Genomic DNA, 429,892 nt, shown 5'->3' on the forward strand with positions numbered 1-429,892 from the left:
CTTTTACTTGCAAGGCTAGCATTTCACAAAGCTGAAGAAGAACCAAGTTTTATCAGAGTAATTTGGCTCTTAAAAAGTCAAAAACAGTTTTCTTCACAAGTGCCCTAAATTTGCACAAATGTGGCTGCATTCATTTTACTGAGTTTGATAGAAGAGACACAACTCAGCTTGTGTCAAGATATCTGTGCTAGTCTCTCATTGCTTGTGACAGTCCAGGTTAATCTGGTTCAGGAACTAAAAGAAACTGCACTAGTAAAAGGCACCTTTGTTCCGGTGTCTTGTATTTCTGTCTGACGGTGCGACCATTGAAGGAAAAACATCACATCCAGTCCAACATGCACCAGTGAAACTTTTCTGGTGTAAGCCATGGACTCCTAAGTAGCTCAGACACTTTGAAAATATTGCTCTTCATCCAAATAAAGTAAAAGAGCAGCCAATATTCAGAGTAAGTGGCTTTACTAGTAATGTTGCTTAAAGCAACCTCCCACATGCTTCACCTTCAGTGACTAACTCCATAACTGAAACGTCTGGCGATCGTCCAAACAAAAGAGTGTGTTTTCCATTAAGAGTGGAAAAAAAATTACAGTGTATAAATTTACAATGAAGCCATGTTGTTTGCTGTGAACTAGCAGTGACATAGTGTGATTTTAGTAAGAAACCCCATAATTTCGTTACTTAACACTGTGCAAGTCAAGCATACAATGAAAAACAAAGCAGATCCAGTCATTCATCAAAGAGTTGTCCATCAATAAAACTCCTGAGCCTTTGCAATCACACCACCAGTGTGGGTGGGCTTCTGCCTCCTCCTCCTTCTTCCCTAATCATGCCCAGCCCATTCGCAGCTGGCTTTGTCCCCACAGTCAGTAGTGGAGTGCTGTGCTGAGGAGGGCTGTGGCCGTGGTCCCGGTGCTTGCTGCTCTCCTGGGGCTCAGTGCTGATGCACAATGCTATCACATGATACCATGCAGCAGTCCCAACACTGTGCCACCCCGCACCTTCCCTTCTGCTCTGCCTCTAATCCAGACACCCGGGACACAGTCAACAAATGCAAGGGATAATCAAAAGAAAGAGGAAATACAGCCAGATGAATAAAATACTGTGCCAAGAATCCAAAGATATAAATTATGCCTGGCTCTGCCACACATTACATACCACTAGGCAATTAGCCCTCAGTATTTTAGTTTTCCATCTCGGTAAGGGGTATTAGGTTTGTGCCCTCATTCCCTGTCCACGAGTTCTACAGTATGGGAAATACCTCTTTATAGTGTGTTTTTGCAGAACCCAGAACAATAAATGAACATGTTAATGGGAAAACATTTCCAACAGCAAATGAGGCCATTTCTGGATCAGGACTCTAGTCACTCAGTTAAACAAGTCTTGTCACCCAGCTGACTCACTGTCAGCTCGGGCGTGAGCTGGTTGGTAATCTTTTACCTCATTCTTGGAGGAGAGTTTGGATAAGAAAGAGAGAATTACATAAGAATGCAGCTGGACACCAAAAAGTAGTAATGAGGGAAGAAAGCAAAATATGTGTTTAGGGATTATAAACTAAAAGGAGAATTGTAGAAAAAAGTAAAAGTAATGGATTAAATGTAAAGGTGAAAAACTCCTTGTGCTTAAGCTTTGCTGAACCACAGACAGAAAACTAATGGGCTGTTAAGCTTGATTTTCTGCAGGCCTGGAAATGAGGAAGCCATTAAAGGACCTGCTGAAAAGTAGGATGCTGAAGTAGTGTCCATCAGGAAATGGCTGTGTTTCCTGAAAACCTGGAAGGCTTGAGTTAGTCAGCAGGTTTATCATTTAAACAGACCCAGACCCTTACAGCTGCTGAGGAGGGTTATGGAAAATCAGTGGAACCATGTGGACCTGTGGAGTGGTGTTGAAGGGGAGCCTGTGGTGCTTAGGAGGAGAAAAAGAAGGGAATGGGCTTTGCCTGAAAAACAGGGAGCAGAGACCTTCAGCTCCAAAATATGACTAAAACACAGAGCAGCATTTGTTTGAGCAGACTTAGTTAACAAGACATCCATTATGGAGGATCTTGGCTGAAACCTACAGCATCAAACTCACTAACGGGTGTGATGGCTGTTGGATGGGAGCATGAATCCTCAGCGCTCTATGAAAAAACACGACCTGAATTTTCCCTGTTTTTCGCCCCTGGGGTTCTGGTCCCTTCAGGCATGGCAATTCCTCAGGAGCAACCAAGAATTTTCATTCATAAATACTAAGATGAAATGGGAAAAAAAGGGCGCTGGTGACCATGTCAAACTGACCCTCTGTGCCAGCTGCAGGCTCACTGGGGCTGATTTCCACCACACTCTTTGCGGGATAGAGGCCAAGCCATCCAGCTGCCAGCCCCAGTTTCCTGTTGTATTTTGTTCAGTTGGACTTATTTCTTTCCTCCCCTTTGTGATGGCTGGAAACGTGTTCCTTTCTTCCCACACTAGAGTCAAGGCCATGGCCATGGCTATGTTTTGCTGAAACAATCAATTGGACATTCTCCTGTTGAATTTTGTTGTAACAATTAAGTTCAGAAGGAACGTAGTACAGTTGCTCAAATTAGGCCTCATGACAGAGTGCTTCTGTCTCTCTGTAGAGACAGACCAAAAGGCAGAATGGATTTTCCCCTGCTTGTGCAAACAGAATGGAATGTGAATGAGACAACCAAGACAGACAAGGTTGGTGCTATTGGCAGGGATTTCCTTCTAGCATAACTGAAATTATGAAATTCTAATGGTCTCAGGGCACATGAAATCCTTCTCATTTAAGTTGATTTGCAAGATCATTGATTTCAGAGGTCTGCTACCGTCTCCCAGAACACTAAAAGTGATGCAATGAAAGTCCTGCTGACTTCAGAGACTTTTGGGTGGGAATATCCCTGCCATGGAAGGAAGCAGGAGTCTCACCAATGGTTCCAGGGGCTGAAGCCAGCACAGAGCTTCCCATATTGCCCAGCACCAAGCCTCTGGATGGGATGTTCAGGATGCTCAGGATGTCAGTACCCACTCAGTCCTTGGACATCTCCTTGGAAGCAGAAAAGAAGGCACCACACCAGGGGTTTAACTGGAATGCACAATACCAACCATTCATGTCCACTTTATAAGAGCATTTGTCCATTAGACCAAACAAATGGTTTTCAGGCAGGCCAGTGGCCCTTTTTAGGAAGAAAACAGTATTTCTCTTTTATGTATTCTCAATCAAATTTGCTGCAATGTTCAGTACACTGGTGGGAGCTACTTCTGCAATAAGATCATTAACTTGTTTCCACAGTTTTGCAGAAAGAATACCCTGGAAAAATCAATTGTCACAGGTTTAAATTCCTATTAAAATAGATCTTTTAAGCTGTTTACAGAACCACATGAGATGAAATGCAGGGGTGTTACTATCTTCCATACAGTCATGGTCTTGTCTCGTTTCTCTGTAAATTCCAGATGATCCTATTGTGATCAGAAAATCATATTCAGGTGTATGTCTATAAGAACAAGATCAAAACCTGGGCACTGCCTTCTACACTTTTTTTAAGTGGGAGCTATACCTGTCTTTGATGTAATCTCTGAAAACTCATGAAAATAAAAACAAAAGCCAAAGTCCATACTAATATTGAGGACAAGGGCAAAGTTTCCCTTTACCAAGGACTGGTATTAAGACTCTGAGCTGTATCTGTGACAGCAAGTGATCAGGCTGAGGAAGGCACAAGCATGGGTCACTCACAGCAGTTGGATGAGTGTTAGCCTGGAATCTGGATTTCCTTCCATCCTAATCATTATCCTCATAGTATTTTTGGGGTTTTTTAAAGGTAGAGATGAAGTTTGTGGTTTGAAATTATACTGATGCAGTGGCTGAGATTTCCAAAGAAAAGCTTCCCACATTATTTTTGACAGAATTAGTGCTAACCATGGGGGGGTTGAAATTAGATCTTGTTCACAACCAGTGAGAATCTTAAACCAACAGTGCAAATGTGTTTCAGAGAAACATTTCCACCCTATTTCACAATCGCCTACAAAACTGCCGCTACAAATTGTGGGCCATTCATAGCATACATATTTTGGAGACTTTTCAGAGCCAGGAGTGGTTGTCAAAAAAATGGAGCTCTGAAATCAGGTAGTGATCAACATCCAGTGGGGATAATGCCTGTTCCTTGGTACATTATCCTCTCCGGGGAAGCAAGCAGGAGTTTGGAGACACAGTAACATGGTGGCACCCTTGACAAGAGACAGAGGCACTGCTGATATTATCAAAGGTAGGTTTCAGAGTAAGTGGAACAACCTGCTTTTCCTGTAGTTGTTTTTACATATTGTAGACATTTAAAACCTTGTGTTCCTAGAACCTGACTATTGAAATGTATTTACTTTTCAGTTTTTCAAAGGTATTTGCCTACCCATTGTTCTTCTAGAAATGTAAAAAAGATCTGAGGATAGCATTATTTACCATTTAGTTTGATATTCACTGTTTTTTATCTGCTTCATATCCACATACAATACATTTTGCACTGGTATAGAGTGATTTTCTTTAAGGTATTTATTTTTCAGCAAATAAGTTGGCATCCAAAAGGAAAGAGAAAAGAAGGACAACCAGAAATACTGGTGCAGTGTTTGGTGTATAAGTTCCCTCTTCACCTCAGTTTGACCATGTGGTAAGCTGTTCTCAGGAGGCGTTTCCAAAGTTTGTACATCTGCTTAGGGGGGACTCTCTCCCTCATATGAAAATCCCCACTGCATTGTGGTGTTTATTATAAACAGAGGTCATGGGGTGGTGTGGAGAGAGGAAAGCTTAGGGAATGTATAGGAGACTGGCTGAAGGATACTTTTGGTATATGCTTTATTGGCCAAAAGGATGATCTTAATCAGCTGAAGAATGCTCACATCTTCAGGCATAGAGATGGTTCATCTTTAGAAAATACCTAGAATTTCTGACCTCCAAGAATTATTAGTGGGAGTTAGAAAGCAGATCCCAGTAAATCACCAGCCCTTGCAAATCCCAGAATGTGCCTCTCCCATCTCCAGGCACAGCAGAAGGGCTGAGGAGCCAGAGCTGCTTTGTGATGACTTGCCTTCAGCAAACTCTGAAGTAAAAACCAGCAAACTCTGACAGAGTAAACAGAAATAATGCAGCTGAATGATGACGGGCTGCTGGAGGTCTTTCCAGCAATCATCCATTGTACAGGAGTGCAGACATGTCGGGAGCACTGACTGCATTTCCTATTTATTTGGTGAATGAGCACTCATAGCTGTTGCAGTAAGGATAGAAATTAGCTGAATTATGGCTCTAGGAAAGAGGTGTCATGACAACACTCACAATATGGAGAGGCGTTAACAGCAGGAAGGGAGAAATTTTTGAAAAAAGGAAGTGTGGGACCTGTAAAGAGGAAATGGAAACTGAAAGCACAGCCTGAATAGATGGAGGGTTTTCTCTGTGATCCAGGCAGCAGTGTCACTACAAAGTGGTTTGAGAACTACTGCTTTGGATATTCCAATCCAGTGCACACAGTTTTCACCCAGGCAGATGTCTCTTTCATACAATTGTTTAAAACAACTTCCTTATGATTTCAGAGGTGTGTTTTTCCATAGGATTTGGTACTACCCTGTTTCTGAAATTGGTGCTAGTACCCTACTACAGGTAAGGAAAACAGCAAAATTGGTACAAATAATTTGTTTGTTTAGAGTATCTTCCATCAACTATTATGGGATGGAAATAGCTTTTAACTCATACACTGACATGACCGAAACACCAGTGGCCAGGAAATGCTTGTGAACTCAACTGAAATCTGAGCTACCAGCAGACATGAAAGGGGAAAGCAGGCAGACATCTGTCCTGACGCACCTGAGAGGAAAAAAGAAACTGATGCAGCAAGTAGAAAATGTTGCTGTCTTCCACTGAGAAGATCTTGCATGCCAGAGGGCCTCAAAGCACATTAGAAAACATCTGTATTGATGCCAGCCCCCCTGGATGACGGTGGACCTTGGGAGAAACAGATCAAACCTTGTGCGTTGGCACAGGAGGATCACTTTATCCACAGATGTCATCTCTCTGTGGTGAAATGGGAATATGGAAATCCACTGACATTGCATACCTTAGCTCTGCCTCCAGAACAGGCAGATTAATCATCTAGTCTATCTTCTAAATTATGTTAAAGTGAATCAAAACACGTGCTGCTGCAGAAACTGCACAAAGCACCATAGGCATGTGAGTTGTGCTGTAAAAAGCTATCCCAGTACTTGGGACTGCTCATATTGACAAGTCTTTTCCTGCAGCTGGAAAATATATATTTCAGCAATGTGATGGCCAAGGGATTAGTGGAAATTCTTGTGGGACAGATTCTTGCAAGAAAGGGTGTTATTAAGTGACCTTTCTCCCATAAAAGTCTAGAAGTGGTCTGGAAAAATCTAACTGCCTGGAATAACTCCAGGCTGCTAAAACTTAGTTTGACCACTGCAGAAGCAAAGTGTCTTCCTTAAAAGCAAAGGAGAATTCCTCATTTTCCACCAGCTGGAGATGTTGATTGCTTCAGTTCTGTTGCCACATACCAGGGCTCTTCCCTCTTCAGCTCTCCATCTCTTCATTTTTCTTTGACCATGCTCCTCATCTTCCAAGTGCTTCCTGACTCAGTGATGCTCTGCCAGTCAGTTCTACTCCCTGTTGATTACTTGCTTTGACCAGGGCTCCTTCAGGATCCTTTCCATTAGAAAATTTCTTCTATTTCTGGGTCATACTATCTGCAAGAGCAGAACCTGAAGATGAACTCAATCTTTCTATATTTCAGAACTTTCCTTTAGGGTACACATCTCACTGGTTTGAGCTGAACTCTTAGTCTCGTGAAAAAACCTCTCATCTGTAGCTCTGGATGTCCCAAGCACAATTCTTCAGGACTATTCAATCTCAGCATTTCTTTGTGTCCAGCTGCCGTAAGAAGAGCAGAAGCAGTTTACATAATCTAGGAAGAAATACAGCTGCAGACAGTGGTCTTCCAATGACATCTCTCAACAAATTCACTGCACTTGTCTATCTGAAAATATGCTTATAGTACTATCTTGCTCTTTCCTCTCTCTCCCTGGCCTCTTGTTTCCTCCATCTGTTGCATATTGTCATAAATATGGGGCAAAATTATTCTATTTCCTAAATGCTTCTGCACGACCTAGCACCATAAAGTCCTAACTTTACAGAGAACCCTTGGATACCACAAAGATTTTTGCAGAAAATTTAGACCTCTTAAGTTAGGGTCAAAGGATATGTTTTGAGGCCTTGTCCCAGCAGGAAGAAATAAAAGGTTTGGCATTTTACATGTGTTACGATCATTGCAAAATTATACTGGTTTTTATCCTAAATGAGCCCACCCTACAGAAAAAAGTATCTGGGAGGTTCATTTCTGCCTATCCTTGCATGTTAAAGCAAGAGAAAAATTGTGCTGTCAGAGAAATGGCATGCTAAACTCATAAGCCGCATACTTGGTGGTGTGGAGTGTCACATGTGGGATTCTGTCTCACTCTGTTGCTAAGCCCTTTAAAATGCTTTCGAACAAATAGACGGTTACTCCTCCAAGGATTCTGATTCAATTATAAAACTGTCTCTTGGATCAGTGAAGATATGAATCAGGCAAGATATTTTCTGATGCTCTCTGGATTCCACAACTTGAAATAATCTTGCTGGAGAAAACAAAGTTGGGACTGTGGGGAGCAGTTAACATAATTTTGGAAAGATACATGATAGATTTGCATTTCCTGGCCATTTTTTCCCCTTTTTTCACAGTAGTTTGTTCTCTTTTTTTGTACATAATATAATTTCTCCCTTTTGTATTGCATAAGCATTCCTTTTCTGTAGCTGTATGCTATTAACAAAGATGCTGCAGCAGGAGAAAAAATAGATGCACAAATGGTAATATAAATATCTTCCCATTTATTAGACCCATTTGACTGTGACAGCCAGTTGTACTGGTTTTAGTGGGACTGAAAGAACAGTTAACTGTGACCTGGGCAAAGAGTCCCAGCTTGTCTCTGTTGCAGGTATGGAATCACTCCTGTAGCCACAGGCAGAAGACGAGCGACTGTGTGTACATGGAGACTGTTCAAATCATAGGGAAAGTGTGAGGATTACTTCATACAATTCATTCAAGACTATTCCCAGCCCAGTTCCTATCAGCAGTCTGGTTAATGAATCAAAATTCTTTGAGCTGGCAACTGCTTTCCATGAAACTGTCCTGGGATGAATTTTTGGCTAGTCACAGAGGCCCGTTAGTGAGAAATAAATTTTCTGAGCAAAGAACTGGTATGGGAATTTTATCACATTGCAGTGGTACAACCATATGCAAAGATGAAAAATTATTCCCAAAGTGACTCTAAAGAAGGGAAAAAATAAAATTACCTCATACCAAATCGCTCCTTGAAGTCACATGCCTTGAAATTAAAACTATAGGAAATCATTAGCAGATTTGGTAATAACTCCCATTACTTTTAAAGAAAAACTGCTACAGAGCTACAACCTTGATTCATATTAATCAGTACAGCCCCATCAAAATCACTCTTCAGTTTCTGAAACTTAAGATTACAGGAAAGATTACAGGAAAGGCAAGTCATCCTAGCAGCACAGATCTATTCTACAGGACCCTAAATATCCACCCAGACAGGAAGGGCACCACGCACTGCAGAACAACTTCAGTCATAACTTGGATGGAAATTATGTTGGAAAAGATTTTTAATAGGTTAATGCAAGATTTCAAATGTTTCATGTTTAATGTGTGTCATGAAGGATTTCAAGTAACTCTGAAATAAGTAAAGGCTAGAGGTAACTCATTGCCCTCTGGACACCTCACAAATTGATTACCAGTCACTAAGGCAATCTATTAAGCACTTAATAAACTTTTTAAAGCTATTTTTATAAAAGTCTCCATGAAAACTATGACCTATATTTAATTTATAACCCTTCTTCATCTACAAAAGATCCTGCTTTGCAACAAAAGTCCCTTTTTTACAACAAATAATCACTGTCTTCACTGGAGCTCATGGCATGATTCGCTGATTTCAAAGGAGGTGTTCTGCAAGTAAAGTACAACTTACACTGATCAAAGAAGGCAGAATCGATCTCACACCCCCTGTTATTCTAAAAGAGGAATTTTTTTTCATAAAGAAGAAGAAAACTGGCTGCAGATTCGTGGAGAGATAGGAAGTATGAGATGTTTTCAGACAGTTGCAATGCAGAAGTCAGAGCCAGGATGGGTGAGGCTCTGTGCCTGCCAGGCACATAGGAGCAGCAGATAATACACTCCTCCAGATGACAAAACCACCTGCCCTAGCCCTGGAAAATTCATCTGTATTCTGACTTAACTCATTAAACCTACCCTGCCTTGTCCTTACTGTTCTGCAGTAAAGTAAAAACCGCCTGTTTGCTTTCACAGAGGGAAAGAGCATAAAAGAAGGCAACAAGGTAGTTTTTATAGCTTGGCTCATAAAGCTAGGAAAAACTCCATCACACAATTAGAAAGTCAGATTTTCTGCACACCAGTTCAGATTATTAGAAAACATTCTGTGGAAACCTCATGAAGAGGTGTTTGGTGGTAAACTAGTTTCCATTTTTTTTCTCCGTACAGCTGGGTGGACTTTATAAGGACTAACCGTCTTGAATTAGCACAGCAGAGTACTAAGGACACAGCTGGCAAGGGAGGACCTTCAGAGACTCACTTCGGACAGGGAGAGGTTAATAGCAAATGTTGGCGCAAGGGCTGAAAATTGGAAGAAGATGTGTGCTTGGTGCTTTTAGGGGAGCATGAAAGGGAAGGTTTTTCTTCAACTTGTCTTGTGTTCAACTGTAGGGTAACGAGAGGAGTGCCTGTTTTATTGTATTGCTTTTTCTCAGCTAAAATTTCCCTTGAGAAAGGTGTTGGGTTTTCTTCCCATTCTGCTTCCTTCTTCTTTGTTTACAGTCTCCTTATGAAAGCCCAGGAGCACTGTGTGAGTGCATGGTTGTAGAGTGGCCCTGCAGCTACACAGCATGGTTTTTGTCAAGTTCTGCATGCTTTTTTTTGCTTTTTTTTCGGCTGCATCCTCTCTCTGCTCACAGACCCCTCCCCTGCGTGTCACTCATGATCCATAGCTGAGCCATCTGTACATACAGACCTTAAAAAATGAAGCCTCTGACATGTTGGCTTCACATTGTCCCTGCCACTTCCCACAGCACAAAGGGGTCACATAGCACCCTTGAGTCTTCATGGGCTTTGAATGGATCAGCACCTGGAAATCATGGGCATACATGAGACTGTGTTGGACTTTGATGTTTTGGTTTAATTTGGGGTTTTTTTGTTTATTTAAGTTACATTTTTCATAGTATAGTTTTTCAGGGCTTGGAAAACTCAGAAATAATAGTGCCTTCTCCCTTCTCTCCTTTCCCCATAGATGCTGCTCCATCCACATCAGCAGGCAAATGATGCAGATTGGTGTGATTTACGTTTTGTGAAAGCTGGGATTTTGCCAACAAGCCACTTTCTATATCTTTTGGGTGGAGATCTAGCTGGCACCATGGTTAAATGCCATGTACTAGCATGTTTTCTCTTGCTGTCCAAAACTGAACTACACCAGCAAAAGCAAAAGGACAAACCCTGAAGAGGAGTAACAAAAACTTTCTACAAAAAAAAAGGCCAAAAACTATGAAGCAGCAGGCTGCCCAGGATGGGTGATCCAGCCATTGCATGTGATCTGCTTGTAATAAAATAATAGAAATCCTGAGCCATTTGCCATGTCACAGTGCCCAGTGGAACAGAACAGCCCTGCTATTTGGCCTTCCAGGATCTTTTTGTTCCATTAATTTTCCTTACGTTGTCTCTCTTTGCTTTTTTCTCCGAATTTCACTTTCTCCTCTTGTTTCATTTTTGCATTGTGCAGGAGGAGCACAGTGCAAAGAAAAGGGAGTAGAAGAGTGGCTGTGACTCATTCTCATGCAGACTTGGTGCATGTTGCATACTTGATGCAGACAGGTGGCAATAAAGCTGCTGGCTTTCATGGAGGAAGATATGTGTACTTTACTATTTTTGCCTTGGAAAACATATGGTGAGTTCCTGTGTGAAGTTTGCCAGTTCTGAATTTTCTCAAGGTGTTTAATACATTAATTTGATTATTTTGCAACACAGTTTTCAAAAACTGTTCCTGGTTGGCTTATCTTTTAAGTCAGACCATCTGGATAAAGATGTCTGTGTTTTTTGTCACTGTGAGACAGCAGGGATACACTTGTTAGTTGGATCATTGCATTATTTTGCCCTTAGGCAAGAGGTGGAGAAGATGAAAAAGAAGATATTCATTTGATATGTGCGCACAGAATTTCAGCCGTTTTCCACTTTCACCAGGAACTTATCCTGTTATTTTTCACCTCTCTTGGCACTCCTGCCATGAAGTTACATGTTTGCACTTCACAAATATTAGACACTTTTTTTCTAATCCAATGGGATTGGGCCCAAAGACTTTAAAGGCAAGTCTTGACCAGTCCTTTTTGCTGAAACAAGGACTCTTCTGGCACCACACCAACATTTTCAGCATCTCCAGATCTTCATTACACTCAGGAACAAAAATGGTCAGTTTCTTTTTTATTATTTTTTTTAATTAATGGAATGAAATAAACTGAAACAGTAGCTCTCTGTGATATTCCTAGCTTGAATGAATCCAGAAGTGACACACATACCAGAGATCAAGCAAACTTGTTTCTGTACCTTTCTGGAAAGAACAAAGTTTTAGCCCTTCAGGGTTTTCTGCAGTAGCCCTAAGGACTTCTTTTATACTTTCTGCATTTTACTTTTGTTTTGTTTTAGCACAATCATTCTATGTAAACCCAGCAATTCAGGTTGCCTTCGAGCATGTGACTTCGTTACATCTTTTAAAATCATATATAATATTAAAGTTTGACATTAACTTAATATCATTTCTGATTCACTTAATCATCTGATAAGAAATCTGATAAGAAAATAAATGCATACATAAGTGCTTTTTCTGTTCTGTCAAAAAGTAGTTATGTCACCTCTTTTTTTGGATCTTTGGCAGCCTCTTTCTTCAGCATTTTGTAATTTCATATAGATGGCTGTTTTGACGTAACTCTTTGTGGGTAATGAATTATTGTGTAACAGTATATTCAAACCATGAGATATTCAAGAATTGACCAAGGGAATATATGGAGACATTAAAAATCTGTAGTGTGAAACTCGGCATTAAAACTATATGGTGTACAGCTACATCTCTGGTTATGTCAGAGGTCTGTTGGGGAGCACAACCTCTGAGCAACAAACACCATGCTTGTTAATGCACAATATTGTTTGAAGACCCATGTGCATTGCTTTGGTATCAAAGCTTAGCAATAACTCTAGACTCAAACATCCAAAAGTTATGACATTGCATTAGAAGCTATTTATAGTTTAAAACAATGCCTTTAGGGCACTTTTCTTTTTCCCTCCTCTAGAATTTTTCCAGTATATTCCTATCAGCTACAGAAACATTCCGAGCATACGTCCAGACTCAGACGTGACACCAGCATTTGCAGAATTTGTAATCTTAAATTGAATAAACTGGGATCGTTGTGTTTGAAACTAGATGGGGAGGTTACTTTTTGTTACTCTTTCACCTGCTTTTTGCCCTACCCCAAATAATCCCTGCTCACTCAGGTCCCCCATAGCCTACAGAGAACTGAATGGCCAGGTTTCACAAGCTGCCTTAAAAGGCCCTGTCTGTGGTTTAAAACTGAGTTCTTTGCACTTTCCTGCATCAATGGCACCTCTGTGGTAGTCTGCAAAGTCAGATAGAAGAGTGTCCCTGACACAACTCATACCTTTGCATCATTGTGGACAAACTGTCTTTGCCCTCATACTGAGGGGGTTTGCAATGGAGTAGCAGACAGTTTTCCTAAAGTACTGGCTTGAGAGGGAGCATTTACTACTTATTTTCTTAAGGTAGTAACAGTAAAATTTTTAAGTTTGTAGCTAGCAGCATCGCCAAAGTTTTCTCTCCTCTCTTTGGAGGCATGCCCATAACTTGCAGTAGTGTGTGGTCCAGAACACTGTGAGAGGTGAAGAGGTGTCTACTACTTTTGTGGAATCTTTTCTGACCTCTGGTCTCAGAGAATGCTTTCTTCAGGACCTTGACACCAAAGCAGTAACACCACAGGAGTGGATAATCTGAAGGAAACCCTTGTTTGGAATGGAGGTTGCTGACTTTCTGTTGCCCCTTGGGATTTATTTTGGCTCAGCTCAAGTTCAATCCTCCAATGTCCTGAACATCTGCTGCCAGGGATTGGGCCTTGTTTTGTTTTCAGCTGACCACAGTGTTTTACAGGACTCCTGGAAAATTCACCCCGATAGTATTGTTTAATTGTTTTTTCATGAGTCTCCTTTGGCTAGGGAGCTGAGGAAAAGAGGGCATCCCAGGCTGCAAACAGGAGCACCTCCACAGCCAAAGCTTTGGAACAGTTTCCATCTTCTGTGGCATGAAACACAGTATGTATTCCCTTCTGGGAGATGTCCTTCCTCTGCTCAAAACACATTGTCCCTACTATTAGAGGCATGTCATGTCACAAAGGCCCTGACCCTTTGTATTGGTTTTGTTCAGCCTGGTTTTTGGTAGTGGGGGCAGGATGGGGGTGGGGAGGCACAGAGGTGGCTTCTGTGAGAAGCTGCTGGAAGCTTCCTCCATGTCCAGCAGAGCAAATCCCTGATGGCTCTGAAGATGGACATGCCACTGGCCACTGGTTGGTAATGCCTCTGTGATGACATATTTAAGAAGAAAATCAAAACAAAGGACACACAGTTTTTCTTTTAGCCAGAGAAGAGAAGGAGGTGAGAACACGTGAGGGAAACAACACGGCAACACCAGGGTGAGTGGAGAAGGAGGGGCAGGAGGTGCTCCAGGAGCCGGAGCCGAGGTTCCTCTGCAGGCCGTGGTGCAGCCCATGGTGAAGCCGCTGTGCCCCTGCAGCCCATGGATCCACGGGAGATGCAGAGATCCACCCGCAGCCCGTGGCGAGGTGCCCGTGCCGGAGCGAGTGGATGCCTGGAGGGGGCTGTGATCCAGCGGGAGACCCGGTGCAGAGAGAGGGCCCTGCTTCCAGGCGGGAGCAGCCTGGCCTTGGAGGGCTGCACCCCGTGGGAAGAGAGAGCCCCGGCGCTGCAGTTTGGGAGGGCTGTGGGCCCGTGGGAGGGGCTCAGGCTGCAGCAGGGGCGGTGCGGCTGCTGCTCCTGAGAGCGGACCCACGCCAGGGAAGTTCAGGAGAACTGTCTCCCGTGGGAGGGACCCACGGCCTCACAGGGGAAGACTCCTCTCCCGGAGCAGCGGAAGGGAATCTCGGTGATGGACTGACCAAGCCCTCATGTCCTGTCTCCCTGCATATGGGAAGGAGGGAGGGGCTGGGGGAAAAAAGGTGTTTTACGGGCTTATTTTATTCTCATTATCCTCCTCTGATTCTGTTAGTCATAAATTCACTTTGCAACTTAAGTTGAGCCTGTTTTGCCCTTGAAGTGTTTCTCCCGGCCTTTATCTCAACTAATGAAGCCTTCGTTAATTTTTTTCTCTCCTCTGCCCAGCTGTGGCAGGAAAGGGTGAGCAAGCATCTCTCCTGGGCGCCTGGCATTGGGCCAGCATCAAACCACAACATCCTTTGTTGCTATGACCCAGCCCTCTGCAGGGCTGGGGCAGCGTGATGCCAATCAATCCCAGCCCATCCCCTGGATCGAGTTTCCCCAAGAGGCAGACTCAGAGGGTGGGTCAGGGGGCGGCTCACAAGCCTAAGTCGTGCCAGGGTACAAGCCGCCTCCCCCGGTTCGGGAAAATTCTCGGTTACTTGGTTGTTCATTGTTCTCTGTTATAACTCCCGCCTCTCGGTTTCTCCCAGTGGTTCCTGTTAAATTGTATCCTCTCCCTGGCTTGTAACTCATTGGTTGTTTTCCCCTTTCACTGCGGTTTTCAAACTCTCTATAAAACTGAGGGCAAGCCTCCGGGGACGATCCCATCTCATTCCATCCCTTCCGAGCTTGTTCAGGTTGCGAAACTTCTGACATTAAACCTCTTAGAAGCCAGACCCAAACAGCCTCTCTTTTCCTTTGTCTCCGAGCTAACGTGAGCTGATACCATCGGCTCCTGCCGTGTTCCCTCTGCAAAGAAGCCAGCTAGCTAGCCCAGCCAGCAGCATCCCTCTTGATGCTGAAGTCGCTTCTACAACGCACAGAAGTAACACAGCTGGTCTCTCTCTGACCTGGGGCACACCAGAGCTCATGCCACAAGCACAAGTACTGCGTTAACCCTTCTCTTGCATGACAGCCACCACTTGGCCACAGATGGGACCTGCTAATCAAGGACTGCAAGACCTTGTGCTTCTCACAGTGACGACTGCAGGAGCTCCAGTGCTGTACACGCTGAACAGAGATAGGCACCTTTTTTTGCACTGAATAATGCAGGAAGATCACGTCTTTAGAGGAGAGTTTCTCTCCCACCTGTAGAAGGACCTCAGCCAGAAATTTATATGGCATCTTCACTGAAAAAAAGGAGTTGGAAAGAACTTGACCAGGAACATGTGAATGAAAGGGTAGGCTGGGTGCATATATCTTCGTGAGTTTTGGCCTGATGACAAAGTGTGAGACTTTATAAATTTCATACACACAGATGATGACCTGTAATGAAAACGTTTCAGAAACCCAGCACAGGCCTTTGGAGATTGTATTTCTGAAATATATCTTACAATGCCTCTACAGTCTGTAGACTTAATTAGGAGAAAACCACTGGCTGAAGACCAGCTTTTTCTGTTTTGGGAAGTCAGTGCACATTACTGATGCAGAATGAAGACATAAGGTTTGAGTGGCACCAGATTGTCCTCTAAGGACTCTTACCTCTACCCAGTCTTTCTTAAGTTCTTTAATAAAAAGTAACCTGGTACCAATACAGCCTTAAATAGAATATATATTGCAACACCTGACACTTGCTGTTTCCTGTAAAAGTTTACATTCCCCCTACAGCATGCATTCATCCTCCTGATAATTCGGCAAGGAAGAATTTGCAAAGTCCAGGGATGTAATATCACCAAGAAGTTCATGGACTTAACAGTTTCACTGAGAGAAAAGAAGATCTGGCAAAGGATACACAAAAGCTTCCTGGGAGTGCTCAGGGACCAAATGGGCAGAGAGCCACACTTCAGCTCCCGTTTTCTATTAAAGAGAAGAGCTTGATCCCTCACACACAGAGAGATTCTCATGGGGTAATAGAGCAAATTTCTAGTTCTGCAAAAGCCTGTGGGGTAAGACTTGCCAGCTTCCCAAGTTCTGGGGTGTCACAGCAGCCCCTGCAGAGGTCAGCTTCTACCATGAGTTAAGGCTCTGTATTGCTCCAGCAAAGCATCCGAGCACATGGTTGAAATTAAACATGCATTTATTGGTTTTGCTGAGTAGGGGAAAGGAGTAGAATTGAGACCAGTGAAAAGTAAAAGGTGATATTTTGAAGTATAATATAAAGGCCCAGTTAAGTCATTGAGTTATACACCTTTTGCAGCCTGTCAGAAAAGCACTTTGAGAAATTATTTTCTGTGTCTTGAAGAAAGTGCATCTCTTGCTTACAGATAGTTCTTATTTTTGCAAAATATCTGTTGCATTCACTGTGGTTTTTCAAAAATTTTCTCAGACATCTAGTTTTGTCCTTCACTTATATGGTCTATATCTCTCTGCCACTTCAAAAACTCTGCAAATGAAGTACATCCTGGATAGAGACCTGATCTTCTGTATTTCAGAACAATGAGTCCCACTAAAACTAATATTTTTCCTCTGTTCCTCAGCAGAGGAGTAACACTCTAGTGAGTCCTTTCATATTGTGGCATTGATTTTTGCAAAACATTTCAGGGGGTTTTATCATAACAAATTTTCATTATTTGTTACACTTTTAAATTTATCTCCAAAATCTGTTCTCAAATTTGTGGTCCCTTAGTCCCCATGATTTGTATTTTATACTATAAGGCAAATCAAGAGCTGTGAAAAGAACATGCTGGAGTCTGTTTTATTATTCAGCATCCTCCTGGAAACTCCTGAACACACACAGAAAAGTCATTAGCACTCTCTATAATTTACCATGAGGTCAGAGTAAGCAGAGTATGCACACAGCTTTGAAAAGGAAGATTTCAGTGGAGAAGCCAGAGACTGTCATGCTCCCAGGACTCACATCCAGGCTGGAGGGTTTGACACTAGGGGAGATAGGGGACTGCATGCCATTACTTCAGCTGTGTTATGAGTTGGCCCTGCAGATGTTCACCTCTGCACCATTTGGTAGGATAACAGAGCTGCCAGTGCCATGCTTTTTGAGAGTAGCCTCAGGGGTAGACAGCACGGGCAGCATCAGGTACACTCTTGTAATCTTTGGCAAAAATCTGAGATTTTTTACTTGCTGCCTCCATTCCTGTTGCATGAAAGGCACATCTCTCATCTTGTCTCATCTTGCTGGACATCAGAGTGTCTCATGTCGTCACTGGTGAAATAAATGTATGTCTCATTCCCTCCCAACAGGCTGGAGATAGGACACGTAGTGAGGCTTCAAAAATTCCCCAGAGTGGATGTGGCAGGAAAAATTAAGCAGGACTCAGGACTTTTAGCCTCTACTGGCATGGTTCTTTTGCTCCCAGTACACCTTAAAGGGCATGCAGTACCTTGAATTTCTGTGCCTTGCAAGAGCCACAGAAAAGTTAAAAAAATTGCTTCTTTTCTCACTTTTTCATGTAGCCATGAAAAGAGTTGAGAGCCAAACCAACCAGCAAAAGAAGTGGGAGAATCTTTCCACACAAATCCAGTGATGTGCAGAAGCACTGACCAAAAAACTCCTTTAATATGAGCTGTGGCTTAAGACACGTAATTACTTTACTGAGTGCCTAGTGGATAAAATATGCCAAGAGGCTGTTGCTCTCATGCCAGTGCTGCTTGACTCCTGTGCCCAGACTTCATTGGGGTCACAGATACATCAAGCTGAGTGCTGGAATAACACAAAATGAGGCATTCTCTCTCCAAAAAAGCTTTCCTTTAAGACCTAATCCCAAAGTCAAATCTATGTGGATAGAGCTTTTATCCTAGTTCCAGCCAGGACAGGATTAATTTTCCGCAGTAGCCGAGAGGAACCATGGATAGGAGTCTCAGTGAGAGCACTTAATTGGTGAATACCATGGCTAAAGGTTGATAGCCGTCTGTGGTCCAGGGGCATATTCGGAGCTTTGCCCCAAAATATACCAGTTAGAGCAAGACCTAAGCCAATGCCACATACTGGGCCAAAAGGAAGAAGCAGAAGAGAAATAACTGGAAATGGGGCGATGTACTTTATCTCTGTGCATTATCCACAGGCTTCAGGCTTTTCCTTGTCCAACAAAGCTGTGGACTTCTGACCAAAGCTTGAAGCTCCAAGTTTTGTTCAATATCTGTTGCTGAGCTTGCTGCAGGCCAGTCTAGCCCAGACTCCCAGACCATTTGGGTTCTGTTTGTGTTTCATGTCATTTGGATCAGGGAAGATAAGACCATCCATATCAACCCCCTCATTTCCTCCTATGTTGTAGTCTCTCACCTATCCACTGTGGCTCATCTTTTCCTCTCTGTCCCCTGGTGGTGTACTATTGTTTAAAACATTGTGCTAAGCCTTGAGATCTATTACCATGGTCAATTAAAAAAAAAAAAAATAAAATTACCCAAACACCAACAGCTTCCTAATTTTCAACACTATCCTTCTACTAAAAAATCCTTGACCTCTTAGAAAAAAACCTATTTAAATTTTGAGGAAGACATTACATTTTCCAAGGGCCTGTACTTCAAGTGTGCAAATTGGTTCCTTCAGACAAGGATGGCTTCCAGTTTGCAGCAGTGAATTTCTGTTTTGGCAAAGGCCAGCACAGCCTTCAGAGGTTTGGTTTAGTGCCTGCAGATGTGATCCAGCTGCAGGAGCCCCAAGGCAGATTAGGACCAAGCCCTCACCCACAGGCAGAGGCACCTTGCTGGTAAGTTCCCGGGCCTCCCTGCCAAGAGAAGGGTGAGAGCAGCATTTATCCCTGCAGGAGACCCTCAGCATGGCTATGTCTTCTCATTAGGAAGCAGGTCAGTGAGTCAGGACACCAGGGGGATGTTTAGCTCTCTCCTGTTGGTACTGGCCTGAGTGGGGCTAGGACTGTGTGAACTGGGACTCTGAATCATTATCAAGCTGATGTATTCGTGCTTGATTTCCAACAACATGTGAGGTTATGGGGAGAAGTTATTTAGTGTCTCTAAAAAATATATATAGTCACTTATGGATTAAAAAATACAGCCTCGAGGGTCATGTTTTGAGCAGTACTGGATTTTGCAGCCATCCTGCAATTACTTTACTTGTGAAGTGGGGAGGGGGAAGCTGCTTTCCTTGTGCTCAAAAATTATTTTGCTGGGCAACTACCAGACTAGATTAGTTAGGTATGCTGAAGCCCCGTCTCCCCCATTCTGATCAGAACTGTCTTGCTAACAGCTCTCTGTCTCTGTAACTGACAGACTTGTAAATATTTATGAGCTAATTCCCTGCCCTGAAATGCAACGGCTGTTGCTTCTAAGAGTCCATAGATGATGTGTGTGGCCCAAGACTGCTTGAGTTGGCAGACATCACCACAAGTTTGAGAGCACACACAAAGACACGCAGAGACACATGAAATGTGCTGGCAAAGAGAACTGTGGTCCAGAAACAAAGCATGAAACAAAAGATGTAAACCTTTACTGTTCCCCTCCTGGAACTGGTACTGGCTAGCCAAGAGTTGGTTTTGTCTCCCTCACAGGGCATGCAAAGAAAACTCAAGTGAAGGAACTATTAAATGACCTTCAGCCAGCTCTTCCTCATGACTTTTGCTTTCCACAGAATCACAGACTTTCGCTTCTCACAGCATGCTGATTTAGAAGGGACTCACAAGGATCATCAAGTCCAACTCCTGGCCCTGCACAGCACCATCTGCAAGAGTCACACCATGTGCCTGAGAGCATTGTCCAAACACTGCTGTGACCACTTCCCTGGGGAGCTGTTCCAGTGCCCAACCACCCTCTGGGGAAGAACATTTTTCTAATATCCAACCTAAACCTCCCCTGACACAGGTTCAGGCCATTCCCTCAGGTCCTGTCACCACAGAGGAGAGATCAGTGCCTGCCCCTCCTCTTCCCCTCACAAGGAAGTTGTAACTGCAGTGAGGTCTCCCCTCAGTCTCCTCTTCTCCAGGCTGAACAGACCAAGTGACCTCAGCCACTCCTCACACGGCTTCCCCTCAAGGCCCTTCGCCATCCTCGTGCCCTCCTTTGGACACTCTCTAACAGCTCAGTGGCTTTTCTGTGTTGTGGCACCCAGACCTGCCCCCAGCACTCGAGGTGAGGCTGCCCCAGTGCAGAGCAGAGCGGGACAATCCCCTCCCTTGCCCGGCTGGTGATGCTGTGCCTGATGCCCCCCAGGACACGGGTGGCTCTCCTGGCTGCCAGGGCACTGCTCACTCATATTCACCTTGTCATTGACCAGGACCTCCAGGTCCCTTTCTGGAACACTGCTCTCCAGCCCCTCATTCCCCGTTTTGTCTGTACATCCTGGGTAGCCCCATTCCAGGTGCGGAATCCAGCACTTTCCCTTTGTAGAACTTCACATGGTTGGTGACTGACCAGCCCTCTAATTTCTCAAGGGCCTACCTGTCTTCAAGGAGGTCAACAGATTTTTTGATTTCATTCTTGTCCCAAAAATATTCTGTGCTGTTTCTCCATTGTGGCAGCATATTCTGTGGCTGTGATTTGAGTGTGCATCATATTTTGGCAGTCCAGCATCCCCTAAAAAATAGACACACACCCCCTACAAAGCATCTGGACTCCACAAACCTGTTGTCACTTTCCCAGTCTTTTACTCTTTACAGCTGTATAGCTCGCTCTTGTGTGACCCCTCCCCACATCGCTGTACAAGCCATGGAGCAGAGCTCAGCAGTTATAGTTCTTCTTTGGGTTTTTTTTGGAGGGAGAAACTTACTTTTCCCTGAAATTTCTTAATTCTGTTTAGATAGAAGATCACGGTTGATTTTTATTTGGGCTTTTTTTTCCATCCATGAGTTTCTAACTTTCTGTGTTTCCATTTGATGAAGATGCAACCTGTAGCTTTTTAGGTAGCCAAGAACTAGTCACTACTCATGTCTCAGCCTCCACAAATCTCAATGCTACTGACTGCAATGCTTAGCCTTATCTTGTCCTCAATTTGCTGTTTTATTGAGAGGGAGAAGACTAAAGCAGCCTTACTTGAAAAGTCATGTAAGTTATCGTCTTGTTTTCTCAAGATCTGAAGGGAGGACAGGGGAGAAGGTCTTCATTAGTCAGGACTGTGAATATTTTGGGCAATCACTGTGAGAGTTGATTCCTTCAGCTCTTCTCTTTCCTTTGCAAAACTAACACTGAAACAGAGACAGCAGAAAGGTACCCAGCCAGGACCACTGTTAGTGATGATGAAACCTGCATGATCCAAACCATTTCCTACTCTGTAGCAGCATTAATTTTGTCCAGTAATGCTTTGTGCCCCAGAACAGCCACAGAAATTTGTCACTGCTTTGTTAAAGAAAGTCAGGGAATAGCCATTGAAGTGATATATGTTAGAATGAAAGAAAGTAATGAATATCTTCACCCTCTGCCTCAGTTTCCCAAATACTGTTTTAGCACAGTTTCAGTTTAACTGATTTATAAAGTATCTCTCTGGAAGAAGTTTGTTCATTGCTGGAAAAAGGAGCCCATGAAAGGGCTAAGGGCTTGGTTTTTTGTAAAATAATTTCTCACAGAAAGGTTCATATACATTCATTGTCTTGAATCCCCAGGGGTGCCAACACCAGGGAAAAGCAGCCATTGCAGCACTCCTTACTGCTTTCTGAATGTTTGGATTTATGTTTAACTTAACTGAAGTAGGCTGTTGAGTGTAGCCATCTCCTAAGTGAGGTCAACGGGAATTGTTCAACTGTCTTGAATGAAAGCTGGATCAGACCCTATTATGCCAAATGTAACAGTTGTAATGATACATAATATACTTTTGTCTGTATTTTACCCAAAGCAGGGTGAAGAACATGTCTGAGCCTGTTTCACAGAACTATCCTGTTTGGCATCAAGTTTTTGGGTTCTAGTCAGATGTTTATAGACAAGTCTCTGCCAAATACTGAGCTTTTGTGCTCAGAAAGGGATAAACTGCACACACCCTTAGGGCAAGCTTGCTTAAGTATTCTCACCTATTGACTTCACGGCAGCTCTCAGAAGCTCATACAAAATACACAATAGGGATTAATTACTATCTTGATCTCAGTCCATTCACAATAATAGTAGAGAGTCTCTCTTTGCTCACCAACAGGCAGACTATCTCATTTTGTATGAGCCTCAAATAATGAGTTGGATGTGGTGGGTCTCACAAAATTTCTGTTGTGCTATTGACTGTGTACATTTGATGACTTTGTTTGGACAGAATTAGGAAAATGATTTCTAGACAAAAACCTGCTTCAGTGAACATTGCTGAGCAGCTCACCAGGGCTCCAAGGCCACCTATTTGCTTGTTCAGGATGGAGATGTAGGTAAAACTAAGGGTAAAGCAAGTGGGACTTGATGATCTTAGAAGTCTTTTCCAACCTTGATGATTCTATGATCTCAGTGGCCCCAGCACCCATTGCCTGCTGGGTCTCCCATGGAGATGGCATTGTACCTCTAGCTGTCCTTGGACTGGCCTTCAATTATGTCCTGGGTCTGATGGTTTGCCTGATTGGAACCTGATTTACAGCATTCCCCTTCCCACCACTATAGGACATAGGAAGGTGCTTTATGTCTCCTTGTTTCCACCACTTGCTGTCCCTCTGCTGCATTGATCAACACAATGTTGCAAGCATTAAAAGGCAGGGGACTTCCAATGCCCTCTTGTCATTTTGACTTGGGAGACTCACAGCATGAATTTGTACTGCTGTAGGTGAAAAATTACTGGATTTTGGCTTTATTGAAACATGCATTTACTTCTAACGAAGACAAACCTTGTAGGAAGCGCAGGAAGGGCACTTCCCCAGAGCTTGCTGTAACCTATTAATCTGCCAGCCAGCAGCTACCAGGAGGCTTTTCTTTATAAAAGTACCTCTGAAACAAGGGGAAAGAGGAAGGAGAGAGAGAGGAAATTTTCCTTGTCCGCCTGCCACCAAAATTGTACATCTGGAAGATGTGCCTGGGACAGCATCAGGCTATTTGGAATCTCAGCTTACCAGAAATTTCTATATCTGGAATTTGCCAAAATGTTTGGATCTAATCATAAATTTGTTGCCAGAAGATCTCTAATTACGTGTGGGAAACTGCCAGGGGAGGTCAAGTAGAGGTCATTCTTATTTAACTGCAGCATGAATTTGCAGCAACTCAAAAAACTGTGTTATGTGATCAAAACCATCTGTATTTACAGCAGCATAAGTGTTATAAATCTTTGCTTTGCATAATTGTTGACATTACAAAAACTTTGCTGTCAATAGTGAGACTGGCATTTTCAAGCATGTTCTGAGCAAACAAATTTCTTCTGATAGTGCCAAAATCACAGGAAGTTTAACTTCAAGGGCAAGCAGCAGCACTAACTGTTCAGGCGAAGGGTGAAGGATGAGTCTCATACTTCTGCCCCACTTTTCCTTCCCCAGGAAATGGAGCCGATCAGGAAATGATCCCTGCTGTATCCCACCATGTCTGTTACTCGGTAACATCATCAACATGCTTGCTGCTGCTTGGCTAGGACAAACTGTGTTCCTCAGAAGGACAGAAAAGCCATCCCAAAAGTAGTCACACCCATCTTGGGGTGCCTTGTGGATGTTGTCCTGCAGTATCACAGCTGTCTCAGCAACACAAATTTCCACCATGGTGAACAGTGTGTCCCACAAATCATTCTCCTTCCTACCACCCAGCCAAGCATTGAGCCTGAAACAAACAGCAAGAAGCTTCTGAAAATACAGAGAGGTCCATGCCAGCGCTGGGTTCACATCCTTGCTGGGGCAGCAAGCACTGGGATTGCCGGTTTTCTTGGCTGTGGGTGGAGCTGCCTGCTGATTCAGGAAGCCATCTGCAGATGAATCACGGGTTTCTTTGGAAAAAGACTGCCCCAGGAGACACAGGCAGCCAGCTGCTTAGGCCGATGGTTTCACGGTTTGGAACTGAAAGAACTGCATTTGGCTGCAATCATTTAAAGCTGGGGACTGAGAGCTGCTAGTGACCAGATAGAAAAAGAACTTGGTAAGAAGTACTGCTGCTGATACTGTGTTGGTGTTCTACAAGTTATGGTATTGCCAAATCTGCAGGAATAATATTACATGATCCTGTAATATGTGTGACCAAATCAGTTCAGTGCAGGGGTTGCCTTAGGGACACAGATGGACTTCAGAATCCAATGGAGTATGCATTCACCTGTCAGCATACATTTCCCTATGGATTGCTCAGAGACAAGGGCTCCAAATGCATGTGTTCATGACTTTAACTTGGAAAATCTCTCTGTGCAATCCCAACTGCCACAGCGGGATCACAGGGTTAGAGTTCCTAACTGAAGTGCAGGTACCTTGTGAAGCTGTAGGGACTTCAGTCTCTAGAAGTTGCCTCCTTACTCTGTATCATCTGGTCTATTTTTCGTTATACCTTTCAGTTATTTCCCTTCAATGTTTAATACTGTTGCATCTCTTGCCAGCTGGAAACACAAGCAAAAATCATTGACACAGTCAGTGAGTAGCAATACTCCAAGCTGTAGCAGGAGGAGTTTGTTCTGATTCTTTTAGCCCTGCAGGTGCACACAGGGCATTTGCCCATTGAAGGATGCTCAGGTTTTGGTTCAGAAGGTGTTACAGCATTATCCAAGAGAAACTTAAACACAGTACAGGGAAACAAAAATTTAACATTTTTTCGTCCAGTTACATGGCAGTGCCAAGGCCAGACCAACCAATTATCCTTCTGGTGGGAGACACTTGTGATCTGAGCCCAGATTTTACAACCTAGGCCCTTCTGCAAAGGAATTTAGAATAGGAGCAGTAAACTGGGCATCAGAAGGACAGATATTTGGTATCATGACTACAACTGTTGCCAGCAGATAGTTTAAGAAAAGCACCAGTTCAGGTCATACCTACATCCATAAAGTAGGTTTTCTGCTCTTTCTTCCTCCAAAATGGTCTAGAAAACAGCACTGTGAAGCATTGAAACCATCAAACAGAATGCAAATTGACAGGCCTCTCCCATATGAATTTGTGTAATCTGTTTTGTTTTCTTTTTCTTTAAATGTGTTCATATTTTGGCATCTGTAGCCTCATATGTGCCTAATTATTCCCTGTGTATGATTTTTTGCATCCTTGTTTTTAAGATCATTGGAAGCCCCTTTACTCCAGTGTTGGCAGAAGCAGTGAATAATTATCAGCCCCACTAATCTCTGAGTAAAGTTAGAATTGCCAGTGAAGGCAAAGAGGATCTCAGAGTTCCAAAAGGATGAACTGTGCATACTTTTTATTGTAGACAGAGATAATTTTATGTCATGTGTAAGAATTTAATCTAACACTTTATCTCAAGTTATTTTTAAAAACTTATTGCTAACAGATAATCCTTTGTCTGGATTGGCATAAAAGGGCAAATGTGTAGTAGCAGCTACTTGACTGCATGGTAGCTGTCCAAGAAAAATATTTGTGCAAGTCTTGCTGAGTCAGGGTATGTTTCCAAATAGGCAGAGTGTCCCTCTCATTGACAGGATTTATCTCATACAAGCTAAATCCAATATTCCTCTGTCCTGTAGACTCGGGACAATAGTGCACATTGTTAGCAAAAAGCAATCCTGTTCAGCACAGTGTATAAGTATCATAGTGTTGTGTCTGTATGGTGTGTTACACAGTAAAATAAATTGGCTAAAAAATTTATTGTTTTGTCTGGACAGGTGTCACCTGGTGCCCAGACAGTCACAATTTTTCACGTCTGAGATTAATGAGAGGACAGATCATTAAAATGCTTTGCTGTTGACTTGAAGATCTCACATGTAAGACATACCAATACCAAGTCATCTTGTCCATTCCCCTGCCAGTCCACGGCTGTTGGACTGCAATGTGCTACTGACACCGAGCTATAAATCAGGGCAGTTTCTCTTGAAATGTAGCCGAGCAGCAGCCTAGCGGCATGCAGATCCTCCTGGCAAACTTCATCAGGGCCAGTAATGACACACAAACCAGGGTGACTTTTCATTGCTAAAAGTTTTGATCTGAACATCTTGTACAGTCCTCTCCAGGAGCTCTTTCCAAACAAAATGCAGCCTCCCAGCCCCATAAAGACTTGCACCTGTATCACAGGTCAGGTACCCACCTGGGGTAGGGTTAATGCTGATCTATGCAGGGCCCAAACAGCCACACCTCTTCACCACTGTAAGAGTTGTGGAAACATTCTTGTTTGCTGGTGATGTCCTGCTCCACAAACAGGCACCTATCTGGACCCTGTGATCAGATGAAAGTGGTGCATTGTTGGGAGGAACGGAAAGGGAGTAGGGCTGTCCTGCTGCTTGCCTTGAAAAGAGCACAAGGTGTGGAGAGTTCAGGGTCTTGGAGCACGAGCATCAGGAGACCTCATTGTGTTCCGGAACAGAAGAAAAAATAACAAAAGCACTGCAAATAAATCTCAACCAAATCTGAGTGAATCCAGCATGGGACTGAGCGTGCCTGGTACTGTATCCCTCAGGAAAATTGTGTGCTCCTCAACTGACGAATGTCCTGCTCCTTGCTGCACTTTCCATGCAGTGATCCCACGTCATCCCATCTGCTCACAGCCAGCCACAGGAAGTTCCCCATCTTCACAATAACCAAAGCCCTCCTGTCCTTCAGTGTCGCTGCTGTGAAGTTAGCACTGCTATAAATAAGAAGTCAAATTCAGCACATGGTGATCTCAACATCCAGAGGGTGAATAACCCTCATTCATTCATCTGGCACTCCTCATTTCTGCATAGATCTCCGCTTCCATTAGGTTTTTTGTTTATATAGAAGTTTGCTAGCCTATATAAACTCCCAAGGTGTAACATCTCTTTTATATAAGAGCCACGGGGGAGGGCAGATAAACATACAAGTGCTTCAACATGTTCACTCATGCCCAGTAGAAATGTGTAGTGTGGTTATCTCACAGTCAAAGTAAGCACACTGGCCTATAAATGGCACAAGATTTAAAGCACCCCAGCAGACAGAAGGAAAATATTTCTTCAATAAATATAATTAATTAATTGATTGCTTTTTGTCCTAAATTTATCATAAAACATTCTATCAGTTGCTCATGAAACTCTTATTTATTCAATACCGAATTAGTGGGACATTATAAGATGGTGTGTTAACACATGAATATGTCAGTGGTATAAAGTATGACCTTTGCTAACGGCTACCACTCCAGCACTGAAGAAAATTGCAAGTACTAGTTTTAAGGGCAACTTCGAGCTCATCAGATATTCCCCTTTCTATAGTTACAACTGGCCACTTTACCACTGGTATAGACAGAGGCCTCTAAGGAATGCCCTTGGCTATGAACAGCAAGACTGTACAGAAAGGTTTCTAAATTTCTAAAGATTTGTCAATGCTGAGTGCAAAATTACTCTCCCAAGGTTGAGAAACATGACATTACTACAACAGGTTCTGTGGTTTTGGTGGAGTAGGTAAATTGATAGGGGATTTTTTCCTTTTTTGCTTCTTGCTTATAAGAAAATGATCCTAGTCCTGCATTTTAAAGCCTCTGAATTCTTTATGAAATATGAAAACCTTCTTCATGTTACTTTAGAGCTCCACACCAGCAGCAGAGGGGCAGCAATTCTCACATCACTGAAATGACAGAAACTTAGCAAAGGCTTCTTATGACTTCAAATCTCCTTTGAGGAAGTGAGATGTCATTACGTTCAGCTGCAGATGCGAAGTTTTAGAATGAATGGAAAGACACAACAAACAATTTGCATAGATGGCTGACTGAAAACTCTTTTGCCCTCCACACAAAGCAAGCTTCCTCAACCTGTTCCCATACACACATACACAAACACAAGGATATGCATTTACAAAATCACATATAAAAGCCAAGAAAAACAAAATTATTTATTACATGCTTCTGCTTTTCCCATCCACAAGTTACTCGCATTGCTTCATGCAGGATGGCTGAATTACCCAAAATACTCAGGGTGACTCAAGGCACTGGGGACATCCCATTGTGCTGTCTGGTTCAGGTGACCTCAGAAGGCGGTTGGAAGAAGGGAAGCCTGACAGAGATTGTACTGCTGAAGACAACAGATCCTGTCACAGGGTCAGCCTTTTAGCCAGGCTAGAAGAATGTTTCTCTACAGATTCAAAAGTCTGTTCATTTGGTGATGGGAAATGAGTATAACTGCTTCTCTTTGTGCACTGAAAAAGTTGGCATGTAACAGCCAGCTCTCTAATATGATTCAATCTGATTGAGAGGATGAAAAAATAACTCCTTTCCTAATTCATTATTTACTGTTTTAGCAAGGACAACACTTACAAAACACTTTTTTTCCTAAGGTTTCTAGCAAGACGATTTGCAGAAAACGCTTTAGATTTTATTTGAGGTGGGGGCGGAGGGGCGGGAAGAGGGAGAAAAAAGAGTGTACTTCCTGGTTTGCCTGGCTAACTGTAGTCAGAAAATTTTGTTTGGTTCCCCATTTTTGAGTGTTAAAGATTTGCAATTCATTTTGAAATAGTTAAAATTCTCACTGATTTACTGAGTTCATCTCAAGGATCATGAGCAGAAAAAAGGAGTTACAGCTTTTTTAGACAAACCTATTATCAGGAAACTTTGCTCAGCTGTGTTCTACAGACAGCAAACTCAATTCCCTTTTGATTTTATGTCACACTTTAATTCCCCACATCTAGGTGTGAGATCAAAATCCAGGCACAAATACCACCAGATATTGGGAGGGAGACAGATGTCATTCCCATCTATGTGAGACATCTTACACCTTGAGAGAGTGGTCAAAGGACTGCAATCCACATTGCTGTGAAAACATTCTCCTTTCCCTTGTCCAGCCCTTAATGTGCTCTCATAATGTAAAGGTTCTTACGGTGTTCCTATAGCACCAAATTTAATCCACCAAAACAACATGCCTTTGAGCACACATAGTAAGTTGACTTATTACTGCAATGTAACCACTGTAAATATGTAATAAAGATATTTTAATAAAATGAAATACGTCCATTTTCAAAAAACAAAACCATACTGGAGAGAATAGAGAGAAAAGCATTAGTATTATACTTTTCAATGTCTCTTTATTTTATAAAATATTGCACACATGAGTTACACAAGTTGAGATGATGAGAAATGTACATCTCTGCTAGGGATGTCTTTCAAAGCCATCATTCATGAAGGTATAACAATCGCAGAACAATAACTACCATACACCCTTGGGTAAATGAGACGAGACAGTTACGTTTAGCCCACAAAGTGTTTGAAGGGAAGTTCCTCTGAACCAAATTTGATCATGTAGCAAACAGTGTCCAATCAGTTATGGAATATATGCTTATAAAAGTGCATTTTAAATGCAACTGTTAAATAAAGGCACAGGAGCATGAGAGGATTTCTGTGCTCTTTGGCTGATCGGATGTCGCAATAGTTACCCAGGATAAAGATATATATGTGCTGCCAGTGTTTAAGGCAGCACACTTCCAGAGGGAATGGGTACGTTGAATGTGCTGCAAATCCTCTTCTTGGGGTTCTCATCCAGTGCCCCAGATTGCTGGCTCCCTCTGCTATCAGTGGGAATGGGAACCGAAGCACCAAAAAGGTTCATTTTAAATTCATGTATTAGTATGGTCCCTGCACAAGGGTGACATGCAAATTCATGAAGTGTTCCATATTTTTTGGGCCAGTATGGACAGAACTAAATGTAGAAAAGTGCTCTGCATTGCAGCACACAAATTTTCTAAAATGAACACAAAAATGTTCATTTTTGATTCATCCTCTCTCTCCACATGAATTATAAATCCAAACTAGAGAAGCAAAATATTTTTGCTTCCAAGCAATTTTTTGAGTAACAAACTTTTCTTTCTCTTCTACTCTCTCATAATCCCTTTGTTTATTCCCATTCAAAATAATTCATGTTACATGATAATAATACAGGAAGTCTAGAAGAATCTGGTGTAGCAGACTGTATAGCAGAGAATGAAGACAGCAGAATCTTAAACATAAGGAGGAGAAAAAAAATCTATGTAAGAAGGCATGTCATGAAAGCAGTCAGCCTCCAGCTCCTAGCAAGCTGAAAAGTGTACAGCAGAAGGAAACAGTAAAATCCAGCTACACAACTAAGGCAGCAGAAGTTCTGCTACAGTTTAATCCTCACAGGACAGCACCATTTAGGTGCTAAGCCCTCCTGCTGGATCGGTACGCAGAAGCGATTATCATCCCTGGAGAGCACGTTGCTGAGAGCTTCTCTGAGTCTGTCTTGAAATGATCCTTTTCCTCCTGCAACAAAGGAAGCTTTTTCCCTCCCGACCTGCAGTCTCTGACTGCCACATACTTCAGTGCATGCTTATAATGCAAAGGCTGGAATGCTGGATGAGGAATACCAAATTTTCCACTGCTGTCCTAAGTATGGGGTCGCTGAGAGAAGCATTTGGGAAAGGAAAATGAGATGAGAAGGGTTACACTTCCAAGTTTGTGGGAGTCTTTCTTTCACAAAGGAAGTGAATGAAAATTCCAAGCATGTGCCGTTACAGGCAGCTAACAAGAAGAAAGCTGTAATTGTGGTTTCAAAATCATTTTCCTGGGGGAAAGGGAGAATGAACAATTGAAGCCAGCACTGGGATCCTAGAAGGCAGAAAGGCAGACTGTCCTCCAGACTGTAAATGGGTGTGTTTGTTTACATTTAGCTCATGGTGCAGGTTTTGCATCTGTTACTGTGCACTTTGCTTAGCCTGAGAATCATTCCATCTTCAGAGGAGGTGCTAGGTACATGGACCCACACCACTACCCACACACAACTTCTGACCCTCTCTAAAGAGGGTGACAAAATGCCTGGTGCCTTGAGCACTGCAAGGATCTTGAATGTGCACCCAACCTTACAGAGACGCTGCAAGTGCTGGGCTCAGCTTGGCAGAGGCTGCAGGCACGTCCACTCAGCTGGGGATGCCACTCAGCAGGGGATGCCACTCACACCCCATCCCTCCAGGCCTGCCTCCTCGCTCCTGCTTCCTCAGAACATGAAGACAGATGGGGAACTGATACAACCTAACAAAAATTTAATGGTGCACACTGCAGGGTGGTCATAATGCAGTAACAGGAGCTATATAAGGACTCTAGTATAACTTTTATTTAAATTGAGGGCTTTGGGGTTTTCGAGGGTATTTGTCTTTAGCATCCAAACCTCAGTAAACTGCTGTGTCATAGTAGCATCCTGGTAGGACTGCTAAATGAGTAAGACAGCACTGGCCATTTTGTGCTCACTGTGCAGATACCCTTTTAGCACTTCAACATTTTGCAGCCCAAACTTCCTCCCTGCCACTGTCTTTGGTAATTGCAAGCTCTTTGCTCCAAGTGAAAATGACACCAGTGGTCTGAAAACGTGAAACTACGCTCTTGTGGCCACAGTCAGTACAAACTATGGCTATTAAAAAAAAATACAATAAAAATAAAAACCCAAACAAACAGGAGAGCAGCAGAGGAAAGTATGTTCTTTCCAGTTCTGTTCTTCACAATGGTTGACAGATCTTTTCAAGCTTACCTTTCAGAAACCATAGGTAGCTGGTCTTTGCTGCTGCTTTCTGGGTAGGCTAAACCAGTGTGTCCCAGTTACAGAAGCCACACTGAACACTCATTCACTGGCACTCCTGCTCTTCAGTCATAATCCACATCCCAGACTCAGAATATATTTTGTATCAGCAATGAGGCTCTGGGGCAACTGTTCCTCACTCCACAAGAGCTAAAATCTTACACCTGTCACCAGAGGAATAAAATTTTTTCTGTCACTGAAGTATCTATTACAATTTGGAGCACTTTTAGCAGAGAAGCACTTGGCGTTTGGAGATGGGCTGCAGGCTATGTGTAACTGAGGCAGTGTCATCTTTGCCCTGCAGGTGGACAGTTGGCAATACTTCTTGTGTGCACCCACTTTCTCCACCTTCTCCTAACTGACAGGTTGTCTCTGAAGGCCACTGCTGGCAGATATCCACCTTCCTTACTTCTGTATCTCTAAAATGCAGTACAAGGAAAGGTGGCCAGCAAATACTGTAGTGGGACTTAGGAGATACTCTCAGGAAAGGAAAACCAGAAGCAGGAGGCAAAGATTGTAAAGGAAAAGGAAATAAACAATTAATTCAACCTGCCACATTTCTGCAACAGGGGCTACCTTTCTCCCTGCTTTTGGCACGGTGAGGACCATGCAGCAGCAAATAAACATACCTTGGATGCCTACAAGGTGCAGGACCAGGCCTTTGGGATTAATTTCTCCCTTAGCACCAAATGGCTTTTTTGCTTCAGGGGAAAGCAGGAAAGAAGTGCTTCAATGCTTAAGGAAAGCTTTTAGGTGAGAGTTTAACAAACATAAAATGAACATCACTCTGGATTTCCCACACTGAAAAATGGAAAGTGTCATGCTTGACAGGAGTTTGCTTGTCTCTGTAACATAAGACGCAGGTGGCTGCCAGTAGTCCAGCAGGCTCCTGTTTTGATTCTGTCAGTGTTATTGTCATGAGAGTGGAAGTTAAAAGGAAGAAGAAAGTGGCCTATGGCTTCAAAAACATCATTTATCTGCAAAAAAGAACTAGTTATGCAAAAACAAAATAGTAAACAGTATGCAAAAATAAAATAATAAACAATATCCCCAAAAGAAGATTGAACTCTGCAATCTTTTTTTTTTAAATAATACTTGAAAACGTAAGAGGAAGGGGGGGGAAAAGGTAAAAGCCAAGAGCATAAATGCAGAAAGGCATGGCGGGACCTGTTAGGCAGGGAAAAAACATTAGTTAGGAAGAAACATTGTTTTGCCTTCCCTGGGCAATCCTGTGCTCCTGGAAATGCTAAATATAAGTACTGAGTTAGCATGGCCAGCACTTTCAGCAACCTGAGTCCTGTCTTGGTGGCTAAATGTCAGCCCTGTGGTTTGGGAGGTACAGTCCCACTCAAGGAGGTGCATAAGGGGGTCCAGTCTTGGTAGTGGAACAAGCCGTTTCTCCTCCCCTGAGCAGACTTTGTGTGAAGCCAGCATTGCTCAGAGCTCATGGGCTGGTCCAAGTCAGTGTGGATAGGTGGACATAGGAGTCAAGGAAGAAAATGCACCCCTCAGACCGACATGTTGGCCACAGCCCTCTCGTACATGCGCTCCAAGATGCGGTGGATGCTGGCAAAGCCTGGCCGGTCGGCAGGCAACTTGCTCCAGCAGAGGCGCATCAGGTTGTAGAGCTCCAGGGGACAATTGTCTGGGCAGGAGAGGACATTCCCATCCCTCACATAGTAGATGACCTCCTCATGAGCCATCCCATAGTAGGGCTGCATGCCATAGGAGAAGATCTCCCACAGCACCACTCCATAGGCCCACACATCAGACTCTGTGGTGTAGCGGTTGTAGAAAATGGACTCAGGGGGCATCCAGCGGATGGGGATGGCATCGTTCTCATTTGCTTTGTAATAGTCAGCCGAATACATGTTCCTTGAGAGACCAAAATCAGCAATTTTGACCACCATGTTCTCCCCCACCAGGCAGTTCCTGGTGGCCAAATCCCGGTGGACAAACTTGCGCTCAGAGAGGTACGCCATGCCAGCAGCAACCTGCTTGGCAATGCAGAGCTGGCTGGTGCAGCACAGTGCCAGGGGGTTCGGGAGGCGAATCCTTGTGTCCAGACTGCCCTGCGCCAGGCTGCAGAGGTTGCGGGGTGAGCGGTCACGCAGGTACTCGTTTAGATCTCCGTAGGCCATGTACTCAAACAGCAAGCACATCGGCTTCCCAACCGCACACACGCCTGGGAGAGGACAGACCACACAGGTCATTTGGGTAGCAAAGAGAGTCCTGCTGTGCAAAACCCAGAAAGTCCAAAAATACTTACACAAAAGGGAGACTTTTAATAATGCATGAAGGGCCAGAGAGAGGTGACCATGCAAATACCATCCACTTCGCATGCATCCATCATGCACGCTGTCTCTTTTGAAGCTCCTTCATCAGGCACCTAATGCTGAGCTCTGGGCGACGCTCACAAGTCATGCACTTACCTGCATGCACGATTTTTCTTGACATCCTAGGTAAAATACATACTTTTGGAGCTATGTTTAATTAAGAGCCCAATCCTGTTTAAGTTAGCCTTAACAAAAGTATTGCCTTTTCCCAGGTGCAATTACAAGGACTTTCAGGAAGTAACCTTTAAAGTTCTCATCATGTTATTTTTTAATTCTTTTATCTGTTGTAATTATTGCACTAATAGTAACATTGTTTTAGGGGTTACACATATGCAGGAAGACTTCAGAAGTATTCACAAGGGGCATGTTCAAGGGTTCAGTGGAACACTTGAATTGGAACGAAACTCCCACCCTTATGGATTTTTTTTTTTTTTTTGATAGCTCATGCAAAAAAATACTTGTTCAGGAATTACTTTTGGCATGACAGATATTCAAAAATGAAAGAAAGATAAATCAAAAACAGACAGCAGAAAGGAGACATATGCCATATCTGTTAAATGCAGAATGCTGCCCCACTGAAGGGCACATGCTTAGCTCTTCACCAGCTTTATTGGAGGGCCAGCATTAACCACACTTCCACAAGCCTTACTGATCATACAGTGATACAGTAAAAATATAAGTGTGCCTATCATTAAACTGCCAACCATCAAAAGCCAACATTTAAAATGTATGTGATTTGCTTTCTTAGGGCCATCCTTTAGCAATTGGTGGTGCAACTTATTGTGAAATCTGAAGTTGTGGTTGACAACCTAATATTTGAATCTTTGAGGAAAAACTAATGGCTGTTCCCAATGTGATGAAATCAGGATCTGACAAGCATGTCAAGTGTATGTGATAGATTTATCATCTAAGCTGTCTTCAACAATGTGGCTGTTTCTCCACAGCCCCATGATGTGAAAAGAGTTTGTTCTGTACCTTTGCCCTTCTCTGGCCTAAAATGTGTTAACAATAAAGGCAAAGTTTAGTCGAGTTTGGTGCATTTCCTGCTTTGCTTTTCTGTAGCCAAAATACCTGTATCAACCCAGACTTCCCAAAACTGTGGTTTATCTATTTCAAAATGTTGTGGAGCTTCCTACCATAATAAATCAAGATCTCAGATGCCTGTTCACAGGAATCAGATCTGCATACAGCTACTTAGAGCAGGATTGCCAGATGAAAGTGACCAGCAGCATCTACTTCAGACAAAAAATAACGATTTTCTAAAAGAAAATTTGGTCAGCAGCTTTCTTCACAGAAAATGCCTTATTAGCCAAGCTGCAGCAAGACTTTCTTAAAAATAACAACAAAGAAAGGTTTCCTTTCAGATGAGAATGGAAGGAAAGGAAGAGACCATTTTTGTGTCTGGCTTTTTTTGTTCATTTAATTTTGGTTTTTTTAATGCTATTAAGTGCAGACATCACAGTAATAAGTGGGACCTATAAAATTAACAAGACTTGTGCCACTTCTTTTAAGTACCCTCAAAATAAATCACAGTTCCAGGAAGTTCATGTCTTCCCTGTAAGACGTGTGTCAATGTTATTAGATTGGAAGCAGAGCTAGGCAGCAAGACGGCCAGCAGTATACTCAGTGCAGCATGAGGAGAGTTTGGTGTGATGCACCATCCTGTTAAGGTAACAGGATACCTCCCTGAGATACCTAAAAGCTTGACGATATTCGGATTGTCAAACTCTGCCATGAGAGCTGCTTCTCTCTGAAAGTCAGCCTGCATGTCTGCAGATGCTTCCTCCTTCAGCATTTTCACAGCCACCATGGTGAAAGGTTCATATGGCAGCAGCCCTGGGGCCCTGCAAGGAGAGAGAAAAGAGGAAACCATCAGTGATGAATGCATGCACACTAAATGTAGGTTCTGTTTCTGACACAAAAGGAGAGGATGACAAAAAAAAAAAAGGGTGGAAGGCCCCAGAACCAACAGAAGGAACCTTAAAGCCCAGTTTCGTCTCTTGGGCCTGCAATATGCATTGCATATTATAGAGATATTTAGTTTGGTTCAGGCAGGACTAAATTCAGTATAGCTTTTTCTGATCACTGGTCTTGCGGCTTACAGACTCATTACCATGAATGGTGAAGACATAAATTAATTACATGTTGCTAAGCAGCAGCCTATCCCTAGGCTGGAGATCACATAATAAACTTATTGGAGGACAGGATGGACTCTTCAGTCCAAACAATTCACTTTTGGGGTGTAATGACTGGGCTTAGCAGAGTTAAAAATAAACCCATTTTATATGAAATTGATGAAAGAATCTCCTTTCTCATACCTGGCACAATGGTGACTTCAGTATATCTGGCTACTGTTAGAGTGAAAGTAACAATTACAGTAAATATATTCCCTTGGTTTTCTTAGGAAAATAGTCTTTTTTCACTGTTCTCTGAGTGTGTGTGTGGCATGTGTATGCACCTGGGATTCAATAAGTTATAAAACCATTAGCTAATTTCAGCTGAATTTAATATGGTTTAGCTGCGGTCTAGAAAACAGTTTCTGTTCCTACAAGATTTGTGGAAACACATGACAGAACAGAAGGGACAAAGCAACCTGTGCTTTGTCTGCAGAACAAGCTAATGTGTAAATACACATTTTTACACTGGTGAATCTTCAGCTAAAGATTATAGACACAAATCCTTAGGGAACAGAATCCTGACTTAGAGCAACAAATTTGTTTTCTTATCCACAGGTCCCTGCACCCTCAACAAGTTTAATTAGATGGGCTTGCCAAAGATTTAGGGGTAGCTGTTGCTGCAGAAGAGTAACTTTCCACTCTTCAAACATGCACCAAACCTCAGACGTACATTTTGTTTCCTGTGCAAATTCTTCCCTGGGGCCTTGCAGCTAAAACACATTCCGTACAGGTAGCCAGCCAGAGACCGTGGAGACTGGTGCCCATTTATGTGTCACATTACTGCACCAGTCTGACTGCCCTCCCATTGCTCAAATGCCAGGTCATTTCATATTTTATTGCTCAGTAGCAGCTAGAGGAGATTCCAATTTCCAAAGCAAACTTCCAGTTTCCTTGTCTTCTACTTCAGACGCATGGTGGTTGCAACAGTTGCACTTGGATGCTGTAAATGTCAAATGTCACTGGATGGCAGGGTGTCCATCAAGAAAGGAATCGCAGGTGGCCAGATCACAGCTGAGACACTCAGGCAAGGAGGTCTGGCATGCCAGAGCAGAGGATAAGACCCCACACTTGTCTGCTACTGCCTCCATTACAGCACAACGTCCTCCTTCTTTTCCCCGGTGCTGGCAGCAGTTTCAAGTCCAGTGGGAGGGGAGGAGTATGAGCACCAACCACCTGCTGTCTAAGCACTAGAGCCAGCAGCAACAGCCTGAACAAAGCAGTAGAGAATTTAAAAGTAAAAATAAGAGGCCTTTGTCTCTTCCAAATGGTGTCACAGATTACCACTCATCCCTGACTAGCAGACCCAGCACAGTGCCAAAGCAGGGGCAAGCAGAGCTCAGTTCTGCAGGCTTTGGAGACAGAAACTCACCCCAGGCTGAGGTACGCCTAATCATCGAATTTCACTGAATCCTGTAATGTGTAAACTAACCTGAATGTAACCAAGTGAGATTAAGCTGCACAAAGTCTTTTAATTGGCCTTCATGCAACAGCCAGAAATTTCACCTTTGGTAGCTCATGGTAATTCAGTACAGTTCTTATCAGACACAGAAAACTCACACTGATCTGGCACAGAGGCAGAGACTGTCTGAAGTCTTGGCAGACGGCTATCAAAGCTGACCCCTTTTGTGCCCTAAAGACAGTCTTTGCACAAATCTGCAGGGGAGCCATGGGAAGCTGCTCCCTCTGAACTTGGAGAATTCAGGTGGAGGGCCAGAAAGGAGAGTGTTTTCTGAAAAATAGGTTAATTCTCTTCTAGAACTGGGAAGAATCAAAAGAAATTATCTTGGGTAATCTCTCTTGCAATTAATTAAAAGCTGAAGAGAAATTTACATTGTTTGTGCACGGGGTGGAGAGCAGCAGTCCTTGCCTGCTTCACCACCAATGTATTTGTGCACCAGTGGCATCAACCAGCTTTTAGGTACATGCTATTCAAAGAACTAACCAGTGGTACACTCAGGAATTTCAGCCTGAGCCTATCTAGAGAGCAGCTGACTTAAGTTCCCAGTCAGGTTTTCTTTCCAAAGCAGTAACGATGTAAAAAAACAAGGAGCATTTTGAACCTGTATTTGAGATTTTGTCCTGTCCCCGTCTTGCTCAGCATAACTCAGTTGGGTTCTCTTAGACCATTAAATGATGCAGTTAAAGTCTGCTGAATCTGGTGGAAACCTACCTTTACCGTCCTTTGGTTAAATTAATTTGTGAGCAGGAGACTGCTCTGAATCATCAGGGGCTCATTTAGAGGGGGAAGGGAAGGTTGGCGTTTTTTTTTAATTAACACCCACACGGTTTTTCAGCTGTATATGAGACAGCAGATCAAAGAAATAACCTTTGCAGATGGAGAGGAGATGAGGAGACTTCTGTCAAGAAACTCCAACTATAAGGACAGCCTTGTCCCTAAGGAGGGACAACAAGTTGTACATTTGTAGTGTAGGTCTACTGCCCTACTAGCAAAAACTCCATACTGGCCTACTAGCAAAGACTCCACATCCAGGCTTTTAGGCAATCCTGATCTTCAGGCTTGGCCTGGACCACACAGCTCCAGCTCTGGGAGAAAACTTGCATGCTGGTCTGCACTGAACTGCACAGAGCTGGTGCTCTGGTGGCTTGAGCGTGGTCCTCCCAGGAGGAGAATCAGCCACAAGGACCCAGCTAGAACAGACCTGAGCCAGGCCCTGAATTTTGTTTTAAGCATGGTTACTTCCTTATCGTTCCAAGTGTGAAGCTGCTCCTGGTGAAGACAGCAGCCTTTCAGGAGAAGCTAGTAAATGATAGCTAGACACTTCCTGTCCTAACATGTTGCTTGACCCAGGAGTGAGTAAACACTGAATCAGGGCTCACAGCAAGCCAGCTGGCAAAGGCATCGCTGGCACTGTGTGCAGAGCTGTGTTTACAGAAGAGGGAGAAACATGAGAGCAGGAGAAGTAAGAGGATTGCTAAACTTAGCTTGAGATGTCCATTTAACACATGTAAGAAAGTACATTTTATCCTTCTGAGATGGGAAGGCAATAATTTGAGTTGTGATAGTTTCAGTAACCTGGATGGACACACAGCTTTTACTACTAGATCAGCAGTCTGTACTGATATGCCAGCTGTGCACAGCCTGTAGCTTATTATAAGGGATTACAATAATTACAAAAATTACAATAAGTAATTATAAAGCCTTGGAGGGACTTTTGATAGAGATGGTAATAAAAAAAAGGAGGTCCCTCAGAAGCAATATTTCTGTGGCTCCTTCCTTGAGCCACAAAGAGCAGGCATCTCTCAGGATGTGGTACTCTTCACTTTGCAAATGCTAGATGAGATGTGATGCTTTCTTTTTTTCTCCCAAGTCTTTCTCTCTCAGTTTCCACTGACAATAACAAAAAGTTTTAATTGAAAGAAATTGCAGTGCTGGAGTAGATGAAATCCACATAAAAGGTCTTTACACCACTTTGGCACTTGCTTAACCCAGCACTTTAGTGACATTTGAATGCCCTTTGAGAAGTCTTGCTTGATATCCATGAAAGTAATTTCCAGCTCAGAAAGGTCTGTGCAGCACATAGGTTGTATTAACGCTCCCAGAGCAGGGCCAAAGCGGCACTTTGCAGGAAGAACACCTGCCCTGCTCATGCACCACAGCAAGGTGAAGACTCCTGCAGCATGACCAGGAAGGTGATGCACCTCAGGACACCCCAAGGGCTGTGCTGGGGCTGGGACAAGAGCTGCCCTGTGTCCCTGGTGTGCAGTGCCCCAAGCACAGCTGTTGCACAGTTCCTATAGCTTTGTTCTTGTTTCGAGCTCAGATGCGTTTGGCCATCCAGGCTACAATCCATCACAGGCTAAGCATCTGTGATGATCCCACTGTGCGCCCTTTGAATTCTGTTATTTTTAGCTCTCTCTTGTAAAGAAAAATATGCCTGCTTTTCTTCCATTAGAAATAATTTATCTCTTCATTAGAAAAAAAATCCATCACAGCTATTGAAACTGTTTCCCAGCTGTAACACATTTAACCTGTACGGAACTCATTTTCTAGCAGGTACATCAACAGCATAAGTATAAACATTACAAATATCTGCATTATGACTGCTTTTTGCAAGGATAGTCTTTTGCCTTTGCAGTCAACAGACACATTTCACCGAGCAGATCTTGGCTCATGGTGGGACTCTGATCCTTCCCTGGGTTTTTTTGAGGTCATCATACACAACTCCAGACACAGCTACAAAATCAGCCATGTCCCATACTTGTTAACTGCAAAGGACAAAGATAACTGTGCTGACTAAGCATGGAACTAGGCAGCCTATACACTTTCTGTCAGGAATTTGGGGATGGGACTTTAAGAGGAAACCATTACTATCCAAAGATTGTCTTGCAAAAATTATGGATTCTGTCAAGACAAACTAGACATCTTCCATCCTCCTCCTCTTTGGGGTTATCAGTTAAAGATTTTTCACATTTGTAGAAGTGCACAATCTCACCTCCCATGATATTAGGGGCTGTCATCTAATATCTTAAGTTTAAAACAGGTAACAGTGGCTGCAAATTTCAAAAATAAAAAGTGAGAAACTAACTAAAGGAGACACTGTAGAAGTCTAGAGATAAGGGAACTTATGTGTGTTACTCAAACACTGATATCCAGAGAGCCATGGAGCCAACCAAGGATTGTTACGGCTGGAGAAGAGGGCCATACAGAGGTAAGGCAACACTTTTCTGGGACAAGTGTCCTTGTTCTGGCTCCTGGAGATAAGCACAACACCGCACAGCAGACATGCAGGAATGAGGTCAAGAAGCAGGTGGGAATGGACAGAGGCAAGGGAGGATCAAGAACACCCAAGACCCCCAGAGGTTCCAAACCGTTTCCAGAAAGGTCTGGAAGAAGGGGCTGCCCATGATAACTCACTTGTATAGAAAGTGAGAAAGTTAGCTCCAGGGCACAGAAACTTTACTATAAAAAGGCACCCCCAGAAAGCCTGGGCACACAATGTGCCCCGAGACCCTAAACTTCCTGTCAACTGAATTGATGGTGGAGCCAGGACCGCTGATCTCCCTTTTTTTACTTTCTTCCTTTCTTTCTCTCCCTCCCTCTTTAATCCATCTTTCTCTCTCCCTTCCTTTTCACACTACCCCTTTATTCAAAACCCACTGCCCTGTCTTATATAGGAGGGACTATAAAATAGCTATTGCCATGTCAGGTGTGTAATTTACTAATAAAAATTTGTAACTTTTGCAGACACTCTGACCTTTACTGTTCCTTTTGACCACAAGCATCCACAAATCTTGGGTGTGCATTTCCCATTAAGGTTGGTACACCATAGACACACAAAAAAAACCCTTATTGGCCTATGTGGGGCGGGTTTTTAGGGGATTTTTGGTTTGGTTTGGTATTGTCACTGAATCAAATTGAAATTTGTTCAGGACTGAACTGTAGCATGACACAATGACTTCTGTGATAATTACATAGATCAGTATTGCTGTTATTATGGCAATCACCACACACTGGCAATTCATAAATACTGGGAAACATAAGAATTTCACAATAGGTCACATGTCACAGGCAGTACTCTTGGCAAAAACAGTGATGATAAATTTAGCTGAACTTTTACACCAGACTTTGGTATGTGAGTAAGACATTACATCTACTAGAGAGTAGAAGAAAAGAGTAATTTGTGGCAAAAGTTTAATACTGACAGATAGTAATGGACAACAAAAACAATTATTCATTCGTACCTGAGTGTTGTGTACCATTTGGTATACGTGCATTTGAGTGGATGGATGGGGGGGTGGATGGATGATTTCCAATGCCAATTTTTCACAAGTACCTCCAGATGAAGAAGATTCACACAGAGACTGCTTACCTGGCTTGGAAGACTCTCCCAAATGCTCCTTCCCCAATATCTCTCACATATTCAATATTGTTCCTGGGATACTCCAGGCTAAGCAATTTTGGATTGAGGAGAAGGGGCATGCGTTGGTACATTGGGTTGGGGTGCAGCCGGTCCAGGAGCAGCTCGGAGGGCAGAGTGGTGAGAGTTGGTGTCTCCGACTCTCTGAAACAACAGAGTGATTTTTGGTCAGTGTGTGCACAGGCCTCAGCCAGGAGATAACTGTTCCTCCTGGGCTTATTTCTTTCAGGATGGAATAGGAAGGTACAGCAGGGCTATTGAAAGAGCCCTGCAGCAAGATGTCATGCCATGTCCCCAGTCACCACGTCATCTTCTGCTCTGGCACAGGAGTTCAACAGAGCTTGCACTGGGCTGCCACAGGCAAAGGCAGGGCTGCTGTCCCCTACGAGGTGTTCACAGGACTTTGTTCTCAGAAACAAGAAAGCCCTTTTTCAAAGCAGAATTTCTTGCACTAAATTAGGCTCCAAGCTTTACCTTTTTTTGTTTTTCCACTGTTTTCGCTGACGGCAGCAAACCAGGGTCACAATGCCAAAGATCACAACCAGAGCAAAGCTGGAGATGATCGAGATGATAACGGTCATGGAGTACGTAGGGGAAAACGGAGGAGGAGGGGGAAGATTTAGAGTGTCTCCACTTGGTTTTCTTGTTCCTAGTGATAACAATGCTGTAATGCAAATAAAATCAGAGGGTTATGCCTCTGCTGGTTTATAGAGCTTTCTCTAAGAGGAATTTACAGAGCTGGCCTGTTGTCCTGAGAATTACTGCCATTACAGATACAACCATACAACCACATGAGAGTACCATACTAGGGAAGCTTGGTTTGCAGGAAGCAAAACCCATTTATGCTTGCCACATGTGAAAATCCAAGATCTGGTAAAGACCTATTAAGCTGGGAACACAGTTTTGGTATAGAATATTTGCAAGAGTTACAGATGGGGGGTCACATCTGCTTGTGTCTACAGTATTCAAATATAGTAATGTCTGCAGTGGGAAAGATCAATGGTGTACAGTGTAAACCACAATGTATCATGTGTCCTGAACGGAATCTCCAAGAAGGAGTGTAAGACCACGTAAGTACAGAGTGATACTTTCTTGAAATATCCTCTTGCCCCCAACAATTTGCATCTCAGTGCCTTTATGGAGCAAATGTGGAAAACCAGTTCAAAACACACTTGGCTGTGTTATTAGGGAAAAAAAATCACATAACTACCTCCTGAGTACTTTCTGAGACATTCTAGAAAATGCTACCCTCTGCATGCAATGATTGAGAACAGAAAGAAATTTAAATTCTTCATCTTAATTGCCAGCTAAACTGAAAATTACTTGTGGTCACTTATGTTCATGGAACCTCTGTTCTCCTTGCAGGAAGTTTCCAAGTGCAGTCTTATGTCCAAGCACTGAGATCCAGAAACTGCGAATCTTGGATGAAATATCTTTCAAAAATTGGTCTTTCTTTGAACAAGAAATAACAGGAAGACTTAATTTCAACATCAAAGATCAAAGATGTTTCCATCTCTTTTATGTTTATTTTTAGTTAAAATTGGGGGGGGAGTGGTTATTCCTACTTCATTTACTTCATTCATTATCATTTTATTTATGATTTTAAACAATCACCCTAAACTAAACAATTTTGGAAAACACCCTGAAACCCTACCTTCTAAACAGTGTGACAAATCCATTTTTCAGAATACCACAGGAAATTTCACTTCATCCTTTGGCATTTATATAACCTAGGGCAAGTTGCTCAATTTGCCCATCTTCCTTTTCCCCTCTTCAAGGGGCACATTATACCTTCTGGTTAAAGATGCTGAGTGAATCTAAGAGAAGACCGAGAACTAGCTGCATCCAGAAGACAGAACAGATTGGTGTACACAGGATGCCAACACCTTGCATGGCCACAAAACAACCACAGTGGTAGAAATTATAAACTCCAGTTGCCTACCATCTCCACAGGGAGACACGCTGCAGTATTCCCAGGTCACAGCTGGATCCTTTGTGTAGCACCAGGGACGCTCGTTCTCACCTCCTGGATTGCGGCAGTAATTTTCAGCATCAGACAGCTCAGGGAAAACCTGAGGAGTCCTCCTGTGCAAGTGGGGAGCCTTGGAGGAGGAAGCAAATTGTATTAGTGTTTCAGCATAATTTTGCCTGCTATTATTAGTAAAACAAATGAAAAAAACACCCAAAGGAGTGAAGCAAGACAGGGCCTTTCTTGAAACAGACTTTCAGTCACCTGCCAAAATGACAGACAGTGCATCTTGATACAGGAAGCGGAACTTGCAGATTGAAATATGATGAGGTTGTAAAACGCCAGTCAGCTCAAGAATGAAGGCAACCTGTGCCCTGCTCATCCCTTTCACTACGACTGGGCTGCCTGACTTTGGGAAGCTCCTTGGAAAAACAAACCTCGAGCACAGCTCTCCATTTGATGGATCTCACACTTATGCACACCTGATCACTCCACTTCTGGCAGGGAATCCCGGATGCTGTGATGTTGGCTGTGCCCTGGTAAAACTGGCCATTGCCACTGTAGCAAGTCCCTGGGAGGGGAAAAAAAAGCATGGGATCAAGGCATTTCAGACCATGTCTTGCAGCAGAGACTCACAACAATAAAGTTGATGTCATTACATGAGAGCATCTGACAGCATCAGCTTTGAAGCACACAGAGGACTAGATGACACAGGCAGGGTAGCCTCCTCTTTACACTCTAATGGATTTTGCACTCAATACATAGGATCAAATCTGATAAAACTTCAAAGAGGGCACTGGAGCTCTCTCAGACTGAGAAAACAGGCTATGTGCCTGTGATGGTTGAGCTGCAACTACCTAGTTCACAGCACATCCATGCAGAAAGTGCAGGGCAGAACCACACTGAACCCATCCAAGCTAAACCAAGGCAGAAAGCAAATTGCAGCACTGGTTCTGTGATTCACAGCCTGAATTCTTACTGGGGCACCAACAGGAAGACACTCATGTTCCTCAGATTGGTAGCAGGGAGCTGGGGTTCATAAAGTTGCCCTCCTCCTTCTTCTGTACAGTGCTTATCCTCTTTGATTATTTGGAAACAGCCTATGGTTTTCAGCATGGATGGAAACCCTACCCTGACGTATGATCTCAACTATGACCTGAAGGAATAGTATCAGTATAAAACTGTTGTTTATAATGAAGATAGTGTAGTCACTTTGCATACACAGGACTTGTTCCAGATGCAGAAAAATTAGGCAGAAAATCTTGAGATTTTACTACAGGAATATGCATAAATGTCCTCATAGGACATATGTGCTCACATGCACCTGTCCTCATGGGAGAGTTTAATGCATGCTGGCATAATCTAGGAAGCAGAAAGAGAGCAGAGGAGATGCAGCCTTATGCATTTCAGCTCATAGTAGCTAATCTTCTGTAAACTCAGCTGAGCCAAGGCTAACATTCTATTGATGGCATACATTAGGGTGCACTGAATTGTTAGCCTTGGTAGACAAATTAACAAACCAGCAAATACTTTTGTCATAATTTTATTTTCTATTATGTTCATAACTTTGCAGCTCAGGAAAAAAGAAGAACAAGAGGAAACATGATATGTTCTAAAATTATAATTTTTTAAGCAAATATTATTCATCTTCTTGAAAGTTTTGCATAAGGGTTGACCCAAATTTGACACAAGGCTATGTGTCTGGAGATTGTACTCCTTCTCATGTAGGAGGACCATAGTCAACACACCATCACGACTATCTGCTGTTTTCCTCTTGCATCACCCACTGCTCTCAGGATTGCAGTTATGTATCATGATAGACTCAAGTTACTGAAGTTTTACCAGGTAGCAGACACTACACACAAGTAGGTAGAAACACTGCCTTTAAAGTGTTAACTCCACGTGAGTGAGCTTAAACAAAGGATCTAGTTCTTTTAGCCCTGAGGCATACAAACACTTCAGTAGAGGAATGATGTGGACTTTATGAGAACACTTAAACCCATCACAAATTCGAAGTAAAATACTCTAATGTGGATTTCTTTGACTGATATGTAAATAGCATTTACGACTCACATCTGCAACAAGATAGCAGCCCCTACATAACCAGCACCTATAGCTCTGCAGAGATGCAACATTTTGTTAAAGTGTCCTGGAATATACTTGTGTGCCTGAGCCCAGCAGTTTGTTTTGCATTCAAAGGGAAGGAAAACAATGCCTGAAACATGCCTCATGACACAGCTAGTAATAAACATGAAAAAGAGTTCTGCACAGATCTGAAATAAATGTCAGTGGGACACCTTGAAAGATCAGTGTGGAGAGCTCTAGGTGCAAGAGTAACACTGAGAAACAACCTCTGAATCCTTCATGCTCTGGAAACGCAGATGCTTTCATAAACTGTCCTGCCACAATGAGGACAGAGGGAATAATATAGCTGGTCCATCTGGGCGTTAATGAATCATTTGATAGCAAGCTAGAAAACAGTTCAGTTCACGTTCAACAAACCCTTGTGCACACAAGAGTGGCTCTAAAGTAAAAAAGAGGGGGATATATTGCTAAAATGTTACTGTTATATTTTCCTGGTTCATGACTGAATATTGCATGTCTGTGCAATGCCACTCTGGGAAAATGCTGTGGAAGCTGAACAAAAAAGGTCATGCATACACAGGAGACAGAGGATATGTACTGAAACATCTATGGGGAGGCTGAAGCCATCCCATGAATGCTCCACACATATGCTGACACCCCTGACTTGTGGTCCCTCCACCAGGGCAGGGATGGCTGCGCATGCAAGCTGTAGGCACTGGGCCCACAAGGTGCTGAAGCCCTTTTCTCCATGTATGCATCACTGGGCACCTAGGGCTTGGGTTGCCAGGTGGAGCCGAGGTTTTTCCATGAAAGAATATTCCCCAAAATTCTTGATTTTACTTTGGGTTTTGTTGGTTTTTTTTTAACTTTCCCTCTCTCTGTATGAAGAAGGTGCCTGCCACTGCTAAATCTGCAGACCTCACCTGCTTAAACAAATAGCAGGAGAGAGATTCTTCCTTTTTCCAGTGAGGCAAGTTCAGTGGCTGAGCTTGAAACTGCAGTTGCATGTGACTGGAAGAGTTGGGTGTGCGTGTTGCAGCCATGAGCAGCAGCAGGGCAGGAGCCTGACAGAAGTCAAGGCAGTATCGCAGGGGATGTCTGGGGCTCACCACTGGTCATGGGAGGGTCATACAAGAAACAGCCAGGCTTCAGAAGTGATTTGAGGAGAATACTGGAAGGTTAAGGTATTTCAAGACCAGCCTGACATAGGTAACCATGTCATTAACATATAAGGCTTGGATGACCTCAGTATCAGAAATACAAATATGGGTAGAGCAGAGCTAGAAGCAATGGGTAGAAAGAAAAGGAAACAGATGGAAGGAAGGGTACCACCTAAAACCACCATGCCTCTCTCATAAAAAGTTACCAGCCCATGGTCTCCCCAACCTCTGAAGAGCTGGAAATGTGTTTCCCCATGCCTTGGATGTGGAAACCCAGACATTCCCCAGCAATAATAACCTGAATTCAGCCAGCCAGGACAAGCAGAAAACACAAAAATTCTGTGCAAATGGCAGCTTCAATGAAGAATATCGTGTTCACCTCTAAAAACAAAAAGTCTGGAGCAGTCTACTTACTGGTTATGTTCTCCTTCTTAAAATCTGTAAAAAGATAAGACAAGATGTAAGGAGGGATTGTCCAGGATGTGGTATTACTGGATGCTTACTTAGAAGCATGTTACAGGAAAAAGTCCCCTCCCTAGCAGTGCTTAAACAGCTTTTTTCTCTGCAAAAGCAGCTGAGTGGCAATTTTGCTATCATTAGGACCATTTTTTGAGATTGTTATTATCTTCTCAATAAAGATCCAAGCTTTATTTACTTGAGGGATTTTTCCCACACCCCAGTTGGACAAGAGAGGCCAACAGCCAAAGCAGCTGTCACAATTCCATGCACAGGTGCTGACAGGACAGTACCCACCATTGCCTTTTACTTTAGTTGTAAATTACGGATCCTGTCTTTCCCTTCTCCCTTATCAAGAACACAGGTCTCTGGACAAGTCAGCAGACTGTGCCACCTTACCAAAGCAGCCTGTGCCACCTTACCAAAGAAAGGGATGTGGGTGCAGGAGCTGGGATTTTGGTGCAGGCTGGGCAGCCTATTGCATTCAGGAAGAGTGAGCAGCATCAGCCCTGGCTTGTAAATCCCCTTCTGAGAGTTCTCCTCCATTGAGAGCCATTCCTTAAAGCAGTAGAGATCCTTTACAGCAAGGCAATTCTCTCTACATTGTTTTGCAAAAAACAGTGAAATACAGCTGTCAAGTCAATGGCTTGATAAAAATAGCTGCACTTAGCAGTGATGTACAAGGGTTATGCAAGCTGACAGAAATCCATTAATGGGGTGACACTTCTTTAAAGCCAGTCTTTCTGGCCCATAAACCATAAAGGAAACTGTATGAAATGCAACCGCTTCCTTTAGGAAACACACAAAGCTGTATTTTTAATGAAGCAGGGTTATGCTCAAAACACAACACACACCAGTCTGTGAGGAGTTCATTCCTATCTTTTTCTACAGATTTTTTGACATCTTCTACTAATAAACATCGTGGAATCATAGAATGGTTTGTGTTCGAAGAGACATCAAAGATCATCTTGTTCCAACCCCCTGCCATGGACAGGAGCACCTTCCACTGGACCGTGTTACTCAAAGCCCTGTCCAGCCTGGTCACTTCCAGGGATGAGGCATCCAGAACGCCCCTGGACAACCTGTGCCAGTGTCTCACTACCCTCACAGTAAAGAATTTCTTCCTATTATCTAACCTAAACCTACTCTCTTTCAGTTTGAAGACATTCCCCCTTGTCCTGTCGCTACATACGCTTGTAAACAGTCTCTCTCTCATTTCTAGAGTTAGAATTTTTCAGTATATTCTAAAAATCTCACTTGGCTTCTCTAAATTACACATTGAAGTATCATCTACTAAAAGCAAGACATGAGCTGCAATTCTTAATCTTCTTCTATTAAACATTTGTATATACTTCTATTCTCATTTAATCACTAATACAATTTTTTTATTTTGTCTACAGACAATTTTAAATCCTTTTTTTCTCTGTAGCTATCTGCAGTAAAAGTTTTACAGTGCCTGGTAAAAAAGTGGCCTGTCTCCTGCCTAGTGTATTACCTCCTTAAAAGTGTGAAACTTTCACTGACAAGAAGTGCTTCAGATGTTTAAATGGGTCTTATATGAGAAATTGTTTGTGAAGAAGGGCAAGGCAGAAATACCTGCACTAGAAAAAAAAAAGAAAAAGAAAAAAAAGAAAACACACCATAGTGGGAAGTTTGTGTATTTGTTGTATTGGACAACTTATCAGTGATTTGCTTATTTATGTAGCAATTCTTGAGAGCGTGAGTTACAAAACCAGCTTTGAGATCATGTGCAGAGATTACTTTTGCACAGCTCAGCTGAAGTCTTTCACAGATCCACAAGTTTTCCAACCATCACACAATGATGCAGAAAGAGAAAGGTACTTCTGGGGTCTGTGGTGAAGGATTTAGCCAAATTCACCACCTGGTGGGCTTATGCAATTTCTTTAATTATACAACAGTTTTGGCAAGAGCAGATGGGCATGAGTTTCAGTAATGACTAACAACTATGCAAACCATCTAAAGTACCTGGAGGATGGAGGTCATTGGGAATTCTACCAGAGCAACAGCTTTTCTGCAACATTAGTGGGTGCCCTTCAAGTCAGTAGGCTGAAGTCATCAATGCCCAGCTGCTCTGTGCTTGATTTTAGCAAGTCCTGGTTCATTCCTTCCTCCCTTCCATGGAAGCCAGAATGCAGCCAGATGGCAAATTTGTCTTTGTTATGCTAAACAACATGTGGAACAGAAATGACCTTGTGAAGTAAAGAAATATTTAGATAGGGAAATGAGCAAAACTTGCTTTTGAAGCACTGGCTGAGACTTGGGAGATCTGGGTTGAATTAGGTCTGTTCATTCCTGGATCCTGAGCATCCTTAGATAAGTCCTTTATTCGGTGTTCGATTGCAAAACACAAAAGACCACTCTTCTGCAATGCTGTCTGCTCCAGGGTTAAAGGAAGGTTATCTGCACCCTGGAAGAACAGTAAGGCAGCCAGAGGGAGGGATGGTCAGTCACCTCTAGCTGGGTTCATACCATTGTTGTAACACTTGATGCTGAGCAGTGAGAGCTTGCTGAGGTCATATGCAAAGATTACTTCAGATTATTATTAGAAACGTTATGTCATGTAAATGACAGATGGACAAAGAACAGCAATGGCAGAAGACAGCAAGTGTGCCAGTAGTGTTTCTAGGGACCACAAGAGATTATTTAAAAGAAGGTAGGGACACACAGACCCAAACAAAGGGAGACTTTCCCCAACACAAGACTGTTCCCTGCAGCCTGATCACTTCCTATCAGCAGTGATTGAAAAAGAAATTGAGGGTGTTTCTTTTGCTGTTGCAATAGCAGCCAGTGGCAAAAGGCAGATGTAATCAAGAATTATGAGATCTCACTTTCCCTTAAGAACTCTCATTTTAATCAATTTGCATCTAAACTTAATTTAAGTGAAACTTTTCCCTTGTGGCTTTCTTCTGTTTCATTTCAACTTGTTTTACTCCCTGATTAATTTTATAAAGCTTTACTCAGCCTGTCAGTTGTTATTCTTGCTAGCTAGCTTCCAAACCAAATGAACATTAAAAAAAAACCGACATGGAAAGAGGAAAATTGGTGCAGAGAATAAATAATAAGACAAAAACACATAGAAATACATCGAGGGCAATATGTCCCTCAAAATCTGGGAGAACTCTCCCACATCTGAGAGAGTTAAATTCTTACTCATGAAGTATTTCAGCTGAAAACTTGTGTAGTCTAGCCAGCTTCTGCAGAAAGCTATAAAGTTGTCAGTGAAAAGTAGTTAAGATAATTGGAAAGTAGCCAAGACCATGTGAGATGTGTTCAAGAGCCCCCAGACCTCTCTCAGCCATTAAGAAGTTTATATTAGATGTCTGAATTATCAAAAGGAGTATTGGGCTCTGGAAGAACTGCTGTCCAGCTGATGTGCTCTGAGGACAGGAACTGGGAAGGATACTATTCCAGAACTTTTGTTATGAAGAAAGCTGCAAGAAAATTGGGGGGGAGAAGGGAGGAATAATTAATAAAAACAACAGGCAAGCCCATTAGCGTCTAGACATATTTGCAAATGCTGTAATTGTTAGCTCAGGTGCACCAAGATCAAGTGCATATTTATGTTGATTTATATAATTCTGACTTCAGATGTGCCCCAGAAGTACAGGTCTTCAGTCAAATCACTGTGAGTTCAGGTCTTGCAGGGCCACTCATGAGCAGGCGTAAATGAAGCAAGGCCCAGATCTAACTGATATTCTTTGTAGAGCACTGTGCAAAACCCTTAGCTGACTAATGTGCTGTGCATATGTGGCTGAGATATAAATACTGTTACACATCTTGAAAAAAGGAAGAGAGATCATGTATTTAAGGGCAAAATGACAAAGACCAGAACAATGAGGTGGCAGGGAGGAGCCTACCAGCTAAAAGCAGATTTTAGTACTTGGCTGCATGACTGTATCTGGATAGTTCCACATAAACTTCTTTCATAGGATATATGCCACCACTGTGTCAATGGTGGAATACTTGCAGCATAGGTACCAAATAGAAAACTAAATGTATAGTCAATATTCATACTGGGATTTTCCTCTGTGCCTTTGTTTTAGAGATATTAAAGGAGAAGCAACCAACAAGGTCCAGATTACAAAAACAACATGCTGCTGATTGTCCTAAAAAGCCCCTACATAACTGGAGAAATGATTGCCATTAGACATCTGGCCCAATTCCAACTAGCAGTGTGCCTGCCATATCTGTAGAAAAGATTTGTATTTCATTTGAGACACTAGAGTTGGGGCTACTCTTTCAATAAACACAGATCTGAATAGTGTTTTAAAATGTGTTTCAAGGAAGACAAGAACAAAGCATTGCACTTCAGGCAGGGATGTCAGCTGCCCAAATGTGAAATGGGTAATGACTAGGGGCTGAATATGTCAGGAAAAAAGAAAGCTTCACCCTGATATATGTATGTGGGGCTGTCCTTTGCAAAGTACACCAAGCAATCATAATTCCATTATGGTTAAAAATAACAAAACCTAGACTGGACAGAAGAGCAAAAGCTATGTGAAGAGCTTGGGAAAACCTGTTTTATTCTAGTCAGAGAATCTGGGGAAGATGTAAAATCTCACTGAAAAGAGGAAGGGAAGAAACTTGCCTCCATGATTAAGGTGGGAGGACAAGGAATGAGGGAAAGACAGCTCAGGAGGTTACATAGTGGGGGAGCAGTGTCTCTGTCACTGGGATGTGTTTACAAATACTTGTCAACAGTAGATTAGCTATAGTGAGAGATGCTTTGGACTCCTCAAGGTCCCTGTCAGCCTAATTTCAATGCACATTTCTCTGTATATAGAAGGATACAATAACCACATTGGAGTTTTGGTTTAGCAGGTACAATTACACAGGGAATGTCTCAGGTCTCATCATTTTTGTCACATTTTTGTCATAGCAGAAAGTGCTAAATGATTGGTGTATTGCCTTGGCCAGATTTGTTGCATCTTCTGAAGCCAAATTTACTCAAAATTTCAAAGAAGCAGTTACTTTTTAAGGTAATAATACATACATACTGGACTAGTAACATTTAACAGATAATGATATGTTAATTATTGAAACTACTTATGTAATTCAAATCTATATTTCTTTTCAACACTGTCCTCTAAATACCTGATATAACATAGAAGTCTAGACTTGGAATTCAGACCATACCCTAGCAATGAGCACAGTGAAAGCTGAATCAGTCTTTGTGTACAGAGGAGAGAGCAAAGGGAAAACCCGTGCAAAGCTAGAGGGCACAGTTTCCCTCAGCTTCACTTGCTACTGCAAGCCAGGACAGTCCCTCACCACTCCCCTGCTGCCTACACATCCCCATGAAATGAAAGTGAAATATGAGCATTTTTTTCTTCATTTACCTGCACACTGGTTTTGGAGCTGGCCCAGCTCCCGAGGGATTGCACTCCTGGAAGATGTAGTTACACAGCAGAGACTCAGCAGCCGGTTGGCAGAATGAACTCACCATTTTCAGTTCAGTCCAGGCAGTGTGCACAAGCAGCTCTTGGGTCTCCTCTGGGTCAGCATATGAGGAGTTGAAGAAAACAAGAGCATTCTTCGCCAAGATAGCACTACACACCTCACCTCTGTACGTGCTGCAGTAACCGGCCTCACCCTTGTACAGCCTGATGTTGAGGACAAGAGTACACACACAGAGTAAGCTCACAGCCCTAAACAGCTGCACAAGCACAATGGCTCTCTTTCTGAATGAAGTGGCATGTGTAAGGCTAACAGAGGGCAGAGGAGATGGTAGAGTTTATAACCACTAAAACCAGCTAATTTAACCCAAGAATGAAACTTCTGCAAGGTACCCTGGTGTCATCCCTGGTGAGCTGCAGGAATGAGGTTCTGACCAAGTGTTGTTAACATTACAAGTGGACAAAAGACTGAGCAATCACATAGAACCATGACCTAGCATGACCCCTCACCCTGCCCCTAGGCTCTAATGGGAAAATATTTTACTTTCCTGCTTCCCTGCAGTAGGGATCAGCCATGCTTCTTGCCGCAGTCCTGTGATAACCTGGGATTTTTTGCTCTGCTGTCTAACAAGAGGTAGAGTCTAATTTAAGATAGACTCGATGAGCAGGAGCCAGGTAAGTTCAACACAATCCTGTGCCAGGGAATTTTTCACAAGATCAGACCAAACTCCTGCCTGCCCTTTCTCAGCTCCTGCACCATTCCTGCCCCTGCCCCTGCCCCTCTTCCACATGTTTAGCTGGGGGAGTCAGAGACGAGGAAGGCACAAGCCTCTGTGCTTTTCTTCCCTGCAAGGTGCATCTTCTCTCTTCACCACATATCCCACTTTGCAAAGTCCTGTCACATACATGGAGACAGAGCTATGCAAGAGCAATAAAAATCACAATAGGGTCATCTCCTTTGAGGGCCATTTATTTATCTTTCCCATGTTTTTTGCGTCTAGAAGGGGATGTCTACCCCCCTCCCCCCCGCCCTTCTTCTCCGTGGCTGTCAAAAAGGAGCAGCAGGGTAAGGGCAATGCACAGGTCAGCCATGCTTCCAGTAGCTCCCACTATCACCCAACAGCAGCAAGGTTTGTGGGTGAGGAGCTGCCCTCTGCCTAGGCAGCCCGTGGGATGCAGTGTCCTCGGTATGGGAGGCAAAGCTGGGAAAACAGACTCCCTGTGTGTGGGAGATGGCCAAATCAGGGCAGGGAGGAGGGCTGGGTGCAGCTGTCCCCACTGCTCATTTGGTCATTGTAACTGGGGTCAGGGAGTTCAATTCACAACATGCCAACCATTTGGAGCAGTCAACAGAGCTATTTGTATCTTTGCCTTTTATTTCTTTCCCTTGTCCAAATAATCACCCATTGTTGACTGTGGGGTTTCTTGCTGTTTTTTTCTTCAGAAAGCTGGAGGTACATGGACAAGGGATTACACAGGATGCTCACATTTCTGTTCTTCAAATGCTGCTCTCTGCAGATGACACTCCCTGGCCTTGTTTTAGCTGCTCTATTTTGGGCTCCATGTGAATTTTTTTTTTAATTCTTTTTCTGTGTCGCTTGGATGAAAAATATAGGAAGGCACCAATCCCTTGAGGTTTACCAAAATGGCAGTGATGCTGTGACACAGCATCACCCCAGGCTCCATGGACACACCTTCACGTGACACAGGAGTCCACCAGCACTCTGCACTAGTCTCACAGCCCATGACATCTCCCCAGCACACAGCAGGTTTCCCCAAAGCAATGCAATGAGCAGCACCCTGCTAGAACTATTCTTGGCATGGCAGGGGTCATGTTATTTATATTTTCCTGATGATTCCCATTGTGCTTAATCTGAAAGTTTCATCCTTCCTGTGCCCCAGAGGCAAATGCAGGGACAGGTGTGCATGGGGTAGCTGTGCTGCTGACTTCAGGGGACTGGAGAGACAGCCTGAGAAGAGCCACCTGTGCTAACATTATGTTTCCTTGCTCTTCCAAAATATGCAAGGAGACAGACCAAGTTGCAACAGAGAAGTAGCAACAACGTGTTTCTCACAATGACTTGTCACAGAAAAGGAATGTCTTACAGCAAATGTTAAGAACATCTATGGGACAGAAGGGCTGAGCTCTCGATCTGTGTTCCCATGCCTGTCATACCTGCACTGGTGCAGGTGTAAGGCATAAGTCTGCCATTGTCATTGAGTGGTCACTTAATCACTTACAAATTCCCTGAACCAATCTTGCAAGCTCCTGTGATGGAGACAACAGCCTTTGCAGGGAGTCTGTGTCAGCAGAGTGGCAAAGCCATTTCCTCAGACTTTCCCAGGCTCTGCTCTTTTCTCTGATGGCCAAAAGCTTCCAGCCCATCTCCCAGGCTAACACTCTCATTTTCTTTCTAGATTGATCTGCCAGTGCACCATGTAGAAATATGGTAAGATTCTAAAAAGAAAAAGACAGCTGAATTTTTCAGTACTCCAAAAATTACAAAGCAGAAGTGCATTTCTCATCACATGTAAGTGGCTTCACTCATCCATAACTCTGCTTGGAGCAAATATAAATTTCTCTTGCCCTAATCTGTTGAACACCAAACCAAATTACATTTATTACCTATGAACAGGCAGGAGTTTAACTTACAGTTAAACTTTGCTGTGAAAATTTATAAGGTCAAGTGAAACTGTGGATCTGTAACCAAATAGAATTTACTTCAGAATATTTTGCCCACTACCATATTTCAAACATCCTCACTGCTGGCTTTACTCAAAACCATCCTTATCTACCTGAGCTCAGTCTCCAACTATGTCTCTGTGAAAGAGCTCAGTGATCCCTTCGGGTGAACATCATCTGCACAATTGGCATCCAGAAAACCTATCCTTTCATTTAAGCCAAACTAACCAAACCCCTTGGTTAATCATGCTTCTTTCTGGCCCAGAAAGAGCCTCCACCAAACCACAGAAAGTCGTTCTTACCTCCATTCTGCCAAGAGGCACCAGGATCCAGGAATTGTGATGAACCAGAAGAAAGAAGGAATGGAAAAGACATCAGTGACGTTGTTCCCTCTGAGATGCGTAAGTTAAGATTTCCATGCTAGGAAATGTGTCTGAGAACTGTAAGCTGTCTGGAAAAAAAATGCACCTAATTCTGTTCTTTTTTGTACCTTATTGTGGGGGAGAAACATTAGGCAGCACTGAACACTGTAAAGTGAGAAGGAATGAGGAGGAGGAAGTGGATTGTTGATGGCAGTGCCAGCTGAAGTCGACTCTTGCATCCTAAACCCACACTTTCATCCTGATCCTTTGGATCCTATGTAACCAGCAGGTAGCATCCTCTGTTTAAGCCTTGTACACATCCTTTACTTCAGGCAGCAGCTGTAACAGGTAGGAGAAGCCAGGGCTGGAGATGCAGCTCTGGCACACAGCAGTGGCCCTGGCTTGCAGTGCCATAGGGAGCTGGGCTGTGCCAACACACGGAGGAGGAACTGGCCATCAGCCAAGGGCCAGGACACCTCTGTCCTGGGAGCCTTGTGAGCTGGGACAAGGCCAAGGCAGACTCCTGCTCAGGTCTAGAGGGGTGTTCCTCCTGCTGAACACTCACAGCCTGGAGGAGTACAACTTCTCGCACCAGCCCAAAGCACCTGTCTGCTCCACTGCATTTGTCTCTCCAGGACAGAGACTTGCCTGGGTAAAAGCAGAAGTGTGGATGGGAAATACAGCACCAAGTGTTGAGCATCTTATGGGGCAGAATTTCCTGCTAGGTTTCAATACCCAGTGTAAGAAAGGGCATGATTATTTTCTCAAGAAAGCAGAAGCTAAGGCACAGAAAGATGAACAGATGCCTGCCTGGTTAAAAGCAGTACCAGGGCTACCATCCCATGTCCTGTATGATTCCTCTTTCCCCCTCTTTCCCCTAACTAAATTCCCTGTCCAAAGAGGGAAGGCACAAGCTGACACCTTTCTCTCTGTGTGCCAAATGCTGTTATTTAGCTCTGACAGAGATATTTCTCCTCTTTGGAGAATCCTTTTTACATCTGGGAGATGTCCCTGAGAGAAGAGATAACTGCAGGCAAGGCAGGGTACTACTCTGACAGCAACCATCCTGCTTTCTGGATGCCAACCCCTTGTGAAGCTGAACTGCTTGAAGATATTTTCACTTTGCTGTTAGATGATACCAACGCTGGGTCATGACCACAACTTCCTCCACATGGATGAACTTACCAAGTGTGCTTCTGGGACACAAAGTACAAGACAGCATCAAACACTCAGGAAATGACAGCTATTCCAGTCTCCAAAGTGTAAGAGTATATGAGGAAATAGCCTGGTGGAGGATGCACTTGTACTCAAATTTAGGCCCCTGCACACTATCAGCTCTCCAAGGCTTCCCCTCTTCCTCCAGAGTACTCCACACCCCTTTACTCTTCCACAGCAGGAAAAGTTAAAAAAAATGAATGGCCTCTTCTTTCCCTGCATACCTGAAATGCTGATGGTTGCTGCTGCTTTTGCAGCTCCAAAAGTTTTGCTGTGTTTGTTTGTGGCGAGGCAAGTGAACAGGCCAGGTCGGGTGACGTACACTTGCAGTCTGGAATCAACCACTCTGTCTTTGACACTTTCTGCTACAGACCCTGCAGAAACCTAAAAGAGTGAAAGCCCAGTGCAGTAATATATCCAGCAAAAAGGCAAACAAGCAAACCAAGGAAAAATCTAAGAGACACAGCCCCAAGCATCTAAATTAGCAGAGGAAGATGTGGCAAGGAGACAAAAGTGGCGGAGAGCTAAAGCTGCTGGCATTACTTTGGTGCTTTCCTAACAGCTGACTTCACATGTAAAAATAAATGTTAAAAGATCTCTCCTATTTCACACTTCAGCAATACTTTTGCAATTAGGTTTCAGTTCAAGAGGGTCATAGTCACAATTTGGCTTATGTAATTGAGCTGGCTGATTACTACAGGGCTTCTTGTAGTAGATTGTTTGCCTCTTCATGCCTTAGCAAGGAAGAGCACAAGATGACTTTGTGAACATCCGCTATACAGAGGAAGAAAAGAAAATAGTTTGGAAGTCATTGATTCTGGATTAATGTAACCACTGCCATACTCTCAAAGCAGTCATGAGCAAAGAAAGTGCTCTGGCTCTGGCTTCAGCAGATATCTGGTAGATTTACTTATGTCACAACTGGAAATATGGAAGGGGCTGCAAATACAATGATTAGGGCTAATTTTGGCCAGCTCTTTTCCCAGATCAGAAATTCCCAGTTAAATGGACTTGAAGCCTGCTGAGTGTGGTGCGTTGGGCTTGATTTACAATCAAGTCTTCCCTGCTGATATGGCATTCATTAAAGTAGGAGATCATGGTACATTCAAACTCTGTCTTGTAAAGGCAGTAGGAAGCAGAGCACTGCCTGCTCTAACCTTCATACTGATAGGAAGCATCAAATGTAATTCAAGTGAGATATGTCGCCTGTGGATCCCGTAGGTGTGACCTGACCTAAGGACATTGCAGATTGTTTCCCTGGATCTGTCCCAGCAAATCACTCTGCCTATGCATCTAACTCAGACAGAGATATCAATCTGACCTCCCTGGAGGTTGGTAAAAATGCACTTCCAATGAGATCTTTAAGTGAAGTGAAATACCCATAGGTATTGACAACGATAATTGAAAAAGCAAGAAGGAATGCATCAACATTGTATCACATGTCTTGTAAGCAGATTGGATTCTCTATGAAAAGAAAATGCTGGAAAGAATATATTTGTTTTGCCTCACTCAAGCTCAGCTTGGAGTTGTGGTGAGAGAATGTTCATGGGAAGAAATCACTAAATAATCAGACCAGCGCAGTTTGTAAGTACTGCAAGAAGTGTGTCAGCTGCTGTGCAAAGGCAGGGACAGGGGATATTTTCAGCCTTGTAACATGAAGTTCATTCAAGGGGGTGGGAGCTCAGGGGATATTTTTTCACAGATTTCTCTTTTGTTACAGTGCTGTTCAAATTTAATTCTAGAGTCTTTTTCTCCCTAGAAATGATTCAGCACTAAAATGGTACAGGTACCTTCTCAGTGGTAAGGAGGAATTTCCTATGGGCCGCCCCTGCTTTCCCGCATCTTAGTGGGATAGGCAGCTGCTTGCCCTGAGCAGCTTGTGCTAATCCAGTCTTCTCTCCCTGCTTGCTCCTCAGGTGTACCAGTTCTGGCAGCACTGGACTGTGCCCACTGAGCACGGAGAACTGGGATTGTTCCTTCCAGCTTGGGACACAGGAGGAAGAGGTTTCTCAGGTAACTGCAAGCAATACAAGCAGTATGCACCTTGTGCAGTGGAAAATCACAGGTAGTGGTGCCCAGGACCTCCACACTGGCCAGCTGTTGTTTTCTCTAGTGGAAACCTCAGGACGTTCACTTGTGTTAATTGATTCCCTTTCCTTTTCAAGCACATTTCCTGAGATTTTGTTTCCAAAAGTTCTCTTTTTAGCCTTTAAAACATCACCTCAGCTACCAGGAAATTAGAGACCTCTTCAAATCTTCACATCTGGCTCATTTATTCCTGGATGTGTGGAAAACTACATTATAAGGTCCATGATGCTGCGTGGTGCATAGCGGGAGGAAAATGAATTGTGTTTCTATTTATGTAGGCCAGGCAGCTGCTGCACAGAGGAGTTTCCATCCTCCTCTTCCAGGGCAGCTCAATAAGCTCAGCAGATTCCCATTCTTTGAGCCTCAGGACAATTACAGGCTGGTGTTCAGAGACCATAATGTCACAGCCATGCTGCATCTTCAAATGACTCACCATTACTGTGAGCCAGCCCTCAGATTCACCATCTCCAGTCCACTGGCTTCCTGCTGACTTTCCCAGAGTCGGGCTCTCATTAAGGTTTCCTTGTCATATTTAAAGTGAAGCAATCTGGAGCATTACCTTCCTGGGACTGGGAGGAATTCCAGGAATTCAGACAGGAATGGGGCAGAACAGATATGACTAGTCAGGCAGTGGCCCCAAGCAGGTGCTGAGCACCATCTCATGCACCTCAGTTCTGTGTGGGACCCACGCATTAGGATCTCAGCAGAGCACAGATCTGTGCTCTGAAAATATGCTGTTCTTGCCAGGCACCTCAAACTCCTGCAAAAGGTTTAATTCCCAGGGGAAGAAGTCTTAAATAAATGCCTACTGTTGCCTCAAACTATATACTGTCAGAAACCAAGCACCCAAGTGTCTCAGCTAGGCTGATCTGATCTCTTTGCTGCTCTGCCTAGCAACCTTGAGGGAATATAGAAAATTAACCTTAATCAGACTGAAGGACACAATAAGGTATAGAGGAAGCAAGGAAGGCAAGGCAGCCTGCAGAGCAGCCACGGGGTCTTAATAACGTGTTTTAACGTACAGAAAGAGAAGACACAAACCATGATGGTGATAGCCCCCTGAAGTAAGAACCAAGGGGATTTATTAGTCCTGTTGAACAAGCAACTCCACAGGAATAGTCTGGATCAGCCTTTGCTCAGAAGGACTTGGGGTTGATAGGGTGTTAGTGAGAAAGAGCAGAGGCAAATTGCCAGCCTGCATTCAACAGACACTCCACCTGCCTCCATAGCATCATGCTTTGGGGCTCACATCCTTAAAAAAGTTGTCAAAAGACCAGAATATAAAACATGTTCACCATAAGCACAAGAAGACTAGGGGAAACCCATGGCAGGCTTGGGCTGCAGAGTTGCCGTGACTGTGGTACCCTCCTCACTCCCACACAGGCAATACTAGGTGTCAAGCAGCTCTTCAGGTCACTGAAGTGAAGGCATTGCAATAGCCTACATACAGACATGAAAGCCAGACAAATTTGAAGCAAGTACATATCTTAAGTGGTCAGGATCATTGGACCACAGAGTCTTTCCTGTGAGATGCAGTGGCTTTGCATCCCTTTGTGCCTGCTGCTGAAGAAGGTATGCCTTTCTTAAGAACATGCCTCTGGCAAGGGATAAATTGATGACATATTTCACATCACCTAGGTCAGTCTAGAGAATTTCGGGTCTATGCTCTTCTTTAAATATGCTGTGCGTAATGGTGTTCCACAGGTATTTTACCTCAAGATGGTTTGCTCTGTCTAACTCCTTGGTTTGTGTTACTTTGTCAAATGCGCAAATTTGACTTGTTATTGTTACCACATTATTTAAAAAGGAAAGGAAAGATAGGTGCAGAAATACACAATGAAGTCCTAGAAATTCTGTCTTGGAGGAAGGTTGAAAGGGCCTAAAGCACTCTTCATCTTGGTCTTTCAGATTAACAAATGAAGTCACCAACACCCAGGAGAAGGGGGACAATGTTTTTTCAGAGGAGAAAACTGCAGCAGAGAGATGAGATGGACTCAACCAGATTGCACAAAAAGATACTAAGTTAGGAAGGAATAGAAACCACTGGTGCTGGCTACCAGCCCTGCTGTGCTTCTGGCTGATAGCAGTCCTCCAGGGCCAAAAGCATGAAAAAGAGGCACTTACAGCTTTCCCATTTTCCAGCCAGGTGACAGTAGGGACTGGAAGGCCTGTCGCCGTGCACCGCAATGTCACCATGGACCCAAAGGTGATGTTTTGGGATTCAGGAGCCTTCAGGATTCTGGCAAACACTGTAGGAGAAGACAAAGGTGATAGCTGAATGATGATGTAAAGCTGAGGCTGGTGCTGACATGGGGGTGCTCCCTTCCCAGTGGGTCTTGATGTAAGTCACAGCTCCGTGAATAAAAGTAGAGAAAAGAACAGGCTTCCCAGTGAGTGACAGTCATGGGAGAGAGATGAGGAGGAGAAAAAAAGTATTCAGTGTGGTTACATTCTGCACCTTACAGACCAAAAGTTTACCTCTGGAATTTCTGTGTCAAGTCCAAGGCCTCAGAGGAGGTAATGTGCAAGAAAACCAAGAGCAAACTCTTCAGTAGCATGCAGATGGAACAACTTACAGCAAATAAGCAGCAAGCTACCACGCTGCCCTGCCCAGGATGACCTCCTGCAAAACTTGTTCCAAACCATCAAGGAGGACCACCAGTGTGGACATGAAGGTTAAGGGTCAGATAAGCATCTCAGTATGAATGCAGTGATTAGGACTTGCTATAGAGCCCTGCAAACTGGCATTTTCCACACAACAAGCTGCCCTAAGGGGAGAGAGTCTAGCATCAAACATCAAGGTATGAGAGAATGGCTGGCAAAACTAGGAAGATGAGACTGCAGTGGGAAAGTAGATTCTTAAAGTGGCTTCTCTTTTCTACTGTTCTTGCTCCTTTTGTGGCAATATGGTTACAGGGCACTTTGCAGATAAGCAAAATAAGCATTCTTTTCCCCCCTCCCTTCCCCTTTTTTTTTGTTGTTGCTTTTGGGGTTTTTTGGGTGGTTTTTTGTTGTTTTGCTGGGGGGGTGGGCAGGGGAGGCATGTTTTTGTGAGGGGGAAGGGTGGTTGCCTGGAAATAACAACTGTATTTTTGCTGAAAACTTATTTTGATCCAGAAACACAACCCTGGCAGTCTTCTAAAGCTGCTGTACTTGGACCATATACAGAAAAGCAGAGAAGAGAAATTTCCCACCTGGAACATTTGAGTTTTGACCTAAAATTTTTAATGGAAACACAGAATGTCTGCACAGAAGCAGGCTGAATATCACTGTCATTTCTAACTTTTTCTCATGCCTAGTGAGTAACACCTTCTGGACCACACAGCAGTGTCTAAAAGTCTCCATCAAAAACATTAATAAGCAGAGAAGTTTCTCTTGGACTTGTCAGAAAAGCCTGAGATCTTGTTTGCCACTTTTTCTATCTCTGTGTTTCTCCTTATCAACATACTTCACCATGCCACAGTCTTCCGTTTTCCCTGTTCAGAGTTAGAACATCTGTCCCCACTATTTGGCATGGGAAGGCTTTGTCTGCAAAATTTCAGTTGAACTGAAAATAAAGTACATGCTTTCCACATAGTCCTTCCACTCAGTTCTGACCTGGTATGCAGCTGAGATTTGTTTTAACAAAACAAAGCTTTTTGCTCATGGATAAGTAGCAGTAGGAGTTAATTTCAGCATGGAAACCTTTTTGTCTTAAGAGTACAGTTATTCAACAAGCTCTTGGGCAGGAGTTTTTAGGAAGATTAAATTTCATGTCAGTGAAGTGAAAATGGTGAGAGGATAAATATTATATTGAGCTTCTTAATTCTTCTGTGTGCTCCGAGCAATCTCACTATCTTTGCTCAGTGTCACTTGCTTGAAGTCAAAGCAGAGCAGCATCAGGCTTCTGCACCCCCTACCCCTCAGTGAGGCAGCAGGTATTAAACTCTATCAGTAATAAGCAAAGCTGCAGTCGCTGGCCAGGGGCTTTTCTCATGAATAATAAGTAAAATGAAACCTTTGTCTGAAGTTTCGCTTCAGGCCATTAACACCAGATGGTTTTGAATTCGGACCCAAGTTTTGCATGCTAAGCTCATAATTATTTTTATACTTCATTTGGAGGAATACTAAACTTTGGGGCTTGTCCTCTGGCAGCAGTTACATTCACATGGCTCCTGCTGAAGCCAGCATGTTAGCTTCCAGAGTTGGAATATGGCCTTTAGTGCTTTCCTTGTGCTGCCCAGTGTGCTGCTGGGACCCTGCCCTCCTGATGCTGCTCTCTGACTCTGCTGCTCGGATCCTGCCCAGTTAATACCAAAGTGACAAATTACCAGCACCCAGTTAGCTGATGCTGGATGGTGGCACATATGTCCCCCTCTGTACTAGCTGCTCTTCCAAAATCTGCTAGGATCTTTCAGCCAGGAGGAAAAAAGGCACTCTTTGAAAGAGGCAATAGCACAGGCAGGGTGCAAACCCACAGTAAGCACTGTGGCTGGCCCAGCTCATGCATGGCATGGTGCCTGTGGGGAGGTCCAAAAGCTGCATTCCACTTCCCAGGGTCCTCCCACCAGCACTGATCACTGCACTTGCTTTAGTAGCCCAGCACACTGCTGGGTGAGCAGCTGTCGGCCAGCATAGGGACGGCAAAGTGTCAGACCATTCTTAAAGTCCTAAAACACCAAATATAGGGATAAAAATCCAGCAAACAGCTGCCAAACATTCACATGTTTCTGGTAGCAAGTACTGCAGGGAGGGATGGTTAAATAAAATTTGGCATATAAGAAGCTAAGCTGATTTCCAAAGTGTGGAAGAATTGAAATTCCTTCTATCCCCTGTGCTACCACATACACTTTTCAGGAACTTCAAAATTGAAGTTACAGGTTTAATTCTTTAACATTACAAGTATTTATATTTGCATGTGTTTAAAAAATATTTTACTTAAAGTTTAGCTACATATTTTAAGTACTTAACTGTAGATGGTATTACTGGAATAAACTGGGGAAGGGGAGAATGTTATTGTTTTATTTTTAAATGAGAAATTTCCTGGTACAAGGGCCAGACTTCCTGGGTCCCAACAGGTTTTGGAGAACGGCTGATTGGCTGATCCAGGACACATTCTCCAAAGGCTCTTAATGACTCTGGGAAAGAGTATGAAAAAATAACAGCAGCTATTCCTCACCCACATAATCTATGAGTAGATGATCAACACACTGCCATTGCTGTCAGACATGAGTGCTGTGGAAAGGTCAGCATGGGATGTGTAAGCGCAGCCAGTGTCACCTTCCACCTGTGCAAATCCGGGTAAGAACACCAGGATGAGCTCAGGGTCCATTTTGGCAACTGCATGAGCAACACAATCTGTCCTGTAGCTAAATGGCAAAACATAGTCCCCAAAACTATGAATTTTCTGCCCCCCTCCTCCCCCAAATTACACAAGGAAAGAAAAGAGGCAAAGGCAAGGAAGAAATGGCAAATCTGATGGTGCAGCTGGCAGGAAGAGGTGGATGAAAGGCAGGATGAGGAAGGATCAGGAAATAGCAATAAATGTTTGTAAAATTCACATTATTTGATGGGCTCAGGAACATGTCTTGTTCTCAGTTTTCCTCAGAGTGAGAATTTCCAGCAATCAGGTGATTTCTAATACTTCCATTATTTGTCTGCCTGTTCCAGATCCTCCTGAATGTGGATTTTGCCAGGACCTTTGCTTGTTTAGTTACATTCCCATTACAAGGTTAGCATCAATACTCCTGGGCTCTCTGCACTGGATTTACCCAAAGGCATGCCAAAAAGCAGTGAGGGAAAGTGGGCAAAGAGAGCTTCATTTATTTATTTATTTTAGTGGAAAATGAAAGAGAGGAGCTGTAAATGAAATCCAGACAGCTAAAAGCCAAGCCAGCATGTCAAATTTCACTCCCAAGCCCCTTAATAAATGTGGGGTTTTTTTACAGCCTTGGTAAATGATGTGCTGTGCACTGCAGGGCTCGCTAGGAGGTATCTGTACCTTGGCCAGCTGCTCTCGTTTCTGAGAATTACATAACATCATCCAGTCCAAACAGTAGGGCTTTAATTCAGTCACAAAATTTTTATACAATAAAAAGATTAAAGCAGTGTACCCTCCACCCTGCCCCCACTTTGAATGGCTAACTCTTTCCAGGTGACTTTTTTCCCCATTGCCTTTGATTGAGCTATATTTCATTTCCCGGTTTTGGGGTCTGGTCCCGCAGTCCTGGCAGATGCCTGCCCTTAGTCTTGGTAAAGCCTATTTTTTTTGTTAAAGCAGGCTGGATTTGGCCAGTCACAACCAGACAGCTCTGTTGGTGGCTTGGGGCCATGCTGCTGCTTTTGGGAAAAGACAGACTGATGCCCAGAGCACCAGGACTGGTCAAGCACTTGGTTTGGGATGTGGGGCAGGTTGCTTTTCCTCCAGAGGCCACAGTTACTTTGGTGAACCCTGTATTTAAGAGAACATGAGCAACACTCTCCCGTGTACATGAACTAACCCAGCCTGTCAACATCCACAGGTGTTAACATCCAAGAGTTGTTGCTAGTACTGCCATACTGTAAAGCATCCCCAGTAGTCCAAACCAACGTAAAGCCCGGTTTTGGCTCCTAGTGGAGTTAAATTTGTGTTGGCAACCACCTGGCAACATTCCCTTCCCACTGCACCCCAAGCCTGCCCTATCATATGAGCCAGACCCAGTATGTTCATCCTGCCAGATCTGATCTCTCAACCTGCTTCACTTTCCCCAGCTGCTTTATCATGAAACATGGCCTTTTGGGTGATTGAATGCAGTTCTTAAGCATAATTTTTTTTTTCCAGCTAAGCTGCAGAACACGGTGCGTAAAGGCAAATCCTGTGTGCGGAACGTGTTTTCCTTTGGGTCCAGTGTTGTTTTGAGATCCAATGTGTCTACATTGTCGCAGGAACTACAATATAGGATACAATACTACATATTGTATCGGAAGCTCTCCTGATGTAAACGTCCTGGCAAAATTCTTGCACTGTGCAGAATTCATGTGTAAGTACTTAGCTAAATTGCAAGCATTTTTTTGTTTGTGTTCACCAGTGTTCCTGTAGCTCTTTCATACCTGAAGCATGAAAGATCAAAATTACTTCTCTGCAGAGGTGTTCTCTGGTCTTCGACTTCACTTATGAAGCCATAAAAAAATATTTATGCTTGGCAGTTGTATGCTCCAAAGAACCATGAACTTGTGCCACTGTGACTTTCGCCAGTGAGAAGTCTGTTTGTCTAACTCCCCTTTCAGATTCATTCAGCTCTTATTCATTCACTCTTCCTGACAAGCCTAAACTAGGCAGTCAAGGAGAGGTAAAAAGCAGAGGGACTACCATTTCCTTCGCACTGGTGAGAGATGAGGGAATGTCTGACAAATACATTTTTAAACACATACAAACCTGCAGCATTTGTGTTTCCTAGCATTAGGTAACCCACATAAAATCAAAAAAATTCTTGAAATACCTGAGCAGAGAACAGACCACACACCATGCTTATGGATCAGGGGTCACAGAGACAGCCACGCTGAGTTGTGTGCAGCAGCTAATTGCGTTCCAAGATCTGGGGCTGACCAGGCAAGACACAATCTCTGCAGTTGACATGACAGAACTGAATCCCACCTTGGAGAACAAACAAATTCTCCAGCAAGGACAGTCAACCACTCTTCTCGCAGCAGCAGCAGCAGCTTCTGTGCGCGGCTTAGCACTTCCAAAATGGGGATGGGTTAATAATTAAATCCCAAGATAACTGCAAGGTCAGTTTCACTTTGATCTCCAAGTATTTCTTAGCAAAGTTGCAGTATTTACGTTTTTTGTAAGCCTACCAAGTAAATACAAAGAGGAGCAGAACAGCTCAGGCAAAGCTGATATGAGGCACTTTCATTTATCTCTTTCAAATTGCTCCCCTATTTTTATTTAATCCATGTAAAAACATGCTTATTGCTAGAGAACCATGTGTATACAAGCTATCAAAAGAAAAAGATGTACAAATGCAGTAGGCAATGCACACAACCACTGTATCATTACTCAAGGAACAGCACTATCATGTATGGGGCCCAAAAGAGCAAGCTGAGGAAGAGCTGTAAGCAAGTTGTAAGCAAGCAGTATTTTATCATCCATTGCCCCTCACCCTGTTATTGTGGTAACCTGGGAGTTTAAGCCTCCAATGCATCTGAAATATCTGCATCTCAAGATCTCCAAGCTCTTCTGGCTCGTGATTTATTATTTGGGAGACTTGTGTCTTGTCATAGTTCTTAAAACATCATGCAGCATAGGCCAGACTCCACAGCAATACATAAACACTCAACCTGGAGCCTGAGGCTGTGAGATGGGCACCAGGGACAGTTCAAGGTCTGCGTGGAAGGAAGATGGAGTAAGACACAACATCTCCATCCTGAATCATATGCCTTCAGATTCAGAGCTGTAGTGTCTGATATCAAAGCAAACTTTTCTTGGCAAGGCAATAAACTTTCAAGATAACTTTATTTTAGGGCAGACTCCTAAATTTATGGGTGGTAGGACAATTTGCATTAGCAGAAGGACTCATATGATGGTAAACACATCAGCCACTGACTTCTCAGCTGTGAAAGACTTTATACTGCATGTAGATGTCTCTGGAATCCTAAAAGGTGACACCACAAACATGCAAAGATATAATAACCAGGAGTAAAATGTAAATAGATAGCTTATATCCTGTGTAACTATATAAAACCCATTCTGTACAAGTGTTCATCTCTGTATACAGAACAAACACCAGATTCAAGGACAAGTGAGGATAACATGTTCAGATTACTTCCCAAGGAAATGAATGAGGAAATTCTTTTCATGTCAGTACTGGTCTTATATATGTGTTTGATTTCTTTGAAGGAAAGACCCTTTTAAGCTTCCCCATGCTCTGTCTCATCTACAGTATAGAGATATATCAGGTGCCATTTAACTCTGCTTCTACCCACTACTGCATGTGAAATTGGAAAGGCAGGTCCCAGCCTCCCAAAGTCGAGGAGCAATTCCTTTGCTTGTTCCATTTGTGATCACAACCCACCGTGACTGCTGCCAAGTCTACCAGTCTGTGTGCACGTAGTGAAATCTTCATGCCTACGCACAAGTCTCCCTTTCCCTCTCCCACTCTAAGGAATCAAGCAAGCAGCAGTGGGGAATCACTGGGATGCCCAAAAACGAGATAATCCATGCATCATCCTGGCATCTGGTCTCCACCACTGGGTAACAGCAATGCCATAAATTTAATTACAATGTCATGTGAAAGTACTTCCTTTCACCTACTTTAAAGTGCTACTGGCAGTAGCTGCTAGGATGTTCCTTAGTTTGGAGGACAGCAAGAGCCGGTTCCCTGCTCACCTTATCTATCATGCAAGCTTGATTTTTAGTGTTGAAAGCTCATCTAGCTCCTCCTACGTCAGAGACCCATCTTTGTTCCAAATTCTCAACTCCCTGTTTGATATGCCCTTTTTGTGAGGGGCTATCTGGGGCTCCAGCCACTTCAGGATACTAGTCTCAGTTTGTTCTGCCCCACTGTATCTGAAAGCTATGGATATTCTCTATCCTCTACTCCCTTCATTGTTCTGCAGGAAGGTCATGACTTCTAGCTAGCCAACAGTTTACAAGAGAGAGGGATTTTAACTGCCATATCTTTTTTTTTCCTCAAAACCACAATTCATGCAATGATGTGAGAAGGTCATAAATTTTTCAAGTGCCTTCCCAAACTCTTTGTTAGGGGAAAGAGGTTTTTGTGAAAGGAAATAGTAGGCTCAAACGCTTCTTAAAGAAGATTTGAGTGTATGTGCCTTCTCCGAAGCCTCATGCTCCCAGGAAGCCTGCACTGCACTTCCTCAATGCCAGAGGCCACCCTGTGACAATGACTCGAAGGCAGCATGAACCTCACGCCAATGTCACTGAATAGCTCACACTTACTTGCCATTTGCTGAAGGTCTGGGGCTGTTTTCTTCCTCCTGCAGCTCGCCTGTTACCCTGTAATTAGGGCTATGGTTGTATCTGCGGCATCTGGGATCCTTGGGATGCCTCTGATGAATGCCGTAGGTAGGAGGAGATTTAATGAGATATTCTGGGGTTTCAGTTACACCCACACCACCCCGCTGAGGCCAGTCAAATACTTTGGTGTAATTACAGGCAAGATTGGTCTTACCCTGTAATGCTCCCTCACCCCAAACCCTTTGCAATTTTTAAAAGCAAACTGCAGTATTCACCATTTACTGTCATAGAACAGTGCCTGCAGGTACATACACCAGCATCAATGCAGACAGAAGGCTATCCTTTCCCAGAGTTTCTGCCTCTGCTCAAGGCAGAGCCAAGACTCCTCTTCAGTGTTGGTATTAGAATTTCCAGGAGGAAATTTCACACTCTACTTAAATGACAAACTGCAAACTTCCTTGCCAGTCTGCTATTTGGTAATTCACCTCACCCAAAACACTCTACCTCAAAAGATGATGCAGATAAAAATTCAGATTTCACGCTGAAATCTAATCCATAGGAAATGCAGCAAGGCAACAGTCCTGACAGGCTGCTTCAGTGGTCTCTTGGTATCTCCTTTTCCTACATCATCTATGGCAAGTGCAGGCAAGTTGACACAAAAGCATAAAAAACTTTCTGGATGACATATCAGGAGTCAGTTTTCATTAGAAATACAGACCATCTCTGGAATCCAAATTGATAGAATTATCTGCACTAAATACATGCTTTTATTCCTGTTACTTGAATTTTGATGTGACTTTCCAGTCTGTTGATTTATCTAGGAAGCAAATTTGTCCCAAGACTATATAAGACATCCAAAAAACAGCTGAAGGAAGCTAGTGCTTTACACCTACAGGGATAGCCTCTTAACTAAGTAGCAATGGCTTTGCTTTCTATTGTCAAATAGTTTGCCATCCCCTCAATGGCACGTGAATTAGACAAAATTATTTTTAAAAATCTAGACCAAATCTGGCAGATCCTTTCTTCTAAAGGGATGATTCTCCAAGGAAAACCTTCCTATTTTTAAGACTAAGGCAGTTCTCAGAAGTGGCTTACAGGGGAACATTTTTGTGGCCTGTGGTAGGGTATTATTTTAGTAGCTAGTAATAAGCAATAAAATGTGGCCAGGAAAAGACTTCTATCTACCAGGGCTGGAACTCAAAATCAAACAACATCTAAGTCAGGAGAGTGTGAGGAGCATTGCTTCTACCCTTGTTTTGATTTCATTGTTTTATTTGCAGCCACATAGTAGCACAGGATGAAGTGGAGCAGCAACATTTCAGCAGAGAGAGGAATGAAATGGCCTAGTCAAAGAAAGGGTCAGTACTCCTCAACCAGCGCCTCTTCATACACTTGGAAACTGCAGAGATTTGAACCAAAAATGTTAATAAATCCATGGAGAATACAGGTAAATATTTGTTAAACACGCTGGGTCTTCTAACATTTGCTCTGGCTAATTTGTTTGTTTCCTTACAGTTTTATGATTGCTAATTTCTCGACGTGTCTGTAGAGTGATGACTTCAAAACTAAACATTATCACACAGTATACTCCTGAATTCCACAAGTCTCTGGTGCCACAGGCTGGAGATCAAGCTCAGTTTTGTGTAAATCACAAGATGGAGTTGCACCTAACTCAGTACACAACCAACAGGACCATCCACTTACTCTCTCCTCTCACACAGCAGTCCCTGTATTTATCACCTTTTTCTTTACTTGTAAACATTAAAAATACATCACTGGGCAAACTGGAACTTCAGAGTTCTAGCTGGACACAACACCTAGAAAGACACAACAGAAAGTTTGTTCCTCATCCTCAGGGGAAGAAAAACCTTCTGCACACCAAGTTCCACTAGGCTGTTCACCCTGTCTTCCTACATCAGAAGACTGCCACTCATGCTGCGGCCGGATTAGAAGGACATCTCTCAGAAGAACATTTTGCCTTCTGTTGTGTTAGTGCTTATTCCACCACAACCCTTTGTACATTTCAGTGACAATAACTCCATTAATTTCCAGAAAATGCTCTTTCATCAGTTGAAGATAAAAATAAGGCTAAGGCTGAAACATGGTTTATGGCTTTGTATTTCATTTATAAGCAGGTGTTACTTCTAAACTGTCAGAAATTCATGGTCAACTTTTCAATTTCTTTTGTGATTTTTTTGTTTTGAAGGATGAGGAAGGACATATAGGACAGGAGCCCATTCTACCAATTCACAAAGTGTCACTTTCCTTCCCCCAAGGACAGAAGAAACATTCTCCGAAACAAAGCAAAAAACTGAGCCCAGGTCAGGCAATGACACCCGTAAATCATCACAAAAATTACTGGTTTGTGGCTGTTCTGCAAGAGACACTTCTTATTTCATGCAGGAATTTACTTTGAATATACTTTGAATACTGGATATAAGGACAATATCTGAAAAAGATAGCAAGAGATTAAAGCAAAACCATCCAATGGAATTTATTTCACATATTAAGAAAAAATTAACAAGGCAGCTTCACTCTGTGTCTGAGTGATAAGCATGCTCATAACAGGAATATTGCCATGCCTTTCACCACACAAGAGCTCATGGCTTTTAATATATTCTTTTAAAATCACACGATTCATACATAATGGACATGGAAAATACCATTCTTAACACACATCAAATGTTGGGGGCTGCAGAGGGTGTACAGTTTTAGGCAGCAGGCCCAGAAGCTGAACCTGAAAATCTCTCACATAGCTTTTGTGGAGCCAGTCCTATTAATGGACTGGATCAATGTCACTGCAAATACCAACAAAAACCAAAATTCCTCCTGTTCTACTGCCTATGTACATAAATAGCTGTCCAACACATAAGGGAAAAAAACAGACTAAAGTCTTACAGACCCTACAAATTCCAAATGCTCAGAGGATGCCCAAAAAATGCCTTCTTGGCACACCTTAAGTCTTTATACTCTGCCCTGAATTTTCACTGACATCAATGGGAATTTCTGCATTTGATGACAAATCTCAACCCTATTGATGGCAATAGCTGCCCCCCAATTTATTCCCAAAGGAATGATTTCTTATTTCAGATAAAGCTGGAACATCTTAGCCATCTCAGTCAACACCTTGTTAATAAACTTCAACCTTCAGACATCTATGTGAACTACAGGTCAGGTAAGCAAGCAAATGCTTCTATTTAACCATAGTCCTGAATCTGGGATTCATCCAGGAACTTTTCAGCCAGAGATTCACTTTGAGCATCAATACAGCAAACAACAGGGAATCTGTGGAAATCCTTTGGCAATGTACTGCTTCATTGAGTATATAAATACTCTTCTAGGTTTAGCAGAAGTTTACATTACCAAAACTGAAAATGCAGTGATTAAAAAGCTAGTTAGCAAAATGTTTAAGATCATAGAAAATTAATAAAAACTGCAGGTCAGAAATGTTACCTCCAGGAAATTAAAAACACATTTCTTGGCAAACGTAATATTGTTCCTTTATCTCAATGCACAAGCTACCTTCTGTAGACATCTGTGGATGTACAGTAGCAAGAGGAAGTCATCTTCACATGCTAGTTTTAGCAGACCCAACAAACTCAGCATTTCTTGTTTTGCTTTGCAGAGTAGTGTGGAAAAGGCTGTTTCTGCCTAATGCACTTCTGCTTCATACCAGTACTTTCACTAGTCCTTCTTTTCATAAGTTGAGTGGGCTGTAACTAGAAGAACCAAGTGAGTGAAATACAACCATACAGCTTCTGCACAGCTGCGAACCAGCTCACTAGTGGAGAACCAATTTATGATGACCCCAGCACATGTCAGAAAGAACCAACCCTACTCCTCTGAGGCATTCCTCAGAGCTAAACCAAGGACGTATCATTTTACTGCTACAGGACACACCAAGATCATAAAAATTTTGTGTAACCCTTCTTCAGGAGTGCTGCCTATCTTGCACGGTCTCTCACTTGGCCCACTTGGCCAACACTTGCCCCTTGTATCCCTTCTCCATCCCTTATCTCCAGAGCCTATTCCCTGATGTTAAATCAAGGGGATGCTCCATGGCCTGTTTATTTTCTTAATATCCTCCAGGCACCCCAAGCAGGCTTTCACTGAGAGCAGTGCTGTCCACAGAATCAGCACAGCTCCCAGTAAAGAGCCCAGCTCTTCCCACAAACCCAACAGTTAGGTCCATTATGATCATGTATGTACCACTTGTGGATTATGCCTTTTAAAAAAAGGATCTATTTCACCATCACTTATCCAAATTCATGTGGGTTTGCCCCAGACTTGGAGAAAAGATGCAAAAAGGAAGGCTTTTAAATCCTTTTAATTAAAATCCTAACTCAGGATTAATTTATTAGAATTCATGACCTAAGCCCTGGTGCCTGAAGCACACCCTGGGAAAGCAAACAGGCTGCCCTAACTGGGGACGGGTCTGTGCAGGGTGAAGCACCCACAGAATCCTTATCTCTTTCACTACATTCCCTGATGAAAATCGGAATCTGAAAAATCTATTCTACTACGAGAGGCCTCCAAAGTTTTCTTTTTCATGACAAGAACTGCACCTGAATTTTCATCTAAAACCTGTTGCTCATATTATTTCAACTTTGCTTTAAAAATAATAAAACTTTAAAAATACTGAAGCTGTACTTTAAAAGTAATAAATAGAGGCCAGTATTATGAATGCTGAGGAAAGCTGACAAGGAATAGAAGAAAAAGTATTTGGAAAATCAAAATAGCAGCATTTTTTAAACAGTTCTACCTCGGACAACTGAAACCAGACAAGTGGGACCACAAGGTAGCTCAGGAGTGTTAACATTTGAGCCAAGATTGTTGTCAGTTTGAACAAGTGGCTCCTGCACGGTTCATTGTATGTACTTGTGACTTGCTGTAATTTCTGGGCCCAACCTGAGCAAGTCATTGAAGCATGTGCCTGATCAAAATTACATTAAGGAGCCTGATTGCCTGCAGAAGACAGAGTCAGTCTTTCAAGATCACCTCTGCACTTTGAGCACTAAAGCTAATTGCAGGATGTGAAATCCTAGAAAATAAGGGGCTAATGTGTATGTCTCAAACACTGGTGGCCATATAGCTGTGGAGCCAACCAAGGACTGTTGGGAGCAACAGCCAATTACCAGCAATAGCTGGAAGTAGGGCAGTACATTTCTGGAACAAGTGTCCTTGTTCTGGCTCCTGGAGCTCCTGGAGCTAAGCACGACAGAGTACAGCAGAGGCGCAGGAATGAGGCCAGTGAACAGGCATGGAATGTAAGGGGGGATCAAGAGCACCCAAGATCCCTGAAGCCCCCCCAACCCATTTCCAGAAAGGTCTACAAGACTGGGCTGCACATGAAAACTCATTTGCATAGAGAATGAGAAATTTAGCTCCAGCCCACGGAACCTTCACTATAAAAAGGACTACAAGGCCTGGATATACATGCGTTCCAGGAGCCTGCATACCCCATCAGCTGGATTGATGCTGGAGCCAGGACTGGTGATACCTCCCTCTTCCTTTCTTCTTTTCATTCTCTCTCCTTCTCTTTAATCCCTCTCTCTCTCAGTCCCTCTCCTTCCATCCTAGCCCTTTCTCCAAAACCCTCTGCCCTGTTCTTATCTAGGAGGTCGGGGATTAACATACACGTTTCCATGCCAAACGTGTAATTTACTACTAAAACTTTGTAAGTTTTTGCAGGCCCTCTTCCTTTTGTCATTTCTTTCAGCCATGAGGATCTATCATTCTTGGGCGCTCCCTTCCCTGCAAGGGTGGGATGCCACACGGGACTAATGCTGGACCCATTAAAATGGAAGCACACAACAAATCAGGATCCATGTGATCTAGATCTAGCTAGGCATAAATATTTACACTGCTCTTTGAATGGACATTTGCCTTGGAATTAAATATTCATAGTTAACCGGCCATGCTTAGTCATTTTATTTTAATATTAAACCATGCTACGCAGACTGGTGACTCCAGTGAATACTAAGGACCAGGATTTAATAAAAAAATATTGAAGTGTTGTTACAGAGAAACAATAAACAACAATTTTCATAAATTTTCTGAACATAATGAATGCTCAAAGAATACTGGAGTGTGATTTTCCTGCTTTGATTAATTTTAGTATATTATTTACTAGGAGTTACTTTAAAATACTGATACTAATGGGGTAGGAGAGGCAGGAGGGGAGGGATACTAAATATTATAATAAAAGTGAGGGTGATGTGTGTGCATACGTACTTGCATGCATACACAGATGTGTGCAGAGGTAGTTATGCTAAATATGCACGAGAATTAATCTAAAATACTGTGAGGGGAAGGGATTTGCATGCACAGCAAGCTGCAGTCAGGATTAATACCTTTGGATTTTGGAAGCCAAAAATGTAAACTAAACATGTGTCAGTCTAGTTTGGGTGGCCACCCAAAATTAGATATATTATATAGGTGTCCTACCAGAGAAACCAAGGTGAGTCTGGAGAAGAGCATTTATTTATTCACCCAACACAGGAATGGAACATGAGGGGATAATTTGTGTGGGAGCATTGAACTGCCACTGATTAATTAGGAACTAATCTACTTCATTTTAAAAAGAGCACACATACACACCCCAAGCATGGTATTTGTGGATTATTTTGCCAGTCCTTGAATTAACAGGTCACTGCATAATTCTGGAGATAGAGATAAAACAAGGCATTAACCTTAGCAGCCTGGATTTTTGGTGCAATTCCAGCTTGTTTTTAGATTCCCTAACTAGCTCTGGCAGATCTGGAACAATAAAATTGCAGTGCCGGAGGCCCTTCAGCATGGAGATGGCATTTGTGTGCATGGCACCAAGTAGTTGCCATTCACTGTTTAACCCTTTACAAGCCTTTGCCCATTGTTTCAATGACAGGGACCAAACTAAAACCCAGGACTCAAGCTGTTCACATCCAGATCCAGCTGTTTTCAGTTTGCCTCACTGCCTGGGAGAAGTACCTGTCTGAATATAGATTAAGAATAGCTGCCTTCCTGTTTGAAAGCTATTTAAGGAATTTCTAGCATACACAAAGTCTGTACATATAAATATTAAAAAGGGAGAAAAAAAACCCTGAAAAATTGGTGCATGTTTTTGGAAAACAGTAGATCTACAGAAATGTGTAGTTCAATCTAATATACTCTATACTGCTCCCAGAAGAAAGTCTATGTTCCTCTTAGAAATGGGATTGCACACTAAGTAATCTCTGACTGTTCCAAGCCAAATGTAACCTACAATAGTATTTTGAAGCTTACTAGGTAAATGAAGACCCTTCTCCACCTTCTACAGTACAGTCATTCTGGATCAGAACTAAAAATTCGTTCATCTACTAAATCAGTCATTCCCCACTCACTCCACAAGCCCTTTCCCAACCCAAATTCTCTTATAGGATTCAGGAAGATGAAATGCCTTGTTGCCAACATTTAGGTTCCCCTGCATTCCACTGTTCTCAGCACTCTGAAACTGGTGGTGACTCTCACCACAAAGCAAATACTTTCTGTACAAAAGAATTGGACATAGAGCACATAAAGACCAGAAACTGAAAAATCAATCTGATGTTCATTTAGTGGGCAGAAAATGTTCATGTCCACAAAGGGCAAAGTTCTCCTCTCCTCTCCTCTCCTCTCCTCTCCTCTCCTCTCCTCTCCTCTCCTCTCCTCTCCTCTCCTCTCCTCTCCTCTCCTCTCCTCTCCTCTCCTCTCCTCTCCTCTCCTCTCCTCTCCTCTCCTCTCCTCTCTTCTCTCTTCTCCTTTATTATCATCCTCTAGGATGGTTTTGTGGACATCAACATGATACTTTAGTTTAATTCAAGTTAACTGGGTATGCACAAGGGGCTGGCACATGGAGCTTGAGCCTGGTTCAAAAGTTACTCACCTTCCACCACCACAGTTGCAGGTTTCGAATAGGCTGTGCCCAAACTGTTCTTGGCTACACAACGATACTGTCCTGCATCTTCTCTCTGAACATTGTGTATCCTTAAATTCCCAGAATCAAGGACAGCAATGCGAGCAGTCTCCTGCCAGAGGAAGGAGCAGTTGAGGTGAGGACTCTACATTCAGGCTGCACACAAACAGCATCAAAAATTTGTTTGCAAAGACTGGGCTTACATGCATGAAGACTATACATGTTGTCCTACCATTGAAGGATTTGGGGCCAGCTCTTCCTGCTCAGCATTGTCCTGACATACTCACCCATCCCTATTTTTGCAGATCAGTGTATTATAGCTTTGAAAGAGTTCTTACTTAAAAGAATGCTCACAAATGCTTTCATCAGTATTTGGCCATACTAAGTAGTAACAAGCATATAAAATATACATACACAGAGAACATTTGGTTTGTATGTAGATTTATTGCAGATGAAGATATTTATGAGATGAGCCCTGTTTTTCCAAATGTTTCCTTTCTAGCTACTAGCTAGCTACTAGCTAAATACTGTAACTAATGCTAACATTTAACACAATACCATTACAAATAATTAGCATTACTAAAAACCATTCTCTACTCACCTTTACAACTGTTTCTCCTTTGACCCACGAAACAGAAGGTTTTGGATTCCCCATTGTAGTGCATGGAAGAACAGCCTTTAACCCTTCTATTATTTCCACATTTATAGGTGGACGGGTTATTTTGGGTCCTAAAATTTTAAAAGCTAAAAATTAAAGTTGGAAAGAAGCTAAGACATAGTAAGACAAATTCAGAAATAACATCAACAATTCTGCTGCTTTTTCTGTGTGTTGCTGGAAGATAGAGCAGTCTTTCTTTGTCATGGACTGCCTTGGTAAGAAAGATCTTTCTTCAGCACAGCATTCAGTTTCAGTTTACGGATGCAAAAGCAGCTAACTAACATGGGTTATTTGTTTTCCTGAGTGGAGTTTGACAGTCATTTGAATTAGGGCCTGGGATAAAATCCAAATTCAGATAAGAGTATTTCCAGTATTGAAGAATGTTAGCATTCCAGGTTCTGCCACTCTTCACTGAGTAAACACTGTCTTGTCTGAAAGCTCAGATCTGGATTGAATTGATTTTGAAACAGTATTCAGGCCTGCCTCTAGCTCAACAAGAAGAGTATGTAAACTCAATTAATGTCCCTAACTGAAGGGTTTATAACTATGCTAGTGAAAAGGACAATGCAGCATTAAAGAAAAAGCAGTCAAACTCCCTTGAAGTTAATAAGGGATAAATTTAAATTCATTTTACTGAAAAAGGAACATGGCCTATCTTACTCTGAGCTGAGAGTATAAAAGATCATCATCTCCATATTTTGGGAGACCTGACATTTTGAGTCCCTTGCATGATAACGAATCAACAGGAAAAACAAGCTTCAGAGACATCACCTCCTGGCCACCACCTGCAAGTGACTGGGATGCTGTGGAGCTCCAGAATTACCAGACCAGGAGGGTCATCTCATTAGCACAAACAAATCCTTTCCTACAACCAGATGCTTTAGCCAGAATATATCTCTGGTACCCTTTAAAGCATTTGTGTAAATAAATCCAGCCACGTGAGTCCAACTTTACTGAGTTTGGCACATACATATCTCTGTTCATAGGCAAGAACAAGCCTTTTGCCTTCCATGTGGGATGATGAGATTTACAACATGATGCTCCAGACCATTAAACACTATTATTGAGAGCATCTGAACATAATTTAGTTGAATTTTACATCCTCAGGTAGAAACCTGATTAGTGAAATCTTACTTTTAAAATTCGCCAGGGATCAATGCAGAGGTTTAATCTGCCAAAATGCACCTCTTTTACAGAGTTTTGCACAAAGGGCATTCTTCAAAGCATCAGGTTTTGTCCTCTGATCCTAGAACAAGTGTGTGTTATTCAAAGTGAATTACCACAGCTGCATTAAGTTATGATCTCATATGCCATATGATGTCTCTGCCTCAAAGGACTGCACCCAGCTTCACAAGAACATGGGTCTGCACTGAGCGTGGATCCCCAGGTGCCATGCATGGAAGTCTGCTCAGGCTTTTGATTAAACACTCACATGGCGTCAGGAAGAAATTGCATTCCCACTTACGCATTTTCACCTGGAGAGCCCCACAGCTCTGGGCAGCTGCTCCAACCCCGTTATCTGCTGTGCAGCAGTACACCCCATCATCACTGTCCTCCACGCTCAGGATGGTCAGGAGCTGCCCATTCCTCTGGATGCTGTACCGTGTGTCAAACAGCCTGCAGGGCACAGCACAAATTGTCAGGGACCACCAGGGATGGAGAGAGGGAATTGCATTTGGATATGCAGGCTGCTGATGGCACTACAAATTACAATAAGCTTTACCTTTGATTTTCAACATGCAAGCAGAAGGGAAGGTGCTGAAAATGTTGAGTTCAGCCTTAAGATTCAGGTTCTCACTAGACCATGCAGTTCCTGACTGCCACTAGTGTAGCAGCAATTTTTCCTCCAACCAGACATTGGTAACATAAGTAGGTATCATGCTTGGGGTTTTGACTGGCCAAGGACAGGCATGAGCACAAATAATCTTTTCCAGCTAGGTTCTGTTTAAGGTATAATTGCTCAGTGCAAGCCAAAGACTGCTTGTATGGGAAATAGAGCTGGCGGAAGCTTTCCTTCTTCAGGGGAAAAAAAAAAGGAATTTTTTTTTAATTAAACAGATAAAGTTATGGAAATATTTTTACAGTTGTGAAAAAAGACACAAACCAAAAACCATACCCTTTTGTGTCTACGTACTGGAGTGGTTTTGTCTATTTTTTTTGGACAAAAAAACAAACAACAAACTAGTGAAGAAATATGCTTAAGCCATCTGAAATTTAGAGGATTCAAGGACAGCTGTATTTTAATGACCGCAGGCTTTAACTGGGAGATTTCAGAGAAATGAAGAAATCCCTGAAGCTGGAGCAACAAAAATATGGGATATTGCAACAAATGTGCAGCAAAGACCAATTTTACATGTGAGCATGATGAGAGAAGTGTGGTGTGTGAGTAGGGGGGATGTGTGTATTCAAGTGTGAGAGCCAGGGAAAGCAGAAAGATGCCAAGAAATCAGAGGGCTAAACTATTGATCTTTATTGCAAAACTGCAAAAGTATAATAAATATAAATAAATAGTATAAATAAGCACTAGTAAATTTCTTTGTGTTTTATTTTCACATCTTTGTTGATGCTTTTAGGAAGCACTTTCATGCAATTGGACTTTGATTCCGATGAAGAGTGGCAAAAGAGTTCTGATCTGAGGATTGTGTCCCAAGCAAACTGACTGCTATATGTGTCATGTTTTGTCTTTTACTGTTACAAATTGTACAGTAGTTACTGACTAATCTGAATGTACCATTTATGATGTTACAGGCACGTATTTCCTTTCAACAGCACTTCACCATTCAGTGTTACATCTCCCTCCACTTTTTCAACATGGGAAAAAAGAGTGCCATGAAGTCATCCATAGTGTAAAAGACATGCTGACTCTGTTCCCTTCTTTCCCTAAGGAAGGCTCGCTGTGGGCAGCCCTGTTCTGGAAGATGGGACAGGAAACCATTTCACTCGGCACACAGCACCTGCTGGTTTACTTGCACAAGTTTTGATGCCAAAAGGAAAGGCACACCCAGAAGACTAGTGCTGACTGTAGTCTCTGCCCAGGCTCTATTCCCATTGAAGTTAAGAGTTGATATACTGTTTTGTTTTGCAGGTTAACCTTCCTGTCTGTCCAGGATGCTGGGACCATGGCAAGAGAAGAAAATTTTGGAAATTAAATAACTGGTGTTAATTGCTTGCAATAACTAGGCCCTTAGAAGTGTGATACACACACACACAGAGGCACAGAAGTACATTTATATGGGGGTTTTTTTCAGAAAAAATGTCTTCTCATCTGATGGTTTTCCATTGTGCAAATAGTTTCATCTCAGTTTTTAGAAAGTAACAGAAATATATTCAGCTTATCTATTCCTTTGTCTTTGGTCTGAGCTTTTTTATCCAGCAGTACTGAATACTGATGCTACACAGCCTTGTGAAAGTATAATAACTTGCTGTTATTAATGCTGCTTCAGAAGTCCCAGTAAAGGAATGAAGCGCCTGAGCTCTAAGGCCTTAACAGCAGAGGTGTTTTATCTTTATTTTCCATTTTGGTCAAAATATTGGGTCTCAGACAGAGAGTGGGAGGGCTTTAAGAAAGACATGTTGGGCTTTTGGAAGAGGGGATTGAGGCGATAAATGATCTGCATTTCATATTATCTTAGAACACATAGAGAGTGATCATTTTTAAAGACATGGGGTGAGAAAGACACAGTCCTGCATGGATGGCTTTCTCTCCCTGCTTTGATTTTCAGTCATGGCATCACTGATGGGGAAGGAATTAGGAGAAAGGTGACCTGATTTGGAAATAACATCCATAGAAGTTCAGACCTCCATGTTGGAACAGAGCAAGGGTCAGGAGATTAGGGCCAAATTTTGCTGAGAATGCAGACAATGAAAAAAATATATATATTTCTGAAGGCCTATATGCATACTTGCAACTTTCTGCTTTGTCCTACTCTAAAGCAGTTTTCCAAGCAGTGAGACCTCCTGCTGCTGCTGACTTACTTGGAGCCTCCTAGGGCAGTGGTCCAAAGGCTCTTTGGATGTTTGACCACAATAGAGAGAACCATACTTCAGGTAACCATCTGCCCAACATGCACATCTCATGTGGAGAACAGGTTTTGACCATGTCATGCAAAGGTTGTGCTGCATTTTCCCTCGCAGAGGGAGTCACTTACAGCCATTTAGAATGAGAAATCTATATGAAGGCATGTGGCAGATGTAATGTGATTTCAGAGCTAGAAGATCAAGTACAGTTTACTTCATAGAAACCTGTCTACAGCAAAAGAGCAAAAGCCATGGTGGTAACTTCCATAAAACATTTCCACACTTCCAGAAGGCTGCCTTCTTTGTTGACACCTTGATGCCTGGTGGTTAATGTCTGACAGTGCGTAACAATGAGAAGACAATTTCCAGATCCGGAACTAGAAGCAAACAAGAAGGGCACAGCGCAGTCCCTTCCATGCAAAGTTTCCAAGCACATTGAGACAGACAACAAGTCCTGATAAGCTCCTTTTAAATATTATACAGCATCCTCCTCCTTCGTACGTGCATAAACTGAGGAACAGAGCTGACCGAATTGTCTGAATCCGGAGAGAAAACTACTTTCATACCTTGCAGCGGAAACTAACTCTCTGTGAGCTCAAGTGTGTGAAGGTGCAAGAGCAGTCCCCAAGTGCTCTTATCACTCCCTCATAAACCTAGAATCCTATATAATTACAGCACTCATACTCTCTCCTGACACAGACCTGTTTTTATATTTCCAGATATCTCCTCTATCATGAAAGAAAACACTGCCAGTTTTGGCAGAAATGCTGGTGAGGGCTGGGGCTGCTCCCTACCTGATGGGAATGCTGTTGCGTGTCCATGTAATCTCCGGCTCAGGATATGACTCCACTACACAGACAAACTTGGCAACATCTTCTACGAGGGCATCCACGGTTTCCAGAGGAGTGCTGATCAAGGGAGCTGTGTGAACAAGAGAAAATGTGAAAGCCCTCTGGTGCCTCCTGGAGAGAGCTACATAGCCTGCCAGACACCTTTGGTGGAGGGAGGCATGTCCCTGCAGGGTCACTCAATGGCATGTCCCTTGAAGTCTCTCCATAACGTGCAAAATAGAGCAAACCAAGCTCCAATAAGCTCAGTGTGTCCTATGTATCTGACCCACCTCTTTCTCAAGACTCACAGCACTGGGTGAGCATACTGCAAGGACACAGGTGAAGTTGTCCCATTGCTGTGAGGGTGGCATTGCATAGGCTGGAAGTGCAAGCGGCAGCACACAAATTGAAGGCAAGCTGACCTGCCCCTGGAGTGGGGACAGTGCCTCCTCATTAATGCATGAGATTTGGGCTTCCTTGTCATTATTACAGGATTTATACACTCAACTATTTATCTTTAAAAAAAAAAACAAAAACAACCAAAGCCTATTATATAAAAACACGAAACCCCTTATTTAGCACTATATTTTTCTGAGCCAGGCTCACAAAGACAATTCAAGTCATTCAGATTTGTGTCCTGACTAGGACACAATCTCTTTTTCTCACAGTTTCTAATCAAGTAGCACAAAGGTTAGAAGTTGAATAGCTATGTCTAATGCTCATTATCACAGACCTGTTGTCATGCATTACTTGAATGTATCTTTAGAAACATTTGCCATTGCTCTGGTGAAAGACTTGAATCACAGCTGGGAGGGATCAAAGCATAAGCCTAGCCACTCGCTTTCTCTGCTCATGGTATTCATTGCAGCCACTGCCTCCAAAAAAACTTGAATTACTTGATCAGTGGCTGCAAAGGACATATATCCATATTTGTTGGACTGGATTTCAGTGACAACTGTGCTGAGATAAACTGATTTTACCATATTCCTGAAACACTACCTTGAAAATTTATCATGGATTCAGGACTCCTCCTGTTCCTCACTGACTGTAGCAGTATCTGGCCCATTACTTTTTCACAGAGAATCCCAACTGCTGTGTTGGGATTCTACTGGCCCTGCTTAGTACAATAAAATTCAAATTCAGGCAAAAAATAAACTACATCAGTTTTACCCTTCCCTCCCTAAGGAAAGGGCAAAAGAGAACACACTCAGATTTAAGTGACTGAGAATAATAGAAAGTCTATACCTTAATGCTTTTTCAATTTACATGGAAGTCAAAGTTAGAATGTCTTTGGAGTTCTGCCGGAATGAAGCTAGAGGAATAAAGGATCAGCTTCCACTATCAGGTTTATGTAAAACTCTAAACGCTTTTGACATTTCATTAGAATGGATACCTCAATAATACTTCCAAATTTTAAGATTTCTCATAGTATCATTGATTAACAATAACAACTATACTTATGTAAATCTTGAAACTGTAAATAAGGCAGCACTAAAGATTATATGAACAAAACTTCATTTGAAACAAGTCTATGACTAATTCATTGTTTAAGATCACTGCTTCAAAGTGTATCATGCATCACTTTATCAGGTCATTTTGAGTTACATTAGACAGAAAATAATCATCTGTATGGTACCCCAGATGAATCCCATGCCAGTGAAACCAAATGGAAGATTTCCATAAAGCGTTCATTTACCTTCTACTGGAGGTTGTCTTAGGATAATAACCCCCATCGCTGGTTATCCTGTCTACTGCAAATGAGACATTGCTATTTTGTGACAGAGTTTATTGGGATTTGATGGCATTAACCCCAGAGTTTTGCAATCTAATTTTATATAGTATGTTGCTGTTGCTGTTGTCCACATTCCTTGATCTCTGGAAGGATGCTTTTCTAACCCTGAGAAATGTAAATTTTTACAGCAACGATAATTCAAAGCAACCAGTTTTATAACTGTTGTAACGATAAACACAGTCATTTTCACAGGTAATAAAGTTACATTTGTACCAAGAGCTGGTACAAATATATTTTGTATATATATTTGTATATAACCAGTATTTTGTTCTTTGGGCAAATAAGAACTGTCAGGTTTCTATATTAAATAAATTCTCCAGAAATGGTTAAATATTTTTAAGGTGGGTCTTTAATTCAATAGATGACAGAATATTGCATAGACATGGTCTGACCTGGTACCTCTTGAAAGCCAGCATGCAGCTTTTTGGGCACAATCAAGCCTCATGGTTGCAAGAAAATACTGTCCAAACTGACAGCACTACAGTAACAGGAAAAGAAATGTTTTTAAAGTTGCCTTCCTAAATTCTACATCCTCAGAGAGCAATCATGACAACAATGGGGATGTGTCATTTTCTCATATGCTCTTTTCACCTTTGTGATATTTAACTCAAGTAGGGACAGTTGGGAGTGGAACATGCCATCATTTCCTGAGGCAGCAACAGAATCCCAAAATGACTGAGACAGTGCTTACATCTAAACGCCATCCGAGCAGCTCGGGTGCTGCTGTCAGTCCATGTTTTCTCCAGAAAGCACTCTAAACATATGATGTGTGCATTACCAAATTTTAACATAGGAAAATAGAATCTGAACGATGTACAGACATATCTGTCAGCACATAGAAATGGAGCCAGGCCTTCCCATGTGTGTACACTGCGGCTTTCTGATATTTTTAAGGTATCCTTCTGGCTTTAAATAAATTGAAAATAAATTAATTTATATATGTGTAAAGCCACACAGGTGCCATTTTTCTGGATGTCAGCTGTAGTTTCCCGAGATAGAAAAATGACCCAAGGCTGGTCACAGGACCATGAGAAAGCCAAATCCTCTTCTATCTCCAGCCCACCAGAAGGTTCCACATGTCTTGGCTTTGGATTCAGATTCACACTTTTGAAACCAGACCAACCAGGCAAACAACAAAATGCAGAAAACAGAACCAGTCCCTCTGCAACTTTGCAGACACCTGGAGAAACTGCAGTTCCTCTGGTAAAAACTGGCTCAGCTGCAATGTCCTAGAAAATGGTACGTATCTCTTCATCACACTGTGACACCAGAAAAAAAATCTATCCCTGTCCTCTTTGTTTTTCTTGTCTCTCTAATACCACTTGTCTTACCACAACATTCAAAAAGTGTAAAATTCACCAACTTATTTTAGTGCCTTAGCAAAATATTAACATTTTTATTTCAAAATGTTTTTATAAAGAAGATACATTATTTCCTTTTTTTTTCATTTTGAGAATAACCTGACTAACAATTTTAAGAACATAGCCCTGCAAGAGCAGCAATGTTGGCCTAACATGTGAATACTGGCATTCCCCTTAAGATTTCATTTTGTTTTCCTGAAGCTGCAAAGTTTCTAGTAAACGTTGAATCGCACTGGACAATCACCGTTCAGCAAAAATTGTCGTCCGCAGGTTAACAAAATGGTACTTCCAGAAGACCACGATTGCACTTCATAGCTCACAGACTTTTCTAAACAGATTTTTTTATTCCAATTCTTTAGTTGGCTAAAAGTACGTGTGCATACACCCATATGCATGCGTGCACACAAGATAGGAAGAAGGTATCACAACTTCTACATTATATGCTATAACAAACAGTGCGTATTTTTATTTATATACATATTCTTTGTAAAGACATCATAAGTATTTAATTTTTTTGAAGATTTATATACTTATAAACCTACACAGGTGTGCTGAACACAACAAATCTCTGGCTCTGCGGCAACTGGTGCTACCAGCCATTAACACTTCTGAGCTCTCTCTCACATGAGAAATGTACATTCCACCCAGGCTGAACCCAAAGGTCTCCCCTGCCTGTTACAATGGACTATGTGCTCTTCATAGACAAAGAACCTTCAATTCCAAACACAAATATGAAAATATTTTCACTGGTATCCTACTAACAGCAGTGAAGTGACTACTGAAAGCAGACCATTTTCATCTTTTTTGGGAACACTACTGCACCACCCACCCCACTATTACCAGAGACACCTTCCCCTTTGCAAAACATTCTTCAGCAAATGGCAGAAGAAGAGCAGGGAAAAAGCCCCTCCAATCAAACCTTTTAGAAGTGTCTCAGCCAAGCTGAGGGCTGCCAGGGTGAGGACGTGCAACAGGGGCACCTTCAGCAGGTCATTCATGTTTGATCCAGAAGGCATCCAGCTCCTTCAGGCAAGGCGTGCGGACCTCCCAGCCGGCTGCATTTCGGAAGCGGTGTGCAAGCAGAGCTTCTCTACGAGTGACAGAGTGGGGTCTGAGGGATCTAAGTATAATCAGGAATTCTCCCACCCAGTGGTGGTGATGGACATGGCCAGCTGGTGTGTATCCACTTTGGTCAGTGTGAAAGCGTGGGGCTCATGAAACAAGAGAAAGAAAATCCCTTCTGAATTCCTTCTAAGCAAACAGAGAGCAGTACAATGGGCAAATGCATTTCCAGGGCAGTATCCTACCCCAGTGTTGCAAAGTCACCAGACTTTTATTCCAGCTGTCTGTAAGTGCAGCAATAGGCAAAAATGTTTGCCACTGCGTTTTCCTTCATTTTATTCCCCTCTTTTCCAGTTTTTCTCCTCTCACTCACACACACTCCCCCTTATTATAACCTTTCAAGTTTGGCTGTAATATGCCACCTGTTGCCCTGCTGATAGTATTTCTTTTCTTAACAGATGCATTTGTTGGAGCAGAAGAGGTTGGCATTGGTGGCTAAAAGTGCCTTTCTTTTAAGGCAATACAACAGTGGGGAAATATGACAGTGGGGTTCTGACATTAATCTCCAGAAATATTTTGTTAACCACCAGGTCTCTGGCTAAGATGAAAGGCAGAAAATCAACACTCATTTTCTAGGAAGATTTAAAGAAGCATCAGACTGACTCGCTCTGTCTTGCTCAATCCTAGCACAAAGGCCTATGTTATATTTTCCAAAAATGTGAAGTCATTTGTACTGCCTGTTTTTCTAGCATAAATATTAATATGAAGAGCAAAGAGGCTTACCACTGTGAAAAAGGCTGATGTTGGGACAATATCTGCATGAGCAAAGATGAATAATCCGTCCAGGAAGAGCCAACTTGATGATGACGCTCTTGGAACATGACTCCACATATTTTTCATCATTTTATCAGCAGCATGGACAAGAACTTTGCACTAAACTGTGCAGTCATAACATATCACAGTAAAAGGTACTCTGAGATCTCTGGAATTTCCTTTATTTGCTGAAACTCTTGACTTAAACCACTTCTTAACTGTAGTTTCTGCAATGAACACACATGGTTCAGCAGTGCATCCTCTGAGGAGCAAATAGAGTAAAGCTGACCAGTGCTGTGAGTGTGTGAATCCCTATGGTTTGGAATGGCTTTATAACAGCAATGTTACTTTGGGGACATGCCATGGCTGATTAGGAGCAAGGATCTCTAGACAACTGCTCCTCTGAAGATGAATAAAGACATAAACATTCACAGAAGACATTAAAGATATTCCAAAAATTCTGGAGCTAGCAATGACAACAAAGCAAAATAAGAAGACAGCAATGAAACAACAGTAATCCTACCAGGGAACAGAAAAATACCAATTCATGGCTGAACTTACAAGTATTTCTTTTGTTTAAGTCCAGACATATCCAATTAAACTGCTCCATAGAAATGCGACTTGGTCTTTTAGGGTAAAATTCTCTTCATGGAGGCACTTGACCAAAGACCTTTACATTGCTGGTTTCCTGTTTGGAATGTGTTACAAGGGCTTTGAAAATGCACCATCCATATGTGTGCAAAAATTAGTATTTCCCTTTTACTTGTCAATTGCATTTAGAAATGACACTGCCAGCAATGGCTTTTAAATGCTAATAATGCCTTTGCATTTTGGGGATTACCAAAGTACTCCTAATTCTCATTTCCTCTATTTCATATATTTTTATTAAGCATCACAGTGAGCTCCACTGCTCTAAACTGAAAGGATGTAAATTTACACAGTAAATGAGAGTAGAGACTGTGCACCATGGGCAATGGTGCACAAGCTCCAGCTACACATGCCACACAACTAACATACAATACATGTGGGAAGCTGGTGGTCATCTTGCCCATCATGGAAAGATGTTTCTATACACAGTGAAATCAGTGAAAATGAAATGCTGGTGATGCCAAACCTGCTTTGATTCCAAGTATTTTCCAGGTTTACCTTATAAAAGTAAAATGCATCTTTAATTTTTACTCCCGGGGTTATGAGTTTGCTGGTTGTTGGCTGTTGTGTTTAGGTTTTTTCCTAACAAAGCTGAGATGCATACAGTTCACAGATAATTGTATTTACATCTGTTGTTACTTACAGTCATGCCCCAAGGCTTCTGCTGAGATGAGGTCCCAGCAGCCTACACAATAATGAGAAGCAGTGTAGTCCCCATCTTTCAGACACTGTGGAATGTCTTGGGGTGACTTTATGATGTTGTATCCCTTATCGCTGCTCTATGCCCAGAAATTAATTTTGTGCCTTTTTTTAAACTGAAAAACTGGCACATGGGTGAAGCTCTGTTCCCACAGATTTCTGCTCATCTGTCTGCACTGCAAACACTCCAAAGTCAGTTCATGAAGTTCAGTACACAAGACAAAGTGTAGCGTGTCCATTCACCTAGCTACCATTTTTTCCCACTGCAAACTCTTTGCAAAGTGACAAATCGAGTATTTCGAAATAAATGCATAAATACAAAGAAAGTAATAATTTGCTAGAGTTTGTGGAACAGATAACTGTCTTGCAGTCAACTAATTGTTTGGCATCTGACTTCTATGATGAGTAGAAACTGGTTGCAGTACAGGATCATGCTGGATCTTTTTTCTGTACATCTCTGTATGCCTCCCTCCTTCTTCCAAGTATTCTGCTGGAGGCCAACAGTTTTGCATGGTAAAGTGACATAATTTGACCACTGGATTATTTGAAAACTGCCTTTTCTCCCACATCACCCTCTGGAATGTCTTTTGTGTAGGTAGTCCTAGATGTTCATCCAAGCAGACAGGCTACGACAGGTATTTTCAGCAGAAAGTGTCCAGCCAGAGAACAAAATCATCCTACAGAGAGACTTAATGAAATTGCTTTGGCAATGGCCCTAATCACCCCAGCATCTGATGATTCACACTGAAATAATCCAAGTCAGCACTACTAACCCAGCCTGAGTAGTGATTGACTTGCCTGACCTCAGATTGAGGTGAAGCTGGCCTGTAGATCCCTGGATTCTCCTTCTTGCCCTTTGACTGGGTGACATTTGCTTTCTTCCAGGTCTCAGGCACCTCTCCTGGTCACCACAACCTTTCAAAGATTTGTTGCTGGTATGAGGAGCAACAACACACCCTTTGTCATTGGTTTCTCCACCTCCTGTATGAGAAAGTTATCATCAGTGCTTTCCAAGAACCTCCTAGATTGTTTGTGCCTTGCTGAAGGCAAGCCAGAAAATGAGCGTGCCCTAACCTGCCAAGATAGCAGATGTGTACAGATACAGAAGACAAGTGGCTTTCAAATCCCAAGTTGCCATGTCATGGCTCCAAGCGTCTTCCAGCCAGCAGAGAGATGAAAAGGATGTATGTGTATTCCCTTCAGATGGGTGCATCCACATGTCCCTGGGGGCACTAACCTGATGCCTGATGCACCCTTGCTGCTTCCTGCCTCAAAGATTCTGGCCTCTCAGATAGAGGCATCCTCACAAAACATTTAACAGTGAAAACCATTTTGGGGCTGCACATGTGTCTTTCTACACAGAAATGAATCAAGGTCCCAGTGCCGTAGCAGTATGGTCACATCAGTCCTCCCAGTCCACCCTGCCCACTTTGACAGAAGTACCTACAGGCAGCACAATCTCCTGGGTGTCTGGCATGGAAAAAGCATCTTTGATAATGCATGCCAGCATTAGGGGAGGAGAGAGACATCATTTTAGTTCTTTTATTACACACTGCAAGTCACTTCTTTACAGAGATCCTGAATGGAAGCAGCTCTTAGAGCCACCAGCCAAGGGATTTAACCCAGCCTGCAACACTCATGTGGCCAGTAAGGTATTATTGCTTGTGTCAGAACAGCAAATGCAGCACTCAGTGTAACATAAAGGAAAGAGCTGTACTGCTGCTGTTCTTTACCCTGCACTTGAGGCTTTTTTGTTTGGTGTTTTGGTTTTTTATTTGCCAAGATGAAAGAAAGGCTTTTCTCTAAAGTCCTTTAAGAAAGACAGACCCTTCCCAAAGCCCCACTTACAGTGTTTAAATTGGAGGACTTCAGGAATGGTTGACTTGGCTTCTATCCTCCGCCATCTGAACCAATCTCTGGTCTCCTACTAATATTTCAACACTTACTAAGCTCTGATGCCTGAATCTAAAATAGTCCTCTTTTATTCTCTTGAGATTTTGTGGCAGTCAGGAAACCTAAAATTTGCATTAATGTCTTGCTATCATCTTGTTGTAAACGTTCCTGTAATTTTTCAGCTCACAGGATCTGACAGTACTGACTTAGTACAATCTATGTTTTGTGGTGGGGCAAAATTATGTAGTGTTATGAGATGTAATTAGTGTAACGAAATAGTGTAAATACCATAAAGAAAGAGGAATAACCCTTGTCATGCACCTAGCTAGATGTTCACAGTATATATAGCACAGAGGATCAGATGAATGCAGTTATTTCAGAATATATAAAACTAATTCCTCTACTGGGAGATCTGCGTCATAGTTCTGTTGCTGCCAGCATTATCCAGCCCCACACCATAACACAGGGAAAGACCCCACCCTTGATTACCCTCTCCTCTCAGAGGATAATGCCGTCACAGTGCTGAGCTGGAGTGGGACAGAGGTGTCCTGTCTCCCCAAAGAGGGTTGCCACAAAAATGTATAATCCTTGTTCCTTATCTTCTGGTTTCCATCTTTTATCCTCTGCTTGCCATTGGAATAGTGCAGTCTGAGGGGCAAGAATGGCTGCTGACACACAAAACCTGCTCTCCATCACATGGTACCAGAACCCAGCAAGTGAGAAACAAGACCTGCATTTAGATACAGTTATAGCACAGCCCTTACTGACCTCCCAAGGGAACAGAGAAAGGAGGGACTCAGTGTGGATTTCCAGGCCCTGGGAACTGTACAAAGGAGAGCATCTACCTATGGAATCCCTTTTTGCAGAAATAAGAAGCATTTCACAACAGGAATACAATATATCACAACAGGAATTTAATATATCCCATTGATTTTGATCCCTGACTACTGCACCTTGTAATATCTCACTCTCACCAAGAAATAAATACAACCTCAGCTTGATCTGACAGTAATATTGGTAGTTAATGCACAAATACTGTCACAACAAAATAAAATCTGGCTATTTCATACCAGAACTCCTGTGAGTAATATTTTAATTATTGTCAACACTTCTTTAAAACAATCAAAGCTAAAACCAAGGAAAAGCACAATGAAATAAATATATACGATATCTCAAGTGCCAGATTGATAAACTTTCAATTTTCAGTTTTTGTCTGTCATTATTTGCTGCTCTTGTTTGCCGTTTCAGATTGTGGAGGAGCAAAAGCCAAGCAATGGTAGTTTATAGGTATGACAAAAGCTTGGTTTCAAACATACAGCCTCTAGCACAACTGGCTTCAAGCGAAAGATTGTGGTCCTATGCACAGTGTAGAAATGAACTGTCCTGAGTGATCATAGAATCATAGGCCTGTAAATACCTTTTATTTCCATCACTATGACACCTCTGAAACGCACAGCAACTCTCCACAGCCAAGTGGGATCCAAGAAGTGTTACAACATAGCGGTGTGATATGAGGAAACACTCAAGTTTCAAAAGTACCTGCACCCATGCAATAGCACTTGTCTGCCAGTGGAACAGGACACTTGAAATGGAGCTGCCGCATCCTGCCAGCTGATGGCAGGTTGCCATGAGTGGCTACAGGAGGTGTGCAACACACAGGTCCCAGGGGCATCCTATCCCCTTTCCTTTTACTGAATGTGGGCAGCATGCAGCAACATGTGAAACAGCTCCGCCCTCTTTTTCCAGGAAACATAGTTTTTTCCTGTTGCTCTGATAGGAAGAAGAACTTAGCAGCATGCATAGCTGAGGAGTTTTCAGACTTTGTGCTATATGCTGAAAGGCATTTTGGGGGCCTTTGTCTATATGTATTAAAAATGAGAAATTAAATTCTGCTCTGAGTTAACCCCAGGCAACCCCACTGACGTCAATGGAGTGTAACTGAGAGCAGAAGGTTGCCTGTGATCTTTTTTTCTTAGAGCTCACCTGCTGCTCATTTGAAGCCATAATCCTTGGTGACATCCCAGTCATTTCTATGGGAGAGAGGCCTGAACTGCAGAGATCAGGTCCCAGTATGAACTTCACTCAATGAGGCATTCTTGGCTATGGGTTTTGGACCATCTCAAAATCTACCTGCTACAGCAGTCACATTGGCTGCTATTTAAACATTGCTGTGTATTATTTGGAAGCACCACAATTAGCACAGCAATATGTCTGAGTATGTCTCCTTAATCAAGTGGTAGACCTTTACCCAAAGATGCATCCAACACATCCAGCACATTTAAGAGCAAACACTGCAAAAGTCATATGCAGGTGATGTGAGGCAAGAAACAGGAGGAGAACCAAAGACACAAGCCTCAAGGAAATGTCCTTAGCAATGCACAGTTCCCCATGGACAGTGGAATCCTGCAGGGGAACTGCAGCCAGGACGCTGCTTTCTGCAGGAAACACAGTGGGGTTCTGTGTCCTTATGCTGCTTTAGCAGCCCCGCAAAAAAGGCACACAGGGTGAGAGGAGGGTGTTCAGGATAAGATGCTACAAAAGAGGGATAGGTATGGGATTTTGCACATGCCCTGTGAGCCTAGGGAAGAAAGCTAAACAGTGAGAAGAAACTTGTGCAGGTTCTGCATAGCAGGTGGTATTTATGGTCATGAATGAGATGTTATGCTTTTCTGTCCCATATTTACTAGCACTGTCCAGTAATTTTCCTTAGGTTTGTTTAAGCCTGAGAAAGAACTAGGAGATAGAAGACCTGATCCAAAATACTGGCATATCCACAAGATTAGCCCTTTAACTTCATTGGACTTGACCTGAGGGTCCTGTTGTCAACGTAGCATCATTAAATATGTTTGAAGTAAGGGCAATGTTCCCAGTTTGTGGGCCTTCCCCTACAGCCCAGGCATGCAGTCTGTGCTTCTGCCATTTACTATATTGTGAGTAACTAATTGATATCATGGACATGTTGTCCCCAGAAGGTGGCTAGAGAGGGATGTTAGCCTGGGTAAAGGCCTTTTCTCCCCTCCCTCCCTCTTTTCCATCCCACTCCAGGTGGAGAGGGGTGTTCTGGTCACTGTTTCAGCACATCTCCATCTTGGACCTTCTTTCCTCACTAGTGGCAGATTTGCTGTGGGTAGAGGGTCACTGGAGAAGAGGTCACATTAGGGAAACCTACGTGGGCTCAGGGATGTAGATGTTCCCCAGGAGTAGTAAGATACCTGAGCATCTTTGCAGCAGTGGCCAAGGTTTCATCCTGTCCTAGAAATCACACTTGGCACGTAGCACCGAGTTTCAGTCCCCAAAATAGCTTACAACCCAATCGGTCAGCTCTTCCAGTCAGTGCTTCCATGAAGAGCTTTTGCCTGGGACATTTTCATAGCATTTGCCTTTTTTCCTAAGTAGCAGCAGCAGCTTTGGAGCATCTGAATGAACAAAAAATTCACTGGGCCAAATTCATCTCCTCTGACCATTGCAGCAGGCATGCAGCAGGGTTGGATTTCCCCCAGCCCAACGCCAGTTTAATGCACTGCAGCTGCTGGGCAGTGCCTGCCGGCACGTCTGGAGCAGGCGGGGTTTTCCCATGGTAGGATCCTTGTGTGGTTGCAGACTGGGCCTGTCAAACTGCGGAGTCATCTATGCTGCTCGGTCAGGCCACACAGCTCCACAGGATGCAATCATCTGTCCCCTGCAGCCCTCTCTGTCCTACATCAAGTGATGGATCATTGCATCCCAAATTCATGCCTGTTCCCCAGACATCTAGAGACATTTCAGAAAAATGTCTACAAATTTCCAGGTGGTGTAACTGTTATCATTCCCTTGGCAATAGAGAAACTATGCCAGTTTGCCTTTCCTTGAGAACTTCATATTTGATTGGTATCACTGACAATTCAGCACTTTGTCTTATCTGCACATCAGAGTCTCTCTGTGCAGCTGTTCTGCTCTGTGAACAGCTTCTCTCTCCCACACCCTACCTTCAGCTGAAATAGAAGTGATTTAGCCCATGAACACATTTTAAACCCAGTCTCTGTGAAGTCTTGTGCCACAGAGACTGTGTAGAATCTAAATTAAAGCTTCACTGGATGTATCTTCCTACTTGAAGCCAAATCAGGCCAAAAGACACATTCTGCATTTTGAATATGAAGTTTCTGTTAAAAATCTAAATTACTCACTTTGCTAGAGCATGCTGCCAAAAATGCCACGTGGGTTTGATCCCCATTCAGGCCATTCACTTAAGATTTGGACTTGATGATCCCTGTGGGTCCCTTCCAACTCAGAATATTCTGTAAATCTTGTAAATTTTTTGTAATGTGCCATGCATGAGGCAAAATGCAGTTTCTTTTTACCTGGGTTAGGAGTGAGAAGGCTTTACTGGAGCAACCACCACCCACCAGTCTACATCTGTGCTGTTGAACCACTCGAGGTGAACAGCCTTCTGATCTCCTGCTGGCAAGGTCCCACTCTAAATTGCAAGCCACCTCTAAGAATTGTTTTAACCTAGCCCAAAACTGCATCAAAGAGCTCATAAGCCACTGAATAGTATGCACCTTGAGCTTATAGCACTGGGAGCATTTACTGCTGCTGTGCAATCTACAGCTATATATGGAGCTACAAGATCCAACCAAAGTCAGAGACCCCCTTTCTAAGACAGTCTAGAATTTTAATCTAGATGAAACAAAATGTCTTTGGAATATCTGGGTGTTTGGCCCTTCCTGAGCTTGCAGGGACCCCAGAGCTGCTGTCCCCATTCATGCCAGTGTTCTTTTCACACCAGCAGGAGTACTCTGGACAGGCCTTTCACAAATGACCATCACTTTCCCTTCTACACCCAGCTGAGCTGGGCAGTTATTAGGCAGCTGTCTACAGCTCTCATGTAGAAACCACAGCCCTAGCTCTGGTGTCTGTTGTCACCAACGCCAGCTGGTGGTGCTTGTCCCAGGCCATGTGCTTATCCCAGTAAACTCCTCTAAAACACTGTTGCCTATCCTCTTTCTCCAGAGCTGTAACACAGTAATTCACCCACACTTGAGTGAAGGCATTGTCTTCTTCCCGCTCAATTTTCTCCTTTGCCTCCTATGAGCAAGGAAAAGCCTTGCACAGTCATGCAGGAGGCAATATCACTCACCAGCATTGTCAAGGGTCAGACTACACAGGATGCATTTCTTCCAGGAGTCCCCTCAGGGGGATGAGAGCATGTGTCTGGGTAATGTCCAACTTCATCTCCTCAGATACTGGGACAGAAAAAGGAGGAACCAACTGTACCTGTAAAGTGACAAAAGCATGTGGGATGGCTGCACACAAAGTCATGGTGCAGACACAGGTGCTTCACAGCAGTTGTGTGTTTGCTTTCAGATACTGGAAAAGAAAAGTTACCTGCTTTGCCTGATGAAATTTACATCCTGAGGAAAGTGTCATCACAGAAAAAATGTCAATAGTGATATTCTGTATCTGGAAATGACTTTTTTCTCTCTCCCTCCCTTTTTTTTTCTTTTTTTTTTTTTTTTTAATGTGGACAAGCATGATTTTGGAGCTAATAATGTGTGGTAGTGCACTTGTCAAGGCATCTCCAACAACAGATGCATAACAGAGACTCCTGGGGGCTTGCTTCTGGAATGTCAGAAATGCCTTACAGAGTTACAGTGTTCAAAACATTCAGAGAAAAAAAAATCCCTGAATTAGGCAATTCTGTCAGGCCGCGGAAACAAGATATCAAGACGAAAAACTGAAGAATAGTTGTATTTTTGAAAATACATTAGTGTCCCTCAGGCATTAAAAAGTCATGGGTCAGATCTTAAAAAAATCACAGTTGGCTTAAACACGAAAGCTGTGGGGTCTAGTAACCTTGCGTTGTCTGCACTATTAATAGTCACATTCCTAAATTCTTCTAGAAAAAAATGGAAATTGAACTTTATTTTGTAATAAAAGCAGAAATTCCTACATAATCTAACAGCCCCAGGGGCTGAGGCATTTAGCAGAACATCAGATAATATGATAAAACCCCAACAGTTGAAAATGCTGGAGCTAAACTAATTTGTGTTGTCCTGGTAATAGATTTCAGGACTGGTTCAAGGACCCACATCCACAGGAATGGTGTGCTCTGGTGGAGTCATTCATAGACACAGTTTTTCTAGGATGCAGTCTTTGGATAGCGGCTGTCAGAAATTACATGATAGCTCTGTTTCATTCAATGGAAAAAGTCTCTGCGAATAGGAGAACAGAAAAGCCCCTGAGGTACAGACAAATTAACTAGTAGAACAAAGCACAACATTTCAAAGGACTTTCTGAGGTTTAAAGGGCTTTACTCATGGAGAATGCCTCCCATTGTATTTCAATAAATGCACTGTGTTCTTCTAAAACTTGTCCCCTGTGTATTACATTGTGATTACATTCATGTGTAGCATTAGGTTTGGTTAAAATACACTTATTTATTTGCTAACTACTTAACTTTTAAAAGGACCTAAAGTTTGAGCCAGAAGGAAGAAAAAGTCTCAGCTTTCAAAACTTCCGAAAGTCCTTGCAGACACCTGGCCTCTCCTAGCATAAATCAAAGCTTCTCCAATCATCAAGGCCTCATGCCGGGAGATGATATGGGGGCCTTGGGTCTCCACCATCACACTGAGAATGGATCTGGTATGGTTTCCTAGTCTTTAAGGATGTCACCATTCACTTTGCACTGGGAGAAACACTTCCCATATTTGACTTGGGACAACTCCATATTTAGAAAAAATTCCAGAATCACAGACTTACCCCAAATGTCATATCCTCCACATGTTGGGGTTTTTCCCGGAACACAGGTGACTATAATCCTCTGCCAGACTTTTCATCATCCTCTGCCAGACTTTTCATTCACCCCCTTCAATCCACGCAGCCTTGGTTGTTGCCATACATCACGCAGTGACCAAAATGCTTTTCAGAAAGCATGTATCAACATTTCCAGCAAGAATGTTTCATCACAATTTCTTTGCCAAGTGATACCACCTCTGGCCATGGCTCTGTTAGTGGTGCAAAAGCCAGAGTACCATAGGCATTTGCTAAGAAAAGAGATGAGGCTCTTCCTCATCAGCTGTTGTCCTTAAAAGCAAAGGTGCTGCCAGTACAGCACTCTGTGCTCAAGCAAGCCTCACTGGCCTTCCCTGCCTGTCAGAAGCACAAAATTACGCAATCCTTTCTGTGCAGCTGCTATTTGAGCAACTGTGGTAATGTCTAGACTCTCTTCTCCCTTGTGTGAGCTCAGAGGCATCACTTTGCCCCAGTCCAAGCTCCTAAAAAGCCTGATAAGAGATCTGTGACCCTTCTTGTGTGCCAGCCAAGAACATATCTGTCAGTCTGGTCCTCCAGCATAGGAGGATCTAGGCTGTCTCGTACATTCATGTTGAATTAGGCAAGAGACATTAGTGGAAGGGCTAATGAAGACCTGCTGTTTTGTGGCAATGACTCTGCTGATCTCCCTGAGGCTGTAGTACCTGTCTGTGACAATGCACAGCCTCCATTGCTGTCTGTGTGGGATGAGACGCATTCCTTTGCCTCCACCCTGCAACTACCTGGCCTCAATATGACCGCTGGGGGAAAGGAAGAGGGACATGTAACCAGAGGTGAAACTGGGTGTGTCACTGGTATAGCACAAATTACATGTGGCAAGAAAGGAGTTAGAACAGACAACAGTAAAGAAAGAAAGTGAGAAACAAGCCCATTCCCAGCAGACAGAGAAGGGGAAAGAATCTGAAAGATGTGGAGTTGACCAGGGATATGAGGAGAAGCCAAGCCTGGCCTTGAAAGATGGAGGCACTAGGTAGTAGGACCTACTGGAAGTCGCAGACCGAGGAGACTGTGCTAATGGAAAAAAACTGCACTTGATAGTGTCTGGCTGAAAGAGATTTTGGTGTGGTTACCCCAGTCTCACCAACATATGCAACCAACATGCTTGCTCTGTTCAGGAATGGCATCTCTGCGGCCAAAGCCGGCTCACCTAGACTTTCACACTGAGTGGCTGCACATCATTTGTTTGCAATGCTGCCTACACTGGGTGAGGTCAGGAACCCACTCTGAACACCATTGCAAAATATGAGCAGCTTAATTTCTGCTCAGCAAAAGTTCAGAGGGTGGTGTTTGCAGGACAGTTAAAAAGCATAACCTGGGGGTCTCAAACTGAGGAACTAAGGACCAGTCAAGAGTTCTGAAAGCCAGAGGAAAGTTGCCACAGCCTGTGGCGTAAATCAAATCTCTCCTGATGGGAGAGAGTTTTTAAAGTCCTTGCCAGGAGTTAGTTCGAGAGACAAATGGAGACTTTCAGCCTTCACTGCTGCTAGATAGTTGTTTATTAAGTCTTATCAGAGAAACAGAGTCACTAGCATGACCCAGGCATAGCACAGAGCAGACAACGCAGGAGAAAGCCCAATTATCAAGATTTACACAGCCTTTTAAAGATAATTTAACCAATGGTTACTAAAAACATACATTATTTTCACTATGCTACCAATTATTCAGTAACACAGCCAGGAACTGCGGAATTTTTTGTCCAGTCATCCCAAATTGCTTTTACTGCAGAATATGGAGTAGTAGAAGAAGAAGGTTTGGAGAACAACAACAATCCTGCATTTTTATGGGTTTTGCTCTTATTTATTTACTACAAAGAGAAGCCCAAAACCTCTAGATTTTTCACCCTGTGACAATCTTACATAGTAGTCTATCACCTAATTCACACCATTGTATTTTCTAGTTCTTGTCTGATAGTTGGCAATTTTTTCCATGGACAAAGGCCAAAACAGTGTTGTTCAGGGGGGTAAAAACCCCTCAAAACAGGCAGAGAAATATTCTCTGCACTCTGGGTTCCTACAGAAAGTCTGTTAGGACATAACTTATAATACAGCTTGTGACTTTTTTGCCGTCCTTGTGCTGGCAGTCTGAGTTTTCTTCTAGCCTGCTGCTTTAGGAATGCTCCTCAACCCTTTGTATGGGGTTAAACTTATAGTATGGAGGCATTAATCTATAAGTATCCACATCAGTCACTGTGCATCAGCAGCAACCAAGAAACTGTGCAACCAGTTCAAGAGGCAAAGAGCAAAACTTGACAGAGTAATAGCTTTTCTATTTAGTAGCTGCTGTCCTGTAAGTTACCATTTCAGTACCAGCTCAAGAGTGCAGAAAAAGAAATATAACCAGAAAATCCCTGACTTTTGGGGCTCAAGCTGTGGGAACATTTCCCTAGTGGTACCCAGAACCATGAGACCGCAGAACCAGAGGGCACAACGCTCACACAGTGCTGGGCGGGACAATAGAACAGCAATGCCCAGATCTAGTAGATTTTCATCCTGTTGTATGTAACTGGTGATCTGGGAGCCAATGTGCAGGGCTGGTGCCCCTGACAGTGCTTTCCAGAAGACACCCTTTGCCCCAGTAGTGTGACCACTAAGGGTATGAGGCTCTCCAGGGCCACCCAGCATGGCAGAGGTTGCATCACATACACAATACCCATGGGGAGCCAACCCTGACACCCAAGAAAAGGAGAGTTCTAAAATGTCTGCCACAGTGCCAGAAGATTTTTTGTAGTGACACACCTTAATTTTGAAGTTTATATGCCTTACAAGCATATTAAACAAGTAAAGTAACACCTGTAATAATTTTTAAAAATATAAATTTTTGATCAGAAGTGGATTACAAAGATCTGTTCCACTTCTTTGCAGAGATATGCATTAATTTCACAAGGCTTTGTATTACTACTGGGAGTCATCTACAGAAGCCTCTTCTGTGTAGGTTTTGCTGTGCATCAAATATTGATTCTACAGAACCTCATATAAAAAACTGGCAATGAATGAAAATTTAAGGAAAGTCTCCTGATTCTAAGTTGGATTCTTATTCAGTCTTCAGATAATCATTCTGTAATACTGTGTTAAGTGCCTGGTTTTGTCTAAAAGCTATTACTTTTTTAAAGTCAGTTAATAGGGATCATAGAACATTGCCAAGTTAAACTCTTCCAAACACTAAGAAAAATAAGTGAGGCCTTAAAAAGCAAAATGCAGTCTGGGACTAATTTCCAGGAGATATTTGGAATAAAAGACCTCTATTATAAGCACTGATAATTCATAGGAATATGGCATGGATAATCTTCTTGTTTAATTACACTTCTATTTAAAATAGTTCAAATCTAGCTGAGTTTGGACTACTAAAACATCTGCAGGAAGGTTTCAGGTATGAGGAAAGACAATACAAATGGGATACAGTACTGCAGTGACCATTTGATGATCTGGAAAATAACCTCACTTGGTACAAAATGCAACATTCCTTTTAAAACATAGTCCCTGGCAATGGTGAATACAAAGGTTGAAGTGACTCACTCTGCACGACAATGAGACACTACAGGCACATATCTGAAATTGTTCACCTTATTTACTGCCAGTAAACTCACTCTTTCAGCAAGACATTTTTATGGGCCATGGCATCTGAATTTCCAGGAAGAGAGACTCGTAACTGCAATATATTGAGTATGTGCATGTTACTGAACTAGAGACCATTTTAAGACAAGTTGAGGATGATCTTGGGAGACAACAACCAAGTCAAAAGCAGATAAGAAGTTCAATTGTGCTATAAGGTCATTTTGAAAGGAAAATTCTGTGTTGGAAAACAGCTATTGCTGTGTGAGTTGCCTTCTGAGCCCCTGTGCTGGCTAAGAAAACAGATGCAGAATTATCTCCTTCCTTTGTACACTCTCTCCACTGAAAGGACAGGACTAGGTCTCAGGTGTTATTTACTATTAAACTTCCAGAGACTAAGACACTCATTTCCAACAGAGTCAAGCTTGTGCTGGTTGAAGGCATTTCATGGAGAATACTGACTTGGCCCCATTTTTGTCCCATGTGGAGGATCACAACCCTTAAGAAATACTGTTCTGTGATGAGAAATTATATGCTTTAAATCTCTATTTTGAACATGCAGTCTTAGGACGCATCCATAGCTCAAGAAACCAGTATCTGGCAACTGGATAATACTGGACATTCACATTGAAAGGATTAAATAAAAACTATTAAGATAACTGGTCTAGGGCCTTTTTGTCTCATCATTATGAAGTTTCACTAAGAAAGTCTGTTTTCCTATAACAATATTTTTGTCAAGGCGTGTTCTCTTTGTTTTTTTTTTTATGCGTGATCCTGAATAGTCTGGTATGAAACCACAAGGAAATCTATCCACAGGATCTGGCAGATAATGGTATTCCTCACAGCTGAAGAGCCAGGGCACTGATAGCAGCGAAAAACCATGAAAAAAATTAACACAATTCAGTAGGTTAAACAGGAGAAATAAAATATTGACTGTTGGGACACTAATTCCTACCAGTCTGCCATTTTAATAGCACACAGGAAAAACTGCATAGTTGACTTGGACTGAATGGGTCCTACTGCAGTCTTCATCTGTGGTGTGCCTGGCAAAACAAGGCCACAGCCTTTCTGACACTAAATATAATGCTGCTGAAAGCCTTCTGCCAGTCCTCACTGGGATTTTTCATGAGCTATTTTCATGCCTCCCATTCTGATTTCCTTCAGAAAACATGATTCAGTGAGGGGGAGAGATAGAGAAAAAGTCCATTCTTTCAAAAGCAGTGAATCTGGTTTGTTTCTATATTACTGTTTATTTTATGACAGTGTAACAAAGCCTGTAAATGCTGTTAAGCCCGAGTCAGTATTAGCAATGGAAATAATTACTACCTCTTTAACTGACGTTTTGTTAATGTTACTGTAGTGCTGCCTCATGAGTCATGACAGGATGGAAATTAATTTGTCACTGCTGTAGGTCTCTTTCTTTACTATAAAGCAAGTTTCTCCTCTTACATTCATCTGCTCTCGATGTAGTAGAACTAATAAACCAAAAACATGCTTGAACATCCTTGTATGTGCTTGCCTTCTCCATGGCCAAGGCATTTTAAGTGTTGTTTTCCTTAGGTAATGGAACAGCCATGTGAAATTGAGGCCCTGCCTTAGAAGGCATCTCTGAAAGTCACATAAAGGCTCTGGATTTCTTCAGCCTTTGAAAAAGTATATTTTTAGTGTCTTCACAAAGAAATTTGCTTCTGAGGACTTCATGATATAAAAGCTGTGCTTCCTATCAATTCACAGCATGCTGTCCTCTGTCCAAACTCACCTGACAGCATGGCAGTGTATGGAGCCCATGTTGTCCCCTTGGCAGCCAGCATCCTCTCCAGGATGCCACCTCCTTGGGATTCAAAGGCTTCTTGACAATAAATTATAATACAGTGAAACTATATAAAGACTAAGCAAGAAGATGCATATTCTACCTGGTGACCAGAGAAGGTCCTTGCAGTGGTTAAGGCTGGAGCATAGGCCATATGAGGGATGGCAGAGGGTGCTGGGCTGGTTCAGCCTGGAGAAGAGGAGGGAAAGGATGGACCTTATGTCCAGTCATTATGTGGTGCACAAGAGGCAAGAGGATATGATTTGCAAAAAGGTTAATTTCAGTTAACTTACTAAGAAAGGTTTTTCATCTTGAGGTTGGTCAGTCACTGGAAGACAGGCTTGGAGACTTTGCAGGATCTCCAGCCTTGGAAACACTAACACTTTCATGGCACAAGGCACCTGTTCTAGTGGGTCCTGCTTCACGCAGAGGTTTGTACAGCCAGAGGTCTCTCCCCATCTGAGTTATTCCATGAGTTAATGAAAGCTTTGGAAGCTTTGTTGCTTCATTTCTTTGTCTGAAGAGCTGTCTGAACAGCTTCTAATCCCTATTTAGTTTCTCTGCCTTGGATTTAGCAAACTCACAATGTTTCAGCCAAAATCTTAGCCCAGCTTTCCATATAAGCATTTTTATTCTAAAGACTCCAGTAGGAGAAAATATGTGGTCTGATACAAAAATATAAAAGAAAATTCTTCTCCACTTTTTCTTTGCCTGTTCAATTTGTGCAACAATTTTGCCTTTATCTGTGGATATGTTCAACCTTTCTTCAATACACCAAGACTGCAGCAGCCTGGTCAGTTTTTAGGTGGTGTCTTAACCTGCATTTCCCAGTGTGGATTATGACTGAGACAGCTGCAAATTTAGCTGACTTCATCTAGCACTCTCCAGATCTGCTACCAAATTCTCTAAAGAGTAAATAAATAAGAGCTGATGCCAAACTCTTTCTACAGAAAAGCTTTTTCTCATTTGCAGACCTCAAAGAAGCCTTTCTCCGTTGTTAAGGGATTTTTATCTTATAAATTAAACTTAGCATTTACTGAAATTTAAATTTGTTGTAAGTTGGAGGAGTGTATTTTGGGGTGTTTTGTGATATTTTAGTGTCTGAAAGTGATGCAGTCAGAAAAGCTGTTAAGAAATTAGACTTAAAAACAACTTTTCTTGAAAACAGACCCCAGCAGTGAGGAAGCCGAAGGCTCTCATCCACATGTGTAGGAATCCAGCTTTGTCCCTGGGAAAGTGTGCCTTCTTTCAAGTGTGCCTTCTTTCTGTGACCAATGATAATCACAGCCAATAGCTTTCCCACCTTGTACTTCAAGAGTAAGATCTGAGTCCACCACACAGCTCAGCCTGCTCCCTTCACCCAGGCTGGTACCAGCATTGCTGCCTTCCTCGAGCACCTTTGAGAAGGTGGCAGTTCTGTCTCAGCTCTGTGCTTATGCTCTCATAGCAACTTGGAGGTGCAGCATATGCATCCAGCCGTGAAAGGACCTGTGGACAAAGGAAGTGTCAGTCTCTTTTCAGAGACTTCAAACACGTAGTTTAACTCTCAAGTGTTTCATTATGCCAGGATGTGCTTTGACAATACACAGAGGAAGTAGCGCTGGGCTTTCCGTCTGCAAACTCCACTTTTTCAGGTGAAATTTCAGCTCTTGAAACCAAATCCTATTGTGAAAGTCCTTCCAGAGGGCTTTCTGTGAGACAGATGCATATTCCATAAGTTCTGAAACAATACAATACCTTCTTAATTACATGGATAAACTGCACCATTTTCCTCATTTCATCATGGCTGTCTGGTTTTAAGCACTGCAGAAATACAGATGTGTATTTCAGACTTGAGAAAAAACAGGACTCTGATAGTCTACATGATGTATTGGTCTACAAGAAGGCTCTCTCTTGTGTCAGACAAAAAAGCCTTATCAAAGAAGGACCTGAGGAGGGAAACAGTGGCTCACCTTGGGGGTTAGGAGGGATTGGCATGACATTTTTCTATCCCAGTAGCAGTTTCACTGAGTTCAGTTCTGCTAGAAAATGTTTGGACCTGAGGGCTTCTTCCCAAAAATGCACCAAGTTTCTCTAACCACTGCCTGAGAAAACCATGACCATCATGTCAGTATGTTACCCACAGTATTCACAGTGCCCCCAAATTAAGACCTGAAGGGCATTTTCTCAGATTTACTGAACAAGATGCCAAAGACTTGGTAGAAAACTTGAAAATATATCATATCCTGGCTATTTCCTATCTCTTCCTCCTTGTTTATCATCTTCAATCTCTTGCCCCATGACTTTCACAGCATACCTTTTCCTAAATGAATGGGTCACATCATTATTCAAAATAACACGGAGCAGAAGTGAAGGAAAGCTACAATTCTCTTTCAGTAGATGCTGCATTTTAGCATCTGGACTCACCACATTCTGAACGCTATGCTGCAGTGCCAATGGAAACCAACAGTGCACCTACATAACACATGAAGATTTTCTCAGCTAAGTGACAAAATGTGGATTCTTCTTGTAGATCATACATGATCTCTGTTGGAACTTGGCATGAATTGCAACAAAGAGCTTTAAAACAAACAGGATTTGTCTCCTAACAGGTTATTCAGGAATATATTTTCTTGCCTCCTTCAAATACAGAGAAGTTTAGCCAGCCTTACAGACTGAGGAAGTAGAGCACATGCAGCCTCAGACAGTTCCTAAAGCTCTTGAGACACCTGTCTGTCAGAGTTGCTTTCCTTTTTCATGGATGTGTGGATTCCATCACTGAATGACATATGAAAGGCTGTCCAGTGTGTGATTCCACTCGAGCAGAACTCTTTTACAAGTTTGACAAGTCAAATAATTAAGTTCTATTTGTCACCTTTGATCTTATCAATTTAGCAAATATTCTTCTGGGTGGGAGAGAATGGGTTGACTGCCTAAGATATAAATAACGTCTGAGATGGTCCCTATTGCTTCCTCAAGTTGTCTGTAAGCAAGCAGTATGCTCTTTGTGAGTATCACTTCTTGGTTTCTCTGACATACTTGCTTTGTGTGTTAGCAGCACTGATTTATGAGATGGGGGAAGTCTGTTACTGGACAATTCCATGGAATTCATTAAATCAAAGGCACAAAACACTTGTCAAATGTTATCAGTATTCAACCAATAAAATCTGATACAGATATGACTCAGCAGCCTAAGTGTCATGAGCATTTTCAGTAAACATCAGCCCTGATTTTCATCTCTTCTTCTGGTTTCTCTTTACCTGGAACCCTTCCACGGAATATAATTTACAGAGGGCAGGAAAAAGCCTAAATTTTTTAAATAGCATGGCCACTGCCTGATTTTTACCATGAGTAAAATACAGGTACGTTCATGCTAGTAGCTTTCCCATGTGAGTATTTAATTCTCCAGGAAGAATCCTTCTGCCAATCCGTGCCATATAAGCCATGTGAGGAGTGGCTGAGGTCACTTGGTCTGTTCAGCCTGGAGAAGAGGACACTGAGGGGAGACCTCACTGCAGTTACAACTTCCTTGTGAGGGGAAGAGGAGGGGCAGGCACTGATCTCTCCTCTGTGGTGACAGTGACAGGACCTGAGGGAACGGCCTGAAGTGTCAGGGGAGGTTTAGGTTGAATATCAGGAAAAGGTTCTTCACTCAGAGGGCGGTTGGGCACTTCTCCAGGAAAGTGGTCACAGGCACCAGCCTGACACAGCTCAATAAGCTCTGGGACAATGCTCTCAGGCACATGGTGTGACTCTCGGGGATGGTGCTCTGCAGGGCCAGGACCTGGACTGGATGAACCTTGTGAGTCCTTTCCTACTCTGCATAATCTGTGATTTTGTGTCAATACTAACTTCTGAAGGGGAAATGAGCAACCTTAGACTGTGTTCAGCACAGTTTAAAACGATCTCCAGCGGCTTGTTCTTTGTGAACATACTGACATCTCGTGGTTCCATCTGAAACTGACTGGTTCAGGTTCAGAAGAGACATTTCTGCAAGGGATTTTACATAAGTTGCATTGTTTTGGCTGATTCCAGGGCGGTAGGGGAAAAAAAAATAGATGTTAAACTTGAACATAAGGGTTTTTTTTAAAAAACAACTGTTTCTAAAGTGGTTGAATAGACTCTGAAACCCAGAGCCCTTCAGTTCAGAAATTCATCGTTTCTAGCAGAGGCACCAACAGTGAGACTCAGACCTGTTTTCATCATTCACTGAATGATTCATTCATCATTCATTGTCTTCAGATAGAGGGAGATGAAGTGATTGTCTGAGGGGGTGTTGACTCAGGGCGACCCAGCGTTGTCCTTCTCCCCAGGCCCCTGGGGCAGTGCACACAGGCACTGACACAGATCACTGCTGTGACCTTGCTTACCTAGAAGATCAGCTCTGTTCATGCCAGAGAGCATTTCCAAATGTTGGCTAAATCAAGAATAAGAACAGCTGAGTAACATGTGAAATTCAGGCCACAAAACATCACTTTTGTCACTAAAAATCTCAGCTTCTCCATACAAGAAGTTTTAACCAAGTCTGTGTTATGGCATTGTTGAAAGCTGTAAGGAAAGGGAATAAACCAAGACATGAAGAAGGAAGGCAGCAGATACAATGTTTGGGTGTGGGGATTATTAATTTGTCATGGAGCTACTCCAACTCAGCCATGCAAGTTGTTTCTTCTGGGCTACATGAAAAAAGACCTTTTCCTCATGAAAGTGGTAGTCACAGGGAGTGGGGGAAACAAGTAACAGGAAAGCTCTTAACACCCACAAAGATTATGTGACCAACTTCTACCTCTGCCAAGTAGTGAAAAGTGGACCAGGTGTTCACAAAATAGTCGTACCTTATGCATACAAACTACATGCGACAACAGCTGCTGTGTCCTTGCATGGAGCTTGTGGCTGAACAGCAGCACATGGCAAAGGCAAAGCCCAAGGAGCCTAGAGTCCCTTCCTAAGGGGTACAGCGCACCCCTCATGCATCTGTGTGCCACACACACAGTAGCAAACTGCTACACAGGCAGCTGCTCTGCCCCTTCCCTGGCTTCCTTCCACCCCTGGCCCCAGGGAAGTTTCCTCCAAAACATGTACAGCCAAAACATGCTCATCTAGAGATGGGACGACGTTTCTAAACCCTCTCTCTGCTTGAGACAGGAGGAAGGTAACCATACTAAGAAGGTAACCATCTCAGCATGCAAACAACTTCTGAGACAGGAAAGTTTTGTCCCTTACAGTCTATCTTTAGAGGCTCCGTTTTTCCTTTGCCATAAAACAATCATATTGATGTCTCTTTGGAACAAATTCTGTAGATTAATTTCTGTGTTGATTCAACATGACTTCTTTCTTTTTCATATAATGTCTAACTGATTCTGTGAAGGCACAGAGACTAGACAGTGTGCTGGGGAGCACATCCAGTATTTATCCCTGGCCATCAAAAACATGCAGGAATGTCTTTCCCAAAGCCAACGTAGCCTTTGTGGATAAGTAGGTATGAGGCTTAGTCTGAGGCTCAGGCTGTAATTACCATCCACATCTCTGTAGTGATGCCTGTTACACTGCAACTTTTATTCCCTCTGAGACACCCTTGTTACTGTGGGGGGCATGGTGCAGGAGGAGAACTGCATGAGGCAGAGGGGTTGTACAGTGTAGTACAGCTGTTACTTGCTCATTTCAGTGCCTACTGAAAAAGCAAAAAAAGAGCAAAAAAAAAAACCCCAAGCAGAAATCTTGTGAGGGATACTATTCCAGTTTTCATGCAGCTCAGAGATAATACTGCATTGAATGGTTAGTTACTTCTTTCACTAGCCAGAGGGCATTGCCTGCCTGCTTCTCCTGGAAAGAACATTCCAGCTGGACACTGCAAAAATTATTTTCACATCTGGAAAGCTCAAAGTATTTACACCAGAGGAAAAGGCTGGAGATTGTACCTCTGATCATTTCTATTAATGCTTAGGGTGCATTGCTCTCAATGTCAGCCCTTCAGGAGCTGTGGAGAGTGTTTTACTCTAAGTAAGACCCATGCAGCAGTCCTCAGGAAGATCTGTGCAGTACCTTAGATCATGCAGGGTCTGCTGCAGTTTAGTTAGTTTGGGATGGGTTTTCCTCAGAGCACAAGAACTTGCAGCCTTCAAGAAATATAAGCAACTTTTAAAGGATAGGAACCTTTAGGGGACAGAAGATTTCCCTCAAAAACATGAGACTTCACTTCTTATAATCTACATTTATAATGTCATAAAATCAGTGCCAGCCTCTCCTCCTGGCTTTCACTCCCAGCTTGGCTGATCCTTAGCGATGCCCACAATGAGAGGCTCTGGCAGGGTGCGTGGCCACCCACAGCAAATGTTGCCGTATGTGGGCTCCTTTGATCTGTAGGGCAGGCTGACTTTGTGATAGAGGGAGCAACAAGCAAATGTCAAGCTGTCAGCTGGTCTCTGACCAGAAATAAGCCTTCTGGGAGTGGATGGCACAGCTGGGTGGAGAGGCTACCCTGCAGGTTTGGCCTCTCTTGAAACTCTGAGGTGCTCTCTCCAGCTCTGTAGTGTAGTCTCTCTCATCCTTCCCTAAGTGATCTCAAAGACTTGTGAGGGAAGGGATCAAAGGAAAATTATTATAAAATACTTTTTCAACTCATAAAGTCCCTGACAAGGGAAAAATAAGAGCAGCAAATAGAAGTCACACAAAACTGGGACTCGGAAAAGATCTTGTTTGCTTCAATGGATTTTGAATCAGCCTTTCAAAGCTCTTCAGAACTACATCTTGCCCTTACTGCTTTCAGCATCATTCTCTGTCCCTTCACCTGAAATGTTGTGACCCAAGCTATTCTGATGGGTACCTCTACACATGCATCTACCTGGTCCTCAAATACAGGGCCACTTCCTATGCCTTAGCTGTGATGGAAGTCATAACAGATGCTGCAACCAGACAGACAAAAGAGTGGAAAAGAAAAGAGAGGGACAAAGTATTTTCCCATCTCTTCAGCTGACAAGATTGTCTGTTCTTCTACCATCCTGAAATGGAGAGGCAAACTTCCAAAAAAGAGCAATACTGGGATGAAACAGACAAAAAGTATCATTGATTTTTAAATGAAAATGACTACTTATGGATTCAGATTTTCTTTGGATAAACATAATTTTAAAAGTGTTGAAATGGCACAGTTTCACAGCTCTTGCTTTAAAACATCTATTTTCTTGCAGTCTCAAAACAGATTAATCTTTCTGGAAATACTTCATGGGAAAATGCCACTTGTTGTCTACTCTGCAGTTTACCACTTTACCCTGCCTCTCAAACCATGAGGACACATGACATTATGCCAGCAGGCAGAAGTGACTAGCTGCTTGGTTTATTGACTTTCTTTGCCTCCTTTGTGCTGCTTATTTCGAATCACTTGTGGGTGTAATGAAAATAATGATCTTGGTAACTGGTAGTTGCTCAGATTCTGCCCAGAGCCCTTGGGCACTAAAGCACCTTCAAATGTCATTGTGTCTACAGTACATCCGTAGATGAATATTTGTAGCCTGCCTAATTTTAAGCCTTTCTTGTATCTATCTCTGAAAAAAAAAAAAAAAAAAAATCATAAAACATGCAATAATATCTTAAAACGCCTCCCCTCCCCCAAGTATATGGCAAAGTTCTGACTTGATCCATCTTCACCAGGTGTTGCAAGCATGTTGTGTTCAAAAGAATCAGATGGGCAGCCACAGAAACTGGTGTTTTTCAGGTTTGGATCACATTTTAAGAAAGTATTTGTGTTAGTGACCATCCAAGAAAACTGCTATTGCTTGCAGCAGTTTCACAAGAACATCACCAGAGGGTGGCAGGACACCTCGTTGCAGCCACTGCTGCTGACTTGCAGTGCTGAGTTTGTACAGACACCCATCTCTCCTCACCCTGCATCTGTCCTCTTGATCCACAAGAGAAGTTAGCCTCCTGAAAGAGTAAACACTATTTACTGTCTTTATTCTCTTGAAAGGCAGCACAGAAAATTGGGATTGAAATCTGCATCAGAGGAGATTTGGTTGTCACTCTTGCATGAGAGTGTGTCTCACTGCTCAGATTTAGTGGAAAGACTAGACTCACTCTTCTCATGCAATTGCAAGAGCACTTACTGTTGTCTGACCTTCTACCTTCAAGAGCAAATTCACTGAAATAGGACCTTACCTTCCACACATTTCAGAGCTGTCTTTATGGAAAGCAGTTGCTAGAAAGCTAGTTTCCAGAATGCAGTTTGCACAGCTTTACACGGTTTGCACAGCTTTACACAGTTGCTGCTTATTTCTGAGTACTTGCAGGACCCAAGGTGCTTTCTTCTACACAGCACACTTCTTTTGTTTCAGCATTGATGGTCTTGGAAGGCTTCCCAGCTAGGATTGAAGTGGTTCTTGTCAAGAAAGAAAGAAAGAAAGAGAGCAAAAGACAAAGACATGTATGTCTCCCAGGAACTTCAGTGCACTTCAAACACTTCCCACTCATTGGCATGAAGATAGAGAATCACAGTGTTCATGGGTGCACTGGCAGGTTATTTTTCACTGCTGCCTTTGCCTGATTAATTTGGGAGTGTCTAGGAACAGCTCTGCAGAAGGAGAAGGCCGGCCTGGAGACACTCAGCTCATCCAGCAGCTACTACACCAGGCTGTGTGTGGCTTGGCTGGACCAAGTCTTTTCCAGATAAACTTTTCTCCCTGGAGGAAAGAGGATATTTTCTGCCCCATGTCAAAAAAAAAATGCTAAGGGCATTAGTTTATGTTCAGCAACTGCATCATACAACCATGACCTGAACAGTTTTGATCAGTTCCCACTAGATGATGCTGTAGCCTCTCCAGGGAAGAGAGGCTATTGCTGTTACAAGGGGGGAAATACATCCTAAGTTTTAACTACAAATTTAGCTGAAGCACTCTTTCTGCTCATCCATTCACATCCAAACCCTAATCTTCATCTCATACTAAGGGCATTCTAAGCAAGGTATTTTGCATAGATGACAAGATGATATGTCCAGTTGACTCCAACTTACTTAACAGGATATTCACGCCTGGGTGGCAGCAGACTTCCAGTGTTAGCCTGAAGTTCCAGCTCTCTTCTGTCTTCCTCCTTTCTTCTGCATGGGACATTATATAGGGTATTGTAACATCCGTGTTTGGTGGTCTATTTCCAGAACATATCTGTGTCAATCAAGCAGGGCAGATGTCCAAAAATCCTGCCTCATTTAGCTGGAAGCTGAAACAACTCTTCTGGTAAATCTGTGATGTGGTAGCAATGGGGATCATGATTTTAGGAAAACAAAGCTAAATTATCATCTTTCATGTTGTAGTGGTTGGGGAAAAAATGAGAGGGAGGGAAGCTGTGTACATATTCTCTGTGAGTGACTTTCTTAACGACATTCTCATTAAGAGTGACTTTCGCCAAATGCTGTTTACTTTTTGCTGTCAAACCTGTCTGAATTAATCACAAGCAACTTGATTGAAAAGTGAGACTTGTTCCCTTCTGCTTGCTAAGTGACACACAGACTGAGTGAAACAGCCTGCCAATGGCTCCATCAGGAATCCTGTGTCAGTACAACAGCTGAAAAACAGAAGACACTTTGCCAAGTCTGCATCTTAGCCCATGGTCTTTCCCTACTGCTCTCCCACGAGTGCAGTTATATGGCTAGAGCTTGGAGAAGGATTTGCTCTACAAAATTCTTGTCTGTAGAGCTATTCTTGCACTTCTGGAAAATTCAAAAGAGAAATAAGGCAAAAATCTTATTTCAGTCCAGACTTATCCTACACAGCTTACAACTGAGAGAAATTAAGCCTTGATGGCAATAGATATGAATTTGGGAGGCCACATGAAACCACACTAGTGGACTAGAAAAATATGAGGGAGTGGCATACCAGATTAAGTTAATTGTGCTCATTTCCAGGATCACAAAAATTTTACAGGCTTTAATGCAATCTTCATGGTTAGCTGGACTCTAGAAGAAGCAGTCCTCAGTCTCTCATCCTGTGAACACATCCTTTTCTACAGTGACCTGATCAGTATGTATTGGTGGTATTTATTCTGCCCTTACACATTGAATAAAGATTTCTTCTTGCTTACTTACATTTACATCACAAAAAAAAATTTACTCTGAAACACAGGCTGTGACTTTTGTTTCCTCTCTTTTCTCGAGACATCTAAGTTAAATGTGTTTGCTTCGAAGTTAAGATACCTGATTTGTCGTTGGCTTTCCAGGTTCTTCACAAGGAGTTAGATCCATATTTGACCAAGTCACAAGGTCAGTGCTGTACCTTTCAAGGCCTGGTTATAGCCATGAAGATTTTTGGCTGTCAATACTTGATGACATACAAACTCTTTCTAAGCTTGACAAAAATACATTACTTTGGTGCTCCATTTCACACAGCTGCAAAAAGTGAAGAACTCAAGTGAAAGTGAACCATCTTCTTTGAGCTACCCTTTTCTGGATAAGCTGTTGGGAAGCATAAATAGTATTTTTAAACCTAAACATAAGAGGAGAAAATTAGCATGTTAAGTGATCTCAGATGCTTCCATATGAACAACTAAAGCAGTGTTCAGGAAGCCCTTGGTCTCCTCTGGGAGGCTAGACAACTATCATCACTTTTTTATCCCCTCATGCCCTTTTTACAGGTCAGAGGTCTGTATGAGGATGAATTACAGGAGAAAAAGCTTTGTGCCAGCTTGTCTCCACTTGATCCCCATAGGGGGCACATTATTGTCACTGTGTTGTCTCTTCCCTACCTGCCTAACACCTTTATTTAAGAGAAAGGAAAAAGGAAGCTTCATAAACCAAAATACTAAGCCAGAAGCATTAGGGATTAACTATAACATAGAAATCTAGAGGATTTTGCACAGACGTGCTCTGCCTTTACACTGCTAATGCTTTGTCTAAAAAATCTTTGTCAGTTTGACAGAAAGAGCTAATTCTATGCAAAGACACTTTATGATTTAACTGACATTAGAATGGTGAAAATCTGTTTGTTCTCTGTACCTCAAATTCTCTAAGCCAAGTATCATGGCTATGATCCAGCCAAGCTTTTAGTATGAATCTATGCTCTAAGTACGTGCATCATCTTATCAGATGCAAGCAGTAGCACAAATAAGAGCCACCATAACAGGAATGTTCCCTGGATTGTATATATATGAATTTGTCTCTTTAAAATGGATGCTGAATATCCTCTTTGCATGTACTTTTCATTGGTCTCACTTGAACAGAAAGCTTCTTTAGGAAATTTTTTTGAATCAAGCAAGTGGGGGCAAAGGGAAGCAGATTAAGAAATGTCCCTGAAAACAAGTAGAATGACAATTTCAAGTTACCGTGAACTTGTAAAAGTCTGTACAAACCTTTCATGTGTTTGCAGAGTGAGTCTTGTTCTGCATTATTTTTGGAATCTGGGCGGGGTTCCTCCACTGTCATCTCCAAACCTCTTCTGCTGTCTGTACAGGCCTCTCAGGCTCTCCCATCCCTGGGTGGTATCTCCAGGTCTGTCTGCTGTTCCAAGGCTCTGACCTAACAATTGTAATGTTTAAACAACACCCCTGGGAGTGAGCTTTCCCTCCCTGTCTGTCTTTGGAATGGGTGGGAAACAGACTTTCAGCTCTCAGATATGCACTGTGCTCGGTTCTTGCTGACTTTGTGCAGGTTAGCAGCATGCACAAACACACTGAAGAACTCAGCTCCTGTGGTGACAAACTAGATATGGCTTACAACAGAACATGTCCTGCTGCATTAGTAAATGGCTTATTTCATGATAAACTGCAAGGCTGCTCTATCACATTTGTTGTACTTTGAGGCACCTGAATGAAACAAGACTTTCCATCTTGACACTGTTGAGCAGCCAGTGCTAAAAGTATTGACCTGCTTACAAGCAGGGAAACATTCCAGTTATGTAAACAGCAGAGAAGTATTTTTTTTCTCTGCATTCCTAGAGTAAGCTGGCTTTAGCTGAGTCCATAACTTCTGTGTGTGCTGTTGCCTTTGCTGTCTCCACAGACACAAATTGGTTTCTTTTAGAACCACAGCCTGTTAAGTAACCTTACTTAAGCAAGGGGTTTCAATGTGTTATTGTAGAAGCCAGCAAAAGTTTTGAAAAGACATTGAGTGACCAGCTCTAAAATGCTTTTCCAAAACAAGCAAAATCTGCTATGCTAGATGAGGCCAAATGCTGCTTTGAGCAGCAATTGTTTCCAACAACAGTTGCTAATGACAGTTGAAGAAAACTTTACAACAGGACAAGTTAAGACCTCCTTGTTCTCCTTCTCTTCTTCTTCTTCTTCTTCTTCTTTTTGAAGTACTAACTACAATAAAGTTTAATAGCCATACATAGTTCTCTTCCTTGAATCTATTGAACCTCTTTTAACCTATTCATATCACTGTCCTCTGCAATATTCCAACCTAGTGATTTTCAGTCTAACTTCTGTAGTGTGTATAGTAGAGAAGAGGTCAAAAAAGGAGGGAAAGAACATATTTTTGCTGGTTTAAATTGGCTGCTTCTCATTTCAAGTCTGTTGCCTCTAACCCTTGAATTATTAGCAGTAATAATTCTCAATCCTCTACACTTTCACTTTTTATAGTTGCATTCTCAATCATCATGTTCCCAGAAGCAAGGGTTATTTCACATATGTGATGGTTTTTCTGTTCTTTTGTTTGGTTGACTTTGAGATGAGGCAAGAAAACGTGCATATAATGATACTGATCTGGCTACATGACAGGTTCATATAGGACTGCAATGCTTTTTATTATACCTTTCTCTCTGTAACTATAAGAGAAAGCTGCACTTTTTATTTTTCCCCACAACATATACAGGGACTTTTATGAATTTATGAAAAAAAATTTATGAAGGGCAAGAATACCATCACAACAATGCACAGTGGGCTCTGGTTTTCCTTCATTTGGATTGGACCTCCACCTTGACTGCAACAACAGAAGACAGGTGGAAATTACATTTGAAGAAAAAATACAAATCCAAGATTCTTTTTGTGCAGCTCAAGCTCACTTCTTCACTCATTTATTCAGGAATCTTGTCTGCAATGTGTGTTGCAATCAATCCAGTCCTACATTCATCCTACTAAATTCACTTCACCTTATCAACAAAAATGTTATAAATTTTCTGGTTCATTGCCTTTTCAAATTCAGCTTGAACAAATAACTTATTGGTCTTTTAACATGGAGTGCAACTGCTTCACCTTGTCTTGACTCTTTCAGATGTATTTCAGGCAGAAGACAGACGAGAACAGACAGATTAACTTCACCTATTTGATAACTGGTATCCACAGAGTCCTCAAAGTAAGGCTTCTCTGGAATGTCAGAGATAACGAAAGCCCCACATAACTAAACAAACAGCTCAGAACAATAAAGTGATCCATGCAATTTCCTGTATTGTGTCTTTGGAGTCCATGGGCTCATGAGGCTCCTAACTGAGGGGGAAAAAGACAACCAGCTCAGCCAAAAAGAGAGGTACTGCCATAAAACAAACACTCTGCAAGAGCTGTGTCAGCTGCAGTGGGTGTTACTTCACCTTTTCAACCTGCAATCAAACTTGAGATTACCAAGAAAAAGAAACCATTTGGGAATTTTGAAGAATGTGTATGTCAGGTTTTGCTCAGAAGCAGCAATTCTACTCGACCCCAGCATTAGCATTTGTAAGTGCTATTATATATATTATTATATGTATATAAGTGCTATTATAAATACATTATGAAAACCTAATTTTCAGGTGCACACCAGAGTTTCATTTCACATAAACATATGGAAATGGGGGCCATGTTCTCAAATGTTGAATACTGCCCTCTTTCTACTGAATCCAGGGAGAGTTGTGTTGGTGGGTGCATTGTTTTGCAAGACGTAGTTTATCTGAGTAGCATGTAGAATTACATATGCACCTGTTTGCATTAATTATTGAAAACTTAATGGATTTGTGAAATGAGATGTTTTATCCCTATGTCTTTTTATGCCTGTTGGATTCTCTTTTTTTTTTTTAATTACTTGGAAATTTAAGAAAAATTATCTCTTTTCCAATTTGAAGATGAGGTCACATGCTTTTTTAAGTAAGTAGCACATGTTTACTTACCACCCTGTGTTTGGCATTTGGGTGCAAGACAATAAACCTGATGTTCAGCTTAAGCTAACTTTAAAGGACTCTGTACATCATCCACATAATGCTGCATCCTCACTAGGAATAAGCTCATAAATAAAGTCAGACAAACAACACGTACCCAATAGACCTGCAAGCCCCTGTTTCTATCAACAGATACCCTCTTTACGTTTGGTACAGTACTATGAATACTTGTTGGTCCAGCTAAAGAATCCAGCAATATTTGTATGGAGCAGCTAGCCCTGTGAGAGGCACAGCCTTAATTTAGACTAATTCAGTGCACAGCAGGACTAATTTTGTCAGCACTCCTTATTTATTATAACTGCCTCAGAGCAAGCAGCATTGTCCAGTCAAGAAGACAAGATATCTGTGTTATTTCCCAGCCTCTGAGTAATACTTTTGCAATCTGAATGTATCCCTAAAACTTTCCAAGTGGTCTTAAATGTAGGATTAAGGTAGCAGCCAGAGATTGCATGTTTCCTGTGGCTCTCTGAAAAAAAATGGTGTTCTAGACACAGTACAAACTTTAAAACATTTGGAAGGCAAAAGCAGCAGAGCTTGCCAGAGGATGGCTGTTTCACAACAGCTCTCAAATTTTCAAAACTTATTTTCAATGTGTGCTAAAGAAAAACAAAGCTCTTCCATTGCTTTTAGGAGGCAGAATCATTACAAAATGGATCTCCCCTGACATACAAGTCCTGAGCACACACTTTCCACCTCTCAGCAGCACATCCATTGCGTTTGGCTCAAGAATCTTCTCAAATTGTCTGTAAGACAAAATCATGTTTGGTAAATGAGGACATTTTGAAAGCCTTTGGGCAGATTTACTGGATCTATCAGCCCTAAACCAAGTGTCACCTTGCAGATCTGACAGATCCCTACAAGCCCCAGCTCAAAGGCAAAGGAGGCAATAGAAATACTCTGGATAACCTTTCTAGGATATTAGGATATGATTTTTTTGGGGGGTGGGGGGGGGAGGGGGGAAGAGAGGAAGTTGCATTTTTTAATGTATTTTAATCCTTTCTTAGTCCTACATTTATTGTCTGAATACAATTCTACCTATTTGTCTTGAAAATAAATTTATAAAAGCAAAACACAAACCCAAATAAACAAACAATGTTGCAGTGTGGAGACCATGAAAAAAATGATGCTTGAAGAGCAGAGCCATAAGTTTTCCAGAAAGACCCATGTACTTCATTTGTTCTCACAGTGCAGGAGCACATTTTGTATGTTCTATATGTTCACCCATAGGATGCCAGAACATTTGCCAGTGAACTTAGCATCTTGCCATTTAACCTTTAGCCACAACTATGCAGACTATTTAACAAGCCAGGCCAAGGAAGTTAAAGTTTTTAGGCATATTTGTGCAGTGATCTTGGAATTTTAATGTCTAAGTGGTCAAATTGTTATATATTCAAAGCCCAGAAAAATAAATGAACTTTCCCATTTTTCTTCATGTGACAGTTAAAGATTGTTTTACGAAACAATAATCAATGTGATTTTCCAAGGTCATGTGCATGTTAGTGACAGAATTCAAATATAAAATGTTGATGCACTCTTAATTAGGTCAAGATGTCTGAGCAAAATTCCTTCTGTCCAGAGCATCCTCTATTCCATGTGTAGGATAATTAAAATAAATTATGCCCATGAGAAAAGCCATGCTCTATCATCAAAATCCTATTTATCTAGATAAGTTGCAAATCCCTCCTTGTTTTGTTCAGATAAAGTTCATCTGTCTTTATTTGCAATTGATCTGGCTTTGCTTAAGCTTAGTGCAGTGGGTTGTTGGAGTAATTTTTGCCTCTGTAGCTTCCATGATTAGGTTTAGGTCATTGAAAATAGGAGTCGTTAGCCTATTCTGCTTTCCCGCTGCCCTCATGCTCTTTATCTTAACCTTTGTTAGTGACCTTTAAGACCTCCATATTTGGCTATACTCAAGAAGCAACAATCCAAAGAGTCATCAACAGGTCCATTTCACCCTGAGGTTATAAGGTGAGGCAATGGTTTAGACTGCAGAGAAACTCCACACTATGGTCGTAGGTACAATAGTGGACAGTACATTTCACTGCATCTGTACTCTGGGGAGAAGGCTTGAGACAGGCAGTCGTGCCAAAGACACAGGAAGAGGATAAAATGTTCTAATATTTATTTTTCTAATAGACACTTCATTTCCTGTTCTTCCTTTTCAGTATTTACATTAGAAAGTACCTCCAGCTCCACTGCATTCTATGGCGTAGTTCAGTAGTAGTAGTCATACTCACCCATAATGGTATATTCAACACCAAAATGATGGTTGACCCTAGCCTTCAAAACTGGAAAAGCACCCTCCCTTCTTTCCTACCATCTGGAGCAAGAAAACTAGCCTCCACATGTAAGGGCAACTTACCCCTTACCCCTCACAGCTTCCCAAGAATTCATCACCCTTCACTCCAGGTTTTTCTGAGGTGCTCTCTAGGGGAAAGGAGGTTACCCCTGAGTTTTGACACTGCGGAAAGATGTATCCTTACAGTAAACTCTTAAATGTACTTGCTGGAGAAAGAAGCAAAAGTAAACAAAGGAAGAGAAAAAATGTTCTTCTTTCTATTTAATGGAGGGGGGGAAACAATGCTCAACTAGGTCCTGTCTGTATTTGTTATTTTAGAAGGTTCTTGCTTGCTGTTTTGTAACATACGCAGCTGATAATAAAGTAACTAAATTTAGTAAAGAAATTAGCAGGTTTCAAAGCTCACACTAGTTTTTCATTGAAAAAACAATTTCTGTATTCTTGTAGCCTTTCATTAAGGACAAAAAGTAGTTTCCATTATTATCTTAATTTTAGTTCTGCAAACTTTTGAGTTGAAATTTTGTACTCTTTTTCTAAATCCAACTATTTAATGACTTCAGAGTGAATTTTAGCTGTCACTGGACTTGGTTTTGATTTTGAGGGGTTTCATCATGCATGTCTTTTCTAACCAGAGTTACATACATGAACTGAAGCATTAAATGCATGTATGCATATCAATTTTGTTATACTTCCGGTAGGCCTGCTGGCAACTCCTAAAGCTGTGATTTTGAGATTGCATGGGACAAAACAAGAGAAAGAAGAGAAATTGAGAATTTTGGTGTTCATAAATCTATGGGACTGTAACAAACATTTTCAGTATCAGAATTAATTACCTTTTTAAGGACACCACAGTAGTAAAATTCAGGTTTAGATTTCATGCAGCATTAGGTTTCCTCTTCCCTCTTGTCTATATAGATTTTTTAAGGGTTCAAGAAATAAAAGGAACCTTAAAAAGAAATACGAATGTACTTTATGCATTTTTTAACATTAAAACTTTCCCAAGCTGTAATAAACAATACAGATTTCTGATATACTGTATTTCTTTTTCTTATATTTTTAAAAAATACAATAATGTTACACTCCTAATCCATTTATTTTTGCAAATAGAACATGAAAATATGCAAAATTCCTGCTCATGGAAACTGGAAAATTCTTAGAAGGAACAAGATACTTTGACTTCCTACAGTTCTTGAAGGGCTTATCACCTAAATGAGAAGCAATCTCTGTAAGGGAAAAAAAAGACCTTTTTTCAGTGGATGTGGTAATAGGTCTGGAAATACATTTAGAATGACACTGCTGTTTCTCTGTTCCTCTGATTTTAAGTTAGTAAGATTTGTTCCACATTTTTTTATCCAAACCACCATGTCTACCTGAAAGTTAAAATACTCACCAACAGCAACAAGAGAGAAAAAGAAAGCAAGCTTCTGCTAGCATGGATCTAGCGTGCAGAAGCAGAGGAAGAAGGTGATCTTGTCCTCAGCAAAAAGAACCATTTTATGGCTGGGTCCCAGTGAAGCTGGTGTCCTTTAAGATGTGTAGTTTACAGAAATGGCTAGTTGTTAAGGGTACCTACTCTTTTTTTAAAGAGTTAACATATGGTGTTTATTTGGAAGGGCAAGGGCAGTCGCTGCTGGGAGCTTGTCCATTCTTGAAGATACTAGCAACAAAGACTGTGTGCCCCCATTATTGTTACTAAGTAATAAAATTGCTTCTAAATATCTTACTCTTTCCTTTTTAAGTTACATGCTATGATACAACCTGTAAACACCTTAACAAGCTTTGTCTAACAAGTGTGATCCATGAGTTGACACTTGCACATGCACAAACAAAACAACACAGAAACAAAAAAGTGAAGCATTTCTTGTACTTCTGAAGAAAAAAAAGCGTTCTTTCTGGAATGATTTTGCAAGTGTGTGTAATCAATTGTATATAAATACGAAAAGTTAGAGTTTATAAGCAAGAAGCTTTGAGTGTAAAAGACTACTTAAAATGGGGTGAAATAAGCCATTGCTTTCATTCACAAAGAGAGTTTTCAAACCAATTATGTTGTCTTATGACACTTCTGCTGATGTCATGGAAGGCCTTTTAGTGATTGTATCTAACAGGAGATTTTGTCAATTCATTGTGTAAATAATGGTATCCTGAAGATATGAACAGAAATTGTCCCTCTTTTCGTGGTGTGTATATATAATCACAGTCTGGGTCTACTCAAATTTAAAATTAGAATTTAAAATCAGCGTAGAAGCCTGCACAGGTGCCCTCTGTATTAGGAGACCTAAAGGAACTATTTGAAAGATCAGAATACAACCTGGTTACTGAATACTGGTATCATGGTACTGCACTGATATGTTTAAAAGAGGGAGTAAAATCAAGAGCATATGTTTTGTGTGTACACTCAAATGATGAGGAAGGAAATGTAAATACAAAGCTTGGAAGGAGAACTGAAAACACCAATAGGCAGGAAAGAAAGTAGCAAAACAGAGCCAAAATACTTCCACACACAATGCATGATCCAGGATCTTCAGTTCTTACCTAATAGCTACTAACAAGCCCTGGAATTTCCCTTCCCATATGTGAGTAGGTATTATTTATATCCTGTAAGATAAGTTCTCCACACTGCCCCAAGTGATTCCATCCCACATTTCTGGTAAACACCTGTGCTTAAAGCTTCAACTCATATAATCTCAAGAGACTTGATCTAAGCCAATTCTAAATTGATTGATTCTCTTAGAGGTCCATGAGCCATGACAGTTATACTAGGATCCACCAGGCTATCATAACTCACCTAGAAAGTGGGGTTGTAACATCCCTGATGATGAAAACTGCAAAGCTGCAAAAAGTAGATTAAGCTGAACTTGGTCATGCAGTGCTATTTAGTGCATGGCCCTGATAACAGCTCTGTAACCTGGTATGTCTGGGAATGAGGCATTGCTGAAGCAGAATGAAGTCCTCTCTGCTTAACCACCCTCAGCCAAAGCTCTTCCCTCCCTGGGCATCTCTTTCCTTGCCCACAGCACTTGCTAAAGGAAAGGATTTTTTCTTCGCCGATGACAAAGAGTACATCACAGCAACAGAATGGAGATCCTTAGACCAAATCTATCACAAAATTTGGTGTCTAGTGCAAAGTAAATCAGCAATTGAATCACAAAGATTTCAGTGAACATGGCACTGAAAGACCAAATGAAATCAAAATTGCTTTAACACACATTTTCAGTTAACTGTGCCTGGAACAAAAAGAGAGTACAAAGGTACACATAAAGTAAAATAGCTTTATAAAGTGAAAGAGTAGTAGCACTGAGTTGACTAGACATGGATTTTCATCATGATTTAATTTTTGCACACCTCAGGTAATTTCAGTAGGAGAAAAAATCATTTATTCCTGTTTATGACAAAAATAGGCTTTGCACAACATACAGTAAATTTATTCCAAGAATTTATTCTACATCTTTTTCCCCGAGATCTTTTTATGAATACTGACAGTACTGACATATACAGCAATTTTTTCAAAGCAGTATGTGAGTTTTTATTACTAGTTGTCCATAGACAAAAGACTGCACAATTCTTCTTCTACCATATACTTTTCAAAGAGATAGCAATTAACTTTATTGATTGCCTTTCTAGTAATAATCATGATTTTATTTCATTTGAGGATCATGCTTTATGTGCTGAAAAAGTTCATGTAACGGCAAAGATCAAAAACAATAGAAGTGAGAGCATATGCTGACTGAACTAGATTAATCTAACTCCTTTTTGGTCATGCAATACTTACGTGCTGACACATGCACAGAAAATCTTTGTGACAAGTAGACAAAATACAAGACCATGGAAAAGGTAAATTGCAAGATATGGTTCCAGACATGATTACTGTACAGAGAGGGGAGTACACTAAGCATAGAGCTCATCATGCTGATGTGTCTTCTTGCACCAGACAGACTTAAGGCCATCACTTACATGGACACACAGATGTGAAGACAGAAAGACAATTCGTTCCTCCATGCAACAGAATACAGGTACAACATTTAGATGGTTAGCTTCAGACTCAGATCTGGGGTTCCAAAATGGTGTCAGCTGGCATGTCTCCACTGGTTTCACTGATTTCCAAAGTCCATCCAAATTTTGGTCTCTTTCTTACATGTTACTATGACAAAATTTTGATCAGTAATAAATATGAACTATGCTTGAATACCCAAGGAAGAATTAGACCCAGAACACTGAGTCTCAGTTTGAGTTCCTGATGTTTGTTTTTGTTTTGCTGAAATCTTAGTATTACCTAGCCAGGCAGGAAAGGAGGCACTTTGGACTGTTAACAGTAGGAGGATGTAACCTGATTGTTCCTTCAACCAGAAAAATAAACCCCACCTGAACCAAATAGGTCAGACTGCTTAAAGATGTCTTAAGCTTACTCCAAACACTTTTTTAGTTTAACTGCTGCAAACACATAGACCTTTAGTGTGATTTTATGTGGACGAGGAAGCCAAATGCAAAACACAGCACATCCTCCTTTCTGTTTTCTTTAACTTCTGATAGGCTGACGAAAGGGACATGGCATGGTTGCATGAGTGACTTCAAACAAGGGTTTGTAAGGCCTTGGGCTGCCGAGTGTACCTGCTGTTAGGACAGAAAAGATGCAGCAGATGTCTGGAAGAGTACAGGATGGAGGCTGACACTCTTCCAGCTGTCCCAGTATTGTGACATGACTGTTGGCTGGGATGCCCCAATGCTGTCCCCATTAATGTGTGAAATGTGGACCTTTCTGCTGATCTAGATCTCATTTCAGTTTTTGTCTGCTCCCATCCTGAGCTCAATGTTAATTATTACTGCTGTCCCTGAAGTTAGCTAAAGAACTCACACTTCTTTCTCTAAGGGAAAAAGAGAGCATTCTGTCTCCAACTTTGTATATTTTCTTTCTCGTGGCACTGTGTTTTTAAGGTCTCTTTGTTCTAGATGCATATCACAGTAATTCTGAAAGCATTCCCATTTCTCATGTCTTCAGTCCTGGGTTGGCTTAATTTCAAAATAATATTTTGGGTAATGTGCATAAGAACTCTCATGCAGAGGGAGAGTGAGGTTGTATGAATATAAAATGAGCCGTGTCAGACTAGCCTAAGGATCTGTGTATGTTCCAGTCTTCTTTTTAACTAACACATTCTAGGAAACAGTTTAAAGATAGGCAAGTATAGTTAATACTCTTTTGAAATCTGGGATACACCACTTCATGTTTTCAGAGATGGAAGAGATATATTTGTACTTTGTTGGAGAACACTGGCACTGGAAGGATTTTTATTGCACAGTTTTTCTGCACACAAATGTTTAATGTCCACTACATTGCTATATGGCTGGGAGTTCAACTGCTTGACTACACACTGATGTGTGAAGCATCTCCTTTTGAGAGAGGTCCCTGACATTTTCACTTAATACCATGTAATTTTTTTATTAGAAATGATAGTGAAGTCTCTCTCTGTTCATCACCTCTGTTTTGCCTCATAATGTACTACCTATCCTATTCTTTTGCCTATTTGTGTTGGTTTACAACACTAGCTGGAAATAAAACCCCAAGTAAACCAGTCCCCTTCCCCCACACACCTTGTGGTAAAGGGAGGGACAAAAGCAGAGATTATGGGTTCAGGTAACAATTTATTGAAAGCACAAAGCAGTGAAATAAGACATGCACCATAACAACAGGAATATTAATAGCAAAAGTATACAAAAAGAGAATGTGTTTTACCTACAAAAAGGTGTTCAACAACAGGAAAAAAACCACGATGGCATGGGTAGGTCACATCCACATGGCTTCTCCAGGCAAAGGCACTCACACATCTCTACAATCAGGACACCATCATATCTCTTTTCAGTAATCTCCACCAAGCTGAAGATAATTTCTTGTCTGAGACCAGTATTTTCATCATAGTATCTTAAATGCACATCCAAAATACTCCATATTCATAGGCCATACTAGAAGTTGTGTGAATTTTAATAAGGTAGCTGTATCCCTGGAAACTGCAGTCCTTTCTTATCCACAGAGAAAAGTCACACTTCTCCTGCTTGTGAATTTCAGTTGCAATTGGGAAGAACTGCTCTGCAAGCCCCAAACCTTCTTTCCCTTATTCCTTAAAACTTCAGTACCTCTGGAAATTACAGAACTGCACTACTCATTCAGAAAAGCACTTTCTAGTCATGTTTGTGAAGGCCATTTCTTAGATTCTTTGGAGCCTGTTTGATGGAGCGAAGAGAGTTTAGAAATTTACCCCCACTCTCCCAGAGCACCACTCTGCAGAATATCTTCTGAAGAACATATGCACAGTGAGCAGTACCTGTGTGCTGTAAGTTTGCAGAGTGGAAGATTGACAGTGCTTTTGTATTTCAAGGCTAAAATATACAGCAAGTTCTGAAAAGGCAGCCTGGAATAGCCTGTCTACCAAACCTATTTTTTGCATTGTATCAGCCTATTCAGGAGCAAAAAAAGGCCATAAACAGCCTTCACCCTACAGACCTTGTCTGTATCTTTCGTCCTACCCCACTAGAGCGTTCAGAATTTCAAGTTACCTTGAAAACCTGTCTTTTATGATCAAAGGTGCCTTCCATGTTTTTCTCACATTCAATGTTGGCCTAGATCTTTCAAAAATCATACAGCACATACTTCAGGGTGTAGAATATGGCAAAATATACTCACTTTGGCATGAAAGTTGTAGGCCAAAGGCAGACTGACTGTGTGCTTACGGAAAAAGTATGCTTCATGAATTCTGAAGAGCTTAACTTAGAAGTGTAGTGAACATCTGCTTGCAGACAGAGACCAGCAGATCTTTTGATTTTGCCTACCTTTTTTTTAATCTTGGAAGCTAGCCATATGATATTCTTATTGTGCGCTGAGTTTGTCCACCAGTGAAGACAAAATTCTTATGACTAAACTTCATCATTGTCTGAATACTGAGAAGCAATATGAATCTTGTTTTTCTTTTTTTATAACTTGAACTAATAACCCATAATTTGGCTCATTCAAACGCTTGTTTGCTCTGCTGAAGACTAAAACACACAGACCTCTGCCTGAAAGGAGAAACTTTTGGCAGACTGTCACTTCTCCTCCTACATAATAATCTTTTTCCAAAGTCATGTGGACAGACATTTTGCTCTCATTTAACTGCCATGTATTCTCTTCAGTCTGTGTCAGGATTCCCAGAGGTGTCAATGGGATTTGTGTGTATAAATCAAAACTGACTGCCTTCAATTTGTGTGTGTTTAAACAATGTTTATGTGGGAAGTCTAAACTTGAAGTTTCTAGCCCTAGAAAATTTATCTTAAAATAATTACAGCCGGTGAATTACTGCTATTTGAAAGGATTGCAAAGTATCTTATCCCAACTTTTAATGATAAAACAAGTGACAATTTAAGAGCTTAATCTCCTTTTATTCCTCCTTCTTGAGAATACTCTTATACTTATAGAAAATTCTTTGTTTCCTCCATATGTTCTGTTTAAGCCAAGGGCTGAGGCCTAAAATGGCCAAAAAAATCCACTCAGATTTTATGCCTAAGGTCTTGATAGCCTAGCTTTCACTCCTCAGTACTGAATGCATAATGCATCCTGTATAATGCTCTCCTCCATGCTCCTTTCACTATTTCCATTTTAAAAAAAAATCGAAATTTTAACTGTCAGAAACTGCTAAGACAGTGTGTTCCAGCAACACATTCTAGCATAGGGAGCTTCCAAGAGCAGACCCTGCTTTGCAACGAGACTGCAGTCTTGCTTGATCTTTGTTAAAGTCTGGGGGCAGTGAATGAAGCTGCAAGCAGGTAAGGCACTGCAGCACCTGGAGGTGAAGGTTCTCAGCCAGGAGGAGAAACCACACATTCCAGGACTCAGGAGCTGGACATGTTCTTTCTCCCAAAGGGCACAGGAAGAAAAAGGATGAAGTAACTTCTCAAAGCCCCTTCTTTCCCCTCCTTTCCTAGAACAGTTCTGCTGCTCTACCAGGGGCTGGCACTTCTCCAATACCATATAAACGTCTCCCTAGGCTGATTCAGAGGTCATTTTCTGAGACTGAAAGTATTTCTACCCCTACTCTGTAAATGCTATTCCTGAAAGCTTTCCTCCTCATACAGTTCCTTAAATACACCCCACTGAAATCCTACCTTACATTTGCAAGGGGAAGTGGACAGCACAGAGTAATCCTGTACCCTGGCAAAGGCTGAAGGGGAAGAAAGATTAGCTCTGCTAGCTACATATTGTGTTAGGTTTCTCCAGATGGACACTGTGTGCTTGAGCACGAAGGGAGTCTTAGAACAAGCTTAAGTAACATCAGGTTCTGATTTCTGTTCTTAAGCTGTCATTTTCTCTCTAGTTTAGCTAAAATTTAGGATGCTGTAAAATTCCTGCAGAAGACCTAACATTTCAGTTGCAGCTGAAATGTGGCACAAAGTTGCTAACAGAACATCCTTACTGTAAAAACAAAAATGACCTGCATTCCTTCAAAAATTGTAGGGTATGTGATACTGCGGCATTGTCTTTGCAGGCACAAATACTGTGTGGGTTGAGTACAAGGATGTGTTCTGTCAAGCTGTATTTGGGGGAACACGAAGGGGGGGAAATACAATGCTTTTCTTCTCCATATTTGGAAAGATGCTTGGCCATGTTTCATTGAGTAATTCAAGCAAAAAGCTATTTGGCTAAAGGACAGCAGTCCTCAGACTGTTTGTTTGCAGAAGGGTTTATAACTGGGGGTAAAGATTTCCCTTTTGTTTGGTAATCAGGGTGGTGTTAAATGACCATATGATCTTGTGGGGAGACAGTAAAGAATTACTGGAATTCACGAAGTCTGTGATTTTAATAAGACAATTGAAGAGATACAGTAATGTGATTGTAAAAGCAGCTGAAGTGCTGCTCTTAAGCTTTCCTTTTCAGGACCAGTCAGGCCTCTTCTGTCACATGACAAAGCGAATTTATTCACAAGACCTAATGTTTTTTTGTTACCTGCTGTTTTGTAATGGAATAGAGTCACAGTCCAGCACCACCTTCTTAAGTACACTGTCATCAGAAGCCACATGAAACCTGCATTTTCTGTTCAAGTAATGAAGCCCAGGGCAGATATTTTGACCTTCAGGGACACTTAAAGTGGGAAAAACTCCTTCTGCTCTCCACTTCCCCATCTGCTACAGATCAGTATGAACCAAAGCACAAATAATATGCATGAATACAACAGGGAAAAGACCATCAAAAGAAGAGGGCTTAAGCACACCAACATGGAAAGGATTTGTAAAGAGCTGGCAGGCAGGCTTGGAGAAGGCAATTTCATTACAACAGAGATTTCCCCTGGAAATGCTGTTTTCAGAAAAGCTTAGTGAACATGTAGTGAACAGAATGCTTGCTGCTTACACATACACACACGACCTTCACCATCTGCAAGATGACTTTTTCTTTTGCAAGCACAGCCTCATGGATAAAATATCTTCTTGAGGATTTTACATGCTGCATCCAAGCTTTTAAGTTTCAGTTTATTCCAGAAATTATTCTAAGGTTTTGTTAAATCACATCAAGAACAGACTTGAATTCTTTGGCTGCCCTCACTCTTTCTCTCATACCATTAGATTTCGTTTACTACAGATGTTGATGCCAACTTCTCACAGCATCTTGTAATGCTTTAGTGTAATGCACAAATAGATTGAATGTCAATGAATGTAAAGAGAGTTACCTGTGTTATATACAAGGAGAAATATAGGAGAATTATTCACTATATACAGGTCACTGATTCTTTTCAAAGACTCTTGCATACTAATTATCCGTTGACTGAAATTTCCCCTCACCATTCAAATTTTCCTGGATTCTGTTTCACATCAGTACTGTGCTAGCGTCTCAGTGTCTCAGTCTTGCATCCATAGTCAAAGCTTAGCTTTCCACCTATTTATTCCTCTACTATTGCAAACTCCCTGTGTGATAAATATATTTGCATTAATGACTTGACATGCATCTTTGTGTTAAACCAGTAAGAGCTTCTGTGCAGCATGACTGCAGGGCCTGCATGACTTAAGAAAATACACGCTTTCACAAATCGTGCATGTATCAAGGGTTAATTTTAAATTGCCCTGTTATTTTTTGCAATTCTGGTGAGATCACTAAGACTGAACTTAACTACTGTGTTTTCACCATTAGTCATACCTGATTGCACACTAGCAATACAGGAGGTGCATACAAAAACCGGCCGTTGACATGAATTGTTCTTCCTTTGTTAAAAATGTTTTCAACACATCTTTTCCTTTGCTTCGGAGTTCCTAAAATGTGTGGCATTTATAAATATGAATCTGGGATTATGTAAATATGGGTGAAACAAAGGAACTGACAGTTAGCTTTTCAACAAACTATCCTAGACAAAAGTACTTTTTAGGATCTGAAAACTTGAGGGTAACAGCAGAACATCATAACTGCAACGACCCACTTCAGTTAGGAGCACCTTGAGGAACCAGCCTCTTCTTGCCTATACTTTTCCATCCTTTCATCCTGGTTTGTGCAACAGAGTCTACAGCCCAGTGCAATGTAGATAGGAAGACTAGTGGTGTGACTCAGACCACAGTGCATCATTTCTTTAATCTTCCAACGGTGCAAATCAACTTGCTGAGAACTTCGGTGGTTGTAGCAACTTTCAGCTACCCTTTCAAGACAAAAAGTTCCCATAGTATCCCAAGTATGATGTTGTATCTTTCATTTCACTGTAACGTGAACAGAAACTGATTGGTCCATCACATGCACATCCTTTGGTACCAGACCTACTCTTCACATATGTTTCTGTAAGAGTGTCTGATTTCTATCGTCTCTTCACGCACTGAGTTTCAGAAGTACACCTAAGAAACAGGTTTTTGTGAAGCACTCGGACTACTACATAAATGTAAAAACCTGTTGGATCTGTATATCAAATGCATCATTTGCCTAATTAAATAATATATTCTGTTACTTAGTCTCTTGTCATTTGCAGTGAAATTTGAGTATTGCTGGAAAGTCAAAAGGACAGTATTGCATCAATTTTCCATCAGCTAAAGCCTCAGTGAATAAAGAATAAATAATTCAATCAAATGTAAACATGGGGCTTAACTTGCAAATGAGCCAATGTACCTGTGTATGCCATCGAACTGTGGTATGTCAACAAAAGCAAACTCAAGCAGAGAGGAGGAGTAGCAAATGTGTAAAGGAAGGAAAATACCAACAAAAGGTTGAAAGCTGCAATCAACAGGTTTACATGGCTAATTTGTCCCTGGGTAATTTTTCTGAGACTCCTGGAAATGGCACTGATTAAGTAGAAAACTGTTTAATTTGAAACCAGTGGCTAAAACAAACCCAAGTTCTTTCCTCATCATATTCTGGAGAATTAAATTTGTACTGAGGTTGGCCGAACGGTAGTGGGTTCTGAATTTGGCGGGAGGTCTCTTTGCAAGTGTTTCTCTCTCCCAAAGTGATTGACAGACAGCAAGACAGCACAGGACCTCTTCTGTGAAATGGCTTATAATGTCACCCTTGGCTACCAGGAGTTTTTCATAACAAGCAGTTTATTGTCACTGTTGCTACATCCATGTATATGTTTGCATACACATGTTGATGCACATATGCCAGCGCTTTTATTCACACACCCTTGTGGACACTCACCCCGCATATCCGGACACCTTGCTGTCATTTCTGTGAGATGTACATCAATAAAGTATTGCTACATCTTGAAAGCTGGAAAACCGAGTCCTCAGACGGCTGAAGGGTACCCTTGAACAAGAGAGGGAGACTGTGACAGAGCCAGGACCGGGACCAGAGCATATGGACTCTTCAAACCTCCCAGCCGCAGGCGCATCCTCCCCGCAAAACAAAGGGCTAAATTAACCACGATTAATTCAGCACGTGTCAGTGCAAGCCCTCACTCCGTCCCCGCGAGCAGCAGCTCCAGCCCGCGCGGCGAGGGAGAGGAAAAGGTTCTCCTCACTTTTCGGGGGGGGGGGGGGGGGGGGGTCCTGCCTTTCCGCCCCCCTTCGCTTCTGCTCGGCGTATTTCCAGTGACCGCCACCCGCCCCTCTGTCGGGCTGGCCCCCGCCAGCCGTGTGGGACCCATCGGGGCGGGACGGGGCGGTGGGAGGCGGGGAGGGACGGGGGGGGGACGTTACCGAAAGGCGAGGGGCGAAAAACCGAGAGAGGGGCGTGCGAGGGGCAGCGCCTCAGCCGCGGGGGATTAAAGGGCGCGGATACCTGCGGGGGCCGGCGGGGAGGCCGGCAGGGAGACAGAGAGGCAGGCCGGACGCCCCTCAGAGGAGAGAGGAGGTGGGGCGTCAGGGGGCGACCAGCCGCTCTCCTCCGCGGCTGCCAGCGTCTCCCCGCGCCCGCCGCCGCGCCATGTGGCCCCTGGTGGCTCTCTGCTGCTGGTGGGGGCTGTCGCTGTCGCTGTTCCTGTCGCCGTCGGCGACGCAGGGCCGGCCGGGCGGCCAGCCGGGCGCCCTCCTCCGCGCCCCAACTTTCGCCTCGCCATCCCTGGAGGCGCCGCCGCTGCCCGACACGACGGAGAGCAAAGTGGAGAAGCTGGGGCGCGCCTTCAAGCGCCAGGTGCGGCGTCTGCGGGCGCGCAGCGGGCGGCTGGAGCTGGTGTTCCTGGTGGACGAGTCGTCGAGCGTGGGTCCGGCCAACTTCCTCAGTGAGCTGCGCTTCGTCAAGAAGCTGCTCTCCGACTTCCCCGTGGTGCCCGCGGCCACGCGCGTCGCCATCGTCACCTTCTCCTCGCGCAGCAACGTGGTGCCACGCGTGGACTACATCTCGCGGCGGCGGCCGCAGCAGCACAAGTGCGCCCTGCTGGGACGCGAGATCCCCGCCATCGCCTACCGCGGCGGCGGCACCTACACCAAGGGCGCCTTCCAGCAGGCGGCGGTGAGACGGGGCGGCGGGCGGGGGCTGCGCCGGGCGCGGGGTGCGCGGCACCGCGGTGCGGGGCGGTGCGGTCAGGGGTGCGGTGGGATGTGCGGTCAGGGGTGCGGTGGGATGTGCGCTGGCGGGTGAGGTGAGGGGTGCAGTGAGAGGAACGAGCGGTGGTGCCGTGAGGTGCAGCACCGGTGAGGTGCGGGGTGCGCTGTGGCAAGGCGAGGTCTCGGCATCGAGGGAAGGCGCGGCGATGCAGTAGTGCGTGGGGTGTTGGGGTGCGATGGCTCGGTGCACGGTGTGCTGTGCTGGGCAGTGTGTGGGTTCTCCGCGTTGTTCGAGGGTGTTCTGTGACAAGGGGTATAGGGCTGCATGATGGTGTGTGGAATGCTGTGGTGTGGGATGCAGAATAGTATGGTCAGGGCAATTATTCAGTGTCTTCCTGTGCTGTCTGCGCCTGCAACTCCCATGTTTTCTGCTGCCCTTGCAAACAAATGTGTGTATTCATTCTTTGAAGGGGCATGAAGCCCATGTCTCAATTTCAGAAGTCTGGCATCTGAAACACCTACCTGGTTTCATGGTAGCAGGACTTGAGTGCCTGGTAGCTGTCAGACATACATACACATTGTTGCCAGGTGTCTGTTTTAATTGCTGGTTACTTACAAAGGTCCCCTTAGTCTGTGTACGCTATACCAATAAGTAGGGGCATGTCCCCAGGAACATTTCCAGACACGGTAACACAGTCACTTGTAGTTCTGCCATACAAACCCATGGCAGAAATTTGGTCCAGGCAGCTCCTGGACATGTGTTGGCACTTGATCATCCTGGGGTGACTTCCCCGTAGGTGGTTCATGGACAGCCAGTCTACTCAGGAAGCTTTTTTTACAAGGCTAGGCCCTGTTCTTCTTTGTCATTTGGCCTTGGTGTTCAGAAACAACCACCAAACCAAGTCTCATTTTTGGGTTTTTTTTACATCTAATTTCTGGTAGTGTCCTGTAGCTGAGCATTGGGTGTACTTGTCTTGAAACACACACGTTGTCATTTGGAGCTGAGGAGTGAGATTGCAAGAGGTGCGTCACTGCTGGGCATGTGAAATTGGCAAAGATTATTCTCCTCTTTGCATTTGGCAGGAGAAAGCAAGTCCACTGTCTAATATGCTCAGAGCTGCACATGCCAAATCTGCTTTAGGAAGACACATCCCTGTATTAGATCTTCCACTGTGAATCCATGTTTCAATATAGATCCATCCCAGGGGTGTTATGTGAAAAAGTTAATGATACAAGTTTAAAATAACCATTAAAAACAAAATATAAGCATAAGATATACCATCTGCTTTCTTGATACAAAATCTTGACTAACGATATCTTTGAAGTGGAATAAACGAAAAATCCCTTCAGAAACCTACAATTTAGTTTGTTGAGCCTAGCTAAACTTTGTGGCTCCAACAGCATGACTGTCATTTTTCACTGTGGTCTTATAAGCATGTGGGAAGAAAAATATTCACATGGTGACAGGGAGAATTAAGATAGAATGACAAGGTTAAATTCCTGTCTGCTCACTGGCTCTTGGTTAAAGATACTGTACTGTGGTTTTCTTCAATATGATTTCTTCATGTCAGACAAATTAACATCTTCAGGGAACTCTCCTTTGTAGACACTCTTCAGAAAATGACTGTTCTAAGTTTAAAATACTACTTTTGGAATAAATCTAGAACGTTTTCTAAGTATGACAAAACTGCTATTCCCTCTGGACTCTTAGACTGCTGCCTAATGTTTTTAACTGTCTTTTGGTACAACCATAATGATTTCTTATTTCACTTTTCTAAAATGTCTCTTTACAATTTTTTTTTTCTTTTACACTGTAATTTGGGGTTCCTTCCGCTTCTGACCAGATTTCTCTGCTTCTTTTCTAAACTCAAAAGTGTTTGCAAAGCATTGCAAAGTCTCTGGAATTGTATCAGTTACGTGTTATCGTAACAGAAAATGAAGGAAAGCGCATTGTTAGACTAATCCCAGCACTTTAATCATCGTGCAGCACTCTTCATTGGTAGGTCTAAATGTGATTAATTCACATCTGCGACAGTTCCACTGAAACCACTGAGGCAGAGAGATAAGTGAATTTGCAAGGTCATCAGGCCAGTTAGTGTCTGACCTGGGAACATGAGTGAACAGGAGCCAGATTTACATAGCAGTTGCTGTCTTAGAATGTGTGGCAGAAAAACTGGTCATTTAACATCATCCTAAAAGCAGACCTGTTCAGTTTGAGAAGCTGTTGCACAACCATGTAACATCCATCTATCAAAAACATAAGAGTTCTGCTTAGCACTGCAATTTTGCATCCTCTCCAAAGGTACTTCACAGACAAGTTTATTTCAGATTTTCTGTGTTTCGTCAAAGCTGTCCGTACTAACTTTTGCCACATGGACCACGCTTTGACATTCCTGCCCAGCAGATTAAAGATAAATTCTATGAGATTCACAGAAATATGCTGAATATACCACAAGAGACAGCATCCTGGTGAGAAAGGCTGAACTGCTCTTGATGTTTGGGTATGCCATCCTGTTTGTGATTTCGTGCCATGCTTGAGCTAGCAAGTGCTCATTTTCCGAGTCTTTCTTTCAAGGCACATGCAAACAGTCTTAGAAAGGGGAAGAAACTGAGCTCGTTCATGCAAAACTCTTTGGCTTCAGTTTTTCACAGCATAAGTTGGTGGGACAGCACAAACTACATGCAGCTTATGTTAAGCAGATTGCTTGTTGCATTACGGAAGGCTGAAGAGCTGTTGTGACAGCAAGAAAGAACCAAAGCAGAATTGAAAATACAAACAGGTTTGAGCAAGTGTTGCTCCTGATGCTTAAGGAATGCTTATAAAGCCAAAAGACCTCAGTGGTGAAAAGTGTTGAGAGACCTGTAGGCAGCTGTATTGGAGCTTCTGATCCTGAGAGATAACCACTGCTAACAGCACCCATTACACCTCGTGGGAGGGATGTGCATTTGTTACCAGATGGGTTTTGAAATAGAACTGAGGGGACATCACGTAGTGATGCAAGTTTAATGGTGTGTTCTTGTCTTAGCAGCTGAGAGTCACAGTTATACGTATGCTAGCATTGGTGTGCTATCTTTATTGATGAACAGTTTAAACATCTTGGAGCTGCATTGGTTTTGGTGAGCTGAAAAAAAAAAGATGAAAATAAAAATTATTTAAGCTACTCCAAGTGGCAGCATCTTAATAAAATTATATCTTTTAAGAAGAAGATTGTCTTATTTCTGTCTTTCCATGGAAGTAAAATGGAAACAATTTCTCTTCATAATTGAAGTGGAAGATGTAGGTGTGCACTACTATTGAGCAGAAGTCAGAGATAGTACTCAGACAGCCTTAGACAAGTCAATTGTTATAAAAAGTCTGGCAAAGCAGTAGCTGAGGGAGCCTTTGGGAGTTCTTCTGTGTTATAATAATAATAGTTGCATTAAAAAGGTAATTCTTTTGGTTTTGTAATTCATCTTCCCTCCACTGAAGTCAGTATAGGTATAGGTATATGCAAGTGGAAGGTTTGTCACCTACATAATAAGGTGACATATTTTCTGAGAATCTGGTCTCTGAAATCTGGTGATTGTATCTAATGTGACCTTGAGGGAGCATGACGAATGTCCAACCAGCATGTCAGGTTCTGTGCTCTGTGTTATAATTAATAAATATTAAAAAATGTCCCTCAAAAGAATGTAAGCACATATCAGTTTAGGAAAAACAGTTCTAATGCTTATTTAATGCTTGTTTAAATAGTATGGCTTTGTTTCTTCTTTAAGACAAAAGCACAAAAGTACAAGATGCAGCATTGTTACCCACTAGGAAAATTAGCTTTTATTTTCAATGCATTTTCAGATTCAGGATCTCATTTTCAAATTAAAATTAAAGATTAATTGATGCAAAAGAACTGAAAATCTTTTCTTACCATGTATTTGGTTAAAGTTTTTTTATTTAAAAAAAAGTAGTGCCCTCTCACTGAGAACATGAACATTCAGAGTCATGTATGTTGTCGAGTTATCCAGAATGTGTTTGTGGATTTTTATTCCTATGATCTCTGCAAAATCAGCAGCTAATAATGAGAGAGTAGCAGATTCTAGGCTGTCTTTGGCATCATGCTCTAAGCATCTGATGATGGCTTGGGTCAACTAGAGCTAACTGACTGGTTGACAGCATTGGGCCTCTCTGAGTTTTGATATGGCCTTGGGAGTCTGTGTTAAAGATATAGTGGAAGAAAAAAATGAAGTCAACCTGGTTTACCTCTGTGGTCACCTTTGAAATTGCAGAGCTGGTAGTTAAGGATTTCCAAACTGAAAGTAGCATTCCTGTCAGCCATCACTAGTGTCAGCTCTAAATCGCCAGTCTTAATCAGTGAAGAGTGGTGTTTTTGAAGAGTACTGGTCCTGCATACTGCAGCCTTGCATGGGATTTGTTCAAAAGATTAATAAGGCAGGATCAGAGACAAGATACATATCTGCACATTATTCATTGTTCTTAGACCAAGCCTGAAATGTATCTGCCTTAAGAAGTTATTAAGTAATTTTTTTTTCTGACTTTTTGGCCAGAACAAGCAAAAAGTTGTCTTTTTAGCATCATATCTGGGGCTGCCTAATCATGATTAATATTTTCTTTGGTTGAAAATCTGTTCTTGGGAAATTGAACTGTTTGTGCTTACAAAATTGTGTCTTGCATTTTCATCTAAACAGAAGCATACAATTTGGAAGTCTGGTGTTCAGCAGATTAGCCAGTTGTTATCTTCCCTTTAAGTGCATTTTTTTAAAAAAGAATGCTTAAATATGTGCATTATAAGAAGCACTGAAGGATTCTGCTAGATATTCTTCTGCCTTTTCTCTTCATTGTGGTAAAATGTGTTTGTCAGTGTGAGGTACTGAAGAGAGACAGCCTGGCTTCAGGTGCTGACTGAAGTGCCTCATCCTCGGAGTCTGTATTCCAGTAGACACCACTGGTAGGATTGTCCCCATGTGCAGTGCCTCTATATGGCAGTTCTGCATTAGGTGTGTTGAGACTTTTATTCCGGTGTCACACTCTTCATTGATTATGTAGAAAGATGCAAGTGCCGTGAAACACTGTATGGCTCTATACCCTGAACTAAACACCTGCTTAATCTCACTGATTTTTTTTTATATTCTTCTTTCTCCAGTTCCCCTAGAAGTAGTACACTTAGTAGTTCTGATGAAAAAAAGGCAAAAAATACCAGTAAGTGATCTGTTCTTCATAGCCTTTTAAAGAATTGTCTTTCATGACTCAAAAAACTCACTTGTTAGTTCTCTTTAACATTTTGTACTGCACGCCACCCCAAACCATGGGGTTTATACTTTTGACTATACTCCAACAATATGTTCATGCTACTACTAGACATAAGTAGCAGCAACCCAAAATGCCTTATAAAAGGAATTGTTATCAGAGAGAATGGTTTAGGTTACTTTCATGCAAAATTTATAGCTTACTAAAACATGGATTAGGCCGCGAAGGCATGAAGGCATTGAGGTTACTACCTATGTTTATGCTTTTGCACAGCTTCTGGCCAAGTACTGTGCTTATGCAATGTGCTATCTTTGAGAATGACAAATCAGCCAACAGAAGTTACTGTTCTCTTGTTGGTCTTCAATTTTTGAGATGCTTATTATAGCATATTGTTTACTACTTGTTGCATGGCTGTGAGTTTGATCAGCAGTATTCAGAGCTGCTAGTAAAAGAAGATTGGCTTTTCTTGTGCCGTCACACCTCCAAACTGTTCTGTAGAACTTACTTTTAAAAATATAAGAACCTAAGAGCTAGGCAAACCAATATGAGGATTAATCCATTTTAGAAGGTTTTTGCAACAACAGAGACCACAACGGTTGAAAACTGTACCTAAGCTAGACTGTATTTTGTTTTGGACCTGAGAAGCAAGGTGGATGTTGGTCTCTTCTCCCAAGTAGCAAGTGATAGGGTGAAAGGAAATGGTCTAAAGTTGTGCCATGGAAAGTTATGATGGGATATTAGGAAACATTTCTTCTAACTGAAAGGGTTACTAAGCCTTGGAACAGGCTGCCCCTGGAAGCATTTAAGTCACCACCCCTGGAGGTATTTAAAAGACATGTAGATGTAGCACTTTGGGACATGATTTAGTCATGGGCTTGGCGATGTTGCTGCCAAGTAACCCTGAGAGTGTTAAATTTATGGTTGGACTCAATTATCTTACAGGCGTTTTCCATCCTAAACAACTCTATGGTTCTGTTTGTGGTTTTAGCCAGCAGAAGGAAGAATTTTAATGATACGTTAGATTTAATCACAGTCACAGTCTCCATTAATTTCTTGCAGTTTGTGGAAAGTGCATCAGGTTTTATTAGTTTCCAGTTAGTTTCCAAGACTGTCTCTGTTTTCTGGATGTTCTTCATGAAGTTTTAAGGCTGAAATGATGCTTATGGGTACATCATTTGATCCCTTGCATAACTGCATAGGGCACTCTATGACTTCCACCTATAAAGAGTACCTGTTTGTGAAGCTGTGTATGATATAATTCAATGAGATAATGATGAGGTGACATTCTCCCACTTTCCCACCTTCTTCGAATGGGAAATGCCACATGCGCATCAGGGGGTTTTCAGAAGCAGAGACCCTCACACTGTATAAGAGAGATCCCAAGTAACTGGGCAGTTGGCCAGTATATTTTACAATGGTGTGGATTTTCCTGAAGTTTTGGAAATTAGTCATCTGAAGTATGCTTTTCATTTGTATGACACAGCCTTTTATTTTGATCCTTTCTACCACTGTTAACATATTCTAGCCTTGTGGATGTTCTCAAGTTGTTGTCATGTGCTAAGCATAAAAAGACAAAGGCAGTGAACTATAAATTTATGAAAAGAAGGCAGCAGCCCTAGGAGAACATACTCCTTTCATAATGAAGGAGTGTATTCTGTGTCTTTCATTGCTGAATAGAGTACTAGCAGCAAGGAAAGAAGCAGGGAAACTGTGTACTTGTTTTTTGTCTTGCCATCATATACCTATCTCAGCCCATTTCCCTGGGCTACAGGAAGCTGGTCTAATCCTAAGCCTTACAAGGTTATATGATCAGAGCACATCTGGCATTTTCATAACTTCTGTCTCTGAGAACTGAGATGAATGTTCCTGCCTGGAAGGATCTGCACTGCACAGTGTACAGCAGCCGTCCTGACCTGTGATCTCTCAGCCATCTGTGTGTGAAGTAAGGAGTGGAAGTTTGGGAATGTGAAGAGAAATGAGTGCCAGCATCCACTGTGTTCCATATCTGCCAAACCGACCTCTCTTAGAAGACACACTCTCTATTTACAGCACAGTACCACAAAGCCTTTAGCCATTTCCCAGTGTAATGTACAGAGGTAAAGGAAAGGTGAGAAACTTGAGATACTGCTGCAAAAAATAAAACAAATCTCACAGATGTAACATCTGAATCAACAACACAATGAATGAGATCTTTCACCACTATGGTATCTGGACAATATCATCCTAAATGTTTCAGGAACAGAGATTCATTTTCATGAGAAAAACATTTTTTGTTGTCATCTCAGAGCCATTTCTGGAAGGGTCTGACAATAAGCACCTTCTGATCCCCAGTTCTTAAAAGTTAGCACCTTCACAGAGAAATCAGTTTTAGCAAGTGCTTTGCTTCAGAGACACAAAGACAAAACAGAAAAGCTGGAGTGATTTGTTCTGCGAGAAGGAGTAAATCCCCAGCATTAAAATTTTGAAGAAGTCAGGACAAAATAAGTTGTTTATTTTAAATCAATTTTGTAGGCTTACAAGAGGCCTTTACAGCAAAATACATTATATTTAGCAGTATTTCCTGACATAAGCCTCAGCATTAAACTTCTGTATGTTTATTTTGCATGTTCTGTGATGCTTTGTCCCCCAATTCCACGTGTTACTGGAATTTGTGAGTCAGATTTTGCAGGTGAGACAGCATGTTTTTGATGCTCAGAATTTTCTGACTTCTCTAAATGCAGAAATTAAAAGCACTATTGTTTTTATTATTGCTTTTAACAACAGGTTCTTTGTAGGACCAGCACCCTGCTTACGTCTCCTTGCTATTAACACAATCTGAAACAAAAGCTCTTGTTAAAATTATGATACTCCCTCTGGTTCAAGGTCTCACTGGCAACCTCAACCAGAAAGATGAAAAGCCTCCTTGAATGTAAGCAGTAGTCTGTAAACACTCCGCCACACCCAGTTGGTCTGGGACATCTCTTATCAGTGATAACTTTGTGTTAGTGTTGCTCAATTCTAGCTGTCCTGGAACAAAAAAAAAAAAAAATTTCTTCAGATGATAATTGAGCAGTGACAGCTGGCAGTAGATGGGCGAGGTCATGAATTGTGTTTGGCCTTTTGGAATCAATTATTCAGTTCAGCTTTTCCGCCTTTTCCCTGCTTTTTTAAAGTAATAAATATTTAAAGCAGACACAAAAGAAACAAATATTTGGCAGATGCACTAGTCAATAGTGATGTGAATGCTTGGTCTGAAAATCAGTTACATATTCAGTAAAATATTTTTGAGTCCCTATTTTTATTATTAGCAGAAGACCAGAGCAATACTCAAGAAATCAAATAACATCTTTGCTATATTAATGATGGAAATTGCTCACAGACAAAGAAAACTAAGTTTTTTCATTTTTCAAATCAAACTGAGATCTATTAGCAAAATGATATTTTGAATATAGCACACAACATAGCAGCATATAAGGGCCTCCAGCAACTTTGCAAAGTCTTTATAAACTTGTTTAAAGGTTATATAGCACCAAGAGCTCAGAAAATGTCTGTGTACATAACATGCCTTGCTTTTTAATGCCCTGTTTAGAGACCTCAGGATGACAGAAGATGAAGGATATGTATGTTAGTTGTTTCCTGCATTCTGTTCTTTCTAATTCAGAGCTCAAAACTGCAAGCCACACAGTTTCAGATCACTGGACCCAACAGTCCTAACGCAGCTGTGTGAATCAAAATTCTATGTAGTAGCTCCTGTCATTGCAAAGCCAGTGGTGATTTTGGGTTGTTTAGGCTTTTGTCCTGGTTGCTCAGGACTGTGTCTAAGTTAAGTTTGTATATATCCAGGGATGGAGAACCCATAAACTTTCTGGGAAACCTGTTTCAATGGTTGATCACTCTTGCAGCAAAAACGTTTCTTCCTCTAGTTAAGTGGAATGTTGGTATTTAAATATGTGCTTCTTGCCTCATGATACCAATTAGTAGATTCTGTATACATCTTCTTTACTCTCCCTCTCTTTAAGTATTAATATGTAAGCATGGATAAGACGACCTTAAGCCTTCTTTTCCCCCATCTGAACATTACTAGATCTGTCACTGTTTCCTCAGATGTCATGTCCCTGCATGTCCTGGCCATGATCATGCCTGGCTTTTTCACCTGTGTGCTTTCATCCATATAGTGGGGTTGTCTGACACAGTTGTGAGATTTACTCGGGTCATGCCTGCCAATTACTGAAGGAACTATTTAAATATTTTAAATATCCAGATTTTTTCTATAGATACCTCTTTTCTCTGAATTAATAGTGGAGTCTTGGTAGGGGAATATCCAAGGGAAGCTTTAAAATTAGTTAATTTCTTCTAGATAGGTAACAGTTCGTTCTCTAGAGCCAGTGTAGCAGTGCAGAAGAGAGTGGGAAAGGCTGTAAGCCAAAACCTCTAACTGTGGAATATCTTTTAGTTCATTTCATGAAGCCTAAAGAGAGGATAAGATTCATTTGATTGGAGCAGTGAAAATAGCAGTGTATAGTGACCGAAAGAAAACATGGTGAAATCAGACCTTTGCTGTTTTAGAGAGGGAACTCAGGAGGTGTAGCCAGGTCTTTTGTGCAGAGGAATAACAACATTTGTATTGTTACCAAAAATCAGTAAAATAAAACTCCTTAGCATCAATGTAACTTTAAGAAGCAAGCATTCTTTATTTGGTTGGATGCATGAGGGGATATCTCCTCCAAAATACCGTGCATGCTGAGTAAAGAAAAAGCTCCTGTTTATATACTATATTCTACATACATATTCTAGGTTTTTCCAGAAAAAACATACATAAAATAATAATTTTCCCAAAGTCATTAGCTTATGTTCCCTTCCCTCTGTGCATGTTTTCTGTCCTTTGGGGTGGTGGGCAATCCCAAAGTCATACCTGACTGCCTGGTGAACTGATAAAAGTTTTCACAGGTGGGTTGGTTGCTTTCTAGTTCTTCCTACAGAGTAAGCATTGTGTGGTTCCATAGGCCAGTGGTTTTTGAAGAACAAGCATTGTGTTAAACTACCAGGTGCAAATAATTCTTCACCTGGCAACAGTTTCATGATGAAGAGGAACTGTATTTGTCACCTGCTAGCTCTGCATTGCTCTTGTGAGATGACCGTGTTCCCCAGGAGTGCTCTGGATTCAGTGATAAGATGCCTCAGCTCCACCAAAAGCTATGTTTGGTCACAGTACTGGTTTTTTTTTTATATAGAATATTTATCTCCTGTCAGATTTGGACATTTTTACCTGCAGGAAGGGTAAAAACAAAGAAATCTTGAAACAAAAGTTGAGCTTGTCAAAGAGATTTAGCATTGCCATTTTCCTTCGTGAATAAAATGCTGATCTGCTTCTGAAGCCACCTATGATAAATTAGGATGTACTGTTTTAATATTCTCATGAATATATGGATCAAATCTATGCAGTGTTTTTCGTAATAAACTAACATTTACTCATTTTATTATAAGTTTAATAGTGAGTATGTTGCATTATAGGTAGTTAATTCTGTAATATTATAAAATGGAAATTGTTTCTTTTGTATTGAATAAGTGATCCTCTGAGAAAAATAATCATCTCATTCTATGCAGAACTCATCCCCTGGTGTGTATGTTTTATGTAATTCCTAAAGTGAAAAGAAATTCAGTGTAAGTGCTCTCCTGGTGCAGCAGAGCTGAATGGCTCTCTAGTGGAGAGCTTTCTGGTTTGCTTCTGAGATGCAGTGGTGGTTCTTCCTGACCTGTAACAAATAAGATTTGCTTTGTAGCCCTTAGGTAGTGTATTTCCTACAAGGGAATGTTGGATAATGTTCTTTTGAGGGCTAGGTTCCAACCTAAGCATTTAAAACAGGCTTCTCTTGGCAAGGATCTTGGGGCTGTCAAGCCTATTATCAGAGGCTTAGTCTGTAAAGTGAGAGAGGGTAACCCATTTCTACTTGTTTCTATCTAGATAGATGTATTAATATCCAATCCTGTATGGTCAGAATCTTCTTTAAAATCAAGAGAGAGAGGAAGGACAGGAATCAGGGCCAAGAACATATGTTTATGGATTACATGCAGAAGATGTAATTGAGGCAGTAACGAAGAACCTTTGACAACATCATCACTGTGGCTGTCAAGTGACTGAAGAAGTCTTTGGCCTTCGATACTTCTCATCTCCTAATTTTGTATTACAAACTCCATGTTAATGTTAAAAACACAGAAGTTAGAATTTAGGTGGTTTGTGACTGTTCTGATAGGATTTTGTTTTCCATTACAGTAGTGAATTTCTAGAGGAGGATTTTTTATGATAACTCTTTTGTTGCACAAGACTTCATTTTTTAATTCTAAGGACTTTTATTGGCACAAAAAAAATTGGTTAGACTGCCAGATATTTGTACACACTAAACAGTCACTGAACAAAATACAGATGGTAATAACTTTTTGCTAATGTGGAAAGAATGTTTTATTTAAGAACTGGAAGGATTACTGAAACTGACTGATCTACTACTCCTCTGAAGGAAGTGTAGACAAGAAAACAGTTACTGAAATGGTAAAAGACTACGTATTTGTAGTGGCCCCATGAATTTTCTTCAGTTATCAAGAGCACTAGTTGTTTTGTTTTGTTTGTACTTTTCCCCTATTAATTTATGGTAGTGACCAAATGGGCTAAATTCTCAATTAAACAGGCTGTCCAGCCCTGTATTTTGAGTTATGGCTGGTGCTCAGTTTTATTTGATGGTAAAATCAGAAGCAGATGTGGGTATTCCTGTCAAAGAAACAGGTTCTCAGGATCCTTTTAACTTACTAGTACCATTTAGAGGGCTTTTAAACTGTATTTATTGAAGAACCTGACAATTTATGAAAAGACTGAAAAGCCTTGTCATGAAAAAAAGTCATCTTTATGTAGATAAGTCCAGAAGGTTGGCAAGGGCTGGTGAACAATCTCTGTGTGTACCTTCAAGTTTAGGGGTTAAAAAAGTTTAGGGGTTAAAAAAGTTTAGGGGTTGAACAAACATTTTAAAATACGTGAACTTTCTGTTCGGGGGAAAAACAGCTTTCGAAACAACTTTCTGGAGAGGGAAGGAGAGAGGTTTCTCAGAATAGAGGGATGTAAGTCAGGGTTAGTGAAAACAAAAATTATGTGAAATGCTGCACAAATATTCGAGAGAAGAGGAATGGAGACTGGTACTTGTATTGTCAGCAGCCCTGACAGGATGGTGGCCTGTCCTCTTGTCTTCACAAAAAGAAACAAAATACTGAGTGGACCAACGGACATACACAAATGATTTAAAAATAGACTTTGGTCTCCACCCCCCACCTCTTCTCTGCCCCCCCATGTTGAATGTTTCTTTCCTTCCCTTGTTGTTTTCATCTGCTTTTATACAGCAGGGATTCTGTGTCTAGAGTTACAGCTGCAAGACATGAGGGCCAAGCTGATCAGTGGCTTTGTTTTGTTTTGATTTCTCAGGGCAATGTGTAGCAATCTTGTCTGTTTGTCTGTCTTTTTCTCCAGTCAGATTCCCTGGTGCCTGAGTATTCAAGTCATCTGGGTAGCAGGAAGACAGCTTCCTGTTCTTTTACCTGTTGGCTCAGTTTGTGTCTGTGTGACGGAAGTGCTGTCCTGAAGAAGCGGTTACCCTTTGAGATGCAGAGGACAGAAAAGATGTTGGCCTCTTGCATTACCTGAGGGTCACATAGCTAAGGCATATTTTCCCCTCAAAAACAGTCGTTTACTCCTCAAAGATGGCTTTCCACTTACTCAAACACACATCTTTTAAAAGGGCTTGCTAAGCAATTTTTCACGGGACCCGGAACTTGATTACATGGAAAGTCATGTTTGTGTTTCAGGAGTTTCAGAGGGCTTTTGTAGCAGACTAATTTTGTAAAACAAAAATCCCTGCTTATTTACTAGTCAGAATTAAATAGTCCTGAGATATCTGCAGTCCTGTCTAGACTACTGGGGCTCAAGCTCATTTGTTCACTGTCCATGCAGACTTGTCTCTGTGTTTAGGGAAAACGTGGAAGTTTGATTGCTACTGATTATGAGCATTAACTGCTGAAGAACCAGGGCAATGTGGAATGCTATCCACTACCTTCATCTGCAAAGTGTGTGAAGCTTTCTGTCATGCACTAAGGGAAACAGTGCTGAAGGATACTACTGAAATTGCCAAGCCATATCCTTCCAAAATAAAGCTTTGCTCCCCCTTCTGTACATGTTATGACACAATCACAAGTTGAAATCATATTCTGCTGGAGCAATCTGCATGTAGGTGGAATCTTCAGAGAATTGCACTGGCAATCTCCATTATGTCTCTTAACCCTAAGTTTTGGTTTCTTCCTCAGTTACACACATTCCACAACTTGCATATATTTGGGGCATATTTTTGCATGCTTATTATGTGATTTGCAGATTGAAGGTTCTTTTTCCAGAGCTCAGAGATGCTACAGTTGCCAAAACCAAGTGAGTATGGATGGAACACAGGTTTTCCTTGTCTTGTTTTTAAAAAAAAAGGCCATTTTTACTGAAATAGCTTTAAACAAACATCCTGAGTGGAGAATTTCAGCCTGAATACTTAAGAAGTTGGATAGAAGTTTAAGTTGCTTATATTTTATTTTAAAATAGCACAGTTAATGCTAAATATGTTAATTATATGTGTTAATTATAAACAGCACTATTCTCTCTGCCTGCAATGTCACTTGTATTAGAGCGTCAGTTTCAGAATGCATTTTGAACTGAGGCATTTGTACATTTTTCCTACTGTTTGTCTTCATGTTGCCTTTTGTCTTGTCTTTTTCTTCCTGATTCTTTTCATTCTGGTTTCCCACTTCATTCTGGTTTCCCACTTCATTCTGGTTTTCCACTTATGACTTAAGCAATATGAGGAACAATAAGTTTGATTTGTGGAGGGTATTTTTGTCTGCAAGAGAATTTGGTTTCACTCCCTTTGGGTTTTGCATACAAGTAGTAATAAAATCAAGCCCAACAGCAGAACATTGCTTGGCAGTCTCTCAGACCACAGTGCCAATGGTATGTGCTTTGATTTATGGTGTGTGTGCATGTTTTTGCTTAGTATCTACCTGAAATCAGTGAACTGACAAATCAAAATCCAACTGTCCTGAAATGTGGCTTGGCTTGCTGAGAAGGGGTTTAAAAACTCTGCAGGTTATTTAGATTGGCCTAGCTAGTAAGCTTTTGGATGAGGTGAAAGCCAGACGATTTTACTTCATAAGACTAACACAAAGATTTTGTAATAAAATGGCTCAGTTTGGTTGATCTCTGGTTTTGGAGTTTGTGCTCGTTAAGGATGTCTTAAGCACACTTACCTACTCATCATACAATGACATGACTTTTGGAGTATCATTCAAAGGTTTATTAAATGTGGTCTTCTGCATTGATTGTAGCATGGTACAATCTGTTCTTGAAATAAACAGGGTCATAATTTGCCTGCTACCAAATCAGAAGTCTGCATCTAATTTTTTCTACGTAAGTTCCCAGGGGATGGAGAAAATACATCTTCACAATCCCCTGCTTCAGGATTGTGGACAGCAGCTGGCCACATTTAGGAAGTTGGTGGTCATCCCTTATTTACTCAATGCTCTGACAGACAGAGGCTAATCATCAGCATGGTAACTCCATGGTGTGGCTTCTTGTTGGTGCTCTTCCTCATCCAACAATCAAATTTACTTGGAGAATAATTAGCACTATTGCATTGTCAGACTGGAAGGTTGAAATGGGCAGGAACCTATGGGGCATGTTCTCACTCAGGCAGTACTGAGTAGTGTCACACATGCTTTGTGTGAACTATTAGAAAGAGCGAGCAGCAGGGTGGAAGGGACTACAGGCATTTTTAAGGCCATGATGGACAATCTAAAGTGATCTTAGCAAACCGTTGTAAGGGAGAAAAGCACCATTCAACAGGGACAAATGGGGAATGTTATGCTGGGTTTAAAATAACCAACAGTCCAAATGCTTCTTAGGAGAGGACTCACAATAAATCAGCAGTAGGGTTTATAGTTTAGTAGATCGAAACAAAAGATTACATTAAAATATGTTAGATTGTATTTTGGGTCTTGCACTTGATTTCAATTGTTTGTGTTACCTATTTAAACTTCAGTCTGAAAAAAGTCAGTTAAGCTCTGGTTAGAATCATTGCTGAATCTGATGCAATCTGAACTTTATCAATCAGAATGAAGAGTGTCTCGTTTCATATTGTGTCAGGGTTTCTGTGATTGTGCAAACTGTGACCACCTAAAGTGTGACCCAGTGGTTGGCCTTCTTCAACCACAGGCTCCATGTGCAGATGTTTGACCTTTGTTATAGTGGGTGATCTTGCAAGGGCTTAATTAGCTGTATAATTCAAATAAAAGGAGTCATATAAAGGAGGAAGCAGTGTACAGATCAATCACTCTTAACCCTTTGCTGAGGTGTGCAATTTCATTTTCTCTTCCAGCAAATATTACGGCATGCCCGTGGAAATGCTACAAAAGTGATATTTCTCATTACTGATGGATATTCCAATGGGGGAGACCCAAGACCCATTGCGGCATCCTTGCGTGAACTTGGAGTGGAGATCTTCACCTTTGGAATATGGCAAGGGAATATCCGAGAACTGAATGATATGGCATCCCATCCAAAAGAAGATCACTGTTATCTGCTTCACAGTTTCGCTGAATTTGAAGCTCTGGCACGCAGAGCTCTTCACGAAGGTATTAATGTCCTAACCTCAGACATCTACAGGGAGCAGAGAGGTCTGAATAGAAAGATCTCCAGTACGGTCTTGCATTTACATTTCATGTAGCGTTGATTGCCTTTTTATTTTTCTCATACTTTCTAGCAGAGGTGTTTGTCCCTCAGTTAAAAGGATAAACTTTATCTGGCTTAACTCATCACCAACAAGATGTGAGCAAAATTCTCCTCACTGATGTATATACATATTTATATCCATTGAGCTCTTCCTTTTGTCCGTGAAGAACAGACTATGCTCTTGGCCCAGTGTAGCTTGTGCTTGAATGGATGAACCTTTTAGTCAGGTACAAGAGGCATCTAATGTACACCTTAGAACTAAACTTAATACCTTTAGGATATCTCACACAGCAACAACAGTAAACCTGTTCAGAACTGATCGAGATCTCTCTGTGTAAGGGTCAATACAATTTGAGTTTATGACCTTATAGACACAGTAAAACTGGAAAGAGGAAGAGGTGGAAAGTTGTTTGGACTGTGTTTTTGCCCTATTTTAATCTGCTATATTCTGAAAAAAAAAGGTTCTTCCTGAAAAATAGAGTAGGTTTAGACAAGCAAGTGAGAACTCATGATTAAACATTTGTTTGGCAGCACTGCTTGATTGAGGCTTAGAACATGCGTCAGGCTACCCATTTGAATTTATTTGCTATAACTTTTTAAACTGTGCTACTTTAAAATAAGCGGTATAAAATAAGCTTTTCTGATGCTTTGTAGCCAGCCTGTTTGTTCCAGGTAAGGTTGGATTGGCTTATGTGAATGTGCCAAAGATTTTTATTTTATAATATGACCAACTGGTTTTACATGCCATGACCAAATGTTCTTCTGATGCCAAATATGGCATCCACCAAAGCTGGTAAAAGCTGTCTCAACAGCTTCTGTTGGCAGTGAGACTGCATTCTGGCAGTGCTAGACTCCAATGAAGCTGAGTGAGAAAATCTGAGTGTACTGTGGATTTCAGTGAGCCTTTTTCCAGAATAAGGACACCAATCTTTCGCATGCTGAGCATAGCAAGGCTCTGCTTCATGCTGCCACCACTAGTACTTGGAACTGGAGCCTAGGGTTTTTAACAAATGTTTCACTAATGATATAATGTGAGATGGTGGGATTACTTTTGTTTGAATTCTTTGTTAATGAATTGATACAATTCCAGACCTGCCCTCTGGCAGCTATATCCAAGAAGATATATCGCATTGTTCGTACCTCTGCGAGGCAAACGAAAACTGCTGTGACATCATGGCAAGCTGTAAATGTGGCACTCACACTGGCCAGTTCGAGTGTATCTGTGAAAAAGGATACTATGGTAAAGGACTACAACATGAATGTACAGGTGAGTCTCGTGTCTCAGTATTTGGATTTCTCTGTATGGTCTAAGTACATGGCTAATCTATCTGAGAGCTAAAAGATGTGTTTGGGATTATGGCTATGAACCTGCATCAAAATGCTTCCAAGGCTTCTGGAAAACTCTCTGGCTGAAGACATAGAATAGCTCTAGCAGTCAAACTCACCTCATACCTCGTCTTCAGCAGTAGCTCAAAGAGATGCACAGGAAAGAGATAAGAACAGGGCAAGTCCTCTGACAAAGTAAAGCTTCCCTGAAACACAGCACACCGGAAATTTGTGACTATGAGTTTACCAAGTCTGAGGTAATATCTTTTTCCCTCAAGTGCTCATAGTACATTTTTCCCTCATGACGAACTTTCGCAAACTGTCCTGTTTGGAGAGGGGCCTACAATTGTGGATCTTTGCAGGACAAATTCTGAGCAAAACTTACAGTCATGTAAATGTGCTTTAATTTCTCATTATGACTTCCAGTTACTATACAGGAAGAAAACATTTGAGTCACTAAGCAGAGGCTTGTCATTGGGACATTTCACTGATACTGGTTTTGCTACTACTTTTTGGACAAGCCCTTTTACTCATATGCATTCAAAGTATTGTTAAAATAACAACAGTTTACGCTTCTTTGCAGAAGTTGATCTGTAAAGTTGTATTATACTCCCTGCCAATTATCACATTGTAATTCAACTTGTTCCTCTGGAATACCTTTCCTTTTTTCAGTAGGTAAGCAGAAATTCATTGGGTTTTGAGTGCAATATGAGTAGAGGAATGTAGTTAGGAATCAATGTCAGCACTAGCACATTGGATCAGAATCGTATTTTATGTAAGTAGCTGTAGCTTTCTTGTGTGCTCAATTAATTCTAAACAGATACACTATTCAATTTTGCTTATTTTCAATTCTAATTTATTTAGACCACATTTTCATCGTATTTTTTTCTTTTGTCACTAATTTTCCTTCGCTTTGAGTGCCATAGTAAGCAATGAACAGAATAGATACAGCATTTCTGCCTCTATCAGTAGCTTGTATCATTAAATATTGCTTTGAGCTGTTCCTAAAGAGAGCAGGACCATCATTTTAGAGCTGCCCTTTCTACATGAAAGGGTCTTTTGATGGGGTAAGTGTACATTTCAAGTGCCACCAAAAATGGTAAATGTCAGATTTCTTAAAATGGGCACTTTGCAGCTGCAGACAAAAGTTTTCAATTTTGCTTCTTTGGTAGGTGCTTCTGAAATAAGTTTGTAGGAGCGTCTGGTGTTAGATACACTGCCAGTAAGCGATGATTGCAGCCATCTGCTCTGTGATGGCAACTGAAGTTGCATACATGTACTTTAGGGAGAATTTGACCTAAGTAACTCAAACCTTTTCTTTATGTATTCTCTCTTCAACTCTTGCATTCTTCAAGACAGACAGGAAAAAAAAGAGAATACATGTTCTTTAAAACAGCCTATTTTGAAATCTTTTATTCTGAAAAGGATTTCAACCTTTTTTTTTAACATTTCACATCTGAGCATAGCTGTGGATTTGTAAAGCATAAGGAATCTTAAGAATGCATCTTAACTTTTCGTCACTCTATAACGTGCGGGAGGATTTGTGGCAAGTTTACAGTGACAGGACTTCAATTTTAATTGGACTATTTTTAGCATTTTTTGGCAAAACCTGAAGATACACCACTAGCCTATGCTTCCCTAGTACAGTAAGGCTTTTTTTTAAAAGAATTTGAATTAAGCGGGAAATTGTTTTTCTGTGAAGTAGGTTATTTTTGCTATTGTGTTTCTTCTCTGTGGTTATATTCTGTATGCTCTTGTGCTTTTCATTATACCACCTTACTGTTGTTTGTAGTTTTAAATGTGAGGCATCAGAATAACATGTAAAATCCTAACAATTTTTTACTTTCATAATTACCAGAAAACACTCTCTAGAAAGCTTCTGTAAAACTAAATAGGAGCCACATGCTTTGTGCTGAAAAGCAGAAATTCAGTGTCCCTCCCACTCTTTGTAATATTGTTGATGATGTGCGACTGAAGGAAGAACAGACCGACTGTTCTCTACTTTAAAAAGCAAACCAAACAAAACTTCTTGGCATACACTGGGAACTTCATGTGGCCAGAGACATCTGTGATGATTGTGGCAAAGGAAGGGAGAGAGAGGAAAAATGGAGGCAGGATTGTAACCAGTTCCCAAGTATTGCAGAGTGCATAAACACCTCCTCTTCAGTAACTCTTCACTTTTTCTTCTCCTTCTTTTCCTTGATTACAAATGTTGAGGTTCAAACTAGAGACAACCAAAGAAAAATACAGAAGGCAGCAAAAATAAATCTTGTGATTTTTCATTAAGACTCTTTTTTCCATTTCATCAATAAAAGGCGAGTTGTTCAAATCAACTGCACCTTTCATAGGAGAGTAAAACAAATGTCCAGATCTCCATTTGTATCTTCTTTTCTCTCTTAGGAGATTAGAATCTATGTCTTTAATACGGCCTTTTCACAATTTTTTTTCAGTAGGACTCTCCTTGGAAAGCTCTGTTTTAAGTGGTCTCTTGGGTTGGATGACCTTTTAGGTTCAAGATGATGCAGATAAAGGTGGGACCCATCATGTTCACCTCATCAGTTACTCCTAAGAAGCATCACAGTTATTGGGGAGGTTAGGAAACTGTTGTCTTACAACCACTAGTTTCTTTTTTCTAACATGTAGACCCCATTTTTTGCAGCACAAGGTATCCAAAAAGATGATGTGCAGCTCACAGGGCAGAACGAGTAACTTCATTCCTTCTAGTCTAGGCTGGTTATTCATTCTTTTGTTTATATTTAGCTCACTGCTTGGGTATAATTATTGAATTCCACCATATGCATGAATATTTAATAGGTTGCCTAGGCTTTTATTTAGGAATATGCAGCATATCAGTAATCATGTGCACAACCACAAGGGCAACAGTTTTGGCTTCAAAACACCACATAGATTAGATTTCTGAAGAGCCTTTCCAATGAAACATGAAAACATGTGAAAACTTAACTTTTTTTTCCTTTTTTTTAACAAATATTAATTCAGAACACATTACTGAAAAGACTTTAAACCGGGGATATGTACATCCAGCAATGCAGCGAAGATTTGCATTTTGTGGTTTCTTGGACTGAGGAGCCAGTTTTCATCTGAGCATTTTTTCCATGAGGTTTTCAGGATTGTTCCTGTTGAGAATGCAAAACAAAACCTGATGTTCATAAAATGGCTATCTTTCTAGTTAGAAAGAAACTTCTGTGTTTAATGTATTACTGGGAGTTCTTTTCTTAGTCACACAGGAAGAACTTTAATTCCGGTGGTGTGTCCAATGGTCTAGTCAAAGGAAAGTAAATATTTCTGCTGCCATGCTGTCTCCTTCCTCTCTTGCTTTTGACAGGAGCTTCCACTCCCCAGAAGCTGAATCACCCTTTCTCAATATTTCTTTATGTGAGGTATTTCTTTAGCTGCCCTAGAGGAGTTACTGGGTTAATGAAACTATACTCTTCAGTAAGTGCCTACCATGGATCTGGAGGAAAACCACCAACAGTACAGAGATTCTGACAGAAAGGGAGGGAAAAGAAAGCAAGAAAGGTAGTGTGAAGAAGAGTGTTGATAATGTCTCCAAGCACAGTAAGATTTCAGGCTAAATTTTCCTATTGAATCTGAAGGTTTGAATTAGTTTATGGAACTGCAGATTCTCAAGCTCTTAGAACTTAGCTTCTTGCTGTCTCACAAAGCAGTGCTATTTTATGCTTTCATTCATTGATTCTACATCTTAAAACTGGGTGGGAGTCTGCTTTGATTCCTCTCTTCTCCTTTGCTTTTAATTTCTAAGCCAAAAAAACACTCTTCAGTTCTAACTTAGCTGTCAGTAAAAGAGGGCTCTCTGAAAGACCTGCAGCCAATGAAAACTGATAAATTGAAAAAGGGGCATTTCTTCAAAGTGTCAAATGGCTGCTAGTGTGGTATTTTGTGTCATATAACCCTGCAGATCTTGATATACCAAAACAAGGAAGCAAATAAAAATTTTACATCTGCAAGGAAGTTGGGATGTATGTGCTTAATGAAGCCTTAATTAAATGCTTTCAAAACCTTCACAGTTTGGAAAGACTTAGGAGTTAGACTCACCTGCTGTAGAGACAGAAAAGTTTTACTGGAGAGACCTTTCTCTGTGTACAACATCTGTCAACATGTGATTCGCCCCTTTTACTGAACAGCTCTTTAATCATGATCCCATTTCTGTAACCCTTTGGGGGGATGAGATACTTTTGTATACTTTATTATTTGTAATTCAGTCTTCCTTTGTTGCAGCCTCTTTTTGAGTGGCTTTCCATCTGTGACAATACACAGAGGTTCTATTGTGAATACACTGTGTCAAAATGCCTGGCTGTCACGTAAGGAGGAGGGATCTAAACCAAGAGCAAGGATGCAAAATGCCTGTAACTAAGTAATGCTGAATTGATGCGTAATTAACACTGGCAAAAATATTCCTTGTTGCCATTCTGTGTATTTTTTTCTGTTTCTTATAAATCTTGTGAGTCTTTATGGGTAAGAGTTTCAGGACAACATCATGATGGTTAAATACAAAAGAAATGTAAATGTGTTTTTCTAGTGAGGGTGTCATAACATCATAAGAGGTGAGTACAAGAGAAATGTAAATCAGTTTTCCAGTGGTTTTCTGCTGAGAGTACTGGAAGACAAGTGGATGAGAAAGGTGGAAATAAAAACCAGATACTATAGGCATGGCTACAGAAGTTTAGTAGGTTGATTACCTTTAAAAAATTTTTTTAAGACTGAAAACAATAATGTAAGAAACAGGACTGAAGAAAATGGCTTTTACAAATATTTTGTGTGCAAAATAAACACATCTGGAAGCATGCAGACATGCTATTCCAGATTTTTTACATTTAAATCTGCTTTCTCATAAATTCATCCCTTGAAGTGCAGTATTTCCTGCTCTTGCTTCTGGAAATTAGGGTACAGGTTCTCCTGCTTGTTGCTATAGGAAGCAAAGCAAGGCTGAGGGAAAAACTTAATTGGATGCTGCAAGATTTTTCAAAATGGAGCACACAATAGAAATAAATCCTTTGGTTTGAAAATTTAAAAGTGTGTTGTCAGTGTATTCTTCATATCAGGAGAGGCTTTGGGTTGGTTTGTTTTTTTTTTTTTTATTTTGTAGGAATGACTGACAGAGATGGAGGTAGCTGCATGATCCTACAATACCTTTGCTGTTTTTTTAAGTGACTTCTGACACAAAGTCATTTGTTGGCCGCCTGTACAACCTGCTTTATGAAGATGGAGCATTTCTGGCAGTGAATTTAAAGACAGATTTAGTCCATCAGAAAAACTCTTAAACAAACCGTAGAGTCGGACAGTGAGCTCTCCATAAAAAAAAAAAAAAGTTTTAATATCGATCCACAAGGACTTTGCCTGCAAAATTGTAAAAAAGGGGGTTTTCTTAGTCAATTTGGTACAGGTTTTTTCACGTAAATAACTAGCACATGTAGCTGCAGGTGGGTTTTCCCCATATCTGTAGTTTAGACAAGCCAGTTGAAGTGGGTAAGAGTATCTCCACTACTATCAATGTGATCTGGATCAAGTCCTTGGAACTGAGTGACTCTTCACCTTGTGTGTCAACTATATAAATTGTCTGTTGCAAAAGTAAAAATTGTAACATGATATCTAATATGGATAACGATGTTTCTATGGTATGTGGGGTTTTTTTTTCTCTGTACCACGTAACTTGTCCCCCTTGAATTTTAAAGGAACTGTCGCAGCAAAGAAAACCCAAAAACTGAAAAAAAAAAATCTACCAACAAAAAAGTTTTCTCTGCATTTCTGCACCATTTCTGAGGAATTTCTTTAACAAATGAAGTTGTAGGGTGAAGGTGAATACCCAGATTCAATTTTGACATATGCAGACCAGAAAAGCAGAGATATAATTTTGCATCTGTACATAGCATTGAAAAGATTCATCCTTTCCATCTAGACGTCATCTGAGGCTTTAGAAAATAAGTTTCTATGCTAAACCAGACTCTTTCCTATTAAGTACAGAACTGTGTCTGAAATAAATTTGTTGGAATGTTAGAAAGTGATATACAACTTACTCTTTTTTCCTTATCTTCGAAGTGATATATCTTGGTCATCTCCAAATGTCATGAAAATAAAGCCTCCAGAACATAGGTGCAATTTGAGGAGAAAAAAATCAACCACTTGGAGGGCTTGAGAGATGCAGAAACCATACTCTGATTACAAATAGACATGACACAGAAATAATCTTCAGCTTTCTGTGTCAATCGGACTTAGGCTCTCCACGGAGCCTGTCTCCATGTGTCCTTTATCCACAAGGTAAACATTTCAGGCAGTCATTCTAATGAAAAAGGTTAAAAAAAAAGTGTAAATACAGTACCTGCTAGGTTTAGCCTTTCATTAAATGACTGCAAAACCATTACTTTTAAGCCTGGGCTTTGTCCTGAGACTCTAGACAGGATGAAAAGCAGGCTCCCTTCACTGAGATTGTACATGGTATGAAAACATCCTTTTTCGGTGGTGCAGTCCTGGGAGAAGTGGTGGTTTACAAAATCTGCCCTGGACATGCCGTCTTTAACTGCTTAAAATGTTCATCAGCCAGTTGTCGCTGATTTTTAAGCAGTTTAGGCTCAAACCATTTTAATAAGGGCCTTTGATAAGCCATTGACTGGTCCTGCAGATTTGAGAATCTATTTTAGGATTGGGACTGGCATCATAGCAGGCATTTACTGGAATAGTTGTCCCTTGAAATCCTTAATGAAAAGTTTTCTACTGCAACATTCTTTGGTTACCTCTGTGGATCACATAGTGTCATCTTACTTTCACTGCCTTTTCAGAAACACATAGCCAGGATGTTTTCATAGACATATTGTTCCTGAATTTGTGCCATCTCACAAATTAAAAGCAGACATCTTAGCGTTCTGTGAGCTTTTAAGTAACTTTTGTCTTAGAGAATAAAAGATTTAAATTCTTGAAACAGTGCATCAAGGACAAAACGAGATAGCAGTATACAGCAAAGTGTTAATTTTGAAGTGAGGAGAGAGGTTAAGAGACTTAAAATTTGTTTTAATTACTTACTTTGTTCCTGGTGGGTCTCCGAGGCTCTGAAGCTTCACATTTAACTACTTAAGTAATTCCTAGAAAGTAATTACTACAGTTAACTTGCTAGTTTTAATCTTAGTACCTGTGAGGTTGCGCATAAGTATCATGATTTCTATTGTCATAAAGTTGCACCGGAAGTCTTGTCAAAGTTGATTCATTTAACTGGACTTGAGCATAGCACTCTCATTGTGACAAAATCAGGCATCCCCTGTGTCTCTACATTTGGATTTTGATGGATTGTATACAGTGTATTTGTCACACTGTCAAACAAATTTGACTCTTATCTCTCAGAATCAGTTTCACATTGAAGTGAGGTGTAGGAATATTTCCTTTTTTAAAAAAATCCTTGTCTTGCCTTATGCTGTGAAATTTACTTTACCCAAGCCAGGGAATACTGCAAAGTGCTTTCACTGTAAGAAAGACTACTGTTCCTTTCAACATTTTAAACAAAATTATCTACTTCTCTCCCAATATGATAGTACTGTGTAAAAAATGCAATTTGCAGCAATTGCAAATGTTCAGAGGTGGTGACCTGTTACTTGCCTTGGTCTTGCTGAGAGGGGGAAGAAAACTTAGAAGTAAAGGTGCACAAAGCTCATCAATCATAACCACATCTGAATAAGTCATTTGTTTGCAGATTTTGATGTAAGCAAAGCCTTTCAAGGACTGTGTACCTGAAAAGCAATATAGAGGTTTCTTCACTTGTCTACCACCCTCATAAGAGCATAAACATCGTAGTGAGAAGGGATGAGATTGTTTTTCTGCTGCCTCTTTGGTTCAGTCCCATCCAGCTCATTTCTCTGTGCTCTCTGTGGAAAATTGTCTGGCAGGTTCCTCAGATCATTTCACAATTACTTCAGGGAAGAGCCCTCTCTGTCCTCTGCAGTTGTGCTCCTTGCTCCCACATTCTCTGCTTCTTCAGACCCACGGGGGTCCAGAAGCACTTCACATTCTAGTACCACTCAAGAAAAGACCATGGACACCAAGAAGCGTATGGTGGAAAAAACACTGTGATGAAAAGGGTCCAAAAGCACACTCATCTTGGAGAAGAATCACAGCATGTAGGCTGCAGATATTCCATTATAAACTGATTATATCTGCCAAGTACTCAGCAGCCGGAATGGAGCAGTTGGGTTGACTGTCTATAAGCACCCATGTTTTCTTCTATCGGCCTAAAATCTGCTGCAGGTAGCCCAAATTTCTCAACCTGAAACAAGGCTGACTGCATAGTGGAGTGTGATCCAGTCCCTAGGGAATGAGAAAGCAGCAGCACAGATCAATTTTGTGAAACAGGAAATTGTTTTTTACTGGGTTTGTTGGTGATTTGATGAAAACAGAATCAGGACTCTGTGTAGAAATGGGAACCACTTCAGGCCAAAACCCTAGGGTTTCATTTGTAACCATGCAAAACAAAGCCAGAACAACAACTCAATACTTCCAATGCAGATGTTGTAGTAGAACTGGCACCTGAAGGTGGTTTGAGAAGTTGAACTTTTTCTCTCTAGACTGAAATTTATTGAATAGGAGAATTTTTAGTCAATAAGACTAGGAAGAATGAATGGACCTTGGGGCTGGTGGGGAGTTGGGAAACAGTGATGATACAGAAGTGAGTAAAACATAGTTAATGGAAAGCAGTGTGTGGTCTAATTATAGTCATGTCATTTAGATATAATTTGGACCTGACAGATTTGAAACAAAACCCTATAAAATTAGGCACTAAATTGCAGGTTTTAAGCAGTGTAAAGCCTAGAGAAACGGCAAAAATCTCCCATCTGTGTAGGTATGGGCAGATGCACTGATTTTACACAGACCTGCACTTATTTTAACAACTTCAGATCTTTCTCCTGGCCATTAAGAAAATATGCTGGTTTTTTTTTTTCCCTGACATCAAAAGAAACATTCTGAAGATAGCAAAAAAAAAAAGGACAAACTTTTGCCCCAAAAAAGTTCAAAGAAAGGGTGTTCCCTTGTATAGGCTAGTAAGTATCCATGCAAAATTGCCATCTCCTTGTGGCATGGGGTTTGTTTCTCAAACAAAAATTCCAGAAGATAAAGTACAAGAACTTTTCTGCGTTGAGGCTACTAATACTGCATGTCATTTTTTTACAGATTATTGCCATTAACTCCAGCCTGTTCGTTGGTTAAAACTTCACAGATTAATTGAGAGTACAGCATTCCTCTGACTATTGTCAAGCTCCGCGTCGGCTCTGGTTTTTGGTTTTATGGCAGAAAAGTGCTTGCTAAATTCTCATTGTGTTCCCCTAGTGAAACTCATATCTGGAAATACACATAGGTGGTATTGAAAACTGTAGAGAGGCAGTATTCTGGTGGAACACAGAAGCACCTACAGGTGGGAATACTCTAAGTCACATGAATTTAAAAACATATATTCTGAGTTTTATGACTGTATAAAAATATCTGGAGCTCTGGAAGAAACTGTTAGCCTGTTATTGTGTTTTCTCTTTCTATTCCTCATTTCACACATCACCCACCTGCTGACTTCAGAACACACCATGAACTGTGCAGGCATGGGAATGTCAGCCTGTTAAAGCCTGCTGCAATAACTTTAGCATCATAGGAGTGCATCTTACATCAGCAACACCGTGTGTGCCCACTCTGGGGAGTCCAGTCAAGGATGGAGGTGCACTAGCAACTTTAAATGCAGCAGATTAATGGTCTGTATCTTCTGCATCTCTTACCCCTGTGTGACACAGTGGTGCCTTGAGTCTCAAAACAGATGGCATGGAAGAGGCGTTTTCTTGCAGGAATATGAAATACTGTAAAAGTCGGTCAAGTAACTCAGTTCACAGGACTAAGTTTTTCTACATACAAGGAGGAAAGTGGGAAACTGAGTAGCCTTGTTCTGAGGAGTCAAGGTGTCAGCACAGGATGTAAGTAGTGCTTACCAAGCCTCATGGTCATATACCAGAAGAGCTACACGTTGTTAAGCTGGTGTTTCTTTTGGACTTGCATTATTTTCTGTCTCACAGAGATATTAGTATGTATGCCTAAGCATACTCTGATCCTTTAGGCCTATTTCTGTTGTCAGCTTGGTGAAGAATATCACATGAAATGCAAATGTTTCCCTCATTTTAGAGCCTAAGCCTTTGCCTCAACTTTGTATCAAAATATGCTGTCACTTGCAAATCCCATCATTTGAGGGTTTTATGCCATTTTGAATTGTAGAGGAGTAAAACACATATATAAATTTTGCTCTTTTTTATTTCTGAATGGAAATTCAAAATGCCTTATGAATTGCAATACCTTTTTTAAAACATTACACTTCTGTAAACACCCATATTCTTCCTGGATGGCCAAAAACATTTAAAAACTTGTCCCAATGGTAGCACAGAGGTTCTGGCTAGGTCATGGCATAGGTCATGTCAGAGGTTCTGGTTAGGTCGTGGCACAAAGGCAAGGACACTTAGTTTTCTTTAGTGACTTGACTTCATCAGTGAGAGTAGCCAAGCTGCGTCCATGTATGGCTTTTTAAGTGGACCAGTACCTCACCTTGTGCTCACAGTCCGAACTCCTGAGAACTGAAGTAATGTGATCACAAAATTTGGACTGAGAGAAATCATACTTGCCTCAGACACTAAGGGACCCTCTGGCAGTATCTCTTTAGTGTAACAGTAGCTGAGTGTTCCCTCATGCCTACCTTTTTCACTGCTTAGCAGTGATACTCCATTGCAGTACTCATAGAATTGTAGAACTGTTTAGGTTGGAAAAGATGACTGAGATCATTGGTTCTGGCCATTAACCTAACACTGCCAAGTCCACCACTAAACCGTGTTCCTAAGTACCATACCTACACATCTATTAATACCTCCAGGTTTGAGGACCCCACCACTTTTCTGGACAGTCTCTTCAAAACTTTGACAACCCTTCTGGTGAAAAATTTTTTCCTAATATCCAACCTAAACTTCCTCTAGCACAATTTGAGGCCATTTCTTCTCAGCCTGTAGCTTGCTACTTAGAAGAGGTTGACCCCCAGCTGGCAATAACCTCCTTTCAGGGAGTTGTAGAGAGTGATAATATTTTCCCCAGAGCCTCCTTTTCTCCAGGCCAGACATCCCCAGCTCCCTCAGCTATTTGTGCTCTAGACCCTTTTCCATCTTTACTACCCTTCTCTGGGCATGCTTACCTTTTTTTCCTTTTTGCTTTAGATTGCAGTTAGCAGTGTTCCCTCCTTCTTATTCTCCATCTCTGCAGATGTGTAAGGTCTTGTTTATGGCAAAAGAGCTTAGAAAAAGGGCATTTATTTAAAGGAGAAGGTAGGACCAGAAGTGTAGCAGACCTTTTTTCTCACAAAACATGCAAAGAGTCTTGCTGCCCTTTACAAAGAGAACAAGTCATTCTGCCTTTTCAAGGTGGAAAAATTACATTTGGAGAACTGGGACAGAGACCTCAGTTTCACTTAGATGTGCAGAGAGGTTGAGAACCTGACAGTTCTTGAGACAACATCATGCTGGTGTTCCCCTACTTACAGGCGCTACTTTAGCACCTTTTGTCAATACTGATTGACCAAATTGCAAGGAGGGGTCTTAGAAACACAACTTGCTACCCTGGGATTCCTTCTCTATGGGAGAACTCCAGCATTGCAGAAAATTAGGTCTTTGCAGAGTGGCTGTCTAGTGGGGGATGAATAGTATGGTTCAGAAATGTTTTCAATGGCAGTTCTTCACAGAAGGAAGCTTCACTAGACTGAGCTCTGAGGCTGTGTATTTGGTTAAGACACTGCAAGATAATCTTTTTTATTTTTCATCTTTTTTTAGCCTTTGTAGCAGAAATGTTAATTTTGTTGGCAGCCACAGGACTGAGTATTTAAAAATCCTTTCTTCAGATCTGAAGTGACCCTCTTCCTGCAGTAGACATTGCTTTAGCAAGAGTCATGTGTTCTTAAGAACATCTTTTGTATCTTGCAAAGGAGTGAGAGGCAGGGGACAACTGGGGAAAATGAAGTGAGAAGCAGTCACTTCAAGTGCTTCTTGAGCAAGCAGCAGTTAACAGTGAGCATAGTGATTTAGTTGTTATCTCAGTGCTCTTGCTTTCCATAAACAAGACTTTATTTTGATATACATATTTGGATAATATTAAAAGAATTCAGGGAATCCTATCAGTTTCCATAAGAGTTTTGCTTGAGGAATGGAGAATGGGATTTATGGCATTTTTCACAGTAAATCATGAGTATCAGTAGTGATTCCAGGAATTAAGCAGGAACTATAACATCAAGATTACAACAGTTTACTGAACTCTATGCAGGGATAGTTGGGGTAGTTTCACAATATGTAAAAAAATAATTGGCAAAACCACCACTTTTTATTGCCTGATTACTGGCCTGAGCTATTGCATGTGCTTCAGCTGTCTTAAGTTAACCAAAAACTCTGTTTCCTACCCTGGGCTGCTAAGTAAATAAACATGGAAATAGTGACATATGTTCTCCATCTGCACAGTCATGTGCTATTATCTTCAGTGCTCAGAAATGTTACTTAATAGGAGTATAATCACTGTTGTTGAAAAGTATACTTAATGATGAAAATAAGGGATGTGGAAAAGAGGCCAAGTTTGGCACCTAATGCAGTAGTGACAGTTTATTGAGGGTCTGGCAGAAATAGCTTCTCTTTCCTGTTTATAATAACTTTTACTTGCTGCATTCCCCAACTGTGTTTGAGCACTGGAACTACTCTGATCTTCAGAAAAGGAGGCAGAAATAGGTATCTGGCTTTTTGGGGTTTTTTTTAAACTCCAGGATCATATGCACAGAAGCTGTTGGGAGTGGGTGTTGGAAGCAACAGCAGAAAAGGAGTATTTCTCATTAGACTATTATTCAGGAATGTACAGGGCTCTGTTAATATTTTGCCAGAGAGAAAATTCACAGTTTTTGTACCAATGAGAATGAGAAAATCTGAGGATATGGAGTCTCTTGACTACTGCTGGATTCCCTATACAACTTGCTTCTACCAGGAAAGCCAGTTTGCTCATTCAGTTTGAGCAGAGAGTAATTTTTGGTTACATTATTAAGTCCCAAGAATCACTGAACACAAAACTGTTCAAGTTGCTGAACATAGTGGAAATGGGTTTTGAACCACCAAGCACATTCTTCACTGCAGTGACCTATCAGTGCTGTGAAGCTTGGGGTACGTGCTTTGTCGGCTTCTAAACCCTCTCCCTTATTTTGTTATACTGAGCAATCCCAGGAGAAGGTGATGTGTTGTGTTAGCTGTAACATGAGACTCTTGCTCCCTGCTTCTGGAAGAAAGTGTAGCTATGCTGAGCAAGTGCTGGCTGGATTGTGGTAACTGCAGCATGTCCAAGGGGTCGCAGGCAGTGGAGATTATCACTTCTGTCCAGATTCCTCTGGGTGTAGCACATTAGGAGTTGTTAAAGAATGAGTTTTTTCATCCCAGCTCAGACTTCTCTCTTGCCAAGTAGTCCATCTTTCAAGCTGTGGATAAAGGAATTCTATTTCTTGTTTCCCAGTGTGTGCCTCTAGCTCTCAGAGCAGTTAGCTGAGCGGCATAGACTGCAGCCCAGGGGAGCTTTTCCACTCTTCCGTATCTAACAGCCATCACTTGGGATCTGGCCTAGGGATCATTTTAGCCCTTTAGGCACCAGTTGCTGATTATTAGTCCTTCTTCTTAGGGAGGTAGGTGGTAGATTTTGCAAATATGTCCTTTTCTTGTCCTTCTCTTTTCCTTCTTGACCCAGAACCCTTTCTGAAAGGGTAAAAGGACAAGAAGAGTTATTTGATGCATGGTACAATGGTTAGACCAGGTCTAGAGAACCCTGGGCTTCCAGTGCCTTCAGACAAGACAGATACTAGATCTCTCAAACAGGTATTTTCTCAACTATGTGTAGCACAAACAAAACGTGTGGATTGTCTATAATGAATTTTTTTTTACATCACTCTGTCTGTTTTTGGGGGGGGGGGTTTAAATTTGCTTTTCTAAAAACGATTGTGTAACTTCACAGCAATAATGGCAAACAAGTGCATCTAGGACAGGATGGCGATGCTCTTTTCCAGTGTTTATATACTTAAATTGCAGGAAGCTATCCAGGGCACTTAGAACAGTACTATTTAGAGTAGCATATGCTATCACATCAGCAGTGATCAAGGTTTGCTGAGGAATGTGTGTCTGTGATTATGATAAATACTATGTCCAAAGAAGCCTATTGTATAGCAGTGCTGCTCTGAGCAAAGCATTTTCAGAATTTATTGGATTTCCCCTTTTGTATAAGGGTCTCACTGTGCATGAAGTTTTAGACATAAAACCTTCACTTGCCTGCAAATAAATTCATAAATAATACTTATTTGCATAGCAAACTTCACAACATTAACTGAGTTAACTTCCCAGAAAAAGCCTTTTTGTAGTTTTGGAATTAATTTTACACTTTTAGCACTATAGCTTCTAGAAATACGTGAGGACATGAGAACATACATCAATATTCAAGGCCTAAAAATCAGTAGTGCTGGTGTGAACTGGTATCTGTAGCTGATAGGCATATGTATGTTTGGGTATCTCCTCCAAATATATCACCATGGCTGGATTTTATGTCCATGCAAACAGCAAACCTGTAACTGTCTATAACGCAGCAAGACTTAAACCCAAAGAGCTTCATTTCAATACATGAGTGCCTTTTCTGTATATAGGTACTGCACTTTTCTGTATATAGGTACTATAGGTTGTCAGGATCTATCTTGTGAATTTGTTGTTTGAATGAAGCATGGGTAGGCTTCCTCTAAAGTTACAATACAGTGCATAGAATCTGGATTTTTATTCTTATTCTTAAGTAAGCCACATGCTTTGAAACAAAAAGAAAAGTTACCTTCTGTAAAAGTATATGTAGTAATCTTTATCAGTAGTCTTTATTTTTATGATTGTAAAACATTTATAATACATCTCACAGCTCTGTGTCCCTGCAATGCAAGTGTGGTTCAAGTATGAATCTGTTTAAGGCACTCACCAAGCTTTAAACATATAATACTTGGCCTGCTTTTTAAAAAAAGTTTTAAAAGTGGGCATAAATGGATTGTCTGTATATTCTCAATACTGCTGCTATGACCAAGGAGGGTATTTTGCATTCAGAGTCATTGCTTTGCAGTAATCCTGTGTAAATGTGCTGGCCCCAAGCTACCCAGAGATGCTCAGCACAGGCAGCCCTCCTTGTGGAGAAGTTTCTTGTTGGCATCCTAACTTTTAAAAGCTGTGGTGTCTCTTGGGCTTATATTCTTCAAGCAGGCAGATTGTTCTCCACACCGCGTATGCTTGCAGTACTAGGATGGGATGCTCACCCAAGGACTGGATCTCCTTCCAGGCAACATCTTCTGCCTCATGGGAGGGGATCCAAGATTCTCATTTTCATCAAGAAAAAGTTTTTCTTCTCAAAGTTTGTTATGACTGTTTGAAGTCCTTAAAAATCTAGAGCTAAATCATCTCTAAGTGTCATGGCAAATGCTGCAGCCTACTTGGTAGTGGAATATTGCAATTTCGCTGTCTGTAACCTCAACTGTAAGGTCTGAGTGAACCATCCTCTATGTATCATGTAGAGACACAGCTAAACTTCTGAATTGTTTCAGCCTGCTGCCCTTGCTTTAGAGGAAATTTGTAGAACCACTAAGGAGATGGAGCAAAATACATCAAACAGGAACAGACATCTAGCTTGTTAAATTGCTAATCATGTTGCTTTGAGAAGGATGCTTAAAAAATACTGACAAAGAGCAGATGGATGAGCAGGCTCAATGCTGTCTGAAATTAATGCAGAGCACATGCTGGGGATAATAGGAGATGTTAAAGAGCTGGAGAACATGCTATGACTTAGAAATCTTTCCCTGATTCCTACACGTAAAGGCAAGCTCAGGGTTTTCCTTTGCAGTCTTTGTACAAGTCATACAAGTCAAATGTTTAACTAAAGCCACTTTCTTGCCTATTTTTTGTAACCCTAGCATGCTCCTGCCTCGTTTTCTTTTTTTTTTCTTTTGTAGTATCATACCTGTTGCAAACTGCAGAAAGGTAGATTACTGTATCTGCTAGAAGTTTAGATTTGCTTTTCTTTATCTTTCTAAAAGCATTTCATAATCATGATGTGGCCAACCTGAAAAATCTACCATATAGAGGATCTTAAGAAAAACCATCTTCCAAGATAATTAAAATGTGACAACAAATTTCTGGACATAATCTCTACAACAGAGAGCCCGTTGTGTGGAAAGTCTTTGAGCAGCAAGCTTAAAGATCTTTGTGTGCGGGTTCAGTGAAGTATATTTTAGAGGTTGTGGTGGTCTGTAATCCTACTGGCCCAAGCTGAGAATGGCCCATAAAACGGTTACAGCAATAGCCAAGAGATGTTGCAGCGAAATGCATGGAGATTGCAGAGGACTGGGGAGTTCCATGAAGCTATGGCATCCCATGTTATTCACATTCTTCCATTGCAGAGGTCACTCACACATTAAGTGTGCAACAGCAGCAGCAGAAAGGTTTTGGAAGCAGGAGGGAGGTTTGAGCAACACTGTATGCTAGTACTGCAGGACATCCCAAACTCATCTTCCGCTGCAGCAGTAAGTAGGAAAGTGTCAGGAAGTCTTTGACTGCTCAGTGTGGAATGGGGATCTCCGTTTCCTCTGTGACACTGTGGCTTCTCCTTGTACAGTGTATTTTATTTGGCAGGCTATTTTCAAAGGAAATTCATAATAGCCTCTTGTTCCTCCTGCTACTTCTAAGAGAGGACGTGCTTGGCGCTTAAACAAATTTGATTGCGTAGTACTCTGTCATGTTGAGAGATGCAGATATGAACATAGAAAGATGTAGCACATGATAGATACTGTACTGTAACTTCTCTGTATATCCTTCATTATTAAGGTTTTAATTCCCATTTCGTAAAATAACTAAGTTTTATTGTCAGGTCTATTCATGGTAGCAAATTTAAAACATGACTAATGGCAAAGACAGCTGCCAGAGCACTTTTTTCACAGGTATTCATGGTGTACTCTGATTCTGCAACATCTGTGTTGAGTACCTATCCATGCAATCAGTGTCACAAATATAATTACAATATCATAAACACAACTTGATTAAATGAAAAACTAGGCTTTCTTTCCTCATTGAAGATGTTTGGAGACTGAGTTATAAAGACTATTTGAGATTTGCATAGAGGTGTCATTTCATTTAGGCTTTACACTTCTGGGGAAAAAATGAGAATTACGGACTACAGTTATCAGAGTAGCTGTGTATGAATAGAGCTCAGGTTGATGCAGGAGAAAGCAGGATATTGCCTAGCTGATTCCTGCCATATCCCACAAAAGATAAACCCTTAATCGGATGCTTCATTAGCATAAAGTGTGGAAAAAATGCTCATACCAGGGATTACTTAGTAGAGGTAGTTAGTGGGAGAAATTATGCATTGAAGAAAATACAAAATCCCTCAAATTAATCTTTGAAATACATGGAGTTTGAGTCTCCTCTCTCTTAACACTGGGATAATTGAAGAATAATTCCATTTCAGTGACTTAGAGCACTAGTGTAGTTGGGGAGGAAATTGAGTTTGCCTGCTCTCCCAGGATTTTGAAAGTTTTACATTTTTAAGGCAGAAATGTTTATCTTTAAAATTTTTACTTGTACTTTTAGAGGAAAAAATGTGATCCTGTGTCACAGAGTAGAAGAATCCTTTGCCACATAATCTCCACCTGTTTAAGTCCAGACTGGAGTCTTTATGCCATTGTGAGGGTTCAATGCTGACTGGCTTAACTTTGCTGCTGGCTTTAGCATTTGCAGTGTTAAAGAAGCCAAACTGGATAATATGTAGTAATTGTTTAGTGAGTCTTTGAAATAAGCCTTTGTTTATGTTGCCACTTTTACAACATTAAATTCTTCTTGTGTGAAGATTAAAATGTCAGTTATTTCATTACTGTAGGAAGGCAGAACAGAGTTCTTACTAAATTTGAAAGTCTGTTCATTAATTTTTAGTGGCCTTTTCTAGCATTCTATCATTTAGATTCAAACAACATCTTGACACATAGTTATGCTGTCAATATGGTTTGTTGTCCAAAATGTTTTTCTGTCTGCCCTGTGGGTCTTCGTTTCTAGCAAACCCCTGTCATATTTCTTTTCTAGTGTTTTCTTTTCTATGTGCGACTTAAGTGTAAGTAAGAAAGTGCATTCCACTGGTGGCCCAAGATGTCATCCAGCCCAGTAACGTTCAAAACCAGAAGAGACATGCTGGATTTCCTTACAATTTTTTGGTTAGTTATATACTCTAGGAGAATATATCTGAGGAGGAAAATGCAGGAGGCGTGCTGAAGTAAGCATTCATTATCATTTCTGGTCAGAAAGTTATTGCACTGTCATTACTACAGACAATAGAATCTGCATGTGAGTTCTTGACGAATATCTACCATTTTATGAAAGCAGGTTGTTGATGACAACTTCCATGTGAGCCATCTTTGTGTGCTTGTGGAATTTGGGCCTTGTGCTTGTTTGAGTTAGCACATTAATCCCTGCTTCCAGATATCCTCTAACAAAGAGGTAATCCTCTGGTGTAACTCAGTGTTCACTATTCTGGTCTCAAGAGGAGAATTACATCAAACAAAAAGCATTTCCTTGCTCCCCCCCCCCCCCGTCACTACTGGGCAGAGAACAACATGGTTCACATATAGAAATTCTCTTTTTTGTTGAGGAAATCATGTATGCAATGTGGACATGAGTGTCCTCTCTGTTTAAAGGCTGATACTCTTAAAATTGTTTTCCCATTTTTCAATTCTTGCCTCTTTTTGTCATTCTTGACAGTGATGGATTGGTGCTTATTTACACTGGGGTTTATTCACACACTGTTCTGAGGCTTTTTATACCGTGACATTGCTGGAAAGGGGAAGCAAATGTCAAAAAAAATTTTAATTGTTTTTACGGATTAGCACCAAAGAACATGATCTCTCTCTGTAGTCATTTTTTTGCTGGCATAGAGTTGCTAACTGCATGCTGGTGACAAGAATGAAATTTGATACTGCTTGATCCGTGGAAAAAATTACTGACTGTATGATCAGTCATGGATTGAGCCACGTGTGCTCCTCAGATGTGCTTTTCCCTTAAGCTCTGGCTTACCTTTGAATCCATCACTGAGTGTGGAGTTGTGCCATGATGTAGTGCTGGCTGGGATGGGCCTGCAGTCTAGCTGGGTCAAGTGTGGACAGTCTAGAGCAGATGGCCAGGGCTCTGCTCATCCACAGCTGATTTTGAATGGTTTTAATATGAGCTGAGGCCAGGCTAACCTCTGCGACTGTGATGGAAGTGCACTATTCTTAAACCATCTCTTCCACATCTCAGGATAGACTGTGTGATCTCACACACTCAAAATATCTCTGTAAGCCAGTGCTTTCTGGCAAAGATTCTGATTGTAACTTGTGTGGAGTTTTGTAGTTTGAATATGTCTAGGGTATATGTGGGATCAATGAGCAGGGATTCAGACTTGAAAAAATTCTATATAACAAGCCAGGTTAGAATATAGCTCAACCTCATGCAAAGGCAGTGATAAGCTTTTGAAGCATACAAAAAGAATGAGGACATTTGGGGAAACACATTTTTCTCAGTAGAGACATTAATAACCATTTTAACAGTGTTATTTACCTCCTGCTGCTTGACTGGAAAGAGCAAATTGTAAGTGTGATTTCAGAATTAATAATTTTCTTCAAAGCCAGACTGATTCAAAGCTCTAAACAAATTGCTGGGTTTATTGTTTAAAATGCTCACATCATAGAATGGGTGATTATTTTTATCCCATATTTCTCAAAACAGAAACTTTCTGCTGGTTTTTTCATCTAAGGTGAGGTTGAAAGGAGGAGAGAAATTAGGTTTGGGGTTTGTTAGTTTATGGTGGGGGATTTTTTGGAATGAAACACCAACGTCATTTTATATGCCATGGAAAAGGCAGAGACTAATTTACTTCAACTGACATATGGAGGGCTGCACTGTCATAGAGCAGGTCCCCTGTGATGCTTCATTTTCACTCTTTCCTGTATCTTCTTGGATGCACTTCATCACTTTGTGCTGGATACAGTTTTAAAAAGAATGCACAGAGACTTCCACAGAGTGCCATATGGAAGTATTTCAGAGATTTCAGAGTAATACCTCTGATACTCTGATCATCTAAAGCAGGAGACAATATTTCAGAGTCATGTGATGTCAAGATGGGAGTTTCTGCACAGAGAAAGGAAAGAAGCAGTAGAAGTCCAAGAGGATTGTCTTGGATGGGAAGAACAGGTGCATTATAAAAAACAGACTTTTTTTTCAAAATACTTTTCTGAAAATCCCAAACCAAAAATTAAAAAATCCCAGCTCTAAATCTGATTGGATTTTTCTGCCCTATTTCCTTCCTGAAATGATTTATTTTGTACTTATATCCCTTACTGCAAAGGCTCATTGTCTCTTTAAAAGTGTGTTTAAAATAAAAATTTTTGAATCCAAATTACAGCACCCAAAATTGCTTCTTTCCTGGAAGCAGCTCAGTTGCTTTCTTCAAAAAAAAAAACCACACACAGTTTTCTGAAAAGCAAACAAAAGTATTTTCTCTGGAACCTATCCAAAAAAACCATCCTCCTTCTGGAAAGTACCACCTGTTCATATTGGCTGATTTTTTTTGAGGTATATTCCATAAAACTTGGCTTATGAAACTCAATTCTCTCATGACAGATGAGGAAAAAGGAGAGTGGATTTTCTTTTGTCTTTGTATTCTTTTTTTTTTCCTCCAGTTGCCTAGAAAGCAGTAAGTTTTCATTAGTAAGACAATAGACAGAGTGTCTTAGCATCTAACGGGCAGAAAAGACAAAGCTGGTCTAACATCTACCAAAGCAGAGACTAATACTGCCAGAATGTCACAACTCCAGGAGATACAGCTCCACAGGAGAGACCAGCTCCAGAAGCAGGGCACACCTAACTGTGTAAGGAGGAAGTCACTTGAGCTGTTTATGGCTGTACAGTTCTTTTTACCATGCAAAGCTACATCAAATGCTGCAAATTGACTGTACTGAGGGGAGCATATGAGAGCCTGACCTGCAGTCTGCAGGAGAAAATGTGGCCATTTGGTTGACAGTGAAGTTAATGGAGAGAGAGCTTTTTTGGTTGGGTTTCAGTGTTAATATTGCATAACCTTCTCAGAATATTTTCTGAATTTTCATTAGGAGTTACATTTTTCAGAAGAAGTGTCTTTGAGTTCCATTTCAAGTGGTAATCTTGTCAATCAAAACTTCAGTTTAGCAGCATCTATTGATTAGTCCCTCCCCTAATTCATATATCTTGTGAAAGAAACACAAATAATTACAGAGATTTCCTGAAGAATAGAATTCAAGGCAAAGAGCAATAAGACTCAGAGTTTTCAAGCCAATCTGAAGTTCTCTGGTGAGAGGTGCCTTTTCCCTATGCATTTTCCCTGCATTAGGAAACATCACCTGAATGTTTTTAAAGCTTGTGTGTGTAGGTGCACAGAATTAAAAATATGAAATGCAATATAAATGAGTGCAAAATCTTCAGAAGTAGTTGCTTTAATTAATCCCTTCATTTTTGGTGCCTCGCACATTTCCGCACATCTAGTATATAGACCATATATATCATATGGGGGTTTTGCTGGCTTGTATTAGGTTTTTATGATGAATCTGTATGCGTTAAACATCTGTGTAGTTTTGAATGTAGTTAAGTCTGAACTAATTTTTTACACTTCTGAATCAAGAATGTCTTCATAAGATCTGCACAGGTTTTGTCAGTGTGTGTCTTCTGGGACTGGGTTTCTTTTCAAGATGATTAATCATGGATTTAATGTCAGTCCCCGGACAGTCACTGTAGATAACTCCACTGAGTCTGGTAGGCATTACTTGAAACCTCTTAACAGCTCTGCAGTACTTTAAGTGGAGAATGCTCCTGCCCTAAGTGACACTGAATATATAGATGAATAATGTAAAAAGAGTAAAGCAACACACCTGAACAAATCTGCTAGGTGAAAGGTGAATGTCCTGAACTCATTTCTGTTTTCTTTTGCTGAAAGCTTGTCCACCAGGAACATACAAGCCTGAAGGTTCACCAGGCGGAATCAGCACTTGCATCTCATGTCCTGATGAAAATCATACTTCTCCACCAGGAAGTACCTCCCTTGGGGACTGTACATGCCAGGAGGGATATCGTGCTGTAGGACAAACCTGTGAAGGTAAGTGTTTCCATCCAGGAACAGAATACCCCTGGAATGCACAATGCAGTGCTGGGACAATTTTTTTATGTGGCTTTGTGCTGTGAGGGTCATGTCAAATTGCATGCAAGATTTTCTCTGTTGTTCCAAACCAGAAAAAATGCCAAGGTGCAAGCTGAGTTAGAAATTTAAAAGGATTGTTTTCCTTCAGTGTCCTGTTGCCCTCCAGCTAGTAACCACTTTGTTGTGGCTGTTTGATTATTTAGTTGTTCACTGCCCTGAACTGAAGCCCCCTGAAAATGGTCACTTTGTCCAGAATGTCTGCAACAATTACTTTAATGCTGCCTGTGGAATCCGATGCAAAGCAGGATTTGATCTTGTGGGAAGCAGCATCCGGCTTTGTCAACCAAATGGGCAGTGGTCTGGATCAGAGGCTACTTGCAGAGGTATGTGTTTGAAAAGTATTTTTTCTGTTGTTCGTTCAATACAGTGGTGTTCTCTACTCACTACATTGTTGGGTGTGCAGATCTGATCCTGGTAGTCCTTGTGTGAAAGAAAGTTCCAAAGGCTGGCTGCCACCCCAATCACTCTGTTTCCCTCCTTTCTAAAATGGAAGGAGGACTTCTACAAAGGAAAAAGCAGAGCAAGATTTACTAAGCAGACAGTCTTTTGCAAGTGAATATACAGTCACCTTCCTTAAATCTCTCTTCACCTCTCTCCACCTAATTTCTGTGAATTTAGTATCTACATTGTGTAAATCCAGTGAACCTACCAAGTACTTAAATATGTAACAAGACCTTGTCACATGGCAGTTTTAGAACATCCACCAGACTCTCGGCTTAGAGGGGCATTGGTGCTGGGAGACATTAGCCATGGAAGAATTCCATTTTGCTTTCTTACAATTTCTTCTTACCAAAAATAGGAAAGCTTGGGACTTGAGCAGGGTCTTCAGAAGAATTTTGAGTGGAATTTCAATTATAATATCCTAGAAGTTCACTATAGAAGAATGCCAGCCAGAAAAAAATAGGTGTGAAAGGGAGAAGATATAAGAAAGAGCATCCTGAAAAATGTTAGTTCTGGATTTTCTGATAGGAACAGAGATTTGTTTTGCTATTATTTGTCTCTACCTGAGGCTGGGTTTTTGATGGTTTAGAATGAAAACTGCAATTCCATGTCTGTATATCTGGTATGTCTTCTAAGGAGAGACTGAAAAAGAATAAACCAGGTAGAAGCCCTTATCTCCTCAACAGCCACAAGATGCAGTTTGGCATGTTTAACTTGATTTTAATGCCCCTGACATTAATGTGCTGCCCTGAAAGCTAGTAAATTAAAAGCCATCAGCTCATTCTGTAACTCTTGCCCTGGCCTTGGATTGATCTTTGGAGGCATTAGCACTTCATGACAGTACAGCAAACACTGCAGCCCTGAAAGAAACAGCAACTTATGGTTCTGAAAGGAGGAATCTGAGCTAGAGATTGGTCTCTTGGGACATTCTTCCTATAGCAGTTTACTTCTGCCTAGATTTGCAGGACATTTCTTCAAATAGTTCTGGAAATCTTAGGTTTCCTTTTTAGCTTCCAGTGACAAGAGGCAGGAAGGAGAAGCTTTCAATGGAAAATAAATTGCTGGCCAGTAACATGAGGGTATCTTGAGTAGCAGAACTTGGAGCTGTGGGCTTTCCAGCAGTCAAAACATAGACAGAAGATGCATGCTGCTTCAGGCAGACTGGGATATTGGGGGACCCACTGTCAAAGCTTCTGTCACACAGGAGCCCCTTGTGCAAAAAATCTGGGAAAAGCTGCAGTCAGCCACAAAGAAGTGATCCTTCATCTTCTCTTTCATGGAGAAGTGGAAGATTCTAGTACTTGAAAATCTTGCTAGAGCATTTAAAGGAATTCACCTACTTGGTGTTGGGGTGTGATCTTTCTTTAACAGGGAATTTGGAAGGTTGGGGGAAGGCACTGAGATACTGTCTTGATATTGAGCTAATATCCTTTGAAGCATTGGAAGAATATATTTTTGCTTTTTTTGTGCCGTTGTCCATCATACTCAAGACTTCCAGTTTAAAAAAAAAAGTATTTAAAATCCTACTGTTACATGTGCTAGATCTGCTAGTCTTGATTCACTCAGGCTATGAAAGGGAGAAAGATCAAAGGCATGGTTTATAGCCATCTTGTTAATCCCAGGAGTATTTTATCACATAAATTAGGAAGGGAGAGTGAAGGAAAATCCCTTTGCACTGCTTTGGATTTTGACATTAAATACTCCTCAGTTCTTTTTCTAGCTAAAATCTGCTGTGCTATTAGAAAGTGATTAATGCACTCATATGTCATGCAATTAACAGCAACCTAGGAAAAAAACAACTGCAAACCATATATTTAATCAAGAACAATTTATTAGGAAAAACCCCAGAGCAAGCAGAATATACTCTATTGTTGTTACTGTTTTCACTGGCTTTATGGAAATGTTTCTTGGTCATGGAAAATATGTTACTGATAAGAGGGTGGGTTGTTGTTTAATGCTTGGAACCATGACTGAGGTAACCTGGGCTCAGTTACAGGTTTGTGCCAGAGCCATGCTGAGACACTAAGTGTGAACACTGAAACACTTGAGGAGGCAAGAGCACTGCAGCTGTGTAGTCCTTCCAGAAGAAATGTCTAGACAGCAGGTAGTGAAGGGACTGCCTTCTCTGTAGGCACATTAACATTGCCAAGAGTGTCCTCAGTATCTTAATTCATTTAGGCTTCCTAAGTAGTAGAGTTTGGTAGAATTTGCTTCTTTTTATTGCAGATTGGGTATTTCTATTTCTGTAGATATCTTAAGAGAGCAAGCCTACTTTCTTGTGTATGAAAGATGTGAGATTCAGCTGTAAACATGTTTTTCTTACTCCCCCTACTAGAGTTAAGATACAGCATATTACAAAGCTGCTCTGAAGCTCAGAGCGCCTCTCACAAAATGGGCCTTTCAAGATCATTTTTAAATATGCTTCCTAAAGAATGCCTGTGTATATGCAAGAACAAGAGTAGTAATAATTTCAGAGAGTAAAAGTGAGAGAGTGGTAATATAAGGATATATTAGGTACATCTGCATGGCTTATTTTGCTTCTTTCTCATCCCATATACATAGTTTTTGCTACAAACTTTTTTTCCCTAGGTGTCACCATAGCTGTTTAAAAAAAAGAAGACATTATTTAATATGTGTTGTTTGTAGCTTTCAGAGGCTTTGTAGTTACTGACATTTATGGAGCTGGCTTTCATTTGAAGGAGCATTCACGCCACATGCCCATTAATTAGTTTGAGGTGCCTAGTGGTGTCCACTTGTATGCAGAGTAAACAATTACTGGAGAAAGGAGAGGCTGCCAAGTTGGTTTCCCTTTGAGTGTGTTTCTAGAGGAGATCACATTTTGCCTTCTACCTGGCACCAGCAAGATTAGGTTAATTGGTAAAATCAGCTTCCCAAAACACAGCAGAGAAGTTGTCCAGCTCTCTGAAGCCACCCGTCACCAGAGGTTGCTCTCCTGCCAGCAAGGTAAACAGAAGCTGTGGAAAACAATCAAATGAGAAAGGATTTCATGTTGTGAGGAAGGGTTGAGAGGCTGGGAGAGCTGGACCTGTTTAGCCTGGAGAAGACTGAGAGTAGATCTTACCATTGTATATAAGTATCTGAAGAGGAGGGAGCCAGGCTCTTCTTGGTGGTGCCAAGCAATAGAACAAGAGGCAGTGAGCAGAAGCTGATGCACAGCAAGTTCCACCTGAGTATGAGAAAGAACTTCTTCACAGTGAGAGTGACTTGAGTACTGGAGCAGGCTGCCCAGAGAGGTTGTGGAGTCTCCCTCACTAGCAAGACTCAGAACTGTCTGGACAGAACCCTGTACAATGTGCTCTAGGATGACCAACGTAAAGCAGAGAGGTTGGACTAGATATGCTCCAGTGGCCCCTTCAAACCTTAGCCATTCTGTGGGTTTAAGGAAATGTGGTCTTCTTGATTATATTTTCGAGCAATCACACCATTTGCCCTCATGGTTTTTTTTATCCCTCTTTGAACATACTGAACAGTATCTGCCAGCTTCAGCTGAGATCAGTTTTAAATCAGAGTTTTCAACTCATTTTGGAAAGTCAGTGGCTGGTTATTGGGGTATCGTGATCATCACATACTCATGTCCAGACAGTAGGTGTATACAGCTTAGCTATTTGAGGGACCCAAAGGCCAGGCAGTGTGTATGTAGTTCAGAGTTTTGTCTGGACGGGATCAAGGGCAAAAATGCTGGAGCATGAGATCCTAGCTTAAAAGGATCTGCACTGAAAAGGCCATACAAAGGAAAGAGGTCCTACTATAAAATCTTGAGGTTGTGACATTGAAACAAAGAACATAAATCCAGTTCATACTAGTGCTACTTTTTTGTTACTGTGATCATTCATCTCTTTTGGGATCAATCTTAATTACAGAGTAATTTTGTGCTAGATTGCAGCATCAGGATTCAGTAGTAAAACCATAAGACAATCTGATGATCACTCTTCACTTCCCTGCTTCCCTTTCTGCACACACATCCTGCACAGGACTGCATTCTCCTTGGAGTCACACTGCTTTCAGTGTTTGCAAGACATTACAGGAGAAAAGCCTCTGTGCTGAGCAGCAGCCAGGACTGTCTCCATGCCTGATACCTGAAAGGGTCTCTTTTGTCTCAGCAACAGCCTGATTTGTTCCTTTTCATCTCTCATGGACCTGGTATACAAGCCGTATAAGTTCCTTCCTCCTCTCTCTGTCTCCGTCAGCATGCTGAGCATCTTCTTATTTGCTGAGGCTTACCCCTGTCTGTATTCCGTGAATGCAGTCCAGAGTGCCTGAGAACACTCCTGAGTACCAGGGCACTGTCATCTGACCTGTTCATAAGCTCTTAGCCTGTTGCCTGGTGTGTTCTCAGCCCATACCAGCCTGCCAGTTGGAAATCCCCCAAAGAACTCTCAGGCGTTGTTAGAAACTAGGAACTCCCAAGGACACACAATTTTCCACAGGATTCCATATGCCTGCAGCTGTCCTCTTTTGAAGGCATTACCAGCTCAGGCCCCACACTGTGTGCCAGATGCACAATTAGTTTGTTAGCCTGGACTTATGTCAGTACTTATGTGAACTTGGAAGTGTGTGCCCAGCCTCATACATTTATTTCATGTAAGACTGTTTCCGGAAGAGGAAGGTATCAAGCCTTTGAAAAAATCTGCTCTGTACTAGCTCTATTCCCTAAATTCGTACAAGTTACTGTAACTAATGTACAAGATGGTATCTCTCCCACCTCTGAAAAACTGGGCAAAGTAGTGTAACTCCACTGATACTCAGTGCTCAGACTGAACTGGTGTTTTTTTCCCTTTGCAGTTCGAACGTGTCCCAGACTTCGGTCTCCTCAACACGGACACATTAATTGTTCAACAGCGGATATTTCCTATAAGACAGTATGTTTTGTGACCTGCAATGAGGGCTATGAAATTGAAGGAAACAGCAAACTCACCTGCCAGGGAACCTCTCAGTGGGATTCAAAGGAGCCAAAGTGTGTGGGTAGGTATCTGACCTAACTCTCTCTGTTCATGTCAGAGCACAGCCTTTTCCAACATGCTGACACAGATGAGAAATTCTCCATATTTTGATAACTGGTGAAGCTAAGCTACAAATGAGAATTTTTGTATGGATGTTTTATACCGATCTTAGAAGCTGGGGAAGGGCAAAGGAATTTGTAAATGGAGAAAGTGGACAGATTGTCATTTAAATCCCACATGGACTGCTGATTACTGAAAGGTTGTTGTGTCTCATTAGTGTCAGACACTGTCACACAGTGTGTTACAAGAAACACAGAAGCAGTAGGTCTATGCTAGGGATTGAATATGAACAACCAGTACTTTGAGTTACCATCATAAAGCTAAAGTTGATCTGCAGGCAAGGACTAGCTTATGTTAGCCAGGCCCTGTGTAAACCACCCGAGTAAAGGTGCAGTAGTTGTCACTTTTGCTGGACTCACAACAAGGAAATAAGAGATTACACAAGTTAGGAACTAAGCACCTCTGAGTCAGAATTCAGAGGTCACCCCAGCTGTGCAGGGATAGCTAGGCATGTACTGCTGTTCCAGAAATAAAGGACTATATATTTCAGAATTATCCATTTAGGACTAGTGACAGGTCTTGAATTAACTTTGAAAAGTAAGATGATGAAATACAGTTGAAACACTTTCAAGCACAGGCTGAAGGAAAAAAAAAAATAAGCACAAGTCTAAAATCCAGCAATTCAGAAGCTGATCCAGTGCTGACTAAAGTCAGAGTGAAGTATATGTCACCTGGATCCAGTAAATACAATGGCAGTAGGGTGACTTCATTTGAACCTGTGGCTATTTCTTTACTGTTTTATTGCAGTCTTAAAAATGTGGACTTTGTGTGAGACAAGCATAAATTTCTAACTGTAAGTACATTCTCTAAAACGATGAAAATAATCCACAAGAATTAATTTAACAAGATGGTTTGCTAAGAGATCCTAATCTTTCTTCTCTTAAAATCAGTGGAAAAACTTCAATTAACTTCAAAAGGAAGGGCCCCTGAAATCTGGTTGGAATATTATAATTAGAAGATTAACCATATTCATCAGTTGAATTCATCCTTCTTAGCTTAGCATTTTGATTAATAAAATCCAGCTCTACTCTCTATCAGAAGATTTCTTCACACCATGTAATATTGCCTCCATTCCTGGATTATCCATGGCAATATCTTATTTTTGCTGAGTCTGAAAAATCTAATGAGAAAGTTACCTTTGATTGTCAGAAAGGACAGAGTGTTAGCTGGGAAGCATTTCTGCTGCTTCTTGTTGTGATGGGTGTTTAGAGCAAGCTTGCTGGAATTCTGGTTCAATATAAATGTGTGGAGTTTTATTCATGTAAGGATGTATATCAGAAAACTGATACTGTATCTTCCTCAGAAGCTACTCTTTGTATCCATTTTCTCAATTATCGTAATTGTCAAGGAGGTATTGTCTTTTTTATTTTTAGTCCAAATAGCTCCTAATTACTATTTACCATTTGCTGGATAAAAGGCGCTGGAAATCCTACTGTATTTAGGCTTTTGTAATTGATAATTTATTAATGTCATATCCTTCTGTTAGAAAACTGGAGTTGTCTTCAGTCTATTACCTTGAAACAGATTTCTTGGACCTCAGGATACTCGTCTAGCTGGTTTTCTGAATGCTTTTCAGTTTGACTGCTCATCAGTGCAAAGTTTGCCATATTTGCAAGTTAGCTCACTGAGACTGCACCACAGCCATCTGTAACCATTACTGTCACTGTACCACAACACTGCCTGGATTGTTTACAGTCACTTCTGTGGGGTCTGTTGTCATGCATCTCTTTCCAAGAGACTGGAAGGTAATGCAAGCTTGGATATTACATAAGTTTTAAATTTTTGTCTTTTCCATTAAAGATATTGTTAGCAATGAGCTACTTTTGAGTAGGGTACATATGTTTTATAGGTGGGTGACAAACAAGATATCTGCTGAAAAGGGAAGCTTTGTCATTTCTCCAGTTTGAGGGGGAAAAAAAGGAAAACCAGAAAACCTCCACAGCCATGTTCTTGTGTTTCCTACCCATTGGCAAAAGTTTAATATCAATCACTTTAAAATTAATGAATTTTGCACGATGCTTTTCTCCTTTCTTTGTTCAATATTTAGTGAAGTAAAAATACAAATGACATCCAGGGTGCTGATGCCATCTAGCGTTGAAAGAATTACTATTTCTCGCTTCTGATTGCAGCTGGCCAGTTTTTTTTCCCTGAAACAGTCTTGGCAAAGGGATTGAAGGAAAGAGGCATGATTTGCTTTATAATCTTCTTATATGTCAAGTTCCTTTTGATGTTAAGAATTACAATACAGTGTTGTGTTTCATCACAGGTGGTTGCAGGTGAAAGCAGGTTCTTGTGTCTCCTTAGAAATACTTCTTCTCTATTAATTCCCTATCAATATGACTAATGTCATGTATATCCCTCTACCATTAATGAATTCCAGACTTTTGGATCAGCTTGATCAAATTCTGGAATTGAGCACTGATAAAAAAATCTAAACAACACTGTTACAGTTGCTTTTTCTGGTAAAAACCTGTCCTACTTAGAAGAAATTCCCTTGGGCTAGATATACCAGATTTTATCCTGAGTTTTTGTCAGACATTTCAGGATTGTGCTCTACTTGGATTTTTCTAGTATAGCTGGATGTGTCTCAAGCAAGAGTCCCAGCTGTTTTTGCTTTCCAAAGAGCTGCAATTTCCTCTGCTTTTCATGCTTACATGTTTCAGTTTCTCTACTTGTTCCCAGAGTAATATACATTTTAATGCTTTTAGCTTGTCTCTTCAAATATTTTTTTTAAATTGTGATCTTTTTGCTATTTGTTAATTACCTTCATATGGTGAGCAACCAGAACTTAGGGTTTGGGGTTTTATTTCCTGATGGAGTTGTTCCACCTTATAGAGCCAGCAGTATCTGCCTGAACGGAACAAATGTGTTAGAAGTGTTTGTGACCTGTGCATCCTGTTGAAATGAAGTGCAATTATTAATTGCTTGGACTTTAAAAACATTTAGGTATTGAGGGTTTACATCTCAGGAAATACACAGAATTCTTAAGAGTCTTTAAATTAGTTTCATGCATAAAAACCAGTTTTCTGTTACTTGCTGCATGTTTTGGGAAAGGAGAGGAGAGAAAAGGAATGTGAAGTGTTTTGAATGTGAATCATTTTTCTGTCATTAAACCATTGCTAAGAGCTCAGTAGAGCTTCCCTTTTGTGTAGCTGGGTTGGGTTGCTTTTTGTGTGCTCTTGGTGTAAAGACCTCTCTAATTTCTTCACTGATGAGTTATAAAGAGTTAAAAGTCTTCTCATTGGCTCTGAATAAGGAAGTATTTTTCATGTGTGTTTGCCTATTTTCTGTTGCAAGAAACAGTACTGGAAGTGTACAAACCACATTCATGGGACACCCCTTTTTACCCTCTTTGTTAATGCCTCCATACTTGAAGTAAAAATAACATTCCTAAAAACAACCGCTTAAGAATGAAACAAAGCTTTTGTGAACCTGCTTAAATGCATTGTGGTTTTTGCTTTGATGTAAATGGTCTTCAGGATTTGTAGTGAACCCTAGTAACAAAATAGTTCAAAACTTCTATTTTAAACCTTTAAGCAACCATCAACCCTTCCTGATTTTACAGAGCTCAGCTGCTTCCTATGGTCACCCTGAGTCTTTCCAGCTGTTTTGAACACAGAGCAGACCAAGTCCAGTTTCATTTGGTTTGGAATGCAGTAAGCAAAATCAGATCATATCCCTAACCTATAAGGAGTTCATGGCAGAGTATCTTTCTTCTTCTCTCTTTCTTATTTCAAGATAGAAGCTGTAGAAGGCTACAGATACGTCTTCTATTATCTCTCTCCTGCCATGATCTAGTTTTCGTAGAAGCAAGGAAATGCAGCTGCAGAGCAGCCATGAAAGAGGAAGATGTAAGGAAAAGAAGAAGAAGAAAAAAGAAAAGTGAATCCAGAGAGTGAGATATAGGGGATCTGCATGAATATTACTATATTTCTGTTTCAGTGAAGAGCAGGAGTGAGACAACAGAAGACCTGATAAACTGGCTGTTGTTTACTTCATTCAGCACTGAAAATCAAGTAGCAAAGTTTCATCAGGTCATAATGTTTTGATGCACTCATACCTCTACAGACTCTTGAAAAGACCATGTATTTTCTGCTCCCACTAATTTTCCATATGACATTATTTGCAGGTTTTTTGAATGTGTACTTTGTGTATGTCAGTTATAAATCATGTTCTACTGCTGTCTTGCAGAAAAGCGTTGTCCCATCCTCCAGAAACCAGCACGTGTAACAGTTCTCCCTCCCAGATGTGGGCTGGAGCCTGCCATTTCTGGGACTGTGTGCCAGCTGAGCTGTCCCCAGGGATTCATCCTATCTGGAGCTAGAGAAGAAATAAGGTGCATTTCATTTGGGAGATGGAGTGCAAACATCCAGGAGGCTCTGTGTAAAGGTAGAGACCAGCACAAAATCATGTCTGTGTACACACGAGTGCAGAATTGAAGGGAAGCACACAGCAAATAACTGAGTAAGGTCAGGTTTGAACTGGGGAAAGTAAAACTTAAACAGTGTGTAAGAAGTGTTGCCTGGACCTTTATAGCTTGGCTGTCAGATTTACTTGTAGTTTGTAATAAAAATGTGGAGTTCAGAGGTCACTTGAGTGTCATCTTGTAGTGCTCATCATCAACTGCCTCTCCTGGGCTCCATCTCTCAGTTGTTAGGTGGCTGCCTTCTAAAAGGCCTGATGTGCAGGTAAATTTAAAATTTCAAAGTAGAGGTAAAAGCTTGTAGCTTAAAAATATTCAAAGTGGAGCCCACACTTCTAGTAAAATAACAATGATAATACTATCATTACTGGTTTAGCACAAGTTTATAAACCCTGTCGTCAGAGCAAAACTGTAAAGGCTGTGTAAGCCCTGGCTGATAGACTATAGAGAAATGTTCATTTCAGTTGTCTTTGAGTGGCTATGGCTGTTGACATGCCCCAAGCAACAGTGCACAAGAGTTAAGGCCAAAATTGGCTAACACCAAGTGCATTGGCTGACAAAGTGTAAAGTTGGCAGAAGATGGTGACATGCATTTCAATACAGAACTGCCATTTCATGTACAGTTCTGCCCACCTCTTCCAGGAGTGCTAGGTTATTTATTCCCTTACACACATGCATAACTGAACTGGAAGGGGTCTGGCTCTGGATTATGGCAGGATAAAAACAAAAGTCTGGGAATATGCTCTTCACCTCTTCATGAACTATTGTGCTCTGAGAATTCTTGCTTTCACCCCAAACTGGGGCCCTTGCCAGCCACTGGGTGATGGAACAGTACAGAAAACAGTTACGGCAGTCATCGTGCCAGGTCGCTACAGAAACTGAGGCATTTTTTCTCTGTACAGGCCAGGAAGATTTTGTCTCTCTCTTTAAACATACTGTTTCCCGTTTCATGATGTACCACATTGTTTTTTCTGAATCTCTTGTGTAAACCTGGGCCAAACCACAGTTTTTAATATTTGATGGGATCCCAGCACAAGCTGAAGTGTTTAGATCAAGATAAAACAGCATGGCTTGGGTTCAAGCTTTTAGATATTACCAGTGCATAAACCCCTAATGTAGGAGGCACTGAGAAACTCTGAAGGTTATTCTTTTTGAGTAAAAATGAATAGTTGCATTTCAATTCTTTCATTGTTGTTACTGTCTTTCTCTGTTTTGCTGCCAACATATTTGGCCAGTTCAAAAGAGCCATTTTCTTTCTGACTTATTTATTATTAGCCCTTTCAGAGAATTTCACTTTCAAATGGAATTTGCCCCAGCCTGAAGGCTGTGGTCAAGGGAGTGTGAACCATAACTGGTAGTTATTTATAAGAGTACATTTCTAATAAAAATTTCATTTGAATGAGTTCAAAGGAAGGCAAAATCACATATATTTATTACTTTTCATTCTTAATTATGTAATTTAATTGCCCAAGTTATGTCTGTACCGGAATTATTTCATAATAAAAATATAAGTGGTATCAGTTCTGAGTTGTTTTAAAGCCTCTTGGGCATAGATGAGTTCAGAGCCAAATGTGTCCTTGTCCTATGAGTCTAGAGACCATTCATCAAGCAACACCAGAGCAATAAAATAACCTGACCACAAATGTTTTGGGAGGCTCTATGCCAGGGAACTGAAGTAGTACTTCAAGTTTGTCAGAGAAACTTGAGGTGTAAATGTTGGTAGTGATGTTACCCATATTGTACCACCAGTCCTCTGGAACCATCTGGCACTGTCACATGTCACAAGAAGACTCCATTTGTCCTACATTATACCTTGTAATAGGAGTTTGTTAAGGAACATTTCCAGTAACTGCTGCCCAGATTTTGACATTGTTACTTTTAAGTCAGTTCCACAGCATGCTCCAGAGAATTTGAGAGTCACTATTGTCTTGTTCATAGTTTATATATCATGTCAAAACTACTTCCAGGTTTTTTTAAGTCACTGACTGTCAGAAACAAGTGTTTTCATCTGTATGTGTCCTGTGTCTGGACAGGGAAGGGATAGAGAAGGAAGGGATGAGTAATAAAAGAAACAAATTAATTCTTACTTATTCCTTGGGCTTTGGTTCTGTGTAGAAACCAGAATATTGTTGTACTAAGTGATAAACAAAAATACAGCAAAAATCAGTCCTTTCCACAGGAGGATTTACTAATCATGTGTGAATCTCTAGGCAAGAATTACAAAGGGGCAGAGACAGGAAGTTTACAAAAATATGTACATTTATATTCCAGGCATTACGAGAAAGAGTGGTTATAACAAGTTTCAGTCTAACCATTATAGAGGTTTTACTTCCGTAATACCACATATAAAACTAGATTGTCCTTTTCCTGGTTTAGATATTGAGGCGCCTCGGATCCACTGCCCAGACAATATTGAGACTGTGACTCTGGAACATCATAACTCTGCTAATATCAGCTGGCAGGTACCAGCAGCTGAGGATAACTCTGGCGATGAGGCAAGTCAAAATCTCTATCTATTTAACTGGACGCGGTCTTTCTGATTTCAATTAATTTTATCATCCACTAGAATTTCTTTCTTCTGATAAGCAGAAGCAAAATCTTCTAGAAAATTTTATCTTGAGAATTCAGCATTTTCTGTCTTGATTAGAGTTTTGCAGCCACAGAACACTGCATGGAGTTTCAGTGCATAAAACCTCATACGGTTAATTTATGTGGTAAAAAGAAAGAATGTTCTCTTGTTTATAATATGAAGACAGCTGCTTTAAAAATGAGCACTTAGAATGTGAAGAAGTTTAATAAACTCTTCTCAGAAGGAAGTAAACCAGTTCATTAATCTAAAAGGCTAACAAGTACACGCTGGGTTAAGTAAAAACTAATTTCAGCTTCCTAGGTGAGAAAGAAAAATCTGATTTTCCTGTGCAAGGTTCAGAAGTGTTGCCATTGGCCACCATAGGTGTCAGAGGCTTGGAAATGGAATTACCAGGAAAACTTGCTTCAGAGCTGTTTCATAAAGAGCAACATTCCGTACAGGCTCAGGCATGATCAAGTTACAGCAACTGAATGCTTTATCAGGAGTCAGCAGAGGAACAGTGAGTCTGTGTGTGCTTTTAATGCAGGAGTTTTTTGCACTAGGAAACTGAGCTATCCCAGTAAAAGAGATTGAAGTTCACACATTTTCATCTGTGGCATAGCTGTTGTCAGGTACTATAGCTCTGCTGACACAGGGACATTCATTGAACTGTGGAAGCCAAGTGCCGTACCGAAGCATCTGTGGGCTATTGACTCATACACATACATAGATTCAAACTGCATATGTAACTTATGGCCCACAACTGTGTGCTCCATTCCTCTCCCAGGTCTGTTGCCCTTGCAGCTGGAGAGCTGTCTACAGACAAAACAGGTTCTAAGCCAATGTAGCATGCCTTCAGTGCCATTTGACAAACAAGCATCAGTCTGGAATTTTCTTAATGCACAATGCTGTAATCTGCAACAGGTCAGGGTCCAGATCCTGACTAGGGAAATCCTTGTTGCTATAAGGAAGGCAGATTTAAGAAGGGACATAGATCACCCTGTTGTAAAGTCCGTCCTTGCTACTTTAAGAGGCTATTTGCATTAAGCATGAACAGGCTTGACATTGAAGAATACTAGTCTGTCCACTTTTTGAAACATGAATACCATGATTAGTAACCAGCTTTGGCTTTTAAATAACAAGTGTTTTCCTATGACAGGTCTCAGTTCGTGTTACCCCAGCTTTCATACCACCATTTCTCTTCCCAATTGGCGAAGTTGACGTTACTTACACAGCAACTGATAAGTCAGGCAATGAGGCAGGCTGTACATTCCACGTCAAAGTTATTGGTAAGTGCTAGTAAAAATCACTGGGAAGGCTGTCTGTCATGGCTGCAACCTAATTTGTGCAGAAAGAGTCTGTGAGTCACTGGTCTTTATGTGTGCAGTTATAAGCCCAGGATTATTGTCATCACCATTCCTGGGTCACAGTTTGCATACGTGCAGTCACTGCTTGCAATGTTCAGTTTGGGGTGTATTTTATTCTGCCATTCTTTCTGACTGTTAAGATTTCTCCCCAGACTGGTTTATTAAGTGCTTTATTGCATTGTCACTTCTTGCTTTCATCATAAATCTCTATTTAATTCTTGAAAGACTCCAACAAAGTTTCCAAAGTTCACACACATTACTGATGCAAATCACTATTAAAGTATTTCTGTAGGACAGTTGTGTTATTCAGGAGTCCTGCAGGTAGTCCAAGGTTTGCTCTGTAGAAAGCAAACACTGCAGAAGCCATGAGTTCAGCAGAATAATTACTTTTGTCCATTCACTCAGCATCTTCCAATTGCTGCAACTTCCAGGTTGTTCACCTTTGTTGTATGTTCCAATACGAGCTTAAAGCTGCTGTTTACCTGACTTCTTCTGGTTGTAGATGCCATTTGAGTGTGGCAGTAGTTCTGTAAGGTAATGTCATGCCATCTTTCAAATTCTGCAGATGCAGAACCTCCTGTAGTTGACAGATGCAGATCTCCACCACCCATACAAGCAGTGGAAAATGATTACCCAGCGACATGGGAAGAACCAGAATTTTCAGACAATTCAGGTGAGATAGTGGACCCCAAAACATGCAGGAGATGGTGGAAGGCTAGAGAACTCCACCTGTTCGCTCTTAATCCCTTGGAGTAAGATTTTTTGCAGTTCCTTTTGCTTATTTATTTTTAAGAATACATAATTTTGAAGATTTGCTGCCATTTCCTTTTCCATTTGTCAGGGCTGGCTATAAGCAAGACTCTTTTGCTTACCGATGCCTTAGATTGTCTTTTAACTCTTCTAGGTGGTCCACTGACTGTCACTAGGAGTCATGCACCCGGAGATCGCTTTCCCAAAGGAGAGACAACAGTCCAGTACACAGCTGTGGATCCTTCTGGCAATAACAGGACATGTGAGATCCACATTGTCCTCAAAGGTCTGTTGTCTTCATCTTCTGGGCAAGACCATATGGCGTTGTTTTAACTGAATATCATAAAGGATGCAAGATTGCTCCAGCCCTCCCTTTAGTTATTCCCTTTTTATATTGGAGTAACTTGAAGGCAATCAAAATATTCATTAGTACTGTCTAAGACTGATACAGCGCAGCGGTGAATTTGGTTCTATAAATTCAAATTAGGTATAAAAGCATTGAAATTAAGATTCATTAAGCAGTAAAACATAAAAGTGGGTCTTTTGGTTTTTTGCAGTGACAGATACCATGTGAAATGTATTAATAGGTGTTACTTAAATCTTACTTCAAATCTGTAGTTACAAGGAAAACTTTCTGCTAATTTTTCTGTAATTACATGCAAATATTACAGAAGATAATAAAACACTCTAGATTTTGGAATATACCTGTCCCTATAGGCATACTAGTGCATTTTGTTTATTGCATAGACATCTCTTCCCCCCAGTTCGCTTTTCCTTAAAAATCCAAACAATAATTTGGCACATAAAATATTAAGAATAAAAAATCTACTCTGTACCTGCTTTTTACTTTTTATGTATTACTTGGACATCTGTATAAAAAATATCTGTTAGTCAAGAGAGAATTTAAAATCATGCAGACTGGAATTTTGGTTATAGCTTTCAGGAAAGGTAAGTTGCAAATGGATGTGCTAGTCTCTGATTTCCTCTAAATCTTAGCAAGGACCAGCCAGTACTTAGAACTGGCATTGTATCAAGGTCTATACCACCTCAGACTTCTTGGGGTTCAGTGTTTGTGACTAACGTTTACAGATGTTCACAACCTCCTTCACAGTCAGCCTGAAAAATGAATTGTAACTGAGGTTATGAGGTTACCCTGAGTTGTTGTGATGGTGCAGAATGGATAATGTTTAGTTAGAATTCAAGATGTAACAAGATTACTAGAATTCATTGTGTAAAGTTCATGTGAAAACTTAGACTGAGGTTTTATATTATTTTAGTAAACAGTTTTTCATATATAATTTTTTTTTAAAGTCTTCGTGTTTCTGGTTTTCCAATTGCAATGGCAGAATTTGAGAATTATTTAGCAGTAGCCTGATCCTGACTTTATGGAAGTAGCAAATAATACTTCCACAAACTTCAATAGAGGCAAGATCAGGTCACTACTAGGTACTTTTGGAAATCCCATCAGTGCCATTTTCATGCAGGATCACTTATTTCATGGCATTAATCATTATATAAATCTTTGCGTTTTTCCTAGGTTCTCCCTGTGAAGTTTCCTTTGAGCCTGTGAATGGTGATTTTATATGCACATCAGATGAAGCAGGAGTTAATTGCACATTGCACTGTGCAGAGGGTTACAGCTTTTCAGAAGGATCAAGTGAAAACTACTATTGTGCATATGAAGATGGTCTCTGGAAGCCACCTTATTCTCCAGAGTGGCCTAGCTGCTCTTGTAAGTCTTACTGGTACTAAGATGAATCTGCAACTCATGAAACACTATATTTAATGAGAAAGCAAATGAAAATGTTTTAGAAATTCTGACTTCTATTTATTTATAACAAATATTCTCTGTCCTCTGCCTCTGAATTGTTACAAATATTGTGAAATGTTGCTTGGAAGTCTGTAAATGTGTTATTTGAGAAGCTGTCTAAACCACAAAAATAGCTGTGAATTTGAATCGGAGGAATCACAAAATAGCAAAGATGGCAAAGATAACAGTTTAATTGAAACAGGTTTTTAACAAGCACTGGAAGTGTCTTTTTAATAGGAATACAACAGTATTGGCAACTTACTGATTGAAATGCATAGTGTGTGCTGTATTTACATATCTAATTACCATCAGATTAGAAGAGTTTATGTGTTTTCTCTGAGATGGACACATGCAAAACTTCAGTGGTGGAATATTCCACCTTTGGTGACATTTTCTATAATATATGTATTAGAACTACATTTGAAGCCAGTCTTAGTACCAGTTAAACAGATACAGATTTTGACTTGCCTCGTCACCAGAGTTATCCTCAGCTGCTGGTACCTGCCAGCTGATATTAGCAGAGTTATGATTTTCCAGAGTCACAGTCTCAATATTGTCTGGGCAGTGGATCCGAGGAGCTTCAATATCTAGTGTTGCATCCACTTCCATTGGAGTCAATTTCTTGATTTCAGCATGAAAAGATTAGTGTTTCAGCTATGAACAAATGAGAGTTATGTTTCAGAGATACCAATTCAAAATGCATAACTTGGACATGTCGGAACTTTGCTTAATTTCCGATGAGAACTTTTTATATTTAGTCTAGTAACATTAGTAATAAGACTTTTATATTTATTGCTTTCCTCTCAGTAAAAAGTTAGCATGAACTTTAGTTGACAGCTCACAGCTTTTTTCCAATAAGAAAATGCTGAAGTAGAAAAAGAACTTAGTTTTTAATGTCTTTTAAAATTTCTAGTAAATGTTATGCCTGCCAAAGGGTCATATCATTGGCTGAGATAACAGTGATCCATTTAAATTGCTGATTTAAAGACTGTGCTTCTTGCCTCCTTGTGTTCCAGTTTTAGCCTGAATTATCTTCATTTTAGCTATGAAACTCTTGCGCTGATCAGTAAAAATTTATTTCTCCAACATTTTTCAGTAAATCGTTTTGCAAACCATGGATTCAAATCCTTTGAAATGCTCTACAAAGCAACACGATGTGATGACAACAATCTTCTAAACAGCTTTACTGATGCATTCCAGAGTGCTCTTGGTAAAATGGTAGGTTAGTAAATACTCCTTCCCTTTACATACTTCTTGAAAAATATTGTTACTTTTTCCAGTTAGCTAACTTTGTACAAGGAAATTGACAGCAGAAGCCCATAAGTTAATTCTGTGTTTTTTCAGAAGGTGACAAGTTATTTTTAAAAATAAAGATGATTCACTGGCTTTTTAATGTAGTTCAGTTTAGTCTTCAATGTGGAGTCATATGCAGCAGAATTTATGCAAGTGTCCAAGTAGTTTAGGAAGCTGCAGCTCGTAGATTTTCAGTAGGCTTCCAAGGAGAACCTGTGTAGCTTTGAAAACCCCAGTCAATTGTCCCCTCAGTGCTATTTTTGAAAGTTGGGTGTGATCATAAAATAAATGTATTTTATATAGTATGTGTATAATATATAACCAAATAGCATGATGAATATGCATATGTACCAATAGATACATTCCAAATTTGGTGTGTACGTCCAGGCACTTAAATCCAGTAGCAATGATCTGCTCAGGTTTCATGAGTTTCATGAGTTGCATGAGTCCCTTGCCCTGATTCAGGTTTTTTCTTTCCAGTAGAGAAATCTTGACTGGTTTTATTTCTGTTTCTTTCCCTGGCACCACCAGTGCTTGAGCTGTTATTTTGGCAAGTAAAAGAAAATAAGGAAAAAAAGGATAGTGACCTTTCCAACCAGTTACACCAAAATGCAACAGTCTGGGAAAACATTCAAAAAGGCTGTTTTGAATATGCCTATTCCTATTCCCAAGAGTTTGAATCTCTACCAGAGATGCAAAAAGTGGGAATGAATGGGCAGGAGCTTCTTTTCAATGAAAGTTGATATAGAAAAAACAAAACCATTTCAAAACATTGCCTAGGGCCCAACTTGCTTGAAACCTTTCTGTAAAAAGCAAGAAATACATATTTTATCAAAAATCATTCATTCATCTATTCTTAGGTAATCAATCTCCACTGTTTTTATGGAGGGTAAAAAATAAACAATATCAGAAAGGCTTCTGTTGAGTTTGCTGTTGTGTGATTTCTGTCATGTGATTTCTGTCCTCCTGAGATTTTTTTCCCTCCCCTCTGAGATCTTTTGGTGCATAAGTCCCTTTCCATGGGTAGGGAGAGGTGGGTATGAAGAAGAAAGGTTTGAAAGTTAGAAAAAAGTGACAGCATTTTTGTAAACCTCACAGAATTACAGGTAATATAGCTGGAAAGAAAACAAGTGCTTTATAAATATGAGCTATTCAGCAGGGAGAAGAAAGCCTGAGTATATTTCTGTGTTCTGGGATTTCACATGCAAGAGTGATTAATTGTAAGACTAATGAATTGACATCTTCTCTTAAAAAAAGGTCTTCTATAACAAAGAGATTGTACTCCTGCAAGTTGCTTTCTTATTTCTGAGTTCTATCAATAAAACATACCTCTTTTAGCAGACCTTGCCCAGGTTATAAGAGACATGAAATGGTAAATCTAGTGTCGCTGGCAGAACCAGTGCTTTACATTGTAATTAGAAGTTTTTATAAGCCAGGAGAGAGGGCTTTATGTGGTTTTATGTTTTTAATGTTATTCTTCTTTATGTTGAAAGGTCCCATCATTCTGTAATGATGTCGATGATATTGACTGCAGATTGGAAGATCAGACACAGAAACACTGCTTGGAATATAATTATGATTATGAAAATGGATTTGCCATTGGTAATTATTGATTCCACAGGTTCTTAGCCACCCAGGTTTAAAGCAGTGGGATTCTTGCCACAATGTCTTTAGTGAGATTTTTTATTTTAAATAACTGTGGCACTCATAAGATAATAAGCAAATACATAATAGGTTTTATAAAAATATTGTGGAACTGTTTGATGTCTGGTATCCATGCTTCTTCCTATATAATGTGGAGGAAGAATTTCCTGAGATGCCTTATAGTGGGGAGGGAAGAAAAGCACAGACACACACAGTCCTAGAAACGTGCTTGGTTAGCCTAGAAAAAAGTAGCTTCCTAATCACATACAGTTGAAAACGAAAATACTGAAAAGCTCCAAGAATTAGATTTGGAGATTGTTAAAAAGATGAGGAGCATCTGTGATGCTGGTTCAGATCTGCCCAGAATCCTCACTGTGTAAAGCTATATGCACTTACATTGGCCCATTTGCTGTGAAAATACTTCCTGCATGCAAGGGCAGATTTTGCACCATGACTGTAGCTATATCAGAGTGAAATCCGTAACCGTCCTAGTGGTTGTTCCCACTTTGGTTTATGCCAAAGTAAGTAAGTTTTCATTTTCAGTCCAGTTTTGAACAGCTTGGTGTCTGTGTTGTGCTGCTGTTGTTCTTGGCCTTTCTGAGTCCCTTAGGAGTGCTGAGAGAAGAAAAGCTGAAAATGGATACCTTACATTACCTGTCTTAGCAGGAGGCATTTTTGGCAGATCCACATCAGAATCTGTCATAGGACTGTGTCTCTCTTACAGATTTATAGTGGAGGTACTTGGTAGAACTTCCTGCTTATGCTCACCTTTTAGAATGCTTCACTCTGAGAGCATTTGTTTGTGTTCAGACATGCAGCAGGTCTGGAAGTACTGTCTGCAGTTGTCATCAGCGTAAGGATGAATGCTGATGACAGCTGGAACTAATCTGTAAAGGCATGTGGAAAAAACAGTGTTACAGACGTGGAATGTAGGGTCCTATTCTCATCTGGTTCATGTCAACTTCATACCAGAATAACCTTGTTGCTGTTTTTCAGGAGTTTCTCATGATTTTACACTGCAGAAGCAGGAGATGAGAACTCTCCTCAAGGCATGAGAGACAGAAGTTTAGAAAATAAGTTGTGGAATGCTCACATTATTAAACTGTGGGGTTAACTTGTCCTAGTTGCCACTGTAAATAAAGCATAATCTTGGTGATGCTAACAGATGATTGGCAGATATTTCTTCTATCTTCATGTTTTCTAAAAAATAATCTAGATCAATGTAATAGACCACATCCCTCTAGATTTAGTAACCATGAGAAGTAGATTGTGTACAGAAGCAATGCTGATTGAAATCATGTTAGAGTGGCAAAGGACATTAGACAGGGGCTGAATTTGACTCCCTGTGTGTAACAAGAAATGCCTATCTAGGGTAATACACACATAAGGTGATGCCTTTTCTGAGAGGCCAGACAATGTTAGAACTGTTCTAACAAGGAGTTGTGAGAAGACGCAGTGGAAGCATGGCATAGGCTGTGCTGTCTGTAAGTAAGCAAGAAGTGGAATAAAGGGCAATATGGAATTGTTTAGGATGTTGCTGGCAGGTGTGGGTTCATGCAGGACAGAGGAAGAGAAAGAATTGCAACACTATAACTTTTATAACGAGTTCTTTAAAGCTTTGGCTAATTTCACATGACTCAGGTCATCTAGGATATCACTTAGGAGTAAGACTTTTCATTGGCAAAAATGCAGGTACAGTAGCCACTTATACAGAGTCAAAGTCAATACACATCATCTGGAGCTTCAAACAGACCCCATTCTGTTGGAGTTGTATTTCAGAAATAAGTACAGGTACTTATTTTCCACATGATGTTGCTTTTCTTTTTGTTCTTTCTTAATGTCTCACAGGCCCTGCTGGCTGGGGAACAGCAAACAACCTGGATTATTCCTATGGTGATTTTGTTGATGCAGTACAAGGAGAAGACTTATCCAAGCATCTCTCTGCCTCTGTAAAAGCAGCACCTGCTCGGGTCAAAAGGCATAAGCTGAATGTTCCAATGACTGACCAAAAAATCAAGTTAATATTTAACATCACAGGTGAGACAAGTCAAAACATGGAACTTCTCACCTTCCTCCTTTTTAAAAATTGTATTTCTAAGATGGTCAGTAAAAACTTCTCCAGCTCACAGAAGCCTGGTGAAGATGCAGATGGCCATTCTCTGGACACAGCTGTAGCGCCATTTCATCACAGACTTTTTCTTTGAGGGAAAGATCATAGCCTTCATGGAGGGCTGTGTGCACATGGCCTCTTTTCCACTTTCCACTGACAAGCTTGAGTGTTGCACTCTTGATAAATTCCAGAGTACACTGGAAGTGCTGACTGCAAAATCTGTGTGGTTTTTGTGTTTGCTGTTTATATTCCAGCTAGCGTGCCACTGCCTGATGAAAGAAATGATACATTGGAATTGGAAAACCAGAGACGGCTCCTTAAAACTCTGGAAATGATCACAAACAGGCTGAATAGAACTCTCAATAAGGAGCCTATGTATTCTTTTCAGTTTGCATCTGAGCTCATTGTAGCTGACACCAACTCACTGGAGACTGAGAAGGCCTTTCTTTTCTGCAGGCCTGGTTCTGTGCTGAGAGGGAGAATGTGTGGTAAGCTGGATGACTTGTTTCTTATGTGTATTTAAAATCCTTTTGCAAAACAAGGTTTTAGAGGAGTTCTGCAGAGGGTTATGATTTGACACAGCCCAGTGCTTGTGGTCTCCCATAACAATAAATTGCAAAAAATGCTTTGCACAGTTTGACTTCCAGAGGATGTTTATGTTCCTAACCAAGGCCTGTGGAAAAGGGATGCTTTGTACCCAGGATTCTACTCCCGGGGGAAGACAGGCAAATCCATGCTTGGTCATACAGAGAAAACAGTGTTTGGTATGCAGTCTTTTAACCCTGTTAGTCCTGTGAGTGATGTGTAGCTAAGATAGGGAATTGGATTCCATTTCCTGTGCATAGTTAAATCTTCACAGTGTTCCAGAGAGATACCCTATCTGCTGAAGAACAGAATCACATTTCATAAAAAACAGCATTTGACTAAATGGGAACTCCAGGGGCAAGGCAGGTATGTATGATTTCTCACTCTGAGGGAAACTTATGTTTCCAACATTACGTTATAGTCAACTGCCCTTTGGGTACCTATTACTCCCTGGAGCATCTTACCTGTGAAAGCTGCTGGACTGGATCCTATCAAGATGAGGAAGGGCAGCTGGAATGCAAAAGTTGTCCATCTGGTAGCTATACTGAGTATCTACACTCTAGAAGCATCTCCAAGTGCAAAGGTGAGAACTTTTGTCTTGCTCAGGCAGCCACTTCTGAATTCTTGGTGACGTCCTTTTGGACCCCATGATGGAAATACTGGAATGAAGCTAGCCTGTGAAATGAGGAGTGCTCCTAATTGCACCTTAATGCACATGCATAAGGAAATATCTAAGTTTTCACCAATGCTCTGGCATGCAGGATGCCTGGGCAGAGGTTTTGAGAAGAGTTAGCCTTTAACATTTTGTTTAATTTCAGTCTTTCATTTCTGTATTTCATTTCTGAGACTGCATGCCCATTTTTTAGAGAAAAATACACTTAATACCACTGTCATCCTTGCCAGCCTCTCTCCATCCTAGCCTACAATGCTGAGGCATTGAACAGCCCAGAACCACTGTGTGTTTGTAACTTCTTCTGAAAAGGAAACAGCTAGTTTGATTTAATTTTTATTGTCTTTATTACTATTAGTTTTGTTGATGAAAATGAGTCACTGGATTGCAGTAAATCATCTGTGAAGCTGATTGGAAGAGAATTTACTGGTTAATAATTCATAATTGCACTATCAGTACCTTACCAGAACTGGCTTTTTTTTTGCCCTTTGTAGCCATGAAGTCCTTCAGAGTAGAGTACGCTCCAGAAACAAAACTCCTTGTGATGTGTATTGTAATTTCAACATTATTTTCAGAGATCAGGAGCCATGTTTCCTGTTGGACATTGCTTAATCTTTCTGAGCTCTTTTGCCTTGTAGCTCAATGCAAGCAGGGAACATATTCACCTAATGGTCTTGAGACGTGTGAAACATGTCCACTTGGAACATATCAGCCATCATTTGGATCCAGGAATTGCATCTCTTGTCCAGAAAATACATCAACAGTAAAAAGAGGTGCCGTGGATGTCTCAGCTTGTGGAGGTTTGTAACAAAAGGGTGATGAATTTTTTTCAACTAAATATTAAAAATGTCTAAATTGTTGTTTAAACATCAGTGAATATAATCCAGTTCATCTGCCTTAGACTGTATTCTTCTTCTGGTTAAGTGTAGACCAAGCAACATTTCCTAGCAAAGTGATAGGTCATTTCCTGCTACCAATTGCCCTCCTCCTGATTTTCAAGATGGATTCTTATATAAGGAGGAATAAAATGAGATATGTGATGGGTACCTAAATGAAAATAAAACCTTTTTCCTCACATAAGAGAAAGGAAATTTTCACTATTATCTCTCCCTCATTTTTTGTGCAAAAATTCTGAATTTTAACACAGTTTTCTCTGTAATTTGTTCCACGAAATTCTCCTCAACTGTCTTTGACAATCTTTGCCAGAAGAATTCCCAGGGAAATAGTCTGTAAGGATACATGGTGCAAAAAAGCCTTGTCTTTGTCCTTACTCCTTCTTAAAGGAGAAAAAAATCTAACAGCAACCAAAACAAACGAAGTAAAAAAACCAAACAAACAAAAAACATGTGAGAGATGCAAGGGAAGTTCCATTTAAAAGCTGCCCCCAGAGCAGCAAAAGTCATAAAATGAAATACTTTCCAGATATTTCCATAATCCTTTGAGAACAACATGGCACCTCACAGAAGATTTTAAATTGACATTTCCTAGAGTTGTGAATTCCTGGCAGATTTCATCCTGTTCCTTTTAAGCCTAAGAAGAGACTATGAGAGGAGAACAGAAAGCAATAAAAAAGAGGTGGAGAGCGGTAAGGTGGATGTGCAAGAGATCAGATTGCTCAAAAAAGGTCTTTTTGCTTTTGCAGTACCATGTCGTGCAGGCGAGTTCTCTCGTACAGGTTTGACACCTTGCTACCCTTGTCCCAGAGACTACTATCAACCAGATCCGGGAAAGTCCTACTGCTTGTCTTGTCCCTTTTATGGAACAACAACTGTTATTGGTGCCAGATCCATCACAGATTGTTCAAGTAAGCCAAATTTTCTCTGCTGGATAAAGCGAATAAAGGGACCATCTAAAGGGTAGCCAGAAGTAGTCTTAATAGAAAACATCCCACTTACTTTCTGGACAAATGCGGGCCTTTGATTTCAACCAGTGAAGTTCTCAGCTGGTTCTGCCTACTGGTGTAGCCTCTGTTTTTAAGAGTGACTCAATACCAAGGCTCAATAAACAGAATATACATATGCAGTGTGTGTGTACACTGTTTATGTATATTATACGCATATGCTATAGAGAGAAACATATATAAATACACACTAATATGTATATGCATGCATGTATCTGTATATAAAAACATAGAAAATATTTTTATATGTACACACACATACGTGTTTTAGAAATGTATGTCCTTACAAATACATATTTGTGTAATAAGAACTGTAAAATTTGCTTTTTATTCCCACAAATACACTTTTTTCAGTGTATCTCTATATGCATTACTAACATGCAGTTATAATGCCCCCATGGAATAGGGACCTTACTACACAGTGTTATTAACAGTGTTTTCATATCTTTACTCTTTAGGTTTTGGCTCTACTTTTTCAGCAGCCGAGGAGAGTATAATGATGGTACCAGCCTTCCCAGAAAATATCAGCAAGCGGTACAAAGTCAGCAGTCAGGTAAAGACAAGTGTTATTTTCCAGTGTTATCTCAGGTGAAATAAAAAGCACTTCATGCAGCAGTAAACAAGTAAGACCTTTTTAAATGTAATTCTTTTGCTGACTTTATTTCCTGAAGAGATGAAAGCAATGGTTAAGAGGGGAGCACTCAAACTTTGTCATAGAAGGACTTTCATTGAACAGACAAAGTGGCATCAGCTGTCAACAATCTTAAATTCCAGTCTTGAAGCCTACACCTGATGTATGAAATAATTATTACACTTGTAGAAGAACAGTAAACAACAGGAAGAGTTTCAGACAATTTAGAAAAAGTAGATTGAGTGTATTCAGTCATCTGAGGTCTTCCATGTGCTGAATTCCAGAAAATGCAACCAGACGTCTAAGTCTCAGATGTAAAATCTTGAGTTTACATATTGTAGCACAGATACACTTGAGAGGAGGCAAGCAGAGCTCCCTTCTGTTGTGAGTACCCCCTCTGAAATAACAGGCAAGTTCTCGTGTGAAACTCGTCTAGTGACAATGTTTCTTGGAGATGCCTCCTTACTCCCACCCTCTCACCCCCAGTCCGTAACTCTTGATGAGACTGAATCCGAATGGAATCTTGATTGAATCGGAATTTGGCATATTGTGTAAACAGGAGCAAGGTTGACTCATGACAAATTTGGCCTGAACCATTGTATAACACAGGGATAGGTGACAAACTGATCTTCTACGGTTTTAATTGACCATTTGCTCCAGGGCTTTGATGAATTCTGGTTTGCAAAAGTAGTAGAAATAATGCCACATCAGCTCACCTGATGGCCAGTAGCAGGAAGTGATTAGCTGATGTAGAAGGATGCAAAGTGGAGAACTTGCATATTATATATAGCTTAATATAAACTGTGAATCATAGCTTAGACAGTTTTGAGGGAATTTTGCTAAGTAAAAGGTAATTTTAAAATAATATTTCAGATTTGTGGTATTTTTCAATAGGAAAAAACCACAAATGGTTACCATGCTGGGAAGACAGAGGAGGAACTAGAAGCTAATGCCGGTGACTTTTTTATCCCATCTTTCCAAAATTACTATCGGTTATACAATTTAAAACTAGAGTACTGTGTGCCAGCTTTGCTGTAATTGTATTGTTTGTGCCTTTGGCAGGTCTTCCACGAGTGTTTTCTGGAACCATGCCACAATAATGGGACATGCAAGCAATTGGGAAGTGGATATATTTGCATATGCCCCCTTGGATATACAGGTAAAAAACTTGGAAGCAGGTGGAATAGCTAGTATTTCTTGATGCCCTTAAAATGAGGAAGTATAAAGAAGTAAAGCATTTCAGTATAGCCTAACTAATTGGAATATTCATCACATATTTAGAATATATAAGAATGTAGATGCTTCCTCATATCCTTGCTGTATTATGTTGTGTTTTGCAGAAAAGCTTTTGAAAAGGATTTCTTTTAATGGAGTTAATGGATGTGAAAATCCTATCAACTTGGCAATATTTATGATTAACAAAAGCTAGAAATTTGAAGTCTTGACAGCTAATTCCACCTGTACTGAGCCTGTATTCCTCTTCAGTGTTAGCTTCCTAGTGTCTTCAAAGCAAAGAGATGTCTTACAATTCAGCTGTTTTCAAGAAGTTACTTTTGATAGGTATTGCCACTCTCTGAAACTGCTCTGTTGTCCAGTGTGCATCACACCTTTCTAACAACATTTGTCTCAGGTCTGTGTTAAAGCACAATCTAATGAGATGATAATAAACCTTAATCAATCATGTTTTCCTATATTAGGTAGTCATATCATCCATGTTTCTGAACAATTTTGAGTTTTCTTATTCTCAGTCCTTTATTTTGCATTCTAGGCTTGAAATGTGAAACACAAGTTGATGAGTGTAAATCATCTCCTTGCCAAAACAATGGAATATGCAAAGATGGCATTGGGACCTTTGTTTGCCACTGTCAACCAGGCTATTCAGGTAATTTGTTTCACTTCATAGCTTTGCTTCAGACAGGCATCATTTCTGTGCCAAGTAAATAACACAAAGCACAAGTGCTGTGTAATTCCATATCCACGGAATTATAACAGGAAAACAATATGATCTACAGTTTAGAGTAAGGTTCTAGTATATGTGAATAGGTTTTGAAATAAAATGATGAGCCTCTGAGGACAGGATGGGGGAGTGTGTGTTTGTGTCTGTGTGTGTGCATGTATCCTTCTCTTTTGTGACACTTCTGGCCTGAAAAATGGAATAAGGTTTAGGGAATTAGTAAATACTAACAGGGAAAGTACTTGTGAGACTGGCTGCCCAACTAGACACAGCATTTATGCAGTTGCTTTACTGCAGCCTTGTGAATAAGTGAGTGGGCTTTTGCTTATATTTTTTCTCAGTGTTTTGAACTGTCACCTGCATGCACATGGAAGGTATTGAAATCTGCAGGGAAATTAACACACTTGAATACTTGGCCAAAACAGCACCTGATTTCTAAATATTGAAGTAAACTATTGAGGAGATAATTTTGTGTAATCAAAAAAAAATCTTTGTGTTTTCCATTAGAAATGGTCTCCCTCATTGTTTGTGTTTATGACTATACATTTATCAACAGCAGCATTAGCTGGATGGGTTTTTAAACATTATAAAGACACACAATGGACTTTGTATCTTGATCCCAGCATCCAAATAACACAGATGATCTCTGTAACTGTTGCAGTAGAGTAGACAATCATGTAATTTTATCACCTGCTCTCGGTTACCTTTCATCCTGCTTGCAGTATGATGTTGTTCTGTTTTCCACATCAAGTCACTGCAGCATACAGTCTGTGACCATGCCTTGATCATGCCTTGTAATCCTTGCTGTTTGAAGGTCTCTTGTGCGAGGAAGACATAAATGAATGTAGCTCCAGTCCGTGTTTGAATGGAGCCCACTGTGTTGATGGCAAGAATGGTTACCGCTGCACATGCACAAAAGGGTTCACAGGTACACCTTATTCTCTTTAAGTCAGCCTTTACTCTTTCTGACCAAAAAATGTGTCTTCCTACCCTACTCAAAGTATTTCCATCTCACTGCTATATAGCAATATATATAATATATATTAATATGAATGTAACTTATGGATGTTCCTTAAATCTGTCTAATCTCTCAGACTCTCTGTAGTGCAAATGTGACTTCAGAAGGATTTACTAAGTGCTAGATCTTCAGTTACTAATTTTGCCATGAACTTGCTGCATGATGTTAAGGAACAAATAACAACATTCCCATGGGTTCAAATTGTTACTTTTAATTTTATTTAAAAATAAAAATATTAGAACTGTAGAAAAAATGGTCTATATTAAAACTACTCCCCAATCTCCTACTCTGCATTCATAGGTTTCTGTAACCAATACACATATCTGTTGATTATCATGTTGACAAAGAACTCCACCATAAAATCACGTTCAGTTTCACTGCTTGTGACATAGGGCCTCTTTCACATCAGAAATCACAGAATGATGTGTTTATGGCTTTCACATCTCTCTCTGGAGTTAAGGTTTCAGCCAAATGTCTTTTATAGTAGCTTTTCATTAGTTGCTCAGAATAGTTTCTCAGGTGATTTCCTGGTTCACCCCAAATTAGTCATGTTTAAATTCTACAGTTTGCTACATGTTATTTCTGTAACTGTTAAGATGGTTCCCATAATTCTTCTGTGTCCACTTAACCCTTGTTAGTGGAGTTAATCCCAAACCTGCATGGCTACTCTTATGTTTGCTTTTTCTCAGAAGATCAGCTGCATCCTTTACAAAACGGAGATGTGTTAATGATCTCCATTCTTAGGTTAATTCAATCCAGAACTGTTACTTTGTTCTTTTTTTTTTCTCAGGTGATCACTGTGAAAGGGAAATGAATGAATGCCTTTCAAACCCATGTCTTAATAGGGCTATTTGTGAAGATCGAGTTGGAAGTTTCTCCTGCAAGTGTCTCCCAGGTTTTACTGGTGTCTTGTGTGAAAGAAACATTGATGAGTGTCTCAGCAGGCCTTGTAGGAATGGAGCTACATGCAGAGATGGTATCAACAGCTTCAGGTGAAAAACAGATCATTAATGTAATATAATTTGGAAAGTCAGACGTATTCTGGTGCCTCAGCCTTCTTAGATTTCTTTAGCAAGCGTTTTGGCAGCCTGATCCAAAATAAGTGGTCCCTTTATGAACTGTAAAGGAGATTTTAAAAGACAAGAAAATATATCCTAGTGTCTTGACTCTTAAAAAATTCCAAGGAAAACAGCAAAGAAAATGTGCAGAGTTTGAAATGTAAGTGTGGTAGGACTGCATGGTTTTATTATTGTCTTCCAAAAGATGTCCATTTTCCCAAACTTCAGGCGCTTGTCTTGCTTTCCACTGTAATAATACATGATGACCAGTTATGTACCTGGTAATACTACATTTCTATAGCTCGGAAAGACAGGGATAGCTGCACATAGTGAGACTATAGAGGTTAAAATGCAAACCCCAGTGGAAACTTTGAGCTACTTAATTTTATGCTTTAGGGTATCTGAATTCAGATCAGAAGCTACAAATGCCACTAGAAGTGTCGTATCTTAGGTCACTGTATAGGTAGATGGGCCAGCTGTTAATGTCTGCATTTGGTTAGTCTTTCCCTCCCCAAAGCCCCAGCAGTTTTGATGCCTTTCAAGCACCTTGGTTTTCCAAGTGTCAGAGGTTTTTGGTGTCTCTATACTGGCTTGGTTTTCCCTAAATATAAATGTGTCTGTCTGCGAAGCTGAATACCTCTCGTCTTTAATTCTGTGTACCTCGGAGATGTTTTGCTCATGGAAGTGCAATGATTATGTCTCCTAGTTTCATATGAAGAAATGTAGGCTGTTCAAATATTGTACTGCATTGTATTGTCTAGAAGTGATTTTACACAGCTAATAGAATACAAGCGTGCTTAAGAGGAATGACCAAAACAAAACTCCATTAATTCTGTAATATATCTTCTGTTGATTTTTTTTTAGTGTTATTATATACCATTCTCATTGGCAGATCTTGCCTCATAGCCAGAATTCTTTGTTATAATAGCTGTCACCTCTGAAGTGTGCTTCTCTACCTCCATAGGTGTCTCTGTGTGACAGGGTACACAGGACTGAACTGTGAAGTGAACATCAATGACTGTGACTCCAGTCCCTGCTTAAACCAAGCCACCTGTGTGGATGCCTTGAACTCGTACGTTTGTAAATGTCCCCCTGGCTTTACAGGCAGCAGGTGTGAAACAGGTACACAGGACTAAGTCTCAGAAAAAGGTGCCTTGACTAAGTCTCTGTGCAAGATTTGAACTGGCTGGGCTGCTTTCATACAGCTTCCCCAGAAAGTAGCTAGGGTGGTGGGACTGTGAGAGAATGAGTGAAGTCTGTGTGGCTGCAGCATTAATAATTGCAGAAAAGTAACAGCGTGTGTCTGTGTCATTTCTCTTTTCTAAGGCATGGTTTTATCTTTTTAATACCCAGTAGGTCTATTGAATTTAATTTGTAGTTGTTGTGTGTGTCTGAGTTAAGCAGCTCTTTCTGTTTCTTCTATTTTGTATAGGGCTTTGCATCACAGGGTTCGAGATTAGTATGTGGTAGTCTCAGCTTCAGAAGTCCTAAAGGCATCAGGTTCCCTACAGGCAAAAGGGTATCAAGTTTGCTATAGCCAGGCGGCAAGAGTCACAGGACGACTTCCTGTGGGATACTGGAGACATCTGAACCACAAGGCGGAAATCTATTTGTCTTTTAGAACCTTTCCCTAAATATTATAAAGTCGTATACTAGTAGCTGGTGACTCTTTAAACAGAAGCCATGTTGATTTCACAAAGGCAGTAGAAGACATACAGGACATTTACCCCTGCCATCCTATGTCAGAGTTTAACACCCACCTTTCAGGAGAGCTCCACTTGATAACATAACATGTAGCATCCTTGTAAAGCATGTCACTGTGCATTGAACAGCAGCACAGAAGTGCTGTCCCATACCAATGCAGTGTATTGCAGTAAGTCCAGAACAGGAAAAATCTTGGGTTGTTTTGGGGTTTTTCTTCAAAGCTTGATTAAATGGAACCAGCTGATTATACCTCTTTAGGTTGCTGGATGGTAGATGCTAGTTGGATATGTCACTTCAGTGATAGAGGACTGAGAAGAAAGGTTCATGTTCATTGTTAGATAATCAGCTTCTTTTCCAGTTATTTGTCTTCAAATGCTGTATTCTAGCCTTGGAAAGCTCTGTATGCTGGCTGATGTTAGACTGCCAAATGTTCTTTCTACCTCTATTCAATTTAAAATGAATATTTTTTGTAGAAGGGCTTCATTCCACTTTATTGCATTTGCTTAGATTTCATTTGATTCTTTTTCTGTTTGTGTGAATAGTGTTCTGAAAATTCTTTGTCTTTGCTGCAGAACAGTCCTCTGGTTTCAATCTTGATTTTGAAGTCTCTGGTATCTATGGATACGTCATGCTTGATGGTGTTTTACCGTCTCTTGGTGGCATCACCTGCACATTCTGGATGAAATCTACTGACACCACAAACTATGGGACTCCCATTTCTTATGCAGTGGAGAATGGAAGTGATAATGCATTTCTTCTGACTGATTACAATGGGTAAATCACAGTTCTGCTTTTCTATAGCTTACAAATGTCTTGGATTGATAAAGGAAGTGTAGAACAGAAGTCTAAGTTTTGCCTACTTTGGGGTAGAAAAATCTGCATCCAAACTCCCTTGACAGAGTTGTATCTTTGTTTTGCTTTTCTCCTTGCTTTGTTTCCATCACTTTTTGCTCTGTAGAAGAGTAATGGCAAGAGAGCAGTGAATTTAGAAGACAATTTTTGTGGACTACATTCACGTCTTATCTAAATGGCTTGTTGAGACAATAAGTGGATTAAATGGAGCTCAGCACTCAGAGTACTTCTAGCATGATTCTAAAAGCAGAGTATGACTTGTACTTTTACAAAAGCAGAGTATGACTTGTAGTGTGACTCCAAACTCAACAGGAAAGTTTAAGAATTCACTACGTAGCCATGACTTGAGCCTTTATATTTTGTTACAAAAACATGTTACTTATTTCACTATGCTTTGCATATGATAACCAATTTCCAAGTCATCTGGGAGAGAGATACCATCTGTGATGATCTTTCAAGAGAGGTTTTTCATATGATACAGTCACAGTTACCTTGTTAGTCAAATAACATTTATTTGAGTCATGAGGGACAGACCACGCTTGTAAAGTTGCTGCATGCAGCTGAGTATGCCTGTGTCTTCCTTGCATGCAGCTGGGTTCTTTATGTGAATGGGAAAGAGAAGATAACAGACTGTCCTTCAGTGAATGATGGAAACTGGCATCACATTGCGGTCACATGGACATGCACGGATGGGGCATGGAAGGTGTACATCGATGGAAAACTGTCCGATGGAGGCAGTGGGCTCTCTGTTGGATCAAAGATCCCTGGTATGCTTCATTCATTTTATACCACGTCTGTTGCCTTCATTCTGTTTTTATTGCAGAATATGCAAGAAAATGTTTATTTAGGTGTTTTTAGTAGATGTTCACATTTTCAGCATTTATGAAAAGCTCATGTTTGCTGTTCTTTTTTGTGAGGACAGTTCCCCTCACTCGGCATCACTGAGGACAAAATGCGCCATTCTGGGATAAATTAGTAGGTAACTTCTTTTATGGACAATGCAGTTTAGTCCACAAAGGAACCTGTGCAGACCAAGTTCTGGAATGGCTTTGTGAGAACAAGTTTCTCACTCAACAAAATTAAGTTTATCTGGCATTTTCCTTACATATGTGTGTTCAGAGTTGATTAGCCTAGCCTTCTCCTGTTCTTTTCAGTCACCTATTTAAAGTTATCTTTGTATTTTTTTCCTAACAAGGTGGGGTTTGCTCTTTCATTTTTTTCCTGTGATCAGTCATCTATAGAGTCATATCAGAGGACAGGAAAAGAAGTATCTTCAGCATTGAAGAGCTAGAAAAAGCCTGGTGTTATGTGGCTGCAAAGAGAGTCTGGTTTGATACTGTTTGCATACTGCTATCCAAATTTACATGGAGCTTCAAAAGACTATTTTATTAAAATAAAAAATTAAATACTGAAACGTTTTAGTCCATGTGCCTTATGCTTCCTCCTGTCTTTCACAATTACCTTGGCGTTCTCTAAGACCTCAGGAAGAGTACTGCCACCATTACTTTCTGACCTTGTCCACATACCCTATGATGAACAAAATGCATGTTCACATGTTACTGGTCAAGGAGAGGAAATTTAACTTGTGCACCATGTCTCAGAGCATTGACTACCGTCAGTGTGCTTCAGAGGGTATGGAATCACATTTGACCTGTACGACTTTGTAAGCTTTTGTTTAAAGCAGGAAATGTAAGTTAGTACTGTAAAATATGCCCCACCTGCTCAAAACTGCATTTTACATTGTGGCCATAGGTGATTTCTGCTCCTATATTTATTTGACAGTCACTTCCAAATTGTTATGTTGACCTACCTCAGCCTAGCATAAGGCTTCCCAGAGGTTTTGCTGAGAGAGTTTGTTGAAGGTGGGTGGTCTTCACTGCAAAACCCTAGTAACACAGGGTACAAAAAGCTTTGTTTTGCTTAGTTTTTAATCTTCTTATGGGATCCCTGCTGTAAGGCTTTGTTTCCCACCCATCTTCAAATTCTGAGTTTAGGTGGTGGTGCACTTGTGCTGGGTCAAGAGCAAGATCAAAAAGGAGAAGGATTCAACCCAGCTGAATCTTTTGTGGGCTCCATCAGCCAGCTCAACATTTGGGACCATGTACTTTCTCCACAGCAGGTAAATCCTTACTGCAGTGTTCGAGCAGAGGGCTCTGAGCATAGGATGAACATTTGAGAAGGCATTCCAAGTTAGCATATTGGGTAGACCTCTACTCCCTCAGAAGTCAGTGGGGACTAGATGGAGTTCTGACTTAGGGTAATAAGCTCAATGTAGTAAGTAAAGTCGCTTTAAGCAAAACTAAGTCTGGTAAAATCAACACTGAGTCACCTTCTATTTCGATTGAGCCTTTCTGTAGTATGTGGCTTCAAAACAGAAAGGAAGTCATGCATGAAAGTTAACAGTACTGCTAGAAGAGAGAAAAATCCAATGAAACAAGCTAAGCACTTGTTTTACAGACCACATACAGTTTAATTATTCTGCTGTGTGAAGACACTGTTAAAACTTCAGAGGGGAAACTTCAGAATTTCTGTCAATGCATTAGACACTGAAAAATCTGGTCTATATAGTCTCAGGAAAAGTCTGAAAGGGCAGGATAACTGAATATTGAGTTAAATCTAATCAGGTACAAAAAGTAAAGGCTTGGCAGCACTAAACTTCCACTGAGTTAAAAATTAATAAAGATTTAAAGGCGTCTTCAAGGACAGTGATCCCTCAACTTTTCTGGGACACAAGCATCAGTGCTCAGTTATCCTCTGATTGGAATTTGTTTCTCTATTCCTAGCTGGGACCTCCTACTTCCATCTATGACTACTGGTTGTGTCTCCCACCGTGGGCTGCTGTAGAAGCCTGACTCTATGTACTTTATAATCTCCCCATACACACTGGAGGCTGCTGTGAGGTGTGCCCATAGCTGCTTCTGCTCTAGGCTGAACCAGCCTCTCCTCCCAGAGCAAATGTTCCATCCCATCCCTGAACTTGCTCCAACTTGTCAATGTCTTTCTTGTCGTGAGGAGGAGCCCAAAATGGAATGCAGTACTCCAGATGTGATCTAATAAGCACTGAGAAGGAATAATTCCTTCCTTCGTTCTCTGATGGTAACCCTGTTCACACAGCCAAGGATGCTGTTGGTCCTCACTCTTTGCACAGTGCACAGCTGGCCAGTACTCAGCTCACTGCCTGCCAGAGTCCCTAAGTCCTTTTCCACAGAGCTGCTCCTGCTCTTAGCTTTCCCCAGACTATATTGTTCAGAAGGTTTTTCCTTCCCATTTTTACTTGTTGAATTTCGTGAGGTCTGGGTTGGCCCTTTACTCCAGCCTGTCAAGGTCCCTACAGACACAACTCTGTCCTTGAGCACACTGACTAGTGATATTATCACTAACTTGATTTTATCTGCAAACCTGATGACAGTGCTCCATCACCACTTTCTGCTCATTAGCATTTCAATACTGAAGGTCAGAAGTGTTAAATTTTTGATAACACTTGAACAGCAAAGACAAATGTTTAAAGTTAGAGGCATTTCTTTGGGGAAGAGTCTTTGGATTAGAAGATTCTGCTCTCCTGATTTTTCTTAAAGTTGTACCACTAATTGGTGGTTTGTAGCTGTTTGTTATCCATGATCCAAATAAGAAATAATAACATGAACAGAAAAAACAGTAAAGCAGAATCCTTGCTTCCAGCATCCAGACGTCTCCTCTGTTTCTCCTTTTTTTACTACTTTGCCTCTCTTCGAGGTTTAAAACTACCCAACCATCTGCTACTATTCTTGGCTTTTAGGGTCACCAACTGTTGCATTGCCAAGTCAGATCTTCAAGTCTTTGTTCACTAGCAGTTTTGAAGCTGATAAGCATACATGTGATTTTTACAGGGCACACTGGTGAAGAGTTTTAAGTGCGATTTTCTTTAGCTTTCTCAGTAGTTTCCCCTTTAATGACAGATCTGATTGAATTCCCACTTGGTTCAGATGCAATAGAATTAGGACAGGGAAGAAAATCCTGCCATTCATTTATAGTATTCATATTACTCATCTGAAAAGACAGATGTGACACCAGACAGGAAGCTAAGCCAAGTAAGCTTCCTATAAAATTTTTACCTCTTTCATTTCAGAGCTTGGAATAGTAAATTGCAATTGTAATCTGTTATCATTAGGTGTGTTCTGGCCAGCTGGAACTATTCATTAAGTCTTACCTTCCTATTCTCAGCCATAAAGGAAAGCAGGGTGACAGAATATGTTGCCTAGTGAATAGAGGAGGGTGGAATCTAGTCTTTAAGATTTTTCATTGCGTGCTTTAGTTGCTTATTCACTTGCACATTAATTTTATCTAGGTAAACCAGCACTCTGGTTGTTTTGTTGAATTGACAGCAACAGAAATATGAGTAGTGTATAGGGAACTGTGGGGTCCTTTCTGGCCCTCCCATTCTCCATCATATGGCTTGAAAGGGCTGATTCTCAAACTTGTATTTCCCACACTGGAAATTTTTTCATGCAGATTCCTTGCAACTTGTTTGCAGCCTTTGGCCTAAGCAGTTTCCATTGGAACAGATAGCTGAAAAGAGAACTTTGAAATGGCCTCAGAATAAACAGAGAACACTGGTTTCTTCTCCAGCTATACTGACTCTAGAAGAGTCCAGTCTGCCTCACGGAGTTCAGAGTAGGGACAATATGAGAACAAATCACTCCAAAGTTCATTACGTACCTTTCTTTCTCACTAGGATAGACACTGTAGAACATTATTCTTGGTAGCTGATTGCATCCACTGGAAACTTGACAGAAGCAAATCACCCATATGAGAAAACTTTTCCATCAGAGACATATGACCAGATCTTCTCTCAAGATACTAATCTGCTGTTGATCTAATAGTGTATTTCTTTCTTCCCTCCTGTACTTAGTTGGCCTGTATAGTTCCTGTTTCTATACTTGGTTAGTTATGTCCCTGTCCCTCTTTGGTTGGGCCTTGCCTACAGTATTTTTGAGAGTCTAGTTAATTCAGTTCACAAAACTTGTGTTCAGGAAATAACTAATTGCCTTATGAAGCTGCTCCTCTTTGTGTTTCTGTCCCTTAAATCTGATGCAGTGCTAGCAGTTTTCAGAATGCAGATCTTGAACATTAAGTCCCTTTTGGCTCCTATTTGACATTTTCTGCAAATAGATAAGTGTTCTCTTCAGGTTGCATCCTCATTACTGTATTTTTATGAGATGTAGATGCATTTTTCTTTTATACTAACAAATGCAGTTGGGTGTCAAGAGCTGTCTTCAATACTGTGTTTGTATGTCAAGTAGTCCTTCAGGTAGTGACTCAGCACAAACTGTCCATAGCTAGATGGCTTATAAGAACAGAATAATAAGTACTTCAGCCAGGAACCTCTTGTGCTAGAAAGGATGAACATTACTTGCTCAAGTATCTGTTCTAGTGTTGCATGCACGTATGAAGGGAATATCTTTTTTCTTTAATATTCTTTTCCTACACTGTCCTTAAACATCACCTAACCAACTGTTTTAAATCCATAGGTAGAATCTCTGGCTACATCCTGTCCAGAAGAACTGCAAAAAGGAAATGTACTAGCCTGGCCAGATTTCCTGCCAGGAGTTGTTGGAAGAGTGAAGATAGATTACAAGAGTATATTTTGTGCTGGTTAGAATTTTACTTCCTAGAACCCATTTTTTCTTGAACAATACTATAAAATTCTTTTATGGGGTCAACTATGCTATCTTGCAGCCTTTGTCCTACTAACATTGAGTAAATTATTCTGATAAGTTGACAGTTAGAACATGCCATCCCTCATTCCTCAAATTCCAGGGGTTTGTAACAAAAGTTCATTGAAATCTCTGACAAAGATTTATTGCTTCCTGAATTGAGATGGGAAAAGAGTGAAGATGGTATTGGATCAGAAAAAAAATTTCCTGCCTTTTATTCTAAGAGTAATTGTATGATATTAAAATACTTGCTACCTCCCTGCTTCTTGTCCTGCAGATTCCTTTTCTGATTTTATATGTTGATGATTCTCAAAACCCTTTGGACCCAAGTGGGATGTAGCATGCATAACATTTCCCAAAGCTTTTTCCTGGATAAACTTATACAGGATCAAACAATCACATAACCAATTTATTCATTTTAGCACGTAGCTGTATCTCTTACTGTATGCATGTATTTTGTTCACAGATTGCCCATCTTTGCAAGGATCCATACCACATCTGCGGGCCTCTTCTGCTGATTTAAAGCCAGGGTCAAAAGTGAGCCTTTCCTGTGACCCAGGATTCCAGATAGTAGGAAACTCTGTTCAGCACTGCCTTAACCTGGGACAGTGGACACGGCCTTTTCCCCGCTGTGAAAGTGAGTTGTCTCAATGGGCTGGCAGGATTAGGAAGCCCTAGCATTTATTTGGCTCCTATCACTATTCATGGCCTGTTTATTTCTGCAGCTATCATGCACTTGAATCTATCCATGTTACAGCACATACATGTATGCTTAAAACTATGCTCATGTTTTGCTGAGCAGAAACTATATCATGATCAGGTTCTTACATGTTTCTCAGTCAGTTTCTAACACTCATGGGAGAAATTAGTCCATTTGAATCAGCTATCAGGTACTTTCCTCCTCAGTGGCATTAGGAGTGTGGAAGATACACAGGAAATGCTAGAATATCTCTGTGATTTTTAAATGTCACTGAGAATGGCTGGTTTGAAGTAGAAACCTTGACTTCAGTAAGTTAAGAACTAATTTCTTTAAAGGCAGCAGATATTTCTGTTAGAACTTGGCAGTGCTCCAAGATTTACAGGATTTCTTCAAAGAAACTGAGTTGTATGCATTCAGGCTGCCAAGTTTCTTTTGATTATATGATTCCTGCTCCTGCCTTTTTCTTTCCTTTGGTCCTCCTCTTTTGTGACTGCAGTTGCTTGTGTTGGAGGTGATTACGTTTTCCATTTCAGCATAATAGTAAATTGGATCCAGAAGTAGATATTGCGTAATCCTAGAATTTATATGTAATTTGGAGAAAGTCATCAAATTTGTTAAAAATGTCTTTAAAATAATGTGATTTTAATACCTTCCTCTTTATTCAGTTGTTTATAGCACAAGTCCACAGTCTCATCTTCTGTTTAAAGAATAGCATGCCTGTGAGGATTTACCCAAAAGCAAGTCCTGCTGGGCAGAAGGAAAGTTCACTGACAGAGACAGCTTTGCGTTTTTTTGGTGTGTGATCAGTGACAAACCACCAGAATCCTGACAGTGTTTCTGATTTCTCTGTATTGGGCCAAGCAGTTTTACCAACTGAGCACAGAACTCAGAACAGGGCTGACCTGCCACAAACAGGCTGAGGGAATGAAGGCCAGACCCACCCACTGGCCTTTATTTTAAAGGTACCTGTTCCACGAGTATCTGATGAGTGAAAGTTGTTTGAAGATATCTATTTCCTGCATAAAAAACTGCAGGTTTATACTAGAGGTGTAGGCCTGAAAAAGTCCTGATTGAATCAGGCTCAGTGGAATCACTGTCTTCACCCACCAGGATCTTTTCCTCTTGCTGGTGCTAAATATCCCCAAACCCACAGATGCCTGAGAGCCTGTCTTTGTTACAGGCTCTGCAGCTCTATCCCTCCACAGCAAGCACTTGGCTTCCATTACTATAGGCTTTAAATACTTGTTGTGTGATCCCTGCACACAGCTAGGGAACAAGGACTTCCTATAAGCCGTGTAGCTACAAAGATGAGCTGTGCGGCTGTTGGAATAAGTTCACGCCTTTTTGATTGAGATAAAGAAGCACACAAGCACCTCTGCTAGAATAAATAGAAACCTCTGGAAGGCAGGTACAGGGATGCCTTCTGCTGGCATAACTGGGATCAGACAGGCTTATTTATTATTGTCAATCTAAGAGATGCCCGGGGTTCTGTGTGAGGTCAGTTCCAATCTCTCCATCATTCATGCACTTCCTGATCTCAGGCCAGTACCATAACTCTTAGCAGTGTCTGTTAGCTACTTTTGCAATGTTTGAACACAGTAACACTGAGCTTGCTTTTCAGCAAAGGGAAATAACAACAACGTCAAGCAAGACAAACTCAGTTTTCCTTTTCTTTGTAACTCACCAAGGATCATTTCTTATCAGAAGTGTTCTGTGACTGAAGGGCATCTACTCAGATCTCAGCCACAGATGTCTCCTCCAAAGCTAGCAAAATTTTCTTAGCAGGAGCTGGAGAGTCCTGCTAAGTCTCTTATTGACAAACGCCCATAAAACAAGACCCTCCACTAGACCTGGAATTGAGTAGCTGCTTCAGGAAAGGACTGGGCCCTATTGCTAATGGGATTGTACAGCTGCAGAGGCAAAATATGCAGTAGTGGTTCTCATGTGGAATTATTCTGAAGATGATCTGTGTTTACTCCGCTAATGCCTGTGCCCTCTTTTCACCCATGTTGCAGGAATCAGCTGTGGAGTGCCTCCAACTTTAGAAAATGGCTTTTATTCAGCTGAGGACTTTTTTGCTGGCAGTACTGTTACCTATCACTGCAACAGTGGCTACTATTTGTTGGGCGAATCCAGGATGCTCTGCCTGGACAATGGAAGCTGGAACAGCATTTCACCATCTTGCCTTGGTAAGAGGTGCCATACATTTGGCTGCATGCTCTGACACCTTACACTTTTCCTGTGCCCTTAGGTTTGAGTGGACATTCATTCTGAAATTGTGGAGGCTGACCACTGTCCCAGAATCATAATCCAAAATGTTCACTTTTCTGAAATACCATGCTCAGCCTTATGTGAAACCAAAACTACATTCTGCCATCTTTCTCTGTCCATCCTCTGGTATGTCCCACATCCTGCATTTATCAAACATATACAAAATTATATACATAATAGGCCTGCATTGCACTCCCAGCCTTTCTCCTTCCATGTCCTGCAGTGTTGCATTCTGTGCTTTTGACCTATGCATTTTGTTGTGCTTCAGTATGCTGTCAGTGTCCTATGCTCTCTGACCAGGTGTTTTTAGATATTTCACACATGGAAATTGTAGTATTTAATATCAGATTTACTCACCTGAAGACAGTAGATGCTGCACAGGATTTCTGGTAAAGTAGAGTGATACAAAATGTACTGCATAGCACAATACAAACAAATTCAAGTTACTTAACAAAATACAGCAATTGCAACATACAGTTTAGGCACAATTCCAATGTGTTTTCCATTATCAAGCTTTATAATATGTTCACCATCATGATGTTGCACAGTAGCTGGGAATGAATATGTGGGTTAAGGTCAGCTCAAGCCCATTGCTAGTTGTCTGCATTTATACCTCATGTTGACCTGAGCCACATACTCATTTCCACCCCTCCATGCTGGTCTGGCTAACTCAGGAAGACATTCACACTCTTTAATGAACTCAAGGAGAAGCATTTACAGTGCCAATTGATCCACTCTACTGTTGCTTGATGTCTGTTGAAAAGAAAGGCCACCTTACTGTCTCCTTAGTCCCCAAGCTTCATGGGCAGATTACCTTTGCCAGTGTTTTCTGAGCCTTTTTCCATTGTGGGGCTTTTTGGTGAGTCACACATGCCTGCCAGCAAGCAGCTGCAGCATTGAGAAGGCTGGGAGTGCACTTGTGGACACAGCTCATGCAGTTGCCACGCTGTAACTTACTTGCTGGTCATCTGGGTCTGATGGACCAGGTGCAGTGACGAAGCTTAAAGGTGAGACAGGCTGGCATTGTGCTGTGTACAGAGGAGTAGGTTTCACTGGTCTTGCAGGGCCATGTCTCCAGCAGACCCCTGCTGGGATCCACTAGTTAGTTGTACTTGGATCGCTGCAGTCTTAGTCATGCCTCAAATGGGAGTTGCACAGTAAAAAACTGGCAAGATCTATGTTTGATTTGACTCCTAAGCTTTTGTAGGTGCAGCACAGAATTTTTTCAGTCAAGATAAGCAAAAGAAAAGCCAACAGTCTTTTAGTTCTGCCAAAATTCACTTTGGAGTAGGTTTCATCTGGTTTCATAGCATCCTGTCCAGCAGCACTCCTTCAGAACCTACAAACATCATCACAGGTGTTTCAAGGCTGTCCAAATAGTTCAACCTCTATGCAGTAGGAGTCATGATGTTCAGAAGGAAAAAGCCTGTGCCCCACCTTCCAGCTTGCCTTGTCTCTCATAAAGCAGGCTAATGGGAAAATGAAAACAAGAGTGAATTTGGCACCCTGGCCCACCTTTTACCTTTCTGACTCATGCTTCAGGGAGCTGCTAGCAAAGCCTGGTACATCTATGCCCTGAAGCATTCCTTTTGTTCATTAGGGTCTGATTCACAGTGTGCTTCCAACTCATTGGAAGTCTCTTGCCTAACAAGATGTTACAGAAGAAGTAGTCATTCCACTTTTGCTGTGGTAGCACTTTGCATTTTCCTGGTACTTTTGTAATTGGCAGCTGTTTTGGTATCAATGTGCAGGTGTCATCCTGCATGTCAGAAAGAAACTCCCTTTCTTTTCAATGTGTTGTGGTCTTTTCACACTGATCTGACTCATCCAGCAGTGAAGAATAAACACTCCAAATCAATAAATTGTCTTGCCTTTTTAACCAGTGGGTTTTTTTCTGGAAATGGGCAAAGAACCAAAGCTGTGTGTCTGCATGGTATACCCAGATCAACGGTATTTAGATGAAGATTTGTTCTGATGCCTTGAAGTGGCTACCTGAAAACAGAGGCTAGACAAGATTAAGAGAATAAAAGCAGGTATTTATTTGTAGGGCCTTTAAAGGTACACCCTGGGCAGTCAAAAGCCTCCAAGGGGCTCCACCCAAGATGGACCCTGGGTCACGGGTTTTTCACACTTTTATAAGTTTGGTTCATTTGCATATCAGGGTTAATTCTCCAATTATAATTTCAGGTAGTGATGTAATTACCCCAAGTTTGCTCCTCCTGTCAGAGGCTTTAGTTCACATATTTTGGGGCCTGGGACAACAAGGTGTCCTTGAGTTCAGGCCCAGAGAGGGTTTGTTATGTCTAACCAGCATGAGAGAACAGCAGCTAACTGGCTGTATGAAATTTCAGAGTTATATACTAAACAGGACAGGATTTGAAAAATACAAAAGTTCAAACTTAAGGCATCAGTTCTACCTTTCTCTAACAGTCTGAAACAGGCACATTTATACAGGGAATAATCCCTGATACCAGCACTTTTCAATTAGGTACTTTGAAATTGACTCTTTGCAATTTTGACTCATTGTTCATATACCAAGGACATTTCCTTCCTGTCAAGATTAAAAGATTCTATGAGGTATTCAGGAGTGAGGGATTTTTTTTTTTGCTGCATAGTACCAAACTACATGGATCATAAATTATCAATTGCAATTTTTAGGTGTGTCTTGGGGTGACTTTATGATGTGTATCCCATATCGCTGCCCTATGCCCAGAAACTAATTTTTGTGCCTTTCTATGCCTTTAAACTGAGCCTGAGAGGGGGAAGGAAAAACTGAGCAAAACTTTTTCAAAGCAGTTTGCAGCTTGTTCAAGGTCACACAGAGATAGAGACTTTTCTTTCAACAGCGGCAGGAGAGCAAGAGGGAAGGGAAGCACCCGGCTTGCTTTTCTTTCCAGCACCTTTTGGCAGGCTTTTTTCCTCAGCTCCTTTTCCTCCGGAGACTTGAACTTTTGTTTTCCTGGGACTTCGTTTTTTTCCTTTTCTCTCTGCTGGATTGTTTCAACATCAGAGCACATCAGGAGGACTTTCCACCAAGCACAGAGGGCCTGGCCCTGGGCCAAGCCCCAGCTCCGAGGAGACCAAAGGGAGGACTCTGACACTTTCCCAGGCTTTTTCTCCACAGTGAGAGATTTTATTATTTAGCATCATTATCCCTTTTCCCGTGTGTTTGTTAAATAAATAGTTTTTATCTCTTTCATTTTCCCTTGAGGAAAATTTATTTTTTCCCAAACCTGGTGGGGGAGGGGTGGTTGTAACCTGCCTTCTATCAGAGGATACATTTCTAAATTTGCCCAAACCGGCACAAGGTGCTATTATCATGTAAGTAGTTAATCATAATAACTAATATATTTTGAACTAATTTTAACATTTCTGGCAACTGCAGGCTCTTCTCAGGCCTAGTCTAATTCTCTTCATCAATGATGGGGCTCTAATATTTTCAGAGCATTTCCCCTCTTGGCTGAGATTTCCTGTCTTATAAGTAGGAAGGTTGAGATATAGAGGATTTCTCAAGCAAGAGTTTAATGCAAGAATCCTTCCTCAGAGTGTCTGCCCAGACTAGTAGTAACAATAGTTACAATATCTGTTCTTTTGCAGTTTGGAAACCAGATACTTTCTGTGGAAGTGGTGGCTGAAGGTTAATAAGATTTATCTCTGATTTTCTCATGTTGTGCAGTGCTGTAGAACAAGTTATAATTAAAATGATAATAAAACTTTACAGTGAGTTATAGATATTTGTTTAAATATTAAATATTTTTACCAGACGATCAAAAATGTGATTGCAGTAAGAGTGGTTTTTAATTATACTACTAAAAGTAATTCCTCTTGACTGTTAGTAAGACAGAAATTTAAAGCAAGTGCTCGCTACAAATAGCACACTAGAGACGTGTGTTTTGTGGGTTTGTTTTTTGCAGATGTTGATGAATGTGCTGTTGGATCGGACTGCGATGAGCATGCATCTTGTCTCAACACAAATGGATCCTATGTCTGTACTTGCGTCCCTCCCTACACAGGAGATGGTAAAAAATGTTCAGGTATGGGAAAGAAAAACATCAAGCTAGCCTTTCCAAGATTCTGTATAGGCCAGTATCCTGCCTCCCACAGTGAAAGACAGCTGCCAATAACTGATATCTAGGATGGGCCTGCTTTCATCTCCAGGTCAGTTTATTCTGGATGAGGCTGTGATAAATTGTCTCCTTTTGTTTCTTGAAAACTCACCTCTCCATATGGGTACAGCAGTCATTGGGATGCTGCTCCAAGACACACACACATGCAAAATCCTCTTCCACATGGAGCACAAGACCTGGGAAGGCCACAGTGTTTCACTTCTCAGAGCAGAGCTGTGCGGTGAAGAAATATTTTAATACAGGTTTCTGAGTAGGGCTAGAGCTGCCTGTGGAAACATCAAACAAGGTAATTCTGGATGAACATAACAAGACAGTGGCATAGGTTGGGATAAAAGGTAGCTGGGCTGTTTTCATGTTCAGGGAGGGACATGCTGGAATGGGCTTTCCCTCACTGAGGGAAAAATGACTGTAAGCTCTGTTTGCTTCTGATGATGTATGCAAACTCAGTTAGAGAAGGCTCATCCATGTCAAGGTTAGCTTACTTGCATGAGCCTTCAGTGTCTGTCACTTACTTATAAAGCAAAGAAAAGGCTGTAAGCTACTTAAGAGTGTTTTCCATGTCCTTTGCCTTCCTATTTTCAGCAAATTCCCAAGGATATCTCCTGCAGCTTATTTGTAAAACCTGACACTTAATTATATTATTCGTCGTTTCCCTGTTCCTCCTCAGAACCCGTGAAATGCCGTAATCCAGGAAATCCAGAGCATGGCCATTTATATGGGGATTCTTACAGTGTTGGCAGTCAAGTAACATTTTCCTGCAAAGAAGGGTTCCAGCTGACAGGAGTGGCAAAACTTACTTGCATGGAGTCCGGAGAGTGGAGCCACCCAATACCCTATTGTGAAGGTGTGGTTCCTGGGGAGAATGCATGTGGAAATGTGACTTTATCATTAGAGAACAGGAAGGGGCAAAGCAGTAGTGAAGAGCCTTTAGAGACCGTGGGAGCTTATGAAACCCTGTCCCAGCAGATCTGGATCTCAGTGTTGAAGTCTTTGTTTTCTTAAGACATAAGCACAGTTGTCATATTTGTAGTAGTACTCTCTTAACAAAGATTCTCCGGTGCGTCAGAGGTATAGAATCAGTCTAATGCAAGCATTAGAAGTGTATTCTTCTCTACCCAGCCTTCTATGTTCAAGGAATTAATGACTTAAAGACCATTAACTGCGTCTCGGTGGATAAAAAGCAACAAGAAAGGACAGGCTGATGCACGTACGTAGTCACGGTTTAAGAGCAGAAATAGTTTCTTTAGAAAACCAGAACAAATGTGGTGAAGCAACAGGTAAAGTGAGGAGTTGACAAAGACTGTCTAAGCAAAAAACCAGCTACTTTTTCTGTAGAGAGAGGTAGATATGGAGTCCTCTTGAGAGTCAAGCATGTGGTTTGTAGAGCAGTTATAACTACCTACTTCCAGTTAGTTCAGTTTCTCAGTAAGGTGAAATCGGATAAAGAGTCCTAAATGCCATTTACAGATTAGTCAAGAACTCATTGTTACTTAGGGCTTTCCACCTCTTCAAATCTATTGAGAGAAAACAAAGCAAATCCTAATTTTCTGTTCATTTGTGTTTGTGTTATATCAACCTCTCTTGTATTCCTGTCTTTTTAAAGCTATATCCTGTGGTGCTCCAGTTATTCCAGAGAACAGTGCCATTTTTGGCTCAAATTTTACATACCATAATAAGGTGGTGTACAGGTAGGAATTCAGTATGTTTGAAGTGCTGTATTAATAATTGATTGACAATCTGGCAGCAAATAAGAGTATGGCTGAATTGAGAGATTGGTTGAAATGATGGAGAGGAGCAAGATGGGATTAAAATAATGGAAAGATGTTTGGTTATAGATGTGGCTGTTCATTAGCAGAGCTGAATGTTTACTCCAGTACTACTTCTCTATGCCCTGAAAAGAAAGATGGTTTATGCAGGTGTGGATGATGAGGAAAAAAGGGATGGCTGATTATGTTGTGCATGAAAGGCTCTGTGTTTGATAGCACTTCTTTTCTTCTAACACAGATGCAATGATGGATACAACTTAGTGGGTGAAAAGGAAATTCTGTGCCTTGCCAGTGGCATTTGGAATCATGCTCCCCCCTCCTGTGAATTGGTGATGTGCCCTAGTCCACAGGGTATCAGCAATGGAAAATACACACTCAGTGGCACAGCCTACCTTTCCTCTGTGTCATACACCTGTGACAATGGATATAGGTAAATGCACAAACATTCCTGAGCCAAATGCAGGTGGCATGCCTGCTAGAAGGTCTGAAAGAGACAAAGCTGGGATCATTGCTTAGAAAGATAAAATACTAAGGCAGAATTGAAAAAGACTTCTTTATATCTTGAGGGTACTTTCTGTATTTTATCCTGAACTGGAGCAGTTCAGAAAAGTCACTCAGGATTTACTATGTACATATGTAATGCTTTCATTTTACCATCAAATGTATAAAAATATTTTGAATGTTCAGAAAAATAGTTTTCATTATTTCTGAAAGTTTTCATTTGTCTTTAAAGATCATTATACCTCTACAACTGTAGTTCATACCCAATATTAGTTTTGCTATTGCTTTACAATGCCTCTTGTGAAGGAACTTTCTGGAAGTTACTAATTTACTCTTTGAACTCTTTGTAGTAGTAATGTATTCTAAGGTTTTGTTCTGTTTTACATTTGTAAGCAATTATACTGGAAACACATTTTTAATATGCTGCAATTTACGATTAACTCATTAATGCTATATCCAAGGATGCAGACGTACATGCAGGTTTCTGCCTCTCCTGGTATCTGCTTGTACTTCTAGCAGATATACTCTGACATAAGTGGTCTCGTATGGACCTCTTTAGGGACGATTTTTTTCTGCATTTTCCTGCTGCAATAATTTCCTTGTCCAGATGCAGGCAGGCAGGTGAGGTATGTTCATTTGGTGAATGTTTTAATTGTGTTAGTACAAATTGATACCTCAGCTGAAGTTCAGCATGGTGTTAAGTTGTAGATTCACATTGTGGGCTTATCTGCACCGCACTAAACCAGGCAGTGCTTTTACCAATACCAATGAGTTTTTGACTGCGGAGTTTGGACATATAGGCAGCAAATACCATGTCAATTTTGACTCTTTGTCATTACCTATCTACCATAGCTTGGTGAGAGAGGTCCTCTCTCCTGTGGTCACCACTCCAGAGGAAGCCCTCTCGAACAGTGTCCATCTTATATATTACTTCTGGACCCAGTCTCTTCCTTCAAGCACCCCTTAGGTGTTTTTAGTCTTAAACATATTGCCATAGGTAGGCAGAGCCCTACTTCCCTGACAAGGGCCTGTGCCAAATTTGTAAGAGCGTTACAGGTCAGTGTTGTTCTTTTCCATTAACTTATTTCAGTCAGCTAAACATGGGGGTCTAATACCATTTGAGAGCAAATTGTAGGGAATCAGACACGTGTGGAGGGCTCTCAGATATGACCTACAGGGAGCCCAAAGGCAGCTGACGTAGCAGCTGGAGACAAGGGGTTTCACCCAGGGCATCTCAGGGTGGTGTTGCACACTCTGTTCAGACACCTGAGTCACACCCTCTGAAACAATGCTGTTTCCTCAGCTAAGGAAACCAAAAAATACCATCGACTTCAAATGTGTGTGGCCATTCACTCAAGCAAAATCCTTTACCTCCTGAAGGAACTGAGTGCCTTTTTGTGAGCAAACTTGAACTGGAGCGTTTCCTTCAGTATTTTGGGTGAAGATAATGTTTTAAGTCCTTGGGTGAATCTGGTCTCAAGTGGAGGCCTGGCTGCAAGTCTTAAGACTGGCATACTGTTGATGGTATACAAGTAAATTTTTAAGCTTAAACAAATATTTCTTTCTTTTGTGCTCAATGATGGGCAAAGCTACAGCAGGAATTATGTGTGTATCTGCACAGAGCATTGAGGCCCCACATGAAATCCACCAGCTTTCTCTTCAAAGTAATATGAAGACCAGCTTTTTTTGACAGCATCAGAGTGTTTTTCCATGAACAGAGGGTGACATTCTGTCCTCTACTGAAGTCAGTGTGAAAGACCCCTTAGTTTCACTGGGGCCGGGAGGCAAAGCAGCTCTTTCGCTCTCTATCCCTCACCTGGAATGAAATGGCAGCCTTAATAATGATCTTTGTGTCTCAGCCTTCAGGGACCTTCTGTACTTGTCTGTGCATCTTCAGGGAACTGGAACAGCACACCACCAACTTGCAATGTTGTGTCTTGTGGATCCCCTCCTGCCATCAAAGATGCAGTCATCAATGGAGATAACTTTACTTTTGGAAACACGGTCTCTTACATGTGTAAGGAAGGGTATGTAGATTAGCACTACTGGACACACTTGTCAGGACAAGTAAAACTGGTGCACTGTTTCATAAGTCCTTTATAACTGCACACTAATTCATTGTTACTACTTCTGTCTTAACTTTTTGGAAGATAAATGCGCTGGAGATTTTTTTCATAGGCTGTCAAGTTAGTATGAGATACAGACATTTCTTAAAGTAGTTTCAGAGCAACTGAATACACTCTGGAAGAGAAGAATAGAGAGGAATCTGGGAGAATGATAGCACAATTCAATAGGAAGCCCTTTTCCTTGGAGTTACTACAGAACCAATACTTTTAGGGTAAACTCAAGGCTCTGATCATAACGAATTCCTTACGTTGCATCAAGGTGCAAGAATGCTTTTGGTGCAGTTTAACAACTGTCTGTTGTGGTGTTCTAAATTCTATTTCCTTAAAATTATGACTCTTTGTTTATTGAGGGGCAATATTTTAAATTCTATCTACTCTGTGTAGAGACATTTTCAGACCCTATTTCATCAAAGAGGAGGCTCAATTTAGATGATATCAAGCATGAAAGTATAATGCTGGACTCTGATCCTGCAAGACCCTTGGCACATGGTAATCTCTACAGTCCGTGAGCAGTTCTATTAAATTTCTTGGAACTGTTCTGCCTAAAAGGCAGAGTGGGTATGCAGAGCTTTTGCCAGTTAAAGTCCAAAGTGACTAGAGGATTTTCTGCTTTTTCTTGCTGTAAAAGGGTAAATTAACAAGCCAACATTTTTCTTATAAATGAGCTTTGCAATGTTATTTGAAACATAATTGAAGCAAAGCATCCTTGCTATGTTTTCTAGACTGTATTACAATTTTAAAAGCTGCTTCTCTTTCCTGTGCAAGCATTTTAAATGGGATAGGATAGCAGCATTTAAAGACTTTCACAGCTGTTTGTCTGTGACAGTGGATCGTGTTAAACATCAGCACACAACAGGCTCTTTTTCTGGGGTCCAGTCATGAGGCCTTGAAAAAACAATCCTGCAAACAAGACAAAACACTTTTACAGATGTTGCTTCAAAATCTGAACAGCCTTCAGTTGGAAAGTTACTGGGGACTTTGCCGTGGTTATTGTTTCTTGGCTTTCTGTGGGAGCACACCACAGAGAAGAAAAATTAAGAAAACAGTCAAAGGTACTGTGAGTACACTATTGCCTGTTGCATATTTAAGCAGCAGGAGTTTAAGTGGGATGATGAGCAGGATGGATTAATGCCTGTCCCTGCATCCCAGAGACAGTCTGGAGAACTACAGCTACACTAACAGTATTAATGTGGTAGAATTTTATTGTAAACCATTTCATTGGGGTTTTTTCTAGTCAGCATTAATTTTTTGTTGGCATTCTAATATTTTACAGTGAGTTTTTAAGAAGAAGTTATTTTAAAGTTTCTATATGCATTATTGGCAAGAGCATCTCTGGGTAACTTACTAAGAGGTTTCACTTTGCTTGCAAGTGTGAAAATAGATTGAGAGGGCTAATACAGAAACACAAAAGGCCTTTCTGGGCTTTTCATCTCTTTCTTTTCCAACCAGTTTTGCTAAACAGTGGGATCATTTATTTGAGGATTGCATGGATGGCCACAGCACAATACTAGGTTTGTTGTAGTAGTTTGAGCCAAAATGGAAGTTCAGAAATGGTAATTGGATGGACAGATGAGAGAGAGGCAACATGCACATGGTGTGCTGGGATATCCACCATTGTGATACCTCACCCATGGACATGTAGGCTTTTAGTTTTTCCCTTTGAAGTTGACCATATCTTTTTTAAACAATCCTGTTCTTCTGGGGTTCTAGCAAACAAGCTCATACTGCAGGGGCATCAGGAAACTGTAGAGTTTGACAATGCCTGTCTTTTTGACTTCCTATGTGGTTTCCTTATCCACAGTTACACATTAGTTGGCCCTGAAACCATAGAGTGCTTAGCCAGCGGCAAGTGGAGTGTGAGCCACCAGCAGTGCCTGGCAGTATCCTGTGACGAGCCACCCCCTGTGGAAAATGCATCACCAGAGAGTGGCCACCGCCTCTTTGGTGACATAGCTTATTACTTCTGCTTGGATGGTTACAGCCTAGCTGATAACTCTCAGCTGCTTTGCAATGCAGAAGGGAAGTGGGTGCCTCCAGAGGGCAGGGACATGCCCCACTGCATAGCTGATTTCTGTGAAAAGCCATCCACCGTCTCATACAGCATCCTGGAGTCCATTAGTAAAGCCAAGTTTGCAGCTGGCTCCGTCGTGAGCTTCAAGTGCATGGAAGGCTTTGTTCTGAACACTTCGGCCAAGATCGAATGCCTTCGAGGGGGCCAGTGGAATCCTTCTCCTCTGAGCATCCAATGCATCCCTGTTCGCTGCGGAGAGCCTCCCCACATTAGCAATGGCTATGCCAGTGGGTCCAACTACAGCTTTGGAGCAGTGGTGGCTTACAGCTGCAACAAGGGGTTCTACATCAAGGGAGAGAAGAAGCGGACCTGTGAGGCCACTGGCAACTGGAGTGGCAGCTTGCCCACGTGTCACCCAGTGTCCTGTGGAGAACCACCTCAGCTTGAGAATGGCTTTATTAAGGTATAGAATGAGTTTTCTCATCTGCCTGGTACCATGGCAAACTGAATATATCTTCACAACTGTTGCTGTTGGGGTTTTCTTTCTTCTGTTTTACTCTTCTGTTAAAATTGAGGAAGTACAAGATTGGATGGTATAAGAAAAGGGAAAAGTGGGTGGATTTGCAGCAGAATCGTATCTGAAAAGCATAAACTCTTCCATGGGATTTCCTATCATAAAGTGGGTTTTCAGTTAGGGGACTCAAGATGCCATATGGCATTCAAGTGATTTCCTTAATGTCTTCTTCATTTGTTTGATTCTTGGGTAGCTTTCAAGGGCCTTCTGGCGATGTTTGAAGTAATGATGCCAGTTCACAAGCCTTGCTATTTTCACTGCTATGGAAAAAAATCTGATATGCAATAGATAAATCACCTTGGGATAATTTCTCTTCTTTTGATGTAAGCACATTTCTCTACTGAAGTCAGAACTTCCCTTTCCTTATTAAATTAAATTGCAATAATACCTGAAGTTTAAAATCTCCTTGTGGCAGCCCAAACCTGTAACAACTGCTTAACCTGTGTTTTGCTTTGATGCACAAGGATAATATTGTGGTAAGGAAGATCATAAACACCATTATAAAGATTTAACCTTGAATTTTTGAAGCATTTTTCTTCTGAACATCCTCTTCCTTCCTTAAATCTAACTACCAGAGAATCTTCATTTTCTAAATTTGGTTGAGGGGGAGGTTGGCATTCCAACTCCTGTATGGGTTTGCAGCAGTAATAGAAACAATTTCTGTTCAGACTCCCACACAGATGCATCTTCTAATTAATGCATATCACTCTGGTTTGTCTTCCTTAGGTAGAATCACTCCTTCATATATTCTTTACAGTTGGAGAAATTTTTTATTACCTCAGGCAGAGCTCAGACTGCAACTTTGAGGTGCTCCTCAGCTGCCTGCTCAAGGCCCTGCAGCTGCATATGTGGCATTTATAAATGTCTCCTAGTAGCAGTAGATTTGAGGGCTCCAACTTTAGATGCACCTGGAAACTAAAGAATCGTGACAACAATAGGACATTTGATGGCAGCTTGCCCTGATCCATTTCTTTTCCATCTTTCTGTCCACACACATTGTGGTCTCATGGGTCAGAAAGGGAGAAAGCAGGGGAATCCTTCTCTAAATTTTACCTTTTAAGCCTTGAATTTTCTGGTTTTTTTTGGAAGTGGTCTGAGATTTCCTGAAAACAGAGTATATCATTTGAGGCAAGATATTTTGTGCCAGCCTTTAGTGCTGCCAGGGATTCAGCTAGAAGCTAGACCAGGAGAACACAAGAAATTAAATCAGTCTCCTATTGCCCAAATCATGTGTCTTTATTTCAGACATGTCTCTGTCCTATCTGTTTTTCAGAACATCACTGGACACTTCTTTGAAAATCAGGCAAATTATCAGTGTGACTCTGGTTACCAGATGGTGGGGAGCTCAGTGTTTACCTGCCAAGCAAATCGGCAATGGTACAGTGAATCACCTCCTTACTGTGCTCCCCTCAGCTGTGGAAAACCACCAGCCATCCAGCATGGCTACTCCAAGGGAGAAACTTTTGATATGGGCTCCAAAGTTGAGTTCTTCTGTGATGAAGGCTATGAGCTGATTGGAGATGTTTCATGGATATGTCAAAAGTCTGGGAAATGGAGCAAAAAGCAAAGCCCCAAGTGTGTGCCAACAAAATGTCCAGAACCACCCTTGGCAGAAAATCATCTAGTCTTAAGGGAAGTGTCTTACCAAGTCGGTGTTGTACAGTTCTCCTGCAAGGAGGGTTATGTTTTGCATGGCTCCTCTGTACTGAAATGCTTGCCCTCCCAGCAGTGGAATGATTCCTTTCCCTTCTGCAAGGTTGTACAGTGTTCTGCACCACCCTATATCCCCTTTGGAGACCCCTTGACTGCATCCCTTCATTTTGGTAGCACTGTGAAATACATCTGCGTGGATGGGTTTTTGCTGAAGGGCATGTCCACCATCAGATGCCAGGCTGATGGCTCATGGAGCTTGCCTTTGCCAGAATGCATTCCTGTGGAGTGTCCTCAACCAGAAGAAATTCAGAATGGCATAGTTGATGTGCAGGGCCTCACCTTCCTTAGCACAGCCCTCTACACATGTAAACCAGGCTTTGAATTGCTAGGGAACACAACTGTCCTCTGTGGCGAAGATGGACAGTGGCTTGGGGGAAGGCCAGTTTGCAAACCTATCCAATGCCAAAGGCCTAAGAAGATCCTCAATGGCAAATACTCATTCACAAACTTCCATTACGGGCAGACAGTTAGGTATTTCTGTGACAGAGGTTTCCAGCTCCAAGGGGAGGAAACGCTGAGATGCCTAGAAACAGGAGAGTGGAGTACAGAGGTCCCCTCTTGTAAAGCCATAAATTGCCAGCCCCCTCAACCCATTGAGAATGGCTTTGTGGAGGGTGCAGATTATAGCTACGGGGCCATGGTCATTTACAGCTGTGTACCAGGCTTTCAGCTGTCAGGCCTTGCCATGCAGACCTGTGAAGAATTGGGGTGGTCTAGCTCCACACCAACCTGCCTTCCAACAGACTGTGGCCTGCCTCCTCACATTGACTTCGGAGAGTACGTGCAGTTGAGACATGGGGAAAGACGTTCTGATCAGGAGGGTGTTACAGAGAGTCCCTCCCTTTTGCATATGTTGCTGGCTAACAATATGAAAGAGTTCAAAACTTCCTTGAAGGAGGACAGTGCAATACAGCTCACCACCTTCTTATTTGGAACAATCATTTTATACACATGCTACTCTGGCTATGAGCTGCTGGGAAACCCTGTTCTAGCTTGCCAAGAAGATGGGGCTTGGAACGGCACTGCCCCTGCCTGTATTTCAATAGAGTGCACCTTGCCGTCCCCCCCAGAGAACGGTTTTTTGGACGTCACTGAGAACACGCTCGGCAGCGCAGTGCGGTACACCTGCAAGCCAGGATTCACACTGGTTGGCTCTGACATACGGCTGTGCTTGCCAAGTCGGGAGTGGAGTCACACTGCTCCTTACTGCAAAGCAATAATGTGCAATTCACCTACCCAGCCTATGAATGGGAAGATAAGAGGGAAAAACTACACATTTGAGAGTGTTGTCTACTATGAGTGTGATCCTGGTTACCAGTTAAATGGCCCTGCAGAGAGGAGATGCCTAGAGAGCCAGAAATGGGATGGCAGTGAGCCAATTTGCATTCCTGTTTCCTGCAGCCCACCACCAGTTTTGGAGAACGGTCAGGTGACTGGAGAGGACTACACGTTCCAGAGACATACAGAGTATAGCTGCAATGAAGGGTTCCTGTTAGATGGGGACAGAAGGAGAGTCTGCCTTGAAAATGGAAGCTGGAGCGGAATCAGTCCAGTTTGCAAAGCTGTGACCTGCCCTGCGCCGCTGCCTCTTCCCAATGGGAGAACTACTGGCTCAGATTTCAGCTTTAAGAATGAAGTGCACTACCAGTGCAATGATGGTTACAGCCTGCAAGGAGCATCTACGCTTACCTGTCAGAGTGATGGTACGTGGGACTCAGAAGCTCCACACTGTGAACCAGTCATTTGTGGACCCCCCGAAGACATCTCCCATGGCTTTCTGAATGGCTCAGCCTTTACTTACGGAGAATTTGTCCACTATATATGCTTCCCTGGTTATGAGCTGCATGGCAATCCCTTACGGCAATGTCTCTCCAATGGCTCCTGGAGTGGAAGCCTTCCATCTTGTCTACCCTGCCTGTGTCCTACACCACAGATTCAAAACGGGGTCGTTCTTGGTACAGATTTCAGCTGTGGGATAAGTGTCCAGTTTCAATGCCTGGAGGGCTTCAAACTGCTGGGGCCTTCTGTAGTCACCTGTGAGGCAGCTGGAAAATGGAGTTCAGGGTTTCCTCGCTGCGGACAGGTTTCCTGCGGTGCTCCGCCCGTCATCCCCAACACATTTATTAATGGGAGCAGCTCTGAAGATGAGAACACCATCATCTATACCTGCTTGACAGGTTTTGTCATGAAGGGGAGTCCAGAACTGACTTGTGTGGAGACTGGTGTGTGGAAGAAGCCATACCCAAGCTGTGAGCTGTTAAGCTGTGGCCCACCACCATCTATCCCAAATGCAGAGGTTCTTGGAAACACTTACACCTATGGAAGTAAGGTCCAGTACAGGTAAGAATGATGTTGCTATTCTGTTTTCATTAGAAGTTCCTGAAGTAATGAAGATGGAAGGTTTATGGACCCTCTGTTAGTGCAAATTTTATATACTCAGATTGACAAAGCCCACATTGCCATGCACTTCATAAAATATTATTTAGACAATTCATGAAAACTCCAGAAAGGCATTTCAGCCTGTTGGGCTGATGCCTCCACTGATTTTAATTTCCCATTTCTGTTTGCTTTCCTATTCTCCTTCTCTGAAGCACTGGTTTCAACTTACAGGTTTTATTAGCAGGTGACAGCAACAGTCAGCAGGGTGTGCAGCTTCTCTCCTCTTGGCATTGTATTTGTGCTTTCCTTCTGCTTCAGGTGCCTGTTGTAATACAGAAGGGCTGATATCTCTCTTGCTGTCAGCAAGTTACTCCTTTGTCAGATGTCAGGAACTGAGGGGTTTTTTTAATTTCGTGAAGGGTATACACTGCAGATCTCTTTCTCCAAGATGAAGAAAGCCTTGGCAAAAGGGAAGATGGTTTTTGATGGTAAAAGCAAATAATGGTATGGGACAGAACTGGGACAGAGATGGCAGGTGGGTGAAGTGAACAGTGTCAGTCATTTCCATGCAACTTTAGAAAGGTGAAAGGAGTACTTTTGTTGCCGTTCTACAAGCGAACCCACTAGTGCAAGCCAGTTGAGATGTTCTTGGTAAAGCACCATTGAGTCAGCCTTAAATGTCTAAGCAAATGGTCTGTGGTCAGGCTAAGGCTTGGTTTATTCTTGGAAGAAAGTGAAATCATCTTTAGAATTGCTTGGTGCTCACACACACTCTACCTCACCAAAGATCCTCCTAACAAAGAGAAGAGCAGTGTAGGAACTGCACTAAAATGTCCAGTGCCCTCCAAGTACTAAAGCCATCAACTCACTTTCCACTGGGATGCTGCAGCAGTATGAAACAGCACAGAAATTAACTCTGAAGTCTCCAGTTCTTGCAACAGAATTAATTCAGTCCAGACATACTTCTTACAGGCCTATCTTGAAATAATAGAGAAGTTTTAAGATGTGCTTATTAACAACTAATGTTGAAAAATTGCTGTCCTGACTTTTTAATTTATGGGTTAGCTCATTCCTAGCTGTGTCTCTGTGGTCAGGTCTTCATGCTGTGTTGCAGATGTCTGGAAGGCTACACAATGGCAACAGAAGTGGATGTATGCACTTGCCAGGAAGATGGACAATGGTCCCCTCAAAATATTTCCTGTTGCCCCAGAAAGTGTCTCCTCCCGGGAAATATCACTAATGTAATCGCTCTTGGGAACAACTTCACTGTGAACACAAGCATCACTTTGTCATGTGTAGAAGGCTACACTCTGGTGGGAACAAGCACATCTACATGCAAGGTATATTTTTATTAACACTGTTTTATTCTGCTGTTTATTTCTCAAATTCAGGAGTCCTTCTCATACCTTCCTTACCTTTTGGCCCTTAACTGGACATAACAAAAAAATTCAAAGCATATCCTGCAAAATATAAAATGTTTAGTTGTTTCCCAGTAAGAATGATTGTTTGTTTTCTATGTATAGACTTTCAGAACTAGAAATTTTTTATTTCTTCTTCCATCAAAAGCTGTGGTTGTTCTTTAAAAAAGCATTCATTTTGTCACATTCCAGGCCTTAAATCGTGTCTGAGATTTTAAAAAATTATGTCCAACATTTCTAATGTATTTTGATGATTGAATGCAGAGCTTTTTCTCCAAAATAACAGGCAACACACATTTTAATCCAATGTACACCTGTACAAACTTTAATCCTCTGAGTGTTAAAGAACAAACATCTTCATCAATTCTGCTGGTAACCTGCTGTCACATTAGCTGTGGACAACCTCATCTTAAACTTGTAAATAGACTTTTAAAGTCACTAGCTATGTTCATATGAAAAAAGCTGAGCATGCGTGGGTTTGCAAAGTATTTCTTATGGAAATGTTTTCACCTTATTTTGCTGTTTCAAGTATCTGTGGAAGTAGGAGTAGGTGTCTTTGACTAGTGTTTCTTCAGGTATCAGACTTCCCTTAGTGAGTCAGAGAAGGCTGCTGAAGCACTTAGTCATGGTGTTAGACATTCAACCTGGAGAGAAATACAAAACATGAAATCAGGCAGATGTAGTTTTCATTCTTCTGATGTGTTCCCTGAGTGATAAGGTGACCTTGCACCAATGACCTTGCTTTTCCAAGCTTCTTTTTCCCATTTTACTTTTTGTTCCTTCTGTTTTGTAAGTCTTAAGCTAAGTGTTCCTGCCAAAGATAAACTCCAGTCTATGCTGACATCTTAAAAGTGTTACTTAAATTACCAAGTTTTATAAAAGATTGAACAGATAGTATTGTATCTCTACACCCACAGCAACTGGATGCTTCTACTATGATTTTTCTTTTTCAGTTAGATATGAATTCAACATATAAAGCAGTGCTTTTACATTTCTAATTACATTTTTTTTTCAGGAAAATGGTGTTTGGCTGCCACCATTTTCTGATGACATCTGCAGTCCTGTGTCCTGTGGAACTCCAGAGTCTCCAGAACATGGATTTGTGGTTGGCACTAAATACAATTACAAAGATGTGTCTCTTTATAAATGTGATTCTGGCTATGAGTTACAAGTAAGCAAGCTCAAATCTCCAACACTCTAAATTTTAGTTGTCATTCTCAGTTCCTGTGGGATTGCTGTGGACTGTCTCATTCATACTGATGCCATAGAAGCTGGGTGTCTGCTGGTTTTTTATCTGTAGAGAGTTCATGGTATGTTTGGGGTAGTCTTTGAGTGGCTTAAGGGTATAGTCAAAGCAAATACAAGAATCCTGTTCAAAGGTATACGTCCAGCAGGTATCTTGCAGTGTTTGAATTTTCTTAACTGAAGACCTCTGCAAGTGCAGCACTACACATGCTTGTAACCATAAGTCATAGAAGAGTTAATTTCTCATGTTCTGCTCCCTTGACCTGGTTCTTCAGCCAGAGTTAGATTGCATTTTTTCCTTCCGTTTCATGGTGTCCCAAGCATTGTCTGCTGTGCCAAGAGTTGTGTCTTCCAGACTTAAAGTTCCTCATAAACTCCACTGCCCTCAGTTGTATGACATTGCTAGATGGTATTAAAGTGATAGATCAAAGATATTCCAGTTTGCTCAATGAAAGCTTTATTCCCTGATGGAGAAGGAATCAAATTTCTTTCCTGTCCATTGTTTTTATTATGGCTTTTATCCCCACCTGAGCTCTGAAACGGCATTGCTTTCCCAGTATCAGGACTCAGGCTAACAAGTTCAGAGTTGTCTCAGGGGTGTTTTCAAAAGCTGCAGTGAATTCAGAAATGGCAGTATGTTGCTGAGGCACAGCATGATCTCCACCATCCCCAGGTGATGACAGAGTGAGACACAAGGTGAGATGTCTCCAGGACAGAGGCTGGCTCTTAATGCTGGTTTTGTGAGTACCAAGCAGAGTGCAGGATTGTGCTTCCTTTGTACAGTCATAACACCAGTAATTAATTAAGAACTTCGTGCATGTAAAATCCTCCAGTCAGAGTTAATTCACTCAGTCAAGATAAAAATAAGAAGATTTTGGAGAATGCTTATTAGGTAACAATGCATTTAATTTTCATGGTGTTGTCAAATAGGCAATATTACTGGGGATGGAGGTGTTGGTATTTAGACAAAAAGGTAGAGTTGCTGTTTCAAATAATTTTTGGAAGGAATAAGCCAGTGGTTTTATACAGTAATAAATTCTTCCAAATATCTTTGTAATCCAGTTTCGCCACCTAGTGTCAAACTGTGTCCCTGCTGTTGAAGAGAAGTCCTGCTTTTTTCCTTTGGGAAGAAAAGTCCGCTGGGTGTGATGCTATGCAACAACATGTCAAACAGCTGCCCTTTATCGATGGGTTTGCTTTGTAATGAAAGTACATTACAGTAAGGGACAAAATTAAATATTTTTCTCCGTGTCTCAGAATAAAATAAGACTTAAATCCTGGGCTATTAGACTGTCTATCTAACTTGTATATAAGAAAGAAATAATGTAAATTATAGGCAAGTATAAAGAATGAGTGTTTGTGATGAGGTTAAATCAGCTCATCACGTTATAAAACACGAGCTTGTACTGTTGTTGAAAAAAATTGCTAGTTGAATTTCCTGTAAGTGAGTCCTGAAAGGAGAAAATCTGTCCTCACAACACATTCCTTGGAACAAGAATGATAAAACTGACAAAAAGATGATACTCTAGAGATAAGGTCAAGAGAACTGACTAACTGGCCCCAGAAACTTTTGGTTTATAAAGAATACCCATGATTTTGCAGAAGGGAGTTCTACGATGAACTCTACTAGTAGACTTGGACTGTAGCACTTCATTTTCTCTTTACATGGGTTGCACATGGAGAAAAAGCCTCCTCGCCTTGCTGGGCACTAAAGCTGATGGGATAAAAGAGTTAACTAAAGCTAAGTTGTTCTTTGAAAAAATTATCTGTTGTTTCACAGGGTGATGCAGAACGAACTTGCCAAGAAGACAAGCTTTGGAGTGGCACAGTGCCAGTGTGCAGAAGTACGTTCTACCTGAGTCTATCACTTAATGTTGGTCAAGGGTGATATCACACAACAGAAATCACTAATGCTCATTTTGCTTTGTAACTCATACTGTCTGCATTTACCCCTAAACGTTTTTGGTAAGTACCACTGATAACAACCTGGAAAGGTGGCAGAATTGCTGGTGTGTGCAGGTAGTAGTGTGAAGGAAATCTCTACACCTTTCTGCCTTGCTTCTGTGCAGAGAGCTTCCAGGTTTAAATAGTTCTGACACTTGAAGTCATGATTTCTGGGGTTACTGAGGACCTCTGAACATTAGTTGCCAGGAGTCACAGGTATTTAGCATCCTCAAATGTAATTCTATGGATATCATTCTCAAAGGTACCTCACTTCTATGAGATGTCATTGATCACAGTGCTGAAATAGGAGTTTCTACATAAATGCTTACGTGGACTTTAGCTGTTGGCTGAAAGAGGAAACAATTTCCTGAGGCTTCCTGCCAGCACAGCCACAACAGATTTTTTTCTTTTAGCAAGAGTTGGAAGCAACAAGCATGATTCTGCTCTGCTACTCGAGGGCAAATTCCTGGCAATGAGAAGACAACTGCTGCGTTCTTTCCTGTTTCTCAGAGTAAAACTTGTGGAGCAGCTGTGAACAGGACGAGCCAGATACATTCTGTTTGATTGGAAAGTATTGCTTACTTTACAGGAGTATCATGTGGACCCCCAGACGTGATAGAAAATGGATCTGTTCAGGGAGAGGAGTTCCTGTTTGGCAGTGAAGTTTTTTACAGCTGTGACCCTGGCTTTGAGCTACACGGGGCAAGCAGAAGGATTTGCCACGTTGACAAAAAGTGGAGCCCTTCCGCCCCTACGTGCGTGCGTAAGTAGCAAGCAGAGCCATGTGTTGCCCAGGAAAGCTAGAGCAGAAGGAGAGTTTTATCTGGCTTCCTCCCTGTTTTTCCCTCCAGCAGAGGGACTGTAAAAGGAGGAGTCAGAGGAAAAGCCCAGCAGAGAAGTTCTCATTGGCAGTACCTCTCTGATCTGAAGCAAGCTCATTTTGGCACATTGAAATGGCACAAACATAGAATCGTGTTCAGGTCAGTAGAGTAGGAATGTGGCCTGCTGTATCTGACTTGCCTTGAATTGTGCTGTGCAGAGCCTTGGATATCATATTCATCCCTGCCATGCCAAAGCAAGTATATCCTGGCCACTCAGTATGTCTGGATATCACAACTGTGCCCCCAAGGATCAAATCTGGGCTCTCTATCAAGAAGATAACTAATTAAGGGAGCTTGAAAAGAAGCATTTATTACTTATTTCATACAGCTTATAAATAAAATGCCAATATTTATAGTCCTTAACAATAAATAATTTTCCTTCTTCTCCTGCTGAAGTCATAGTCCTATGCCTTGCATTCTTCTCTCTCACCTTTGGTGAATTTACTTGGTGTCCACAGTGTGGGACAGGGGTCAGGATTCTTCTTAATTACTGCCATTGCTCTTGAGCACGTATTGAGATCATCTTCCACTGTAGGGGCACAAAGGAAACTGAAATAGCCTCAGGCCTGCACAGAAGAAATATTCTGGATCCTCTGTTGGCTTGAAAATACCTCATATCTTAAAACAACACCAAATACTTTTGGACACATTTTCAGGTGTCTGCAGTGTGAACACCAGAAGAAAGGGCAGGGAAGGAATTGTATAACGTGTAACAGTTCACAGCTTCTTTCTTGCTGTCTTTCCATTGATTCAGGGTGAGAACAGAGCTATCAGATAGTGTATGACTCATAAAAAGAACAGTCTTCATTGTGTGTATAAAACTCAAACATTTTCTTTTCTCCTAGAAATTACTTGTGGGCTGCATCCCTCTATTGAAAAAGGAGAGGCCATTTCTACTGGAAGCACATACAGAAGTAATGTAACCTTTGCGTGCAACTCTGGATACCATCTTGTTGGGCCCCAGAACATCACATGTCTTGCCAATGGGAGCTGGAGTAAACCCTTGCCACTGTGTGAAGGTAACTGTTTGGTTTCACGTCCTGGAACATTCTGATCTGGGATAAGCAATAGCTCCTCCCTTATGCATGCATATCATATGATTCAGAGACTGAGTTGCTTTTGAGAAATGATTCTGTAATGTGGGGTTTCTGGAAAATCTGTCAGTGGCAAGAAAGAATGATTTCCATCTTTCTGCCCCACTGACTGCAGTATGAAGTCATAAATGTGTCCTTGTTTCCCTATTTTGCTGGGGCTTTACTCCATCACCGGGAGGAGCTTCTTCTCTAGGTTGGCTACATTTCCTTCCCAGGGCTACTGAGTTTATGTTCTTCAAGATTTATAAGTCTGTGGCAACTTTAAGCATATTGTGTTATTAATTCAGGAATCGTTGGAAGTCCAGGACTAACATCAAGCTGAATTAATAAGACTCCTTCCTTTGCAGAGACCAGATGCAAAATTCCAGTTTCCTTGCTGAATGGGAAAGCAATGTATGAGAACAATACAGTTGGCAGTACAGTAACATATGCCTGTGAGAGGGGATACAGCTTGGAAGGAGAACCAGCAGCAGAGTGCACAAGAGATGGAAGATGGAGCAATCCCTTGCCTCTCTGTAAACGTGTGTGTTTGCTTTGTAATGGAAAAGTTTTTGCAGAGGAACAACAGGAGCAGTTACTAATACAAGCTAAAGCATTAAGCTCTCTGAGTGTATTTTTGTGACAGTAAAAGAACAAGCTGTCTCCTGCATAGTTCCCTTTAGTTGGAAAGCTGACATAAAATGGAGTTATTATAGTCAGCCGTATAGTAGGAGCAGGTGAGAGAATCATTTGGAGGAGAAGGCAAAAGGGAGACTTTATAGTTGTCCACAAGTGACATACTGACAGGGTGTAAAGGAAGAAGTGCCAGACTCTTGTCAGAGTTGCACAGTGGTAGAAGGAAAGGCAATGGACACTAGTTGCAGTAAACGAAGCTCCAGTGAAGTTTCTGAAGAAACTTTTTACCGTCAACAGAGTCAAACAGAGGAACAGAGACTCAGTCAGAGAGGACATGAAATCTTCATCCACAGAGTTGCTCAAATTTCGACTGGTCAGGTTCCAGGGCATCTTCTGACCTAGTTGGCCCTGCTTGGAGAAGCAGGTTGGATTTAATGGCTGTATAAATTCTTCTGCAATTCTGTGAAATGGCACATTGTGTACATACGCACTGTGCACACACACACTCACAACAGCCTTCCTTGCTGCTGTATGTGCCTGTAACTAATGTTCAAACCTAGTGTAGTCTTAGGATGGTTAATTGAGACATTTAATTTTTGTATTACAAAGTATTTCTTCATTTTAGTATCAAGAAACTGACATAAATCTCTGCTCTTTACAGAGCAAATATTTTCCACATTTGTGATGAGATCAATAGACCATGCAAGAAAGCCCAGCAAGCTTACAGCCATAAATAAATAAAATTAGAGAAATGCTAAACTCTAATGAATATCACAATAAGTCTCTCATCAAATAGCTGATTTTTGCTGCTCTTTATTGGTCCAGCCCCTCCGAACATGAAGTAGGATAGATCTGGTTCTCTTTTGTAGAAAGGTTATGGGAAACAGGAAGGACAAGAGAGAATGGTTTCAGAGTAACAAGTAGGATATTTCTCACTTAAATCCTTAGTATGTCCTCTCCTGGCATCAGCACAGTATAGTAGCAAGCCATGTGACAACAGTGAATTAAACATTATTTTATTATTTTATGACCCAAATCTCATAATTTCAAATCAAATTACAAACTGGACTCATATGCAGTATCCATTTCTATTGCTTTTCATATGTTTTGGGTTTGAAATTTGCAGAAACTATTCTAAAGTGTCCTCTCTTCCTTCTGGCTCTTTTTCTTTCCTTCTTTTCCCTCACACCCTTTCTTTGAACAGCAAACCCTTGTCCTGTGCCTTTCGTAATCCCAGAGAATGCTCTTCTGTCAGAGGTGGATTTTCATGTTGGTCAGAATGTATCCATCAGGTGCAGGGAAGGCTACCAGCTGAAAGGGCAGTCTGTAATTACCTGTAATGCTGATGAGACCTGGACTCCAGCAACAGCGAAGTGTGAAAGTAAGTACATGACACATGGTTTCACAGAGATTGGTACTTCCCAGAGGGCTCTAAGAAGCTCTAGAGAAGAGCTGTGTCTTCTTTCTTTCTAACAGAGTTATTTCTTTAAAAGGATTCAGAGTACGTCTGTGTGGGTTGGTGCTTCAACAGTATTCATCCTACTATTTACTAGGCCCTTCTGTAAAGGTATTCTCAATTTACCTTTTGCAAGCCCTGGAGCTGGAATTGGTTGTTGGATACCCTGAATAACCTAAGAATGATTCCCATGAGATTACGGATGATGAGACAGGTTGCAGAAAGAGGTGCTGCCTTTTATTATATTTTTTAATACTGACAGAAGGCGTAGTGTCCTTTTGCAAGCATGTCTGAAAGCCTTTTGGCTTCTTCCAAGCATATTGTTTAGATTCATGGCATCACAGAATGGCTTGGATGGGAAAGGATCTTAAAGACTATTTAGTTCCAACCCCTCTGCCATGGGCAGGGATGCCATTCACTAAATCAGGTTGCTCAGGGCCCCATCCAACCTGGCATTGAACACGTCCAGGTATGGGGCATCCACAGCTTCCCTGGGCAACCTCTTCCAGCACCTCATCACTGTCTAGGTAAATAATTTCTTTCTAATATCTAAACTAAACCTGCCTTCTTTCAGTTTAAAATCATTGCCTCTTGTTCTGCCTCTATCTTCTCATATAAATGCTCCCTTAAGAAATTGGAAAATTGCAATGAGGTCTCCCTGAAGCCTTCTGTTATCCTTGCTGAATAATCCCAGCTTTGTCAGCCTGTCTTGATAGGAAAGTTGCTCCTTCCCTCTGATCATCTTTGTGGACCCTTCTGTGGACTCACTCTAACAGATCTATGTCCTTCTTGAACTGAGGACTGCAGCACTCCAGATGGGGTCTCACAAGGGCAGAACAGAATGACCTCACCCTGCTGGTCACACTCTTTTTAATGCAACCCAGGATACAATTGGCTTTTGGGGTTGCAAAAGCACACTGTTGGCTCATGTCCAGCCTCTCACCAAAAAGAACCGCCAAGCCCTTCTCAGGGCTGTTCTCAGTGACTTCTTCTCCCAATCTGTTCTCATGTTTGAGACTGCCCTGACCCAAGTGCAGCACTTTGCATTTGGGTTTGTTGAAGATCATAAGGTTCTCATGAGCCCATTTCTTAAGTTTGACCAGATCCCTGGGCTCCATTACTGATTTACCACCAGAGGTGTGTCTCTGGCACCTCCCCTGGACAGCATTGTGTCCAGGGTTAGAACCTGCATCATATAGGCACTGCAGCTCACCAACATCTGGATGGTTTCTTCTGTTTAGAGATATCTTGCGGTCCCCCAGCTCATGTAGAGAATGCTCTGATTCATGGTAGCTTCTATCAGTATGGAGACATGATCACCTATTCATGCTACAGTGGGTACATGCTGGAGGGGCCCATGCGGAGCATTTGCTTGGAAAATGGAACATGGACAACACCGCCTACCTGCAAAGGTAAGGATATCTTTTTTATTAACAGAAGGATATCTTAACTTGCCATAAGCACAGAGGTGTCATCCTAGGTGCAATAAAAATGAAAGTGAAATTTTTGCTAGTTTCAGTGCAGTTGTAGTTTCATTCACAGCATTTAAAGTCCAGGTTCTTGCTTTATTTCTAACTTAAAGAGAAGGCTTCTGTAATTTTTCTCTTTAGTCCTTGCTAGTCTTACAGTTTCTTTTGCTACAGTGTTGTATCCCACACCTAGGATCCTTTCTCCTGACATCTTTTGTGAGAAAATGGCAGAACCAGTCATCTTTCTGACAAGCTGAGCTGTTTCAGAGAAGCACTGCCAGTCAGTTTTTCACAGTCAAAAATCGAACACTGCAGAAACCAAAATAGAACAAATGGGTGCTTATGTTTAAAGTGTGGCAGCTCCTGAAAATCAGTTTGCAATAAAAGATAGATTGATACAGCTGACTAAATAATACACACTAAGCACTCTAGAAAATTCATAGGTTTAACAATATACCAAAGTCCAGCCTTTCTACACTTGGCATACCAGCAGGTATTTGTAATTTTTCAGTCTGTTGAGCTAAAACATTCACTTGTTTCAAGCAAAGAATTAACTCTTCCATACAAGAAGATTCAAATAAATGAAAAGTTTTGAACAGAAAATGGGGTAACAAACACAAAACAGAAGAGATGACAAACTCAACAATAAAAAACATATATAACCATATTCAAATACTAAGGTAAAGCCACAGATGAGACATAGCAAAAGAGTTCCAGGGTCATAGGGCTTTGGTGGAAAAGATCTTGCCATCTGCCATTTCCATATCAGAAGTTTGGCCTCTGCTGCTGGGTGGCTGTGGAACAGTGAGTTAGCTGTAACCTGAGGTCTTATTTCAGACTGTGGAACAGCCACCATATGACAAGTTGAGCTTTAGGTATTCCGTTTAGAAAGCAAAAAAACCTTACAACACAGCAGTGGCCAGTCACAAGCAGACCCATTCTGTAACATGGCCAGTCACAAGCAGACCCATTCCTGTTCACACAGAAGAAGAAAAGTTCAAGGACACTCACCTGGGAACACTGGAGCCATTGTCAGAATTGTCAGGTCTGCCTCTCCTCCTGCAAGTCTCAGCTCCCCATGTCAAAATAGAAGCAACAGCTCTTCCTTCCTCAGAGACTTTCTGTTTAGGTCAGAAGCCCTTTGGAGATAGAGGATTCCACACTGCACTAAGCCTGGCTAATCATGGACCCCTCATCAGTTTTTTTATATTAATTCTGACAGCAAAATATTATGAATGCTGACACCTAAACAAGTTGAGTTGCCCTACTCTATGAAAGCAGGCACTTAGTTAAATTCCTGTATCTGATAGTTATAATGTCTTGCCTAAAACATGGATCAGTAGAGCATTTTGACGAGAACCAGAATGAAAGAAGTGGGCTTGCAGCTCCTGAATATTTCAGGAACAGAGCAGCTTCTCCTGAAAAACAGGTTTGTCTTTGTTTTGTGACCATGGCTTGCCACTGCCATGAAGAATTACCCATCAAGCAGCCAAGTAGAGAAGATCTGAAGGAAAAGCATCTGAGTTACTTCAGTTGTCATGGTGTATCCAAAAGTTCTATTGGAAATTCACATTACCAAAGCACGAGGCTGTTTCTGAAAAGTTTGTATTTCTAAACTGTGATTGCTACAGAATTCAAGGGATCTCTGCATAATAGCTACTTTACCTAAGCTAGAATTCATTAGCAAAATTATTTGGATATTATCTATTCCAATTTTAACACTTCAGATTGTTCAACTGTCCCTTTAATATCACCAGCTTTACTTTTTATTCTTATTTTATATTTACAATTATACAATATTTTACAGCAAACTCACATATTTTATCCCAAGAGATGTAACTCTGCTAGGAAAGGTTCATGCCTATTGTTACCAGCAACCAGGAAGGGCTCATCTGCAAAGCACTGTCAAACATGTTCTGTTTGCAACACTGCAGAGTCTACTGGGACTGTTCAGAGGAATAAGTATTAGGGAAAATTATTTTTAAAAAATGAAGTGAAGAGGTGAACAGATGATGAGGGTGGAAAACAAAGCAGGATAACCTGTGTATTAGGGGAGAGGAATAACCATTTCCCTCCTCTTTTCACCTAAAAGGGGAACTAAAAAGAACTAACGATGTTTCTGAGAGGACTTTCCTGCATTTTCATGACACGTCAAAGTGATCTTTCAAAACTGCTTTATAATTCATGTGAGTGATTTTCCTAACAAAAGCCCTACAGGACCCAAGCCTTTGTGGTCTACATCAGAAACAACATGAAAGCACTCTTTGTAATGACTCATGCTGCATTTCTTGTTTATGGCTGTGTGAGTTGATTATTAATGTGTCCTAAGCCTGCTTGAAACATTCTGTCCTGGTTGAACAGGTTAGTTAACATAAATGTTATAATTAAAAAGCAGACTTCTTTAGCTTCTTTGGAAGAGCTCTCACCACAGCTGCACTTGCCTGAATCACTAGTGGTTAGAGGTTGCCAGCCAGATTCTGATCTGAGTTTCAGGGGTGAGAAGTATTAGCCTGGATCTGTTGATTGTAAATATCTGCAGGACTCGTCAGGCTGCACAGATGCACACAGCTTACCTGACTCCAGTTAATTCTTCCTGAAGTGCTCTAAAATCTGTCTTGTCTGTTTGCCCTCTTCCCACATCTTACTGACTGTGAGTGGTCAGTGTGGAGCTGTCAACCAAAAAGTTCGTACTCCTTCAGCAAACAAGAACATTACGAGAGGGAAGCTGGGGCCTGAGGAAATTGTTCACTTGCAATGACAGAGAAGCTTTTTCCAAAGCTCAGAACAGATAACAGAATTTATTTTTCCCCTTCTGACCCATGTTTGTCTTGCAGGAGTGTAATGCTTTTGTGTCCTGTGAAGATAAATTTGCAAGGGGATCTCAAAAGATTGATGCTGTGGATGTGAGATTTACTACCAGTAACTAAAGTCACAGTTGATGGTTCCTTTTCTCTCCCCAGCAGATCAGGACTGCATTTGCCCTGCTTGCTTTTACAATAGCAAAAAGTCCAAAAGATAATGAGATCCCAGCTTAATTTCCAGTCCCAAGCATTTTTCTAGTTCTTGTCCATTGATAAGAATAATCCCCACAGCTACAGACAAATAGTCTCTGCTTGCCTAAATTGGTGTATAACAAGTGCATACCTAGGGATGATACAGTCTCGTCCAGTTTCATAACCAGGACCTGGGCAGAAATCCAGGAAAAGCCTATCTGCCTGACATCTGATTACTGAGTGTCATGGAGTTGCCATCCAAAGCTATTTGTAACTCATGGAAAACCTGCATCTTCTACATTGACAGTGAGAGAAAATACATTTCAGAGAACTTATTTCATGGACTTTGAATTTAACATGGGATATCATTTATACACGAATCTTTTATCTCACATGCCATTATACATTTGTGGAATATCGTTTAAATGGTAGCTTTAAATGGTGTTTTCATTGCTCAAAAGAAATCTGTTCGGCACACTGTTCTGCTTTAGTCAACACCCAGAGACAAGCTGTCTGTGTAGTAATAGATATTTTTACAACAAAAATTTTCAAAATCACAGTTAAAATATTGCAAATTATGTTAACCTTTCAGAGGTCTCTTCCCATTCTCATTATCAGCTGACACTTGATGGGAAGGCTCTTGAGATTGAAAAATAAAGTGGCAGAGCTTTGGCCTCATTTCAACAGACTCCAAGCTGTAGCTTGCATCTTGGCATGGCTTAGCTCCAGGAGTGACTCAAGTTTGTCTCTCTGAGGGAAAGATTTGCATTCTTTCCAATGTGGGCTTCAGGTTTGAACAGTATTTCAGTGTGCCAATCCACTGTTTGTATTTAACGCTAATATTGTACAAGATCTGAAACACTCAAAGCTTAAATGCATATTTTGGTCACCTAATGACTAGTTAAAGATAGGATGCAATTAGCAGTTCAGATTGAGTTTCCTGAGATTACTGTCAGTCTGATTACTTATTTGTTCTGTAGTATTGTCTCGAAGGCACAGTTTTTCATTTTCCCTTTATAGTATATACACCAACATGACAAAGATTGTACTTCCCCAATGATCTTTAAGCATAATATGTTTGTGCATAGCTTTCACGTGATTTTCTAAAGTAGTCCTGGTTTTCCTGGATGTGTGAGACAAGATACAGTGCAGTGTTATAGAAATGACAGTGAAGTCCAAAGTCTATCCAGTCCAAGGAACATACTGGCCCAGCATGATGGAGTCCACTCCAAATTCCGCACTTTTATGATCAGGTGCTTATTAATAGGAACGCAAGCCAAGGGGCACCAGTCAGCATGAATGCTAAGTGAGGTTTACAGTCACACTTTGAGTTCCACAGATGAACACTTTCTGTGCCAGTGCTGCACCCTTTTTGGCCACTTCTCCTTGTGCTGGATGATAGTGCAGTAAAAATTGCCTGTTCTACCACGCAGTGTTAATCTTACTTTAGACATACCGTATATTAAGCCAGATGGCATTATGTTGGTGTTTCATACCAAGGGTAGAAGAAAGCTTGATTCCATTCCAGAGCCAATTCAGAAGGCCTGAGGAAGGGGTGAGGAAGGTAATAGGTTTTTATGGTGTATTGTATGGGTATTGTATTTCATTTTGTTTTACAAAATTAGTGGGAAAAACAGATAAAGCATAGTGTCAGCCTTGGAACATTTTCCAAATAATTTATTCCACTATAAATAGGTCTACATTTTCATTCTTTCCGTGGATAATTTTTTGATTGTCTTAATGGTTCTCACACTCTTGCTTACAGTACCTAATCAAACACACAGAGCCAGAAGATGATGTAGCCCTTGAAATCGGAATCAAGCAATGTTTCTGAACTTCACTGCATTTGTTTGTTCTGCTTTAAGCTTTACAACTGCAAAGACCTGTGCAAGATTCTGAGTTGCTAGGCTTCTAATTCACTGTCCTGAATTAGTAATGAAATCGTGCTGTTTCCAGCTGTCTGCCGGTTCCCGTGCCAGAACGGTGGCATCTGCGAGCGACCCAACGCCTGCTCATGTCCCGATGGCTGGATGGGCCGTCTCTGCGAGGAGCGTACGTACATCATCCCTAACACTAATCTCTAGGGTGTTGTAGGTAAGACAAGTGAATTTACCACAGTGAACCAGGTGGGAAAATAAAAAAGCATAAGAGCCAAAACCATAAAAATCATTAATACATTCTGCTTGACAAATGAAAAAGATCAGAGAGGTATATACTTATGGCTTGTTTCTAGAAAAATAACCATTCCCTGACATCTTCAAAGTAAAACAAGCAATATTTAAATTGATGTGATTTTGTTTCTGGGTGCTCTTTCACTGTGGTTGAAGAACACCTTGTTTCAGTTCTCCAGAGTCTGTTTCTAACAGCAATACCTGGTAGTTTTGGGGAACAAACAGGGATTAGAACAGAGGAGACATGACTGTTCTGCTGGTGGCTGCATTAGTCTCTTGGCTTACATATTTATCAGCCTGTGGTTATGAACCTCAACAATTCATTGTTCAAATACTGCAATGTGTTACCTTTTCCATGCTATCCCTGCTGACCTGTGTATTTCTACCTCACAAATTCTAGACTGGCTTTTCCTGCCATAGATCTCAGAATGGTTAGAGAACTGGACCTGTTCTCACTGAAAAGAACCAAATCTGACTGTTGACTGTGTCAGAAATTCCTTGGGTAACATTTGGGAATGCCAGTTTGAACCATGTTTCACTTTTTCTTCATGGTGGTCTTAGCACAAGGAATTTGGGAGATTTAACCCTTTCAGGCTGGCATAGCTGCTGCATGAGGAGCCTTATTACTGTACACATGGTAAGGCATGGGTCTATGTGGATAGAAAAGGAAAGTACCCTTACTGTATTTAGTATTCAGTATGGCCCTGATGTAAGGCTTTAGCATTTCCAAGAACATCTACAGCAGGGGTGGTGTCACTGTCCCTGAATCTGAGTCACTGCCCCTGACTCTGAGTATACATGGAAACCTACAAAAATTGTGCCCATTCTTATCTAGTTCTTGGAGAAGAATATGGTTCAAGCATTTAAGATGTATCATAGGTTAAAATGGTCCTCTGAATCTATCTCTGCAGCTTTCAAGTCTTCTCTGTGACAGTGTCAGTTGCACATGGCACAAATTAGTGGTAGATACAGAATGAGAACAAGAGGTTCAGCAAGTTTTGTCTTTTTGCATTTATGGAAACTCCAGTCATGTGGTACATTCACACAGGCCCTTTTTTCTGTCCGTATGACTGTCAGTATCACCACAGCCATACATGCAACTCAGCCGTGTAAGTCTCACAGTTTCAGCAGAAACTGTGAAGTAGTACCAGACACAGAAACTGTGTCTGACAAAATTGTGTTTGGCATCCCACAGCTGAGTTTATTAGTTTCATCAGTAATGACACTTGAAGCATTCTCCGGAACCAGCCATTTCATTTATGATCCCAGCTCTTTCAATCTGTCATCCCAGCTCAGGAAAAGAATTTGCACAACTGGTCAGTGCAACCCCAGGTTTGCATTGCTTGTCAAGCAAAGTGCGCCAGTGAACAGAAAAGACGGGCTTAGTCTTTGAAGTTAAGGGCCTGTTCTGGAAGCCCAAGGAATTTCTGAGTGCTAGCACTGAGCACACGTCTGTCAGGATCAGGCCACAATAAGGCCGCTGACAGAATTTAGTCACCTTGTAGTTCACAGAACATTTCACAGAAAAGGTAAGATCCATCTTCCTAAGAGAGTCCTGTCCATTCTAAAAAACAGGCAGGCTACTGCAAGTTTAATGATATAGAAAAGTATTTCTCAGTGATAAGGGTTAGTCCATGTGAGGTCCATGGAAACTCATAATTATTTTCTTATCCAAGCTGACGGCACCTGCTCAGCTTGACCTCTGCTGAGCAGCAGAAGAGGAAGAACCCCTACCTCAGTCTTCTTCAGACCTCATTCACCCTCCCAATATAAAACTCTAATGGAAGTGCCCCTTGAGGGTCCAAATTTGAGACCCAGCTCAACCCTTGCTCTTATTAGAGCATGTACCCTCAAGTACTTTTTTCACTTAACATAGTGGAGATAAGAGTTTTGTGAAGGTACTTAAATCATGAACATATGGGAGTTTTGCAGATCTGCTCAGAGGAGCAGTGTAGCCTGATTGTTGCTCTGTCCAGAGGTCATCAGCTGCTTGGTATGTGCTTTGTTTCTTCCCCAAAGGTTCCAGCCCAAGTCTTGTTTCACCCAAAATGCCTTGTATCCAAGCTGCCTTTCCCCAGGGGACTTATGGTCTCACCTGTCTCAGCATGTTTTTACTGGCCTAGACAAAGTGCTTTTCTATGGGCGGGGCATAGATTAACTTGTTTTGGATGCTACATCTGTGAGTCCAAAGAATTCATGAACAATCCAATTTTTGTAATTAAAGTATGAACTGATTTTGTTAGCACCACCACAGAAGTGGCCAGTGTCTGTGAATATTATACCTGGGATAAAAGGAAACAGCCCTGGCTCATTTCCCATGAACACAGGGCCTCCAAGCATCTGAGGGACTCTAGGAATTGCTCCAGCCTATCCATTTCTTTGCCACTACTCCTTGTCATATCTGGGTGCCATGCCAGCAGTATTTGCTTCTCATGCCTTGTCGGTAGATCCTGCTCAACTCTGCTGATACTCCATGCAAACACTTCAAGGGGTAGTGGAGTTTCTATTTAAACATAAGTTCATCTTTTGCACACTCTATTCTTTGCTTTCATGGGAGGTAATGCTTTTCTCTGGTTCTCTGCTCTTCTCCTTAGCAATATGCATTCTGCCGTGTCTCAATGGAGGTCGCTGTGTGGCCCCTTACCAGTGTGACTGCCCCCTCGGATGGACTGGATCACGCTGCCATATGGGTAAAACTTCTCACCTGCATTTTTTCTCACTTTTTATGACTACTAGCAATACCTAGCACAGTTCTCTAGGGACTCATGGAACTCCTAAGCTTCTTGCAGGAAAAGCTAGGCCTACAATAATATTCCTGGAGGAGTTGCTGTCCCCAGCTGTAAACTACTTTCAGATTAGTCCCTCCCTGATGAGTCTTTTAAATTCCCAGAAAATCTTGCTCTGGTAAAGGACAGACAGTATTCCCAAAGTACTCTCTGCAAAAAGCAATGCAAAGGAGAAAGGGTTTCCAGGGAGAAGAATAAAACAATTCTTCTCAATTCCAAGGGCATGATTTTCATTTTCATCTTCTGGAAATTCAGGTCATCATTAAATTGACAAACAAGCTGCAGGTATTGTAGAGGTTTTTCACCACATAGCTGTCTGGTTTGGTGGATTCCCACTAATTGCCTGGGTACTGAATCAGGAAAGACAGCAGAGCAAAGCAAGGATTTAAGGGTGGTTGAGTTTAATGGGTACGTCATACATGGCTGCCTTACATTAGGTATCATCTAAGTTCTCTGAACAAATCCAATGTGCACTTCTTTTTACTAGATCTCTTACTTGCATCTAACCAAAGGTGAAGGGCATGGAGCACACAAAAATAGAGAGGGGTAGGAGGACGGTAGTGATTCCTGATGTCCAGGTCTGTGTCCTGACCAGTCAGTTTGTGTGAGATGAGGTTGACTGCAGTTATGGAAAATATTTGAACCTGAGGCTTAGAATATCAAAACTGAACAAATGCCAGTTTTGGAAAGACTTTTCCCTGTGAAAAGACAGTAAAACTCAGCAACTGAGTTGTTACTGAAATGTCTTTCAATCATTATTAGATCTTAAACAGTTACAAATATTAGCTATTTTGAAAAATATCTTTTACAGTTTCTTCACTGTATTTTATGTCCGGGTGCACCTTAACTTATTTTTAACAGGGATTTAACATGAAAGCCCAGTTTTGCCTTCCTGCAAGACTTGGAAGTAGCTGATGGTGTGAGCTGGGAAGGAATCCATGCCTCTGTTAATGAATGTTCATAGCATTTGTTTAACTGATAAGAATAGTGATTTTAGGGGATAAGCTGTGTGATACACTGCAAACCCAACACTTCTGCAGAAAACTGAAATACCACAGGGAGCATTTTAACTCTGAACTATTGTCTTTTGAAGGGACTCTTGCCTAACACATAATGCATCATTTCCGCTCGTATTTCACAAGCTTTGCAGCTGTAATAGGTGCTTGAGGAGGATAGATGGCTTCTTCACTTTTGGGCCAGAAATTCAAATCTGTACAGGCTTGACTTACTTTTCAGTAGCTAAAGGGAAAATTCTAGTGAAAATTGCATCTGCGTCATAGACACTGCTTATGAAGTTTTTTTAATCACTTCTTGTTTCAGCTACTGATATTGACATTATGCTGTGACAGAGAAGTACTTCAATGACAGCTAAAGATGTTGCAATCATATGCTTCATTCCAAAATCAGAAGTAATTTTCAACATTACCTACATGGTGCACTTAATTGTATATGGATGGCCTATCACTACAGCCTCCTGCCATTGTTTGTTCTTGTTTGGCCCAGAGGAATTGGAGTCGTTTTTTCGCATTCCTGTGACTCCTCATTTACATTTCCTGTAATTCCGTGTTAATCAGTGTTTCCTGATGCATATTCCTTGCAAAAATATTACCCAGCCTTTGTCCTCACTAGTATCTTTAGGTCTGTTCTCTATGTCTGGCATTATCTACTTCAAAGTATTCACATCTTTCAATTTTCCTGCAATAAACATGTCTGTGTTTGAAGTACCTCATTAAGTGCGTATCTAAATTGGTTCTGTAAATTGTATGGTTCTTTACCTTTCAATCTCAAAACTGATTGGAAGACTTGAAACTTTGACTCTTGTTTGATTACTTGATATCCTTGGGTTTGACTGTCACAAGAAAGCATGTTCAACTAGGCTCAGCATGACCTGGAAGGTAGACAAGGGGTTTTTCTCTAACACCCTGTTGCACCTAGTCTCACCTCTTAGGGCTATCCAGTGTCTTTCAGAACCTTACTGTCACTCTCTGCTTCCTTTCTTTGTCTCCATATAGGTGCCATTGTGTGAAATCTTACTCCTTGCTTAGTGTTGATCTGCACATGGCTTTCTGACCTTCAACTTCCTCTGCTGTTTCTTTCTATACTTTTTCACCATGTTTGATGTCTGCTTGTCTTGGCTAGTGTTAAGCTGTCACATTCCTTGTTTTAAAAAAGTCTACATTTTATTCCTATTCTCCAGTTTATGTTATGACTCGTCTAATTCCTCCTCCTGGTTCCACTTTCCTTTGTTGTCTTAACTGGAATCAGAAACAACAGAATTTTTAAGGCAATGTAAAATTACACACTGGCTGCTTCATGCAGCTCATACAATGCAGCAAAAGTAATAGAGTCAAATCACACTTAGCAGACGTGTGCTTCTCAGGCTGCCCTTTCCATTCCTAAGGCAGGATGGATTTTCAGTGCCCTGCTCCTTAATCAGCTTGCTGTGGTTGTGCTCATTAATGCAAATTTGTGTGTGTGTTTGTATGCAGCTGTTTGCCAGTCGCCTTGCTTAAATGGTGGGAAGTGCATACGACCAAATCGGTGCTACTGTCCCTCTTCCTGGACTGGACATGACTGCTCTAGGTAAGTGTTGCTGAGCACTGTCCCAGAGCTAGGCTGAATCATACCCTACTGAACTCTAAATCTGAACAATGAGCAAATAATTTTAACATTTCGAGCATGTCTAGGTTCTGTAAAACAGTAACCTTAAGATGCCTCAAGATTTATGGGCAATATGGATAGATCTTAGAGAGTACTGTGCAAAATTATTGCCAAACTTCTAGAAAGCTCAGAAAATTGTATATTTACATGTAAGGAGACAGGCAAACCTGCAATGTTTAGACTGGTTTTTCATGATGTAAATGGAAGTGGAGTTTTGACATGGAATACAGAATATTCTTCAGGAAATTTTAGTGGCCTACTGTTTACTAGAGCTCATTATTAACTGTATATACCTCAGCTGGGTCCATGTTCAAGACTAGGCTCATGCAAGAGTTGTTATAAATAATAGGTCATCTTACACCCAGCGTTGAGTGATGTAATCATTTAAAGAGTACGACACACTGCCTCTGAGGCAAGTCCCAGTTCAAATCTCCTGGCAGCTCTAGGGCCATAAAACACATGATAGCAAAAATGTTTATACCGCGACTCACACAGGCTCCTGCTGAACACATTGGTCATTAGCCTGGAGAGCTAAATAAGAACCACATGAATATTAATATTTTTCTGCAGGAGACAGACAAAGCCTGTGACATTAGCCCTGCAGGATTGAGTCTAGCAGCTTGTCCCTTCCAGAGCTGTTTAAGAGGAAGTTTCCCAAACACAAGTGGGTGGGTGAAGACTGAAACAAGCTCTGACATCTGTTTCATATTTTGTTAAGCTTTGGCCTCCATTACCTGTGGCCCTTTATGGGGTATGATACCTTTCTGACAATTCTAAAATAATACAGGCAAATGCCACGATAGCAGAGAATCACTGCTGCAGGTTAACAAGGTGTGATTTATAAGGGGAAGCTGAAAGATCCCAAAGCTTTTACCAGCATGCAGAACGAGACTAGCTCCAAACTACTCTGTGATGAGCCATGACTAAAATTAAATGTCAGATATCTCTATTCCCCATGCCTACTGTCTTCCCCTCTTTGAGCTGTGGCACTCTAATCCCTGGTATACTTTCAGACACCATCCTCTTGTACCTCACTGTTAATCGTTTGGTATGTTCAGCACACCCCTGATTTTATTTTGTTTGGGTTTTTCAATGCAGGAAACGGAAGGCTGGATTCTATCCCTTTTAACATCAGAGCAGCAATTCTACATTCAGATATCTTTCTTCAGCCTAGGCACCAGGGCTTGGAATCTAATGCGTTGCAAATCAAATCCATTGTTTCCCTTCCCCCACCCCTCCCCAGCTCCCTTGTTTTGTATTTTATTTTGTGATACATTTTTACAATACCTTTCAATTTTTAAAGAAATACTCTGTATTTTTCATTTACAAAAGTGTTATCAAATATATGCTGCTACACAGATGTCATACACACATACACATACAAATGTAAAGATTCCTACAGTCCACTGAGGAAGAGGTTGTTTAAAGTGAAGTCCCTCCCATTTCTTACATTAAGTAAACTAATTAAACTGTACTATACTGCCAACTATGATTAAACAGAATATGGCAATTCTGCTTACCAGCTGCCAAAGCATACTACTGTCCAGCAACTCAACAGTAAAGAGTGTTACACAAGGCTGACAGAGCCACTAAACTCTGCATTGGGCCTGACTCTGAATTTCAGCTGATAAAAATTATAACTGCATGTGATAAAGTCGGTGTTGTAACCACAGTTTCTGGTGAGCATAAGGAGAAGATTCTGTAGTGTAGTTTATGTGACATTAACTTCATTGGAGAGTGACTTAATGGGAGGCATCTGCATGAATTTTACCTGAGATTTCTTGGTTTAAATAGTCAAAATTGTAAAAGAGATGAGGGAACATCATCTCATTGAGAGAAGAATGGACTAAGTCTAGCCAACAGGAGCCTTGGAAGCTTTCTGACCTACAGGCAGTGCAGGTGTAGCTCTAAACTGGATAATCCAGGAGCCAGCAGTAGGAAGCAGGCAGATCTCTGAAACCTGCACTTTCCTTTTGCCATGGGACACACCACCTGCCTGTAACCACCATCCCTTTCCTATGTAGATGAAGTACATATCTAGCAGCTACCTGCTAGGTGAATGTTTTTGATATCTGGGGTTTAGGTCCCAGTATTTGACTGCCCCTGAGTCGGAGAGTGAAGGCAACGGTTACGTTTACAGGTGAAAGTTTGCTATCTGCATTTTTGTTATGCAGAACCCTCAAAAAACTGGAAAAAGCCTGTCTTGAGAACACACACAGGTAGAAATGCTCAGCTGACTGAGAAATACTGAGAGCACACATGCTATCAGATGTCTCTTTCTCACACTGGTAATCCCATTGCATCTGAGGAAAGCACACACCTGAGTGCCACCATTAAGTCGTACTCTGATGAACTGAAATGCTAAGATTTGTGATTAAGTAGGGTGGTGGAATTACAAGGCAGAAATCACATGCATTTTTTGAAGTCACATATGTGGCAATTGTCATCAGTAAACAAAAAGTCTGATCTATGAAAAAAGATCTTGGAGTCAGAACCAGAGAGTCATCAATCAGAAGCTCCATTTTTCCCAATAGTAACAGAAAAGTGTAATTTGCAGTCATCATTGGGAAAGAAAAAGGAGAAATAAATTTTACCTTCTGTAGCTTCCTATTCCTGCTTAGCTACCCTCCAGATTAAGAGTGTGCACAACTGCCCCACCCCACTCACCTTCATGGATGTACCTTCCTTTTATGCATGAATCCTGACACCAAAATGAGCTCACAGTTACAGTAACAGGGCTCTAGTAAATACTGACACATAACTGATGGCTGTTAGCCCAAGACCAGAAACAGGGAAGAAAGAAACAAGCAAAGTTTTCAGCTATTAGGAGCTTTCAGCCAATTTAAAAAAAAAAAAAACAGATAGTAAAAAATAGGAGTCATTAGGGGATCAGATTAATGTGAATGTAGATTCTTTCCCAGTGGGAGCTGCAACCAGCTGAAGAGTTGTGGTTTTAGCTCCCACAACCTTCTTTTTCTAATGGACTCTGCTAGCACGTAGCAAAAATCTTCTCCCAGCTCCACAGCCATTGATGTTTGCAGCTTTGACTGAAGTTAGTGTCCAGTAAGTAATGTCCACATTTCAACACACAGTCACCACCATTTGTAGGCACTTTGTTGCTTGACTTCCTTGCTGCCTTACCAGCAAATGAAGGGAAGCTGCAGTGAGTAGCACAGGACTTCTCAAGGGAAAGAGTGCATAGGTGAGAAAAGCAGATCTTAATTTATATGTCATTCTCACATTGGTGTCCCTTTTCCAATGTGCTTCTCTGGTGTGTCCCCTGATTCTGTCCTGGTCATCTCCAGAGCAGAACAGCAGTGGTGAGGAGAGTGCTTAGATCTAGCAGGACATTGCTGGAGAGTTTAGGGCTGCAGAATAGCTTTTAGCACCTCAGCTTCACACTAGTGACTAGTACGTGAAGTCCCGGGAGCAACCCAGTCAACACGTTTTGTATTATGTGGTGTTAGGACAGAATAGCTGAAACTAGAGGCTGTTATATTAGTGCTATTGATGATGTTTTGATACTTGCTGGAATATTTTTCCCTCCCTACCCAGTACTGTATTGTCATTTATGTCACTGCTTGTTGTGTGTTTTAAACGACTTCCATGTGATGCACTTTACACTGTAAATAAAGCTGCACCCTGTTTAGTACCTATATAGAGGCAACATTGCACTCTTTTCATAATGCCTCACAACAATGGTATTAACCTACCTTTAGGATCTGCTGGCACAGACTACAGAAATAGACCTCCACTCAAGCAGAAAGACAAAATAATTGCCAGCAATCTTAAAAGGTTGTGTTGGATTAGTTCAGGTTTGATCTGCAGATAAAAATGCAGTTAGCACCTCATTTTTCAAATCCTTTCTGTTTCTAGGGCATAGTTTTAAACCTTTAAGAGCCAAATTTACCAGTGGCATAAAGATTAAAACCTGTTTCACTCACTGCTGATGGAGATACAACTTATTTTATTCTGCACCAGTACTGGAATTTTTAAAGCTACGGAAATGCCCGTATTCCTGGAAAGATGAGGTAAAGAATGACTGTAGCAGAAAGAAAACTTTGTAACTCAAATATCACTTGTCCAAACAAGGAGCACATATGATATAACAGTCAAAAGATTTAGGATGTGAAGCTTTTCGAGGTAATATTGTAAGCCTGTCAAGGTTTGGATACACAAGCAGTAATGGAGACTTGGAAGTGCAAAAAGTGGTCAATGTTTGAAAGCCTTCCCCTAAGCCAGCTACTCAAAATGTGGTGTGAGGTTACTGATAGTGTTGTTAATGAAGCCCTGAAATTTGATGTGTATCTTATAGAAAAGATAGAAATCTGCATCTCAGGTTTTCAGTACGTTAAATACTGGTAATAATCATGAGTGGGAACAGCTGGGCTGCCTGTGCACATGGTCTCAGATCTTGTGCATGCTCTAGAAACACAGAGAACTGCTTTATTTAAAGGGAAGTGTGGTAAGAACAGGCTCTTTCCTTGGCCCTGCTCTCTTTGTTGTGAACACTGAACAAGCTAAAACTCTGAAAGGAGTCTACTGACACCTATGTCTCTCTGCTTGGAAGTACACTGGGAAATGTTTGTGTGTGACTGATCTCACACCGGCAGGGCACTGGACAGGGTTAGTGTGTGCCAGCAGTTGTTATCATGAGGAGTCACCTTAACAGTCTGACCAGAGATCTCTTTTGCATCTCAGCACAGGAACAGTTTGTGCATCTCTGAGTTGTCTTAGAGCAGTTTGGATCCTCACTGCAGAAAGGATCCCTGCTGCTTTTACTGCACTGCAGATTCTTCTCTGGGATAACATACCCTGACCACACATTTCCAGCAGTGAGATACAGGAGTTGCAGTACCCAGACGCAGCCCAGGTGGAATATGCAGTATCATTAGTGATCTGTTTCTCTAAGGTTATTTCCACTCGCGCGCATAATGCAGAGCACTTCTTCATATATCCATCCCATGTAAGACGAGCTCCTCTCCCAGCAGCAAGGCTGCATTTCCATTACCCTTGTTTTCTAGCCTGATGTGTTGCTAGTGTCTGCCAATATCAAGGTCTGTGGGCTTGCCACCTGTCCCTGCTGAGCTTGGAGCACTGCAAAAGCTGATGCTCTTCACAAGCTTATAGGCATGGTTCTTCAGCGCAGGCTTGTCCATCCTGCCAGATGTGCCTCCTGTAGATGGACCAGCATGACCACTTTGTGCTGTATCATGCATGGCCTAGTGAACAAGACACTTGAGTTTCTCCCAGACAGTGGCAGACTGTGCCACCACAAGAAAGTCACTTCAAGTCTTCCCATTTTACAGGTCAGATGAGCCCTTCCTTCTCCCCCAAGGTCCTGCAGATTTAAAACGACAGATGAGATTTAAGCATGATTATCACATTTACTAATGGTAGCTCTTCTGTAGATGTCATCTTCACACCTCATTGCTAGTTCAGTGGACCAGCACTAACCTTGATCTTTTCAGTCTAGTGTCTTTGCTGAATGTAAATCTTATTCCTTCAAATTTTCATTTGCAACCAACATCTGCTGAACAGATTGTTCTGAAAACTCAAGTTCTCTCTCTGTCTCCAGAAACTTTGAGGCTATGACAATGTCATTGATTGCAGAGTGGTACCAGGTCTGTTTGGACCCAGAGCCTGCATGCATGGCAAAGGCCAGAAAAGGAGGCTGCTGGGCAGGGACAGGTTGTCACTGTGATACTGCTGGCCTGCACCACATAGGAGGCCAGGAGCATGGTGAGGACTGACCCTGGATCTCTGCTCAGTGCTCTTCTCTCCTCGATGACAAATTTTGCCATGCTGTATGCCAGCAGCCTCAGGAAATCAGTCTGTTGTTATGCAACCAGGTGGCAAAGAACAATCACAGCAGTCACCACTCCCAGCTCATCTATACCCCACAAACAAATCCAGGGCTTTCCTGGCTGCCTGTTAGTCATGCCTTCCCTTCCTATCCCCTCCTAGCTGCTTCCTCAGTACAGTCCATTTATTTCACTCTGTTTTCAATAGTTTGGCTGTAGTCCTTCCTCCTCATTTGGGAGTGGCATGATTTTTTGTAGCTAACTTAGAAGTGGCCAGGATTCATTGGATATGAAGCCAGCAGCCTCACTGGCTGGGAGGGAGGCACAGTGTCAGCTGCTGCTGCCTGGCCTTGCCTTGCTTTGCCTTGCCATCCCTTCCTCTTGCACTCCTTGGCCATGCTTTTCATTTTACAGATACTTGGTTATGCTTGCAGCTGCTGGGTGTGTGTCTGCATTTTCCAGGCAGACACCAAAGGCACAGAGCAGAGGCACATCCAGATCAGCTTACAATAGCTGGGGAGAAGATGCTGTTGCCTTTTCCCGCTGCACTGCAGCAGCCTAGGGTTGCCCTTTTCCCTGACATCTGCTCCACTGTTGTGGCTCACAACTGATTTCTGCATCTATCCTTGTGCAGCTCTGTCCATGAGACTGCAGTTTCATAGGCGAGGTCATGACCAGGGTCCTGACCTGGTGCATAGGACACAGGAGTCCTGTGATATGCAGAGATCCCATCTACTTCATGTGTACAGTAGGCCGGTCCCAAATATTTTTCAGTGCCAAGGGAATTATCAAGGGAATTACTGCTCTTGGCTGCTTCTGGAGGGTGCAATATCAACTGGCAGCCTCCAAGCCACACACAGCATCAAAGCCAGGCTGCATGCCTATCCCTGGCTCAGCTGGGGAGGGAGACAATTCCTCAAGGAAAAGGTAGGTTCACTATACCCTCTGCAAAAAACAAAACCTTGGAGTTGGACCTTGTCCTGGCTCCACCACTGCCTGTTCACCCTGGAAGAGGGTAGGACCAGGAAGTAACACCAGGAACCAGTCATGGGAGCCCAGGAAGGATCATAGTCCTTCCCTGGGAAGTAGGATGAGGGCAGAAATGCCTGCAGTGGTTACTGGTGGTGCTGAACAGGGACAGTCTTACAGCTCTGCCCAGGGAGAACCTGGACACAACTCTGGACCCATCTCACCTAGCATGGGGCATTTGGGGAATTCCCAAAGGTGAGGGGAGGTTTTTCCATGCTGGAAAAGAAGGGGTGGCAAAATGGGAGGCTGTGTATGACAAGAACGGAAACCTCAAGAAAGCTGCAGTTTAGAAACCACTCAAGTATATGGTCATGTCATACAACCATTAAGGGTACTTAATTGCACCATGCAGTTTAAAACATGTTTAAGCATTCTTCTGGGCTACAGCCTTAGTCATCACAAGATTATAATAAATATGAAAAACTGTGTCTGCCCTGCAGACACTGGTTAGATGGCTGCTAAGTGCCTGGCACTGAATATTTGCCATCAGCTGAATGCAGAAAGTTGATAAAAGAGGTGGCTGCCCAGTCAGGTATTGCTAGGCCAGATGTCGGGTTTGATTTTATTAAATAGCTTGGTTAACAATGTAGGGTAAGGGATAAAGAGCTCATTAGTTAATCTTGTTTATTGCAGGGAAGTGCTATAAGCACCTGTGAGAATAAATTATGTGAAGGAAGGATAATCATATTAAAGGAAAATTATGTGAAATTAAAGTTAGAAATGACAAGTCAGTGCTTCCTGAGGGGAACAGAAAAAAAAAAAAAAAAACCAAAATGAATGTGTCCCTGGGGAGGGAGGGAAGTGTTAAGGCAGGCTGGTGAGCTGGCTGTTCCCACCCTCACTTGCTTTGGGTTTCATGCTTGGAAACAAACAACAATGGCAGCGTCCTAGGCAGATGAGAGGAGAGCAAAACCAAGACCAACCCACAGCACTGTGGAGATGCAGCAGCAGAGCTTGTGTAAATTTTGTTTTGTCTTACTTTTGATCCCACAAAGGTATGATTTCTCTCTGGCCAGCACCAGTGAGATAATGTTGCTGCCATTCCTGTGTGTGCTGTTATATGAAGCTGGCAGCTGGTGTCCACATGGGAGGAGGAGGAATGTCACCAAGTCTGGAGTCACGACACTCTGAAATGCCAGATAAATAAGGGAGATAAACACAGCCAGCCAGGAGCGGGGGGACCCTGTTCATGCCACCAAGGATCACACTGCACAGCACCTGCTCAGAGTGTGATTTTGCAGCCTAAAAGTTCCAGAAGCATGGGGTTCTTCTGATTTCATCCCTGGTAAGAATACGTAAACCAGATAAGAGTGGCTGCTGTGTATAAATACCACATTTGAGGACTCTTCAGAGAGGAGTCACTGATGGTGGCTATGGGGTTATATAAAACAAAGGATTGAATATAAGTGGAGCAGATATCCCACTGTACCAAAAAGCATATAAGTTTTCTGAGTTACCTGTGGGCTGGGCTTGCTGTAAGGCGACACTAGACTAGAGTTGAGTTAGTATAGAACAAGGCATGATACAGCATAATAAGCACAATGTACAGTCAGAGAGCTCAATCCAGAAGGTTTCTTATATTTCTGCTTTCAAGAAGCTACTGAGGTTTTTCTGAGAATTTCAGGTTATTTAGGAAAAGATGCAGAAGTAGTATAGAATGCAGTATGGCTGGGGATGAATGACTTGGTACACGGACACCAGCACTCCAAAAACCATCAAGCACTTAAGGACCAAGAATTAGAAGAAGGAGCCTTGTCCATCCACTTAAATTTCCCAGAAGATCTGTAATTGGGCCTTAGGGCAATAGAGGTAAAAGCTGTGCAGCAAAAGTGGACCACAAAATCATAAAATTGTTAAGGCTGGAAAATAGCTTTAAGAACATTGAGTCCAACTGTTAACTTCACACTACCAAGACCATTAAACCAAGTGCCACATTCACATATCTTTTAAATACCTCCAAGGATGGTGACTTCTGGGCAGCCATTTTCAATGCTTGGCAACCCTTTCAGTGAAAAAAATTTTACTAATATCCAATCTAAACCTCCCTGGTGCAACTTGAGGCTGTTTCCACTTGTCCTGTCACTTATCTGGGACCAGAGAACAACCCTCACCTGGCTACCACCTCCTTTCAGGTAGTTTCCTTTCCTCCAGGCTAAACATCCCAGCTCCTTTAGTTGCTCCTCATGAGACCTGTGCTCCAGAACCTTCCCCAGCTCCATTGCCCTTCTCTGGACATGCTCCAGCACATCAGTGTCTTTCTTACAGTGAGGTGCACAAATCTGGGAACAGCATTCAAGGGGCCTCACCAGTGCCCAGTACAAGGGGGACAGTCACTGTTCCCCCACAGTCCTGGTCCAAAACTATTGCTGATACAGGCCAGGATTCCATTGTCCTTCTTGGCCACCTGAGCTCCCTGCTGGGTCATGTTCAGCCAGATGTTGACCAGCACCCTACAGCCCTTTTCTGCTGGGCAGTTTTCCAGCCACTCCTCCCATCATCATGTGAGGTTGTTGTGACCCAAGTGCATCTGGCGCTTGGCCTTGTTGAACCTCATACAGCTGGCCTCAGCCCACCATTCCAGAGTGTCCAGATCCCTCTGCAGAGCCTTCCAGCAGAGCAACACTCCCACTAAGCTTGGTGTCATTTGCAAACTGACTGCAGGTGCAGTCAGTCCCTTCATCCAGATCATCAATAAAGATTTTAAATAAAACTGACCTCAACACTGAACCCTGGGGTACACTACAAGGGACCACTTCCCTTTGACTTATAGGGGCTTCAGTCTACTCCATATCCCTGCCTTTCAGTTCAACTACCTGAGGACAACCAACCTTAGTATTAAAGATTGGGGCAAAGAATACCTGAAGTAGGCTTGCACAAGAACTTGCCTTCACTGGTACCAAGTTCCTTGTCAGACCCAAAAATGCTCAGAACCCTGTCACATTTGACATGTAGTTGGGTGCAATGTCTCTCTCAGCCCTGTCCTCATCACCAGTGAGTGCCTTTGGGCCCAAAAGAAGCTGCAGATATCCCCAGTAATCAGTATTCATAGCTGGGCAAAGACCCTTCTGTGTAGTTTAATGAAATTCAAATCAAATCAAGGATCAGGATCTATATGAGGCATCAGTGGGCTAGAGCAGGAAATAACAGCCAGGATGACTACCTGTCAAAGGACAACGAGACCAAAACTGGATTTTCTACATAGTCCAACATACCAAAAAATTCCATTGGGAAATAAAATGACTTGGGCATCACTTAATCCAGAAAATCTCTGCTACCAGAAAACCTTCATGGCCAACATGCCCCATCAGATGAGTTATTTCTATACCTCTCTCATGCACACACACGTGCACAGAGGATACACTGTGTGCCATTTGCAGGCAAGTAGTGCTGACTCTTGTGCCAGCTCCACATCTCCCCAGGCATGGATGGAGAATGGGCTGCAAAGGACAAATCAGATCAGCTGCCCATGGTTAAAGTGACTTCTCCTAATTTAAAAACATCAAAAGCCTGTTGGTGGGAGATTTAGTCGAGCCCTGCCTATACAGGTAAGGTGAGGCAAGCAGGCATCCTCAAGACTACAAAGCAGTGAGCCAGATGCAGAGCAGCCAGTGCCCTGCAGCCTGGCACAGTAAGACCCCTTGCAGGGGCAGCACTGCTCCACACAGCAGCCACATGGAGAAGCAATGCCCAGCATGTTGTCTCAGCTGCTTTGGAGGAACTGTATACAGAGTGTATATCTCCAAAGTGCTTGGATGCAACCAGCCCCACAGAGGGGTGTTTTAAGGCCAAGAGTGCCACACCTCCTGCAGGAAGCAGGGGTGCTTTCAACCAGCAGGAAGTAGGGCAAATGGGACCCTGAGCAGACAGCCTCTGAGGAGTCTTGTGAGAGAAAGTCAGTCTTCATGGCAACAAAGTTGTTGTCCCTCTGCAGATTGACAGGAAGCTGCACTGGCCTCTATCTCTTGAACTATCATGCTGCTGTCATGTCAAAACCCAGGCTTGGCCTCCAAGAGCGATGTTATGTCCTGTGTGGCATCCTGCTGTTCTGTAACAGGGCTACAGAAGTCCTTGGTCCCATGCACTCAAAGGCAGAGCTGGCTGCCAGGACAGCAGCCAGGCTTTTACATAAGGGTGCCAGAAGCCCAGGTTCCTCTGCCACCCCTGCTTAGATAATGGTGGGTTGATGCAATAGATGCTGCTGCTGCTCTCTGTTCCTGCCTGCACCCATGTGTTGCTGCACCCATGTTGGTTTGCCACTCCTCTTCTGACAAGATGAAGTATGGATGTCACTTGATGCGATGCCAGGCTGTTGTCCGAAGTGTCACAGGGCAGATCCTCTGCAGATCGGCATGAACTTGGCCAGTTTTCAGACCACAGCCACATGTAATTAATTTCCATAGCAAGACTTGCAGGTATTGATGCCATCTACAAAGATGGGGAAACTAAAGCATAGGCATCGGGTAATCTGCCCAGCCATGCACTCAAGATGGAGAGATACAGTCTGGGCTGGAGCTGGGACTTTCCAGTTCCTCTCCCAGGCTATACTGCTGCCAGCCCATGTCTCCAAAGCAGAGCTTGTAGTCAATGGCTGCTGGGGCTCTCAGAGATGTGGTGGGGTGTCTGAGGATGCAGGAGCAAAAGTGCGACATGTCACCACTACCAGGGTACCCTCTGCCTCAAAGGCAGACAGAGGAGTATTCAAGAAACCTTGGGGAGCCACATGTCCAATCACATAGCAGGTCATCAGGACCATAAAAGCTGCAAATAACTGGAAGCAGTGAGAAATAAAAAAGATCCGAGTAGGCAAAAAGCTGAGTCTTAGGATGCAATCAGTTTGGGCCTTCAGGCTTACTATTCCCTTTCTGCAAAAGTGTGCAGAGTCTTGCCTGCTGTAGCTCTGCAAGGCTCTGGGCTGCTTAGTCCTCACAGACTTTCTCTAGAAAATGGTAGGATATCTGGCTCTAGCCACTGCATCAGCAGCACTGCCCACCAGATCAGTTTGCAAGACTGACACATCCAGATGTGAAGTACTGCAACTGCACATCCTCTGCTGAAGATGCCTGTTAGAATAGAGGAACAAAAACAGAGAGAAACTCAAAGTAAGCCAGATGTTTCGTAAGTTTGTTTCATGGTGTTCACTCTTGTCTGGAAAAATCCAGGTCAGACCTGGAGCCTTCCTGCTTGCTGGGGGGAGGCACTGGGCAGCAGTAACCCTCACTGCCAACTGCCCACCCAGGGCAAAAACAGTGGAAGGCCTGAGAACAGGCTTTTAGCCCTGCTGATACTTCCCACAGTCACGCAATCCCAAATCTGTCTACCTGGGGTCCCAGTCGCCTATATTTTGCCTGCAGACAAAGCTCCCAACTCAGACCAGCCTGGCAAACCCACAAGAGACAGCCTCCACACTGGGATTTTTGTTGGGGGACTGGATCCTTCATCCCCACTGAGCAATGTACAGCTCCCCATCCAGTGCAGAAAAGAGGTCTACATTGCATTACAATGAGAAGCTCCTCTGCCTTCTCCCTGAAAATGGTGCTTGCACCCAGGTACCTGAAGAGCTTTGCTACCATTGGTAAAACAGTCCTTGAGGGTCCTTTTCTGAGGGAATTTTGCTCTGCTCTTGGTGAAAACTGACATTTAGCTGCTGTCTTTTTCCTGGAACAGGCTGTTTTCATTGGTCTTCCTCCAAAGCATCTTTAGGAGGAAGGACTGCTTTTACCACATGAGCAAACCAAGTACATACTGCTCCAGTTTGGCCAAAAAAAAGGTCAGATGAAGATGACTGTTTCCCTGCCAACCTTGTGATGTTTCAGCCAGGATTCGATGCAGTTTGATTGATATGTCCAAATAAATTCTCCTATGAGCTGGCCAGATTCCTGAACTCTAGCTTAAATCTCACAATAGGACAGTGACTCTCCTGGAAGTCCAAAGCCGCTGCCTGTGCCCTGCCAGTCTCTGCAGAAATCCCTTTGCCCCGCCACCTTCCCCCATGCTGGAGCTGAACTGGCAGCCATAGAGCGGTTGCCACACAGTCTGGCTTTCTGTGTGCTGTGTGTAACTGCACCTGTATCTTCCTCCTCATCTCTGTAACATCTCATACAGCTTTTTGTCTTTTTTCCCCCTACCTTCATCCTATTTGTGTTTTTCTTTCCCTTGGAGGCACAGCAACTGTGTCCAGCCAGAGCCTTTTGCCTTTATACATGTGGTATCAGCTGTTGTGCATCCCCACTAACCGCTTCAGCAACCTCTCTTCAGGGCAATGATGCATCCCAGTGAGCTGGACCAGGGCTCCTGCCAGCCCTGCTGTGGGCTCACGGTGTGCTCCTGAACAAACCCCTCATCCCCCATCACTTTCCTTGCAGACCTGGGACCTGAGCTGCCTTTGCTGGGCAGGCACAGACAAACCCACATGCAAGTGTGGGTTGCACAGGGACTTGCACTGAGGGAAAAGCCTTTTCCAGCCCCAGGTATAGGCTAAAGCCTAACTCTCAGCCCTGGTCTGCAGCTCCATCCCTCCCATCATCCCAGGGAGTTGCCTGTAGTGCTAGTGTGTATCCATGGCTGCCATGCCAGAGCACACAAGCCCTGGTTTGGACATAGATCCTGTTCTTAAAGGTGTCTGTGAACATACTTTTCCACTTTCCACTGCTTTTGTTTTTCATTTCTGTTTCTGCAGCACCCAGGAGGCTGCTACTTAAAAGCCTCAAGCACCTGCAGAGTACAGTGGGAAGATACCCCTGATCCCATGTTCCTCTCCAGTGCACTGGTCTCTGTGGAAAGGAGGATGGCAGAAAACCCATGCCTTCCAAAATAATTTATATTTTCTACATCCTTTATCACATCTGTTCATGGTCCCCCAGGGTGTTTTGGTTCCTGTTTGTCCTAATTTTATTTTTACAGAAACAAGGTGAAAGGAAGGAGGAGGGAGAGATGAGACAGGGAGAAGAGAATAATCTCTGCTCTTCCCTCCGCAGTGCTTACCTCCAAGTCCAGGTATTTCTAGGCCACCTCTCCAGGGAAACATGGCCTCAGGGCCACCTAGCACCCAAGGACTCAACATCAAAGGTGTTCTTGTGTTTACCCTTTTCATGGATGAGGCCCTCCAACAGGCACCCTCATGTGGCACCCCTTGCCTCATCCACCCAAAAGGCTTCAGCCACCTCCCAGACATCTCATGAGCATGAGCAGTATGAGATAACATCTTTCTTGTCCTGTGCTGATAATGTAGTGGGTTATATTTCTCCTTTTCTACTCTGTGTGGCCAGGAGCAGCTTGCCAGCTATCAGAAGGGGAAGAAGTTTCCCAGACATACTGCAGGGATGCAAACGAGTTGTTTGCACAAACAAGTGTTTGCGCCTGTCCTTTTTCAAAGTAATTCCTTTTATTAACCAAACCACTTTTCCAGTTTGCCAAGAACATTATCATTATTCCTGTGCTTCAGGGCAGTGCATCCCAGTTCATAATCATCTGTAGATGTGAGAAGCACATGCCACAGTCCAGCATTCAGATCAACAATAAAAACACCAATTGGGATCAGACTGAGAAAAAAATAATAAATCAAGAACTCCTAAAGTTTGCAATCATCCAACAAAGTCTGCACCCACGTTCTAGTAATCTAATTTAAACCATGCTCCAGAAAGCCTCACAGAAGGTATAAAAAGCCTCGGCAGTGCCAAAAGATGTGCCAGGTGACCTGCTCCTGCATGTCAGCATCACCTCTTACCTCATTACAGGGGAAATCAGGTTGTTATAGTACAATCTGCTGTGCAGGTGTCATGATGCACTTTTTGAGTCTTCTGTTACATTTCCTGCATTCATCAAATTTTCAGTGATAATTACAAATAGTTCTGGGATTGACTGAGCCAACTCTTCCATTGTTTGAAGATTAATTTTGTCAGGTCATGACAACCTGTCAGTGTCTCACAGCTGTGGGTTCTTCTTCTCCTCCCCTTGGCTGAGATCTCATTGGTTGCTACTACAGTTTAACATCTAGCACAAAATGCAGCCTGCACCTCAAAACTAAGACCAATGCAAATACAGAATTAACCACTTCAGCCCTTCCCATGCCAAAAGTTGCTGCCTGTTTTTTTTTGTTTACTTTGAATCTCACAGGCAGCTCACTATATGTATTCACCGGGACTAGCAGTATATCTGCTTGTGCTGTCACGCTGAAACCTTGCATGGAGTAAAATCTGGAAAAAAAAAAAAAAAGGCAAAAAATAGAAAGAGCTTCCACTCTTTTTCTTTTATTTTCTCTATTTCTTTATTTTCTCTATTGAAAATATACTTTTAATGAGGAGCAACAAACTGGTCTTTTCTTGGCATACTCATGCATGCCCTAAATAGCACAGAAAGTACAAATGTAAGTTTTGAGTCTGCCTGAGGCATTCCACAATGAAACAGCCTCAAAGGACGAGTGCCACCCACCTGTTCATATTCCTTGAACATACACTTCACTTACAAACTCTGCTTGCATGAAGGTGCAGGTTGTAAATGCCAGATATGTTTCGGCTGCCTCTACCTCCCCATTTCCATTCATCCATTCATCTGGCTCCTGCTTGATTCAAAGAGCCCACTGCAAAGGAGCTAACTTTGCAGGAAGTTCAGCTGCATGGCTTTGCTCATGAGAATGAGGGTGGTGGACCTTATGCCTTACACTGGCAACACAGCAAGGATAGGATGCTGCGAAACATAGATCTTGGTCTTTACCAAAAAGGTGTGTTTGGGAAGAGGCATTAACTTACCAATGCTCACCCAATGCATGAATGTCCTGCTGGTACTTTTTCCCTCAGACAAGTTGCAAGTACGAGTTTCATTAATTAGCCTTCCCGCACTGGTGCGCACAAAGCTGCCAGCACAAGCAGGGCAAGAGCATAACCACTACACTGCTGCCTTTCTGGCAGGGAAGGCACTATGAGCAATGTGCCTTTAATGGAGCAGGTCAGGATGTGAATGCCAGGCTCAATGGATGTTTTGGGATTTGCCAGACAGGCAAAAGCACTTCAAATGTATGGTACCATCAAAGTATTCAAGTGAGATAGGCACATTTTTGGCAGGTCATCACCACCATCACACTCAGCAAACTTCTCCCTAGCCAGTGGACAGAAAAGTTCATATGCCCCTCTCTCTTCCAGCCAATTGTATTGGGTTTGTGTGGAAAGACTTTAGTAGCAAGATGTCTGCTTCTGTGAGGACATGCCAAAGGTTTCCCCTATATCCGATGGAGCTAATGCCAGCCAGTTCCAAGATAGACCTGCTGTGGGCCAAGCCCAAGCCCATCAGCAAGGGTGGTAGTGCCTCTGGGATAACAAATTATAGAAGGGGGGAAAACTGCTGCACAACAGCAGCTGAAGAGAGTAGTGAGAATATGTGAGCGGGACAGTTCTGCAAACACCAATGTCAGTGTAGAGGAGGAAGAAGGAGATGCTCCAGAAGCCAGAGCAGAGATTCCCCTGCAGCCTGTGGTGCAGATTGTGGTAAGGCAGGATGTGCCCCTGCAGCCCATGGACATCCACAGTGGAGCACATATCCACCTGCAGCCTGTGGAGGACCCCAATACCGGAGCAGGTGGTTGCCCAAAGGAGGCTGTGACCCTGTGGGAAGCTCTGTTTTTTACTTTCCCTAACAAAGAACAGTACTAGGTTGTGGGACCCTAAATGCCCATCATCTGCAAAAACTCTTCAGAGGATGCTTTTCGCCCCAGACTCCCCACCACCACAGGCAGTACAGTCCATCCTCAAAGCTCAGTCTGCACATGAGGGCTGGGATGCATCTTGGTGAACCTGGCACCTGGCCATCTCAAAGGGCTTTGGCGCAGCACCTCTCACTTTTGAAGTCTGTCAATGTTTCTTAGAAAGGGGAGTGATACATCAAAGCAACAGAAAAGCTGTGCGCTCTAAAATAGCTCCAAGTGTTGCCTGATTAAAATCTTCCTGAAGCTGTTAACAGAGCTTCTGGACCTGTTGTTAGTAACAAAGCAGTGGAGGTGATTCATTTAAAAAATTAAAACTGTGCCTCATTTAAAAAGTCTTTATCCTATGAAGCTGCATTTTTGGAGCCACTCATCCCTCAAAGGAAATGGTTTTAAAACACAAGGTAAATTCACCTCCTGCACTGCCTGGGGCCCTGCCCTAAGCCAAATGTTTGGGCTAATTGTGACCCTTGGCCACTGCTGAAGTCTAACTAAAAACACTCTCTGCATTTGGAGAGGTGCTGCACAATCAAGGCCATCCACCCAACCAAGCAGCAGCTTTGTTTCCTTTAAAACGATCAGAGCATTTTCTTCAGAGTGTCCAGCCACCTGCCTCCTGTTGGAGTAGTGAGTGTCTTCTGGGAAGGCAGGACTCTCTCCCAAATTCCCCCAGGGTGCACCCCATGTTTTTCTGAGATACCAGCCAGCAATCACTCCCTACCATCCAGATCAACTACAAGCCTTGTTTAAATCCAGCAATAAGGATTGAACCCAATAATTTAACCTACACAATGCAGGTAGATGTGGTCTTAGCTGACCCCTTTCCTGAAAAGTTCTCCTTGGGACTTACAATTTTGTAAACAACTCTGCCAGAAAAATGGTTTGCTCAGAAATATACACAGCAGGAACATATGTCCAAAACCCTTCCAGCTGTAAAATAATAGAGATTCTCAGAACCTGGTTTTACTTATACAAGGCACTGCTTTGTTACCTCATGACTGTACAAGTAGGATAAGGAGGTTTACAAGGAATTTGTCGTTGAAGGATAAAGACCTGTTGCTACATTGAGCAGACATATTCAGACAACTACATGAAAACATCGGGATGGTGTAACCATGGATGATGGCAACCATCTCTTGCACTATTAGCACAAAGCGGGACTTGTAAAAGAGAGGAGGAAGGGACTTGCCTTTCTTAAATTTTTTTTTGTAACAAAAAAAAATACAAATGCAGGTGAAAATGGATCACAGAAGGGAGATGAGAAATGTTTGCCACCCTGGCTTTAGCTTGGGGAATTTCTACTGAGTAAAAGGGGGTAATGATGAAAAACATCCCAAACACTGAGTTTCACCTATTCTTTCAGTTGCATGCCCTGTTTACCCAATGCCCAGTTTTGTACACTGCACTGGTTTTGCGGCTCTATCATGAAAAAGATTATTTTGATTGTCAATTTTCATAATGGGTGGGACCTTTCCTTCTCACTCAAGTGGGCTGGCCCTGCCTCCTTAAACATAAAATGCCAAGAAGGATACTTAGTTTCTACTAAAAGCAAAGGTGCTGGGTACCAGTCAGACCCCACCAACAGGCCCAGCACTACAGGGAACTCCAGCCTCACTCTAGCACTCATCCCTGATGGACCACTGCTCCACTGACAAAAGTGGACGGCATCATCTGCAAGGACAAATCCTGGCACTGTTCTCCTTCCCTGATGCACAAGGCCATTAGGACTCATCAGCTGGCCTGAAGGCAACAAAAAGCATCGTCCTTTTTTGGCATCATCTGCCTTTGGCAGGCACAAAAATGGTGAGCATAGTTTAAAAAAAGAGAAAGAAGTTGACCTCAGATGGCATCAGCTGCCAAGATGCCACTCCCAAGTAAGGGGGTACTCACCAACGTAAACCTCTTGCACAAAAGCTCCTGCAGAAGATAGAGCTCCTCTCCATGGGGCAGGGCAGCTATGTTTTTCCTAAAAAGAACCCATGGTCTGAGCTGCACCTTTGGGTTGACTTATTTTGCCCCAAGCCAGGCAGTGGGAAAACCAATGGGAGGAGAGTGGTGTGCAAACACTTCCAGCAGCACAAGGCTTAGGGCCTTCACTTTTGCAACCAAAGTCATAGGGGCTCAGCTTTCCATCAGTCAGATGGATTCCTTCTCAGCCATTGTTAATTTCTCTTGTTTTCTTAAGGGTTTTTGTTTGGTTTGTTTTTTACCTCTCTGCTACACAGTTTTCAGGTCTTGACGGTGAAGTGAATTTCAGCTAGGTGGTCAACAGCAGGTTTTCCTCCTGCAGACCCAGGCAGACCATCCTGTATCACACCCCACATCTGCTGGATCTTGAGGCCTTGGGAACATTATTAGCTTTCACCTAAAACCTTTGGTGTTGCAGCTGTGTGGTGAGGGGAAAGCTGGCCAGGTGCATGACTGCTGCAGCAAACTCATCTCATGCTGCACTTGGAGGACTTAACTTAGACTGATTTTTCATCTGCCTATGCACCTCAGTGGCAGGGACAGGTCCCTGGGTGTGATCCACACTGCAGCTGGCTAGGCAGTATCAGGAATCCAGACTTTTCCTGGGTGACAGCTGAAGCACCAACAGCTAATCCAGTTGAGTAATGAAAAAATTATTTCCACAGCTGCCACTCCATTGCAACAGCAGCCCCAAGGTTCTACAGAAACCCACAGAAATATGTGTAATTGCAAAGGTACTCCTGCCCCCTATTCCTGGCTCCAGCAGCAGTGCAGTTCCACTCTGACCTGCTGAGGCATCATTGCATGTGCCCTGTCAGCAACCACCCCTGGGTACCACTGGCAATAATAAGACCTCGAGGTAGCTGGACCTCTGGTCTTGCTCCGCATGGCCCTTTCTGTGCTCCTACCTCAGGTAAAGGATTGCTGCAGACTCCTAGGGCTCCCTTTGAAACTTCCCCATTTTTCAGAACTCGTGGGGATGCAGAAGTCACACAGAGTTTTCTAGCGAAAATAATATCATACCTATTCCCTGTTTGCCTTTAGTATTCCCCTATTTAATACCTTAGTGCATGACAGTATGGAAAATACGTGTTTCCTGCTGAAGAACACAGAAAAGACCTAGGTAAAAACAAAAATATTAACTGATCACCTCTGTCTTCTGAAGTCAGAGTTAGCAGTTTTCCATCCTTGAGCTCTTTTCCACTCACAGCTCCACTCACATCATCATGTGACTCATTATTATATCCTGCTTGCCAGAGGTTTTGGTCACAAATTCAGGAGCCTTAATCAAAGAGCAAGCCTGCCTAACTTGAGCTCTGCATTGGTGCTAATGAAACCAGTTTTTCATTTGACTTGTACTGGATTCAATTTGTGAATGCCATTTTCCTTCTGTTTCACAATCAAATTGGATTTTTGGTGAGGAAGCCCCCTTGCTCTGATGCAGTGCTAGAGGAGATGCTAAGTCCAAAAACCCCTTTCTGGCCTCTCTCCAGCCAGCACCATGCTTAGTTTTACATTTCCCCTCATGTAAAGGGGATTACACATATGCACCCACACATACACACAAGTACTTGCATAGGTATGATGAGGATGCGGACAGATGCCCAGCTGAGGAGCCACAGTTCTCCTAAGCCTGAAACTTGGCAGGAAGCTGTAGAGGGATTCCTTGTGGAACAGGTGTATATGATACCCCAGGAAAGTCTGGCCAACCCAGGGTTGCAGAGGAAGAACCCCTGAATTGGCCTCAGACCGCAGGAAGGCCTGGAAGACACCTGGCAGCAGGCAGCCTTGAAAATCCTGGGCAAAGTTACACACTGGTCGGCTCCCCTGTTGCTTAGAGGCTGTCTCGTGGGAATAGGGTGTGAATCTTTGCAAAGTAGGTATAAGTTAGTGAAAGTAAACAATAAAGTGGAGAACAATGCTCAAATCCTATCAGTGTTCGTGGCGTTACTCTGGCCGGCTCCCCTGCACTTGGAACCCCCACCCCTGCTGGAAGCCATCACCGACTTGGAGATAATCACAGCCCCGTGTCCCAGGCCTGGTGCGGGTTATCCAAAGAACTTGGTGGGGTTTATTTGGCAGTACATCTTGCTGTGGTGCAAATGAGAACACATGACCCAGAAAGGCTGGTACCAAAACCCTAGAGGCTTCAGGATGTCCCTCTTGTGGTTCCAAGCTCTCTAGGGAAAAATGTCTATCCAACAGACCCAGAGCAGAGTTTTGTCTGCCAAACCCCAGGTGCAGCCAACTCCCAGCAGATGGAGCAGGCTACTCCCCAGTCTGAGAGACCTGCCCCCAGAAGCAGAGTGACTGAAGGATACCCTGGTGGATACATGTGTCAGCACTATGAACATTTTACCCTAAAGCCCTCAGAAAAGGGCTTCTTTGTTACCTGAGCTGACTTCTCAGGTTGTCAGTCACAAAAGATTTCAGTGGTGTTAAAGCAACCAAAACAAGAATAAGGGGAAGAAAGATCAATGTACTTCCCTTCAAGTCTGTGCTTTCCTGTGGCTGATGCAAACTTCTCTGGTACCTCATCACATTTTATTTCATTGATGATGACTTCCGCGTCAGGTGGGGCACCATGTAAAAAGGGTCTGTATAATTTACTATTGACCTGACAGGGGAAGAAGCAAATAATGCACAAATTGTTATCAAGGAGACTTTAAAGTAAAACAGAAATAAACGTTTCATTGCAGATTAGAAATTCTTTCTGCTGATAAATGACAGCCAGCTGTAACCACTGACAAAAATATTGTTCAGTCCAATGTCCCAGCTCTGGTGTTTTCCTACAGTGCTTGTACAGTGGTATTTGTGGCACACACCCCCACACACTGGAAAAGCCATGTGTGCAGACAGACACGCATGAAGGGACACCTATGCACAGGGCATGTGCCAGTGGCACAAGGAGGCTCCAAGCCCAAAAATCTCTGTGCTAGGTCTTGTTGTCAAACTGGGACTCCTTTTTTGATGTCAACACCTGGACAAAGTGTCTTGCCTGCAGCAGGAGCTTTCCTGAGAATGACCATGAGGATCTGCAGAATGGAGTCCACATTAAGGAAAATATTCCCAGGAAGCCTGCTAAATAAGAAAAAAAAATGTTGAACTGGACTTGTTTTGCTGAGTCAGGATGATGTAAAGGTGCTTGAGAGGAATAAACGCTCCCAATTCTGAGTCATCTGATAAAATCACATCCTTTCACTATCTTTTAACTCCACTGATATGAATGACTTATATGGAAAATACTCAGTAGTCTGCAGATTGACAAGTTCAAGAAAGCTCTTGGGAATGAACAGACTGCCTGGTAGATGGGTGTGTGCTGCACATTGTTTCCATGGATTTACACAAGCTCTCCCTCTGATCTCACTCGTTGACAAAGAAGGAGTGCCACTGCACTGAGAATAAAGCTGAGCTAGTATGAAAATGGTGTATGAACAAAGCCAGACGCCTGGGACTTTGCAAAGTCCAGATAGAACAAAAGATTTTCTACCAGGGCACCTTTTCCAGATCTAGGCCATTGCCCTAGAAATCTGCTACTTCTTGGTAAGAGCGAACTCAGCCTACAAATACAGCAAGTTCCCTAAGCACCAAGGTACAGGCTAGCAAAACTCTTGGGTTAGTGGAGTGGAGAGTAGGTGAAGGCTGGGGGGCCATCCTGCTTGCCCTCACCCAGTCCCCAAGAGGCTCCTTTGCCCCTCAAATGTAGGTGGGCGACACTGTCACCTGGATAGCAGTCATAAGGTAAGCAATGGCTGTGGCAACTGCATCTGCTCTGGCAGGGCTCGCGGATTTGTGTGTTTAAGTGTAGAAAAGGAGAGGGATGAGGGAGGATGTCTGTGTCACTAACTGTGTTCTATTCAGTTTGTCTCAGACTAGTCTTTTGCTCATCTAGTGTGAATTTGACAGCCATTTTTAGCTGAACAGCTACACTGGCTTTTAGCATCCTTTCTTGTTGCACAGGGAGTGCTCATTATCCAGTGAACATGAAGATTGCTGGGTCAGAATGACCTGCTGGCTTGTGCTTTAGGATCAGACAGCTGAACTGCAGTGGGGAGGCACCCAGCAGAGGCCCTCCATGGGCTCTGAGAGCAGGGACCCTTGACCCCTCATTCTCAGAGCATTAGCCAGACACTGCTCTTGCTGCTTAGGATGAAAGTGAAGCAGAATCCCAGCTCTTAGGACTTAATACCACCTGTAATAAACACAACTAATGCAACAAAATAGTAAAACAACCATCAGTTAGGCTGACAATGTCACTAATGGATATTTTTCCAGCCCTGCTTCAAAGTACAATGATGGGCTTTCAGCAGAGCAATTAAAACAATGCCTAGAGTGGAAATATCTCATATGAACCAAGTCCCTCTGGGTGGTTTGTCTGCAAATTTGGCTCATGCTTAAGGTTCAAAGGATGTAAAAATGGTTCAAAAATTTGGGGAAGGGGGATGATGCACATTTTCAAAAAATAACCTCTGGCTCTTCTTAAGAGGGACAACTCAGGAAATATGGTACTATGGCATGCCGGAGAGGTGACCTTACCCAAAAGTGGTTGTCCACAGGAAACAGACAAAACTGCTTTACCCTTGTCTATCTGTCCTTGAATATTGCTGTGCTGTGCACAGCAAGAAGAAGGAGGCTGTTCTTCAAGCATCCCCATAGCTGAGGGGAGGTTTGGGTCTGCTCACCTTGCAGGAAGTGGAGGGCACCGACTGGACAACACAGACCCCTGGGAGCACCTTGTGGTGCTGGGGTGCTGTGCTGCACCATGTCCTGGTGCTGCCTCAGGATCAAGCTTACTGGGCTTACTTATGGCCCAGTAAGCAACAGACAAAAAGTGGGATAGAATGGAGGGAGCAACATGCTGGAGGACAAAGTGGGAGAGCACTGTGCTGCAATGCTAATTTCAACAGCAGTGGGACCCTAACATAGTGTGCCCTGATTCTGGCAGAGGCAACCAGGGTTATTGCTCATGCTGACAGCTGTGCAAGCCTCCCAAGTGCACGCCAGCCGTCAGCACCCTGTGGGTCTCACTCACAGGCAGATACTCCGATCCTGAAACAAACCCCAAATCCTGGGTACTCAGCTCAGGCCATGGCATCTCAAGCTACAAGATCAGATAAACAGAATTGCAGGTTGAAATGGAGCATCTGGATTTAGGAGCAAATTCTCAAGTTCCCCAAAGCTTGGGAAGATTTGGTCCAAGACACTTTGCTTGGCTTTCTTCTCTTCTTCACCAGTAATCACTCCCCCAGCCAAAAGCAGGCCAAGCATTTGTATGGACTCAGGCGCACTACTCATGAATAAAAGCCTTACTGGCAGGGCCATAGACCTGCAAGGATCCTCTGTCTTTAGCAAGCACAGTGGAAATCTAAGGAAGCTTCCTGACTCTGCCTCAGTAGCTTGCTTAAGCAATAATCTGCTGCAATCATATCTCTTCTGGGGAGGAAATAAAGTTCATCTCTCAGCTCCAAGGGAATCAAGAAAATGCACTTCAAAGGAGTGACTGGTTTGTAAGTGCTGCGGTTTAATTGCAGAGGAGCAGCCTGTCCCAGTGCATCCAGATTCAAGTACATTCTGCAGCTCTTCTCTGCCTATGAGTCTATGAATACAGCATACTCAGGTAAAACAGCGCAGCTTCTGTGCTGGGCTTGTTACTTGTCACGGTGGCAAGTTCATTTAGCCTACCTACTCCAAAAGGAATGAGCGACATAATGTTTTCCAACTTTGAAGTCAGTTTGATATTGGTTAAGGGCTGTAAAACAAAGACTGAGTCACCTCTCTTTATAAAGTTCAACAACATTAGGTCTTGAGCATAAAACCCAAGCTACTAAGACCCCTTCCCCAGACCACAAGAATTTAAACCACCACCAACTCATCCAAGTAAAGTAGTCCCGCCTGTTCACTGCCTTTTCAAGGGTCAGACCAGTAAGTAAACTGGTTTTTGCACGTAATATTTGGCAGCTTGGGTACAAAGGAGATGTAAGCTATGAAGAAAAAGGCACTTCCCCTTCCTGAAGTCTCTTGTCTGTACTCCAGCAACTAAGCTTTGATATAAAATGAAAAAGGAAACTGCTCCTGGATTTGATTTTTGCACAACCAAAGCCTCAGGTACATTGGAATATGAGTCCAGCACTAACCACCCAAAAATACCCACTGATTCAGGTTTGTGGGGAATATATACTGGGCATCTAATGCAGTTCTAGTTTCACATGATGGAAGTCACATCATGGTTAGATCCCACTCAGTAGAGACCTTTTCTGGTAGAAATATGCATAAGAAAGGTAGTTCCAATGTATATTTCTAATATTTTTGCCAATCTTTGCCCATTTTGTTTAGTGCTAACAGAGTATACAGCAACTAAACAGGTGATATTAACATACCAAATATAAAACACACCTTTCTCTTTGGTTTTCTGGTAAGGATTCTTAGTTTCTGGAAACAATCCTGTTCTACTCAAGCTACCAGATCCATGACAGCTGATAAAGAGGGATAAGCAAATCCAAATCAAATACAGACAAATAAAACAGTATGTTTTATTGTCGAAAATAGGAGAGGGTTTCTGGCCATCTGCCAGGAAAATAATGAAGGATTAGCTAGACATTTCTTATTTCAAAGCCCTGATCTTTTATCACTGTTCAACTTTCCGCCTTGGTATACACTTTGGAGAGGTGGCTACTGCTCATCATGAGTAAATCTCTTAATTGTTACAATACTTATAAAAAAAGTGAGGAAGAAGAAATCATGAAAAAGCAAATCTCCACCTGAAAGGGGGGAAGCAGACCCTGTAGGACAAAATACAAACACATCTTGAACTGCAGGAAGGTAGTGTGTTTTCTCAAAAATATGCTTCAGAGCAACCCTTCATGGCCTCTGCATTTAGTGGCCACTTATTTCTATCTGTGTCAATAAGTAACTGAAGCTTCAACTTCTCCAGGCCTGGACCTGGCTCTCTTGGGACAAAACTGCATGCAACTCAAACATACTTCTTTTGCTTATATTTCAGTCCTGAGGGCCCAACACAGACAGGCCATGGGGACAAAGGGTAGGTGCATTTTGAGTGAAATGGGAACTAGAAACTCAAAGCTTACATTGTCATGAAAGAATGGTTTAGGTCATTTAACAAATCACCAGCAGCAAAAGCAGATTTAATATAAATTTGTACAAGCATGACAAAGTTCAATGGCAGGCTCTACTCTAGTGCTTACTGCCTAGACGAAGCACATGAAGGAAAATTATATTAGAATCACTTTAGAATTATTTATACAGAGGCTGGGGACAAAAAGGGTAAGAGGGAGACCCTCCCATTGAGTAAAAAGGTCTGGTGAGGAACCCCTTGCTTTCTAAACTCTTGATGAAGCCTAGGTGTGGCTGTGCCCAAACTTAGCCCCAGAACAGTTTACAGCTAAAGGATTTAACATCCCTTAATTATTGACTAATCTAATACTTACAAAATTATTCAGTAGGGTGTACTATAATCATAGCAGTAAAATTGAGATGGCAACATTCAGGCTACACTTGCTATAGGCTGTAAGGTGTGTAATCAATTCACATACGCACACACAGACACATAGAAGTATGTACAAAGTTATACATGCCTGTTTAAAAATCCCCCTCAAGTTAAAAATCCCCCTCAGTGAAATATGTCAAATGCCTTTGCATTTCTCAAGGGGCAAAGGAATGACCCTCAAGGAGTGAGGGGGGAATCAGCCCAGGTCCCATGGGCAACTTTTGGCAACAGTTCCCAGAGTCCCACAGGTGAGAGCTGGGAAGCTCCAAGAGGCATCCCACTCGGACAGTGTGGTGGGTTGACCCTGGCTGGACACCAGGTGCCCACCAAAGCCACTCCATCACTCCCCTCCTCAACTGAATGGGGGGGAAATGTTCATGAGTTGAGAAAAGCACAGGAAAAGATTACTCATCATTTACCACCATGGGAAAAACAGATTTGACTTAGGGAAATTAGTTGAATATATTACTAATGAAAATCAGAGTAGGAGAATCACAAGTAAAAAAAAAATCTTAAAAACAGCTTGCCCCCACCCCTCCCTCCTTCCCAGACTTAACTTTATTCCTGAATCTCTACCTCCTACCCCACATTGGTGCAGGGAGACAGGGAATGATCAGTTCATCACTTATTGCTTCTGCCACTGCTTTCTCCTCAGGGAGAGGAGCCCTTCCCCTGCTACACAGTGGCATCCCTCCCATGGGAGACAGTCCTCCATTAACTTCTCCGGTGTGAGACCTTCCCACGGGCTGCAGTTCTTCATGAACTGCTCCAGCAGTGGGTCCCTCAGGGATCCACAAGTCCTGCCATCAAACCTGCTTCAGCATTGGCTCCACTCTCCATAGGCATGGAGGTCCCTGCCAGGAACCTGCTTCAGTGTGGGCTTCCCACCACAGGCCTGCAGATGGTATTTTTTCAGCATCCACCTTTTCCAGCATGGGGTCATCCACAGGCTGCAAGTGGATCTCTGCTCCACTGTGGTCCTCCATGGGCTGCAGGAGAACATCCTGCCTCACCATGGTCTGCACCACAGGCTGCAGGGGAACCTCAGCTCTGGTGCCTGGAGCTCCTCCTGCCTCTCCTTCTCCACTCACCCTGGTGTCTTACATATTCTCACTCCACTCTTCTTTGGTTACAATTGTTCCTGTGCAATTTTTCCTGGTTTTTTTTTCCTTTTTAAATATGTTATCACAGAGGTGCTACCACTGTCACTGAAGGGCTTGGCCTTGGCTAGTGGCAGGTCCATCTTAGAGCTAACTGACATTGGCTGTGTTGGACATGGGGGGAAGCTTCCATCAGGTTGTCAAAGAAGTCACCCCCAGAGCCCTCCTGCTACCAGAACCTTGTCACACAAACCCAACGCACATGGAGATGCTGGTCACGGGCCCCTGTGGTCCAGGAGAGTTCAAAGCGCTTCATTCAAGACCACTGTTCACAAGGTTGTGAGATGATTTGCTTTAGTCATCCTAGTCACAATCTGAGAATTTTAACTGAAATTTTCCTGAAAAAAAATGTCCAATAACAATAATATTGTTCCACTTGAGCTGGTATTAGACAAAAATAAGATTTCAAGGCTATTCATTAGAAAACTGGGGCTCATTAGACAACAGAGGTTCCTGGGAACAAACAGCTCTTTTGATAAGCTCAAGGGTAACTTAACTGCCCATTAATCAAGGCCAAGGCCTAACAAGAATTCCTTGATTGTAGAGTGGTCAAGGCAGGGAGGAAGTGGAGGATGTGCACTGCCACATACACCCACTTTCATGTACAGTCTTGGGTGTCCTGCTCCAAGGCTGATTAGTGTTTAATTTCAGGACCAAATAGACAAAGGCATCAGATTAGGCTTAACAATCTTTCAATGACACTGCATCCCAACAAATAACATTCCGCTACTGAAGGCTTCAGCTATGGTCGTAAGACATTACTAGTGTTTTAGGTTTAATCTGTGCTAAAAAGGGGTTTAATCTGTGCTAAAAAAAGAAAAAAATAAATTAATAAGGACTTATTTTTACAGGCTCCTAAATGGCTGTATATCGTATGAAGGCTGCAAAAATTAGAGTCTTGAGAAGGTGTTAGAGAGATGCCCAGTGCTTCTCAAGAGAGATGCCCAAGCTAATGTACATTTGCTGATTTCCAACCTATATGGGAGAAAAAAGCAATGTGAGCCAGCTACAATAAAGGAGGTACACACACAAAAAAAAGGCAGGGTGCATGCAGATCAGAAGCCTTTCCTTCTGCTCTGACCAAAAATACCCAAAAGGCCAGTGACCAGTCAATGTAAATTAAGACAGAGGTCATCTTGAAAACACCATCTTTGTTTGGAATCAAGAAGCAATGGGTGATTGGTGTCAACAGCCATTGAGTGGGTGGATGTGGTCCAGCAACAGCCAAGGCTGGAAATAACTCTCAGGTATTGCAGCTGTCAGTAACAGCCCAGCCCTAAGTGCCCTCACAGTCTTGTCCTCTCCATTTCACCTGCCTTAGCAAACTTCCTTTGACCTCCCTCAACCAGCCAACCACTGGCCTCGCTCTTTAGAGAAGAAAGCCTAAGCTGGGCCCCGACCAAAACCCAATAGCCAAACTCTGGCTTTCTGTTCGTTCCCCTCCTGGCCGCCAGCTGCCAAATGAAGTGTGTATGCAGTGACTTACTAGTTTCAGCGCTTTGCTGAATTGCAGCCTATAACCACTGTCCCAAACCTCATGGTGCAAGCTCGCTCCCATAGAGGTACAAGGCTGTAGAAACCTGGTTCCTATCTCCCTGTGACTTGATTTTCAGCAGATCAGGAGCAAACCTTTCAAGTAACAGCACTTGGGAATGGGTCCAGGCTTCCCACTGAACCATTTTATTTTTGCACATAACCCTCCCCCAAAAATAAACCAGTTTGTTGCAATGACAGCATGCTTTCTGTAAGAGTCTGTTGACAAAATCTGGGCCTTTATTCCAATACTGAAAGGTGAAATGAGTCAAGGGAGCCCTTAATCTTGTTAAGAGCTCAGAGGACTCTGAAACACTAATTGGCCTGTCTAGACCAGCTCTGTGTCTGGACACTGTTATTGCAGCCTCTCTTGCAACTACTGAAATTAGAGCTTGGGACCACACACACACAAAATAACTTAATTTCTTTTCTTTACGTTGCATACCCTATTTCCTGCTTGCAGCCTCTTTTCTTTCAGTTCTTAACAAAAAAAAAAGAACATACTTCTCCATTTTGATTGGTTTTTGTATTGCTAAGTTTCTGTGCTTTGTAACTGCTAGGGCTGTGATTGCTTTAGAAGGAAAATACATAAATATGACACTGAAGAGTCAACTAAGGATTGAGAGTTCTTGTCTGGCACAGACGTCATTGTGCAACACAACCTTGAGGGAAGGGCCCTGCTGAGCCCCACAGCAAGGTTCAAGTTTATATCTCAAATTTGGGTAAAATCTGAAGAAAATCTCCAAATTTTAATAAACTTGTGATTGAGACAGAATTTCCTGCAGACCACAGTCAGGGGGGACTCTATCTGGAGAAGAAGATGCCTCATCTATCCCTGCACACTGGTGCTTGCCTGATGCAGCGCTGCAACACTGGTGGGAAAAGCCAGGGTTTATCAGAAAGCAGATGACCAAGAAGAAGCCCACCAGCCCATGTGGACCGCCCAGGTGCCCCCCTGCAGAAACCCCCACTGCTCCAACACCACACACAAACCCCAAACATGGGGTAGTCAGGGAAGAAATTGATGTCTATCATTGCAGCAGGGCACCTGCACCCAGGTACAGGTGTCCAGCCCATTTGTCTCCGGTGGCAGGCAGCAGCAGTGCACTCATGCAGAAGCATCTCGTACGAGGCCAGGCGCACCCAAAGGCTGTTAATGAGTATCACACTTCTCAGAAATGTCTCATAAGTCATTCTGGTGTTGCCATGAGAGGAAATTGCATGGCAATAAAGCAGAATTATTTGGTTCCTGTTAATTAACCACAAAGGTGGTAAACATTAACTATCTTTGAGAATCATGTGATACATACAGATGTTCAGGTCCGCCTCTCAGCTCAACACTGTTTTGGTTTTTTTCATTTGGAGGTTTCCAGAGGAAGGCTGTCTGAAGGATCCTGTAGGATATGACAGCACGCTGAGAGGGAGTTAAATGTCCAGCACAGGAAGGAAAAGCAGCAGCTATGCCTCCCTGCATCATTAATCACTGTCATATCCTTTGCCCTACAGCAGTTCAGGGAGTTGGTATGACAGTACTAGCTGCAGTAGCATTCACCTTTCCAGCAGAGCAGAAAATGAAAGGAAGATCCGCACATTCCCCTGCATCTTCACTATGCATATGACCACAGCTTCACTGGGAGGTCCATGGTCTGCACGTGGCACAGCCCAGTAACTTGAAAACATCTTCTGGTTAGAGGCTTAGGTTCAGCGTGGCTGTAGTGAGCATGCAAAGGGACCCATTGCTCCTCTGTAGCACACAGGAATGCCAAGGCCAGGTGTTCTCTTCATGCCTTGTTGGTGACTGAGAGAACGTTCCCTTGTATTCTTCTGCTGCAGTAGACAAGACTGGTGCTGACAGATGCCTGAAACACATCACTGGCACTCGTGTGACCTGTAGCCAGTCATACACTTGGGTACCATCTGTCAGTGGTCACCCTGGTCATATGGACAGACCCACAAACCCCACATACATGTTGGCCAAACAGCTGTGAAATCCTTATGAAACAGGTGACACCTTCCACCAGCATGGATGTGACAACATTTACAGCACCTCTTCTGCCCGGATGTAGCAGCGGCTTGAGATGTCTAATGGATAACACTAAGACTAGAAGGGAGACTCCTCTGTCCTGGGGCTCTGGCTGTGTGGCTCCTCAAGCCTTCCTGTCATTGCATGAATCACAGCCACCTCCAAGCTTGTGAAAGACACAAGAGCGCATGTCTCATAAGGTAGCCAGCTAGTTTTGTTTCTTTCTGTCTGCTCTAGGGCATCTCGGCCCTGTTTTTCAAATGCTTTATTACAGATGCCTTCAAGGATCCTAAGTTTTTCCAGGATGTGACGACCATCTTCCTACTCATCCCTGCATATTTGCACATCTAAAAATATAATTGCTTTGAAAAATGTCAGCTGTACAACTTCTGCAGCATAAACATAGACTCTTCAGCATTATTTGTTCAGGCACAGAAATGCAATTGTATGTGCACCTTTGGAAGCTGAAGCTTGGGCACATCTGTCTCCAGAGAATATCATGGTTCTGTTAAGCGAGCATCTAGGAAAACACAGATTACATGCTTGTTAAACTTGACTCCATACCCACACAAAACCAACCCTGACCTAAGCCAGCAATAAGAGATGAAGCACTGTTGGTTTTGGGTAAGAAAATGAGACAGTGATGGTTTATGGATGCACTGCATTTGCAAGGCAAGTTTTTCATAGTGGAGGAAGGGAGGCAGTCTACAGAGGTGGCTTCTGTGAGAAGCTGCTAGAAGCTTCCCCCATGTTGATGGAGCCAATGCCAGGCAGCTCCAAAATGGAGCCGCCGCTGGTCAAGGCCAAGCCCATCAGCAGTGGCAGTAGCTCCTCTGGGGTAACAGAAGGGTAAGAAGTTACTGTGTAGGACAGGAGAGCCAGGGAGAGGAGTGACACTATGTGAGAGAAGCAACTCTGCAGACACCAAAGTCAGTGAAGAAGAATAAGGAAGAGACATTCCAGAGACCTGCAGTGAAGACCATGGCGAGGCAGGCTCTTCCCCTGTAGCCCACAGAGGTACACAGCAAAGCAGAGATCCACCTGCAGCTCCTTGAGAAATCCAGGCCAAAGAAGGGGAAGAGTGTGAGGAGTCCTCCCCCCCCAGAGAAAGGAGCAGCAGAGACAATGTGTGATGAACTAACTGCAGCCTTATCCAACTCCCTGCATTTCTGGGGGATGAGGTAGAGAAATTGGCCAGGAAAAAGGGAGAGATAGGGTGGAAGGTGATTTTTTAGCAATTAGTTTTATTTCTCATTACCCTACTCTGATTTGATTGGTAATAAATCCAATTGATTTCTCCTCCAAGTTGCGTCTGTTTTGCCCGTGATGGTAATCAGTGAGTGATCTCTTCCCGTACTTATCTCAACTCACAAGAATTCTGTCCTCTGTCCAGCTGAAAAGCAGAATGACAGAGCAGCTTTGAGGAGCACCTGGTGTCCAGCCAGGGCCAACCCACCACAATGGACTTCAGAGGCAACCATACAACTGCATTTTAAGAGACTCATCAACCCCCCAACCTAGGGACAGCCGTGGGTGCAAGGGTAGAAAACAGTGCTGAGGCAGTGCCCTAGTTCTCTGAAGTGAACCTCACGGGAAGGATGTGAGGCTGTCCCAGGGATAAGATAATGTGAAGGCCTTGAGACACCTTGGGATGCAGGCCCAAACCTAGTTTGCTTTTCTCTTTCCATCATTTTCCCTTCATGCCCCTGACAGCTTCTTTACTGCACTGCTACAATGTCTCCAGACATCATATCACCCATTTCAGGGTCACAAGTGGAGCATGAAAGTAAGAGCTGCATGGAGATCCTAAGACAGATAACACACTTGCTCTTTTGAAGCCGGTGAAGATGACCCAATGGCCCACATCCATTCTAATTTTTGGAGCAGAGAGCACCATCAAGGCACTCACTTTAAGGACCCTGGGGCCAAATTTGTCTCTGCAGTGGTCCAGGGAGTGTGCAAAACAGGAAAGAGAGGGGATGTGAGCCCCGCACCTTCCCAATAAGGCCATTAACAACTCTCAATGTACAAACCGCATCATGTCTTTTTAAATCAGACCTGACAAATGCATCACTGCTGAAGATCAAAGTCTGTGTGGCTTATGCATCTGGGTCCCTCACCCTGCAGGTAGTGCAGGAATGCAGAGGTTTGTGAAGCAGATTCAGAACTACTGAAATGTAGTGTTTTACTTCCAGAAGAAAATATGCACAGCATGGTGAGAAGAAAAAACTAGGAGTGGTCAGGAATTAAGAAGAAAACAAGACAGGGAAGATGGTGAAGCTTAAAGAGAGAGAAAGAGAAACAAAGCATGACAGCTTTGGACATAGTCAAAAACAGTGTTTGTCATTGGCACTGGTATCTTATACCCACACCCCTTTTCACACACTGCTTCCTGTGGGCAGCACGGTGTGGTCTGCCACAGCCAGCTGCCAAAAGGCACTGGACTCCTACATGTTTGATCGGGAGATCAGAGCCAGACTTGATGCAAGGACACCTGAATAGTGGCAGTCAGAACAAATACTTCAGGACCACAGGAGCCTCTGGTGCATACGGACTTTTTTTGGTCTGCGAACAAGATTTTAGAAGGCAGCTAAAGACAATTACAGCTTGCAACTTCTCTACATTACTTTACAAAGCACCCATGTGTGATGTCAACACTTTTAATGCAAATGTGTTAGTTCATTGATAACATACCAACTCAAGTGTATTTCATTCATAAACTTGCATTTAAGATGAAGAAAACTAAGAGCACCTGGCAAATTGTGCTAGTGGATACTGGCTGAGCCCTGCATATTTCCTGGAAACCCTCTGATGAAAAGGGTCCTGCCCACACAACACTGACCAGACTCATCTCTGGCGAAATACATATATTATTAATTTCCAGGAACTAACTGTATTTCAGATAAATTCTAAATGAAAAGCACTGAACCAAATCCCCTGTTAATGGGAACTATGTGTGAAAGTTTTGGTAGCAGGAGGCCTGCAGAGGTGGCTTCTGTGAGAACCTGCTAGAAGCTGCCCCCCATGTCCACTGCAGCCAATGCCAGCCGGCTCCAAGATGGACCTACCACTGGCCAAAGGTAAGCCCATAAGCAACAGTGATAGCACTTCTGAGGTACCAGATTTAAGAAGACACCAAGGTCAATGAAGAAGAAGGGGGAGGAGGTGCTCCAGGCACCAGAGCAGAGATTCCTCTGCAGCCTTTGGTAAAGACCACAATGTGGCAGGCTCTGCCTCTGCAGCCCATGGGAGTTCACAGTAGAGCAGAACCTACAGAACCTGCAGTCTGTGGAGGACTTCATGCCCAGAGCAAGAGGATGCCTAAGGGAGGCTAAGACCACATGGGAAGCTCATTCTGGACAGGCTTCTGGAAGAACCAGTGGACCCATGGAGAGAGGAGCCTATCCTGGCACAGGTTTGCTGGCAGGACTTCTGACCCTCCATGGGACCCAGGCTGGAGCAGTCTGTGCCTGAAGAATGGCACGCCAAGCAGGGGACCAACACTGGAGCAGTTCATGAAGAACTGCTGCCCATGGGAAGAACCCACACTGAAGAAATTCATGAAGGACTGTCTCTCATGGGAGGTACCCCACAATGGAGAAAGGGAAGAGTGAGAGTGCTGCCCCTGCAAAGGAAGAAGTGGTAGAGACAATGTGTGAGGAACTGACTGTAGGCCCCATTCCCCATCCTCCTGTGCCACTGGGGGCTAGGAGGTAAAGAAAATCAGGAGTGAAGATGTGCCAAAAAGAAGGGAGTGGTGGGGAACGGTGTTTTAAGGCTTGTTCCTATTTCTTATTATCCTATTTGTGACTTTAACTGCCAATACATTAATTTCCCCAAGCTGATGTTATTTTGCCTATGACAGTAACAGCAGAGTGATTTCTCTGTCCTTAACTCACATAATTTCTCTCCCCTGTGCAGTTCAGAAGGGGGAGTGATAGAGTGGCTTTGGTGGCCAGCCAAGGTCAACTCACCACACTTGGAAGCAAAACACACACCAACCACTTTGTCCTCTAGATAGACACCACATACACACTTACTCCTCATGACTTGCTTCCTCAAAGACATCTCCACATGCGTATCTCCACATGTCCTGAAACACCAGTGTTTGCCTATGTTCAGGCCAAATCAGCAGATACTGTCACCCAGATAAAAAGTTGTGAAAATGCACATGTCCCAAAAAAGCAAAAATATCTCCTCTTCAGGAGTCTCCTGGTCTCCCACTCTGCAGACACCCAGGACAAGCACAGCAACCACAGAGTGTTAAATTTCAGTTTCATACTTTAGCACAGCCTGAAATTCTCTTTTCCTCTTTGTCCACTGCTGTCCTCAAGGTCAAGAGTCTTGTAATACCCTCCTGCTCCCCAAAGAGTCTTGCTCCTGAGTGTCAGCAGAGGATGTTCAGCACAGAGAGATTCAGCAGCATTCCCTAGGAAAATGAAGGACCTCCTAAATAAAGACACCATTCTCTAGAGAAAAACCACAACAGTGTCTCATAGGAAAAATGCAGGTCTGCTTGCTCCAGCCTGCTCTGCTATCCAAGGAAGAACAGAGGCTGTGAGCATGGAGGAGGTGACTGAGTTTGAGACATGTAAGGAAATTACACAACACGTGTTGTCTTGACATGAGATCTGAAGTGCCTCAATACCAGAAAGTGCAGATGAGCATTCCCCTGTTTGCAGACATCATGCCAGCGTACCTTCCTTTCTGAGACACAGAACATGCCATAGACCTAGGTGAGCTCACGGAAACTTACTTTAAAAAAGAAAAACAGGTTTCTTCTAATACAAGTTCCAAAAGTAGCAGCTGCATCAGCTTTGGAGTGTTTTGATATTCTTTTCTCCAAAGAACTTATTAAAAATGAAGCAAAAATGAGTGCGAGGGAAGTAACATGGATGTTTTTTTGATTCTCAGAAGTGCTTTGTTACCAACATCCCCCCAGGATGAGGGGAGATGAACTGTGGTTAAGATCTTTGTTCTCCTTTTTTTTTCCCCTCACATTTTACTCAACTTCTCCTCTCATTTTTAACCAGACATGCTACACCAAGCATGCAAAAAACTCTGGGCAATTACATCTGTAGTACATCAGCCTGGGAGAGAAAAAGAAGCAGGTTTCCTCTGTGACTTATGCTTGCCCAACACCAAGAACACCTATAAAATTATTAATTATTAACACCTATTAATTATTATATGCACCTTTAATAGGCCAGTTACAAAAGCAAAATATTCCAGAAGGGCAGGCTGGAAGGAAAGGGAAAGGACAATTAAAGGCTGCTGCTCTGTTGCAGTGTCAGGGCCAGGTGTAACATTCTCAATTTCCATTGTAAGACACTGGCAAATAACTAGGGTTTCCTACAGTAAAATCTGATGCTGCTATGGCTGGAGTTGTTGCCTCTAGCAGCTTCCTCATTTCTGCAACTGGATGCACTACTTCTTAATGCTGGACATGACTGACCATCTGTGCCATGGCTGCAGTAATATTATCCTTGTAGCTATGCCTTTTACTGAATGACACATTTCAGTGGTCAGGAGACTTAATAGTGGTTTTGGGAGACAGAAGTTTGTCTTAGATACGCTCACAAAGGCGTGGAGAGGTTAAATTGCGAGAATTAGCACAAGCGGCTGGATCTGGTTTCCTGCTCTTTTTTTCCTTTTCCACTTCCTTTGTTCTTCCTCTTCTTTTTCCCTCTTATTTTCATGTTTCCTCACTCTCCATTACATGCCTATGAGGAAACAGAACCTGAATGACTATTGTGTGCCAGAGTCCAAAGCCTGCCAAGAGCAGGTTTTTCACTGGCTAATGCTTTGCAATGCCACACTCAGGATGTCCAGCTACAGATCTCCATCCTACCTTGGGTCTCACCACCCTGGTGTTTCCTCCAGCCACCTGGCACATGCACTGGCACACAAAGATGAAAAGACAAAGCAAGCCCTGGAAACGTAGATTCATGGCTCCAAAGCCCTTGAACTGCAGACAGGTAAACAGTTCTCGAAAGCCATGTGGAGCTGGGGGGCATCACACCAGGACCATGTGTCACAGTTCCAGCTCACTCATCCAGATGGACACCATGATTTATGACCTGCCTAACTGGTCATCCTGTCAGGGATTACTGCTGCCCATATTTCCTACCCTGCTTCCCAGCCCTCCCAGCAGCTCAGAAAGAACTGAAAATGTAATTTGCTCAGCCTCTCAAACCTACTGCAGGTCTGACCCAGAGCACACCCCGAGTTCACCTCCAGCTCTGCACGAAGCTCTTCCCTACTGCTGGCACATGTTGCTCTCACCTAACAGGTGACTGAAATCAGCAGAAACAAAGTACAAAAATATAGGATGCCTTCCACCACAGGAGCTTTAAAGGTGACTAAAACAAGGCAAATTTTCATTGAATTCCCACTTGGATGTTCATGAGGATCATGGCATAGCATGAGCTCTCCAAAAATACAGTCCTTTTTACTGGCCTACACCTAAGTGGTATTGATTAATTCTCTTGAGGGCACCAAATTTAGACCTGCCAACTTCCTCTTCCACATTCCTCCACACATACAAGGGGTGTGGCAAATATATACTTACTTACGCATGGGTGGCATAGGTATGTCTCCAGATCTTTTGCAAGAGAAACTATCTAAGGACTGACTTTTGAAGCTTACATTGCATTTTCATTCTGTCCCTCCTCAGGCCACATTTTCTGACTTTCAGAAGCAAGCAAACACACCTTCCTGAGTATCTTTAAGTGTTTCCTGCCCCCCCCCCCCCATATTTGCCAAGAGCCATCTATTGGCCAGTGTCCTATCCACTGCCATCTGGGAATAACAAATCATATAGAAGTCTGCTGAAGCTTGAAATTCATGTGATTTTCAATTTCTCCACGCTCAACTTGCACATTTTTAACATCCACTCTCCGGCAGCCTGGGGGAGAGAAGTATGTTGCACTTGCGGTTGTGAGGAAGGTGGGTGGGAGTGAGGGCACATGAAAAGCTGAGGCCCCCATGGCTGAGTGACTTTGTACATGGGACAGCTTCGGCATTGTTGAGCTAAACAATGAGGCATTCCATAAAAAAAAGAAAAAAAAATAGACAAAAATAATAAGAAAACAGGGTGTGTTTTCTGGGTGTGTAGATTTTTTTTCCCATCTAGAAGACGCACATTCCTCTGTACCATTTTTATTATGCGCTGTCATGATGGTAATTACTACAGTCTAAGAATCAAGCACAGATCACATAAATTATATTACTGTCCAGTTATTTTAGGCATCCATACAACAATCCTACAGCAACATTTTGGACGTCAAATTGCTGTATGCTCACTGTAAGCACACCAGGAGGCAAGTGGCCATGCATGGCACCTGAGGAGGGGGGCACCTCTCCTTCCAGTTTAGAGTTTACCTACCCACACTCACCTCTAGAAAGATGTGGGTTTCTAAAGATTTATTATCTGAGTGGGGTGTTTCCTGCCTTTGCTTGCACTGGCTTCTGCAAGAGCCACACGATGCTAGGCTGAGCTAGGGCCTTCAGGACTTGGACTCTGAAGGTAGTCTGGGTTTCTTATCACTTTATCCTGGCAGGCAGCAGGTTGTAAAGCAAGGTGCCTTGGCTGATGAGGAATTCCTGCTTTCTCTTGAGCCAGCAGCAGCAGCTGCACCTCCCCAAAGCAGCACAGGGCACATGTACCAGCTGTGTCTGTCAGCCACAAGGCACATGGACACAAGGGCAGCAGGGACCAGATGGAGGAAGCTGGAAGAAAATATGAAAGCCGACAGAAACCACTAAGCCCTTGTGGTCCTGCTTCTCACCCACAGGCATCCTGGCTCCTCTAGTGATGCTACCAAAGAAAAAAAGAGGATGCTTATGGCATGAAAGAGGCAGGAGAAGAAGCAGGGAGAGTAGTATCCAAAGTGCTTCAGGTAGGCCAACCTACTACATCTGGAAAGAGCTAGACAGGAGGTGACCTGCAGTCATGCAACTAAAGTTGAGCAAAGAGGATACAACCACAGGGCCAGAAAACAGCTTACTAGTTCTGCTTCTGTACTATGCCATACACTTAATAAATTCCCAAAATAAAAAAATTACTTCCTCAGTTTCCACAAGCAAAGCAACAGATCAGGGCACATCCCTTGTCATCCATGTTGGGATGGGTTGGCACCTGTATCCAAGCCAAACTGTCTTTTGTTTTCTTTTTCTTTTTAAGGAAGAAGCATATTTTTTATCCAGGACCTGCACTAAGCCTTCCCATCCTCTGCTCCGCTGTATCCCAGAGCAAAGCTTTCACAGGCTGGTAACCCAGCTACTAAAACCTGCAGAAACAGCCCATTCATGACACACGTGGCACCAGTATCCCAAAAACCTAACATTTCCTGTGTCCCATGCAGTGGGAGCTGTAGTCAGCAACCTCGAGTCCAACATGAAATCCCACCAGCCCAAGAGAAGGAGAGGAGGGCTGTGGCAGACCTGTATTGCACTGTGGGGTGAGCATTGGTGCAGCATGTCGTGAAACAAAGGATGTCTCCAAAACACAGAAAAATAAACGAGACAGATGGGAACTTAAGGTTCCACCACAGAGTCCCCTCGGCTGGGAAGGGGCTAACCTGTTTCCGTGAGGAGTCTTTCCGGTCCTGGCTGAGACCCTCCATGAGGGGAGCTACGGGAGAGGGTCAGTGTTTACGCCGGGCAAGCGCCGCTCGCGCCGCTGAGCCTTCTGCGCTGCAGAAAGGCCCGCATCCCACAGAGAAACGGCGCCACTCCGTGCTTTTGGTGGTGGGAAGGAAAACAACCAGGGAAAAAAACGAAAAAATATTCCCGTGATTTATTCCCGCCTTCCAGCTTTGCAGCAGCAGCCGCGCTCTGCTCGCATTACGGGAAACACCAGCTCCCCTTCTCGCAAGGCGAGCAAAGCGCCGCGTCAGACAGAGTTGCTCCGGGGGGGACGGGGGGGGGGAGGCCGAGCACTTCCTGCTCATCGTTACACAGCACTTTTTCAGCCTTCCTGGGCTTTCCTTTCTTCCGCTGCTGCTGCCGCTTCTCCCTGGCAGCCGGCGGGGACGCACTCGCCCCTCCCGGCGGTGCTCAGCCCGCACCCCTCGCCGGGCCCCCTCACCAGGGCCCCCGGCCACCCCGGCCCCAGGGGCGCCGCGGGGGGGGGGCGCAGGGAGCGCAGGAGGCTGGGCGGGGCCCGCGCATGCGGGGCGCGGCGCGGCGCTGGGGATAAAAGGGTGGCTGGGGCGGCGCGGGAGAAGCGCTGGGGCAGCGGGAGGCGAGGGAGGAAACCGAGACGAGCGCGGGGACGAAGCCCTTGGTTTCTTGCCTTTAAGCCACCGACCCTCCTTTCCCAGCCGTCGCCGCCATGGTGAAGACCGTGGGCAGCCTGGTGAGTCCGATGGGCGAGGCGGCCATGTCCTTTAGCCGTGAGAGGGGCGGGCGGCGGGATGAGCATCATTTCCCCGACGGGCGGGCGAACGGGGAGGGAGAGCTGCTGGGGCAGCTAGGCAGTCAGGGGACTCTGCTTGGGCTGCCCTGGGCTCCCGAGAGGCCTTGGCCTGCGGGAGATGGCGGGTGAGAGCCGGTGTGCTGCCCGGGCAGGCGGAGCCTGCTTCAGCCATGCGGCGGGAACGGGGGAAACCGCGCGGAGGGCTCGGTCAGACCAGGGAGAGGGAACAAATAACTGCGCGACCTGAGACTTCAGGGAGTCGGAATGAGCAGGGAGGTGATGCAACTTCACATTATGACAGGTTGTTGCTCATCGCACTTTAAAGTCTTAAGGAAAAGGCTTCGTTTCTCAAGCGGGTAGCAGGGTACTACAGCGACAGGAGGAGAGGACACAGTCTTAAGCTGCGTCGGGGGAGGTTTAGGCTGGACATTAGGAGGAATTTCTTTAAAGACAGGGTGATTAGACGTTGGAATGGGCTTTCCAGGGAGATGTTTAAAGGACTGGACGTGGCACTCAGTGCCATGGTCTGGTTGACAGTGTGGTGTTGGGTCACGTAGAGTCGGCGATCTCGGAGGTCTTTTCCAACCTAACGGATTTTGTGATACAGTACCCTAATTTAGCAGTCCCGATTTGCCTTATGTACTGCTAGTGTGTAGAGGACTAGACTGCTTTCTTGGAGTTTGGCCTAAGTTCTGTTGCCTTTCTGGGTAGGAGATAATGGAAAAATGAATCCATTTTTCTTGACTTGAATGGGACTGCTAGAGCCTATTACCCATACTTACATAGCAGGAGTTGCTGGCATAAGTAGTATTTCCCTTGTAATGCTGCTGTCTGACATATTCACTACACTAATGCATCACATCACTTTTTGGATGATTCTGTGAATACAAACACATCTGTGGCTTTGAGGTACAGAATAGTAATAAGGCCTAGACCAACACATGGAGAATACCATGCTGCTGATGAAATAGCATGTGGTCTTGTGCACAGCAGCTGATGTGGTTGATAGACAACAATAGAGTATTTGTTAGCTGTAACTTAGGAACCCAAGTCTCAAAAAATGTTCTCCATGCAAACTTAGCAAGCTTTTCACTTCAGGAAAAATCCTGTTTGGCTAGTCTCGCCTTTTGAACTTGAAATTTGGTGCAAGTGTCAGTTTGATCTCATTTTGAGGCATCTGCAAGTGATGCTGTGTGGCATCCTGTGAGGCCCCAAAAAACTTGCTCTACAAGGCTTACAGTTGTTCATGTACTCTGAGTTAGACACGGGGGAGAAGTACTGACAAGATATTCTCAAGAGGTCAAAATAACAAAAAAGACTTTACTGGCAACTTTAGAAAATCAGAGAACTTTGGCAAAAGGTTTAGTGCAACATTCAGTCTACATTAAACACTTCTCAAAGCATTAACTTAGCCCATTCAACTTAGCAAACTCCAAGTCTGTTTGATTGCAGGTTACTCAAAAATTCTGAGAAGAGGGAATTAGAAGAAGAAAAGGACAGAAAATGTATAGAAAAGGGCACATATAGCTACTAACTCCTGGGTCCCAGAGGTGTTCAGCTGCTAGAAATTCCAATAGGAGGTAGGGTCAAGACATGTGCTAGCAGCATGTTCGACCTTAAATACCCCTCGCCTCCAGTGTGCCTGTGATTGGCAGCCACTGTGCGGCTGGGATACAGTGTCTTAAGGATGGGGTGTGTGGGGCAGTGCACTGCCTCACCGGAGCAAGGCCTGACCTGCCCCTTCCCCCGCATATTTGCACTCCAAAATGTTTTGAGACCTCAGTCTTTCCAGTCTCTCACACATCCAAGTTTGTTTTCTAGGCTGTGCTCTTCTACAGTCAGTTCACTTTATAAATGAAAAGCATGTCAGACCTCTCCCACTGGACCGCAAAAGTGTTGACATCTGATACATAAATATACAAACTAACACTTGTGACCCCAGCTCAAAAACCGGTGAATGCCGGAAGCTCCTTAAGAATGAAATGCCTTACCATTCAGGTCCTGGAGAGAGAATGGTGTGTGAATGCAACCTCAAACTGTTGTTCTGCTTTGCATCTTTTCCCCCTTCTCTGTTTGTGGTGGCACAGGAGGGGCAAACTTTTGGTGTAAGATTTGAGGGGTTTGTTACACACAGGAACAGATTACACATGGCAAGACAAACCTGGCTCTGAAGGAAGAGCCTGTTCTAAGTTAGCCAGGCTTCTACTATCCTCCTAGCTGTGAGCATTGATTAATAGTCTGCTTTAGTTAAAGCACTGTTAAAGCAGAATTTTGTTGCTCATCCATGGAGAGTGTGGACTCAACAGTCATGCTGACAACAGCATTTTAACATCAGTAACACCCAGAGTATTCAAGCACAGTGCAACTGGGATCTCTGGATTAATTCTGGTTTTCAGTAAAGCACATTTGTATTCTTTTCTGATACAAAGGGGAAAACCCATTCTTGCACTGTCTGCAAGGACTTCTATGAGTGAGACCTAGCTAGATATGCCCCTTTTCCCTACACATCTCTCCAGAAACAGACTCGCTTCTGAAGAATGGCTATTTTCAGGGTGCTTGACTGATCCCACTGTAGTACCTGCTAGAGCACAGAAGGAGAAGTATTTTGGTTGGTTTGTAGTGGCCTTGAGATGAGTGACTAGTGTAAGCGGGTTTGGCTGTGGGACATACTGCCTTTTATAGCAGAAGGTAATAGGGTATATAAACTTTAAAAGCTGGTGCTGTCAAAGCTTTCCTCTTCATTCTAGCTGCCTCTCTTGTTATTTGAGTTAAAGAAAATGCTGAAAAATTGCAGTTTCAGCTACAAGTGATAGTTTTAGAAGTGGTGTGTGCTAGGGAGCTCATGCAGTTGAACCTTTGGTCTGTTTATGCTAGCTTCTGTATTTAAAAAACCTCACTAAATTACATAGTAACCATTGGCAGTCAGGTGATGACTGGGCAAGTTCAAGGGTGACTTGATATGTGTTGAAAATAATGTTTACAACCAAACTTTAATCAAATCTGCCAGATAGTGTGGAGCTATCTTATCTATTGCTGAGAGCAGCAGACTCCTTTCAGCACCATCTGTGGCCAGCAGCCTCCTTTTTGAAGGAGGTACTGGGAACCTCTGAGGCACTAGAGGCTTTCATTATTAGACCTTCTTACTTGGCTCTTGGAAACAGATGCCTGCTACCAATGTGTTTGTTGAAGGTAGCATGCCCTTTTCTGCTGGGCAACAATAGAAGCAAAATTGACGTCTTGTGTGTGTTCAGGGAGGTTGTAGTTAAATATTTAAGGAAAAAAAAAAAAAAAAAACCAAAAAAAACCCAAAGAACAAACCAATAGTTACCAGCATGCTAGCTGAGGCTTCTCCCAGTGAGCTGTTACCTGAAGAAAATGTTCTTTAACAAAGCTGTAAGATCCTCTCAAAGTGTGACAAAATAGTCTTGTGATGGGAGGTTCTCCTTCTGGTAACAGATTTTTTTAGTTTTTTATATGAAAGCTTGTCACTTCACAGTTAACATGAAAGGCAACTAGTGAAGTCAGTTGGACAGGTCAAGCAGCTTGTTTTTTGTTTTGCTCCTGCTACTGTCTTCCGTCCTCCAGAGAAATTAAGCTCACTAGAAAAACTTTTGGAACTTCTTGCTAGTTCGATATTTTCTAACTTGCAGGGGTAACACCTTCAGACCCAGCATCTCTTTTAACTGTCCTACAGCAATTTTGGCTGATATTAGAGAGGGTTTACAGGGTAACACCTGATTTGTAGTCAGGACCCGGTCACCACTAGTGGTGAATGGTATGTGACCAGCTGTAATTACGATGCCGTTCCACTTTCCCTTTGTTCTAAGCAATAGCAAACCTGAGGTATGTAGCCATATGATTAACACATTCCAGGGCTGGGCGTCCTTTTGCAGAATACAGTAATTATGTAGCTGGACAGGAGACTTACAGGTTAAAAGAGGATGGTCAAGCTGGCAGCTGCGGGAAGTGGAATCAATAGAGTGGTGATGTTACAGTGCAGAGGTCTGAGAAGCTATACCAAAAATCAATATTAGGATTTCAAGGCCAAAAAGAGTGAGGCTTGATTGAGGAACTTACACTATAAGTAAGTACTGGGAGGGAGCAGCAATCGTGGATTGCTGTGTAAAGGGACATTAAACTCTTGGTGGGAATGAGTGCAGGAATGCATACTATGTCAGTACAGGAGTAGGGGAATGTAGGGAGACAGGAAAACTTAACTGTTCCCATCTCTTTCAGAATGAGAGTACGTGGTGTGCAGTGTTACAACAGATCTTGTATCAGAGTAGCTGTGATGTCCAAGATGTGAGGATAGAAAAACCAACATGGATGTGTATCTCTGAAGAGAGCTACGTGGGGAGGGAAAAAGTCTGTTAACAGGGAGATGTAAAGCTGAGTGTATTTGAAAGTTACAGGAAGCTGTGGAGACTTTCACATAGGATTATACATACATAAGAATGTTCATGCAGGATCTCTGCTTGCATGTTAAATACACTCGTGTCCAGTTTGACTGTGTGCACTTTTGGCTCCTCACCTGCATGACATTCTTTAGCTTACTAGAGTCAAGTCTCAGTTTATTGTGGCTGATTGCAGAAGCTGGTATGAATTAGTTAACTCCTCCTGCACTGCAAAACCAACCCCTGTGTACATCTGGCAAGTAACCACACTCCTTTCAGTCAGCTGTTGCTGACAGGACTCCAGTGCTTTGCTCTCTTAAGCTGGGGGGACTAAAGCAGCTATCTTTTGAAGTTTATACTAACAGTTCTCCTGCAGCTTGATTGCCAAGAAAACGAAGTTGAAAATCATTGAAGTGGCTTGTACTTTCTTTGATAGTGTCAGGAAGTAGGTGGCCAGCACTTTCTGCTTCTGCCTGAGATATTTGTTAGCCTTTTGCTAGCATGCAAGTATTTATTGCTTTTAATGTCTTTCAGTTCTATCAAAGCATTCACTTTTTGACCAGCAAAAATGAGTAATGGCATGTAAGAATGTTTAGTTCCAAGGAATATTGTCCACAGATGATTGGTGTGACTAAGTGTAACACACAGATTTGAAGACTCTGAATAAGTATTGGGTGTTTATTTGTGTAGTCTGTATGTGTAGCATTGCTTTGGCTAGTGATGTCAAATGTGGGTTCACTTGGCAAAATAACTATCCTATGAGGTTGCTTTCAAAAACATGCTTTAGAGTAAAACACACAATATCATTTTAATGTTAGCTATTGACTGGAAAAGTCACCAAAGTGGAGGACTGTACAAAGGTTTGTTTCTGTCATTTTCAAGTTCTGCAAAGGAAGGTCTGTCCAGAAATGAGATCTGGATTATGAAAAACAGTAAGGATCACATTTAGGGGATAACACAGAGCTGGCAGAGTTGAGCATCATAACTAGAGAATTTCTAGCTTGTTCCCACAATTCAGTGAGTTAGACTGACTGAGCATTTTGGCTGTTTTCTAATTGGAGAGTCATAAGACACTGACTGCTGCTAACACCAATGAAAGCAATTCATATTGAAGCACTTACATGATGGTACAAATAACCCAGTTAAGTGTTTAAGAGCTGCCATAATGATTAGTGTGTTAGGTCTGAGAGCAAGCCATCATTGGGATTAGTCTTATATCATTTAGGAAAGGAGGGGGGAATCATTAATGTGTTCAATATTTTTTTTTTTTGTAGGTTGAATTTGAGGCAGAACTGAAATCTGCTGGTGAGAAGCTTATAGTAGTTGATTTCTCTGCCACGTGGTGTGGACCATGCAAAATGATCAAGCCCTTTTTCCATGTAAGTAGTTTTTCTGGGTTTATTTCTGCATTAAACTGTATATAAATGTTTGTGTTGCTTGACAATAACATGGAGGAAAATTCCTTTTGCCTTATGTGATTGCCATCATTTCCTGGAAAAAGAAGTTGCAGAAGTATCTGTTTTTAAGACTACCAAGTAAAATAGACTGACCTTTGATATAGCTGGGAACTAATATAAGGTTTAGCTTTTGTCCTGGTGCTTAAATGTATTTCAGGTCTGCAGAGACCTGCCAGTTGCATTGCTTCAAGCAGTAGGATACAGAGAGGAAACAATGCTTACCCTTCTGTAAACAGTTAATGTAACTTCTCCAGCTGTGTTTAGGTGGCCATGTTATCTTCTGATAAAGTAGGAGAAACAGTAGCATCTTTTGGTGATCAGCTAAAGGCTGCAAGAGAAGGCCTTCCACCTATGTCTTGGGATATGTGGGTCCTTGTGGGAAGAACAGATTTCCACAGACTCTTCCAGAAACAGTCTGGAGCAGAATAGAAAATTTTTGCTGTGGTAGTAAAATAGCTGCTTTAAGGTAATAAAGCATGTATCACTAGCAGTTTAAGCAGCACCAGCCTTTCAATTTATATGAATGCATCTTTTCAGGAAGCTTTCCTGGAACATTGCAACTGCATAGTTATTTTTATTTCTTTCTAGAGTTTGTGTGAGAAGTATGGTGATGTGGTGTTCATAGAGATCGATGTGGATGATGCCCAGGTAAGCTGTGGGGTGGTGCTGAGGGAAGACAGCTAAGGACTTCCACACAAGTGACAGAGACTTCTTTTCAAAATGTCTTCACACACACTAAAAACGGGAATTTACTTCAACTTAAAATTGAAACATAGGGATTTAGCTGGAAAGAATGATTTTTTTTTTGGTTTTTTTTTGGTTTTTTTGTTTGTTTTTTTTTTGTTTGGTTTTTTTTTTGTTTTTTTTTTTTTTGTGTTTTTTTTTTTTGTTTTTTTTGGGTTTTTTTGGTTTTTTTTGTTTTTTTTTTGTTTGTTTGTTTGTTTTTTGTTTGTTTGTTTTTTTTTTGTTTTTGGAGAATACCTGAACAGAACAAACTGCCTTGGTTATCAGCACCCTTGAAGTCCTATGGCATGTGTCAGATAACTTGGGAGCACTGACCCTTTACTTTGGGAGGGAGCATTAGTCTAAGGTCTTAAGCTGCTTTGATGCAATCTTCATTAAACCTAATGGTTCACAACCTACTGATCTGTCTGGTGTCTCCACTGCTCTTGGCACTGTTTTGTCTTTCATTAAAAATGAAATTAGGTCTTGAATTAAGTGCAATAAAATGTCTGTGGTATTGCAGTTTCAGCATTGCCAAATAGGTACTTGAAAAATGTTACATGGAAGCCCAAGAGTTGCCATAGGGCTCTTGTGTCCTACAAACAGACCTCTGTTTTGATGCAGAGGTTTTTTCCAAACACAGAGTACAGGTTAAGATTAAGGTTTTTGCTATTGCATGAACTAAATGTTGAAGAGGGGATCTTTAAGGCTTACTTCAGGGAGATGTTAATACTGCACTGGTTTTGCTAGTGGTGGACAAGCAAAGTGCTTTTTACTTTATCTCGAGCAGCAGTGACTTTGCTCTGTCACCTAAACAGAAGTCAGCTAGAGTGGGTTCTAAATTCAACATCCTTGAGAATATACCCAGTTGAAAAATTGGTTTTTTGTCTCTTCCAGGATGTCGCTTCACACTGTGATGTGAAGTGCATGCCAACGTTCCAGTTCTACAAGAACGGAAAGAAGGTAGGCTCTGCTTTTTTGGAACTGGAGCAGGCAAGCTAAACACTTCAAAGAAGATTGGGAGTGTTGGACTACTTAGTCTGCCTTCTCTTGATTATGTCTCTGTGGCACCACTAGCATTAAGGCACTCCTGAGAGCAAGCAAGTTCATCTTAGTACCGCAGCAAATGTAACCAGCAGTTAACTGGTGATGCAAACTGTTGTTCACAGGTAGTGAACTGAGTTAGTTACAGGTGAATCTTACAGGCTGAGCTTCATGAGAGATAGCGGGGTGAGATGTCAGTGTTAAGACTGCTGGTCTATCTGCCTAGCACCCTGCTCTTTACTTGGTCAGTGTTTGTCATCTGGATGCAGCTTGTGTTCAAGCAGAGACATGACTATAGGTGTCTGTGGAATCCCACCCAAACAGAAGTCTCTAACCTGGTTGAGGTTATATACAACAAACAACTGTTTAGCTTATTTCACACAGAGGCTGTATAATCTTTGAAGTGAAGGTCCTGTCCCTGTTAAAGGACTGAACAGACCTCTTGTGTCTGCACTGCCAAGAGATGGTTGAGATGGGACGCAGATTGTGCTCTGACAGCACAGTGGGCTGCCTGTGCAGGGCAGTTTGACTAGCTCTGTGCCTGAACTTCCTGAGCTGCATGTGTTGTCTTAGGCTTTTAGTTTGCCAAGCAAGCTGAAGGTAGGCTTTTCTAAAGGAAAACAGTGCTTGGATGTAAGTTTCATGGCTGAAGGGGATGGAATTATACCCTGTATAGTTGAGTGTCACATGTAGGGTGGCTTTCAGTTCAGTATGGGGTCAGTCTGAACCTTTGACAGTTCTGTTAGGGTAAACTTACACAACTTTGTGATGTTATTGGAAGAATTGTGATTACAGCATGACAGTCAATGTGTTGCTTTTTATATCAAGCAAGAAGTTTCATGGCCTGTAGTGTAGTCTGCTCTGTACCTTGTACCCCTGTAGATACAGGAAGACAGAGCTGCTGGTTTTGAGACAGCGGAGGAATGTTGCCTCTATCATTTTTCCCTGTAAGTTGCAAAAAGAACAGTTCTCACAGGAGAAGCCAGGTGCAGGGGTAGGTCATTTGGAACAGTCCTTCCAGAATTTGATTGGTAGGGTCCTGAGCAAGCCAAGGTGACTTTTAAGCTGCCTCTGATATGTGGGGACCTTCAGAGTCTCTTTAAGCCTCTTTGAGTCTTCCACAATCTTGATTCAGGATCAATGGTAGTCTGGAAGTGAATTTTGATAGTATTTTGTTTCGCGTGAGTTGTGTGGGAAATAAATACATGGATATCTGCAAAATACTCCGTTTTGAGGATGGGAAAAATTTTAGGTTTTAGCAGAATTGAATAGGTGCATATGTGACTGGATGCTATGCAACTAATGTTAAGAAGCATTGAATGCAAGAGTTCTAAAAATCAATCTCTCTTTACAGGTGCAGGAGTTCTCCGGGGCCAATAAAGAGAAGCTGGAAGAGACCATTAAAAGTCTAGTCTAATCTCCAGCCATGAAGACATTGAAGCATGACTGCTTTGGCTAAATTACAGCCTGCAACTTTTCTACTTAAAAAAAAAAAAAAACAACAACTAAACAAGCTAGCTAGATTAAGTGGTGCAAACTATCTTCTTGGTCCATGTATATGAGTACAATAAAGTATAAAGTCTTCACTTTTGGATATTGCTGTGTGTTTAACAAAAATGTTAAGAATTCTATGTCAGGTGGGTGTCAGATTTTGCTGTGTTAAAGGAGTACTGTGTGGATACAAAGACTTGTCAAAGGCAACCTCATCTATTGTTGACATGGGATAGCCATGATGGTTGCTTTAGGAGAAGTCTGCTGCCACCTTACTCAGATGGTAGTCACCAGGCTATAATCTGGTTTAAAAACACAGAAGGGGGAGTTGGAGAAAAGATGGTGATCACTGGGTAGGATAGTTCTTTCTTTTGTTAAAAGACTTTTTAGACTTCAAAGCTAAGACTTGTCCTTCCAGGGCATAATACCAATCCTACCATGGAAGTGCAAGGTAGAACTTGGACTTGCTGCCTTTTTGCCTTTTCAGTTCTTCCTTGTCATTGGCATGTGTACCTTCTGGTTCTATTAGTAACAAAGTGTGTTTAGTCTGAGTTGGGCTGCTTGGTTCCTAGGCAATAGTCTGGAGCAAATGACTGAAGAAGTGAAACTTGTAGTGTCTTAAGGTCAAGAGAATTTATATTTATATACTCTTGTAATTTTCACTTGATTGCATTGCTGCACTTTTAAAACATACTTGACACTGTGTTGGACAGTAAACTGGACTCTGTGGTCCTCCAATCCTGAATCAGGCTGCCTAGATGAATGCTGACCTGCCAGCCTTTTTATACCTGCCATTCACCTACTCTTGGCACTGTTACAAAGAACAGTGTTTTTTCCACTGTGTCAAAATGGCTTCCTTGCTGGCTTCGATGTTGTCCTGTATAAGAACTCTGCAAAGAAGGGAGCAGGGCTGTACCTAGCAGTGGGTACAGCTTAGTGAGCTGTGCTGCTCACTGAGTATCACTCATGGAAAAGCTAGACTTCCTGCTGCATATGCACACAATGTGGAATGAGTGAGCCTCGTCTTTGTGGTAGGGAACTCACCCATGACTCAGCCTTACACTCACTTCACAAGCATGCATGAATTTCTTCATGGCTCTGGAGGACTGGGGGCCTTGAACAGCTTAATTTATATGTTCCCAATTTGAAACAAGATTTTTCTAGTCCAAGAAGTGGCCACACCCTTTTCTTGAGGATGAGCCATCAAGGTTCTTCTTGGATGTAAGTTCTGAGTTGTGATTATTCAATGAGAAGAACATGGGAAATATTTTCCATGTAGCTCTGGCTATTTGACTAAGAGAAATGCAGCTGTGTGTTTGAACTGTTCAAAGGTAAATGGGAAACCACTGCCCCAAGTGCTGCCATGGACAGACTAGTGAGGAGAGAATAAAATGAAGCTGTAGCAAGAATGCATTATTAACATCACACCATCTGCAAACAAGCATTGCTTTTGGAAGCAGATTCTGTGTGGCCTATTTCTGGGCAGTAACTGTAAGAAAGATTTTAAAAATTCCTGCTGAAAGTTCCAGATGAAGTTCAGTAAGATGCCCCGGCATCCCACATCATCCTTAAGAAATAATACTAAACTGTGCTGCAACATCCAGTGTTTCTGCTGAGGTGAGGCCAGATGAGGTTGTTGCCTGTTACAGCAGGGAAAAGGTACAGTCAGTGGTGCATTGCTGCTTGTGTGTTGAGTTTAACACATAGTTTACTTTTTTAATAAGATGTTACTCTGCAGTAGCCTTGGACAATCCAGGTGACGGTGACTGGAAATTCAAGTCATGATTGGGAAGACCAGAATAGCTGGAATACCTCTTGTGCTGAAGCAAGGGGTGCAAAGCAGTTCTTAAATGGGCAGTGAGTTCAGCTTCTGTGCCACCGTATCTTCCCCTCCCAAGAACTAGTATATAGGCACACTGTGGTGAATATAACTTACACAGCCTAATTTGAAAGATGTTCTTTAAGGCTTGGCTCTTTGGGGAAAATGCAGTGGGGATCTCCATGTTAGGTAAACGTTCCCTTTAAAGGAAACAACACATGTTCCTCAAATGCACAGTTATACCAGAATCTGACTGTTTGTAGTTGGTCCTTGTCATTACAGGTCATGGAAGCCTATGCTTTGTTTTGGTTATGTGTAAGGAGCCTCCATTCCTAGAGCAAAAGTGCCCCTACTGGGACAAGAGAACCCTAGTTCAGGATGGGAACTGGCTTGAGTCTTTCAACAGGCAAGGACAGGGTCTTTCGGTCTTTAACAAGCCTAGGTACAGCAAATAAGCATTTTCTTCTAAATGGAATGGGCATGAGTATCCTTGCTAAAGCCTAGGGCTTTAGCCATATGCCCTCTCACATGGGAATTAAGTAATGATACTTTGTAGAGAGCTCAGTGGGTGCATTTTTTGCTTGTTTTTTGTGTGAAGGTGTGAGGCCAGCATTGCTATGTGCCAGGCAGTAGCACAGCATTCACGCTTTCATTAAACTCTGTGGTCTGCTGCTTGCATGAACAGAATTGGCTGCTTTGATCCAGTGACCTGAAAATACGCCTTTAAGAGAGGTGGTAGATGGCCAACTGACTTGAGTGTTTGGTAAACTTGATGTACATGGCAGAGAAAAAACAACATAGAAAGGTTTCTTCTGGGAATAAGGGTTTCAGGAAGAAGTTCTCCCATCAGGCAGTGACTGCAGTCTCTGTCATTTGGCTGTGAAATAGCTGGGATCTATGCCTTGCTGTCAAACAAGAAAAGCAAGATGTTTTTGTCTGCAGGCCTGTTACATAGCCTCCTTATAATGGGCTGGCCAACAGGAAGAGAAGTACTTCCTTGAGTACAGCAATTAAAACACATAGCTGGAATAATTAGGTTTAATGAGAGAGGACTAACATGAAAGGAAGAGCCAGGGGGTCACAGTGAGTGGATAAGTGAACTGTGCGTGATCAAATTGCAGTGGAATAGTGACACTCCTTACTTTCATCCAGGGGTTCTGAAAAGGCTCTTGTGCACTTGGGGAAGTTATGTCATGTATGTGGGGTGCTTAATCACCCACATGTCTCTTCGATCTCTTGCAGCAGTCAACTGAGCTAGCCATCTGCTTTCCATTCTTTCCTTGACCTGAATAAGTTAGACTTTGATTCCCCTCTGGAATGATTCCAGTAAGAGTATTTGTAATAATTTTAATGTTTAATTTCTTAACTATTCAAAACTAGCTGGATCTACCAAACTAAAAAATTACTTACATTGTTTTACCGATGCCAACAAACTGTGGCATAGCCGCTCCTCTGGATTGAGCTCCATTGACATGCAGCTTTCAGCCACCCAAGGAATTGGCTGGAGGAACATGCTGTTGAAATCCTTGCTGGATTAATGCTGTTGTGCTGGTCCCTCACCCTTGGTGAGGGGTGGGAGAGTCTGACCAGGTGAAGGTGTCTTACAAGATGCTTTTTCTCATGTACTCTTGTTCCTTTCTCCCTGCCGCTATAGTTTAGCACTTTTATTTAAACTCAGGTATCACAGAGGGCTTGGCTTTGGTCATTGTTTAAATCCCTTTTGGAGTTGGCTGTCACCGGCTCTATCTGATGTAGTGGCAGCTCCTCGTCCTCACCAGAAGCCACCCCTGCAACATCCCCAGTACCAAAACCTTGATAAAGATGGAACTAGATGAGTTTGAGAAACTTGTAAAAATCTTAAGGACATGTTGGGGAAGGACATCCACCTGAAATGCAGTTCTTCCTCCTCTGGAGAGAGGAAGCTGAGATGGTCCAGGCTGGCAGACAGACAAGGTAAGGAAGGCATGAGAGCTGCCCAAAGTCCCATCTCTAGCTGCAGCTGACAAACACAAGCTTGTGAGATGCAAATTGCCACAAGGTAGCCACGGCTGTCTGTGGGTTTTATACATGTGTGTATACACAGGCAGGCTCTGGGAATGCCTTGTGCTTGTACCTCTCTGGCAGTGCGGGGGTGATGGTAGTACCTCTAGGTAATGGGCTAGAGGGAAATGCATGGGGGAAGGTGGGCTCCTACTATCCTCGCGGCACCATCTGCCTGGCTTACAGGAATTGGAGCATTTGTCATGGACGTGACAGAGGTATAAACAGACTCTAGGGGGCGGTGAAGCCAGGCATTAGGTCCAAAGGCACAGAAGAAGGAAGAATTTTAGACCAGGCTTGGGTCATTTCCCCTCTACTTGAGTAAGTACACATTTGCTCAGGGAGACAATGCAGTCTGGTATTTCACCTTTCTTTGTTTCTAGTTCCTCTGAGAGGGGCACCTCGGGGAGAGCAAGGACCCACACCATGAACAGTACTCACAGCTGTGAAGCCTGCTGATAATGGAAACACAGTAGTTTTAGCACCACTTAGCAGGATTGCTCCAGAGGCTTTCAGCTTCCTGGAAGGCTGAGCCCACACTGAGCTAGTGATAACGGGCTGAGGATAGGGACAGGAGGTGTCTCTCTGCACTGCAGGTAATGGCCAGCAGCAAGCTAACCTGTCTGGAGCCGACGGTGTGAGATGAGCAATTAAAGTAAGGGGTCATGGGAGCAAGATAAAAGCCAAGGATCCGAGCTATGGCTTGCTTGCTTCAGTACAGGCAGATGTGGTGACAAGTTTAAGGTTGGATTTGATCCAGCTGGGGAATAGATCTCACATAAGAATGAATACTGTGGCTGGGTGATAGTGTCTCATGACCCCTCCTGTAGGCACCGACCCTGGGGGGACCATGAGAGAAGCTCATCAGGCAGCAATGCATTCCAGGGATAGTTCCCTGATTTCAACAAACCACAGCCTTCTGTAACAATTCCCAGTGCTTCCTGAGGCTGCCTTCGGTGTAGCAGGCCATGGTGAACTCCTCAAGGAGGGTACCCACTGTGTCCTGAGCTCAGACAAGTTACTGCCACCAGCCCCAGCTTGACATTGCTTAGGAACAGGACACAAAAGTTGCATATTTACTAGCCTGGAATAACTCTAAGTCTAGAGACTGCTTCATTTTGCACAGGCAAGCATAAGGTGTTAAGCAGTTAAACCACTACTCTAGAAATAATGATATGTATAAATGAAGATCTATTTAGCCAACAAATGATGAAGCCTGCAGCTGTTTACATTTAAGATTAAATAAACTCTTCCTCTTGCTTTCATATATTACATCCTCCATTAACTGGGATAATAAAGTCTCAAGAATCCCACTGCCACCCTACTTGTGAAGTGTAACTTACGTAGGGGCACAAACATGGTCATGTGGACTGGAGAAAAGGAGCACAAAAAGACCAGATATGATTATCAGCACAGCCACGGCTGCAAGGTGATTGAAGAATGGCCCCTGTGCCCTGTGCAGAGCTGACATCCTTTCCACCTTTGCAGACACATGCAATAGAGAACTGCTGTAGTGCTGAGGAGGACCAAGCCCTTGCACAACTTCTGACAGCCAGTGGGACCACCAGGACCTCACCCCTTCCCAGAAAGCCTTTAAGCTTAGCTGCAGAGTGATAATGTTAGAGGAGGGGGAGCCTGGCACATGGCATTTGCCACCCACCAGCCCTGTGCAGCTGTCCAAGGACAGGCTGGACTGCCTGCATGGTACTACCCCATGCTCTGCCCCTAAAAAGACACAGAGCCATGTACTGGCAGAAAAGCCTCTCCCAGCAACACATCTCAGCATCTTTGTTCTAGGCTGGGCATTGGCACCTTGTTAACTTCATTACCCTGGTTGTACTCAAAGGATTAGCTTGCTTCACTAGCAGGGGGAAACAGAGAGACTTCCATCCTACCTTGTGTCACTGCCACAAGGAAAAAACCCAAAATTTTTAATAACTCCTTTTTATTTTCAACATGTGGAAAAATCCAGGTATTGTTCCACAAAGCTTAGAACTCTGAGGACAACAAAGCTTACAGTAAGAAACTACTGCAAGAACGCCAGACAGTGAGGGATATAATTGTCATTATTCATGTTGTGGCAGTGTTCCTGACATGTAACAGAAAACCTGGATTTTCAGGAAAAAATAGCTATGTTCCCCAGAGAAGTTCAGAGGCTCAGAGGTGTGTGGTGTGGTACTGGTTTTACACATAAAAATTTTATTTTCATGGTTAAATAGCCTTGAAAAATCAACTGCAATTTATGAAGCATAAAATCTATACACAGAAAGGGGAATGTACAGATCAGTATTTTAGGAGGAAGCAGGCTGAGCCAGGATTATTCTGACTGACAAATCTTTCTGCAACTCTGTTGGGGTTTTACTTTAGTCTTAGTTTTTTCCTGTTAAAGGAATTTTCTCCCATATGCATGTTGCTAGGGGACAAATAGCTGTACTTAAGAAAGACAAAAAGGGGAGTGGGGCGGGCCTGGCTACTCCTTTGTCTACACCTGGGTGTGGGGTCAGTTCGCTCTGAGCGTCCGGAGAGAGAAGCTGCAGAGAAAGGAGCTGCTGCTGCTTTCTTTTTGGCCGTTCTTTCTTCCTGCTGGAAGCAACGCCGGGACCCCAAAAGCCGCTTTCCCTGCCCTGCTGGAGACCGAGCTGTGGCTGCCCTGCCCCGCTGCTGCTTCGAGCTTTCGCTACGCTGTAGCCCTGCTCGCCCTGCCTGCCTGGGCCTCCGTGGGGTTCTCCCATCTGGATACATCTCGCCTGCCACCCGGGATTTGCGTTCGTCCCTGCCACTCCAGCCTGCCGCTCTAGCCTGCCGTTCCAGCCTGCTGTTCCTGAGAGCCCGGGATCAGCTGCCCAGCGGTTTGTGAAGCCTTTGTCCCATCCCTTCCCGGGATCCCAGGGCACCAGAGCCGCGGGTTTCCCGAGCTCGCTCCGGAGCGCCCCCTGCAGCCGCGGGGGAACCATCGCACCTGCCCTGCTCACCGGGAGCCGCCAGCGCCCCTGCCGGCTGCGAGCGGAACTGCACCCGAGGGGAAAGGGCCTGACAGCCGAGAAGGCTGGCACTGGGTTTGTGATTGCTGTTACTGCCATAGTTGTTGTTGTTTTGTTTGACTGGTTATATACATATATATATATAGTAAAGAACTGTTATTCCTATTTCCCACATCGTCGCCTAAAGGCCCCTGATTTCAAAATATAATAACTTAGAGGGAAAAAGGGGTTATATCTGCCACTTCAAGGGGAGGCTTCTGCCTTCCTTAGCAGACACCTGTCTTTCAAAACTGAGACAAACATTGACCAAGAGACAGGACCTTCATGTGGCTATTCTTAGTTCATTTCCTAATCAACACTTTACTTGAAACAAGAGATTGTTAATTCACTGGACTAAAAACAATGCAGTATTTTAGGATTTGCAAGCCCTCTGAAAATTCCTCAACAAAACACCACCAACAACAGCAGACCTCTACTCAGTGGATCTGAAGCCAACTGACAACAAGTTCCCTTTTCTGGTTTACCCCTTTACATGATACACAGTGGTATTAGCCCACAGATCTTCCTCAGTGGCCCCTGTAAAACCACAGCACTGGAGCTAACACAAATTGTCAATTCACTCTCCTCAGAAAACACTATAAAAGGTACCAGAACCAAGAATCATCATTTCCCCAGAGGCCAGCTGACCTGCATTTCAGGGTGTGTTTTTTTAAGTTCACTCAGCAAGTATTGTCAATCTACATCTTAAGTAAGGGATCTCTTTTTGTTGACATACAGAGCATCTAATCCTGGCTCTGCAAAGATATTAAGTAAGGGTGCTTAGGATCCCTCTTCAATAATCAGTAATGAGACCTTAAAACTAACCAAGAAGTCCTCCACAGTGATTGAAAATGGATCACCATCACCTTCAATACCTGTCTGTATCCCGTAGTTAAGAGGTTCTTGTTCTGTCTTTTTCAGAACATCTAAGATATTTAGTGTTGCTAATCTGTGTGTCTCCTTTGCTCGGCACATTGTCTGTGCTGGACACCAATTTAATGCAGGCCGTCATATTGATCTCACCTTCCAGGAGAGCCAAGGTGAACACTATGGCAAGGTCAGCTCCAAGCCTGGACACCAATTACAAGTTTCTCATGGAAATTAGTGATCTATCCATATCAACTGTACTGAGATCCACTGGGATAAAAAAGTGCTTGTAATATTTTAGCTCCTCTGTGCGAACCACAAGGAAGTGAAAGAGACAAGTGTTCCACAAATAGACCTATAACACAAGCAAAGTATACATCAAGAGATTTATCTTTCCATATTCTCCGAATAATTGAGATAGCTACATTGGTTAATTTAAAAAAAAAAAAAAAGCAAGCCAGCTAGAGAGGAAGCTGAAATCCCCAAATGTTGTTAGGTTAGCTCGTTCTCCCCTCCTCGATATTGGTTAAAAAAAATCCCCCTTGCAAAGTTCTGGGCCAAATCAATGGGTAAACATCAAATGTGCCATCAGCTAGTGTGGGGAAACACAAAAGCTGGAAAGGATTTTAGGTGTGAGAAATAAAAGCAGGCTTCAGAAAATAAAGCAAAAGGATTTAGAATTCAGCTTTGCCTGTGAGAAACTAGAAGAAGATACAGTTATGCAGCACCAAGGACATTAAAACAATGGTTAGGGTTTCTAGGTTTGGCCTAGATAGATTTTGGAGTTGCAAAAAATATGCTTAGCAAGAAAGATAAGTTTAAGGCTTATAATGAGGACTTTGTGTATTGTTAAAGCATAATAGGCCAGCATTGTGTATAGCAGAGGTACGTGTGCTGTTTATGAATTGGTTAAGACAGCTGTCTGTAACTTTTAGACGCATGTTGATTGGCTAAAAGCATTGCCTTCTTTTAAGAATGCTTTGCAATCAGGAAGTTGTTGGATGTCTCAGACCATCTCTTGTGAGACTGATGCAGAAATAAAATAATAAAAAGCTCCTGGAAAGCTTGTCTGGGCTCCCCGTCCTGTTTGTCGGAGATCGCTGACAAGCTAGCAAAGCTTTCGAACGGATTTTCCTTTCTACAAGCCTGCTCATTGAAAGGTTCAAGCTACGATCAAATCTTTTACAATTCTGATTTTCAGCAATTTTAAGGTACTTTGTTTTGTGTAGCTCTGGGAAGCAACTCTTGATTTCTTCAAGAGCAAAGCAATTGGAATATACTTAGTCTTATTAGCCAAATTATTAACAGAAGTTACCATCACCAAACATCCAGCAAAATGACTGAAACATACTGATCGTATGATTTGACAACTGAATTAAAAGGATTTAACATTCTCCTGTGTCATTCTCCCAGGAATATCTGACTTCACACTTTTACAACAGCTTTTCCAATATTTTCTCCCTTTAGCATTCCAATAAAAGCCATTGGCATGTTCTCAAATCCTTCAGTGACTTGTTCATGGTACTTCACTTTTCCCTGTCAAAAGTAAGAAAGGAAATTACTGCATTTTCATCCACCAAAACTAAATAAATTGCAGCAAAATTTTCTCCATCATATATGTTTCATTTGAAACATGCAAGCTGGCATGCACCAGGACAACTGCAAAACCACGTGGGCCCTTGTGAGGGTCTGCTTTTGTTGTAAAACCTTCTATGTGGAGTCATAACGGGAAGCAGAAGTCACTGCTGTAAAAACACACCAGGACAGATTTATTGTTATGTAGTCTCCAGACAACTGACATGTAGGGGATCATTTCTGCAAAGCCAGGCCTGTCTCTACCCATACAGAACTATGGAATTGCAAATCCAATCATCAAAACCTGACCCATCCCAAATCCTCACGTTTGTAAAAGCTACAGTCTCTTAGCCTTTATTGTTCCCACTAACAAACTTCTCACACCCATGAACCAACCTGGCTACTAACTCAGCCTCCACCTCGAAAAATAAAATATAAGAAATTCCCTATTAAGTCCCTTTAAAGCCCAGCTCCCAATACTACAAAAACATTCATTCTTGACAGTAATTTCAGCACAATACTACAATGGAAATCCTGGCCCATACTACAAATGACTGAATGAGAAATACACTAATTACTCTAAATATGAAAATCTTCATTACCAGATAAGTGTTTTGAATTATTCTGGAACCATGCTTCTTCAAAGCCTACAAGTATTCTGGAATATATCTGAGTCTACAAGCTAATATCACATGTCTCAACGAAACAGGGAAGGGATCAGGCATATTTACTATGGTTTAAGTGTCCCCAAAAGTCTCAAAGATCAAGGCAGGGAGAAGGATAGTGTCATGCTGGGACCTCATCTAAACAGCTATGACAAGATATTTTGCAAAGAGGGAATCTGCAGAGTGAGTACACTTGACAGACAACTGCCCCTTCCTTCCTTCCTTCCTTCCTTACCTCCACAACCCACTTTAGCAGAGCGTTCAGACCTTCCTCTCGGCGGTGGTTCCATCGGGTCACAAGAAACCCTTCCATTTGAAGCTCTTTGAAGATCATTGGATACTGCACATAAGGCCCTGCAAGAGAAAGTAACCAGCAAGCCACCTGCAGTATCAGTTTCATTCAGAATAAATCTTAATGCATAAAGTGAGCTTTTAGCCAATAAAGACCACTGAATCACTTTGTTTCAGCCAGAAGCAACAGATATTTTTCCAAACAGAATTTCCAGCACAAAAGACCAAAAATTCATGGATAGACAGCCACCTAGGGAAACAAAGGCCTGATTTATAAAGCTATGGGGCTAAACATTTCTGAAAACAGTTTGATTCAGAAATAAAGTGGCCTCAGCTTCACCTGAGGGACTTCAGCTGAATCTCAAAAATACTGTTTTAACACCTTGTTTGACACCTTGCCAGGCTCTCATGCTCTAACTCCCAAAGTTTAAGTTATAAGCTCTAGAAAACAGTTTCCTCAATCACAAAAATGTGTGATAGTCTCCTCATTCCCAAAAGCCTGTTCCATTTTTTTAAAGTGATCTGAGAGTCCAAAGCCGGTCAGCTGCCAAAGAGAACACAGTCCTCCCATTTCTTCTAGAAGGAAAATCTGTAAAATTTAATGTTATTGAAAATGAATATTCATTCAGCCACATTTCTCAGCAGTTTCATTAGTAGCTGAAATCTTATGAGAAAAAAAAAAAAACAAAAACCTGCATCATCTAAAAACCTGGGGGAAAACCATTATCTCATCTTAAAGTATGTACTACTGTATACATGGCATCATGACACCACACCTGTCTTCTGCTGATCTGTATCTGCTTAGGGCCCTGTGGAGTCCTGTTTTAAGTATTTTAACCACTCCTTCATTTCTAATCAGCTGATGTTCACCAGATAGTGTACACAATGAGTGCATGTACACAGAAGGAGTGTGGTTCCAGTGTCCCACAGCAGCAGTTAGTTACCCAAATGTACACACATATATACACTTAAATGGCACAGGGAAGTAAACAGTAGACTCCCATTATGTCTTTGTGCCATCACCAAAGAGAAAATCAATTTAGACACAATAAATCAGGTCCTCACCTTTCTGAGGCACAGAGTCATTGTACTCAGAGATGGCTCCACAGACTGCAATCCTTCCATATTTCTTCATCTGGTTGATAGCAACACTGGCAAATTCTCCGCCTACCTATAAGAACCAGAGCATGTGCAGCATTAGAGACAATCCAGTGTTTAGCACTGACTGTCAAAATCTGCCAATATTGCATTGTTGCACCAACAGGTTCAGTCTGGGGAAGCAACTTCCACTACCCCAAAGACCTGGTGGCTGCAGAAACCCTTGCGTTTACACAATGCTATGAGGACTCAATCTCACTCTTCCAAAAATTAGTCATGAATGTAGGAAATCAGCTTTAATTCCAAATCTGCTTCATGAAGCTTGGTTTGGAAGCATCAGGCAGGACTAGTACACAGGTCCCTCCTCCTAAGGGTGCTAAGAAGCACCGTCTCTGCTTTTCCGACACACCAGTCTGCACTTCTACATTTTCACATCATGGTGATGTAAGTTTTTACTTAATGGTTCTCATCTCCAGAACAGGGATGTGCTGTGAAAAGAAGCTTTTAATGGTGAGAAGATCTAATAAAATTTACTGCTGTGGGGAGCTCTGCACAAAAGTTGGAAGTGAAAATTAAGGGAACGGCCATGGCCATAAAACCTGTTTGGGACATGAAATTTGGAAGGCTAATGCAAAGTGGCAGGAGCTCCAGCCACAGAGACAAGCATTTTGCCCCAACACCAAATATTCCTTTCAACTGCCAAGAAAGGAAGAACCTCAAGACCTTCATCCGTGGATTGGCAGACACACTGCTGAAGGAAAGAAATGCTAAAGAGGTGACAATGGCTTCTTTAAACCAGGTAGCTAGCCAGGGAGTTTAAGGCCAATATATCAGCTAATACCCCTGTGACCAGGTATTATATTATCAGGTATAATGTATATGTTAGCTGTATTAGGAAATTAAAAGAGCCAGGGCTGGTTCTCTGGCTTGAAAGTGAACTGACGCGGTTTAACTGCATCCATACTGTTACACTTTCTTAGTCTTCAAAACAAGATGCTTACATTCAAATACCTGGCAAGAACAGTATACAGCCCCCATTAATTCCAGCTATATTTGGGAGATGTCAGAAACATCTGAGGGCTGCTCCAGTAGTTTTGCAAGTGGGCCTTGCTACTGTTTTGTTTATGGGTACCAATGCAGCCCCCATGACCACATAATGCAGAGCCATCCACACTCACTCCCCTACCAGCAATAGCAGAGAACTGCCTGCGGTCCAAGGTGGGGCCAGGAATGGACTGGATCAGTTAAATGTTATTGTGACCATCACCCCCCAAAATGTGCCATGCTTTTCAGAGGGTGAAGTACAACTTCTCTTTCTCCATCCACAAACACTGCCAACAATCCAGCTTTGCCTTTTGGGTCTTGTTCTTTCTGTTACTGCCCAAGTCAGCTGTAGAAGTATGTGTAGGAAGGGAACAGAAAAGCAGTAAGCTCCTACAGAGACCATTGCTTGATTAAATGGACCTCCATATTGAGTTCCCGGTGTAGACTTCAATTAGATGTATACAATATTGAGTTCCTGCTATAGTTTAAAGAAAATGACAGCTCCTCAAGACAAGGCCTTCTCTCTGAACTTACATTGTCAAAGAAACAGTCATAGCCATCAGGAGAGGCTTTACTCAGTGCTTCATGCAGAGATTTAACAGTCTTGTAATTAAAGGCTTCATCAAAGCCTAATTTTTTCAGATAGGCAACCTTGTCATCTGAACCAGCACAGCCGACCACTTTGCAACCCTGCAAGGAAAGGAGAAAAACATTTATAAACATCCCCTGACAACACAGGCTGACACTCAGAGAGGGCTGGGTGAAGGGCTCACCCTTAAAGTCAGGCTGTTGTCAGCATATGAGCTCCTGAAACATTCAACTAGATTTGCTGTGTCTTCAGGAGCTTTTCCATGTCAAGACCCTAGTGCAGGCATGCTTTCAGGGATGCTTGTCCTACTGATCATTCATGGCCTTGTTGCCCTGTTTTATAGCTAAGTCTTCTCAGCAGCAAGTATGAGCAGTTCAAGCCACTCACCCCAATTTTAGCGAGCTGACCCACCACAGAGCCCACAGCGCCAGCTGCAGCATTAACCAGCACTGTCTCTCCTGGCTTCATCTTGCAGACCTCCAGCAGACCAAAATATGCAGTGAGGCTGCAAAGAAAAGGAAAGAATGCTCAGTGAGGAAAAAAAGACGACAGACACAGAAGTGTGACTTGACCACACTGAACCAAAGTATCATCACCACCAGAACAAGATTAAGTTTTCCTATTTTGTGAAACACAAAACCTAATCCCACCTTCTTTGGCTTTTTCACAGCCATGCCAGAAAAAACCCACAGATATACTGCTGGGAAAGAGAATGTTGAGGCAGAAATCTCTCTAAAGTGAAAACAGCTTTCATTGTGCTCATTAGTCACAAGGAGAAACACCAATAACTCTGTGACAACTCAGTTACATACTGGAAGAGACAGTAAATCCAAGCTAGACAGAGGTCAGTTGCCAGTTGGTATCTACCAGATTAAATGATACTCATCACAAATCAAAGCTGACAGAAAAAGATAAAAAGGGTGAGGAAAACTTGCTGAACGAATGGGCTCACTGCTCCTGAGGACTACTGCGCACAGCTATGGTTTGTCTTGGTTTGAGACAAATTTGAAGGAAAACGTCCGAAATGAACATCCCTCTGTTAGAAGGCAGATTTCAACAGTCCCTCCCCCACCCGATTTCAAAAGAAATTCCTTGGAGGAAAGCAGAAAAAAACTATTTATTTAACAAGCAAAGTGCATGCAGGCACAGGGACAAAGAATGAATAACATTAAACAATAAAACCTCTCTCTGGGAGATGACCGAGGAAGATTCAGAATTCTTTGTAGGTGTGGCTCTGCCCTCTCCAGAGCTGGGGTTTGGAGTGGGCCCCTCCAGGCCGCGGTGTAGGGCCTCCCGGTGATGACGTTCCAGAACAGAGCAGAAAAGACCCAAGAAAAGTTCTTGCCAAAGGAGGCAAGCAGCTCAGCTAGCAGGCTAGCTAAAAACCAAAGAGTTTTAACTCTCTGTCTCCTGAGAAAAGGAGCCAAGAGCTGGGAAAAAAAGCAGAAAGGTGCTTTCCTTGGCTCTGTACCAGCAGGAATGCAGAGGACTGTATGTCCTTGAGCACAAACCGCTCTGAAAAATTCGCCTGCTTCTCTCCCCCCTCTCCTGAGAAACTGCTTAAAGACACAGGAAGGCACAGGATTCATGTCTGGTGTTGCAGTGGTGATCCTGCAACACGCATATATCAAACCAGGAGTCCCGTGGAAAGGAAATATATATGGACAGACAGATTCTTGCTAGCTGTTTCAGAGATGTTTATTTCTCCAGCCGCATGGCCGGAGCTCTGCCGAGGAACTGTTCCAGTCACCGGACCAAGGGTCCTTCTGCCCGTGCAGGGAACACAAACCAACCAATGGGAACGAGGCTGAGCAGGGACAGGGAAGCCCCGTGTCTGTGCCCTCAGGGCCCTTCTCCCAGGGCTACACGGCAGGGGAGGGACCCCAACACCTCACCCGTTTTATTTTAATAAAAGGAGAATGAAAACAACTGGATAAACATAACAAGAACAGTTTCAAGACAAAACAAGCCACCCTCCTGAGTCTTTAAATGTCCAAACAGATTCTGTGGAACATCTTAGGGCTGACAGAAGGGAGACAGAACTCTGAGCATGCTTTGTGGGGAAACTGAGGCAGGAGAGGGTTTAACTTCTTCCCTTCCCCTTTTCATCCCCCACTCGGCATTGGAAAGAGATTTTTGGGGAAACAATTGGCAAAAGCATGGTTTTGTGAGGGAAACCATGGATGAAAAAACGGATTGGGAGTACACTGGGGGTAATAGGATATAGGGTAAAAGGGAAAGGTGGGATTAGGAAAGGGAAACTGTAGGGGGGGCTTACAATGGAGATATTGTCTCACATGACTACGATTTTTTGCATATATACTGCCTTTTACAGGAACACCATCAGGCCCAGTGACCTGCGATGCTTGTAACCCTTTTCTCCCTAGTACAATATTAAATTCCACCACCTCTCCATCTCCCAAGCTTGGGATGCATTTTTCAGGGTTATTCTTTTTAATAGCAGTTCTATGCACGAATATGTCTTGCTGGTTGTCACACCTTGTTATAAAACCATAATTTTGCTTAACATTATACCATTTTACTATCCCTAAGGTCTTAGTTGCTATGATCTTTTCCTTTTTCCGAGTGGCTGCTGTTTTCTGTCTCGCTGCGTCTTTGCTGTCTCTTTCGGTCGCTCCCGTGTTGGAATTGTCGGGGCTGCTCGTGCCTGCGCGCTCTTCCCGGGGTCGCGTTCGGGGCTGCGCGGGCCGGGCCGGGCCGTGCCGCTCAGTTCTCCGTGCGTCGCCTCCTCTGGTCGCAGCTTCGCTGCCGCTGCCGGGCGCTGCACCCACGTCTCGGCCGGGCCCCCGAGCGACGATCCCCCCGCGCCCCGCTCCAGCGCGCGTCTCGGCTGGGCGCGGCTCCGTTCCACCGCCACTGCCGCCAGCCGCCGCCCGCGCGCCGCCCCTCTCGGTCGGGCGTTCCCGGGGCTCGCTCCACCACGCGCTGCACAGGACCGGGCGGGCACCGCCGGGTCCCGCTGCTCCCGCCGCTCCTCGCTCCGCCACCGACACTGCGGCTCGCGTGGCTCCGCCCGCACGCGGGAACTGCCTCGCTGCTGCTCGCAGAGCGCTCGGCGCACGTGGCCTGGGCCGCACGGTCCCTGCGCCACGCTTCCCTTCGCCAGGACACAGCTGACATTGCTCAACAGTCTCGGTAACTAAATAATATTCACGAAAATATTCTTCCATCGGCATATATTTTGACTCCAGTATTAACTGTGTCCAAACGGTTTTCCAAAAGCCCTTGGTAAGAATTAAATCCCAAGAAACATAGAAAAAGTTCTTAAACAACCATGCCAGGAAGTGTTTCAGTTCTTTTTGAGCTTGAATCAAGCTAAAATTTACAAATCGTTGTTCAAGAATCATTTTAAGTTTAAGATAAATGTCCATATGCGGCTCTGAGAGCCAAGAGTCTTCCCACGGTTCCTCCATAGTTTAGATATGGAATAGCAAAGCAAAACCAAGAAGAAGAATCCAAAGTTTCCAGGGTTTACTCACACAAATCAGTCGCTTAGGGATCGGGGATCGTTCTGCTCTCAAATCTCCACCATTTGTTGCAGTGGGGATCCTGCAACACGCATGTATCAAACCAGGAGTCCCGTGGAAAGGAAATATATACGGACAGACAGATTCTTGCTAGCTGTTTCAGAGATGTTTATTTCTCCAGCCGCATGGCCGGAGCTCTGCCGAGGAACTGTTCCAGTCACCGGACCCGAGGGTCCTTCTGCCCGCGCAGGGAACACAAACCAACCAATGGGTACGAGGCTGAGCAGGGCCAGGGAAACCCCGTGTCTGTGCCCTCAGGGCCCCTCTCCCAGGGCTACACGGCAGGGGAGGGACCCCAACAGTCTGGCATAGGGCAGACGATAGGGAATACAGTATCATACAGTCACCCCGGGACATAGGTAAAACACAGAATCATGAAGGTTGGAAAACACCTCCAAGATCATTGAGTCCAACCTTGTCAACTAAACCTTAGTGTGAAGTGCCACATCCAGTTGTTTCTTGAGCACTTTCAGGGATGGTGAGCCCACCACTTCCCAGGGCAGCCTGTTCCAATGCCTGACAACCTCTTCTGTGAAGAAATTCTTCCTGATGTCCAACCCGAACATCCCCTCATGCAGCTTGAGGCCATTTCCTGTTGTCCTATTACTTGTTACCTGGGAGAAGAGACTAACCCCCATTTGCCTATAACCTAGGCAAATGGGGGTCAGTAGCTGTAGAGAAGAGTAAGGTCTCCTTGAGCCTGTTTTACTCCATGCTAGGCAAGTCCAGCTCCCTCAGCTGCTTCTCATCAGATTTGTGCTCCAGATCCTTCATCAGCTCTGTTGCCCTTCTCTGGATATGCCCCAGCACCTCAAAGTCCTTCTTGTAGTCAGGGGCCCAAAACTGGAAACTGTACTTCAGGTCTCAGCAGTGCACTAGTAATCTGTAGGAACCACTGAAGTAGCTCATCAACTGGCCCAGAATCCCTTAAAACTCTTCTTCTAATCTCTAAATTCAAGCTTAGAGCTTCCCACATGGTCTCATCTGAAAGGGTTAACTGAATCCCTCTATAAGACATCTAGAAAAAACATGCATCTTGACTGATGTTAAAATGAAATCTGAGAAGTTATCCACCACACACGATTTTACAATAATTTTGAAAGCCTTTCAGGCATTAGGACTAAGTCCTCATCTCCCATAAAAACTACAGAGAATGAGGTAAGAAATGCAAGCAGATGACTGAGAGACTCCAATAGTAAATACAGATTCCAAAGCACAGCAGTTCTGTCTGCTGTAGTGCAATTCAAACGACATCTATTTTGCTACATGATACAGCATCTGTCTTTTGCATTTTGGTGTTGATTCTGGAAATACAGTGATAGCAACAGAGCCCAATCAGAAAAAGCAGACTAATCCAGGTGCCAGTGAAGTTTGAGACTTTCCACTGAGGTTAACACAGACTGAACTAGATTTTATCCAGCTCATCCTGGATCCTCTTTCTTACTTATTACAGCTCCTCAAGGAGAGGCACAATAATCTCCAAGGTAAATCTGCTCTGATGTAGAGGATAAGCCAAACTTCATGCCCTATACAGGGCAAGGGCATGCAGAAGCACACCTTTCTACCAGCTTGAATAGGCAATATGCTGGTAGAACAAGACAAAGGTCATACAGATAGGCAGAAACCTCCTGCACACTAAAATCCAGGGGATAGTTGCCTTTTCATCTCCAAACTTACCCTGGCATGCCAACTGTTCCAAGAGCTAGAGATTTGGGGAGTGATTCCGGCCAACTGGAAGGAAGGAGTCGTAGATCTTTCCCATCAGAGATAAAATGAGTTCTCCAGCCCCTATCACACACGACAAAGGCCCCCACTGCAAAAGCAGGATTTTTGCTTTCTACAATCCTGTGTAAAAAGTAAAAAAAAACAAAACAAAACAAAACAAAACAACAAAACCAAAAACACAGAAACAAATCAATACTGGCTGGCTCTTCCATTCTTCCTGTAATTCAGAAAATAAATACTTCGTGTCAGGATTTTTATCCCATACCTGCTGATGCTGTCGGTGTCAAGTGCCTTTCCTGAAATGCCTACGACCTCTTACCATGAGGGAAATACTGGCAAGATGATTTTAGATTCAGCCCCACCCAAAAAAACCCCCATTTTCCCACACAAATGCCAACTCTTTCTTTGACTAGCACCACTTTGGTTTGAGTCAGACCAGGTTTCTGTGAGTTAGAATGCAAGAAAGAGGATGCTGGGATTAAAGCATGGAACAGCAAGGAGTTGCTGCTAGGCTGTCTGTTCTCAGACAACCTGCACCTCATTTAAAAGTTGAAGATCCTGAAGATGGAACCTCTTGGGGTAAAGAAACCAGATAAAAAGCAATATCTTAAATCAGGGAGATATCCATATCAGCAGTCTCTATGCCAAATGAAAATTTCACTTTCTTAGCTCAACAGGAAAACTGTGTTGGAAAGGGGTAGATAAGAATCTTAGAATTATTAGAAACAATTGACCTTCTGTTCATCAGACTTGTTTGTTAATTTATCCCAGCCTTCAATGTTTCTGCAGAGAAACACAAGAGTCAAAAGCCACAGATGTTCCTAGGCAGCAACTTACAGGCAGCACAGCAGGAACAAGCAGACAGAGGGGACATCTGTAGAGCTAAATTACCACAAGCTTGGGAAAAGGATGGATTTAAGGTTATATAACCCTTTGGCTAGAGCTGTATCTTTGGTGATGCTGAGGTATTCTCAGCTGAAGTAAATAGCATGCATGATTGCAGACATGCAGCTACCACCACATCAGGTTTTAAAAAGTGAAGTTTAACATGTGTGGCAAGTACAATGGTTAGTGCTTCACATTTGTAAGAATTACCTTTGAAGACACTATCATCAGAAACAACATATAGATTTTATCAGAGGCCTAAATGCTCTCCGGAAAGGTAAAAGAGGTTCTTAAAAGAAAAACACATTCCAACCAGTTACAGGTGAGAATGTCAGTAGCAGAAGTATGTAGATTCAAGTCAAGGATGGATAAAGCAGGCTGCAGATGTCTCAAGTGTCAGCACATTCCTGTTGAGATCTGCCATGCACATTGGTATCAGGAACTGAAGATCTTACCTGGCAACCTGTGTGCCTATCATTATGTCCCCTTCCTTCATGAGCCTTCGACTGTAAGGTCTGTAACACAGGCAAACACAGCTTACTGTACGCAACTTTAACAATGTTCCAGACACACTAAGAATTAGTAGCAACCAATTGACCCAGAAGGAGAGTATCAGCAGTGTTGTTGAACAGATCACAAATAGCTTGTCATTGTAACAGCATAACCGATGTTTTCCAGAGCCAACTGCTTGAGCATCCCAGGCAGGAGTGTTGGGGGGATGACACCACTGATCTTCCCAGCATGGTCTACCTCTACATGAAGCTTGAGACTCAGGGAACTATCTCTAAATTTAGTGTCCACAAAGCCTCTTCAAACTACCCAGTCTCCCTGCGCATCAACTACTGCTTATTGGGTATATCAGCAATGTCCAACTTAGAATATGTATCTTTAAGTACAAGTTTGCTAAGTTAAATTAAGCAGGAACTGCTATGGGTCTACAGTCTCATTTGAATACATTGCATTTCATTTGAAGACATGACAAGGAACAGCAGCTGATTCCAAGAAAAGTCTAGGGCAGCAAAAACATTACCCCAATGTCTAGCTAAATCTGGCACAGCTCTATATTTTGAGTCTTGTAATTAACATGAGTTTTATAAAAAGAAGACAAAGGCATTGAGACTCTGGCGACAATGGGTGCTGCCAGTACATGTTGTTTTGAGGTTTAAGTGGCAAATCAAATGAGGCATTTTAGCCAGAAATTCAGAAAGGACAAAAAGGTATACCTCATGTAAGGGTCAACACTGAGAAACACCGATGCAAGCAGCAACTCTGCGATGAAAAACAAAGCAAATTCCTGGATATTAACAGTGCAGTAGAGCATAGTTTCCAGAAGTCAGTTTTCCAGCTAAATTGATACGAACTCCTGACAGCTCAAAGCCCCCACATCCCATCTTTGTTTAGGGAAAACCTACCAGAAATGACTACTACATTCATTAGTTTTGGGTTATTGGTATGCTGTTGAAAAAGAAACTTTCTGCAGTGTATCCTTAGGAAACCATCTTATTTTCAACTCCGCAATTTTGTATATGCCTCCTCTCTCTACAGAAGGGTCACACAGACAGAATTCCTAAGCAAAACTCTAATTTAATTTTGATGCATATAAAATGTCATTCCACGATTCAGCCAGAAGAGGGTGATAAGACACCCTGGCACAGGTAAATACGAGCTACTTGGTTCCTTAAATAGAAGGCATTAGCTTATCTTTTCTAAGTAGCCTAATTCACCTTACTGTCTCTAATAACACTAGTTCTTGGGAAATACATTGTTAAACATGTTTTAAACTTCTCATTTACACAGCACTTTTAGCGGTTCATCTCCACCTATTAATATTTTTCATTGCCTGTGCTGCAGTGGTCTAGCTAATACAAGCTAGAAATGTATTCAAATACCTTCCCATTACTCAAGAGTGAGCAAGAAAGACACATAACATAACAAGGAAGGCCACTGCCTTTAAAAGTGCCACTGTAGTATGAACTTATGCCTCTTTTTGCTTTAGGAATTAAAATAGGAAGGAAGAAATTACTCCATGTTCTTAAATACCCACAGGCATGAAATTTTTAAGTGCATCTGTATATGTAAGGAGAAAACAGTTTTCTGTAAACATAATTGGTACTTTAATAACCTTCTGCACAATTCCTCCTGCACACCCTTTAAAGTGTGGCAAATTTTGTAAATGACAAGTGGTGAGATGAGGCTCAAGAAAATATGGTAAAAATGTCCATGTGAAACCAAAAATCAAAGTTCATTCTTTTATCAACAGCTCTTGCTGTTGATATGGTAACAAGTTATCATATTCCTTACTCTTTTCAAAACAGAGAAACACAGGAATAAAAACTGTCCTTTTTTTTTCTGTTTATATTCAACCTCTCTTCTTGTTGCAACAGAACAAATAAGATAAGGACTGGCAAAAAAAAAAAAATTTTGAATGCAGGCAGAAGTCTTGCCATCTTGCTTCTTTAAATAAAAGATCAGCCTTCACTGACTCCAGCCCTGAGGTCTTTCAGCTATAGCCTCATTCCCAATGCAGTCACTGCTCTCCCTCAGCACTATTCTCAATATTTTCCCTACCAGCATGAAAAACTCCACTGAAAACATACTCCTATAGGGTATCATCTTCTCCATCTTTTCTCAAATGATTTTGCAAATTAAAGTAGATAAAAACCTTTTACTAGTAAAATGTGTTGAGTTTTACTACAGTTACCTCATTGGTTCTGTGTCACAGTCCACTTCTCTCTTTCTACATTAAACAAATTCTGTTTTCCTTGTGGCTTTGAGGTTTCCTTGTCGGTTTTGAGGCCATACCACTTCGGTAATTTTCTCCATTTGCAAACACATTCGAATGCCTTTGCCATCAGGCAGCAAGTGCACTTAGGCAACATGAAACTCTGAAAGGTGTGCTGCAATTGCTGTGTACTGGACTTACAAGAGTTCAGTCATTGTTTCTAAGGGCATTACCAGAAGGCAAGGTGTCTTTGAAACTACCAACCCCATCAGTATATTTCTTCAGCAATTGTCCTTCTCCCTTAAGGCACGTGGCTTGTGACAAGCCGCCAATTTTTGAAATTCCAAACAGAAATATGCAGCTTTATAGATGCACGGGCATACATCAGCTATCAGATAACCTCCACAAAAATTAGTAATAACACTTAGCACTCTGCTCACCTCCATCCTTTAGATTTGGCAGCTCTATCTCTTTCAGGTCAAAGTCACTGGTTTTGGGAAAACCATCAAAATGCTTCTTTAGAACCCATGCCTTGGCAATCACCATCCTGTGCAACAAACACAAACAAAGCACACCAGTCAAAGCGATGCCCAACAGTGGTGGGCTGCTCATGGGGCTGGTTTAGATTTCATGAGGCAAAACACTTATCTCGATAACATGCCAAGAAGACCTCTGCTTGGTTCTGTGGTAATATCATCGGATAAAGAAAATGTCAGAAAAGTCACCTCATTGCTTTAGAAACCCAGATCTTCCTGCGACCTGCCAGACCTCTCTGCCTGCTGGCAGCAAGTCCTCATGTGGGAAGTCAACCCAACAAAATGTGCAACTCCCACTCTAAAGATACTAAAGAAAGAAATCTACTAGTTTTAGGAGAAAAAAAGTCCCATTAGAAAAAAAATTAAAAACTTAAGTCTATTGCTCCCCTTACCTGAACCTAAATTTTTACAAGCTTGAACCAACGTGCAAGTGAGAAAAACAAAGGTAAGCAAGACCTCTTTCTGTGACACTCATCATATTGAAAGAAAATGCTTCTCCAGTTGTGAAGCTCAGAGCTTGCAATTGGGAGCATATTGCTACCAACATTTTCCATAGAAGACAGAAACAAACAAATGACTTGCATTAATTCTATCCTCACAAGTCCCTTTCCCTTCTTACACCCAAGTGAAAAAGAAAGAGAATCTTATACTTAGAGCAGGCAGGTGAAAACGGGGTCTTCTGCTGACAAGTCAACCTTCTACATCCGACTCAGTCAGTGACTGGACTCCTTCGGTCACACACACTTTAAAAAGGCGAAATGTCTGCTGTCAGCAGTACACTTCCCCAGGATTAAGTGTAAACCCTCAGTAAACATAGCATAGGTCACACCCAGTGTGATTCACCTTCCTCGCATTAAGATTTGAGATCAGTCCTCCAAACCACCCCCAGTTCAGTGCCCAGCCAGTTGCACAGGCACATTATCAAGCATGCAAAGCTAAATGCACACACTGCATGGTTCTAGAACCCAAAAAATACTGCAGTCTGGAGACCAAGACTATCCACCACAACAAGAGTTTCTTCAAATCACATTTTACTCATCCAGAACTCTTAAGAGTTCTACCTCTGTGGAAAAGTATCTAATTAAAAATTAATGTCAATTTCATTGCTCAATTCATAATTTAACACAGCAAATGGCCCATATGTTTGCCACTCATGGTCTGTGCTCTGACATGTTCACTGTTCCCAGTGCAAGGAGAGCTTGTGTGGCTAAGTCTCCATCTGCGAGCCACCTTAAGAAACAACTGGCATTTTGCCCCAACTATGTTGCAATGAGATATGTAGCATGGGGGAAAACTTTGTCCAGAGGACCATCTTCACCTTTTGTTCTTTTTGTGAAAACGCACAAGTACAATATGAAGGGTGAAAAGTGTAGAGAAACCAATACACAGCAACGTGTTCAACTACAAAACACATGAAGACAGAAGTACTAATTAGTAACAAGGACCCAAGAAAAAAAAAAAGCAAAACGTGTTTACTAAAGACACACATGCAAGCATCAGGGAGAACAGGGCAAGTTCTCCACTATTTAGATAAAAGAGTAAGTCACCAAATCCAAAAACTAATCAGCACTCAACTCACACAACTTTCTATGATGAAACAGAGATATTCCGTGTTCCTGAATGACAAACACAAGTGAGGGTTTCCTGCACCAGAAACGTGTGCTGGGGAAATCACCTCTCACAAAACGAAAAAAGTATAATCAAAATCAATGTCAAAGCCTCCCACAGTCGGTAAGTTGGCAGCCAAAGCCAGCATTTGTATCTGCCACTATATGTATCTGCTTTGGTATCAACAGTGTTTGGCTGTAACAAGATACCATGACACTGCAGCAACAACAAAGCAAAGCCAGAAAACACGTTTACAGGAGCAAAAGGTGTGTTCAGAGTAACACAAAACTGATACCACTCACTAGCTTACACTCAGAGGCGTTGAGAGGGATTTGTCCCACCTGTGTGCCCCGCATTTGGATAGGTACCCAAGTGCCCCAACCAGGAATGAGCAGGGATAAAGGGATGATGGCTAGGCTGGCAGCCATTCACTGATGTGCCATTTGTACCCGCAAGAGTAAGCCATCAGTGATTCAGAAATGCTTTGTCTTCCACCGTGTCACACGTTTGTGAATCATCAATATCGACTCCCTGCTTTTTGTCTCTTTTGTCTGTATGCCTCCAAGGCACAGCCCTGTTCTTTATTTTCCCACTATCCTATCTTAATAGCTTGAGTCTCCATGTCTGAGTACAGGAACTTACTACTTGCCTGAGGGCTGTCCTTTGTTTTCCCTACCTGGCGCTGTCAAACGGGCTGTAATCACGACGATCTGCAAATCTACATCCAATCAGTACGGGCCTTTTCTGGCTCTCTTCTGTTGTTTCCCCGGGTGCTTCCACTCTCAGACCTCCCATTCATACGAATCCTCACCTTCCTATCAAAAATCTCCACTTTTTGTAATACACCGATTTTTTCAGCAGAGCAATGATTCCACCTAGGATCAATACTGAAAGACTAATTTCATTGAACCATTTTTTATTATATTTAGGCCTAATTTTAGAAACAGGACAAATTCTCTGCTTACCATTTCTCTTTTTCTACTGCAATTGCATCATTATAGCCACTTCAAGACTAGAAGACTTTTCTGTAGGTTGTAAAACAAAAAGACCCAAAGCAAACAGAAAACAGAACACAGACACATGTGTGATTAATGGATACACAAAGTAATTTCCAAGTTAACAAACCAAGACTATTTTGTATATTTAGATACAAAATCCTGAGTGGTAAGTACTACATTGCTTAAGCATATCAAATAACCCCAAAGGATAAACAGCAGTGATACAACATTTGTGGGGTCCAGTTAAATCTTACTGGACTAAGCATGCCATAGCCACAACCTCAGCTCCAAGAACAGTAACCTGCTCTTGTAAACTGCAAAACTGCTTTGTTTTCAAGGTCAGTAGGTTTGAATAATACATTTGACAGTGAGTTATATCTTAGTTAACCAGGAGTTCTGTGATTTTTAAAAAAATTTTGTAATGAACTATGTTTAATTAGTTTAAAAATATTTGACTGTGATTTTTGATTCTGGTTGATTCTGAGCTGGTTTTGATTTAGATCTGTGTTGGCTGAGTGACAGTAGAAAACCCTGAGAAATTACCTCACTGCACATGCAGAAAGGAGCTCCATGGACCCATACCCCTTAGAGAACTTAATCAATAGTTGAAGAACAAAGTTCAATAAAGAATTATTTAATGGTTATCAATTAACTAGAGAATAATTAGAAGTCATAGAACAAGACAGATATCTTGAGAAAGTTAAGGAGTCAAAGGCCTATACACCCCAGAAAACTTGATTAATACATTGCAGGTGCAGTAAGGGAGCCATTTCATAGTCGAGTACACCCCACAAAACTTAATCAGCAGTAATTGTCTAACCAGGACAGTAAATTTAATAAAACACTGTCAAGCTATAGATAAAACTTGGGTTATCCATTAAACAAAGATGGATGAAATGTTCTGGAAGTAATTAAAAGAAACAAAACGCATATACCATGATGCAATAAATTGGGCAGTTGTTTCTTTGAACATGTCTGTGGCAAATAAATTCCTCATATGTTGCCAATTTTGACTCAAAATTGTTACTAGGAATGTTTGTCTAACAGCTTTTTGCTGTTAGATTTATAACTCTTTGTTTCACTTTTGCGTGTTTTCTGTATAAAGTGTTTCATAGACCATTATAATCATTACAGTAAAGAGACTGCTATGATAACTTGAGAAAGAACCAATGACAGTGATAAGAAGACTGTTTTAAAAATAAGGGAATGCATTTCTGCTTGATTTTCTTAAGAAAGAACCATCAAAGCCTTTGAAGTGAACTCCAAGACAGCATTTATTCTGATGTCCTTCAAACCCTCCTTGCCCTGTGGTCTAGCCCATCAAGTTACCAAATAATAAAGACTATCAAGGGAAGAACTAATAGATTGGGAAATCTTGGCTTTTTGCACTAAGAATATACATAAAAAAGCAAAGATCCCATCTGTGTTCAGACACTGCAGTTGCTGCAAACTGTAGCAGAGCTGAAAGCTAAGAACCTTCACACAGGTAATCGTAACTCAGGTACCCAAAATCAGCATGGATAAGGAGGTTCACAATGCAGGGGAAAATGGAAGAGAGAAGGAAGAGGTGAAAACCGTAATTCCATAATACATACTAGCAACTAGAAAAGAAGGTCAGGAATAAAAGAGACAGACAAGTCTGAGAAAATTGAAATAGTTTGACTGGAGGCCGAAGAGCTAGTGGTGATACCTGAAATCTGGGAATCTTCACACTAAAGCAGAAAAGCAGTAAAGTTCTCAAGGGAGCATGAGTCAAACCAGAGAAGTTTACCTCTCTTAAGTAACCTCAGCTATTATTCCTGACTGGTGTGGTATGGTTTCCTAGCCTGGACTTGCCCACATCTAACCATGAGGACAAAATCCTCTTAGAAACCTGTCAGTTACATATGAGTTCAATTCAAATTTTGGGTTAGCTTAACAGTTCATCTTCCTGACAGTCACAATTTGCAGATATGATTGTGGTACTTTTCCTTGTACCTCCATTCTGAAGCAGCTACACCTATGGTCACACCCACATTGTAAGAAAAGGGTATGATTAAAAGCTGAGTGAAGTGTATCTCAGACATAATTAGTTTGTAGATTGGTTCTGAGGAGAAATTCACCCATTATCACAACAGCAAAGCTTTTCTAATCGTCATCTTATCTATTTTCTTCTGCCAGATCTAATTTATTTGTATTCTGCAGTATTTCAAAGCAAAGTGCCAAGAACCAGCATAAGGGACAAATACCTCAAAAAAGAAAAACAAGCCACAAAAAACCCCCAAATAAGCATAAAAGGACTTCTTGGCAAGTCCTGCCAAGGGCGTAGTAACCCAGAGGCCACCTCAGGATTTCCTATACACATACAAGGATTACCAACCACGTAGGCCTCAAATCCTACATGCCTACAAGTTTTAGCAAAAATTAGTCCTCCCCACTTGGCTTAATTCTTACAATGCTTTTTCAATTGTATTTTTTTTCCCCTGTGATAAGAACAAAGTAAAGGCAAACCACTCCCATGACACTTTTGGCAGAGACCATACTGCAAATATCCACGCAAGCATGACACTGCATTATGAAACAATAAAGTTGCAAAATCACTTCCTTATGCAATACTATCAAATCTTGGAAAAAGGTCAGATTGAAGGTGACTAGTTATCACTCTGCTAAATGACTGTGCCACCCTGCACATTGTTACAAGGTTGCAATTCCAACGGAGGTTCAAAGGAGGAAGTTCACAAGGGGAAGTGAAAAGGGAAACCAACGCCATCACAGAAATAGGTCAGCTGCATTCATCTCTCAGAAATTGCACATAAAGACCATATCACTCTCTACACCCACTGAAAACTCTATACCCACTCTCTACACTCTGAAAGGAGGTTGTAGCCAGGTGGGAGGCTAGTCTCCAAGTGACAAGTGACAGGTTGAGAGGAAATAACCTTAAGCTGAGCCAAGGGAGGTTTAGTGTAGGTGCTATGAAAATATTCTTCACAGAAAGGGCTGTAAAGCATTGGAACATGTTGCCCAGAGAACTGGTGAAATCACCATATCTGGAAGTGTTCAAAAAAAAATGTAGATATGGCACTTGAGGATATGTCTACTACATGGACAAATGACATTCATCTACTGGTGAACATGGCAGTGCTAGGTTGGACTTGATGATCTTAAAGGTCTTTTTCCAACTTTAGCAATTCTATGGTTCTATGGGGTATGGCAGGTGATAAACTGGCTGACAAACAGGCTGACAAACAAAGCTGAAGCTTCTTGAAAGGCCAGCTGTGCTTTCCCAGTCACTGCACAGCATCCTAAATTGCTTTCAGGCACTTTTTGTACTTCTGCTATACTTAAATGCTGATACAGGACAAACACATGTTGCAACATCAGTAAATGCAAAATTTCCTCAAAGCTGTACTAACATACTATAGCTCAGTTTCACTTCTTAGGTTTGCAGAGATAGGCCTGTTACTGCACCACAGAGAGAAATGTTTAATCTACTTGATTTTACAGCTGCCAAAAAAAACCTTTGAGTTTTTAAAAGCTTAGATTTCTACAAAGGTTAAACATCCCCTTGCAGTGTGCACATCTCCTGCAGCATAGTGTACTAAGTGAACTCAGAAGGCAAGAGACAAGCTTCAATCTGGTGCTTTCTAGCACCACCGATCTCTCTGAAGCCCCCTCCTGGATTTCTGTAATATTACAAGGGTAGTTTCAACCTTGAACAAGTTCCTGCCTGTAACATGCACAACCAACTTCTCCCTCAAAGATGGAAACTTGCTGCTCCAGCCCACTTAGCACATACAAGACATACCTCTGATCTGTTATCTGGTATCTGTTACCTGTTATTTGTAATATTAAGGAGACCGAGATAGATAAATTAAAAATTAAAGTGACATGAGGAAAAAAAGAAGGGAGATGTTAACGAGAGTCTAAGGAAACAAATTTTAAGAGTGGAATCACAGATCAGTGATCAGCACACAGACAGGCGAAGTTGTATTACTTTTGAAAGATAAACATTTCACAGTCTCTTCAGAAATTGTTCAGGCAACCTGTCTAATATCTGACCTTGCCACAGTCTGGCAGCAGAAATCTCAGAACTCTCCATTGTGCTATTTTTCCCAGTATGGTGTCCAGAGGTAAGCAAGTGAGCAGCAGATAAGGCACCATCAAATGCTTCTGGCTGCAGTAGTTCCAGCTGCAGTGCTGTCACTAGTAATGCCTTAAACAGCTGCATCCAATGTAATTCCTGAAGCAAGCAAATACACTTTATTTTTTTCCCTAGTGTAATATAGACCTGCACTCTGAATTATTTCAAATAACTAAAATAACATCAAACCCAGTAGTTCAGGACACCAAGTTTTACAGCAGACCTCAGCAGTAACACTGTCCAGCTGACAGTGTAAGACTGGAGCCAGCCTGCAAAATCCTGGTCCATTTACACAGCACGACTAAAGCAGGCTCAGGAATGAGTAAATGCATCCAGCCGACTTCACTCTCACGCTTTGACCGGTGCAGAAATAAATAGACAGCTACTGTTCTTCCAGTGACACGTACTCACACATTTTGAACAAATTCTCCTTATTCTGCTTGAATGGAAGCACGTCTATGTAAATCACAGCAACAGATTTGAACAGGCACAGATGGCGATTATTTTTCCCTTTTTTTTTTTCTTGGGGGTGGAGGGGGTGGTATAGTAGGATTGCATTGAAAGTATAGAACCGCACTTCCTTCATTTTAATATAATTTCAGGGCGGTACAAAAGCACTTCCCGCCGCAGCCTGGAGTTAACGCTCAAGCTCCTCAGCCCCGCTACAGAACCCCACACGAACGCCCAGGTGCCACGTCCACCCCCACATCCCCCGGGCACCACAGGCCTCCGGCCGCCCTCCTTCAAGGGGCCGGCACCCGCCATTTTCCGCCGGGTCGCGCCCCCGTCAGAGGTGGCGGAGCCCTTTCCTAGCTATGCCCGCCGTGCCTTTCCTGCCTGCCTGCCCGGGGGTGCGCGCTGTCCCCTCCGGCCGCGTTCCGGCAGCGTTCGCTCCTGCTCCCAGAAGCGCCAGGCGCGGCCCTGCACCGCCCCTCGGCTGCCGGGGAGGGCAGGGCGGGCCGGGCAGGCAGCGCGGGGGTGGCCGCCCTCAGGCACCGCCCCTAACGGCTGCGGCGCTTGGCGCCAAAATTCGATCCTGGCGGGCGGCGGGAGCGGTGCCGGCCAGGGCTGGGCGAGCGAGGCGCCGGCGGCGGGGAGCGGCACCGGACAGGGGTGAGCGAGCAAGGCACCGGGACCGGGGGGGGGGGAGGCGGGGCTGCCCGCGGCCGATTTGGCATCAGAGCCGGTAGGGAGGGCTCGCTGGAGCAGGGTCACTGGCAGGGCCGCGGGGGCAGCGCGATGAAGGCGGCAGGGTCGGAGGTGGGGCTGTGATGGGCCCTTGTTCGCGGTGCCTCAGCTGAGGCTGCCGCTTACCTGGGATTTGCCCCTCCCGGGCGGTATGGCCGAACGGGTATAGCATTCCCGCAAGCGGGAAAGGCAGGCTCTGCGGTGTTCTGAAACACCGGGCCTTTTCTTGCCTTCGCTGGCGGCCCGCTTGGCGACAAACCGTGGCTTTCCATGAGACTGTACCCACGTGTCGTGATAAGCTTTGTGTAAAGGCACGTCGCTTAGAAATGCTGAAGTACAGGTTATTGTTGGGATGCTGCCTGGATCTGTCGTCTACTTGGCTTTTTTCGTTTATAAATGCATTATATTTTTGTTGTAAAAGACATACATTCTTTCGATTTTCTCACACGTCTAGTTGTTTGTTTGGCAGTGTGATTCATTGGCTTATTCTTTTTTCTTTACTCTGAAATATGTAGGATTACAATCCAGATACCTTTCTTACTGCTTCTCAGAGGAATACTTTGCCTGGTCCCTTAGGAAGAGTGAGAAGATGTACATCAAGTCGATTGTTCTTGAAGGTTTTAAATCCTATGCTCAGAGGACAGAAATTAAAGACTTTGACCCGTTATTCAATGCCATTACTGGCTTGAATGGTAGTGGCAAATCCAATGTCTTGGACTCCATTTGTTTCGTGCTGGGAATCAGCAATCTGTCACAGGTAAAGAGACGGGACATTTAAGAAAGGTCTTCTGCCAGCAACGTTTCATGTTGCTCTAGTGAGTAACCTCCCACGGAAGTCCTGAAGTGGTGCTTCTTTGAAACAAACAGTTTTACTATTTGGATTTTTCGTTGCATAAATCTGGGTCTCTGTCATTGTTGTTCATGCTTACGTTAAGGTTGAGTTACAACTTCATCCTTATACCACAGTTATAAAAAGTATGTGGCTTAAAACAATAGACTAAAAATAACCACTTAAAAGGTAACTTCAAACCGAAGGTCTTTTCCATCTAAAGGTACTAATTTACTTATTTGTAATAAATGTTTTCAGTTCTTGATTGGGTCTTGAAATCTGGCTATCTGGTTCATCATAAAAAATTTAAAAAGTGGTTTTCATGCAATGCCTGCTATTTAAGAGATAATATATCTGCTTTATTCTCATAAAAAACTGTGTGCTCTGACACCAGTTTTAATCTGTCTGAAGGTGATTTTTTGATTTCCTTTCTTTCCCATCCCTACCTCCCCCCAGTTTTAGACAAAGCCAGCAGACCCCCAAGGAACACTTTTAATCATTTCCCTGTGAACTGCATTGTGAAAAATAAATGTCTGTTAAATAAATTTACTGGTGGCTGGCTTTTTTTAAACACGTATGCAGTGTTTGTCTGGAGCCCCATGCAGAAACAATTAGCTGGATAACTAAAACTAGATTGGTACACACGGCTAGTGGTTTTACAATGATAATGCCTTGAAGCTCCCATGTGTCACTTCACATGGATTCTTAAATATACAGCTAGACCTTCATTTTTTTCATTAATTTCTCCAAAACCTACAGTAGTACAATGAAAATGTGAAATTAATTACTTTCAAAAAGGTATATATCTGTTCCCTGGACTTAGGTGCGAGCTTCCAACTTGCAAGACCTAGTTTATAAGAATGGGCAAGCTGGAATTACAAAGGCAACCGTATCTATTAACTTTGATAATTCGGACAAGAGTCGAAGTCCCCTGGGATTTGAAGCTAATGATGAGATCACTGTGACTAGGCAGGTGAGTCTTTAACATCTGTATTTTTTAATAACCTATATATATATACATTTTTACCATGCTCAACAGAGTGGTCAAGGGAAAAAAGCGTAATTTTTGAAGTCCTTGAGTTTCTGCATTAGAGGCAAGGCTTCTACATTGCCCCCACAGTGTAATTAGTTAGCTACTGTAGGAGTAGATCCAGTGTGCTATCTAGAAATGTTCATAAAGCAAGGTATAATTTTCTATCTTGTGGTTTTTTCTGCTTTCATATCTTCTTAATATCTGAACTGTGTGTTAAATTTGATCTCCAAAGGAACCTTTATTTTTCTGATGAAGATGTTGGGGTTCTGGTTTTCGATTTTTTTAATTGGTTGGTTTTTTAAAGAAGAGTTTTTGGAAAGTTTGTCAGTATTGTCCTCAATGACTAATTTTTCTTATATTTTAGTTAAATATTTTAAATGTCAAACAAGTTGTGTTCTGATGTTCTTCATAGTATGCACATACATGTGTATGCAAAGATATAATACATGTGATTTTCTCAGATTTTTTAGTCTTTATTACAGTTTATAGTCTCACAACACCAAGTGGTTTTTTTTGTCTTTGTTCTCCAGGTTATTGTTGGAGGTAGAAATAAGTATCTTATCAATGGTGTTAATGCTGCCAACAGCCGTGTGCAGGATCTCTTCTGTTCTGTTGGACTCAATGTCAATAATCCTTACTTCCTTATTATGCAGGTATTGTGTGCATCTTTATAAAATCCAGAAAGAATAGGACTTGCACTAAATTTAAGGCAGGTGAGATAGCGGAAGAACACTTAATTTCCTAATTAGAGTAGCATCTTACCAAATAAAAACGAGGCGTCTGGTAAGTAGTTAATATTTCCAGTCCAGCATAGTTTGGCTCTAAAACACATCTTGTAGCACAAGACCTCGTGTGGCCCTCATGTTACCAAACTTTTCTAAAACATGTGCCCATCTTATTTTCTATTTTTTTTTCTGCTTAAGAGATAGGTATTGCTTTTATTATTATGCTAAAATGACAGATTTTATTTCCTAGTCTTTATGTTCCATGTTAGACAGTATTTTGAATGAAGCTGAGATATGTACCTTCTTAAGTCACAATTATCCAAAGAAGGCTGATAAATTGAGAAGGCTCTGTTAAGGACTAGGCAAATCCTTGAAATATTTGCAAGGAATAATAAAACAGAACAGAATTTATTGTTTCAAATGTAACTGTCCCAGGAGGATGGCAAATATGGGGACAGTTTTGTATATATTCTGTTTCTCCCTATTACATACGAGCTACATCACCAAAAAAGCTGGTTTATGATTAGGAGCTTATTTAACATCAGCAACCCAGTAAGACTCTAGAATATATATTTGTATTACTCCCTTAAGGAGTAATCAGTACTGTGGAGATTGAGCCTAAGATACGATGTAAGGGCCATTTCAAGCATGCTACCTGAAAGAGTGACATATTTGAACTTTGAAGAGCAACACTATTTAGTAAACTAGTTTATTCTTGTAGCAAAAAAATTTAAAAAGTGCTTGAACTTATAATACAATGTATAAAAGTGAGTGGGGGGTTGGGGTTTTGGTTTTTCTTTTTACTACTGCATAGTACTCAACCACTGTTCTTATTTTATCTTTCTGTCACCAGGGACAAATTACCAAAGTTCTAAATATGAAGCCACCAGAGGTAAGAAAGTTGTGGGAGTTTTTTTGTCTGAAGTTTTACTGAACTGATTTGAATGATAAGAATCTATATGTTGGGAGAGGGATAACAAAAATAAAGGTGTTGGAGGGAGATGAGATGTTCAACTGAGTTGAACCAATCTAGCATAAGAGGAAGCATCAAAGTTTTTTGCATTGTTTCATTTTAGATTTTAGCTATGATTGAAGAAGCAGCTGGTACTAGGATGTATGAATGCAAGAAAATAGCTGTCCAGAAAACCATAGAGAAGAAGGAATCCAAACTGGAAAACATTCAAATGGTACTACATGTTGAAAAATACACTTTCATTCATATTTGTTAAAGATAACCGAGCAACTAGTTTAATGTGGATTTTGACTTGTAGAATGTTTCTTTTCTGCATGTGGAACTAGACATGCATAGACATGTTTAAAGTTTAGGGTTCGGTAAAATCAGAATATAAATGTTCTGCTATGTGTTTCAGGTCTTAAATGAGGAGATCAGTCCAACTTTACAGAAACTGAAAGAGGTATGGAAAAATTAGAAGGGTGGTAAGGTAGGCCCTTCAAGTACTGAAAAAATATTTTCAACTACCCTGCACCAGTATGTTTTGGCTAAAACAATCTCATGTTTTCAAGCTCTGTAGAATCTTATAAGAGAGCGAAATTTTATCATCTTTCCATGTACAGAGACTGTGACATTTTGGACCTCCAGGAAATTCTAGAGATGCAGGAAGAAGGAAGAAAACAAGAGAACAAAATAAAAATATGTTTAAAAGCGTCTTAGTTCTTAAAAAACTAAGTCAAGCGGTATTTCTGGTGTGCAATCAATTATATGAGTATTGATTTATCTGAGATTTTTCTGAGCAGGCCTGCAATGTTTAATACCAAGTATACTAAATAACGTGGAGGATCCTTCCTCTTACTTTCAAATACCGATGTTTAGAGGTGCTTAGAAGATTTCTATAGTAGTCTAATGTAGCACTGTTTTTCCATCAAATTTTAGAGGTTTATTTTCTTAACTTTATTTTTGTCTGTTCAGGAACGAGCATCCTATCTAGAATACCAGAAAATACTACGAGAAATAGAACATGTAAGCCGCTTTTGTGTAGCTTATCAGTTTGCTGTGGCTGAAGAAACAAAGATGTCCTCCGTTGGCATGTTAAAGGAAATGCGGTCTGATGTACAGAAGTTTCAGGAATCCATGGCTGAAATTGAACAGAAGGTAAAACAACTTAATGAAGACATAGCAGAGATGGAAAAGGAAAAGGATAAGGTAAGTGAAAACAGAATTGTGCTCATCTGAATACCTAAATACAAAGAATTTTAAGACATGGGAATTATTTTTACAGATAGTATCCCCTTTTCTTCTTCTGGTGGGTTGTTTAGATTATGCGTTGTTCATTGTTGGTTTTGGCCATTGTCTAGAAGACATCCATTTAAAGGGTGGTTTTTTTTGCCTGAAATGCAAATGAAAAATAACTGAAGCATAAAAACTGTTTGCCCTCAGGTTTCCACTCTGTGCATTCAATGGTTAAGTTTTGCCAGAGACTTTTTTCTCCCTTTTTGTTGATGTCTCAAAAGAAGAGAAAAGTAAGCAAGCTTTTGTTTGACAGTAAACAATATTGACTTCAATTTTGGGGGCAATAAATTTAACTAGCTACTGAATGGCCCATAGAGTCTTTGGATGTCTAAATCCACAGTGTCCCATCTTATGGAATGATGTGGTTCTTCAATAGTAGCTTCAAGTTAGGTTGTATTACAGAGGGAAGAGATGTTCTGACCTGTTTGTGTTGGAGACTACTGCCTGCTTGGTCAGATTTTCTTCTACATAAAGCTGTGAACAGAAGATGAAATATTACAAATACTGTATTGATTTCAGAGGCTAAAATAAAATGCCTTCATTACTGATTGTAGGAAGTAGGTGGTAGACTTCGTGCACTGGAAGCTGCTCTTTCAGAAAATCAAAGAGTTAATACAAAAGCACAAAGTGCTCTTGATCTCAAGAAGCAAAACTTAAAAAGTGAAGAGGTTAAGTACAAGGAACTGGTAACACGTATGCAGAAGGTAAGATACTTGTATATAATTTTCTTTACATACTAAATTAATTCAGATTGTGGGAACAGCTGGTTTTTCTTTCCTGTTACGGTATGAAGAATCCTATGATTGGCAAGAATTACATCAGGAAAGCAGAGACAAATGTTAAGGGCACTGTTTAATTTGTATGGCATAGGTAGTAGGTTCCCTTTAGAAACACACATGATGTAAATACAAATAAAGTGCAATTCTTCATGGTTCCAAATTTTCTGTTAAGCTCAGCAGAGATCCCTATAGCTTCAAACTATTATGCTTTCTGGACGTATGTTACTCTTAAAATTAAATGACAAATCTCTGCCTTGAATATTTTTGACGGTATTTTTTATGCAAGAGGATCGCTTTTTAATTATTGGGAAGAGAGAGATAATTCTCCTAGTTCTTGGGCAGTTGTTACCGCTTCCTGTATTTCATCTGTCTGTAGATATTCAGTACGCTCAGGGGCAAGTAACACATTTGAAAACATGCAAAGACATGTTGCAAGATCACAAAATCTGACAAAGGGTCATAGAAATGTAGTTGATGAAACTACTTGTTGCTCCTCACCTAAACAAAATGAATTTCGAGGTAATGGACTCAGGTTCCCTTTTAGTTTTTTTATTTATTTTTTTGTTCTTTGTTTTGCTGAAGGATTCTAAAGCATTAGTGTCAAAGGAGAATGAGGTAAAGAATTTAGAGAAAAAACTAAACATTTCAGAAGAAGAATGTGAAAAAGATGCACGTGCTTTAGCTGCAGCGCAACAGCATTTTAATGCTGTGTCTGCTGGCCTGTCCAGCAATAAGGATGGTGAAGAAGCTACTCTTTCAGGACAGATGATGATCTGCAAAAATGAAATTGGCAAAGCAGTAACAGAGGCTAAACAGGTAAGGAGAAAAGCTCAGCCTGTCTCAGACCTGCCTTCATGCTTTTGAAAATTGTCTGAAAACCAGTTGACAAACGCATGCTTGAAAGATCAATGAAAAGAGGTGCAGAATATCTGTGCAAGATATTTTACATTTCGGCATACTCATTAAGCTAACTTTTTGATAAAATACAAACAAAATATCCTTGCACAGAAAAATGCTTTAGCATTGCTGTGAGGAAGTATTAGAAAGTGGCATTTGAGATACAAAGAAGGACTCACTGTACTCAAATGATCAATAGTACTGAATAGGAAAAAATTAAGACTGTTGTCCGTGATACACAATCAAACTAAGAGATTTCTACAGTAAAACTTAATGGAATCAAAATAAAGATGCCTGAGACTGTGAAATGGAGAGTTTAGAAGAAGCTATTTTCTCCTTAGTTAAATTGTATGCTCATCACACAACTGAAAGAGATGACACTTGTTTTGTCTTAAGATAGAAAACCTCTGCTGGGGTGGCTCTGATAGTGGAGTTTAAATTTTCAAAGTTCACTTTTCCTTGTCTCACTTAAGGAGAAATTCGTCTCCATTAAGTAAAACAGTAGCTGTATCCCACCTTATTTTACTTTGTTTCTTCTCAGACTCTGTTCATGTTCTAATATGTTACCATCGTTAAATACAAGATCTATGTTTTTGTTTCCAGATGACCTGTGCCATTATTTTCAAAAGCCAAGGCTGCTTTTTGTCATATCTGCAACTAGTGGAAAATTATATAAATTACATGGGCAGCTTGATAGTGCAAGTGTTCTAAATTTGCACCTGCAAGACTGTCTTTGAAGCTCTGGTTCCATATTTGCTTGCTCCTTACAGGCTCAAATGAAGTTGAATTATGCACAAAAAGAATTAAAGACAAAAGAAGATGAAGTTAAAAAGGTGGACGAAGGCTACAATAAATACCGAAAAGCATTGGAAGATGTTGAAAAAATGAAAATAAGCCTAGAGAACAAAATAAAGGAGCTGAACTATTCAGGTCTGTACGGACTTCTGATGCGTAATGTTGGGGCAGTATACAAAGGAGTATAAAAGTATCATGAGTTGACCCTGACTGGATGCCAGGTGTCCACCAAAGCCATTCTGCCACACCCCTTCTCAACTCGACAGAGGAGACCATACATGGCAAAAGCTCGTGTGTTGAGACAAGGACAGGGAGAGATCACTTGGCAATTACTGCCATAGGCAAAATAGACATAACTTGGGGAAATCAATTTAATGTAATTTCCCAGGCTCTATTTCATTCCTGATCTTCTGTACCTCCTCTCTGTGAGTAGTGCCAGGGAACAGGGAATGGGGTCTGCAGTCAGTTCCTCACATGTTGTCTCTGCCACTCCTTCCTCCTCAGGGGCAGGACTTGCACCCTTCCCCTGCTCCACCATGGGGCTCCTCCCAAGGGAAGCAGTCCTTCATGGACTTCTCCAATGTGAATCCTTCTCATGGCCTGCAGTTCTTCACAAACTGCTCCAGCATGGGGTGCAGTCCCTCAGGAACAGGCTACTCCAGTGTGGGTCCCCTGTGGGGGGTCACACATCCTGCCAGCAAACCTGCTCCTCTGTCCATGGGTCTAAAGGTTCTGACAGGACTCTGCTCCAGTCTGGGCTTCCACAGGCTGCAGGTGGATATCTACTACACTGTGTACTTCCGTGGGTTGCAGGGCACACCTACCTCACCATGGTCTGCACCATGGACTGCAGGGGAATCTCGGCTCCAGTGCCTGGAGCACCTCCTGCCTCTCCTTCACTGGCCTTGGTGTCTTCAGGGCTGTTCCTCTCACATATTGTCACTCATCTTTCTGGCCACTGCAGATAGGTTTGGCTTTTATTTCCCCTTCTGTAATATGTTATCCCAGAGGCTTCACCACCATCAGTGATGGTCTTGGCCTTGACCAGTGGCAGGTCTGTCTTGGAGCTGGCTGGAGGATGCAGAAGCAAAGGAAAACAAAAAAAATTATGCTCTGCTTCCCATCAGGAATTAGGAGGCAATGTTCAACTCCTTCCTGTGAAGTAGGACCTCAGTATATGCCTAAAGGCTGTTTTGGAAGACAAAGGCCTTAATAATGGATGCTTCCTCCTCTCGTCCTTTCCCATAGCTTTTACTAATGAGTACACCTTCGTAATAGTATGGAATATCCCTTGGACCCCATATCCTGGCTATGTCCCCTCCCACTCTAATGCCCACCCACAGCCTACTGGCTTTTGGAAGAGGAGCTGGAGGGACACCCTTGATGCTGTCCCAGCATGCTTAGCAGTAGCCAAAACTGTGTTACATCTATGCCTTTCTAGTAGAAACACAAAGAACAGCACTATGAGGGCTGCTGTGGGGGATGTTAACTCCATCTCACCCAGACCCCAGTGCAGGAGGGATGTGAAAAATCAAGTATGCTGCTTTCACTCATAAAGAAATTTCCCTGATCTAGGCTCTGCAAACTCTTAAATTTCCACAGAAAGCAGCTTAAAATAATTTGATTTTATAAACTTTGTTTGGGCCAAATGTTTTGAAGTTTGATGGCACAATTAAATTCCAGGTAAAATTTAATGGGAAAAGGGACCAACATCCCTATTGCTTACTGGTTTTCTGTACCTAAAACACTTCTTAGAGTTTGTTTCTCATGCCAGGTAACATTTGTTTCAGACACTACACAAAACTGTTGAAATTCCAAGTAACCTTTAGGGAAGAATATGACACTTTGAAGTTTTTCTTTGCATGTTTGGTGTCATGATGGTATGAATTTTTTTAGTCTGAAAATTTACAAAGAATTTTAGGAAGTCTTCTAAGTAAGTATTCTCTATGTATATGTAGATAAACAGTGTAGAATACCAATTTTTAAGCTAACGGATTTCTCTGCTCTGGTTATATGTCTACTACTTTTGTTCAACTCCGAAGAAGAGAAAGGAGAAGCCCTCCTAGCAAAAAAGAAGGCATTGATTTCTGATATCAGTCGGCTGAGAGAACTGAGCGAAAGTTTAATGGCAAAGTTTCCTTATCTACATTTTACATACACGTAAGATCTCAGCATGATCTTGAAAGAGGTTGGAAAGGGCTTTTGGGGGCCTTTTACCAGATAATTCCACCAATGTCTTAGCTCTTGCTTTCCTTTTAGTGCCAGTCAATAATGACTGTCTTACCTGTGCTGCAAAGTGAAGGGGGAAGGTGGGGGGGAAAGTCAGGAAATGTTACAGTCTTATCAAAGTCACTAGAATTTAAGTTTTGTCTGATGGCATTTTCAAGTCATAACTTCAGTATCTAAAGCCATAGAATCCAAAGGTCTAAACTGCAAAAATGTGTAATCATTGTTTCCTGCCTGTGACGAGTAGACTTGGTCTTTGGAGGTCAACTCCAGTCAAGTATCTATACCCCCGGGTTTAACTGTTTGTGTTACAGGCTGAACATATTCTTATAGCTGTGGTAATAACAGAACCCATTGGAAAAATCAATTGAAAATTGGGTGAATAAATCAGGAATTACATTATTTTAATGACTATATAACTGACTCTTTATTGGCAAGTCTTTTGCTGTGAAGTATTCCATTTAACCATTTTTTGCGTGGGGTTCTCTTTCTGATAGAATTTAGAATTGCTTATACCAGAATAATAAGCATAATGAGTTTTAAATATAAATTTTTTTAAGATGTGTGGGAGAAAACCAAACATGATTCATTGTCATAATTTATATTTATTTTAAGACATCCAGAAAAAGATTGGAATCTAAACCATGTGAAAGGCCCTGTTGCATCTCTTTTCACTGTGAAAGATCCATCCAATGCCAAAGCCCTGGAAGCAGTGGCTGGAGGGAAACTCTACAACATTATTGTGGACACAGAGGTAAGTTTATTGCTTTAGTACAGAACTCTGAATTTTGAGATGTGATTGTATGATTTGGGGTTGGCAAGCATGTGCCTTGTTACTGAATGCTTGAGAGGGGTTTGGACACATGTACATGTTTAAATTGGGTCAAGGAAGTCTTGCATAGTTGGTGGCAGCAGTGTGTTCTTCTTCCAGTGCCCTATTGTCTCACTTTACAAAACCCCTTGTGTACTCAGGTGTGCTTTGTAACTATTTTTCATTTGAGGTTACTGGCAAAAAGCTTTTAGAAAAGGGTGAACTACAGCATCGATGCACCATCATTCCATTGAACAAAATTTCAGCCAGGTGTGTTCAAGAAGACACGGTCAAGTTGGCCCAAAGCTTGGTATGTAAAAAAATACGCTCTTTACACTTTATTTCTTCTGTCCCATTTTCAATTTATTTCTGTACTAAAAACTTGGGATTCTTAATGGTTTTACTAATATGAATTTCTACAAGGTTTGAGGGTATATTGATTTTGTTTTCCTTTGTATCCTTTCAGTTACGTGAGGTTTAAGTGGGTATTAATTATTCCACTTATAACTGAAATAGTTTTAAAATGTAATGATACTTTTAGAAAGAGATTTTATCAACAAAAGACAGAAATCACTGATTGAAAGGATCTGAAAGATTTGAAACTTCTTATAAGTTAAGGTATATTAATTGCATTTCATTTGATTTCTAGGCTGGCCGTGCTAACTTGCATTTAGCCGTTTCCCTAATTGTATATGAATCTGAACTGCAGAAAGCAATGGAATATGTCTTTGGAACAACACTGGTCTGCAACAATATGGATAATGCTAAGAAAGTGACTTTTGACAAAAGGATAATGACGAGAAGTGTTACTCTTGATGGAGATGTGTTTGATCCCCAGGGAACTCTGCATGGAGGCAATTGCTGGTTCTACTCATATAATAATACTAACAACAATGTTGTGTGTCTGTTGATGTGTTAAGGGCTCTTGCATACTTTTTATAAAAATGAACAGTGACCTTTTTGTTTAGACACATACCGGGAATAATCTGTTTGAGCTAAAATTGTCTTCAGCTGAAATAGTATTAATTAGTTTAAGAAAAAATTAATGACAAACTTTGCATAAAGTAATTTAGATTTTTAAATACTTAAATCTTATTTGACTGTATAATCCTGTTGGAAGCAGAAGTGCTTGGAATTTGAGCACTTTTTGAAGTAATTCATCATTGATTTGCAATAATTTCATAAATTCTGAAAAGTTAGTTGTTTGCTCAAGACATGCATGTGTAGTGTTCAAAGCCTGCAGAACTAAGTTCTGTAAGAGAGAAGGTAGTCTTTGTCCACTGAGAACTCTGACTTTAGCCTACCTGCCTTATCTGTTTCTCAACTAAAATAAATCATCAACCCGAGTCATTATTAATGTTTAGAATTTGCAATTACCAATGGTGAATCCACTGGTCTAATTCCAATTAGCCTGGGTTTTTATTTTTTTTCATTTAACAGGTGCATCCTCACAAGCTGCACCAATATTGTCTAAATTCCAAGAAATGAAAGATGTTGAAATAGAACTCAAGAAGAAGGAATCTGAACTTGCAGCTGTAGAGAAGGAGTTGGCAAGCTTGATGACGGTTGCTGATAAGTAAGGTTTCCACTATAAAATGTGTATAATCTCTCTTAATGTGACTTAGTAAATTTAATATAACGAGTTGTTTTGAGAGGCCATAGGGCCTTTTGCAAGTGTAATATGCAGAAGATAATTCCCTTCCTCCCTCTCCTCCCAATATGATTGGTACGTTCAATCAAAAAGCACATTCAGTTTTTAGGTAACACCAAAAAAACCTTTGTTTTGGATAATACAGGAAAAAAAAGGGTACACATTGATGTCTGCTTTAAATTGGTTGAAGTTTCATGAAGTCTGTTGGAGAATGGGTCTGTTCCAGACATATCTTTAACATCTGTACAGAATTCCAATTTGTGGTCAGTCTTATTTTTCTTGCAAGAAAATAAAAAGATCATAAAAACGAGTATCTGAGTGATACTGCTGTAAGGACTTAAATAATTTTAAGTTTATTTGATTTTCAGCTACTCAATTACTGAATACCGTATTAAAAGATGAAATAGAAAAATATGTTCAGTCAGTTCTGCAAAAATGCCATAAGGAGGTAGTGTTGCATAACAGGCTATCTACCAGCTGGATTCATTTTTTCAAGTTGTTTTGAGCTGCAGTAGACTTCCAGAAATATAGCCAAGAGGAGGAAGGAACTTTTGCTTTTAGATATCTTTTCTTTAATTCTTCAGCTTAACATCTGTCATACTGCTGGTTGGAAAAAGAAGGTGATCTCTAAATTGTTGCCAAATTCCATGTGTTACGTTTGTTTTTAATGTGGCAGATCAGGGCTAAATGGCAGGAGCTGCATATATAATAATTTACATGCCTACAAACCTCACAATTATTATCAAAGCAATTCTATCAGATTTTCATTCATTTGAGCTTATTTGCCCTACAGTCATCACTGTATCTCACATAAGAAATGGAATACAGATATTTAGCTACTTACTTCAGCTTTGAAAGTGAGATGCTGGGTACCCTTCCATATAGCAGTGTGTGTCACTACTCTCTCCAAAGGTACCAGTATCTGAAGCAGCAATGGGAGATGACGTCTGAGGGAGCAGAGCTGTTGAAGCAGCAGCTTGATCAAAGTGCTTACCACAAACAAGAGGAAGAGCTGCTTGCCCTGAAGAAAACCATTGGTGACAAATGTGTTCTTACTCTTTTAACTGAAAACTAATTGCTGAGAATGAGATGGATATCGGGCTGTTTGAGTAACAGAATCTTTATTTAAGAAAGAAATACTTTTCACTTTGGAAATACTAGCTTTATATTTTGGAACATGTAACAAATGCAGAATCATAGTATACTTGCATAGAGGTGATTCGCTTACAGTTGGTCATTCTCTTACTGTAAAGGTTATACTCCTATATAACCTATATAAATGTTATATTCCATTTAAAAATAATTAATACTTTATAATAAAGGAAAATGTGTCTTTGCAGGGAAGTTTAAAAATGGATTTAATCCCATATTTCCGTAATCCTTGATTTTTTTCAAGCCATCTGTTCTGTAGATATTTAAGGTTAGTAATGTAGTTTTCATGACAAGAAAGCATTGAAAAGAAGTTGTGTTTCATATAGCTAAGGAAAGACAAAAATGCCCAAAATGCAGCAACAAGTAAAATATCTTAAAAAAAAAATCACAGACGTGATACATATCTAGGCATAGTATTCTAGGGATGAGGTGATATCTTGTTAGGTAGCCATCTGATTAATTATTTACTGATCCTGAGACTTGCCATATTTTTCCCTCTGTCAAAAAAAAGGTCATATTTCCATAATGGCTGGTTGTCTCTTTGGTCCCTGCCAATCATTGGTAGCAATGGCACAGTGTCTTAGAGTAAACATTAAAGTATCTGGCTTCAGCAATTACTGAGTGTTCAACCACTTTTTTTCAATTGGAGGCAAAGAGAGAGTTAGTTGGTGTTTAAGATGTAAGTTTAAAGATGACAACAGTGCCCCATCTCAGTATTCTACTTCTTGATTCAGTGGAGTGTGAAGAGACATTAAACAAAACGGAAGAGAGCAAAAAGAAAGCAGAAGAAAAATACAAGGAATTAGAGAATAAAATTAAAAATGCAGAAGCGGAATATCTAAAAGAACGAAAAAATGCGGAGCAGAAGCTAAATGATGCCAAGAAAAGGGCAGATGCTTCAAGCAAAAAAATAAAAGATATGCAGCAGGTAAAACTTCACCTCTGTTGGCAGTTTTCTCAGTGTTAAAAGTGGCTGCAAAAATCAGGAAGTTTGATTCTCCTGAGGTTTTGATGCTCTCAGTTTTTGGGCTTAATGTATTACTGTATAGTCACTGACATAGGCACTGTCTGAGGTTTTTTCTGTTTCTTTGTTTTTGTGAGATTGCACCCTTGCTCAAGAACGGGTACTGTTAATCTTCTACAGCATTTACTACATCAAACCGAATCTTAATTCTTTCCATTTAAATATAACTAATAAATTGGAAAACATCTCTCTAGGAAGTCAAAGCTTTAGTTCTGGAACTTGAAGAGCTGAGACAAGAACAGGCCTCCTATAAACAACAGATAGCAGCTGCAGAGGAAGCAATCAAATCCTACCAGGAGCAAGTTGATGCTATGCTGGCTGAAGTGGCTAAGACAGAGGTAAAAGTGAATACTGTGTTTCATTATCCGTTTTGATGTTACTGTGTGTGATCCTCTGAACCTCACATTATAATGTGCATTTTTTTCTCAGACTTGCTTACCACAATCATTTAGCTGAGGTAGTTACTTTTTTGCTTCAAAATTTCACATGTGAATTTTTTCTCCTTGCTGTGTCGGTTCTAATAAGGTTCTAATGCCAGCTTTGTAAAGGAGGCCAATAAATGTCTGCTGATTTGCTTTTTCAGGAATCTGTAGAGACATCACAGAAGGAGCTTGCCAAGCAAAAGGAAGTAATTGCATTACATGATAATGCAATTAAAGACAAATCTGCAGAGATGGTAAAATACAGAGAAAAAAAAAATGAATTACAGCTTAAGGTTAAAGAATTAGAACACAGCATCACCAAATGTCAACAAGACGCTGCTGATGCTGCTGCCAAGGTATTTCAAGAGTGTGCTTTTCTTCGTATCTTGTGACCAAGAATGGTTATTTCCCTTGCCACAGGCAAAGGAAAGAGCCCTTTTTCCCCCAAGCACTGTCATATTTGCAGCTCTCAATGTGAAAAGTTTTATCTGAGGAAGAGGGAGTGGAAATTGTACATTGTAAAAGAGCTTATCTGTATGGAGTAACAGAGGGTAGATCACAGGAGAAAGTGATCGGTAAGAACACTCCGACTGTATGGACAAATTAGATAACTAATTAAAGAAGGTAATTCTAAGATGCAGTGACATTGGTATAGTTCAGATGTAGAAAAATAGAGTTTCAAGTAAGCAAATGAGATATATGTGAAAGCTACCTTAAATTCTTGGTTCGCCCACAGTCAAGGAAAGCACACAAAGCATTGTAAAGATATGTACCTGTGCTGCATTGGGGTAGAAGAATTAATGTGGTAATCTCAGAATGTAGGTGGGAGGCTTTTCCTGGTTTGTTTTTTTCTTTAAATTTTAGTTCACATTTGAGAAGTGTGAGGAAAAAGCCTCAATATATCTTTTTGTTTCCAGGTGGCCAAAATGCTGAAAGAACACCAGTGGATAGCTTCAGATAAAGCACACTTTGGCCAGCCAAACACACGCTATGATTTCAAAAGTAGCAATCCTAAAGAAGCAAGTCAGAAGCTGCAGAAATTGCAGGAGCATAAAGAGAGGTTGGAAAGGAATGTGAACACGAGAGCTATGAACATGCTTTCTGACGTAGAGGAGAGGGTAAGCATTCTGTGCTTTAGCCTATAAAGATTGGGCAAGCGGGTCATATGGTATATACAATATATACAGATATATATATAATGTAGCTTTATGTTTTCATATGCTCTATTTCTCAGTACACCAAAAATGAAACTAAACCTTCATGAGATAGCAGGAAATCTTTTGCTGGTTGTTTCATACTAATCTTACATCTTTGAACCCTTCATTGGCACACCAGGTTTCTAAGTTACTCATAATGTTGACTTTGGATGGTGAAAAATACTACTTTATTCCTTCCTACTCCAGTCTATCCTAAATTGAAGCATTAGCAAGCTTTGTGGCATCCATTAGAGTATCTGAGAACTATATACTGTATTAAAAGTTGCAGACCAAAATAATATTCATCTTCAAGCATGACAGCTTGATGGTGTAGCAGGGTTGTCTTGAATTAATCTGTATCTTCATGCTATTCCAGTATTGTCTCAAAACTGCCCACTGATTTTACCCTTCAACTGTTCTAGTGCTGTTTTCTCCTATCAGCCTGCAGAAGCATCCTTTCTTCTACAGAAAAGCAAATGAGACATGATTAACTTGGAAGTGCAACTTTCAGAGCAGTGTTGTCTTTCCTCTTTGCTGATTTTTGAAAATTCTGTTGCTTTAATTAGCAAATAATCCCAAAATGTACGTCCTTCATGCAGCTAAATGAATGCACTGGCTTTTAATCTTGTGGTTAATGACTATCTCATAGCTACACTATGACACAGTGAAGCTGTAAGATTAGCACAAAATGCATTTGAGCACAAAGTTCATTGAAATCAATCTTTTCTTCTCATTGCACCAGTACAATGACTTAACAAAGAAAAAAAGAATTGTAGAGAATGACAAGACAAAAATTCTTGCAGTTATTGAAGAGCTTGACCAGAAGAAAAAAGCAGCTTTAGATATTGCTTGGAAGAAGGTATGACACTTGAAATTTATCTTCATGTTTTAGTAGAAGATCAGATTTATCTTAGATTACTGTTTTGCATATTTAAAAAAAACCTTCTGTTTTCAGAACTAATATCCCTGACCTATGTTTAAAAATAACCACTTTATCTCTCCTGTATATTCCCACTTTTGAGAATAAGACATGAATTCTCTGAGAATTGTAAAGGTCCAGTTAAACCTGCAAAACTACTTTCCCATTCCCTTTTAGTGCCCACAAAAATTTCATGAAGGTTAAGGTATATTGAAATACAGTCAGGTTATATTTTTGGTATTTTCTTTTTCTTAAACCAGTATCTTACCAGAGATAAAATTTTCTGGTTCTGTGTAGCCCTCTACAGTGCAGGGCTGTGGACCTGGGGTACTGCTCTTGTTACTGTCAGGATACATAATATTGGGGTAGAGCAATGTCTGATTTATGTTTCTGTTACCTAGGCACTCTGCCTTTTTACCAGTTGTCTCATATAATGAATTATAACAACAATATAAAATTATCCCTTTTTACATGGAAATCTTTTGACACTTTCTTTTCTGCTGTACCAGCAGAACTTGTACTTTTTGGCCTTTGAGAAAATTGATTTTAACAAAGATTAAATTGCACATAAATGAAGTATCCATTTAATTATTAATTATCCTGCCTGTACTTAGGATATCACTGACAAAATGGTACCTTTTCATTGTAAAAATCATGTTTGGCAGAAATTAGTGAGCTGTAATTCAAAAGCATCACGCATGGTGGAATAAGTGTGTTTTCAGATAAATTCCTAAACCTAGGAAATTTTAATCCGCAGTTATAAAGTTGCATCTCATCCCATACCTGGACATTGCTTAAGTAAACCTGGGAAGAAAAAGAGTGGGGAGGATGCCAACGTGTATCTCTTACATGGTGCTTTGTACTTTTAGTAGTCCATTAATTAGGAGAAATCACAATTCATCAGTTAATAAATCTGAGGGCATACCCGTTTCCCTGGCTGATAGCATAAAGAAGCCTTCCAATACAACTTTCATTTGATCCTTCTAAAATGCTTTGTATGAGGTGTCATATATCCTTTGGTGTTGCTTCTCTCTTCAGTACAGAAAAATAAAAGCTGCTGGTTTCTCACTGTCCTTGTGTGTCACATGGAAGTCACGGTGTTGAACTGTGCAAGATGTCTTGAATGTCGTGCTGCTCGCCACTAAGTTTTCCACTCTTTGTGCTCTTGATCCAAAGCACATTCATACATCTTTTGTGGTCTGACTTCTAGGTGAATGAAGACTTTGGTTCCATTTTCTCAACACTCCTACCTGGAGCCAGAGCTATGCTGGCAGCCTCTAAAGCTAACAATGTCTTGGTTGGTATGGAGTTCAGAGTTGCCTTAGGAAACACATGGAAGGAAAACTTAACAGAACTTAGTGGAGGACAAAGGTTGGTGAATTCATTTGTTTTCCATTGTCATTGTTTATGTAGTTGATATGTCTTAACTAATTAAAGTTCTGAAAAGCAAACAATTAATCTTTTCCTTGTCAAGTCAGGGACTCTGCCTTCTTCCAAATGGACTCAATATTGGAAGCACTATTAATGCATTCTGACTTAGAACAATGGTTTATTTAGATTTTACTCCACACAGAAGTGGCAACAAAAAAATGAATTGGTGAGAAAACCACCTTTAACTGTAGACATAATGTTGAATTAAATGGTCCTCTCCTTGAGTTGTAACCACAAAAATCTATATAGACAAGTATTTCCCAGTATAAAAGTAGTTCCATGGCAACAGTTTTCTTCTCCAGTGTCTACTGTGTAGAGCGTGTGCTTCTTTGCAACTTCTAAGGAAAAAAACCTTAATAAACTGAAAAGCAGAAACAGAATTTGGGAAGAGGTGAGACAGAGATACAGAACTTTCTAAGGACAGAATACTTCAAGAACCAGCCATTGAAAAACATCATTGCACAACTCAGAATTGAAAATAGAGCAAGAGCATAATTTTAAATATCATCACCCAACTAATTTGGTCTTTCAATAAGAAGTAATATTTGCTGTTTCTAACAGAAGACTTCACATTTTGAAATGGGAAGCTGTGATTCCATTTCTTCAGAATCATAGCAGTAATGTGCTTTTGAGAGAGCATTTTAGAATCATAGAATTGTTTAGGCTGGAAAAGCTCTCTTAAGTTCGAGTCCAGCCATAAACTTAACAGTGCCAGGTCCACCATTAAACCATGTTGCTAAGCCCCACATCTACATGTCTTCTAAATCCCTCCATGGGTGCTGACTCAACCACTTCTGTGGGCAACCCATTCCATGCTTGATAACCATTTCAGTGAAGAAATTTTTGCTAATATCCCATCTAAAGCTACACTGGCATAACTTGAGGCCATTTCCTCTTGTCCTGTCTCTTGTTACCTGGGAGAAGAGGCCAACCTCTACCTGGCTACACCCTCCTTTCAGCTAGTTGTAGAGAGCAATAATGTCCCTCCTTCTGTCCAGGCTAAACAACCCCAGCACCTGCCCCTCATCAGACTTGTGCTCCAGACCCTTTACCACCTTTGTTGCCTATCAAACAATTGCTTTCAAAAGCCAAAGCCTTTCAGATGAGACTAAATCATAACTTTCTTGTCTCCATACTAGATCATTGGTGGCCTTATCCTTGATATTAGCCATGCTCCTCTTCAGGCCTGCCCCAGTTTACATCTTGGATGAAGTGGATGCAGCCCTTGATCTCTCTCATACCCAGAATATTGGGCAGATGCTTCAAACTCATTTCAGACACTCCCAGGTATGATCTTGAAATTATTGAGGTAATAAAAGGGTTTGGGTTGGATGAAACCTTAAAAATCACCCAGTTCAATTCCCTGCCATGGGCAGAGACACCTTCCACCAGACCAGATTGCTCAGAGATCCATCTGTTATTTCCAAAGGCAGTATGGCACTGAGGACTCTGAGCTGTTTACGTCTTTTATTCTAGGGATGTGTGTTATATTTCTGAGTTACTTCAATTGAAAGCTAGACTGATGATAGGACAATGGTGAAACTTAAATGTTGTTGCTGCACTGGTTAAAAGGGAGCAATAGGGAGGAGTATCTGTGGTATGCTCAATTTCAGGCATGACAACATCCTGAATTCTTTTTTCCTAGAGTTCTTTAACCTGAGGTTAAAAATATTCCATGTTGACCCTATTGAAATAAGTCAGGCACTACTGGAAAGAATCTCTGTATCATTGTGACCTGTACATGAAAAAAAGGCAGTATCTGTCTCTATTTGATGGAGACAAATAGGACATGACCATTCCAAATTATGAGAGTGAGAAGGGGAACATTTGTTACCAGTATTGTAAAATGGAGTAGTGTCTTTTGACTAGCTAAGATCCCGCATTCTTTCATAATTAGTGGCACTGTTTTTTCCCAGTGTTTCCTTCCACCATGAACAGGGATCCTGCATTGTGGGCTGTATCCCAGGCCAGGTGATGGGATATGGACAGAAGTGTCATTAGCTGCAGAAACAGTGTGGCGTTTGGGTGTACGTTGACCCGTGTAGCACATTCTCTTGGGCCTTAGTTAGAGTATTTTAAGAATTATTACTGAGGTATTAGCCAAATGAAGGAAAAGAAGTCCTCTCTTTGGAAGCCTTTTCTAGTGTTGTTTAAAGTCTTTATTTGGGTAGCAACATTTAAGTGTTTCTGGTTTGTTTTAGTTTATTGTGGTGTCCCTGAAGGATGGAATGTTCAACAATGCAAATGTCCTCTACAAGACCAGGTTTGTGGATGGTATATCCACCATTACAAGATACACTCAGATTCAAAACAGGAAAAAAGAGCCTGCCCACAAGAAAGCTGAGAAAAAACGTACAAAAGAGTGAAGAGGACCTGCAGAGCTGGGAAGCAGTGGTCCTTGATGTGCAGTAGTACCTTCTTAAGTGTTCCCCGTTGCTTTTTAAATTTTTTAAAACGTCTTTTAATGTTTTAGCTATTAGTTCATATCTGCATCTTATTAAGAACTGAAATGCATAGGAAAAAGTCTGTTCTATTAAGTAAGCTGGACAATTTCAATCCTCTTGGTGTGCTGTAATGCCTGTAAATCCATAAGCATTTACATATAAATGTATATAAGTAGTAGCTTTAAGTTTACAAAGCTTTTTAATTAATGAGGAAAATCTGATTCAGCTACCAGTGTTCTACAGCATTCAGAAGACCTGTTGTAAAGTGTAGTAACAATCTTCCTTGCCTGTTGTCAAATCCCAGAGAAAAGTGTCATACCAATTGTTGGTATGTAGTTTTTTATTAAGGAGCAAAGCAATCATCAACAACTAACTTCCAAGCTATTTTTACAATTTCCTGACTTGTTGCTATTAAATATAAGTACATAACCTGCTGATGTGTGTGCTTGTTATTTTTCACTGAATAGCGCCTACTCAGAATTAAACCCTTTCTCAATTTTGAACTTACTAGAATGTATCCTGCTGCTTTCACTGGCCAGAGATGACATGTCTGTGGGGCTCATACCCAAACCACAGAAACCCAGCTTTGTCACAGCACTGCAGAGCAGGTCTCTGCTCACCACAGCACAGGACCTTATGCCTGGTCTGTGTACAGTGGGTATACAGACAGCATTTCTCTTGCCAGATGATGCTTCAGCCACCTGGTGGCCAGCCAGCATCTGTGAGGTTTGTGTTTGTGTGCTCTCCTCTGCTTACTTCATTTGTGTCTTTTCCTTTCAGAATTCCACGTAGAAAAGTACGTATAATTGAGATTGTACTGGGGGGAAACGTGTGCATGTCTGGAGTAATTTGAAAATATTAAAGTTCTTGAATATTAAGTAAGTTTTCAATCTCATGGCCTCATCTACCACATATATATAACATATATATGCAGTCTTGTATAATATATTAAAAAATGTGTCTATGTAATACAGATCCATGTCCCCTAACTCTGCCTGGTTGCAGGACACCAAGCTATGGGTTCAAAAACACACAGTTCCTTCCAGGGCTGCAGAGCCACCCTGTGTCTCCATGAGGCGAGGGACCTGAGGGCCAGCGCAGAGCACAACAGCATCACACTGAATCTGGAGAACAGCAACGCTATAAAACACTCACTGAAGGAGAAAAAACACTACCAGTTACTCCAAGGAACAGGTCATGCAGATTTTATTTAGTTTTACCTTTTTGGTAAGCAGGAGGGTTTTCTTTCAGTCAGACCATTCACATATTTGGACAGTACAGATTGCAGTGAATTTGATGGAGATCTTGCAACATTAGAAAACTTTTCTCAATATACATCCATTTAAGCAACAGCTTGTAAGTCAGAGCGAGAGTGCTAGAGTTGAGTCTGCGCACTGCACTCCAGGTATACAAAGCATTGCAGCAGCACAAGAAATGCCCGTGCTGGGCAAAGTACAGTGTGTTTTACATAGTGCAATCACTTTTAGAGGAGAAACTCTAGGAAGGCCACATCTATTGGTTTTTTTTTTTAATCCTATCAAGTTTACAAATGCGAGGGGGGTAGAAATCAAACCTCTGACTTAATTAACTTTTGTACAGGTAGGTTTTGTGTATAGGCACATGCTTTAGAGAGGAGCTCTGAATCTGCTCTGTAATCACAAGAAAGACATATTGCTTTGTGATTCAGAAAGTGTCATACCGTCTCTAACCTTCCTAACACTCTTGGCCAGAGTTGTTAATCCAGCTGATTTATAGAGTTCCTAGAATACACTCTTCCCTCTAGTGTAAATCCCCAATAGAGAAATTCAGGTTGCTATTGACAATGATTACAGTTATTCTACGTACAGTCATTTGACCATACTAGGCATTGCCTCGGAAAACTCCAGTCCACAGTGAAAACTCAAATTACCAGACATGGAGGCTCTTGCTTTTCTGTTACTGTCACTCACCCATATGAAAAAACCCAAGTCAGACAATGAACTGCTACAGCAAAGCATCACTGGTAATATTCACCTAATACAAAAAAAAAAGAGCACTCATGACACTACATGTCACGGTAAGCAAGTTTTTAAAGATACTGCAAAATGATTTGCCCAGTAAAATTTTAAAATGTACACTGTGCTCAATAGTTCAAACTACACGTAAACAAAGGCAGCTCCCTGCAACAAGGTGTAAATCAAAACATTATAGCACCAGCTCCCAGCACCAAGGAGTTGCCCACTGACCAGTTCTAGTGTACAATGCAATAGTGCTCGCTGAGGTTTCTGCTACACGAGAGCCACAGTGGGACAGCTCTGCCCATTTCTTCCTGACATTCTCTTACCCCATGTGCACAAATCACATTCTTCCCTATGGAGAGCAAGTCAGACAAGATTGTTACAGTACCAGGAAACACTGACTGGGGAATGGCACCTGAGGGGAAAGTAGGTACTGCATACCTGAATTTGAATAAATGGACATGGAGGAAATGTGATGTCATCTGAGCAATCCTCTCCCTAACAGAGCAGATCTGAAAGGAGCTGCAGACTGCAAGAAAAGAAATAAGCCTTCCTGTGCTGAAAGCCATGAACATAATATTGCCCACACTAATGATTTTATTTCACCGTCAGCAAAGCATTTATCCCCAAAAAGCTGTACACATACTGGTCAGATTATGGAGCAGTGCTATCTTCACACTATTAAAAGTCTGTTGCTATAGTGGTCAGATTTGTCTTTCGTCGGAGGAGGGGGAAAAAAAAGGAGACAGGCAGCAGGGCCACATCACCATATAGCAATTTTACTCCCATGTTACTGCAGATATAATCTTCTTAAGTGCAAATTGCTAGAAACCAGCATGACTTGGGCTCTGATAAATGACAGATGATTCAGTTTCTTACAAATATTGACAAGTCTAAATTGTTACAGGTTTCCAAAGCAATAACAGGTTTACGAACAGGAAGGGAATAAAACATTACCACTATTAAAAAAATGTGTCATTTCAAACTTCAAACGCTCTTCAAAAACATACCTAGAAAAGATTGGGGCTTTTTTTTTTAGTTTCCTGGAGCTAAGGAGTGTCCATGCAAAACAATTTTGAGAAGAGCAGTGTTCCACCTGGGTACCAACTTGGCTCAACTTTGTCCCACACAGCTTAGTAAAGTGCTCTCTTGTGCATCCTTTGGGGGAAAAAGTTCTCATTTTAAGTTTGGGAGGCCGAGGTTGCCAGCTGGGGAAGGCATAGTCTCGGTCAATCCATGCTGAGGTCAGAGGAGGAAGGAGCGAAGTTAACAGTACTCTGCCTTTCATAATGCACAGACAACAGGCTGCAAGGGAGGAGCAAGCAGAAGCAGAGGTGGGTGTCAGATGAAACCCTGCCCCTGGTAAGCCACAGGAGTTTAACACAGGCCTCATCAAGGGAAGCATTTTGTTCTCTACAGATAACAAACACCAGCACTACTGGAGTAGACACCAGTTAAAAGATCTCTACATACAAAAAATGTGAAAACTAAATATGCTTTTCACTTTCTGTGCTGGTGGTTTTTCAACTATTTTTTGGAAGGACAAAGGGGGTCTGAGTAACATTCTTCTGCCGATTAAAAAAAAAAAAAAACAAAAGCATTTTGCCCCTGCGTTTTTTATGTTGCACACTTACAAACATTCTAGGGCAGACAGAGGTATTTGCTGATAAAATAACGATCAGTTTAAGAGTAAAAATAATATTAATGGGGAAAAGAATTTAAGGCATTTTTTATTTTGGCCAGGAATGATGCATCCTACAGAGTAATCTTCATTTCCCCACTTGGTTTTCAGACCACTGCACTTTTTTGTTTTTGTTTTACATGGCACTTTGAAATTTGTTTTACAATTTAATCAAGATTTTCAAGTGTTTTCTTCAACACAAACGCCCTCTCTTGTAGCTCAGGTCTGCTATCTGATGCCATCGTAGACAATGAACGAATGAGGTGCTCTCTGCTTTCTGGTGTCAGGCTTTCCCACTGTTGAGCTTCTGTGCAGATAAAGACAGACAGACATTGGACATGAACACCAGAAAACAAACAAACAAAATCCAGAAGGACATTCCTTTCCCTAGACAGACTAAGAGAGTGACTGCTTCAACCTTTCACTCTCCATACTGTCCATACACAGTCCATACAGTGCTTCCAGGGGAACTCAGATTCACCTGGATGCTTGGGTGCCTGTGCTGCCTCCTGACAGGGAGTTGTGCCTCTCCAGACCAGGCATCACTGTCTAAGCCTGCAACACGTGAACACAAGGGCCTGAAGAACCAAATGTTTCCCATGTTGCAATTGGCTCATGAAAAAGGCATGTAAGATTTTTACTAGAATAAAGGAAGCATGAAATGCTAACAGAAACCCGAAGGAAAAGCTTGCTACATAACAACTGCAGACACATATGACCTTGAGACCTAAGAAGATTCACCCTGTGAAGTCAATCCTGCAAGGCTTGAATACTAAATAAAAATGAGAAACCAAACTTGACACTGAAAAGGTAAAAATCACTCTTCTGTACTAAGAGGAGCTCCCCCCTCTATGGAGCTTGAACATAACACAGACAGATCAGACGAGACAGCTCTTGTGTGCTCCATGTGGGCCCCTCCCTGCTGAACATTTTCCTCACCAAAGGAATATGCAACAGTGTTTTAGAACTTGGGATTAGCCTCAGTTACTTCAAGCCCTCTCCTACTTCCAAGTCCCAGCTTCCCCAGAATCACCCAGTGCTGCAAGCAGAAGGTAAGGCCATCTCTACAGGATTCCAGGCCATACAGCCAGGTGCCATCTTTAGCAAACAGTGGCTCTTCTAGGTGGCAAGCAAAAAGTCTCACCTTGTAGTTTGGTGAGCAGCAGTTGTATCACAGACAAAGCTTCTGTTCTTATGGATGTGTAGCTTTTGTTTTCTAAGGGATTTAAAGAAAACAGACAAGAAAACCCAAAACCACAGTGAGAACCAAATGCACTAACCTTACAAAAACCAGTCACCTCTGTGATCTCCAGACCATTTTTAGTAGCACAGTTCACTAAGCTCTTGTTTGTGCTGTCAGTCTGCAGTGCTCTTCAGTTAGGCACATTTGAAAGTCAACAACTGGAGGCTGACAACTCAATGTGTGCATTTCCTCTGCCACTACCACAGAGCTACTGCTCCTTACGTATTCCAACAGGGAAAAGAATGCTGCCATAGCTGCAGTGTGATGGCAGACAACTTCTGTGCATAATAGACTGTTCTGGTGAGTTGTACTGGCTAGAAACCATACAAATGGTAACAATCAGCTTTAAGTGAGGGTATGCATGAACCCTATGCCAGCCATCAAGCACAAACGTGTCACAAAAAGTTACTTGTTCTCTAAACTAAAATCTTATTAAGGTGAGGACCCTAGTCCTCATTCCATGAGGACTGATACCTAAAAGAAACTTTCTCCAAAGGGGTCTCTGAATTGGTAGCTAGCACTAAAGTAGGTGCTGTCTTTAAGCACATCAGAAACAAGACCACATGCAGGTACAAGATTGGGGGTACTACAGTCACAGGACAAGTGGGAACACTACTAAAGTAATGAAGAGGCCCATGACTGTCAACATGACACAGGTAGCACTTATATCCCCTATATATGGATGCCTTGCTCTGGTAGAGCACAAACTGCCTCTAAGCCTTGGAGCTTCATGTACTGGCTGAAAAAATCTGCAGTATCTTTTGGATACTTGGATACTATAATCTTGGATAGACAGTGCATATGTATCTAAAAAGTCTGAACAGTGGAGGAGAAAAGCTTGTGTTTCATTAAATCAGGAATGGCTTGATTATGTTCTGAGAGGTTGCACAGTCTGCTCTCTGCCCTTGCCTCCTCTTGCAGAGCTCTCTTGGACCAGAGGAATGCATTTCTCTGCGCACTGCACCCTGCACAGTAGTGTCTTGAACAGTGCAACTTCACAATAATCACACTGCAGTGCAAGGAAGGGCTATATGTTACCTCTGACAGCTTACGCTTATTCTGCATTTCCTCTACCACACAAACCTCCACAGGGCAACTGCATTAACAAGCAAATCATCATCCATCACAAACCAGCAGAAGTCCATTTACCTAAAGAATGGGTGATAGAGGAACAGGTTTCCAACAGTATTTCTGTCAAAGCCACAGGGTCAGAGTGCTCCTCATCAAACAGCATTAGCCTGTCAAATGCAAAAACAGTCAGGCACCCTGCATCACTGGCACAGAAGTCTGCTCAACTTCTCCAAGAATTCAGTGACATGAAGTTCATTAAACAGTTTCAAGCAACAAAGAGAAGACAAATCACTGAAGTGGACTGCAGAAAGAAGAATTACCCTTGAAAGTAGGCATTCATGGCTTGTAGCACTCCAAGCTGCACTTTCCACGTGCTCAGTTTCAGACGGTCACACATTAACTTGCAAAACTCTTGGCGATAGCAACCTACAGGAAAATAAGGATATCACTGTGTTACCACAGGGCAAGGCAGAAGGGAACACACACTGGTCTGTCTCTGAAGTGCTCCTCAACAAGTGACATCAAGCTAATCACTGCATATGACCAAGTCAACATCCCATAACAAGTGACCCTGAAAATCTTCACATCAACTCATTCATTACAAATGCTGGCAGAAGAAACACCTGCATTACACACCCTGGCATGCTAATAAAAGCAACCTTTTCCCACCCCTCTCCAGGTATTCCCAATTCTTCCACCTTGTACCAGCTTTGATGCAAATGTAAACATGAGCAGCAGTTAGGCTTTTCATTAGGCAAGCCACCTCACTCATCCTGTATGTCTACAAACTCAGAACACTTTCATGAAGCGAATTTAAGACAACAGTAAAGGAATTTTCCCAAGGATGGGTTACTTTGCAGGAAAGCTGTTGGGGCAGCTTTCTCACTGAAGACCCTTACAAACTGCCAGCAGTGAGATCCTGCATCTTCTCAAAAGCCTCCCCATTCTGCACATGATCTCCAGGTTCCTCCCTCCTTCTGCTTTCCATTTTAAGAGAAAATAGTTTGTTCTGCATGTAATCAGCTGACTTACGCTGTGTTTCTGGGCTCCTCGGCCAGGCTTTGCCCAGGGTCTCGAAGGCACAGATCAGGGACTCCATCTGAACCTCCTTCTCCCTCATGTCCTCATCCTCTTCATCGTGCTTTGGAAAAGCCGCTCCCATGCTCTCCAGAGAGTTCTGTGGAGGCCATGGGGGAAGGTGTGATTGACAGAAGGATGAGGGCAGGCTAGGCACACACTGCAGTGCAGCTCACTCTTCCCCTGCAGCCTGCACACACCCGCCCTCGTGCCCAGCTCTGGCACTGCTGGCAGCCTGCAGAGGGGCACAGCAAGCTCTGCAGCCGGGCTCCCAAACATGCGCCTGTGCTACACGAGTCCCACTGGCAGAGCTGCAAGGCTCTGCTGATACTAAACACAAAATACTCTGCATAGCTTCCCAGGAGCCTTTTGCTGCCTGTAGAGTAGCCAGGAATTAACTTTCCATGTGGTAACAGGGCAGTGCTGGACATCACAGGCAGGACTCCGTCCAGAGAACGGTTGGGCTAATTCAGAATTTGGGCAGCACAGGTACAACCACCCCAGGGCTCATCACAGTCTGGTATTCAGCACCACCAAAGATCTGGCTGAGTGTGAGGAATCATCAGCTCTCTGGGCAGAAGCCTGGCATGCAGTCAGCATCATCGGGACTGCCACCACTTGGGTGTTCTGCTTTGAAAGAGAGAAAACTCAAGAAGTTGAACTGTCACCTTCTTTATCATGGGAAAGATGACATCAGCAAGTTCCTGGAACCGGTCTTCCTTTGTTGCCTGCAACACCCCAGCTGCACAGCGCAGTGCCACCATCTTATACTTCAGGTTTTCTTTACGACATTCTTTCAGGAGAGCCTGGACAATATCTGTGATGGTGGGCTGACCAGGCACTGACTTCTGCAGCTCTGCACTGAAATGAAAGGCACATGGACACTATCACACCCATGTTAATCTCTTCCCAAAATCCGCTTTTCCCAGAGAGGAATTAATTCCTGTGGCCAGGCACTCAGTTGCCTACCAATAATAGTAACAGAAGTTACACTGTGGAGCTCTTCTTTACTCTTTCTCTGTTCTCCCTGTTTTATTTTCTTCTTTTCTCACATGCTTCTAAGGCACTTGCTCCCTCACTACTCTTCTACCTCTTCCTCTCTTTTCCCATTTAAGGTCTCCATCTTCCCCCTCAGTTTCTGCTTTCCTCTTAGCAACTGTGGCCTGTCAACATCCTCCTCTTCCTCTCTGAATCAACCATTTACTTCTGTAGGTCTCTCTGAAGCATCACTTGCTCCTCACACGCTGACAGGTGATCAAGATGGCGATGACAAACCTTCTAGAATCTCCTTAGTATCCTGTAAGCAATAACACTGTACAACAACCTCCCTTTTGAGATGTCAGATCCTCAGATCACTCAAGGCACTTACCTACAGGCATAGACGACACTGGCAATGGCCTTCAACAGCTCCTCCTGCAATGACAAAAGAGACATCACTGAAAAGTGCCACACAGCCAAAATGGACAGTCCTGCTGCACAGGGCAAACCTTTGTATTCATTCCCCTGCAAGAGGCAGTGGGGATACATGCCTTTGACACCAGTTTGGAGAAGTAATGTTTGCCTGTCTCCTGCCACTCCTGCTGCAAAGAACTTAGCTTTCAATCTGCACAGAACTGGCAGCAGCACCCCATAGCACATGCCAGTACCCCTCAAGGCTAGAAATGGTGCAGTGGAATTAGTCTAAGTGGGAACCCAACTCCTAAAGCAATCTGAATTTCACCAGTCACTTCTGTATCTGCTAAATGCAGGGCAAAAGGCAGACTCCCTACATCAGCGTTCTGACTGCGCTGCTCTGCAGCACAGAACATTGCATTTCCTGGCTCAAGGGTGGCACGCTGCGGGGCTCACAGCAAACCACGAGGTGACAATTCCTTCTTTACCTTCCCAGTCCAGGTTCTCCCTGGCAGGCCTTGCAGCAGTGCAGAGAGCACCATCCCCAGATGTGGCGGTACAAGGGAGCCTGTCTGTTTGGCAATTGATGCCATGGCAGCTGCTCCCTGAGCTTTCATTTTCCAGGACTGGGACTGCAGAGCCTTCTGGGTGATGGATATCAACTCCTGCAAATACAGTCTGATCCCACCCTGAGTACCTGCACATCAAATGGAGGAAAACTGTAATTTGCCACAAAACAAACAAAAATTTGATCTTATTAAAAAAATAAAAAACACAACAAAAACACCACAAGCAAACAAGCCAAACACCACCTTGGAGAAAAAAACAAACAACTGGTTACAGATCTTTTGAGATTTCTGGCCGTGAGACACATCAGAAAGGCCTACTTCAGGCAAAGGGGTGAAGAATTCCTCCCAGCCTGATTGAAGCTGGGTTCTTTTCTAGGGGTTCCAAATAAAATCTTTGTTGTGTGTTCAGACACTGAGCTCATTTCAGTGCTCCAAGATAGCAGACACTAGACATTGTGTTAACCTGTTTCTAAGGAATATAATGTCTTTTTTTTTTTCCCCCCCAAGAACAAGTCACTAGAAAACCTTTTTCAGCTCCTTTCTCAGACTCCAGAAAAGCCATCTGGTGACTGAGGAACCAGATCTGAAATCTAAAAGTGTCAGCAAAACAATACTATAATGCATCCAGATCTTCCTCCACAGACAGAACAGCCCTTCTATAGCACAGATTCATTCATTGAAGCTAAACCCAAAGGTATTCTCACAGAGATCTCCAACACGAGACAAAGGCCAAAGGCCCTTGTCACTCTGAAGTGTGCAGCAGCCCCTAAAGGCTGGCATCAAAATTCCCAAAGATGTCTAGTTATCTGTACCATCAGGGCCATATTACAGTGGCATTCAGTATCTCACAATTTCAAAATACTTCTGAATGTGCCTGTCCATCCTTGTGATTAATGCCCCTGTAATTATTTTAATTAGCCAGAGAAGATAACCTTCATACAAGAAATCTAGAGCAAGGAAGAAAATGGAAACAAGCTTCCCAAATCTCTTACCATGAGAATTCTGTATTTTCAAAATGGAATTCCAGAAAGCATGCTATTTCTTGTCCCATGCTTCCCAGAAAGCTTTATTATTCTTAACGCAACATACCAGGTACATTTTCCTGCCAAACTTCAGTCCACAGAGTAGAATTCTCTTTCTCTCCTTTCTCTTCTTCAGGAACTTCATGCATTCCAAGAAAAGCCAATGGCAGCACATGCTTGGCATGGTTCTTCAGTACATCTGGGCTGTAGCGTCCCACAGCATGCACAGTTAAAGCACACCCTGCTCTGTAAACTGGCTCTGAAGGAGCAAAACAAGCACATTATGACTGGGAAGCAGGATTATCCTTTTAACTGCTTGGTCTGCCTCTGGGGAAACAGAGTAATGCACGGTATTGTGTATCAATATAACGTATAGGAATTATTCAGACAGTGAAACCAAGCATCACAATACAGACCTGTTTCTTTACTAGCTTTTGCTATCACCAGGAACTTTTTCTGCACTGTATTCTGCAAGCGAATACCCCAAAAACAACATACCTTCCTTCTCCATGTACCAGCTGCTGAGTTTATGCAGCAGCTTCTCAGTGCTACTGTCTCGGGAAGTCTGTAACAGGGAAGAGACTCAAATTATTCAAACGCTTCATAGAAGACCACCAATAAAAAAGCAAAATAAAACCTAAAGCCCAACTCACCCTGACTAGATGCCCCATAGCAAAGGCAAAAGACTTCTGTACCACACTGTTGCGATCAGTCAGGCCACTAAGTAAAGCACTCATAAGTTTGCCTGTTGGAAGAGACTTTATTTTATCAAAAGCATCATGTTTTATTGCTATGGCAAGAATTACAATGGCCTGCATTTCATTACACTGCCTGAGTCTTTGCATTTTTCCTCATTGCATGTATATGGGGTTATAAGTCTATCTGGTCCTCATGTTTAAACTAGTGCTAGTGTTTTGCACACTTTGACTGATAAGGTTCCTATATGCAAGCACTCCAGCTGATCATGCTTTCAGCTTCATTTCTATTTTGCAACAGAAAGGTGATGTTCTTTCTAATATCAGAAGAGACCCAATGAAGCAAAGTCCCTGTTCATGGTCCCCCCATAGCTCAGGTTGAAGGAACAAGTGCATATTGACAGTGCTGCACTAACACAGGCATTGTAGCTCCAAGAAAGTAAAGAAATATTTTTGCCTATTCCTGCTCAGTACTATTCCGTCAACTCCTTCCTCTACCTCTTCAAACTTGTTGAGGTACTGAACCTACTCCAAGCATGCCAATCTCAAACCAAAAAAGTAACTTTAAACAGCTCTCTGATTAAAATATATGTGTAAAGATCATTCTTGTGCTAAAACCAAGGGAAGAAACACCACAGCAACAAAAAGCACCTTGAAAACCTGATATTAGAGACAAACCTTACCTGAATAAGGTGTTAAGTCTTGAGGGCACTGTGTGGTTAATGACACAATTACACTGGCACAGCCCCCCTGGAAGATTGCAAGGGAAAACAAAGGTAGGATAAAGCAATATTTGCCTCTGGTCATTACTGTAAATACTTGTTGTGGTGCTACCTGCACTTGTTAGACATGATCTAGACCCACTCAGCCTCTATTCTCATAAGCCAAGAGCAGTAAAGGTAGAACCAGTAAAAGTTTGCAAAACATGAATGACAAGAATTGAAATAGAAAGTGAAAAAGGACCCACACTCAGGATAGATGATCCTAGAAGATTTACAGCAATCAAGGACAACCTTCTGCACTCATGTGTCACACAGCACAGCAACCATGTAGCCTAGAGTAGTTTAAGGCAGCACACATTCAGAAACGTGATGTAATGGAGTGGGACTCATGTCAAATGACTCCAGTACATATGAACCCAAGCTGCTGCTTTAAAAGACATAGTCAAAAGAACCATATTTACATTGACACTGCTCTATATACCCTTCTTCATTTCTAAAAGAACTACTAAAACCACAGACGTACCTTTGTGCCAAGGCCAACTCCACTTTTGATCAGTTCACACAGCCGAGGAACCAACTCTCCGAGGACAGACACATCCAAATACTGCAAGCTCTAGAGAAAGACAAAAGAGAGGGGGAGAGAGGAAAAAAGAACAAAAACAAGAAAAAAGAAAGGTAATGGTGGCAGACTTAAGTTGGTGTACTTCTAGCTGAGGTTGCCTCAGCACTGCTGGCTGGTCCTCAGCTGAATCACAAGAGTTTGCTGCATGATGAGAAAAAGCCAACAAGAAGCGCCTTCCACCACATACAGATTCTCTTGTCCCACTTCTCTGCTGAGCTGACCTTGCTAAAACTCATTAGCTGGAACTGATGTACTCCTGCACTCCAACTTTTCAGGAAGCCTGAAAGTAACACACTAGTGAGAACGAGGTGAAAAGGGCGTGTGTGTCTTAGGACAAAACCCAACATCTCCCCAGCTCTCTGAAACCAGGAAGTAGTAACATATCCAAACTAAACAATGAAATGAAAACCAGTTAAGACAGTTTTTAAACAGGTCAAGACATACAAATGTATGGTATAAATGACATAAAGGTACAAGAGGGATGTGATTAGTATAGTTTTTAATCTGCTATGCCTAAAATGCCACGGGGTGAAACAGAAAGCCTCATGTTACCAGCACACAGTCTGCAGAGGGGAGATCCATTCTCTAGCAAATTCAAGGATCACATACTAAATGAAGGTAACTATTTCTGAGCTTCCAAAGTAGGAGCAACTGTTACTTCACCCTCCAGCACTGGTATGGTGAAGGAAATTATCCACATAATCTCCCAGCCAGCTCCAGAATATAGAAGAGGTTGTTCATAGGCCAGGACATCTTCACAATACTCCAGGGAAGCCATTACTATCTCTCCCCTACCCTAGGAAATCCCAATCAATGATCAGGGCACTACAACTGTCCCCCCACGGCTGGCAGGGTAGAGGCATGGCCTGGAGGAGGGACAGCAGCAGCTGCTGCAGCCGGCAGGTTTGCAGCAAGTACACTTTTACATGGAGCCTTTCATTCCCAACTGCTTTACACTCTATAAATAGAGATCACTTCACCTGACACCAAAACTCAATTCCACACGCTGTTATGTACAGGAGGGCTTGCTGTTGCTGTTTTTCCTTAAGTAGAGGAAACAAACTACTCTGGTGGCTATAGCTCCCCTAAAACTTCCTCAGCCCTCACATCCTCTACCTGCCCACATGCCCCTGGCTGTGTGCAATACCTGAGCAAAAAAGGGGGGACTTTTTTGAGAAGGGACAGGTTCTTACAGAGGACAGGGAGTTCTTCCATGACAGATCCTACAGTACAGCATCTGGGCATCAGCAACTCCTCCTCCAACAGCAGGAAACTCTGGTGCCAAACATCACTTGCTGACAGTGCTTTCAGTGATATCATCATTTTCTCTAAATATCTCCACCATGGAAGTACAGGCAAGGCCCAGATAGGAGTATCTAAGTTACCACAAGGCAATGGTTGAACAGCAATTGTGCCTTACAAACAATGACTATCATCAGTTGAACGCCCAGGTGAGAAGTTGATTTTGGAGCTGTGGGCCAGAGATTAAGAGAAATGGTAGCTAACATATGCCACAACCATCTGAGCCCACATCCAAAGAAAAGCACTTGAAGGATGCCCTCTTCATCAAAGCAGGCAGGTCTTCAGATGAAGAAACAATCCATCTAATTCCAAATGGAGCCAAAGTTATTCACAACTGATCTGAGGGGCAAGCACTGGTGGCATGATGAGAAGTCTGTACATAAAAAAAAGTGGACAGCCAGCCACATGGAGATGTGATAATAAAATGATCCCTGAAGAGATATTTCGTAAAGCTTCCATTTCAATTCTTATTCTTCTACAACATACCTTACGCTGGAATCCTTCTGAAATAAATACTTACCATGTTAATGGTTTCCATCATGGGAGATGACTTGACAGCACTAAGTCTGGCACTATCCATTGCAGTCTAAAAGAAAAAACCAACATGAAAAAACCCCAAACAAACGCAAGTGTAAACACAACATGAAAACAGTAGAAAGGGCAACATCAGCTGTACTCACTACCTCATGCTAAAATCCATTTCAGATGCATAGAGAAAGCAATTATGCCTATAGACTATGAATGTTTCCCTTTCAGAGGCAGATGGATGTTCTAGAGGGAGGGAGAGAGGGAGGGAAAACAAAGGGGAGCAAAAGAGATAAAATCCCACACTGAACTGTTCACATTGCTCACTCCTTTTTCATTTGCAAGGGCTAAGTTTGACCCTCTTCCCTCCCACAATGAAATTAACTAAATTTGCCTCTAGTCAGTGGGTTTCAATCACTTTGCCAGAAGACTGTGATTGATTAATACAGTTCTTTGACAAAAATTAAAGGACACAGTGCTGCCAACATCCACCTCCAGCCCATAGTGCTATGGCACACCTTCCAATTTAAGTTACATGAAGTCCTGAAGTTAATCCCTTGGGAAAAACAGCAGTGGCATTTAAAAACAGATTACTAAGATTTCTCATCACTTTTGGAAATATATAGTGGTTTAGGGAATACAAATAATCCAAATCCTTCAAAAAAACTCCCACATTTGTCCAGCCATATTGTGTAACCAAACTTTTTAGTAACTTATTAGCTATTTTTCTTTGCTTTTTGAACACCTCTCTACCAATCTGCTGTTCTTCTGTTCACTGAATGAAGATTAAATATTTGTTATCTCTGTTCTGTTGATACTTTCCCACTATAGCTGCACTTACTTTCTCTTGATCTGTTGCAGAAAGACTCAAATAATTGAGGACTTGAGGCTCCAGCACACTCAAGGATTCCAACAGGGCTGGGATAAGTTTTGGTGCATGAGGTTTCAGCATAGACCCAGCACTTTTACTGATCTTCACCAGAGTGTTAATGCTGGAAAATGATTAAAAGGGAAGATCAACAGAGGTACACACAGACTGATCTGAAAAGCCTCTCTGATCTACTGTAATCCAGATATACCAATATAAATCCTCCTTCAAACAAAATCATGTGTATTTTTTTGTTTAAGCAAAATTATTCCCTAGCCCTGAGCTTCCAAGGGATGTTATGTTATATTCTGGCCAGAGATTATTTACTCTGGCCCCGGAATCACAAAGGTAATGGGCAAAGAGGCAGTACTGCAGACAGATGTGGGAAGAAATCATACACCCTCATGTTTTAAAGGAGCACTGGGCAAAGTCACCTTGGGATATCTACTGTCTCTGCCCAAGAAAAGACAAGTTACAGTAACCTATTCAAACTCTGCTAGTCAGTTTCAGACTGATCACATCTCTCATGCTGCCTTTTGACAAATGGTTTTCATATCTTCAGAAGAACGAAAAAAGTTCAAGAAATATTCACTATAATTTGTTAGAAGCCTTCTAGTCTAATAATTATTTTTGTGAAGACCAGCTAGCTACACTCCAACTCTGAATTTTCCAGTTTTTCTGTCCTTCGGTCAAAGGAAAGAATAAACAAGGTTACAAACTGACAAGCATATGAAGTCCCTACACATGAAGGGACATTGAACTGTTACAAGACATAAAATGTATTTGAACAGCGTGACCAAATGCAGTCACGTCTCGGATGTGAACTGTCAGTACTCACAAGCACTTGTGAAATCAGACATGACTGTTTGAAGATCCATGAGACTTTTTGTATGCAACCAGAACAGATATGCCAGTCCCAAAGGACAGCCTTAGCACAGCACACTGCTTGTGGATCAGCCTGCCATTTGCACACAGAGAAAAGAACTTCCTGCTGGGAACTGAATCCATGCATTTTTAGAGAGGCCACAAACTCCCAAAAGACATGCAGAGTTCTCAGGTCTGCTGTTTAAACTACGTGAAAAAAGAATTCAGCAGGAAAGCTCTTTCAGAGAGCAACTTGTCACTTCAAACACAAAGAACATTCTGCAACTCAGGTGAACAAGCTTGGTGTCTTTGGGGCAAATCATGACCTGACCCCCACGTGCAAAACTAACCTGAGAGATCGGACTTCAGCAACTGTGCTTACTATTCCTTTGTCTAGGAGGCAAGGGAGCAACACAGCTATCGTCTTCTGACCTGCTGCTCCTTTAGCGGGATCACACATTTTCACACAGACCTGGGGACAGGTGAGAATCAGTGCTGCAAACATGTACAAACCTCCCCCTCAGATTACTTCCTTCAGACACAAGAAGCCAACAGCAACTAGACAAACTGCTCATAGCCAAGCCTAGGCTCTGTTACACCTTCTTCTTCTCTCCACAAGGTAGTAAAGCCCTAAAACTCACTCCTAAAAGAGTTTCAACTACAGTCAACTTCCAGAAAAGGCAAATTCAGAGCCTAGCAGGCCTTGACCTGAATCTGGATGAAGAGATGAACCAAACGGCCTCTCAGTTGAAGGACAGCCTATCTCAGCCACAGGGACTCAATCATTCTATGCGGCAGAGCAGCAAGTCCCAGATGAGAACAGATTCTGCAATTGCAACATTTCACAACATTTTGGGACCAGATCCTCTCTTGCAGCATTAAAATGTCATGCACTATGAAGACTGTGATTTCAAACACAGTGCTTTCGATCCACTGCCACCAATGTGACTTTTTTAGAGGATTACCAAACAAAATATTAAGTGATATATGTGTACTACACCCAAAAAACCTTGCCAGTAACAGCATCACAGAGAAGTCCATATACAATTACTCTGTTTCATACCAGTGAAGTACCACCAGGCTAGGTTAACTAGATCAGTCAGTCTTGTGTTGAAGTTACAGTAAGTTTACTTAAATTCCATCCCCAAGTAAGGAAAAAAAAAAATCAGAGGAAAAAAACCCAGTTTATTATATCCTTCCTTTGCTCATATAGAACTTAACATCACATTACCCTCAAGCAGCAGGACTTCACTAGGCATCAATAAAAGTACAGGGGAGTATGTGTTGATGCTTATTTTGATTGCTTTCTAGGGGGCTGTTCAGTCTTCCACAACTGCATCTTACACTAGAGATCCTCTCAAGACAACAGTCTATGGTAAATACAGTTTGTCGTCACTCCTGACGTCAAAACCATACATGTCTTGGCTACATGTGCATACGACAAAATTGTAGACTTTTACCTTGCTTAAAGTTTTTAGGGCTAGTTCTGCTGCCTTTCGCACAGTCTCCTAAAAAAGAAGTCAACAATCATTTCTGCTATTTTTATTCTTCTAGAATGATTCATATTAATTGATAAGCATTAACACTCATACTGACAAGGCTATCTTCATGGCTAATTAATATATTTAAAAGAAAGTATTACAGCATTGTTAAAAGAAATTCTTGCTTTGATCCATCTGAGTATCTGGTACAATCAATAGATTAACAGAGCTCAAACCTGGAAGGAACCAAAGACTCTGACTTCATATATGCAAGTCATTTCAGCACACAAGCAGCCCAAAAGAAATGTTTCTATATTCAAAATTAAGCAACTACTCAGGAATCCTTTTATATCAAGGAAAAGTCCCAAATCATCTAGAATAACCACAGCAGGAACAAAACCCAACACTTCAAACATACAGAGAATTTCCAAGGTATAGCATGGAAATTTTACTTGCAAGGAGCATGAATTCCTAGTCTGCTTAATACTCAAAACTCCCATTGGCTTCAAGCTGACTTGTCAGAGAATTTCTCTTTAAACACCTCAGAGCTTGATCACTGTACTGTTTGTTGAAGATTCCTATTCAATTCTCAGTTCCATTACCTTAATGTCATCTTGCACTCTGAACAGGACTTCCCAGATCTCTGGAAGCTTGTCTATGATGTCATCCAAAGGTCTTCCTCTTAGTAAGTCATTTAGTGCCAGACAACTGCAAACAGGGAATTTTATTTCTTTCACACGGTGTCCTTACTTGATATAGGTGTATATACAAAGGCATGCTTATAAATATAAATAAATACCTTTAAAAACTGAGAACTGTTTCACATTCCTTACTTTCCCCAAACCCTAGATCTACTCTGTCACAAGAATGTCTCCTTTAGCAGAGAAAAAAAATGCTCAGTCATTCAGGTAAAACCTGAAACAGCTGATAGGAAGTGAAAAAGGCTGCTGTGGTGAAAATTGCTACTGCAAACATTCCAGTGACAAAATTGTATTAGTCTTCTTTTCTTTAAGCATAGGATAAGAAACCAAAATGGTATAAAGTATGGAATTGATATTAAAATGGAGGTTTTCAATACAGCACGGCTACAAACCATTAAAAACATAAAGCAGTTTATTAAAAATGGCATCCTGCTGCCAAGTACATAATTGTCAGATTGACAAGGTTTTCTAAGAGAAAGCATTATTTCAGATTTAAGGATAGGCAGGAACTAGTAACCAGAAAACTCATTCTTCAGAGAATGTAGTTTAGTATAAAGCTACAAGCAATAAAAAATTTCAGGCATATAGCTTCAAGTATCATACTTTCAAGGGCAGGCTACAAGGCTGGGCTCTACCCTCATGAGAGGACGTGTTCTCTTTTCCCCCTCAACTTCTTCAGGTTAACAAGTTTATGGTGAACAAGAATTGAGTTCAAAGACAAATCTAATATTTTTCCTAGCAATACCTGGATTCTCTGATCCTCCAAAGACTGCTGGTTAGGTTACTGATCAAATCCTCAAGAACTTCCTTCATGTACTTATCAACCTATAATTAAAAAAAGGAAGAATCATGAAACAAGCACAGCTATGCATCCTTGTCCTGTACTCTGTAAAAAAAGAGTCCTTTTGGACAATACAACCTGCTTTCAGCCACATCAGATGAACTAATGCTTGCCAGTGCTGTGCAAACTTTCTCTGACTGTGCTTTAGACATGCCATTCTCTGCACTGCTTGAGTGCTTAACATTGTGAAAGATGCAATAAGAAAAGTCCCCCAGGCCTTTATCAACTGAACTGTTAAAATGCAACACCAAACGTGCATTTACTCAAGAAGCAGTTGTGCTTTGATGAGGGATCAGAGTGAATGACTTCACATTAAGATCAGCTTTCCTAGGAGAAAAGATAGCAAACCCGATTCCAAGCCTTGCAGAACCAGAGCAAGAGCATCTTATGAAAAACACTTACTCCTGAAATACACCTAAGAGGAGTTCTCAAATGGATGGAATAGCCTCCATCCATGGGCTTCCTCCCACTTTAAAAACTGAGGAACTATATTTAGATGCTCTTGCTTTAGGAAGGCATCTTAGGCCATAAGGATTCCTGAAGAGCTTCTCATAGGCAATATCAAAGCAATATCAAAGTGGAAAGACCCCATTGTAAGTAAATAATAAATTTTAATGCTGGCTGCACAAACAAGGTCTGGAATATCCTTTCACATATGAGAGACAGTGCAAAACCTTTGCACAAGCTCCAGCTCATCCCTGGATTCCAACACCTCCTTTCCAGGGCAGTACCTCACCCCTTTCTGCACAGCCCGTCCTTTCACAAAGTGCACCTGTCCCATGAGGATCTCTGATACACTGCTGGCTGGCAGCAAACCCCCTTGCTGCACTTTGCTGGTCACTCACCATCGACTTGTCAGTGACCAACGCATTCCAAATGCTGGTCATTGCCTGTCGAATGCCCAGGTTGGGGTCAAACTGGTAACGGTAGAGCCGGGGAAGAAGCTGGGGCAAAAATGGAGCCAGCTGCTCTCCAGCCTTGGCAGCTATCACATTGAAACCAAAAGCTGCTCCCTGAAATGACAACAAAATAGTATTTGCTGAAACATTGCTCACTCCCTCAGTTATTGCTCAGTGGGCACACCACAGTCAGGGGCAAAGCTGACTGACATAGTTCAGATTTAGACCAAATCAAAAGGACTAGAATGGTACTAGAATTAGCCCATCCTCACTGCTACAGCACCACAGTGATCTCAAGCATACAATCACACTCAGCAGACAACATACTACTTCAAAACTTTCTTCCAACCTTTATTTCAAGATACTGATTGATCTCATTTGCAGAAGTAGTACTGGTGAATTAAAACTATGAAGATTTAAATATGTTCTTCCAAAAGAGATTCTTGGCAAAACTGGTGAGGGTGCGCCACTGCTTCCGTACAACTCTGCTGCTTTAGAAGAATTAGAATAACTTAGCAACCACTAAACCAAAACCAAAATAACTCCATCTTATTTCTAAAACCTGAAATTTCTGGGGAATATAATTTTGCATCTGTCTATATTTACTTTAAACTTAAATATTCTTTTATGATCTTTTCTTTCTTCAACACTATCAGTTCCACTGTCATTTCTAATACAGTGGAAATTATGCTTGCCTGTGAAGTCCCATGGGATTTGGCAGGATAGCCCAAGAAAAAATTACTCAATGAAAGCAGTGCCTCTACTGACTTCATATTTTCTGACTTTCAGTGTCAAAAGCTGCCACTCAAAAGCCCCCACTAAAGACTTCACAGGACAGGATGTGTTGTTTGGGTTAACCTAGAAAACAGCAAGACACATTTTCAGTTACAACCATGAAAAGCAAGAAGTTGCAGAAAGTGTAAGGAAAAGTGAGGCATCGCCTGCAAGGCCCTGAACAGCATGCTCTGTCCAGCTCTTATTGGGGCTTTAGGGCACCTAAACTTCAACTTAAAAGATTCTGCAAATTCTATAAATACCAAAGGTCAACCCACATCTTCTGAGTGGATTTTCTTGACTAATCCTGGCTGGAGAAATTCCACAAAGGTCAGAAACTTCACTACGCTCCTGTGCTTTTGAAGTCACAGTGCAAAGAGGGAGGTCTTGAGAGATGTACTGAGTTGTCAAATTCTGGATGAAAGTTAAAGCTGGGACTTGCTTTTTGCACTAGGTGGTGTTGTCAGAGACTCAAAACAAGTTCTTTCATGCTTTTGTAAAGCCAGTGAAAAGAGTACCCGCATCAGAGCTCTGAATAGTACACTTAAATGTTCAAACTTACGACGCTCCTTTTTCTACCTGGAAGTGGATACAATAGTATTTTGGCTTTGCTAAAGCTCCCAGATGGTTTAAAGTATCAAAACTTGAGTTTAAAAGGGATACTTTTGACAACAGTGCTTTTTAGCAACTTGTTGCTGATTACTTTTTGCTGTACCTCTTCAGATAGCAAAGATCACTTTCTCTGGCATCCAAAAATTCAACCAGTTTTGAAAATATTGTCACTGTTTGAACACATTAAGGACTGTCTTTCTAAGCACACTCAAAAAATAAAAGGATCTCAGTTGATTCAGAGGCGAATGCAGGATTATGTGAACACTCTGATACTGAAGTTTTGTCATAAGAATTTCAAGTAATCCTAAATTTTTTCCTCAGGCTGCTAAATTTGCCTTGGACTGATACCAAAGCATCAATGCCCTCCACATGCAGCTCTCCATAAATCATATAACCAGAAATAGGGAAATGCAGTTTTGTTTCCAGAGTTCACAGTGGGAATGGAAGTCACATGAAAGCAGAGCATTACCTTCCGAGAATTCCACATGGCATGATGGTTGGCCAGATTCATGAATTTGTACACCAGGTCTGGCTGATTGAGGTCACTAGCCAGTGAACAAAGCTCCTTGTAGGTAGAAAGACCTTGACTTTGAAAAGCAGAAGGGAAATCAGTGTTACTACTTTTAGGTACACAAAAGCTATAAAACCTAAATCTATTTTCAGTTCACACCCTAAAGCAGGCAGAGAAAGGTGGGCAGCACATTTGTATCACATGGAAGTAAGTAACTTAGAGAACAAGAAGGAACAAAAAGTTCAGGAAGCAGATTTTTAAGGGAATTCTGTTTCAGCACGACTGTCTCTGTCATTGAGACTGTAAGCAAACTTACCCATCTGGGGTTTTACTCAGACCTCCCTGAAATACCACAGTTTCTCCAGTCATCTCCTGTTTGGCTCTGATAGAAAAGAGGTCCAGTATTAGCATTACACTTGAATACACTGCACACTATGGAACAGATAGTTTTGCTTTATTAACTCAGTAACTTCACAAGTTGTTTCAGTTCCAATCCCACAAAAAACAAACAGGTGTGCAAAGCTACAACACACTGCAAAGAATGTGACTAACCTTTATCATTTTAACAACAAAGAGACATTACAGCAAGTGAGAGTTTTGCTGTGCAGTCAGAAGGTAGAAAGACAAAATACAGAATGATGGCTTTTTAGTTCTGCCCACACATGAGCCATATAACGGACAACAAATCTCTACACCAAAAAAATACCATTTCCATTCATCATATTTCTTCCTGCTTACCACCACTGAATCCCTACACTCCAAGCCTAGGTCTTTATCAGTCAGCAGCCAAACCCACACCAGGTTAGACAGCAGAAGTCTATTAAAGAGCATTTCCAACACTGGCCAATATAATCTCTAGCTGTGAGTCTTGTAAGACCACTATTTTTCACACTAAAGCTGACAAGCGATCATTAACACCACTTCCTTAGCAAAAGGTACTTTTCAGCACAAGCAAGTCCCCACTTCTGCAACATTCACAATGTACAGACCTGCTGCAAGTGGTAATTGTTCTCTGCAATTACACAATGCAGCAAGTAGTAAATCTAACCAAATCCCAACTCATTTGAACTGCTTGAATCAGGACTGACACATTATTTTGAAGCTTTGTTGAATAGAACAAAACCAGAACAACTTCAGCCACAAAATACTCTAAGCCGAAATAAGAAATTCCTCAGTTTGACTCTCTGAGAATGGATATTGGCTTGTCCTTGGCCCCAAAACATCTATTTCTGCACAAAAAAAGGGCACATTTTTATTCTCATCACACACAACTCAGAGCACTCCCTCACTGGGTTCTCAGTTCACTGTACCTTTTCCCAGTCATAAGGGTATCAACGAGCGTAGTGACTAGCTCTTGCTGATCCTGTTCACTTCCTAGTTCATATATCAGCCCAAGACCTTTTGAAGCAACATCTTGACTAAGCTCTGCAAGAGATTTTACCGAGTAAAATTCAATAAGCACATAAATTAGCAGTACACAAATTTCAAAAGCAAGGTTCGACCAAAATCAGGGCGTAGCAAACACAGCTCTGTGCTGCACTTCACTGCTCTCCATTTCAGTGCAGATCTAGTCTGTCAAGATACCAAAGTTTGCGTTTTGAAGCAGCAATTTGTTCTGAAGGCACAAACCAAATCAAATTAGGTTACATCTTCACATAAGTATTGTTACTGCAAGTTTTGGAACAGCAAGAAGAGTTCCAAGAGCCATAGGTATTCTGACACGCTAGTGGCACCTGAAATCATTCATGGTAATACTCTCTTCAGCTTCAGGGAGCTTTGCATAGGCTGCTGGACGCCACTCTTTCCACTAGGTGCCATGGGTAGTGCTGTAAGCCAAAATGTGCTAGCTTGAAGAGGCCTCAGAGTTCCTGAACATGCAGTTTCTGTTCATGTTCATCCTGCTGCCCATAACAGAGCACAAGTAATACCACTTCTGCTACTACAGTCTGAAGGGGCAAATGCAGTGTGCTTTTTAGCAAAACACACAAAAAAGCTGTGCTTCTTATGTGATGCCTAGAAATCACTCCTATTAATGTAAGAAATGGGAAGTTTCTACAGTCATCTTTTAACGCTGACTGAGTGTAGTTGACTTTCTGCCTGTTCCAAGATTCCCTCCAGTCTGATGGATACACACCAAAATACACAATTCTTAAGATACAATAGTACTTACCATCACTATCTGACAGAATTGAAACAAACGCACTCTGAATATCCTTGAGATGAGACTGTAAGATGAGAAAAAAGGACATTATTTTGGATACTTTGTTTAGTCTCCAGGCAAGTTTCTAACAGGTAAACAGAGGCTACTGTATCAATGGAGTTGCCTATTTGAGCTACACCTACGACAAGAACTGCCCTTTTTTCCAGACACACAAGTAGCAGCCTGACTGCCACTCATAGAAGATAACAATTAATTGTCCAGCCCACCATAAACATATTCCATGCCATTAGTAAACCACATATTTTATTTTCTTTGTTTAATACAAAGCAGCAATGCATCATAAATCTGGCTTGCAGCCAGACGGGGCTTTCTTCATCCCTGACCTGGTGAGTTTTACCACCTTCCTACAAGGCGCACTGTTAGATGAGTGCAGTACGTGGCAATGTTTTAGATGTAACAGCTTACATTCGCAAAGCAGCTTGTCCCAAAGCTCTTTATCAATACTGGGAGAGCATAAAATGGTTACTTGGTGTTATCACAGTGAATAGTACCTCTATGCAGATAGAGGACACTTTGGTTGAGAATGTTTTATTTAGTCCTTGTATAGGACTTTTCACATTCCCTCATTACAGACAAGCACTTGAAATACAAGGTTCCTGAAGTGTACCAAAAAAACCACAGTACCTGAAGCACCTAACTGCTCCTAGGTACCAAAGTTATGATAAACACCATGAAACAAATGAGTTCAGTTGTTCTCCTCCTTCCCCTCCTAGACCTCTCTTAAATATTTTCCAAATATAAATCCTAAACACTATACAGATAGCAATCTCTTCTTCCCAAGGGAAGATGTACTGCTACTGCATCTTATAAAAGCTATTTACACTGAGGTTACTCTGACTTGGATGCAAGTCAGATGTTTACAAAGGTGACAAACACCCTTGTTCATCTGCCAGATAATCTGTTCCTCTAGAAACAAAAGACAGGCCATGTCTCAAAAAGACCTCAGTAAGGACTGCACCAGCATGGGCAGAAAAGAGGCAGTAGAAGTGAAGGGGAAGGAAGGGACAGAAACAAGGTGAGAAGCAAAAACTAGGGGCAAGGAGCCAGTGCTAGGAAAAGGTATATTTCTTACCTTAATTGCTTTGTGGGCGCTCAGCTTCTTCACCAATGACAGAAGCCAGATGCAAGCTGCCTGCCTAACATGTGGGTTGGGACTGATGATGTGCTTATTCAAAATAAGGTCTAGGACCCAGGGAACCACGTCATTCACTTTCAAATCTATATGAAAAAAAATAAAGGTGCAGGGGAGGAGCTTTGAGAATCACCCATTTTAATATCAAAATAACGAAAAACCTAATAAACCCAAAAGTACTCAGGTGACACCTTTATCTCTGCTTATCTAGGAAGTCACTGGAGTCACTGGGAAAATAATAACAGTAGAACAAATAATAGAAGTACAGAGTCCTAAACCTTCATGAACATGTTTCAGAGCCTGTGGCCAAGAAGAGGTACCATTCACGTTGCCTAAGACTCAGGGCACTATTTTTCTTTTTCTGTTAGGACTCAAAATCTCTGGAGCAATGGCAAGCCTTAATTTCTACCACATGCTCAGCTTTGTGTACACTAGACATCTAAGACCACTCTCACAAAATTAAAATGTGTTTGCAGGTCTGAGGCTGATATTTACAGTTGCCTGATTTGAAGTTAGCACTTTGTCACACTTGTATTTCAATGGGTACAAAATCTTAGTACTTAAATAAAATTTCTGCATTTATTGCATGTAAATTTCACTTAATTGTATCACTTGAAGTTGTTGGGAAACACTTGCAATTTGATTTTATAACCTTATTTTCCTGTTCAGGCTTCAAAATGGTATTTTAAAGGATTTGTGTATTAAAACTCAAAACTAACTCAACACAGCAAACAAAAAAGAAAAAGCCAAATACGGAGTCAAGTGGCAATGAATTACATAAGAAGCTATTTAAACAGGCCATGAAATAAAGACTTCTGCCTTCTGAGCAGATGGATGTGACGAGGTAAAACAACCTGTATATAACCACAAACACAAAACCTCTCTTGCATGTACTGTTATAAATCAAACACCACAGAAATGAAGCTATGGAGCCCAGTGTTAGTCCAGACATTTCCCAACCGAGCCCCTACATTAGGAAGGCGTACCTGAAGGAGGGATATATTCCTCCTCTGTGACCGTCCATGCATCCCGTGCAGCCACCGAGCTGGTTCCAACAGCAGCACTAGTAATAGCTTCACCAACAGTGAACTGCAGTTCTATCTGTTTGGCCTGAAAAACACATCAGAGCATCACTGACAGTACTAAATAAACACACACCAAAACCACAGTCTGTTTCCCTGTCCCAATGTTCAGCACCAATTTACAGCAAGATCACTCTTCTGGTGGCACCTCAGACCCACTGAAGTTGATGGAAAAGGAGGAGATGCCAAACTGTCTGAATTGAATGATGAAAGCTAAAATTTCCACACTTTTTTTAAAGGATACCTTTGACAAAGTATTTACTAGTCTCTGCAGAGGTTCAACTTGGTGAAAAGAAAGAATTCGACAGAATGAAAATAAAACCAAGTTAAAATGATGCTGATAGTGATTAGTGAAAATTACTATGGCTTTATTATATAGGTAGTATTGAAAGAATTTCCTGTTGATATCTTAAAAGACGCAGAAATCTTTTTCACATTAAAAGGATTCAGACAGTACTTGCTTTGCTTCACTGTCCTCCTCACACTATTCTCTGAGCCTTCAGGAACAGGATATATACCACTTTTTTGTCATTATTTATGATTAATTTTATGTTGTAAGAACTGGTTTCCATAACTTCTGAGTACCTTCTAGATTGCTTTCCTTATGCTCTAGAAGCACAAAATGCTCAGGCACTTGGTGAATTAAGCCCTTAGCATCCTGCAATCTAAGATAAATAGTTTTTTTTCAAGTACACCTTTTACAAAGAAAGTTGTAATGTCCCCATGCAGTTACAGGAGAAAAACACTGCACTCAGAAACATCTTTCGAAGTTTGGGTACACAGTATTCTCAGTACTCTTAGTATTCTAAGTATAGTGATAGGACAAGTGGTTAATGGCTTCAAACTGAGAGTAGGTTTCAGTGAGCTATTAGGAAGAAATTCTTTACTGTGAAGGTGATGAGGCACTGGAAGAGGTCGCCCATGGATGTGCCAACCCTGGCAGTGTTCAAGGTCAGGTTGGATGGGGCTTTGAGCGACTTGGTCTAGTGTGAAGTGTCCCCGCCCACAGCAGAGGGGTTGGAACTAGATCATCTTTAAGATCCGTTTCAAACCAAACCATCCTATAATTCCATGGTTCTTGCTTGTTTGATCACATCAGATTGGAGGACTCAGCAAAGCATGCCTGATACTCAACAGCCACTTCTACAATGCAGAATCCTACGTCAGTATCAGCAAGGAAGAAAGGTAAAACAAGCTGTAAATGCAGAACACTAAAAAAGCTCCTTTTATGTAATTTTGTTATCTGGCATCCTGCAGTATGTATAGAAGCTCTGAGGTACTGTAAAGAATGTAGTGCAATCTGCAATGCAATACAGATGGATAAGAGATACATATATTCCTACAAGCTTCTAATTCAAGTGAGTCATATCAGCTGATGAAGTTCAGATAAAGGTGTATTTATATTACCTACTGCCAGGGTACCTTTGAAGGCCAAAGTACAGGCCTAAGGCTTCATTAATGTAAGCTCTGGAGAATTTATATATACAGTGTGCAAAAAAAAATCCATAAGCCTCCTGAAGGAGAATAAGTATTTGTCTCAGACTGAGGCAGACACCTGGACTAGCAAGTTTTTAAACTGTGGCATAAAACATTTTACCAGCCCAAAGTCTACCTCTGCTCTCTATTTAAAGGCAGTTTTAAAAAACCCAGAGGCACTATTACAAAAAGACGACTCCCTTTGTAAACCTGGCTCTAGACTACATAAAAAGTATCCAAAGAGAAATACTCACTGCAATATAAAGGATAATACATTGATAGTGTCTCACCTCCACAGAATCCATTAAACCCTGCAGCAGCAGCTTCTGGTGGGGAAAATCTTCATCTCCCACTGGAAAGTAACCTAGTGTTTGTATTGCTCGTTCCTTCATCTTAAATATAAATGAAAAATAACACCATCATATAACCTTTCTGTAAATCCAGAAGATGCACTTTAAACCCACTATTTCTCATCCTTACTGAAGTTTCACTCAAGGTATCAGAAGTACATGCAAGCAGCTTAGATCAATCAGTGCACCCCTTTTCCAAAGCAGATCAGAACAAATGCCCTGTTACCTTTGAGAATTATTTGCAGGCAAAAGAAGATACTCCCATTTTTCTTGAATTAAAATTAAGACCATTCATATTTTCATCCCTTAAGCCCCTACTTATGACTACAGAAAGCACAAGTGATCAGTGCAATATTAGAAAGACCCTGACCCTAACCAACTCACTAAAGCCAACAAAAAGCCTAATTCCTTTGAAAAACAAGGCTGAGTTCAGCAGATAATATATATACCTAATGAGCATTCAAGAAATGAACAGGAATCATAACAACACTACAAAAATCTTGCCTTATTTGTTTCCTTGCTGGAAGGGATTCTGGACAATAAGTTTTCAACAAGTTGCAGCTTTGTAAATCCTGTTCCTTCGTTGGGAATTGGCAAGGGGCCATTCCTGCCAATCTCCCCAAGAGCCGTACAAGCACCCACCACAAGGAAGGGAGAGGTGCTGTCCAGAAAAGAACCTACAGGAAAAAGCAAGCCAGGATGACTCAAGTTTTGTATTATTATTATTATTATTATTATTATTATTATTATTTAGCAGTGGGCAGGCACTTGTATTTTACCCATGCAAGTAGCAAAGCATTTATCTCCTCTACAGCTGGTAGGAAGCATTATGCTAGAAAAAAATCAAAATGAAAGGAGACACTGAGAGGAATCTAGGCAACAACACTACTGATTGTGTTGGTCTGCATGTGCTGTGTTGGTGTGCATGTTACAAAGTCCACCTAGGTTTTGTTGAAATGTACATACATCTAATCAGATTACATTCTTACAGGCTGTAAATTCTATCACAAAAATTGAACTCAAGATTACACTATCTGTGGGCTGAGTATCTCAGAAGAATCCTTAGTTTGGGGTAGATTTAAAAAAAACAAACTGTTACACGCAGCCAAGTCTTAGGCAGAAAGTTACCTATTGTCTCTGTTGTCGACTTTATAAGTTGTTCTTGTTCCGGCATGACTGCAGTATTTGGTTGATCTGTGTCATGTAGCTCCATTGTTCTGATTTTCCCTTTGGCCAAGTACCTTCCTACTGTAAATCCCAAAGCCAACAAGGATCCATGCTGGACCTCCGGGCTCTACAGACAACACCAACAGTGCAAAAAGTAAGTAACACTTTGCACAAAGCACTGATTTAAAAACACATACGGATGGACAAGCCAGATCAGAAGGCACCCAGAAGAATGCAGAGCTCTAACACATAATAAAACAACAGAGAGTTTGATATTGTTAGTACTCTCTGATGAATGGAGTTCTTTTAAGATTAATTAACTAAACTTAAAAAGAGATTTAGGAGCACGGATTATGATTTATCACCAGCACTCACATGCCTAAAGCTACAATTTGGAAGCTAGACTTAAAAAAACCAAAACAAACACACTCTAATAACCAGACATACTCAGACTAAGGGGACAAAACACACTCTTTGGTAAAAAGCACTAGAGGGTAATTGCACTAGATTTGCATTGCTAAGAATGAGAACACACCTGGCCTATAATGAAGGCAATGCCTCTACAGTTTAGCGGGCCACAAATGGTGAAACCTAATTAATACAATTAAATGTCAAAACCACCAATTTCTCCAATGCTGATTTGGTGCTGGAACTATTTAATGACCATGGTTATTTCTACAACTGAATTCGAGCAAAAGGATTTTGTGGAGAAACAAGGCTGTGAGACTGAAATGCTACCTAACTGAAAAACAAAACAAAGGGAAGGGTGCAGGGGCTTAAGCTTGCGTTAGTTCATATCTCTTGTTTTTTAACACTACAAAAAATTGCACCAGTGCAATTGTGCTGCCAGAATGGGATCCTCAACCTAGCTTGGCCACCAGGGACCATTCCTTGATATGGTCTCACTGCAGCAAAGCCCGCAGAAGATGGGCCCTTCCCCTATCTCCACTTTCGCTATCCATTCACATTGCAGTCCTTACTGAGACACTAGGATCACCACCACTCCTAGCTGTACAGATTCAAGTGGTTTTGTACAGTAGCAGAAAGTCAGAGCTCTTCCTGACTCAGACTCACAAAGGCATGGGAACACCCTGCTTTTTTTTCCTTTCACAGTTCACATGGGTGTGTGGGGCTGAAAGCAGCAGTGGTGGATTGGGACTCATCTGTACTGCCTTCATGTCTGCAGGAGGTGTGCCCTACACAAAACTGAGCAATGACATGGCTTTGGCTCACAGGCAGAGCCTTCACAGATTCGAAATAAATCAGGTTTTTCAACTACAACATAAGGCAAACAGCGCCTCTTGTCAGTCTGTTACCTGCAATGTAAAATGGTGGCGCTTTAAGTCCTTCAGAGAGAGTGATACAAAACCATTTTGGGGAAACAGAACCTAGAAATGCTACTCCTTTCCCTCCCTTGCAGGATTCAAGACACACCAGCACAGAAACCTGACAAATTTGTTTTCAGGACTCCTTTTCCATGCTTGCAGGGGCAAAAGAGAGAAATAAGGATAAGTTGAGGCAGGCAAATCCAGCATGTAAAGACACAGCTGCGGAGGTCTGCTGAGCAGCCCATGTGGGGTGAGAGGGAAGAAGGCACAGCCCTCACACAGCACAAGACCTTGAGCCGTTGAGGACCCAGGAAGCGACTATGGCTCAGGAGGGGATGAGTTGAACACTTAACAAGTTAAAAATATTCTCAGTTCTGTGGGTATCTATGTATGCTCAAGAATAAGGGACTGGTAAACAGTGTGAGGTAGGTAGTGTGATCCATTACCATTCAACAGGATGTGGCTATTTAGCTGGTTAAAACTGGTTAAATACATGATTGTGTTTTGCTTGGGACGTACCTCCAGGAAATCCTCCTACTGACCTTAACAACAGCTTCAGGGATTAATTTATTTAAAGATCAGTTGCACTCACCTACAACAAAAAATCCCTTCTCACCATCTAACCGGAAGTCAGTTAATTTTACATCCAGATTAAGGTTAATACATCCTGGACACGTGGTGAAGATTCAAATATCCTATCAGTTACATGACATGAGAAAAAACAAGAAGTAGACAAAGGAAGGTAGTTACATGGCTGTCTTTTGTCATCTTGATCAGCTGCTCCAAGGACACCCTAAGCTCATCTCCAGACATGGTAGACAGCACTACAGAATAAAACAGGGCTGCAAGCTCACGCATTTCCTCTTTGTTAGTGTTCATCAGGTTCTGTGGGAGTTTAAAAAAAAAAACAAACCATGAAATATGGAAGCAGCTTCTTACCCAGTCTGTTCATAAAGAGTTTCAATATATAAAGAAAGTTCTCATGGAGATACATAAATAGTTCTTAACTCAGAAACCACTCTTTAAACAGCATTATCACTTACTAAGAAACAAAGCCCTCAATTCAACAAAGCATTCATTTTGCATTTTGTAGGAAGAAAACCACTAGCCACAAGAGGGCCACCCACCAGTTCCATGTCAAAACACACAGATCAAATTCCTGGCCAAATTTTGTCTTCAGCTAAGAGCTTCCAGGTTTTGCACTCATACTATGCTAAAAAAACCCACACCCTGAACCACTGTTTTTTCTGAGCTGCTGGAGGCTTCCGTACCCTTCTTATTAATCAAAGGGGAAAAAAACCCTCAAGAGGGTTAACCGTTTAAATCCAACTGTGACAAAAAAAAACATGTTCAGGAAATTACAGTTCTCAAAGCAAAATTATCTACTTTGCATTTGAGATCTGGTATTGTCTAAATAAATAATTAAAAAGTTGAATTTTGGAAGCCTCAGGTAATTTGTTACAATATAATCTTACCTTCATCAGTAATTTGATGTATAATGCAACACACTCCCGTGAAAAATTCACACCCTAATCTTTTAATGCCTTGGGCCACCACAAAGACACCAAAATGAGCCAAGCAAACAAACAAGAAATGATCTGTCAAGCTCATGAAATGTAATGTTAACTTCAACTCCAACCTAGCATCAGATCACACACCTGACTTCTAACAAACCCCTCAACCTGTTAGTTCCACTTGGCAAGGCAAAAACACATGAAATGTGATTTACAACAGTATTTCTGAAACTCGGTACTATCAATAACCACCCCTAGAAGCTTAATTCTGCAAATGGAACTAGGCCAAAGACAAAGAAAGGTTTTCTACAAATGATGAGGAATACTGAAAAGAGGAATGTTTTAAAGTACTCTCCTGTGTGGTTCATACCTGCATACGAACCACAATGAGAAGTGATAACCTGCATACAGTGTAATGCAGCACAGATATCATCAAGAGAAACTATTAGAACACATTCTAGTGTTTTTTAACCTTGACTAAGTATTTGTTTCTGCCAGACTGCCCCAGTGAAAGCAATGGCAACCCGCAAGACCTACAAAAATCATAGACGTTTGAGGCAAATCATGAAAAAGCAGGGAATTGCCTGAGAAAAGAATCTAGGGAAACAGAATTCTCTTTGGCTTATTCCCAAGAAGACTTCAGGGTATGGGGTTTTTTTGTCTGGGGCTAATAAACAGAAAAAAACCATCACCACAGAAAGGTCTCTAAAACCACTAGGGATGTAATTAATCTCATCTTCTAAAAAGTCATTCACATTTTCTCACTGAAACATTCACACTGTTCAACAATTTCTTTTAACACGTGCAGACGTGCAGAATTTTGTCTTCAGTTTTCTTTTGCAGAAAAAAAAAAAAAAATGGATGACTATACCAGCAGGATAGATGACAGACTACCTAGAACATGTAAGTCAATGAACAAAATCAGTAATACAAAAGAACCAAAAAATAATTTTCCCCATCCTGGTACATACAACAACCTGGTACATATACATATAACATGAGGTGTTGACTGTGAGTAGAGATACCAATTTCAAATTAAGTGCATGCTTGGAAATAATACTCTGCTTCACCATGGGAAATGTGCCAGATTTTGCTAATGCCAAATCCCATCCATCCCCCTAAAAAACATTAAAAAAAGGGTTTTCAAAATACCTTAATCCAATCCATTTTGTCTACAAATCTGGTGGCTAGTTTTTCTGGATACACTGAAACAACTTCTAGAAGACAATACATGACTGGCAAACCTAAACAATAATTCAAGAACCAGGGTGTTAAACAACTCCAGTATTTACAACAATGTAACATTCAGTGCTAAAAAGAGGTAAAGAAGTATCAGGCTTTCCAGGCATTTATTTGTAATTCACTAAGAGTAACAAACAATACAGAATAATAAGGTATAATATTTCTCAGACATATTAGGGAAACTAATAAAAGGAAACACTCTGGTAGCAATTTGTTCTAAATGCATTCAAATGTTTTAGACTACACCTGTGGTAGATAGGCTATTATCAGAGTGAGAAGACACAGCAATCACTGGTGAGGAAGCTGTTACATACAATGGCTTCACAATTTTACACTGTTATGTCAACTGATGCTGCAATTTTACAGCCCTGCTTTCTCCCACCTACAAAATAGCACAGAAGAAAGCAAGTTTAAACTAAATAGTATACAGTCCATGTTTCAACTCTGTAATTGCTGAAGCCAAGTTCAAAGCACAGGACAACTCATTTCTAGTTAGAGAAGACACTTAATTCTTCAGGATACTGCTGCACACAGCTTCTTACCTCCAACACCAGCTAAGAGCTGCTGAAGAAGGCTGATATATATGTGTACAGGGTTGGTTTCTGCACTTTTTGAAGAGGAGGAGGAGGAGGAAGAGAAAGATATGTGGTTGCCAGACATGAGGTTTCTTATGTAACGTCCAATGGCTGGAGCATGATCTTGCATATCTGCCAAGCTCTGTGAGATTGGCACCACACCAGCACTGTGAGCAAGACACATCCGCAGATAGAGAACTATCTAAGTAGAGAAGATAAAAACACATGATCCTGAGTCAAAAACCATGCAGGAGACAAAAGAGCAGACAATGTGCTGTATCCAGTGTAATCAAAACTGGATAGTTTTTTCTTTAATCAAATATAGACAGAAGAGTTAGTATCGAGACAGGAACAAATATAAAGTATAACAAATCTTAGGACCACCTTCTGCAATACGCCTGTGTAAGTAGACAACCCTACATCACTCTCTAAAGATTAAATCATACGCAGACTTTTGGTTTATCATCAGCTGATGCAACTCCTTGCAGGCAGTTCAGCCTGTACCCTATACCAATTTGGCATGTGTACAAACGCAACTCAACACATTGCTAACACAGATCTCACTTCCCATCTCGGTTTGTGTCTAGAGATCACTGAAGCCTGGAATTCTGTTAGAAAAAGAGCCCTAGGGAGCATAATGGGACCTCTGCACAAGACTAGTATCTAATGTTATTAATATCTAATGCTATTCCATTAGATATGCTGCAGAAAGCAGTGGAGCAACCCTCTAATGAACATTCCTTCCAACCCCCCATGCAAATCCTGTTCCGAATACCGTTTAAGGACAAAGGATGGAGAGTTAATCCCAACATGTATTTCAAAGAACTTTAGAATGTAGGGTGACTTATGATAGCTGTTAGCTTCTTATGCTGTCCTCTAGATAAATAATGGTATACATATCTGAGGAAGGAAAACCAGGCACTTACCTCCCCAAATGTGGCAGGATTAAAAGGCAACGCTGCAGTTCCAGTCATATATTTAGCTGGGGTTTTCATTCGGTGAGAGGCCTAAACAACAGAGTACATTAAGAGTGGAACATTCCCATAACAGACCCGTAACAGCAGAGATGTTGGGAAGGTCAGTGAAATTTTGCTGATATGACTGTGTTAATCCTCCTCTTAGCAACTGAAAATGTTTAACAGCTCTGTAACAAAAAGGGCACAGTGCACTTGGTAACAGTCAGGTTGATCTATTTTACATCCCTATCAATTCAGAAATTGGGAACTCTGAATGCATGAGAGGGAATAGCAGGGGAGGTTGAAGGAGCACAACATTCTTTCTTCCTTTCAGGGAACAAAGAAGCACTTTAGAATTTAAAAGTAAAGTACTTCATGAACTTCCAGACTCTGAGGCTCCCCCCTGACAGGCAGCCAGAAAGCTTTAAAATAGCAGGTCTGCCTGGAGAGGCTGCAGAACAGCCAGGCTTCCCCAGTCCTGGGAGGTGGGTGCCCTGTGCTGTGTCAGCCAAGCCTGGGGAGTCTCTCAGACTGAGACAGAGAGAATCTCTCTACCTGCTATATGGAAGGCTGCAGCAGCAAGTGAGCAACTCCTTTCCATGTAAATGTTAGCTCTGACAAGCAGGAATATGCCAGCAGAAAAACATCCAAACAGGAGGTTTTAAGTGACACCCACTGCAAATGTTGCAGAAAAGTAATATGTATCTATTAAACAGGCAACATGCACATCAGTGGTAGGGCTTGATTCAGTCAGCCAGCCTTGTACTTGAGTAAACACACAAGGCAGCTGCAGAAGACAACAGATCCTCACTCCCCTCAACACACTATGATCATTTGCAACACTAATTTCAATGATATCCAGAACTATTAAAGAAAATCTGATTTAGTGAACAGACAGTGACTCCCTTGAGGAATGGTTTCCCTCCCATACCCAGCAGATTGGTCCTACTCTTTCACACGTATTTTTCTTTCAGAAGGAGAGAAGTATCATGCTAAATCATGAAGTCATTTTTCATCTCAGCCAGCTGTGCCAAGCAATGCATACAGACTTCTCAAACATCTCCCAAAGTCACAGATTATTGACAGTATGTGAAAAATCACACTTTGAGATAACTCAACAAACAAATATACCTCCAGGATTTTTAAATACACCGTCAGGACATGTAAAGACGACTTGAAAACTGCTCGAAAAAAAATTTTAATTCCTCCATGATTGAGGGACTCTTCTCAGCAGTGACTAAACTACACTGATCTATAATTATTTAGTGACATTACAAATGTTAAGGAAAATTTTAAAAATAACTGCAAGGGGACAGCATCTAAGAGTGTTATCTAAAATTCAATCTTGGCTTCTTAATTTTTTAGTATCTGTTTAAATAGCCAGGATTCTGGACAAAAAGCAAGTTTTCTTATAGAACATCAAATACTTCAGAGTATTAGTAGAGTACACCACCATAAATATCTCAGGTGTAAGAGTTCTGTTATCACAGATCTCTTGCAAAATCAGATGTGCTTTGACATTACATACTTCTGACAATTTTTTAAAAAGGCTATCACAGGAAAAAATACTGTTAGTGACTCTCCACATCTCCTTCACTGCTTATAAGCCTAGTATAGCCACTATACACAGACGGTATTTTAACACTTCTCCAGATGAGCTCTCAGAGCAAACAGATGTGACTGAACTGAGTGGCACAGTTTTTGGCATGTCCTTCCACTAAACTCATGAAGGGCTGTTTACATGGCTATTATTCCAAAAATTGCAATGAAGATGAAAAATTAAGCCTTTAAGTCAACAAATTAGACTTCTTCATTTGTTCTAGTATCTCCTTTCCTAGCCTACGATTTTTTTTTATTTAATGTATATTATTGTTCACTGGGCCAAATAAAAAGTAGTCTTCTTGCACCTCCAGGAACTGTGTTTGTGAAACGTGCTGGATTATAAGCCTTGAAAACTTGATTCCTCGTTTCACATATCATCTGCACAAATTGCAAGAAAGCAAAACATTCCTTTTGTTAAAAGCTCTGCCTCGCTACACTTGGATCTCTTGCAATTACTGACAGCAGAAAGCGATGACAAGTGGTAATCTTCGCAATAAAATACTATGTGTGGTCCTCACTGTGACTTTCACTAACTTTATTCCTTGGGACAGCTGTGGGAAACCGACATAGGGAAGGCAAGACCACACTTACCACATGCCTGAACATCATGCATTTATTTGTCATCTACTGTGACAGAAGCACTGTATACCTTGTCTTGAATGTAATGGACCATTTCAGGGAAGGATGGCATCTGCTTCCCAGAACTCTCCTTTTCATTTTTTCCAGAAAATGTTCTCAGTACCCGCTGGGCTTCTCCATGTACCTCCTCCCGCCTTTCAGAAGAAAAGATGAGAAACAGACATTATATACACAGAACAAACAGTCTTTAATGAGCAGTAAGAAGTATTGGGAAGCTGGGGGAGAGAGAATGGTTTTTAAATGAGATGTTGGGAGGGTTTTTTGAAAGGAAGGGAGAAAAAAATCTTTAATTACAACTTCTAACGATTTGTTTATTTTAGAGATGGGAAAGAAAATGGGTTCTCCTTGCAAAACTGTCTGGATGAGCTCAGTTCTGTTCCTCTTACATCCTTCTAGTGTTCACCAACAGTTCCTGCTTCCCACATCCTTGTTTTCCTATATGCTACTTCTCCCTATCACTTCCTACAGTCAAGCTTCAGCTGCCACCTACCAGGTGGCATTGTCTACTTAATAGCAGATAACTACTCCTGAAACAGTGCTGACACTGCAATGACAGAGCAGGTTGTTGCAACTGATCTGTTTAGCTTTCTTTAGTTACACAATAGCTACTCACATCAAAAATTTAGTAATTAAATTGGAAAAAAACCCCTACCACTTACACTGCCGTAACAGAAAACTGCAAATTAAATGATTACTGTAATTTAACGAGTCAGCTACTTGAGAGTGGCAACTCTCAAAACGGCATGTTCAACTCCCTGCAAATATAAGCTAAAAATAGACTGACAGAATTTGCCAGGAAAAAATAATTTCTAGACACTGTAAAAGTGATTTCAGTTAATGTATTTTTACTTTTGCAATTGCAACTGATCATTAATATGAAGTGCTTTAGTGACAGCAGTTCATCTGAAACTAAAGACTGTCACTGAGTATAGTAACAGCTCTCCACAGAAGTGTCAAGAATGTGAAGTTTAATTTCCAAATTACCATATTTGATTTTCTTTGAGTTATTTATGTGCAAACTTACACACACATATATGTACATGTATTTGTATTTAATCCAAATATATATTGAATGCATATACAGTGTGTATGAATATGCACATATATATATACATATTTATATATATATCCACGCACATATCCACACACACACACACACATATATATGTACACACATATATATACGAGAAAACAATTTATAAAGGAAAACAACTTACGGGTCTCCCGCAGCTAACAGGAGTAAATATCTGGAAGGGATATGATCTGGAGGGAACACTGTGCTAGCAAATTTTACAGCCACTTGACGTACTTGAACTTCAGGCTTAAAGGGAAAAGACACAAACATATGGTTGAGTTTTAAATGACAAGCAGTAATGACTTTCACTCAGCACTTGTACATCATCAGTCATTTGTTTTGTCCTCTGGTACCAACATGATTCAAAAAGTTTAGACATTTTGAGACACTATTCATGCTTACTCTTCATATGGCAGGAGACAGGGCAAAAAAAATCTAACTTCTCATATATACACAAGTGGGCAATTAAGTGTTTAATTAAACACATGCACACTTTGGGGAATCATGCTAATTCTTGAAAAACTGAACTGCTCCATCCAGGCAGTTTTGAAATGAAACTGACATATATCATCTATCCACAGAAAACAGAGCTACACTTAGGAGCAGCATAGCCAGAGGTGGGAAAGAAACATCAGCTTAGGGTGATCATTCTGTCTGTAAGGTACAGATAGTCTCAGAAAGGTACAGCCTGGAGATTTAGATCCCTTAAGCAAAAGAGTTATCAGCATGAAAATTATCTCTTAAACTAGAAATACATACACCTACACAGTCAGTCTGAGTACCCATGCAAACACAGAATATACAAAACACTCATTCTTTCTGAAAATCCAGACTTCTGGTGTATTCTGAACACAAACAAGGTATTCAAAGTATGGATCAGTCAAGTCTGGTTTAGTCTAGACTAGTGTGTCAAGACTAAGCTCCTGGAGAAGTTCACAGGTGCCTTATGTCAGATACCACATAGCACAATGAAACCCCACTTAGCAGCGAATGATCCTTTCTACCAAACTCTCAATGTCCCAAAGCATTTCAGAAGACACTGTCCTTGAAGCATCTACTTCTTGAAGTTTTCTAAGGAGAAGACTATGAGAAACATACAATGCAATTGCAATGGATTTGTTTCTTTGCTAAACAGAACACAAATAAAGAACTGCAGTGTTACCTGCCTTGCAGTCATCAACCCATGCTAAAAATATTTTATCTGAGCATACACACCCTGCCTTCTCCTAGACAGGCCAATACACTCAGTAAGAAAAGGAAGACGTGCTCCAGGAAGTATCTAACAGGAACTGTCAGGAAACAGGAAGACAATTAATAGCTCTTTTTTTAAGGCATGCGATTTTTACTCCACTGAAAATACCTTTATTAAGTAAGAAGCTACAAGAGCTTCCATCAGGGTATGCTGGGCTCCTTCCAGGTTACTATATGCTCCAACCATCATGGACAATGCCTCTTGAATGGCAAGCCTAGTATCAGCATCCTCCTGCAGTACAAAACCAAGAGGTTTCACTTTACAGTGCATAGTGTCAAAAACTGAGCAAAATCAGAAGAAGACACTAATGAATTCCCAAAGCCCCATCAGCACCCACCTTGCACAAGGCTTCGAAAAACTGCTGTACCAGTGCTATATCCTTGGTAAAGAGCTGAGGCATTCGGCTGAAACAAGATATTTTAATCCATGAAGCTTTTGTTTTTTAAATTGAAATGCTTCACATTTCATTGGTCTTCCCCTCATTCCAAATTTTAACTGTCAAACAATCACAGCCAGCACAGAAAGTTTGTTCTATCTTAGCCATATCCACCATAAAGCAGCAAATTCCCCCTCCCTTAACACAGTTTGGAAAGCGAGACATTTTATGGACAACCACTTAGATCACCAGCACATGACTGAACATACCACTTGCCTAGCTTCATGCCCTCTGGTCTTTGCTGAATATTCCTTAAATTTTTATTTCTAGCAATCCAGAATGTGGAACCATTTCTTAAATACTGTGCAAAATTCATGAGCTTCCCTTAATCACTGCTAGAGAAGCTATCAGCTAAAAACATATTTCTTTTACATTTCTGGAGTTGTCACAAAAAGTGCTTTTCTCTGCACCATGCACTCAACTGCAAAATTAGCAGGTGGCATAAAGCTTGCTGCTGATAAATTAACTGATTACTCTGGAAAAATTATTCAATGTCCCGTTGTTTAAATGATGCTTCAGTTACCTGGAGAGCTTTCCAACTGCTGAATATGCCATTGATAGCAGCTTTGAATCCTTGAATGATAAAACAATAAATAAAATTCAGCAAAACCAGAAATACATACAGGTATATCTTTTATAAATAAACATTTACTTTAAATCCTGTCTTGAAAGTGCTCAAGCAGGCCTTCGTGGAAAAAGAATCCTAAAACATAAAATATTTCTATCTGAGAATAAAAACATTAGATAGAAACAGAGGGATCTTTTGTCCAAGAAACAAAGAAATTGCAAATGGTGGCAAAACATTTAACCTCTCTTCTGGTCTCAGCTAACTACATTTTATTTCAAGAAAAACAGATACGGAGATTTGGTGAGTATATGAAACAGTAGCAGAGGGACAGAAACCTTCCACTAGGTCTGAACAGCAACCGTAAACAAAGGAAGCTGTTTGCGCAATGGATCCTTCGGATGACCAATATAGCATATTTATACACATGGGCTTACTTCCTTTTTCATTCCCTTCCCAATGGCAGGGAGTCCCATGCATTCAAATGCCAACTCAGGCCAGAAGGTCACATCCAAAGTTCAAACAAAGCAGCAAGAAGCTCAAATCTGCAGAAGAGATGATCTGCAACATCAGCCCTTTCTAAGGTACATGTAGGAGCATAATGGAGAATTTGACTTTTGAAACGGCACTGGAAATAACTCGTTCAGGGCAGATTGGCATTGCAGTTCTGTTTGGTAACACCCTTCCCATAGTAATACCATCCCTGGACAGATAGGATGGAATGTATTACAAGCTGGCCTATACAGCTGCTTAACACAATGGGATTAACATCCAGAGTTGAAGTCCCTGTGTTTTCCAGAGTAAGAGCAGCTACATACTACTTTGCCTTCCCTCTTTATATTACTAAAACCATTGTTTCTTGAGATTTTGCAATTGGTGCCCAAGCACATATGTATAGGTGTTAAATAAATAAAACAGTTTTCCTATATAGCATTTTAAAATATTTGCTTCTCTTCCAAAAAAAATTCTTAAAATGTATCCTCTGGCAGCCTCTCAAGTGAACACAAAAAAAAAATTCATCAGTTTCCATCGTAAAGGTATTTATCTTTTGCTTGTATTCACATGAAGAATTATAGTAAAGAATTTTTAATCTTACCTCTTTGTATTCATTGATCAGCTTTGTAAGTCCATTTAAAAGCATTGGACCTAATGGCTTTATTTTACTCTCTGGACAACTGCAATTAGAGAAACCAACAAAATATTATCTTTTGGATCCCTGAAAAGCATCTTCTCTAGTATCACTTTTCTTGACTGTGTTAAGGTGAGAAATTACAATTTATTGTGTGCAAGCACAGACACACTGACCTTTCAGGATTAAGTAAAAAAACCCCCTACATTCTCCGAGTTTTAGGACTCATTAGTTCAGTTATATCTTTATTAAACAGAGTGGCTTCTAGGCAAATAGCTAAAAAACATTGTGCTTTCTGAACTACTTACATGATACAAATATGATGCACAAACTGCAATGACAGACTTCTCAGTTTTGCATTTGTGTTTGCACCGAAGAGTCCATCATATACCACCTGACCAAAAGGAAGAAGGAGCAGATTAGAGAGTGTCTGGCTTCACTTTCAAAGATTTTCATTCCCCCTCTTCTTTAAACGCTGTCATCAATAACAATGCTTCCCACTGCTAAGTACTGGAGAAACTGTATCATCAAACTGATTAGGAAGAGTAGATTTGGAAAATAAGCATCACCTGAATGTTAGCTGGGAACATTTCTGCAGCCTGCCGGGATCGCAGAAGATGAGGAACTATCTTTAATTTAACACGGGTGCTGACTGACTCTCGTTTCATTTCTGGTTTCAGAACAGATCCCTGTCAGAAACAGAGATGAAATAGTGCATCTTTGGACACCAGTATATTTAAGTTAGCTAAATTACTTTCTGCTGCAAATCAGAACACACTGGCACAGAGAAAAAAATATTCAAATAGCATAAATGCTCAGTAAAAGCAGAGATCAAAGTGACAGATTTAAGAAATATATATATGTTTTCAAATAAAGTAAGACAACTAAAATTACTTCTTTAGCAGTTAAGAGGATAGACAACTGTGAAGGCAAATTTTACCTCCTTGGTTTTCAGTGGTATATCCCCAAGATACACTTTATACATTTTGCTGATGATAGCAGGATTGTTCCAGTCAATTAAACTGAAGAAAAAAAACACATTGAAAACCAACATGTTATGATTCCAACCTTTGACTGTTTCTTAAAATACAGCATTTTGCATCATATTAATATTCTTCCCAAAGTTTAAACAGAAGTCCTCAGTTTGACTTCTAACCACTTTTCCCACATACATGTAATACATAGTCATAGAGGATGTGATCACACTTTCACAATTTCTGACAACATGATATCAAATAATTTGTGAGAAACCTACATGCTCCATCTCTCCCACTGAAACAAGACATACAGACCACAGTCATCTCCCAATTGAATACCGAATGGTAATCTGTGAACTAGCATATATTTCTCATAAAAGACATTCAGCATTACATATTGACATGTATTTTGTCCACACAGTTATTTTTCTCTCTGGGCAAAGAATACCAACACAGAAGGAAAGATAAGACAAGCAGCAAAGGAGAGACCAGCTTCCTTAATCAGCCTTCATCATTTAATAGCATCATCTCCACTGTCATGACTGAGATACATGAACAGACTTCAGATGCAGAAGATTTCACATTACAAATTTGACTCCAAGTTAAATAGTCCTACAGAAGCCACCTACACATTTCAAAGACAGGCCTGTCTTGCTCCAACCTCCTACATGAGCCAGCAAATCTCCCACTGTCAGTGTCTCAGCAAAGAGTACAAACAGCCATTACTCTGGCCTCCTGATGAGTTAAAGACAAGCATTGTCTTTAGATGATGAAAGGTGAACTGCAGGTGAGCAAAAGTTTCAATAATAACAACAGTGTTTGCTAAACTTTCTAGACTATGATCCATTTCACAATTAATCTCTTTATTCTCCTAATAAATTAAATGAAAGTATACTTTTCTGGGAATCATTTACTAAAGCCTTATTGACAATTGATAATCCACAGAGGGCAATGTAGAAACCACTGATATTCTTCATGACTTGGTATGAAAATGGCTCAAAAGCAATACCAAAAATGATCAAACCCGCACAGCTAAAGCTGTCAGCTCTGGAGCCAAGTGGCATTTCCAGTTGCAAGACAACAAGCCTCATACCCAGCCCAGAGGGAATACATGGCAGCTTCACAGGTATATAGGGGACTTTAGCCTTCTTCCTCTCGAGCACAGCCTCTCTGGAGCACTACATACATTGCAGCTAGCTGTGTCAGGAATACTAACACCATCTTTTTCAACCATCCAGACCTTACCTTTGCTTGCTCTTTAGTTCAAGGTCTGCTGCAGTGGCAACACTGTGTCTTGTATCACTGGAGGCTACAACGAGGTGTATAACAGCTTCAAGTTCGGGCACTTGCTCAGCTTCAATGAACTTCACTATCCCCAGCTTACACTGTTCAATACCACGGAAAGACAGTGTTACTGACAAGAAAGCGGATGTTACAGTAACTGTAGCAGCTCAGCTGTCTGAAATCATGGCTTCTGCTCGCTCAAGGAGAAATTCACATGCTCTCCATCTCCTAGCTTGCCTCCTGTCACAGCAGTCATCTGCAGCAAAGTATCAGCATTACCATGATACTCTGTTACACCACTGCTAAAAAGGGATGCTTCAGAAACAGAAGACACTGTTGCAACCTTTGAGAGTAAAACACAAGAGTAGGCTGCAGTCATGACTGCTTCCTAACCACCTTCCTCCCCACCCCACCACAGCAAAATTCCTTAAGGCATCATGCAAAACTCCCCAATAAATTCCCTCAGGGCAACTAAAGGCCTGGTCAGAAACAGTTACATATTTTCCCTCCGGCTTTCCATTCCACCATCTGCAACCATCCCTGTTACCACCCACAGTTCACCAAGGACCAGCCCCACAGCTCTAAATACCTGTTCTAGCAGCTCTGGTGTCCATGGACTATCTCCAATTACCCTTTTGGCTGCGTAAAAGCTCATCCCTGGAGGTGGTTGAGGGATTCCAGGACCTCCGACGCTACTTGATGAAGATCCCTGGGCTGAGGGCACATTTTGTCGACTTTGAGATTCATTCAATACAAACCTAAGCAGGCAGGGAAAGACTTTCATTAGAGCCTTTACCAATCGACATTACCAGCTGAATTAGATTCTGGAATGGAGAAAGACATAACATGTCCAGCTTGATGTATTTTTCTTTAATTAATCCCATAACTCTAACATAAGACAGAATTTGAGGCTTGGCTACCAATTATCCCAACATATTCTGCAAGAGCCATAACAATGTCATTGTACAGGAAAACAAACTTCAGTTTTGAAAGGGAAAGGTCCACTGGCATTTCCAGAAAGAGTTATTGGGTTAAAAACTAGAAAAAATTATCTATTTTGTATTAGAAATAAATACTCATGTAGTACTACATTCAAGGAACTCATGCTAAAAGCTCCAACAATATTTGTATGATTCCTACAAAAAACACAAACCCAGCAAGGAAAATAATGAAGCACATGCAACACAAGTAGCAGGAAACAAACCCTGATATAAAAAGATAATAGATGAGATACTGTCTTGGAGAGTGGCAGTTTTAGTACTGGGGAGGCAAAGAAAGCAAAAATAAAAAGATGAAGTTTACAGAGCCTGGTCTTTTTTAAGACTGGCTAGTCTAGCTGCCCTGTGCTCATCTCCATGCCTTCATAAAAGCCACCCCACCTCTCCATGTATCCTTGGAAGCTGGTCAACACAATATGGCCTCAAAATTGGAAAACAGAGACCAACAAGAATTATTTTGCTCCAGCCAGCCCCTCTTTCTGCATTCAGCACACAGGCAACCAAAAGAGGAAAACAATCTCAACAACAAGATTTCATTCTGAGTCTCATTAGTTAAAACTTTGAACACTTCATTATGAGCTTTAAGCCCTACAGTTAAGCTTTCTGGTTGCTTTACTGCAGCAAACTGGCAAGGCTAATTCACAACTGGGCAACGACAGACCAAGTTCTAACAAGCACAAATTAGCGGTAAACCACTGCAAAAAGGCTCACCCCAGGGAGCAAGACTTTAAAAGACAGACACCCAGAGCCACAGGCTAGGTCAAGACATTCTCTGAGCACCTTCTGGAAAGAAAATTAAAATTTTCACCTCCTACTTGCAGCATCTCTGAGTATTTTCTCAGAGGTCTCTTCCAAACTAAATGATTCTGTGATTTAAAAACTCATGCTTTGCCAGAGTATTAAAGCATGGAAGGAGTGAAGACTCACTGAAAAGCCCAAGGACTTCAACTGTTGACAGTACAGCCACAGATGAAGCTAAGAGCAATTAACCTGGGCCAACTGAAGAGCGTGAACCATGAACAGAAGAACAGGCATTCTAAACTAAAAGCTACAAGATTCTGTATATTCAAACAAAATGGAAGTGGCCCCCATAATATCTGATGGGGAGCATGGCCTCGAACAAAGCTACATGGTGAAAGCTCATGTGCTCGCTATTTTAAATTCAGTCCTTTAGGTTAATCCACTCACATGAGCAAGAGTTATGAGCTCAAAAAAATCATACTGGCACCAATCCACTTTTACTGCCAGAAAAAATAGAAATGTGTTCTACCATCAAAATTATTTCTATTTTCTTTAAAAGCAAAAGCCCCCTTAGCAATACAAAGACACAAAAACCAGTGGAAAAAACACTTTGAGAAAGTACTGATTTTAGACACCAGAGGTTCCTAACAAGCAGTAATCAGTAAATTCAAGTTGTTCCATACATTCTTCTTGCTTTCAAAAACAGTGCTCACACTAAGACAACATCACTGCAGTTTGAACATTTTTCACCAGAAAACAGACAAAAGACAAATCTTATTCAAAGGTTCAACTCTGGAAAACATAAATTTTTAGAAATTATTCTTGCTTATGACCTTGGAGGAATAAGCCTTAAAACTCAACTGCAGAAAGATGAGCACACATTTTTGTCAGACTTCTATTTGAAAGGCCTGGCTATTTAACAGATAGCTCACATGTCTCATTGTTTCACTTTGATCTCAAAAGAGGTAAGGACAGAATAGTGTAACACCTAATTAAGTAGAAAAGAGATGTTTTGTAAAATAAGGAAGATGGTAATCTGGTTCTTAAAATTATCAACTTCCTTTCTACCTTTCCACTGGCTTCATTTGAGCCAGGAAGTAACAGCATACTTTAAATGAGTTTTCAAGGGTGTAGTTTATACTGTTTCACACATAAAGAACACAACAGTGCTAGAGAAGACTGGTATCAACTCACCCATAAGGCATAAGAAGAACATCCAACATAAAGTCCAAAAGCAACTGTACAGTCTTTGGTTTTTCAGCAAGATTAAATGGAGAAGCTGCTGCTTTCAGTGGTTCAGCAGGGTATTTCATGTGAAAAAGGGTTGGTATTAGAAGATGCATTAGGCTGAAAAACAATTATATTTACTGCAACCATTTAAAAAAAACACATTTGTTTATTTATAACATACAAGACAGAAACCTTTTATAACAAACCTGGTCCTTAACAGCAAAAAAAGAAAATATAAACAAAAGTTAAACATATTCACAATCCAATAGCCTCTATTTTACCATCTGATGTACTTAAAAATGGAAACCAGAAGATAAATTAGGATTTTTCCTTAAAATGGAACATATATGTCTGCATGCATGCAGATATTTGGAGAGACAGTCTCTGCATTTGTCCAGATTTTTGACAGTGTCATAATTCTGCCACAAAATACAATCTAGGACTGTCTCATCCTTAAGAAACACTGGCAAACACAGTGGTTGTATACCAGTACAGCCAGATTTTCCAAAGCTCTCTTCACTCATGTACTTGCTTTTTTGACACAGAAAACTCATGCTCCCAGGGGCTACAAGTATTTTCACACTAATCTCATGAATGGAAGCAAGATTTTACTGCAAGGCCTTTCAGTAGGGTCATTTTTTAAATACTTGTATACCATCACAGTATGTAGAGTGAACAAAAACATGATTTTAATGACATTTTCCAATACCAGCACAGTGGAAACTCATCTCCATGTAGATAAGAACCAGGCCCATCAATAACAGTTTTCTAGAGCTCCCAAATTCGTCTCCTTTTTACTTATTACAACTTAGCTAAAATTTCTACTTACTTGAAACACAGACCTCTTATCATATAGGAAGTCTGCTGCTGCAGATCCTCTATATTACTACAGCATTAGACAATAAGAATTTTTTGTACCACCCAAACAACCGAATTACTGATCCAAATTGTACATGCCAAGAACATACTGAGTAACGAAGACAGCACCAAGGAAAAGAAATATTTTAACAACTGATACAAATTATTTTACTAAAACAGTACCAATAAAATTCACTCCAAGAATAAGTAGTTATACCTGTCTTGTTGTGGTTGAGGTTTCCCTTCCATTGCAGTGAGAAGGGTTGGAGCCAATTCACATTGTTTTTCCACAGGCAGACGGGGGTATCCCATCTTAACATAAATTATGGTAAAATTCTAAAGGAGTAGAAAAAGCACACAGTATTGCAGCAATGCAAAATAAGCATGTGTTCCTTAACCTCTTCTTGTATCTCGTTTCCAATACCCAATTGTGTAACACAACATACAAGAAGACGAATTTCTTTTGTAAGACCAATTTCTTGTCTAAGATTTATCAGACTGACAACCATTAAAGCGGAGACTCAGCAAGGACTACTCAGAGTAGGTCTTGCTGGGCCTCGACTTTAAAATGCAGAAAAAAACAATGAAAAAAAACCTCTCTGGTTTTCCTTTTCCATTGCCAATTTCACCAAAAGCAGTTGCAACTAAGCAACAGCTTAAAAGAAAGCAAATGTAATGATCTCTCTTACCTATTTCTGAAATAAAATAGAAAACAATATTGAACAGATACCAAGATAGCAGCATAGACAAAATTTCTCTTGAAAACATATTTCTAAATCACCATATTTAAAAGCTGCACATGCAGTTAAGAGTCCAGTGACAGGAGAGCACAGAACAGCAATAGTAAACACTTGACTATTTAACTGTTATCCTGTTCATCTAAATCCAGACAAGAACTGCAGAGATAAGAGTTGTGTTCCACAATCTGGCTGAAAGAAGTGCTGAAGAGGAGTGCTGTAGTGCACTGCACTACTTTGTAGATGGCACTTTAGTTAAAATGCTATGAAGGCTTACGACACAAAGCAATGTGCATCGCTGAGATACACTAATGAAAATACATTTTTGCCAAGTCCAGCCAAATGCAGAGTTTGTCAAGTATGTCTTTAAACAAGATAGTTTGTTTTGCTCTACAAAACACAGGCACTCCAGAAGTCTTGGTCATTTCTAAAAAGTGAATTCCAGATAATGCCACTTGTTTAGGACAATCTAAGATTACTTTTATGTATGTCACTGCTGTTTAAAGTCTAAATATTTCTCCATACATTTCTAAGATGTTATGTTTTCAATTTAAGCTACAAACAAGACTGAAGAGTAAAACAAGGAAGTACAAAGTTTCCTTGTGAGTTAATCACTTCTGTTTCATAATGATGATTTTCAACAGATCTACCAAAACTGAAATGCAAACCGTTTCATAGTTTCAGAAATACATTTAAAAACTTTCACTTTTTAAATTAGATGAAATGAAATAATCTATGAAAGTTTCCCTGTCTATAAAATAACTTTTTTTCACCTTTTCTTGCTCAGATAAGGTCCTGATCCTAAAACCACATGGAAATACAGGACCTCATGTGTTTAAAGAGATAAAGGTGTTTTAAGTAAAACTCTTATCCTGGAGATATCAAGACAAGGACTGATAGCTGCTTGCAAAATGCAGCTTTCACCAATGAACACCTTTACAATACAAGCAGTGACAATGCATGCAATCATGACATATCAAGAGTAACTGTCAGTACTTGAACAGCAAAATGCTTTATGAAACTAAGCTTCACCCACGCTAGACTATAAAACTGAGTACAAAAAAAGCTCTTAAAACATCAACCTCATAACAATTACAAACTTGCTAGGAAAACTGACAGAGCTAAATACAGGACTTTAAAGAATATTCTTCTTGCTAAAGTAAAGCAGCAAACAGTTTCAGAAGAACAGCCACGTACAGTGACAAAGGACACTGCAGAAGGATCTTGATATTGAACTAGCAATGTCTCTACTGGAAGCTGTATTTTTGGTCGACTCTTAATGCGCTTATTCAGATGAACCAGCAGCTCCATGACCTGACAGGGAGAAAAAAGAAAAAAAAATTGAAAGAACCACCATTAACGTTACTACTTTGCGCTCCAGTCATCAAGCTCAGTCCATTAGGCAGGCTTAGTATAAGCAAATCAGGCCTGATCTAACTGATTATTTAATCCATAAGGAAACAGCAGCCATCACTTATAGTATTATCTTGAAACCACTCCAACAGGTCTCAAGCCACTGTTACGACAAACACACAAGTCCCAAACCACCCACAATCAATAACATCCATCAACAGAAATATCAGAAAGAAAGGATTACTGAAGATGACCAGTTCTTTCCACAGTTTGCTTACTACCTGTCAAAACTGACTCTGGTTTGGAAATCTGCATTGCTGCTCTGTATTGAGCTGCAGAATAACTCCAATTCAAAAAACAGAACAAAAAAAAAAAAAAAAAAAAAAAAAAAGAAAAAAAAGAAAAAATCCCCACCCATAATAAAATTACCAAATAAGCGTATGAGAACTTTTTGGAGCAGAACATTACAGAATTGAAATCCTTCAAACAAGAGGAGAAGCCAACAGGAGTGCTGTGAATGTCAAGCAGAAGTGATGTGCAGCCCTGCCTGGGCAGGCAGAGCCCCAGCAGCAATGCCAATGGGAACAGGCAGCTGCTCGAGCGGGATGGCCCTGGGCTCTGATAGACAGTAGCTGAAACTGTGGCCAGAGTGCATTGAAGCAAGAGAGGTGCACGAAGCACCTCTCAAGCAAGAAGGTATTCCCTCATGATGAAGACTATCAAGTAGTGAAGTTGGGGCCCAGAGGGTTTGTACGGTCTTTATCCTCAGACGTTTTTCAAGACCCATTTCAATAAAACCTTAACCTTCATCCTGAACAGAGCTTGTAATGGACTGTTTTAAACAGGAGATTGGCCTGGAGACCTCCTAAGGTCCCCTCCAAAGTGAATTATCCCATGATTCTACAATCACATTAAGCGGTTTCTTAGCATCAGCAAAGTGTCATTTGTAAATCCCCTGAAGGAGGTATCATAACTGAATGGAGGAAACTGAAAAACTACAATCTCTACTCTGGAACAACTATCCATTCTGAGAAATCACACTGAACATCTGCATCTTGCTTGCAAACTTTACCAGATTCTCAAAGAAGGTGGTGCAAAACAATGGAAGTGATGTTAGATGAAGTGAGTTCAGTTCCAGTAAAACCAGTCAGAGCTCATCCTAGGTTCAGGTTGACTTCAAGCAATTCAAGTCAAAAAGACAGGGTGTCCTGTGTTTTTGATCACTGCCTTGGTCAGAGTATGCTGAAAAAGCAGCTAAAACTGCTGTCACTGAAGTTGTAATAGAAACTGCAGAACCATATGTATGCTGAGCTGCATATGAGCAGAGTCTTTACATCTACTCCCTGCCAAGGTATCAAACAAAAAAATGTCGAGCTATAATTCAGAGAAACTGCAGAGCTGACTGCAAGAATGTGATTGAAATCAGAGATAAACTGACAAACTAAGTAACACTGACAGCTATCAAATTTTGCTGCTGTAAATTTATTGCAACCATTACAAATTCATAGTATTTTAGAGAGGAAAAAACCCTGTCTGCAGAGATCTCTTTGAGAAAGGGTAGGAGATACTAAGACAGAACTTGAGAAACATGTTCAAATTACCAACGCTGGCTGGTAAAAAAAGACATGGCTGGATTTGGGTATGTGTTAGGGTTTAGCTCATATCCTGCTTCTCTAATCATTAATGTCAAACAAGTGCACTAAGGATCTCATCAGCAGCACTCTTCAGACCTGACTCATGCAAACGTCTGCACTTTTGACTTCTTTTGGTTTTGCTGGCCTCACATGGGCTGCATTTAAAGCGACAATGGTATCCAGTCTGGCACAAAGGCTGCCATTGTAAAAATACTTCTTGGAGTTCATCTGAAGAAGCAGAGTTGAATTTACCCTGGATTACTAGTTCTTTGTGTGACACCACTAAGATAACTGTTCTTGTAGAAGACATCCTAGAGTAAAATTTAACCCATTTGCCAAACTGTGGCCTGAAAAGGGATTACTTCTTCAGCATAAATGGATTAAGAAGGTATAGGCATTACAAGTTTATCCCCATAGTTAGACTACATCCTAGATCTGAAAATGTATGAGGGCAATGAGTTCAAATTACTGAATGTTGCAGCAATAGTGACCTAATAATCATAAATTGAAGGGCAGCAATAAAACCAACAAAGGAATACATTAAGGCAACAGGAAGAAAAATTAAATTTAATTTCCCCTTTTCATTCTAGCAGTACAAGCTTGAGGACAAAGTTAGGCTGGGGAGTCAAAGTAAAATTAGAACATTGTCAATCCTTCTGGTGTACTTGTGAACCAAACTATGCTTCTAAAGTTGGGTGAAAGAAGTCCTTTAACAACTGTAATGCTCTACACTTAGCAGTATACTCACAACAAATGTTCTTGTTTGCTCATGTCTATACTATCAAAAGCTACACTGTCAATTCAATTAAAATTTTTAAACCATAGTTAATTATATTGGCACACTTTTTTTATTGGTGGTGGTGGTGGGTTTATGGGTTTTTAACCACAACAATCACTGCAGGAGAGGGATATGACATGGGGTGTCAGTTTTGTCACTGCCTGTAGATAGTCACTGGGTTAATAAAGAGTTTGCCTTTCTCCTTCCATTCTATTTCATTTATTAGCATTAGTAGATCAGCTTTCCAATTACCTGAGTGCTCATGTTAAAAAATACATGTTTTCACTTTGCTTACATTGCCTTAATGTGATTTAAGCTGGTGTTGAACAACAGGCACATTTTTAGTTATCCACTAGGCAAAAATCAGCAATGGAAAGTTAGATATTTGAAAAGGCAGCAGAATCCTTAGCATGTTTTCCCACCACGTTAACAAAGTGTAAGAGCAAGAAGATTGACAAGCTCAGTTCCAATGTAAGTTATGGAAAAGGGCAACATGCACATTGAAGAGATTTACTTGCAGGTTATACACTACACAGTAAATGTTCACTGATACCTTTTAGAATAAAAAATTGACAGTCTCTTTGTCTCACTGAAATTATTTTGCTATGTGAAAAATATCAAATAAAAGAAATTTAACATATACAGGGCCTTCTTGCTACATTTTGAATTTATTAAGAAAACAAACAGAATACTGAAAAAGTCAAATGCCCTTCACTGACATGGCAAGGGCAGAATTCAGGGTAATCTACACGGCTGCAATGAATTTGACAAATATCAAGAAGTACATGGAAGTGCTATAATTCCTTATATTATTATCATCTGGTGTGGATGAAAATTAATAGTTTAAACACCTGAAAGGAAGAAGAAATGCATTTTATTTCATTATTCACTTTAATGTAATAACTACTAACCGTACTACTACTACAACAATACACCCTAAGTATGCTCTGTGATGTCAAGAGGCCTCTTAAATTTAATTTTCAAAAGACTAGTCCTCCCCCTTTCCTGAATCTTCCAACACTCCAAAATAACTGACAACACATTCCAGCTTAGAGAAAAAAAATCATACAAAAATACCCTCAGAAATTTCACCAGCTGATTAAATGCCTTTCTTCACAACTTCAAGCACACATGGTAAGCAGGTATTCAGAAGAACACCCCATCTGAGTTGGAGTATCTATCTGTCCCTCAGCATAGTGGAATGGCCTGACATCTATGGATCCACTTTAATGTAATCACTCTTAGGACCATGTTTTGGGCAGAATTTTGTTAAAAAAAGATCTATGTTACAGTTACTTGCAGGCTCTGAAATCTACTTATAAATGCAGTGACATTCTGATTATTTCCCTATTTCAACAAGACACATGGATTTATGAAAAGTTTCTTTTCCACCACTAACCCCCAACACTTCATCTGCACTCTGCTCCAAAATGTTCCTGTTTACTCCTATTACCAGACCTAAAACCTAATGCAGGGAACTGAATTCCCCAGTTACACATTAAATTCCACCTCTAAAACTGCTTTGGCTTTCTCCTATGCCTGGTTACAAGCAAAAACCAAAGAGTTTTAGTCACTCAGGTACACATTAAGGTACCTGAATAAATGCTGTGATAAAGCTGTCTTCTGTACCAGGGAACTGAATTTTTTCAGATAGGCATCACATTCCATTCTCAAAATTAGTTGGTTCTTGCTCTTACTCCAGTTATCAACCAAGTGAATGACATCAGTAAGGCTTCATGCTATTCTGTGCATAGAAGCAAGCTTGCTTCACATGTGCCCTAAGTCAGGAGGAAGCACAACAGCCCTGGAAGCCAAGGGCAACTGTCCCTATGGCAGCAAGCCTTGATCCCAAGGCTAACTCTGTCAGAGCTAGCTGGCCTCAAGTGGAAACAATTGCAGCCTCCACACATCTGCAAAGCCTGTGCTGACACAAGCACTGACTGTTTTGTTTAAGCTCTAACAGGTGTAATGAACCAATTCTCTATTAGGGTCACAATAATTTTTCCTCAAAGAGTAGTTTTCTCCACAGAGAACATCCAAGAATAGCAAATCATGATACATCATGGGCATCTCCTTCTCCCTGATCAGGATAATGTATCTTTATGGTAAACTGAACCCTTACCTTTTTGCGAACTCCTTCCTGTGTGCTGGACAGCTTGAGGAGAACAGGGGGTAGGAATTTGGAAATAATGTTCTGTAACTGCTCATCTGTTTCTGCATGGCCAAGACGCAAGAACACACGCTCCAGTTGATCTGCAATTAAAAAAAAAAAAGAAAAAGAGAAACCGAAACTCAAAATTCCTGTAGCAAGAAAGCTTTTTCTGAACATCTCCTAATGGACTTACAAGAAATGCTGCACAATGTTATTAGAGTACTCATATCTCAACAGCACTCATCACAGATTTTTAACTCTGAGAAAACCAGTTATGGTAGAAACCAGCCTGATAGCTTCCAGTACTAGCCTTCACAAGTACATGGAGACCACTCCTAGCAAAGACAGAAGTAATTAAGGCTGCCTTTGCAGGTACAGTTCACACACCTGAAAGCACAAGAAACAAGCTACAGTGAAAAATCAATTCTTCTGAAGCTCAAGACTACTGTTACAGGGTAAATTTGACACTCACAGGTTTGGGTTACAGGAGTATTCATACAACATCTTGACACAGGCCAACTGGTCCAGCGCTGGTCCATTGGGGCACTGAGGTCTCCCAGAAAATCTGAACTAATGTTGGCTGAACCAGTTACTTGTTTGTTATAATTAGCTGATCTGTTTTCAAAAAGATGGCACTATCATCAATAGGAGTAAGAGCACAAGCGTGAAATGCAGGACATGCTGTTGTGATGCTATTATTGCTCTACGAAGCAGCTGGAGTGTTTTAATTCACCTTCCTCTGGCCAGCTGATCTACTCCCCAAACCCAGAAAGGAACAAACAAAAAATCGTTTCAAGAAAACAAATTACACCACAATCTTCTGTCAACAGAAGCTGATGGTTGGGGACCATTTTTTTTAATAAAAAAGGTTAAAAGTCCTTATTTTAAGTGCCAGAATGCAGCTGCCCCAACAGCTACACCAGAAGCAAAGCAAAGCCTCCCCAGCAACAGCAGCATTCCCAACGGCTGGAGTACGAAGACTTTGTGCACAGGATCAGGAGCATCTGTTTTTCATCCTGCAGCAATGAAGGCCAGACCCACATGCAGCAAGGAAGCAATGACCCGATGCTTTTGAAGGGCTAAAGGTCTTAAGACATCCTACAAGGAGGAAATAATTTCTCCAAAGGCTAATCTAAAGTGATCTATAGCAAGCTGAGATTAGAGGGAGACCAAGGAGAGACCTCCTTCAGCAGAGAAGGATCATCAAGCTGGCTGTAAAGGACCACAGTGGGGGGAAAAAAAAAAAGAAAAAAGGCACTGGTATAAGGCAGCGGTAAAGACTGAGGTGAATGGATATGGTTAGAACCAAAGCGATCAAAAGGGATGTTGAAATGCAAATGCAGCTCTAACCAGCAAACCTATGATGATTTAGCTTCAGAAGCCTTTACTGTCCTATTTTAAAAACCTGTGCTATCCCTGCATTCATAGCACCATTCCTCCTCTGTCAGAAGCAGACTTAACATAAACATACATTAAACATACTTCCAAGATTTCATTTTCTGCTGAGCAAATATGAGCTGAATGGACAGAGCACTACAAAATTTAACTGTCAAGGAAATTACAAGCCAAAACTCTACAGCATCTATAGTGTAAACTGAGATACGAGTCAATCTCATTTCAGACAGATTTCACAGACCACTCAGGTTGTCAGCTAGTCAATGGCTTCATGACACTTACCTCATATTCCAAGTTTTTAAAAAATCGTGACATTTGATTTCTTTTCACCTTCCTTTTTGTGTCATCCTTCCCCCATCCCAATGATCCCCCATTCCAGGACTTCCTTGGTGTCTTGACAGGCAGTAAGGGACTACTGAAGTCACACCAAGCAGTTGAAATAACTCAGTGAATAAAACCTAGCAAATCTTTCCCCTTGGACCTAGAACTCCAGGAGAAAACTGCAGATCCATCATCCTCAAGGAAATCAATCTAAGAACCTTCTCAACACGTTCTTTCCCATAGCAACAGATCAGACACAAGTGTAAGGAAACACAACTGAAGTTAGTTCTAAAGCCATTTGTTGGTAGTCACCGGACTACACACACACCTTCTGAAAGGCAGAGAAACCCTCTTGCATGTGCACTCAGGAAATGTAGCAATGCACTGAATTACAAGCGCCTGCCCCATTTCCAGCTTCCTCCATTATTCTCTTGTTTCAAGCAGCAGCAACCAGAACGGCGGACACAATAATAGTACCAACAATAATAGTAAGAGATGAGGAGGACAAAAAGCTACCTACTTCTTTACGCTGCCTGTGAGGCAAATTTGTTACTTTTCTCATACCTCCGCTGCAAAGTCAGTTAAGCCCTAATACTGTCATCATATGTTCTTCCCTTAACCATAATCATGACAAGACTCTTCAGCAAATTCAAGGATACTGGCCATCTGGATGAAGTTAAGAAACTGGTCAGGAGTTTGTCAGAGCACTCTCCCATGCTGCTGATGCAGACTGTATCCATAGCAGTGGGACAGGAAAACAAAGAGCTATAAAACCTCCCAAGTATTGTACATCAAACATTTCCTCCACGGTTTTTATTCTACTAACAATTAAGACCATTTTTCAAGCTGACAGCACTCATTACAGGAAAGCATAAACACCGGAGATTTAAAGCACCACACACAACGGCCCAGGAAAGTAACTGTGGATGAAGTATCTGGGTCTCAGATGCTGTGTCCTATCTCTGTGTGCTGCAGACCTCCTGGCTGGCATGGGGAAAGTGTCTTTTCATTCTTTATGTCTCTTCACAGCCTCCACTCAGCCTCAGCCAGCAAGCAGACCACTATGCACCAGACATCAAACAAGACAGTTTGCTTGCAACTGGTCTCATTTACCCACATCGTGCATTTCCAAAGTTTTTAAGTACAAAGCTAAAATCTTCTCACTGATTTTACAGCCCCTACTGCCAACTAAGAAACTGCACAGTTGCAATTTTAGGAGCTTATCTGATAGTAAAAATAAGTAAAGCAAGATGTCTAACTTGCTTTACTACATACCAAGGAGGGTAGGAGGGGGGTGGAAAGGACAAAAACTGTTTGGAAAAAGCCTTAGCAACTGAAAACTAGTCTTTGAAACATCATATGTATGCCACAGCTATGACAGTTAGCATTTTACTATGGATTGAAAAACATAACACAACAAAGAATAAGGTGCATGAGTAAAAAAAATCAGTAACTAGTTTTACTTTTAAAATACATACAACTAAGTCCATGAAGAATTTGAAACAGTTATTCATGTATTCTGGCACAACCACTTCTTTTCATGCTGCTGTGTAGTACTTCCACATAAAATGCCAATTTTGTGGCACTTTGTTCAGGAAAAAAAGGTGTTTACAAGAAGACAAAGATAAATATGGAGAACTGAACAACAGGCATTGCATATGAAGATGACATCTCCTTTTGTAAAAGAAACAAAGGGGCAGAAAAACAAGATATATCTTTGTATCCCTATTTCCAATAGCAGTGTCTAATTTGTGTGAACTGACATGGTGTATTTGGAACCTGCAATTCCCAAGTTACCATGGCAATGCAGCTACCTATCTGTGAGAAAATGCATGTTTCACTTCTGGTTCTTTCCAATCTCCATTTAAGACTACAAGAGGTATACAGGTTTCAGCACATAACAACCTTGCAAAGACAAAAAATAAAGAAATCGCTTTCCAAATACAGATAATGGATACAAATTCTACAAAATGCCACACTGACAATGAGACACTAACTTTCAAATCCTGCAACACCATCCATAAAAGGGTCAGAGTTATTTTAGGTTTTGTTACTTCAGAACTGACCTTGCAATCACCCAGGGTAACAGTAAAACCCCACAGCCTGCTCACAGACACAATGTACCCTTTCCTTCCATTTGGTGTATTAACATGGAGTTCATCTAAGAGAACTGAGAGAAAGACACAAAAAGGATAAAAATATGGATAAACAGTGAAATAGCTACCTCAATAAAGCCAAGAATTCAAAGGGTTTACCCTCATTATTTTAATTTTTAAAGAAAAGGAAAATGCCACTGTTCATCTGTATTTTTATTACAGAAATCTCTCAGTTCAGCCAAGCACAGTTACATTTCGAATCAGCTCCCTCTGGCATTTACAGACATTAAGCACAGCAACACCAGGTATTCCACACAGACCCCTCAGCAATGCATATTTGTGCAGCAGAGTATCAAGTAAAACACACACCCTTCCTTTAATGAAAACTGACTCAAGAAACTGCTGGGGCTAAGACATGTCAAACTAGCTGTACTTCATAGTTTGACTGATAGCCACAAAACATCTGAGGAACTAAAAAGAGTCCTCTTCAAAACAGAGCAGAGCATGGGACAGCAAAATTCTATGCATGAATCTTCACTTTCCTGAGAAGTATCTGTTTGACTGATTGGTGGAACTACTACAATATAAAAAATTTCTACAACTGTTTCAGTAAATCAGACAAAAACCCCAGAAACCCTCCTCTATTACCTGAACTCCGTAGCACCATTACATGCACAAGCATCCCCCCACATTTTCTCCAAAGGGCCCTACATCAAATAAAGAGTCCTGCGCACAAAAGCATTTCAACTTCACCTCCTGGATGGCAGGGGTAGTTTTAGGGGCAGGTTCCTGCTAAAGCAAAAGCTCTAACACACCCTTTTGTCTCTCTAGAACTAAGCAACTGCTTCTGCATTATTCCACATGCAGAAGAAAGAATAAAGTTCTCATCTGCTGTGCAACTACTAAAATAGGAGTCAAATTCCTGTTCAAATGGTATTAGACTCTGGGAGAAAATATATCTAGTATGATTATAGCAGCAAACAGTGAGTCAGGATTTGCTGGTGCTATTCCTGTCTCTACCAGTAACCCATTGTGTGCCTACAGCCAAAAAACTTAAGGGAGCATTTGTACAAACAGGCCATTCACCAGGCTGTTTTACAAGATCTGACTGGAAAAGGCTAGGAAGGCCTGTTGGAGAAGGGATATATTATGGTTTTTTCCCATCCAATCCTTTCATTTTATAGAAAAGCTTATGTGAAAGCTTGAATAGTACACCAGAAATCAAATAATTTGGAATATGCCAGGCACAGGTTCTCCATTTGAATGGATGACTACTATCACTCAAGACTAACTTGTCTCTCTTGCATCTGAACTCTTATGGCTTTAGGGCCAATTTACTGATTTTGCATTATTTTTTAAACTGCCGTATCTTACACTGCCATCAAACAACTTGTCCTCTAAAATGATAAGCATCCCTTACACAGCATTTACAGAGTTTCTGTGTTTGACTGGGGCTATAGATGAAAGCTTCCTACAGCCATGTAAATATAAAGCAAGCAGACTTCGTTTTTCAGTCTAAAACTAATGGTAATTATTATTGTTATTTTAGGACTAGCAATCATCCTATAAAAGAAAGTATTTATTTCCAAATATGCTGAAATTTAACTATTTGAATATATCAAAAGATGGCAAGCCCACATAGAGGCTTAGTTTCCCTCTCTACATTAAGTTAATCTTTTTTCCATTACCTTTAATTATTTTTCATTTAAGATTACAGTACTTTCTATTCAGTGACAGAGGTACCAGGAAAAAAAACCAAACTAGACAAAAAAGAATTTCCAAAAATATATTCCTCCCCCCACCCAAAGAAAAAAGATTTCTAACCCAACCAATAAAACTCCCTCATTTTTGAAGGATGCAGTGGTCAAATAACCTGAATAACATTATGTAATTATTAATGTGAATCTCAGTCTAGGGACATTTGTCTTTTTAGCGCAGCTTAACAGAAAGGGCTGTGTAGCAACAGGCACATGGCTGAGGACCAATTTTTTGCAGGATCAGATTTGGAGCCTGGAAAGCTAGATTACACACAGATAAAAGCCAAGGAGTTACACGGAAGAGATCTCACACTGACTGGTTTCACCAAGGGGAATCACGTTCTCGTAAAATTAACAACAGAATCTCTTAGATGAGAGCAGCAGTGAGAGCTTTCACTGTCCTTACAGCAATTTATCCCAGTTGTCAATGGAACAAATAGCTTGGCATTTGGGTCGTCCAGTTCTAGGATCAGTACAGGATCAAGATCCTCCTTTACTCCACCATGGATCTTGGCTACATAAGGGACATCCCCACCATTATAATACACCTTATTCCACTCAGCCTAGTTCCAGTAACACCTAACAAAGAGCAGAATTAGGATGTTGTTATACACAGAAGCTCACAACAACAAAAAAACCCCAACAAACAAACAAAACAACAAAAAAAACCCAAAAAACCCCTAAGAAACATTACACAAAAATGCCTTAGTACTGAAAGCCAACAGTGCTCAAATATGCTCAAAGTATTTCTTCTGCCCTTCCTCTCTGACGACTGCCAAGTACTATTTCAGGGTAACCAAAGGCCCTCTCATTTGGCTGAGTCATACGTTATCTTGCTATTAATCCTTCACAGATAAGAACCAGCTCTATTCCAGGACAGGAAAAGCAAGGGAAGAAACCCGCTTTTTTTGAAGTTCCATAGGGTTCTCCAAAGACCAGCTGATCGTGTGCTTTCCCAGAGTCACTGAGAAAGGGTTTTAGAGGTGACAAGAAGACAGGGCCGAGCTCCCGCCGTCTCGAATGCTCGGCGGCAGCGGCACCTCCGGTCATGTGCCGAGCGCCGCAGGGGCGGCCGCGATGCGCCCTCGTACCCACCGCCCGCACAGCACCTCAGGGGGCTCGGGGAACCCGTCCTGGACGTGCCAGCCCGCCTTATATTCACACCGCTGCTGTGGTTCAAACGCGGCGGTCGCACAATGCAGGGCGAGAGCACCGACGGGCAAAGGCGCTGCCGCTTGTGCCCGCTCAGGAGCGGTGGGTGGAGGCCGCTCCCCCTGCGCCGGGGGTCCCGCCGACCCCAGGCTCCGTCCCGGCCAGAACGCAAGGTCACCCAGCCGGCGGGGGACTGCGCAGCCCCCGCTGCCCGCGGTGGGGCCGGGGATGCGGGAGGCGCCGCTGCTCCTGGTTTCCGCTTCCCGAGATGGCCGCCCAGGGCCGAACCGGCCCCACTGCCGTCACCGCCCGGCCAGGCCGGGGGCCGAGCCCCACCGCAGAGGGGACCCACTGCGGCGAAACACCGGCTCGCCTGCCCGCTCGCCCGCCCGCCAGCCCCCGCTGCGAGTCCCTGAGCCGCGAGCACTTACTGAGCTCGTCCTGGGCGGCCGCGGCCATGTTGCCGGCTGGGGAGGGAGGGGAGGCGGCGAGAGACGCTCCGCGCCTCCCACCCCTCTCCGGCACCGGCACCGGGCCGGCGGCCGCCTCTCTCCTCCTCCCCCTCCTCCCTCTCCTCCTCTTCCACCTCCTCCTTCTGCTGCTCCCTGCGGCTTCCCTCGACAGCGGCAGCGACCGCTTTTCAGTCACCGCCGGTTTATATTTAGAGAGAGCTGCCGTCCCCACCGCCCGCCCCCGTCGCGTACACGACACGGCCCGGCCCCGCCGCCGCCGCCCCGCCCGGCGGGCCCCGAGGAGGAGGTTTACGGGGGCAGCACTGACCGGAGTCCGCGCTGACCTCCATGGCTGCCGCGCCGGCTCCGTGCTCGGCACGGCGGCGCAGGGACGGGACGGAGCGGCGTGGGGCGCCCCCGCGCGACCGTGGGTGCGCTAGCAGGGGGAGGGCGGCGAACCCCGCCCACCGCCGGCACGGCCACGCCCACTGCCGGCACGGCCACGCCCACTGCCGGCACGGCCACGCCCACCGCCGGCACGGCCACGCCCACCGCGCGGCACGGCCACGCCCACCCGCCGGCGCTGCCCCCCGGCCTCTGCTCCAAAGCCAACTACCGAAGGGACAAAGCTGCTTCGTGGAATTCCTCGCCTGCCGTTCTGGGGTTGCTCAGAGAGACCACCACACTGCGTCTCTCTCCCAAACTCTGCGATGCCACATGTGATCTCTGTAAGGAGCATCTTGGCAAGATGCCCCAGCCGAGGCGTCCCTGGGGCACGTCTGGAAGCAGACAGCTTGGCGCTCGTTCCCCAGCTCCCTTACTGCTTCTTGCAGGTGGCACGGGGGCAGCTCGTGACGTCTCCCTAAAGCTCCAGGGCCAGTCCCAGGGAAGACGTGAGTCCAAGTGACAGGTGTCAGAGGACTAGCTTGTTTCTCGAGTCAGGAAAAAAAAGGTGACAAAAGCTTCTGAGCACCATTTTTACTTCATTTGTGTAATGTGTCTGGCTGAGCTGGAGTTCATTTCCCCCACAGCAGCCTTCACCTTGCTGCACTTTGCAGTGATAGTTGGAAAGGCGTTGATAGCACACCAGTGTTGTGGCTATTGCTCAGCAGCACCGGCACAGCATCAGCGCTGTCTCTCCAACATTCCTGCCTCCATCAAGGAGCTGGGGGTGGGCAAGGTCCAGGGAAGGGTCACAACCAGGCCAGTTGACCCAAACTGACCAAAGCAATATTCCATGGCATATGATGTCAGCTCAAACATAAAAGCTGACAGAGGGAAGAGGAACAGGGGGTATTCGTTTTTTACAATGCTTGCATTCCAGAGCAACCTCTACACATCCTGAAGTCCCGCTGCCCAGGAAGTGACCAGACATGGCTTGCTGATGGGAAGTAAAGAATAAAATTATTTTCTTCCTCTTTGCTTGTGCGTGCATAAATTTTTGCTCTTGCTTTCGTAAACTGCCTGATCGCAATGAACAAGTCATTTTCCATCTTATTTTCTCTCCTGTCCAGCTGAGATGGGGAAGTGATAGAGCAGCTTGGCCACCTAACCCACCACAAATTTTTAAGGTCAGGGTCTGAGGAGTTGACTCCCAGTCTCCAATGCTGAGAGGCTGGGCTCTAATGAGCTGCAAAGAGGTGGTTCTTTTTTTATTTTTTTTTAAGGAAGCAGATTTGGGACCCATCCACATCTGAAGGAAATGATCAGCATTTATTAATGCAGAAAGGAGACAGGCAGAGAAGACCAGCCACATGGGAGGCACACTCATTTCTAGCTTTAAGAACAGCACATGCTCTCTCATGAGCTGAGCATTTCTGTGGTGAGTACTTGCAGCATCAAGCTCATATCTGGCTTTCCTCAGAAAGGTCAAACACTGAGGTGATGTTCCTGCTGGTTACACCAGAGAAGAGATGTAATCCTCCTTACCAGGAGAAGTCTTTGGGTAGAGGACATCACAGGTGGCAGACCTGCTATCAAAGCCACCATTTCAGGGAGCTGTCCATACAGAATCACACAGAATCAACGAATGGGCCAGGTTGGAAGGATATCTGGTCCAACCTCCCTGCTCAAGCAGGGCCGTCCCAGAGGACATGGCACAGGATTGCATCCAGACAGTTCTTGAATCTGTCAGGTGAGGGAGACGCCACAACCTCTTTGGCAATCTGTTCCAGTGTGCAGTGACCTGCACAGTAAAGAAATTCTGCCTCATGTTCAGGTGGAACCTTGTCACCCTCTCGTAGGATGCTTCTAGACATTGATGAGGTCACCTATCAGTTGTGCCTTTGGGCAGCAGAAGGAGGAGTGTTCCCCACGATTCCATGCCATGGGTGCACAGTTCCCAGTGTGGGACTGCCAGTTAAATGGCGTTGGACCCCACATGACAAGGGGCCAGACCCTGAGCTCTGCCAGGAGCAAGCCTAAACCAGGTACAGGCTCAGGAAGTACTTCAAAGGTTTCTTCCCTGGAAGAATCACAGATTCATTAGGGTTGGAAGGAACCTCTGGAGATCATCTACTCCAACCCCCTGCCAAGGCAGGGTGACCCAGAGCAGGTGACACAGGAATGGGCCCAGGTGGGTTTTGAATGCCTCCAGACAGAGTGACTCCATGACTTCCCCAAGAAGCCTGTTCCAATGCTCTGCCATCCTCAGTGCAAAGAAGTTCTTCCTCATGTTGAGGTGAAACTTCTTGTGTTTATGGCCTCTGCTTCTCATACTATCGCTGGGCACCACTGAAAAGTCTGGCACCATCCTCTTGATATCCACCCTTGAGATATTTCTGTGCATTAATGAACTCCCCTTTCAGTCGTCTCCTCTCCAGACTGAACAGGCCCAACTCCTGCAGTCTCTCCTCATGAGACCTTTGTGGCATCCTCTGGACTATTTCCAGTAGCTCCGTGTTTTTCTTGAGCTGTGGAGCTCACAACTGAACACGGCACATCAGATACGGCCTCACTAGGGCAGAGTACAGGGGCAGGATCACCTCATCGACCTGCTGGCAATGCTCTTCCGAATGCATCCCAGGATTCCGTTGGCGTGGGTGCAACGCAAGGGCACACAGCCGGCTGGAAGAACGGAGCGGCAGTAGCCTGCGAGAAGTCGGGGACAAAGGACCCGTGCTGGTGCTCGGCGGGCTGAGCAGGCCCGGCTCCCAGCCGCCACCGCCCCCCGAGCGCGGGCTCTGTCGCGACCCGCCCCTGTCGCGCCCCCGCCCCCCGCGCCGGCCCCGCCGCCGGCCGCGCGCACGGCGCGGAGCGCGGCCCGGCCCCGGCGGCGGCGGAGAAATGGCGGCAGCGGCGGCGCGGTGTCCGGGCGGGCGGTGGGCGCTGTGCTTGTGCCTGTGCGCGGCGCTTCTGCCGCGGCCGGCGCGGGGCCTCACCGACCGCCTCTACTGCGGCCGCCGAGTCTGCTACGAGGTGCTGGGCGTCAGCCGGCAGGCCAGCAAGGCGGAGATCGCCCGCGCCTACCGGCAGCTGGCCCGGCAGTACCACCCCGACCGCTACCGCGGGGAGCCCGCGGGCGGCGAGGGCGACGAGGGCGGCGGGGCGCAGGCGGCGCACGAGAAGTTCCTGCTCATCGCCGCCGCTTACGAGACCCTCAAGGTGAGAGAGCGGGACCGCCGCCGCGGCCGGAGCCGCTCCGGTAAGCAGTCAGGGAGGGGAGGAGAAACACCCCGAAAAATCCTCCTTCCGCAGCCAGCCCGAGAGTGCGGGAAGGAGGATGGAGTGCTCTTGAAAATCCTTCTGTGTCTAGAATTCGTTCTTTTTTTATGTACTTATTTATAACGAACCGACTGGGCTTTATCTTGGAGGTATACCTTTAAAAGTAGCAGTGACTCGAATAGCATATGAGATCTGTAAGGGAAGGCTTCTCAGGGCAAAGCATGTATGACTTGGCAAAGATGGAACCCAGGAATGGAAGAAAGAGACCTGTAAGTGTTTTAAGGCTACAAGGGATTGGAAAAGGGAACTTTTTTTTTTTTTTTTTGCGGGGGTGGGGGGAAGGGGAAAACGGAGTTTGAAAGGAATGCAGTGGAGCCTGGCAAAATTAGATTTCCTGTCCCTCAATTATATGGGGGAAAATGATGAAAAACTCAGAGAAAATGAGAACAATGAGGTCTTGAATTGGCCTTCCATTGGACAGATTCCATAGCCCTGTAAACTAATTCCTTTAAGTTTTGAAAAATAATCTTGTAATAGGTTCTTCATCTGAAAATCTTTTCCTGAGCCGTACTTATTAACTCCAGTCCATCTGGACTTCCCATTCTGAAGTTAAAAAACTTACTCTGTGGAATTTAGTTGCTTGTCTGTTTTTCAGTTTTAAATGCCTTTGCACAGTGCTTGCTTACTGATTTTAAGACAACACGTCATATGTGCATGGGCAGATAAGTGTGAGAACAAATTAATTGAGAATATGAGAAAAGGACAGATTTCCTCTATGTTTCATACTCACTTGGGCTGTCGCCAGTTTTACAGCAGCATGGCATTTAATGAGATGTAAAACACAGGTATAACAGAGCAAGTGAAAACAGGAATTTAAACCTGAATGAGTTCTTCATCTCATCCTGCAGGATGAAGAAACACGTAAAGATTATGACTACATGCTGGATCATCCTGAAGAGTATTACAGACATTATTACCACTACTACAGCAGGAGACTGGCACCTAAAGTAGATGTCACAATAGTGATCCTAGTTACGGTGTGTGCCATCTCCGTGTTTCAGGTAAAATTTCATGTTTACATCGTACTGCGCCGTGAGTTTCTGAATAAGAAGAGAAGTAGTGGCAGTTCTCATCATGTCCCATTTAATAAAAAGTGTCAGTGAGGAGCCATGTTGCTGTATGCTGTGGTCCAGTTCTGTGTGGTGTCTGTAAAAATCCTGAAGTCAGAATGTACTGAGCAGGTTTTTGACTGCCCTTGGTACCTTGAACAAATGTAGAGATAAGTTTCTTTTAATTTTGTTGAGACAAGGTGCATCTTTTCTGAAGAATTTACTTGGTTCTTCCTGGCAGGCTCAGAGCAGCTCAGGCAGGACTAATGCCCCAAATAACATGTGTCAGTTTGCCAAGATGCATAAGTAAATTTTTAAAAAACAGACTAATAGCACACTGAATTCAAGACTCAATTCAGATGATAGGACTGAATATCAGGAGTTTACTAATGTGTGAATCTTGCATTGCGGTGTATTTTAAGCACCACATGGATGAAGTCCAGGAGAGAAGCAAATTCAGTTCAGCAGAATTTACTCTGAAGGTGGTAGGTCCAAGGCCAAGAAAACAGACTGTGTTTTAGACGAAAAAACTTGTGCTGTTCATGACACAAGAGGAGGAAAATGCGTAACTTCTCTTCAGGATCTTTTGAATCACTGGTTCAAAACATCATTAAAAATACCCAAGAAGTTTAAGGGATGAAGCTTACACCATGGTGCAGGTAGCTCAATGTTTAGTGGGATATTGGAAGTTAAAATAAAAAAAAAGTTGATCAGAATTTGAGAACTTGGAATAATAAATTCCAATGGCATATTCAACCAAATACCTAATTTCTCTTCAGATTTAGTTCCAATGGCAAAGTTCCATTTCACGTCTTATTTCTTATTTTGTCTGTAAGTGGAGACACTCACTTTCCTGGAGTGCAGCTGCCAAATGGTTCTAAATTCAGTGTGAGTGTCAATGTAAACTGGTTTGCCCATCTTGCTTTCTCTTGTTTCTGCTTCTTGGCCTTTGCTAAGGTTGTGTAGTGGGCTTATGTCTGCACTTTCTCTTGGTAAATGGTGTGAGATGTATTATTGTTTAAAAAGTTCTGTCAGTGAGACATGCTTGGGTGTCCCAAGAATGAAAGCAAGCTAACTTTTTCCCTCTTGTGCTAGTCTAGTTTCTTCCATGTTTTCCATGCCTCATCTCACGTCATTTACAGGACACTAGATGGGAACATCAGCCCTCAGCTAGGCCTTGGGCTTATTCTGTCTTTAGAGGGAAACATTCTCAGCATTGTGCTGTACAGGGCTAGGAGTTGGACTTGATGATCCTTGTGGGCCCCTTCCAGTTCAGGATAGTCTATGATTCTGTGTTCACCCAGGCAGTATATTTCTGATTTGTTGTTTGGGGTTTTTTTCCCCACTCCTTTGAAATCCAGAGGGCAGGTGGAGATCAGAGAGGTATGTTGAGTCTTGTAAAGTGGACACTGCCAGACTTACGAGATTGTCACATACTTAGTCCATGTTCAATGAACTGTTTTAAATGAGTAACAATGTTATACTTAAATGTTTGTATACTAGCTGCTTTATTTATAAATATAAGAAGGCGGGCTTCTGAGAATGGCTGGCACAGCCTGGTATTAACTTGCATGAGATTGCCATCTTCTCAGAAGCAAAACCGTTCAGAACAGTGTCTGCTTGTCCTTCCTTGTCATTGTAAATTGCTGTGAGACACACTTCTATACATCTGTTTTCCAGGTGCTTCACTGAATCTGGAGGGATGATTATAGCTTCTGTAATACCACAGAAGTACTGGTAGCTTCAGTTTGTACCGTTACTGTAATGTAACTGTGGTTAAAAGTGTGTGACAGCATTACTTTTTTCTTTTTCTGGCAAACCCCCAAATAAGAATGTGTCTGTATAAAAACATGGTTTTTACTTTTACTGTTCTTAAATTACAGTTCTTCAGCTGGTGGAGTAGTTACAATGAAGCTATCAACTACTTAGCTTCTGTGCCAAAATACCGTATACAAGCTACTGAGATTGCCAAGCAGCAAGGTTTACTCAACAAGACTAAAGAAAAAGGCAAGAACAGGCGGTCTAAAGAAGAAATCCGTGAAGAGGAGGAAGAAATTATCAAAGACATTATTAAAAATAAAATAGATATAAAGGGTGGTTATCAAAAGCCCAAGATATATGATATCCTTCTATTTCAGATCCTTCTTGCTCCTTTTTATTGGTGCAAATACATAGTTTGGTACTGTTGGTGGATTTATTGTTTCACTATTAAAGGGCAAGAGTATGGTGTGGAAGAGAAGTTGTATATCATACGAAGGTACATGAAAATGTCTCAGTCTCAGTTTGACAGCCTGGAAGATCATCAAAAAGAGACCTTTCTTGAACGGCAGCTATGGATACGAGAAAACTATGAGGTGGGTAATGATAGTGAAATTGGCCGGGAAATAAACTTTCTAACACAATTTGAAGTATTAGAAAGCAGGCATTCATTATTACAGCACTGGACACACCTGGAGCATATAACCTCTAAGCAAATATGTGTTGTGAAACTTTACAAGAGGGTATTTATTCCATCATGATCATACATATTCATTACAATATTCTTCCTAGCTAATACATAAATGTCACTTTTCCTAGAACTAATTTGCATGCATCTGACTCCTACTGGAAGTCTTTTTATGGTTCTAGAGGGCCATCTGAATGGGCCTCTGTGGTTGTATTCACTGAGTGCTTCAATATTTCAGGTGACCTTTCCTTGAACTTTTTCTTTGGGCATGTGCTGTTCCTTCTTGTTACATGCCAAAACCCCCGACTATATTCCTCATTATCTGTTCATCCACTGGTTCCAGCTACTTTTACATACGTTTATCTTTTTTTGCTAATTAGTCTATCCAGCATCTTCAGGGGAACTGGAAATTTCTCTTCTCTATGTTATTTATCAGTAGCCTTGGTGGAAAAACTAGTGTTAGTTATCTAGCATTCCCAGAGCAATAATAACAATGTGGTATGACAAGCTTATTATGGTAGGTTGAAGGCTATTGTCTGTTCTCCACGCAGTAGTAATTTGTAATAAGAATTACCCAGATTGTCTGAAACTCCTATTTAGTCAGTCTTCTAAGCTCCTATTTCCTGGCTCAGGGGGCTTTGATTGTTTGTTATTGTTTTGGTTTGGTTTTCCCAACTGTCCTTTGATAGTTCTTTGGCCTGTGGTGAGTCATGGACTGTTCTTGCAGTGCTGTACACCTATTCAAGTAAGGATGGCATGAAAAACATCATTGGGCACAACTTCTACTCTTACCATGAATAGTCAATAAATCAATACTCAGTACTAAGTAGTTAATATATAATTTTTAAGAATTCTGTGAGAGCAGAGAAAGAACATTAGCCACAGCATAGAATTTGCAGTCCAGAATGATTTGGGATGCTGGAGCATGGCAGGTTGACAAAACCCTTCTGTTGTTCCACAGAGGTGCATCTGTGGGCCATTTGGTGTGAGGTTTCTAAAGAAGAACATGAGAATATGAACTTGGTCTGCTTAAGGGGAGGAGGAGGTCATGCTGCTGTTCTGCATATGGTGGGAAAAGAAATGGGATCATGGCAGGACACCAAAAATAAGAGAATGTTTCTTCAAAAGCAGGCAGGGGTGAGTTACTCTACAAACTTGAAGAGGAGAATAGTAAAATAGGTGCTAATGTAAGGAAAGGATTAGCTGCCAGGTAGTATACGTGTTCAGTTAGGATGGGTTTGCTAGAAAACAGTCAGGAAGTCCAAAGGCCGAGTAATGCTGCTAGTCAAAGCAGATGTTAAAGGAAAAAGATTGGATGGATATCCTGTCGTAAAGAAAAAAATGCTCTGGTGTCTCATCCATGCAGTTTTTAACTAAGGATGTTTTGGTCACTGAGTGTGAAAGAGCTGTATTTGCCACAAGTGAAGTCTGTTTAGCTCACACTTGTCTCCTGTGGTGGCCAGCACTTGATTTTTCCATGATGAATACATGAACAGCTGTGCCTGTATAGTAATATTTATCCAACATAATTTGCAGCTTTGTGAGTTTATGAAAAGGAAATGGTGTCTTTGTAGGTAATTGCTTGTATGAATTTTTACCTAGTCACTGGAATGCATTAAAGTTTTCAGTGTCTGCTGTGCCATCTGGTCGTGAGTTCATCAGTACGTGTAGAAGGTGGTAGAAGAGGATTTTTTTGAAGCCACCTGGACTCCTGCTTATGCTAGTATTACTGGAAATGGAGAATAATCATGCTTTATTCTCTTCTTTTGCTAGCTGTGCTTTTGTGTACCACTACCATATCCTTACTTGAAACTTAGTAATGTATTTTCAAGGCTGAAAAATATGCTGTAGTGTTTCTCCCCAAAAGCTTGTCTGTTCCTTCATGACTGGAGATGTCTATCTGCATATTGTTCAGCTTTCCAGGATGAGAAAGACCAGGAATTCAATACACAGGTGCATCATGGAGCTCCACAATATTTTTGCTGTTTCCTAATGATTTTTTAGACCTTTATGATCACTGAGCCTTGAGTTTGTGTATTTGTGTAGCCATCTATAATACAATATTTTTAAAATCTTGTTCGTGCATAGCAGAACTCTAAAGTTAGTTGTCATTTGAGTCACATGAAACCAAGATGATAAAATCATGAATGGTGTTGAGATATATCCCAGCAGCATCTACGTAGACTGCCTCCCAGAATAAAAATGCAGATGCTATTGCTCTTTTTTTTGCCTTTTTTTTAAGATTATTGACTTTGCTGATAACTGTAGATTCCATTACAATGACACCATTTCTTGACAGAATATAATTGTTTATCTTTTAGTACTGTAAGTACTGGATGCACATATTAACTTCATTGAGAACCCTACTTAGGAACAAAAAGTTCCGCAGCAGTGTTCTGTTAGATGATGATTTTGAGAAGGGAGAACAGCTAAAATGAGGAGCTGAACAGCTGCATTGAACAGTGTGCTGAAAGGGACTCACAAGTTTAGATTTTCAGAACATTAGACATTGCTTAGTGTGTATTTTCTTTTGTTGAATGCATTGAGCATCTACTTCTTTAGCCAAAAAAAAGAAAGTTTTGGAGCTTACAGGAAGATAGTTCTGCTCAGCAAAAGCATGAAGCATCTTGGGCTGCAGGTGCTCCAACACTGTTTCTTGGGGTCTGCTTCCACGCTGCAATCCAGTCTTTGGTGAGAACAATAAGCTGGCAAATGATTGAAGTATGAACACTTAACACCTCACTTGAGGCTCTCTTAAGCTGTTTCTTCATCCTTATTAAAAACTTCTGTCTGTCTTACCAGGTCTATAAACGAGAACAAGAGGAGGAGTTAAAGAAGAAGATGGCCATGGATCCCCGGTGGAAGAGATACCGGAGGTGGATGAAAAATGAAGGACCTGGAAGACTGACTTTTATTGATGATTGAAAGTTGCTGAACAAAATGCGTGCTAATGCTGAAAATGATTCGCAAAACTTTTCATCACATCATTCAGAGTTTTGTCTGCTGTGGCTTAGCAGTGATTTAAAACTCAGGAACTATTACATCAGGCCGAAGCATAATACAGGTTTACCATTTTTATAAATCAGGCCTATTAAACAGGCTCAGCCTAATGTATATATGCCATTCACTTGGGGATATCAGTGTGGAATTCATTATTCCAAACAATGTATTTTTGCTAGATTCTTCATATTCATCATCAATGAAACCATAACTCTAGCCTTTCTGAAAATGTTTTTAGTCCAAACCTTGGCACATCCGGATTTTCCTCTTTAAACCGAAGGGTTCCTGCAAGTGGACACTGAAAATGCTTGTAAAGGATTCCGAACCAAGGACCGTTTTCTGTTTTCCTCTCTTTCCCCCTACTTTTCAATCTGATTTCTAAGATGCCAAATTGGTTTTTTTTCATGTAAACAATATGGGGATTATACAAGACTACTGCTATTCCTGCTTCACTTGGAAATGGATTTTATTATTTGTGGGAATAAATGATGCATGATTGTTCATCATCGTGATGCAAACAAGCCTTAATTCTTTGTTCTACAGAGCAATTCATGAAATAGTATGCTTGGATATTTTGTGTTTTTTCATTTTGTACCTTGGGTTATACCTGCTTGTTCAGAACAAGTATACCAGTGAATATTAGTCTATTAAATGTGACATTTCTTTCACCAAAGTATTGGTTAAAGGGAAAATGACCCTTTTGTTAAAAAGGGCAATTTTGATGCCTTATGTAAATAAAAGTTTGTATATGCAGACTTAATTAGTTTTAAATTCTAAATCTTAAGTATTCATTACATTTATCTCTTCTGATCAGACCTCTGAGTACTTAGAATAAATAATGCATAACAGCAGTCTGTGGTTTGCGCTATAATAGCCCAGGTCAGAGAGTTTCTGTGATTTGCTGGTAAAAGGGATTCTGTTACCTTACTCCTCTTCAGTAATTTTACTGGGGAAGGACAGATGGGAGCATAGTCGTTCTTCTGTCATCACACCTGTAAAAATAAGTTCCTTAGAAGGGAACTGATGAAAACAGTGCCTTGTTAGCTGCCTTCTGTGGAGATGGGTTCTGGGAGCGCAGGTTTTGAACTTGCTACTCCTGACCTTTTGCACATTTTTGAAATGTTGTTTCAGTTTTCTGTTTAAAATAACATTCAAAAACATGTGTTGTGGTTTTAAGCCCAGCTGGAGATGGAACACCTCGCAGATGCTTGTTCAATTCCCCTCTCTTTTCCCCCCCACACTGGTAGAATGGGGACAAGAGTCAAAGTAAAACTTGGATGTTAAGAACAGTTTAATAATTGAGAATAAAGTAGAATACAGTAATAATTGGAAATAATAATAATGATAATGATAATAAAAAGAAAACAAACAAGTGATTCATGATGCAATTGCTTACCATCCACTTACCACCGATGCTAGACTCCCCTTCCTGTACCCAGATCAGCTGGCCTGCTGGGTAACCCCCCAGTTATATACTGGGCATGATGTTCTCTGGTCTGGAATATCCCTTGGGTCAGTTCAGGTCACTTCCCCCAGCTGTGCTCCCTCCCAGTTTGGTTTTTTTGTGTATCTTCTCACTGGCACAGCATGAGACAAGGAGGGCAAAAGTCCTTGACTTTGGATAAACACAGCTTAGCAAAAACACAAACATCGGTGTGTTATCAACACCACTTTCATTCTGAATCCAAAACACAGCACTGTAACAGCTACTGAGAACTTACCCTAGCTGTAATCAGGACGATACTCACTGCTTACTCCGTATCATCTGTGTCATGCCAAGTTTCACATTCCCCCATGTCCCATCACCTTCCCTATTTATCTGTTTTGATAGGTATACAAACATCATTCTCTTAGTCAATGGAACACCTCTGTTAAGTGTTCTTAAAAGTCCACACAATAAAAAAAATGTTTGATGAATTCATTTAGTCCATGGCTTTGGCCTTCACCCTTGGTAAGAGTCTTTCAAGCAGAAAAGATGGTGTGAGGTGTTGGATTGTTGCATGCTGCCCATTTGAGTCAGTTCTGATCCCAGTACTGCTGTGCTTGTTCAGTTTTATCAAAGTTCATTTTTCATGAGTGCAACGATCAGAGGGAAGTCAGGCTCAGATCCCCAGAACAGTTGTGGTAAGATTGATGCCGTGAGGTGCCCCGTGAGGTCATGCACATGTAGCCACCATAAAAGTGGTAATACAGTGTTGCATAATTACCTCATACAGTTTAATTCATTGGCTATTTTCACTTAAAATCAAATTGCCTTGAGGCACACACAGGACCACCCCATCCTCCAACATTACCCACCAAGTGCACCTGGGTCGTTGAGCAAAAACAATCCCACAGATGGGTTTACCTTTGCCTGAGACAGGAATAACCCAGACTGTTTTCTCCAGCATGTTTTTAGTGTGCACTACAGGAAATTTATCCCCTTCTACACTACATAAAAACTTCGGGCACCATTGTGGTAGCAATTGGCACCTGCTGCTCTTCAGCCTTCAGCAGCCCAACAACAGAAGGGTTGCCTGATAGACCAGGCAAGGTACACCAGTGTTTAATTTCCTCTGTCTCTGGGGAAGTTATACCAAAAACCCACCAATACCCTTTTGGATCTCTGAAATACTGTCTCCTGGCACAGTCTATGCCAAGGATGCATGGAGTGTCTGGTCCAGGCCCACTAGGGTGCTTTTGCCTCTAATTCCCAGTGAGACTAATCTCAGTCTCCAATACAATTATCTGTTTGGACTCCCCTGTCACTCCAGATATACAAATGGATTCTGTTCCTACATAGCTTGATGGCATTAGGGTACAATGTGCGCCAGTGTCTACTAAAGCCTTGTAATCCTGTGGGGCTGCTGTGCCAGGCCATCAAATCCACACAGTCCAGTAAATCCAGTTATCTCTCTCCTCCATCTGGCTGGAGGCAGGGCCCCACTAATACTGATTTCAAGGTTCCCCACTAACATCTTGTAGAAATGGACTAGAACTTCTCTCCATAGCGCCAGCAGTATGACCAGACCTTCCATTCTGCCTGGAAAACTGTCTGCTGGAGACTGGAGCAACAATCTCCCTGGAAAAAAACGCACTGTGGTTGTTTTCCCCTGCAATTCCCACACCTGTCTAGGATCAAGGTGTATTGTCCATCCCACTTCTTCATATCCTCTCCGTGGTCCTGCAGGTAAAACCACAGGATACTCTGTCGTGTGTACCTTCTATATCCTCCCTCTTGAGCAAGAGGACGCCTGCTGTCAGTTGTAGAAATAGGGCCCCCTACAGGTGGGGAGTAGGACATAGTCTCTCTGAAACTGAAAATCCTGAGTCAGTTTATATGTCAGTTTATCTGATAGCTTCTCCACAGCTGCAGTGATGGGGGAAGGAATACTGTCTTCGTATTCCTGGATGTGGAAAATCACTTCACCTTCGTTGTGCATCATCTTTCCAAACTATTGTTGCCAAGGCGTTGGCATGCGCTGTTGGTGCACTCTGTACAAATTTCCACCATGAATCACTGGCATAAGACATCATCTGGACCTGGGGGGAGCTTGCACATTGTCCAGGTCAATATTTATAATTCCTCATATGGCTAATTCCCTCAGGTATTTAATACATTTATTGCAGCCCATTTGCTTAAGTTACATGGAATACCTTCTTTATAAGGACACCTTGCCCTCACACTTGGTAAGAGTCACCTCCAAAGACAAAGGGCTTGTGTCTTTTTTCCCATTGCTTTGTCAATGCCTGGTTTCTTAGCAAGCGATCCCAAATCCCTGGCTTCCTTACTCTCTAATTCCACACTGTTGGCTCTGTTGTCCCAGCACTGGAGCAGCCAGGTGATAATACACTCACCTGGACAATGACTGAAATCTTCTCATATCTCCCATAGCTCACTCAGGAAAAGGGATCAAGTTGTGATTGTTTCTTCTGTCTCCTCTTCCAGTTCCTGTGATGGCCCTGATGATGGCTCTGTAATTCATCCTTGTGATGCTGCTGCTTCTTCATCCTCTTTACTCTCCCTGTCATCCTTGACTGTTTTTGCTAAAGCTTTTTTACAAGGTGCCTTTCATGTACATTTCTACTGCTTCCATACAGGGGTAACTGACACCAGCACCTGGTGATGCTGTTTCAGTGCTTTCAGTGGCAGTTCCTGTTGCTGGGATTGGAGCAGCTGCAGTGCCTCTCACAGTGTCTGGAATAGTTGCAAGGCCTTTTTTCGTCTCACTGTCAGATTCAGAGACCTTCTCTTTCCCCTTAGAGTACAGAGGCTCAATAAGCCTCGGCTAGGCCCCAACATGTTGCAGTGATTTGGGTCCTCTCTGGTGTGCCAGGGTGACAGCACACTTTTTAAATTTAGTTTACTAGTTTTCTGGATTCTGCAGTTTCTCAGGGATAAGGTGCAAACATTTTGAAGGTGCCCATGGCCCTACACATTTGCTAATAAAATCCCACACACCCTGCCACTACAAACTATTCAGCTGTCCTGGTTACAGCTAGTTTAGAGTTAGTTTTTTCAGTCGCTGCTTTAGTGCTGTGTTTTGGTTTCAGAATGAGACTGGTGTTGATAACACACCAATGTTTGCATTTTTGCTAAATTGTGCTAATCTGAAGTCAAGGACTAATTTTTTCCTCCTTGTCACATGCTGTGTCAGTGAGAAGATACACCAAAAAAAAACAATCTGGGAAGGAGCATTTGCTCTCATATTTGTGGCATTTTGTCAGTACTGTACCAGTGATACTTTACTTGCAGTAGTTGTTCTCTGTGGTGTATTTTGTAGGATGGGACTATAATATGACAGTGTCACTGGCTGGGACACCAATCAGGTGTATGTATTCAGCACTGCAGGCACCTCTGTGCCTTGGGAGTTCTTTTCTGTGAATGATTAATAATCTTTCTATTTTTCTCCTCAGAGAAATAACCTATGGGGGAAGACACCTTCCTACTATTTTCTCCCTCTCCTTTTTTCCTTCCTTGTCCTCCAGGCTGATTATGGTACTCAAGAATTTTTAAGATTTTGAATATCCTTTGACTATCTTTGAAACCCAACCAGTCTTTTTGCTAGGAGCCAGCATGTTGTTGCAAATGGTTCAAGTCTTCCTTAAGGTCAGATAAACAATAGAGAACGTTACCCAGAGATCTGCCCAAAAGCTGGATAGTTTAGAGTAGTGAGAAGGACAGCTGAAGTAAAATTTTTATGTTGAGATAAGAACAGTTTAATAATTGAAAATCAAGTAAAATACAATAATAATAGGAAATAATAATAACAATGATAACAAAAAGGGAAAAAAGCAAGTGATGCACAATGCAATTGCTCACCACCCACTGACTGATTCCAGACTCCCCTTCTTGAACCCAGTTTCGTAACTCTCCCTGGTTTATGTACTGGGCATGACATTCTATGGTATCCCATATTTTATGGAATATCCCGTTGGTCAGTTGCGGTCACCTGTCCCTGCTACAGTTTGGGAGAGCATGAGACATGCAGGGAAAAAAAAGTCCTTGACTTTGGATAAACACGACTTAGCAAAAACACAAACATCAATGTGTTATCAACACCATTTTCATTCTGAATCCAAAACACAGCACTGTAACAGCTACTGAGAACTGTATCCCAGCTGAAGCCAGGGCAGCATGATAGAAATACTATGCTGAATCTCTGTACACAGTAGCAAAATTGAAGAGGAACTGCTAGATTGTTCCTTCATCTGCTGAATGTAGAGTAACAATGAACTTAATTCACTTTGTACCTAATTATCAATTAAAATCTAAGAATTGTTAAAGAAGGTATGCAGAAAAGGCTGTGCTTGCTTTCATGAAGTAATATTAGGGACACTGCAAAGATGCTGGCGAACTGAGAGACCACAGCTTTGGTGTATTGCTGCTTCATCCCCCAAAACACAGTCTCCTGAAAGAGTGGAAGAGAAAAGATAAAGTTGCTGTGGTAGAAACAGAGAATGAAGGTAAGCACAAATACAGTGGTGCTGATTATTAGAAAAGACAGTTATATCTGGAAATGAACAAGGTAATTGTATACGAGAGGATCTAAACCTGTGTGTGCAGTTTCACAGGCTGACAGCTGTGCTGCTCTTGACCTTCTGTCTCATTTTGCTCTCTCCTTTCCCAAGCCAAGTATTTGGGTTGTGCAAATATGAAGTCAAAACATGGATCTGTTTTCCCTTGTTGTCTACCTTCCTTGTAATCAAGATTAATTTCCTGATCTGATACTACAGTGGAAATGGAGGTACAGTTCTGGCAGAGGACAGAGCTGTATCTTTCAGTGGCAATGATGTTTTGTCCCTGTAACACCTGTGGCCTGATACCAAGTGGATGGAGAAGTCAGACGTATCCTACAACCTGCTGGAAATGATCCATTTTGGTGGCTCAGCTTGGAGTCCCATCTTCTCTAGACATGTCACCCCTTTGAAAATAATCAGATGCAGACATAAATTCATTGAATGCAGCAAAAATTTGCTGGGCAGCAACACTGCAGTCACATTTCTCTGACAAAGGACCGAAAAAACTCAGGTGTCTTTAGAAAACTGTCAGTGCTGCAGTGACACCTCATTATCAGAGGCTACTAGGCATTTCTAGACTGTCATTGTAGTTCTAAATTACATCTGTCTTCTGGCCATAAATTTTCTGAGACTTCTGAGAGTTACAATACTATGCCTAGTATAGCCAGTGTAGGTTGAATTGACTTGAGAGAGAAATGTCAGTACTGGGTAGTGGTGAGATCATTATGGAGAAAAAGGTTGCAAGGTACTAGGATCTTGGAGAAGATTCAGTGTGTCTTTTCTATGACCATGCTGAGGCTCTGATTAAGGCACAAGCATGTGCATGCCTGGTTGTCCCTACAGAATCGTAGAATCATTAAAGTTGGAAAAGACCATTAAGACTATCTAGTCCAACCATAAATGCAGCAGCACCACCATGTTCACCACTGAACCGTGTCCTCAGGTGTCATATCCACATGCTTTTTGGACACTCACAGAAATGGTGACTCTACCACTTCTCTGGACAGACTGTTCCAATGCTATACAATGCTTTCAAGGAAGAAATTTTTCCTACTATCTAATCTAAACTTCTGGTGCACCCTCAGGCCACTTCTTGTCCTGTCACTTGTTACCTGGGAGAAGAAGGCTGACCTGGCTACAACCTCCTTTCAGGCAGTTGTAGAGAGTGATAAGGTCTCCTTGAGCCTCCTTTTCTCCAGGCTAAACAACCCCAGATCCCTCAGCCTCTTCTCACAGGACTTCTGCTCCTGACTCTTCACCAGCTTTCTTGCCTTTTTCTGGACATGCTCCAGTGATGTCTTTAAGCAGAATGAGAATTCTGTCCCTTCCTTTGATCTCTGTAGCAGATGAAAGCTGATGGTATCATTCTCACCTTTAATCCCTCCTTTGAATACAAATTGTGGGAAGAGATAAGATAGAATTGAGCTGTATGCTGTGAGACATGCCGCAGAGGCACATGGCAGCCCAGAGAGAGGCTTGTCTCCACCAGACCCTGGGGGCAGGAGGTGTCACAGGGCAGAGCCCTACAGAGAGGAGCCCACCGGGAGCTGACGGACGGGTGAACAGCGAGTGGTCACCCCATAGAAGGACATTTGGAAAGTGTGTTGCTGATGTGGCAACACGAGATAGGTCACGTAGTGAGGATTGCCGTATAAGGAAATACTGTGCCTTGGAAAAGTGTATAAAACCAGCTCATTCCTTGGAATAAACGACTCAGATTCCCTGCCGGTCTGGGTCTGGGCCTCAATCACTGACACAAATAGATGTTGTCAGGTGGGTTAAACAGGTGTTGCTTGAGGTTTACAGAAAGCTTTTGTATTTTATGTCCTGCTTGGCAATTGTTTAAATTGGAGCTGCAGATCACATCTTCTTTGGCACTCAGCCTTGGGTTCTTCTCGACCTGACCTGAACTTTATTCGAGGCTCTGTAGAGGACACCTCCCCAGATGATGGAAAGCAACCACTAGAGACCCCCAAAGAGGCCCATGCAGGCGCAGTGACATGTCATAAGGCTGCACAAACTAAATGACTATGCATGAGGTAGGCAGTAACCAGGTATTATATAGGTGGGTTTATGTAAACTTTTGGGTATAAATTCTCTCAGTATTTACTCCTTGGTGTGCTTGATTTGTAGGAAAACTTACACCTTGCATCTCTACACAATAAACAATGTCTTCTTTCTAAACCTGACCCTTTGTTTGTATAACTAAAATGTCCGAGTTCCAAAAATTTGGCAACACCAGCACCTCAATGTTTTTCTTGTTGTGAGGGGCCCAGAACTGGGCACATGACACGAGGTGTGGTCTCACCAGTGCCAAGTAAAGAGGGACAGTCACTGCCCTGGTCCTGCTGCCACACTACTGGTGATACAGACCAGGATGCCACTGTCCTTCTTGGCCACCTGGGCACATGCTAGGCCATGTTCAGCTGCTGTTGACCAGCAGACCCAGGTCCTCTTCTGCCAGGCAGCCTTCCAGCCACTCTGTCCCAACCTACAGCACTGCCTGGGGTGTTGTGACCCAAGGGCAGCACTCAGCATTTGGCCTTGTGTAACCTCATGCAATTGGCCTCAGTCCATCAATTCAGCCTGTCCTGATCCCTCTACAGAGCCTTCCTGCCCTCCCGCAGGTCAACACTCCCATTCAGCTTGGTGTCATCGGTGAACTTGCTGAGTGTAGACTTTATCCTCTCATCCAGGTAGTTGGTGAAGACATTAAACAGGGCTGGCCCAAATACTGACTCCTGGGGAACACCACTAGTGACCAGCTACCTGCTGGATTTAACTCCATTCACCACAACTTTTTGGCCCCAGCCACCCAGCCAGTTCTTTACCCAGCAAAGAACTCCTTCATAAACACCATGAGCTGACAGTTTCTCCAAGAGAATGCTGTGGGAGATGATGTAAAAGGCTTTGCTGAAGACAACATCCACAGCCTTTTCCTCACTCTCTTGGTGTCACCTTGCTATAGAAGGACATCAGGTTGGTCAGACAGGACTTGTCTTCCACAAAACCATTCTGGCTGGACCTGAACTCCTGGCTGTCCTGTCATATATTCAGAGCAACCATTTGAGGCTATAAGGTTCATCCCACCAGCTTTTTAACAAGCCGGCAAACTAATAGCTGGCAAACCCCCTGCCGAAAAGTGAGAGGACTTATTTATGGTCACTGCTGAAATGGTGGTGAACAGTGCTGGGTGGGGAGAGGGGAGAGGCGTCAACACTGGCAGTAGTTGCCAGGCATTTGGAACCTAAAAGCTGCCTGTGGGCACAAGACATGTTTAGAAGTCCATCTCTGTCAGTGTTCAAGACCAAGCTGGATGGGGCTCTGCGCAACCTGATGTAGCATGTGTTATCCCTGCCCAAAGTGGTGGGGTTAGTCCCTTCAGGTCCAAACTGTTCTATGATTCTGTGAATTCCCTTTCTCCTCTCGTCTTCCCCCCTCTTTTTTCCCCACTTATTTTCTCCCTTTCCCTCTTTTTTTCCTTTGTCTCTCCTTTTCCCCGTTTTCCCTCTTTTTCCTCTTTTCTTTTTTCCTTTTTTTCTTCCTCCCTTTTTTCCTCCCTCTCCCCCCCCCCCCCCCCCCGTTTCCTCCCCCTCCTCCCCCCGCTC

The 429,892-nt window shown here is 41.8% G+C and overlaps 7 protein-coding genes and 2 long non-coding RNA genes across 21 annotated transcripts; 4 read left to right on the forward strand and 5 right to left on the reverse strand.

Annotated features, from left to right (window-relative positions):
* Positions 1 to 29,207: 29,207 nt before the first annotated feature.
* Positions 29,208 to 87,110, reverse strand: MUSK (muscle associated receptor tyrosine kinase). The gene is made up of 17 exons (XM_048292706.1): positions 86,981 to 87,110; positions 82,873 to 82,999; positions 79,527 to 79,678; positions 78,005 to 78,132; positions 77,374 to 77,515; positions 61,679 to 61,803; positions 57,691 to 57,850; positions 56,192 to 56,198; positions 53,150 to 53,413; positions 48,212 to 48,387; positions 47,748 to 47,771; positions 44,571 to 44,659; positions 44,062 to 44,221; positions 42,594 to 42,783; positions 42,072 to 42,263; positions 35,759 to 35,907; positions 29,208 to 33,912 (listed from the first exon to the last, which is right to left on the reverse strand). Exons 1-17 carry the CDS (start codon positions 87,075 to 87,077, stop codon positions 33,236 to 33,238), a joined length of 2,859 nt encoding a protein of 952 aa, XP_048148663.1. The 5' UTR covers positions 87,078 to 87,110; the 3' UTR covers positions 29,208 to 33,235.
* A 44,772-nt stretch (positions 87,111 to 131,882) lies between these two features.
* On the forward strand, positions 131,883 to 252,432 carry SVEP1 (sushi, von Willebrand factor type A, EGF and pentraxin domain containing 1). The gene is made up of 50 exons (XM_048291209.1): positions 131,883 to 132,589; positions 148,288 to 148,543; positions 149,731 to 149,907; positions 172,062 to 172,220; positions 172,466 to 172,645; positions 177,567 to 177,746; positions 182,036 to 182,233; positions 184,644 to 184,762; positions 185,996 to 186,125; positions 186,769 to 186,876; positions 187,108 to 187,239; positions 188,491 to 188,685; positions 189,860 to 189,981; positions 191,550 to 191,658; positions 193,549 to 193,737; positions 194,065 to 194,298; positions 194,817 to 194,978; positions 195,704 to 195,865; positions 196,708 to 196,869; positions 197,424 to 197,518; positions 198,659 to 198,755; positions 199,365 to 199,478; positions 200,365 to 200,478; positions 201,359 to 201,560; positions 202,591 to 202,748; positions 203,903 to 204,104; positions 204,774 to 204,949; positions 206,177 to 206,301; positions 209,690 to 209,813; positions 210,342 to 210,512; positions 212,591 to 212,764; positions 216,761 to 216,880; positions 217,641 to 217,817; positions 218,577 to 218,661; positions 218,978 to 219,169; positions 221,100 to 221,267; positions 223,168 to 223,840; positions 225,225 to 228,004; positions 229,158 to 229,383; positions 230,477 to 230,632; positions 232,487 to 232,550; positions 233,240 to 233,413; positions 234,377 to 234,550; positions 234,973 to 235,146; positions 236,445 to 236,621; positions 237,938 to 238,108; positions 243,115 to 243,210; positions 245,924 to 246,019; positions 248,605 to 248,698; positions 249,875 to 252,432. Exons 1-50 carry the CDS (start codon positions 132,065 to 132,067, stop codon positions 249,903 to 249,905), a joined length of 11,079 nt encoding a protein of 3,692 aa, XP_048147166.1. The 5' UTR covers positions 131,883 to 132,064; the 3' UTR covers positions 249,906 to 252,432.
* LOC125319723 lies at positions 229,510 to 288,607 on the reverse strand. Of its 3 annotated transcripts, none has more exons than XR_007200874.1 (4): positions 288,071 to 288,607; positions 242,615 to 242,702; positions 239,177 to 239,304; positions 229,510 to 230,105 (listed from the first exon to the last, which is right to left on the reverse strand). It is a non-coding gene; the product is annotated as an uncharacterized LOC125319723 (long non-coding RNA). The 3 variants fall into 3 exon arrangements; XR_007200872.1 differs by lacking the exon at positions 288,071 to 288,607 and adding an exon at positions 256,589 to 261,540 and having other exon boundaries at positions 229,521 to 230,105; positions 242,615 to 254,117; XR_007200873.1 differs by lacking the exon at positions 242,615 to 242,702.
* LOC125319724 lies at positions 233,239 to 237,986 on the reverse strand. The gene is made up of 2 exons (XR_007200875.1): positions 237,910 to 237,986; positions 233,239 to 235,648 (listed from the first exon to the last, which is right to left on the reverse strand). It is a non-coding gene; the product is annotated as an uncharacterized LOC125319724 (long non-coding RNA).
* Positions 288,608 to 288,657: 50 nt separating the features above from the next.
* On the forward strand, positions 288,658 to 298,113 carry LOC125319721 (thioredoxin). The gene is made up of 5 exons (XM_048291219.1): positions 288,658 to 288,849; positions 294,578 to 294,682; positions 295,349 to 295,408; positions 296,381 to 296,446; positions 297,882 to 298,113. Exons 1-5 carry the CDS (start codon positions 288,826 to 288,828, stop codon positions 297,942 to 297,944), a joined length of 318 nt encoding a protein of 105 aa, XP_048147176.1. The 5' UTR covers positions 288,658 to 288,825; the 3' UTR covers positions 297,945 to 298,113.
* An 8,023-nt stretch (positions 298,114 to 306,136) lies between these two features.
* Positions 306,137 to 328,115, reverse strand: PTGR1 (prostaglandin reductase 1). 8 transcript variants are annotated; one of them, XM_048291214.1, is made up of 10 exons: positions 328,013 to 328,115; positions 320,347 to 320,453; positions 318,408 to 318,453; positions 317,640 to 317,699; positions 316,252 to 316,419; positions 311,414 to 311,531; positions 310,972 to 311,127; positions 309,361 to 309,466; positions 308,240 to 308,358; positions 306,137 to 307,300 (listed from the first exon to the last, which is right to left on the reverse strand). In XM_048291214.1, the coding sequence occupies exons 2-10, from the start codon at positions 320,450 to 320,452 to the stop codon at positions 307,190 to 307,192; spliced, it is 990 nt and encodes a 329-aa protein (XP_048147171.1). In that variant the 5' UTR covers position 320,453; positions 328,013 to 328,115; the 3' UTR covers positions 306,137 to 307,189. The 8 variants fall into 8 exon arrangements, with proteins under 8 accessions (XP_048147171.1, XP_048147170.1, XP_048147168.1 ...); XM_048291213.1 differs by having other exon boundaries at positions 328,009 to 328,115; XM_048291211.1 differs by having other exon boundaries at positions 328,005 to 328,115.
* Positions 328,116 to 328,193: 78 nt separating this feature from the next.
* On the forward strand, positions 328,194 to 349,448 carry SMC2 (structural maintenance of chromosomes 2). Of its 2 annotated transcripts, none has more exons than XM_048290552.1 (25): positions 328,194 to 328,284; positions 328,875 to 329,116; positions 330,012 to 330,161; positions 330,752 to 330,874; positions 331,800 to 331,838; positions 332,023 to 332,133; positions 332,317 to 332,361; positions 332,874 to 333,107; positions 333,749 to 333,898; positions 334,556 to 334,789; positions 335,641 to 335,800; positions 337,708 to 337,825; positions 338,507 to 338,645; positions 338,893 to 339,012; positions 339,352 to 339,556; positions 340,143 to 340,278; positions 341,266 to 341,390; positions 342,240 to 342,433; positions 342,724 to 342,867; positions 343,113 to 343,307; positions 343,869 to 344,069; positions 344,890 to 345,006; positions 346,277 to 346,437; positions 347,637 to 347,784; positions 348,699 to 349,448. In XM_048290552.1, the coding sequence occupies exons 2-25, from the start codon at positions 328,949 to 328,951 to the stop codon at positions 348,861 to 348,863; spliced, it is 3,582 nt and encodes a 1,193-aa protein (XP_048146509.1). In that variant the 5' UTR covers positions 328,194 to 328,284; positions 328,875 to 328,948; the 3' UTR covers positions 348,864 to 349,448. The 2 variants fall into 2 exon arrangements, with proteins under 2 accessions (XP_048146509.1, XP_048146508.1); XM_048290551.1 differs by having other exon boundaries at positions 328,217 to 328,284; positions 328,911 to 329,116.
* A 682-nt stretch (positions 349,449 to 350,130) lies between these two features.
* Positions 350,131 to 410,494, reverse strand: ECPAS (Ecm29 proteasome adaptor and scaffold). Of its 3 annotated transcripts, none has more exons than XM_048290549.1 (49): positions 410,395 to 410,494; positions 402,864 to 402,994; positions 398,174 to 398,290; positions 396,457 to 396,575; positions 395,346 to 395,498; positions 393,002 to 393,170; positions 392,374 to 392,513; positions 391,092 to 391,173; positions 390,721 to 390,840; positions 390,460 to 390,545; positions 390,119 to 390,197; positions 388,981 to 389,030; positions 388,359 to 388,425; positions 388,130 to 388,252; positions 386,912 to 387,015; positions 385,705 to 385,828; positions 383,424 to 383,504; positions 382,465 to 382,699; positions 381,833 to 381,924; positions 379,917 to 380,051; positions 377,800 to 377,965; positions 377,176 to 377,348; positions 376,612 to 376,713; positions 374,750 to 374,873; positions 373,704 to 373,849; positions 372,581 to 372,635; positions 371,721 to 371,835; positions 370,727 to 370,792; positions 370,369 to 370,486; positions 368,460 to 368,627; positions 367,519 to 367,598; positions 366,675 to 366,780; positions 366,052 to 366,099; positions 364,942 to 365,063; positions 363,701 to 363,851; positions 362,855 to 362,920; positions 360,934 to 361,023; positions 360,372 to 360,438; positions 359,647 to 359,738; positions 359,492 to 359,558; positions 359,061 to 359,252; positions 357,891 to 358,099; positions 357,380 to 357,423; positions 356,679 to 356,871; positions 355,966 to 356,110; positions 355,254 to 355,359; positions 355,012 to 355,100; positions 353,764 to 353,835; positions 350,131 to 352,926 (listed from the first exon to the last, which is right to left on the reverse strand). In XM_048290549.1, exons 1-49 carry the CDS (start codon positions 410,414 to 410,416, stop codon positions 352,787 to 352,789), a joined length of 5,541 nt encoding a protein of 1,846 aa, XP_048146506.1. In that variant the 5' UTR covers positions 410,417 to 410,494; the 3' UTR covers positions 350,131 to 352,786. The 3 variants fall into 3 exon arrangements, with proteins under 3 accessions (XP_048146506.1, XP_048146505.1, XP_048146507.1); XM_048290548.1 differs by lacking the exon at positions 410,395 to 410,494 and adding an exon at positions 410,046 to 410,151; XM_048290550.1 differs by lacking the exons at positions 402,864 to 402,994; positions 410,395 to 410,494 and having other exon boundaries at positions 395,346 to 395,433; positions 398,174 to 398,262.
* A 2,857-nt stretch (positions 410,495 to 413,351) lies between these two features.
* Positions 413,352 to 421,044, forward strand: DNAJC25 (DnaJ heat shock protein family (Hsp40) member C25). Its single transcript, XM_048291864.1, has 4 exons — positions 413,352 to 413,669; positions 414,638 to 414,790; positions 416,722 to 417,192; positions 420,087 to 421,044. The coding sequence occupies exons 1-4, from the start codon at positions 413,352 to 413,354 to the stop codon at positions 420,207 to 420,209; spliced, it is 1,065 nt and encodes a 354-aa protein (XP_048147821.1). The 3' UTR covers positions 420,210 to 421,044.
* Positions 421,045 to 429,892: the final 8,848 nt, after the last annotated feature.

This window comes from Corvus hawaiiensis, chromosome Z (assembly GCF_020740725.1).
Source record: "Corvus hawaiiensis isolate bCorHaw1 chromosome Z, bCorHaw1.pri.cur, whole genome shotgun sequence".
NCBI classification, from domain to species: Eukaryota; Metazoa; Chordata; class Aves; order Passeriformes; family Corvidae; genus Corvus; species Corvus hawaiiensis.

Coding starts and splice junctions, on each gene's coding strand:
- MUSK (XM_048292706.1), bottom strand. CDS start 87,077: ATGCCTTCTGGATCAAACATGAATGACCTGCTGAAGGTGCCCCTGTTG. Junction 78,133..79,526: donor GGCTCTCCAGGTGAAAATGC/GTAAGTGGGAAT, acceptor TTAAAATTTTAG/GACCCAAAATAACCCGTCCA. Junction 48,388..53,149: donor GCTCCAAAACCAGTGTGCAG/GTAAATGAAGAA, acceptor AAAACAATGTAG/AGAGAATTGCCTTGCTGTAA.
- SVEP1 (XM_048291209.1), top strand. CDS start 132,065: ATGTGGCCCCTGGTGGCTCTCTGCTGCTGGTGGGGGCTGTCGCTGTCG. Junction 221,268..223,167: donor TCTTACATGTGTAAGGAAGG/GTATGTAGATTA, acceptor CCTTATCCACAG/TTACACATTAGTTGGCCCTG. Junction 246,020..248,604: donor TGGATCACGCTGCCATATGG/GTAAAACTTCTC, acceptor GTTTGTATGCAG/CTGTTTGCCAGTCGCCTTGC.
- LOC125319721 (XM_048291219.1), top strand. CDS start 288,826: ATGGTGAAGACCGTGGGCAGCCTG. Junction 294,683..295,348: donor TGATCAAGCCCTTTTTCCAT/GTAAGTAGTTTT, acceptor ATTTCTTTCTAG/AGTTTGTGTGAGAAGTATGG. Junction 296,447..297,881: donor TCTACAAGAACGGAAAGAAG/GTAGGCTCTGCT, acceptor CTCTCTTTACAG/GTGCAGGAGTTCTCCGGGGC.
- PTGR1 (XM_048291214.1), bottom strand. CDS start 320,452: ATGGTGATTGCCAAGGCATGGGTTCTAAAGAAGCATTTTGATGGTTTT. Junction 309,467..310,971: donor ATGACTGTTTCTTTGACAAT/GTAAGTTCAGAG, acceptor TGGTTCTTATAG/GTAGGCGGAGAATTTGCCAG. Junction 307,301..308,239: donor TGCTAAAGTGGGTTGTGGAG/GTAAGGAAGGAA, acceptor TACTTTTGACAG/GGAAAAGTGAAGTACCATGA.
- SMC2 (XM_048290552.1), top strand. CDS start 328,949: ATGTACATCAAGTCGATTGTTCTTGAAGGTTTTAAATCCTATGCTCAG. Junction 332,362..332,873: donor CTTTACAGAAACTGAAAGAG/GTATGGAAAAAT, acceptor TTGTCTGTTCAG/GAACGAGCATCCTATCTAGA. Junction 333,108..333,748: donor TGGAAAAGGAAAAGGATAAG/GTAAGTGAAAAC, acceptor TACTGATTGTAG/GAAGTAGGTGGTAGACTTCG.
- ECPAS (XM_048290548.1), bottom strand. CDS start 410,073: ATGGCCGCGGCCGCCCAGGACGAGCTCA. Junction 398,291..402,863: donor AGGAAGGAGTTCGCAAAAAG/GTAAGGGTTCAG, acceptor TCTCCCTGTCAG/GTCATGGAGCTGCTGGTTCA. Junction 361,024..362,854: donor TGATGGAAACCATTAACATG/GTAAGTATTTAT, acceptor GTCTTTCTCTAG/AGCTTGCAGTATTTGGATGT.
- DNAJC25 (XM_048291864.1), top strand. CDS start 413,352: ATGGCGGCAGCGGCGGCGCGGTGTCCGGGCGGGCGGTGGGCGCTGTGC. Junction 413,670..414,637: donor CCGCTTACGAGACCCTCAAG/GTGAGAGAGCGG, acceptor CTCATCCTGCAG/GATGAAGAAACACGTAAAGA. Junction 414,791..416,721: donor GTGCCATCTCCGTGTTTCAG/GTAAAATTTCAT, acceptor CTTAAATTACAG/TTCTTCAGCTGGTGGAGTAG.